Raw genomic sequence first — 481,635 nt, 5'->3', positions numbered from 1 at the left:
GAATAATCTGGTTCAGGTATATGATGACCCCATCACATGACCCCGTCACATGACCGGGGGCCACAGTGTCTGAACAGCCCAGGGCCCTGGCTACCCTTAATCCACCCCTGTATCTACAGCATTCTATAATGCTATAGATAAGCCCCCGATGTATCCTAAAAGATAAGAAAAAGAGGTTAGATTTTACTCACCCAGGGGCAGTCCCGGTCCGGTCCGATGAGTGCCACGGTCCGGTGCCTCCCATCGTCATCAGATGATGTCCTCTTGTGGTCTTCACGCTGCGGCTCCGGCGCAGACATACTGTCTGCCCTGTTGATGGCAGAGCAAAGTGCTACAGTGCGCAGGCGCCGGGCCTCTCTGACCTTTCCCAGCGCCTGCGCACTGCAGTACTTTGCTCTGCCCTTAACAGGACAGACAAAGTACGCCGGAGCCGCAGCGTGAAGACCAGAAGAGGAGGTCATCCTATGAAGATGGGAGGCCCCGGACCGGACCACGACTCCCACGGGATCGGACCGCCCGCCCGCCCAGGTGAGTATAATATATCATCTTATTCTTCTCTTTCAGGTGACATTGGGGGCTTATCTACAGCATTACAGAATGCTGTAGATAAGCCCCTGATGCCGGTGGGCTTGGCTCACCCTCGATTTTGGGGGTGACAGGTTCTCTTTAAGGGGAATGTGTTGCTATGCTTATTTTTCTATTAATTATGTAATCAATTACCGTATTTTTAATGCAAAATGAAATGTCCCGTTTTAAAATTTTATTTTTATTTTTTTCTGCAGCCACTGGGGGCTGCCATTTTTCTTTAGTGGTGTTAAAGTGTCTGTGCTTGACACCACAAATACCACAGCCCATGTACATAGCAGACAGTTGTCCTTGTCCAACCATATCTGCTACATTGTGGCTACTTCAGCTGTGAACTGAGCTGTTCATTTCACAGCTGTGGTGGGAGCCATGCGCTACTTTGTTAAAGACCACGGCTGTGCTGTGAGTTACAATTGCCCCCTGTCTCCGCTCACAGTGTACAGTAGGTCCAGGATGCGGCGAGTGATGGTCGGCAGCCTGATATTGTAACACTGTCACTGTATTACAGAGCTGTTCGTACTACTGGAAGACGTCACTGCTGCAGTCCTGTGAACGGTTATGAGGCGCACAGAGGAGACTTATTTCAGCAGTTAGAACAGCTTGGTAGCCTGGTATTAAGAGTACAATACCAGGATGCCGTCCTGTGTTCACCGCTGCTGTGAGCGCTGCAGTGTTCAGGGCACAGCAGTGTAATCCTCTCATTGCTGTGCTCTCAGCGCTGACTCAGCTTTGCTATGTCACTGTAAAGCCTCATTAAAGGGAACCTGTCACCCCCAAAATGGAAGGTGAGCTAAGCCCACCGGCATCAGGGGCTTATCTACAGCATTCTGTAATGTTGCAGATAAGCCCCCTATGTATCCTAAAAGATGAGAAAAAGAGGTTAGATTATACTCACCTGGGTGGGCGGTCCGGTCTGATGGTCGTCGCGGTCCGGGGCCTCCCATCTTCTTACGATGACGTCCTCTTCTTGTCTTTATCCTGCGACTCAGGCGCAGGCGTACAAGCAGATTTACATACACCACAGGAGAAATATAAACAGTATTGGATCAAAAGTGGGGAGTCAAGGGTATCAAAAGTACTGTTATTATGCATATGTAACACTGAATTGAATGATATGACAGATTCCCTTTAAATTATTTTTCACATTTATACCAACAAAAAAGGGTTGTTATTTATTTTAATTAAAACATTAATACTTTACATTTCTTCAATTGTTGAAAATAATTTTTTTTTATGATACAAGTGCATCGCACAAAATTAGAAAATCATCAAAAAGTTCATTTATTTCAGTTCTTCAATTCAAAATGTGAAACATATACAGTACAGACCAAAAGTTTGGACACACCTTCTCATTTAAAGATTTTCCTGTATTTTCATGACTATGAAAATTGTACATTCACACTGAAGGCATCAAAACTATGAATTAAAACATGTGGAATTGTATTCTTAACAAAAAAGTGTGAAACAACTGAAATTATGTCTTATATTCTAGGTTCTTCAAAGTAGCCACCTTTTGCTTTGATGACTACTTTGCACACTCTTCGCATTCTCTTGATGAGCTTCAAGAGGTAGTCACCGGGAATGGTCTTCCAACAATCTTGAAGGAGTTCCCAGAGATGCTTAGCACTTGTTGGCCCTTTTGCCTTCACTCTGCCGTCCAGCTCACCTCAAACCATCACACCTCCTCCTCCATGCTTCACGGTGGGAACCAGGCATGTAGAATCCATCCGTTCATCTTTTCTGCGTCACACAAAGACCTGGTGGTTGGAACCAAAGATCTCAAATTTGGACTCATCAGACCAAAGCACAGATTTCCACTGGTCTAATGTCCATTCCTTGTGTTCTTTAGCCCAAACAAGTCTCTTCTGCTTGTTGCCTGTCCTTAGCAGTGGTTTCCTAGCAGCTATTTTACCATGAAGGCCTGCTGCACAAAGTCTCCTCTTAACAGTTGTTATAGAGATGTTTTTGCTGCTAGAACTCTGTGTGGCATTGACCTGGTCTCTAATCTGAGCTGCTGTTAACCTGCGATTTCTGAGGCTGATTACTCGGATAAACTTATCCTCAGAAGCAGAGGTGACTCTTTATCTTCCTTTCCTGGGGCGGTCCTCATGGAACCAGCTTCTCTGTAGCGCTTGATGGTTTTTGCAACTGCACTTGGGGACACTTTCAAAGTTTTCCCAATTTTTCGGACTGACTGACCTTCATTTCTTAAAGTAAAGATGGCCACTCGTTTTACTTTACTTAGCTGCTTTTTTCTTGCCATAATACAAATTCTAACAGTCTATTCAGTAGGACTATCAGCTATGTATCCACCAGACTTCTGCACAACACAACTGATGGTCCCAACCCCATTTATAAGGCAAGAAATCCCAATTATTAAACCTGGCAGGGCACACCTGTGAAGTGAAAATCATTCCAGGTGACTACCTCTTGAAGCTCATCAACAGAATGCCAAGAGTGTGCAAAGCAGTCATCAAAGCAAAAGGTGGCTACTTTGAAGAACCTAGAATATAAGACATATTTTCAGTTGTTTCACACTTTTTTGTTAAGTATACAATTCCACATGTGTTAATTCATAGTTTTGATGCCTTCAGTGTGAATGTACAATTTTCATAGTCATGAAAATTACAGAAAAATCTTTAAATGAGAAGGTGTATCCAAACTTTTGGTCTGTACTGTATATTCTATAGAGTCATTACAAACAGAGTAATGCATTTCATGTGTTTATTTCTGTTAATGTTGATGATTATGACTTACAGTCAATGAAAACCCAAAAGTCATTATCTCAGTAAATTAGAATACTTTATAACATCAGCTTGGAAAATGATTTTCAAATTCGAAATGTTGGCCTACTGAGATGTATGTTCAGTAAATGCACTCAATACTTGGTCGAGTCACCTTTTGCGTTAATTACTGCATCAGTGCGGCGTGGCATGGAGGCAATCAGCCTGTGGTACTGCTGAGGTGTTCTGGAAGCCCAGGTTGCTGTGATAGCAGCCTTCAGCTCATCTGCATTGTTGGGTCTGGTGTCTCTTATCTTCCTATTGACAATACCCCATAGATTCTCTATGGGGTTAAGGTCAGACAAGTTGCTGGCTAAACAAGCACAGTGATACTTTTGTTTTCAAACCAAGAATTTGTACTTTTGGAGGTGTGGACATGTGACAATTCCTTCTGGAGAATGAAATTTTCTATCTCCAAAAATCTCGTCAGAAGAGTGAAGCATTAAGTGCTCTAAAATTTCCTTGTAGATGGCTGCGCTGACTTTAGTCTTGATAAAACACAGTGGACCTACACCAGAGGATGACATGGCTCCCAATACCATCATTGTGTATACTTCACACTATACTTTAGAAAGCAAGGTCCCAGAGTCTGTAGGAAGAATGGAGAGACAATTCAATCTGCTTGAGGTCTAGTGGGAAGTTACCACAATCAGTGGTGGTTTGGGGAGCCATGTCATCTGCTGGTGTAGGTCCACTGTGTTTTATCAAGACCAAAGTCAGCACAGCCGTCTACCAGGAAATTTTAGAGCACTTCATGCTTCCCTCTTCTGACAAGCTTTTTGGAGATGGAAATTTCATTCTCCAGCAGGACTTGGCACCTGTCCACACTGCCAAAAGTACCAATACCTGGTTTAAAAACAACAGTATCACTGTGCTTGATTGGTCAGCATACTCGTCTGATCTTAACCCCATAAAGAATCTATGGGGTATTGTCAAGAGGAAGATGAGACACCAGACCCAACACTGCAGAGGAGCTGAAGGCACTCAAAGCAACCTGGGCTTCCATAACACCTCAGCAGTGTCACAGGCTGATCGCCTCTATGCCACGCCACATTGATGCAGTAATTGATGCCAAAGGAGCCCCGACCAAGTATTGCGTGCATTTACTGAATGAATATTTTAGTAGGCTATCATTTCGGATTTTAAAATCATTTTTCAAGCAGGTGTTATAAAGTATTCTAATTTACTGAGATAATGATGCAATGACCAGGCCGAACGTTCCCTGCTATCCACCCCCACATGGTGTCCGCAGCTGAAGGAATTATGACACACACTGTTCTTGGGGATAACAGTTGCTTTTACTTCAGCAGGAACGGGAATTATAACTTGGAACAAATAAGGAACAGTCTCTCATAGGTAGTCCACGGCAATTACAGTTCACACTTAGATGTGATTGGGATCTGGAGCTTTAAGAGCACTCGACAGTGTCTTTTGGTAGTTTACAGAAGGAAGTAGACGCAGCAATTAGAGGTTACAGATCTGTACTCGGGGCTAACTCCACAGTGTGTCACGGCACGTGCACAAGTACTTATAGGTGAATGGAAAAACTGTGGTGAATCCTGTCAGAAATATTTTAGAATGATGTCTGTACAGGTTAGAGAGGGAACCCAGGCTCTTAGGCCTGCAGGAGATCTTGTAGCGAAAACAGCCTCCACGTGTGTTCTGCTCTCCCTGAAGATATCGCTCAGACTAAAGAACATTCTAAACTTGCCTGGAAAACAGCTCCTCCTATTGACCATGTGACTAGGATCTGGCCAATAAGACACCGAATACACACCTTAAATCCTTACAAACCAATAATTATGAGTCATAGAACACTTTCACCTTTAGATGGCGCCAGAACACAGCAAATGAGAAATGCATTGCATCTAAAATGGAGGTGACTAGAGATGGATAATTACAGCTCACAAATGCAGGGGATAATGTAGAGGCACAGTTAGAGAGTGAGCTGTAGTGTACAGAAGCTACTCACAATCTAGGATTACTGAAAGGGAAGGAGACACTCTGGACCGGGTCACTACAATGATGCTTGAGTTTTCATTGGCTGTAAGCCATAATCATCAACATTAACAGAAATAAACACTTGAAATAGATCACTCTGTTAGTAATAACTCTATATAATATATGAGTTTCACATATGAGTTTCACTTTTTGTATTGAAGGACCGAAATAAATTAACTTTTTGATGATATTCTAATTTTGTGAGATGCACCTGTACATTCCTAGGAGCTATCTTAGAGCCTGGCATTGGATAGATATTGTCATGGCTTAGTTTGGGGATTCCGATCTAGTGACTTGTTGCTTTGTGGTGTCTTGAGCTATTGCCCTTTTCCTTCCCTGTCCAAATGCTGATTGTTCCTATTGTCTTTATTCTTCTTTCTTGGTTTACTCCTTTCCAGTTTTTTTTGCATTTTCCTATTTTGGTTTGCCCTTTCACGTTCTGCGAGTGGCTTTTCCAACCATCTCTGAAGAAATTCCAACACTAACGAAGGAGGAATAACATTACTGAAAGATAGGAACCAGTAACAAAACTTTATGAATATATTTCAGATATAATAAATAGGAGAAGTTACTTTTTTCCTACTCAGTAGAAGACCCTTTGGAGACTAGAAATTTTCTCATGTTTCAAACCGTAAAATGAAGGCTGCAAACTTGAGGGTGGACTACTGGACCCCGCAATAAAAGCTCTTGAATTTTTTGCAAAACCCACAGGTCAAAGATACAGTGGGGCAAAAAAGTATTTAGTCAGTCAGCAATAGTGCAAGTTCCACCACTTAAAAAGATGAGAGGCGTCTGTAATTTACATCATAGGTAGACCTCAACTATGGGAGACAAACTGAGAAAAAAAAATCCAGAAAATCACATTGTCTGTTTTTTTAACATTTTATTTGCATAAAGTTATCCAATAGATGATCATCTCAGAAACAAAAAGGTCTATCTCTGGAAGACCACATAGGGACTGGGAGCAGATCTGTCTGAAAACATCCTGATTTAATACCCATTCCCCTTCATTGAGCTGGGAATGACTCAAAATCTGCTTTAATGTTCTCTGTCCCATTCAGGTGATGAACAGAAAATGGTAAAATATTAATTTATGTCAATTTCAGATTTTTTCCTGTCTCAAACAAAAGGGATCTTCAATTACATGGTTCCCCCTGTTTTGATACAGCAAAGATATATATCTTGGTACCGTGTTAGCCAGTAGATAGCAAAATATTTAGAATTGAGATTCCTCAGTGGTTGATACCTTTTAATGGCTAACTGAAAAGATGGTAACAAATTGCAAGCTTTCGAGACTACAGAGGTCTCTTCAGGCAAAGACTAAAAGAAATTCTGAAGAATCACATATTTATGCACAACATAGCACAGAAAAAAAAACATGGATAAGACAGGTGACATGAAGCTTAGATAAGGAATGTTTTATTGTCATCTGATTGGGGCCTGGTTCTGTTGTGATGAGCCCTCATAGTCTGAGGGGCAAGTTCCTTAGTTGATGTAAAAAGACATAAATCCATGCGACACATTCATTCCTGCATTAAGACTGTCAAAGGTAGTCATCAGTTTATATTCCCAGACTCTTCTGTCTCTCTAAGATTTGAAGCTACCTTTTAACACAAGTAATTTCATGTCCATAATGTTATGATTTGGGAGACAAAAGCATTAAGCTACTTACTGGTAGCGGCATTTCTCGGAGGCCCATGACAGCACGACGAGAGAGGGGATCCGCCCATTAGGAACAGGAAACCTACAGATACAAAAGGGCGGTACCTCTCCCTTGCCTCAGTTGTATTTCAGAGTCTTGAGAGGACTACCGCGGTTAGTGGCACAAAAAATATACACTATATACAGATTATATTCAAAATTTCAGTCATATACTTGGAACTGGGTATCATATGTGAGATATACATCTATAGGAAGTGCAACCCCCAGTGAATAGGGAGGGAACTAAGGGTGCTGTCATGGGCCTCCGAGAAATGCCGCTACCAGTAAGTAGCTTAATGCTTTACTCGGACTCCCATGAAAGCACGACGAAAGAATTACAGAGATGTAAGGTACCTTAGGGAGGGACTATGGCTTGTAGCACCCTTAACCCGAATATGAGATCAGAGGAAGCCCCCAAATCCAACCTATAGTGTTTAAAGAAGGTGGACGGTGATGACCATGTGGCCGCCTTACATATCTGGTCGATTGATACTCCAGATTTTTCCGCCCAGGATGTAGCCATGGCCCTGGTGGAATGCGCCCTCAGATTCTGCGGAGCCGGACCCCCACCTGCAGTATAAGCCAAAGAGATAGCCTCCCTAATCCATTTTGCTAGCGTGTATTTTGATACCCTGAGTCCCTTTCTAGGATTTTGGAAAGATAAAAATAATGCATCATCTTTCTTCCATGTGTCGGTAACAGAGATGTATTCTAGCAGGCATCTCCTAACGTCTAATGTATGGAGTAGTTCTTCCTTAGGGTTAGCAGGATTAGGGAGGAAGGATGGTAAAATTATCTCTTGTGACCTGTGAAACCGTGATGATACTTTTGGTAAATAGGCTGGGTCCGGTCTGAGGATTACTCTGTCTGGTAGAAACTCTGTATAAGGAGATACCCTGGAGAGAGCTTGTATGTCTCCTACTCTACGGGCAGATGTAATTGCTACCAGAAATGCTGTCTTAAGGGATAAGGCCTTAATTGAAGCTGATTGTAAAGGTTCAAACGGCTCTTTAGTCAATGCTGATAGGACTAAGTTGAGATCCCAAGGCATAGATCTATCTTTATGTATGGGTCTAGACCTACTAGATGCCTTAATGAACCTTGAGATCCAGTAATTATTGGCGATGTTACAGGAGAATAGAGCCCCTAGGGCCGAGACCTGTACCTTTAGAGTACTAGTAGATAGACCTAGCTCTAAGCCTTTTTGCAGGAATTCTAAAATTTGTTTTACGCGTATTCCTTCTTCTAAATTGAAATCAGAAGAGGCCAGAAACTTTCGCCAGGTCCTAGCGTAGATTGTTGTGGTTATTTGCTTCCTACTTTTCATAAGGGTTTCAATTAAACTCGGGGAAAACCCCTTGTTTTTCAGTAACGCCCTTTCAAAATCCATGCCGTTAAATGAAGGTTCTTTACTTGCGGATGACTGATCGGACCCTGGTAGAGCAAATCCGGAATCTCCGGAAGCACCCAGGGATCCTCCACTGACATGATCCTGAGCCAAGTGAACCAGGCCCTCCTGGGCCAGAATGGGGCAATCAATATAATTCTGGCTCGATCTTCTCTTATCTTCCTGACTACTAAGGGTAACAGGCCTAGTGGAGGAAATGCATACGCCAGCTGAAAATCCCAATTGATCAGAAGGGCGTCTACTGCCAGAGGATTCTCCCTGGGATTTAGGGAACAAAATTTTGTTGTCTTCCGGTTGTCCCTGGTAGCAAATAGATCTACTTCTGGATGTCCCCATCTTTGGACAATCTGATCGAACACGCAATTGTTTAGGGACCACTCCCCTTGCCTCAAGGTGTTGCGGCTTAGAAAGTCCGCTCTGACGTTTTCTTTTCCTCTTATGTGTAGAGCGGTTAGGGATAAGAAGTGATTTTCCGCTGTCTGGAACAGACGATCCGCCACTCTCATCAGTGACTCGGAATGAGTTCCACCCTGATGATTTATGTATGCGACCGCCACCTGGTTGTCCGATAGGATCTTGACATGATGACCCTGCAGATATATGAGGAATTTTTTCACTGAAAGCTCTACTGCCATTAACTCTTTCTGGTTGGAGGAGGCTGATGTTAGGGGAGGGGGCCATAGACCCTGAACCATCATGTCATCCATGTGTGCTCCCCAACCCGAAGGGCTAGCATCTGTTGTTACAACACGTGTTATCTGTGACACCCAGGGAACTCCCGCCGATAAGTTTTCACTGTCTAGCCACCACCTAAGAGATGTAAGCGCTTTTGGACCTAAGGTAATCTGACTCTGCAGGGACCCCTGTAAGATTCTGTCATTAACCAGCACCTCGGATTGTAACGGTCTGGTGTGGAATTGGGCCCAACGGACAGCGGGAATGCAAGAGGTTAGGGAACCCAATAGTGACATAGCCTGTCTAAGGGTCATGGATGGTTTGTCAATTGCTTTAGACACCTGATGCTGGATATGTAATGATTTGTCGGGTGGAAGACAACACTGTTGGGGTTCTGAGTTTAACAACAGTCCTAAGAATCTTTGTATTTTTTGAGGCTGTAAACGAGATTTCTCATAATTTATGATCCACCCCAGACGCTCCAGTCTGGATGTGGCTGTTTCTAGCTGGGACAGGCAATGGTCTGCTGAGCTCCCTACTATAAGAAAGTCATCCAAGTAGGGAATGATCAGGATGTCGGACTCTCGCAAGTGCGCCATGACCTCAGCCACTAGTTTTGTGAACACCCTAGGAGCCGCTGATAAGCCAAAGGGGAGAGCTCTGAACTGGAAATGGCGAATGCTACCCTCCATTGACACAGCTACTCTCAGGAACCTCTGGAAGTCTTCATGTATTGGGACATGATAGTATGCGTCTTTAAGATCTACAACTACCATGAAACAGTGGTTAAACAACATTTTTATTGCTGAATTAATTGTTTCCATTTTGAAGGATTCATTAACCAGGAACTCATTAAGACATTTTAGATTAATGATCGTTCTAAAAGATCCATCTGGCTTTTTGATCAGAAAAAGAGGAGAATAGAATCCCCTTCCTCTTTCTGATTCTGGGATTTCCACCAATACATTTTTAGCGCATAAGTTCATCACTTCTGCTTCTAGAGCTGCTTGCTCCAGGGGGGAGGAACGAAAAGGGGTTAATTTGAATTTATCTCGAGGCCAATGATTGAAGTCCAGCCTTAGACCTTTAGTAACAATACCTCTGACCCATCTACTGTTCGTAATGTCAAGCCACGCTGAGGAGAATGCTGACAGTCTACCCCCACAGGGATCGCTAGTCATTGGTCCGTTTTTTTCTGATCCTTTGAGGAACGGCGAAACATGTAGCCCGTACCTCTACCGCGTCTGTCTTCCCATCTGAAACTTTCTCTAGTGGGAGAGGACCCGCGTTTCTTCCCGCGTCCAAACCTTCTTCGATTGAAGGGTCGGCGGTAGGATGCCGAGTACAGGCTGGGAAACTTCTTTTTGTCATCGCCTGCCTTTTCTAGTAATTCATCCAGCGTTGGACCAAAGAGATATTGTCCCTCGCACGGAATGGCTCAGAGTTTAGTTCTGGACTGAATGTCACCCGACCAGCACTTTAACCATAGGGCTCTGCGAGCTGCTTTAGATAGTCCTGCCGATCTAGCTGCCATTCTGACAGAGTCCACAGATGCATCCGATAGGAACGCCGCAGCATTCTGAATTGTCGGTAGCGCTTTCAGAATAGAATCTCTGGATGCCCCGTCCTTCAGCTGAGACTCTAATTGATCTAGCCAGACCATTAATGACCTGGCCGTACATGTTGCCGCCACGGCTGGTCTGAGGGATCCTGCCGCCATCTCCCAGGTACCTTTTAGGAAGATATCCGCCTTCCTGTCTAGGGGATCTTTGAGGGACCCCATATCCTCAAAGGGTAATGAGGCTTTCTTTGACGCTATTGCTACTGCCGCGTCCAACTTAGGGGCTTTATCCCATGTATCCACCACCGGATCATCAAAGGGATACCTGCGTTTTAAAGCTGGCGGTAAGGCCCCCTTTTTTTCCGGTTTCTTCCATTCTCGGAGGATCAGTTCTTGGATCTTCTCATTTACCGGGAAAGATCTATGTTTTTTACGATCTAATCCACTAAACATTAACTCCTGTTTTGAGGGCTGTGATTTGGCTTCCTCTATACCCATCGTGCCTCTAACTGATTTGACCACCTTGTCAATCTTATCCAAGGGTAGACAAAATCGTCCAGACTCCTCATCTGATGAAGAGGAGAAAGGACTAGAGAGATAGGTACTTTCTTCTCTTTCGTCATCTGACGAATTAGAGTCCAGAGGCGTCCTATGCTTCGAGCCTTCCGCTTGGGATAGGGATCGTAATGACTCCCTTTCTTCAAGCCGGATCATTTCCTTTAAGTTTGCTGTGCTCACGGACTCTTCTGCTACCTAGGGGAGGACAATATAGGTGATAACCACTATCTGACCTAAAGTCACTTCCACCCAACCACTCCTGTAGACCTCACCGTCTGTTGTATACAGGGGGCACATAACTTTTTCAAACAAGAGTCAGGTAAGGGGACTCCACAGAGGGCACACTCCTTATGTTTTGATTTGTCCGAACTCTTCTTCCCCTGGAAAGATAAAGTATAAGGGGCCTGAGTCACAGAGTGAACTTTCACGTAGATCACTTACCCGTGCGCCAAAGTCAAGTACCGGAATCCGAGGGGGTTCTTTCCTAGTAGAAGCTCTGGATCCCTGCTCGGATGAGCTTTTTCGACTGGGCTGGTCGCCTCTATCCTTTTTGGGCTTCTAACGCACCTCGTCTGACAGCTGCTGCTGCTCACCACCACTCTCCATGATGAATTGCGATCAAAAAGCAAGGTTCTGACATTTTAACCTGCTTATATCCCCCTTGGATCCGGTCAGCAGATGGGCCAGCGCTATCCCTATTGGTTCTGGACACCGCAGGGAGGGCAGGCGGGCTGTCGGACGAACCGGCGTCCAGATGCGATGGGCGCCGCCATTTTGGACCGACCGCGCATGCGCAGACGTCCGGTGACCCGGAAGCGGCTACCAAACTCCGCCCCCCCACGTCACCGCACCCGGAAACGCTCCAGCACACGCTGAGAGCGGTGCAGGATGCCGGGGACAGATTGGCAGCGCTCCGGAGCTCACCCACACACCTGAGCCCGGCACCCGCAGCCACGCCGCACCACTGCACCACCAATGGGAATACTTACCTGCGCCGACGCTGATGGATGCAGGAAATCCTCCGGACTCCGCTCCCTGCTGCGAACGCCACCGACGTGCAATCCAGCAAGGACCACCGTGGCGTCTCCAGGGATCTCCGCACCGGCCGAGGTAGGAGACCCCCCGCGCTACCGTAATCGGCCGGCCGGCCTGGGCTTCTGTCTGTAGGCACCCGTCCCCTCAGGAACAGGAAACCAACTGAGGCAAGGGAGAGGTACCGCCCTTTTGTATCTGTAGGTTTCCTGTTCCTAATGGGCGGATCCCCTCTCTCGTCGTGCTGTCATGGGAGTCCGAGTAAAATGTATTGCCACAGGGAGATCCATTCTTTTTTCTCTTATTGTGTGGCGGTGAGAATTCATTCTTGTTCTAAGCTTTTGCCCTGTCTCCCCCACATACAGACCCCAGTTGGACATTTAGTACAAATAATTAAGTAAACCACATTAGAAGTGTCACAGCTGAAAGTACCTGGTATCTTGTAGTACTGATGGGAATTGGGGATCTTTATCTTGTCCATGGTCATTATAAATGGACAGGTTTTACCTTTTTTTTGATTGCAAGGAAAGGTACCTGCAGCTGTTGGAGAGGACAGGGAGCTCTTGACAATGATGCTTCTTAGATTTGGGGGCTGCCTAAAACACAGTAGTGTTTCAGTACAGGAGTAGTTGAGTGTCAAATTGATGGTAGGATGAAATCCTCGCCACCATGTATGTGGAATCTTTGTACTCCAATATCCCACACCAGGATGGATTAAATGCCTGCAAATTCTTCCTGGAAAACACAGGGACTGATGCAAATTCTGTGGCGAAACTTATAAAATTCATCCTCACCCACAATTACTTTGAATTTGACAAGAAAATCTATCTACAGGAGATTGGCACAGCAATGGGAAGTAACATGGCCCCACAGTATGCAAATCTTTTCATGGCCAAGCTTGAAAGCGACTTTTTGTCTTCATGCCCCATCAGGCCTCTGGCGTACTACCGCTACATTGATGACATTTTAATCATCTGGATGGAGTCTGAACCACAGCTAAAGATGTTCCATGAACAGTTTAATCAATTTCATCCTACCATCAACTTGACACTCAACTACTCCTGTACTGAAATTAACTTTTTGGACACCATCATTAAGCTGCAGATCAATAAAATAGAGACATCCCTGTATCAGAAGCCAATCGACTGTCCAACATACCTTATATGGGACAGTTTCCATCCAAAACACATAAAAAACTCCATTGTTTACAGCCAAGCCATCAGATACAATCGTATATATGTTCCAACCCAATGGATAGGGATGAACACCTTGGTCGCCTCAGAAAGACATTTTTGAATAAAAAACCAGATTACAAGAGCCACCAGAATATCAAGGAATCACCTGCTACATTACAAAGCTAAAGAAGAAAAGAACCGGGTACCTCTAGTAGTTACCCACAATCCAAATCTGCAGGTGCTAAGGGGAGCTGCACGGAAATTACAACCTTTACTACAAAAAGATGCCCGATTACAATCCATTTTTCCAGACCCCCCACTACTGTGTTTTAGGCAGCCCCCAAATCTAAGAAGCATCATTGTCTAGAGCTCCCTGTCTTCTCCAACAGCTGCAGGTACCTTTCCTTGCAATCAGAAAAAAGGTAAAACCTGTCCATTTATAATGACCATGGACAAGATAAAGATCTCCAATTCACATCAGGACTACAAGATACCAGGTACTTTCAGCTGTGACACTTCTAATGTGGTTTACTTAATTATTTGTACTAAATGTCCAACTGGGGGTCTGTATGTGGGGGACACAGGGCAAAAGCTAAGAACAAGAATGAATTCTCGCCACCACACAATAAGAGAAAAAAGAATGGATGTACCTGTGGCAATACATTTTTGCCTCCCAAATCATAACATTATGGACATGAAATTACTTGTGTTAAAAGATAGCTTCAAATCTCAGAGAGACAGAAGAGTCTGGGAATATAAACTGATGACGACCTTTGACAGTCTTAATGCAGGAATGAATGTGTCGCATGGATTTATGTCTTGTTACATCAACTAAGGAACTTGGCCCTCAGACTATGAGGGTTCATCACAACAGAAGCAGACCCCAATCAGATGACAATAAAACATTCCTTATCTAAGAACTGGTCCAACATTTATGGACATAACTGTTTATCACTCATGGTAATTCTGCTTCATGTCACCTGTCTTATCCATGGTTTTGTTTTTTTTTTCCTGTGCTATGTTGTGCATAAATATGTGATTCTTCAGAATTTCTTTTAGTCTTGCCTGATGAAGAGACCTGTGTAGTCTCGAAAGCTTGCAATTTGTTACCATCTTTTCAGTTAGCCATTAAAAGGTATCAACCACTGAGGACTCTCAATTCTAAATATGGTTCCCCCTTGTGATTTAAATAGGACATTGTTGTACTGTTGGACTGGCTTGTCCATGAGAAGTGACTCCGCGTCACATAACGGCTGACCTATACGTTTTACTTTTTCCGAAGTATGGAGCCTGTTCGCACAATCTGTGACTAGAAGGTGTATTTGACACTGATCATGAAGGATCTGGCTAAGGAATGCCAGAGTCTGGAATCATTGCAATATCTGCTGCAGGGTCAGATGATTAGTTTGATGAAGACTCCTGATAGCATTCCACTGCCGGCAGTGGCGTCAGTATCCTCTGACATTTTTTACTCAGCGTCCCCGGTCATCAGGATATGAGTTCCAGCGGGTGTGAATAATCATGTCTCTAGTGCAACGGTGTCCTCAGAACTGGGTATTTTCCTTGTCCCCACAAGCCCCTAAATGGTCATCTGTGGATGCCTTTTCAAACTCTTTAGGCCTGATCTATGACAAACCCCACAGGATCCAGGTTGCCGAGGCAAAGATCATGAAACTGGCACAGGGAGGCCACACTTCTGAGGACTACTACACTGAATTTTGCCAGTGGTCCACTGAAGTTCTGTGGAATGATGCAGCTCTCAGGTGCCAGTTCTACAAAGGTCTTTCCGAAACTCTAACGGATGCTCTGGTCCTTCATGACGCCCCTTGTTCTTAGTTAGAGGCCCAGGCCATATTAATGGACTGCAGAATCCAGGAGAGATGTTGTGAACAGCAGGCTGCCTTTTATTTTTCCCCGGAGCAAGTCCATTTACTGGAGGTAGAGCCATTGGAGGTTAGAGTTGTCAGTCTTTGTGTTGTGGAGAAAAACAGACAAGATCTTGGAATGTCTGTACTGTGGTTTTCTCTTGACATTTTCTCTAGAATTGCCAAACACATTCTCAGGCAAACAAACCAACGGAAGAACGTCTGAGTCTGGGTGACAGCCGAGGAGTGACCCAGACTCTCAGGTACCTTTTTCTTCCTCTGATAAAGTACTAATGAATACAGTATTATCCTTCAAGGACCAGGTGTCATCAGCATTGCCATTCATTGACTGCAGGTCTGCTGCTAACTTTATTGATTAGGGACAGGTAATAAAGTTAGGACTAAAGACAGTTAAGGCCCCATAACACTGGACGATATCGCTAGCGATCCGTGACGTTGCAGCGTCCTGGCTAGAGATATCGTCCAGTGTGACACGCAGCAGCGATCAGGCCCCTGCTGTGATATCGCTGGTCGGGGCAGAAAGGCCAGGACTTTATTTCGTCGCTGGCTCTCCTGCTGACAACGCTGAATCGGCGTGTGTGACGCCGATTCAGCGATGTCTTCACTGGTAACCAGGGTAAACATCGGGTTACTAAGCGCAGGGCCGCGCTTAGTAACCCGATGTTTACCCTGGTTACCATCGTTAAAGTAAAAAAAACAACCACTACATACTTACCTACCGCTGTCTGTCCCCGGCGCTGTGCTCTGCACTCCTCCTGTACTGGCTGTGAGCGTCGGTCAGCCGGAAAGCAGAGCGGTGACGTCACCGCTCTGCTTTCCGGCCGCTGTGCTCACAGCCAGTGCAGAGAAGCAGAGCGCCGGGGACAGACAGCCGAAGGTAAGTATGAAGCGTTTGGTTTTTTTACTTTTACGCTGGTAACCAGGGTAAACATCGGGTTACTAAGCGCGGCCCTGCGCTTAGTTACCCGATGTTTACCCTGGTTACCAGGGGACTTCAGGATCGTTGGTCGCTGGAGAGCTGTCTGTGTGACAGCTCTCCAGCGACCAAACAGCGACGCTGCAGCGATCCGGATCGTTGTCGGTATCGCTGCAGCGTCGCTAAGTGTGACGGTACCTTTAGTTTAGAAAGACCCATCTTCGCCATTGACAAGACACTGTTAGGCTGGAATCTGGTCAGGAGGGTAACGATGGATTTCACGCTCCAAGCGGCACCACTCTACTCTGAATCCATCTCATGTTTGGTTTTGGATAATTTACCTACTGGGTTGTTACTGGGGCTTCCATAGTTGCATGTTTGCAATCCTGTTATTAATTGGTGTCAGAAGGAAATTAAGTGGAGCCCCAATTGTCACTAGAAATGTCTAAAGTCTGTACATATATGTTCTGCTAGTTTGAAGGGTCTGCCAGGGAGCCTGAAGGTCTTTGGAGATGTGTTCTCATAAAAAGAGGCAAATACACTACCTCCCCTATTGTGTTTATGATTGTGTATTAATCTTGTCTCTAAAGACAAATTACGTAAAGCTCACCTTTACAATTTTTCTGGACCTGAACAGTACTCCTTGAAAGAATATGTTAATGGAAGTTTACGGGAGGGTCATATCTGTCCTTCCTCAATCCCTGTAGCTGCCAGATTTTCCTTTGTAAAAAATAAAGTGGATATCCCCATCCCTAACTTGATTTCCAAGAACTAAACAAAATCACTGTTAAAATCACTGTTATCCACTTCCACTCATCCCTGACCGATATAATCAGCTTCTGGGGGCTAAGTGGTTTTCTAAACTTGATCTTAGAGGGGCTTACAATTTGATATGCACCCAGAAGGTTGATGAATGAAAAACGGCGTTCTTAACATTTAAGGGTCCATTTGAAAATGTTGTCATGCCATTTGGGTTATCCAATGCACCTGCTGTTTTGTAAAATTTTATGAATGATATTTTCTCTGCATTGGGACATTTGTTGTGATTTACCTGGATGATATTCTAATTTTCTCGCGTGATTTGGACTCTCACCAGGAACATGTCCATGTGATATTACAAAGATTAAGGGGGAACTGTTTGCTTGCAAAATTAGAGAAATGTATTTTTTCTGTTTTGGAAATTTCGTTCTTAAGGTTTATCTTGTCATCAGAAGGGTTTAACCCCTTTCTGACCTCGGATGGGATAGTACGTCCGAGGTCAGAAGCCCCGCTTTGATGCGGGCTCCGGCGGTGAGCCCACACCAAAGCCGGGACATGTCAGCTGTTTTGAACAGCTGACATGTGCCCGTAATAGGCGCGAGCAGAATCGCGATCTGCCCGCGCCTATTAGCCAGTTAAATGCCGCTGTCAAACGCAGACAGCGGCATTTAACTACCGCATCAGGCCGGGCTTCTCCATTGTAACCATAGAGGTCCTTGATCGCCGGTAGCTGTGAGCGCCACCCTGTGGTCGGCGCTCACAGCACACCTGATTTTCTGCTACACAGCAGCGAACAGCAGATCGCTGCTATGTAGCAGAGGCGATTGTGCTGTGCCTGCTTCTAGCCTCCCATGGAGGCTATTGAAGCATGGCAAAAGTAAAAAAAAATGTGAAAAAAAAAAAAAAGTTTAAATCACCCCCCTTTCGCCCCAATCAAAATAAATCAATAAAAAAAATCAAATCTACACATATTTGGTATCGCTGCGCTCAGAATCGCCCGATCTATCAATTAAAAAAACGCATTAACCTGATCGCTAAACAGCATAGCGAGAAAAAAAATTGAAACGCCAGAATTACGTTTTTTTGGTTGCTGCGACATTGCATTAAAATGCAATAACGGGCGATCAAAAGAACGTATCTGCACCAAAATGCTATCATTAAAAACGTCATCTCGGCACACAAAAAATAAGCCTTCAACCGACCCCAGGTCATGAAAAATGGAGATGCTACGAGTATCGGAAAATGGCGCAATTTTTTTTTTTTTTTTAGCAAAGTTTGGAATTTTTTTTCACCACTTAGGTAAAAAATTACCTAGTCATGTTAGGTGTCTATGAACTCGTACTGACCTGGAGAATCATAATGTCAGGTCAGTTTTAGCATTTAGAGAACCTAGCAAAAAAGCCAAACAAAAAACAAGTGTGGGATTGCACTTTTTTTGCAATTTCACCGCACTTGGAATTTTTTTCCCATTTTCTAGTACATGACATGCTAAAACCAATGATGTCGTTCAAAAGTACAACTCGTCCCGCCAAAAATAAGCCCTCACATGGCCAAATTGACGGAAAAATAAAAAAGTTATGGCTCTGGGAAGGAGGGGAGTGAAAAACTAACACGGAAAAACGAAAAATCCCAAGGTCATGAAGGGGTTAATGTGGACCCTTGGAAGGTGCAGGCCATAATTGATTGGGTTTAACCTTGTGACCTTAAAGCTTTTCAATGTTTTATGGGATTCACCAGCTATAATAGGAAATTTATCAAAGGTTTTTCTTAGATTGCTAAATTTCTTATAGACCTCACACGTAAGAGGGCGAATCTTAGGCTGCCGTCATACTAGCAGTGTTTGGTCAGTATTTTACATCAGTATTTGGAAGCCAAAACCAGGAGTGGGTGATAAATCCAGAAGTGGTGCATATGTTTCTATTATACTTATCCTTCATTTGTTCCACTCCTGGTTTTGGCTTACAAATACTGTTGTAAAATACTGACCAAATACTGCTAGTGTGACGGCAGCCTTAAGGTTTGGTCGCTGGATGTTACAAAGGCCTTTAAAAAATTAATAGTATTTAATGGCTGCTCCTGTTCTAATCCAACCCAATCTTCAAGAGCCTTTCATTGTGGACATGGATGCTTCGGAGGACAGAGTAGGGGCCATTTTATCACAGGGGCCCAAGACTCACCTGCGTCCGTGTGCTTTTTTTCTAAAAAAAAAAATTCACGTCTGCGGAGAGAAATGATAATGTTGGGAATCATCAATTACTTGCTGTTAAATTGGCCTTTGAGGAATTAAGGCATTCTTTGAAGGGGCCGGTTCATCAAGTTACTGTGGTCACTGATCAGAAGAATTTAGCTTATATTTAATCAGCTAAACTATTAACCCCCAGCCAGGCCATATTGTCATTGTTTTTCTATATGTTTAATTTCTATATCACTTTCAGACCGGGTTCTAAGAATGTGAGGGCTGACACATTATCACACAGTCTCGATTCAGTTTCTCCTCTAGAAACTCCATCCTCCATTGTTCCTCATGATATTGTGGTTTCTATGTTACCTCAATGTTGGAAGCGGAGATCCGTAAAGTCGTTGACTCCTTCAGCTACTCCAGGATCCAATTATTTGAGCCTAAGATTGCGTCTGTTACAAGAGGATTCTGCCTCGAGTAGTCATCCTGGGGTTACTGCTATATAGAAAGCCATTGCTAGACTTTTTTGATGGCTGTCCATTCATAATGATATTAACCCCTTCATGACCCAGCCTATTTTGACCTTAAAGACCTTGCAGTTTTTTGCAATTCTGACCAGTGTCCCTTTATGAGGTAATAACTCAGGAATGCTTCAATGGATCCTAGCGGTTCTGATTGTTTTTTCGTGACATATTGGGCTTCATGTTAGTGGTAAATTTAGGTCAATAAATTCTGTGTTTATTTGTGATAAAAACGGAAATTTGGCGAAAATTTTGAAAATTTTGCAATTTTCACATTTTGAATTTTTATTCTGTTAAACCAGAGAGTTATGTGACACAAAATAGTTAATAAATAACATTTCCCACACGTCTACTTTACATCAGCACAATTTTGGAAACAAAATTTTTTTTTGCTAGGAAGTTATAAGGGTTAAAATTTGACCAGCGATTTCTCATTTTTACAACGAAATTTACAAAACCATTTTTTTTAGGGACCACCTCACATTTGAAGTCAGTTTGAGGGGTCTATATGGCTGAAAATACCCAAAAGTGACACCATTCTAAAAACTGCACCCCTCAAGGTGCACAAAACCACATTCAAGAAGTTTATTAACCCTTCAGGTACTTCACAGCAGCAGAAGCAACATGGAAGGAAAAAATGAACATTTAACTTTTTAGTCACAAAAATGATTTTTCAGCAACAATTTTTTTATTTTCCCAATGGTAAAAGGAGAAACTGAACAACGAAAGTTGTTGTCCAATTTGTCCTGAGTACGCTGATACCTCATATGTGGGGGTAAACCACTGTTTGGGCGCACGTCAGGGCTTGGAAGGGAAGGAGTGCCATTTGACTTTTTGAATGGAAAATTAGCTCCAATTGTTAGCGGACACCATGTCGCGTTTGGAGAGCCCCTGTGTGCCTATGCATTGGAGCTCCCCCACAAGTGACCCCATTTTGGAAACTAGACCCCCCAAGGAACTTATCTAGATGCATACTGAGCACTTTAAACCCCCATGTGCTTCACAGAAGTTTATAATGCAGAGCCATGAAAATAAAAAATAATTTTTCTTTTCTCAAAAATGATTTTTTAGCCTGGAATTTCCTATTTTGCCAATGGTAATAGGAGAAATTGGACCACAAATGTTATTGTCCAGTTTGTCCTGAGTACGCAGATACCCCATATGTGGGGGTAAACCACTGTTTGGGTGCACGGTAGGGCTCAGAAGGGAAGGCACACCATTTGGCTTTTTAAATGGAAAATTAGCTCCAATCATTAGCGTACACCATGTCGCGTTTGGAGAGCCCCTGTGTGCCTAAACATTGGAGATCCCCCACAAATGACCCCATTTTGGAAACTAGACCCCCAAAGGAACTAATCTAGATGTGTGGTGAGCACTTTGAACCCTCAAGTGCTTCACAGAAGTTTATAACGCAGAGCCATGAAAATAAAAAAAAAACATTTCTTTTCTCAAAAATGATTTTTTAGCCAGCAATTTTTTATTTTCCCAAGGGTAACAGGAGAAATTTGACCCCAAAAGTTGATGTCCAGTTTCTCCTGAGTAAGCTGATACCCCATGTATGGGGGTAAACCACTGTTTGGGCACACGTCGGGGCTCAGAAGGGAAGTAGTGACTTTTGAAATGCAGACTTTGATGGAATGGTCGGCGGGCGTCACGTTGCGTTTGCAGAGCCCCTGGTGTGCCTAAACAGTAGAAACACCCCACAAGTGACCCCATTTTAGAAACTAGACCCCCAAAGGAACTTATCTAGATATGTGGTGAGCACTTTCAACCCCCAAGTGCTTTACAGAAGTGTATAACGCAGAGCCGTGAAAATAATAAATACGTTTTCTTTCCTCAAAAATAATTTTTTAGCCCAGAATTTTTTATTTTCCCAAGGGTTACAGGAGAAATTGGACCCCAAAAGTTGTTGTCCAGTTTCTCCTGAGTACGCTGATACCCCATGTGTGGGGGTAAACCACTGTTTGGGCACACGTCGGGGCTCAGAAGGGAAGTAGTGACTTTTGAAATGCAGACTTTGATGGAATGGTTTGCGGACGTCACGTTGCGTTTGCAGAGCCCCTGGTGTGCCTAAACAGTAGAAACCCCCCACAAGTGACCCCATTTTGGAAACTAGACCCCCCCAAGGAACTTATCTCGATATGTGGTGAGCACTTTGAACCCCCAAGTGCTTCACAGACGTTTACAACGCAGAGCCGTGAAAATAAAAAATAATTTTTCTTTCCTCAAAAATGATGTTTTAGCAAGCAATTTTTTATTTTCTCCAGGGTAACAGGAGAAATTGGACCCCAGTAATTGTTGCGCAGTTTGTCCTGAGTACGCTGGTACCCCATATGTGGGGGTAAACCACTGTTTGGGCACACGTCGGGGCTCGGAAGTGAGGGAGCACCATTTGACTTTTTGAATACAAGATTGGCTGGAAACAATGGTGGCGCCATGTTGCGTTTGGAGACCCCCTGATGTGCCTAAACAGTGGAAACCCCTCAATTCTAACTCCAACACACCCCTAACCCTTATCCCAACTGTAGCCGTAACCCTAATCACAACCCTAACCCCAACACACCCCTAACCCTAACCACAACCCTAACCCCAACACACCCCTAACCACAACCCTAACCCCAACACACCCCTAACCCTATCCACAACCCTAATTCCAACCCTAACCCTAAGGCTATGTGCCCACGTTGCGGATTCGTGTGATTTTTCCGCACCATTTTTGAAAAATCCGCGGGTAAAAGGCACTGCGTTTTACCTGCGGATTTACCACGGATTGCCAGTGTTTTTTGTGCGGATTTCACCTGTGGATTCCTATTGAGGAACAGGTGTAAAACGCTGTGGAATCCGCACAAAGAATTGACATGCTGCGGAAAATACAACGCAGCGTTTCCGCGTGGTATTTTCCGCACCATGGGCACAGCGGATTTGGTTTTCCATATGTTTACATGGTACTGTAAACCTGATGGAACACTGCTGCGAATCCGCAGCCAAATCCGCACCGTGTGCATATAGCCTAATTCTAAAGGTATGTGCACACGCTGCGGAAAACGCTGCGGATCCGCAGCAGTTTCCCATGAGTTTACAGTTCAATGTAAACCTATGGGAAACAAAAATCGCTGTACACATGCTGCGGAAAAACTGCACGGAAACGCAGCGGTTTACATTCCGCAGCATGCCACTTCTTTCTGCGGATTCCGCAGCGGTTTTACAACTGCTCCAATAGAAAATCGCATTTGTAAAACCGCAGTGAAATGCACAGAAAAACCGCTGTAAATCCACAGCGGTTTAGCACTGCGGATTTATCAAATCCTCTGCGGAAAAATCCGCAGAGGACCAGAATACGTGTGCACATCCCGAACCCTACCCCTAACCCTAACCCTACCCCTAACCCTAGTTCTTACTCCAACCTTAGTGGAAAAAAAAAAAATTCTTTATTTTTTTTATTGTCCCTACCTATGGGGGTGACAAAGGGGGGGAAGGTCATTTACTATTTTTTTTTATTTTGATCACTGAGATAGGTTATATCTCAGTGATCAAAACTCACTTTGGAACGAATCTGCCGGCCGGCAGATTCGGCGGGCGCACTGCACATGCGCCCGCCATTTTGGAAGATGGCGGCGCCCAGGAAAGAAGACGGACGGACCCCGGGAGGCCAGGTAAGTATAAGGGGGGGGAGATCAGGGCACGGGGGGGGCGTCGGAGCACGGGGGGGGGGGGTGGATTGGAGCATGGGGGGGTGGATCGGAACACGGGGGTGTGGATTGGAGCACGGGGTGGGGGATCGCTGTGCGGGGGCGTGGATCGGAGCACAGGGGGATCGCTGTGCGGGGTGGGGGATCAGAGTGCAGGGGGGTTTGATTGGAGCACGGGGGTGTGATTGGAGCATGGGGGGAGCGGACAGCAGGACGGGGGAGCGGAGCACAGGACGGAGGGGAGCGGACCACAGATCGGGGGGCTGGGGGGGCGATCGGTGGGGTGGGGTGGGGGCACATAAGTGTTTCCAGCCATGGCCGATGATATTGCAGCATCGGCCATGGCTGGATTGTAATATTTCACCAGTTTTTTAGGTGAAATATTACAAATCGCTCTGATTGGCAGTTTCACTTTCAACAGCCAATCAGAGCGATCGTAGCCACGGGGTGGTGAAGCTTCACCCCCCCTGGGCTAAACTACCACTCCCCCTGTCCCTGCAGATCGGGTGAAATGGGAGTTAACCCTTTCACCCGATCTGCAGGGACGCGATCTTTCCATGACGCCACATAGGCGTCACAGGTCGGATTGGCACCGACTTTCATGACGCCTACGTGGCGTCATGGGTCGGGAAGGGGTTAATGATTTTTCATCCGCTTGTGAATTCTTTGCACTTGCTAAAGTTATAGCTGGCCAGCCATGGAAGTAGTTTTATTGCCAATTCCAGAAAGATCATTGACTCATCTGTCCATGGATTTCATCACTGATTTGCCTGTCTGGTGGGAAAACTACAATTTGGGTGGTAGTTGATCAATGCAGCAAAGAAGCTGATTTTGTTCCTTTGTTAGAATTACCAAATGCAGAAACACTTTCCAGGTTGTTTATTTCTCATGTTGTAAGGTCACATGGGGTCCCTTCTTAACATAGTAGTCTGATAGGGGAATGAAATTTGTCTCTAAATTTTGGAGAGCTTTTTGTGGTTTGAATTGTCATTTTTATCTGCTTATCACCCTAAAACCAACAGTCAGGCTGAGAGGACAAATCAATCTTTGGAACAAATTTTAGGGTATGTGCACACGTCATGATTTCTTGCAAAAATTTTCCTGACAAAAACCGGACATTTCTGCCAGAATTCCGCATGCGTTTTTCCCGCGATTTTGATGCGTTTTTGACGCGTTTTTGGTACGTTTTTTGGTGCGTTTTTTCCAAAATGCATAGAATTGCGGGAAAAACGCAGAAAATCCGCAAAAATAATGAACATGCTCAATTTTCAATCAACATGCGGAAAAAAACGCATCCATGTGCACAAAACATGCAGAATGCATTCTAAATGATAGAATGCATAATGTATGCGTTTTTAATAAGTTTTATAGCGTTTTAGCGTGAAAAAACGTGAAAAAAACACAAAAAAACCTGTATGTGTGCACATAGCCTTAAGGTGATTTTGCGACAGCTGAGTTTGTCTTTAACAATCGGGTAAATCAGTCTACTGCAACTCACCATTTTTCTGTAATTATGGTTTTCATCCCAATTTTAGTGAGTTTTCTATGATTATTTCTGAATGTTTTGAGGTGGAAGGCGCTGTACAGAGATTGGGGATGTCTGGAGGGAGGTTCAAAAGAATGTTGGGACCAGTCAAATTTGACAAAAATAGAAGGCTGATAGGAGACATTTGGTGGGTCCTGTTTATAAGTTTCGGGAAAGAGCTTGGCTGTCATATAGAAACATCAAACTACGGTATAATCGGCGAAATTGGGTCTGAAGTTCATCGGTCCCTATGAAATTCTGTAAGTGGTGTGAGGCAGTGACCGGTGTTATGTGCAAGAGTCGCTGTGTCCCCCAAGATGCGCACAGCAACATATTGAGGCCACAGGAGTGCATTACAGTCACAGGTATAGCAATGCAAAATAAAAGTAAGTGTTGGTCTTGGACAAGCTATTTGTTGAAGGCACATTTAGGAGGCCCTTGAGGAAGGTATTAGCCAAAACGCACGTCGGGGTGGATGGGAGCTGTGTGCGTGTGTGCTTTTGACATCCTGCCTATTGGTATGTGCAATTGTACTTGCATGTAAATATGACACCACAAATGTCCGTGCTGCTGGTCTATTATGACTGATTCTCTGTACTATTCCCCTATATTTACAATGTTGTTGGATAGCACTGATATTTGACAGAGGTATTGCCACATACACCTTCACCTGTTCCATTGTATGTGCTGAGTTTGGCGCAGCGGACTTCCCACTTGCTTTGTTTTATGCCTGTTAATATTAATAAAGTTTTTTGCAAGTTTGTATACTTGGACTGCTTCTTTTTGGGTAGTGCATTCTTAGTGAATATGCAGTTGGTCCGATATGGTCCTGTCCAGTCATGTGATTATTTTTGCTAATAAATTTACAAATAGGGATATGTTGGTACTATAGACTGGTTATGTATTCCATTGGTTATTTATGACTATTAAAAGAGACTATGTTTTGAACTTTACTGGATCACTGCCTGTCACACTGCACCAACCCCGCTGTACTACATTGGTCAATCAAGTGGTTTTTAGGTTGAAGCTTACTCCATCGGTCCACATCCCTAACATCAATACCGGTTGAATGAGTTTGTTCCCACCTCCTCCAATTACTGTTAGTGGCAGTTTAGAATATGAGGTGCAAAGCGTTGTGGACTCTCAGAGTCCAAAATTCCCTCCAGTACCTCATCCACTGGAAGGGACATGAACCAGAGGAGAGCTCCTGGGTCCCAGCTCGAGATGTGAAGGCCAAGTGGACAGTCAAGGCTTTCTATCTGAACCTTCCTGGGAAACCTGGGGGTCAGGTGGCCCTTATAGAAGAGGGGGTACTGTAATGATTCCACCCCTCAGTGCTGAGCTATCCGTGCAGTGATTTACAGCTCAGTTGTCTAGTCTGGTGTAAGGGCGGGCTGAGCTGTCTATGCAGTTATTGACAGCTCAGTTGTCCAGTCTGGTGCAGGGGTGTGCTGAACTGGCTGTATTTTGATTTACAGCTCGACCGTCCAGTCTGAGTCTGGGAGATGTTGAGCTTTCATCAGGTGCTTTGAATTTAAATAATTGCTCAGCTATTCAACTGAGCGGGTGGTCCCAGATAGTTCAAACTATGACAGAAAGCAAAGTGTGGTTGGTTTATTCTGTGCCTTGTATTTTGTTCATTGATCTATGGCTGCCTGATTTTGGACCTTGTTTTGACTATTAGTCTGGTTAACCCCTTTGCTTGGATATACTATCCTCCTGTTATTTTGGCTTTGGAGCGTTACTTGACTACGACTTTGTCCCTTCCCTCTGTTTATGACATGCCTTCCTAACTATTGACCTTGGACTCTTTGATTATCCCGACTCATAGCTTGTCCATGAAAAGTGACTCAGCATTTAGTCATGAGTCCATTAATCCCTTGGAAAAAATGACTGCCTAGATGAGTATCACCACTTTACTGGACTTGCATCCATGGGTACTGTTTATCGGATTTTTGACTCTCCATGTGTGTAGTATCTTATCTAAGAACTGGTCCAACATTTATGGACATAACTGTTTATCACTCATGGTAATTCTGCTTCATGTCACCTGTCTTATCCATGGTTTTGGTTTTTTTCCTGTGCTATGTTGTGCATAAATATGTGATTCTTCAGAATTTTTTTTAGTCTATGGCTGATGAAGAGGCCTGAGTAGTCTCGAAAGCTAGCAATTTGTTACCATCTTTTCAGTTAGCCATTAAAAGGTATCAACCACTGAGGACTCTCAATTCTAAGTATTTTTCGTAGGTAATCTTGCATTATTATTATTATTATTATTATTATTATTATTATTTATATAGCACCATTGATTCCATGGTGCTGTACATTACACAAGCCATTCTTTATTCTTCTTTGCAAAAGCTTTTCTAGGTCTATTCTGTAGAAACATATAGACAAAGCACAGAATTCAGCATATGTACAGTACAGACCAAAAGTTTGGACACACCTCATTTAAAGATTTTTCTGTATTTTCATGACTATGAAAATTGTACATTCACACTGAAGGCATCAAAACTATGAATTAACACATGTGGAATTATATACTTAACAAAAAAGTGTGAAACAACTGAAATTATGTCTTATATTCTAGGTTCTTCAAAGTAGCCACCTTTTGCTTTGATGACTGCTTTGCACAGTCTATTTTGATACAGGAAAGAAATATATCTTGGTACCGTGTTAGCCAGTGGATAGAAAAATATTTAGAATTGAGAGTCCTCAGTGGTTGATACCTTTTAATGGCTAACTGAAAAGATGGTAACAAATTGCAAGCTTTCGAGACTACACAGGTCTCTTCATCAGGCAAAGACTAAAACAAATTCTGAAGAATCACATATTTATGCACAACATAGTATAGGAAAAAAAAAAAAAGGGGGGAAAAGAAACCATGGATAAGCCAGGTGACATGAAGCAGAATTACCATGGGTGATAAACAGTTGCGTCCATAAATATTGGGCCAATTCTTAGATAAGGATTGTTTTATTGTCCTGTGAATAGGGTCTCTGTTGTAATGACCCTTCATGCCTTCACTCTGCCGTCCAGCTCACCTCAAACCATCACACCTCCTCCTCCATGCTTCACGGTGGGAACCAGGCATGTAGAATCCATCCGTTCATCTTTTCTGCGTCACACAAAGACCTGGTGGTTGAAACCAAAGATCTCAAATTTGGACTCATCAGACCAAAGCACAGATTTCCACTGGTCTAATGTCCATTCCTTGTGTTCTTTAGCCCAAACAAATCTGTTCTGCTTGTTGCCTGTCCTTAGCAGTGGTTTCCTAGCAGCTATTTTACCATGAAGGCCTGCTGCACAAAGTCTCCTCTTAACAGTTGTTGTAGAGATGTGTTTGCTGCTAGAACTCTGGCATTGACCTGGTCTCTAATCTGAGCTGCTGTTAACCTGTGATTTCTGAGGCTGGTGACTCAGATAAACTTATCCTCAGAAGCAGATGTGACTCTTTGTCTTCCTTTCCTGGGGCGGTCCTCATGTGAGCCAGTTTCTTAGTAGCGCTTGATGGTTTTTGCAACTGCACTTGGGGACACTTTCAAAGTTTTCACAATTTTTCGGACTGAATGACCTTCATTTCTTAAAGTAATGATGGCAACTCGTTTTTCTTTACTTAGCTGCTTTTTCCAGGACGTCCCTCCTGACAGCACCCTGGAGGACGTCCTTCTCCTCCTTGCTGGGACAGGAAACACACGAGAGTTCAAATATCTGGTACCTCCCACCAATCCTCAGTGTTTTTCCTGTCCCTGCATGGACCACATGTAGAGAAGCAGCGCATGCTTACCGAGCTCAGGGGGATCGGGCAGTCATCCAATCCTTCCCCTGTCAAGCGGCTCAGGGTCGAAACTCCCCAGGGGGGAGTCCCTCCACCCCAGAGGCCCAGAGTGGGATGATGCTCCAGGATTGAACCGCTCCTCCCGGTGGGGGGGCTCTCGGTTTGAGACGCAGCGACGATCCAGACAGGCCTCCATTCTGCAGAGCGTGCAGTCCTGGAGATGCTACAGCCAGCCGGCACTTCCGGGTCTAGGGAGCCACGTCACTTCCGGCTTCGCCAGAGCCGGCGAGACGTCACTTCCGGTGGCTTTCTATGAGCGGGAGAGGCAGACGCTCCCCTAAGGAGTACGTTGAACAGAGTGGTCGCTACTGCGTTAGCGTCCAGCACCTGCAGGGGGTGTATTGTTTGCTTCAGGACCGGCTATGGGAGACAGAAACGACGAGGAAGGGGTAAGTCTGCCCGGGGAAGTACATCCTTAAGGTACCGTCACATTAAGCGACGCTGCAGCGATATAGACAATGAGCCAATCGCTGCAGCGTCGCTGTTTAGGTCGCTAGGAGACGTCAAACACGGCAACAGCAGAACAATGCAGGAGCGATCCAGTGACGTACTTATCGTTCTCACTGGTTGTTAGCTCCATGAAAAAACATTGCAGGCATCGTTGCTTTTGCTGTCAAACATGACGAATCACGCCGACCTGACGACCAAATAAAGTTCCGGACTTCTAGCTACGACCAGCGATGTCACAGCGGTATCCTGATCGCTGTTGCGTGTCAAACACAACGAGATCGCTATCCAGGATGCTGCAACGTCACGGATCGCTGTCGTTCTCGTTCTAAAGTTGCTCAGTGTGAAGGTACCTTTACACTCAGAAAATACCTTGCACCTTCTAGCCTATTACTCCCTATCTTATGTCGTTTAGGATAAGGGAAACCCCGCTGCTCCACCAGCCATGGTTAAAAGATCTGGGAAGGTCACGGCGAAGAGCATCAGATGTCCTGAATGCCATACTAAGCTCCCAGACTCCCATGGCAAGACTCTCTGTGCATCCTGCACTTATAAGGTCATGAAAGATGAGCAGACATCCCTGCTTTCTGAGATGAGATCCCTAATAGGGGAAGAGGTGCAGGCTTCTATATCCAGCCTTTCACATTCTCGGCCTGCCAGTCCCATAGCTGGTCGCAAGCGTGCCAGGCGGGAGGAAGCCCATGGGGAGCCTGAGTATTCTTCTGATGAAGATTCCGAGCTCAGGGATTCGCTATCAGAAGAGGAAGGACAAATTCCTGTGGAGAACCAGGACCGAGCCAGGAAGTATCTCTTCCAGTCTGAAGAGACAGACGAACTTGTCCAGGCTGTTAGGAATGCGATGCAGATCGAAGATACTTCTAAACCACAGTCCAGACAGGACTTGATGTTCGGGGGGCTTGTGGCATGAAACCTGACTGTGTTTCCCATAAGTGATCATATCAAAGCTATGGTCCTAGAGGAATGGAAGGAGGCTGAGCGCAGATTGGTGCCATCTCGTGACTTTAAACTTCGCCTACCGTTTGACCCTGAGGAAGTCAAGTTATGGGAAGAGGTCCCTAAAATTGACGTTCTCGTTGCAAAAGTCACTAAAAAGACTGCTATACCCTTCGAAGACTCCTCTAGTCTACGTGACCCTATGGATAGGAAGGCCGACATCCTCCTTAAGAGGGCTTAGGAGGCTTCTGCAGCCCTGATTAGAACAAACATTGCAGCCACTTCGGTGGCCAGATCTATGTACTTATGGATGGGGCAGTTGGAAGAGCAATTATCCAATAAGACCCCTAGATCAGATATTCTGCATTCCCTTCCTATAATGAAGTCCGCAATGGCATTTTTATCAGATATGACTGCTGAATCAGTTAGATTTTCAGCCCGTAACAGTTCACTATCTAATGTGGCCAGGAGGGCGGTGTGGCTGAGGTCATGGTCAGGTGACAATGCCTCTAAATCCAAACTCTGTGCTATTCCGTTTTCGGGACAGAGGGTGTTTGGACCTGCTTTGGACTCTATCCGTGAGTCAGCTTGTGATAAAAAGAAGGGATTTCCTGAGGACAGGCCTAAACGTTCCCAGCCCTTTCGGAGAGGTTTCTTCTCCAGAAAGCAGTTCGATTCCAAGGGTCAGGGTCGGTCCAGCAGAGGATCCTACAGAGGCTCCCGTGGACAGAGTAACAGGAACAGAGGTTCTTTCTTTAGTCCATCCTATAAAAGTAAGTCACTATGACGCCACTTTCATCGGGGGAAGGCTTTGGAGGTTCGCAGGAAACTGGGCTCAGATTGCTCAGAGTCAGGGGGTTCTCAGTACTGTTTCCGAGGGATACAGCATAGAACTTTACGCTCCCCCCCAGAAAGGTACATTGCACCTACTATAGTCACAGCAGATTCGGCTATACTAAAAGATTTATAGGACATGCTCAGGACCGAGGTAATATAACCAGTCCCTCACTCAGAGATAGGAAAGGGTCACTATTCCTCCCTATTCACTATCGCACGGCCATCGGGCGACACTCACACAATAATAAATCTAAAGCCTTTGAATGCCTGGGTGAGATACAAAAGGTTCTGCATGGAATCTATCCATTCAGCAATTCAGCTCATAAATCAAGATGCGGTCATGTGTACTATCGACCTAAAGAGGGCCTACTACCAGGTCCCAGTACACCCCTTGTCTCAGAACCTGCTGAGGTTTGCAGTAGCTCTGCCAACCCGGACCTGCCACTATCAATTTCAAGGCCTCCCCTTCGGTCTGGCTTCTGCTCCTCGTATTTTTACAAAACTTGTATCAGAGATGGTGGCCTTCCTGAGAAAACAGGGCATCATAATAATTCCGTACCTGGACGACTTCCTTCTTGTGGCAGATTCCGTAAAGCTCCTGGAAGATCACAGAGATCGGACAATCGCAGTGATGGAACATCTCGGATGGGTACAAAACCGGCAGAAATCCGATCTTCTACCAGAACGGAGTAAAACCTTCCTGGGAGTGCATCTGGACTCCAGACGCAGAATATCCTTCTTACCGGATGTCAAGCGAGGGATCATTCAAACTCGAGTCAGGTATCTATTGGAACATCGAGTTACCATAAGGATGGCTATGAAAGTTCTCGGCCTAATGACAGCCTGCATACCATGTGTCAGGTGGGCGCAGTCACACTCAAGACACCTACAAAGGCAAATCCTGTCCGTTTGGGATCGCCGTCAGTCTTCCCTAGAGGCTCCATTGAGGCTGACAAGTCCAACGCGGAGAGCTCTCCTCTGGTGGACTCGAACAGAAAACCTAAAGGTAGGAGTTCTATGGACCACCTCCCCCTATGTAGTTATCACTACGGACGCCAGCGCATGGGGCTGGGGAGCTCATCTACAAGGCAGTATCTTGCAAGGCAAGTGGCCAGAAAGCATAAGAAACAGATCGTCCATCTTCAAAGAGCTCTACGCCGTATGGCAAGCATTGAGACACAATCGGCCCATGCTCTTAGATCGCCACGTAAGAATCTTCGCCGACAATGTAACGACAGTCTCATTCCTGAACCATCAGGGAGGACCAAGATATCAAACACTGCAGGACCTAGCAGAGATGATCTTCAGCTGGGCAGAGGATACTGTGCTATCTATAATGGCTATCCACCTAGAAGGATCTCAGAAGGTGATTGCAGATTACTTAAGCAGACGGGAACTGTGTCCAACAGAGTGGGAATTGAAGCAGAGCATCTTCCGGATATTATGGCACCGGTGGGGAACCCCCAACATCAACCTATTCGCAAGCAGTAGAAACTCGAAGACCTCAAGATTCTTCTCCCTGAACCCCTCGGATCTTCCAGAGGGGGTAGATGCTCTGAGCCAGAAATGGGATCAACCTCTCTCATATGCATTTCCACCTAATGGCATTAATTCAAGCTGTTCTTCGAAAGATCAAGGAGGATCAGGCAACGGTCATTCTAGTCGTCCCGTATTGGCCAAGAAGAAGCTGGTTTCCTGTTCTGGGGACTTTAGCAATCGACAGTCCAGTCGAATTGCCCATCAAGGGGAGAGTCATTCACCAAGGTCCAGTGTATCATCCAGACCCAAGCAGACTCCGTCTTTCAGCCTGGATCCTGAAAGGGACATCCTGAAGTCAAAAGGCTTGTCAGACCATGTCATATCTACTATCCAAGGTAGTAGAAAACCTGTTACTTCAGCCATTTACCAAAAGATTTGGAAACATTTTTGTCTAGAAGGTGGCAGGTCCGATGTTGTATCAGGCTCTCTGGACATCCCTGGTATCTTAGACTTTCTACAGAAAGGGTTTAACATGGGTCTTCGACCCAGCACATTAAAGGTCTAGGTGTCCGCACTAAGCTCATTCCTGGACTATCCTTTGGCATTTCACCCATGGATAATAAGGTTTATTCGGGCCACTCAGAGAATGCGTCCCATCATTAGACAGTTGTCCCCATCCTGGGACCTTAACTTAGTTCTTAGGGCCCTATGTAAGGGCGTTTACGCTCCGGGGGATGATAAGCCTATCTCTATTCGCACTCTTAGTGGCGATCACTACGGCCAAGAGGGTTGGAGAGATTCAGGCTCTATGTATCAGGGATCCTTATCTACAAATTAGGGAAGACAGCCTAATTCTGAAATTAGATCCAGCTTTTATCCCGAAGGTAGCCTCTATTAAAAATAGGAATCGGGAAATAATACTCCCTTCCTTTTGTAATAACCCTTCTAACGAGAAAGAAAGGGTCCTCCACTCTCTGGATGTTAGACAGGGGGTCTTGGACTATCTAAAAGCCACATATTCTTGGCGTACAGACCCAAACCTTTTTATTCTTTTTGGGGGAAAGAATAAGGCCTCTAAGGCCTCAATTGCACGTTGGATCACAGACGTGATCTCAGATGCTTATCAGTCAGAGGGTATCTCCCCTCCAGCAGGCTTAAAAGCCCATTCTACCCATGGGGTGTCTGCCTCCTGGGCGGAGCGTGCAGGAGCTTCCGTAGAACAAATCTGTAAGGCCGCAACATGGGCCAGGGCTGACACCTTCTGTAAACATTATAAGCTTGATGTTACGTCCGGTCAGCACACGGCTTTCGGGAGGAAGGTCCTCCAAGCGGTAGTCCCACCCTAAGGAGGTGCTTTGGTACTCTCCAGGGTGCTGTCAGGAGGGACATCCTGGAAAATAGGTATTAGTCCTACCGGTAATTATGTTTCCAGGAGTCCATACTGACAGCACCGGTAGTTCCCCCCCATGTGTGTCATAAACTCAGGTATATTCAGATTTGTGCCTATATACTATTTTGTAATGTGATTCGGACATTAAATGTATTTATTTGCATTATTCCATGAGTTGGTTCTTGCTACAACACTGAGGATTGGTGGGAGGTACCGGATATTTGAACTCTCATGTGTTTCCTGTCCCAGCAAGGAGGAGAAGGATGTCCTCCAGGGTTCTGTCAGTATGGACTCCTGGAAACATAATTACTGGTAGGACTAATACCTATTTTTCTTGCCATAATACAAATTCTAACAGTCTATTCAGTAGGACTATCAGCTGTGTATCCAACAGACTTCTGCACAACACAACTGATGGTCCCAACCCCATTTATAAGGCAAGAAATCCCACTTATTAACCCCTTCACCCCGAAGCCTGTTTTCAACTTCCTAACCAGGCCATTTTTTTCAATTCTGACCACTGTCATTTTATGAGGTCATAACTCTGAAACAGATCCTGGTCATTTTGAAGTTGATTTCTCGTGACATATTATACTTTATAATAGTGGTAAAATTTCTTTGATTTGATATGCATTTATTTGTGAAAAAAACAGAAATTTGGCGAAAATTTTGAACTTTGAATTCTTATGCCCTTAAATCAGAGATATATGTAACAAAAATTAGTTCATAAATAACATTTCCCACATGTGTACTAGACATCAGCACAATTTTGGAACCCAAATATTTTTTGGTCAGGAAGTTATAAGGGTTAAAATATGACCTGCGATTTTTCATTTTTCCAATAAAATTTAGGAAACCATTTTTTTAGGGACCACCTCACACTTGAAGTCACTTTGAGGGGTCTATATAACAGAAAATACGCAAAAGTGACACCATTCCAAAAACTGCACCCCTCAAGGTACTCAGAACCACATTTAAGAACTTTATTAACCCTTCGGGTGCTTCACAGCAGCTGAAGCAATGTGGCATATAGAAATGAACATTTAACTTTTTAGTCACAAAAATGATCATTCGGCATCAATTTGTTTATTTTCACAAGGGCAAAAGGAGAAAATGGTCCACTAACATTGTTGAGCAATTTCTCCTGATTACGCCGATACCCCATATGTGGGGGAAAACCACTGTTTGGGTGCACAGCAGGGCTCGGAAGGGAAGGAGCACCTATTGACTTTTTTAACGCAAAATTGTCTGGAATTTAGAGTGGACGCCATGTCGCGTTTGAAGAGACCCTGATGTGCCTAAACATTTGAAAACCCCCACAAGTGACCCCATTTTGGAAACTAGACCCTTTAACGAACTTATGTAGCTGTGTGGTGAGCACTTTGAACTCCCAGGTGCTTCACAGAAGTTTATAACGTAGAGCCATGTAAAAAAAAATCTAATTTTTTCCATAAAAATGATCTTTTAGCCCCATTTTTTTTATTTTCACAAAGGTAATGGGAAAAAATAAACCACTAATGTTGTTACACATTTCCTCCTGAATACGCCGATACCCCATATGTGGGGGAAAACCACTGTTTGTGCGCACGGCAGGGCTCAGAATGGAAGGAGTGACGTTTTGGATTGCAGACTTTGATGGAATGGTCTGCAGGTGTCATGTTGCGTTTGCAGAGCCCCTGATGTGCTTAAACAGTGGAAACCCCTCACAAGTGACCCCCATTTTGGAATCTACACCCCTGAATGAATTTATCTAGAAGCATAGTTTTATAGTATTGATTATAATACTTTTTGTTTTACTGGTGTATGAATTTATAATGTGGTGTTATATGTAAGATGTGCTGGGTACATCAGATTTATAAAAGTGTGTTGTCAACAGGGTATGAAACAAATGTTATTAATTTGTAGACGTGTGGTATGCTTTGAAGCAATCTTTAATGCAAAGGTCAGGTTTCTCAGGGCAGGTTTCACAATGGTAAACTGTGTCCTTTCGGATTCCCTCTCTTGGAACATACTCTGGACCGTTTTTGTGATCGTCCTGTCCTTGCTGTTTGGGGAACCTGTCCTGGGAAATGTTGACCTGGGACAATACGGGCACTATCAGATTCAGAAGTACTGGGGCCCTCACCTCCTCAAGTGCCAAACATTAGGGCCTTGATGACTTCCTCCTGAAACTGAAGGAAGGTATTGCCGTATTGCCTGCAGATCGGGACAGCACAAAAGCATTGTACAGTGCCATCTGTACAATGTGCACGGCCAATTTTTTGTACCATACTTTGGTTTTTCGCATGGCACTGTATGGTTGGAGGACCTCATCTGAAAGATCCACACCCCCCATGTGCCGATTGTAATCCAAGATACAATCTGGCTTTCGGACTTGTGCTGTGGTCCCACGAACAGTGATAAGGGTGCGGTTGTCACGGTGTATGATGGTCAGGATAACGACATCCCTTTTGTACTTGTGCTGTTCAGTTTATTCTGATAGACTTTCAGTCATACATGGACATTTATGTAATGCTAATATATCTAGTTCTATCATTTATTGTATTTGTTATACTTTGCTGCCATCTACTGGCCGTTGCTGTATTACACTGTAATATTTTGTTATGGTACTTTCCCACAATACCTTTCTGTCAAAGCTCCTCCTATCTTTTTCCTTCTCTTCCTGTTTTGTACTCCGTGTCATCTTGGAATACACATGTGCTGCAGAGCTGGAGAAGGATTCTCTTGTTACCTCTAACCTGGAGCTTCTATTATCTGTCTGGTGATTCTATTACAGCCCTAACCTACAGTCCTCACTCTCACCTCATCTCACCAAGGTACTGTAAATAAACCTATTGAATGTATCACAGCATCATCCTTCAAAATCACCACGCACAACTGATAAGGACTAGGAGTGCAGTTTAGCGAGTAACGCTACCCGCCATTGTTTATATAGCGATTTTTGATCACATCCCTCAGACACGTCTCATCCACGTATATCGGTGGCAGAATAATACTTATACTTGACAGCCAGCATGTTGTCGCTGCATTGGGCTCTGCTTTCCCCTTTTCTCAGCATTTCCCCAATTAGCGGCTTAGGGAGGCCTCGCTGATTTTTTCGCACGGTGCCACATGCAGCTGTACCTCTGGCAGAGAGGACCTTGAAGAGTGGGATGCTGGTGTAAAAGTTGTCAATGTAGAGGTGATAACCCTTATCCAGCAGTGGGTGCAGCAATTCCCACACAATTTTCCCACTCACCACCAGGATGGGGGGGGCATTCAGGGGGGTTAATTTGGGTGTCCTTCCCCTCGTAGACCGTAATTCTGTGGGTGTACCCTGAGGTACTCTTGCACAGTCTGTATAGCTTTATTCCATACCTGGACCTCTTACTGGGCAGGTATTGTCAGAATTTTAGCCTCTCTTTGAAATGAATGAGAGATACATCAATAGCGATGTCCCTCTGGGGTATGTACGCTTCAGCAAATTTTCTGCTGAAGTGTTCAACCATTGGCCGAATTTTATATAGATGATCAAAGTTATGATCGTCTCGGGGAGGACACTGCGCATTATCACTATAATGCAAAAATCTTTGGATCCCTTCAAATCGTGTCCTTTTCATGGCCATGCGGAATACCAGTGTACTGTAGAGAATATCCGTACTCCAGTACTGACGAATCTGTTTTTTTTTTTTATTATGCCCATATGTAGCACAATTCCCCAAAATGTCATCATGTCTGCTGCATTTACGGGGGTCCATCTGGCGTATGATGACGTGGGATTTTGGGTGAAATTTGCTTGGGCATACAGGTTCGTCTGGGCCACCATAAGATTTATTATTTCCTCACTGCAAAATAATTTGAAGAAGTCAATTTCAGTGAGGCCAGTGGTGTCAAACTGGATTCCTGAGCTGCTGCTGAAATCCGGAATGACGGGCTGAAAATTTTTGGGGGGTTCAATCCATACAGGATCGATTACTGCAGGAGTTGCCTGGGTCCTAGGGCGCCTTGTTGAGGTTCTTCCTCACCAGATGAGGAGGAGGAGTAGAGGATCTTCCTCACTGGCTGTATTCGTGTCGGATGCAAGGATGGCGTAAGCCTCCCTCTGGTGAATAGCGCCTTGTTGACAAATGGGACATTTTTATTTTTTTCCCCAAACTTAGAGGATGTGTGTTTAAGTGGTGCTTTTACACGTGTAATGTGTGGGGCTTATGTATAGGGTACTCTTTATTATAACAAAACAGAGAAAAAAGTAGAGAGGTAAAATGAAGAAGAAAAAATGTAAAGAGAAATCAGATTTAAAAAAAAAGTTTGGATAAAAAAAAAAGACGTTCACTACACTAATGCCCTCCCTATAAATTTATCCGACAAAAATTATTTTTTACAAAAGAAAAACGGACGTCACCAACAATGTGACGTCCACTCCCCTAATGCACTCGCTAAAAAGTTAATCGACGCAACTAATTTTTTTTTTTTAACAAAAGAGAAACGGACGTCACCAACAATGTGATGTACGCTCCCCTAATACACTTTTTATGCAAGTAAAAAAAGCTACCTATAAGACTACTCTGTACTTTTTTTTTCTAAAGCAAGATCGGTTGTCACTAACTCTGTGACGCCGGCTGTACTAACACGCTACCACTAACACTATGCTGTACTATTTTTTTTTTCTCTAAAAGATCGGTCGTCACTAACTATGTGATGCCGGCAACGCTACCTTGCTATGTCTAAAACTATGCTGTACTAACTACTATTATTTTTTTCTAAAAAAAAAACTTGGACGTAGCTTAGTCCGCTACACTAACTAGCTAAAAAAGAAAAATTCCCGTGGCACAGTCTCTGATCAGCAGCAATACTGATCAAAGCACTGCTGACCCAGAAAGAGCACGAATGCTCTGCGCGGGACGCTGCACACAGGAAAAAAAGCGCAAAAAAATCAATTGGAGGGAGGAGGGGGGGGGGGGGTACTGGAACAGGGAGGGGAGATGGGAAAGGGGATGTCAAACACTGACGCTAGCTACGGTACTTTGCTGAGCCTGAAACTACACTGTACTAACTACGATTTTTTATTTCTATAAAAAAAAAAAATCGGACTCAGACTGCGAAGTCCGTTACACTAGCTAAAAAAAGAAAAAGTCCTGTGGCGCAGTCTCTGATCAGCAGCGATACTGATCAAAGCGCTGCGGACTCAGGAAGAGTACGAATGCTCTGCGCGGGGCGCAGCGCATAGGAAAAAAAGTGCAAAAAAGTTCGCAAAAAATCAATTGGAGGGAGGAGAGGGAGGGGGATACTGGAACAGGGATGGGGGAGGTGCTGCTGCTGCTGCTGTGACCACAGGCCTCACCTCACACAGCGGGCAGATGGCAGCACAGAGCACAATCACAGAGCACGGAGCTGGAGCAGTAGACAGCACAGGAGGGCAGGAGATCGCCGGGTTGATCACACTGGCCACCAATGGATTCTCTATCTCAAGGTACACAGAGGGGCGTAGACCACCGCTCTGCACGCCAAATCTGAGGTAAAGATGGCGTCTAGGGCGGTGATCGCTTTTTTAAATTAACCCCTTTGGCGCCGATTGGCTAGAAGCTATTGTTCAGCCAATAGGGGTTAATCAGGTGAGGTGACGTGGCGATCACCCCACCTACTGTGACGGCTGTGATTGGTGCAACGTCACACAGCACCAATCACAGCCTGTCACATGGTTTTTTTTTTAACAACTTTATTGGCAGCTTTGCTGTGATTGGCTGGTGAGAGCTCACCAGCCAATCACGGCGAACGCCGATGCGGGGGGGCAGATCAGCCGCTCGTGGTGACATGCCTGGATGGCCTGCTGTTAGAAACAGCAGCCATCCTCACCCGGTCACAGCGCGGTGACCGGAAATAGCAGCGCCGTACTAGTACTGCGGTTTGCGGAAACGCAGTTACCGCAGCGCAGTACTAGTACGGCGCATGTCAGGAAGGGGTTAAACCTGACAGGGCACACCTGTGAAGTGAAAACCATTCCCGGTGACTACCTTTCGAGGCTCATCAAGAGAATGCCAAGAGTGTGCAAAGCAGTCATCAAAGCAAAAGGTAGCTACTTTGAAGAACCTAGAATATAAGACAGAATTTCAGTTGTTTCACACTTTTTTGTTAAGGATATAATTCCACATGTGTTAATTCATAGTTTTGATGCCTTTAGTGTGAATGTGCATTTTTCATAGTCATGAAAATACAGAAAAATCTTTAAATGAGAAGGTGTGTCCAAACTTTTGGTCTGTACTGTAAATCTGGGTGTCAACTCACCAGCAGTGAAAACTACCATGCTGGAAGCCAGGATAGTGTCATTGACAGGTCACCCCTGGATGTTGAAGGTAATTCCCTGCTGTAGTTGGTATAAAGAACTCAGTAGGTTCAAAACTGTGCAAGCTCTTCTGTTGAGTCAGCAATCTAGCGCTTAGGCTGGTTTCACATTTGTGGTTTTGTCCTCAGCGTTTCTGATGCATACGTCCACATGCGTCTTGATTTCCTATATTTAACATTGTAGACGCAGGTGCATACGTTTGCTTACGCATGCGTTTTTTTCGCGGTGTGCAGCGGGGCGCGGCTAACACACCATGCTGGAATTTTTGAGGCGGCAAATTTCCGTCAAATATGGGCAGGCATGCGCGTGCAGATGAGTGCGTTAAAAAACACATTACTGTCTATGGGAACGCATGGGAACGCATGGGTACGCATGCGTTCGATGCTCTTGCGTACTTTGGACTGTGCATGTCCAGGAACTGATTTAGACACGCCCATTGAGACACGCCCTTCTGGTAATATCAAACGCATGAGCATAAAAAGCGCAAACGCATCTAAAAAACGCATACAAACTCACACAAACGCTGTGTTTTGGTTTTTTTGCCATCATGCGTAAGCTGATGTGGATAAAAAACGCTGCGTTATCATGCGTTTTTGCATGCATTTGCGGTGGCGCATGATACGCTGCGCACATAGATGCAAATGTTAAACTAGCCTTACTGCCAGCATTCCAAATGGAAATTGGGTCAGTCAGTTGATCCAGCATCTAAATGGGCACACCACAAGAGCCTCACGCCATTTCCAATGTTGCATTTCTAATTTTGAAGTGGCTAAGGACAAAGCATGTAGGCATCCTCCAATAATACCATTCAACCTACTAGGAGATAAAGGAGATCCAGCGGAGGAGCGGAAGACAGTTCAACAAACCGCACATGCTGCGGAAAAAAACGTGCAGAAACGTAGTGTTGTTTATTCCGCAGCATGTCAATTCTTTGTGCGGATTCCCCAGCGGTTTACACATGCTCCTCAATAGGAATCCGCAGGTGTTAAACCGCAGGTGGAATCCGCACAAAAACCGTGGTAAATCCACGGTAATTCTGCAGTAAATCCGCAGTGCGGATTTCCTACGGATTTACGAAAATCAGTGCGGAAAAATCCGCACGACATTCCGCAATGTGTGCACATACCCTCAGGTCTCCTTTCAGGATCAGGAAACCAGAATAAGGTGTATTGAGAGATTCTGCCTTTATCTTCTGCTGGTTTCCAGTTTTTGGGGCGGGATCTTCTCTCTTTCTCTCTGCGGTAATATCAAGGTGGAGAAAAAAATGTATTACAATAATCACTACCTCAAGCAATGGCAAATAGCCAACTGAAAATGATTAAGTTGCATTGATTTACAAGTGCGTTCAAATTACATTTACCACAGAAAAAATGAGAAGCCGAGTGTTATTCTTTCCTGGTACTGTATAATTATACATTGAAGAGAAAAAAAAAAAGATTTTTACACACTACATAGTCATCAGCACTGAAGCTACCTTAAGACTTCTGCTTGGAAAACACAGCTACGTATAATTAACTCTCAAATAAATAATCCATTCAAAATTATTCTGGACAGTGGCGTTCTACCAATGGCAGTAGACCATGCAGCCGCTATGGGGCCCCGTAAGTCAGGGTCAGCGCCTAAACCCTCCCCCGCCTGGCATTGGACTTTCAACTGTATCAGCATCCTGGAAGCTGACGCTTCGTCCCCCAGAATTCTTCCTCTGCATGTGATGTCTCAGCACAGCGGGAACAATGACATCACTAAAACGCGCCTGCTAAACTGAGCAGTGCGGATAGGCAGAAGACTCGCTGAGACCGGAGCAGTGGGGACTGATGAGAGTTGAGTATTGTATTTATTTAATTTTTTAGTCAATGAGTACTTGTGGGGACCATTATAGTATATGCAAGGCAATGCGGGACCATTATATTATATGGAGAGCAATGTGGGGCCCATTGCATTACATGGAAGGCTATGTGGGGCCAATTGTATTATACAGAAGGCAATTTGGGGACCATTATATTATATGAAGGGCGATGGAGGGCCTATTATATAATATAGAGGAGTGCAATGTGGGGCTCATTACATTATATGGAAGGCTATGTGGGGCTCATTATATTAAATTGAAGGCTATGTGGGGCCCATTAAACTACACTGCTCAAAAAATAAAGGGAATACTAAAATACCACATCCTAGATATCACTGAATGAAATATTTCAGTTGAAAATCTTTATTCATTATATAGTGGAATGTGTTGAGAACAATAAAACATAAAAATGATCAATGTAAATCAAAATGAATATCCCATGGAGGTCTGGATTTGGAACGATACTCAAAATCAAAGTGGAAAGTCAAATTACAGGCTGATCCAACTTCAGTGGAAATGCCTCAAGACAAGGAAATGATGTTCAGTTGTGTGTGTGTTGCCTCCATGTGCCTGTATGATCTCCCTACAATGCCTGGGCATGCTCCTGATGAGGCGGTGGATCCCTGAGGAATCTACTCCCAGACCTGGACTAAAGCATCCGCCAACTCCTGGACAGTCTGTGGTGCAACGTGATGCTGGTGGTTGGTGCGAGACATGATGTCCCAGATGTGTTCAATCGGATTCAGGTCTGGGGAATGGGCGGGCCAGTCTACAGCTTCAATGCCTTCATCTTGCAGGAACTGCTGACACACTCCAGCCACATGAGGTCTGGCATTGTACTGTATTAGGAGAAACCCAGGGCCAACTGCACCAGCATATGGTCTCACAAGGGGTCTGAGGATCTCATCTAGGTACCTAATGGCAGTCAGGCTACCTCTGGCGAGCACATGGAGGGCTGTGCGGCCCTCAAAAGAAATGCCACCCCGCACCGTTACTGACCCACTGCCAAACCGGTCATGATGAAGAATGCTGCAGGCAGCAGGTCGCTCTCCACAGCGTTTCCAGACTCTGTCACATGTGCTCAGTGTGAACCTGCTTTCATCTGTGAAGAGCACAGGGTGCCAGTGGCAAATTTGCCAATCCTGGTGTTCTGTGGCAAATGCCAAGCGTCCTGCACGGTGTTGGGCTGTGAGCACAACCCCCATCTGTGGATGTCGGGCACTCAGACCATCGTCATGGAGTTGGTTTTTAACCATTTGTGCAGACACATGCACATTTGTGGCCTGCTGGAGATCATTTTGCAGGGCTCTGGCAGTGCTCCTCCTTGCACAAAGGCTGAGGTAGCAGTCCGGCTGCTGGGATGTTGCCCTCCTACGGCCCCCTCCATGTCTCCTGGTGTACTGGCCTGTCTCCTCGTAGCGTCTCTGGACACTATGCAGACAGACAAAGCAAACCTTGCCACAGATCGCATTGATGCGCCATCCTGGATGAGCCGCACTACCTGAGCCACTTGTGTGGGTTGTAGAGTCCGTCTCATGCTACCACGAGTGTGAAAGCACAACCAACATTCAAAAGTGACCAAAACATCAGCCAGAAAGCATTGGTACTGAGATGTGGTCTGTGGTATATTCTGTTTAAGTATTCCCTTTATTTTTTTGAGCAGTGTATAATGAAGACTATGTGAGGCCCATTATACTTATATATTATATTATACTATTTGAATGGCTATGTGGGAGGGGCATTATACTGTTTGGAGAGCTATGTGGGGGGAGGGGCGTTATAACGTTTAGAGGGCTATGTGGGGGGAATTATTCTGTTTGCAGGACAATGGTGGGGCTATGATACTGTGTAGATGCCTATGTGGGGGCCATTATACTGTTTGGAGTTCTATTATAGTGTTTGGAAGGCTATATGGCAGCCATTATATTGTTTGGAGGGCTATGTGAGAACCATTATACTTTTATGAAGGCTATGTGGGGCCATCATACTGTTTGCAGAGCTATGTGGGGATCATTATACTGTTTGCAGGACTAGTGTGGGCAATTATATAGTGTGGAGGATTGTTTGGGGTCCACCATACAGAGGGGGAATCATACTGTGTTGGGGTCACCAAGCTTTCCCGGGTGGGTACAGTAGTGTCATAACACTGTACATCTGAAAGGTGCTGTGTAGAAATACACTGTATGGGTAAATGCACTGTGGAAGCATTTTTTTGTATCATACTTTATGGGGGCAATGAAAGAGGAAAAATACTCTAACGGCTGCAAAGTTGTGAAATATGCTCTTCTGTGCCCCAGCAATTTTTTTTTTTTTCAGGGTGGGGGAGGAGCGATTGGGACTTCTGCTCTGGACCCCATGATTTCAATGTAGGCCCCTCATTCCGGATCTCTTAAGTTTCACTTCTTTAAAAACTTGCTATATTCATATGTAATCTGCTAAGTTACAGGAACTCTCCAGTGTTGTACTGTTGTCTGACATTGTCACCACATTTCTCTTCGCTACCCCACCCAATCCATGTGCAGGCTTCTGTCAAAACCATTCTTCCTGCAATAAGGTCCTCTAGATTAGAGGAACTGTCTTTCATTCAGGAGTCTAATAATACTTAAATAAAAGACTGCCTCAGTGCCCCACCACCACCTCATCCTACTGGATTTGGATGTGTAGCAATAGGACTCTGGACTCTCCATGGAACTCTGCTGGAAAAATTTGGTCTAACCACAAAACTTTGACAGCAACACTGTTAACAGTACTGGCATCCTCAGGATGCTGATGCTGTTAAAAGCTGTGGTTGATTGAGCAGCACAGAGCTACCAACTCCCTACTCTGCCACTTACTACAGCAGGACGCAGGCTGCTTGTGGACTGCTGGAGGCCAGCACCACAATGAGCCTGGCTTGACAAGTGTGAGCTAGGGATAGAAGAGGCTGCGGTGGAAGGAAAACCAGCATTTGGGAACAATCATAATGATGAATGGGAGATTGTGATGACCATCTTACTGTGTGGGGTTCTGTGGTGCACTCCACTTTGCAATGTGTTTATGGAACCATTACATTGTGAAAGTGGAGGAATGAGGGGGACATCATTCTGTGTGGGACATTTTGTGGAGTATCATACTTTATGGGGGCCATGCAAAGAGGGTCACAGTGGGTGAGAACACTAAGGGGCTACACTAGGGGCTAAATAATTAAGTGCTGAAAAACATCCCTCTTTGTGTCTTTAAAAGTTGAGAGGTATGTCATTCTGTGACTGCTTATTACGACCCGAAAAGTGGACCCTCTAGGTCACGGCTAGAGAGCCCCCAAAGGCGAGCGGACCAGATGGAGCCACCCCTTATACAGGGAGTGTTTGGGACAGGCCCAAGGAGGGTGAAGCCGCAACTGCCGGAGCCAAAGGGACGACTGAAGTAAGAATCAGAGATGGGTCAGAGGATAAGAGAGAAGTGGTGTCACTGAGGCAAACAGATCAGGACGGGCAGAGTCTGCAGAGAAAATGTACTGACCGGTATGAAGGAGACACACGATAAGTGGGGAACGGCAGGAACACAGGACTGGCAAGATGGCAGGAACACAGGACTGGCAAGGAAGGCGATAATGAGACAGAAACCAAGACAGAGTAAACGCTAGTGGAGCCAAGGAAACTAAAGGGATGTCGGCTAGTAGCTGACAAACACGATAGACGCAAAGGCGTCTAACCAGGACAAATGCAGGAGTGAAATACCCGATGGGCGCCGTCATATTGGGGGCGGAGCCAATGGGTCACGACCTCCCAGAAGCTGTTATGACCTGGTGGTTAGGAGCACCCGGCACGACCTGATAGTTAAACTCACACAGGACGAACTCTGGGAAGTGGGAGCTCTGCTGACCGCAAGCCCTAATCCTATCACACACACTAGAAATAGCCGTGGAGCGCTCCTGACATGACCTAGGCGCCTCGTCACAGCCTAAGAGCTACCTAGCCCTAGAGAAAGAAAATAAAGCCTACCTTGCCTCAGAGAAATTCCCCAAAGGAAAAGGCAGCCCCCCACATATATTGACTGTAAGTAAAGATGAAAGTCACAAACGCAGAAATGAAACAGGTTTCAGCAAAGGGAGGCCAGACTTACTAAATAGACAGAGGATAGGAAAGGTATCTTTGCGGTCAGCACAAAAACCTACAAAAGACCACGCAGAGTGTGCAAAACAGACCACCGCACCGCACCGCAGCTGGACAAGGAAACAATGAACAAATAATAACTATCAGGAACTTAGCTTCTGCAGGAGAAGACAGGTCACCAGACAGATCCAGGAGCGAACTGAACCAATGCAGAAACATTGACAGCTGGCATGGAGTAACGATCTGAGTGGAGTTAAATAGAGCAGCCAACCAAAGGACAAACCACTTCACCTGTGCAAGGAACCTCAGAAGCAGCAGCTCCACTCACAGCCACCAGAGGGAGCCCACAGACAGAACTCGCCGAAGTACCATTCACGACCACAGGAGGGAGCTCGACAACAGAATTCACAACAAGAAGCCCCAGTGGTAGGAGAAGCTCGTCTGCGCATGCGCGGACCGGCAAAGGGACGAGCACCCAGGAAAGCAGAGGCAGAGGAGCGAGGAGGAGCGTCGGGAGCGCGCCGGCCGGAAAGGTAAGTATAAGATGGCGTAACACTGCTCATACGTGATGTGATACATTTCCTATGGGGCCCAGTGATTTCTATGTAGACCACTGCTCCGGGGCATTATTACAATAAAGAGGCACTGAGGCGCATTATTATAAGGAGGTACACAGTTGGATTGTTATTATAGTGGAAGCATTATTATAAGAACGCACAGAGGAGTGCTTTTATTATAAGAAGGTACAGGGTCATTATTATTATAATGGGTTAAGGGGGATTATTATTATTAAAGGAAGCACAGGGGAACATTATTTCTGTAATGTGCGGTATAACTAAGAAGGCATTAGGGAGATTATTATTATAAGGCAGCACAAGGGATATTCTTTCTATAGGCTGCTGTATAAGTGTGAGGAAGCAGAGGGCGATTATCATTATGAGGAGCATCATATTTATAGGGGGCTGTGTAACTGTATGGAGGAACAGGGGAACATTATCACTATGAGGAAATATAAAAGGGAACATTATTACTGTGTAGGGGTGCAAAGGAGGCACTGTTATTGTGTGGACACAAAGGAAGGATATTATTACTATACAGGGCCCGTAAGGGGCATATTATAATCTAGAGCACAGGTTATAGTACTATATGGTTTGTGTAGAGGTGGGGGAATGGGAGTATGATACTGGAAAACCAAGAAGCCAAAGATATCTATGTCTTTGGCCTGTGGATGAAAGAAGAGATCATAGTGGTCAGCAAGCACAACACCGGTGAGACCATGTACAGTATACTCATACAGCTCAGGCAAACAATTAAGAGACCACTGCAGTTTTATAGGAATCAGCTTCTCTACATGTTTGACAGCGATTCCATTCCAGTGTCAGTTGAATTCCAACCAGAGTACACCTCATTCTATTTAATGTGCTTCTGATTATGTGATCACCTGAACCAAATCTTATTTAACGTAAGAAAGTATAAAAAACACTGCTGTGGTATTCACAGTCCTCTTGTACTTGTTTTTCCATCCAGCTCGTCCTATTGCTATTAATATCCCAAAAGTAGTAGGAATTAAAAAATAACTTTTAACCATGCCAAAGGAGTTGATAAGTCTTGAGTGAGGAAAAGAAGGACTCAATTCGGGCTTTACTAGCAGAGGGATACAGTAAGCATCATGTTGCCTCAGTCCATTACAACAAGGTCAAGCAGCAGACATTGGGGACAACAAAACTACAGACGGTCATCCCGTTCAGTGGAGTGTCGAAAACGACACTCCACTGACCGGGATGACCATCATCTTATTCGTATGTCACTCAGCAACAGCAGGATGACATCAAGTGACCTGCAAAAGGAATGGCAGCTGGGGTGAAGTGCAAGAACAGTTCATAACAGGCTCCTAGAGGCAGGGCTCAAGTCATGTAAAAGGTAGAAAAAAGCCTTTCATCAATGAGGAGCAAAGGAGAACCAGGCTGAAGTTTGCCAAAGACCATAAAGATTGGACCACAGAGGACTGGAGTAACATAATCGTCACTGATAAGTGTAATTTTCAGCTTTGCCCAACACCTGGTCATCTAATAGTTAGATGGAGACCTGGAGAGACATACAAGCCACAGTGTCTTGCACCCACTGTGAAATTTGGTGGAGGATCGATGATGATCTGGGGATGCTTCAGCAAGGCAGGAATTGGGCAGGTTAATCTTTGCGAAGGACATATGAATCAAGCAGCATACAAGGTTATCCTGGAAAAAACAGTTGATTCCTTCTTCTCAGGCAATGTTCCCCAACTCTGAGGACTGTTTTTTCCAGCAGGACAATGCACCATGCCACACAGCTAGGTCAATCAATGTGTGGATGAAGGACCACCACATCAAATCTCTGTCATGGCCAGCCCAATCTCCAGACCTGAACTAGTCACAAACCATCAAAGAAGAACTGCTTAAATTTTTGTACAAGGAGTGGCATAAGGTCACCCAACAGCAGTGTGAAAGACTGGTGGAAAGCATGCCAAGACGCATGAAAGCTGTGAATAAAAATCATAGTTATTCCACAATATATTGATTTCTGAACTCTTCCAGAGTTAAAACAATAGTATTGTTGTTTCTATAAATAAAAAGTGAAAGCGGCGCTGATGATACAGGGTATAGAAATACCTGCAGCGAATTGGACAATCACAAGATTGTAAAAAGTGCTAAATAAAATATGTAATAAAAAAATCCGTGCTGGTATACCCTATGTGAATATTTCAACTGAGTAGACAACTGAATCTACCAAAATTTGTCAGAAAAGAACATGCATGGTATTGTGACCAGCAAACCCTCAATATACAGTGGGGCAAAAAAGTATTTAGTCAGTCAGCAATAGTGCAAGTTCCACCACTTAAAAAGATGAGAGGCGTCTGTAATTTACATCATAGGTAGACCTCAACTATGGGAGACAAACTGAGAAAAAAAAATCCAGAAAATCACATTGTCTGTTTTTTTATCATTTTATTTGCATATTATGGTGGAAAATAAGTATTTGGTCAGAAACAAACAATCAAGATTTCTGGCTCTCACAGACCTGTAACTTCTTCTTTAAGAGTCTCCTCTTTCCTCCACTCATTACCTGTAGTAATGGCACCTGTTTAAACTTGTTATCAGTATAAAAAGACACCTGTGCACACCCTCAAACAGTCTGACTCCAAACTCCACTATGGTGAAGACCAAAGAGCTGTCAAAGGACACCAGAAACAAAATTGTAGCCCTGCACCAGGCTGGGAAGACTGAATCTGCAATAGCCAACCAGCTTGGAGTGAAGAAATCAACAGTGGGAGCAATAATTAGAAAATGGAAGACATACAAGACCACTGATAATTTCCCTCGATCTGGGGCTCCACGCAAAATCCCACCCCGTGGGGTAAGAATGATCACAAGAACAGTGAGCAAAAATCCCAGAACCACGTGGGGGGACCTAGTGAATGAACTGCAGAGAGCTGTGACCAATGTAACAAGGCCTACCATAAGTAACACACTACGCCACCATGGACTCAGATCCTGCAGTGCCAGACGTGTCCCACTGCTTAAGCCAGTACATGTCCGGGCCCGTCTGAAGTTTGCTAGAGAGCATTTGGATGATCCAGAGGAGTTTTGGGAGAATGTCCTATAGTCTGATGAAACCAAACTGGAACTGTTTGGTAGAAACACAACTTGTCGTGTTTGGAGGAAAAAGAATACTGAGTTGCATCCATCAAACACCATACCTACTGTAAAGCATGGTGGTGGAAACATCATGCTTTGGGGCTGTTTCTCTGCAAAGGGGCCAGGACGACTGATCCAGGTACATGAAAGAATGAATGGGGCCATGTATCGTGAGATTTTGAGTGCAAACCTCCTTCCATCAGAAAGGGCATTGAAGATGAAACGTGGCTGGGTCTTTCAACATGACAATGATCCAAAGCACACCTCCAGGGCAACGAAGGAGTGGCTTCGTAAAAAGCATTTCAAGGTACTGGAGTGGCCTAGCCAGTCTCCAGATCTCAACCCTATAGAAAACCTTTGGAGGGAGTTGAAAGTCCGTGTTGCCAAGCGAAAAGCCAAAAACATCACTGCTCTAGAGGAGATCTGCATGGAGGAATGGGCCAACATACCAACAACAGTGTGTGGCAACCTTGTGAAGACTTACAGAAAACGTTTGACCTCTGTCATTGCCAACAAAGGATATATTACAAAGTATTGAGATGAAATTTTGTTTCTGACCAAATACTTATTTTCCACCATAATATGCAAATAAAATGATAAAAAAACAGACAATGTGATTTTCTGGATTTTTTTTTCTCAGTTTGTCTCCCATAGTTGAGGTCTACCTATGATGTAAATTACAGATGCCTCTCATCTTTTTAAGTGGTGGAACTTGCACTATTGCTGACTGACTAAATACTTTTTTGCCCCACTGTATATAGGGTAAATGTAGCTACCTCCCACGATGCGTGTAAAATCAATCATTTTTGCTGCACATAGTCAGTTCATAGTCCATGCCTATATGGAAAGATAAATGCTACAGCCAAATACTGTAGACGCTACAGCCTCCTGCTGTGCCTGCGATATCAAAAGTCGCATAAAATCACTTCATAGTCAGTACCTTGAGAAGTAGGGATAAATCGTCTCTCGGTTTCCAGAGGTTCTCAGGAGCACTGGATAACACGAGCACAGTCTTCACAAAAAGTAGTACCGGAGGGCTGCCCTGGCCGGTGGCAGCTGCTCCGTGTATCAAACTCCAGCAGGGGGCGGAGATACACCATCTTAGTCCGGTGACGCAGCGGGGTGCGAACGGTGTGAGCGGCACGTCTAGGACCTACGTGACGTAGTGGATCAGGTTACCTCCCCACGTGACTATAGAATTCAGTACAGATCGCGGTAAGGACCAACAAAACCAACGCGTTTCGAAAACGACTGTTTTCTTCCTCAGGGCTGGTCCTTGCCCAGCTTAAGGGTCCTTTTAAACTCCAGCAGGAGTTTTGTTGTTTCTAAATGATTATGAACTTGATTTCATTGCATTATTTGAGGTCTGCAAGCACTGCATTTTTTTGTATTTTTGCCCATTTTATTTTCTGAAAATACAAAATTTAGTGCTGGGAAATTCGGAGACATGTTGTCAGTAGTTTATAAAATAAAAGAGCAATTTACATTTTACTCAAAAATATACCTCTAAAGAGAAAAATCAGACAAACTGAACATTTTGCAGTGGTCTCTTAATTTTTGCCAGAGCTGTATATGGTCTACAGACCACTGGTGGTAATATCTGTCCTAGTTCAGTGTTTTTGATTAATAATCATTATAGTGGTATTATCACTACTATATATGCTGGTAATATTTGGTCATGGTCTGCTGGTATATGTTTGTTATATTGCATTATTATTCTTGCGGTATTATTAAATCTTCCAGCAGTATTATTGGTAATAATGGTGATGTAGTAAATCTTTATTTCCTTCAGGCAGATTAATATTAGTAATAATGCCCTTTCTGGGAAATGGGGTAGACACAGCAAGGGCTGGCGTGCTTTCAAATGCCAGGGCTGAATTTCAGTCCCTGTCAGACCCTATGACCAGGTAAGGGATTTCAGAGTGTTCCCTGATATTTGGATCTTACTACCTTAGGTTCTGTATCCCTGTCCGAGACTGAATCTCCCACTGAAAAAGTCTGGTGTGGCTTTGGGCTGACACAACTGCTGGGATGCACGCGGTCAGGAAGCCTAAGAGACATCGTGCTTCTTAAAGATACAATTGGAAAGGCATTAACATTGAGACTCTACTCAGATTTTTACAACTTTTTCTTCTGGTAGGAAACAACACTGAAGTGTATACATATCCATATCCCCCCCCCCCCCCCCATCTTAACCTGAATAGGCTTTAGCTTTGAGTTCTACCTGGGATAGTGGTCAACAAAGAAAAGAAACAGTATCTGCTGTATTTTTCGCCAGAGAATCCCAGGATTTTAGGTCATCCTCCAGGAACAGGAAACCAGACTGAGGTGTCTGGGGAAGTTCCACCTTTATCGCCTCTTGGTTTCCTGAATTATTTTTCTTTGTCTCTGCGGTAATGTCAGGGTGGAGAGAAAAATATATTCTGGTAATCTACCTCAGGCAGTGAAAAGTAGCCAACAAAAAATGATTATGTTGCACTGATTTACAAGTACGTTCAAATTACATATAGGTCATATGTAACCAGTAGCGTAGTTACCGGGGGGACAACAATTGGTGTTGGTTGTGAGGTTATACAGAACTTATGAATATGAAGGACTACATGGCAGCAGATTTAATAATCCTCTAGTGGTAATGTCCTGCTGATAAAATAGTGATTGAAGCCCTATACATGGCGTCTGTGTACCTGACCCCTGGGGTCAGCAGCTGCAATATCAAGGACTGCCTAGGAGTGGTACCTGACGGCTACCTGAAGCTCAAGCCTGACTCCACCATAAGGCGCTCCAGTGAACACCAGGTAGCCGCTTAGCTACGCCCCTCCTAGGCAAGCCCGGTCCTGAGATACACTGGGACTATAAACCATGTGCACAACATTCTCTTGTTCATTCGCATTGCATTTTAATTATAAAAAAAAAACCTCAAAACTATTAAATGCAATTTTTTTTTATTTTTTAAGCATTCTTAGTTTGCAGGATTTTTACCCTGCACCTGTCTAAAACTTGTGCACAGTATTTTATATATTGAAAATATTCAAAAATGTTGGATTCATGTTTATCATTCAATATATTTTTTATTAAACAATTTGGATATTTTTTGTAACATCTGAAACATTGCATATCAAATTAAATAAACAAATACAGATTCAATCAAATCCCTTCCCCTTTTCAAATGCCATTTCAGACAGTAATATTATAACCCAACTGTGTCTATGTTATAGCATGTAACATGTTTGTAATTCGTAAAAGCGATGGGGGAGAGGTTAATATCATTAAGAAATACAATGCAGAAGACATAAAAGCAAAGCAGGAAGTAAGAGACATAAGTAAGAGAGAGAAAAGGAGAGGAGAGAAAGAAAGAAAGTGGATATCGGAGATCACATATCCCAACTATCCTATTTATTTAGGGATCTAAGAATTAACACCTTATGTCAACCATGTCTGATAATATTGTGATTCTTTAAATTGGATATATGGGTACCATATTGCAAACCACCTAGTACATGTCTTGTCATCAAATGCCCTAATCTCTTCTATGTGCTGCAGAATATTCATCGCCTACTCCCAATCTATTTTTTTTGGGCACAACCGTAGACCTTCAGAGTCTAGGTATAATTTGATGCATTGCTATTACAAAAAATGGTAACAGATCTTTCTTGATTTTCGAAATAGCGCATGGGAAAATGGACAACAATGCTATTTCTGGAGATGCTTCCACATGAGTTTTGGTAATATGATTGTATAGTTGGAATATTTCATTCCATAGGGATCTAACCCCCGACAGTCCCACCACACATGTAGCATTGATCCAATTGTGGTATTGCACCTCCAGCACATATCTGAAACCATCAGGTACATCTTATGTACTTTAACAGGTGTTCTATACTAACACATCAGAATTTTGTAGTTCAGCTCCTGGATCCTGCAAGAAACCGACATCCTATGTGTGAGAGCAAACGACTTAGACCACATCTCATCTGTAATTTCGTTATTTAACTCCTTTTGCCACTGGACCATACATTTGAGTGGCCCATCTCCCATCCCCTCCGACACTTTCAGACCATAGATCAGGGATACAGCGTGAGCCAGGCCCTGTGAGAGGAATAGATAAAGGAATTGTAGTACACATATTACACACATAGGTCACATACAAAAGTAAATACCAATAACTAATAATAACAGCAAAATGTGATGTGCTATGTGTGTATATAAGGACTAATTTCGCAGGGACAACTGTATAACAGGAATCCTACACAACCACAGAAAGAACACAGTCAATATGTCCCATAAAGTATAAAATATAAATCTTTATTGAATATCTATACATAGAAAACTAAACCGGAACAAATACATACAATACAGATGGGGCTAGTCAAAACCAACCAAATGTAGCACCACAATACACAGAAAAGGGCTACATGGTGCCCCCCATAGACAAAGACACACCCAGGGTATTACTAATAATCAAAAAGTTAAATAATACCGGATATAAACGGGAACATGGGCCAAGTGTGAATATCCTATAATGGACAATAATAGGGAACAACAATGGACAAATATAGAAATCAATTGCCAATGCAGATGGGCACAGACGCCCCATATATGGAAATAAATTGCTAGTGCAGATTGGCACAAACGCCCCATATGTCCACAGTTGTCCCCATACAAATATCCATCCACAAACAGGACATGGCCTCATGTACTCACAAAAATTACCTGGTAGTGTGACAGCAAGGGGGGAACCAGAGCCCACCCCGACGCGCGTTTCGGAGCGCTACAAGGGCTCCTTCCTCAGGGGATGTAGAGGGTAGATGTAGATAGCGGTTTTTATATAAAAACAAGGCGCCGGAAGCAGTTCCCCGCGCATGCGCACCCGCCGCGCACACCGCCAACCAAGGCGCCGCCGCCATCCGGAACCGGAAACACGCGGGCCCACGTGATCCGGCACCCCATGACCGCAGACGCCACGGAGGACAGCCGCACAGATGCGCACAAGCAGGAACAGCTCCCGGACGCCATTTTGCATAAGGGCACATAACAGGGAAAGGAACACATATGGAACAGTGCAGTAACAGAAGACAATTGCAAGACATATTTCGGCCACACTGAAAACATAGTTTCGGCACATAAGTAAGGCCAAAGAGTCCTGCAAGAATGATATGCGCAAAGCCTAAACTAAAAAACTGCACACCATGCAGAACGCCCGGCCGCAACACAAAAACAGATAACAAATAACATAGCCACAACAAAATATAAATGACAAAATATAAATACAGACAACAATAAACATACAAAAAACTCAAAAAATACAAACAAAATAATATATGTAAACATATAACGTAGAAATGTTCATATATAAAGATGGACTTGATAGTAGAAACAGAACTCGACCCAAACTATGGCACTGGACATAGTGTTCCGAATATCCCCAATTATCAAAGGTATGACAAGAAACAAGAACACCTACCTAAAACAAGAAAGCAAAAAGTTAAAACATATATAAAACTATAAAAACAAGGTGTATACAGTTGGCTGGCTTATATATATATATATATATACAGTGGGGCAAAAAAGTATTTAGTCAGTCAGCAATAGTGCAAGTTCCACCACTTAAAAAGATGAGAGGCGTCTGTAATTTACATCATAGGTAGACCTCAACTATGGGAGACAAACTGAGAAAACAAAATCCAGAAAATCACATTGTCTGTTTTTTTAACATTTTATTTGCATATTATGGTGGAAAATAAGTATTTGGTCAGAAACAAAATTTCATCTCAATACTTTGTAATATATCTTTGTTGGCAATGACAGAGGTCAAACGTTTTCTGTAAGTCTTCACAAGGTTGCCACACACTGTTGTTGGTATGTTGGCCCATTCCACCATGCAGATCTCCTCTAGAGCAGTGATGTTTTTGGCTTTTCGCTTGGCAACACGGACTTTCAACTCCCTCCAAAGGTTTTCTATAGGGTTGAGATCTGGAGACTGGCTAGGCCACTCCAGGACCTTGAAATGCTTCTTACGAACCCACTCCTTCGTTGCCCTGGCGGTGTGCTTTGGATCATTGTCATGTTGAAAGACCTAGCCACGTTTCATCTTCAATGCCCTTGCTGATGGAAGGAGGTTTGCACTCAAAATCTCACAATACATGGCCCCATTCATTCTTTCATGTACCCGGATCAGTCGTCCTGGCCCCTTTGCAGAGAAACAGCCCCAAAGCATGATGTTTCCACCACCATGCTTTACAGTAGGTATGGTGTTTGATGGATGCAACTCAGTATTCTTTTTCCTCCAAACACGACAAGTTGTGTTTCTACCAAACAGTTCCAGTTTGGTTTCATCAGACCATAGGACATTCTCCCAAAACTCCTCTGGATCATCCAAATGCTCTCTAGCAAACTTCAGACGGGCCCGGACATGTACTGGCTTAAGCAGTGGGACACGTCTGGCACTGCAGGATCTGAGTCCATGGTGGCGTAGTGTGTTACTTATGGTAGGCCTTGTTACATTGGTCCCAGCTCTCTGCAGTTCATTCACTAGGTCCCCCCGCGTGGTTCTGGGATTTTTGCTCACCGTTCTTGTGAACATTCTGACCCCACGGGGTGGGATTTTGCGTGGAGCCCCAGATCGAGGGAGATTATCAGTGGTCTTGTAGGTCTTCCATTTTCTAATTATTGCCCCCACTGTTGATTTCTTCACTCCAAGCTGGTTGGCTATTGCAGATTCAGTCTTCCCAGCCTGGTGCAGGGCTACAATTTTGTTTCTGGTGTCCTTTGACAGCTCTTTGGTATTCACCATAGTGGAGTTTGGAGTCAGACTGTTTGAGGGTGTGCACAGGTGTCTTTTTATACTGATAACAAGTTTAAACAGGTGCCATTACTACAGGTAATGAGTGGAGGAAAGAGGAGACTCTTAAAGAAGAAGTTACAGGTCTGTGAGAGCCAGAAATCTTGATTGTTTGTTTCTGACCAAATACTTATTTTCCACCATAATATGCAAATAAAATGTTAAAAAAACAGACAAAGTGATTTTCTGGATTTTTTTTTCTCAGTTTGTCTCCCATAGTTGAGGTCTACCTATGATGTAAATTACAGACGCCTCTCATCTTTTTAAGTGGTGGAACTTGCACTATTGCTGACTGACTAAATACTTTTTTGCCCCACTGTATATATAGAAAGTTGGAGGTATATCATTATAAAAAAGGAGCAAATGAGATATGCTCATTCAGTCCTTGTGGGTGAACAGTACCAAGTGTCCAGATCCACTTGGACTCAAGCTGCGCAAGACGCTTAGAGAGGTTCCCCCTCTTACATTAATTTGAAGTAGGTCAATGCCTCTAACCCTTAGGAGCCTTTCATTACAGTTATGGAAATCACGGAAATGTCGAGGAATGGTTTTGAGGGTGGATGCGTCCGCACAGGAGGCCGCCGCAACAATACCCAATACGTGCTCCCGGATACGGACCTTAAGCTGCCGTGTGGTTAGCCCTACATAGATCAAACCACACGGACAAGTAGCATAATAGATCACGTACCGGGAGACACATGTGATTCGTTGTTTGATGGAAAATTGTTTTGACCCATTAGAGTTGGAAAAAGAATCACATCTATCAACATTAGGGCATGCGACACACCTCCCGCACGGAGCACATCCACCCCCCAACCTCGCAGCATCCAAAAACGTTGGCACCGTCTGCCCAACATAGTGGCTCCTAGTTAGCCTATCCCTAAGATTCTTCGCTCGCCTGAACGTGATTGCAGGATTGTCCGGGAGGAATTTCGCTAGGATGGAGTCGGCCTTCAAAATAGGCCAAGCATTTTTAACTGCCATACGTAGTCTCTTATGTTGAAGGTTATATGTAGTAATAAGTCTAACCCCATTATCAATATTAGATTTCGTGGGGGCTCTACCGTATAGCAAATTATCACGATTTGCATATTTGGCACGATGGTATGCCTTCTTAATGCTTCGGCCACTATAACCTCTAGATAAAAACCGCTGTTTCAGCTCCTCCGCCCGAACCTCGAAGTCCAAATCACTTGAACAAATCCGGCGAAGGCGGAGGAATTGACCAATAGGTATTGCCTGGACCATATGGCGCGGATGGCAGGAGGAAGCATGAAGCAAGGTATTTGTAGCAGTACGCTTACGGTAGATATCCGTCTGGGTAAGACCAGATCCGTCCTTATAAATAGTCACATCGAGGAAATCAATTTTCTCGGCATCCCACACCGGGGTGAGACGAATATTAAGATCATTGCTGTTTAAAGAGGCTATAAATTGCGCAAGGTCGACGGCGGTGCCCTGCCAGACAAAGAAGATATCGTCGATATAGCGTGTCCATAAAAGGACACGGTCTATCGACCCCTGTTTGTCTGACAGGAAGAGATCCCTCTCCCACAGCCCCAGGAACAGGTTAGCATAGGCGGGCGCAAAGGCCGCACCCATTGCTGTGCCCTGGAGCTGTAGGTAGAAGGACCCCTTAAACACAAAAAAATTATTATGTGTGAGAGTGAACTCAAGAAGCTCCAGGATGAGGTCCCTCAAGGGCACGGCTAAAGTAGATGTATTCAGAAAAAAACGTACCGCACGTAGCCCATCACTATGACGAATATTAGTGTAGAGGGACTCAACATCAACTGAAGCAAAAAGAGTATCACCCTCCAAACACAAGCCGTCGACCTTGCGCAACAGATCCCCAACAACTATGGATCAAGTAATAAAGAAAATTCAAGATAATCAATTGTCTAAATACAACAGAGATTTAAAAGACTATCAGAACAAAAAAGTGTATCTGTGGAGGACTAAGAGTAATCTACATAGAATACCGTCAAATTTGTCCATTTCCTCTATGAGTAGTCAATCGGATGCGTCGGCCTCTTCAGCTACCTCTGGTGGGTTAAATGATACCCATAGACTCCGTAATCATGCATATCATCCGTACAAAAGGCGTCCCTGGGGTCAGGCTGGCGCGGATGGTAGGGATAATAAGGTAATTAATCTCAGTGCGCATGTATTATCTGAGGTGGATATTTCTGTCTTGGGTAGGGGTCTGTCCTTTTCCCCCACACCGGGGTTTGACACCTTTACTGCGGTGAAGGATTTGCACCTATTCGCGAGATCATTGCTGTTTAAACGCCACTTCTACAATGACGAGTTTCAACGTCTTTTTCCTACAGAAGAAGAGCAGGAGGCTGTAAGAATTCTGGAGGAGTTGGCACTTGAGCATGAGGACTCTGGAGGTAAGATTCCCCCATGTATTCGGCCACGCTCCACGAGATTCCCCCCGTTTTCGCTATGTCCCAGCATCGATTGGTTTGTACGGGTGGTGACTAATGAATTCCTAAAAATCCCCAGATTTGGGGGGGGAGGAGATAATCTAACTAAAGAAGAAAGGGTTAGACTTGCGTACCTTCAAGATCTCCCTGACGTGGTGCTGAAGCCGGCCGATAAGGGTGGCAATGTCGTTGTATGGCCTAAAGTGATGTATGAGAGGGAGGCGTTTCGCCAGCTTAATGACACTGTGTGTTATAAGAAATTGACATACAACCCTCTTGTTGCCTTTAGTGCCAAGCTGGAGTCTATTCTTACAAAAGCACTTGACAACGGCATTGTCACCAAAGATTTGGTTTCGGCACTCACTGTCAGGGAACCTACAGTCGCTACACTATATCTCCTCCCTAAAGTACATAAGGACATTAGGTCGCCGCCCGGCCGCCCAATCGTGTCTGGGAGGGGGAATTTCCTGGAGCAAGTCAATAAATGGATCGACTATCATCTTCAACCTCTTGTGCTGACCCTCCCCTCCTTTCTTAAAGATACTGGGGATCTGTTGCGCAAGGTCGACGGCTTGTGTTTGGAGGGTGATACTCTTTTTGCTTCAGTTGATGTTGAGTCCCTCTACACTAATATTCGTCATAGTGATGGGCTACGTGCGGTACGTTTTTTTCTGAATACATCTACTTTAGCCGTGCCCTTGAGGGACCTCATCCTGGAGCTTCTTGAGTTCACCCTCACACATAATAATTTTTTTGTGTTTAAGGGGTCCTTCTACCTACAGCTCCAGGGCACAGCAATGGGTGCGGCCTTTGCGCCCGCCTATGCTAACCTGTTCCTGGGGCTGTGGGAGAGGGATCTCTTCCTGTCAGACAAACAGGGGTCGATAGACCGTGTCCTTTTATGGACACGCTATATCGACGATATCTTCTTTGTCTGGCAGGGCACCGCCGTCGACCTTGCGCAATTTATAGCCTCTTTAAACAGCAATGATCTTAATATTCGTCTCACCCCGGTGTGGGATGCCGAGAAAATTGATTTCCTCGATGTGACTATTTATAAGGACGGATCTGGTCTTACCCAGACGGATATCTACCGTAAGCGTACTGCTACAAATACCTTGCTTCATGCTTCCTCCTGCCATCCGCGCCATATGGTCCAGGCAATACCTATTGGTCAATTCCTCCGCCTTCGCCGGATTTGTTCAAGTGATTTGGACTTCGAGGTTCGGGCGGAGGAGCTGAAACAGCGGTTTTTATCTAGAGGTTATAGTGGCCGAAGCATTAAGAAGGCATACCATCGTGCCAAATATGCAAATCGTGATAATTTGCTATACGGTAGAGCCCCCACGAAATCTAATATTGATAATGGGGTTAGACTTATTACTACATATAACCTTCAACATAAGAGACTACGTATGGCAGTTAAAAATGCTTGGCCTATTTTGAAGGCCGACTCCATCCTAGCGAAATTCCTCCCGGACAATCCTGCAATCACGTTCAGGCGAGCGAAGAATCTTAGGGATAGGCTAACTAGGAGCCACTATGTTGGGCAGACGGTGCCAACGTTTTTGGATGCTGCGAGGTTGGGGGGTGGATGTGCTCCGTGCGGGAGGTGTGTCGCATGCCCTAATGTTGATAGATGTGATTCTTTTTCCAACTCTAATGGGTCAAAACAATTTTCCATCAAACAACGAATCACATGTGTCTCCCGGTACGTGATCTATTATGCTACTTGTCCGTGTGGTTTGATCTATGTAGGGCTAACCACACGGCAGCTTAAGGTCCGTATCCGGGAGCACGTATTGGGTATTGTTGCGGCGGCCTCCTGTGCGGACGCATCCACCCTCAAAACCATTCCTCGACATTTCCGTGATTTCCATAACTGTAATGAAAGGCTCCTAAGGGTTAGAGGCATTGACCTACTTCAAATTAATGTAAGAGGGGGAAACCTCTCTAAGCGTCTTGCGCAGCTTGAGTCCAAGTGGATCTGGACACTTGGTACTGTTCACCCACAAGGACTGAATGAGCATATCTCATTTGCTCCTTTTTTATAATGATATACCTCCAACTTTCTATATATATATATATATATATATATATATATATATATAAGCCAGCCAACTGTATACACCTTGTTTTTATAGTTTTATATATGTTTTAACTTTTTGCTTTCTTGTTTTAGGTAGGTGTTCTTGTTTCTTGTCATACCTTTGATAATTGGGGATATTCGGAACACTATGTCCAGTGCCATAGTTTGGGTCGAGTTCTGTTTCTACTATCAAGTCCATCTTTATATATGAACATTTCTACGTTATATGTTTACATATATTATTTTGTTTGTATTTTTTGAGTTTTTTGTATGTTTATTGTTGTCTGTATTTATATTTTGTCATTTATATTTTGTTGTGGCTATGTTATTTGTTATCTGTTTTTGTGTTGCGGCCGGGCGTTCTGCATGGTGTGCAGTTTTTTAGTTTAGGCTTTGCGCATATCATTCTTGCAGGACTCTTTGGCCTTACTTATGTGCCGAAACTATGTTTTCAGTGTGGCCGAAATATGTCTTGCAATTGTCTTCTGTTACTGCACTGTTCCATATGTGTTCCTTTCCCTGTTATGTGCCCTTATGCAAAATGGCGTCCGGGAGCTGTTCCTGCTTGTGCGCATCTGTGCGGCTGTTCTCCGTGGCGTCTGCGGTCATGGGGTGCCGGATCACGTGGGCCCGCGTGTTTCCGGTTCCGGATGGCGGCGGCGCCTTGGTTGGCGGTGTGCGCGGCGGGTGCGCATGCGCGGGGAACTGCTTCCGGCGCCTTGTTTTTATATAAAAACCGCTATCTACATCTACCCTCTACACCCCCTGAGGAAGGAGCCCTTGTAGCGCTCCGAAACGCGCGTCGGGGTGGGCTCTGGTTCCCCCCTTGCTGTCACACTACCAGGTAATTTTTGTGAGTACATGAGGCCATGTCCTGTTTGTGGATGGATATTTGTATGGGGACAACTGTTGACATATGGGGCGTTTGTGCCAATCTGCACTAGCAATTTATTTCCATATATGGGGCGTCTGTGCCCATCTGCATTGGCAATTGATTTCTATATTTGTCCATTGTTGTTCCCTATTATTGTCCATTATAGGATATTCACACTTGGCCCATGTTCCCGTTTATATCCGGTATTATTTAACTTTTTGATTATTAGTAATACCCTGGGTGTGTCTTTGTCTATGGGGGGCACCATGTAGCCCTTTTCTGTGTATTGTGGTGCTACATTTGGTTGGTTTTGACTAGCCCCATCTGTATTGTATGTATTTGTTCCGGTTTAGTTTTTTATGTATAGATATTCAATAAAGATTTATATTTTATACTTTATGGGACATATTGACTGTGTTCTTTCTGTGGTTGTGTAGGATTCCTGTGAGAGGAAGCATAGGCGCTCAAAAGAAGTAGGCACATGAGGCGGCGTACATCCCGGGGCCAGGGACCTAATATAACTCTGAAGTTGAAAGTATTGTAGCCAAGATCCCAGAGCCTGCATCCTATCTCCCAAGATGTCCCCCATGGATCTAATACCCTTCTGGTCCATCACGTCTTTAATTCGTGGTATTTCTCTCTGAGTGCTGGGAGGTATAATAGAAGTTGATCCCTGTAGCATCATGGGGAGGTGAGGATTATCTACTAAAGGAGTCAGCGGTCCCGGTATTACTGCTAACGAGAGACGTTTTGCGTAACGTCTCCAAGCAAGTACTATAGTGTATAATGTAGGAGATATATCAAACTTCTTCAAATCAATATCGTATGGCAGCCAAAACACCCCCTGGTAAAGACTCGAGGATAATTCGTGTTCAATGTCCAACCACAGTTTGACTGTCCTATTATCAAAAAGATCTAATATGCAATTACCAATACTCATCGCATGGTATGCTTGTAGATCTGGAAGGCCCGTCCCCCCGTTGTCCGTGTGTCTGACCAGTTGGGCGTGACTTAGGCGAGATCCACCGTCATGCCAAACAAATTTCCTCATTATTTTGCGTAGGCTATCAAAGAAAGGTTTGTCTATATCCCATGGTATAGTCTGGAAGAAATATAATATTTTGGGCAAAATATCCATTTTTAGGGCATTGATCCTTCCAAACCACGAGAGTGGAAGACTCTGCCACGTTTCAATCTCCTTCTCCAAAGTTTGTTTAAGAGGAGGGAAATTGAGATTGAACATTTTCCAAGTGTCCGCAGGGATACTAATACCCAAATATTTAATATGGTGTTGAGTCCATCGGAATGGAAAGTCAGACTTAAGCTGATCTACTTCATATTCAGATAAAGTGATGTTGAGCAATTCTGATTTCTGTAGATTCACCTTAAAGTTGCTCAGTCTACTGAACTTGTCAAATTATATCAGTACAGATGGAAGACTAACTTTGGGAGAGGTAATATACATCAGGAGGTCGTCCGCGAATAAGGCCAACTTATGTTCTGTTTGACCCACTTGTATTCCCTTTATAGATGGATTCTGTCTAAGTGCATTTGCTAATGATTCCATTACTAAGATATATAGATCTGGAGATAACGGGTAGCCCTGTCTAGTCCCATTCCCTATGGGGAACGGGGTCGACAGGCACCCATTTATCCTTACTCTGGCTGAAGGCTCATAGTATAGGGCCATAATCCAATGTCTCATTCTTTGCTGTATACCAATTGCCTCTAATGCGGCCTCCATGAAACTCCAGCTCACCCTATCAAATGCTTTCTCGGCATCTACCGAGAGTAGGCATAACGGAATCTTCCTAATTCAGGACCTCGAGATCAGTGACATAGTTTTTATAGTGTTGTCCCTTGCTTCTCTGCCCGGTACAAACCCCACTTGTTCTCTATGAATTATGATTGGAATATGGGGGGTTAATCTTAAGGCTATCATCTTGGAATATAGCTTAATATCAACATTGATCAAATATATCGGCGCGAAACTAGAATATAGCGAGGGGTCTTTACCTTATTTATGTATCACTGTAATATATGACTGTGTGGCATGAAATGGGAAATGGCAGGTCTGAGATACTGTGTTGAAAGCTTTCAACATTAATGGGGAGCATAATTCCTGACATGTTCTATAGAACCTGGGTGTAAACCCATCAGGTCCCGGGCTTTTCCCTACTTTTAAGTTCTGAATAGCCTCTTTTATCTCCATTTCAGAGAAGTCCTGTTCTAATGAGGGAACCACCTCCTCCTGGAGAGCACTCGGAGAATAATCGTCTAAATACTCCACTATTTTCTGTTTTGTGTCTGAAGTAGGAATATTATCCTGCCGTGTTAAATTATATAAGCTAGCATAGTATGCTCTGAATTCTTCCAGAATTTCAGACGTAGAGTGAACTAAAGACCCAGATGAAGAATTTATATTGGGCAGCACGGTGGCGCAGTGGTTAGTACTGCAGCCTTGCAGCGCTGGAATCCTGGGTTCTAATCAGACATACTGATTGGGAATTTAGATTGTGAGCCCCATTGGGAACAGCGATGATAATGTGTGCAAAATGTAAAGTGCTGCGGAATATGTTAGCGCTATATAAAAATAAAGATTATTATTATATTGAGAATTGTCGTCTGAGCAAGTCTGGGATGGAGCAATCTTGCCAGTAAGCGTCCGCATTTGTCCCCAAATTCAAAATAATTTTTATGCATCTTGTCTCTCATACATAAAGTCTTTTGTTCTAAAATAGAAAGAGCTTGTTGTCGTAGAGATGAGATTTCTGCTTTAAGTATATCATTGGAGGCTGCCTTATTGGCCGCTTCTTTGGTACCCAGCAAGACGAGAGTATCCTTTAAGGTTTGGGCCCTTTCTTTCTTAAGACTAGAACCATGAGCTCTGGAAATTCCCCTCAATATGCATTTTAGGGCTTCCCATTTAATGGGTTCCAGTGTGGGGTCATTAGAATGGTCCACTGAAAAATTATTAACCGCCCTCTTAATTTCTGCCATACACGATTCATCCTTTAGAAGATTGTCATTCAGTCTCCATGTGTACCCCCACCCCCTCTCTCTTCATGTATCGCCAGCTTTCCATATACCGGGGCATGGTCTGACCATAGGATGGTATCTATAGAGCAGCCTGGGTTATTGTCTAGCAGAGCGTGTGAGATGAATATATGGTCTAACCTAGAATAGCTGTTATGTGCCAATGAATGGTAGCTATAGTCCCTGATCCCCGGATGGAGCACCCACCACATGTCCACCAGGCTAAGAGCCAGTAGGTCCTTTTTTAATTTACGCAGTGCCGGAAGGCAGACAGAGGACCTACCCGAAGACGAGTCCAATGAAGGGTCCAGAACGAGGTTGAAGTCTCCTCCCAAGATGATGTTAGAGCCGTCTGAAAATTCAGTCAGCAGTCGTAGGACCCCAAAACCAAAATTCACTTGACCCTGGTTCAGAAAATATATATTAGCAAACGTATATATAGAGTTTAAGAAATAGAGAGATCAGCCATAGTGGTAAAAAAATCATCACGAAATCCCACTTCAAAAAAGTGGATTCAAATGGCTTTTTAGATTTCAATAGTGCACATTACAAGAAGTGGAAGGTTAATATACCCCACAGCCAATTTTATCGCATCAGAAAGAATTGTACGAGAGAATCTGATTATGTAGCTCAGTCTAAAATTTTAAAAAGAAAATTTAAAGAAAAAAGATACCCGAAAAATTTGATAAATGGTGCATATAGGGACAACAAAATAAAAACACAGGAAGAATGTTTAAAAGGAAAAACCAGGAAGGGGGACACTTTGACTACTGGTAAGGAAAAAAGTGATGATCGCTGGAAATTGAATTTTGTGACAACATTCAATAGGGGCAATAAAATCATAAGAACTGTGCTTTCTAAATATTGGTACATCTTGAAGCGTGACCCTGTCTTGGGAAAACATCTCCCTGATAAACCAGGGATTACATATAGAAGGGGTAAAACTTTGAAAAATTTGGTGGCCCCCAGTAAATTAAAAAAACAGTTGGATTCAAAAAGAAAAAACATTTATAAAAATAAGGATCAAACTTTATGTGGAGTTCTTCAAGGCACCGAAGTTTTTAAATGTAACTCCAAAAAATGTTGCACCTGTGGGATCCTAGATCATGGGGCTAAAACTATTAAATGCAATAATACTGGTGATGTCTTTGAAATCTCACAAAGACTCACCTGTAGTAGTGATCATGTTGTATATGTCATCACATGCAGTTGTGGTTTGCAGTATGTGGGACGCACTGTACAGACACTGCGGTCCCGCATTAATGGCCACAGAAATAGAGCAAAAAATGGCTTTTTAAAACATAGTCTCTCAAGGCATCTACTACTTAAACATAATAAAATTTTTAACATAAAAGTAACTCCAGTGGAGCAGATACCCTCTGGAGTTGCAAACAGGAATGCTCTTTTAAACAGGAAAGAAACGTTTTGGATATATCGTTTGGGAACATTATTTCCAAATGGATTGAATGATATCATAGAGAGAGTTTAGAGAATTTTTTTTTTTTCTTGTGATTTTTTTTTTCTTCTTGTGTTTTTTTTTTTTTTTCTTCCCTTTGATATATTTTTTTATTTATTTTTCTCTCTTTCTTGCATCAATGTTAACCCCTTCCCGACCTTTGACGCCACGTAGGCGTCATGAAAGTCGGTGCCAATCCGACCCATGACGCCTATGCGGCGTCATGGAAAGATCGCGTCCCTGCAGACCGGGTGAAAGGGTTAACTCCCATTTCACCCGATCTGCAGGGACAGGGGGAGTGGTAGTTTAGCCCAGGGGGGGTGGCTTCACCCCCTCGTGGCTACGATCGCTCTGATTGGCTGTTGAAAGTGAAACTGCCAATCAGAGCGATTTGTAATATTTCACCCATTATAACGGGTGAAATATTACAATCCAGCCATGGCCGATGCTGCAATATCATCGGCCATGGCTGGAAATACTAGTGTGCCCCCACCCCACCCCTCCGATCGCCCCCCCACCCCCCCGATCTGGCCGGTACACTGCTCCGGCTCCCCTCCATCCAGTGCTCCGCTCCCCCCCGTGCTCGTGTCCGCTCCCCCCGTGCTCCAATCACCCCCCCGTGCTCCAATCACCCCCCCTGCACTCCGATCCACCCCCCCCGTGCTCCGTTCCACCCCCCCCGTGCTCCGTTCCAGCCCCCCCGTGCTCCGTTCCACGCCCCCCGCGCTCCGTTCCACCCCTCCCGCGCTCCGATTCCCCCCCCCGTGCTCCGATCCCCCCCCCCGTGGTCCCCCCCCACCCTATCATACTTACCGATCCAGCCGTGGTCCCGTCCGTCTTCTCCCGGGCGCCGCCATCTTCCAAAATGGCGGGCGCATGCGCAGTGCGCCCGCCGAATCTGCCGGCCGGCAGGTTCGTTCCAAAGTGCATTTTGATCACTGAGATATAATCTATCTCAGTGATCAAAATAAAAAAAATAATAAATGACCCCCCCCCCCCTTTGTCACCCCCATAGGTAGGGACAATAAAAAAATAAAGAAATTTTTTTTTTCCACTAATGTTAGAATAGGGTTAGGGTTAGGGGTAGGGTTAGGGGTAGGGTTAGGGGTAGGGTTAGGGGTAGGGCTAGGGTTAGGGTTAGGGGTAGGGTTAGGGGTAGGGTTAGGGTTAGGGCTAGGGTTAGGGGTAGGGTTAGGGGTAGGGTTAGGGTTAGGGGTAGGGTTAGGGGTAGGGTTAGGGTTAGGGGTAGGGTTTCGGTATGTGCACACGTATTCTGGTCCTCTGCGGATTTTTCCGCTGCGGATTTGATAAATCCGCAGTGCTAAACCGCTGCGGATTTATGGCGGATTTACCGCGTTTTTTTCTGCGCATTTCACTGCGGTTTTACAATTGCGATTTTCTATTGGAGCAGTTGTAAAACCGCTGCGGAATCCGCACAAAGAAGTGACATGCTGCGGAATGTAAACCGCTGCGTTTCCGTGCAGTTTTTCCGCAGCATGTGTACAGCGATTTTTGTTTCCCATAGGTTTACATTGAACTGTACACTCATGGGAAACTGCTGCGGATCCGCAGCGTTTTCCGCAGCGTGTGCACATACCTTTAGAATTAGGCTATGTGCACACGGTGCTGATTTGGCTGCGGATTCGCAGCAGTGTTCCATCAGGTTTACAGTACCATGTAAACATATGAAAAACCAAATCCGCTGTGCCCATGGTGCGGAAAATACCGCACGGGAACGCTGCGTTGTATTTTCCGCAGCATGTCAATTCTTTGTGCGGATTCCGCAGCGTTTTACACCTGTTCCTCAATAGGAATCCGCAGGTGAAATCCGCACAAAAAACACTGGAAATCCGCGGAAAATCCGCAGGTAAAACACAGTGCCTTTTACCCGCAGATTTTTCAAAAATGGTGCGGAAATATCTCACACGAATCCGCAACGTGGGCACATAGCCTTAGGGTTAGGGTTGGAATTAGGGTTGTGGTTAGGGTTAGGGGTGTGTTGGGGTTAGTGTTGTGGTTAGGGGTGTGTTGGGGTTAGGGTTGTGATTAGGATTATGGCTACAGTTGGGATTAGGGTTAGGGGTGTGTTGGGGTTAGTGTTGGAGTTAGAATTGAGGGGTTACCACTGTTTAGGCACATCAGGGGTCTCCAAACGCAACATGGCGCCACCATTGATTCCAGCCAATCTCGTATTCAAAAAGTCAAATGGTGCTCCCTCACTTCCGAGCCCTGACGTGTGCCCAAACAGTGGTTTACCCCCACATATGGGGTACCAGCATACTCAGGACAAACTGCGCAACAATTACTGGGGTCCAATTTCTCCTGTTACCCTTGTGAATCTAAAAAAATGCTTGCTAAAACATAATTTTTGAGGAAAGAAAAATGATTTTTTATTTTCACGGCTCTGCGTTGTAAACGTCTGTGAAGCACTTGGGGGTTCAAAGTGCTCACCACTATCTATATAAGTTCCTTGGGGGGTCTAGTTTCTAAAATGGGGTCACTTGTGGGGGGTTTCTACTGTTTAGGCACACCAGGGGCTCTGCAAACGCAACGTGACACCCGCAGACCATTCCATCAAAGTCTGCATTTCAAAAGTCACTACTTCCCTTCTGAGCCCCGACGTGTGCCCAAACAGTGGTTTACCCCCACATATGGGGTATCAGCGTACTCAGGAGAAACTGGACAACAACTTTTGGGGTCCAATTTCTCCTGTTACCCTTGGGAAAATAAAAAATTCTGGGCTAAATAATTATTTTTGAGGAAAGAAAACGTATTTATTATTTTCACGGCTCTGCATTATAAACTTCTATGAAGCACTTGGGGGTTCAAAGTGCTCACCACACATCTAGATAAGTTCCTTTCAGGGTCTAGTTTCCAAAATGGGGTCACTTGTGGGGGGTTTCTACTGTTTAGGCACATCAGGGGCTCTGCAAACGCAACGTGACGCCCGCAGAGCATTCCATCAAAGTCTGCATTTCAAAACGTCACTACTTCAATTCCAAGCCCCGGCATGTGCCCAAACAGTAGTTTACCCCCACATATGGGGTATCACCGTACTCAGGAGAAACTGGACAACAAATATTGGGGTCAAATTTCTCCTGTTACCCTTGGGAAAATTAAAAAATTCTGGGCTAAATAATTATTTTTGAGGAAAGAAAACGTATTTATTATTTTCACGGCTCTGCATTATAAACTTCTATGAAGCACTTGGGGGTTCAAAGTGCTCACCACACATCTAGATAAGTTCCTTTGGGGGTCTAGTTTCCAAAATGGGGTCACTTGTGGGGGGTTTCTACTGTTAAGCCACATCAGGGGCTCTGCAAACGCAACGTGACGCCCACAGAGCATTCCATCAAAGTCTGCATTTCAAAACGTCACTACTTCACTTCCGAGCCCCGGCATGTGCCCAAACAGTGATTTACCCCCACATATGGGGTATCAGCGTACTCAGGAGAAACTGGACAACAAATTTTGGGGTCAAATTTCCCCTGTTACCCTTGGGAAAATAAAAAATTGCAGGCTAAAAGATCATTTTTGAGAAAATAATTTTTTTTTTTATTTTCATGGCTCTGCGTTATAAACTTCTGTGAAGCACTTGGGGGTTCAAAGTCCTCACCACACATCTAGATTAGTTCCTTTGGGGGTCTAGTTTCTAAAATGGTGTCATTTCTGGGGGATCTCCAATGTTTAGGCACACAGGGGCTCTCCAAACGTGACATGGTGTCCGCTAATGATTGGAGCTAATTTTCCATTTAAAAAGCCAAATGGCGTGCCATCCCTTCCGAGCCCTGCCGTGCGCCCAAACAGTGGTTTACCCCCACATATGGGGTATCAGCGTACTCAGGACAAACTGGACAACAATATTTGGGGTCTAATTTCTCCTATTATCCTTGGCAAAATAGGAAATTCCAGGCTAAAAAATCATTTTTGAGGAAAGAAAAATTATTTTTTATTTTCATGGCTCTGCGTTATAAACTTCTGTGAAGCACCTGGGGGTTTAAAGTGCTCAATATGCATCTAGATAAGTTCCTTGGGGGGTCTAGTTTCCAAAATGGGGTCACTTGTGCGGGAGCTCCAATGTTTAGGCACACAGGGGCTCTCCAAACGCGACATGGTGTCCGCTAACAATTGGAGCTAATTTTCCATTCAAAAAGTCAAATGGCGCGCCTTCTCTTCCGAGCCCTGCCGAGTGCCCAAACAGTGGTTTACCCCCACATATGAGGTATCGGCGTACTCGGGAGAAATTGCCCAACAAATTTTATGATCCATTTTATCCTACTGCCCATGTGAAAATGAAAAAATTGAGGCGAAAAGAATTTTTTTGTGAAAAAAAATTACTTTTTCATTTTTACAGATCAATTTGTGAAGCACCTGAGGGTTTAAAGTGCTCACTAGGCATCTAAATTAGTTCCTTGGGGGGTCTAGTTTCCAAAATGGGGTCACTTGTGGGGGAGCGCCAATGTTTAGGCACACAGGAGCTAGCCAAACGCGACATGGTGTCCGCTAACGATGGAAATAATTTTTCATTCAAAAAGTCAAATGGCGCTCCTTCCCTTCCGAGCCTTACCATGTGCCCAAACAGTGGTTTACCTCCACATGTGAGGTATTGGTGTACTCAGGAGAAATTGCCCAACACATTTTAGGATCCATTTTATCCTGTTGCCCATGTGAAAATGAAAAAATTGAGGCTAAAAGAATTTTTTTGTGAAAAAAAAGTACTTTTTCATTTTTACGGATCAATTTGTGAAGCACCTGGGGGTTCAAAGTGCTCACTATGCATCTAGATAAGTTCCTTGGGGCGTCTAGTTTCCAAAATGGGGTCACTTGTGGGGGAGCTCCAATTTTTAGGCACACGGGGGCTCTCCAAACGTGACATGGTGTCCGCTAAAGAGTGGAGCCAATTTTTGATTCAAAAAGTCAAATGGCGCTCCTTCCCTTCCAAGCCCTGCCGTGCGCCAAAACAGTGGTTTACCCCCAGATATGAGGTATCAGCGTACTCAGGACAAATTGGACAACAACTTTCGTGGTTCAGTTTCTCCTTTTACCATTGGGAAAATAAAAAAATTGTTGCTAAAAGATAATTTTTGTGACTAAAAAGTTAAATGTTCATTTTTTCCTTCCATGTTGCTTCTGCTGCTGTGAAGCACCTGAAGGGTTAATAAACTTCTTGAATGTGGTTTTGAGTACCTTGAGGGGTGCAGTTTTTAGAATGGTGTCACTTTTGGGTATTTTCAGCCATATAGACCCCTCAAACTGACTTCAAATGTGAGGTGGTCCCTAAAAAAAATGGTTTTGTAAATTTCGTTGTAAAAATGACAAATCGCTGGTCGAATTTTAACCCTTATAACTTCCTAACAAAAAAAAATTTTGTTTCCAAAATTGTGCTGATGTAAAGTAAACATGTGGGAAATGTTATTTATTAACTATTTTGTGTCACATATCTCTCTGGTTTAACAGAATAAAAATTCAAAATGTGAAAATTGCGAAATTTTCAAAATTTTCGCCAAATTTCCGTGTTTATCACAAATAAATGCAGAATTTATTGACCTAAATTTACCACTAACATGAAGCCCAATATGTCACGAAAAAACAATCTCAGAACCGCTAGGATCCGTTGAAGCGTTCCTGAGTTATTACCTCATAAAGGGACACTGGTCAGAATTGCAAAAAACGGCAAGGTCTTTAAGGTCAAAATAGGCTGGGTCTTGAAGGGGTTAACAAGGCTGTATCAATCAGTGGGTGTTTTCCTGAACTTGGTCCACACCCCAAATCAAGTTTCTGAGACTGGGATAAAAGGTGTGATACTATATATAAGTGTAATTGAATTTTATACTAGTAGGATTTGTACTGTGTTTTTATGATACCTGAAGAAGGATATATACTGTATCCGAAACGCGTTGTATCTCTTCTATTTTAAGTTATGAAATAAAAAAATATGTGAAATATCATCTTTGAATGTGAGTCCTGGGAAGCGCTGCCATTCATGGGCTGGATGTGCTTTTCTTGAACTACTCATCCTGTGTGAGCCTTACTCTGGCTCTCTCACTTGGATCCACCCGAGGCAAGCTGCAAGCCCTGTATATTGAAAAGTATCTCAGAGGGAATTTGGAGGATACACGATCTAAAGCCATTTTAGTCTTTTATCAGGTGAGTGCATAAAATTGTGCACCCTTTAAAGACTATAATATTGTGTTTACGCACTTAGGGCGCCGCGATTTGTCTGTTCTTCTCTCCCAAACAGGGTTTTTTTGTATAGAGTTTAAGAAAGTAAGCTTAAGAAAGATGAATCTCCCCTCTAGGTCTATCCTTGTGTCAATTACCTTAGGTTGAAATGTCTTATGGAATACGACCGAAACCCCACAAACCTTACGAGAAGGGTGAGGACAGTGATACCAGACTGGATAGAATTTAGAGACACACTTAGGTACATTAGCGGCTAAGAAGTGGCTCTCCTGGAACATAACTACTTTTATTTGTTTCTTATGGAAGCGATATAGTACTTGTCTCCGTTTCTCCAGGTTTATTAAGACCCCTTGCATTATATGTGCAGAATGTTAACCCTGACATACACAGAGGTCGTCAGAAAGATTAGAGAAGATAAAAAAAGGTATAGAAAGGAAAAGCAGAAAGAAAATAAGGGGTTATCGTCAAAATAACAACCCCAGGAGGTTTCTAATGTAGACAATTGTCTAGAACAGCAATTATGCTGCAAACCGTAGGTGAGGTAACGAGGCTGCGCATAGTCAGAGGCGAGCCCCTCGCGTTCCAGCATATATACCGTATATATATATATACTAGATTGTGGCCCGATTCTAACGCATCGGGTATTCTAGAATATGCATGTCCCCGTAGTATATGGACAATGATGATTCCAGAATTCGCGGCAGACTGTGCCCGTCGCTGATTGGTCGAGGCAACCTTTATGACATCATCGTCGACATGGCAACCATTATGACATCTACGTCGATACTGTGCCCGTTGCTGAATCAGAAACGTGGGATTTCTACGTCCTTTATGACATCATCGTCACTGTGCCCGCCGCTGATTGGTCGAGGCCTGGCGGCCTCGACCAATCAGAGGCGTGGGATTTCTACGTCGATACTGTGCCCGTCGCTGATTGGTCGAGGCCTGGTGGCCTCGACCAATCAGACGCGGGATTTCCAGGACAGACAGACAAAGACAGACAGACAGGCGGAAAAACCCTTAGACAATTATATATATATATATATATATATGAGACCCTTCGGGTCATCTGCATAGAGAGAGACATATAATGACATATTTACCCAGTAGATGAGGAGAGAAGGAAGAAAAAAAAAGGGAAATATATACATTAAATCGGTTCCTTTCCAGAAACTTATGGTGAGTTATTCTATAATATTTCCCCATCTTACTGGTATATTAACGCTAGACGCAAGAAGAGATACTATTGGGAATATAAATCAAGTTGAGATAGAGCTAGAGCTAAATAGTGAAGACTATTTCCATCGTCTCAGATTTAACTGCACAGTGGAAGAACCGCTTCCAGGAAAGTAATTCTCCAAGCAGTATACAAGTGTCTTAAATGGACCAGAGTCGAAATCCCTTCAAGGAACAACCGGAGATCGATTACCTCCCATCTGCCTTGATCTTGGAGAGGCTAGTTGCCATTGTTCTCTGGGAGGCAAGGGTGTTGGGGACCTCGGCGCGGCCAGTGTGGGAGTTTCATCATGAGTATTTCAAATGTTCCAAGGAACTTTGGGAGGTCACCTATATGGCGAAAAATTGCTGTCTTTCCACCTTTTTTGGCAATCAATTGAAAGGGATATCCCCAGCGATATTGAATATCTCTCTCTTTGAGCGAGTTCAACAAAGGCTTCAAAGCCTGGCGAAGTTGTAGTGTTCTGCGAGCCAGATCAGGTAATACTATGATAGGATTGTATTTACACTGTGTTCCAAATTATTATGCAAATTGGATTTAAGTGTCATAAAGATTTAATTGTTTTGTTTTTCAAATAAACTTGTGGATGGTATTGTGTCTCAGGGCTCAATAGATAACTGAAATAAATCTTAAACACATGTGATAATTTGTTTTCCAGGTGATTCTAATTAAAAGGAACTACTTAAAAATGATGTTCCACATTATTAAGCAGGCCACAGGTTTCAAGCAATATGGGAAATAAAAAGGATCTCTCTGCTGCTGAAAAGCGTTAAATAGTGCAATGCCTTGGACAAGGTATGAAAACATTAGATATTTCCCGAAAACTTAAGTGATCATCATACTGTGAAGAGGTTTGAGACTGAAACAGAGCACAAACTGAGTTCATGCAGATAAAGGCATAATGAGGAAGGTTTCTGCCAGACAAATTCATTGGATTAAGAGAGCAGCTGCCAAAATACCATTACAAAGCAGCAAACAGTTATTTGAAGCTGCTGGTGCCTCTGGAGTCCCTCGAACCTCAAGGTGTAGGATCCTTCAAAGGCTTGCTGTGGTGCATAAACCTACTATTTGGCCACCCCTAAACAGTGTTCATGAGCAGAAACGGTTGCAGTGGGCCCAGACATACATGAAGACTAATATTCAAACAGTCTTGTTTACTGACGAGTGTCGAGTAGTGGATGGTTGGTGGATGGCCACCATGTCGCAACAAGGCTGCGACGTCAGCAAGGAGGTGGAGAAAATAGAATTATTCTTACCGTTAATTCGGTTTCTAGGAACCTTCCACGACGGCATATGGAGGTTGTCTCTTTGCCCTAATGGGGAACAGGAAACACAGAGAGGTTTAAAAGGACCTCCCACCTCCCACCTGCCAGTGACTTACAACTGAAACCATAGCACCGGTTTACCTTCTGAATCCCAGAACTAGTCCAGGAATATGTATCGGGTGGGAAATTAGTGCCGTCGTGGAAGGTTCCTAGAAACCGAATTAACGGTAAGAATAATTCTATTTTCTCTAGTCACCTTCCACGACGGCATATGGAGGAATACCAACTAATTTGGCACTAGGGAGGGACAACAGCCTGGAGAACTTTACGGGCGAAGACTAAGTCCTTATTGGACAATACATCTAATCTGTAATGTTTAGAGAAGGTATGAAGTGAAGACCACGTTGCTGCCCTGCAGATCTGCTCTGGGGATGCACCTGCTCTTTCTGCCCAGGAGACTGACGTAGATCTTGTTAAATGGGCCTTGATCCCTACTGGAGGTATTTTGTTTTGAGCAAGGTAGGCTTCCGTTATAGCCTTTTTGATCCATGTAGCAATGGTACTTTTAGCTATTTTTTTACCCTTATTTTGCCCAGAGAGATGGACAAAGAGGTTATGATTGATTCTGAAAGCACGGGTCTGATCTAAGTATTGCAGCAGAATACGTCGGACATCCAGAGTGTTAAATCTTCTTTCTTCCGAGTTTGCAGGATTATGGCAAAAGGTTGGTAGAACAATCTCTTGGGAACGATGAAAGTCAGAGACTACCTTCGGAAGTAAAGAAGGATCTAGACGAAGTACTATTGAGTCATCTCTCACTAGAAGATACGGCTCTCTTATAGATAAGGCTTGTAGTTCACCCACTCTTCTAGCCGAAGTTATGGCTACCAAAAACACAGTTTTATAGGCAAGATTTTGAAGAGAGCAGGAGGACAAAGGTTCAAAAGGCGGGCCTGTAAGACCTTGGAGCACCACATTAAGATCCCATGGGGGAACTATGATCTGTTTTCTAGGATTCATCCTAGTTGCTGATGTTAAGAACCTTTTGATCCAGCGATGACCTGCTAGATCTTGATCAAAAAAGGAACTAAGTGCCGAGACCTGGACCTTGAGAGTTCTGGGTCTAAGACCCATTTCTAAGCCTTTTTGTAAAAAATCTAAGATGTTAGGTATATTGGGCTTGAGAGGGTCTGGAAGGTTAGGCAAACAAAACGACGAAAACTTTTTCCAGATTTTGTTGTAGATGGCGTTGGTTACTGGCTTTCTCGATTTTTGGAGAGTAGCTATGACAGGGTCCGATAGTCCTTTTGCTTTCAAGACTTGGGCTTCAGTAACCATGCCGCTAAGTTCCATTTCTGAGGGTCTGCGTGGAGAATAGGACCCTGAGAGAGGAGATTGTTTCTTAGAGGTAGCATTACCGGTCCATCCACTTGTAGTTGGATGATCAAGTTGAACCAACTTCTTTTGGGCCAAAAAGGAGCTATCAGGATAGTCGGAGTCCCTTCTATTCGTATCTTCCTTAGAACCTTTGCAAGGATTGGGATTGGCGGAACGCATAGGCAAGCTGGAAGTGCCAATCTTGGACTAGGGCATCCACTCCTCTGGGATTGCCTCTTGGGTTCAAGGAAAAAAAGGTTTTGACTTTTGCGTTCTGGTGAGAGGCAAAGAGGTCGACCTCTGGAAGACCCCACTTTTTTACTAGCATGTTGAACATTTGAAGATCCAGGCTCCATTCGCCAGGATGAATGTCCTGGCGACTCAGGTAGTCTGCTTGAATATTTGCAGTCCCTTTTAGGTGAATTGCCGTCAGGGACAGTAAGTGTTTTTCGGCCCAATAAAAAATTCGAGCGGAGATCTTTTTCAAACTGAGGAATTTTGTACTGCCCTGGTGCTTGATATGAGCCACCGTGGTCATATTGTCTGAATAGATCTGGACATGTTGACCAGAAATCTGATGGCTTGCTGCTAGCAGGGCCTCTTCCACAGCTTTGAGCTCTCTGAAATTTGACGATTTCTCGCTGATTGACTGGTTCCAAAGACCTTGGTAAGGAACATGATTTATTATGGCTCCCCATCCCCTCCTGCTGGCATCTGTCTTGATCGTGGTTAGCGGAAGCTGAATCCAGCTCACACCCTTCAGGAGGTTTCTGGAATTCATCCACCATGTTAAGGATGCTTTCACTCGACCGGATGTGTGAATCCTTTTTGTTAGAGTGCCAGGTCGACCATCCCACCTGTCTAGAATGTGGGTTTGGAGAATTCTGGAGTGAGCTTGAGCCCAAGCTACCGATTGTATGCAGGCTGTCATGGAGCCTAAGAGAGACATTCCTTCTCGAAGAGTAGGCAATCTCGTCTCCTTGAATTTTCTGACTTTTGCTACTAATGGTAGCCTGTGATCGTCTGGGAGAAAGGACATGTCTTGCTGAGTCCAGAACCACACCCAAGAACTTTCTGGTTTTTGAGGGTTGAAGCTGAGACTTCTTCATGTTTGGAATCCAACCCAGAGACTTCAATATCTCCAAAGTGGTTGACACATGGGACATCAGGGTCATCTCGGTGGGGGCTATTATCAGGAGATCGTCCAGGTAGGGCACTATACAGACACCTTGGCTCCGGATAAATGACACTGCCTCTGCCATGATCTTGGAGAATACTCTTGGTGCTGAGGAAATGCCAAAGGGAAGGACTCCAAACTGATAGTGCTCCACTCGATGACTCCCCTGTATCGCAAACCTGAGGTATTTTCTGTGTCTCGGGTGGATAGGAATGTGAAAATATGCATCCTTTAGATCAATGGTTGCCATAAAGGAGTGATGACCTATCAGAGGAATTGCAGATCTTACAGACTCCATCTTGAACTTGCGATATTTCACATGTTGGTTTAGACCTTTTAGGTTTATAATAATTCCTACATCCCCTGAGGGTTTGGGTACTAAGAATAGCCGGGAATAATGTCCTTTTCCCTGTTCCAGATGTGGAACTGGGGAGATCACATTTGATTCCATAAGATCCCTGAGACCCAATGTCAACAAATTGTGATCTCTAGAGGTTGGAAGGGTAGTAACTTTTAAGGTACCTTCACACATAACGATATTGTTAACGATATCGTTGCTTTTTGTGACGTAGCAACGATATCGTTAATAAAATCGTTATGTGTGACAGCGACCAACGATCAGGGCCCTGCTGGGAGATCGTTGGTCGCTGAAGAAAGTCCAGAACTTTATTTCGTCGCTGGACTCCCTGGAGACATCGCTGGATCGGCGTGTGTGACACCGATCCAGCGATGTCTTCGCTGGTAACCAGGGTAAACATCGGGTAACTAAGCGCAGGGCCGCGCTTAGTAACCCGATGTTTACCCTGGTTACCATCGTTAAAGTAAAAAAAACAAACACTACATACTTACCTACCGCTGTCTGTCCTCCAGCGCTGTGCTCTGCACTCCTCCTGCACTGGCTGTGAGCGTCGGTCAGCCGGAAAGCAGAGCGGTGACGTCACCGCTCTGCTTTCCGGCCACTGTGCTCACACAGACAGTACAGGAGGAGTGCAGAGCACAGCGCTGGAGGACAGACAGCGTTAGGTAAGTATGTACTGTTTGTTTTTTTACTTTTAGGAAGGTAACCAGGGTAAACATCGGGTTACTAAGCGCGGCCCTGCGCTTAGTTACCCGATGTTTACCCTGGTTACCGGCATCGTTGGTCGCTGGAGAGCGGTCTGTGTGACAGCTCTCCAGCGACCAAACAGCGACGCTGCAGCGATCCGGATCGTTGTCGGTATCGCTGCAGCGTCGCTTAATGTGAAGGGGCCTTTAGACCCTGAGGGGGGGGGAAGAGATTAACTCGATCAATAGGCCCTCCTTGATGACATTGAGGACCCAGTGGGAACTGGTGATATTTTCCCACTGACCCACATATTTTGAGAGTCTCCCCCCTACCGGGTCGGAGTCATTGTTTGTCCTGTTGGGACTGTTGCTGCTGCTGCTGGGGGACAAAAATATTTTTCCCTCTACCTTTTGCGTAACTCCACCTGAGACTGTGGGGCACGAAAAAACCGTTTCCTCGGTTGTTTTTGCTCCGGGAGTGCCTTTTTCTTGTCAGTAGCCTTGTCAAGAATATCGTCTAATGCCGGACCGAAAACATAATCTCCCTTAAAGGGTATAGCACACAACTTGGCCTTTGAGGTGATATCACCGCTCCACATTTTAAGCCAGAGGGCTCTTCTAGCAGAGTTGGAGAGTACGAGAGATCTGGCGGCCACTCTAACGGATTCTAGAGAAGCGTCAGCCAGAAACCCAGAGGCTCTATGCAGGATGGGAAGTGAATCTAATAATTCACCTCTTGGGGTACCCTGAGATATATGAGACTCTAATTTCTCCAACCAGCAGAAGAGGGCCCGGGCAACACAAGTGGAAGCGACATTGGCCTTAAGGATAGACGTAGCAGTTTCCCAAGACTTTTTTAGGAGACTTTCAATCTTTCTGTCCATAGGATCCTTTAATTGTGAGGAATCCTCAAAAGGGAGTGCTGTTCTTTTGGCGACTCTAGCCACCTGCACATCAACCTTAGGAATGTCCAATTTGATTGTTTCACCCTCTAGAGGAAATCTATGCTTCATCTCTGAAGGGGTACTGAGGCGTTTCTCAGGCTGTTCCCATTCCTGATCAATCATACTAACAATGTTAGCGTGCACCGGGAACCCCACTCTCTTCTCCAATCTGAGCCCACCAAACATCTGATCCTGTACGGACTGCGGTTCATATTCCTCTTCTAGGCCCATAGTATTACGGACAGCAGAAACTAGATCCTCAATGTAATCTGAGGAAAAGAGGTATTTCCTGACCTCAGCTTTAGGTGATACAGGATCTTCTCAGCCCACAGATGAAGTATGGGAGAGGTCTGAATCAGAGTCCGATTCAACCACCTGAATTTTTCCCTTTTTAGCTGGGGAATGTGGTGGCGGAGGCGGAGGTGGAGGAGTAAAAGCTGCTAACGAAGATTGCACTTCCTGTTTTACTAAGGAGCGAATTTCATCCAGCAGAGATGGTTGCTCAGCTTTTACAATCCTGTCAGTACATGGCTGGCAGAGCTTTTTGTCCCAGTTAGGAGGGAATTTAGTAGAACAGACTGGGCACTTCTTTTTAATAGCGGCTTTAGGGGCAGACTTTTCTCCCTGAAATGGAAAGGGAGAGAGGAGTGAGGACACTAAACCCCCTACAGGTACTACCTCCCGGATCCTATCCCTGCAAAACACTCACTGTAGCAGGGGTGGCGCTGGGCTCCGCAGACGCAGGGCACAAGGAACCATCCATACTGGGGAAATAGCCTTACCTCAGTGGTGGTTCAGCAGGGTTTAAGAACGCTGTCCTGCACCTGCCTCCAGCAATCAAGAGTTCCCCCTCCCCCTCCAGGATCCATGTGAGGGGACGCCATTAGTCCGACACGCCGGCCGGCGATCCCGGAAGAACCGGCTTCCAGAGGAATGAAGGACCAGAAGTGACGCGCGAGACCGCCGACGTCACATCCGGAACGCCGAGCTGTCGATGGAGGGGGAGAACGCCGGGCAGCTCATGGAGGAGCCCGGTGAGGGATCCCAGGCCTGCTTTGCCCTCGTGGGGGCGCGGGAAGGCCGGGAGGGGGTCCCGAGGCACCTGCACAGCAGGACGACGGGAGCAGCAAAAGGAGAAGGCGGAACGCGACCACAGCTGCCCGGCTCTGACAGGCAAAGCCTGCATAAAGGTACCGCAGTCGCCGGCCACTACAGCACCTGGAGACCTCTCCCTGTCCCATGGGGAACAGGAAAGACACTGGCAGGTGGGAGGTCCTTTTAAACCTCTCTGTGTTTCCTGTTCCCCATTAGGGCAAAGAGACAACCTCCATATGCCGTCGTGGAAGGTGACTAGAGAAATCATGTTTTGGGCCGGACTCATGGGGAAACAGCTGGTGGGGCCCTTTAAGGCTCCTGAAGACGTGAAAATGACCTCTGTAAAGTAAATAGCGTTTCTGACTGACAACTTTCTTCCATAGTCTAAAAGCAGAAACGTGCCTTCAGGAGCAAAATAATCTTCATGCATGACAATGCACCATCTCATGCTGCAAATAATACCTCTGAGTCATTGGCTGCTATGGGCATAAAAGGAGATAAACTCATGGTGTGGCCACCCTCTTCCCCTGACCTCAACCCTATAGAAAACCTTTGGAGTATCATCCAGGACAAGATTGATGAGGGTGGGAGGCAGTTCACATCAAAACAGCAGTTCTGGGAAGCTATTCTGACTTCATGCAAAGACGTACAAGCAGAAACTCTCAAAAAACTCAAGAATGCAAGAATTGTGAAGGTGATATCAAAGAAGGGGTCCTATGTTAACATGTAACTTGGCCTGTTAGGATGTTTTGGAGTTAAATAGCTTTTTTGTTCAGTGAATTTGACCTCCTAATGCTGCAAATTCCACAAATGTGCATTTTCAGTTCTTTAAACCATATCAAATGTTTAGAAATTCTACTGTGCCTAATAATTTGGAACAGTGCATTTTGAGTTTTTATTCATTTTGGAGATTATACTGTTATCATTGGGAGGTTTCTTCAATAAAATTTGATGTATAATCTAACGGGTGATGACTTTTATTAGACTCACTGTCATTTGCACCGCCCATTTAGGAAAATCTGAGAAAAATGTCATTTGCATAATAATTTGGAACATGGTGTATATGAAATGGGACCTCTATCCCTAATTCCTCTAAGGATTGCTTCCTTTTCTTTATAGAAATGAATCCGGCATATAACAGCCCTGGGTCTGGTTAAATCAGTGGGTTTGGGTCCCAGAGCTCTATGTATGCGGTCAATTTCAATATTACCTTGTTTTGTATTTTGCAATATGTCACTGAAACATTTTTGGGCCCATTTTTCCAGTTGTGGAGGTTCCACTTCCTCACTAAGATCACGAATACGTAGATTATTACGCCTGTGTCTATTTTCAATATCATCTGAGTGAGGATGTCATTGATTTGGAAGGAGTGATCTTGTAGGACTTGTTGGTGACAACATAGCTGTTGGTAATGCGGTTCCTGTATACCTTCCATGTCCGCAATATGCTGTCCCACATGTTGTATTTCCCTTTTGAGAGTAAACATGTCCTCCTTATGAGAGGCTTCCAGTTTATGTAGTAAAGCATCCATCTCCTGCTTGGTTGGAATAGCTTTGATATGCACTTTCCAGTCCCATTCCTCGTCTGCCATCTGCCCCGAGGATGTGCTGCTGGGGGAGGATGATGGTGATAGGGAGTTCTCACCGTGTCTAGGCGGCTGAGCCCGATATGACACGTGGGGATTCTATTGGAGCGATGCTGCTCCCTCTTGTTCCCGCTCCCTTCCCCTGTCTGGTACCTGTCGGCATCTCGCAGCCTCGGGTCTCTGCCGCATTCTCCTGTTGTGCGTGAGGAATGCCAGCTGGCGCCATCTTGGAAAGCATGTCTCCGGTCTGCTGGAGCGCAGAATGTTCAAAAAAGCAGGTTATTTCACCTTTTCCTCTGTAGCTGATAAAAATCTCGTCTTACGTCTCATTCCAGGGGTTTTGTTACTATCGTATGCCTCTGTGTCGGGTTTATTGCTGGAATCACGCCGGAGCTCAGTCCCTCTGCTTTCTATCCGGCCATGAGCACGCCACGCCCCCATCCTGGATTCAGATTTCAACTAAAGCCTTTTTAAGCGCATATTCACAAGCACAACTGATGTTGCAGAAATGTGTGAATCTCCGTTTCCTTCATCTCAAAGGATCTGTAGGAGAAATCAGTACAAAATAGGGTCTTACCCGATAGACACAATGTGCTTTTGCTCAGATTAAACTAACCTGACTTATCTGTTAAGCATGGAATGTAAGAAATCATGTGACCATTAAAAGCAAAGAAAAGGAATTAGTGGATAGTTTCCGCGCTGCTGAAAGTATTGAGACATATATACTGATATAAGATGAAAAGGTGGTGGTTTATTCTACGCGTTTCGAAGTACAGAGTTACTTCTTCCTCAGGAATGACCACATGTACATTACAGGAATTACAGAGAGGTAAGGATTCAGGGCGAGACCACAGCCTGAAGCACTCTACTTCCAAAAGTGAGGTCGGAAGTAGAACCCATATCAAGTCTATAATGCTTATAGAAAGCGGAAGAAGACCATGTAGCTGCCTTACATATCTGCTCAAACAAGATATCCGACCTCCACCCAGGAGGCTGCCACGCCCAGTGTGGGGGAGCTCTCAGATCTTCTGGCACTACCCTACCAGTTGATGTAAAATCTAAGGAAATGGCCTCCCTGATTCACCTAGCTAATGTGCATTTTGAAGCTTTACAGTAAGTCCTTTCCTGGATCCCTAGGACACAAATAAGGAATCATTTTTCCAAGGATTAGTATCAGACAGGTACTCTAGTATAGAAACCTCCTAATGTCTAGCGTATGTAGCTTCTCTTTTTTCTGATTTTTTAAGCTTAGCTCAGTTCCCAGCCGGGATGAACTGCGATCAGATACCCACTAGCACGGTGAGGGCTCACGGTGCCAGCAGGAATCTCACAGAAGTCACCGCAGCTCAGCCCAGCTGGGAACAGAGCTCAGTGACTGGAGGTAACCTCTATGACGTCACCCCCGGTCACTGAAGCTCCGCCCGAAACAGCTCATTCACCAGTGGTTTTCAGCCGGGACTGTCGCATCTTAGCACCGTCCAGGTTGAAAACTGCATATCCCCCAGATATACAGTATTATGGCATGGGACAGAACGATGGACAGTTATGTGTTTATTGTTAGTTTTTTATTTTACTTTTATTACAGGAGATCGAGGGCTTCGCTTGGATTAGCCGTTGCAGTATGGTTTAAATAAGAATAATAAAAGGAGTCTCATTTTTTTCAGATGAAAGAATTTATTCTGGCTGTCTTTATTTAAGACTGCAACTATAGGATTAGTAATGGATATGTATCTTATAGACACTTCTCCATTACTAAGCCGTGGGCTTGATGTCACCGGTGACATCAACCCCACAACTAGTACCCCACTTACCACCGCTACAGGGCAAGTGGGAAGAGCCGGGCAAAAGGCCAGAATTTGCGCATCTAATAGATGTGCCTTTTCTGGGCAGCTGCGGACTGCTATTTTTAGGCTGGGGGGTCAATATCCATGGCCCCTTACGCCCAGCTGTGTTTTGTCTGACTGGCTAGCAAAAATAGGGGGAACCCACGCCATTTTTTAAAAAAATTATTGTATTTATTTACAGCGCAAAAGTGGCAGATGAATACTCCCATCTGCCGCTCCTGCTGTCACCATTATTAGCAGCAGCAGGGGTAGGCTGATGGAAGTAATAGTCCCATCAGCTGCTGCATGTTGTCTCTTTTATTACTTAAATGTAACTTATCATTGTCCTGTTCACGCCAATCGCCGGCAGAGCAGGGAAGAATGAGAGCCGTGCTCAGCACCCGGCACCGGGGACCAGCGCTACTGTAACGCTTCTTCCCCGGCGCCGATACGTGTCACATGGATGACATCCATGTGTGTTATGTGTATGCACGTGCACGGGACGTTTTATGGCTCGTGCAGTCATTAAAAAATGGCGGTCCATGGAAACACACTGACATGTGCACAGACCCATGCACTTGAATAGGCAAATAGTGCTCCGTTCCTCCTGAGTCTCTCCACATGGCTAAGTAGCACTGTACAGCCACATTTGGGGTATTGCCACGTTCAGTAGAAATTGTGGAACAAATTTTGTTGCCATTTTTACCCACTTCTTGTGTGAAAATGTAAAATCTTTGGATAAAACAAAATTTTGGTGGTAAAAATGTAGTTATTTTGTCCTCACTGCCCAATGGTATAAGATTGTGACACACCCGTGGTGTTAATATGATCACTGTACCCCTAGATGAATTCATTGAGGTGTAGTTCGTAAAATGGGGTCACTTATAGAGGGGTTCTGCTGTTTTGGCACCTCATGGGCTCTCCCAGTGGGTCATGGCACCTGCAAACCATAACAGTAAAATCTGGCACGCCTTCCCTTCTGAGCTCTGCCATGCGCTTAAACAGTGGTTTATCCCTACATATGGGGTATTAGCATACTCAGGACAAATTGCACAATAACTTTTGAGGTCTAATTTCTTGTTACCCTTGGGAAAATAAAAAATTGGGGGTGAAAAGATCATTTTTGTGAAAAATATGATTTTTTTATTTTTACGGCTCTGTTATAAACTTCTGTGAAGCACTTGGGGGTTTAAAGTGCTCACCACACATCTATAAGTTCCTTAGGGGTCTAGTTTACAAAATGGTGTCACTTGTTGAGGGTTCCACTATTTAGGCACATCAGGGGCTCTTCAAACACGACATGGCATCCGATCTTAATTTCAGCCAATTTTGCGTTGAAAAAGTAAAACGGCGCTCCTTCTCTTCTGAGCTCTGTAATGCGCCTAAACAGTGGTTTACCCCCACATATGGGGTATTGGCATACTTAGGACAAATTGCAAAACAACTTTTGGGATTCAATTTCTCCTGTTAGCCTTGGTAAAATAAAAAAAAAATTGGGTCTAAATTAAATTTTTTGTGAAAAAAGGCTAAATGTTCATTTTTTTAAACATTTAAAAAATGTAAGCAACTTGAGGGGTGCAGTTTTTAGAATGGTGTCACTTTGGGTATTTTCTATCATATAGACCCCTCAAAGTGACTTCAAATGTGAGGTGGTCCCTAAAAAAAATGGTGTTGTAAAATTGAGAAATCGTGGTTTAACTTTTAACCTTTAACTTCCTAAGGCTGGTTCACATTGCGTTTATCTTGTCCGTTAGACGGACTACGTTACACCGCGGCATAAACGCGGTGTAACGTAGTCCGTCAACACCGCCATTGAATTCAATGTCGGACGCATCGCTAGCGCACGCCCACAGTGGGCGTGCGCTAGCGATCTGCCGTCATTGAGTGACGGACCCCAAGACGTGGGCTGCAGCGTTTCCGGGTCAGTCACTGCTAGCGCAGATAGAGCTAGCAGATGCTCTATCTGCGCTAGCATGCTGCATGACTGGCACTTGCGTTTACATTGGCCCGTTACCGTATGTGTTGAACGGGCCACTGTAAATGCAATGTGAACCCAGCCTAACAAAAAAAATGTTGGTTCCAAAATTGTGCTGATGTAAAGTAGACATGTGGGAAATGTTACTTATTAAGTATTTTGTGTGACATATCTCTGTGATTTAAGGGCATGAAAATTGAATGTTGGAAAATTGCGAAATCTTCAAAATTTTCGCCAAATTTCAGTTTTTTTCACAAAATCACAAGTCATATCAAAGAAATTTGATAACATGAAGTATGATATGTCACAAGAAAACAATGTCAGAATCACCAGGATCCATTGAAGCATTCCAGAGTTATTACCTCATAAAACGGACAGTGGACAGAATTGTAAAAATTGGCTTGGTCATTAACATGCAAACCACCCTCGGGGGTAAAGGAAAGAATCTTTACTGGGGCTAACTCGATGTGCTCAAAAGGCGATTCTGTCATTGTTGTCAAAACTAGGTTTAAAGTCCCATGGCACTACCCTTCCTTTAAGGATGGGCTTGGATCTAGATGATGCTATGATCAACAAAGATACCCAATCATTCCCTGCCAGATCACAACTAATTAGGGCCCCCGAGAACTGATACCTGGACTTGAGGGTGCTAGTAGATACGTCTAGCTCAAGGCCCTTCTGCAGGAACTCCAGGTCAATTATTGATCCCGAGGTAGACAGTAACTTCCTCCATGTTCTTGCATATATTTTGGTTGTGGAAACTTTTCTACTTTGAAGTAGAGTGGCCTCCAGATTGGGAGAAAAAACTATTTCTATCAATAGCGACCTCTAAACTTCCACTCTGTCACATGGAGGTTGGATACTCATGGGTGGAAGACTAGTCCCTAAGAGAGGAGATCTGGAAGCTCTGGAAGTACCCACAGGTCAGTGATCAACATAGTCCTTAGCCATGAAAACCATGGCCATCTGGGCCAAAAAGGGGGCGCTTAAAATAACCCTTGCCTGGATAACCCCCACATATGTGCTATCTGGCCGAAGATGGCATGATTTAACAACCACTCTCCCTGCCTGAGCGGATTGCGCTTAAAATTGCGTTTTCTCTCCCTCTTATGTGAAGCACTGTTAAGTACAAGAAGAGTTTTTGCTAGACAGAATACACGATCCGTCACCTCCATTAATGGTCTGGATGGGGTCCCCCCTTAATGGTTGACGTAGGCCACTGTAACCTGATTGACAGAAAGGAGCTTGACATGATGACCCTGTAGGGGTCATAAGGAGCTTCCTTGTTGTTGACTCAACTGCCATTAACTCCTTTAGGATTGATGAACAACCTATCACCCCCCCATCCAAATCCTGTGGACTGCTACATCGCCAAGATGGAGTCCCCAACTCCTGGGGCTTGCGTCTGTGGTAACCACCCGAGATACGTTAATCACCCAGGGAACCCCCCCTGAACATATTAGTTAGATCCAGCCACCAAAGGGATTGCATTGCAGATAGAAGGAAAGCTATCTCTATTCCTAAGTAGCATCTAAGGGAAGTGTCGTTCGTTAAAACATACTGCAAGGCTATAGTATGGAATTGGGCTGCCGGAATTCAAGATGTCAGTGAACCTAGAAGGGACATAGCACTTGTAAGGGACATGGTTGGACACTTCAAGGCTCTTAACATTTGGCGTTGGATGCCCTCTATTTTAGTGTTCGGTAGGCAACACTCTTGCACCTCAGAATCCAGCAAAAGCTCCGGAAATTCCTGAAACCTTACTCGCTATAAACGTGACTTCCTAAGGTTTAATATCCACTCCAATTTCTCCAAAGTGGATATCACCCCTTCTACCTGTGTCGTACAATTTTGGGCCAAATTGCCTACTAGAAAATCCTACTAGAAAAGGGGGCAATTAAGACATTTTTTCCCAAAGATGGGCCATTACCTCCATGATCATCTTGGTAAAGACGCGTTGGGCAATAGCAAGGCCAAAAGGGAGGGCTCTAAATTAGAAGTGTCTAACTGTACCCCCAGGACTACAGCAACTCTGCAGAACTGCTGATCTACATATATAGGCACATGGTTGTAAGCATCCTTCAGATCTAATACCGTCATGAAGCAATTTTTAAAAGGTAATTTTATTGCTGATCTTATGGATGCCATCTTAAAAGGGTGTACCTTTAGTAACTTGTTCAGACCTTTTAGAATATGGTTCTAAAGGAACCATCTGGTTTCTTAATCAGAAAGAGAGAATAAAATCACCTGCCCATTTTTGATAAGGGAACCTCCACCAGGACTGCCTTCTGCAACAGTTCCAGGACCTCTGCTTCTAGGACCTGTTGTTCCATTGTGGAGGATCGAGAAGGAGTTACCATACAGCTGACCCATGGAATTGAATGGAACTCCATCCTTAGCCCAGATCTTATTAGATTATGAATCCAGTCACTTCTCTATATCTCTTTCCAGGCAGGGAAGAATGCTAAAAGCCTCCCCTCCACGTGGGCTGGAAAGTCATTAGGGTGTTTTTTTTGGGTCTGGGGAGGAAGTTCCAAACATGAAATTTCTACTTTTCCTCCTTGTTATCCCACTTGATCCGGTTTCTGGAGGGCTTCCTACGGACTAATCTTTTACCAAAGGAACGTCTGTAGGATGGGACCAACAGGCTAGGGAATCTCTTGTAAGCACCTGCCTTCTCTAGAAATTCATCCAAAGGCAGACTAAATAGGTATTCCTCTTCACACGGGACGGAGCACAGCTTTGATCTAGCCTGGATGTCCCCTGGCCAACACTTCAACCATAATGCCCTCTGAGGCATCTGACAAGAAAGATGTGGCTCCTTGCAGCAGAGGTAAAGTGGCTAGTATGGGGTCTCTAGAAGTCTTATCCTTTAGTTTAGATTCTAGCTGGTCCAGCCAAATCATTAAGGACCTGGCAGTACATGTAGGCACTACCGCTGGCCTTAGGAATTCTTCCGACATTTCCCAGGTGCCTTTAAGAAAGGTATCTGCCTTCTTGTCAAGTGGGTCTTTTAAACTTCCCATTTCCTCAAAGGGCAAAGAGGACCTCCTAGAAGCTTTAGATACTGCCGCATCTAGCTTTGGGCTTTATCCCAAGATGATGAGGAAGGTTCATGAAAGGGATATCTCCTTTTAAATTCTGGGGGAAAGGAGCTTCCTGTTTTTTCCCATCCTCTCAGTTAAGGGAAATTATCTGTGTCTCCTTTGGTCCCGTTCCCCAAACATGATGTCTTGAACCAACCTCTCCAGCATGGACTCCACTATCCCCATGGTATTCCTAACTGCTTTAGCAAGCTTGTCCACCTGGTCTATGGGGCAGAAGGAACGACTTGACCTGTCATCTGAAGAGGAAGCTGATGCTGAGGACACGGAGGAATCGCCATCTCTGTCAGCCACCATGCAAGACCAATTCAGGGGACCTAGCTCTTCCTCTTCTGTCCCCTATGGGTCTCTTCCCAGAAAAGAGACTCCTTAACCTCTGCTCTGATATCTCATATTAGTAGCAAAGCTACGGGTTTCCTTCGCTACAGTCTGACAGTCTCTTCAGGTAAGAGTCAGGCAATAGGGCCCTGCAAAGCGCACACTTCTTTCCCTGGCAGAAATTGGGGGAAAGGGGAAGACTACATCATCGAGTGAACTTTCACAAAGATCACTTAACAGTGTGGAGAAATGGTACCAGACTATGAGGGGTACACATCTCGGCCGAAAGACCATTTCGGGTGGCTGATGACTCCTCCATTCTACTGTAGGTAGCTCCTCTGCTTGGATCTTCCTGCAGAATCTCGTCTCTCACTGACACGGCGGCCTCCAGCACTACGGGGTCAGAGCCGGTTTACTTGCTGGTGGATCTTCCCACTGAGCAGCTGCTGCTCAGGTGACTCCATTTTCCTAGAGAGTATCATGGGTCAGGAAGCACAGAGCCATGTCCCGGCCACTTTAATATCAGGCCACGCCGCTGCTCCAGTACCCCTGGATTTCTGGGTCACGTTCATCTCACGTGGTTTGCCCCTCGGCGCTATTTGATGCTTGCTTCCGGAATCCGCTGGCTGTGTCTCCAGCATCTGTGTCATTGTAGCATGCCACCTCTGCTTCACCAGGGCATGCCCTTACCCACTGCGACCTCGGACATTTCATCTGTGAGGGCGCCCTGGGGACATTAGCAGGGGACGCACAAGTGAGACTAAAATACGCCAACAGAGCTACGAGCAATAAACACCCAGCATCTTCTTCTGCACCGGCAGACGACAGAGCTGGCTATCCTACCCGGATACCGCTCACCTGCATCCATACACACTATCGTGAGGTCCCCCTGGATCCACTGTGGCACTGCCAGGGAACCCCCACAGCATTCAAGGCAGGGAACCTCCACTGCCTGAACCGACGGGGCCTGGCTCCTTCCTCAAACGGTATGTCTGTAAAAGGTTCACCCATCATGCTGAGAAAGACTGAATTGTGGGAGAGGTGCCTCCCTTTTACCGCTGTAGGTTTCCTGAAGGGCAGATCCCCTCTCTCCCGTAGTGCTGTCATGAGTTATCGAATAAAAAAGAATTTTGCATTGATGTAACGCACTACTTATTGTTCCACCTGAAACAACACTGCAACCATTTTTTTTTTTTAAAGAAATACCTGACCACATCCCACCACAGCAAGCCCAGAAGATCTTTGCAGATCAAAAGATCAGTGAGGGGGTCAGTGCTGTTCTCAGTTGTGTTGCATTATGATCCTTCTCTTGACCATTTCATGCAATAGGTTATGGTCTAACTTTTTTTTTTTTTTTTTTAAACGGTAGCATTTGTAACTTGGCGAGAATGAGATTCTGAAAAAACAAGGATGACAACTAAGCAGAATGGTGGCTCAGTGGTTAAAAATGCAGCCTTTAAGTTCCGGGTTCAAAACCCACCAAACACAACATCTGCAAGGAGTTTATATGTTGGGGCAGCACGGTGGCGCAGTGGATAGCACAGCAGCCTTGCAGCGCTGGGGTCCTGGGTTCAAGCCCCACTAAGGACAACATCTGCAAAGAGTTTGTATGTTCTCTCCGTGTTTGCATGGGTTTCCTCCCACATTCCAAAGACATACCGATAGGGAATTTAGATTGTGAGCCCCAACGGGGCGCTAAAGCGCTGCGGAATATGTTAGCGCTATATAAAAAATAAAGATTATTATTATATGTTCTCCCTGTTTTGCATGGGTTTCTTACCACACTCCAAAGACATATTGAAAGGGATTGTGTGCCTCAATAGGGATAGTGCCGATAATGTCTGTAAAGTGCAATGGAATTAATGGTGCTATATAAGCAAGTAAAATAAAACCATGAATTCCCTAGATGATTAAAATACCTGACATTACATCAAGCATCTGCTGGGCCAAAAAACAAAATATTGCAGAACTATTCAAAGTTCATCTGTCAATTTGGCATACATGCCCAAAAGAGAATTAAAATTACAAGGGGTCAAATGTGATCGATCAAAGTTGAGTTGAGAAAGAAAACAAAAACATAATTAGATAAAGTAACAGATAAGAGCCTTTTATTGAGACAGAAATAAAATTAAAAGCTGTTGACTAGAGATTATATTCTTGAGGCAATAGTATAGATATTCCATTTCAAAGTATTGGTTTAAAAACAGCTTAGGCTTCAATCATGGCTTTTATTTGAGCACCGATTTTCTTCTGCAACCAAAAAAGCCCAAAGAACAAAACTGAAAAGACCCACTTGGATGATAGCAAATTGCTATTTTATCATAGCACTTTTCAAATCAGGAAACCAAATGTATGTTAAGAAGAGTATATAATGTATGTACCTTTGGCAAAGCTATAAATGATGTTGCTGCATAAACGTTTAAAAGTCCGATGTAAAGTGCACAGTGTACAGATGACATATCTTAAAGGGAATGTGTCATTAGAAAGTGATATATGGCTTAAATCAGGATTGTGCGTTAAATGTATATTTTCACAGATTAAAAAAAAAACATTTTTTTTTAAACTTCCACACTGGCCACTGGGGCTTTTTTCATTTCATCTTACTTACGTTCAGAAGATTAAAGAGGTGGTCTGAAACTAAAGTTTATTTTTATCCCAAATGTCTAATGTCATAATCTAATTTTTTTCTAATATACAGTATTTTATTTTAGGGTCTCTAATTTTCTTATACTGTTTTTTTATTTTTTTAATACTATTTCCAGTGTGATGACGCTTCAGTTGATAATCCTAGTGCATGCTGGGATACTGAAATGAGCCATCATCAGGGGGCAGCAATTGAGGCAGTGGCCCCCCTGAATAAAGGTGTCAACAGTGACATCCATGAGGCCATGTGTACACGTTCAGGTTTTTTCGCGCTAAAAACGCTATAAAAACTCATTAAAAATGCATACATTATGCATTCTATCATTTAGAATGCATTCTGCATGTTTTGTGCACATGGATGCGTTTTTTTCCACGAAAAAAAACGCATCGCAGTAAGAAAATGAGCATGTTCATTATTTTTGCGGATTTTCTGCGTTTTTCCCGCAATTCTATGCATTTGGGAAAAAACGCACCAAAAACGCGTCAAAATCGCGGTAAAAACGCATGTGGATTTCTGGCAGAAATGTCCGGTTTTTGTCAGGAAAATTTCTGCAAGAAATCCTGACGTGTGCACATACCCTAACAGGGGCTGGGCTAGATCCTGCCCTTCTGCGAATGTATCGCTTCTAATTTCAGATGACTGCTCAGTAGATTCTTGTCACTGTGCATTGTTTTTCTCAGTGTGCACAGTGACAATGCGCTCTCTTGCTGGCTCTGATGAGAAGAGACAAGGCCGCAAGAAAGCTCAGTCAGCACTCAGCTCGCATTGTAATGAAAGAACGAGCGAGCAAAGACGAGAGCCACCCCCGCTAGTAAACGCAGCCTCTGCCCTCTGAGGGAACAATATACTTTAATTAAAAAGTCCCTGTTAGAAAAAAAAAAAGATTAGATTACGATATTAGAAAAGAGATTTAGGATTAAAATAAATGTTAGTTTTGAACCACCCCTTTCACATGGAGCAATGGACAGGCTCTGATCCTATATTTTGTACTGAAGTATCTAATCAAGTTGTCAAAACGAAGCTATAACATCGCCTACTGTTATTTGTGGATCCTGTGTCATCAGCACTAAAGAGGTTTTAATTGTCGTCGTAATCCTGATTTAAAAAAACAAAAACAAAAAACAAACACAAAAACCTGATTTAAACAGTAGGTCATTTACTGATGACACTCCCTTTTAACAGATGATGTGCAATACATTTGCTTCAAACAGCCATTGCTGGGATAGCACGGAGTTTTTTTGCAGTATGCAATAAAGGCAGGGTTTGGGGCACCGTGTAAAATATTGTATTGTTAGCTATGGGACTATGCATTTCTATCTTTAAAGCTTGTTAATCTTCTGCATTAGTGTAGCTCGATGGTCTTCATTGCTCACATTCTCGGTAATGGACTTCAAGAAATGTCTTTCATTGGCCTGCCTGAGCAAGCGGTTTTTGGAAGTGTCGTTTGTTTTCAGGTTTTCGTACTGGGTGAGAATTTCTAGCGACAAGAAAAATAGAGGTTCACATGTATTTTCTGGCATCATTGCAATTATATGGAGGACATGACAGAATACCTGGCTGTAAATAAATAACACCTCCTGGACTTGGTTTGCTTCTTTCTGCATTTCGAGATTATTTTCTGCCAGCTGCTGTTTAACAGTATCCAGCATATCAGAGATGCACACACTATAGAGTCTCGCAAGGTGCTTTTGGCCATCAATTGTAAGCCAGTTAGAACAGCTTGAGCTACAAAGGAGCTGGAACCCTCTGAGTAATAGGACCGAGAACTGGAGATCATAGGCAAAAGGCCGGAGATTCAATAGAGGCATAAACTGTACATATTCCAGAGAATACGGGACATGGAGCAGTTGTCTATTCAAAAGACTCATCACAACCTGAGAAAGAAGCTTACACTCTGTTGAGCTGCACCATGGTAAGACTTGTACCATAGCTACTAAAAATCCTTTGCTAAAAAGATTAACCTCTTCTGGGTCTTCTGTGTTGACACACAGAACTGAAAGCATGAAGTCTTTCATTTCTCTGGAAATACAACAGCACTCCATCCAAGCTAATAGCCCAGTGCCAGGGCCATACTCTGGTAGATTAAGTGATGTCCACTCATTCTCAGACAGCTTGCAGACTTCAAACAAGGATGCAGGGGCTTCATTTTTAAAGTGCTCCCCAAATACAGGCTTTATCCTCAAGCGCACAACCCAATCTAAATGCTCCATTTTCCTGTGCAGCCAAAAGAGTGACTTGCCCCACGTTTCTATGCCATTTTCAGCTTCTGGCAAAGTCAAAGTACAGATCTGGGTAAGAATTTCAATGATTAGCTCCTTAGTTCCCAATGTAAGGCAGTATGGCTTATCTGATTGTTGCCAGCATCTACTGAAGCTATGGAGGATTTTACAAAGAGACATAATAAGAGGGAACGGTGAGCAGGAAAGAACCCAATGCTTACCAGACACATCCAGGGGGTTCTCAACATTTAGAGCTTTGTGGAGAATATGCAAGCACAGCTCCACATGAACACATTCATCAAGTATATACGGAAGAACAAATGTTCTCACTACCTCTGCTGGCTGTAGAAGTGAGACATTATCACCTGTAGTTTCAGAAGGATTCATCAGATAACCCAGCAAGTACAAAAACTGACGTTCTTCTTTATCAGCAGAGAGTTTGCCCCAACATGTCTCCATCAAGCAGTGAGATAATAAGGAGACTGATGGGCCTGCATTATTGGAAACTCTAAAGCTTAAAGCAGGAAGTAAGGTTAATATTTTTGCTAAAAACACATGAGCACCAAGATTGGAAACAGCAAAGTGGCAAGATTTGCTTATAACATACTCAGGATACAATAGCGCCAGTCTAGCCACTCTAGAAACTGTGCTACAGTCCGTTACATTTTGTGAGATTTGATTGAATGTCATGTTGAGCTCCTCTTGGAAATTACTGGTAAATGCAGACATGCATTGAGACAGACCTTTTTCACCCCATGTGTTCAGGACCCTCATCAGCACATCATCCATTTGAGCTAATGAAAGCTCACAAAACAGATCTAAAATTATAGCTGTAGCATTCCTAATTTCCACAATGTTTATATTGTTCTGCTCATAAGTGGCTTTAACGACAGTTTCCAATAACTTCAGAATGAGGTCTGGTTCCAGAAAACTTTCTCTATTTGTTTTAAGGCAATTTACCCACTCACTAGAGAAAGCCCAAGTAATTTCAGATGCAAACTCAGAACATATTTCCTTGTAACGGCACATTTTATAGTCTATTATGTTTTTAGCAACAGTAGCCATCATGTCCACATCATTCATCTTGCACATTGTTGGAATGTTAGTGGCTTTCTCCAGAAGGTTTGAAATGCAGCTTGACAGTTCTAAAGCGTTCCCTCTGTGCTCTTGAGGAAAAGTCTCACTAGACGCTAATGGGACCAAATTTTTATGTAGAGATGCAAGACTACCATTCATCCTAAAACATTCATAGGAAATCTTGTCGCCATTATTCATGTAATTGTGCAACTCTTCACCCCAATGAAGCAGGAGGTCTTTCAGAATTTGTAAGCCAATGTGTTGGGCAGCCCCAATTAATCTAAACCTGGAAGCAATGGTGCCACTCTGCACTATCCTCTCTGCTTCTCTAATCATTTCTTGGAGACTTTTTGGAGTACGATCATCCTTGACTTTTGTGTTATCAAAACAAAGGATGGCAACAAGCTTCTCCAGATATAGTCTTATTGGAAGATCATTGGACCCTTTTTCTAAAAATGCAGATGAGCACAACATATCAGCTAAATTTGCTATACTGTAGCACTTTAGTTTGCTGTTATCTATACTTTGCATGATTTTAGGAAGCCCCTCTAAAAACACAGATAGAATGTTGTCGGGTGGAGGTAGGCATTGCTCGGGATCAGACTTAAATCTCTTAGAGCTTTGGGAAACTTCATCATTGGTTTTAGTTAAGTATTGGCATGCAATAGCTGAAAAAGTTTTGACAATCTCATCCTTGCTGTTTTTATTATTTTTCATTATCTCCCACCACACATCAAGGAAAAAAGTTACATCTTCTATGGACGTTTCATCACAAACATGGTTTAACATCAATAATGCTTCTTCCATCCAAAAATTTGTTGGTAAAGCCAGGAGCAGTTCTGCAAAAACATCTGCTGCTTTTGTGGCTTTTAGTACTTCAAACAAAACAGTGTGATTCATTTTTGGGATCATGTTTTCCACAGGAAAGAAGACATCCTCTTTCCATCTCCTGTCAATATCAAAGTCTCCTTCCAAGGAATGTTGTGCTTGACATGAGAGCACTTTGGCCCAAAATATTGCAATGACCTTCTTTCTCCATTCATGACTTTGTGACCAGGTTCCTGAGCTGATTTCTTTTAAAGCATTTGTGATTGGCTTCTCTACATAAGGCCACTCAGCTTTTTTAATCTTCAGTAAGGTTTTCTCTAAGGTGAGTTTTTCGGCTAATAGCAGAGCTCCTTGAAGAACTACCGTTTGTTCACATATGTTCCATCTTCCTGCAGAAAAGAAAAACAAAACAATATGAAAATAGATTCAGTAAAAATATTTGCTCACTGATGAAGATGACACCCGACCCAAAAATCTATATACATAATTGTCTAAGGGGTACTTCCGTCTGTCTGTCTGTCCTTCTGTCATGGTTATTCGTTCGCTGATTGGTCTCGGCAGCTGCCTGTCATGGCTGCCGCGACCAATCAGCGACGGCCACAGTCCGATTAGTCCCTCCCCTGCACCGTAATCCCCACAACTCACACAGGGTTAATGGCAGCGGTAACAGCCCGCGGTGTAACGCACTCCGTTACCGCTGCTATTAACCCTGTGTGTCCCCAACTATTTACTATTGATGCTGCGTATGCAGCATCAATAGTAAAATAGGTAATGTTAATAATAATAAAAAAAAAACAAAAAACCTGCTATACTCACCCTCCGCCGCCTTTCTCGCTCCTCGCCACACTCCCGGGACCGCTCCATTGCAAGCGGCAGCTTCGGGTCCAGTCCCAGGGCTGGTGTGCGGCAAGGACCAGCCGTGACGTCACGGTCATGTGACCGCGACGTCATCACAGGTCCTGCTCACACCAGCCCTGGGACTGCAAGCTGCCGCTTGCAATGGAGCGATCCAGGGAGCGTGGCGAGGAGCGAGAATGGCAGCGGATAGTGAGTATGGCAGGACTTCCAACGGGCTATAGGGGATTATATGTTTTTTTGTTTTTTTTTAAGTCTCTTACTACGTGGCTCTGTGCTGGGCAATATACTATGTGGCTCTGCTATATACTATGTGGCTGGCCAATATACTACGTGACTGGGCAATATACTACGTGCCTCTGCTATATACTATGTGGCTGGGCAATATACTACGTGACTGGGCAATATACCGTACTACGTGACTGGGCAATATACCGTACTACGTGGGCTGTGCTATATACTATGTGGCTGGGCAATACGTGGCTGGGCAATATACTACGTGGACATGCATATTCTAGAATACCCGATGCGCTAGAATCGGGCCACCATCTAGTATTATACAAGAACCTATTTAACTGAAAGCTAAGGAGATCAAGTAACCACAAAAGCAATTAAAGCCTATGGGAAAATGACTCATTTCCTACCATTATTTTGAAGAGTTCACAAATTCTTAGTAATGCAGACATCTTGAAGAAATCAGGCGATTTTTAACCAGAGAGAGGAAAGAGCCATTTTAAAAAATAATTTTCAGAATTTACACCGCAACACATTGCGCGAACAGCCCTTGTTATAAAACTGATAATTTCCTTGAACGGCTCAGAGGCATTAAGCCGATAGTTTTATTAGGTTAAGGGACCGCTTACATAAGGGGGAACATGAACTTTTACCATGCCTGTTTATTCAGACACACCAAAGTAAAATGATGCACATTGAGAAATTTATATTAGTTTGCTCAGTACACAGGCTGCCAAAGTTCGGTAGTGTGAGTCCTTTTTACACAGTATGAAGTACCGCTGAAAATGAGGATTTTTTTTTTGGGGGGGGGGGCGCACAAAAAATACATTCACCAAATGAAACAGCGTTTTGCTCTTCATTGGGGGATCGGCAGCCTGTCAACACTGCAAGATAATTGTGAAATTAATGAACGTTCAAAATTATCTTGCAGTATAAATACATCTTAAATCTGGTCAGAGTAGTTAGATTCACTAACTGGCCTCTCATCTTTTGCAATTTGGTTTATACAGGTGAAAATTAGAATAAGCTTGAACTGTAAAATCGGATGCCCAAAACCCCAGCAATTTGAGGTAGAAATGCATACGGTTTTTAACATGAATGTTCCAAGTACTTAAAAGGGAACATGTCAGCATGTATTCACACAATTAAAGTCTTTATAAATCGTCAGATGAAGTCTTGCAAACCCCAGCTTTAAATGCACAAAGGGCAGGTCAGTACACTTGGAAGAGGCAGCAAAAGTGCCCTAGCACACCTTCAGCATGATTTGCATGTGGTTTCAAGCTTTAAAGCGAACCTGTCAGCAGCATTGTGCTGGGTAACCTACAGACAGTGTCAGGTCTGCGCCGTTATACTGATTAAAATGATATCTGGGTTGATGAAATCCGTCTTGTGGTTGTTTAGTCTTTATTTGTAGTTTTCAGTTAATGAGATTCTCGTGCTTCGGGGCGACTTGTGTGTGGGGGGGTCTTCATGTATTCCTCTGCTTACATATGTATCTGAATGGGCTTATAACAGGCCACTGATCCTTCTGTGACCCACCCCATAATTTACATAATGCATATCATATTGTAGGCTTAGAAAAAAAAAATTACATTCAGCAAAATGATGCCGATGCAGTCGCATGTATATTCACAGTGTTTTCGGTCATCTTCATCCCTGCCTCAACACCTTAGGTCCGCCAATAGCTCATTCATACTCCCATAGATACATTCCCATTGACAAACTGTTACAGGCATTTAGTAGTCAACTGTTGATTCCCAATTCCGTACCCCATTTCCCTACTCTTACTTCCCTACACAACCGCTAAGGCTACTTTCACACTAACGTCGTGTGACGGACGTCGCAATGCGTCGTTTTGGAGATAAAACGCATCCTGCAAAGTTGCTCGCAGGTTGTGTTTTTTCTCCATAGACTTGCATTAGCGACGCATGGCCACACGACGCATCCGTTGCATGACGGATGCGACGTGTTCTTGGCGGCCGCAACGCACAAAAAAAGTTAAATGTAATGTTTTTTGTGCGTCGGGTCCGCCATTTTCGACCGCGCATGTGCGGCAGAAACTCCGCCCTCTCCTCCCCAGAACTCACAATGGGCAGCGGATGCGTTGTAAAACTGCATCCGCTGCCCACGTTGTGCTACATTAACACACTGTCCGTCGGGCCGACGGTTTGCAACGGCCCATACCGACTGACTAGTGTGAAAGTAGCCTAAATTTAACATGCATTTTGACCTTTTTTTCGATGGTAACATTTTTATAGCTGGAACGCACATACTAATAATAATAATAATCTTTATTTCTATAGCGCCAACATATTCAGCAGCGCTTTACAGTTTAACAGCTTCAATCACAACAGTCATAAGTAACAATGTTAATACAATAATTAAAGCAACACAAGACGACCCTGCTCGTGAGAGCTTACAATCTACAATGAGGTGGGGAAATACAAAGCACAGGTGTGTATTTACAATGATGGTCCAGCCATCTTCAGGGAGTGGGGGATAGATGGGGATAGTGAATGGGCTACACAAACAAAATAACGGATTAGGGAACATGATAGGCCGCTCTGAACAAATGTGTTTTGAGGGAGCGCCTAAAACAATGCAAATTGTGGATGGTCCTAATTTCTTGGGGTAGAGCTTTCCAGAGGATTGGCGCAGCACGGGAGAAGTCTTGTAGTCGGGAGTGGCAGGTACGGATTAGTGCAGAGGTTAGTCGAAAGTCATTTGCACAACGAAGAGGTCAGTTAGGCAGATCGACAGAAAGGAGATGTAAGGGGGTGCCTCACTGTGAAGAACTTTGTGGGTGAGAACAAGTACTTTGAATTGTATCCTGTAATGAATGGGCAGCCAGTGTAATGACTGGCGAAGAGTGGACGCGTTTGAGTAACGATTAGCTAGACAGACGACCCTGGCTGCTGCATTAAGGATAGACTCAGAAACACATGGGCTACTTGGACATTGAACAAGTCTGCAGGAACCTGTTCACACACCACCAAGAAACTTGAAGACACAAAAGAGCAGTGAGGTCAAAAATACTCTTGTAAAAAAAAAAAAAAAAAAAAAAAAAAAAAATCACAGTAATAAGCAAGTGCTAGTCAAAAGATGGAAAAAAACAGGGTATTTAGTACATACTTTTTTTTGCAAAACAAATGTATACTAAGCTGCTCCACCAATCGTCAAGGTATACCCATATAGAGCAGTCCTAACTAATGTATATAATCCCTATCTGATGTATTTATTTGATGCAAATGACCCATAACAGGTGGACCCTGTTTTTTCCATCTTTTGACTAGCACTTGCTTATTACTGTGATTTTTTTTTTTTTTTTACAACAGAGTATTTTTGACCTCACCGTGATCTTTTGTGTCTTCAAGTTTCTTAGTGGTGTGTGAACAGGTTACTACAGACTTGTTCAATGTGCAAGTAGCCCATGTGTTTCTGGTTCTATAATTGTTCGCTTGTTTCTACAAGATTGGGGAGTCCACCACTCCTTATGGGTCATTTGCATCAAAGCTGTTCCATCCAGCATGTCCACATGGATATTCCCTCTACAGGTACTATACATATGATCAGGTTTTTAAATACATCAGATAGTGATTATATACATTAGTTAGGACTGCTCTATATGAGTATACCTTGACGATTGGTGGAGCAGCTTAGTATACATTTTTTTGCAAAACAACGTATCAACTAAATACCCTGTTTTTTTCCATCTTTTGACTAGCACTTGCTTTTTACTGTGATTTTTTTTACAACAGAGTATTTTTGACCTCACTGTGCTCTTTTGTGTCATTAAGGATAGACTGGAGAGGGGAAAGTCGAGAGGGGAAAGTCGAGAGGGGAAAGTCGAGAGGGGAAAGTCGAGAGGGGAAAGTCGAGAGGGGAAAGTCGAGAGGGGAAAGTCGAGAGGGGAAAGTCGAGAGGGGAAAGTCGAGAGGGGAAAGTCGAGAGGGGAAAGTCGAGAGGGGAAAGTCGAGAGGGGAAAGTCGAGAGGGGAAAGTCGAGAGGGGAAAGTCGAGAGGGGAAAGTCGAGAGGGGAAAGTCGAGAGGGGAAAGTCGAGAGGGGAAAGTCGAGAGGGGAAAGTCGAGAGGGGAAAGTCGAGAGGGGAAAGTCGAGAGGGGAAAGTCGAGAGGGGAAAGTCGAGAGGGGAAAGTCGAGAGGGGAAAGTCGAGAGGGGAAAGTCGAGAGGGGAAAGTCGAGAGGGGAAAGTCGAGAGGGGAAAGTCGAGAGGGGAAAGTCGAGAGGGGAAAGTCGAGAGGGGAAAGTCGAGAGGGGAAAGTCGAGAGGGGAAAGTCGAGAGGGGAAAGTCGAGAGGGGAAAGTCGAGAGGGGAAAGTCGAGAGGGGAAAGTCGAGAGGGGAAAGTCGAGAGGGGAAAGTCGAGAGGGGAAAGTCGAGAGGGGAAAGTCGAGAGGGGAAAGTCGAGAGGGGAAAGTCGAGAGGGGAAAGTCGAGAGGGGAAAGTCGAGAGGGGAAAGTCGAGAGGGGAAAGTCGAGAGGGGAAAGTCGAGAGGGGAAAGTCGAGAGGGGAAAGTCGAGAGGGGAAAGTCGAGAGGGGAAAGTCGAGAGGGGAAAGTCGAGAGGGGAAAGTCGAGAGGGGAAAGTCGAGAGGGGAAAGTCGAGAGGGGAAAGTCGAGAGGGGAAAGTCGAGAGGGGAAAGTCGAGAGGGGAAAGTCGAGAGGGGAAAGTCGAGAGGGGAAAGTCGAGAGGGGAAAGTCGAGAGGGGAAAGTCGAGAGGGGAAAGTCGAGAGGGGAAAGTCGAGAGGGGAAAGTCGAGAGGGGAAAGTCGAGAGGGGAAAGTCGAGAGGGGAAAGTCGAGAGGGGAAAGTCGAGAGGGGAAAGTCGAGAGGGGAAAGTCGAGAGGGGAAAGTCGAGAGGGGAAAGTCGAGAGGGGAAAGTCGAGAGGGGAAAGTCGAGAGGGGAAAGTCGAGAGGGGAAAGTCGAGAGGGGAAAGTCGAGAGGGGAAAGTCGAGAGGGGAAAGTCGAGAGGGGAAAGTCGAGAGGGGAAAGTCGAGAGGGGAAAGTCGAGAGGGGAAAGTCGAGAGGGGAAAGTCGAGAGGGGAAAGTCGAGAGGGGAAAGTCGAGAGGGGAAAGTCGAGAGGGGAAAGTCGAGAGGGGAAAGTCGAGAGGGGAAAGTCGAGAGGGGAAAGTCGAGAGGGGAAAGTCGAGAGGGGAAAGTCGAGAGGGGAAAGTCGAGAGGGGAAAGTCGAGAGGGGAAAGTCGAGAGGGGAAAGTCGAGAGGGGAAAGTCGAGAGGGGAAAGTCGAGAGGGGAAAGTCGAGAGGGGAAAGTCGAGAGGGGAAAGTCGAGAGGGGAAAGTCGAGAGGGGAAAGTCGAGAGGGGAAAGTCGAGAGGGGAAAGTCGAGAGGGGAAAGTCGAGAGGGGAAAGTCGAGAGGGGAAAGTCGAGAGGGGAAAGTCGAGAGGGGAAAGTCGAGAGGGGAAAGTCGAGAGGGGAAAGTCGAGAGGGGAAAGTCGAGAGGGGAAAGTCGAGAGGGGAAAGTCGAGAGGGGAAAGTCGAGAGGGGAAAGTCGAGAGGGGAAAGTCGAGAGGGGAAAGTCGAGAGGGGAAAGTCGAGAGGGGAAAGTCGAGAGGGGAAAGTCGAGAGGGGAAAGTCGAGAGGGGAAAGTCGAGAGGGGAAAGTCGAGAGGGGAAAGTCGAGAGGGGAAAGTCGAGAGGGGAAAGTCGAGAGGGGAAAGTCGAGAGGGGAAAGTCGAGAGGGGAAAGTCGAGAGGGGAAAGTCGAGAGGGGAAAGTCGAGAGGGGAAAGTCGAGAGGGGAAAGTCGAGAGGGGAAAGTCGAGAGGGGAAAGTCGAGAGGGGAAAGTCGAGAGGGGAAAGTCGAGAGGGGAAAGTCGAGAGGGGAAAGTCGAGAGGGGAAAGTCGAGAGGGGAAAGTCCAATTAATAGAGCACTGCAGTAGTCCAGGCGGGAGTGGATCAGGGCGACAGTGAGGGTTTTTGTTGTTTCTATAGTGAGAAAAGGGCGGATTCTAGAGATGTTCTTTAGGTGTAAGCGGCACAAGCGGGCACGAGATTGTATATGGGAGGTGATAGAGAGATCGGAGTCAAACATAACACACAGACAGCGCGCCTGCTGCCGGGGTGTTATTATGGTGCCACCCACGGAGAGGGAAACGTCAGGTTTAGGGAGCTTAGTAGATGGTGGGAGTAGAAGAAGTTCAGTTTTGGAGAGGTTGAGTTTCAGATAGAGAGCGGACATGATGTCAGAGACTGCGGACAGACAGTCAGTGGTGTTCTGTAGTACAGCAGGAGTAAGGCCAGGGAATGACGTGTATAGTTGTGTGTCGTCGGCATAAAGATGGTATTGAAAGCCAAATCTGCTGATGGTCTGTCCGATTGGGGCCGTGTAGAGGGAGAAGAGAAGGGGACCAAGGACTGAGCCCTGAAGTACCCCAACAGTGAGAGGAAGAGGAGATGAAGTGGAGCCAGAGAACAGAACACTGAAGGAGCGGTCAGAAAGATAGGAGGAGAACCAGGAGAGAGCAGTGTCCTTAATGACAAGTGACTGGAGCCTAGAGAGTAAGAGAGGGTGGTCAACAGTGTCGAAAGCTGCGGAAAGATAGAGGACAATAAGCAGAGCGTGGTCACCGTTACATTTTGCTGTCAGAAGGTCGTTGGTCACTTTGATGAGTGCAGTGTCGGTCGAGTGTAGGGTGTGGAATCCGGACTGTAAAGGGTCTAGGAGGGAGTGAATGGAGAGGTAACGGGAGTAGACTAGGCGCTCCAAGAGTTTAGAGATGAAGGGGAGATTGGAGACCGGTCTGTAGTTGTTTGTGCAGGATGGGTCGAGGGTGGATTTCTTTAGTAATGGAGTAATGATAGAGTGAAGGAGGACAGGAAAATGCCTGAGGAGAGTGAGAGATTAAAGATTGTAGTTAGGTGAGTAGTGACCACTGGAGAGAGAGACTGGAGAAGATGAGAAGGAATGGGGTCGCTAGAGCATGTAGTCGGACGAGAAGAGAGGAGCCTGGAGACGACTTCTTCTGTGATGGGATCAAATGTGGAGAGTGAGCCAGGGGAGATACAGGGAGGGATGGGAGTCACTGAACTTGGTGATTGGGAGCGGATTTCCTGACGGATATTGTCTATTTTCTCTATAAAGTGGGAGGCCAGGTCATCAGCACAAATGTCTGTGATAGGGGCTTGAGCTTTTGGCCTGAGGAAGGAGTGAAGGGTGTCAAAAAGTTTCTTGGGGTTGTTGGATAGTGAGGAGATCAGGGTGGTGAAGTAGGTCTGTTTGGCGATGTGAAGGGCAGATTTATAGGTTTTTAACATAAATTTGAAATGTATGAAGTCTTCTGGTGTGCGAGTTTTCCTCCATAAGCGTTCAGCACTCCTAGAGCATCGCTGGAGAAATCGGGTTTGTGATGTGAGCCAGGGATGTTTTACTCTGTGTTTGGAGGTTGAGGGTGAAGGGAGCTACTTGGTCTAGGGTGCTTCTAAGAGTGTCATTGTAGTGATGTACCGCCAGATCAGGACAGGAAAAAAAGGAGATTGGGGACAGTGAAGAGTGTAAGGAGTCTGAAAGTGTATGAGGGTTAATGGCTTGTAGATTTCTGACTGAATGGTAGGTAGGAGGGTGCTGGGGTGAGCAAGGATTTGTGAGCATGAAGGAGAGAATATTGTGGTCAGAGAGGGGAAGCAGTGAGTTATTTAGGTAGGGGATTGAACACAGCCAGACAAAGACCAGGTCAAGGGTGTTACCGTCCTTGTGTGTCTCAGAGTTTGAGAGCTGTGAGAGGCCGATGGAAGTGGTTAGTGATAGAAGATGGAATGCAGATGTAGAAGTGGGGCTGTTTATGGGGATTTTGAAGTCTCCCAGGATAAGGGTTGGGAGTTCTGAGGACATGAAGTGCGGCAGCCAGGCAGAGAAATGGTCCAGGAAGTGGGTGGGTGAGCCTGGGGGCCGGTATATGACTGCTACTCTGAGGGAGAGGGGACGGAAGAGCCTGATGGTGTGGACCTCAAAAGAAGGGAATGAGAGTGATGGAGTTGGTGGGATGACCTGGAAGGTGCATTGTGGGGAGAGGAGTATGCCGACTCCACCACGTCTGTTTGTGGGTCTCGGGGAATGGGAGAATGGTAGGCCACATTGGGAAATGGCAGCAGGGGAGACCGTGTCAGAATCCTGGATCCAGGTTTCAGTGAGGGCCAATAGATTTAGAGAGTGGTTCAGAAAGTAGTTGTGCAGGAAAGGAAGCTTGTTACATACAGACCGTGGATTCCAAAGGGCACAATTAAAAGAAGGAGATGAGGTAGTGCAAGTAATATTAATAAGGTTAGAATGGTTTTGATGTGAGGTAGGTTAGGGGCTGAGGTTGGTGGATGGTGGACCGGGGTTGGGGGAGATGGTCTCCTGAAATCAGTAGGAGTAGGAAGATAAAAAGCAAGCAGTTTTTGGAATTGTAAGAAGTTTTTTTGTGCAGTGTTTTTTGGCAAGATGGACTGAGGTTTTTAAGGAAGGTGAGAAGTGCATGGGTGCTGTACATGGGAGAGGGAAGTATAGAGGGGCTGACGTATACGAGTTGTGATGGAGGGGGGTTTGGTTGGTGAAAGTGGATTGCAAGGGAACATAGGAGGATTGGAATAAAGCACATGGATAGAAGGAAGAGCAGAGTGTGGGTTACCTGACTCCTGCCCTGACTAACTGCCATGGAACAATTGCTATAACTTGATGCTTTGCTAAATGCGTGTGACCCCACACATGCGTGCACCCCTAAGAATGAATCTAAATTTATAGGCCCCCATTGCAGGGAAAGGACAGCAGGATTATGGGAGCTGGTTAGTTATAAATTAGGGACAGCTGCTCAACACATCCTGGTGTGGATAGAAGATCAAAGATGCAGTCCTGATAACATCTCCATACTAACACCTCTTCTGTGATAAGTATCTACAGAGACCCCCCCCTGGAGCTACAACAGTGAGTACTGAAAACCATGTATCTGATGATGAATTCTAGCACAGCCGTTGGATGACATGAAATTACCATTCAGGGTGCTTGCTGACATACAGAAAATCATTGCAAAATACAGAGACATTCAGGATCCAGGGAGAGCTGGGGATATACTGTGTTACGTGGAACGCTCGGCCATGTTGTTGCGGTCCGCAACTTCTGGAACTATCAATGCCATTGGCCGTCACCATCTTAGAACCGCTCCCTTTTCCTTCTCAACTCCACACAATGACATGCCAGGGTAAGACTAGCGGTGGACACCGCGTCTAGAGGCACGTCTGCCCCATCAAGGGAATACACTATACAGTTTTAGGTTTAGATTTACCGTATATACTCGAGTATAAGCCGAGATTTTCAGCCCATTTTTGGGGGCTGAAAGTCCCCCTCTCGGCTTATACTCGAGTCATACCCGGGGGTCGGCAAGGGAGGGGGAGTGGGAGCTGTGTAATTATACTTACCTGCTCCCGGCGCGGTCCCTGCTTCTTCCAGCGCTGCATCTTCTTCCTGTATTGAGCGGTCACATGGCACCGCTCATATACAGTAATGAATATGCGGCTCCACCCCCCATAGAGGTGGAGCCGCATATTCATTACTGTATATGAGCGGTGACGCTGCCCGCTCAATACAGGAAGAAGATGCAGCGCCGGGGAAGAAGCAGTGACGCAGCGCCAGGACCAGGTACGTATATGGGGAGGGGGAGCGCTGCGCGATAGTCACCTGCTTCTCGGTCCGGGTGTCGCTCTGTCTTCAGCAGTGACGCTCAGGTGAGAGGGCGCGGTGACGTAGTCAGTGCGCGCCCTCTGCTGAGCATCAGTGCCGAAGACGGAGCCGCACGAGGAGCAGGTGACAGTGCCGGGGTCCTGAGCGAAGAGAGGGGAGTATGTGATTTTTTTTTTTTTTTTTTTTTATGGCAGCCACAGCATATGGGGCAAGTGACTGTGCAGAGCATCTTATGGGGCCATAACACTTGTGCAGCACTATATGGGGCAAGTAGCTGTGCAGAGCATCTTATGGGGCCATACTTGTGCAGCATTATATGGGGCAAGTAGCTGTGCAGAGCATCTTATGGGGCCATACTTGTGCAGCATTATATGGGGCAAGTAGCTGTGCAGAGCATCTTATGGGGCCATACTTGTGCAGCACTATAAGGGGCAAGTAGCTGTGCAGAGCATCTTATGGGGCCATACTTGTGCAGCACTATATGGGGCAAGTAGCTGTGCAGAGAATCTTATGGGGCCATACTTGTGCAGCACTATAAGGGGCAAGTGACTGTGCGAAGCATCTGTATGGGGCCATAATGCTTGTGCAGCACTATATGGGGCAAGTGGCTGTACGGAGCACTATAATGGGGCCATAACACTTGTGCAGCACTATATGGGGCAAGTAGCTGTGCGGAACATCTGTATGGGGCCATAACACTTGTGCAGCACTATATGGGGCAAGTGACTGTACGGAGCATCTTATGGGGCCATAACACTTGTGCAGCACTATATAAGGCAAATATCTCTATGAAGCATCTTATGAGGCCCTTATTACCCTTTATGCAGCATTATATGGGACATATTTTAATATGGAGCATCTAATGGGGCCCATCAAACTTTATGGGGCATTATATGGGGCTCCTGATTCAATATGGATATTCAAAAACACTTAACCTACTGATGTCTCAATTAATTTTACTTTTATTGGTATCTATTTTTACTTTTGAAATTTACCGGTAGCTGCTGCATTTTCCACCCTAGGCTTATACTCGAGTCGGCTTATACTCGAGTATATACGGTAATTGGTTTATATGATGGCACCAAGTTTAACCCTTCTTTCTAGTAGGAACTACTATTCCCTTAACATAAGTTACAGCTTATGTCTGCTGAGAAAAGAATTTCCCTAGTAAGTGCACACCCCATTTCTGGCATATACCACACAGTAACCATAAGTCCACCTCATACCATTATATTTCTTTCCATAGATGTAAAAACATACCAGACTACCTGTCAGAGTTAGATCTGCTTTCTGCATACTAAAAATAACACGGTAGGTCACACATCCTCTTTGGGTCTCTCTCACTCCCCACCGTCCTTCTATCCACCCGGCTCGATTTAGGGTTGTGTGGGATACCCGGTCATGTTCTGCCTTTAATAAATTTTCATGCATATGGCGCATACTCAGTAGCATCCATTGGAACGTGAAAGATGCTACTACACCGCCATTTTAATGATTTTTTTTTTAACCCCTACAATATTATATGCATAATACGATACATGCTACTGAACTGGCGCCATTTTACTGGATGTAAATTTTTTTTTCTAAGCCCACAATATTATATGCATTATGTGAAATAGAGGACAGGTCACTGAAGGATCAGTGACCTGTCATAAGCCATAAGGATGAATAAGCAGAGCGCCACAAAGACCCTCCACAAGTCTACGCCCTGTGGAACCATACCTCTAGATCCTTTGAAAAGCCGTCAATTCATCGGCCGTGTACTGTAAAGTCACTGCAGTAGCCGACAGGATAGAAGAGATGGATTACATACAGCAAATAGAATTAGCACAGTAATCGTGACGTCACTAGCGGTGACGTCACTGAGGCTGCGTTCTCAGCCGGGCTGAACTGAGAGGACCTCGGTGAGATCCCCGCTAGCACCATGAGAAAGTCTCACGGTGCAGAGGTGAGTACACCGCAGTGAAATTCTCCTGGTGAACTCGCCTCTGCACCGTGAGACTTTCTAACGGTGCTTGAGAGGATTTCCCAGAGGTCACCTCAGTTCAGCCTGGCAGAGAACACAGCCTCAGTGACGTCACCGCTAGTCACTGACACTGACCTTGCAGCAGCTCATTCATCAGTGGTTCTCAGCCTGGACGGTCGCATCTTGGCACCATCCAGGTTGAAAACTGATAATCCCTAGACATGGATTACAGCGTGGGACAGAACGACGGAGAGGTGAGGGATATTGTTCTTTTTTATTTTTGTTTTCTTATAGAAGATGAGGGCTTAAGTGGAATTAGGCATTAGGTGAGTATAACAGTGTTTGTTGTTTTTAAATAAAGTAAAACTGTGTTTTGTTTTATTTCGAATAAAAGAGTTTATTCTGGCTGTGTGTTTATTTACAATAAAACTATAGGATTAGTAATGGAGAGGTGTCTTACAGACGCCTCTCCATTACTAATCGGTGGGTTTGATGTCACCAGAGAATACAAAGGTGACATCAACCCCACAAATATGAACCCCACTTGCCACCGCTACAGGGCAAGTGGGAAAAGCCAGAATTGGCACACCTAATAGATGAGCATTTTCTGCGTGGCTGCAGGCTGCTATTTTTAGTCTGGGGGGGGCAATATCCATGACCCTTTACCAGCCTGAGAATACTAGCCCCCAGCTGTCTGTTTTTGCAAGGCAGGTTGTCAAAAATGGGGGTGACTGCACGCAGTTTTTTAAAAAAGCATGGGGACCCCTCTATTCTTGATAACCAGACTTGCTAATGCTGACAGCTGAGTTTTGCCTGGCTGGTTATCAAAAATACGGGGGAGCCCGCGCAGTTGAGAGCTCACAGTGGTTTTTTAACAGCGTGGGAACCACAGCTTTCTGACAGGTGGGATGTTTTCACCGCCGATTAGAAGCGGTGTTTGCCACGCCGTCATGCAAATAACAGCGGGTCAAACACTGTATTGTCAGGCCCCCCCATTCAAGTGAATGGGGTTGACGCCCGCTCTGCTGTATGACAGGCTGTATGGATGCATCATGCAACCTGCCATCTAGATGTAGCGGAGCTGACTGAGGTCACATCCTGCTGTCTTTGACTTTTCTGCAGCAAATACGCAGCAAAAAAAAGTCAAGCTGCGTATTCACAGCATTTTTTTTTTCACCATCCATTCAAGCCAATGGGTGAAAAACGCTGCAAACACTCTGAAAAAATGCTGAAAGTGACATGCTCTATGTAAAAAAAAAACGCTGCAGAGCACAAAATCCTAATGACAAAAAAGCCTAATGTGTGTGCATGAGATTTCTGAAATCTCATAGGCTTTGCTGGTACTGTAAAAACAGCTGAAAAACTTCAATATGTGAAAAGTGCTGGGAGGTTTCTACAAGTCTACAAAACAAACATGGTAAAGAGACTTTGTGGAAAGCCAGGCTAAAGCTTGTGTGCACATAAACCCCTTCACGCCCAAGGGTGGTTTGCACGTTAATGACCGGGCCAATTTTTACAATTCTGACCACTGTCCCTTTATGAGGTTATAACTCTGGAACGCTTCAACGGATCCCAGTGATTCTGACATTGTTTTCTCGTGACATATTGTACTTCATGATAGTGGTAAAATTTATTTGATATTACCTGCGTTTATTTGTGAAAAAAACGGAAATTTGGCAAAAATTTTGAAAATTTCGCAATTTTCCAACTTTGAATTTTTATGCAATTAAATCACAGAGATATGTCACACAAAATACTTAATAAGTAACATTTCCCACATGTCTACTTTACATCAGCACAATTTTGGAACCAAATTTTTTTTTTTTTAGCGAGTTATAAGGGTTAAAAGTTGACCAGCAATTTCTCATTTTTACAAGACTATTTTTTTTTTAGGGACCACATCTCATTTGAAGTCATTTTGAGGGGTCTATATGATAGAAAATACCCAAGTGTGACACCATTCTAAAAACTGCACCCCTCAAGGTGCTCATAACCACATTCAAGAAGTTTATTAACCCTTCTGGTGCTTCACAGGAATTTTTGGAATGTTTAAATAAAAATGAACATTTAACTTTTTTTCACAAAAAATTTACTTCAGCTCCAATTTGTTTTATTTTACCAAGGGTAACAGGAGAAAATAGACCCCAAACATTGTTGTACAATTTGTCCTGAGTACACCGATACCCCATATGTGGGGGTAAACCACTGTTTGGGCGCATGACAGAGCTCGGAAGCGAAGGAGCGCCATTTGACTTTTCAATGCAAAATTGAAGGAATTGAGATGGGACGCCATGTTGCGTTTGGAGAGCCACTGATGTGCCTAAACATTGAAACCCCCCACAAGTGACACCATTTTGGAAAGTAGACCCCCTAAGGAACTTATCTAGATTTGTGGTGAGCGCTTTGACCCACCAAGGGCTTCACAGAAGTTTATAATGCAGAGTCGTAAAAATAAAACAAAAATTTTTTTCCCACAAAATTTGTTTTTTTAGCCCCCAGTTTTGTATTTTCTCGAGGGTAACAGGAGAAATTGGACCCCAAAATTTGTTGTCCAATTTGTCCGGACTACGCTGATACCCCATAAGTGGGGGGGAACCACTGTTTGGGCGCATGGGAGGGCTCGGAAGGGAAGGAGCTCCATTTGGAATGCAGACTTAGATGGAATGGTCTGCAGGTGTCACATTGCGTTTGCAGAGCCCCTAATGTACCTAAACATTGAAACCCCCCACAAGTGACACCATTTTGGAAAGTAGACCCCCTAAGGAACTTATCTAGAGGTGTGGTGAGCACTTTGACCCACCAAGGGCTTCACAGAAGTTTATAATGCAGAACCGTAAAAATAAAAAAAAAAATATTTTTTCACAAAAATTCTTTTCGCCCCCAGTTTTTTATTTTTCCAAGGGTAAGAGAAGAAATTGGACCCCAAAAGTTGTTGTACAATTTGTCCTGAGTAGGCTGATACCCCATATGTGGAGGGGGGGGGGACCACCGTTTGGGCGCACGGGAGGGCTCGGAAGGGAAGGAGCGCCATTTGGAATGCAGACTTAGATGGAATGGTCTGCAGGCGTCACATTGCATTTGCAGAGCCCCTAATGTACCTAAACAGTAGAAACTCCCCACAAGTAACACCATTTTGGAAAGTAGACCCCCTAAGGAACTCATCTAGATGTGTTGTGAGAGCTTTGAACCCCCAAGTGTTTCACTACAGTTTATAACGCAATAACGCAGAGCCGTGCAAATAAAAAAAATATATATATTTTTTTTTCACAAAAATTATTTTTAGCCCCCAGTTTTGTATTTTTCCAAGGGTAACAGGAGAAATTGGACCCTAAAAATTGTTGTCCAATTTGTCCTGAGTACGCTGATACCCGATATGTGGGGAGAACCACCGTTTGAGCACATGGCAGAGCTCGGAAGGGAAGGAGCGTCATTTGGAATGCAGACTTAGATGGATTGGTCTGCAGGCGTCACATTGCGCTTGCAGAGCCCCTAATGTACCTAAACAGTAGAAACCCCCACAAGTGACCCCATATTGGAAAGTAGACCCCCCAAGGAACTCATCTAGATGTGTTGTGAGAACTTTGAACCCCTAAGTGTTTCACTACAGTTTTTTTTTTCCACAAAAATTATTTTTTAGCCCCCAGTTTTGTATTTTCCCAAGGGTAACAGGAGAAATTGGACCCCAAAAGTTGTTGTCCAATTTGTCCTGAGTACGTTGATACCCCATATGTTGGGGTAAACCCCTGTTTGGGCACACGGGAGAGCTTGGACGGGAAGGAGCACTGTTTTACTTTTTCAACGCAGAATTAGCTGGAATTGAGATCGGACGCCATGTCGCGTTTGGAGAGCCCCTGATGTGCCTAAACAGTGGAAACCCCCCAATTATAACTGAAACCCTAATCCAAACACACCCCTAACCCTAATCCCAACCGTAAATGTAATCCAAACCCTAACCCTAATTTTAGCCCCAACCCTAACTGTAGCCTTAAAGGGACACTGTCACCTGGATTTGGAGGGAACAATCTTCAGCCATGGAGGCGGGGTTTTTGATTCACCCTTTCCTTACCCGCTGGCTGCATGTTGGCTGCAATATTGGATTGAAGTTCATTCTCTGTCCTCCATAGTACACGCCTGCGCAAGGCAAGATTGCCTTGTGCAGGCGTGTACTACGGAGGACAGAGAATGAACTTCAATCCAATATTGCAGCCAGCATGCAGCCAGCGGGTAAGGAAAGGGTGAATCAAACACCCAAAAACCCCGCCTCCATGGCTGAAGATTGTTCCCTCCAAATTCAGGTGACAGTGTCCCTTTAACCCTAGCCCCAACCCTAACCCTAACGAAAAAATGGAAATACATACATTTTTAAACATTTTTTAATTTTTCCCTAATTAAGGGGGTGATGAAGGGGGGTTTGATTTACTTTTATAGCGAGTTTTTTAGCGGATTTTTATGATTGGCAGCCGTCACACACTGAAAGACTATTTATTGCAAAAATATTTTTTGCGTTACCACATTTTGAGACCTATAATTTTTCCATATTTTGGTCCACAGAGTCATGTGAGGTCTTGTTTTTTGCGGGACGAGTTGACGGTTTTATTGGTAACATTTTCGGGCACGTGACAATTTTTGATCGCTCTTTATTCCGATTTTTGTGAGGCAGAATTACCAAAAACCAGCTATTCATAAATTTATTTTGGGGGAGGCGTTTATACCGTTCCGCGTTTGGTAAAATTGATAAAGCAGTTTTATTTTTCAGGTCAGTACGATTACAGCGATACCGCATTTATATCATTTTTTTATGTTTTGGCGCTTTTATACGATAAAAACTATTTTATAGAAAAAATTATTATTTTTGCATCGCTTTATTCTGAGGACTATAACTTTTTTATTTTTTTGCTGATGATGCTGTATGGCGGCTCGTTTTTTGCGGGACAAGATGACGTTTTCAGCGGTACCATGGTTATTTTAATCCGTCTTTTTGATCGCGTGTTATTCCACTTTTTGTTTGGCGGTATGATAATAAAGCATTGTTTTTTGCCTCTTTTTTTTTTTTACCGCGTTCACTGAAGGGGTTAACTAGCGGGACAGTTTTACAGGTGGGGTCGTTACGGACGTGGCGATACTAAATGTGTACTTTTTTTTTTTTCAAATGTATTTATAGGAACATATCTTTTTTTTTTTTTTTTTGGGGGGGGGGGGGAATTTAAAATTTTTTTTTTTTACACTATAACATTGCCCCGGGCCATTTTGGATCCGGGGCCTGCAGCGAGGAAGGAGGTAAGAGACCCTCGGGAGGGTTCCGGGGGTCTCAGGGAAGCACGCAGGGAGTCCCCTCCCTGCGCAATGCTTCCCTGTATCGCCCCGCCGGCACACCGCGATCATGTTTGATCGCGGTGTGCCTGGGGTTAATGTGCCGGGAGCGGTCCGTGACCGTTCCTGGCACATTGTGCCGGATGTCAGCTGCGATAGTCAGCTGACACCCGGCCACGATCAGCCGCGCTCCCCCTGTGAGCGCGGCCGATCGCTATGATGTACTATCCCGTCGGTGGTCATACGGGCCCACCCCACCTCGACGGGATAGTACGTCATATGTCAGAAAGGGGTTAAATAGCACTGAGAATTGAATTTGGAGCAAGTAGAGTTAGTTTATATGCACACATGTATTCTGGCACGTCAGATTTCACCTATACTTACCAAATTCCATTTCATTACTCATGGTTTATAAATCCTTATAGCATAGCTCCAGCACAATCTAAAAACAAGGGAACAAAGCGTATAATATGGTAAGAAGATGATTAAAAGGAAAACTATTAATGTAATTATTCTTCATGCCCACACATTGGACTATACATACATAGATGTTGTATACGTACAGTGACTTGCAAAAGTATTCACCCCCTCTGGCTTTTTACCTATTTTGGTACATTACAACATGAGTTATTTGGTGGTGATGCATCATATTTAAACACATGTTTGTGAAGTGAGAAAAATTCAGGCATAAATTAAAGGGCCACTGTCACCCCCTCCAGCCGTTATAAACTAAAAGAGCCACCTTGTGCAGCAGTAATGCTGCAGTCTAACAAGGTGGCTCTTTTAGTTTTTGTTTGTTATTGCCACAATAAATGTACCGTATTTATAATTCTGCTGAAATATCTGTCTTTGTCCATGGAGGCGGGACTGAAGCCTCTTCTTAGAAGCGCCCAACTGCCGTCAGTCATCTGTTGGGTTGATTTTCGCCGCCCCTCAGCGCTGTTATTGTGTGAATTCCGGCGCCTGCGCTCTGCTCTTCTGCCTTGCGCAGGCGCATAGAGCATTATCCGTCCGAGCACTGATGCCGGGTTTCTTTCTGCGCCTGTGCGGGCAGTGCGGCCAGCCTGTTACTGAATCCCCGCCCCGTGTTATGCAGTATGCACAGTGCAGGGCTGGGATTCCTGGGCATGCGCACTGCGCTTGTCAGACGCTCCACAGGTCCCCCGCCTTCCAGCGTTGTTCTGTGCGGCTGTTCCAGACGCCGGCAAGGATACCTGTATATTCCGGCAACGCTGAAAGGCGGGGGACCTGGGGAGCGTCTGAGAAGCGCAGTGCGCATGCCCAGGAATCCCAGCCCCGCACTGTGCAAAATCTACACAAGAGATGCCTGACGGCAGTTGGGCGCTTCTAAGAGGAGGCTTCAGTCCCGCCTCCATGGACAAAGACAGGTATTTCAGCAGAATTATAAATACATTTATTGTGGGAATAACAGAAACAAAAACTAAAAGAGCCACCTTGTTAGACTGCAGCATTACTGCTGCACAAGGTGGCTCTTTTAGTTTATAACGGCTGGAGGGGGGTGACAGTGGCCCTTTAAGTTTATGGGATCAAATAACTAAAAATTGATATGTGCATATGTATTAACCCCTTTTGCTATGAAGCCCCAAAAAATTCTGGTGCAAGCAATTCCCTTCATAAGTCCCATGCTTCGTGAAAAGAAGTCCACCTGTGTGCAATCCAAGTGTCATATGATCTATCAGTATATACACACCTTTTCTGAAAGACCACAGAGGCTGCAACAGCATTACGCAAAAGCAGGGCCGGTTTCAGCACCTGGCGCACCCGGGCAAGTGCCGAAGCCCTGAGCAGGCAGGGGGCCCACTCGCCGTCGGGGACACTGGTGCGCTATAGTGCCAGCCCCCGCGAGTGGACCCCCCCGCCTGCTGCGGGCCTCGGCACTTGCGATGCTTATCTCTCCCAGTTCCAGCGCTGCAGCGTCTTCCATCCTCTGACTGTGACGTTCAGGCCAGAGGGCGCGATGACGTCACCAGTGCGCGCCCTCTGCCTGAGCAGTCACAGCACAGAGAGCAGGAAGACGTCAACGGTGAGGAGTCCAGAGCAGAGCAGCGTCAAGCAACGAGAGATGAGTATTTCATTTTTTTTTTTAAATATTTGGAGCAATATATGGGGACCATCAGAAGGGGCCCATATATGGAGCATTATATGGGGCTAATTCTATATGGAGTATGTTATGGGGCCAATAATATAGGGAGCATCTTATGAAGCCAATTCTATAGGGAGCATTATATGGGGCCAATTTAATATGGAGCCAATTTAATATGGAGCAGTATATGGGGCCAATAATATATGAAGCATCTTATGGGACTAATTATATATGGAGCATTTTATATGGCCAATTATATATGGAGCATTATATGAGGCCCATTATACATGGAGCATCTTATGGGGCCAATTATCTTAGGAGCATTATATGGGACCCATTCTGTAAGGAGTATTATATGGGGCCCATTCTGTATGGAGCATCATATGGGGCCCATTCTGTATGGAGCAATATATGGGACTCAGTATACTGTATGGAGCATTATATGAGGCCCATTATATATGGAGCAATAGATGGGGCCCAACATATACTGTATGGAGAATTATATGTGGCTCACTATACTGTATGGAGGATTATATGGGGTCAATTCCGTATGGAGCAATATATGCGGCTCATTCTGTAAGGTGTACTCTGTGGTGCCCATTATACTGTATGGAGCATTATATGAGGCTCATTCTGTATGGAACATAATATTGGGCTCATTATTCTGTTTGGAGCAATATATGGGGCTCATTATTCTGTATAGAGGACTATATGGTGCCAATTATACTGTATGGAGCACTATATGGGGCCATTATACTGTATGGGGCAATATATGGGGCTCATTATTCTGTATAGAGGACCATACTGTCCGGTTTCTGAGCTAATGTAGAATGCACAATAGATATCACTCATGTAATGTAAGAAGTAGGTGAAATCTTTGGCATTGTACTATACGTATATTTCTCTGCCGTATCCGTGCATTATGAATTGTGGTATGTGTTAAAGGGGCCCACCGGGACTCTTTCGCCGAGGGCCCATGAAAACCTGGAGCTGGCCCTGCGCAAAGGCACCACTAATATAAATAATACATCATTTTATTTCTATAGCGCCAAAATATTCCACAACACTTTACATTTTAGAGGGGGCCTAGGACTGATCCTTGAGGAACCATCAAAAGATACAGTGAAGGAGCGGTCAAAGAGGTAGGAGGTGAACCAGGAGAGAACAGTGTATTTGAGCCCTATAGAGCGGAGCATAATGAAGTGCTAGTGAGCCACAATGTTGAATACTGCAGAGAGATTTAGGAGAATCAGCATGAAGGAGTGACAGCTAGATTTACTGGTTAGTAAATCATTAGAGACTTTAGTGAGGGCAGTTTCCATAGAGTGTAAAGAGCGGAAACCGGATTGTAGAGGGTCAAGAAGAGAGTTAACTGAGAGATAGCGGATAAAACTAGCGTGGCCCACGTGTTCCAGGAGTTTAGAGAAGAAAGGAAGATTAGAGACAGGTCTGTAGTTAGCAGTGCAGTTCTGGTCAGGGGAAGGTTTTTTACTTTTATTTTTATGTAATGGATTTATGCTGGCATGTTTAAATGAGGAGGGAAGGGTACCGGAAGAAAGAGAGAGAGGTTAAATATTTTTGTTGTTTGTATTTGTTGTTGGAGAAGATGTGAGGGAATAGGGGGTAGTAGGGCGAGAAGATATAAGGAACATTTCCATCTTCATGCGAAGAAGAGTTAGTAAACTGAGAAAGGCAAAAAGAGGACATTAGAGATAAAAGGAACGAAAAAACACCATGAAGACCAAGGAGATCTGCAAACAAGACTGGGACAAAGTTGTTAAGAAGTACAAGTCAGGATCGAGATATATATATATATATCCCAATTTCTGATGATACACAAAGCACCATAAAGTCTATTATCATCAAATGGAAAGAACATGGTACCACAACAAACTTGCCAAAAGAGCAGCCATACAATAAGCATCCCATCATTTAGAATGAATTCCGCATGTTTTGTGCACATGATGCGCTTTTTTCGCGGGAAAAAAAACGCATCGCGGTAAAAAACGCAGCATGTTCATTAATTTTGCGTTTTATTTGCGCGGATTTCCCACTACAAAATGCATTGGGAAATGTCCGGAAAAAAACCGCATCAAAAACGCGGCAAAAACGCGTGCAGATATCTTGCAGAAAATTTCAGGTTTTTCTCAGGAATTTTCTGCGAGAAATCCTGAACGTGGGCACATAGCCTTAAAGTTGACCAGTGCTCTCTCATTTTTTTTTTTTTTTTTTTTTTAAAAGTAGTTTTGTTGGAAAAGGGACCACATCACATTTGAAGTGACTTTAAAGGGAACCTGTCACCCCGTTTTTTGAGATTGAGCTATAAATACTGTTAAATAGGGCCTGCACTGTGTGTTACTATAGTGTATGTAGTGTACCCTGATTCCCCATGTATGCTGAGAAATACATTACCAAAGTCGCCGTTTTCGCCTGTCAATCAGGCTGGTCTGGTCAGGTGGGCGTGTTCACAGCGCTCTTTTCTTCCCCAGCTTTCCGTTGGTGGCGTAGTGGTGTGCGCATGTCCAGAGTTCCGACTTCCCTGCGCCCACGTGAAGACACAGCGCGCGATCTGCGCTGTAATCCCTTGCATCGGTGGGGGCGGCCATCTTCCTGGGGCCGCGCGTGCGCAGATGGAGTGCTCTGCTGCACGGGGCTTCAGGAAAATGGCCGCGGGATGCCGCGCGTGCGCATTAGAGATCGCGGCGGCCATTTTCCCAAAGCCGAGTTTGCATCTCGGCTTTGGGAAAATGGCCGCCGCGATCTCTAATGCGCACGCGCGGCATCCCGCGGCCATTTTCCTGAAGCCCCGTGCAGCAGAGCACTCCATCTGCGCACGCGCGGCCCCAGGAAGATGGCCGCCCCCACCGATGCAAGGGATTACAGCGCAGATCGCGCGCTGTGTCTTCACGTGGGCGCAGGGAAGTCGGAACTCTGGACATGCGCACACCACTACGCCACCAACGGAAAGCTGGGGAAGAAAAGAGCGCTGTGAACACGCCCACCTGACCAGACCAGCCTGATTGACAGGCGAAAAAGGCGACTTTGGTAATGTATTTCTCAGCATACATGGGGAATCAGGGTACACTACATACACTATAGTAACGCACAGCGCAGGCCCTATTTAACAGTATTTATAGCTCAATCTCAAAAAACGGGGTGACAGGTTCCCTTTAAGGGGGCTATAAGACAGAAAATACCCAAAAGTCACACCATTATAAAAACTGCACCCCCTGGTGTTCAAAACCACATTCAAGAAGTTTATTACCCTTTAGGTGGGGAAAATCTACTGTTTGGGCGCACAGCAGTGCTTGGAAAGCAAGGAGCACAATTTGACTTTTTTAACGCAAAATTGACTGGAATCAAGAGCGGCTGCCATGTTGCGTTTAGAGAGCCCCCCATGTGCCTAAACAGTGGAACCCGCCACAAGTGACATCATTTTGGAAATCACACCCCTCAATAGTGAGCATACTGAACCCACAAGGACTACACAAAATTTGATAACATTAGGTTGTCATTAGTGATGAGCAAATATACTTGTTACTTGAGATTTATTGAGCACGCTCGGGTGTCCTCCGAGTATTTTTTAGTGCTCGGAGATTTAGTTTTTCTTGCCGCAGCTGAATGATTTACATCTGTTAGCCAGCATAAGTACATGTGGGGATTCCCTAGCAACCAGGCAACCCCCACATGTACTCAGCCTGGCTAATGGCTGTAAATCATTCAGCTGCGGCAAGAAAAACTAAGTCTCTGAGCACTAAAAAATACTCGGAGGACCCCCGAGCGTGCTCGAGAAATCTCGAGTAATGCGTATATTCGCTCATCACTTGCTGTCATATTGAATATGTCGCCATTTGTGTTGAGCACAAGTGCTCGCTACTCCAGATTGCATAGGGGGCTTGGGTATGCACCAAAAATCGCAGGTACTCGAGTGACATGCTCAAGTCCCTGCCCTGCATGTTTTGCGGCTGCTAAGACACCCAAAATAAACGTGAGAATCCGCAATACTCCATGCATATCAGAACACCCGTTGCAAACTCAAATAGCGAGCACTTGATCTCAACACTAGCCATCATATCGTCATCATTTTTCTTTATTTTCTTTTCACTTTTGAAGAAAAAACAAAAAAACTCAATTCTTACCCAACGCCAACCATAACCCCAACCCACGGAAAAAAAAATATTTTATAACTTTTATCTAATTAAGGGGGGAGACAAAGTGGTAGCCGAGACCCTGAGGGTATGTGCACACATCAGGATTTCTTGCAGAAATTTCCTGACAAAAAACGGACATTTCTGCCAAAAATCCGCATGCGTTTTTTATGCGTTTTTGCGTTGTTTTTTGTGGTTTTTCCCAATGCATTAAATAGCGTGAAAAACATGAAAAATCCGCAAAATTAATGAACATGCTACTTTTTTTTACCGTGATGCATCATGTGCACAAAAATTGCAGAATGCATTCTAAATGATAGGATGCACATGTCTGCGTTTTTATCGCGAAAAATCGTGAACGTGTGCACATACCCTGAAGATTTTCAGATGCTGGGGGACGATATATCCTTATTTCTCAGCGCCATTAAAATGTGGTGCTGAGGAAAAAGGCCCCTTAGCTGCCACTGTTAAAAGGCGTATCGGCGGTCGTTAAGGGGAAACATGTAAATGTTTTGTAGTGGACTAGTCAATGCCTAGACCTTAAACCAATTGTGAATCTGTGGTCAGATGTGAAGATTGCTGTTCACCAGAGGAAACTTCTAACTTGAAGGAGCTGGAGCAGTATTGCCTTGAGGAATGGGCAAAAATCCAAGTGGAAGATGTGGAAAACTATTAGAGACTTATAAAGAGACTTATGCAAAGTGACGTGCAGCTGTAATTGCCGCAAAAGGAGTCTCTACAAAGTACTGACTTTAGGGGGGGGAATAGTTATGCACTTGAGGTTTTCATTTATTTTGTCTATTTGTTCATTGCTGCAGAGTAAACAAAAACTAAATGTTCACAATTCTAGGCATGCTCTTTACATGACCTGATGCAAAATTCCAGGTTATGAAGTAGTAAATCACAAAAAAATGCTGTGTGTGAGCAACTGTACATAGATGAAAACATACCTAAATACAGATACATGTACACATAGACATGTAGCCATGCACACAGCTATATACATGCAGCCACACGTAGACATGTAGCCATACACACAGCTATATACATGCAGATACATGTACACATAGAAATGTAGCCATGCACACAGCTGTATACATGCAGACACATGTACACATAGAAATGTAGCCATGCACACAGCTGTATACATGCAGATACATGTACACAGACATGTAGCCATACACACAGCTGTATACATGCAGATACATGTACACAGACATGTAGCCATGCACACAGCTGTATACATGCAGATACATGTACACATAGAAATGTAGCCATGCACACAGCTGTATACATGCAGACACATGTACACATAGAAATGTAGCCATGCACACAGCTGTATACATGCAGACACATGTACACAGACATGTAGCCATACACACAGCTGTATACATGCAGACACATGTACACAGACATGTAGCCATACACACAGCTGTATACATGCAGACACATGTACACATAGAAATGTAGCCATGCACACAGCTGTATACATGCAGACACATGTACACATAGAAATGTAGCCATGCACACAACTATATACATGCAGATACATGTACACAGACATGTAGCCATGCACACAGCTGTATACATGTAGATACATGTACACAGACATGTAGCCATGCACACAGCTGTATACATGTAGATACATGTACACAGACATGTAGCCATGCACACAGCTGTATACATGCAGATACATGTACACAGACATGTAGCCATGCACACAGCTGTATACATGCAGATACATGTACACAGACATGTAGCCATGCACACAGCTGTATACATGCAGATACATGTACACAGACATGTAGCCATACACACAGCTGTATACATGCAGATACATGTACACAGACATGTAGCCATGCACACAGCTGTATACATGCAGATACATGTACACAGACATGTAGCCATGCACACAGCTGTATACATGCAGATACATGTACACAGACATGTAGCCATACACACAGCTGTATACATGCAGATACATGTACACAGACATGTAGCCATGCACACAGCTGTATACATGCAGATACATGTACACAGACATGTAGCCATGCACACAGCTATATACATGCAGATACATGTACACAGACATGTAGCCATGCACACAGCTGTATACATGCAGATACGTGTACACAGACATGTAGCCATACACACAGCTGTATACATGCAGATACGTGTACACAGACATGTAGCCATACACACAGCTATATACATGCAGATACATGTACACACAGACATGTAGCCATGCACACAGCTGTATACATGCAGATACATGTACACACAGACATGTAGCCATACACACAGCTGTATACATGCAGATACATGTACACACAGACATGTAGCCATACACACAGCTATATACATGCAGATACACGCAGCCATACACAGATACACGCATCCGCAGGACACGGGAGCGGCGCCATACCTGTCCTGTCAGAAACCGCACATGATCCCCAACAATGAGGGCAGCGTCTAGGATGGAGTTGCTCTTGAGAGGGGACAATGTCACCGGAAGAGGCGGGGCCTCCTTCTACATTCCGCAGACCGGACACCAGGAAGCTACAGTGTGCTCACTGGGTAACGTCTAGAATGGAGTTGGTTTTGAGAGAGTGATGTCACCGGAAGAGGCGGGGCCTCGATAGCAGGGACTGGAGAGTGGAGATAGAACCGCTGTGTGCAGCTGCTGGAGAGTAGAGGACTGAGGCTCTGCACAATGGCGTCCTATGCAGGCGGGAATGAGGACTCCGTGTAATTGGTCTGCGGATGTATTTTGGGGGCTAAGAAACATGGATGATGTTAGTATATGGGGGCTGCATGTTGGAGGGTTTCACGGAGAAGTGTGGAGAAGGGGGGAGTGATGAGACTCACATGGGGCTGCAAACAGAAGGGGTTAATGTCACTTGCATAGGGATGCATGCTGGGGGTCTGCACAAGAAAAGGGATATTACTTGCATAGCACTGCATTCTAGGGGATCTGCAGGGAGGGAACTGATGTCACTCATGGCGTGCTGTGGGAATGGTGGTGATGTTATTAACATGGGGTTGCATGCTTGGGATGGAACAGATGCATGACGGTGCTGCTGCGTGGAGCTGCATGCTGGGAAGGGGGATTCAGTCAGTCATGTGGGGCTGTATGCTGGGGGTCTGCGTGGTTAGTGGAGCTAATGTCAGTCATGTGGGGCTGTATGCTGGGGGTCTGCGTGGTTAGTGGAGCTAATGTCAGTCATGTGGGGCTGTATGCTGGGGGTCTGCGTGGTTAATGGAGCTAATATCAGTCATGTGGGGCTGTATGCTGGGGGTCTGCGTGGTTAATGGAGCTAATGTCAGTCATGTGGGGCTGTATGCTGGGGGTCTGCGTGGTTAATGGAGCTAATGTCAGTCATGTGGGGCTGTATGCTGGGGGGCTGCGTGGTTAATGGAGCTAATGTCAGTCATGTGGGGCTGTATGCTGGGGGTCTGCGTGGTTAATGGAGCTAATGTCAGTCATGTGGGGCTGTATGCTGGGGGTCTGCGTGGTTAATGGAACTAATGTCAGTCATGTGGGGCTGCATGCTGGGGGCTGCGTGGTTAATGGAGCTAATGTCAGTCATGTGGGGCTGTATGCTGGGGGTCTGCGTGGTTAATGGAACTAATGTCAGTCATGTGGGGCTGTATGCTGGGGGTCTGCGTGGTTAGTGGAGCTAATGTCAGTCATGTGGGGCTGTATGCAGGGGGTCTGCGTGGTTAATGGAACTAATGTCAGTCATGTGGGGCTGTATGCTGGGGGTCTGCGTGGTTAGTGGAGCTAATGTCAGTCATGTGGGGCTGTATGCTGGGGGTCTGCGTGGTTAATGGAACTAATGTCAGTCATGTGGGGCTGTATGCTGGGGGTCTGCGTGGTTAATGGAGCTAATGTCAGTCATGTGGGGCTGTATGCTGGGGGTCTGCGTGGTTAGTGGAGCTAATGTCAGTCATGTGGGGCTGTATGCTGGGGGGCTGCGTGGTTAATGGCACTAATGTCAGTCATGTGGGGCTGTATGCTGGGGGGCTGCGTGGTTAATGGAGCTAATGTCAGTCATGTGGGGCTGTATGCTGGGGGTCTGCGTGGTTAGTGGAGCTAATGTCAGTCATGTGGGGCTGTATGCTGGGGGTCTGCGTGGTTAGTGGAGCTAATGTCAGTCATGTGGGGCTGTATGCTGGGGGTCTGCGTGGTTAGTGGAGCTAATGTCAGTCATGTGGGGCTGTATGCTGGGGGGCTGCGTGGTTAATGGAGCTAATGTCAGTCATGTGGGGCTGTATGCTGGGGGTCTGCGTGGTTAATGGAGCTAATGTCAGTCATGTGGGGCTGTATGCTGGGGGTCTGCGTGGTTAGTGGAGCTAATGTCAGTCATGTGGGGCTGTATGCTGGGGGGCTGCGTGGTTAATGGAACTAATGTCAGTCATGTGGGGCTGTATGCTGGGGGTCTGCGTGGTTAATGGAGCTAATGTCAGTCATGCGGGGCTGCATGCTGGGGGTCTGCGTGGTTAATGGAGCTAATGTCAGTCATGTGGGGCTGTATGCTGGGGGTCTGCGTGGTTAATGGAACTAATGTCAGTCATGTGGGGCTGCGTGGTTAATGGAACTAATGTCAGTCATGTGGGGCTGTATGCAGGGGGGCTGCGTGGTTAATGGAACTAATGTCAGTCATGTGGGGCTGTATGCAGGGGGTCTGCGTGGTTAATGGAGCTAATGTCAGTCATGTGGGGCTGTATGCAGGGGGTCTGCGTGGTTAGTGGAGCTAATGTCAGTCATGTGGGGCTGTATGCAGGGGGTCTGCGTGGTTAATGGAGCTAATGTCAGTCATGTGGGGCTGTATGCAGGGGGTCTGCGTGGTTAGTGGAGCTAATGTCAGTCATGTGGGGCTGTATGCAGGGGGTCTGCGTGGTTAATGGAGCTAATGTCAGTCATGTGGGGCTGTATGCTGGGGGTCTGCGTGGTTAATGGAACTAATGTCAGTCATGTGGGGCTGTATGCTGGGGGTCTGCGTGGTTAGTGGAGCTAATGTCAGTCATGTGGGGCTGTATGCTGGGGGTCTGCGTGGTTAATGGAACTAATGTCAGTCATGTGGGGCTGTATGCTGGGGGTCTGCGTGGTTAATGGAGCTAATGTCAGTCATGTGGGGCTGTATGCTGGGGGTCTGCGTGGTTAGTGGAGCTAATGTCAGTCATGTGGGGCTGTATGCTGGGGGTCTGCGTGGTTAATGGAACTAATGTCAGTCATGTGGGGCTGCGTGGTTAATGGAACTAATGTCAGTCATGTGGGGCTGTATGCAGGGGGGCTGCGTGGTTAATGGAACTAATGTCAGTCATGTGGGGCTGTATGCAGGGGGTCTGCGTGGTTAATGGAGCTAATGTCAGTCATGTGGGGCTGTATGCAGGGGGTCTGCGTGGTTAGTGGAGCTAATGTCAGTCATGTGGGGCTGTATGCAGGGGGTCTGCGTGGTTAATGGAGCTAATGTCAGTCATGTGGGGCTGTATGCAGGGGGTCTGCGTGGTTAGTGGAGCTAATGTCAGTCATGTGGGGCTGTATGCAGGGGGTCTGCGTGGTTAATGGAGCTAATGTCAGTCATGTGGGGCTGTATGCAGGGGGTCTGCGTGGTTAATGGAGCTAATGTCAGTCATGTGGGGCTGTATGCAGGGGGTCTGCGTGGTTAGTGGAGCTAATGTCAGTCATGTGGGGCTGTATGCAGGGGGTCTGCGTGGTTAGTGGAGCTAATGTCAGTCATGTGGGGCTGTATGCAGGGGGTCTGCGTGGTTAATGGAACTAATGTCAGTCATGCGGGGCTGTATGCAGGGGGGCTGCGTGGTTAATGGAGCTAATGTCAGTCATGTGGGGCTGCATGCTGGGGGCTGCGTGGTTAATGGAGCTAATGTCAGTCATGCGGGGCTGTATGCAGGGGGGCTGCGTGGTTAATGGAGCTAATATCAGTCATGTGGGGCTGTATGCTGGGGGCTGCGTGGTTAATGGAGCTAATGTCAGTCATGTGGGGCTGGGGGTCTGCGTGGTTAATAGAGCTAATGTCAGTCATGTGGGGCTGTATGCTGGGGGGTCTGCGTGGTTAATGGAGCTAATGTCAGTCATGCGGGGCTGCATGCTGGGGGTCTGCGTGGCTAATGGAGCTAATATCAGTCATGTGGGGCTGTATGCTGGGGGTCTGCGTGGTTAATGGAACTAATGTCAGTCATGTGGGGCTGTATGCTGGGGGTCTGCGTGGTTAATGGAGCTAATGTCAGTCATGTGGGGCTGTATGCAGGGGGGCTGCGTGGTTAGTGGAGCTAATGTCAGTCATGCGGGGCTGCATTCTGGGGGGCAGTGTGGCTAAATGGAGCTAATGTCAGTCATGTGGGGCTGCATGCATGCTGGGGGGCAGTGTGGTTAATGGAGCTAATGTCAGTCATTGTGGGGCTTCATGCTCGGGTCTGCGTGGTTAATGGAGCTAATGTCAGTCATGTGGGGCTGTATGCAGGGGGTCTGCGTGGTTAATGGAGCTAATGTCAGTCATGTGGGGCTGTATGCAGGGGGGCTGCGTGGTTAGTGGAGCTAATGTCAGTCATGCGGGGCTGCATTCTGGGGGGCAGTGTGGCTAAATGGAGCTAATGTCAGTCATGTGGGGCTGCATGCATGCTGGGGGGCAGTGTGGTTAATGGAGCTAATGTCAGTCATGTGGGGGTGTGCGTGGTTAATAGAGCTAATGTCAGTCATTGTGGGGCTTCATGCTCGGGTCTGCGTGGTTAATGGAGCTAATGTCAGTCATGTGGGGCTGTATGCAGGGGGTCTGCGTGGTTAATGGAGCTAATGTCAGTCATGTGGGGCTGTATGCAGGGGGGCTGCGTGGTTAATGGAGCTAATGTCAGTCATGTGGGGCTGTATGCAGGGGGGCTGCGTGGTTAATGGAGCTAATGTCAGTCATGTGGGGCTGTATGCAGGGGGGCTGCGTGGTTAATGCAACTAATATCAGTCATGTGGGGCTGTTTGCTGGGGGCTTTTACTGCAGATTTACCGTGGTTTCTTTTGCGGTTTCCTCTGCGGGTTTTCACCTGCAGATTTCTATTGAAGCAGGAGCAAACCCGCAACGGAATCCGCAGAAAGAATTGACATGCTGCGGAAAATAAACCGCTGCGTTTCCGCGCGTTTTTTTTCCCGCAGCATGTGCACTGCGGATTTCATTTCCCATTGCTTTGCATGGTAATATAAATGCATGGGAAACTGCTGCGGATCTGCAGCTAAATCCGCAGCGTGTGCACATACCCTTACACTTCCCATGTTTTATTGCGGGCCGTAGCGCTGCAATTTTCAAGGTCTGCTGCAATATCGGACCACAAAAAACCTGCGGATCGCCATTTTTCAGGTTCCCAATACTATAGCAAAAGTATTGGGGAAAAAAAAAGGCGGTCCGCAAAAACAGAAGTCACGGCGCACCGCAAAAGCAACCTTCTGTCGTTTTAGCGGCCCCATTGATTTACAATGGGGGCTGTGTACGTAAGCCGTGAAAAATATCAAGCAAGCTCAATAATTTTTTACGGCCCTCACGGACGTAGGGCGCTCCTACGATTTTTGGCAGCCCGTTTTTGCGGTCCCATAGAAATCTATTGGGGCCGCAAAAACTGACCACAAAACCACGGTAAGTGTAAAAGCAGCCTTAGTGAGTGATGTTACTTGCGTGTGCCTGCATGTGGTGGGCTGTGCAGGGAAGGGCTTGATTTCTCACGCATGGGGCTGCATGTGGAATGGTTGGTCTGCACAGGTAAGGCCCCTTTCACACATCAGTTTTTTGCCGTCAGTCACAATCCGTTGGCTCGACAGATCTGTCGCAGTTTGTGTAAAACTGATGCGATGGAACCGGTGCCCATAGACTCTCATTCGAGCAAACAACGGACTCATCGCTGTCTGTTTTTTTTTTTTCGATGGACACAAACATTACTATGTCCGTTTGTCTCCGGCCGCCGGAGAATTTTTGACGGATCCAGCGAAAAACAGATGAAATGTGAGGCCATCCGTCGCTAATACAAGTCTGAGGAAATAAAAATTTGACGGATTGCGACTGATGGCTAAAAACTGATGCGTGAAAGGGGCCTAAGAGGGAGATGTCAGTCATGTGAGGCTGCATGTTGGTGGAGCTATGGGGGGGTGATGTCGTTTGCGCTTTTTGTTTTCATCGTTTCTTATCTCTAATGTGGCTTAGTCCTACATATTTGTAAAGTTTGTTGTTATAGACTTGTATGTATAAATTATATATATTTTTTTCTCCTTTTTGTTAGATTTATTTGTGTTTTAATAAAACTGTTTGAGAACGGAGTTGAATTTTCATTTCTATAGCTCGGGGTATGTTCACACATTGCAATTTGTTGGAGAAACTCTGCAGCAAAGTCCTCCCCAGTAGACCCGCACTAAATCATTGAGATCTCGCTGACATTTTCTTTCCTGTCCTTGGCAGCGGTTACTGTATTTTTAGGACTGAGGGACTTTTTTTTTTTTTTCTCTCCGGAAGAAGTGGGGTGAGGCTGTGGGCCCTAGGCTGGAAGTAGGTGTGTCTGCGATGAGGCAGGAGCGGAGTCCCTGCTCTTCACATTGATTTACCAACGGTGGGCTTCGGGAAAACGGCCACCGGAAGCAGTGCCTTGGTAGATTGGGATCTTGGCTCAGCTGAGATTCCAATCTGCCCATGTGCTGCCTTCGGCGACCATCTTCTTGAAGTCCCATCACTGGGAAATCAATGCGCTTTGCACTACCTCTCCACTGACACCCCTCCTACTATCCCAGGTCCCGCACCCTCACTTTGCTGGTACACCCCCTCCTCCCACCCAGGGAGGTGGTCTTACAGTTTAAAAATAAATTTCAATCACTTATGTAACCAATTTATTAGGTCCCAGCAGTGTTTCTCTGTGTATATCTGCCTTGTGTGGCCACCTCCCATTCGCTGTGGACCATACAGCTTGATCAGTTGTAGAGTCATAGAACACTTTCTCAGTCGCCCATGACAGCACTACCAGAGAGAGGGGATCTGCCCTTCAGGGACAGGAAACCTACAGGATAAAAGGGCGGTACCTCTCCCCTGCATCAGTTTGGTTTCCTGTCCCTGACGGGGAACCTTCTCGGACGGTACCTGTCATGAACGATCCACCTAGTGTCACAAGCGCGTGCAAACCCTACCATGACTCTAAGAAAGGCAATGATATTACTGGGATCCCTCTCTGCCTGTCTCCCAGCTGTTCAGTGGGCACAGCTCCACACAAGGACACTTCAGTGGGATATTTTAAGGAACCAAAAAATACTAGGAGGACGGTTAGAAAATCGAATGACTCTAAGTTTACCCACTATTCATTCCCTGGGCTGGTGGCTGAATCCCAACAACTTGTCAAAAGGGATTCCCTGGGTAATAGAGGCGTCTCAGATAGTTACCACAGATGCAAGTCCCACAGGGTGGGGGGCTCACCTAGACGACAGAGTCACTTAGGGGATATGGACAATTCAGGAGCTCAGATCTTCCTCAAATCAAAAAGAGTTGAGGGCCGTGAATCATGCACTACTGTACTTCCTAGACCAACTGCAAGGCCATCATGTCCGAGTATTCTCGGACAACAAAGTAGTAGTAGCTTACTTAAACCACCAGGGGGGAACCAGGTCTCAATCATTAATGGAAACTACCTCCGAAATTTTCAGCCTGGTACAAAACAACTTCCTGTCCCTATCAGCCCTACATATAAAGGGGGTGGAAAACCAAAAAGCGGACTTTCTGAGTCGTACCCAACTAAAGCAGGGGGAGTGGTCTCTAAATCAGGGCATATTCAACAAAATTACAGATCTATGGGGGATCCCTGTAATAGACCTTTGCCAATATGCACAACAAGAAAGTGGAAACTTTCTGTTCCCTAGATCCCAGGGGGAATCCTCAGGCCGTGGATGCATTCACAATACCCTGGACACAGACCCTAACATATGCATTTCCCCCTACTATTCTCATTCCAGCAGTTCTGAGAAAGATCAGGCAGGACAAATCCAGACTCATCTTGATAGCCCCCTTCTGGCCCAAGAGAGCCTGGTTTTCATGGCTGAGGATGTTATCAATCACCGATCCCTGGGTGCTTCCGGATCTCCTGTCTCAGGGACCGGTGTTCCACCCTCAATCAGAAAATCTCCAAGCCCTGTCTGTAAACCCTCCATTTACACAAATTCTGGATGATAAAGTTATATTAAAAACAGACCCTTCCTATCTACCGAAAGTTGCGTCAACATTCCATAGATCCCAAGAAATAATCCTTCCTTCTTTCTGTCAAAACCCTAAAAATAAGAAGGAAGAGAAATTCCATACACTAGACGTTAAAAGGTGCCTGGTCCAGTACATAAAAATCACCCAGCAGTATAGGAAGGAAGGGTCTCTTTTTATCTGCTTCCAGGGACCCAGGAAAGGACTCAAAGCTTCTAAGGGCACTATAGCTCGATGGGTCACAGATGCAATAGCTTTGGCGTACTCATCCTCCGGGAACGCCATTCCGCAAGGACTGAAGGCACATTCTACAAGGGCTATGACGACCTCCTGGGCCGAAAGGTCAGAGGTACCATTAGATCAGATCTGTAAGGCGGCCACCTGGTCATCACCTTCAACCTTCTTCAGACACTACCGCTTAGACCTAGCCTCTTCGTCTGACCTAACCTTTGGGAGAAGGGTTCTGCAGGCTGTGGTCCCTCCCTAAGCAATGATCTCTGTAATTCTCTCTGGTAGTGCTGTCATGGGCGACTGAGAAAAGTGTAGTTACCGATAACGGTGTTTCTCAGAGCCCATGACAGCACCTGCTTATTCCCCCCCCCCCCCCCATCACGTGTGCGGTGAGCACATTATTTGTGTGAAGTGGTTTTTACATATAGACACGGTGTTCACTGTTAAGCATTATGATTAAATTGCATATTTTTTGTGTTTTTGTGACTAACCTGGAGGACCTCCGATGCTCTGTAAACAAAACTGATGCAAGGGAGAGGTACCGCCCTTTTATCCTGTAGGTTTCCTGTCCCTGAAGGGCGGATCCCCTCTCTCTGGTAGTGCTGTCATGGGCTCTGAGAAACACCGTTATCGGTGAGTAACTACACTTTTTTTATGGATTTTTATCAAATGGCCATCAGTTGCTCAGGGTCTGACTGCTGGTGCCAGCATTGCTCCTTAGGACAGGCTTTGGCAGAGGTCATACTACCTATTTTATCCAGGCTGTAATTATCCCCATCTTAAGGCCATGTTCACACTATGCGTTTTTAACTGCAGAACCGCCGCGATTTTGCCGCTGCGGGTCTGCAGCTGTTTTCCATGCAGGGTACAGTACAATGTACCCTATGGAAAACAGGAACCGCTGTGCCCACATTGCGGAAATGCACTAAAAAAGCCGCGCTGAATAGCTGCGGTAAAAAAGAAGTGCCATGTCACTTCTTTTTGCGGAACTGCAGCGGTTCTGCACCCATTGACCTCCATTGTGAGGTCAAACCCACAGACGAAAAAAATATCTGCGGGTTTTCTGCGGTTTGTGGTGCAGAACCGCTGCAGCAGGAAGTGCGTGGGTGGAGTGTGGCTGCCCCCCATGCTCCGATGCCACGCCCGTGCTCCGACGCCCCCCCCACCCCCGTGCTCTCATCTCCCCCCCCCCCTTATACTTACCGGGCCTCCCGGTGTCCGTCCGGCCGTCTTCTCCCTGGGCACCGCCATCTTCCAAAATGGCGGGCGCATTCGCAGTGCGCCCACCGAATCTGCCGGCCGGCAGATTCGTTCCAGGCACATTTTGATCACTGTGATAACCTCACAGTGATCAAAATAAAAAAAAAGGTAAATGACCCCCCCTTATTACCCCCATAGGTAGTAACAATAATAAAATAAAGAATTTTTTTTTTTCCCCCACTACAGTTAGAACTAGGGTTAGGGGTAGGGTTAGGGTATTTTCAGCCATTTTAACCCTAAAAAAACTTCCTAGAAGACACACAGACTCTGCAGAGAAAACTGCATCAAAAAACGCACCTGCGTTTTCTGCCAAGAGCTGCGGTTTTTAGTGCAGAAAAAACAGCAGGGAAATCAGGAACGTGTGAACATGGCCTAAGATTTTGTTGTGTTTTTTTTTTTTTTAGCCAAAAGGCATAGTTTGCCGTAACTCAAATCTTTAGTACATAGTATACATTAGACATGGCAAAGTGCTGCACGCAGGCCACATCCAGCCTTCTAAGGATGCCGTCACACTAGCAGTATTTGGTCAGTATTTTACATCAGTATTTGTAAGCCAAAACCAGGAGAGGGTGATAAATGCAGAAGTGGTGCATATGTTTCTATCACCCACTCATGGTTTTGGCTTACAAATACTGATGTAAAATACTGACCAAATACTGCTAGTGTGACGGCAGCCTTACTGTTCCTGTCTGGCTCATGGTCTGTGGCAACCAAAGGGCTGAAAACAGTGGCCCATGAGCTGTACCATGTGGCTGCCCTCCTGCCATCCAAAGTTGCCAATCGGCCAGAAATTCCAGGACAGTATAAAAATGGCAATTTTTTGCCCAGTCTGCAAAAAAAAAAAAAAAATGTCCATGATATTTTTTTTTATTTATTAAGAAACTTCTGCAGGTAATTTTGACTGTTAAATTCTCATCATTTGATGGTGAATGCAGCACTTGTCTTCATATCAAAACTATCCATAGAAAAGAAAGCTGATTGTGGCATCATCATACCAACAGCAATGACCTGTTGAAGCGCAATGTAAGCGCAAAACGATCGTCCTCTGTATTTGCTCTGTCGTTCTATACGCCTGCTGTTGGTATTATGATGCCACAATAAAGGATTTGTTGCACGGGACGGTATGTGCCTATCCTCTTTTTCTATGGATATACAGATTCTTTTTCTTTGGAAGTGGCCCCCGTAATCCCTGGTGTGTGGGCAGCTTCATTAACCCGAGGTCATGCAGCTGTGCCTTTGTCCTGCTTTTGATCTCCCATTGTATGCGATATCAAAACTATGGACTGTAGATATGTACCACTATCATAATGATTTTTCAATGTGTCCATAACATTTTTTTGCCTGATTTTTTGATAAGCTGTCCAGAAAAAAAAAAAGTCAAGTTGGCAACCCTATTGACAACCCAATCGATGGTGGAGGAGGAAATCCTGCTGACGTGAATATATTGGTTCTCCTTGTAGTGTTGGTCTAGCAAGGTCAACAATCAGCACTCTTTTTCGCCAAGATGAATATAATGCAAGGGTCACAGGAAAGGCAGCAGCACAAGAAGTCGGCCATATGTTTCAAGCTCTCTACAGCCAAAACTTCCCTGTGTCCACCATGATGACGACTCTTCGTCTCGTCCTCCTCTCCTTCCTCATTCCCCTCAACCCATCTGGGCTGGGAAGTATCTCCCTGTCTTCCTCCATCTCCACTTGGTCCGCATGCAAAGCTTCTTGTTTAATTGTCACCAGTGACTGTTTAGGCACAGAAGTGAGCTGGGTAGGGACAGCTGAACGCTGTGCTTGGACAAGAATTTGGAAGTGCCTGATGATGGTGCCTCACAATGTGCAAGGACAGGTGCAGGGTGAGAGGCTATTTGCAAGCACCTAGCACAGAGGAAGAGGCAGTGGTGTCACTTGCTGGCACCAATTATGGACCTAGGCATTCAGCTCACCGAGTCGGGTGCCTTAGATGACGTGCTTGATGATGGTGGTGGTGGTTAGGCTCTTAGTGGTCAGTCCCCTGATATTGGCATGACACAGGTTGCAAACTACATTTTTTTTTTGTCTCAGAACGCTTTAAAAAAAAGTCCCAGACTGGGGAACACCTCTTTGAAAGAGAAATTCATGAGTGTCCCTGCTTTGCAGAAGTCTCCCGTCTTCTCCGTCTGGTCACCCCACTTACTTTTCCTGTCTGTTTTGATGCTGCCGATCCCTGCCCATAAGCGCTGCTGGCCTCGCTCTGCATGCCAGTTTCCCAGGTTAGGTCAGTGACTTTGTCATCTACCACCTCACCCTGGTCCTCCTGACATCGGCAACTGTGTCTCATCATCTATCTTGTTCTTGTGGCCACTCTAAGTTTTGTGCACCACTAAACAGCATGTTCTCCTGTCCCTCTTAGAACATTCAGAGTGACAGACCACAATCAAGAAATTATGTAAAGCGCTCCTCAGAGTTTCCTAGTGGGGGATCACTGGGACTTGACATGGTGGGAGAAAGGAATATCAGGGTGAATATTTAGTGACCCAGCCTCTTGGGTGGTGAGACTGGACCGTGTGGACTGCCGGGTGAAGCCACCAAGCATGCTGGAAGCATTTTCTGCTATCCAACCAATCACCTCTTCGCACTGGTGTGGCTTCAGAAGTTGTGTCCTGTGCCAACCTGCAAAGTGGGACAGGAAGCAATGTTGTGAATGAGCATGTTGCTTGTCCTCCAGCAACAGGCGCAGTCACAACTACCCCAAATCCTCGCCGTCTGCATGCACCCTGTCCTTTACCGAATATTATACACATTTTCTAATTGTCTCTGTAAACCATATTTCCTTGATTGATTGAAGTTAAGTTAAATAAATACAAAAAAAAAAAATTACCTCTAGCAGGTCAAGTGTTTATTAACCCCTTAATGACGGAGCCAAACTTTTGAAATCTGACCAGTGTCACTTTGTGGTATTAACTCTGGAACGCTTCAACAAATCCCATTGATTTTGATACTGTTTTTTAGTGACATTTTACTTTATGATAATGGTAAATTTAGGTTAATATGTTTTGTGTTTATTTATAAAAAAATATATCAGAAATTTGAGAAAAATGTAAAACAAAATTGCAATTTTCACACTTTGAATGATTATCCCTTTAATCCAGATGTAAGTCATACAACAGCAAAACATTAATAAATAACATTTTAGAAATGGTGCTGATGTAAAGCAGACATGTGGGAAATGTTATTTTATTAGCATTTTAGGAGTTTTAAAAATGTAGCAGTAGTTTTTAATTTTTTCAAGGAAATTTACTTTCCTAGGGATGTATCCATGTTTGAAGTGACTTTAGGGGTCTCATATATTAGGAAACCCCCAAACGTGATACCATTTTGAAAAAAGGACCCCCTGACATATTGAAAACTGCAGTCAGGTAGTTTATGAACCCTTCAGGTGCTTTACAGGAATTAATGCAAAGTGGCATGACAGAAATGAAAATATGTATTTTTACCACCTAAATGCCTCTAACTTCTGAACAGATTACTACAGCCGTCAGACTCTAAGGCCGCTATTTGGTCATGAATTGCCATTGCAAACATCAGGACCACACAATCATGATCTGAGGGTGCCAATTGGAATAAAGAGGAAGTAACCACACTCTGTTAACCATTTATAATTATGTAGTCACTATTTACAGCAGCATATAAGGGGTTAAACAGATATGGATGGTGCAAACACTGATCGTGGCTGATGCAGCAAGTTGTCAGCTATAGTAAACAGCTGACAGCTGCTGGATTGTCATCTGTATGGAGAGGCTATCTACTATATATCTATATAATTGTCTAAGGGTCACTTCCGTCTGTCTTTCTGTCACGGTTATTCATTCGCGGATTGGTCTCACCAGCTGCCTGTCATGGCTGCCACGACCAATCAGCGACGGGCACAGTCTGGAAGAAACTGGCCGCTCCTTACTCCCCGCAGTCAGTGCCTGTCGCCCACATAGTCCCCTCCGGTCACCGCTAACACAGGGTTAATGCCAGCGGTAATGGCCGTGGGTAACGCACTCAGTTACCGCCGCTATTTACCCTGTGTGTCCCCAACTTTTTACTATTGACGCTACCTATGCGGCATCAATAGTAAAAAATGTAATGTTAAAAATAATAATAATAATAATAAAAAAAATAGGGATTTTTGTGTACTCACCGTAAAATCCTTTTCTCCGAGCCATTCATTGGGGGACACAGACCGTGGGTGTATGCTGCTGCCAATAGGAGGCTGACACTAAGTGATACAAAAAAAGTTAGCTCCTCCCCTGCAGTATACACCCTCCTGCTGGCTCTCAGCTAACCAGTTCGGTGCAAAAGCAGTAGGAGATCAATAACAATGTATGAGCGTATAGCATGTCATATTCTAAAAAACAAGCATAAGCTAATAACAGGGTGGGAGCTGTGTCCCCCAATGAATGGCTCGGAGAAAAGGATTTTACGGTGAGTACACAAAAATCCCTATTTCTCCTTCGCCTCATTGGGGGACACAGACCGTGGGACGTCCCAAAGCAGTCCCTGGGTGGGGACAACAATAGATCAGGCCCTGCGTAACCTCTACTTACAAGTGCGCCACCGTGGCCTGCAGAGTCCGCCTGCCCAGACTCACATCTGTGGAAGTGTGGGAAGTATAGTGCTTCAAGAATGCATGCGGACTGGACGAATCCGCAAGCTTGCAGGCGTGCCTTGCTGACGCCTGGTGCCTAGAACCCTTGATAGGCTGACATCTAGCACGGAGGACTCCTGGATGGTGAAAAGAATTCACCATGTTATCATGGTCGATGAAACGGCTAAACCCTTCCTGAAAATGTCAGGAAGCCTTCCTCTATCGTCAGGAAGCCCAAATAAAACGTCCAACCTTCAGAAGGACGCCGTCCTCAAGACGTACCTACTCAGAGCACTCACTTCGTCCAGAATATGGGGGATCTTATTCCATTTTGTGGACTGGAGCCAAAAGAGATGAGGGAAGAACTATAACAGTGGTAATACAGTACCACCTTGGTAACAAGGTATGGAGATGGCCTGAGGACAACCTTGCCTCGAAGGTAATAAGGGAAAAAAAGTCTGAAAGAGCAGAGAAGCTAGCTCCGAAGACTCGTCAGAGTGAGAATATCGCAGAGGAGAACGGGACGACTTTCCCTGATAGTAAAGTCTGCCCGGATGAAAAAGGAGCCTACTGTAAGGCTCCTAGGAATAATAAGGTCCCAATGATCTAACGGTATGCGATAGGGAAGAACTACGTGTGAAAACTCCCTGTGAGAAAGTCCCTACTTGCAGTTGTACTGCGATAAGGCTAGAAGATACTAGCTCCGCAAACAAAAAACGGACGTGGTCAGTGTGGATCTCTGAGGATCACTGGGGCCCCTTTCTGCTTCCGAAAGGCTTTCGGAAGCAGTGGAAGGGGAGTTATGGAAACTGGTACCACGGCAGAACCAGAGCATGGAGAGCGATGGCTCTTGGATCTCGAGGCCGAACCACGAACTCGAGTACATTGGCCTTCAGTCTGGATGTCATCCCACCTACAACTGGAGAGCTCTAGTAAGGACAGATCTGATGGAAGACTTCGGGGAGAAGTTCCCACTGACTTGAGGCGGAACCCTGACGGCTGAATTTGTTTGCCGTTCAGAGTTCTACTTCTGGGATATATACTGCCAAGATCACCGAATAATAGACTTCGGCCCATCAGAGAAAGTGAGGTACCTCGGACATGGCGCCTGACCGTGGGTACCTGCTAGATGACTGACGTAAGGCACCGCCGTGGCATTATCCAATTGAATTCGGATAGGGTGACCCGCCAGAAGGCAGTGGACCTGCTGTAAGACTACCATTCGGATCTCCAGAACAATGATGGGGAGAAGACTGGCATTGGTAGTTACTAATAACCATTGAACCGGGAGAAAGGCCCTGGATGAAGAAGGAGCTCAGAGACTATTGTCTGAAAGTCTGTTTGACTTGCTGAAAACGAGCGGAGCGAAGGAAACCGCTTCCATTGTCGTCACCATTTTTCCTCAGAACTCTCTTAGCAAATCGAATGAAATGAGGGGGTGAGTAATCAAGTCCTCAGAACTCTCCTTGCGCGAGCTCCCTGTTGAAGGGCCATGACCTTGTCTCGAGGAAGAATTACCATCCTTCTAGAAGTGTGCAGGATCATTCTCAAAAAGGATATCTGCTGGGCTGGAAATGAGAACTTGTCTAAGAGTAGCTGCCAGCCCAGGAGAGAAGGTATTGCAAGAGATATAGACGACTCAGCGTAGTCCTGGAAGGGCGGCTAGACAGACCAAACAGGGCAGGACGAGCATGCCTCTAGAGTGCAAGAGAAACATGACATCCGCCATGACCCGAGCGAACACTCTGGGTGCGGAAGCAAGGCCGAAGGACAAGGTTGTGACTTGAAAATGCTGTTGACGAATGGAAAGGCGAAGGAATTTTTGCAGAGGGCAAGCAACCCGAATGTCGATGGATGCCGGAAACTGCATCTTTTTCTGTTGAAGTAATGGCTGAGCGGAGGAACTCCATCCAAAGAAGGAGGACCATGTCAAAGGTTGTTAGAAGTTTGAGGTCCAGGGTCGATCTTACTTTTCGTTCCCCTGTTTGGAACCAAGATCCCTTAGATCTAGACTGTGCTGGACAATCCTTATACAATCCTTTGTCAGACTCCCGCTCAAAGGATTTGATTGGCCAGTTGTTGCTGGTGTGAATCAAGGTAGTTAAGGTCTCCAGCCAGGAGACCATTGCTCTAGCAATCCATGCGGCCGCTAGGGAGGATAGAGCGCTGGACCCGAAGCCGCAAGACGGAATGAACCAGATTTGCTATCTGACAGTCCGTGGTATTTTTAATTGATGACCCATCAGGTAGGGATACTGGTAGGTATACCACAGGAGATTCTACCCGGTTAATCTGCCCCATGGCAGAATGTGCGGCTGCATCCAGCAGGTCATAGTCTCTTGCCATCTCCTCTTTTCACGGTGCAGAGATAAAAAATTAGGAACCCTCGATCCATCAACCTCTTAACAGGGAAGTGGAGAGGAATTGTCCGCCTTCTTGCATCCTCCACTAAATAGTGGTGATGCAGAGGGGGGAGCTCGTACGCCAAAAAGGGTGCCTCTATATGTCCACAGAGTTCAGGTCTCCAGGTGGACAGGACAGGTTGTCTGGCGTTAGGCCTGGATGCAGAAGAGGAAACATGGAGACGACACTCCGTGTGCTCGTCTGTTGATGGTGTGGGGAGATCGGTGCCCTTTAAAGGACCCGTCGCCCTTAAAAAACAGGCCAGGCATGGCATCCCACGTAGAGGCTTCTGTCCAGTGAATCGCTTATCCGAATTGAATGGCAAATGCTCTCGAGGGAGTTTAGTCTCTGAAGCTCTGGCAAGCTCAGGCAATATCCAATCCATATTCAGAGCCTTGTTGTCATCAAATCATTGGTGAAGGAGCAGGAAACGAAAAACTTCCATTTTCTAGATGCCTGTATGTTTCTAGACGCCTGCATCTTTCTAGAATACTTGCGGCCCCTGCTAGCCGACGGCTCCCATGTAGGATAGGGACCATGTATATTGGTCCTGCGAGCACTCCAAACACAGAGGGTACACAGAGGGATTCAATTTCTTGGTCAGAGAACCATGGATTGGTCAGTGAAGAAGTCCACTGAGGGGAACTAGAGGATAAAGCTGGGGTCGGCGGCGGAGGGCTCCTCGGATTGACCAAGCGCCTTTAAGACCAGGGAATACTGGTCATACGCCTTTAAGACCAGGGAATACTGGTCATGCGCCTTTAAGAACAGAGAATACTGGTCATGCGCCTTTAAGAACAGAGAATACTGGCCATGCGCCTTTTACTGGTCATGCACCTTTAAGAACAGAGAATACTGGTCATGCACCTTTAAGACCAGGGAATACTGGTCATGCACCTTTAAGACCAGGGAATACTGGTCGTGCGCCTTTAAGACCAGGGAATACTGGTCGTGCGCCTTTAAGACCAGAGAATACTGGTCGTGCACCTTTAAGACCAGGGAATACTGGTCGTGCGCCTTTAAGACCAGGGAATACTGGTCGTGCGCCTTTAAGACCAGGGAATACTGGTCGTGCGCCTTTAAGACCAGGGAATACTGGTCATGCACCTTTAAGACCAGGGAATACTGGTCATGCACCTTTAAGACCAGGAACTTCCTTACCCGGGTACTGATGTAGAGTCGATGTGCCCCTTTAATGCAAAAATACTGTCACCCCAGTGTGAGCTGGCCGGGTGGACCAAGATGGCCACCGTGAGCTGCAGAGTTGATAAAATCTCGCAGAGAGCGAGAAGTGCCAATTTGGGGGGCGGAGCCACAGACACGATGTTGAATAGGCCCAAGCCGGGGCCTAAATTTCTGTAGCCGGCGGACGTCACCAGTGGGTCGTTCCAGGCAAGACTTCCAGGATGCGGCCTACAAATCGGCCGAAGCCGGGGACTAAATTTTTGCAGCCATCCAGAGCGTTACCTCAGAGAGGTGGGCCACAGGGAAGTGGCTGAGGCTGCCTGTCAGCATGTGAATATCCCACTGAAGATGGATCCACTCACCATTGGTGCGCGTCCCGGCATGGAGCCGCCGCGGATGTGGGTTTCAGCGCTGTTCTGTGCAGCGTGGACGGTGGAGGGATAAGCCTCCATTCACCATCCGTTTGTTAGGGAGGTGGAGAGGAACCGTCCGCCTCCTTGTGCCATCCGCTTCACAGTGGTGGGACAGTGGGCGCTGCTCGGACGCCATAGAGAGGGGCCTCTGTACAGCCACGGAGTTCAGTCCGGGTGGACAGGGCCAGTTGTCCAGCATTAGGCCTGGCTCCAGGAGAGGAAACATGGAGGTGACACTCCAGGTGGTCGCCTGCTGCTGGTGTGGGGAGATCGGGACCATGAAAGGAACCGTCGCCCCTGAAGTGAGCTCAGGCATGGCTTCCCACGTCGCAGGAGAGGGTACGGGGAGGTATACTCGCCGTGCTCGCCTGTTGATGGTTCGGGGGAGATCGGAACCTTGAAAGGAACCGTCGTCCCCTTCACTCCGTTAATTAAAAAATAAAAATTTACAGAAAAGTAAACAATAAAATAAAAACGTTGGGGTCTGAACCAGACCCATGTGCCTCCTACGGACACTAAGCAAGAACTGGTTAGCTGAGAGCCAGCAGGGGGGTGTATACTGCAGGGGAGGAGATCACTTTTTTTGTATCACTTAGTGTCAGCCTCCTATTGGCAGCAGCATACACCCACGGTCTGTGTCCCCCAATGAGGCGAAGGAGAAAAGCATTAAGCTACTTACTGGTAGCGGCATTTTTCGGAGGCCCATGACAGCACACGAGAGAGGGGATCCGCCCTTAAGGAACAGGAAACCTACAGATACAAAAGGGCGGCACCTCTCCCCATGCATCAGTTGTATTTCAGAGCCTGAGAGGACTGCCGCGGTTAGTGGTACACAAATATACAATATATACATTATATACATTTGAAACAAAATAACCCATTATTGTAATAAGACACCATACGTGAGATTTACATATTACGCTATATACATATCAGGAAGTGCTACCCCCACGTGAATAGGGAGGGAACTAAGGGTGCTGTCATGGGCCTCCGAAAAATGCCGCTACCAGTAAGTAGCTTAATGCTTTATTCGGACTCCCATGACAGCACACGAGAGATTTACAGAGATGTAAGCTACCTTAGGGAGGGACTATAGATTGTAGCACCCTTAACCCAAAGGAAAGATCAGAGGAGGACCCCAAATCCAACCGATAGTGTTTAAAGAAAGTGGAAGGGGATGACCATGTGGCCGCCTTACATATCTGCTCCACTGACACTCCAGATCTTTCTGCCCAGGATGACGCCATGGCCCGGGTGGAATGTGCCTTTAGGTTCTGCGGAGCTGGCCCCCCACCTGCTGTATAAGCTAGAGAGATAGTTTCCCTAATCCATTTAGCCAGTAAATATTTCGATACTCTAAATCCTTTCTTTGGACCTTGGAAGGAAAGAAGCAGTGCCCCATCCTTCTTCCAATTATCAGTAGCTGAAATATACTGAAGAAGAGATCTCCTGACGTCTAACGTATGAAGCTCCTGCTCTTTAGGATTAGAGGGGTTAGGAATAAAGGATGGTAAAACTATCTCCTGTGATCTATGGAACCGTGTCGCCACCTTTGGCAGATATGCTGGGTCTGGTCTAAGGACTACTCTGTCTGACAAGATTTCAGTGTATGGAGGAGCTCTGGAAAGTGCCTGTATATCCCCTATCCTGCGAGCTGAGGTTATGGCGATCAGGAAGGCTGTCTTAAGTGTCAACATTTTGATCGAGGCCTCCTGCAGAGGTTCAAAGGGGGGTTTAGTTAGAGAGGACAGAACTAAATTTAAATCCCATGGAACTGTTCTGTCTTTATGCAGTGGTGTAGATCTACTAACTGCCTTCATAAACCTCGCTATCCAGTAGTTATTCGCTATATTACAGGAAAACAGGGCACCTAAAGCTGAGACCTGTACCCTAAGGGTACTAGGAGAGAGTTTCAACTCGAACCCCTTCTGTAGGAACTCTAGGATTTGTTGTACTGGCACCCCGTCTTGGATATTAAACTTTGAACAAGACAAGAACTTTCTCCAAGTCCTAGAGTAGATTTTCGTAGTTATTTGCTTTCTACTCTTTAGGAGCGTCTCCACCAAGTTTGGAGAGAAGCCTTTTCCCACTAATAGTGACCGTTCAAACACCATGCCGTCAAATGGAGCCCCGTCACTTGTGGATGGGAGATCGGTCCCTGCGAAAGCAAGTTCGGGATCTCTGGCAGTACCCAGGGGACCGCTACAGACATTGTCTTGAGCCAGGCAAACCAGGTTCTTCTGGGCCAAAAGGGGGCGATAAGGATGACTTTCGCTCGATCCTCCCTGATTTTCCTCACCACTAGAGGTATCAGGTTCAGTGGTGGGAAAGCATAGGCTAGTGGAAAATCCCATTTTATGAGAAACGCGTCTATCGCCAGGGGATTCTCCCTGGGATTTAGGGAGCAAAAAAGTTTTACTTTTCTGTTGTTTCTGGTGGCGAATAGATCCACCACTGGTTGACCCCATCTGCGGACGACAAGGTTGAAAATGTCCTCGTTGAGAGACCACTCTCCCTGTTTTAACACATTTCGGCTGAGGAAATCTGCTGCCACATTTTCTTTTCCTTTGATGTGAAGAGCTGTCAAAGATAGAAAATTGAGCTCTGCCACCTGGAACAACCGATCCGTGATCCGCATTAAAGTTTCGGAACGAGTTCCCCCTTGCCGGTTTATGTAAGCGACCGCCACTCTGTTGTCCGACAGAATTCTGACGTGCTGGCCCTGCAGATATACGAGGAATTTTTTAACAGCCAGTTCAACCGCCAACAACTCTCTTTGATTTGATGAAAATGTTGTGAAGGGTTCCCACTGTCCCTGGACCACCATGTCCCCCATATAGGCTCCCCACCCTGAAGAGCTGGCATCCGTGGTTATCACGTGGGTGACATCTATCATCCAGGGAACCCCTGCTGATAAATTTTGTTTATCTAGCCACCATCTAAGGGAATTCAATGTTATCGGCCTCAATGTCAATTTTCCATTCAATGCGCCTCCTAAGGCTCTGTCATGGAACAGGACTTCATTTTGTAGGGACCTGGTGTGGAACTGAGCCCACTTAACTGCTGGGATGCAAGATGTGAGTGACCCAAGTAGAGACATTGCTTGCCTAAGTGTCATGGAAGGTGTATTGATTGCTCTTAATACAAAACTCTGAATTTGGTCCATTTTCTCTATAGGGAGGAGACACTGCTGTGTCACTGAATTCAACATTAACCCCAGGAATTTTTGAACATTTAGGGGCTGTAATTTAGATTTTTCAAAGTTTATGATCCAACCCAACCGTTCTAGTTTGGTTTTAGCAATCTCCCATTGTGACAGACAATGATCTACCGAGTTACCTACAATGAGGAAATCGTCTAAGTAGGGGACTATAAGGATATTTGACTCTCTTAAATGCGCCATAACTTCCGCAATTATTTTAGTAAACACCCTAGGTGCCGAGGTGATCCCAAAGGGGAGCGCTCTGAATTGAAAATGTCGAATCCTACCCCCCATTAGTATCGCTACCCTCAGGTATCGTTGGAAATCAGCATGAATGGGTACATGATAGTAGGCATCTTTCAAATCCACTACTACCATGAAACAGTTGTTGAAAAGCATTTTTATTGCCGAATTGATGGACTCCATTTTGAAGGTATGTTTCACCAAAAACTTATTGAGACCCTTAAGATTTATAATGGTCCTGTAAGATTTATCAGGCTTCTGGATTAGGAACAGGGGAGAGTAAAACCCTTCCCCTGCCTGAGAATACGGCACTTCTACCAAAACATTTTTGGAACAAAGAGTCCTCACTTCCTCTTCTAGGGCGAATTGTTCAGTGGGAGATGAGCGCCAGGGTGTTAACCTAAATTTGTCCTGTGGAATATGAACAAATTCCAGCTTGAGACCATGGGAAACAGTGTCTTTTATCCAAACGCTGTTTGTGATTTTCGACCACTCTGCCGAGAAATGCAATAGTCTCCCTCCCACTGGAATTGCCAGTCATTGGTCTTGTTTTTTATTTTCCGTCTGGTTACGGCGAAACATGAGACCTGTACCTCGCTTTCGCCTATCCTCCCATCTGGGACGATCTCTCCCTGGTGAAAAAGCTCGCTTTCCTCCCCGGTTGAACCTTCTTTTGTTGAAGGGACGACGGTATGGATTGAACAGGTTGGGAAACTTTTTCTTATCATCTCCTGCTTTCTCCAGGAGTTCATCCAGGGTAGGCCCAAATAAATATTCGCCTTTACAAGGGATAGCGCAGAGCTTCGCTTTTGCCTGCATATCCCCCGGCCAGCATTTCAGCCATAGGGCTCTCCTTGCAGCATTAGAAAGTCCTGCTGCTCTAGCTGCCAACTTTACGGAGTCAATTGAGGCGTCTGATAAAAAAGCCGCCCCCTCCTGGATTACAGGTAATGCTGAGAGAATGGACTCTCTAGAGGCCCCTTGTTTTAATTGGGTCTCCAACTGGTCCAGCCAGACCATCATTGACCTTGCCGTGCAGGTTGAAGCTACCGCAGGTCTTAAGGAGCCAGCTGCCATCTCCCAGGTTCCCTTCAGGAAGGTATCCACTTTCCTATCCAGGGGGTCTTTAAGTGTTCCCATATCTTCAAATGGGAGAGAAGATCGTTTAGCTACCTTGGCAATTGCTGCATCCAGCTTGGGTGCTTTCTCCCAGTTACCTACTGCTGGGTCATCAAAAGGGTATCGGCGTTTTTGCGCAGGTGGTAAGGAGCCTTTTCTCTCAGGTTCCCTCCATTCCCTATTAATAAGATCTTGTATTTTCTCATTTAAAGGAAACACTCTGCGCTTCTTTTGCTCCAATCCACTGAACATCATTTGTTCTTTGGATAGTTGAGGCTTGGGTTCCGATATACCCATTGTGCCTCTGACCGCCTTTACCAATTTGTCTATCCTTTCTAGGGGTAGGCAAAACCGAGCAGCGTCTTCTTCCGAAGAGGAGGATGATGCTGCTGAATTGTCTGATTCTTCGGACTTGTCCTTTTCCACAGACGAATCAGATGCCCACTCAGTTCTCTGCCTAGAACCTCCTGACTGTGAAAGGTTTTTAAAGGACTCTTTAACCTCCATTCTAATCATCTCCTTGAGACTGGCCGTAATAGAGGAGGATTCTTCGGCTACCTACGGGGATAAGTAAGGTAGACTAGAGTGTAAAATCTACATGCTATACCCCCTCCCCTCCTTCCAGAACCTCACCGTCTGCTGGATACAGGGGTCACATAGTTTTTTAGGGTGTGAGTCAGGCAAGGGAACCCCGCAGATGGCACATTCCCTATGCTTCGCCTTACTGACGTTTTTCCTTCCCTGCATAAAACACATGAGGGGAGACTAGTCACTAAGTGAACTTTCTCGAAGATCACTTACCAGTGGCTGCTCACACCCAGAAATACCGAAGCACGAGGGGGATCCTTTTTGACTGACCCTCCAGACCCCTGTCTGGAGGAGCTTCTGCGGCCCGAACCATCGCTCCTTTTTTCATGTTCCTTCTCCTTGGGTTTCTGGGATGCTTGTTCCAGCAGCACAACCTGCTGATCCTGATCTGAATCCATTTTCAGTAAATTGGAGCCAGAACCCGGGAACATGCTGCTGGAGCCGCCTTATAAGGCCCCTCCTTCGGTCAGCGCACCTTGCCCAGCTTGCTTGTTTAATTTTCCCGCCCCCCCGCAGCTGTGGGGAATCAATCATCGCTCCGGAGGGATTGCGGCATGATCTCCGGTGGGCGCCGCCATCTTGGAGCCCCCGCGCATGCGCAGGAGCTCACCGATCCGGAAGACGTCGCTGGCTCCGCCCCCCGACGTCACCACAGCTTACAGCGCTTCCTGTCAGCGCTGCAGCTCTCGTGGAACGCCGAGGCCGGCCAGCTACGATCCGATCGGCGCCCCCCAGATGCCGCCGCGCTCCCCCCTGCTCCAGAGAGACCCACAGCCCACGGGAAGGGCGACTTACCAGACGCTGGCCCCGGAGACCGGACACCCCCTGGCGACCGCTCCTCGCTGCCTAGTCACCGCCGTGCCGCCCTGCCAGGGCCACCGTGACTACTTCAGGTACCCGCACCGGCCGAAGTGGGAGACCCTCTCGCCACCAGAATCGGTCCGGCCGGCCTGGACTCCTGTAGTATCTATAGGCATCCAGTCCCTTCAGGAACAGGAAACCAACTGATGCATGGGGAGAGGTGCCGCCCTTTTGTATCTGTAGGTTTCCTGTTCCTTAAGGGCGGATCCCCTCTCTCGTGTGCTGTCATGGGAGTCCGAATAAAACATGCTATACTCACCCTCCATAGTCGCTCGCGCCGGCCGCCATCTTCCGTTGCAGGTTCCGGTGGTATGGGAGAAGGACCTGCCATGACGTCATGGTCATGCTTCAATGCAAACAATAGGGCCTGAGTCTATTGCAGCTAATGTCCATGCAGATTTCATGAAACAAGTATGAGTGCAATAAGACCCTAGTGGAGAGTGTGAAAATTGCTATATTTTTAAGTGCGATTTAAATACAGATTGTGGTATGGGGAGGGGAACGACAAAATAGCAAAATAAACGAAATATATATTTAAACCCAAAACTCAACTTGTCATTTTCTGACGTGCATTCCCTTTAAAATGTAATAGCGTACAGCACATACAATGTGATTAAAAAAAAAAAAAAAAAAAAAAGATTTTAGCCAAACAAAATCCCTTTCTACAGTTTTATTAGTCAGCAGATTTTTTTCTCAGCATATTAAGCACAGGCAGGCAATTAAACATGAACACATCCTGGCTGATTATGCGGATGGCTTCTGTCTTTGGTGTTTTGCGAACCACTCGTCACTCTTGTCTGCGGACATTGCCTGTAAGGACAGAATTATATAGTGCCATTGGAAATAATGCACAAAAATGTTAAGAGCCTATTACAGTGATATATTTAGATTGTTAGGTGTCAGAATATATACTTGGGTCAATTTCCACTTTTTAGTCCAAGTGCAACATTCAGACAACATTCATAAGCACATGGAGCAATAACTGGTTGTCTTGAGACATGGGATACTGGATTACCGTCAACTTTATTTTAAAAACAAAAATAAATAAATAAATAATAATAAAAAAAAAAAATTCATTCCTTCTTTCCAGAGAACGCTGCTGGGAAGAAGGGATGAATGGGGCTTCAGCACCACACGCGAGGGGGGGGGGGGGGAGGGGGAGGGACAGCGCTTACAGTAGCGCTGTCTCCTGCACGGCACACGGACAACATCTGTGCGTGGTACGTGTTTTACACGGACCCGTTGACTTTAATGGGTTCGTGTGATCCGTGCGCTCCCACGAACACTGACATGTCTCCGTGTTTTGCAAACGGACACACGGTCCGTGAAAACACGCTGACATGTGCAGAGACACATTGATTTTAATGTGTCTACGTGAGTCAGTGTCTCCGGTACGTGAGGAAACTGTAACCTCACGTACCGGAGCCACTGACGTGTGAAACCGGCCTTAAAGGAAGTTTGTCACCCACAAAACTCAATTTAAACCAGTCAAATAGACAGAGGAGAGACGAAGGCCTCATAAAGATCAATCCTGTGATTTTGTTATCTCAGCCATGATTATCCAGAAAATGATCTTTAATGACTATGCAGATGTGGATGATGTTGCACGCATGTGCTGATTGACAGCTTGCCTAGTAAAAGTACTGGCTAAATGGAAAAGTCGACCATGCGCACACACTGTGAAGGTATATGCGCACAGAGTGCAGGAGTCGAGCAGGCACACTCATGTCACTCTCTCATGGCGGCTAGTTACACTGATCCACAAAGGTCTAGTGTGGGATGGCAGCAACAGAAGAGAGATGTGTGCATGACCGCTCTGCACCTGTCAGTCTGTGCGTGCATGGTCAATTTTACCAGTTCAGGGAGTGCTCACTCTGGGGAAGAAAGCGGTGTCTATCACAAAATGGGAAGGGGACGGAAAGTGCCCCGAGAGCTTGGCTATATCAGGGATGCACGGAGCACCCTCATTTTAATAATAATTTAAGATTTTTTTTTGATGATCAAAGCTGATCAGTTTTATACAGAGTTTTTTTTTCTCTTTGAGTTGGGTGGGGTGGGGGTAGATGAAGTCTACGGACCCCATACATCAAGACCTGCAGTGTTCTTGCCGGCCTTGATAAAAAGATGGGCTGAAGTCAGATGCTTTTAATAAAGAGGAGTGCACCACTTCACGAATCAGGAGTGCTGGATGAGTGGTGTACACCTCTGTGTGCGCCTCAACACAAATCTTACTCCAGTCCCTGGTGAACTAAAAGTTGTGGTGTGGCAAATGCCAGCGTTTGTCATCAATCTGAGGCTATGTGCACACGTTGCGGATTGGTGTGCGGATTTTTCCGCACTGTTTTTGCAAAGTCCACAGGTAAACTGCACTGTGGATTACCCGCGGATTTACCCCGGTTTTTATGCGGATTCCACCTGAGGTTTTACACCTGCGGATTCCTATTGAGGAGCAGGTGCAAACCGCTGCGGAAGCCGCACAAAGAATTGACATGCTGCAGAAAATACACTGCAGTGTTTCTGCTCGGTTTTTTTCCACAGCATGTGCACTGCGGATTTTATTTTACATACGTTTACATGGTACTGTACAACGCATGGAAAACAGCTGCGGATCCGCAGAGCCAAAACCGCTGCGGATCCGCAGCAAAATCCGCAACGTATGCATGAGATATGCACATAGCCTGAAGGAGTTATGTTTGCCATGCCACTGTCTCACCCCAGCTCTGCACTTGGTTGGAGCTGGGCGAAAATGGTGTGAGAATGCTAAAACTTGTATAATTTTAGTTACACCAAAATAATGCGACTTTTCAAAGCGTTTTACACCAGAATACTGGCATAAAACCATTGATGAATCGGGCCCCATGATCCGTAAACGTGCCAGTTATTCACATGCCAGTTGTATGTAGCGTTTTCATAAATGTACACTTACATTACTGATAGAGTGGCTGGGCAAAGGGATTCAGTATGTGTATCAAATATATGAGCAAGGTGAACTGAAATCATTTTCCCAATTGCAGGCGGAATTTGGTCTTGGGACTGCAGGGGAGTATCAGTATTTGCGGATGAGGCATGCCTTTGGAGCTCAGAGTAGGGATGGAGGTATTCGGATTCAAAGGTATATAGTACTGGAGTATGTGTGTAATGAAGGGACTACTGGGGGAGTCATATCCACTCTGTATAAAGATTTGTTGCATACTTTCCTATTGGGGTTTCCAATAATGACGAGAGCTAAATGGGAAAGGGATCTGGGTCCAATGGATAACGAGACCTGGGAGTCGGTGTTAGAATGGGTCCCAAGACTGTCGCTGAGTGAACCGTATAGACTGTCACAGCTTTATGTGATACACAGGGTTTATAAGTCACCGATGGTGCTATATAAGGCTGGTTTGCGTGATGATTCTGAATGCCCGAGGTGTAAATCTACGGATGCTGATATACTCCATATGATGTGGACGTGTCCGAGGTTGGCTGCCTTCTGGGTGGTAGTTTTGAGTCGTATGGAAGGTGCGTATGGATGTAAGGTGCCAAGGGATCCAGTTGTCTGTTTGTTGGGATGCGTGGATGAGATTGGAGTAGATAAACACCTAAAGATAGCTATTGCCAGATTGTTATACATGGCTAGGAAGGCAATAGCTCGAAACTGGATTAGGGAAGAGCCGCCGTCAAGAGGAGAGTTCCTCCAGTATGTGAAACAGGGCCTGACACTGGAAAAGGGGATTTATAAGAAGAGAGGGAAAATTGAAACGTTCAATAAATTATGGTCTTCATGGATTGCTTTGGGATAGTAATATAAAGTGTGGCTTATACGATCGGTTGAGGGATTGGATATTCTATTGTTTTAATGATGGAAGTAACTAGCAAGGTGAGCTGCTTTGTTGGGTGGGGGCGGGGGGAAAGTCTTAGTTACTCACCGGTTAACGGTGTTTTTCGGAGTCCATGACAGCACTACGGAGAGAGAGGGGATCCGCCCTTCAGGAACAGGAAACCTACAGATACATAAGGGCGGCACCTCTCCCCACGCATCAGTTGGTTTACAGAGCATAAGAGGACCACCAAGGTTAATAGCATACACAATAAACAATAATACAATATTAACTATTCACTACCCGTGAATTATATATAAATAAAGGAAGAGGTGTACACCCAGAACTTTAAGAAGACGGGAGGGTATGTACAGGTGCTGTCATGGACTCCGAAAAACACCGTTAACCGGTGAGTAACTAAGACTTTATTCGGTCGTCCATGACAGCACTACGGAGAGAATTACAGAGAGTAACTAACTAGGGAGGGACTACAGCTTGCAGCACCCTTACACCAAAAGAGAGGTCAGAGGAGGCACCCAGGTTCAATCTATAATGGTTATAGAAAGTGTTTGGAGAAGACCAAGTAGCAGCCTTACAAATCTGGTCGATCGACACCTCCAATCTTTCCGCCCACGAAGCCGCCATAGCTCTAGTGGAATGCGCTTTAAGACCTTCAGGCGCCGGCTTGCCCTTTGAGATATAAGCCAGCGAGATAGCCTCCCTGATCCATCTAGCTAGAGTAGACTTCGATGCTCTATGCCCTTTCCTACTACCCTGATAGGACACGAATAAGGCATTATCTAACTTCCAGGAATCAGTTACCGCTAGATACTGCAGGATACATCTTCTTACATCTAAGGTGTGTAACTTCCTCTCCTTATCGTTGGTAGGACTGGGGAGGAAAGATGGAAGGACTATTTCCTGTGTTCTGTGGAAACTGGACACTACCTTAGGGAGATATGCTGGATCAGGGGATAGTATCACTCTATCATCCCTAAGCTGCATGTAAGGGGGAACCCTGGATAATGCTTGGATGTCGCCTATCCTACGCGCCGATGTTATGGCCACCAGGAAGGCTACTTTAAGGGAAAGATTTTTAATAGAGGCTGAAGTAATTGGCTCAAATGGGGCCTCTGTCAAGGCTGAGAGGACTAGGTTCAGGTCCCAAGGCATGACTCTATCCTTCACAATTGGTCTAGACCGCTTTGTTGCCCTGATGAATCTGCTGACCCAGTGATTCTCAGCGATGTTGCAGCCAAAGAGGGCCCCCAAGGCTGATACCTGCACCTTAAGAGTATTTGGGGATAACCCCATATCCAACCCCCTTTGTAAGAATTCCAAGATCTGGACAATCGGTATTGACTGTCCAGCTGTTGCCCCCGAGTTCTGAAGAAACCTCTTCCAGATCCTGACAGATTTTTTGTGGTTATCATTTTCCTGCTTTTCAGCAGCGTGTTAATGAGGGCTGGCGAGAACCCCCTATCTTTTAGTAGCGCCCGCTCAAAATCCACGCCGTCAGATGAAGGCCAACCGCTCGAGGATGGTAGACTGGGCCCTGGGATAGGAGATCCGGAATGTCTGGCAAGACCCATGGATCGGATATCGACATAGCCCTCAGGCATGGAAACCACGTCCTTCTGGGCCAGAAGGGGGCAATTACTATCACTGTGGCCTTGTCCTTCCTGATTTTCCTCACCACCAGAGGAAGTAGAGACAGGGGAGGAAAGGCGTAGGCTAGCCTGAAGTTCCAGTCTATGAGGAGGGCGTCTACTGACAGGGGATTTTCTCTGGGGTTCAGAGAGCAGAACTGTGCAACTTTCCTGTTTCCTTTTGTGGCAAACAGGTCTACCTCTGGTTGTCCCCACCTTTCCACGATAAGGTCGAAGATGGTGCTGTTCAGGGACCACTCTCCCTGCCTTAATGTGTTGCGACTTAAGAAATCCGCTGTAGTGTTTTCTGCCCCTTTTATGTGTAGAGCCGTCAACGAGAGAAGATGTTGCTCTGCTAGATGAAACAGACGATCTGCTACACACATCAGGGATCTGGAACGAGTCCCGCCTTGGTGATTTATGTATGCCACGGTGACTCGATTGTCCGAGAATACCCGCACGTGGTGGCCCTGTAGACAGACAAGGAGTGTTTTAACCGCCTGCTCCACAGCCGTTAACTCCTTTAGATTGGAAAACATCTCCATCTGATCATGATCCCAAAGCCCCTGGACCAATGAATCCCCCATGTGAGCCCCCCACCCAGAAGGGCTAGCGTCCGAGGTGATAATACGAGTTATATTATACTCCCAGGGGACCCCTGTGGACAGGTTCTTTTGATCTAACCACCACTCGAGGGATACCACAGTGTCTTGGGATAGGGTCAGCAGACTGTCTAGACCTCCTCCCAACCTTTTTTGATGTAACAGTACCTCGCCCTGTAGTATCCTCGTATGATACTGAGCCCATCGGACCGCCGGAATACAGGACGAGAGAGAGCCTAACAGAGACATGGCTCTTCGTAGGGACATGGTGGGGTTTTTTGAGGCATTCAGCACCTGAAGGTACAGGCGATTAATTTTTTCTTGAGGCAAACGGCATTCCTGAACCTGGGAATCCAGGGTCAGGCCTAAAAATCGCTGCACCGTCATGGGCTGTAACCGTGATTTTTTAATGTTTAGCATCCACCCCAGACGCTCTAGAGCCGACATCACTTTATGTAACTGTTCTAGACAGTGATCCGCCGTTTTACCTACGATAAGGAGATCGTCCAGGTAGGGGATTATTAGAATGTTGGACTCATGAAGGTGTGCCATAACTTCCGCCATTACCTTGGTAAATACCCGAGGGGCGACTGAAATCCCAAAGGGAAGGGCCCTATACTGGAAGTGTCTTATTACCCCATCCAATCGTACCGCCACCCTCAGGTATCGTTGGTGACCTGCATAAATAGGGATATGGTAATAGGCGTCCTTCAAATCCAATACTACCATAAAGCAGTTTTTAAACAGCAACTTTATTGCGGTATTAATAGTTTCCATTTTAAATGGTTGAATGGTCAGAAAATTATTCAGCGCTCTAAGGTTGATAATTGTTCTGAAGGAGCCGTCTGGTTTACTTATTAGGAATAGAGGAGAGTAGAAACCACTACCCTGTTCTCCTTCCGGAACCTCGGATAAGACATTTTTATTGAGCAGATCGTGAACTTCCGCTTCCAGGGCCGCCTGTTCCGCTGGAGAGGATCTGAGAGGGGTGACTCTGAAGAAGTTCTGAGGGATAGAGGAGAATTCTAGCCGCAGACCCGTAGCTATCAACCCCAAAATCCAATCACTACTGGAGATCTTGGACCAGGCCAGGTAGAAGGCAGATAGTCTACCTCCCACCGGGGCGACTAGTCATTGGGGTGGTTTTTTGACTTCACGGGGTGGCTCCTGACGTCCTCCACCAAACATGAACCCAGTACCTCTCTTCTTTTTCTCGTCCCATCTGCTCTGATCTCTGGCCGGTCTCCTCCGAAAGAATCTTTTCCCTGCGAAGGGGCGCCGGTAAGAAGTAGTTGGAAGATTAGGAAACTTCTTCTTCTCATCTCCGGCTTTCTCTAGCAGCTCATCTAGGACTGGTCCAAACAGGTATTCCCCTTCACATGGGATGGAGCACAGACGAGATCTGGACTGAAGGTCACCCGGCCAACATTTTAGCCATAGGGCCCTGCGTGCTGCGTTCGATAGTCCTGCCGCTCTAGCCGCCATTCTTGCGGAATCCGCAGAAGCATCTGCGAGAAAGGCAGCAGCATTTTGGATTGTTGGCAGGAATTTCAACATGGAATCTCTGGAAACACCTTCTTCCAATTTAGACCCCAGCTGATCTAGCCAGACCATCATTGATCTGGCTGCGCATGTCGCAGCTACCGCCGGTCTCAACGCACCAGCCGACATTTCCCATGTCCCTTTAAGGAACGAGTCAGCCTTTTTATCTAGAGGATCCTTTAGGGAAGCCATGTCATCAAAGGGGATAGAAGATTTTTTGGATGCCTTAGACACCGCCGCGTCTAATTTTGGTGCCTTATCCCATGTGTTCACCATGGGGTCCTCAAAGGGGTATCTTCGTTTAAAGGCCGGTGGAAAAGAGCCTTTTTTCTCTGGCTTCTTCCATTCTTTTTTAATGAGGTTTTGGACCTTGTCATTGAGCGGAAAAGACCTACGTTTTTTAGGGTCTAGGCCGCCAAACATTAAGTCCTGGGCTGACAGTTCTGGTCTTTCATCCGCCACCCCCATAGTGGATCTAACTGATTTAATCAGTTTGTCCATTTGGTCCAATGGGAAACAGAACCGGTTAGACTCTTCTTCCGAAGAGGACGCTGAGGAGACAGAGGCGTCTGAATCATTCTCCCTACTTGGGCCAACAGATGAATCCGAATTTGAGGCGCTAGGCTCCCTTCTCCTTTTGGAAGGCTCCCCCCGGGATAGGGATTTCAGGGAATCCTTCACCTCCTTCCTGATAATCTCCCTAAGATTTGATGTGAAATCGGGAGACTCCTCCGCCACCTATGGGAGCGGAGAAAAAAGGCTATGTAATTTCCTCTGGTGCTACCGCTATATAGTATCCCATTTATCCATTTCCTACCGTCTGCCGCACACACGACTGACAAAGTCTCTTAGGGTAGGCGTCTGGCAAAGGGCAAGCGCACAGCGCGCACTCCTTGTTTTTTGATTTACCAGCGCTCTTTTTCCCCTACGGAAGTAAACATAGGAAAGACTGCATCAGGGTACATTCACGAAGATCTCTTACCCAGGCAGTAGCGGTAGGTACCGGATTACTGGGGGGGTCGGTCCAGATCCTTCTGTCTTGATCTGCGACTGGCCTGAGCACTGCGCCCGCGGGTCTTCTGCTGGGTATTTGCCTCCGAGGATCTGTCCCCTTGCTCCAGCAGGTCACCGGCAGCTTCTGGCACCTCCATAGCTGTAGATGCTATCAGCAGCTCTGCAGCAGTGTAATTGGCCATATATAGCCCTCCCCCATCCGGAACATGTGCAGGTGTGCATGGCCAGCCTAATCAATCCCCCCCCCTGCCCCGGTCCATGCTCGACCCTCCCCCGCCCCTGAACGCTCCCCCCCCGCCGCTCCCACCGCATGCAGGACAGCGGTATCCCCAGCGAAGCCGGCCGGCGTCTAACTTCCGGTCCTGGCTCCGCCCCCCCTCGCGTCACTTCCGGTAACGCCGGAGCGCTCAGGGAAGAGCCCGGAGGCCGGCGCCGCCGGATCTCCCAGCCACACGCCGCTACACCGCACATGGCCAGCACAGCGGCGATACCGGCCGAAGCCGGCGCCCGACCCCCGGACCCGCCCCCCCCAAAGGAGCGCAGAGGGGCACACCGGGAAGTCCGCGCCGCACGGATAGGAGCCAGAGGTAGGGAGGACCGGGGCACGGGAGAGCGAAAGGACCGGGAGGGTGGGGGAGATATACTCACCTTCGCCGGCCACAGAGACAGACCTCCTCCGGACGCTGCTCCCCACTGCACCGCTCACTGTCGTGGAGCCCTACCCGGGCCCACCGTGGCGCTTCCAGGGACCCGCACTGCCCGAGGTAGGAGACCCCCTCGCTACCTGGGTCGGACAGCCGGCCTGGGTGCTTGATAGGTGACTGAAGAAAAATCTGTAGGGAATCCTGTCCTCCAGGAACAGGAAACCAACTGATGCGTGGGGAGAGGTGCCGCCCTTATGTATCTGTAGGTTTCCTGTTCCTGAAGGGCGGATCCCCTCTCTCTCCGTAGTGCTGTCATGGACGACCGAATAAACTTTGTATTGAAAATGTGAATGTAACATGTTAATTGCCTTTTTATTCTTAATAAAAATCTATTTGAACAGAATGTACACTTACATCATTGAGAAGCTGATCAGCGTTTGGATCAATCTGAGACAGTTCTCGGAAGGCTTCATCCCCAACAAAGCAAATTTCATGACCATCCTAAAAGACAAAAAGCAATGAGCATATACATGGAGCTAATACCTGACCACTTACAGTATGGCAGAGAAAACACCTGAGCCAGGGGGTAAATTCAGCCTCGCCATCCTAGCTAGGTCTGTCATGGCTATTGATAAGAGATTGATGGACTAGAGAATCAATAGTAAAATACTACCGATCTTTGTCAGTTCATATAAAAGCACTGCAAGTAAAAGCCAGAGCTAGGTCAGATATATTGCAAAAGACAATTTGTAAGTTGACCTACAAGCAATGAGTTAATAGCGACCCATGTAAACGGAGCTGCCTATGTTATGAATCATTCTACAGTAATGAGCTATCAGTTTATGATGAAAGTGAGGACTACAATACTGCTGCCATACAGAGATGCAACCAATTTAGCAGAACCATTACCTGGAGCCTACAGTCCTAAAGCTCCTTTAGTTAATAGGTTTCTTGTCCAGCATCTGGCTAAAAATGTTAACTGGGTAATTAAAGAGGAAGAAATCATTGTGCCTTTCCTATAATCTGAGGCACTGACTCTTTCTAATCTAATAAAACCAATACTCCCTAAACCAGCAAAATGTAATAAACTTATTTAAAACGAGGGCAGCAGGCATGGAGCCAGACTGGGTAAGCTATCCTAGGAAGCCCTGCAATCTTTAGAATGCCACAATGTTATAGATGTTGAATGCTGCCAACAAGTCATGAAAAACATATGACGGCTATTATATTACACCGCGGTCAGGAGACAAGTGTAGTGCAGGAAAGGAATTTAAATAAATTTCCCAAAACCACAAAAAGCTCCTGTAAATCGCACTGCATTCTGTTTAGCAAATACACATAAGGAGGAGGTGATAAGTAATGGAGGGGAAATGCGTTTGTTTTGTGCTCGGTTTCCCTTATTGTAGGTCTTGTTTTATAAAACAAAGAAAAAATAATCTAAAAAGTAAAACAGCCAAAGCGTACATTGAAAAATAAACTTATGTGCATCGACAAGTGCTTCTCACTAAATTAGAATATCATCGAAAAGTTAATTTATTTCAGATCTTCAATACAAAAAGTGAATCTCATATTATATAGAGTCATTACAGAGTGTTTTATGTCAAGTGTTTATTTCTGTTAATGTTGATGATTATGGCCTACAGCTAATAAAAACCCCAAAGTCATTATCTTAGTAAATTAGAATACATTCTAACACCAGCTTGAAAAAATGATTGTAAAATCCGAAACGTTGGCCTACTGAAATGTATGTTCAGTAAATGCACTCAATACTTGGTCCGGGCTCCTTTTGCATCAATTACTGCATTAATGTGGCGTGGCATGGTGGCGATCAGCCTGTGGCACTGCTGAGATGTTATGGAAGCCCAGGTTGCTTTAACAACAGCCTTCAGCTCATCTACATTGTTGGGTCTGTTGTCTCATCTTCCTCTTGACAATACCCCATAGATTCTCTATGGGGTTAAGGTCAGGTGAGTTTGCTGGCCAATCAAGCACAGTGATACTGTTGTTTGTAAACCAGGTATTGGTACTTTTGGCAGCGTGGACAGGTGCCAAGTCCTGCTGGAGAATGAAATTTCCATCTCCAAAAAGCTTGTCGGCAGAAGGAAGCATGAAGTGCTCTAAAATTTCCTGGTAGACGGCTGCGCTGACTTGATAAAACACAGTGGCCCTACACCAGCAGATAACATGGCTCCCCAAACCATCACTGATTGTGGAGACTTCACACTAGACCTCAAGCAGCTTGGATTGTGTTCCTCTCCACTCTTCCTCCGGACTCTGGGACCTTGATTTCCAAATGAAATCCAAAATTTACTTTAATCTTAAAACAACACTCGGGATCACTGAGCAACAGTACAGTCTTTTTTCTCCTTGGCCCAGGTAAGATGCTTCTGGTGTTGCCTATTGGTCTGAAATCACAACGTTGGTGCAGCAGTATGGCTCCTCGCTGGGTAGCTCTCGCTCTTTTTGCCTACTGGGTGCATTAGGCTACAAGACAGAGCCCTATGCTATCCACCTCTCTGGGATTTTTTCTAGCTCCAGTCTGTTGTCTGATGTAGGACAATTTGTTAAAGGGACACTGTCACCTGAATTTGGAGGGAACAATCTTCAGCCATGGAGGCGGGGTTTTTGATTCACCCTTTCCTTACCCGCTGGCTGCATGCTGGCTGCAATATTGGATTGAAGTTCATTCTCTGTCCTCCGTATTACAAGCCTGCACAAGGCAATCTTGCCTTGCACAGGCGTGTACTATGGAGGACAGAGAATGAACTTTAATCTAATATTGCAGCCAGCATGCAGCCAGCGGGTAAGGAAAGGGTGAATCAAAAACCCCCAAACCCCGCCTCCATGGCTGAAGATTGTTCCCTCCAAATTCAGGTGACAGTGTCCCTTTAAGTATTTGCTAAATCCTGATCATGATTTGTCCAGGATTAGAAAAACTTGGCTTTTTTCCCCCTCAAAACAGTGCCTCCACCTGATCAGGTTGTGTGTGGTATTGCAGCTCGTCTCCACTTCAATAGAGCAATAACAAACAATCTAAGGATAGAATGTTTCTAGAAGAAAGCATCAATATTTTTGTACCCCTTAAGCCTCTTGCTTCCAGAGTCAGTTTTCGTTTCTAGAGTTTAGATTTTATTTTTTCTCGCTATGCAGTTACCGATAAATTAATCTTATTTTTAGATTTTGATGGATTTGACATCTCTGAATGTGGCAACACCAAATGTGTAATTGTTATCATTTTATTTTTAATGGGGCAATGTGTGATCAAATCAGACATCAAGTCCAGGAAAGATGCAGGCTCAGCGTGTGAGCCCGCATCAAAAGCAAGTACATGACTGATGGCGTAAATATAAGTAATCGGTCGTGAATGGGTTACTGTGTGTATTAAAATACTTACAGGTCGCCATCTGCTGCAGTTTTCCAAGGCTGCTCCAGTCCCGCTCTTGCATCATGTGACCACAGAGCTTTCTTATTGGCTGACAATGCAGACCATTAGTTCGTTTCTTATAGCAAGGGACTTGTACTGAGCAGGGCTGTGGAGACGGTAAGCCAAAAATCTGACTCCGACTCCTCAATTTCCATGACACCAACTCCACCTCCGACACCACAGCCCTGGTACTGAGTCTCAGACAAATTGAGAAAGTGACTTCTTGTCCACACAGAAACGATGTGAGAGACGTTTGATGACAAGAGCAGTCATGTGATGCAGGAGAGGACGGGAGCAGCGCTGGAAATGGCAGAAGGCAGCGATTGGCAAGTATTTTAATGCACACATTTCACACAATACGGATTGGTAACAAAGGTGGCAATAAAATAAAAAATCTGCATAAAACTATTCAGCTACCTAAAAAGGGTTAATCTGAGGCGCTCACAACATTCTGTACACAGGCAGATAGTCGTAGCCATAGGACACTAAGGTCAGGCTCAGACAAGTGTAAACAAAATCACTAAGATTGACAGGATTTTATTAGTTTTCCGAATTCTAAACAGTATACTGGAAAAAGATTTTATATTTGGGTTTCATTTTACATCATGAATTTTTCCAGGAGCTCCATCAACTCTTTAAAAGGGAACCTGTCACCTCCAAAATCGAAGGTGAGCTGCAGCCACCGGCATCAGGGGGCTTATCTTTATCTACAGCATTCTGTAATGCTGTAGTTAAGCCCCAGATGTATCCTGAAAGATGAGAAAAAGATTAGATTATACTCACCCAGGGGAGTTCCCGGTCCGGTCCGATGGACGTCGCGGTCCGGGGCCTCCCTACCATCTTCATAGGATGACGTCCTCTTCTTGTCTTCACGCTGTGGCTCCGGCGCAGGCGTACTTTGTCTGCCCTGTTGAGGGCAGAGCAAAGTACTGCAGTGCCCAGGCGCTGGGAAAGGTCAGAGAGGCCCGGCGCCTGCGCACTGCAGTACTTTGCTCTGCCCTCAACAGGGCAGACAAAGTACGCCTGCGCCGGAGCCACAGCGTGAAGACAAGAAGAGGACATCATCCTATGAAGATGGGAGGGAGGCCCCGGACCGCGACGCCCATCGGACCGGACCGGGACCGCCCCTGGGTGAGTATAATCTAACCTCTTTCTCATCTTTCAGGATACATCTGGGGCTTATCTACAGCATTACAAAATGCTGTAGATAAGCCCCTGATGCTGGTGGGCTTAGCTCACCTTCCATTTTGGGGGTGACAGGTTCCCTTTAATATCTACTGGTTACAATTACTCACCGGATCAGCCAAAATAACAACCTGAACTGTAGCCTTCCCTGGAGTATCCAAGCTTACAAGCGGAGTCAAGATCTTGTGATTCTCTCTTTTCATGGTTGCCTCAATAGTTGCAAGCTGTAAACAAAAAACCCCACAAAAAGTAAGCGATGAATTGTAAAATATCAGCAATTTTACAACCCGATAAGAGCTTTAATCTATAATTATGTTGCATTGCTCTTTGCTATGTAACAAAATGAAAACACATTTTGAAAGATTTTTTTTATTGCTACATATGATGGTGACCCTAAACACATAGATCTCTCATACTGAAGCTAAAATCTAAAGAAAATCAGACAGAATAAATAACCCCCTCCCTTCCCAAAACTGTTTATATAGTAATGTTGCTCTCTGAAAGATAAAGCTATCCAGACATTTACCGTACTCATCCAATCTGTTGCTTCCGAACTGAGAAATGGCTGTTTTAATTTATATTCAAATAAGACCCAAGTGCACTGATAGTGACAAAGCACTTCTCAAGTCATGGTCTCCCCGACTTCCCTGCTTGACTGACAACTCACTGGTTTGACTACACAGAGACTTGGGAAATACTTTGACACTCCCAGAGCACTTAAAGTGGTTGCCAGTCAAAACCGATAAGACTATAGTTACGGTGTGTGATTACAGACTTATGAATCCCCCCAGCGCTCGTACTGTGCGCTGCGGGTATTCAATGTTTTCAGACCCAGGACCGGAGGGTACATACGAGTTATACACTCAAGGCCAGTGGCTAAGGCCTTGCTCTCCATCCACAAATGTATGGAGTGACGCCAAACGCACTGACTGGGGGTATGTATATCTCATTCATACCCTGCGGTCTAGAGTCTGAAACCGACGAATACCCACAGCACACAGTAAGTACACCTTGAGAATCATAACTCTGCAGTCACACAGAGTTGTTTGGCCCGAGTACGCTGATACCCCACATGAGAGAAAACTACTGTTTGGGCACAAGTCGGGGCTCAGAAGGGAAGAAATGGCGTTTTGGAATGCAGACTTTGATGGAATGGTCTGCGGGCGTCACGTTGTGTTTGCAGAGCCCCTGATTTTTATTTTCCCAAGGGTATCAGGGGAAATTGGACCCCAAAAGTTGTTGTGCAATTTTTCCTGAGTATGTTGATACCCCATGTTGGGGTAAACCACTGTTTGGGTGCACGGCAGAGCTCGGAAGGGAAGGAGCGCCATTTTGGAATATAGACTTTGATGGAATGGTCTGCGGGTGTCACATTGCGTTTGCAGAGCCTCTGATGTACCTAAACAGTAGAAACCCCCCACAAGTGACCCCATATTGGAAACTAGACCCCCAAAGGAACTTATCTAGATGTGTTGTGAGAACTTTGCACCTCCAAGTGTTTCACTAAAGTTTATAACGCAGAGACGTAAAAATAAAAAATGTTTTTCTTCTCCACAAAAATTATTTTTTAGCCCCCAGTTTTGTATTTTCCCAAGGGTAACAGGAGAAATTGGACTCCAAAAGTTGTTTTCCAATTTGTCCTGAGTACGCTGATACCCCTCATATGGGAGAAAACTACTACATAGTAACATAGTTAGTAAGGCCGAAAAAAGATATTTGTCCATCCAGTTCAGCCTATATTCCATCATAATAAATCCCCAGATCTACGTCCTTCTACAGAACCTAATAATTGTATGATACAATATTGTTCTGCTCCAGGAAGACATCCAGGCCTCTCTTGAACCCCTCGACTGAGTTTGCCATCACCACCTCCTCAGGCAAGCAATTCCAGATTCTCACTGCCCTAACAGTAAAGAATCCTCTTCTATGTTGGTGGAAAAACCTTCTCTTCTCCAGACGCAAAGAATGCCCCCTTGTGCCCGTCACCTTCCTTGGTATAAACAGATCCTCAGCGAGATATTTGTATTGTCCCCTTATATACTTATACATGGTTATTAGATCGCCCCTCAGTCGTCTTTTTTCTAGACTAAATAATCCTAATTTCGCTAATCTATCTGGGTATTGTAGTTCTCCCATCCCCTTTATTAATTTTGTTGCCCTCCTTTGTACTCTCTCTAGTTCCATTATATCCTTCCTGAGCACCGGTGCCCAAAACTGGACACAGTACTCCATGTGCGGTCTAACTAGGGATTTGTACAGAGGCAGTATAATGCTCTCATCATGTGTATCCAGACCTCTTTTAATGCACCCCATGATCCTGTTTGCCTTGGCAGCTGCTGCCTGGCACTGGCTGCTCCAGGTAAGTTTATCATTAACTAGGATCCCCAAGTCCTTCTCCCTGTCAGATTTACCCAGTGGTTTCCCGTTCAGTGTGTAATGGTGATATTGATTCCCTCTTCCCATGTGTATAACCTTACATTTATCATTGTTAAACCTCATCTGCCACCTTTCAGCCCAAGTTTCCAACTTATCCAGATCCATCTGTAGCAGAATACTATCTTCTCTTGTATTAACTGCTTTACATAGTTTTGTATCATCTGCAAATATCGATATTTTACTGTGTAAACCTTCTACCAGATCATTAATGAATATGTTGAAGAGAACAGGTCCCAATACTGACCCCTGCGGTACCCCACTGGTCACAGCGACCCAGTTAGAGGCTATACCATTTATAACCACCCTCTGCTTTCTATCACTTAGCCAGTTACTAACCCATTTACACACATTTTCCCCCAGACCAAGCATTCTCATTTTGTGTACCAACCTCTTGTGCGGCACGGTATCAAACGCTTTGGAAAAATCGAGATATACCACGTCCAATGACTCACCGTGGTCCAGCCTATAGCTTACCTCTTCATAAAAACTGATTAGATTGGTTTGACAGGAGCGATTTCTCATAAACCCATGCTGATATGGAGTTAAACAGTTATTCTCATTGAGATAATCCAGAATAACATCCCTCAGAAACCCTTCAAATATTTTACCAACAATAGAGGTTAGACTTACTGGCCTATAATTTCCAGGTTCACTTTTAGAGCCCTTTTTGAATATTGGCACCACATTTGCTATGCGCCAGTCCTGCGGAACAGACCCTGTCGCTATAGAGTCACTAAAAATAAGAAATAATGGTTTATCTATTACATTACTTAGTTCTCTTAGTACTCGTGGGTGTATGCCATCCGGACCCGGAGATTTATCTATTTTAATCTTATTTAGCCGGTTTCGCACCTCTTCTTGGGTTAGATTGGTGACCCTTAATATAGGGTTTTCATTGTTTCTTGGGATTTCACCTAGCATTTCATTTTCCACCGTGAATACCGTGGAGAAGAAGGTGTTTAATATGTTAGCTTTTTCCTCGTCATCTACAACCATTCTTTCCTCACTATTTTTTAAGGGGCCTACATTTTCAGTTTTTATTCTTTTACTATTGATATAGTTGAAGAACAGTTTGGGATTAGTTTTACTCTCCTTAGCAATGTGCTTCTCTGTTTCCTTTTTGGCAGCTTTAATTAGTTTTTTAGATAAAGTATTTTTCTCCCTATAGTTTTTTAGAGCTTCAATGGTGCCATCCTGCTTTAGTAGTGCAAATGCTTTCTTTTTACTGTTAATTGCCTGTCTTACTTCTTTGTTTAGCCACATTGGGTTTTTCCTATTTCTAGTCCTTTTATTCCCACAAGGTATAAACCGCTTACACTGCCTATTTAGGATGTTCTTAAACATTTTCCATTTATTATCTGTATTCTTATTTCTGAGGATATTGTCCCAGTCTACCAGATTAAGGGCATCTCTAAGCTGGTCAAACTTTGCCTTCCTAAAGTTCAGTGTTTTTGTGACTCCCTGACAAGTCCCCTTAGTGAAAGACAGGTGAAACTGCACAATATTGTGGTCGCTATTTCCTAAATGCCCAACCACCTGCAGATTTGTTATTCTGTCAGGTCTATTAGATAGTATTAGGTCTAAAAGTGCTGCTCCTCTGGTTGGATTCTGCACCAATTGTGAAAGATAATTTTTCTTGGTTATTAGCAGAAACCTGTTGCCTTTATGGGTTTCACAGGTTTCTGTTTCCCAGTTAATATCCGGGTAGTTAAAGTCCCCCATAACCAGGACCTCATTATGGGTTGCAGCTTCATCTATCTGCTTTAGAAGTAGACTTTCCATGCTTTCTGTTATATTTGGGGGTTTGTAACAGACCCCAATGAGAATTTTGTTACCATTTTTCCCTCCATGAATTTCAACCCATATGGACTCGACATCCTCATTCCCTTCACTAATATCCTCCCTTAAAGTGGACTTTAGACAAGACTTTACATAGAGACAAACCCCTCCTCCTCTCCGATTTTTACGATCCTTTCTAAACAGACTGTAACCCTGTAAGTTAACTGCCCAGTCATAGCTTTCATCTAACCATGTCTCGGTTATTCCCACTATGTCAAAGTTACCTGTAGATATTTCTGCTTCTAGTTCTTCCATCTTGTTTGTCAGGCTTCTGGCGTTTGCGAGCATGCAGTTTAGAGGATTTTGTTTTGTTCCAATCTCCTCACTGTGGATTGTTTTAGAAATGTTCTTACCTCCTTTCTGAGTATGTTTTCCTGGGTCGTCTTTGTTCGAGTCTAATGTTTTTCTTCCCGTCCCCTCTTCTTCTAGTTTAACGCCCTCCTGATGAGTGTAGCGAGTCTTCTGGCGAATGTGTGTTTCCCAGGTTTGTTGAGGTGTAGTCCGTCTCTGGCGAGGAGTCCATCATACCAGTAATTCACACCGTGGTCCAGGAATCCAAATCCTTGTTGTCTGCACCATCGTCTTAGCCAGTTGTTTGCATCAAGGATCCTGTTCCATCTCCTGGTGCCATGCCCGTCTACTGGAAGGATAGAAGAAAAAACTACCTGTGCATCCAGTTCCTTTACTTTCTTCCCCAACTCTTCAAAGTCCTTGCAGATTGTCGGTAGGTCCTTCCTTGCCGTGTCATTGGTGCCAACATGTATCAGAAGAAATGGGTGGACGTCCTTGGAGCTGAAGAGCTTTGGTATCCTATCGGTCACATCCTTGATCATCGCACCTGGAAGGCAGCATACTTCTCTTGCAGTTATGTCCGGTCTGCAGATGGCTGCTTCTGTGCCTCTCAGTAGTGAGTCTCCCACCACCACCACTCTTCGTTGCTTCTTGGCTGTACTTTTTGCTGTCACTTGTTGCTGTGTGCCCTTTTCTTTTTTGCTTGCTGGTATTGCTTCATTCTTAGGTGTGCCATCTTCATCCTCTACAAAGATTTGATATCGGTTCTTCAGTTGTGTGGTTGGTGATTTCTCCATGGTCTTCTTGCTTCTTTTGGTCACATGCTTCCACTCATCTGCTTTTGGAGGTTCTCTGACACTTTTTTCACCTTCTGTGACCAGTAGAGATGCTTCTGTTCTGTCTAGAAAGTCTTCATTCTCTTTGATGAGTTTCAAAGTTGCTATTCTTTCTTCCAGACCCCGCACCTTTTCTTCTAAAAGGGCCACTAGTCTACACTTCTGACAGGTGAAATTGGATTCTTCTTCTGGTCGATCTGTGAACATGTAGCACATGCTGCAGCTCACCATGTAGGTTGTCACATCTGCCATGTTGCTCCTAGATCCTGCTGACTTGCTGTGTGTTTTCCTTCTTGTGTAATCTACTCAGCCAAGCTCTCTTGCAATAATGTCCTACAGGCAAAAATTACGGCGCGCGGTTTGGTGATGCTTTCGAAGCAGCTGGTCCCGGCTGTACCCAACGATCTTCTAGCTTAGGGAGACTTCGCTTCTCCCAGAAGGCACCTGGAATATGCAAATTAGCCTCCTGAAGCTTGAATCCCTGGTTTGGTGATGCTTTCGAAGCAGCTGGTCCCGGCTGTACCCAACGATCTTCTAGCTTAGGGAGACTTCGCTTCTCCCAGAAGGCACCTGGAATATGCAAATTAGCCTCCTGAAGCTTGAATCCCTGGTTTGGCAACACATCGGGGCTCAGAAGGGAAGAAATGCCGTTTTGGAATGCAGACTGATGGAATGGTCTACGGGCGTCACGTTGCATTTGCAGAGCCCCTGATGTGCCTAAACAGTAGAAACCCCCCTACAAATGACCCCAAATTGGAAACTAGACCCCCCAAGGAACTTATCTAGATGTGTTGTGAGAACTTTGGACCCCCCAAGTGTTTCACTAAAGTTTATTATAACGCAGAGCCGTGAAGATAAAAAATAATTTTTTTTTTTTTTCACACAAAAATGATTTCTTGGCCCCCCAATTTTTATTTTCCCAAGAGTAACAGGAGAAATTGGACCTCAAAAGTTGTTGTCCAATTTGTCCTGAGTACGTAGAATACCATATGTGGGGGTAAACCACTGTTTGGGCGCACATCGGGGCTCGGAAGGGAAGAAGTGGCGTTTTGGAATTCAGACTTTGATGGAATGGTCTGCGGGGATCACGTTCCGTTTGCAGAGCCCCTGATGTGCCTAAACAGTGGAAACCCACCAATTCTAACTCCAACCCTAACCCCAACACACCCCTAACCCAAATCCCAATAATCCCAACCCATAACCCTAACCACACCCCTAACCCTAGTCCCAACCCCAACACACCCCTAACCCTAATCACAACCCTAACGATAACCCTAACCGCACCCCTAACCCTGACAAACCCCTAACCCAACTGTAAACGTAATCCAAACCCTAACCCCAACTCTAGCTCTAACCCTAACTTTAGCCCCAACCGTGACTTTAGCCCCAACCCTAATGGGAAAATTGAAATAAATACATTTTATTTTATTATTTTTCCCCTAACTAAGGGGGTGATAAAGGGGGGGTTTGATTAACTATTTATAGCGGGTTTTATGTTTGGCAGCTGTCACATACGAAAAGACGTTTTTTATTGCAAAAATTAGTTTTTGCGTCACCACATTTTGTGAACTATAATTTTTCCATATTTTGGTCCACAGAGTCATGTGAGGTCTTGATTTTTTGTGGGACGTGTTGACGTTTTTATTGGTACCATTTTCAGGCACATCACATTTTTTGATCGCTTTTTATTCCGATTTTTGTTAGGCAGAATGAACAAAAACCAGCTATTCATGAATTTCTTTTTTTTTTTGGGGGGGGGGGAGGGGAGCGGGGGCGTTTATACCGTTCCGCGTTTGGTAAAATTGATAAAGCAGTTGTATTCTTCGGGTCAGTATGATTACAGCAATACCTTCATTTTTTTTATGTTTTGGCGCTTTTATGCAATAAAAACTATTTTATATAAAAAAATTATTATTTGTGTATCGATTTATTCTGAGGGCTATAACTTTTTTTTCCGCTGATGATGCTGTATGCTGGCTTGTTTTTTGTGGGATAACGTTTTCAGCGGTACCATGTTTATTTATATCTGTTTTTTTGATCGCGTGTTATTCCACTTTTTGTTCGGCAGTATGACGATAAAGCATTATTTTTTGCCTCTTTTTTATCTTTTTTACGGCGTTCACTGAAGGGGTTAACTAGAGGGACAGTGTTATAGGTCAGGTCGTTATGGACGCGGAGATACTAAATATGGGTACTTTTTTTTTATTTACATAAAGAAATATATCTATTGGAACAATATTTATTATTTTTTTTCCTTTATCTAGGATTTTTTTTAAAATATTTTTACACTGTTTTTTTTTTTTTACTTTGTCCCAGAGTGGGACATCACTATGCAGTGTCATATCACTGATTTGACACTTTCCAGAGCACTGTGTCAGATCAGCGAACCGATATGCAGTGCTGGAGGCTTGCCGACACCTGCTCTCAGAGCCACCTCCCTGAAAAACCCAGAAGGACCCCCGCGGCCATCTTGGATCCGGGCCTGCAGGGAGGAGAACGGAGGAGACGCACGGAACAACACATTGCATTGTTCTGAGGGTCACAGGGAAGCACGCAGGGAGCCCTCTCCCTGCGCGATGCTTCCCTATGCCATGTTTGATCGCAGTGTTCCGGGGGTTAATGTGCCGGGAGCGGTTCGTGACCGCTTTTAGCACAGTGCCGGATGTCAGCTGTGATAATCAGCTGACACCCGACCGCGCTCTCCCCATGAGCGCGGCTGATAGCCTATGACGTACTATCCCGTCCATGGGATTTAAGTCCCAGATCACATGGACAGGATAGTACGTCCAATGGCAAAAAGGGGGTTAAGCCTCATTTGCATGCAAATTAAAACATAGGTTTTATTTGATGGGGAGCAACAGAATGCATAAATGAAGGTGTGGATGACAGAATAAGATGACCATATAAATGATTTGTGGTGGACAGAATCATGCTGCCAGATTCCCTTTATAGAGAATCTGTCAGCAGGCTTTTGCTATTTAATTTGAGAGAAGCATAATATATGGCAAGAGAGACTGATTGCAGCGATGTGTCATTTACTAGGCTGTGTGTTGTAGTTTCAATACAATCAGTGTTTTATCAGCAGGATATCACCAGAGGACTAGGTCTCACATGCAAGCCAGTCCAGCTAATCTTTTTATCCCCACCCTTCAACACTGGTTGGCAGCTTCCTATGTACGCTGTACATTCTTAGAAAGCTAGCAATCTGTGTTGTGGGCAAGGTGACACACAGCTCAACATTCTGAATACTGATACACCTACAACACAGAAAATAGGGATTCTATCAAAACTGCACCAGACAGTCCAGTAAGTGATACATAGCTGAAATCAAGGTGTCTTCCCTATATCATGCTGCTCTCAGATTACATGGCATAAAAATGCTGCGCAGTTACAAATTTACGGTCCCTACTGACAGTACATGCTAATATGAAACTAAAGAAGTTGGAATTGAAAAATATACAATTAAATTATTAGAGATTTGTCTGATTAAAATAATGAAAAAGAAACAAAAAAACTATTCCAACCTCATCTTTTGGACAAGCAAATGCGATTCGTCCAAACGCTGCTGCGTGGTCCACCGATCCTCCGATGTCCTGTAGTTCCAGCTTGCACTGCAAAATGACAACGGAGTTACATTTTACACATTTTTGGAGGTTGATCTAGAAAATGTATGGTGTCCCAAAATCTGGAGATTTATCAAAACTAGTGCAAAGCTAAAGTGGAAGTGTAGCTCATAGCAACCAGATTGCTTTTATAGCCTTCATTTAAGGCCATGCACACACGTTCAGTATTTTTCGCTATAAAAACGCGAAAAAAAACGCTTACATATGCCTCCTATTATTTACAATGTATTCCACATTTCTAGTGCAAATGTTGCATTTTTTTCCACAAAAAAAAAAAAATTTGCATTGCGGAAAAAAAAGCAACATGTTCATTAAATTTGCGGAATTGCGGGGATTCCGCACACCTAGGAATGCATTGATCTGCTTACTTTCCGCATGGGGCTATGCACACCATGCGGGAAGTAAGCAGATTATGTGCGGTTGGTACCCAGGGTGGAGGAGAGGAGACTCTCCTCCACGGACTGGGCACCATATAATTGGTAAAAAAAAAAAAAATAATAAATAAAATAAAAAATAGTCATATACTCACCCTCTGATGGCCCCGGAGTCCTCCCGCCTCTCATCGGTGCACGCTGCCGCTTCCATTCCTATAGATGCTCTGTGTGAAGGACCTTCGATGACGTCGCCGTCTTGTGATTCGTCACGTGACGTCATCGAAGGTCCTGCACACACACACCATCTATAGGAACGGACGCCCCTGAGGAGATCGGCTGTTTGCAGGTGAGTATAACCATTTTTTTTTAAACATTCTATCTTTTACTATTGATGATGCATAGATAGGCAGCATCTATAGTAAAAAGTTGGTCACACTTGTCCAACACTATGTTTGACAAGTGTGACCAACCTGTCACAGTCAGTTTTCTAAGCGATGCTACAGATCGCTTGGAAAACTTTAGCATTCTGCAAGCTAATTTCTCTTACAAAATGCTAAAAAAAAAAAAAAAAGCCACAAAAAAAATGCGGATTTCTTGCAGAAAATTTCCAGTTTTCTTCAGGAAATTTCTGCAAGAAATCCTGACGTGTGCACATACCCTAGTCAAGTAAGAGCGTTGACCGTACTCCAACATGGTCGGTGTTTCTTCTCGGAAGCACAGTGTTGTCCTGATGAATGGCAGGCACCTAATGAGAAGTCTGATGTATTCTGTCATTAACTACACTTTATATATCCTTTGGTGTAATAGCTCAGTGGATCGGTTTTTATATAATACACTATTTTGTGGTGGCAGGTCCACTTTATACAGAAACAAATTTCAATCCTATATTAGCCAATGGCATGATCTGTGTTACTAAGAAGATGGTCCGACGTTTCCTAAGTATCTGAGTAAAGCAGCTTGCAAATAAAGAAAGTGCAGAGTTAGTCTCTACCTGGCTGTCTGAGTAGCCCAGCAGAACGCGCTTTTTGGCCTTATCCTCATGAAAGACTCTAAGGCCTAACAAGTCCGACCAGTATGTAGTAGACTTTTGGAGGCTGGACACAGCAACAGTCACTTTCTGCACTGGATCTGGGAAAAAATATCAATAAAATATTTTAGATGTTAACTTTACATAATATATAAACGTTGATTTGTTTTTGGTAGATTAAAGTTGAGCGTACAATCTGCTGGTTTCAGATGGCCACAACACAGGGGTCTTTATATGCCATATTAGAACCAACACCTGCAACCCAATGTTATCACTCTTCTATTAAAGTGCTTATATTTTCAGAGACGGTGAGTGCGATTTACTCTTCTTTTTTCTGACGTTACAATACATGGAAGTCCTGCAATTTAGTTTGATCACCATAGTGGCCGATGTTACTCTAACAGTTTTTGATGAAATACAGGTCTGGGTCACATGTGAATGGAGAAATGATACCTGTCTTAAGGAGTTTTCCCAATACTTTATTATTGACCTAACCCTAGAATAGGACATTGATATCAGATTATGCAGCACGGTGGTTAGCACTGGGGTCCTGAGCTCAAATCCCACCATTTACAATATTTGTAAGGCGTTTGTATGTTGTCCCCGTGTTTGCGTGGATTTCCTCCCATACTCACAGACATACCGATAGGGAATTTAGATTGTGAGCCCCATTGGGGACAGTGATGACGATATCTGTAAAGCGCTGCAGAATATGATGGCACTTTATAAGCATAATAAATAATAATTGGTATAAATCATATCATATCATCTACTGTTTGCAATGCCAGCACAGGCAGGATGTGAAGGAGACACCCATTGCTCTGTCACCCTGTTTAGTGGCCACTGTGAGTGAATAGGAGCTGATCTGCAGTAGACATCAGCCTCTGCGATTAATAATATCGCGATTAAAGTGATCGAAATCTGTTAAAGCACGCCTGAAATTGGTCTAATAAGCGTTTACCTGCGTTGGGTTGAGTTCTGTCTTCTAAAAAGAACTTATAGCCTCCAGGGGCTTCCGTCTGGAAGAGTCCAGGTGATACTTCGGATAGTGGCCAGTTCATCTGCTTTGCATTGAGTATAGCTTGACTGGACTGTAGTGTGAGCCCCTAATGAAACGAAGTAATGCTAAATTTACATGAGCGTAAAAAAAAAAAATGAATTTTCATCTTTATTATCATCCGATCGCCATCTGAATGCAGCCCTTATTGCATTTGCTTTTATACATCAGCAGTAAATAAAATGTACAAGACCAAAACAAGTTTACAACACTAATAATGGAAACGTATCCGTAAAAATTCGATGCTATACGGCTGATCCGTATGGAATACAATTATTTCTGCACACCCGTAGACTTGAATAGGCGAGTCACATCCGACATATGGTAGAAAAAAGTGCAAGATGCAGTTCGCTCTGTGTATAAAAGCAGTCATTTGCACAGTGATTAACATTGGATAAATGCTGTCAGGTTTTTTTCACGAACTGCACTTGGACCGAAAATACGGTCATGTTAACCGTCGCCATATAGAGGGCATCACATTTTCTGTTCCTTCAGGAAACTAAAGCTCACGTACAGGTAAAGAATGCTTATTAAACCACAGTGATTAGAAGACTGTTCATAGAAACATGTTGCCTACATGTAATTTATAGGCCAGGAAGCGTTAGACATACCAAGAAATCATTGCCGAGACGGTACTCCCCAACTCCATAGTTGTAGGTCAGCTCAACAACAAAGTGGCTGTCTTCAGACCCAAAGCCTATCATAGTTTTACTCCATTTCCCATCATAGGGGCTGTAATTATGTACAATAGATAGTTGTTGAACACGGAAATAAATATAGTGCAATAAAGCATTCCCCATATTAGGAAATCATTACTAAATAGCAGTTCTTAAATTGTCCTCTTAGCTTAGTCTTTCCTTCTATCCTTCACCATTACCGCCCCACATTATTAAAAAGTGGCATAATGCAATTTTACCAACTTGGAAGAAAAGTACAATAGGGGACAGAGGTCACTAGTAATAGCTCATCTTCCATACCCATTGCAGGTGGCCTTGCACCCTTCTTCAAATTCCTCATGACGTAATACCTGAAACAAACATAAGCATAGTAGGATTCAGTCACGGTCCTTAGACTAGGGTTAGACTCTAAGATCGTATTGTCTCGCCACGACATCGAAAGTAATGATAGAGAATCCAGTTACAATTATCTTGTATCAAAGGTATATGTGAGAAGATCACAAGGGTGAACATCATATGATTGATCAAGACACATTAGATGCAAATACCGGTGAAAATAATGGTGGAACAGGGAGCGTCAGCTCTCTCTTCCATCACTGAACCTGTGCATCTGAGCACAGCAGGCGCGATGATGTCACTACATCACTCCAGCCGAACCTCACCACACAGCACAGACCGGAGAAGCAGGGGAACAGGGTTAGACGAGCAGACATAAAACGATGCGAGGGGTCTGTATGGAAAGACATAATTCTGCAAGGGGGGCTGTGTGGGAATATACTAGTATGTAAGGGAGCTGTGTGGGGACATAGTACTGTATAAGGGGACTGTCTACATAATACTGTGCAAGGGGTCTGTGAGGGAAGACATTCTGCATGGGGGGGCTGTGTGGGACTATAATACTATGTAAGGGGGTGCATGGGGACATCATACTGTGTGAGGGGCTGTGTGGGGACTTCATACTATTGTCATACTGTATAAGGGAGCTGTATGAGCAGATCATATTGCTTGGGGCTCTATGGTGACTGTGTGAGGGGACATCATACTGTGTGTGGATTGTGGGGGTCATATTTTGTTGGGAGCTGTTGATAAAAGTACAAGGGCTGAATAACAGTAGCATTTACGTTTTTTTCTTAATAAAAAGCAGTAAATTAAATGATTTTGATTCACTGCTAAAGGTATGTATACAGTGCTGCTCACCATTATTGGCTCCCCCTTCCTTTTTTTCCATAGACAGTACAAAATCTTCAGAAATAAAATGAGAATGTTCCAAAGTTATATCCTGAGGAATTTTTAATTCGTGGTCCAAAGTAATACAACAATAAAACATTGTTTTTCAACTTACAGGTTGCAATTTCAAACAAGAAACAGAATAAACAGCATGTGCAGCAATAAAGGCACCTGTGCCTAGATGGTATAAGGTGCACTGATGACAACACAAATATCCTGGTTAGCACCTGCAATGCACAATGACTGTTGCATTTATGATTACATAGCAGAGTGCCTCCAAATGTTTCTTGTGGCCATCTATAAGCACTTCTCAGCTGGTATTCCCCCTGTCCCCCCCACATACTCTTCCTTTGCAGTTTGCTCAAGCTCTTAAATGCTTGCAGGGTTCTTTTTCCCAATGGCAGATTTCAGCTCACCCCAAAGATTTTCAATAGGATTGAGGTCAGCACTCATTGATGGCTATTTTAAAACAGTCTTTTTTTTTTTTCCTTTTTCAACCATTCCGGTGTACTTTTGGATGTGTGCTTTGGGTCATTGTCATGCTGGAGGACCCATGATCTTCAACTCAAACCAAGTTTTCTTATTCTAGGTAGGACATTTCGCCCTAAAATCTGCTAATTCTCCGATTTTATGATTCCTCTGATACGGTCAAGGCCTCCAGTAGCAGACACAGCAAAGCAACTCCACAGCATTATGGATCCTCCACCATGCTAAACTGTTGGTGGGGTGTTCTTTTCCTTATAAGCTGCGTTGCAGCATCTGTAAAAAAAAAAACATATTGCTTTGCATTGCCAAAAAGCTCTATTTTTGTTTTATCTGTCCACAGAACATTTTCCCAGAAGGATTGTGGTTTATCAAGGTACTCTTTATCAAAGATCAGTCGTTCCTTTTCATGTCTTTTCTTCAAAAATGGTTTCTTCCTTGGCCTTCGCCCATAAAGCTTTGCTTGGTTTTGTGAGCAACGTATGATACTTGTTGAAACCATGACCCCAGACTTTTGCAGGTCGGCCTTCAGGTTTTTGGATGTTTGATATGTTTTTTTTTTCCCACCATTTGCACCAACATTCAAAGACATCCCTTGGCAATTTTCCTCATCCAGGGAGGTTCTTGACTGTTCCATGCTTGGCAAGCTTCTTAATAACATTGAGCACTGTTAAAACTGGGACACCAAGGTCTTTGGAGATGGCCTTATACCATTTGGAAGTCTTGTGTTTGCTAATAATAGCAGTTCTGATGTCCTCAGACAGAGTCTTTGTCTTCACCATTGTGACTAAGGAACAGGGCCTACCATGTTGCTTTTTCAAACAGTGAAGGCATAATTCATTGGCTAATTCATGTCACATGGGCACCAACAATTAATCACAAGAGATTCTCACTTGTGATTTACCACAGGCGAGTCTAAATGCGTTTCTATACTAATTTAATGTAAGGGGTGCCAATACGAGTGTCACAGCAAGCTTTAGGGTTTTCTATTTTTCCCTCCCATTGTTTTTTGTTTTAAAGGTGTTGTTTATCATTTGCTCTTTTGTATTTAACATGTGTGCTCTATACAAAAAAAAAAAAAAAAAGTTCACTTGATTCATTTTTTGCTGGGGATATTCCACAATACGTACTTACACTTCATGGGTACCAATAACAATGAACAGGACTGTACATGTTACAATAAGCCCTATTGTAACATTTATTAACCCCTTAGCGACCGCCGATACGCCTTTTAACGGCGGCCGCTAAGGGTACTTAAACCACAGCGCCGTTAATTAACGGCGCTGTGGAAAAAGTGAATAGCGCCCCCCAGAGGCCGATTTTCTCCGGGGTCTCGGCTGCCGGGGGTAGCCGAGACCCCAGAGAACATGATTCGGGGGGTTTTTAACCCACCCCGCATTTGCGATCGCCGGTAATTAACCGTTTACCGGCGATCGCAAAAAAACAAAAAAAAAAACCACGATCTCTTCTTAATTTCTCTGTCCTCCGATGTGATCGCACATCGGAGGACAGAGAAAAGGGGTCCCAGGTGGCCCCCCAATACTCACCTATCTCCCCCGATGCTCCTCGTGTCTCCCGGTGGGCGCCGCCATCTTCAAAATGGCGGGCGCATGCGCAGTGCGCCCGCCGGCCCCGCGAGAATCTTTGGGGTCTCGGCTGCCGGGGGTAGCCGAGACCCCAAAGAGCATGATCGGGGTCAGTTTTACCGACCCCTGTAATTAACTGTTTACCGGCGACCGCAAAAAAAAAAAAAAAAAAGTAAAGTGTAATTCTCTGTCCTCTGATGTGATCGCACATCAGAGGACAGAGAAATAGGGGGATTCGGGGACCCTACAATACTCACCTGTGTCCCTGGATCCTCTTGCTGCTCCTCCTGGCCGCCGGCAGAAGAAAATGGCGGGCGCATGCGCAGTGCGCCCACCATCTGTCTCCATCTGCCGGCCGGCCGGCAGAACAGCAGTTGGGGCTAAAATTAGGGTTAGGGGTAGGGTTAGGGCTAAATTTAGGGTTAGGGCTAAACTTAGGGTTATGGTTGGGGCTAAATTTAGGGTTAGGCTTCTTTCACACTTACGTTGGTACGGGGCCGTCGCAATGCGTCGGCCCGACATACCGACGCACGTTGTGAAAATTGTGCACAACGTGGGCAGCAGCTGTAGTTTTTCAACGCATCCGCTGCCCAATCTATGTCCTGGGGAGGAGGGGGCGGAGTTACGGCCACGCATGCGCGGTCAGAAATGGCGGATGCGACGTACAAAAAAACGTTTCATTGAACGTTTTTTTTGTGCCGACGGTCCGCCAAAACACAACTGATCCAGTGCACGACGGACGCGACGTGTGGCCATCCGTCACGATCCGTCGGCAATACAAGTCTATGGGCAAAAAACGCATCCTGCGGGCACATTTGCAGGATCCGTTTCTTGTCCAAAACGATGGATTGCGACGGAATGCCAAACGACGCAAGTGTGAAAGTAGCCTTAGGGCTAGGGTTAGGGTTGGGGCTAAAGTTAGGGCTAGGGTTGGGGCTAAAGTTAGGGTTAGAGCTGGGATTAGGGTTAGGGTTTGGATTAGGGTTGGTATTAGGGTTAGGGTTGGCATTAGGGTTACGCTTGGGATTAGGGTTAGGTTTGGGATTAGGGTTAAGGTTAGGGTTGTGATTAGGGGTGTATTGGGATTAGGGTTAGGTTTGAGGTTAGGGTTGAGATTAGGATTAGGGGTGTGTTGGATTTAGGGTTTTGATTAGGGTTATGGTTAGGGTTGACATTAGGGTTGTTTTGGGGTAAGGGTTGTGATTATGGTTAGGGTTAGTGATTAGGATTATGGATCAGGTTGGGATTAGGGTTAGGGGTGTGTTGGGGTTAGGGTTGGAGCTAGAATTGGGGGGTTTCCACTGTTTAGGTACATCAGGGGGTCTCCAAACACGACAGCCAATTTTGCGCTCAAAAAGTCAAATGGTGCTCCCTCCCTTCTGAGCTCTGCCGTGCGCCCAAACAGTGGGTTACCCCCACATATGGGGCATCAGCGTACTCGGGATAAATTGGACAACAACTTATGGGGTCCAATTTCTCTTGTTACCCTTGTGAAAATAAAAACTTGGGGGCTAAAAAATCTTTTTTGTGGAAAAAATTTTTTTTTTTATTTTCACGGCTCTGCATTATAAACTTCTGTGAAGCACTTGGGCATTCAAGGTTCTCACCACACATCTAGATAAGTTCCATGGGGGGTCTAGTTTCCAAAATGGGGTCACTTGTGGGGGATTTCTACTGTTTAGGCACATCAGGGGCTCTCCAAACGCGACATGGCGTCCGATCTCAATTCCAGCCAATTCTACATTGAAAAAGTAAAACGGCACTCTTTCTCTTCCAAGCTCTGCGGTGCGCCCAAACAGTGGTTTACCCCCACATATTGGGTATCGACGTACTCAGGAGAAATTGCACAACAATGTTAGTGGTCTAATTTCTCCTGTTACCCTTGTGAAAATAAAAATTTGTGGGCAAAAAGATCATTTTTGTATAAACAAAAGCGATTTTTTATTTTCACGGCTCTACGTTATAAACTTCTGTGAAGCACTTGGGGGTTCAAAGTGCTCACCACACATCTAGATAAGTTCCTTAAGAGGTCTAGTTTCCAAAATGGTGTCACTTGTGGGGAGTTTCCACTGTTTAGGCACATCAGGGGCTCTCTAAACGTGACATGGCGTCCGATCTCAATTCCAGCCAATTCTGCATTGAAAAAGTCAAACGGCGCTCCTTCACTTCTAAGTTCTGCGGTGCGCCTAAAAAGTGGTTTACCCCCCACATATGGGGTATTGGCGTATTCAGGAGAAATTGCATAACAAAATTTATGGTTACATTTCTGTTTTTACACTTGTGAAAATAAAAAAAATGGTTCTGAATTAAGATGTTTGCAAAAAAAAGTTAAAAATGTTCAATTTTTCCTTCCACATTGTTTCAGTTCCTGTGAAGCACGTAAAGGGTTAATAAACTTCTTGAATGTGGTTTTGAGAACCTTGAGGGGTGTAGTTTTTAGAATGGTGTCACACTTCATTATTTTCTATCATATAGACCCCTCAAAATGACTTCAAATGTGATGCGGTCCCTAAAAAAAAAATGGTGTTGTAAAAATGAGAAATTGCTGGTCAACTTTTAACCCTTATAACTCCCCAACAAAAAAAATTTTGTTTCCAAAATTGTGCTGATGTAAAGTAGACATGTGGGAAATGTTATTTATTAACTATTTTTCGTGACATATCTCTCTGATTTAAGGGCATAAAAATACAAAGTTTGAAAATTGCAAAATTTTAAAAATTTTCGCCATATTTCCGTTTTTTTCATAAAAAAATCGCAAGTAATATCGAAGAAATGTTACCACTAACATGAAGTACAATATGTCACGAAAAAACAATCTCAGAATCAGCGGGATCCGTTGAAGCGTTCCAGAGTTATAACCTCATAAAGTGACAGTGGTCAGAATTGCAAAAATTGGCTCGGTCATTAAGTACCAAATTGGCTCTGTCACTAAGGGGTTAACAGTAGCAGCTTATCAACAGATTTAATTCATAAAGAGATACAAATTAACAGAATAATAATAAAGAGGAGAATTAAGTTCAGCTTGTTAGTTCAGCCCTCCATAACAGTCATAGTTTCTCATGTGGCCCCTTGGAAAATGAATTGCCCACCCTGGGAAAAAATTAGATTAGATTAATGGGGGTTGTTCGGTGATATCTTGTTTGTTGTTGGGAGTCCAACCGCTGAGGTTCTCACCGTTTAGCAAAACGGGGCACTTTTATCCCCGTTAGAATGGAGCAACAGTGCACATTCAATGCTTTATTCATTCCCTATAACAGTGATGGAGAACCTTTGAGACCGAACACCTAAAATTCAATCAGATGTATATATGCTCCCCTACGCCACCCATGTGTATATGCTCCCCTACGCCACCCATGTGTATATGCTCCCCTACGCCACCCATGTGTATATGCTCCCCTACGCCACCCATGTGTATATGCTCCCCTACGCCACCCATGTGTATATGCTCCCGTACGCCACCCATGTGTATATGCTCCCCTACGCCACCCATGTGTATATGCTCCCCTACGCCACCCATGTGTATATGCTCCCCTACGCCACCCATGTGTATATGCTCCCCTACGCCACCCATGTGTATATGCTCCCCTACGCCACCCATGTATATGCTCCCCATTCTGCCAATGCAGCTGTTATTCAATGCATAGAAACCCCCCACAAACACTCCTACTCACCTTCCTTGCTCTCCCCCGCTGCTTTCTGAACCCAGCAGCTGACTTCAGCGTCCAAGCGACGACAGATGCACATGACGTCACTGCCATGTGCCCAGTCACGTGTATGCCGACGTCCGCTGCTGGCCTCTGATTGGCCAGCAGCATGAATGCAGCGCATGAACCCTGCAAGTTTGCGCGCTGCAATACACTTCAGCTGGTTGGGCGTCCGAGAACACAGAGCAGGCTGACATAGGGGCTGGCGTCGTGTGCCCTCTCTGGCACGGGTGCCGTATGTTCACCACCACTTCCCTATAAGCTGCTGAGCGCTGCACTTGGCTTTTTGGCAGCCCCATAGAGAATGGAGCAGTGGTTAAGTGTGCAACCTGCCATGTAATGCGGATAAAAACTCCTTGATCTCCAGGTCGGTGCGATTCGAAATGGCGGGACACCCACTGATCAGCACGTTATCACCTATCCTGGGAATAAGTTCTAACTGGACATCCCCTTTAAGTTAAAGGGACGTAGTCACCAGGGCAGCCGGCTTGTTTTGGAGACATTCTGTGCAGTATGAACACTGCCTAATGTAAGTGTCCGATACTGGGGAGTGACTGTACAGTAGGACCAGGTCATGGGCAGATGTTGGGTGTGGTTGTTCTTTAGTGATTACTCAGACTGGCTGCTTTGTTTTCTTATCCCCTCTCCCTATCTGGCACGCTGGGACATGTGGTTCCCATGGAGCCCAGGCAGGTCCTGAACAGCCGCCATGTCCCCTGCCTGGTCACTGCTCACCTTCATGCCGAGCACATCCCTGAAGAATCGTGCAGTCTGAGGCCTGTCAGCCACTTTGAGGACATAGTGCAGCGCTCTCCTGCCGCCCATCCTGCCTCCACAGCTGAGGCCGAGCCTGCGCTACCTGATCACGTCACGCACTATCACCATGGAAACCATAATCTCGTTCCGCCCCATATTCTGTGCCTTGCTCAGTGATAGGTCAGCGCTTGGTTCCTGTCATCGCTGATGAAAGGAAGATAATGGGGAAAATAGTGGAAAACAAGCATTTTATGGCGACACACCCACAAATTGTATTCTGCCACTCCCAACATGGCGGCTAATCGGTATACACTGACGTCACTGGCTGCGACGGGGAAACATGGCGGCGCTCATGAGGAGCGTGCTTGGCTGCTCTAGGCTGACAATTGTAAGGCTCCCAATCAGTGTGCAGGTGAAGCGGGATGTACGAGCTCTGCGGAGGAAACCGGTGCGGATCTTTCCCCCGGAAAACCAGCGGAAGCTCGAGAAGCGGGCAAAGGACGTGAGGGAGCCGCCGGCAGCATCCGTACCGGAGAAGCAGCGACGTGACCCTGTCACTAAGGACGAGAGCCGTGAGGAGCAGCACACATACGAGCTGCGATATGACCGAGCAGCTGCTGGGGACAAGAGGCTCAGGTACTCCCAGCGAGCGTGCAACCAATCAGATTCCTGCTCTCATTATACTTATGCAGGTTGGGAAATGAGAGCTGCGACCTGATTGGGTGACATGAGTCACTCGCCTTTTTTTTGTAAATGTAACATTTCCTATTGGTTTATACATAACAGTAACAGAATGTAGATCCCCTGTCAGTATGTCTGTGGAGCACCCAGAGGAAACCCACCCAAACAACATGCAAAGTCCATGGTGGGATTTGTACCAAGGATCGCAGCACCGCAAAGCAACAGCACTAACCAGTCGCCAAGCCGCCGTGCTAACTAGCCGCTGCGCTAACCAGCCGTCGAGCCTCTCTAGAAATCCCACGCCCACTATACCTCCACCGACGTCTGCGGCTCACCCGTGGAGGCGGACTTGTGGCGCGTCTTTCCAGACCGCAGAATGTCAATTTGTCTTGGGGAGACGCTTTGGAGGCAGTGAACATGTGCTGGTTTCAAACTGCTGCTGGTTCCGGATCATGGGCCCCCGGTCTATGAGTTCTAGTGATGTGTGACTAAATATCGGACAGCAAGCTTAGAATTTCAATTGATGTGTGAAAATATTTATATCTACTATATAATTGTCTAAGGGTCACTTCCGTCTGTTTGTCCTTCTGTCACCGTTATTCATTCGCTGATTGGTCTCGGCAGCTGCCTGTCATGGCTGCCGCGACCAATCAGCGACAGGCACAGTCCAGAAGAAAATGGCCGCACATTACTCCCCGCAGTCAGTGCCCGGCGCCCGCATACTCCCCTACGGTCATGCTAACACAGGGTTAATACCGGCGGTAACGGACCACGTTATGCCGCATGTAACGCACTCCGTTACCGCTGCTATTAACCCTGTGTGTTCCCAACTTTTTACTATTGATGCTGCGTATGCGGCGTCAATAGTAAAATGATCTAATGTTAAAAATAATAATAAAAAAACCTTATTCTCACCGTCCGCCGTCGCGTCCTCTCCACGGCACTGCAAGCAGCAGGTTCCGCTTCCAAAGATGCTATGGGAGAAGGACCTTCCATGACGTCACGGTCATGTGACCGCGACGTCATGGAAGGTCATGCGCTCATACCAATCCTGGGACCGGACACCGCACACAAGCGCCGGAACTACAACGGGCTCTTCGGATGGTGAGTATGTTTCTTTTTTCTTTTTTAACATGTTACATATGTGACTGGGCAATATACTACCTGGCTGGGCAATATACTACGTGGCTCTGTGCTGTATATTACGTGGCTCTGTGCTGTATATTACGTGGCTCTGTGCTGTATATTACGTGACTAGGCAATATACTACGTGGCTGGGCAATTTACTACGAGGACATGCATATTCTAGAATACACGATGCGTTAGAATCGGGCCACCGTCTAGTGTGTGTGTGTGTGTGTGTATATATATGTGTATATATATGTGTGTATATATATATATATATATATATCTATATCTCTACAAACTAAAGACATAAGCTCCCACGTTATTTTTTTGTCTTATGATTTTGCGCTGGTTGATTTCACTCTAAATTCATTTTAATGGGCTCACAATGTTTGAATTGGATCAATTTCGAAGATTCTTATTTTTTTTGCCTCTTGTGCATATTAAGGTCATGGTAACACATTGTAATGCATATTTTTGCCAAGGTTCTTATAAAATTGTATAAAATCAGTGTTTAGGGCATGTTCACATGTTGCATTTTTGCTGTGCTGTTTTTTTTCTGCAATATAGCAGCGTTTTAGAGTACCAGCAAAGTGAATGAGATTTCTGAAATCTCATGCACATGTTGTCCATTTTTCCTAACCCAAACCATGGCTCTAATGCACAAAAAAAACCTGACAAAACCAAGTAAAAATAACTTAAAAAAAAAAAAAAAAGCTGCAAAAATAAGTCGCTATAAGGACCCATTCAGACATCCGTGCAAACCACTCTGAACACCGACTGGCCACGGCTCTCCCGAACCAAGCATGAAAGCCGCATGGAAATCAGACACGCTCCAGTCGGGAGACTTACGGCCAGTACGGACCGATGTACACGGATGTCTGAATGAGCCCTTCTCACCATAGTTATTCCAGAATTGATTAATCCCTAGGATTATGTCTGATACTCGTTTTGTCGTTATGCTTCTTTGTCCTCTTTCCTTTTTTTATATAATTGAAGTTGCTTATAATAATATATTTTTATCCCTCATATACAGCAAAGTAGTTACAATTGTGAAGTCCAGAAACTTCCGTGATCGCCATGGCCAGGTTTTGCTGGAAGGACAGAGGCTGCTGGTGGACGCTCTAGATGCTGGTGCGGTCCTGCAAACACTCTTCTTCAGTAGAGTAGACCAGCTGAAGACGCTGCCGCCTGAGAAACTAAAGAAGGCAAACCTAATTAAAGTAAAGTTTGAAGATATTAAGATATGGTCTGACCTTGTGAAGCCACAAGGGCTAATGGGTGAGTAAAGATGGAATGAAAGTCTGGTATCTGTGGTGCCTCGGAGGAGTGCTAGAGCAGTCTCTGTAGTCTTGCTATTACCATTCTATTAGTGTTATTTTAGTTGGGAGTTTGGTTTGGCAGAGAACAGGAACTTTCAAGTGGACTTTTATTGGACTACTAGATGTGGGAACATCCCTGGACAAGTACAGAAAAGAATGATGGCTTCCAGGATTGAATCTCCAAGGTAGGTACGCATGCGAAGAGGCTGAATGCCGCTGCTAGAAGCTCCTCCACTCCGACGCTGTCATCCTCCTACAAAACATATCCCCTGTACTGAAAGGTGTCCTGTTGCAGGAGACGGGGCATAAAGACAACCCTACAGAACCTTTCCTGAAGACTTATCCACCCCAAACAGCTGAGTGCAAAGGGAATAGAACTGCTCCTCGCTCCATCAACAGGACTTCCTCTCTCTCACGCTCCGGCCATATTGCCTACACCCGAACAAGCGTGGCAAGCAGCAGAGGATAAAGCCACAGCCTCACTGGAACATCACAGTAGAAGGGGGCATCCCCTAGCAAGGTCCGCAGGTCCTGATATCTATATTGCTTACTCAGGGGAAAGCATCGCACATCTCCTTATTATCAGAGAACGATGTGCATATTAATAAGCCGCATCGCGGCTACTTCCAACCCAGAACAAAGAACGGGGCATCAATAGATCGCCCTCATCATAGAATGGGCTGAAGGTGGGGTATATACCCACAGAAGGGGTAATTACTTGTAATGACATAGAGGGGAAAGATGTCACTCATAATGGATCCCCGTGTGAAAGTAACTCTGATGGAGAATTGGTAGATGGCGATCTGCCACTGGATAAGGTCACGATGAGTCCCATACAATTGAACACGGGGGTAGAGGATATTCCCTCTTCTCCACCTCTATCTCTGACAGCTGCGATCCCCTCATTGACCTCTCCAGCCGCTGTACCCGGCAACTCTGCTTCGGCTGATGACTGCAACGGGGGATACCAGGGAGACACAAAATACCTCAGAGCGGCAAACTAGGAACAACTGTCATTCGTCAAATGGCCTTTCTGCTCCTGTCAGTGTGCACCTGAGGAGGGGATGTATGATCAGGATACACGTGCAGAGGTCTCGGCAGCATTTCACATACGAAATTATGGAAACATCTATATCCGGATTCTAACCCAGTACAGTTTTCGCTACCCGCGTAGTCTTACACTAATGGGATCACAGCAGGGAATTTATTGGAGACCATTCCGGCATCACAAGAATGTATACGAGATCTCTGTGTTGCTTTTTTAAAATTTTTTGTTTTCCGATATTGCATTCTGATTCAGACAAGGAATCAGAGTCTGCAGATACAAAGGAAGAGTCCTCATTAAATACCGAGCAACTCGCAGGATGAGATGGATTACTAATCTTCCAAGTCCAATAATTATAATCCGGCATCTGAAATATTTATCCAGAGTACTTCTATACAAAATGAAAAAACCTCGATTCAACAACTCATCATGTCACAAATCATTGAGATTAAACCATCCATAACGGATATGAAGTCCAAGATAACGGATTTACAAAGCAAACAAAATGAATTAAAAAAAACAAAACTCTGTGGATCTCTTGTGTAAAATGAAATCTCATTACACAAAATGAGAATGCTTGGTCTGGGGGAAATTGTGTGTAAATCGGTTAGTAACTGGCTTAGTGATAGAAAGCAGAGGGTGGTTATAAATGGTATAGTCTCTAACTGGGTCGCTGTGACCAGTGGGGTACCGCAGGGGTCAGTATTGGGACCTGTTCTCTTCAACATATTCATTAATGATCTGGTAGAAGGTTTACACAGTAAAATATCGATATTTGCAGATGATACAAAACTATGTAAAGCAGTTAATACAAGAGAAGATAGTATTCTGCTACAGATGGATCTGGATAAGTTGGAAACTTGGGCTGAAAGGTGGCAGATGAGGTTTAACAATGATAAATGTAAGGTTATACACATGGGAAGGAATCAATGTCACCATTACACACTGAATGGGAAACCACTGGGTAAATCTGACAGGGAGAAGGACTTGGGGATCCTAGTTGATGATAAACTTACCTGGAGCAGCCAGTGCCAGGCAGCAGCTGCCAAGGCAAACAGGATCATGGGGTGCATTAAAAGAGGTCTGGATACACATGATGAGAGCATTATACTGCCTCTGTACAAATCCCTAGTTAGACCACACATGGAGTACTGTGTCCAGTTTTGGGCACCGGTGCTCAGGAAGGATATAATGGAACTAGAGAGAGTACAAAGGAGGGCAACAAAATTAATAAAGGGGATGGGAGAACTACAATATCCAGATAGATTAGCGAAATTAGGATTATTTAGTCTAGAAAAAAGACGACTGAGGGGCGATCTAATAACCATGTATAAGTATATAAGGGGACAATACAAATATCTCGCTGAGGATCTGTTTATACCAAGGAAGGTGACGGGCACAAGGGGGCATTCTTTGCGTCTGGAGGAGAGAAGGTTTTTCCACCAACATAGAAGAGGATTCTTTACTGTTAGGGCAGTGAGAATCTGGAATTGCTTGCCTGAGGAGGTGGTGATGGCGAACTCAGTCGAGGGGTTCAAGAGAGGCCTGGATGTCTTCCTGGAGCAGAACAATATTGTATCATACAATTAGGTTCTGTAGAAGGACGTAGATCTGGGGATTTATTATGATGGAATATAGGCTGAACTGGATGGACAAATGTCTTTTTTCGGCCTTACTAACTATGTTACTATGTTACTTAACCAGAAAAATGCTAACCTTGAGGACAATTTAAGCATGAACAACTTAAATATAAGAGGCAACTCTGAAAAAGTAGCACCATCCCAATTATGTGGGAGGATGTGCAACTGAACCCCGATTTTAAAGGGGTATTCCAATCTCTAAGATCCTATCCCAATATGTAGTAATAATATTAGCAAATGCCTCCAGTTAGAAATGTAGTATAGTATAGATACCGAAGATCCTGCACATGAGGAAAGTATAAAATTTCTAGTTGGAGGCATTTGCTCATATTATTCCACCTACTACATATTGGGATAGGGTCTTGGAAATGGGAATGCCCCTTTTAAACGGTGTGAAAAAAGTTATCAATGCATGCTGAATCCCTAAACCCCATTACAGTCAAGGGGAAATGCCAAGAAACAAGACACTAGCCTTGACACGGGACTCCAGATTACTTCCTGCCCCATATGAAGCGATCTATCTTTTCAAGGAATTCTAAAGCCACTTCGTGAGGAAAAGGTTCCACAATACCACCAAAGAATTACTAGATACAAAAATTGTGACTGAAAAAAAAAAAAACTATTCAGATCTTTAGGAAAAAGATGAACACTGACGAAAATAACACATGGGATTTTAACTCATAGTTTGTATATAGAATAAGTGTTTAGACAAAGATCCCTCTTGTTTAAGATTGGAAATACAAGAACAAGTCCCCGAATCTCATCCATGTTGTTTTAGGAGGTTGGTTAATAGAGAATCTTTTTGGATCTTCAAGCTAGGCACTTAGTTCCCTGAGGGGTTATGTGAAATGGCCACGAGAATGTGCCCATAATAGGACTTCTCTTACTATTGTAAAAGGGGAAAGGAGAAGAAAAAGAGTAACGTACATTTTTTAATTAAATTTTTTAAAACTAGAGATTGTATATACGGTAATCTTCTATTCTTTATTGTTAACTATTAACTATTCATATGTTGTTCTATTGTGTCCCGAGTTTTGATACTCACCAGTAGGCGAGACCTATAATTTGCTTGAATCTCATCTTCCTTTATAATTAGTTTTATATACTTCTTTGTATGATGGCTTGAGGATGAAATCGGATCAATTTTGCTGTTTTTTAATGAATGTTCGTTGTTTTTCCACACCTTGTCTTCATTGTGACGGCATACACAACATTTTTATTTTTTTTTGCCTTGCATTTCCTACACATGAAATGGAGCTGCATACTGTAGCTCAGCTCAATGCTAAGGGTATGTGCACACGTCAGGATTTCTTGCAGACATTTCCTGACAAAAAACAGACATTTCTGCCAGAAATCCGCATGGTTTTTTTTGCGTTTTTTTTTTTTTTTTCCCTGCATTTTTTCGCAATGCATTAAATAGCGGGAAAAACGCGAAAAAAAATGCAAAATTAATGAACATGCTGCTTTGTTTTACCGCGATGCGTATGATGCATGATGCATATGTATGCGTTTTTATAGCGTTTTTATCGCAGAAAAAGCTAAAAAAAAAACCTGAACGTGTGCACATACACTTAACATCTGGCTGATAACAGCTGATCAGTCTTGTAACTGACCATATAGTTTTGCCACTTGAATAATGGGATGATGTGACTGTAATCGGCATGTGACAGCAGCAATATCACTCTTTGAAATCCTTCATAGGAATTTTTGGGAAACCTGATCATGTAAAGATGAAGTTTCCTGACATCCAGCTCCATAACAGTTTACCGCTATCTCTTATCTGTGATAACATCCGTGATCCTGGGAACCTGGGCACCATTCTGAGATGTGCGGCTGGGGCTGGCTGCGATAAAGTCCTGCTCACAAAAGGTTAGTATCCTGCATAGCTCCTCTTACCACTGACTAGGGAGCCTCAGTGCTATGCTGGAGCTGGAAACCTCAATCATCTCTTCAACTTACAATGTTTGTTTTTTTTTCCGTTGTTAATTTAGATCCAAACTAAACATCACATTGGAGTTTTCTAATTCTTGCATGAATTTTATTAATGCTGTTTGCAGTCTAGAGTTTCATGCAAGACATCAAAAATTGGAGGCTAGGATGTCTCATGAAAGACTTTTATGGTATGTCCACAGGATAGGCCATAAATGTCTGACAGAGCCTGTTCAGTTTTCCTTCAGCTGTGAGTTTTTTATCTTTTTAATTGCAATGAGCCGAGTTTCTTTACTGATACAAATGTGGGACACGTATGACTGTTTATCACTTTTTGCTTTGAGTTCCTTGAACACAGTGAATGGTGAATTAAATTTATAGTTGGGGGTCATTACGGACGTGGTAATATCGAATAGCTCGTATGTGTATGTTTTTGGTAATTGAAGATATTTATCTTTTAGTTTTTTTATTTTTCATACCTTATGGGATGTGATGGGGAGATAGTTTGATTGCTCCTAAAATAACTCAGACATCCCATTAAGTCCTTTCTCTAAAAGGATTTCATAGATGGCACATTTGGGGGCCTTAATTTGGCTCCTTGTCGCCATAGAAAACAATTTGCACCCTTCAATCACAGAATGCCAATGGTTTGACAGAAAGCCCCCTCCCTCTAATTACATAATGCAGATGTTTCTACTGAACACGTCCACTGTGGGGATAAATGCTGGGATAGGTCATTTTAGCACCGTGCCAGCAATGTTAGATCTGACATTTACAGAGGACAACTCCGGCTGTAAATATATGGGACTTCTCCCCTAGGCTCTGCCACCAGCACTGTATGTATATAGTGTAGAGCAGAAAGTGACTAGGGACGGAGGCAAATTCTAAATACATATAGAATTAGGAATTCTATCCAGATCCTATAGTCCAGCATGTAAATGTTGGCTAATTTAATTTGTAACTCCTTATCTCAGCCGATAGTTCACCTTTTGTTAAGGCATCTGCATTATGGAAATCGTCAGGGTCCATTCCAAGGATGCCTGGAAAACAGCTGCTTTTGCTGGGGAATATTTTATGGGTGCCACTTGGATGACTAGCCATCTGTTTTGTGGCTCATAGAGGCTCTTCTTTCAGGGTCATAGAGGAGTTCTCCTGATCAGGACCTTCCTCTATCTAAGGCTACGTTCACACGTTCAGTATTTGGTCAGTATTTTACCTCAGTATTTGTAAGCTAAAACCAGGAGAAGAACAATCAGAGGAAAAGTATAATAGAACACGTCACCACTTCTGTATTTATCACCCTCTCCTGGTTTTGGCTTACAGATACTGATCAATTACTGAATGTGGCCTAAGACATATGCCCTACTAGGGTAAATGGACATGTCGTCTCTCCTCCATTAACTAAATATAATTTTTAATTTTTATTTTTTTTATTTCTAGGTTGTGTTGACGCCTGGGAACCTAAAGTAATCAGAGCCGGAATGGGAGCCCATTTTCGCTTGCCGATAATCAGCAGTTTAGATTGGAACACTGTCTCTAACTATCTCTCGGAAGACACAAAGGTGTTTCTTGCAGATAACTTCTGGCAGAAAATCCCCAATGAAACCACATGTCCTGATAAAGCTATTGATTATGGTGGTATGTCATCTGATTCTAGGAGGCAACATAAAATACATGACGATTACTCATCCAGTGACGAAGAAGATGGAGAGGATCACGAAAAGCAAGAAATTCCAAACATTCCTATACAGAGATATTCTGAACCATGGGCCAGAGGTTCTAGCGCACTTGTGATTGGGGGAGAGACACATGGACTGAGTTTAGAATCATTACTACTGGCTGAAAAATTAAATGGCAAGAGACTGTACATTCCTGTTGTGCCCGGCATTGACAGCTTAAATTCAGCTATGGCTGCGAGCATCCTCTTGTTTGAGGGAAGAAGACAGCTTAAAACCAGCACGTAATTTAGGAAAAACTTCAATTTATTTTAGTGGGAATGAAAAAGCTGTCACATAAAAGGTTTTATGGCAAAAGCACTAGATCGCATGTCCTGGCTGATGTACAATATCTGTGTTCGTAATATCAAGGTATTACTAGGGTCGGGCACAAATGTGAAACTTGTTGCTTCATAGGTAACTGCTGGGGGGCTCTCTACAGCTTCAACTCGTGTTACTTCTAGATTTTATATATCAATAATAGAAGATGGTTGAAAAACTTAAAACTCATCACAAAATGATAGGTTGTGTGAGTCTAGTGTTTCTGTTAGGCTACGTTCACACTAGCGTTGTGCGCCGCTGCGTCGGCGACGCGACGCACAACGCACCGAAAAAACGCGTGCAAACGCTGCGTTTTTCGACGCGTGCGTCGTTTTTTGACGAAAATCGGACGCAAGAAAAATGCAACTTGTTGCGTTTTCTTGGTCCGACGCTAGCGTCAAAAAAGACGCACGTGTCGGAAAACGCAACGAGCAAAAACGCATGCGTCCCCCATGTTAAACATAGGGGCGCATGACGCGTGCGTCGCCGCTGCGTTGCCCGACGCTAGCGCGACGCACACTAGCCGAACGTTAGTGTGAACGTAGCCTTAAAGCAGACTTGTCTCCGAATACATTGTCCTATTTAGAGGCACTTAGAGAATCAATAAAGTGAAGGTTTTGACACCCATAAGTATATAAAAGTGAGTTACCGTATATACTAGAGTATAAGCCAAGACCCCTAATTTTGCCACAAAACTGGGAAAACTTATTGACTCGAGTACAAGCCTACAGTGTGAAATGCAGCAGCTACTGGTAAATTATAAAAATAAAAAATAGATACCAATAAAAGTAAAATTAATAGAGACATCAGTAGGTTGTGTTTTTGAATATCCATATTGAATCAGGAGCCCCATATAATGCTCCATACAGTTCATGATGGGCCCCATAAGATGCTCCATATTAAAATACGCCGCATATAATGCTGCATAAAAGGTTAATGATGGCCCTATAAAATGCTCCACAGAATATTATGCCCCATATAATGCTGCACAAAGGTTGATGGCCCCATAAGATGCTCCATAGAATATTATGCCCCATGCGATTAAAAAAAGACATGCTCACCTCTCGTCGCTGGGGGTCTGGTGCAGGTGTCCTGAGCAGGCAGGGACACCGGCACGCTATGGGGGCCAGGTGCGGGAGTCATCAGTGGCTCAGGAGACCGACACTTGCGATATTCACCTGTCCCCGTTTCACTGCCGTGTGCCGCTGGGTCTTTCGGGTCTCTGCAGTGACTGTTCAGGTAGAGGGAGCGCACTAACCAAGTCATCGCGCCCTCTGACCTGAACGTCACAGTTAGAGGACACGGAAGACACAGCGCGGCGGTGAAACGGGGACAGGTGAATATCGCATGGCTCACCCTCCCTGTCATACTCTCCCCCTCGTGGTGCAGTCTCTGCTCGTCCTTGCTTCTCTGGTCTCTTTGGCGCCGGCAGTTTGTTCCTGTGTTCAGTGGTCACTGGTACCGCTCATTAAAGTAATGAAAATACGCTCCACGCTTATGAGAGTGGAGTCACGTCCATATTCCTTACTTTAATGAGGGGTACCACGTTGACCGGTGAACACAAGAGCTGTGGGCACCAGAAACCATCGGAGAAGCAGAGACCATGCCTGTAGCAGGTGAGTGTGATGTGACAGCCGCCTCTCCTGCTTCTCCCCTGCCGACCCCTGGGAATGACTCGAGTATAAGCCGAGAGGGGCACTTTTAGCCTAAAAAAATGGGCTGAAAATTTCAGCTTATACTGAGTATATATGGCATATAATATTTATCAGTAAATACAATACATTTCTGGCAAAATTTACCACTGAGTAGTATACATTTTGATGATTCATACAAGTGGACTTGGCTGCCCCATCCTACCCATTTTTAGCAAAGCTGGCCCAGGCCTTTGTGAAAAGGGCAAGTCACACATTTGTGCAACTTCTTGTTCGTTGCGCAAACATTTTGAAAACTCTTTAATCCTGCTGTTTTGTTCGCATTTACTTTACACTTGTAGTGTTCCGGGTCACTATGACCCGGCTTATTAAACCTTGATTTTAGACACTCTAACTCAATTTTTTTTATACTTTTTGCTTACTAGACTGTTTGTGAACATGTTTGGTAGTAAAAAAACAAGAAAAATGAACTAGAAATCTTTTTTTTTTTTGTTTTTATTCTGAAAAAACATATCAATGAGCAAAACGAAAATAGAAAACTACACATATTTTGTAATAAAAAAAAACCTTTGTAAGTAAACAATAATAATAAAGTCTGAGAAAAAAAACAGCTTCAAAAACAATAAGAGCTTCTATGCTACATCAAAGCATACCAGTGCTCAATATCCAGCAATCTATCATGCTAAGTGTAGAGCAGTGTATCACACAGTAATAACACTAATTACATGTAATAAAATAAAATAAAAGTATTCCTTTACAATATACAATCTATCAATAGAATTGATTAGTCAAAGCATAACTAGCAACATACCTGTAGAAAACAAAGGTACTGCCTGGAACAGAGATATCCTGGAACAGAGGTATGTACACAGCTGCTCTCCAAAGAAACTGAAAGGTAACATGTCTGGGCTAGCATATGTGTACTGTTAAGAGCAGAGAAGATAAGAACCCTTCTGAAAACAAGCAGATAAGCCAGGAAGACAGACTTACTTTACAAAAAAAACCTCTTAGACAGCGCGTTCTGAGCAGTCCTTTCTGCGCATAATATACACGTGTAGTGCACACTTAGTGATCTCTCCGGATGCACTCTACATTTTAGAATAGACTGCGCACCAAAAATAATCAATATAAAGCCATTTTTATGGTGCGCAGATCTCAATGCATACCCCCGGTAGAGCGCGTGTACGACCCCATTGAAATAATTTAGGAAATAAATCAATTGATATACAATAGTAGATGCAATAAATAGACCCAACTGAGGTTATAACTCCTTTATTTCACTGAAAATATGGCCTCACAGCTGTAAAAAACGATGTCGGGTCACTATGACCCGAACACAACAAGTGTAACTTTTTACGTGTAGCAAATACTCATAGGTAGGTCCCCCTAAATGAGAAAAAGTCAAGGAGTCTCAAGTTTGAGACTTATAGAAAAAAATCTACAGGGCCGCAAAAAGTCTGTTCGGGTCACTATGACCCGAACAGAACATCAGGGTTAAGGTTGAATTCTGTAGAAAACACCTTTTTTTTTTTTTTTTTTTTTTTAAATAGATTTTTATTGAAAGCGAATATGAACAATACAATTTATGCATTTTCCAGTATATTACAAAATTTTAACATTTTCTAAACCCCCAACAATCCCAACAAAACCCAAACCTCCCCCTCCCCTGACAGCTCATACCCAGTTATACTTTTGTTACCAGTATTGATGGCTCTTTGAGCCATTCGACTCACTTATGTCCGCTTGTTCCTTTAGCACTCTCTACCTTTCAGAGGCCCTCATCCTCCCATTTCCCATAACTACTCATCCCAACTCGAGCCACGGAGACCACATTTTGTCAAACGTTTCTATTTTCCCACGTCTTTTGTAGACCCCCTTTTCCAAATTGAGACCATGTTTAACATATTTCAGGAATTCACCCCTTGTAGGCGGCTCCTCCTTAATCCAGTTCCTTGCTATAATATAATAATAATAATCTTTATTTTTATATAGCGCTAACATATTCCGCAGCGCTTTACAGTTTTGCACTCATCACTGTCCCCATTGGGGCTCACAATCTAGAATCCCTATCAGTATGTCTTTGGAGTGTGGGAGGAAACCGGAGTACCCGGAGGAAACCCACGCAAACACGGAGAGAACATACAAACTCTTTGCAGATGTTGTCCTGGGTGGGATTAGAACCCAGGACTCCAGCGCTGCAAGGCTGCTGTGCTAAGCACTGCGCCACCGTGCTGCTATTGCCTTCCTTGCCATATATAATAGCCTAGCTATTGCTATCTTCCAGGTGTTATCCACTCTAATTTCCTCTACATGTCCCAGTAAACACACTATCGGATCTCTCGGCACTCTGCATTTATACGCCCCTTCCACACGGCTCATTACCACCAACCAGAAAGCAACCAGTCTTGGACATGTCCACATCATGTGGTATATTCCTGCATTCTCAGTCTTACATCTCGGGCATTCCGAGTCACCACGCAACCCCGCTCTGTACAACACTTCCGGTGATTTATAGACTCTGTGCAAGATGTACAGCTGCGATAGTCTATACGGCTCGCTCAGTGACACTCTTGGAACCCACTCCAACACCGACTCCCAGGTTTCATCCTCCATTGGGCCTAACTCTCTTTCCCATTTCGCTCTCGCTTTTAGAGGGAAGTCTAGCAAATATGCATGTAGAAGGTCCTTATAAAGGGTGGTAATGACTCCCCTTGTGGACCCTTCCCCACACACGTATTCCAGAACTATGTCCTCCTGGATCTCAATACCACCGCCCTTGTTTTGAGCTTTAAAGGCATGTTTCATCTGAGCATATTGATACTCCCCAGTCGGTCTCAATCCAAACTCCCCCTGCAACTGCGAAAAGGACTTTAATCCTCGTTGTTGAATTATCTGAGCCACCAAGTGAATTCCTTTGGCCTGCCACTCCGCCAACACTCCAAGAGCCGCAAACTCAACCAAATTATTATTAAGCCATATCGGTGTAAATTTAGTCAGCTCCGTAACCCCCCGAATCTGTCGCAGTCTGGTCCATAATTTATGTATCAAAAACATAGTTGGGTATAATTTCCCCAACACTCCCAAGGAGCCATCCTCCAGACACTGCACCACCGGTCGTCGGTTTGTCACCCTCTCCATCAAGTGTTGTACCGCACTGGTAGACGCCTCCCGCGCCCAGCCCTTCAAATGCTGGCTCTGGGCTGCAAGAAAATATAACTCGGGATTGGGTAAAGCCAATCCTCCATCTTCCTTGGGTCGCTGAAGCGTCTCCAGGCAAATACGTGGGTACCGCCTCCCCCATATCAGGCTTCTAAAAAGAGCATTAATCTGCCGGAACTTCCCACGTGGAATCCAAACTGGCGCGTTATGTAGGACGTAAAGTAATTTGGGCATCAGAACCATTTTAATGAGATTAACCCTACCCACCACCGATAGGTGCAATTTATTCCACGCATCCACTTTTGCTTTAAGGACGCCCATGAGAGGAGTCAAATTCCTATACAAAAACTCTGTAACTGGCATCGAGATCCATATTCCCAGGTATTTGAAAAGGGATGCCACCTTAAGCCGCCCCTCTCCCAATGGCTCACTTCTGCTCTCCTCCACCCCATCCACCTCAAAGAGGACCGATTTATCCTCAATCCCGACAAGGCTCCAAATTTCCCAATGATCTCGATAGCCCCATTCAAGGCTTTATCCGGGTCCGCCAGGAACAGTAAGATGTCATCTGCATATAACGCAATCTTCTCCTCAACACTCCCATATCTGAACCCAGGGACCTCATCCGATTGTCGGATCTTGGCGGCCAGTGGCTCCACAGCTAAGGCAAACAGAAGGGGCGACAGTGGGCAACCCTGCCTCGTACCTCTGGCCAATTTTATAGGCTGAGAAAGTTTCCCATTCACTCTAATTCTAGCTGTTGGTAGTGAATATAACAGTTGAGTCCACGCCACAAATTGCGGACCAATACCCATACATTTCAACACCCGCCAGAGATATCCCCACTCCACACTGTCAAACGCCTTATGGGCATCCAAGGATGCAATCACCCTTCGGCCACAGTTGTCAGACTTCAGCTGCAGGTTCATATGCAGCCTCGGCAGATTAACCGCTGTAGACCTGTCAGGCATAAAACCAGACTGATCCGAATGTACAAGGTTAGCAATGACGCTGGACAAACGGGTAGCCAACACCTTGGCCAAGAGTTTGACATCGATGGTTAACAGAGAGATTGGCCGATACGACTCAGGCTTCCCCAGATCCTTGTCCTCCTTCGGAATAACCACTATAATAGCCTCCCTCATAGATGCTGGGAGATACCCATGGCATCCAGCTTCCTCCAGTACTAACTTTAATCTGGGAATCAGCACTTCCTCCAAACTTTTATAGATTTCGGCTGGTAACCCATCAACCCCAGGTGCCTTCCCATTGGCCATAGACTTCAGCGCCCGACTCAGTTCCTCCTCGGTGATAGGGGCGTCGAGGCTCACCCTATCCTCCTCACTCAATTTCGGAAGACCCAGACTCTCAAGGAAAGTCTCTGTATCTCCGGCTGACTCATTGACCCTGGAGGAATATAAGTCCGCGTAAAAGTCCGCAAAGACCTTTATAATTTCAGGTGTTTCAGATACCCTGCTCCCCCCATCCGAAACCAACGAGTGTACATACGATGTACTACGCTGAGCCGCGGCTACCACCGATAGCATGTGTCCCACTGTTTCTCCCTCCTGAAAATAAGTCACCCTCTGAAACTCCCGCTTCCTCTCAGCTTTTCCCAGCAGAATCTTTTCCATACAATTTTGCGCTATTCTCAACCTCTTCTCTGCCTCGGAAGTCCCCATCACTACCATCTCATCCCTCTGCGGCTTTCAGCTCCTCCATCGCCACTCTCTCCGCCTCCCTTATCCTCCTCTTACACCTACTAATGTCTCTAAATAGTAACCCTCTCAGGTACGCTTTCATTGCATCCCAAACAGTTGGAGCATCTGTACTCCCATCATTTAAAGCAAAGAATTCCGTCACCTCCTTCCCTATACCGTCCAAGTCAATACTCTGTAACCAGTTAGGATGGATCTTCCATTCTCTCCCGCTTGCGGTCCGTGTCCCCAACAACCTAACCTCCACCTCAATTGGACTGTGATCCGAAAGGGCCCTCGGCAGATAACGCACCTCCCCCACCATTGTGTCTAACAGGCGGTTACCCAGCGCCATATCAATTCTGGATAGCGTAGCATGAGCCGGCGAGTAGCACGAGTACCCTCTCTCCCCAACATGTCTAACTCTCCATAGATCAATCATGCCTATTTCACGGACATAGGTACCAAATGTTGTAGTGTGCCCCTCCGACCTGTTCTGGGTGTTCTTATTTTTATCCCAAAAGTCATCACAGATATTATTCAAATCCCCAATAATTAAAAGTGGTAGTGGTTCCCATCGTTCCACCTTCTCCAACACCTCCCTGATCTTCTTGCTTGAATATGGAGGTGGAATATACATTGCCGCAACACACAATCTCACTCCATACAATATACATTGTATCGCCACATACTGACCCTCAGCATCCACGCATACTTTCGCCTCTTCATACTGCACTCCCACCGGCACCAACACTGACACACCTCTTGAGTACGTCGAAAAGGTAGAATGATACCCTTTCTGTATCCAACGTCTATTCAGTACGTCCACTTTCTCCTGTATCAAGTGCGTCTCTAGCAGGCATATCATAGAAGCCCGTTGATCCTTCGCATACTGCAAGCTCGCAGCTCTCCTAGACTTATCCGCCAGACCTCTCACATTCCAACTCAATATCTTAAAGCGGTCCCCTATTATGTGACTCATCATCTTTAGTTATGTCTTTACTCCCAGTTCTGAGCTGTCTAACTTCCCTCCCCACCCTTACCCCTCCTCCCCCTCCCCCACACCCCCCAATACTATACATTCTGCCTCTTATCAAGAGTGGGGCACCATCACCCATTGCGAACACTCTTGTTAACGTAACCTTCTCCTTCCGCCTCCCGCTACCGTTTATAACAGAATTCGGCGCAATTCTTAGAAGAACAATATAATTCAACCTGTATTACATTACAACTACAAGAAACGAAATAAACTTTTAGTACGCTGCACACCCTTCCTCCCTCGTACTTCTCCGCCGCATCAGCACTCCCAGTGCGTTCCCTGAGTAATACCCAGCTCCACCCTCCAACCTTCACATTTCAATTACCAATGTACTGTCAGTCCATCTCTTTTCCCCCTTTTTGGAATAATTAAAATACCTCCCGACTAACCCACCCCACATTTTCAATCTCCTTTCCCTTTAAGCTTTTTAGCGTTAAGATCTATCCACTGGGTAGCGTCCTCCGGCGTCTGGAAAAAATGAATCTTATCCAACGCTACCACTCTCAGTCGTGCCGGAAACATCATGGAGTATTGCACTCCCAGTTCTCTCAGCCGTCTCTTGATACCCGTGAACATCATCCGCTGTTTCTGTACCAGGGCGGAATAGTCAGGATAAATAGCAATTCTTTGACCTCCAATTGTCAGATCCGTCATGTCTCTGGCCTTCCTCAGGATAGTGTCTCTATCTCTGTAGTTTAGGATTTTGGCAAGCATGGTACGGGGACTTGCTCTAGGGACAGGTGGTTTTGGTGGGACCCTGTGGGCTCTTTCTACCGCAAATACTTTTGTCAGTGCTGCATCACCAAAAGTCTCAAGGAGCCAGCTTTCAATATACTCCGTGGGATTCCTCCCCTCAGTTTTTTCAGGGACACCCACTATACGAATGTTATTTCTTCTGGACCTATTCTCCAGATCCTCATTTTTTGCAGCCAGCTCCGATATTGCCTGAGTAAACTTCCTCTCCGCTTTCTGCAGCTGCACTATATGGTCTTCTGCAGTGCTCACTCTTTCCTCCACAGCCCCCACACGTTTGTCAATCTTCTGCAGGGCTGCATTTATCTGGGCTGTATCCCCCTTGACCTCCTGTATCTGCTGGGTCAGGGATTGTTTGCATGATGATACCAGTGCAAATACATCTCTAAGGGTGGGCTCTGCTCCTGACTCCTTATCTTCAGATCCCCCTACTACCACCGCCATGTCACCATCCCTGCTCCCCTGTTGTACCTCCTGCTCCTCTGCTGGGCTTTCCTCCTCTCCTTCTGTGTCTGTGTCTGCTCCGGCGTCCTCCTCTGCTTTTCCTGTGTTCCCTGCGGCCTCCACTCTAGCAAACTGCTGGAGCTTTGCCGCCGCCGCCGCCATTCTCTTCTGGCATGCAGCGTTGTCCTTCTCCGCCTTCTCCCTGGCGTCGGCGCCATCTTGGCTGGTCCCAGCCTCGCCGGCTCCTGCATCTATTTGCCTCCTCCTGGTCATATTTGTTGACCTCGGGGCCGCCTCTATTCACCGCCGCACTCCCGGGACTCTCCTGCAGCCGGTAAGCGCTTTGAATCGCCGCTCAGCCGCGGCTTATAAGGATAAATTTAGCGTTGGCAGCGGGAGCGCTCTGTCACACGTCCGCTCACATGGACGTTCAGGCCACGCCCCCCCTGTAGAAAACACCTTATTGAATCGGGCTGTATATATTTTTAAGTAGGTATTACAATGTATGATAAGACAACATTCACAGGTATTAAAAGGGCGGTACATGAGCAAACAGAATCAGTGAATACCTAGCATGCAGACAATAATGAAGTGCAAGGCAATAGGACACTGGACTATAACTGCACTATTTCACAAGGGCCCAGTGTGTTGACGTCAGCCACAAGACGCGTTTTGGTGCAGCCTTTATTGAAACATGCTTTGGTGCTGAAGCCATTATAAAAGAATGTAAGGTTAGGTGTTCCTGTCCTTGTTCTGTATGGCACATTATATTGTCTGCGTTATCATAGATCTGTCAGCAGAATTCACTACACAATCTAAATCTCTGTTTAAATCTGACATGGATGATATCTTTACTTTGAAAACCTTTAGGTTTAATCTCCTCCCATACACCTCCACAATGTCCATTCTGCTGTTGAGATCTTACACTGCTCTGTACAAGCTGCACTAGTCAGGCTGGATGCACTGAGATTGAATTCAATTGGACTAATGAGCTATTTAATTTTATTGCTGTATTCAAAATGTGCATCTTAAAATCTGGATTATAGTCATTTTAGGACGAATTTTCAAAGTAAACACACAAGTTTCAGATCGCTTTAAGAGCTCGCTCACATGACTGTGAGCTATCCTCACATGGCCGAGAGCTATCCAATGTTTTTTTGAATAGCACTTGGCCCAATGTTATACTATGGAGCAGTGCAGATCTGTGATTTATTTTTTTGCTCATGTCAATTCAGCACAAGAAACCAATTGTAGCATGCTGCGGATACATCTGATCGTGCTTGTAAAATATCGGATTGCGGCCAGATGTCATTCGAGTGCAGTCTAACATCTGTGGACACAGAGAATGGAGAAGATTAAAGAAATTAAGTTCTCTGCAACTGTGCTTCTCATGCTAGAGAATCGGATCACACTAATGTGACACTAGGATCAAACTTCCGTCTAATTTATATACTGTGTTGGGTTTATAAAAAAAAAAAATTACATTGAGCAATATGGCGCCTGCACAGTAGCGTGTGTATAATTATGCCTCTAATATTGCTGGGTTAAGATGTTTCGGCCTTGAGTGTCGTCTTCAATTTTCCTTTAGCTTCTCACCCCTGGGTTGCCAGATTCTTCAAAGACTGAGGCCCATGGTAAAAAGGTCAGTACCTCCATGGGACCTGAGCTTGATGCTAAATGCTCTATGCAGATCACCATACGAACCTAGAGGACATAAGCATTAACAGGCTTTCTTTTAAAACAGCATTTTTAGTGGCCATCGCCTCCACCAAAAGAATAGGCGAGATTCAGGCTCTATCAAGGATGCGTACCTTCAGATTTTGGAAGATTGAATAGTGCTTAGATTTGATCCTGCATTTGTTCCAAAGATGGTATCAACATCATTATCAACATCCAAGAAATCAGAAAGAACAACTGTTCGTTCACTCATTAGATGTTAGACAAGCAGTCCTGTTCTACCTAAAAACTACCCAGGGCTATAGTCAGGACTCCAACCTCTTCATCCAATTCAGAGGTAGAGACAAGAGAAATCATCAAAAGCAATCATAGCAAGATGGATCAGATCCACTATGTCTGGCTTGCCCTTCAGAAGTGAAATCTCCACCAGAAGTCATAAGTGAAGAGGTAGAAGGTTTGTGGATGAAATCCGCGCTGCCGATTGAAATGCAGGACCAAAGATATCCAAATGAAGGAAAGTGGCTTTTATTTCAACGCGTTTCGAAGTTCAAGTGACTTCTTCAGGAACACAACCACATGTATACAAGAACAGGTAGAAATGGCTATATAAATAAAAAAAATTCAAATCTGACACACAAAAAAAAAAATCACATGACAGATGGTGTCAGGCTTCATAGTATGTGAATATGTAAAATTTGGGGCTAAAACATTTTTTGTGGTAAAAATGTCAAAAAAATTTCTTGACTGGTATAAATTTCTGTGACAGTCGTGGTGTCAGTATGATCACTGCACCAGTAGAGGAATTGAGACTTAGTTTGTGAAATGGGGTCACTTATGGGCAGGTTCTGCTGTTGTGGCCCCTCAGAGGCTCTGCCAATGTGACATGGCACCTGCACATCAAAATCTGAACTCCAATATGGTGTTTCCTCCCTTCTGAGATTTGCACTATGCCTCAAAAGTAGTTTTTGACCACACAAGAGGTATTGACATACTCAGAAGAAATTGCGTAACAAATTGTACCTTTTATTTTCTCACATTATCCGCTTTGAAAATTAAAAACTTAGGGACAAAGCAACATTTGTGAAAAAATTTAATTTTCCATATACTCTGGCTAATATTATACAATTATGTGAATTGGCAGAAGATTAAAAATGATCACTAAACCCCAAATAAATTCCTTGTGGTGTAGATCCAAAAATGGGGTCACTTGTGTGAGGTTTCTGCTGTTTTGGCATGTTGGGGGCTCTTCAAATGTGACATTTCATCTGCAATCTCTTCCACCCAAAATTAAGCTCCAGAATTTAGTTGGCGCTCCTTCCCTTCCAAGCCCTGTAAACGCCGAACAGTAGTTTTCCACCACACATGACTATCTGTGTACGCAGGAAATATTACACAACAAATTGTATGGTTAATTTTTCCGGTTAGCCTTGTGAAAATGAAACATTTGGGGGAAAAATTTCTTTTTCATTTTCACGCTCAACTTTATAAATTTCAGTGAAGCAACTGTGGGTTCAAGGCGCTCACCACACCTCAAGACAAGGTCCTTGAGGGATGCAGTTTTCAAAATGGGGTTACTTGTAGGGGGTTTCCACTGTTTAGGCACATCAGGGGCTCTGCAAATCCGACATGATGTCTATCATCGATTCCAGACAATTTTTGCGTCCCAAAAGTCAAAATGGTGCTCTTTCTCTTCTGTGTCCTGCCATGTCCCCAAAAAGTAGCTTTCCACCACATTTGGAGTATCTACTTACTGGGGAGAAATTGCATAACAAATTAAACGGTGCATTTTCTACGGTTATCCTTGTGAAAATGCAAAATTTAGGGCTAAATCAACATTTTCGTGGGAAAAAGTAAAATTTTTATTTTTTCTTTCCACATTGCTTTAGTTCCTGTGAAGCACCTAAAGGGTTAATAAACGTCAATGTGTTTTTGAGCATTGTCAGGGTTGCAGTTTTTAAATTTTGTTGGAAAATTGAGAAATTGCTGTTCAGCTTTTAAACCTTAACTTCCTAACAAAAAAAAAATTCTGTTTAAAAACTGATGCAGATGTAAAGTAGACATGGTGAATATTATTTATGAACTTTTAACTGGTATAACTCTCTGGATTAAGGGCATAAAAATTAAAATTTTGAAAATTGTGAAATTTTTGCCAAAAATCCAATATTTTCACAAAATAAACGCAAAAAATATGGGCCTAAATTTACCACTAATGTGGAGTACAATGTGTCACCAGCGTTACTACCACATAAAGGGACAGTGGTCAGAATTGTAAAATTTTGTCCTGGTCAGGAAAGTGGATGGGTTAAAAGATCATATATGAAAAAAAACCTGCTAAGTTTAAGGAATTAAACATGTAATTAAATGAGTCTCTTAGGCTACTTTCACACTTGCGTTGGTACGGGCCCGTAGCGAAAGAAATGCACAACGGGGGCAGCGGATACAGTTTTTCAACGCATCCGCTGCCCCATTGTAATGTCCGGGGAGGAGGGGGTGGAGATTCGGCCGCACATGCACGGTCGAAAATGGCGGATGCGACACACAAAAAAGTTACTTGTAACTTTTTTTGTGCCGACTGCCAAAACACGACGCATCCATCGCACGATGGATGCGACGTGTGGCCATACGTCGCAATGCGTCACTAATACAAGTCTATGGAGAAAAAAACGCATCCTGCGGGCAACTTTGCAGGATGCGTTTTTTCCCCCAAAACGACGCATCGCGACGTACGTCACACAACGCAAGTGTGAAAGTAGCCTTATTGGCCTCGCAACCAATATACACTCCAAATTGGATTTAAGTGTCATAAAGATTTAATTGTTTTGTTTTTCAAATAAACTCGTGGATGGTATTGTGTCTCAGGGCTCAATGGATCACTTAAATCAATCTTAAAAATGGGATTAGTTTTCCAGGTGATTCTAATTAAAAGAAACTACTTAAAGGGACTCTGTCAGCTGAATTTGGAGGGAACAATTTTCAGCCATAGGGGCGGGGTTTTCAGGTGTTTGATTCACCCTTTCCTTACCCGCTGGCTGCATGCTGGCTGCAATATTGGATTGAAGTTAATTCTCTGTCCTCCGTAATACATGCCTGCACAAGGCAATCTTGCCTTGCGCAGGCGTGTACTATGGAGGACAGAGAATGAACTTCAATATTGCGACCAGCATGCAGCCAGCGGGTAAGGAAAGGGTGAATCAAACACCTGAAAACTCCGCCCATATGACCGAAAACCGATCCCGCCAAATTCAGGTGACAGGTTCCCTTTAAAAATGATGTTCCACATTATTAAGCAGGCCACAGGTTTCAAGCAATATGGGAAATGAAAAGGATCTCTCTGCTGCTGAAAAGCGTTAAAATGCCTTGGACAAGGTATGAAAACATTAGATATTTCCCGAAAACTTAAGAGTGATCATTATACTGTGAAAAGATTTGTGACTGAAACAGAGCAGACAAAGTTCATGTTAGATAAAGGCATAATGAGGAAGTTTTCTGGCAGACAAATTCATTGGATTAAGAGAGCAGATGCCAAAATACCTTTACAAAGCAGAAAACAGATATTTGAAGCTGCTGGTGCCTCTGGAGTCCCTTGAACCTCAAGGTGTAGGATCCTTCAAAGGCTTGCTGTGGTGCATAAACCTACTATTCGGCCACCCCTAAACAGTGTTCACAAGCAGAAACGGTTGCAGTGGGCCCAGACATGCATGTAGACTAATTTTCAAAGTCTTGTTTACTGATGAGTGTCGAGCAACCCTGGATGGTCCAGATGGATGGTTGGTGGATGGCCACCATGTCCCAACAAGGCTGCGACGTCAGCAAGTAGGTGGAGGAGTCACGTTTTGGGCCGGAATCATGGGGAACAGCTGGTAGGGCCCGTAAAGGTTCCTGAAGGTGTGAAAATGACCTCTGCAAAGTATATAGAATTTCTGACTGAACAACTTTCTTCCATGGTCTAAAAAGCAGAAACATGCCTTCAGGAGCAAAATCATCTTCATGTATGACAATGCACCATCTCATGCTGCAAAGAATACCTCTGAGTCAATGGCTGCTATGGGCATAAAAGGAGATAAACTCATGGTGTGGCCACCATCTTCCCCTGACCCCAACCATATAGGGAACCTTTGGAGTATCATTAAGCAAAAGATCTATGAGGGTGGGAGGCAGTTCACATCAAAACAGCAGCTCTGGGAGGCTATTCTGACTTCATGCAAAGAAATGCAAGCAGAAACTCTCCAAAAACTCACAAGTTTAATGGATGCAAGAATTGTGAAGGTCAGGGGTGTCAAACTGCATTCCTTGAGGGCTGCAAACAGGTCATGTTTTCAGGATTTCCTTGTACTGCACAGGTGATAATTTAATCACCTACACAAATAATGAGTTGGTGATTAAATTATCACCTGTGCAGTACAAGGAAATCCTGAAAACATGACCTGTTTGCAGCCCTCGAGGAATGCAGTTTGAAACCCCTGGTGAAGGTGATATCAAAGAAGGGGTCCTATGTTAACATGTAACTTGGCCTGTTAGGAGGTTTTGGCGTTAAATAGCTTTTTTGTTCAGTGAATAAGACCTCCTAATGCCACAAATGAGCATTTTCAGTTCTTTAAAACATATGAAATGTTTAGCAATTCTACTATGCCTAATAATTTGGAACAGTGCATTTTGAATTTTTCTTCATTTTGGAGATTACCGTATATAATCGAGTATAAACCGACCCCCCCTCCCTAATTTTGCCACAAAAAAACTTAATGACTCGAGTATAAGCCTAGGGTGGAAAATGCAGCAGCTACCGGTAAATTTCAAAAAAAAAAATAGATACCAATAAAAGTAAAATTAATTGAGACAGCAGTAGGTTAAGTGTTTTTGAATATCCATATTGAATCAGGAGCCCCATATAATGCTCCATACAGTTTATGATGGGCTCCATAAGATGTTTCATATTAAAATATGCCCCATATAATGCTGCACAAATGTTGATTATGACCCGATAAGATACTCCATAAAGACATTTGCCCCGTATAATGCTCCACAAATTGGATTATGGCCCCATAAGATGCTCCATACAGATAACTGCCCCATATAATGCTGCACATGGCCCCATAAGATGCCCCATACAGACATTTGCCCCCATATAATGCTGCACATGGCCGGATAAGATGCCCCATACAGACATTTGCCCCCATATAATGCTGCACATGGCCACATAACATGCTCCATACAGATATTTGCCCCCATATAATGCTGCACATGGCCGGATAAGATGCCCCATACAGACATTTGCCCCCATATAATGCTGCACATGGCCGGATAAGATGCCCCATACAGACACCTACCTCTATGGTAGGTGGAGCCACATATTCATTACTGTAATGAGCGGTACCATGTGACCGCTCAGTACAGGAAGAGACTGCAGCCGGGAGTAGGTAACGCGCCAGGAGTAGGTAAGTATAATTACACAGCCCCCGCCCCCCCTCCCCTGCCGACCCCTGGGTATGACTCAAGTATAAGCCGAGAGGTGGGACTTTCCCAAAAAAGTGGGCTGAAAATATTGGCTTATACTCGAGTATATACGGTATACTGTTATCATTGGGAGGTTTCTTCAATAAAATTCGATGTATACTCTAATGGGTGATGACTTTCATTAGACTGACTGTCATTTGCACCGCCCATTTAGGAACATCCGAGAAAAATATCATTTGCGTAATAATTTGGAACATGGTGTATGTTGTGAGTTCTGTTTTTGGGCTCCCTCTGGTGGTTACTGATGGTACTGGGTGATTTGTGTTCTGCTGTCTCTGGTGTCCACCTGTTCTATTAGGATTTGGGAGTTTCCTATTTAAGCGGGCTTTCTTGTCATTTCCCCGCCGGCTATCAAGGTTATCAGAGTGTTTTGTTACCTCAGCTTCTGGCTTCAGTAATCTTCAGGACAAGCTAAGTTTTGATTTTCTTGTTCCTCGTTTTGCTTTATTTTTGTCTTGTCCAGCTTGCATATAATTGTCTCTTTGCTGCTGGTTGCTTTAGTGGGCTGTAATTGCTCCTCATGTTCCATGAGTTGGAACATGAGTTCAAGTAATTACAGGATGGTTTTTTGAAGGGTTTTTTGCTGACCGCGCAGTTTACTTTTGTATCCTCTGCTATCTAGTTTTAGCGGGCCTCATTTTGCTGAATCTGTTTTCATACTGTGTATGTGCCTTCCTCTCATTTCACCGTCATTATATGTGGGGGGCTGCTATTTCTGTGGGGTATTTCTCTGGAGGCAAGAGAGGTCTGTGTTTCTTCTAATAGGGGAAGTTAGATCTTCGGCTGGTGCGAGACGTCTAGGATCAACGTAGGCACGTTCCCCGGCTATTGTTATTTGTGTGTTCAGGTTTAGGGTCGCGGTCAGCTCAGGTTCCATCACCCTAGAGCTCGTTGGTGCTTGTCCTTTTGTGATTCTCTGCCATTGGAATCATGACAGTATAGCCGGCCAAAATGTTTGGGCTGAAGTAGGAGGAAAAGTAGTCTGAGGAAGTTTTTTTTTTTTTTCTCTCCTCTGAGGTTGCTGCCTAGCCTTAATTGCAGCCAGGCTGATTTTTTTTTTTTTTTTTTCCTCCTCTTAATCCTTGAATGGCTCTGACCTTAGCTGTTTATCATGGACGTCCAGAGTTTAGCTTCCAGCTTGAATAATCTTGCTGCTAAGGTTCAAAATATACAAGATTTTGTTGTACATGCCCCTATGTCTGAACCTAGAATCCCTATTCCAGAGTTCTTTGCTGGAGATAGATCTAGTTTTCTTAATTTTAGGAACAATTGCAAGCTGTTCCTTTCTTTGAAATCTCGCTCTTCTGGAGACCCTGCTCAGCAGGTTAAGATTATTATATCTTTCCTGCGGGGTGACCCTCAAAATTGGGCATTTGCATTGGCACCAGGGGATCCTGCGTTGCTTAATGTGGATGCGTTTTTTCTGGCATTGGATTTGCTCTATGAGGAACCTAACCAGGAGATTCAGGCTGAAAAAGCTTTATTAGCTCTCTCTCAGGGGCAAGATGAAGCGGAAATATATTGTCAAAAATTTCGGAAATGGTCAGTGCTTACTCAGTGGAATGAGTGCGCCCTAGCTGCAAAGTTCAGAGATGGCCTTTCTGAGGCCATTAAAGATGTTATGGTGGGGTTCCCTGCGCCTACGGGTCTGAATGAGTCTATGACTATGGCTATTCAGATTGATCGGCGTTTACGGGAGCGCAAACCTGTGCACCATTTGGCGGTGTCTTCTGAACAGGCACTTGAGACAATGCAATGTGATAGAGTTCAGTCTAGAAGTGAACGGCAAAACTATAGGCGGAAAAATGGGTTGTGCTTTTATTGTGGTGATTCAGCTCATGTTATATCAGCATGCTCTAAACGCACAAAAAAGGTTGATAAGTCTGTTGCCATTAGTACGTTAAGTTCATTCTGTCTGTGACTCTGATTTGCTCATTATCATCCATTTCCGTCGATGCCTATGTAGATTCAGGCGCTGCCCTGAGTCTTATGGATTGGTCATTTGCCAAGCGATGTGGGTTTAGTCTTGAGCCTCTGGAAGTCCCTATTCCTTTGAAGGGAATTGACTCTACACCTTTAGCTATGAATAAACCTCAGTACTGGACACAAGTGACCATGCGTATGACTCCCGTTCATCAGGAGGTGATTCGCTTCCTGGTATTGTATAATTTACATGATGTTCTAGTACTTGGTCTGCCATGGTTACAAACTCATAATCCAGTCCTTGACTGGAAAACTATGTCTGTGTTAAGCTGGGGATGTCAGGGGTTCATGATGATGCACCTCCGATTTCTATCGCTTCATCTACTCCTTCTGAGGTTCCTGTATTTTTGTCTGATTATCGGGATGTTTTTGAGGAGCCTAAGCTCAGTTCGCTTCCTCCTCACAGGGATTGCGATTGTGCTATAGATTTAATTCCTGGTAGTAAATTTCCTAAAGGTCGTTTGTTCAATCTGTCAGTGCCAGAGCATACTGCTATGCGGGATTATGTTAAGGAGTCCTTGGAAAAGGGACATATCCATCCATCTTCGTCCCCTTTGGGAGCAGGTTTTTTTTTCGTGGCCAAAAAAGATGGGTCCTTGAGGCCTTGTATAGATTATCGTCTTTTGAATAAGATTACCGTAAAATATCAGTATCCTTTGCCTTTGTTGACTGATTTGTTTGCTCGCATTAAGGGGGCTAAATGGTTCACTAAGATTGATCTTCGGGGTGCGTATAATCTTATACGAATAAAGCAAGGTGATGAGTGGAAAACCGCATTTAATACGTCTGAGGGCCATTTTGAGTATTTGGTAATGCCTTTCGGACTTTCTAATGCTCCTTCAGTCTTCCAGTCCTTTATGCACGATATTTTCCGTGAATATCTGGATAAATTTATGATTGTGTATTTGGATGATATTTTGGTTTTTTCTGATGACTGGGAGTCTCATGTTCAGCAGGTCAGGAAGGTGTTTCAGGTCCTGCGGGCTAATTCCTTGTTTGTAAAGGGCTCAAAGTGTCTCTTTGGAGTCCAGATTTCTTTCTTGGGGTATATTTTTTCCCCTTCTACTATTGAGATGGATCCCGTCAAGGTTCGGGCTATTTGTGACTGGACGCAGCCTGCATCTCTTAAGAGTCTGCAGAAGTTCTTAGGCTTTGCTAATTTCTATCGTCGTTTTATAACTAATTTTTCTAGTGTTGTTAAGCCTTTGACGGATTTGACTAAGAAGGGTGCTGATGTTGCTGATTGGTCTCCTGCGGCTGTGGAGGCCTTTCGGGAACTTAAACGCCGGTTTTCTTCTGCTCCTGTGTTGCGTCAGCCTGATGTTTCGCTTCCTTTCCAGGTTGAGATTTATGCTTCCGAGATTGGAGCGGGGGCGGTTTTGTCACAGAGAAGCTCCGATTGCTCGGTGATGAAGCCATGTGCGTTCTTTTCTAGAAAATTTTCGCCCGCTGAGCGGAATTATGATGTGGGTAATCGGGAACTTTTGGCCATGAAGTGGGCATTTGAGGAGTGGCGTCATTGGCTGGAGGGTGCTAGACATCGTGTGGTGGTCTTGACTGATCACAAAAATCTGATTTACCTTGAGTCTGCCAGGCGTCTGAATCCTAGACAGGCTCGTTGGTCACTGTTTTTCTCTCGTTTCAATTTTGTGGTTTCGTACCTGTCAGGTTCAAAGAATGTGAAGGCGGATGCTCTTTCTAGGAGTTTTGTGCCTGACTCCCCTGGAAATTCTGAGCCCACTGGTATCCTTAGGGATGGGGTGATTTTGTCGGCCGTCTTCCCAGACTTGCGACGTGCTTTGCAGGAGTTTCAGGCGGGTAAACCTGATCGTTGTCCGCCTGAGAGACTGTTTGTTCCGGATAGTTGGACCAGTAGAGTCATCTCCGAGGTCCATTCTTCTGCGTTGGCAGGTCATCCTGGAATATTTGGTACTAGAGACTTGGTGGCCAGGTCTTTTTGGTGGCCTTCCTTGTCGAGGGATGTGCGTTCTTTTGTGCAGTCTTGTGAGGTTTGTGCTCGGGCTAAGCCTTGCTGTTCTCGAGCCAGTGGATTGTTGTCATTTTTGCCTATCCCGAAGAGGCCTTGGACGCACATTTCCATGGACTTTATTTCGGATTTCCCTGTCTCTCAGAAAATGTCTGTCATCTGGGTTGTGTGTGACCGCTTTTCTAAAATGGTTCATCTTGTACCCTTGCCTAAGTTGCCTTCCTCCTCTGAGTTGGTCCCTCTGTTTTTCCAGAACGTGGTTCGTTTGCATGGGATTCCGGAGAACATCGTTTCTGACAGGGGATCCCAGTTTGTGTCTAGATTTTGGCAGACGTTCTGTGCTAAGATGGGCATTGATTTGTCCTTTTCGTCTGCATTCCATCCTCAGACGAATGGCCAGACGGAGCGAACTAATCAGACCTTGGAAACTTATTTGAGGTGTTTTGTTTCTGCTGATCAGGATGACTGGGTTACCTTTTTGCCGCTGGCCGAGTTTGCCCTTAATAATCGGGCTAGTTCTGCTACCTTGGTTTCTCCTTTCTTTTGTAATTCGGGGTTTCATCCTCGTTTTTCCTCTGGTCAGGTGGAGCCTTCTGATTATCCTGGAGTGGACATGGTGGTGGATGGGTTGCATCGGATTTGGAGTCATGTGGTGGACAATTTGAAGTTGTCCCAGGAGAAGGCTCAGCAGTTTGCTAATCGCCGTCGCCGCGTGGGTCCTCGACTTCGTGTTGGGGACTTGGTGTGGTTGTCTTCTCGTTTTGTTCCTATGAAGGTCTCTTCTCCTAAGTTCAAGCCTCGGTTCATCGGTCCTTATAGGATCTTGGAAATTCTTAATCCTGTGTCGTTTCGTTTGGATCTCCCGGCATCGTTTGCTATTCATAATGTGTTCCATCGGTCGTTGTTGCGGAGGTATGAGGTACCTGTTGTTCCTTCGCTTGAGCCTCCTGCTCCGGTGCTGGTGGAGGGAGAATTGGAGTATGTTGTGGAGAAGATCTTGGATTCTCGTGTTTCCAGACGGAGACTCCAGTATTTGGTCAAGTGGAAGGGTTATGGTCAGGAGGATAATTCTTGGGTGGTTGCCTCTGATGTTCATGCTGATGATTTGGTCCGCGCTTTTCATAGGGCTTGTCCTGGTCGCCCTGGTGGTTCTCGTGAGGGTTCGGTGACCCCTCCTCAAGGGGGGGGTACTGTTGTGAGTTCTGTTTTTGGGCTCCCTCTGGTGGTTACTGATGGTACTGGGTGATTTGTGTTCTGCTGTCTCTGGTGTCCACCTGTTCTATTAGGATTTGGGAGTTTCCTATTTAACCGGGCTTTCTTGTCATTTCCCCGCCGGCTATCAAGGTTATCAGAGTGTTTTGTTACCTCAGCTTCTGGCTTCAGTAATCTTCAGGACAAGCTAAGTTTTGATTTTCTTGTTCCTCGTTTTGCTTTATTTTTGTCTTGTCCAGCTTGCATATAATTGTCTCTTTGCTGCTGGGTGCTTTAGTGGGCTGTAATTGCTCCTCATGTTCCATGAGTTGGAACATGAGTTCAAGTAATTACAGGATGGTTTTTTGAAGGGTTTTTTGCTGACCGCGCAGTTTACTTTTGTATCCTCTGCTATCTAGTTTTAGCGGGCCTCATTTTGCTGAATCTGTTTTCATACTGTGTATGTGCCTTCCTCTCATTTCACCGTCATTATATGTGGGGGGCTGCTATTTCTGTGGGGTATTTCTCTGGAGGCAAGAGAGGTCTGTGTTTCTTCTAATAGGGGAAGTTAGATCTTCGGCTGGTGCGAGACGTCTAGGATCAACGTAGGCACGTTCCCCGGCTATTGTTATTTGTGTGTTCAGGTTTAGGGTCGCGGTCAGCTCAGGTTCCATCACCCTAGAGCTCGTTGGTGCTTGTCCTTTTGTGATTCTCTGCCATTGGAATCATGACAGGTGTAGATTTCACAACAAATATGGTTGATTACTCCATATAGGTAGTAGTTGATATCAACTCAATATTTCATGGTTTCAAGCATTACTGTAGTGGGGTACTCATGGTTCATGATTTCATGGTTGGCAACAAGACCACGCAGCTTCATCTGTGGCAAGAGATAGAAGTGTACGTGAGCACGTGGGGCAGCAGAATATGTAATCAAGACGAAGGCTGGGGTCACGCTTGTGATTGAAGAAAAAAAAAAAAATCAGTCCCATTCTCATCTAGCAAACTTGGATGACTGTTTCTCACTTGTCATCCGTGTACAATCTGTTTTTCTCAGCTGTTAATCTTTTACAGGACCATTTACAGTTTCCAATATTATAGTCGTAGTATCTGTAAAAATCAGATGCTATACTGTATGGCATGTGATTAGTTTTCTCGCACCCATCGGATTACAGAGGTAAATAGCAGAATGAAATGTTTTTTTCTTTACGCCCAATACAGTTGAGAAAATCTGCACTGCTTCTTGAATAAAATTGACCGCATTTAGGGTCGGCTGTCAGTCACTGCTGGGAACACGGTTACTGGGCAGCGCTTCCATGACTGAAACCTGAAAGTTACTGGGAGGAATAAAGTTAATTTCTTGCCAGTAGAAGGAGACTAAATGTCAGAGCTGGGGAGGTTAAGAGCACTATTAACCTGCAGATTAACCCATAGATGCAGGTTAATAACCTGGTAGGCAATCCTTGCATGTGTTGCGGTTGTCGGACAGCCACGAGACATGCAGCCACAGGGACTCGAGCACGCCCAAAAGACCCCATTACCACACGAACATGCTCACTCTTCACCAAATGTAGTATGCAATATACGGTGCTTCTAATACATTGGTAGGATACTTTGCATATGTGTCTATGCCTGTGCGCGTTTTTTTTATGTACTATTTATATAGCAACATAATAAACTTATTTAACAAGAACTGAAAGCTGGCATTTATATATTTTCTATGTGATGTTTGCGGACCACAATTTTAAACGTTAACGCCTTTTAAGCTGAACCTGTCGCTAGATTCAGAATACATACATGAGGGCAATTGTGCAGCCGCACAGCCCCCAGCCATGGTGTATACAGAGGGAGATGTCTCAGATGTGTCCATCAACTGGAGAGGGGCTGGGAGAAGCTGCTCGGGGGACAACGGAATAGTCAGATCTTTCCCTATAGTTATGGCTAGGAGTTCAAGCAGCAGAAATCAGACAGTTTCCTTTAATAACAGAACTACAGCTAAAGAGGAGCGCAAAATATTTATTACCACACTGCATGTACCAGATATGTTTACTTACCTTATCTTTCATTTGCTACAATAAATTACAGATTACCGTTGTGACACCAGAAAATTACATTTTCCTCCTACATATGGCTTGCATTATTCTGGTATACAAAACACCAGCCAAATTCCTGTTTTGGGAAATGCATCAACAAACTGGCGGTTACAATGAAGCAAAAGTTCGAAATATTAAATTTAACACTGTAGTAACATTTTAGGCGTGTAGTAAGACTCACTGCAGTGTTATATTGTCTGTGGTAGCACTGTTGGTAACTTGAGCGTCTTCTCCTCTAGGCCCAGCCCGTATAATTGCAAGAACAACAGGCGACACTTGCTGTATGTTCCTTCGGAGATATTAAAGTGACATTTTGATGAAATTGAAAATTGCTTAATTTGCTCCTTCCTTTCATGTTACTGATCATGATTATGCTTTTTTTGCCTTAATCTAGTTTGTTCACCCACACTGTGGGTGCTCCATACTATCTACAGCCCGCCGAGCAGGCTCTTCTGTTCACTGGCTTCCGAATATTCATTGACCAATAAGGAGACTCACTTGGGGTAAGTAGCCTGTGTGTTGGGCTCTCCATGCATGTGTTGTGACTGTGACAGAGCGGCGACACATGCAGATGTGGAGCCGATCAGCTGATTGCCTGGCGCCACCCACGAAGCCAGGCTCCCTCTGCAGCTTAGCGCTTGCCAAATAAGAGGGAACCAGAGCAAATTCGCTCATCTCTACTGATCGCATGCTGTGCAGATTCAGAAGTCGGCAGTCACAAAGAGTAACTGCGGACTTTCATCTCAAACCTGGACCACACCTTGAAAAAAAGTTATTTCCTTTATTTCAAATTAAAGAAATAAGAATTGTTTCAAATTCACAAATTGTTTACAGTAGAAAAAAACCCCCCTTAAAAAGTTAGATACTTTATTAGATAACAATAATACGAGACAAAAAAGTAAAAACTTCAAAAAAACCCCTATCTAATCCGTCAGTCCTGAAAGGAAGAGGAATATAATCCCCTACAATAAACCCTGGTACAAACTAATGGAATGCCTTATATACCAAAGGATGCAAATATACACGTGATTTAAACTACCAAATAGCAACTATAAGGGTGTTATGATATAAGTGTGAATATCCCTCACAGCTACAAAAAATGAACCTAAAAACTGATACTACCTAGATGCGGAGGTTGGCACCCTAAAAGAAATAACGAGAATGGCGCCCCCGCTCGTACGACGACTATCCCTGGTCTCCTGCCTACTCCCTATAAGGGATAGGTAGAGAAACAGAAGGCCAGATGGCTGGGAATAACTTGAGAATATATGTGATACCAAGAATACAGCAACTCGGGCCCTCCCCTCAAATGTGATGTGAGACCAAAGGATAGAAATACAAACTATAGCATCACTATATATAATATCAGGTAGAAGCTATAAGACATACAAAAATAAACAAATCAGTACCATTGTTGGTTAATATAAGATACCAAACCAACACAACTAAGGACTAACTAATGATGAACAAAACATACACACCACAAAGATATATAACACAGCACAACCGCATGCATCTAGAAAAACAATAAATAAATACATTCAGCAGTGTGAACAATGCAATGAATATATTGTATGGTCAAAATGATAATGATATACTTATCAATTGCATTAAATCATCCACAGCTGATAATGAATCCAGATGCCGCAGCTTAAACCATGATGACCGGGCGATTAACACCTCCAGACAACCTCTCGACGCGTTTCCCCCACTAATCTGGGTTCATCAGGAGAGACAAGATGACGACATGGCAGGTTACAAAGATAGGGCTGCAGTAAATTACCCGTGGGTCCCGCTTATATACACACGCTTAGGCATGGTGACTTCCTGTTTAGCGATCCAATATGGTGCCCGCACGCTGATTAGACCTTAAGAATAAAAGCGCAATACTAAACAACATATACCTCCATGATAGAGAAGTCCATGGGAGCCCCCATATGCGCGTGAAGATAATACCATACTCTAGAGACTGACGGAAACGGAAAGACCGCCAGGTACGGCGCACGCGCAATGCGCTAGATAACAAATGATGCAGTGGACGAGAAGTACGCAGGCGCCCACCTAGAATACACATAAACCTATCACAGCACGGCACACCCATTAGAAGCCAGAGAAATAGTAGGTACACAATACGCAGGCGCAAAGATAGAAAGCGTAAGAGTGCCATAAATGCATCGCACCACTGAGGATAGCTGAAATCCCCCCAAGGGAGACAGATAGACAAATGCGCAAGCGCAAAATATAATGATACAATGCTTGCCGTAAATGCATCGCACCACTGAGGATAGCTGAAATCCCCCAAAGGAGACAGATGGACAAATGCGCAACCGCAAGATATAGTAATACAATGCGCCATATACAAATAATAAATAGTCACCTCCAGACAGATTATATATATATGTCTACACTAACAGCAGACATGCCACTAAAGTGTAGAAACCTAAGACAAAAAAAAAAAAAAATATATGTACAATAATAAGACTAATAACCCTACTAAGAATGGGTAAGATGAAATCCTATAATCCAAATAAAGGACCCCGTGCAAATACTACAAATAGAAATAAATATATACATGATAAAACAAAAATAATGATAACCAACGGGTAGATATACCCAATTAGAATGACTGGCTAGTGATAGTGGATCACTGCATCATAAAAAGCAGCAATAATTTTGCTGCTCATTCAGACCATCCGGTACAAGAGTGCGTAGCCTGAAAATCCATTGACACTCCTTTTGAAGGAGTAGTTTATCCAAATTACCCCCACGTGGGTTACGCCGCACAACTTCAAGAACACAGAACGAGATAGCCCTATTATCATTAGAATGAACTAGCCTGACATGTTTAGCTATCGGTGTATCCCGTTTGTGTTTGATGTCACCGAGGTGCTCACCAATGCGTCTCCGCAGCTCCCTCTTGGTTTTCCCAATATAATTAAGTGGACACAAGCAGGTGGCCATGTACACCACCCCCTCCGATTTACAGTTGGCGAAATCCCTCATACAGTAAATCCTCACTGATGTGGTACTTATAAAGGTTTTTTCCTTTCTAACCCATGGACAAAACTTGCAATCCCCACATTTAAAAGTGCCACAGGGCTTACGATCCAACCACGTGCCAGATCCTGACCTAGAGCGGATCCTGACCTGAAGGATTTTGTTCCACTTACCCCCAAAATCACGTATAAGAAGGGTAGGTCCATTAAGGACCGTTTGGTCCATAGTTTTTATGATCGACCTAAACCATCTGGCACGTGGTTGGATCGTAAGCCCTGTGGCACTTTTAAATGTGGGGATTGCAAATTTTGTCCATGGGTTAGAAAGGAAAAAACCTTTAAAAGTACCACATCAGTGAGGATTTACTGTATGAGGGATTTCGCCAACTGTAAATCGGAGGGGGTGGTGTACATGGCCACCTGCTTGTGTCCACTTAATTATATTGGGAAAACCAAGAGGGAGCTGCGGAGACGCATTGGTGAGCACCTCGGTGACATCAAACACAAACGGGATACACCGATAGCTAAACATGTCAGGCTAGTTCATTCTAATGATAATAGGGCTATCTCGTTCTGTGTTCTTGAAGTTATGCGGCGTAACCCACGTGGGGGTAATTTGGATAAACTACTCCTTCAAAAGGAGTGTCAATGGATTTTCAGGCTACGCACTCTTGTACCGGATGGTCTGAATGAGCAGCAAAATTATTGCTGCTTTTTATGATGCAGTGATCCACTATCACTAGCCAGTCATTCTAATTGGGTATATCTACCCGTTGGTTATCATTATTTTTGTTTTATCATGTATATATTTATTTCTATTTGTAGTATTTGCACGGGGTCCTTTATTTGGATTATAGGATTTCATCTTACCCATTCTTAGTAGGGTTATTAGTCTTATTATTGTACATATATATATTTTTTTTTTTTTTTTTTTTGTCTTAGGTTTCTACACTTTAGTGGCATGTCTGCTGTTAGTGTAGACATATATATATAATCTGTCTGGAGGTGACTATTTATTATTTGTATATGGCGCATTGTATTACTATATCTTGCGGTTGCGCATTTGTCCATCTGTCTCCTTTGGGGGATTTCAGCTATCCTCAGTGGTGCGATGCATTTACGGCAAGCATTGTATCATTATATTTTGCGCTTGCGCATTTGTCTATCTGTCTCCCTTGGGGGGATTTCAGCTATCCTCAGTGGTGCGATGCATTTATGGCACTCTTACGCTTTCTATCTTTGCGCCTGCGTATTGTGTACCTACCATTTCTCTGGCTTCTAATGGGTGTGCCGTGCTGTGATAGGTTTATGTGTATTCTAGGTGGGCGCCTGCGTACTTCTCGTCCACTGCTTCATTTGTTATCTAGCGCATTGCGCGTGCGCCGTACCTGGCGGTCTTTCCGTTTCCGTCAGTCTCTAGAGTATGGTATTATCTTCACGCGCATATGGGGGCTCCCATGGACTTCTCTATCATGGAGGTATATGTTGTTTAGTATTGCGCTTTTATTCTTAAGGTCTAATCAGCGTGCGGGCACCATATTGGATCGCTAAACAGGAAGTCACCATGCCTAAGCGTGTGTATATAAGCGGGACCCACGGGTAATTTACTGCAGCCCTATCTTTGTAACCTGCCATGTCGTCATCTTGTCTCTCCTGATGAACCCAGATTAGTGGGGGAAACGCGTCGAGAGGTTGTCTGGAGGTGTTAATCGCCCGGTCATCATGGTTTAAGCTGCGGCATCTGGATTCATTATCAGCTGTGGATGATTTAATGCAATTGATAAGTATATCATTATCATTTTGACCATACAATATATTCATTGCATTGTTCACACTGCTGAATGTATTTATTTATTGTTTTTCTAGATGCATGCGGTTGTGCTGTGTTATATATCTTTGTGGTGTGTATGTTTTGTTCATCATTAGTTAGTCCTTAGTTGTGTTGGTTTGGTATCTTATATTAACCAACAATGGTACTGATTTGTTTATTTTTGTATGTCTTATAGCTTCTACCTGATATTATATATAGTGATGCTATAGTTTGTATTTCTATCCTTTGGTCTCACATCACATTTGAGGGGAGGGCCCGAGTTGCTGTATTCTTGGTATCACATATATTCTCAAGTTATTCCCAGCCATCTGGCCTTCTGTTTCTCTACCTATCCCTTATAGGGAGTAGGCAGGAGACCAGGGATAGTCGTCGTACGAGCGGGGGCGCCATTCTCGTTATTTCTTTTAGGGTGCCAACCTCCGCATCTAGGTAGTATCAGTTTTTAGGTTCATTTTTTGTAGCTGTGAGGGATATTCACACTTATATCATAACACCCTTATAGTTGCTATTTGGTAGTTTAAATCACGTGTATATTTGCATCCTTTGGTATATAAGGCATTCCATTAGTTTGTACCAGGGTTTATTGTAGGGGATTATATTCCTCTTCCTTTCAGGACTGACGGATTAGATAGGGGTTTTTTTTGAAGTTTTTACTTTTTTGTATCGTATTATTGTTATCTAATAAAGTATCTAACTTTTTAAGGGGGGTTTTTTTCTACTGTAAACAATATTATTTTCCCTTAGTATATTTAGTAGTGTAGTAAGTCGTTAAATTCACAAATTGGAAATACTACAGTAATGGAATTGTGCCACAGTTTGAGTTTTTTTTTTTTATTGCAATCTTGTTCATTGGTACAAGCACCAACATGCTGCACTACCAATAATTTCTGATGGTCTTTGAAGTGGAGCATTATGATCACACATAACATTAGGAAAGCCTAAATGAACATGTTCGAAAACCATGAATACAATGCAATTATTTCTTTAGCTTCTCTTGCATCTTTTTGGGTGGAGTAATCTTGTAAACTTTAAACCATACAATTGCAGCTACTACCCACTAGGTGGCATGTGTGCATAATAACTCAAAATAGCCATCAAAGTTAATGGGTGTATTAATCCTACTAATTAGGTCCAAGTGTTCAAGGCAATCAGTCATCAGGTTTTTGCTACCCCATCTGAGAGCATCATGCTTCTACCGATACATTTCACCTACTGGGCTGCTTGCAGCAGTTTTTAGAAAATCAGTTTTATCTGCTGCAGATAGATGCTAGTGCCTAGGCGCGGCCGGCGCCATTTTGAGATTTTTTTTTTTTCAGAATAAATGTATATGACTAAATAAAACAATTTAATGCATATAATAGATGTGATCATGCTACAGTACAGGCGCCGCCGTCGTTGGTGCCTGCCTGCTGAATGTAATTTTTATTTTTTTCAAAAATATAATATTCAGGATTGTGCACAGTAACCTACAGACAGTGTCAGGTCGGCGCGTTATACTGATTAAAATGATACATTGGTTGATGAAATCCATTGTGTGGTTGTTGTTTAATCTTTATTTTCAGTTTTGAGGTAATGATGTGCTCGTGCCCGGGACGGCCTGAGGGGGGTCTTCACGTGGTGCTCTGATTAGGTATTCACCAGTATGGCTTCTGACAGGTCACTGACCCCTCACTCACCTGCCCCCTATTTCACATACTGAATATTATGTTTTAAAAAGAATAAAAATTACCTTCAGCAGGCAGGTGCCTGTGTTGTATGTAGCATGATCGCATCTATTATATTATTTATATAGCACCACTGATTCCATGGTGTTGTACATGAGAAGGGGTTACATACAAGTTATAGATATCACTTACAGTAAACAAACTAAAAATGGCAGACTGATACAGAGGGGCGAGGACCCTGCCCTTGCGGGCTTACATTCTACAGGATTATGGGGAAGGAGACAGTAGGTTGAGGGTTGCAGGAGCTGTTGGTGAGGCGGTAGCTTCGGTAGTGATGAGGCGGCAGCGGGGTCAGTGCAGGCTGTAGGCTTTCCTGAAGAGATGGGTTTTCAGGTTCCGTCTGAAGGATCCGAATGTGGTTGATAGTCGGATGTGTTGGGGCAAAGAATTCCAGAGGATGGTGGATATTCGGGAGAAGTCTTGGAGGCGGTTGGATGAGGAGCGAATAAGTGTGGAGGAGAGAAGGAGGTCTTGGGAGGACCGGAGGTCACGTGAGGGAAGATATCGGGAGATTAGTTCAGAGATATATGGAGGAGACAGGTTGTGGATGGCTTTGTAGGTCAGTATTAGTCATTTGAACTGGATACACTGAGGGAATGGGAGCAAGTGAAGAGATTTGCAGATGCATAAAAAATTGGTTTTGTTTAGTCTTATACCTTTATTCTTAAAAAAAAAAAGAATCTTCCTCAAAATGGCACAGGTCACGGTGATCCGATAGATGCTACTGCGCAGGCGCCATTTTGCTAGATTAGAGAAAAGAATGGTCTCCACCAAGATGGCACCTGCGCAGTAGCATCTATCGGCGATCCATAAATGCTACTGCGCAGGCACCATTTTGCCAGAGGGAGAAAAAAATGTCTCCACCAAGATAGTGGTGCCTGCGCAGTAGCATTTATCAGATCACCAATAGATGCTACTGCGCAGGCGGTGCCATTTTGATGATCATGCTACATCACAGGTGCCGCCATTGGCGCCTGCCTGCTGAATGTGATTTTTAATTTTTTTCAATACATATAATATTCAGTATTTAAACTAGGTGGCAGATAACTGAGAGATCAGTCACCTGTCAGAAGCCATACTGATGAATACCTAAGCAGAGCACCACATGTAGACCTCCTCCCCACAGGCCGCCCCAGAGCACAAGCATATCATTAACTCAAAACTGAAAATAAAGATTTAACAATCACAAGACATTTCAACAACCAAGGTATAATTTGAATCAGTATAACAGCGCCGACCTGACACTGTCTGTAGGTTACTGTGCACAATCCTGCTGACAGGTTCCCTTTAAATGTTGCTAACCTCTGAACAGATCACTATAGCTGGCAGAAGGCTGTTATTTCGTCATGAATTGTCATGGCAACCATCACAGCCACACGATTGATCAAGATCTCAGAATGCTCACAGGTTTAAAGAGGAAGCCCCCACACACTGTTAATCATCTAGATGCCGAAGTCATCATTGATGGCATCATATAAGGGATTAAACAACCAAGGTCGGCGCCTCAGTCGTGACTGATGGAGCAGGGTGTGTGTTATAGTTTATAGCGAATAGCTCCTGGATATTCTTCATTTTCTCTGCTGCAAATCTTGCAGAATAACCCCACCCACCACTGATTGGCAGCTTTCTGTGTATTCTTTACATTGGCAGAAAGCTGCCAATCAGTGGAAGGGGGGGGGGGGGGGGTTACCCAGAGCAGGAGGACTAAAAAGCAGGAGACAACTAGTTCTTAAGTGATAATCTCCTGCTGATAAAAACACAGATTTTATTAAAACTACAACAAGTAGCCCAATAAGTAACACATTAATGAAATCAGGGGCTCTGTGCCTACTTAGATTAAATAGCAAAAACCTATTGACAGATTTCTTTTTGATATGTGATGATTCTAATTTTAGATGCTATAGTCAGTAACGACTATGGCATATACAGTACAGACCAAAAGTTTGGACAGACCTCATTTAAAGATTTTTCTGTATTTTCATGACTATGAAAATTGTACATTCACACTGAAGGCATCAAAACTATGAATTAACACATGTGGAATTATATACTTAACAAAAAAGTGTGAAACAACTTAAATTATGTCTTATATTCTAGGTTCTTCAAAGTAGCCACCATTTGCTTTGATGACTGCTTTGCACACTCTTGTGTAGTGGATGCTTTCCTGAAACGGAAAGTACTTGCAAGCAGCATAATACAAAGAATAGCAGGTTTACCCAGAATCCTTTGCAGTAGGCGGAGCTATGCAAATCATCTCTTTCCACCCCTGTCTAATCCACAGCGCTTGGAACCGCCAAGCGTGCAATGCTGCGGATTAGTTTAGAAACTAATGTACATAGTCATGAAAATACAGAAAAATCTTTAAATGAGAAGGTGTGTCTAAACTTTTGATCTGTACTTTAAGAGCCACACATGCCCCTGCGAAGAAGAAAACGCGAGTTGGGATTGTTCTCCTTACACCTTCAGGTTGGATAAGTATGCTGATTATTTGTTTGTGCTTTCACTTTGATCGTACTACTGGGCACCTGGCCATATTAACGTTCATGTTAATACCTCAATAGTTTCCTGTTAATTAACAGCGAGGACTCTATTATTGATAAGTGTTGTGAACTCTTCAGGCTCCGTGGCGTGTGGTGCTTGGGTGAAATCACTGCCTCCTGACTTCATTATACTGGTACCCTCCTCCTATCAGCATCACACTGACCTGTTTGGCGCTGTAATTCTGTGCATGCGCTATGTACGCGAGCGGTTACACGAACCCTGTCCGCCCTCCTGCGGGCATTGTCTGCATTGATCTTCTGCGCAGGCGTGGTGAGTTACTGCACAGTAGCAGAGACTCACTGGCGCCTGCGTAGATGTTAAATGCAGATACTGCCCATAGGAGGGCGGACAGGGTTCGTGTAACCGCGTGCGTACATAGCGCGTGCACGGAATTACAGCGCCGAACAGGTCTGTGTGACGCTGATAGGAGAAGGGTACCAGTATAATGAACTCAGGAGGCAGTGATTTCTTTCAAGCACAGCACACCCCAAGGCCTGGAAGAAATCATTAACATATAACATTCTAAATACATTTCTTAAGATCTACAAGGCAGCTATGAGGCAGACAGGACTGGTTTAACCATACCATTACCTGTATGCCCACAGTAATAGATCAAAATCGTCCAAGGTGACATTCCCTTCAACACGGACTGTAAAATACAATTGTATTTATTATCCTCAATCTGCGCATGCGCCACCTCCGGCGGCCATTTTCCCGAAGTCCACCTCCGTGAAATAGAAGGGAAATACGGGGAATCACATTTTGTAAAGGCCCGGGTCCCGCCGCAACCTGGCATTGTCAAACACCCCCCACCTCTGAGTGCAGGTCCGCAGCATGTCCCTACTCCTGCCCTTGCCAGCTTCCTGCAGCAGCGACCCCGCCTCCTGGGACCCCACTCTACCTCAGCTGCCCTCTCCCAGTAAGCTACTGTAAAAGCGGACTATAAGACGCACTACCATTTTATTTAAAAAAATTAAATACATTGTATTTTCCTCCCCAAAATTTGGGGTGCGTCTTATAGTTTGCAAAATACAGTATATCACCTTTATTAGATTATTACCGTATATTTAAACTTTATCAATTGAAACTTTTTTTTAGAATTTTTTTTATTTTATGAATGTTGATTTTTCATTTTCAAATTCCATTTTGGCAAAATTAAGTTTTATCCTTTTTATGCTTTTGAAAACCATAGAAATAATGAAGTGATGAGCAATCCTTGTTAGCAGATTCCCATAAGACTAACTATTAAGTGTTTCAGGAAACCTTACATATTTTTTTCTGTGTCAAACTAATGTTTCTCCAAGTATATGCTTTGATGTTCGACTTTCCAATTATACTTCTGCAAACAGGAGAATTGTAGGTGTGCCTCCAACTTCAGATAACCATTTTCTAGAATTAAATATATGGGATTGTCAACAATATGAACAATGCATGAACTGCAAATTTGAGATGTAATAGAAAGAAGCATGAAAATAAATACACATAGGATCACTTTATTGGAACCATTTTATCTGTTTGTCTAGGAAACAATAACCAATATCTGTAATCATCAGTCAATATGGCATGTTTATCAGGGGACTGGTTGAGCAGTCGGACACATCACTTATAGCAGTGTCACATCACAACCTTGTGTATCCACAGCAGACTAGACTTATAAGAAACCATTCCATTCACCAGGTTACATTTACTTGCCTACTTTGCTCAGTGCAAGATATAAATAGTGCCAGTTTGTGGTAGAAGCGCATGAATGTATGAGATTGTATAGATCTCCAGTTCTGTTCAAACACAGAAGGTTTACCTGGAATTTACATAAAGAGGTTAACACTTGGTTCAAAGTGATATCACAAGTGAGGAATATGGCAAGCCAGTGATAAATTGGTTAGAGGGCTAAAAGCCAGGCAATGAGTCATGTGCACAGCTGTCAAGCAAAGGAAACTGTACTAAACTGCATGTGAACAACAAAAATTGGAGAATGCATAATAAAAGGTAATGTGAGTGTTATAGTATGAATAGGTAACAAATCCGATTCTAAAAAATACATTTACCACAAACCCAGTTACCATATCAAAACTAAATAAGGGGAAGTGTCAATGACAAAGGTTTAGAGCAGTGGCAGATACAAATCCAGGCTCACAATACAAAGTGATGATGTCGGTGTGGTGGAGATTTCAGAAGAGGCATTTGGCAACAAACAGTTCTGGTAGAGGATCAGTTTTTAAAACGAAGACACAAAAGGCACCTTGACAAGGCGGTCTCTGGAGAGATACTATGTTAAAATCCTTATGGCAAGAGTAAGCAGTTGTGTTCTTAAATAATAATTCTTTATGCAAGGCATGAATACTGATCTTGTTAAATTGGCTCTGGTTTTAGTTTTTCTGCTAGGAAGTCGTTGACGAAATTCTGAACAATATCTGGTGTTATCTCTTCCACATCCATGACATACTTTGCTCGGGCAGACATGTCCAGTATAGTCAGCAGAGGTGCAGCTTCTGGGAGGTTAGTGAAATCTCGAAGGGAATCTGTCATGTCATCCTGAAAATGTAAAGAGTAAAAACAAATTATTTTCATCCCTCAAGTTCAATATTTCAAACACGGCCTTGCTAATTATCACAAGAGCACTCTGGTGGTTGTTTCATGCTCAAAGGCTATGTGCACACGTTCAGGATTTCTTGCAGAAAATTCCTGAGAAAAAACGGATATTTTCTGCAAGAAATCCGCAAAAAAAAAACGCATGCGATTTTGCCGCTTTTTTCCGGACACTTCCCAATGCATTTTGTAGTGGGAAATCCGCAAAAAAAGCCTGCAAAATTAATGAACATGCTGCGGTTTTTACCGCGATGCGGATTTTTCGCGGAAAAAACAGCATCATGTGCACAAAGCATGCAGAATTCATTCTAAATGATGGGATACTTATTGTATGTGTGTTTTTTTTGCGGTTTTATAGCGTTTTTATCGGGAAAAGCCGTGAAAAAAACACGGAAAAAAAACGCAACGTATGCACACAGCCTAAAGGAGAAGCGCACCCATCCTCTCCCCTGCTTTCCTGGGAACAGGAGGTGTGCTACTGCTTGATTGCTTGTTTGGACAAGCATCATCATTATCATGCCATTGCCTTAAACTGTGTGCTCTCCGATACTACAAGCAGAAACAGCTTTGCCTCGGCAAAATTTGAGAAGAGCAGTTGCGCTACAATGATCCAGGCTAGCTTCATTGCTTACAAGCTCTTTCTACTAAAGCTTGTACACACTGCACATGTTCTGAAAAACCTAGGCAACAAGTTGAAACTAATAAATCAGAGCATTTTTAAAAACGATTACAAGGTTGCTTGATTTTTACAAGCCACTTTGTACTCTATCCATTTTAGATGATGGGACTAATCAAACTGTCCACCCCTGGGTACATAAATTCAACCTTTGCAGATACTGCTGGGTAACTGTAAACACCACTAAACCAACTGAAAAAAATAAAAACTTACAGATGTTCCATGCACTCCGCTTTGCTTCTGTAGCATTAATAATACAAACATACAATGATTCACACACTTTCTCATGGAATCCATGGGAAGTAAAAATTAGAGACAAACATGGTACCACTAAGATTATGTCATACAAAACTTGTGAATGGGGCCTAGCTGAAAAGGATTCTCTGAGATTTTAACAAAAAAATCTTAGACTAAATATTACAGTTCAAGCAACATGGATGAGATTTCGCTAAACCTCACGGCCACTGTGTTTTTTTGCTACCTATGCCATAATCACCTCTATACATATCATTTTCTAAAAGTAGACACCTGGCCCTTTTTGGAAATACCACCCAAAGCTTTATTACCCATCATAGCCTTCATGCAATTTTCACAAAAGAATAAGGTTTGTGGCTAAAAGTCTGACCTAAGCACAATCTGAGACACTCAACATAATAGTTCAAGATATATAAAAACTATATATGCCACTCATATGGGCATACACAGATCATCACAAATTAATGACAAAAGTTGACAAATGTCCAGATCAGGTTACCAAAGAGATTACGTGAGCAACTGATCATCCTGTCATCCCTAAAGTAGAAAGGGTCATTATCCGCTCTTCCTAGAAGATGCAGTTGGGGTGAGAACATGAAAAAAGGTTTTTGCATCACACTTCTAGGGTCACTGGGAGACAGTCCATAGGGATATAGAACTGTAAAGGACTATACTTTTTTTGTGCTTTCACTTGTGCACTTTCTGCCTCCCAACTCATTCGCCTATATAGATAACACAGAACCAGGAGATTTACCTTTTCATATTGTTGCCATGATCAAATATCTTTTACACTCCACAACACAAACTGCAACACCAGGAGAAAAGTTGTGTAATCATGGAAATCGGAGAGGTTAATCATATACAAATGATCAAAAAAATCAAAACACTTTCAAAACACCTTGAATATTTAATGGGGGTTTTCCGTGAACAAAATAAATGTAATCAATAGATCTTAGAATAAAAATAAGTTCCACAGTTGGACATGTTAAAAAATGTTCCTGTGCTCAGATAATCTTAAAAATGTGTCCCTGATAGGTACTGTGTAATGGCTGTGTCTGACCATACAACAGCTCCTGGGCAAGGGAGGACGCAGGAGAGGATACAGACATTACAGCAGGTGATCACAGCGGCTTCTGCGAGGTAAAACATTTACTATTTATTTGTAATCTTTTTTTTTTTAAATTTACCTCACAGAAATAATAATTTGTGATCCCATGCTATTCTGTCTGCATACCTCTGCTCAGGAGCTGTGGTATGTACTTTGTTCATGGTAAAACCATTTTAAGTATCAAGTATTTGCAACTGCAGACTAGTGATATTCCAGATGTGCTTGATGGGAGACAAGTTTAGAGATGCTGCAGGCCATGGCAGCACATTCAGGCCACGCAGGCTGCATACAGTAGCGCAAACAACCTGCGGCCTGGCATTTCGTGTTGAAAAATTGTTCCTGGGACAATTTAGAGAACATGGTTGTACCACTGATTACAGGACCAAATTAATGCTAAGACAAGCTGTTTAAAGTACCTGGAATAAAGAATAAAGGGGACTGGCTATTGTACCTTATGCCATCCAACACTATAACCCCAGACATAGGACCAGTTTAACGCTCCCTCTTGTAGGGGTCTCCAGACCAATCTTCGGCTGTAAGAGTGGAACTCATAGCTGAAGATGATAGACCTCCATTCTAGCCTCCATTGCAGTCTTGCTCTGCACCATGGTAGCCTTTGAGAATGAAGGCATGAGGTCAATGAAACACCAGTAGCTGGACGTCTCGCTCGTAGCCCAATGTCATGCAAATACCTTCTGATGGTTTGTATGCACTGTTTGACATCCAATTTCACATGCAGTTCAGAATGGATCAATCATGGAACCAGTGGTATGGCCATTTACCAAAGTGTCTCAAGAGCTGTTTTTTTTAGTATGACGCCACATTGCATGTTGCTTGTGCTACTATAAGCAGCCTGTGTAGCCTAAACATGCCGCCATGGCCAGCGGCATTTCTAGATTTGTATCCCATTAAGCAATTCTGGGACCTCATTGGTTGTCAACTGCAGCGGTAGCTGCGATCAGAGGATCTTGACGATTTATGTGCCCAATTGCATTCAGCGTGGTAAAACATTTCTCAACCATTCATAACCTCAATAGCAGCATGCGAAAGGCACATGGAGCTCATAATTGATACTAAATCAGATGTTTTGAAAGATGTTTCCATTTTTTTAATCATTTGCACATCATCATGTCTACCAATCCTGTGATTTCCATAAGTCCACAACTTTTCCTTCTTGGTACTGCAATTTCAATATGGATGAGTGTATGTATGAGCAGTGATTACTGGGAGATAAAGTAGTGCTAGAAAGATGACCGTGCCAGGCATATCATCCGTATTATTTCATGAATCACCCTCCCCATGATTTGTTGCTAAGAAACAGAAGATATAAAGTCATACTAATACAAAACAAGTAAATGCACATTTCTTCTTCCTTATGGTTTTTTATGCCTGAAGAAGTGGGATACACTTTAAAACGCGTAGAATAAAATAAACCGTTATTTTTATATTATCTCTGGCGTTTGACGTTTCTTTACCATATAGCAGTGCGGATATAGACCACAAACTCTCCTTGTTTGTCAAGTGTTTTTGGTAATATCACCCGTAGATCTACAGCAACCCTGGATCAGGTCTGCATATACTATGATTCCTGACATCTGTCAACCTGGTAAGACATTTTTTTTTTTCCCCTCGGCAGTTTTGAATATGTAGAAAGCACAATTTGGCAGATATGGCTATTTAGATTTAGTTTTAAAAAGTGCCCGATCTATTAGGCTACATGGCTACTGATGGATGTGGGTGTCAGTAAACATTAGCCTCTGGCAATGCTGTCTGGACCAGGATAATAACAATGCTGAAGTTGCAATCATGCTTCTTTTCACTAGAGGGTATCAGCAGACACTTTTCCCCGACTAGACAAGGGCAGTGCCAGGACAGTACTCTGAAAGCAGAGAACATGGCAAGAGAAAGAACAGGAAATTCCAGAATAAAGTACGTAGATATACAGACAACACCTCTATGGGGGATGTAATGGGATGTGTGCCAGTTTAAATGCCATATTTTAGTAAGGATTGTTTTGCACAAGCTATGCGTTTTATCCCGTCTGCCCTCCAAAACAAGATGGATGGTCAGCTTTCCGCCAAATTAGTTACAGGATTCATCACTTGAACAGAATAATAAACCTTGTGTAGCAATGTGTTTTTCCAGCAGCAAACTGTGAAAAGCATCAGATTTGTTTACTGCGTCTTCTAAACAATGGCCGCATACACAACCTAGTGCCATCTGCATTATCAGGGACATAGCAACAGGGCCAACAACGCTGCTATTCTAGAAAGCTCCGCCGCCCTTGTTAGGCTAGGTCAATGTCAGGGGATTATTAGATCTCGCCAGAGAATACACTGTTTATTCAGCAGGTTTTTACCATGGAGGGCACACACTGTTCTGCGTATATTGGCAAAAAGAAAAAAAAAGCATCAAGATTTGTTTTCTTTTGTAACATCTACAAGAGCATCTCCATGCCCCATCTCGTATATTGTGAATTAATAAAGTAAAAAATCCAGCTCACCTTTGCACAAATGCGATCTGGAGCAGGGACGGTGCGTTCCCCTGTACGCCACAGTCAGAGAAAAGGAAGGTAATCCAGCATCACAGAAAAGCATCCTTCATTTATTTAACCCCTTAATGACAACCAATACGTCTTTTAACTGACCTGACGTATAAGAGAATAGCCTCCCCATACAGGTGACAATCCAGCATCTGTCAGTTTTGCACTATAGCTGACAACTTTCTGCATCCGCCACGATCAGTGTTTGCACCGTCCAAATCTGGTTAACCCCTTAGATGCTGCTGTCAATAGTGACTACATCATTATAAATGGTTAACAGAGTGTGGGGGCTTCCTATTTATCCCAGTTGGTGCCCTGAGATGATGATTGTGTGGTCCTGATGTTTGCGATGGCAATTCATGACCAAATAGCGGCCTTAGAATCTGTCGGCTATAGTAATCTGTTCAGAAGTTAGAGGCATTTTGGTGGTAAAAATACACATTTTCATTTCTGTTATGCCACTTTGCATTAATTCCTGTAAAGCACCTGAAGGGTTAATAAACTACCTGACAGCAGTTTTCAATATGTCAGGGGGTGCTGTTTTTAAAATGGTATCACGTTTGGGGGTTTCCTAATATATGAGACCCCTAAAGTCACTTCAAACCTGGATAAGTCCACAAAAAAATAAATTTAGTAAATTTCCTTGAAAAAAATGAAAAATTACTGCTACATTTTTAAACCTCCTAAAATGCTAACAAAATAAAAGAACATTTTACAAATGGGGCTGATGTAAAGCCGACATGTGGGGAATGTTATTTATTAATCGATTGCTGTGGTATGATCATCTGGATTAAAGGGATAATCATTCAAATTTTGAAAATTGCTAATTTTTTAACATTTTTGATATTTTTTTTAAATAAACAAAACATATTGACCTAAATTTACCATTATCATAAAGTATAATGTGTCACGAAAAAACAGTCTCAAAATCACTGGGATTTGTTGAAGCGTTGCAGAATTATTACCACATAAAGTGACACTGGTCAGATTAAAAAAAAAAACAACTTTTCTGTTAAGGTGGACTTGCCTTCCTTTCCTCATATTGTGATTTATCCTCACTGTTGGTGTTTACAAAACTTTGTACTTGTCCCCTGGTCTACATACCCATTTATTTTAGCTAGAATGCAATAGCAAAATAAGAATCATTTGACATCACTAATCCTCTGTCTGGCACCCTTTGTCTATGCCCAGTGTTGGCACGTGAGACACCATTCAATAACCATACCGGCGTAAAAGAGTTTTGTGCAAGCTTTGTTAGCTGTTACAGGGGAGGACCAGCATCTGGAAATTCACCATGGTTGTGACATACCGTAAGTCATGCAGTTACATATACATTACTCAGGAACTCACAGACTTAAAAATAATAAATGAAATAAAACAAAATAGTAAACCGTGCCATATACCATGACATTTAAGGCATGGTTGACTGTTTTACCCCCCCCCCCCCCTTTAACTATGTTAAAAACTGCACTTTTAGCATACACTCGGCTTAGAGCCTCTAGACACATTCAAAACACATGTGGAACATAGCCTTAGCTACATGAAGCAAACCACCATAATATGGCACAGATTATACATATACTAGATGGTGGCCCGATTCTAACGCATCGGGTATTCTAGAATATCCATGACCACGTAGTATATTGCACAGCCCACGTAGTATATTGCCCAGTGACGTAGTATATTGCCCAGTTATGTAGTATATTGCCCAGCCACGTAGTATATTGCCCAGCCACGTAGTATATTGCCCAGTGACGTAGTATATTGCCTAGTGACATAGTATATTGCGGAGCCACGTAGTATATTGCCCAGCCGCATAGTATATTGCCCAGTTACGTAGTATATTGCCGAGCTACGTAGTATATTGCACAGCCCACGTAGTATATTGCCCAGTGACGTAATATATTGGCCAGCCACGTAGTATATTGCCTAGTGACGTAGTATATTGCCGAGCTACGTAGTATATTGCCGAGCTACGTAGTATATTGCACAGCCCACGTAGTATATTGCCCAGTGACGTAGTATATTGCCCAGCCACATAGTATATTCCCCAGTTACGTAGTATATTGCCCAGTTACGCAGTATATTGCGCAGCCACATAGTATATTGCCCAGTTACGTAGTACATTGCGCAGCCACGTAGTATATTGCCCAGCCACATAGTATATTGCCCAGTTACGTAGTATATTGCGCAGCCACGTAGTATATTGTCCAGTGACGTAGTATATTGCCCAGTGACGTAGTATACAGCACAAAGCCACGTAGTATATTGCCCAGCCACGTAGTATATTGCCCAGTGACGTAGTATACAGCACAAAGCCACGTAGTATATTGCCCAGCTAGGTTTGTCACAGGTAAAAAAAAATAAAAAATAAACATATACTCACCTTTCCTAGGACCCCTTGTAGTCCACGGCAGGTTCCGGTCCCAGGGTTGGTATTAGCGCAGGACCTGTGATGACGTCGCGGTCACATGACCATGACGTCATGGCAGGTCCTTGTCGCGCAGGGCCTGTGATGATGTCGCGGTCACATGACGATGACGTCATGGCAGGTCCTTCTGCCACCGGAACCTGCAACGGAAGATAGCGGCCGGCGCGAGCTGCAACGGAGGGCGAGTATAGCAGGTTTTTTTTTATTATTATTATTAACATTACATTTTTTACTATTGATGCCGCATAGGCAGCGTCAATAGTAAAAAGTTGGGGACACACAGGGTTAATAGCGGCGGTAACGGAGTGCGTTACCCGCGGCATAACGCGGTCCGTTACCGCCAGCATTAACCCTGTGTTAGCGGTGACCGGAGGGGAGTATGCGGGCGACAGGCACTGACTGCGGGGAGTAAGGAGCGGCCATTTTCTTCCGGACTGTGCCCGTCGCTGATTGGTCGCGGCAGCCATGACAGGCAGCTGGCGAGACCAATCAGCAAATGAATAACCGTGACAGAAGGACAGACAGACGGAAGTGACGCTTAGACAATTATATAGTAGATATTTAATAGCAATGTAACTGCCTTTTTAACTTTTCACATGCGTCAAACAGGTTATAAAAGAGAAATGGGAGAAGGCCTTACAGCATGACTCTCCTTGTGCCGAGATCTTCTGTGCCACATAAAAATGGATGTGCTGTCCACTGCACAGGCTGGAAGGGAAGGATACCTTCACATCTAGAAGCCATGTCATCCGTATTGCATAGGGTAGCTAGTTAATAATATGTAATCATGAACAACCCCTTTAAGCTTTCCTTTTCAGAAAACAACATGACTGGATAATAATGACAAATGCAGCACTTGAAGAGTTCACACGAACACTTGTACCATGTGTGAAACGCACTTAGCTGCTCTGGTTTGTCACTACCCTTATCCAATTGTCACCATCCACCTGCTGCATCTTGTCATTCAACATTCATAGTGCCAATAGGCCACCTTGCTAATATCTCATTCTTACTATGTGCCAATTATATTAGAATATTAACTAGGTAATAAAACTGAAAAGCCCTATCTTGTTACATTCATTCAGATCTATTCCCTCTGAATTTTCTACTGCAACAAGATGACATTGTTCTGTGAAGACAAAAATTGCTCTGTTCTAGCACAAGCACAGTAAAAATGACAATATAAAACAGTCTGTACTCTTAGCTCTGTACTGTGGCTATGACAAGGTGTCAGATGACTTATTAAAATGAAGAGAACTGGGAAACAAGTTGTAATTAAATATCTGTCTAATATTTCTACTTCGGGTAGACTTCCAGAATAATACATATATACAGTGGCATGTAAAAGTTTGGGCACCCCTGGTCAAAATTACTGTTATTGTGAATAGTTAAAGACGAACTGATCTCTAAAAAGGCCTAAAGTTAAAGATGACACATTTCCACTGTCCTTTAGGCAATTTTTTTTCTTTTACACTTTCAAAATAACAAAAAGGAAAATGGACTCATGTAAATGTGTGGGCACCCTACATGGTTAGTACCTTTAAAAGACACAGTAAGCACCTAATATACCCACAAATCTCGCCTAAATATGAATATAAATCGTAATGTGTCTCATGGGGTTAAGGTGCACTGTGAAAGCTTCAGTGGATAACCACTGAGAAAGGGAACCAAACCACCTGCCCACCACAGGATAAGAAATCACCAGAGGGTACCACAGCACTAATATCATTAATGTGCCTTTATTACATATACTTGGCAATTCATACATCAAATAATATATATATTTAAAAAAAATGAGTACATATATAAAAATAAAAACAAACCTCAGGAATAATATTTGTATGGGACCCAGAAGTCCCAAAAAAAGTTAAAAGCCCACCAGGGATAACAAAGCCAATTACTCGCCGTGCTACACAAGAGCGTATATATACAAATTGATAGTTCTGTAATAGATCCAAAAATTATATAAAATCGAATTGTTTATAGCCCATATAGAATCTGCTATATATAAAAAATAAACAGTGAAACCAAAAACCACTACAAAAATCTGTTGTTTAAAAATATAAAAAATAGTGCAAAACTCTAATAAAATTTATATATGAATGTTCGTAAACAACAATGGTGTTGAAAAAAATACAAATAAAAGATTCATAAAAAAAGTATAAGTGGGATTATAGCAGCGTACTTCCTATAAAGTGTGCAAGTGCATAAAGTGTTTCCTTCGTCCCTGAAAGACATCCGAAATGCGCGTCGGGCGCATGCAGGTCCTGGACCCAGTCTCACCCCACAGGTAGCTATGGAAAGCTTATGTGCGGCTATGGTTTGCTCGCCTAGTTATTAATTAGCTACCATACAGGGAGCCCACTTGCGGCTTTGTTTTGCCAGCTCAATCATTGATTTGTTTGCACGTGGGTATATATTTATAGTGAGTCAATAGATTGTATACTTATGAACCCACGGCTTACTCTGGCTATTTAGCACATATATATGCAGTGAGCTAATACAATCCCATCTACCTCGCTGTGCTATCACTGCCATCACTACTTTTTGCACTCTGACACTTTATATTCAATGAACTAATATACCATCTACCTCGCTGTGTCATTAACACTTTATGCACTTGCACACTTTATAGGAAGTATGCTGCTATAATCCCACTTATACTTTTTTTTATGAATCTTTTATTTGTATTTTTTTCAACACCATTGTTGTTTACGAACATTCATATATAAATTTTATTAGAGTTTTGCACTATTTTTTTATATTTTTAAACAACAGATTTTTGTAGTGGTTTTTGGTTTCACTGTTTATTTTTTATATATATAGCAGATTCTATATGGGCTATAAACAATTCGATTTTATATAATTTTTGGATCTATTACAGAACTATCAATTTGTATTTATACGCTCTTGTGTAGCACGGCGAGTAATTGGCTTTGTTATCCCTGGTGGGCTTTTAACTTTTTTTGGGACTTCTGGGTCCCATACAAATATTATTCCTGCGGTTTGTTTTTATTTTTATATATGTACTCATTTTTTTTAAATATATATATTATTTGATGTATGAATTGCCAAGTATATGTAATAAAGGCACATTAATGATATTAGTGCTGTGGTACCCTCTGGTGATTTCTTATCCTGTGGTGGGCAGGTGGTATGGTTAGTACCTTGTAGCACCCCCTTTTGAAAGAATCAGATATAGTAAACGATTTTTATAGCCAGACAAGAGTCTTTCAATTCTTGTGTGAGGGATTCTCATCCATTCTTCCATGGAAAATTCTTCCAGTTGTGTGAGATTCCTGGATCGTCTTGCATGCACTGCTACAGTTGTGTGAAAAAGTAATGTTAGAGAAATATAACACAGGTAACCACAAAATGCAGTTTTTAAATGAAGGTCTTTATTATTAAGGGAAAAAGAAATGAAAACTACAGGGCTCTGTGTGAAAAAGTGATTGCCCCCTAAAGTATAACGTAACTGTGGTTTATCAAATCTTTGGGAAGCAGAGTTCAAATTACCTAGCCACACCCAGGCCTGACTACTGCTACACCTTCCATAGGACCTGCCTGACAAAGAGAAGTAGAGGAAAAGAAAATCAAAACCTAGACACCATGCCACGATCCAAAGAAATTCTGGAACAGATGAGAAACCAAGTAATTTAGATCAGTCTGGAAAAAGTTGCAAAGTAATTTCTAAAGCTTTGGAACTTCAGTGAACCACAGTATTGACAAATGCCGAAAACATGGAACAGTGGTGATTCTTTCCAGGAGTGGCCGGCCAACCAAAATTACCTCCAAAATGCAGCTATGTCCCATCCAAGGGGTCACAGGGCCTTAGTTGCCTCAGTTAAGGTCAGTGTTGATGGCTCCACCATAAGAAAGAGACTTGGCAAAAATGGCAGAGCGCAAAACCGAAAACCACTGTTGAAGAATAAGACCATAAAGGCTCATCTCAGTTTTGCCAGAAAGCATCTTGATAATCTTAAAGACTTTTGGGAGAATACTCTGTGGACCGACGAGACAAAAGTTGAACTTTTTGGAAGGTATATGTCCCATTTCATCTGGTGTAGAACACACACAGCATTTCACAAAAGGAACATCATACCAATAGTAAAATATGGTGGTGGTAATGTGATGTTCTGGGGTTGTTTTTCTCCTTCAGGACCACTTAAGACATCCTGTGGTAAATGGATGCATGAATTCTGCTGTCTACCAAAAAATCCTGAAGGAGATTATCCGGCCATCTGTACGTGACCTTAAGCTGAAATTCATTTGGGTTATGCAGCATGGCAATGATGCAAAACACACCAGCAAATTCACCTCTGAATGGCTTAAGTAAAACAAAATTTAGACTTTGGAGTGGCCTAGTCAAAGTCCTGACCTTCATCCAATTGAGATGCTGTGGCATGACCATAAAAAAGGCAGTTCATGCTTGGAAACATTCCAATATGACTGAATTACAACAATTCTGCAAAGATGAGTGGGCCAAAATTCCTCCAGAGCTTTGTAAAAGACTCATTGTCAGTTATCGCAAACGCTGGATTGCAGCTGTTGTTGCTAAGAGTGGCCCAACCAGTTACTTTGTCACACCGGTAAAGGTTTCCGGTGCCACTGGCTGCAACTTAACCCCCAAAGTATGATTGATCCACCCAAATGCTTAATGTTTGGAGAGATGTTCTTCTAAAATTCTCTGTCCTTTTTTCTCCACACACCTGATTATTGTGGCCAAAGAGTTCTATTTTAACCTTTTCTGTCCACAGGACTTGTTTCAAAAATGCATCAGGCTTGTCTCCATGTTATTTTGCATAATTCCGACGCTGTATTTTATGGTGATGACGCAGGAGAGGTTTTCTTCTGATGACTTTTCCACGAAGGCCATATTTGCAAAGGTGTCTCTGAACAGTAAAACAATGTACCACAACTCCAAAGTCTGCAAAATCTTTCTGAAGGCGTTTTGCAGTCAAGCGGGGGTTCTGATTTGCTTCTCTAGCAATCATACAAGCAGATCTCACTGAAAATTTGCTTTGGAAGACCTTATCTTAATTTCCACTGTTCCTGTTAACTGCCATTTCTTAATTACATTTCGAACTTAGGAAAGGGCAACTTGAAAATGCTTTGCTATCTTCTTATAGCATTCTCCTGCTTTGTGGGCCTCCACTATTTTCATTTTCAGACTGCTAGGCAGCTGCTTAGAAGAACCCATAACTGCTGTTTTGGCACAGGATTTGAGGAGGATGGGTTTTATAAAGCTTTCCTAACAATGATGGTGAACAAGCCATAACCCTAACAGACTAATTAAGGTCTGAAAACTTGGTCAAAGCATAACAAATCTCCAAGGGTGCACCAACTTTTGCATTGGCCTGTTTTCCTTTTTGAAATCTTTAAAATATAAAAAATGACAATATATTACCGTATATACTCGAGTATAAGCCGACCCCCCTAATTTTGCCACAAAAAACTGGGAAACTTATTGACTCGAGTATAAGCCTAGGGTAGGAAATGCAGCAGCTACCGGTGAATTTCAAAAATAAAAATAGATGCTCTGTACCGTTCATTATTGCCCCATAGATGCTCCATATAAAGCTGTGCCCCACATATAATGCTCTGCACCGTTCATTATGGCCCCATAGATGCTCCATATAAAGCTGTGCCCCATATATAATGCTCTGCACCGTTCATTATGGCCCCATAGATGCTCCTTATAAAGCTGTGCCATATAGAATGCTCTGCACCGTTCATTGTGGCCCCATAGATGCTCCTTATAAAGCTGTGCCATATATGCTCTGCACCGTTCATTATGGCCCCATAGATGCTCCTTATAAAGCTGTGCCATATAGAATGCTCTGCACCGTTCATTGTGGCCCCATAGATGCTCCTTATAAAGCTGTGCCATATATGCTCTGCACCGTTCATTATGGCCCCATAGATGCTCCTTATAAAGCTGTGCCATATAGAATGCTCTGCACCGTTCATTGTGGCCCCATAGATGCTCCTTATAAAGCTGTGCCATATATGCTCTGCACCGTTCATTATGGCCCCATAGATGCTCCTTATAAAGCTGTGCCATTTATGCTCTGCACCGTTCATTGTGGCCCCATAGATGCTCCTTATAAAGCTGTGCCATATATGCTCTGCACCGTTCATTATGGCCCCATAGATGCTCCTTATAAAGCTGTGCCATATATAATGCTCTGCACCGTTCATTATTGCCCCATAGATGCTCCTTATAAAGCTGTGCCATATAGATTGATTATGGCCCCATAGATGCTCCTTATAAAGCTGTGCCATATAGAATGCTGCTGCTGCAATAAAAAATAAAAAAATAATCTACTCCCCTCTCTTCGCTCAGGACGCCAGCGCTTTCAATATTTACCTGCTCCTCGTGCGTCTCCGTCTCCAGCACTCAGCAGAGGGCGCGCACTGACTATGTCACCGCGCCCTCTGATCTGAGCATCACAGCCAGAGGATGCTGCAGACGGAGCCGCACCGGAGCGAGGAGCAGGTAAATATCCCGCAGCGCTACCCTCCCCGTATACTTACCTGCTCCCGGCGCGGTCCATGCAGTCTCTGCTTCTTCCAGCGCTGCATCTTCTTCTTGTATTGAGCGGTCACAGTTACCGATCATTACAGTCATGAATATGCGGCTCCACCTCAATAGGAGGTGGAGCCGCATATTCATGACTGTAATGAGCGGTACCATGTGACCGCTCAATACAGGAAGAAGATGCAGCGCTGAAAGAAGCAGGGACCGCGCCAGGAGTAGGTGAGAATAACTAGACAGCCCCCGCTCCCCCTCCCCTGCCGACCCCCTGGGTATGGCTCGAGTATAAGCCGAGAGGGGGACTTTCAATCCAAAAAAATGGGCTGAAAATCTCGGCTTATACTCGAGTGTATACGGTACTTTTTTTTGCCTACAACACAAAGGAAATGTGTCATCTATAACTTTAGGCCTTTAAGAGATCATTTCATCTTCAACTTGCTCAACTGTTCACAACAACAGTAATTTTAGCCAGGGGTGTCCAAACTTTTACATGCCCCTGTACTTTCCATGAAATATGTAATATAATGAGTTATTGATAGTATGTTGAGATCTCCAAAGCCCAGCAGCCCCGGCTTCACAGTTCTTATTCTAGCGTGAATTTTTCAGGTTCAGAAATAAACATGAGGAAAATGTATTGTGCTATATGTAGCAGAATTACTTTGTAAATGTGCTGTATCATCAACACAAATGTTCCCGCATCAATAAGGTGGCCTACACTGTCTACACTGATGCATCCCTAGGACAAGGTTAATGAAAACCCTCTATTGTGTAGGGGCATTATTTTATTTAACGTGCACGCTTAGGGATAGATTCGCAAGCAGTCGCATGAAGGTGCATGGCCAAGCAAGTTGGGCAATTTCATCATAATTCATGCTACAAATGTGGCACAAATTGCATAAGTGTTCTGCAGTACTGGTGTACATTTCTGCGGTGGCACAAGGCAGATGAAGTCTGTGCCAAATTCATTAAGAGGTGCGCGTCTTTAACGAATTTGGTTTATCTTACTCTAGCGCACTGTTCATCAAAGCTAGTCTAAAAAAACTCCAGTCTGCGTGAATATGGGCATACTCTGTACCAGTTAGCATGTGGACAGTAATGTGAACAGGAATTTGGATCCACTGGATTTCTAAAAACGTTTCGAAAAGAAAACGGGGATGTCTTCTAACCAAATAAAGGGAATTTGTCTCCGGGTCTTTGCGTCCCCATCCGAGAGCAGCATGCTGTAAAGGCAGAGACCCTGATTCCAGATATATATAATTTTCTTTTTTCGCTTGGTGTCATTTTGATAAAATCTGTTTTATCTGCGCAGATCCACCTGTTCTCTGAATGCAGAGCTCTGTATAATCCTCTCCACACCACTGATTGGCAACTTCCTACCTATACACAGTGTACACAAAAAGCTGCCAGTGGTGGAGGTGGGGTTATACAGAACTTATGAATATAGAGGACTATATGGCTGCAGGTTTACTAGTCCTCTGATAAAACAGATTTTATAAAAAACTATAGCCAGCGGCCCAGTGCATAACGTATAGCTGGAATTAGGATATCTGCTCCTATATTATGCTGCTCTCAGATTACACAGCAAAAACCTGCTGACAGGTTTCCTTTAACGCAGAAAATTGCTTCATATTTTTATAAAATTTTTATTTTCATTAGTTTTGCCAACATTGAATTGTAAAGCCATCAGAACAGGGAATGGGACTATAACGGTGCAGTAGCTCAGACCTGTAACAATCCTTTATCACTCCCTTTATTATTTCTAATATGTCTCCTGCATTTTGAATTTTCAGGATCAGTGATTTCATACCATAATGGAAGACGCAGCACAGAAGCACAGATAAGCAGTCGCTGATGACCAGTGAGAGCTCTAGCTTGGATGGAGATGATGTGAGGACACTAAAGAAGAGGCTTGCTCTGTTAGTCACAGTATTGTCTAGCAGCCTGACTGTGTAACCCTGAAATGACCCATCACGTGCGCCTCCTTTTATAAATGAGTTTCTCTAAAGTTGGAATATACAGCTGAAGAGAACCAGATGTGAAGTCCAATACAAAATCATTCCTATGCGGAATAATGTGATGGATCACAGACATGAAAATGGAAGAGACTTCTACTGAGCAGAACAGGTTTAGAAGCTCATCCACTTCTATGTACACCACTTCTTGTCTGCCAATTATTGTCATTTTATAAAGAAAATCAGCGGTTTTAGCCACATCTCATTAACAATATAATGTACACAAGCCAAACAATGCATTATAGTATTGCATATGGCACCATGACACTTTTAAGATATATGTATTGAAAGATGTCAGCCATCATAAAACTAGCCTATTTAGAGCCAACCATTTGGCGAACGGGCGTTTATAGGAATGCTCGTTCTTGACTATCAGCCCATTTAAACAGGCTGCCAATCACCTGACGAACCAGCAAAACACTCGCTGGTAGGGTGTGATGATTTTTAGACAAGCATAAAAATCATTCTCATTGGCAGCACCCTCATCCTGTGTACTTTGTGACCAATAATATGATATTCTATGTGCATACGTACGATAGTTTTGTGGGCGTTGAGTGTAAAAGACAGCCAATTGTCTTATATGGTTGAACTGCGGTTTTAACAGCCTGGATTGGCTTATCCAAAAGGGTCTTAATTATTAGTACTTATTTTATAATCCTACTATGAACTTCGATCGGATGAAGGCTGCAAATGACAAATGTATCTGTATACACAGGTTCTTCAGAATCATAGGTGGTCGAGCCAATCACATTGACATCCTGTTATATGAATACATTGGTCTGTACCTGTCTACAGACATAACAGCACTTAATAAACAAACAGCTTTCCAATACATTTCCTGCATGGCAAAATAATCCCCAACACCCAAAATCACTGACATTCTGTTTTAGATTCTCTTCCAAGTCCACGGCAATTCAGTAATGATCTAAAAGGGATACAGTTACCGTACTCAAGCCGATTATTTCGGAAAATAAAAAGGTTGACAATATTTAGAGAAAAGATCTATATTATGGAAAGCAGCAGAGGTGATCGAGTGCAAGGTGTGCCTGGGAAATTAAACATTTCTGGTGCCTTCCCTACCCTTGTGTTAGTGACAAGCAGAATGATTTTCTTAACGTTTATATGATTAGTCATGGTGCCTATAACTTGAAACGGTTGAATGGAAATCACAAATTTGTAGTAACAGGCTGTCAGACAAGAATTTAGCAGAATAAAATAAATAGAACAACACAGATAGAATAAGGATTTAACATCTAGAGAATTGTAAATGGCTCTTTCAGCTTCTGGCTCAGGAATCTTAATCTCTAGTATGGGCAGAACAGAGAGCTGTCAAGACAAGGCAAAGGCAGAATAGATAACTGACCAAAGAGTGTACATCTGGTTCAAGGAATGTAGAGATTTGTCTGTGCTTTGTAACTTAGAGAATCCTTTACTGCACAAAGACTTGCTCAAATATAATACCAGCAACGTTTTCAGTCACTTCTAGATAAAATAGATAATTTCTAAAATCAGTATTTATAGGCAATTACTGAACCTCTAACCTTTAGGTTAACATATCCACATATTGTGTACCTCACTAAAAAGTAGTTGGTACGAGTAGAAATAAGAGTATAAAATTTTACAAAAAGGAGAGCGATACGGTATATACACACTGAAGGCATCAAAACTATGAATTAACACATGTGGAATTATATACGGTACTTAAAAAAGTGTGAAACAACTGAAATTATGTCTTATATTCTAGGTTCTAGAAAGTAGCCACATTTTGCTTTGATGACTGCTTTGTACACTCTTGGCATTCTCTTGATGAGCTTCAAGAGGTAGTCACTGGGAATGGTTTTCACTTCACAGGTGTGCCCTGTCAGGTTTAATAAGTGGGATTTCTTGCCTTATGAATGGGGTTGGGACCATCAGTTGTGTTGAGCAGAAGTCTGGTGGATACACAGCTGATAGTCCTACTGAATAGACTGTTAGAATTTGTATTATAGCAAGAAAAAAGCAGCTAAGTAATGAAAAACGAGTGGCCATCATTACTTTAGGAAATGAAGGTCAGTCAGTCTGAAAAATTGGGAAAACTTTGAAAGTGTCCCCAAGTGCAGTGGCAAAAACCATCAAGCGCTACAAAGAAACTGGCTCACACGAGTTTTTCTTTACGAAGCCCTCCTCTTACTCTGCACTAATTACCTGTATTAATTGCACCTATTTGAACTCGTTACATCTGTCCTTGCATTCAAATCAATCACACTCCATCCTCTCCACCATGTCCAAGATCAAAGGGCTGTCTAAGGAAACCAGGGACAAAATTGTAGACCTGCACAAGGCTGGGATGTGCTACAGGCCAATAGTCAAGCAGCTTGGTGAGAAGGCAACAACTGTTGTTGCAATTATTAGAAAATTGACAAAACACAAGATGACTATTAATCTTCCTTGGTCTGCGGCTCCATGCAACATCTCGCCTCGTGGGGGAAGGATGATTCTGAGAAAGGTCCGTAATGAGTCCAGAACGGAAAGCCCTGGTCAATGATGTGAAGAGAGCTGGGACCACAGTCTCAAACATCACCGTTAGTAACACACTACGTCGTCATGGATTAAAATCCTGCAGGGCACACAAGGTTCCCCTGCTCATGCCAGATCATGTTCAGGTCCTTTGAAGTTCACAAATAACCATCTGGATGATCCAGAGGAGGCATGGGAGAAGGTCACGTGGTCAGATAAGACCAAAATAGAACTTTTTGGTATGAACTCCACTCGCCGCGTTTGGACGAAGAAGGAGGAGTAAAATCCTAAAAACACCATCCAAACCGTGAAGCATGGAGCAGGGAAACATCCTACTTTGAGGGTGCTTTTCTGCAAAGGGGACAGGATAACTGCACTGTTTTGAAGGGAGGTTGGATGGGATCATGTATCATAAGATTTTGTCAGACAACCTCCTCACCTCAGTAAGAGCATTGCAGATGGGTCGTGCATGGGTCTTCCAGCATGACAATGACCAAAACACACATCCAGGGCAACTAATGAATGGCTCCATAAGAAGCATTTCAAGGTCCTGGAGTGGTCTAGCCAGTCTCAAGACCTGAACCCATTAGAAAATCTTTGGAGGGAGCTGAAACTCAATGTTGCCCTGCAAAAGCCCTGAAACCTGAAGATTTGGAGAAGATCTGTATGGAGGAGCTGGCCAACATCCCTGCTGCAGTGTGTGCAAACTTGATCAAGAACTACAGGTAACGTCTGACCTCTGCAATTGTTTCTGTACCAAATATTAAGTTCTGTTTTTCTATTGTATCAAATACTTATTTTCATGCAATAAAATGCAAATTAATTATCATACATGATTTTCTGGATTTTTCTTTAGGATTCTGCTCTCACAGTTGAAGTGTACCTACCATAAAAATTACAGACCTCTCCATTCTTTGCAAGTGGGAAAACTTCCAAAATCGGTAGTGTATCAAATACTTATTTTCCCACTGCATACATGTTTGGTATCTGCGAACTCTTTATGACCTAGAGCAGTGTTCCCCAAGTCCGGTCCTCAAGAGCCACCAACAGGTCATGTTTTCAGGATTTCCTTAGTATTGCACAGGTGATGGAATTATTGCCTGTGCAGGTGATGCAATTATCACCTGTGCAATACTAAGGAAATACTGAAAACATGACCTGTTGGTGGCTCTTGAGGACCGGACTTGGGGAACACTGACCTAGAGAATCATAATGGCAGGTCAGTTTTAGTACTTAGTGAACATGGTAAAAATAAAAACAACCCAAAAAAAGAATTGTGGAATTGCTCTTTTTTTTGCAGTTTCACTGCACTTTTAATTTTTTCGTGTTTTACAGTTCACTATATGGTAAAATCAATGGTGTTGTTCAAAAATACACCTCATCCCGCAAAAACCAAGCCCTCACATGGCCATATTGATTGAAAATTAAAAAAAAGTTATGGCCCTTTGAAGAAGGGAAGCAAAAAACGAAAATGAAAAAAAAAAAAAAAAAAAAGAAAATTGCTGGGGGTAAAGGGGTTAAAAGGCAAGGGTAATTTTGTGTTCTCCAGGAAAGTTGACAGGCTTTCTGAACAAAACACAATGTTTGAAGTGAAAATGTAATTTCCTCGCCCCTGACCTTTACAGCTAATCCAATATTTATTTATAATTTATTCAAATGCTAATGGGCGGTACAATTAAAAAAAAATGTGTTATATAACCGTATGTCATAGAAATCTGGTGAAATCATTAAATATAGATTTAAAAAAAAAATGTAGTTATCTTTTGATCCACTAAAAAATATGAATACAAAAAAAAAAAGAAAAGGATAAATCATTTCGATACACATTTCCTTCTTTTTAGAAACACTACACTCAAAAAAGGCAATAAAAATGTCTTTGTGACGTCCAAAAGACACTGAATTACAAGACAGGACAAATCTATTTTAACGAAGGATTGATTAGATTGCATTGGATATTAATGTTGTGGCATACGTTAAACAAGTACAAACCGATATTAAAACAAGGATTGTGGTACGCTGACTTCATTAAAAGTAAAACTCGGGGCGTGGCCTAACTGCCGATGGAGTAGGTCGCACAGAGCGGGAGCTCCGCAGCCAGGAACCTTAAAGCGGCCCATATCTGCCTCCTCAGCGTCCTCATTCACCTTCGCGATATCGGTACCGGCTCCCGGTGCGGCGGTGAGTGTATGGGGAAATCTAAAGCGGGCGCCAGTGATCCCTCCAGGAGAATTCCTGATTTCTTTGCGGCCTCCCCGCAGCCACCGCCGAAATCCAAGATGGCGCTGACCTCCCCCAAGCCTTCCCGCTCTTCGCAACGCAACGCTCAAGCGTCGCAATCAAGTGGTGCTGCGTTGCATTGAGGCGGAGCAGCGTTGCATTCAGGCGGAGCAGCGTCCAATCCAGGCGCTGCGGCGTCGGATTCAGCTGACGGTCCGGTAACCGCTGCTCTCCTCAAGGGCCTACTTGGAGACCTCAGAACCTCCATACAAGAGGATATGCGCTCTATGCTGGCTGAACTGAGGGGGGAGGTTGTGGAGCTGGGTAACCGCACGGACCGCCTGGAACGCAAGATGGCGGAGCTGGTCTCTTCCCATAACGAACTCTGGGACGCTCATGAGACCCTGCAAGCCCTGGCCACTAAAACGTACTCTAAAGCCCTGGACCTGGAAGATAGGTCCAGGAGAAACAACGTTAAACTCAGGGGTATTGAGGAATCTGTCCTTTCAGGAGATCTGAAACTATTCTTGCAAGATTTTATAGCTGCAGCTATCCCTCGGTTTGCCCCAAAGGACATCATAATTGACCGGGTACACAGGATCCCTAAACCGTCTGGCCTGGGTCCCTCCGTCCCAAGAGACGTGCTGGCACGCATACACTTCTATGAAATGAAGGAAGATTTTCTCCAGGCTCTAAGGAAGAATCCAACTCTCCCGGAAAGATTTGCACACATCTCTGTTTTCCCAGATCTCTCTCCGGGTACTCTGGCCCTGCGGAGGGCCTTTGCCCCCTATACTACTATCCTCAGAGAGAAAGGCATCCAGTATCGTTGGGGGTTTCCTACCAAGCTTCTCATCCGCAAAGATGGATCGATCACCACCTGCCTGATGCCGTCTCACGCAGCTGCCGCGCTCTCCAAGTGGGGACTTTCATCTCCTGAATCTCCGTCTTCTGTGAACCTGTCCGGGCCTGGAGGTGGCGGAGGCTCCAGGGCCCGCATTATACCGGATTGGGAGGTGGCCTGAGCCCACTGCATCGATGGTTCCTGGCTACTTTCCCGCACGGATTTATTTTGTTTTCTTTTTTTCTCATTTTTATGCTGCGCGGGTCCCTCTTTTGAGTGTATCCGCAGCATTTGTTTGCCCCATAGGTGAACTGTTTTTTGATTCTCACCTTTTGGACTCAGGGTCTCCCTGAATGGACCTCGGTCCTCTGGTTTACTTGTTATTCGTTGTAGGTCTTGTATGTGTCCCCCCTCCTCTCTCCTCCCTCCCTCCAGTTTTACTACATGTATGCTCTAGATTATTGGCCAAGCGTCCTTTGCTCTCATGTACAGGTTATCGGTGTCCAGATGACTGCAAAACTGTTTATATGACATTATTATGAGTATCTCGTTGTATTCAATTAATGTTAATGGTCTCAACTCTCCGGGCAAGAGGTCTGTTGTGTGGCGTCAGTTGAGCAAATCCCGCCATGATATTTTGTGTCTTCAGGAAACACACTTGCTGGAATGTGATAATCCCAGAATGCATTCAGGTTTATATCCGCATCAATTTTTTGCTAATGGTCCGTCAAAAAAGGCGGGAGTAGCCATTTTTTTTAGCAGGGCCAACTCCTTCCAGCTGGTTCGCTCTATTGCGGATCCGCTGGGTAGGCTTATTGTGGTTCTCTGCCTTATCCACAACGCACCCTACACCATTGCCTCGATATATGCCCCTAATGTAGGGCAGCTCAAGATTCTGGAGGGGGTTTTCAAAATTTTACACGATATCCAACATGGGCATAGGCTGATTGCTGGGGATTTCAATGCTCCAATGTTTAGGGATATGGACTGCTCTGCCTCTTCCCTGTCAAGATGCGAAGCAGGTCCTCTGGCTAACTCTTTCAACCTACATGATATCTGGAGATATTTGCATTGCGGTGAGAGAGACTACACGTTCTTGTCTCCCAGGCACGGCTCCTACAGCAGGATTGATTTTGTGCTGGTGAACGACGTGGCTCTTCCTCATTGCATCTCAGCAGATATAGGCAGTATCACATGGTCGGATCATGCCCCGGTGTCCCTTACTCTAAAAGACCCCTTGGCCATCAGGCCTCCTGCACACTGGCGTCTCAACGCACATCTCCTTGCTGACCAATCTAACTCCCAGGGTATTGAGGTGGCTTTGCGGGAATTTTTCGCTTCCAATGATACTGACATTCGTGACGACACTCTTTGGTTTGCCCACAAGGCGGTAATCAGAGGTTGCCTCATCAAGATGGCGGCAACGGCCAAAAGAAAGTATAACGCGGCTCTCCAATCTGCCCTAGATGACTTAGCCCGCCTCGAGACAGCTCACAAAATATCCCCTACTCCAGCCCTTTCCGCTGATCTCTCTACAGCCCGCATGAATGTCCGCAATCTGCTCCTCCATAAAGCTGAGAAGTCTCTGAGGAAAACTAGAGCTAAATTTTATGCAATGGGGGACCGAGCGGGCGCTGTTCTGGCTAGACGTGTTAGGAAGAGAGAGGCTCAATCCAAGATCCCATTCTTGCTCAGGACTGATGGCTCCCGGGTGTGCAACCCTATTCATATTGCTGAGGAATTTGCATCTTATTATTCCTCTCTCTATGACCTTGGGGCTGACCCAGGGATTCCCCAGCCTTCGCGGGAGTCAATTTTGGAGAAGGCTAATCTCCCCTCGGTCACTTCAGAGCAGCTCTCCTTCCTAAACTCCCCTATTGTCGAGTCTGAACTCGCGCAGATTGTCAGAGAGGCCAATAAAGATTCCTCTCCTGGGCCAGATGGCTTTTCTTTTCTTTACTATGCCCAGTTCTTCTCTGTCCTCTCCCCTTATCTTTTGCGCCTCTTTAATAATTGGTTGTCGACAGGCAGTATTAGGGCTGAGGGGTTGGAGGCCTCCATAGCGACCCTCCCCAAACAAGGGAAGCCCCCAACATCCCCGGGGAACTTCCGCCCGATAGCACTCTTAAATTGCGGCGTGAAGATTTATGCAAAAATCTGGGCCAACAGATTATTCTCGGTCGTCCCTGGCCTCATTCACCCGGACCAGGTTGGGTTTGTTCCCGGAAGACAGACCAGGGATGGCACCAGGCGCCTGATAGATCTTTTGGATGTGGTGGAGAGGGGAAATCTCCCCAGCGTATTTCTGTCGCTAGATGCCGAAAAAGCGTTCGACAGGGTGCACTGGGGATATATTGAGCTCGTGATGGAGAGGTTTGGGCTTATTGGGCAAATTGGTAGAGCAGTTATGGCATTGTATTCCAACCCCTGTGCGTCGGTTCGATCGGCGGGCTTCGGGTCTCGAACATTTCCCATTCGGAATGGTACGCGTCAGGGCTGCCCCCTCTCCCCTATCATCTTTGCTCTGATCATGGAGCCCTTGGCTGCAATGGTCAGGCAAAGTGCGGACATAAAGGGAATTGTGGTGGGGGGAACTGAACATAAAATTGGTCTCTATGCCGATGATGTGGTTTTAACCTGCACCTCACCTTTAACTTCGTTGAGCGCAATTACTTCTATTTTAACGGAATTCTCGGCGGTCTCATACTATAAACTTAATTTGACCAAATCCACAATCTTTCCCCTTTTCCTCCCGGTTCCCCTCCAGATCCAAATTCAATCACAATACGCGTTTATTTGGGCTCCCCTGGGCTTCACGTACCTAGGTATTAAGATAACGAGATTAGACAATATAGTTCGCGCTAATTGTGAGGAAACCCTTGCGGAGGTCAGGAAGGGCATAGATCATTTATCCAATGCGTCGCTCTCATGGATGGCTCGTATACAATCTGCTAAAATGCTACTCCTACCTAAGATTATGTATCTCTTTCGTTGCCTCCCCCTTTCTATCCCCGCGAAGTTTATTTCAGCTTTTCAGGTGCTTATAGATCGGTTTATTTGGAACAAGAAGCCACACAGGATCAGGCGTCGGATTATGTCCCTACCGTACTCCATGGGTGGGCTGGGCGCTCCTGCGGTACAGTCTTACTATAGAGCGGCGATCCTTGAGCCCCTTAAAATATGGTGGGAAGGGAACTCATGCTTACCCTGGTTCATTATCGAGTTCCACTTTGCCCCCCAGAACTCGCTTAAACTACTCCTAGAACTTCAGCTGCTTCGGGTCCCTCTTGTGGGCCCGTGTCTCCGCTCTATCAAGAGTGCTGCTAAACTTTGGGCCCTGCTTAGCTCCTCACATTTAGGGTTCATGTATGATTATATCTCTTTGCGGGCTTTGGAGTATGCTATCGGGCATATCTCTCTTTCCTCCTGGGAGAGCCGTGGGGTGCTCCGGGTGGCGGACTTATTTGGCTCAGACGGTCTTCTGTCGTTTGAGGACCTCTCGGGAAGATTCTCCCTGGGCATCACTGATTTTTTCCAATATCTTCAGCTCCGTAGCTTTCTCAGATCACGTCGGTCATTCGGGGCGCCCCCGCCTTTGACAGAGGACCCGGTCCATAGGTTCTTCAGGCCAGCCACTATATTGCCCCATGGCATATCCATTATCTACAAAGCCCTCATATCCTATGGCTCCAATGACAAATTTCAATTTATGACTTCCTGGGAGTCCTCGCTGGGTTTTGAGGCCTCCCTGGAAGATTGGCAGATCGTAATGACACATCCTTCTAAATTCTCCTCATGTATTGGACACTTGGAGCAGGTGAAAAAGATACAACTACACTGGTACATTACCCCCGTCCGTTTGGCGAGGTTTTCCCCGTCCTCCTCCCCTCTCTGCTGGAAGGGGTGTGGCGCCTTGGGGTCCTCGTCCCATGTCTGGTGGTCATGTCCGCGGATTCAGGTTTTCTGGAACGAGGTGGAAACACTGATTGCCGACCTGACTCGTCTCCCCCTGGTGCTGAGTGGTCAACTTGCTGTCCTGGGCATCTCCCTCACCGATCTTCCCTCCCCTCTCCGGCCCATTGTCTCTAATGTCCTGGTCGCTGCTAGACAATGCATTGCGAAACATTGGAAGTCCTCGGATCTCCCCTCTAGAGCCGAGCTGATCGCCAAAATCGACTTACACTTTTGCTATGAGGTTATTATGGCTCAGGGTTTGTCAAGGAGAACTAGGGTCCTCTCATGGTGGGACCCCTGGGTGTCCTCCGTACACATCTCCCAGTCTGCTCTTGCCCTCATTTAAATTTAAATTTAGGTTTAAATTATATTTAAATTGTATATCTCATCAATCTCCTTATCCTTCTTTTTTTGGCTGTACTTGACACTGTATCTGTATATTCTGTACTGACTATGTTTTGGTCCTCATGCCTTTGTACTGGATTTGTCCCCCCTCCCCCCTCCCTCTCTGATTGCCCTCCCTCCCCCTCCTCTTCCTGAAGTTCACTGTTGTATGGTTAATATGCAATTTCTCATTAAAACTTATTGGTTAAAAAAAAAGTAAAACTCTACATTTATAATGCTGAATTTGGTGTGAAGAGGTAAAAATTAGCAGCCTTCGAATTATCTATGCATACTGCAACAATATCAAGTAGCAAAAGTGGCTAAAACCTTTGTAAGGTTAGGCAATGTAAGTCGCAGATTCCTTTATTAATTGGAGAAATGTTCAGCACATCGTTGTGTATTCCAGACCCCGTTATAGTCAGTGGAGTCTGTCAGGCACAGTTTGTCAATCATTCTCATTCTTCTGCTCCTATCACAGAACAGAAAGATGGAATGAGATGCAGATTGAAAATAGTTTTTGCTCACAGATGGCAATTGCATCCTGCAGTGTGCTCCGGGTTTCTTATTTTATACATGTTACATCTTTTATTGACTATATTCCATTTCTATATGAAGTAAAAGCTTATTATCGCTCTGGTCTTCCTTTACTCCCACAAGTTTAGATTTTCTGAAAGTTAAAGACAAAAATTATGAATTAAGTCAAAGAGCCTCAATATTCTCCTCTGCCTTCAGATTTGTATTCATTGTCTTTGTTCTTTAAAAATTGTGAAATAATGATTATGATTAACAACCAATTAGGAATGTACTTTTTAGGTGGCAGGTGATTTAGAAGAATACATTGTTCTTGATTGAAGATCCAATCACTTTTATTTATATCCACGTTCTGCAATTAGTGCTTCACAAGGTTTTAGGAGTCATACATTTTTGGATCGGCTGCAAACAAAAATCCTGCAAGTCCTTATTTGAAGCGTAGTAATGAATTACGGTACCAACCAGATGCTGCACTCATATACTGCTCAATCCACAGAAACATCACAAGGTAAGGGTAATCCGTATTGTGACTGCGTGCATGATTCACAGGGCTACCGATGAGTAGCAAGGATCTTCTATGCTTTACCAACTTGTAAAATGAGGTGTGATGACACAGCCAGGCCTAACTCCCCGCAGATGTGCCGTGTACTTTTACACAATTCACTTTCCACACCCGGAATCTGAAACCACTAAACCTCATTTGTCTTTTTCCCAAGCATAAATGATTGATGTTAGTTTGGACAAGACATCAGAGACGTGAATGCTCAGAAGGTTTTCTTCATCTTCTAAATATTTTTCTATTGCTTCACTATCTTGGCATTTGCAATTGTCCAGTTAAACTGTCAAAAATGGAGTTAACGATCATTTGGAGATTTCTCTTCCTAGAAATTGTACAGTATGAGAAAACTCTGCTCTACAGCATTCATCTTACTTCAGTGATGTCTGTCTATACACAGATATACCGTATGTGGTCACTCTAGCATATTGGCTTACACATTAAGAACAGAGGCCAATGCTTGTTTGGGTCTTTAAAAAAATAAAAACATATCTTTACTTAGTATAATGGTAAGAATAATCTTTCAAAATTTGCTATTCTAGGTGTCAAATATTCCAGAAAATGTGAATAGAGCATTAAAAACTAGCATAGGCATTCTAGATGGTAAAGTAAAGGTAATGCTTTCCCCTTGTACATGTAGACAAGATTTTCGTACACAAAATATTATATATTGATGGAATGTCACAAGTCACTTGTAGTTCCTCTTTAGTATAGGGAAGAATTAGAATGCACACCAGTAAGAGTGCTCAGTGGTATTCCTTGTAAGCCGAGTAATAAATGTTTCTATAATAATGTTCCCATAACCCATCACACAATATATGAAAGGACAGAGTCTATATTAGATTAACCTTCTAGGTATTTCTTTTCCGGATTAGTCAGCTAAGCAAAAATCATCACTTTCTTCATGTAAATGTTATTTTCCCATCAAGGAAAAGAAAGCAAACTACATAATATGTAACTAAACTTTGAGAGGGGGACCTAGCACTATGTTCGGCTTTCTTTTCCTACATAAAAGTGACGGCATACCAGATAGAAACGATATTGCGCAAAAAAGGCCACATATTGCAATTATTGGACAAGAAATGCCCAAGTATTGGCTTCATGAGCAAAGGATAAGAGAGAAAAGGATTTGGGATCTATTATCATTAGTAAGGAATATCAACACTTACCATGTGGGGAGCAGAGAAAGCTTTTAAGGTACAAAGAAATTGCTTACTTTGGTTCGTTTCCATTGCTTACATAAACAGCAATCTACTATATAATCTATAATATAACGCTGGGAGCGTCACTCTGTCCGAAGCCTTTATAGACTGCGCAGGCGCAAGCGCCGGCGCAGTCTGGCCCCCACAGAGTGACGCTCCCAGGAGATCGCGGTATGCGTAAGCACTGAACGCATACCGCGATCTCCACCGGAGAGTCAGGGACCGTGGACGCGCCAGGAGGGAGGGTAAGTATATTCACCTGTCCTCCGTTCCAGCGCTGCGTGCGGCTCCGTCTTCCGGCTCCTCTGCTGTGACAGAGTCCAGTCACAGGCAGAGGAGCCGGAGTGTGTGTTCAAGAAAATGGCGCCGGAAAGCGCGGACTGCGCAGGCGCCGATTCCTGCTGCCGGAATCGGCGCCTGCGCAGTCCGCGCTTTCCGGCGCCATTTTCTTGAAGACACACTCCGGCTCCACTGCAGGTGTGTCTTCAAGAAAATGGCGCCGGAGAGCGCGGACTGCGCAGGCGCCGATTCCTGCTGCCGGAATCGGCGCCTGCGCAGTCCGCGCTTTCCGGCGCCATTTTCTTGAAGACACACCTGCAGTGGAGCCGGACGATAGGTGAGTATGGTATTTTTTTTTTTTTATATGGCAGCAGCATACGGGGGCATATAATACAATAGTGGCGCAGGATGGGAGCAGCACATGACAGAACGGGCGCAGGATGGCAGCACCACATGACAGAACGGGCGCAGGATGGCAGCAGCGCATGACAGAACGGGCGCAGGATGGCAGCAGCACATGACAGAACGGGCGCAGGATGGCAGCAGCACATGACAGAACGGGCGCAGGATGGCAGCAGCGCATGACAGAACGGGCGCAGGATGGCAGCAGGATGGGAGCAGCACATGACAGAACGGGCGCAGGATGGCAGCAGCGCATGACAGAACGGGCGCAGGATGGCAGCAGCGCATGACAGAACGGGCGCAGGATGGCAGCAGCGCATGACAGAACGGGCGCAGGATGGCAGCAGCGCATGACAGAACGGGCGCAGGATGGCAGCAGCACATGACAGAACGGGCGCAGGATGGCAGCAGCGCATGACATAACGGGCGCAGGATGGGAGCAGCACATGACAGAATGGGCGCAGGATGGCAGCAGCACATGACAGAATGGGCGCAGGATGGCAGCAGCACATGACAGAACGGGCGCAGGATGGCAGCAGCGCATGACATAACGGGCGCAGGATGGCAGCAGGATGGGAGCAGCACATGACAGAACGGGCGCAGGATGGCAGCAGCGCATGACAGAACGGGCGCAGGATGGCAGCAGCGCATGACAGAACGGGGCCCAGGATGGCAGCAGCGCATGACAGAACGGGCGCAGGATGGCAGCAGCGCATGACAGAACGGGCGCAGGATGGCAGCAGCACATGACAGAACGGGCGCAGGATGGCAGCAGCACATGACAGAACGGGCGCAGGATGGCAGCAGCACATGATGGAGACCATATACCAATATAAATGCTCGCCACCCGGGCGTAGATCGGGTTCAATAGCTAGTTGTCTATAATTGTCTGAGGGTCACTTCCGTCTTTCTGTCTGTCACGGATATTCATTGGTCGCGGCCTCTGTCTGTCATGGAAATCCAAATCGCTGATTGGTCGCGGCAAAACAGCCACGACCAATCAGCGATGGGCACAGTCCAGAAGAAAATGGCCGCACCTTACTCCCCGCAGTCAATGCCCGGCGCCCTCATACTCCCCTGCGGTCACCGCTCACACAGGGTTAATACTGGTGGTAACAGACCGCGTTATGCTGCGGGAAACGTTACCGCTGCTATTAACCCCTTTCTGACATTAGACGTACTATCCCGTCGAGGTGGGGTGGGCCCCTATGACCACCGACGGGATAGTACGTCATATGCGATCGGCAGCGCTCACGGGGGGAGCGTCGCCGATCGCGGCCGAGTGTCAGCTGCCTATCGCAGCTGACATCCGGCACTATGTGCCAGGAGCGGTCACGGACTGCCCCCGGCACATTAACCCCCGGCACACCGCGATCAAAGATGATCGCGATGTGCCGGCGGTACAGGGAAGCATCGCGCAGGGAGGGGGCTCCCTGCGGGCTTCCCTGAGCCCCCCGCAGCAACGCGATGTGATCGCGTTGCTGCGAGGGTCTCTTACCTCCCTCCCTGCCTGCTCCAGCCCCGGATCCAAGATGGCCACGGTTCCGGGTCCTGCAGGGAGGGAGGTGGCTTCACAGAGCCTGCTCGGAGTGCTGTGCAAACTGTCAGATCATCGATCTGTGATGTCCCCCCCCCCCCCCCCCCCGGGACAAAATAAAAAAGTTAAAAAAAATTTTTTCCAAATGTGTAAAAAAAAAAAATTCCTAAATAATGAAAAAAAAAAAAATTCCCATAAATACATTTCTTCATCTAAATAAAAAAAAAAACCAATAAAAGTACACATATTTAGTATCGCCGCGTCCGTAAAGACCCGACCTATAAAACTAGCCCACTAGTTAACCCCTTCAGTAAACACCGTAAGAAAAAAAAAAAACGAGGCAAAAAACAACGCTTTATTATCATACCGCCGAACAAAAGGTGGAATAACACGCGATCAAAAAGACAGATATAAATAACCATAGAACCGCTGAAAGCGACATCTTGTCCCAGCATCATCAGCAAAAAAATAAAAAAGTTATAGTCCTGAGAATAAAACGATGCAAAAATAATTATTTTTTCTGTAAAATAGTTTTTATCGTATAAAAGCGCCAAAACATAAAAAAATTATATAAATGAGGTGTCGCTGTAATCGTACTTACCCGAAGAATAAAACTGCTTAATCAATTTTACCAAACGCGGAACGGTATAAACGCCTCCCCCAAAAGAAATTCATGAATAGCTGGTTTTTGGTCATTCTTCCTCACAAAAATCGGAATAAAAAGGGATAAAAAAATGTCACGTGCCCGAAAATGTTACCAATAAAAACGTCAACTCGTCCCGCAAAAAACAAGACCTCACATGACTCTGTGGACCAAAATATGGAAAAATTATAGCTCTAAAAATGTGGTAACGCAAAAAATATTCTTTGCAATAAAAAGCGTCTTTCAGTGTGTGACGGCTGCCAATCATAAAAATCCGCTAAAAAACTCGCTATAAAAAAGTAAATCAAACCCCCCTTCATCACCCCCTTAGTTAGGGAAAAATTAAAAAAATGTATTTATTTCCATTTTCCCATTAGGGCTAGGGTTAGGGCTAGGGTTAGGGTTAGGGCTAGGGTTAGGGCTAGGGTTAGGGTTGGGGCTAAAGTTAGGGTTAGGGTTTAGATTACATTTACAGTTGGGAATAGGGTTGGGATTAGGGTTAGGGGTGTGTCTGGGTTAGATGTGTGGTTAGGGTTACCGTTGGAATTAGGGTTAGGGGTGTGTTTGGATTAGGGTTTCAGTTATAATTGGGGGGTTTCCACTGTTTAGGCACATCAGGGGCTCTCCAAACACGACATGGCATCCGATCTCAATTCCAGCCAATTCTGCGTTGAAAAAGTAAAACAGTGCTCCTTCCCTTCCGAGCTCTCCCGTGTGACCAAACAGGGGTTTACCCCAACATATGGGGTATCAGCGTACTCAGGACAAATAGGACAACAACTTTTGGGGTCCAATTTCTCCTGTTACCCTTGGGAAAATACAAAACTAGTGGCTAAAAAATAATTTTTGTGGGAAAAAAAAAAAGATTTTTTATTTTCACGGCTCTGCGTTATAAACTGTAGTGAAACACTTGGGGGTTCAAAGTTCTCACAACACATCTAGATGAGTTCCCTGGGGGGGGTCTAGTTTCCAATATGGGGTCACTTGTGGGGGGTTTCTACTGTTTAGGTACATTAGGGGCTCTGCAAACACAATGTGACGCCTGCAGACTATTCCATCTAAGTCTGCATTCCAAATGACACTCCTTCCCTTCCGAGCCCTCCCATGCACCCAAACAGTGGTTCCCCCCACATATGGGGTATCAGCGTACTCAGGACAAATTGGACAACAACTTTTGGGGTCGAATTTCTCCTCTTTCCCTCGAGAAAATACAAAACTGGGGGCTAAAAAATAATTTTTTGGGGAAAGTTTTTTTTTTTTTTTTTCATGGCTCTGCGTTACAAACTGTACTGAAACACTTGGGGGTTCAAAGCTCTAACACCACAACTAGATGAGTTCCTTAGGGTGTCTAGTTTCCAAAATGGTGTCACTTGTGGGGGGTTTCTACTGTTTAGGTACATTAGGGGCTCTGCAAACGCAATGTGACACCTGCAGACCATTCCATCTAAGTCTGCATTCAAAAATGGCGCTCCTTCCCTTCCGAGCCCTCCCATGCGCCCAAACAGTGGTTCCCCCCACATATTGTGTATAATCGCACTCAGGACAAATTGGGCAACAAATTTTGGGGTCCAATTTCTCCTGTTACCCTTGGGAAAATACAAAACTGGGGGCTAAAAAAAAATAATTTTTGTGGGAAAAAATTTTTGTTTTATTTTTACGCCTCAGCATTATAAACTTCTGTGAAGCCCTTGGTGGGTCAAAGCGCTCAAAACACATCTAGATAAGTTCCTTAGGGGGTCTACTTTCCAAAATGGTGTCACTTGTGGGGGGTTTCAATGTTTAGGCACATCACGGGCTCTCCAAACGTAACATGGCGTCCCATCTCAATTCCTGTCAATTTTGCATTGAAAAGTCAAACGGCGCTCCTTCCCTTCCGAGCTCTCCCATGAGCCCAAACAGTGGTTTACCCCCACATATGGGGTATCAGCGTACTCAGGACAAACTGTACAACAACTTTTGGGGTCCATTTTCTCCTGTTACCCTTGGTAAAATAAAACAAATTGTAGCTGAAGTAAATTTTTTGTGAAAAAAAGTTAAATGTTCATTTTTATTTAAACATTCCAAAAATTCCTGTGAAGCACACCAGAAGGGTTAATAAACTTCTTGAATATGGTTTTGAGCACCATGAGGGGTGCAGTTTTTAGAATTGTGTCACACTTGGGTATTTTCTATCATATAGACCCCTCAAAATGACTTCAAATGAGATGTGGTCCCTAAAAAAAAATGGTGTTGTAAAAATGAGAAATTGCTGTTCAACTTTTAACCGTTATAACTCCCTAACAAAAAAAAATTTTGGTTCCAAAATTGTGCTGATGTAAAGTAGACATGTGAGAAATGTTACTTATTAAATATTTTGTGTGACATATCTCTGTGATTTAATTGCATAAAAATTCAAAGTTGGAAAATTGCAAAATTTTCAAAATTGCGAAATTTTCAAAATTTTCGCCAAATTTCCGTTTTTTTCACAAATAAACGCAGGTACTGTCAAATAATTTTTACCACAATCATGAAGTACAATATGTCACAAGAAAACAATCTGAATCACTGGGATCCGTTGAAGCGTTTCAGAGTTATAACCTCATAAAGGGACAGTGGTCAGAATTGTAAAAATTGGCCCAGTCATTAACGTGCAAACCACCCTTGGGGGTAAAGGGGTTAACCCTGTGTGTCCCCAACTTTTTACTATTGATGCTGCCTATGCGGCATCAATAGTAAAAAAATGTAATGTTAAAAATAATTAAAACACAAAAAACCTGCTATACTCACCCTCCATTGTCCGCCGAGCTGCTCGCGCCGGCCACCATCTTCCGTTCCCGGCGATGCATTGCGAAATTACCCAGAAGACTTAGCGGTCTCGCGAGACCGCTAAGTCATCTGTGTAATTTCGCAATGCATCCATGGCGGCAGCCGTGCGCGTATCGCCGGAGCTTCGCTGGATCCCAGGGGTGAGTATATAACTATTTTTTATTTTAATTATTTTTTTTAACAAGGATATGGTGCCCACACTGCTGTATACTACGTGGGCTGTTAGATACCACGTGGCTGCTATATACTACATAGGCAGTGTTATATACTATGTGGGATGTGTTCTATACTGCGTGGGCTGTGCTCTATACTGCGTGGCTGCTATATACTGCGTGGGCAGTGTTATATACTACGTGGCTGCTATATACTGCGTGGGCAGTGTTATATACTACGTGGCTGCTATATACTGCGTGGGCAGTGCTATATACTACGTGGCTGCTATATACTGAGTGGGCTGGGTTATATACTACGTGGCTGCTATATACTGAGTGGGCTGTTATATATTACGTGGCTGCTATATACTGCGTGGGCAGTGTTATATACCACGTGGCTGCTATATACTGTGTGGGCAGTGTTATATACTACGTGGCTGCTATATACTGAGTGGGCTGTGTTATATACTACGTGGCTGCTATATACTGAGTGGGCTGTGTTATATACTACGTGGCTGCTATATACTGAGTGGGCAGTGTTATATACTACGTGGCTGCTATATACTGCGTGGGCAGTGTTATATACCACGTGGCTGCTATATACTGCGTGGGCAGTGTTATATACTACGTGGCTGCTATATACTGCGTGGGCAGTGCTATATACTACGTGGCTGCTATATACTGAGTGGGCTGTGTTATATACTACGTGGCTGCTATATACTGAGTGGGCTGTGTTATATACTACGTGGCTGCTATATACTACATGGGCTGTGTTATATACTACGTGGCTGCTATATACTGCGTGGGCAGTGTTGTATACTACGTGGCTGCTATATACTGAGTGGGCTGTTATATACTACGTGGCTGCTATATACTGCGTGGGCAGTGTTATATACCACGTGGCTGCTATATATTGAGTGGGCTGTGTTATATACTACATGGCTGCTATATACTGCATGGGCTGTGTTATATACTACGTGGCTGCTATATACTGAGTGGGCTGTGTTATATACTACGTGGCTGCTATATACTGCGTGGGATGTGCTATATATTACGTGGCCAGTGTTATATACTCGGTGGCCTGTGTTATATACTACGTCGCCTGTGTTATATACTACGTCGCCTGTGTTATATACTGCGTGGATGCTATATACTGCGTGAGCTGTGTTATATAGTACGTGGCTGTGTTATATACTGCGTGGCCACTGTTATATATTGCGTGGCCTGTATTAACGCATCAGGTATTCTACAATATGTATATAGCAGCCACATAGTATATAGCACAGGCAACGTAGTATTAGTCTGCTATATACTACATGGCTCCTATCTACTACGTGGCCTGTGCTATATACTATGTGGCTGCTATATACATACATAAATATATATTCTAGAATACCCGATGCGTTAGAATCGGGCCACCATCTAGTCTACTATATAATTGTCTAAGGGTCACTTCCGTCTTTCTGTCTGTCTTTCTGTCACAGATTCATTGGTCACGGCCTCTGTCTGTCATGGAAATCCAAGTCGCTGATTGGTCGTGGCAAAACAGCCACGACCAATCAGCGACCGGCACAGTCCGGTGGAAAAATGGCCGCTCCTTCCTCCCCACAGTCAGTGCCCGCTCCATACTCCCCTCCAGTCTGCCCTCACACAGGGTTAATGCCAGCGTTACCAGAGCGCGGTGTAACGCATTCCGGTTACGCAGCTATTAACCCTGTGTGACCAACTTTTTACTGTTGATGATGCGTATGCATCATCAATAGTAAAAAGATCTCATGTTACAAATAATAATAATAATAAAAAAAAAAAGGTTATTCTCACCCTCCGCCGTCGCGTCCTCTCCTCGGCAGTGCAAGCGGCAGGTTCCGGTGGCAAGGATGCTATGCGAGAAGGACCTTCCATGATGTCACGGTCATGTGACCGCGACATCATCACAGGTCCTGAGCTCATCCAACCCTGGGACCGGAAGCTGCCGCCTGCACTGCACACAGGCGACAGGACTACAAGGGGCCTTCGGAAGGTGAGTATGTGTTTATTTTTTATTTTAAGTCTTTTTTAACCTGTTACATACGTGTCTGGGCAATATACTACGTGGCTGGGCAATATACTACGTGACTGGGCAGTATACTACGTGGCTGTGCAGTATACTACGTGACTGGGCAGTACACTACGTAGCTCTGCTGTATACTACGTGGCTCTGTGCTGTATACTACGGGGCTGGGCAATATACTACGGGGCTGGGCAATATACTACGGGGCTGGGCAATATACTACGGGACTGGGCAGTATACTACGTGACTGGGCAGTATACTACGTGACTGGGCAGTATACTACGTGACTGGGCAGTATACTACGTGGCTGTGCAGTATACTACGGGGCTGGGCAATACACTACGGGGCTGGGCAATACACTACGGGGCTGGGCAATACACTACGGGGCTGGTCAATACACTACGCGGCTGGGCAATACACTACGCGACTGGGCAATATACTACGCGACTGGGCAATATACTACGCGACTGGGCAATATACTACGTGACTGGGCAATATACTAACTACGTGACTGGGCAATATATTAACTACGTGACTGGGCAATATACTAATTACGTGGCTGGGCAATATACTACGTGGCTGGGCAATATACTACGTGGGCTCTGCAATATACTATGTGGGCTCTGCAATATACTACGTGGACAGGCATATTCTAGAATACCCGATACGTTAGAATCGGGCCACCATCTAGTGTATTCCATAACCTTGTACACAGATCTCCTTGACACAAGTCCTAGTCCCTAATTGGGATCACAATTTAATTTCTCAGACATGCACACACTAGGGCCATTTTCTTACCAAAAAAATAAAAGGCAGGGGAAACAGGTTTAAGACACCAACTCTGTATTGTGAGTTTGGTTTTGCAGAAGTGATTGAGTCTCGTCACATAGCATTTGCTCTATTCGGAGTCCTATCTTTTGCTCCCAAAAACTGTATTAGGAGAACCAGATTAAAGAGGAAGAAGGAACAAGGATTCTGCCATCTCATACAAGGCACAATGTCTAAAACAGGTATGCACAAAATAAACTACAGTCTCCTCAATTTATAATTCACTAGTCTGCAGTGTCATATATAAGGAAACATTTGCTGGAGTGTTGCTTTAAGTTTCTCAAAGTTATCACATCTCTAAAAAATAAAAACTTATTTTTCTTCTTTATCGATTTACATTTTACTAGATTATTGTGGAGAAATTCTCAACATACTTTTCCCCGTACTCACCTCACTAGCCACAAAGAACAGTAGTGGTGCTTCCTCATCTTTGGCTTTATATTGCGCTATAATTTTCTCTGCTATGGGCTGAACAAGCTGTTTTGCTGCTTCTGACTCGCCTTCATCCTCAGAGTCTAAAAAATATAATATATAAATAATAATTCTGACAAGTACATTAACCTGCAGACACACAAGTATTGGAATCGTTATTTTCTACTCATGGTAAGAATGTTTGATTGAGACTTTTATTAACTAGGAGATTACTTATAATATTCTGTCTTGTTCGAATATTATGTGTAATGATCACCACATACTTTAACAGTATGGTAACTAGAGTCCTGACTTAGCCATTCAGTATCTAGCACCTTCCATAGACATTACATTTATAGAGTTAATAGGATAAGTTAACTACACTAACATTTTAACGGTGTTGTCGAATTTAGAAAAATAAAAAGTTTTATATTGTTTTAGAAACCAATTACGGAATTTTGTCAGAGCCAGAGCGGTCACACAGCTGAGAAACTTACTGCCAGATTTTCTTTACACATAACAGCTGACCTCTGGGGTTGGGCAACAGGGGGACACATGGAGTTCAGTCAAATTGTCCAGACATCCTCCTTAAAAGTGCTTTTACACTACAGGATTATTATGAACCAGCACTCACATGCACGATAATTGTGCAGTCTAAACAGGCTACTTGCTAGTTTGTGCCCATCAAAGCTTTTATTTTAATATATTGCAGTCATCGTATTATATGGCACTGTGTATTTACAATTACTTATTTTGCCTTTCTACCCAGCTAATTCTTCTTTTTTCTCTGCTCTATGTAGAAAAATGAAGTCTCTCTTCCCTGCATGAGTCATCCCCCTCTTGAACTCCTAAAAGACTAGTAAAACTCCTGCCAGGCAGTCCTACATACCTACATATTCATGAGCGCTGTGTAACCATGCCCCCACACCGATTGGCAGCTTTCTGTCTATGCACAGTGTACACACAGAAAGCTGCCAATTAGTGGTGTTGGCGGGGTTAGGGTATGTGCACACGTCAGGATTTCTTGCAGAAATTTTCCTGACAAAAACCGGACATTTCTGCCAGAAATACGCATGCGTTGATTTTACCGCGTTTTTGACACATTTTTTTGTGCGTTTTTTCCCAAATGCATAGAATTGCGGGAAAAACGCAGAAAATCCGCAAAAATAACAAACATGCTCATTTTTTTTACCGCGATGCGTTTTTTTTTGCGGAAAAAAAACGCATCCATGTGCACAAAACATGCAGAATAGATTCTAAATGATAGAATGCATAATGTATGCGTTTTTAATGAGTTTTTATAGCGTTTTTAACGCGAAAAAACACGAAAAAACCTGAACGTGTGCACATGGCCTCATACACAGCTCAACATTCAGAGAGCCGATATATCTGCAGCAGATAAAACAGTGATTTTATCAAATCTGCAGCAAGCATAATGCTGCTTTCAGATGGGGTAGCGAAAACCTGCTGATTCCCTTTAACAATCTTATCTAGATTGTTCATTGTGCACATGAAGTGGGGTCAGATTGTGTAGACTAAGGGTACCGTCACACAGTGGCATTTTGATCGCTACGACGGCACGATTCGTGACGTTCCAGCGATATATCCGTGACGTTCCAGCGATCTCGCTGTGTCTGACACGCTCCTGCGATCAGGGACCCCGCTGAGAATCGTACGTCGTAGCAGATCGTTTGAAACTTTCTTTCGTCGTCTAGTGTCCCGCTGTGGCGGCATGATCGCATGGTGTAACAAAGGTGTGCACGATATTGTATACGATGTGCGCATAGTAACCAACGGCTTCTACATCGCACATACGTCATGAAATTATCGCTCTAGCGTCGTACATTGCAAAGTGTGACAGCAGTCTACGACGCTGGAGCGATATTGTTACGATGCTGGAGCGTCACGGATCGTGCCGTCGTAGCGATCAAAATGCCACTGTGTGACGGTACCCTATTAAACAACTGCTAATCAGCAAACAAGCACAAATAGAACAATCAAATGTCATGTGGCCACAAGGTTCTCGGTTGCTCAATAGGTTAAAGGGAACCTGTCATCCCCAAAATGGAAGTTGAGCTAAGCCCACCGCCATCAGGGGCTTATCTACAGCATTCTGTAATGCTGTAGAAAAGCCCCCAATGTAACCTGAAAGATGAGAAAAAGAGGTTAGATTACACTTACCTGGGCAGGCGGTCCGATCCGATGGGCGTCGCGGTTTGGGGCCTCCCTTCTTCTTACAATGACGTCCTCTTCTTGTCTTCATGCTGCGGCTCCGGCACAGGCGTACTTTGTCTGCCCTGTTGAGGGCAGAGCAAAGTACTGCAGTGCGCAGGTGCCGGGAAAGGTCAGAGAGGCCCGGCGCCTGCGCACTGCAGTACTTTGCTCTGCCCTCAACAGGGCAGACAAAGTACGCCTGCGCCGAAGCGTGAAGACAAGAAGAGGACGTCATCCTATGAAGATGGGAGGTCCCGCACCACGACGCCAATTGGACCGGACCGCAGCGGGACCGCCCCTGGGTGAGTATAATCTAACCTCTTTTTCTCATCTTTCAGGATACATCGGGGGCTTATCTACAGCATTACAGAATGATGTAGATAAGCCCCTGATGCCAGTGGGCTTAGCTCAACTTCCATTTTGGGGGTGACAGGTTCTCTTTAAAAGGAACCGGTCACCTGAAAAAACGCGATTAGCCTGCCTGGCGCCCACACTTAGAGCCCTGCACCGGGAGTAAATTAACTTTATTCCTACCGGTAGCGTTCGGGTGTCAGTCACGAGGGCAGCAAAGGCACAACTTCTATCACCGCTCTGTGTATAGAGAGCAGTGGCTGTAGCCGCGCACTGACCGACAGCTGGCTCAGCCCTTTAATGGACTCTAATAACATTTTCAAAGATCAAAATACAAATTTGATTACAAATAGTAAGTAATGTTAGCATGAACTACAGTTATATGAAAAAGTTTGGGCACCCCTATTAATCTTAAGCTTAATGTTTTATAAAAATTACTTTTTTTGCAACAGCTATTTCAGTTTCATATATCTAATAACTGTTGGACACAGTAATGTTTCTGCTTTGAAATGAGGTTTATTGTACTAACAGAAAATGTGCAATCTGCATTCAAACAAAATTTGACAGGTGCATAAGTATGGGCACCCCACCAGAAAAGTGACATTAATATTTATTAGATCCTCCTTTTGCAAAAATAACAGCCTCTAGTCGCTTCCTGTAGCTTTCAATGAGTTCCTGGATCCTGGATGAAGGTATTTTTGACCATTCCTCTTTACAAAACAATTCCAGTTCAGTTAAGTTTGATGGTCGCCGAGCATGGACAGCCCTCTTCAAATGATCCCACAGATGTTCAATGATATTCAGGTCTGGGGACTGGGATGGCCATTTCAGAACAGTGCAATTGTTTCTCTGCATGAATGCCTGAGTAGATTTGGAGCGGTGTTTTGGATCATTGTCTTGCTGAAAGATCCATCCCCTGCGTAACTTCAACTTTGTCACTGATTCATGAACATTATTGTCAAGAATCTGCTGATACTGAGAGGAATCCATGCGTCCCTCAACTTTAACAAGATTCCCGGTGGCATTGGCCACACAGCCCCAAAGCATGATGGAACCTCCACCAAATTTTACTGTGGGTAGCAAGTGTTTTTCTTGGAATGCTATGTTTTTTTGGCCGCCATGCATAACGCCTTTTTGTATGACCAAACAACTCAATCTTGGTTTCATCAGTCCACAGGACCTTCTTCCAAAAAGAAATTGGCTTCTCCAAATGTGCTTTTGCATACCTCAGCCGACTCTGTTTGTGGCGTGCTTGCAGAAATGGCTTCTTTCGCATCACTCTCCCATATAGCTTCTCCTTGTGCAAAGTGCGCTGTATAGTTAACTGATGCACAGTGACACCATCTGCAGCAAGTTGATGCTGCAGCTCTCTGGAGGTGGTCTGAGGATTGTCCTTGACTGATCTCACCATTCTTCTTCTCTGCCTTTCTGATGTTTTTCTTGGCCTGCCACTTCTGGCCTTAACAAGAACTGTACCTGTGTTCTTCCATTTCCTTACTATGTTCCTCACAGTGGAACTTGACAGGCTAAATCTCTGAGACAGCTTTTTGTATCCTTCCCCTGAACAACTATGTTGAATAATCTTTGTTTTCAGATCATTAGACAGTTGTTTTGAGGAGCCCATGATACCACTCTTCAGAGGAGAATCAAACAGGAGAACAACTTGCAAGTGGCCACTTTAAGTAGCATTTCTCATGATTGCATATACCTGGCTATGAAGTTCAAAGCTCAATGAGGTTAGAAAACCAAAAAAAAGTGCTTTAGTAAGTCAGTAAAAAGTAGGTAGTAGTATTGAAAACAAGAAAATGATAAGGGTGCCCATACTTATGCACCTGTCAAATTTTGTTTGAATGCAGATTGCACATTTTCTGTTAGTACAATAAACCTCATTTCAAGGCAGAAACATTACTGTGTCCAACAGTTATTAGATATATGAAACTGAAATAGCTGTTGCAAAAAAAAAAAAAAAATGTTTATAAAACATTAAGCTTAAGATTAATAGGGGTGCCCAAACTTTTTCATATAACTGTATAAGCAGATAAAATTTTATCTGTAGTCATTCATGCAGGATTAAAAAGCTACTTTATAGCTTTTATATTTTATAGCTCTCTCGCTCATGCTGTGAATCTACAAGATAATCTGCAATGTGAAAAGAAAAAAAAAAAGCATTCATTTTCTTACAGGAAAGTTTGTTCAATTTCAAGCTCATGTTTAGCAAAAAATAAAATAAAATGTCGATGAATGTATAATAAAGCTCAATTCTAAACATTTTCATGGAACAACAACCACACATGTCAGACAGAATTTATACATAAACAATACTTTATAGTGTTGGTCCTTGCACTCAGCAGGGAAACAGGAAACAAGGGAATCGTTTCCCTTCTCAGGCAAAACACCCATTGCCTTCCATGAATTAATAACTGACTGTACAAAGGAAAGAAAATGTGACTCCCTTTTGCCCTGTTTAGTGTGAAAAACACTTTGTAACGATGGAAACCAGCACCATTCCGATCGTGAAAAAGGAAACTGTCTGTACAAAGCACTTTGCCACGGTCTCTGCGGGAGCTTTGCAGGTCTAATTCTGTGTGACCATTTCCACAACCAGATCAGTGTCACACGGGATCCTGTCTGTGAGAAGCACTCAGGGAGATACAGGATGTTGTGGAACGTCAAAAGAACTTTCCCGATACAGTTGTCAACTAGTCCTTCTATCCCTTACATGTTAAGTCTTTGTGTTCAGGTTCACACATGTTCTTCTGTTCATCATGAGGGAACTTTTCCCATGTTTCCCATGTCTGCTGCATCAGAGTTCACAGAAGAAGTTCAAGCAGCTGAAAATCTCCATGTCAGCAATTTCTAGGACAGCACTACTTATTATTAAGCGCTGCTGCTATAGCATCTGTATATTTAGAACATTACCACATTCAGTAAAAGGGATTTTAACATTAAGGACGCGAGGACGCAAGTAAATTTATTGAAAGCAACACCCATACACATAGAAGAAGCGGTCTATCTGAGGCTGTGACCCAGCTGCTTCCTTAAAGGGAAGCCGTCACCAGGTTTTCCCCAAGATAAAGTACGACCACCAAATTTAAGGCCTCTTTTACAGCATTGAGTAGGCTGTATGTATGTCCTCCAATACCTTCTGCATAGAGACCTTTTATTATACCCACAGACTGAAGTTTCCATATGGTTCGTTGTACATAATCCATACTGCCCCCCAACCGCTCAACTGCACAGGCACATTTCTCTCTGCCCTGCCGGGGACAGAGCAAGTACCGTAATATGCATGTGCCGGCTTCACTCCTGGGTCATCGGCGACAGATGATAAATAGTGATGAGCGAGTATATTCAGTACTCGAGATTTCCAGAGCACGCTCGGGTATCCTCCGAGTATTTTTAAGTACTCGGAGATTTAGTTTTCTGCGCCGCAGCTGAATGATTTACATCTGTTAGCCAGGCTGAGTACATGTGGGGGTTGCCTGGTTGCTATGGAATCCCCACATATAATCAAGCTGGCTAACAGATGTAAATCATTCAGCTGCGGCACAGAAAACTAAATCTCCGAGTACTTAAAAATACTCGGAAGATACCAGAGCGTGCTCGGGAAATGTCGAGTACCGAGCATACTCGCTCATCACTAATGATAAATCATCAGAAAAATATTTTGTAGCCACTTAAAGGACACCATTATTAGTATAAGGATATATTTGCAGAATGTTTTTTGGCTAGAATATCTGCCTCTGAACCAGCTTTTCTTGCTTTTTTGTGCATGAGGACAATGTATTAAGAGCGTATACATGAAGCTGTTTTTTTCAAGCAGAAATGCCTCAAGAACTTGCATTTTTTTCATACTGAAAATTAAAAAATAAGTGTAGAAAATAGAACCATGTGCACGAACTACAAGAGTATGTGCACAAGATATCTTTTTCAGGCAGATTCTGCTCCGAAAACGGCCTCAGAAAGCACTGATTAAATGCTCAAATTTATGAACCTATGAATTTCTATATCAAATTGACTTGCTGTTCATACGCTTAGCTTTTTGAGCATCTTTTAACCACTTCCGGATCCAAAGACTCCAAGCGGTTCGAAGTGAGCTGACAATTTTTCAGTTTTTTTTCCGTTCTGAAGGTGCGCAATACTTTATAATAGAAGTTAATGGGAAGGCTCAAAATCCATCCGAAAGATGCAGTGCATCTTTTTGAGAGTTTGCAGCAGCATTTTTGCTTGAAATACCACTAGTGGATTATTCATTCTAAATGGAATTTAAAAAAAAAAAGGAAATTGTAAGTAAAAAAAACGACTCTCAAAAAAACACTGGAAAAATGCTTAAAAAAATAACCAAAAAGCACAAAAAATGACAATAAAGCACTCTAGAAACGACCAAAAAGAAACATTTCAACGCTGAAGTTTCCTGAAGAAAGAGCTTTCCTCTTGAAAATCTACCTGGGTTTGCTTACCTAAAGTAAGACTTTGGCCCAGATTCATCAAGAGTGGCGTTTTTATGCAGACTTGATGACGGGGAAGAATGGAGAGTGAAGCGCATAATTCATTAAGAGATGCCAACGCTTGTCGCCACCCTCCAGATAAAACAACTTTGTTGCAGCAGGGTGAAAACACGTAAAATGTTTGTACTACATCGCGTTGCGCAAAATGTAGCAACTTTTCCAAGCTTTTTACATCAGTTTCCTGTTTGATAAGTTGGTGTCTTTTTGGTCTCATACCCTCAGAGCATTTTTTCCACTTAAATCAATATGAAGCATGTTAAAAAAAATATATGAAGTTTTTTATTTTATTTGAATTTTGGAGTAGAATTTGAAAAGAAAGTGTCAACACATCTATTCATGGGTTATGCGCAGGATTGTAGATTATCACAAATCAACTGAATGGGGTAGAGCTGCAAAACCAGACACCGTCTATGGCAAATGTGCTATTCCTTGCCAAAAAAAAAAAACAAACTCAATGATATAATGGGCCCCTTCCTTGTAAGGGAATGATTCAGACTCTCGTACAATTGCAAGAGGGCAGTTGACAAATTGGTAATTATATGAAAAATATTTTCAAATGTTAAAATATTTCATACACTGTCATTACTATAATTATTGTTACTTTTGAGCTCTACATATGTCTGGGAAAGCACCTGGAGTATTCGTCAAAATGCCAAGAAAGATATCTTTTTTTTTCCCAACAAATCACATTTTAACCTCTTTTCCGTAACCTGAAACGTATTCATTGTCTTGCTCATCATCAATACTGTCGTTTATACAGCACGCTTTACATTGCAGTCACAGCTGCTGATCCTCATGCTTCCAGAGCTGCACTCTGCAGGGCTTCGTCATTGCTCTCACACAAATGAAATTCAGCTGCTTCCAAATCAGACATTTTTGGTGGAGTCAACAGATTCCTTCCTGTACTGGGTATCATGTATTGCAATCCAATCCTGTGATTAGCCCACAATTTGATTTCCATACCTACAAAAAGAACAAGGCAGGGACCCTCGTTCAGCTGAACAGCATTTAGTTCTGTCAGTTCCACGACAGGTTTTGGGTGCCATGGGAACTCTTTGCAGTCAATATCATGAAGAACTTCCACTCGCCCTTGTCGTGTGATGACCTCTCCCTTTGGATCCAATATGATAAGATTTGGAATGCCTGCAAAAATAATCACATTGTGTTTATTAAAATACCAACAAAAATGAGAATGGTGCCACAAATTATGCTCTATATATAGTTAGTGTAACATGTATAAGAACACTCCATATGTTTGGGGTGGCTCAGTGGTTAGGCCTCTTTCACACTTCAGTTGTTTGGCGTCAGTCTAAAACCGCCATTTTCATTTTTTTTTTGACGGATCCGCTACTTTCCCATAGACTTGCATTAGCGACGGATTGTGACGGATGGTCGTCCGTTCCATCCGCCATGCGACGGATCTGTCGAAATTTGGCGGACGTTGTCTGGACATAGACGGACATTGAAACGTTTTTTGTCAACGCCGAAATGGCGGATCGCGACGGATCCGTCGCGTCCGCCATTCCATAGAATGGCCGCCTATGGGCGACGGATCCGTCGCGACTGCCATGTCGGCGGATCCGTCGCCCCAATCCGCTTTTTCAATTGCGCCTGCTCCAAAAAGTAGATACTTTTCCCAGACAACCCCCAAGTAACGGATCCGTCAAAAAACCGGATCCGTTAGAACCATTTTCTCAACAATTGTGACGGATCCGTCGATCCGTCACTATGTCGGAAGTGACTGACGCCAAACAACTGAAGTGTGAAAGAAGCCTTAGCACTGCAGCCTTGCAGCGCTGGGATCCTGGGTTCAAACCCCACCAAGGACAACATCTGCAAAGAGTTTGTATGTTCTCCCCGTGTTTGCGTGTGTTTCCTTGGAGTACCCCAGCTTCTCCCACTCTCAAAAGACATACTGATAGGGAATGTATATTGTGAGCCCCAGTGGGGACAGCGATGATGGTGTCTGGTAAAGCGCTGTGGAATTAATGATGTTAAATAAGTGAGTAAAATAAACAGATTTGGAATGGACTGGTCAGAAAGCCACTATTAACTTTATTATTATTACTACGATAAAGTCAAGATCGCTGCTTCCACCCTCTCACAGGAACACATGGATTAGTTTACATACTAAATATGGCTCCTACAGAAAAAGTTGATAACTAAGGGTAAGTGCGTGGTAATAGCTGCCAAACTGCAGTGAATTCAGAAAGTATATAAACTACGTGTACAAATTGCTTGCTCTGGATTAACAATAAATGACTGTAGATATCATGCAGTGTTTAGTTACAACTCTGCAAAGATAAAGGTTTACATAGTGTGTTGGAATGCCACAAAAGCTAGGTCTGAATATAAACACTTGGGAAATCCACATATACAAATGAACATTTCTTAGCACAGCTTTGATTCAGAGCAGACGGGTCTGTGCTCAAGCATGTAGGGCACAGTGCTTACAGCAGATCTCCGAGACTTCTTTTATGCTGGTGTGTGATCTCATAGAAAGCTACAACCTCTAATCTGTGATTTTAGGAACAGGCTCTAATCCCCGTAAAATAAACCTTACAAACATAAAACATTGTACATGACCACATGGCAAACAAAAGCACATAGCCAGCACAGAACACTGAGTGAGCGTGTCTGCAAGATATGCTCTTCAAGAAGGAACACACTACAAAACTTCCCTCCAAGGAAAGGCATCATACTTTCATGGAAAAAAAAGCCACCTTCCAATGGATCTACATATATCGTGTACTTCATTCTGGGGATGTGTTTTTTTGACAATGTATTGAAATCAGACTATATACGGACTACATATATGGAAAAACTTTAATTTTACTCCAAATGCAGACATGTAGTGGACATCAAGGGGCAGGGAAAAATGTGACATTGATAGTAAACGTTTTGACCCTTCTTGGGTCTTGTTCACGTCATCGCTTGGCACAGAGTGGAGAAGAGGCACTCCCACGCCCAAGTCTGCTTTGTCGCATTTCTCACTACTGCGCATGTTGCATGGCCAAAGTCACCATATAGCCACAGGCTTATGTTAATGAAATCTGCTGCTCTGAAAGTCACTGCTGTTTTCAGACCAACCGATTTCATGAACTCCCCAGCTTGCCCTGGGAGGAAGGAAGGTTTATCTTACACCAAGTACAAAATTAAAGGGGTTGTCTATTCCTATTTCTTCGGGAGCAACACTTTCTGTGCCTCTCGGCTTGCTGCTTGACAATGCACTCTGGAAGATTTAACAGTTCAGACCAGCAAAATGGTACACAGATATCAAACATATATTTTGCTTTAAGTTACCGTATATACTCATGTATAAGCCAAGTTTTCCAGCACATCGTGCTGAAAACGCCTGCCCACACCCAATTGGCTTATACACAAGTCATTGTCCCAGAAGGCGGTGGAGAAGGGGAAGCGGCGGGTCACAGGAAGCAGGAGCAGGCAGCTGCGGCTAAAGCCTGTGCCCGATGCTAAAGAGAAATGAATATTCACTGTACTGGCAATGAATATTCATTTCTCTTATAGCGTGCACAGTTACAGCCGCTGGCTTCCAACAGCTGTTGGGCTATCATGGGTGCCCGCTCATTAAGGTAATGAATATTCACCTCTCTCCACTCCCATAAGCTTGGAGAAAGGTGAATATTCATTCCCTTAATGAGCGGGGCCACCTGATCGCTCAGCCGCAGAAGCTGCTAGCACAGGAACAAGATGCTGCGAGGGCGCACAGGGAAGGTAAGTAGGATGTTTTTTTAAGCTGTTCTCATGAGGGCCACACATGCAAGGATGAGGAACCATGCATACAAGGATAGGGATAAGGAGCCATGTAGACAAGTATGGGAATAAGGAGCCATGCAGACAAGGATGGGGATGAGGGGACAATGCATACCAGGCTTATACTCGAGTAAATAAATTTTCCCAGTTTTTATGGCAAAATTAGGTGCCTCAGCTTATACATGAGTATATACGGTAAGTGGTGAAAATAAAACCTGAAATTTGCATGAAAAAAAACAACAAACTTTGCTTTTGCGGCCGTTTCCCCAGCATTTTACTTTTCTTGGGATATGGGAGTGTGGGAGAGCTAACTGAGGTTTTTGCCATTACTATTTTCAGGTAGATACGATGTCTTGATGGCCTCTTGTAGCAATGTTTTTTGCAATGCAAAAACCCACCTTTCGATTTTTTTTCTCGTTATGCCGTTCACCGATCAGATTAATTTATTTTAGACTACGATAGATCAGATATTTCTATAGGCAACAATCCCAAATATGTGTTTTTTTAATTATTTTCAATAGGGCAAAAGAGGAGTGATTTGAACTTGTTCTTTTTTTATATATTTTTAAAAACTTTTTTAATTTTTTTTTTACTGTATTTAATAGTCCCCTTAGGAGACTAAGTTGCAATTGTCCGATTACCTGTGCTATACATAGCAGAGCAAAAAATCACAATCTCTACGAGCTAGCGTTCACAGGAAGATCGTAATGACAGGCATGACAACCCATTGGTATCTCATGATCACGACAGAGGCACTGATCGGCAAGATGAATGACGCGCTTCTGGCTGGTGAGTGTTAAATCTCGCTGATTGACAGCTTTTGAGTCCGCGTCAAAGTCAGGGACATATGACGTAAATATACATCATATTTTGTGAATGGGTTAATGGTCTAAACTATGGGCTCTAACAAGCTGCAAAACAGAGGCAGTCTGCTAATCCCTGTGCGCTTTCTTTGCCTAAGAGACTGGCCACCACTGATAGGCAAACAACAGTATACTATAAAATGAAAAATCCTTTCATTATTGAGAACAGAGAAAAAATTTTAATAAGAAGCAAATTGCAAAGCATTATTATTTCTTTTTTTTTTTTTTTTGCTGCTGTCAGGAAAACATGGTTACCACCAAAGGAAAGAAAATAGGGTGTGGTAAAAGAGGGACTAGAGAAGCCTCAGCAGAAAAGGACAGGCTTCTGCATTGTCAGCTCTGGGGAGAAGGAAAAAAAAAAGTAAGCTTTATGTATAACAACCCAGCCAAAAAATTACCAAACACATAAGTAATCTGAAATGGACAATTTCAGCTAATTATCACATTAAAATTATAGATAAACAAATCATATCATATGCAGCGGCATGCTTTACCAACAAGCTTACCTGGTGAAGAAGAAAAAAACATGTACTATATATGCATAATTCTCAGTTAGATTTTTTATTACTCATGTCACATAAATAATCAACAGATGTTTTGGCCACAAGTTGTTCTTTTTCACTTTTAGCTTGATAAGGGTATGTTCACACTTTCCTGATTTCCATCCTTTTTTTTCAGGACTGTTTTTTAAAAAACTGCAGCTCTTGGCAGAAAACGCAGGTCCTTTTTTTGGTCCTTTTTTGATGCGTTTTTTGATCCTTTTTTTTATGCAGTTTTCTATGCAGAGTCTGTGTGTTTTCTAGGAAGTTTTTTAGGGTTAAAATGGCTGAAAATACCCTAACCCTACCCCTACCCCTATTCTAACCTTAGTGGAAAAAAAAAAAATTCTTAATTTTTTTTTATTGTCCCTACCTATGGGGGTGACAAAGGGGGGGGGGGGGGGGGTGTCATTTACTATTTTTTTTTATTTTGATCACTGAGATAGATTATATCTCAGTGATCAAAATGCACTTATGAACGAATCTGCCGGCCGGCAGATTCGGCGGGCGCACTGCGCATGCGCCCGCCATTTTGCAAGATGGCGGCGCCCAGGGAGAAGACGGCCGGACGGACACCGGGACGCCGGGTAAGTATAAGGGGGGGAGATTAGGGCACGGGGGGGCATCGGAGCACTGGGGGGGGGCATCGGAGCACGGGGCGGTGGGATTGGAGCACGGGGGGGCGGGATCGGAGCACAGGGGGGCAGCCACACTCCGCCCACGCACTTCCGCCCGCTTCCCCGCACTTCCTGCTGCAGCGGTTCTGCACCACAAACCGCAGTAAAACCCGCATATATTTTTTTCATCTGCGGGTTTTACTGCGGGTTTGACCTCACAATGGAGGTCAATGGGTGCAGAACCGCTGCGGCTCCGAAAAAAGAAGTGACATGGTACTTCTTTTTTCCCGCAGCTATTCAGCGCGGCTTTTTTTTTTATTTTCCGCATTGTGGGCACAGCAGTTCCTGTTTTCCATAGGGTACAATGTAATGTACCCTGCATGGAAAACAGCTGCGGACCCGCAGCGGGAAAATCGCGGCAATTCCGCATGAAAAAAAGGATCGTGTGAACATGGCCTAAAGGTATTTTGTGCCTGAAACGTTGCTGTCCTTTTTTAAGTTACCGTATATACTCGAGTATAAGCCGACTCCCTAATTTTGGCACAAAAAACTGAGAAAACTTATTGACTCGAGTATAAGCCTAGGGTGGAAAATGCAGCAGCTACCGGTGAATTTCAAAAATAAAAATAGATGCTCCAAACCATTCATTATGGCCCCATAGCTGTGCCATATAGTGCTCTGCACCGTTCATTATTGCCCCATAGATCTACCATAGAAAGCTGTGCCATATAGTGCTCTGCACCGTTCATTATTGCCCCATAGCTGTGCCATATAGTGCTCTGCACCGTTCATTATTGCCCCATAGCTGTGCCATATAGTGCTCTGCACCGTTCATTATTGCCCCATAACTGTGCCATATAGTGCTCTGCACCGTTCATTCTTGCCCCATATCTGTGCCATATAGTGCTCTGCACCGTTCATTGTTGCCCCATAGCTGTGCCATATAGTGCTCTGCACGGTTCATTATTGCCCCATAGCTGTGCCATATAGTGCTCTGCACCGTTCATTATTGCCCCATAGCTGTGCCATATAGTGCTCTGCATCGTTCATTATTGCCCCATAGCTGTGCCATATAGTGCTCTGCACCATTCATTGTTGCCCCATAGCTGTGCCATATAGTGCTCTGCACCGTTCATTATTGCCCCATAGCTGTGCCATATAGTGCTCTGCACCGTTCATTATTGCCCCATAGCTGCTCCTTATAAAGCTGTGCCATTGCTCCTGCTGCAATAAAAAAAAAAAAAATGCCATACTCACCTCTCTTGCTTGCAGCACCTCAGCGTCATGTCTCGGCGTCTCTCTGCACTGATCAGGCAGAGGGCGCCGCGCACACTATACGCGTCATCGCGCCCTCTGACCTGCACAGTCAGTGCGCAGAGACACCGGGAAGATGGAGCGGCGCCCGGCGGGTGGAACGTGGACAGGTGAATATCTAATATTTACCTGCTCCCGGCGTCCCGCTCCTTCCCCCGGACAGCTGGTCTCCGAGTGCCGCAGCCTCTTCCTCTATCAGTGGTCACCGTTACCGCTCATTAGAGAAATGAATATGCGGCTCCACCCCTATGGGAGTGGAGTCCATATTCATTTCTCTAATGAGCGGTCCCACGTGACCGCTGAACAGGGGAAGAGCTGCGGCACCCAGAGACCGTGTGACAGGCAGGGGGAGCGTCAGGACCGCCGGGACTAGGTGAGTATGCCTCAGCGCCCTCTCCCCCTCACCCGCCGACCCTGCCGCCCACCGTAACTCGAGTATAAGCCGAGAGGGGCACTTTCAGCCCAAAAATTTGGGCTGAAAATCTCGGCTTATACTCGAGTATATACGGTAGGCTTTATATACAGTAGGCTTTATAAAGGCCATTATTGGCTGAATTATAGCTGTCCTTTTTCCCTGTTGCTGTGTTTGTGTACACTGTGACATCCCTTCAGATATATGTAGTCAGATATTAAGTCTCCTCTTAGCTTTCTTTTTTGCAAGCTTAACACTCCCAGATTCTTTAACCCCTTAAGCCTTCAAGGGTGGTTTGCACGTTAATGACCGGGCCAATTTTTACACTTTTGACCACTGTCCCTTTATGAGGTTATAACTCTGGAACGCTTCAACGGATCTTGGCGATTCTGACATTATTTTCTCGTGACATATTGCACTTCATGATAGTGGTAAAGTTTATTCGATATAACTTGCGTTTATTTGTGAAAAAAATGGAAATTTGGCAAAAATTTTGAAAATTTTGCATTTTCCAACTTTGAATTTTTATACCCTTAAATCACAGAGATGTGTCATGTAAAATAATTAATAAGTAACATTTCCCACATGTCTACTTTACATCAGCACAATTTTGGAACCAAAAATTTTTGGGGTTAGGGAGTTATAAGGGTTAAAAGTTGACCAGCAATTTCTCATTTTTACAACACCAATATTTTTTAGCGATCACATCACATTTGAAGTCATTTTGAGGGGTCTATATGATAGAAAATAACCAAGTGTGACACCATTGTAAAAACTACACCCCTCAAGGTGCTCAAAACCATATTCAAGAAGTTTATTAAACTTTCAGGTGTTTTACAGGAATTTTTGGAATGTTTTAAAAAAACAATTAACATTTAACTTTTTTTCACAAAAAAATTACTTCAGCTCCAATTTGTTTTATTTTCCCAAGGGTAAGAGAAGAAATTGTACCCCAAAAGTTGTTGTGCCATTTGTTCTGAGTATGCCGATACCCCACATGTGGGGGTAAACCACTGTTTGGGCGCACAGCAGAGCTCGGAAGGGAAGGAGCGGCGTTTGACTTTTCAATGCAAAATTGACTGGAATTGAGATGGGACACCATGTTGCGTTTGGAGAGCCCCTGATGTGCCTAAACATTGAAACGCCCCACAAGTGACACCATTTTGGAAAGTAGACCCCCTAAGGAACTTATCTAGCTGTGTTTTGACAGCTTTGAATCCCCAAATGTTTCACTACAGTTTATAATGCAGAGCCGTGAAAATAAAAAGTATTTTTTTTTCCACAAAAATGTTTTTTTAGCCCCCCAAATTTGTATTTTCCCAAGGGTAACAAGAGAAATTGGACCCCAAATGTTTTTGTCCTATTTGTCCTGAGTACGCTGATACCCCATATATGAGGGGGGAACAACGTTTGGGCGCATGGCAGAGCTCAGAAGGGAAGGAGCGCCATTTGGAATGCAGACTTAGATGGATTGGTCTGCAGGCGTCACGATGCATTTGCAGAGCCCCTGATGCACCTAAACAGTAGAAACCCCCCACAAGTGACACCATTTTGGAAACTAGACCCCCTAAGAAAATTATCTAGATGTGTTTTGACAGCTTTGAACCCCCAAGTGTTTCACTACAGTTTATAACGCAGAGTCGTGAAAATAAAAATTATTTTTTTCCCCACAAAAATGTTTCTTTAGCCCCCCTAATTTTTATTTTCCCAAGGGTAACAAGAGAAATTGGACCCCAATAGTTGTTGTCCAATTTGTCCTGAGTATGCTTATACCCCATATATTGGGGTAAACCCCTGTTTGGGTGCATGGGAGAGCTCGGAAGGGAAGGAGCACTGTTTTACTTTTTCAAAGCAGAATTGGCTGGAATTGAGATCGGGTGCAATGTCGCGTTTGGAGAGCCCTGATGTGCCTAAACAGTGGAAACCCCCAATTCTAACTGAAACCCTATACCAAACACACCCCTAACCCTAATCCCAACCATAACCCTAACCACACCCCTAACCCTGACTCACCCCCAACCCTAATCCCAACCGTAAATGTAATCCAAACCCTAACTTTAGCCCCAGCCATAACCCTAACTTTAGCCCCAGCCCTAACGTTAGCCCCAGCCCTAACGTTAGCCCCAGCCCTAACGTTAGCCCCAGCCCTAACGTTAGCCCCAGCCCTAACGTTAGCCCCAGCCCTAACGTTAGCCCCAGCCCTAACGTTAGCCCCAGCCCTAACGTTAGCCCCAGCCCTAACGTTAGCCCCAGCCCTAACGTTAGCCCCAGCCCTAACGTTAGCCCCAGCCCTAACGTTAGCCCCAGCCCTAACGTTAGCCCCAGCCCTAACGTTAGCCCCAGCCCTAACGTTAGCCCCAGCCCTAACGTTAGCCCCAGCCCTAACGTTAGCCCCAGCCCTAACGTTAGCCCCAGCCCTAACGTTAGCCCCAGCCCTAACGTTAGCCCCAGCCCTAACGTTAGCCCCAGCCCTAACCCTTACCCTAGCGCCAACCCTAGCCCCAAACCTAACCCTAGCCCCAACCCTAACCCTAGCCCTAACCCTAATGGGAAAATGGAAATATATATTTTTTTATTTTTTTATGTTTCCCTAACTAAGGGGGTGATGAAGGGGGGTTTGATTTACTTTTACAGCGGGTTTTCTAGCGGATTTTTATGACTGGCAGCCGTCACACACTAAAAGACGCTTTTTATTGCAAAAAAATATTTTTTGCGTTACCACATTTTGAGACCTATAACTTTTCCATATTTTGGTCCACAGAGTCATGTGAGGTCTTGTTTTTTGCGGAACGAGTTGACGTTTTTATTGGTAACATTTTCGGACACGTGACATTTTTTGATCGCTTTTTATTCTGATTTTTGTGAGGCAGAATGACCAAAAAACAGCTATTCATTAATTTCTTTTGAGGGGGGGAGGGGCGTTTACACCGTTCCGCGTTTGGTAAAATGGATAAAGCAGTTTTATTCTTCGGGTCAGTACGATTACAGCGATACCTCATTTACATTTTTTTATGTTTTGGCGCTTTTTATACGATAAAAACTATTTTATAGAAAAAATAATTATTTTTGCATCGCTTTATTCTGAGGACTGTAACTTTTTTATTTTTTCGCTGATGATGCTGTATCGTGGCTCGATTTTTGCAGGACAAGAGGACGTTTACAGCGGTTCCATGGTTATTTATTTCTGTCTTTTTGATCGCGTGTTATTCCACTTTTTGTTCGGCGGAATGATAATACAGCGTTGTTTTTTGCCTCTTTTTTTTTCCGGTGTTAACTGAAGGGGTTAACGAGTATGACAGTTTTATGGGTCGGGTCGTTACGGATGCGGCGATACTAAATATGTGTACTTTTTTTTTTTTTTTTTTTAGATAAGTGTATTTATGGGAACAATATATATGTTTTCTTCTTTATTTAGGAATTATTTTTTTTTACACATCTAAAAAAAATTTGTTTTAACTTTTTTACTGTGTCCCAGGGGGGGGCATCACTGTCTAGTGACAGATCGCTGATCTGACATTTTGCAGAGCACTGTGTCAGCTCAGCGATCTGGTGTGCCCTGCTCCTTGCTTACCAGTGCCTGCTCTGGACCCGGAAGTAATCCCTGCAGGACCCGGATGCAGCCCCACGGCCATTTTGGATCCGGGGCCTGCAGGGAGGAGATGCTTGGTACAAGGTGAGCACATCGCCTTGTACCGATCATCTCAGGGAAGCACGCAGGGAGCCCCCTCCCTGCGCGATGCTTCCCTATGCTCCCGTAACACTGCGATCATGTTTGATTGCAGTGTGCCGGGGGTTTATGTGTTGGGGGCAGTCCATGACCGCTCCTGGCACATAGTGCCGGATGTCAGCTGCGATAGTCAGCTGACACCCGGCCGCGCTCCCCCCGTGAGCGCGACCGATTGCATATGACGTACTATCCAATCACTGGGAATTAAGTCCCATATCACCTTGACGGGATAGTACGTCATATGGGATTAAGGGGTTAATTGTTCCTGGTAGGACATACTTTTCAGTCCGCTCCCTATCCTGGTAGCTCTTCCCTGAACTTGCTCCTGTTTTTCAATGTCTTTTTTAAAATGGGGTGTCCAGAAATGGACACCGTATTCCAGATGAAGTCTGATCAAGGAGGAGTAGAGGGGGATAATTACTTCACATGATCTAGACTCTATGCTTCTCTTAATACATCCTAAAATTGTATATGTCTTTTTTTCTGCTGCATCACTGTTGACTCATGTGCAATCTTTGATCTATTAGTATACCCAAGCCTTTTTCACACGTGCTGTTGCTTAGTTTTATTCCTCCCATTCTGAAGATGTAATTTTCAGTTTTCATGCCCAGATGTAGAATTTTGCATAGATCCTTCTGAATCCTTTCTCTGTCTTTTCTAGTTTTCGCTATCCCTACTAACTTTGCATCGTCTGCAAACTTGATTAGTTTACCTTCAGTTCCCTTAACTAGATCAATTATAAAAATATTAAACAGTGGGGCCATGACAAAGCCTTGTGTTACCCCACTTGAAACACACTTCCAATTGGATGTGCAACCATTTACGACTCTGAGTACTATCACTAAGCCAGTTATGAATCCACCTAACGGTAGCCTTGTCAATCCCATACTTGGTCATTTTTCAATAAAGATAGTATGAGATACTTATCAAATGCTATGCTGAAGTCGAGATATACTATATCTACTACATTTCGCTGATCCACCTAGTCAGTGATTCCATCATAGAAAAAAGTTAGATTAGTTTGGCATGACTTGTTTGCTACAAACCCATGCTGGCTCTGGTTAATTACTGTATTCTTATCCAAGTACTTACATACATGCTGTTTAATACTTTGTTCAAAGATCTTTCCGAGTATAGAAGTAAGGCTCACTGGCCTGTAATTTCCTCGCTCCATTTTTCCTTTTTTGAAGAAAGGGACATTTGCTCTTCTCCAATCTTCTGGGATTTTTTTTGTTCTTCAGGATTTTTCCAAGATTTTGGCTAGTGGTTCAGCAATTTCCTCTGCAAACTCTTTCAGTACCCTAGGATGCAATTCATCTGAACCAGGAGATTTAAATTCATTTACATTAGCTGAATGTTCCTTCACCATCTGTTTGTAGATAGTGTGGGTACGTTTATTCCTTTGTTAGCACCATGAAGATCAGTTGATGTTACAATTGCTTTCTTAGAGAACACAGATGCAAAACAGGAATTTAAAAGTTCATCTTTCTCTATATTATTTTTGACCACTTCAGCCTTTCATCCTGTAAAAAGTAAGTGTGGCATTAGGCACACTCACTGGAAAACACAGTACCAGCCTATGTTTCCATGTTGAAGCATATAGAGGTTCAGAAGAAGATTTTATGAATCTATACATCTGCCATATTAAGCATCCATAAAAAAAATAAAAACAGCCATAACATGGTCAAGTCCACAAGTTACTGTACAATAATGCATTCAATAAAGGAATACTTTCCAAAGGCAGACAATTTGTGAAGATCTGAGGTTGTGGATTGTAATAATCACCTAGGCAGGTTAACGATGCAACTATTTTTATACTTTACATCCATAGTCTTACAGCAATCCAGAGTAGATGGTCACAATGCAATGTCCCCAGTCCACAAGATTCCATGCTGGGGCCAATAGTTCACGGACTCATACCAGGCGATGTCTACTGTCTCCTAACTTTTGGTTGGTCCTCAGCTTTTGTATCTCTGGCCAGCATAGTCTGTACTCACAATTCACGCTCCGTATCATGACTGTAGCACATGTCTCCTGCTCCAGCTGGCAACAACAATCCTTAAGATAGTTCCTCAAAAACAGAGGATATGACAACCGTAGCATGTTTATCAAGCTTCAACCGGCAACAGATCTCCAATCTCCATAAACCATCCATACAGAGGCACCAGGATCTTACCAACAGATCCTTGCCCCTCGGTAGCACTGCAACAACTGCCTCACTAAACAAGTGGGTTATTGTTCTCCTAGGATCAGCACCCTGGATGGGCAGAAGTATTCACACCCTCCCCCTTCATCATTTGCTTTTAGCTCAAAGAAAGAAGAGTTTTACAGAAGACCAGTCTCCAGCCTGTCTGTAGGGTTGTGTATTAAGGAGGTCCCCTACAGAGAGGAACAAAAACACAGATGCCCACACCAGATGCAGGACAGAAATTCTAATGTAGGCCTCATGTATACATGAGATCCAGCCCACATGACGTCCTCTGCTTACTGTCACTGAATGGAAACATTGATTCGTGAGGCTCAACACTTTCCAGAAGAGATTTGTGCACCTTGAATGGACGAGAAAGCAAATCTCTAATAAACGCAATAAGATAGACGTACCAGTGCTCCATGCTGTATAAATTCTGTTGCCAGCTCCTCACACAATTCAAGAGGATGTTTGAGTTTATACAAATTAAGTATTCTTTTATGTCATAGCAGTTTTTGTCACTAAATTATATTATATTGTTTAAATACTTGTTTCAAAGATTTTGTTCCAGCAGGGATATTCCCTCGTGATAGGATATGCTTTATACTTGAAAAAGGTGGAAATTAATTAGCAATGCATGTGAAATTCCCAATACGGGTCGTGTTTGTAAACTCCCTTACGTAGAATATAACTAATGTGCTGACCTTGTATTCCATATAATCGGTTCAGTCGGGACCTTCTTGCCTCATCACTATATGGAACAGCCACCCAAGGCATTTCACTGAAATACTGTTTAAATGATTCTTCAGATCTGAGAAAGCAGAAAGGAACAGAGTTTTAATATATGAGTAGCAAAGAAATTCTAAAAAAAAAAAAAAATGCAGCAATAAAATCTGTGGCCAATGTTCTGTAACGTGCCGTGAGTGCTTATGACAGAAAATAAAGCTTAATATGCATATTATATAGTTGTCTGGGGAAAAAAAATCAATGGCATGGCACTTTAAGATGCTGATTTTGGATTGGAGAACAGAAATAAAAAAAACCCAAACAAACGAGAGATAAAAAAACATGCCATTCATTATTCACAACGTTTCTTGAGACTGCATATTTTCAGCCTGCCAGAAATGAATAATACTTGTTCACCCAGTGTCTATACTTATGTTTAGGGTCCACTGTTGGTTTAAAAGAAATACTATTTTATCCAATGTTTCCATTTTGGGCTGAGCTCCTGCTTCACATCAACAGAGCAGCTCTTCCTCCTCCGGGCTGCTCTGTCAACAGGGTGGTATAGCCAACATCATGCTGATTGACAGATGATTCCCTGCAGTTAGAGTGAAAAAGCAGCAGCTGCTCCGTTGACATGACGTCAATAAAAACAGCAGAATCGCAAGCAGGATCCAGAACAGAATGGCGTTGGGCATAACAGGCAGGAAGCTAGTCCCATAAAAGAAAAATAAAATAGTCCCAGATAACCCCTTTAAAACATTCAAGCAAAACCATTTACAACAAATTAATAGTATAGTGGATCATATATGACCTACCACATTACAATGGCAGAAAACGCTGGTTTAAGGTGTAATATTTGTGACAAATAGAAATATAACAGTAAGCCTGAATGTGCAGTCTTCTCTTGTCATCTCAATGTAGGACAGGATATAGCTTATATAGGGGCTAAGACACCAATTTCAGGGATGTATTGCTTATTAGGCTGTGTGCTGTAGTTTCAATACAATTGGTGTTTTATCAGCAGGTGGTTATCACTGCTCGAAACCTAGCCCAACTCCACCCCCAGCAGTGATTAGCAGCTTAATGTCTATATACAATGTACATAGAAAGCTGTGGTGTGGGTGGGGTTAGCTGATTGTGTCACAATTGCTGAACTCAGTAAACTGGCTTTATTTCATCTAGTGCAGGGATGTCAAATTCAAATACACAGATGGCCAAAATTAAAAGCATGGACAAAGTCGAGAGTCAACCTTGATATTTATAAAAAAAAAAAAAAAAAAAAAGTCTAATTGTGGCTGTCCCACGAACAAAACAGTACATTTTGATTACCGTATATACTCGAGTATAAGCCGACCCGAGTATAAGCCGAGACCCCTAATTTTGCTACAAAAAAAATGGGAAAGTTTTTGACTCAAGTATAAGCCTAGGGTGGTAAATGCAGCAGCTACTGGGAAATTTCAAAAATAAAAATAGATATCAATAAAAGTTAAATGCCCCATTTAATGCTGCACAAAGGTTGATGGCCCCATAAGATGCTCCATAGGTTATGCCCCATATAAAGCTGCACAAAAGTTGATGGCACCATAAGATGCTCCATAGATTATGCCCCAGACACTGCTGCACAAAAGGTTAATGATGGCCCCTTAAGATGCTCCATAGGATATGCTACATATGCTGCTGCTGCGGCACTTGCGATGTTCACCTGTCCCCGTTACACTGCTGCGAGCTGCTGTGGCTTCCGTCTCTCTGCACTGACTGATCAGGCAGCGGGCGCGCACTAACACGTCATCGTGCCTTCTGACCTAAACGTCACAGCCAGAGGAGGCGGAAGACTGAGCCCGGCGATGGAACGGGGACAGGTGAATATCGCAATGCTCACCCTCCCCCATTATACTCACCCCCTCCTGACGTGGTCCCTGCTTCTCCGTCGTCCCAGGCCGGCAGCTTGTTCTTGTGTTCAGTGGTCACTGGTACCGCTCCTTAAAGTAATGAATATGCACTCCACCCCTATGGGAGTGGAGTCGTGTCCATATACATTACTTTAATGAGCAGTGCCACATGACCGCTAAACACATGAAGAGCTGCCAGTGCCAGGAGACCATTGCATCGCATCGGAGAAGCAAGGACCGAATCGGGAGCAGGTGAGTATGATGTGACAGCTGCCGCCCCCTCTTCTGCCGACCCTCTGGGAATGACTCGCGTATAAGCCTAAAAAAATGGGCTGAAAATCTTGGTTTATACTCGAGTATATAGAATAAAATATTGGAATAATATATTATGCTATGTAAAAGCAGTAAAACAACCAATGGCTCAATTTAAATATGTCATTACAACGGATAAAATGCCTTGAATAATACAGATAATAAAGTATAATGCAAACATAAGTGCCCCCAAACACAGTATTATACCCCAACAGTGAATTCCTCCATAGTACCCTCCACATGGACGGTATGATGACCCTACTGAACCCCACCTCCCTCAATACCGCAAGACAAAGAATGGTGAACCCATCACGGTATGATTCTCCAACAGCCCTCTATACAGTATAATGGCCACAAAAAGTGCACCACACAGTATAATGGGCCCAACACAGTTCCGCATACAATATAAAGGGGCCACATATTGCCTTCCATACAGTATGATAGGCCCACATAGTGCTCCCTACAGTATTATGGCCACAAAAAGTGCTTGAACAGTATAATAGCCTCACATAGTGATCCATACAGTATAATGGCCTCACATAATGCTCCATACAGTATAATGGCCCCACACAGTGCTCCATACAGTATAATGGACTCAAATAGTGCTCTATATAGTATGCTGGCCTCAAATAGTGCTCCATACAGTTTAACGGCCCCATAGTGCTCCAAACAGCATAATGGGCTCAACAAAGTGCTCCATACAGTATAATAGCCTTGCATACTGCTTTATATACAGTACAATGGCTTCATAGTGCTCCATACAGTATAATGAGCCTGATATAGTGCTCCATAAAGTATAATAGCCTCAAATAGTGCTTTATACAGTACAATGGCCTCACGTAGTGCTCCATACAGTATAATGCGCCCACATCATACTCCATATAGTATAATAGGAGTACATAGTGCTCCATACAGTATAAAAGCCCCACATTAAAATAAATGAACACTCATCTCTGCCCGTTCCCCCGCTGCTCCATCTCTTCATGGTGTCTTCAGATCCTCTGCACATCTCGGTACAGCTGGTGCATTGTAATGACGTCATCGTGCCTGCTGCATCCTCTCCTCCATCATTGCTTTCAACTGTATGCGTATCTAGGATGCTTATATAGTTTAAAGTGCGACTCCTGGCCAGCAACCAAATATGCTCGGGGGACCCGCCCGGTCTCGTGGGTCAAATATACTCACCCTGTAGGCCAGATTTGGCGAGAGTTTGACATACAGTACAGACCAAAAGTTTGAACACACCTTCTCATTTAAAGATTTTTCTGTATTTTCAAGACTCTGAAAACTGTACATTCACACTGAAGGCATCAAAACTATGAATTAACACATGTGGAATTATATACTTAACAAAAAAGCGTGAAACAACTGAAAATATGTCTTATATTCTAGGTTCTTCAAAGTAGCCACCTTTTGCTTTGATGACTGCTTTGCACACTCTTGGCATTCTCTTGATGAGCTTCAAGAGGTAGTCACCGGGAATGGTCTTCCAACAATCTTGAAGAAGTTTCCAGAGATGCTTAGCACTTGTTGGCCCTTTTGCCTTCACTCTGCGGTCCAGCTCACCTCAAACATCTCGATTGGGTTCAGGTCTGATGACTGTGGAGTCCAGGTCATCTGACGTAGCACCCCATCACTCTCCTTCTTGGTCAAATAACCCTTACACAGCCTGCAGGTGTGTTTGGGGTCATTGTCCTGTTGAAAAATAAATCATGGTCCAACTAAACGCAAACCGGATGGAATAGCATGCCACTGCAAGATGCTGTGGTAGCCATGCTGGTTCAGTATGCCTCCAATTTTGAATAAATCCCCAACAGTATCACCAGCAAAGCACCCCCACACCATCACACCTCCTCCTCCATGCTTCACGGTGGGAACCAGGCATGTAGAGTCCATCTGTTCACCTTTTCTGCGTCGCACAAAGACACGGTGGTTGGAACCAAAGATCTCAAATTTGGACTCATCAGACAAAAGAACAGATTTCCACTGGTCTAATGTCCATTCCTTGTGTTCTTTAGCCCAAACAAGTCTCTTCTGCTTGTTGCTTGTCCTTAGCAGTGGTTTCCTAGCAACTATTTTACCACGAAGGCCTGCTGCACAAAGTCTCCTCATAACAGTTGTTGTAGAGATGGGTCTGCTGCTAGAACTCTGTTTGGCATTGACCTGGTCTCTAATCTGAGCTGCTGTTAACCTGCGATTTCTGAGGCTAGTGACTCGGATAAACTTATCCTCAGAAGCAGAGGTGACTCTTGGTCTTCCCTTCCTGAGGCGGTCCTCATGTGAGTCAGTTTCTTTGTAGCACTTGATGTTTTTGCCACTGCACTTGGGGACACTTTCAAAGTTTGCCCAATTTTTCGGACTGACTGACCTTCATTTCTTAAAGTAATGATGCCCACTTGTTTTTCTTTACTTGGCTGCTTTATTCTTGTCATAATACAAATTCTAACAGTCTATTCAGTAGGACTATCAGCTGAGTATCCACCAGACTTCTGCACAACACAACTGATGGTCCCAACCCCATTTATAAGGCAAGAAATCCCACTTATTAAACCTGACAGGGCACACCTGTGAAGTGAAAACCATTCCCGGTGACTTCCTCTTGAAGCTCATCAAGAGAATGCCAAGAGTGTGCAAAGCAGTAATCAAAGCAAAAGGTGGCTACTTTGAAGAACATAGAATATAAGACAATTTCAGTTGTTTCACACTTTTTTGTTAAGTATATAATTCCACATGTGTCAATTCATAGTTTTGATGCCTTCAGTGTGAATGTACAATTTTCAAAGTCATGAAAATACAGAAAAATCTTTAAATGAGAAGGTGTGTCCAAACTTTTGGTCTGTACTGTATATGATTTACTAAGTGTGGAGGCCTTTACTGATTCATGCAAACCTGTAACCTCTCCCAGAGATAACAAATATAAAGGGATCTGATACATGGAAGGTTGCACCCCTGGAGCATATCAACTGCTCCCATTCTAAATACCCGTATATACTCGAGTATAAGCCGACCCGAGTATAAGCCGACCCCCTAATTTTGCCACAAAAAACTGGAAAACTTAATGACTCGAGTATGAGCCTAGGGTAGGAAATGCAGCAGCTACCAGTAAATGTCAAAAGTAAAAATAGATACCAATAAAAGTAAAATTAATTGAGACATCAGTAGGTTAAGTGTTTTTGAATATCCATATTGAATTAGGAGCCCCATATAATGCTCCATAAAGTTTATGATGGGCCCCATAAGATGCTCCATATTAAAATATGCCCCAAATAATGCTGCATAAAAGGTTAATAATGGCCCCATAAGATGCTCCATAGACACATTTGCCCAATATAATGCTGCACAAATGTTGATTATGGCCCCATAAGATGCTCCATAAAGATATTTGCCCCATATAGCGCTGCACTAACGTTGATCATGGCCCCATACAGAATCTTGCCCCATATAGTGCGGCACAAATGTTGATCATGGCCCCGTACAGACACTGGCCCCATATAGTGCTGCACAAACATTATGGCCCCATAGAGACACTTGTCCCATATAATGCAGCATAAACGTTATGGCCCCATACAGACACTTGCCCCATATAGTGCTGCACAAACGTTATGGCCCCATACAGAGCTGCAGAAACGTTAGGGCCCCATACAGTGCTGCACAAACGTTATGGCCCCATATAGTGCTGCACAAACATTATGGCCCCATATAGTGCTGCACAAACGTTATGGCCCCATAGATGCTCCATACAGACACTTGCCCCATTTGCTGTTGCTGCGATAAAAAAATTAAAAAAAATCACATACTCACCTCTCTGTCGCTCAGGCCCCCGGCACTTTCAATATTCACCTGCTCCTCGTTCGGCGCCGCTCCATCCCCAGAGTCTCCCGCATTGCCACTGACGTTCAGGAAGAGGGCGCGCACTAACCACGTCACCGCGCCCTCTGACCTGATCATCACTGCTGAAGACGGAGCGGCGCCGGAACGAGGAGGTGAATATCGCGCAGCACAGCGCTCCCCATTATACTCACCTGCTCCTGGTGCGGTCCCTGCACGTCTGTTCCCTGGCGCCGGCAGCTTCTTCCTGTACTGAGCGGTCACCGTTACTGCTCATTACAGTAATGAATATGCGGCTCCACCTCTATGGGAGGTGGAGCCGCATATTCGTTACTGTAATGAGCAGTACCTGGTGATCGCTAAGTACAGGAAGAAGCTGTCAGCGCCGGGAAAAAGATGTGCAGGGACCGCACCAGGAGCAGGTGAGTATAATTAGACAGCCCCCGCTCCCCCTCCCCTGCCGACCCCTGGGTGTGACTCGAGTATAAGCCGAGAGGGGGACTTTCAGCCCAAAAAAATGGGCTGAAAATTTCGGCTTATACTCGAGTATATACGGTAGTTGCAAGGACTCAGATTCTCCCTAAGATATCTCAAAGGGTATACAAACCGCAAACCTTATAAATACACAACCATCTCTACCAAAGTCTACACCCCATAAAAGAGCTACAATCTTTGTATACTACCAGCACGACCAGTTACAGCAGCTTGTGTTGTACACTATTTTTAGGTTTTGCTCAATAAAACAAATTTCTTAGAAGAATAAAATATGTGAACTTGTACAGTTAGGTAATTTCCAGACAACAATCCAAATACTTGCACTGAATCTCATTTTGCTTAGAAGAATAACCTCAACGTTTACTCATTCCAACGCTATTTACGGTAGCTATTGCCAATAAATATCATCAACTGTTGTATCTACTGTCTCCTGATTTATGAAATAACTTGGCAAAGGTTTATTTCCTTGCTTCCCACTGGTTTTCTAGGTAATTAGCTGTCAGACGAGTTGATTTAAGTTGTTTATTTTATGTTGGAGTACAATTACTGAAAAAAGGGATCACATTTCTAAAGCAATCAACAAATTATTCCAAAGCGCTGAACAATTCTCCTACTTTTCACTTATGAGATCTACTGCTGTGGTGCAGATTTGCCAAGTTCTAGTAGCAGAAAAAACACTGAGCTATGTCCAGACAAATGTATTTTTGGTCAGTCTGCTGTCCATGTGCATGTACACGAGCAATTTTACACACGGTCGCAACATGCATTAGACCATTATAGGGATTAGAAAGTACTTGCTTATGTGGAAGGCAGCTCCTGTAACCACCCACTACGTGAACAAGTACACAGAGCTGAGGTTGTGAAATAAAACCGTTCATCTTAACATAGTCACTGTGCAATATAGAGTGTGGATCATGGAAGGAGACAGGTATCAATAGATAAACAACATTCATCTTTCTGCTACAGTTACTATCTGTTTTCTGGCAACTTTTTGACCAGGTATTCTTCTTACTTCTGTCGAAGTGTCATAAAGGTTTGATCCCAACAGATAAACCTCTACCTATTGGGCAAGGAGGGCAACTTGATTCCTATTCTCAGACGTAGGCTGACTTCACGTGTACAGTCACTGCCCCTCAGTGAATGAAAAACACAGAAGCTAAGAAGGATAGTAATTTTGATTCATGAACAGCCATTAAGAATCATAATATGTATGCCTAATACTGGGCAGACACAAATGTGCGCACACTCATACAGTACAGAGCAAAAGTTTGGACACACCTTCTCATTTAAAGATTTTTCTGTATTTTCATGACTATGAAAATTGTAAATTCACACTAAAGGCATCAAAACTATGAATTAACACATGTGGAATTATATACTTAACAAAAAAGTGTGAAAACTGAAATTATGTCTTATATTCTAGGTTCTTCAAAGTAGCCACCTTTTGCTTTGATGACAGTTTTGAACACTCTTCGCATTCTCTTGATGAGCTTCAAGAGGTTGTCACCGGAAATGGTTTTCACTTCACAGGTGTGCCCTGTCAGGTTTAATAATTGGGATTTCTTGCCTTATAAATGGGGTTGGGGCCATCAGTTGTGTTGTGCAGAAGTCTGGTGGATACACAGCTGATAGTCCTACTGAATAGACTGTTAGAATTTGTATTATGGCAAGAAAAAAGCAGCTAAGTAAAGGAAAAACGAGTGGCCATCATTACTTTAAGAAATGAAGGTCAGTCAGTCCGAAAAATTGGGAAACCTTTGGAAGTGTCCCCAAGTGCAGTGGCAAAAACCATCAAGCGCTAAAAAGAAACTGGCTCACATGAGGACCGCCCCAGGAAAGGAAGACCAAGAGTCACCTCTGCTTCTGAGGATAAGTTTATCCGAGTCACCAGCCTCAGAAATCGCAGGTTAACAGCAGCTCAGATTAGAGACCAGGTCAATGCCACACACAGTTCTAGAAGCAGACACATCTCTACAACAACTGTTAAGAGGAGACTTTGTGCAGCAGGCTTTCATGGTAAAATAGCTGCTAGGAAAAAACGGCTAAGAACAGGTAACAAACAGAAGAGACTTGTTTGGGCTAAAGAACACAAGGAAAGGACATTAGACCAGTGGAAATCTGTGCTTTGGTCTGATGAGTCCGAATTTGAGATCTTTGGTTCCAACCACTGTGTCTTTGTGCGACGCAGAAAAGGTGAACGCATGGACTCTACATGCCTGGTTCCCACCGTGAAGCATGGAGGAGGAGGTGGTGTGATGGTGCTTTGCTGGTGACACTGTTGGGGATTTATTCAAAATTGAAGGCATACTGAACCAGCATGGCTACCACAGTATCCTGCAGCGGCATGATATTCCATACTGTTTGCGTTTAGTTGGACCATCATTTATTTTTCAACAGGACAATGACCCCAAACACACCTCCAGGCTGTGTAAGGGCTATTTGACAAAGAAGGAGAGTGATGGGGTGCTACGCCAGATGACCTGGCCTCCACAGTCACCAGACCTGAACCCAATCGAGATGGTTTGGGGTGAGCTGGACCAGAGTGAAAGCAAAAAGGGCCAACAAGTGCTAAGCATCTCTGGGAACTCCTTCAAGATTGTTGGAAGACCATTCCCGGTGACTACCTCTTGAAGCTCATCAAGAGAATGCCAAGAGTGTGCAAAGTAGTCATCAAAGCAAAAGGTGGCTACTTTGAAGAACCTATAATAAAAGACATTTTCAGTTTCACACTTTTTTGTTAAGTATATAATTCCACATGTGTTAATTAATAGTTTTGATGCCTTCAGTGTGAATTTACAATTTTCATAGCCATGAAAATACAGAAAAATCTTTAAATGAGGTGTGTCCAAACTTTTGCTCTGTACTGTATATACTTCTATATAATTATGAGTGTGCACACAATTGTGTCTGCCCAGTATTGTCTGCTCATACTTATAGATGAAAAGTTTTGTGCATGAGTTGCAGGCTGCTACTACTCTGCGGCATATTGTGTATGTGTCTGATTTCCAAAATCGGTTAGCCATGAAACATAATTTGCAGGAAAAAAAATCAAACACAAAGACCAACTAGAGCGTCACAAGCAGTTTCCACAAACTACAAATGTCTGTTCATGATTGACCAGATAGTTGTATAACGACTCAATCGCTGTATTCTACCATGTAATAAATAATTAGCCGGCTTTAAGCAAACAGCTGAAAATGGAGCCAAAGCAAACCCAGTCCACATCACAATCTGCAGGGCCAAACTAGGAATCATGAGTTATTGTAAATACTCTCATGGGGCATCTGATAATGCACAAGAAAATGCAGCAAGAAAAACAGTAATATATGCCACTTCTTTCTGAAAATATACTCTTCAGCTACACATGCTCTCTAGATGGGAACTTGTGTTGCCTATATAATATTTAGGCAATATTTACAGAAGGTTATCAGTAACGTCTTCCTAGAATTCTTGATGGTTAATCCTCTGCACCATACACACATGATTCACTCTAAACACTTACCTGTCAGCACTAACTAGAACAATTTCAAACTTTTGCCCCAACTCCTTAATTTTCCGGTAAGATTCCACCAACACTCTGGTTAGGCTTCGACATGGTGGACACTGAAAATGAAACATAAATGTCCATATTTTTCAGTTGAAGAGTGATGTCAGCAAAACTAAATGTTGCCCTAAGAGATGAGGAGGGACTGTCACCAGGTCCTAAATGTCTAGGTTGGCATTTTATTCCTGATGCTCCCAAATATTCATTTTTTTATTTTTATTTTTTATTTGTCATGCGGATCCAGAGTTAGGAGCCTTTTTGTTTTTTGTTTATTTTTTGGCCATGCCCCCTTAGTAAAAACCATAAAATTAGCACAAAAGAAAATGACCATATCTTTACAGCTACATGTAGGATTTGGAACAAAACAAAAAACTAAGACAGAATACTCAGAGAATCAGCAAGAGTAAAACAAGCAAAAACTGGCCACGTGCAACTTAATGGACAGGTCTTCTTTAAGAGCGTATTTACATGTATCACATTTCTGTTATATCAATATTAACCCTTTGAGCCCCCAAGCCTGTCTTCATGGCCAGGCTAAATTTTACAATTTTGAACAGTGTCACTTTATGTAGCAATAACTCTGGAATGTTTCAACAGATCCCACTGATTCTAAGATTGTTTTTCGCGTGACACATTGTACTTTAGAATCGTGGTAACATTTCTTCAATATGTGGAAACAAAAAGGAAAATTGGTGAAAATTTAGCAATTTTTAAACTTTTAATTTTTATGCCCTTAAATCAGAGAGTTATGTTGCATAATAGTTAATAAACAACATTTACCACATGTTTAGATCAGCACAATTTTTGACATAATCTTTTTTTTGCTAGGAAGTTAAAAGGTTTAAGAGATTTTGAGTGACTTCTCATTTTTTCAACAAAATTTCCTTAAACTTTTTTTAAGGGACGATCACAATTACGTTTGAAGTGACTTTTGGGTATTTTCTGTCATACAGATTTCTCAAAGTGACACCATTCTAAAGTTGCCTTCACACAGAGCAACTTTCAAACGATCACGACCAGCGATACGACCTGGCCGTGATCGTTGGTAAGTCGTTGTGTGGTCGCTGGAGAGCTGTCACACAGACAGCTCTCCAGCGACGCCGAGGTCCCCGGGTAACCAGGGTAAACATCGGGTTACTAAGCGCAAGGCCACGCTTAGTAACCCGATGTTTACCCTGGTTACCATTGTAAATGTAAAAAAAAAAAAAAAACACTGCATACTCACATTCCGGTGTCTGTCACGTCCCCGCCGTCAGCTTCCCTGCACTGACCAGCGGTGACGTCACCGCTGTGCTTTACGGCCGGCGCACACAGTCAGTGCGGGAAGCTGACGGCGGGGGACGTGACAGACACCTGAATGTGAGTATGTACTGTTTGTTTTTTTTACTTCTACAATGGTAACCAGGGTAAACCACTGTTTAGGTGCATGGCAGGACTCGGCAAAGAAGGAGTGCAATTTGACTTTAATTATTCCAGCAAATTTTGCAACCATAGTGGATGGAGAGTCCCTGATGTGCCTAAAAAGTGGAAACCCCAAAAAGTGACACCATTTTGGAAAGTAGACCCATTAGGAAACCTATCTAGATGTGTGCTGAGCACCTTGAATCCATAGATGCTTCACAGAAGTTTATAATGTAGAGCTATGAAAATAAAAAACACACATTTCACACAAAAAAGCTCTTTTAGTCCCTTTTTTTATTTTCATAAGGTAACAGAAGAAATAGGACTTTAACATTTGTTGTACAATTTCTCCTGAGTATGAAGATACCCCATATGTGGTGAAAAACTACTGTTTGGGAGCACGGCAGGGCTCAGAAAGGAAGGTGTGACGTTTTGGAAGGCAGATTTTAATGGAATGGACTGCAAGTGTCAAGTTGCGTTTGGAGAGTACATGATGTACCTAAACAGCGGAAGCCCCCCACAAGTGACCTCGTTTTGGAAACTAGACTCCTCAAGGAATATATCTAGATGTATGGTGAGCACCTTGAACTCCCAAAGTGCATCATAGAAGTTTACAATGTTTTCCCACAATAATTTTATTTTAGCCCCAATTTTTATTTTCACAAGTGTAACAGGAGAAAATGGAACTCAAAATTTGTTGTGCAATTTCTCCTGAGTAAGCCACCATATGTGGTCGAAAACTATTTTGAGGAACAGTGCGAAGCTCAGAAGGGAGGAAACACCATATTGGAGTTCACATTTTGCTGGACAGATTTGAAGGTGTCATGTAACATTGGCAGAGCCCCTGAGATGCCATAAGAGCAGACCCCCCTATAAGGAGACACCATTTTACAAACTACACCTCTCAAATCATCCAGGGTGCAGTGATCATTTTGACACCACAGGTGGATCACAGAATTTTATACCATTGGACAGTGAAGAAAAAAGTAATTACATTTTTACCACCAAAATTTAGTTTTAGACCCAAATTTTACATTTTCACATTGGGAAATGGTTAAAAATGGCACCAAAATTTCTGCTGACTGTACAGTAATGCTTAGCCACATGGCAAGACTCATGAGGGACAGGGTGCCATTTGCCTTTTGAAGCAGAGATTTTCCTAGAATAGTTTGTGGATTCCATATAAAGAGCTCCTAAGTGCTAGAAGAGCAGAATCCCCCTCAAGTGACCCCATTATGGAAATTATACCCCTCTTGGAGTTGATCTAGTAACTATTTGGACTCCATGGAGGTTTTCCAGAAACAAGCAGCAGTGGATGTTGCGGAGTGAAAACTGCAAAATGCCGTTGTAGTGCCCAGTACATGGTAGTCAACAGCTCATGCTTCTGGAGACACGCACCCGTAAATTAGGCGGGATCTCATCGCTACAGAAATGCCAAACATTTAGATGCCAAATGTGGTTTAAGTACACTGTGAGGCTCAGAAGGCAGAGGGTATTTGGGAGCGCAGAATTTGCTGAATTTCTTTTGGGGGGGCGGTAAGCCATTTAGCTTTTTCCAGAGCCTTTGTGCTACCGGTAACGTTGAAGCCCCCTATATTTCCACTGACAGTTGCCGGACTTCAGAGGGGACCTTTTTTGTGGATTGAATTGAAGCTTGTATTGGACATATTTTGCATAACGTTAGAGAGTGCAGGATAAATGTGGTCTCAGAGTGACAGGATTCAGATGAAACCCTCAAAGGATCCATTCACTATAATGAGGCAGCAGAATCACTCTGGAGACCCAGAAGTGCACAAAACTGTGGCAGACCACATTTTTATGGATGCCTAAAAATGACACAGCTGGATCTTTGGCCAGACAGCGTCCACAGTGTCTCCATCTGCCTCGATAAGGGGAATCTTTCATCAGAACCATGTATTTCAGACATCTACACAGAAACCCCGGTGGAAGCGCTCAGCGAAGCATAAATGTGCGCTGAGCCTTACTGCGATCTTTGGGAGGCAGAATGAACAAATCAATAGTAAGTCAAGAATTGGTTTTATTCCTTTTTTACACCGTTACTCGTGTGGTATAAGTGATTTACAGCAATACCATGTTCATATAATTTTTTTTATGTTTGGCTGCTGTCACACACTAAAAGACTTTTTTGAGAAAAAAAAAAAAAAAAAAGCCGACACCCCGCAGCAACACCCACCAATGGTGCTAGCACCGATCGTGGGCATTTAACCCCTCTGATGCTGCTGTCAGTAGTGACAGTGGCATACAGAAGCATCGCGCAGGGAGGGGGCTCCCTGCGCACTTCCATCAGGACAATGCGATGCAGTTTCCATGGAGACCCCTGGCACCAAGATGGCCACGGGGTCCTTCTGGGTCCTGCAAGGTGGTGGCTAGTGAGAACCTACTGAGAGCAGGCGTGGACATGCCTCCTTACCTGCCTGTCAGATCGCTTGATCGGATGCTCTGCAGTGCAGAGTGTCAGATCAGCGTTCTGATGTAAAATAGTAATGTCCCATAGTGGGACAATGTAAAAAAGTAAGAAAAAAAATAATAATTACAAAATGTAAAAAAAAAAAAAAAAGTAAAAAAATCCCCAAAGAAATAATTTGTAAAAAAGTTTTTTATGTAAATAAAAAAACAAAAAGTACACATATTTGGAACTACTGTGTCCATAATGACCCGCTCCATAACTGTCCCACTAGTTAACCCCTTCAGTGAACGCTTTATCATATCGCCGAACAAAAAGTGCAATAAAATGAATGCGATCAAAAAGGATTAAAATAAAAACAGTACCGCTGAAAACGTCATCCTGTTCTGCAAAAATCAAGCCACCATACAGCTCCATGAGCAGAAATATAAAAAAGTTATAGCTCTCAGAATAAAGCGATGCAAAAATTATTATTATTTTTTCTATAAAATAGCTTTCATTGTGTAAAAGCACCAAAACATAAAAAAAAGATATAAATGAGGTATCGCTGTAATCATACAGACCCGAAGAATAAAGCTGCCTTACCAATTTTACCACACGCGGAATAGTATTAAAAAAAAAAAGCCCTCACATGACTGTCAGCCGCATTAAGGAAAAATTACAGTTCTCAAAATATGGTCACGCAAAAACCAGTTTTCGTAATAAAAAGCATCTTTAGTGTGTGACAGCAGCCAAACATAAAAACCCAATATAAATCTGGTATCGCTGTAATCACACTGACCCGAAGAATAAAGTCGCCTAATTACTTATACCGAACGAGGAACAGCATGAAAAAAAAAATAAAACCAATTCTTCACATGTAAGGCTCGGGGCACATTTATCCTGCGCTCTGTGCTGAGTTTCCGTGTTAATCTCTGAAATACGTGATTCAGACAGAACCCCTAGTGGAAGATTCCCTATGAGGCTGATGGAGGCACTGTGGACACCGTCTGACCTGTGATCTGGCCGATATCCATTTTTTTTTTAGGATTGCATATAAGTGCTGTCGGCCACAGTTTTGTGCACTTCTGAAAAGAAGGACACAGCGGAACAGAGGCCAGATGGAGTCCACAGCATCTCTGCTGCTTTACTATAGTGAATGGATCCATCGATGGTTTCATCTGAATCACGTAACTCAGATTTAGATGGAAACCCCTAAGTAAGTGCTCAGCGTAGAGCACCGGATAACTGTGATCCCAAACGTTATGTAAAATGTTCCCAATAAAAGCTTCCACTCAATCCACACAAAAAAAAGCAAGTCCCTACTCAGATCTGTCATCTGTTGACGGAAATATTGGAGGCTTCCACGTTACTGGTAGTACAAAGGATCTGGAAAAGCAAAATGGCTCCTCACCCACCAAAAGAAATTCAGCAAATTCTCCACTCCCAAATCGAAATGCCCCCACTCCCTTTTTAGGTTGCGTAGCCATCTGAAACGCATCGATTTGCTAGTTAACTAATAACCAGCAAAGGCTATGCAGACAGCTGCGGGCTGATATTAATAGCCTAGGAAGAAGCCATGGTACTGCCCCCTCCCCCCCCCCCCCTTCCCAGACTAAGGCCGGCCTCACACTCAGCGTATAAAAATACGGTCCGTAACTTACAGCCGTAATACGCAGAAAAGTCCCCAAAATAGTGGTCCATATCTCCTCCGTAGGCAGGGTGTGTCAGCGTATTTTGCGCATGGCATCCTCCGCATGTAATCCGTATGGCATCCGTACTGCGAGATTTTCTCGCAGGCTTGCAAAACCGACATACGGACACACAATGGATCCATGTTCTAAAAAAATCATAAAAACATATATACTGTCTAATTGAGACACATATATATACGTATATTTACTTCAGCGCGATATAGCAGAAAGCCGGTAATTCAATTGCCCACTTTTGCTATCTCCTTCCTAAACCCGACATGATATGAGACATGGTTTACATACAGTAAACCATCTCATATCACCATTTTTTTTGCATATTCCACACTACTAATGTTAGTAGTGTGTATGTGCAAATTTTGGGCACTCTAGCTATTAAATTTAAGGGTTAAATGGCGGAAAAAATTGGCGTGGGCTCCCGCGCAATTTTCTCGGCCAGAGTAGTAAAGCCAGTGACTGAGGGCAGATATTAATAGCCTGGAGAGGGTCCACGGTTATTGGCCCCCCCTGGCTAAAAACATCTGCTTCCAGCCACCCCAGAAAAGGCACATCTGTAAGATGCGCCTATTCTGGCACTTGGCCACTCTCTTCCCATTCCCGTGTAGCGGTGGGATATGGGGTAATGAAGGGTTAATGTCACCTTGCTATTGTAAGGTGACATTAAGCCAGATTAATAATGGAGAGGCGTCAATTATGGCACCTATCCATTATTAATCCAATAGCATGAAATGGTTAAAAAAAACACATTATTAAAAATTATTTTAATGAAATAAACACACAGGTTGTTTTAATATTTTATTGCTCTCTCAATCCACCTGAAGACCCTCGCTCTGTAACAAAGGAAAAATAATAAACCAACAATATACATACCTTCCGATGATCTGTAACATCCCACGATGTAAATCCATCTGAAGGGGTTAAAATATTTTACAGGCAGGAGCTCTGCTATAATGCAGCTGTGCCCATATGTGGGTAGGACCACTGTTTGGGCACACATCAGGGCTCGGAAGGGAAGTAGTGACATTTTAAAATGCAGACTTTGATGGAATGGTCTGCGGGTGTCACGTTGCATTTTCAGAGCCCCTGATGTACCTAAACAGTAGAAACCCAACAAGTGACCATATTTTGGAAACTAGACCCCCCCCAAGGAACTTATCTAGATATGTGGTGAGCATTTTGAACGCCCAAGTGCTTCACTGAAGTTTGACGCAGGGCCATGAAAATAAAAAAATCATTTTTTCCCCACAAAAATGATTTTTTAGCCCCCGACGGTAAACTGTTATTTACCGGCGATTGCAACCCGGGGGTCGGTAAAAACCGACAGAATCATGCTGTCTGGAGTCTCTTCTGCCCCTGGCAACCAAGACCCTAGAGAAATTCCGACTCTGGGGGGTGCTATACACTTTTTCCACAGCGCCGTTAATTAAGGTTTAAGTATCCTTAACTCCCGGCGTTAAAAGGCGTATCGACGGTCGTTAAGGGGTTAAGCTGCATGGCGGCTTGTTATTTGTGAGACAAGATGACGTTTTCAGCGGTTCCATTTCTATTTATATTCATCATTTTAATATTGCTTGAGTCCACTTTATAATGATTAAGCACTGTTTTTTGCCTCTTATTTTTGGCGGCGCCAGGGCTGTTGAGTCAGAGCCCATTTTGGTGGAGTCGGAATCTGTAAAAAATGGACCAACTCCGACTCCTAAAATATATAATAAATTGGGTACAGCTCAATGCAGTTTGTGGGGAATATTTTTTTCATAAGAATTTGGAAAAGTTATGAAATGTCCTATAAATGTTTGTCCTATACCTGATCTAAGGTCTAGACTTTTAGCCAAGATGAATCTGTGCTGCAGTTTATGTTCATGATAAGTAGTGAAGCTCCTCCTTTACAGATAAGGGAAAAAAATTAACAGACAGGGAAGGAATGCCTGCATTCATCTCAGAACTTCAGTAGTGAACAGGAAAGCAGGATTAAGGTAAGTACTTCTTAAATTAGATCTAAACTTTCAATAAACTGTGCATAAATCAATAATCCAGTATATGTTATCTCTATATGCTTGATGCTTTAGTTTGTTTTTCCTCTTAGCTCATGTTTTGAGAAATTAGCTGCTCTGATGACTTATATACACTATACATAGAATATAAGGGGAAAAACTGTTTTCTAACATCTCAAATTCGGAAATACAGTAAAAGGATTGATGAGGACATATAAACTGTATATACTACTGTATAAGCCGAGATTTTCAGCAATTTTTTGGTGCTGAAAACGCCCCTCTTGGCTTATACACGAGTCATTGCCGGCAAAGGAGGGGGGTAGGGGAGCAGAAGATATCATACTCACCCCCTCCTGGTGTCATCACTGCATATCTTCCTTTCTTCCTTCCTGTGCTGAGCGGTCACCTGGTACCACTCATTAAAGTAATGAATATGCACGCGTCTCCACTCCCACAGACATGGAGTGCATATTCGCTTACTTTAATGAGCAGTATTAGTGACAGCTCAGCACAGGAAGGAAGACAGGAAGAGAGATGCCTGAGATGCAGGGACTGATATTCAGCGCCAGGAGGGTGAGTAGGACTGGGGGAGGGTGAGCCATACTATATTCACCTGTCCCTGTTCCATCGCCGAGCTGTGTCTTCCGGATCCTCTGGCTGTGACGTTCAGGTCAGAGGGCGCGATGATGTGGTTAGTGTGTGCCCTCTGCCTGAACAGTCACTGCAGAGAGCTGGCGACGCTGAGGAGCAACGGGCAGAGATGAGAGTTGAGTATGTCATTTTTTTTTTTGTCATTTTTTTTATCGCAGCAGAAGCATTATATGGAGCATCTTATGGGGCCATCAATAACCTTTATTCAGCATTATATGGGGCATATTTTTGTATGGAACATCTTATGGGGCCATCTTTAACCTTTGTGCGGCATTATATGGGCATATTTTAATATGGAGCATCTTATGGGCATCATTAACCTTTATGCAGCATTATATGAGGCATATTTTAATATGGAGCATCTTATGGGGCCATCATTAACCTTTGAGCAGCATTACATGGGGCATATTTTTGTACGGAGCATTTTATGGGGCATCATTAACCTTTATGCAGCATTATATGGGGCATATTTTTGTATGGAGCATCATTATCCTTTGTGCAGCATGATATGTGGCATATTTTTAATATGGAGCATCTTATGGGGCCATCATTAACCTTTATGGTGCATTATATGGGGTATATTTTAATAGGGAGCATCTTATGGGTCCATCATTAACCTCCTCCACTGTTCATAGACTGAAGAAATATGATGTGATGCATTTAGCGAGCTGTAGCCCGAGACAAGCCTGACCTTAAAAGTTCAGATTAAAGCTATCTAACAACATATTTTACAAACTTTACACTTATCTGTACTATTGATTTATGCAGATTGTTTTATTTCTATCCTAAATTATACAGTGCATGATTCCCTATTCTTGCAAGAGTTACAATATACCTTATTTTTTTTACAGGACAAAATTTTGAGAGCGAATTTACATAATTACAAAATGTCTAAGAAGCATCTTATGTAGTCAGCTGTATTTGAGCATTTCACAGTGACTCAAAATACAAAACATTTTATGTGTCAGTGAATAAGTGATCAAGATGAAAACAAATGCTGTGATGCCAAAATCAGTGCATACTCAGGCAGTGATAAAAAATGCTCCTTCAAGAGCTTCCAATCTAAAAAAAAAAAAAAAGACATTTACAACGCTGCCACCCAGAAGTTTACAAAGCTTTGATTGAAAAAGATCACAGCAGCACCAAGAAACCAGAGACCAGCACTTCCCGCCAGGCAAAGGAGGAGGAAAGAGCATCTCAAACATCAGTTACAAGATATTTTGTAAGTGACAAAGTTACTGTAACAATGACATCAGATGTGTTTTAAAGACAGCTCATTGAGTCTGTTGTGAAGGATAGTGTACCATTATCATTATTTGCACAACCAGCTTTTACAGCTCTTAATGGAGAAATGGCCCGCAAACTTGGTGTTTCTCTGGAAAGAGAAAGTATTAGAAAATTAGTGATTGAAGAAGCCCTTAACCAAAAGACTCTTAAGATATGCTTTGTGTTTCTTAAAATGGATGCCTGCACAAGTCACAGAGTGAAGTATTCCTATCAACGATCGTTAGGTTTGTGACAACAAAAAAATTGTTACAAAGACGCTGGCAGTAAAAGATACTAAAGCTCATCACAGCAACCAGTTTCTCCAGACCTTAGTGAAAAAAGTTCTGCAAGATAATGAACTAAAAAAACAACAGGTTCTTCCTATTGTAACTGATAATGCTTCAAACATGATAAGTACAATGAAACTGATGAATAAGAATATTGAAGGTGAACAGCAGCTAGAAGTATATTTGCAGTGCCCCAGAGTCCTGGTCGTTGCAGTAATGTCGCTCTGCCGCTAAGGGGAGTGATGTTATGTCTGATTGCACTAAAGGAGTTCACCTGACCAGGTATCACAAGCACACATTACACTTCACACTCCAGCCACCAGGGGGAGCAAAAGGCACTATGTATTAGGCCACTCCTCACACTGGTAAAACTGGGGGTCGGATAGGAAGTTAGAACAGAACGCAGCCTGGGAGAGCTCCAGGGAGGACCCGTCAGGGGTGGGTTCCTGACAGGGGCCTAGCAGAACAAATTGAAAGCAACGGAACCGCGCCTGCACTACCTTGCGGCGGTATCCTAAGAAAGGACACGAAGAGAAGGATATTGTGAGAAACGAGATCAAAGCACACAGGAGAGCCAGTAGGAGTCATGCCCCGAGAACGGCAACTTCCTACTGAGGCGCGTAGCCGGTGACCGGAACACCGAGGAAGTAACTGACTCTATGCTTACTTCAAATACCGCAGGACAGTTAATTATAGGTTGGCTGTCTACCATACATCACCTAAGCAGACATAGGGGGCAAGCGTGGAGAAGGGCGTCTCTAGGGTCCCAGAATAGCTCCGAGCCTTCCCGTCAAACGGGTGCGTCCTATCCAGATGAACTTGGGGGACAGAGAGAGAGAAAGAGAAAGAACGAGAACAGAAGTTGTGAGGACTATCCCGAATGCTCAGCAGGGAAGAACTACAACACACAGGCGCTAGTGGTAGGCACTGATTTCCACCGGCAAAGGGAACTCTGGATGTGCCTTCGGACCAGCCGGTCTCAGACAGCCCTGTTATCAGTGCTCTGGGTTGCGGATCCCGAAGTCTTCAGTAAAAGGTAAAGAGACTGCAACCCTGTGTCCTCGTTATTGACTGCACCTCACACCATCGCCACCTACACTACTGGGAAGCACTGGGGATATACGTCAGCCGACTTTCATCACATCTTTTATTGGACGCCCCTTAGCAGGGTCACGGACCAGGTCCAGCCACCGTGACAACCTTAGAACTGAGACAGAGAGGACCGGTACCGAGTAACCCGCGGCCCTGCGTCTGGGGGCGCTCCAATTTCATATTGAGTATGTTGGAGGTGGAAGGCCACAGTCTTATTCCTATAAGGGAGGAACAAACAGATATTACTACAGAAGAACAGCAAAATTATTCTTTACAATTAGATTATCTTGTTGAAGCTGCTTCACACCTCTTTCCTATTCATCACATGCACTGTGTTGTGGACATACTGCAGCTGTCAAAAAGAGATAGTCTGCAAGAGGGACATTCTGGAATTCTGATGAGCAAAGTGAGGAAATTGGCTAATGCTGCCAGAACCCCTACAATTGATTCCATCTTGAAGAGACGTGCTGGAAAAGGGGTAATTTTGGATCAAGCCACTCGGTGGGGAAGCACTTATTTAATGATTGAGCGATTGCTTGAGCTGAATCCTTACCTTGTAGATATGGCCAACCCTCAGGTAACACTACATGAAGGTCAACAGACACAGGTGGTTGAACTGAAGGAATTGCTTCATCACGCATTTACAGTGACTAAAAAGTTACAAGCTGAGGATTTAACTCCTGGCATTTTTATAAAGGAGTGCAAGAACCTGTTGTTTTGCCTGTCCCAAAGAGGAGGTTTAATAGCAGATGGCATTGCTGCTTCAATGAAACGGAGAGAGACACTGTTATTAGAAAATAAAATTCTTCTGGCAGCTGTGTATGTGGACCCGAGTCATCGTATATTGCTGGATGATCAACAGCTTACTAAAGGAAAAGAAGCTCTGATTGATGTAGCAGTTAGGATGAGTGGGCTATAAGACAGCACAGAGCAAGAGGACTCGGGTCTTGCCAGTGCTGCTGCTGCCGTTTCTTCAGCCTCATCAGATGAGTTTGATTTTGAAAAGTATTTGGACGACATGGAGCAGGCAAAGCGTTGCCGCAGGAAAAAAAAAAAAAAAAAAGATTCCACTCCCGTAGAAAACAGATTGACCATATTTCAGCAAAATTTTTCACTTGCTCTCAAAGAAGTAGAAGAGTGTTAATCAAAACTGACTGTGCACGAGGTAATTACTTTTTACCCTGAAATTATTGAGATGTTGCCCATGTGGTTAATGCTCTGCCACCAATCAAAGTTAAGTGTAGAGAGGTTGTTCTCTAGCCTTAAAATAATTAGATCAGATTTTAGGTAATCTATGAAGGAGGATCTGATGGAGGCGATACTATTTTAAATTCATAGACTGCACAAATGTTATTCAGTATGTTTTTGTTAAAAACTGTTTTTTTCCCCACTTACTGCATAGTGTATAATAAATTTAAAATATGCAAAAGTTTATTCGTTCTAAGGGTATGTTCACACGTTCAGGATTTCCATCCTTTTTTTTTCCTGACTGTTTTTTAAAAAACTGCAGCTCTTGGCAGAAAACGCAGGTCCTTTTTATAGTCCTTTTTTGGTCCGTTTTTGATGCGTTTTTTGATGCGTTTTTTGATGCGTTTTTTTGATGCAGTTTTCTAGCCAGAGTCTGTGTGTTTTCTAGGAATTTTTTTAGGGTTAAAATGGCTGAAAATACCCTAACCCTACCCCTACCCCTACCCCTACCCCTAACCCTAACCCTACCCCTAACCCTACCCCTAACCCTAACCCTACCCCTAACCCTACCCCTAACCCTAACCCTACCCCTATTCTAACCTTAGTGAAAAAAAAAAAAAAAAATTCTTTATTTTTTTTATTGTCCCTACCTATGGGGGTGACAAAGGGGGGGGGGGGTGTCATTTACTATTTTTTTATTTTGATCACTGAGATAGGTTATATCTCAGTGATCAAAATGCACTTTGGAACGAATCTGCCGTCCGGCAGATTCGGCGGGCGCACTGCGCATGCGCCCGCCATTTTGCAAGATGGCGGCGCCCAGGGAGAAGACGGCCGGACGGACACCGGGACGCCGGGTGAGTATAAGGGGGGGAGATTAGGGCACGGGGGGGGCATCAGAGCACTGGGGGGGGGCATCGGAGCACTGGGGGGGGGCATCGGAGCACGGGGGGGCGGGATCGGAACACGGGGGGGGCAGCCACACTCCGCCCACGCACTTCCGCCCGCTCCCCGCACTTCCTGCTGCAGCGGTTCTGCACATCAAACCGCAGTAAAACCCGCAGATATATTTTTGATCTGCGGGTTTTACTGCGGTTTGGACCTCACAATGGAGGTCTATGGGTGCAGAACCGCTGCGGCTCCGGAAAAAGAATTGACATGCTCCTTCTTTTTTCCGGGAGCTATTCAGCGCGTCTTTTTTTTTACAATTTCCGGACCATGTGCACAGTGTGTCCTGTTTTCCATAGGGTACAGTGTACTGTACCCTGCATGGAAAACAGCTACGGAACCGCAGCGGCAAAACCGCCGCGGTTCCGCGGTAAAAAACGCACTGTGTGAACATGGCCTAAAGTTGTATTTCAATAAATATATTTTATGTTCTAGCTAAATGGCTTGATTATTGTATAATAATAATGATTAAAAGCCTGATGTTACCATTTTACTACAGTAAATTTATCACAAACTTAAACATGAGCCATGTACGAGGGAATCGGAGTGTCATGGAAATTGAGGAGTTGGAGTTTTGGCTTACCGACTCCACAGCCCTGGGTAGCGTTTACTAAAGGAATTAACTAGTAGGACAGTTTTATAGGTCAATTCGTTCCTGACGCGGTGATACCAAATGTGGGTATTTTTTTTATTTATAATTTGTTTTTCATAACAATTTAAATTTACGGGTACAATATATATATATATATATATATATATATATATATATATATATATATATATATATATATATATTCACTTATTTCAGTCTGATTGCATATAAAGTATTGCAAAGCAGGAGCTTTGCTATGCATCCAACACGGTCAACACTGCACTGAGACAAACTTGCTACAGCATGCTCTGAGCATGATCTGTCAAGTCTGCTAGCTCTGGTGACCCGGATGTCACCAGGGGCAACAATCAGCCCCTTGCGATGACATCGAGGGGGTGCCGATCGGAGAGCAGAGGAGGCTCCCTCACTCATCTTGCCTGCTAAATACTGCAATCGTTGTCTACTGCAGAATTTAGGGGGGTCAAAATGCTGGGAATCGGCTGACACCCGATGGCGATCACCAGCACACAGCCCTTGTGTGACGGAGATCGACATGACATATCCATACGTCAAAAGTATGGATACGTCCAATGTCGGGGAGAGGTTAAGCAAAAGGCAACGGCTGAGATGGTTGGGACCATGGTTACACAATAACAGCTATCATACTAATAATAGTACAGTAGGAGTGTGCACTTACCCAATGTGCAGAAAAGTATACACCGACATAGGAGCCTTCCACGGTACTACTATCCTGAGACTGGCCATTGTTCCTGAGCAAAGGACCTGCAATTACTTCACTAAAGGGCTTTGGGCCCCATGGGAACTCTATACCTGTATAAAATAATAAAGTCCTATGTTATAATCATTCTTCTATAAAGTACAGTTTAAATGTAAATGGTTCTCTTGAACTTTTTTTTTTAAGAGCTGCATCCCTAATATGGTCAAATATGCATTCAAAATAGGTTCTAGACAACCTTTATGGTGCTTATTTGCCCTCATATAGGGGGAAACGTACTGCAAGACCCCTAGCCCATCTATGTGCAAGAAAGGACAAATAATTTGCAAAAGCTGCACCTGCTCTGGTGAACATGGCTCATTCATGTATTACACCTTCAATAAATAGGAGCCAAGTAATGCTACATTTCCACTGATGTGGCTACGACTGGATAAATGACCACACAGATTCAACTTTCCCCACACCACATTTATTTTATAACAGGATTGCTCTTCATGAAACAATCTTTACAGTTTACCTTTACAAAGGGGAAACCAGTTAACAACATTCAAGTAGCCAGAGCCACATAAAATATACCTCTTCTAAGTATAAATTATGCAAAAAGTTCCTTTATTTCAGCAGATATTAACCACCCATGTAATGGACAAGCTAAAAGATCCTGCTACATTGCTAAAAAATCCTAAATTATACTGCCAAATGTTTTTTATTACTGTATAGCATATGTAAAAAAAAACATTTATCTTGCCGGATTCAAATTTGTAGATACCCAACCATCATGCCATGCATCAATATTGCCACAGGGTTATGCCAAGACACAGCAGTTGTCTGCCTTGAGATGGATAATTAAAGTGCTGTCCAATTAAACAAACTTCAATACTAAAAGCACACAAAAAGACGTAATACTCACCTTACCAACCCTCTACTATTCCCTTTCCCAAAGTTTTCCTGTTCCCCCACCTATGTCTGTGCTTCCAATCCAAGTGGTGATTCGGCACAAAAATGTGACTGCTGCATACAATCACTGTCTACAGTGGTCACTACTACAACCAGTCATGATGTCATCTCTAAAGTCTTGTAAACCGAGATCACGGAGCATCAGGGAAGCATAGACATGGGTGCAGCAGGAAATTAATAGGGAGAAGGAAATAAAGTAAAAGAAAGGAAAATGAAACGGGAAGAAAGTAAAAGAAACAAAACAGAAAGAAGGAAAAACAAAGGGAAAAAGAAAGAAAGAGTGTGAAAGAAAAAGCATATGTATGATGTTAGAAAACACCTTTAGGCTGTGTGCACATGTTCCGGATTTTTCACGTTTTTTCGCAACAAAAAAACCGCTCACCATTAAGCATCCTATTAATAGAATGCAATACGCATTTTGTATGCATATGCTGCGTTTTTTTCAGGAGCGGAAACACATTCCGGAAAAAAACGCAGCATGTTCATTAATTTGCGGAATCGCGGGGATTCCGCACACATAGGAATGCTGTGCCCACCATGCGGGAAGTAAGCGGATCATGTGCGGATGGTACCCAGGGTGGAGGAGAGGAGACTTGCTTAAAAAAAGAATTAAAATTAAAAATAGTGATATACTCACCTTCTGATGGCCCCCGGAGTCCTCCCGCCTCTCAGCGGAGCACGCGGCGGCTTCCGATCCCAGGGATGCTTTGTGCGAAGGACCTAGGATGACGTCGCGGTCACGGGGACATCAGAAGGTGTCAATCAGTTATCCAATGATGCTACAGATCGCTTGGAAAACGCTAGCATTCTGCAAGCTTATTACGCTTGCAAAACGCTAGTGTTAAGCAGGAAAACGCATGCCAAATCTGCATGCGATATACCTGCGGTAGGAGTTGCATAATTGCCGCGGAAATTTCCGTGGCAATTCTGCAACATGTGCACTTAGCCTTAAGCTGGTTATTATTATTATTTATTATTATAGTGCCATTTATTCCATGGCGCTTTACTTGTGAGGAGGGGTATACATAATAAAAACAAGTACAATAATCTTGAATAATACAAATCACAACTGGTACAGGAGGAGAAAGGACCCTGCCCGCGAGGGCTCACAATCTATAAGGGATGGGTGAGGATACAATAGGTGAGGATAGAGCTGGTCGTGCAGTGGTTTGGTAGATCGGTGGTTACTGCAGGTTGTAGGCTTGTCGGAAGAGGTGGGTCTTCAGGTTCTTTTTGAAGGTTTCGATGGTAGGTGAGAGTCTGATATGATGTGGTAGAGTTCCAGAGCAGGGGTGATGCGCGAGAAAAATCTTGTATGCGATTGTGCAAAGAGGAGATAAGAGGGGAGTAGAGAAGGAGATCTTGTGAGAATCGGAGGTTGAGTGCAGGAAAGTACCGGGAGACGAGGTCACAGATGTATAAAGGAGACAGGTTGTAGATGGCTTTGTATGTCATGGATAGGTTTTTGTACTGGAGTCTCTGGGCAATGGGGAGCCAGTGAAGGGATTGACAGAGGGCAGAGGCCGAGGAATAGCAGGGGGACAGGTGGAATAGTCGGGTGTACGAGAGTGTTCGAGCGGAGGCCACAGAGCAGGAGGTTACAGTAGTCGAGGCGGGAGATGATGAGGGCATGGACTAGGGTTTTTGCAGATTATTGATTTAGGAATGTACGGGTCCGTGAAATATTTTTAAGTTGAAGGCGGCAGGAAGACAAAAGGGCTTGGATATGTGGTTTAAAGGAGAGATCAGTGTCAAGGATTACCCCGAGACAGCGAGCTTGTGGGACTGGGGAGAGTGGGCAGCCGTTTACTGTAATGGATAGGTTCGATGGGGAGGGGGGGGGGGGATTCGCGTGAGATGGGGGAAAGACGAGGAATTCTGTTTTGTCCATGTTAAGTTTTAGAAATCTAGTGGAGAAGACTGATGAATATACTCCATGATATCCTCACATTTATCCTCCTCTATCCTTCCCAGCTCTTCCTCCCATTTCTCTTTTGCTTTAATAGGGAATCTATTAAGAAAGGTATATAACAAGTCCCTATAAATATCCGAGACTACCCCTTTCGTTCCTCCCGTTGCACAGACATAGTCTACCAGAATGTCTCTATAAATTCCCATATCCATCGTTTTAGTCTGCGCAAGATAGGCATGTCTCAACTGTCCATATTGAAACCTACAGGTCTCCTGCAACCCATAACTCTCCTGCAGTGCCTCGAAGAATAACAGTCCTTGTGCGTCCTGAAACTGAGCCATATATTGAACACCCAATGCTTTCCAATTTTTAAATTGCCCCATTTTAATACATTCAGGTAATGCTTCATTATGCCATATTGGGGAGAGATTTGTTAAAAGTCCCACTCCCCTTCTCTTTTTAATTGTCTCCCATACCTTTTGAATTAATGTCAAGGTAGGATAACCAGTTCCAAACTTCCTGAATCCCCCCCCCTCCAATCCCTGAACCAATGGGTCCCTTCCCACTAACCAGACCAAAATCCGTTGAACCGAGCCCAGTCCATTCACCTCTCTCCAACTTCTCATCTGCTGACCCTGCGCTGCCAAAAAATAGATCCAGGGATTCAGAAGGGCCAGCCCCCCCCATCTTTAGGCCTCTGAAGCAATTCCAGACTAATTCTTGGCTATTTCTTCCCCCAAACAAGGTCTCGAAATATAGTTAATGGTGTGAAACCACTTTCGGGGCAACCAAACGGGGGAATTATGCAATACATACAATAATTGGGGCATAAGAATCATCTTAATAAAGTTTATCCATACCACCACTGAAAGGTATAGTTTGCACCACGCCCCTATTTTCTTCCTAAACCTGTCCAGCAATGGGGATAGATTCAGATTGACGTAGCTCAAAAGAGGAATAGACACTTGAACACCCACATATTTGAACTGTGAGACCACTGTCAGCTTACTACCTTCCCCTGATATTGGGATGTCATTGCCCCCTTTATCCACTATCAAGATATTTGACTTATCCCAATTGATTTCAAGACTCGATATATATCCAAATGTCCTGAGAATATTCATCGCACCCTCCAAGGCCTTTCCAGACAGAAACATTGTTTACAGTGACTGGCCAGTTACCTTCAGTTCCCTTCTGGTTTAATTCTAGTTTTAATTCTACATTAATCTTCACACTTATAGGAAACACACTGCAGACTAAAGTCTTTGCAGACTTCTGCTATGCAATATATGTACTACTGAGTGCATTCAGGTGTGAAGCAGAGAGCAGTGGTCTCAAGCAGAGAGCAGTGGTCTCAAGCAGAGAGCAGTGGTCTCAAGCAGAGAGCAGTGGTCTCAAGCAGAGAGCAGTGGTCTCAAGCAGAGAGCAGTGGTCTCAAGCAGAGAGCAGTGGTCTCAAGCAGAGAGCAGTGGTCTCAAGCAGAGAGCAGTGGTCTCAAGCAGAGAGCAGTGGTCTCAAGCAGAGAGCAGTGGTCTCTGTTCCTCTTGGTCAGAGAATCAAGAGTGGACCAGATACCGTACATATAATCAAGGAAGAGTAAACAAGGTCATAAATAACAAGGGTGGAGGTGGAGGAGGAGGAGGAGGAGGGGAAGGATGGGGAGAAGGAGGAGGGGGGGGGGGGTTGAAAGACATACCAAGTGGAAGCTAGGAGCAGAGGTAAGTCTGTGTGGAAAGTTGGATGAGATACTATATGCACTTCATAGACAGACAAGGCAGGAGAGCAGGCTGGAGAGGTTATAGTTTTCATAAACTGATAGTATCAGAAGTTATCTCTAACAGGAACAATATTGGGCATGCTGACGTCAAGCATGCTCTGTCCCCTTTTACCCCACCTAGAAGCTCAAGGGTTCATACATAATCCATAGAAGTTTGATTATACGTTAAAAACGCATGTACCATAAGACAAAGCACTATAAATTTAAAAAAAAAAAAAATATATATATATATATATATATATATATATATATATATATGTAAATATATGTGTGTGTGTGTATATATATATATATATATATATATATATATATATATATATATATATATTATATTAAAAAAAAATTTTTTTATTTAAAATGGGACTGAACCTTGCCCTGCATGTTGGCTTTACAGAAGGGCTGACTATTCCCCTTTTCTCCATTCCACAGACGTACATACATGAAACTTCCTAGGTTTATCTGTATTAGGAGTCGCTTTGTACAATGAAATGTACTGCGGTAATATACTGTATTAGCTTATTTTAGGCCAAGTGATCACACATATACGTTTTGTTTTTCAAAGGGGTCTCAACTTGGTGTGCAATCATATAGATTAGTAGAAATAAAAGTTATACCAACCTTCTGGATCATCTCTTATTAATAAGAGGCCATTTCTACACACAATCTTCCCTGTAGATGCTTCGATAAAGATAAGTGAGGGAATGTTGGAAATTCTGTACTTGTTCCAGAGTTTTAACTGTTAAAAAAAGAAAAAAACAATTTCAATTACATGTACTAGGAGAAATAAAAAGAAACTTGTCATCTACAAATGTGCCTGGAAATGATGGTAATCTGTAGGTAAATGGTATTTCTGGAGGTGACAGGTTCCCTTTAAGTACACAATTTTATGTCTGAAAAGCAAGGATATGCTTAAGCAATACTAACTAAAGCAAGTTATTCCAGGAGGATTTGCCCACCCAACAAGCATTTCTTTAGATCTACTTATACTTTCCATACTTTGCTGGTGGCTGTTAAACTAATTTTTTCTCTACAAAGCTTCTATTAAAGCAAAAAAAACAAAAACAAAAAAAAAACACCAGGCCAACTCAAGATGATATCCAGATCAATAGACCTCACTACAGATCAAATGTAATAAGAAAGTGCCCACAGCAAGAAAAGCAAAATAAAACCAAAGGATTAAAGAGGCCATAGGATATGAACAGAACCTAAGTGAGACAGATATATTACATATGCAGTTAATTTTTATTTTTACAACAGCTATATCTACCGTATATACTCGAGTAAAAGCCAAGATTTTCAGCCCATTTTTTTGGGCTCAAAGTCCCCCTCTTGGCTTATACTCGAGTCATACCCAGGGGTCGGCAGGGGAGGGGGAGCGGGGGCTGTCTAATTATACTCACCTGGTCCCGGCGCGGTCCCTGCAGGTCCCCGACTCCCCAGCTTCTTCCTGTACTGAGCGGTCACATGGTACCGCTCATTACAGTAATGAATATGCGGCTCCACCTCCCATAGAGGTGGAGCCGAATATTCATTACTGTAATGAGCGGTAACGGTGACCGCTCAGTACAGGATGAAGCTGCGGCGTCGGGGAAGCAGGGACTGAACAGCGCCAGGAGCAGGTGAGTATAACGGGGATGGGAGCACTGCGCGATATTCACCTGCCCCCCGTTCCGGCGCCGCTCCTTCTTCAGCGTCTTCTGCAGTGACGCTCAGGTCAGAGGGCGCGGTGACGTGGTTAGTGTGCGCCCTCTACCTGAACGTCAGTGCAGAAAACGCTGAAGATGGAGCGTCGCCGGAACGAGAAGCAGGTGAATATTGAAAGTGCCGGGGGTCTGAGCGACAGAGGTGAGTACGTGATTTTTTTTTTTTTTTATCACAGCAAATGTTTGTATGGAGCATCTACGGAGCCATAACATTTGTGCAGCACTATATGGGGCAAGTGTCTCTATGGGGCCATAACATTTGTGCAGCACTATATGGGGCAAGTGTCTTTATGGGGCCATAATTAACGTTTGTGGAGCATTATGGTATATAGGGCAAGTGTCTGTATGGAGCATCTTATGGGGCCATAATCAAGGTTTGTGCAGCACTATATGGGGCAAATATCTTTATGGAGCATCTTATGGGGCCATAATCAGCATTTCTGCAGCATTATATTAGGCAAATGTGTCTATGGAGCATCTTATGGGGCCATTATTAACCTTTATGCAGGATTATATGGGGCATATTTAAATATGGAGCATCTTATGGGGCCATCATTAACTTTATGGCGCATTATATGGGGCTCTTGATTCAATATGGATATTCAAAAACACAACCTACTGATGTCTCAATTAATTTTACTTTTATTGGTATCTATTTTTACTTTTGACATTTACCAGTAGCTGCTGCATTTCCCACCCTAGGCTTATACTCGAGTCATTAAGTTTTCCCAGTTTTTTGTGGCAAAATTAGGGGGGTCGGCTTATACTCGAATATATACGGTATTTTGTTTTCCAGTTTACATAGCAGTAAGAGGGATTGATTTTTTTGAGAGACTAGTTGCAGTTTTGAAGGATACCATCTATTTTACCATACATTGGGCTGAAATGTGGCAAAAAATTCTAAGTGGAATGAAACTGGAAGAAAAAAAATTCAATTCCACCATCATATTTTTGAGTGTTTTGTTTTTACATTATTCATTGTATGGTAAAAAATAGCCTGATAACTTGATTCTTCAGGTCAGTCAATTATGGCAATACCACACTTATAATAAATAAAAAAAATATTGGGGTATTTGGTTTTGTGTCACCATTTTCCGAGAACTGTAACATTATTATTTTTACATCAATAGAGCCATGTTAAAACTTGGGGGGTTTTTTTTAGTGGCGAGCTGACTTTTATTGACACCAATTTGGAGTACATAAAAGGTTTTGTTGTTTTTTTATTGCATTTTTAAGGGAGATATATATATATAAACATTTCTGGCAGTTGATTTTTTTTCGTCTTTCTGGCATTTACAGTATGTTAATTTTATATTTTGATAGACTGGAATTTTTCAGATGTGGAGATGCCAAAAATCATGTATATTTTTTTAAAATATATATTTATTTTTAATGGGGGGGGGGGTGGAATATCGGGTTGATAAACATTTTTATATTTAACAAATTTTTATTTTATACAATTTTTTTTTTTTTTACCCTTATGTTATATTTTCCTTAGGGGACATGACTATACTCATTACTAGGGTTTACCTGAGCATACTCGGGTGGTCTCCGAGTATTTTGGCATGCTCGGAAATTTAGTTTTCGTCGCCATAGCCGCATGATTTGCGGCTGCTAGACAGGCTTTGTACATGTGGGAATTTCCTAACAAACAGGCATTCCTCGCATGTATTCAGGTTGTCTGGCAGTCGCAAATCATGCAGCTGCTGCGACGAAAACTAAATCTCCAAGAATGCCGAAATACTCGGAGACCACCCGAGAATGCTCAGGGAAACCCGAGTAACGAGTATACTCGCTCATCACTAAAATTGACCTGAGATTTTCTGATCGCTTATATACTGCAATATCAAAGTATTGCAGCACATCGTAAGAATGGAGGTCTCCTACGAAGCTCACTCAGTGGGCTTTCAGCAGAACTCTTGACTGTCATGGTAGCCATTTGTGTTTTGTGATAACTTTGTGTAAGGGCGATGAGAGCACACGCATGCAACCACTCAATTTGTTTATATTATGTACAGTACAGACCAAAAGTTTGGACACACCTTCTCATTCAAAGATTTTTCTGTATTTTCATGACTATGAAAATTGGACATTCACACTGAAGGAATAAAAACTATGAATTAACACATGTGGAATTATATACTTAACAAAAAAGCGTGAAACAACTGAAATTATGTCTTATATTCTAGGTTCTTCAAAGTAGCCACCTTTTGCTTTGATGACTGCTTTGCACACTCTTGGCATTCTCTTGATGAGCTTAAAGAGGTAGTCACCGGGAACGGTCTTCCAACAATCTTGAAAGAGTTCCCAGAGATGCTTAGCACTTGTTGGCCCTTTTGCTTTCACTTTGCAGTCCAGCTCACCCCAAACCATTGATTGGGTCCAGGTCTGGTGACTGTGGAGGCCAGGTCATCTGGCGTAGCACCCCATCACTCTCCTTCTTGGTCAAATAGCTCTTACACAGCCTGGAGGTGTGTTTGGGGTCATTGTCCGGATGAAAAATAAATGATGGTCCAACTAAACGCAAACCAGATGGAATAGCATACCGCTGCAAGATGCTGTGGTAGCCATGCTGGTTCAGTATGCTTTCAATTTTGAATAAATCCCCAACAGTGTCACCAACAAAGCACCCCCACACCTCCTCCGCCATGCTTCACGCTGCGAACCAGGCATGTAGAGTCCATCTGTTCACCTTTTCTGCGTCGCACAAAGACACGGTGGTTGGAACCAAAGATCTCAAATTTGGACTCATTAGACCAAAGCACATATTTCCACTGGTCTAATGTCCATTCCTTGTGTTCTTTAGCCCAAACAAGTCTCTTCTGCTTGTTGCCTGTCCTTAGCAGTGGTTTCCTAGCAGCTATTTTACCATGAAGGCCTGCTGCACAAAGTCTCCTCTTAAGAGTTGTTGTAGAGATGTGTCTGCTGCTAGAACTCTGTGTGGCATTGACCTGGTTTCTAATCTGAGCTGCTGTTAACCTGCGATTTCTGAGGCTGGTGACTCGGATAAACTTATCCTCAGAAGCAGAGGTGACTCTTGGTCTTCCTTTCCTGGGGCGGTCCTCATGTGAGCCAGTTTCTTTGTAACGCTTGATGGTTTTTGCCAAGTTATCGGACCGACTGACCTTCATTTCTTAAAGTAGTGATGGTCACTCAATTTTCTTTACTTAGCTGCTTTTTTCTTGCCATAATACAAATTCTAACAGTCTGTTCAGTAGGACTATCAGCTGCGTATCCACGAGACTTCTGCACAACACAACTGATGGTCCCAACCCCATTTATAAGGCAAGGAAAGAAATCCCACTTATTAAACCTGACAGGGCACACCTGTGAAATGAAAACCATTCCCGGTGACTACCTCTTGAAGCTCATCAAGAGAATGCCAAGAGTGTGCAAAGCAGTAATCAAAGCAAAAGGTGGCTTCTTTGAAGAACCTAGAATATAAGACATATTTTCAGTTGTTTCACACTTTTTTGTTAAGTATATAATTCCACATGGGTTAATTCATGGTTTTGACACCTTCAATGTGAATGTACAATTTTCATAGTCATGAAAATACAGAAAAATCTTTGAATGAGAATGTGTCCAAACTTTTGGTCTGTACTGCATATTATATCTGTACAGGACAGGAGGAGTGGTACTGTGCAGTGTATATATACAGGGCAGGTGATGTGGTACTGTGCAGTATACAGTACAGAGCAAAAGTTTGGACACCTCAAATATTTTTCTGCATTTTCATGACTATGAAAATTGTACATTCACACTGAAGGCATCAAAACTATGAATTAACACATGTGGAATTATATACATAACAAAAAAGTGTGAAACAACTGAAAATACAGTAGGTCTTATATTCTAGGTTTTTTAAAGTAGCCACCTTTTGCTTTGATGACTGCTTTGCACACTCTTGGTATTCTCTTGATGAGCTTCAAGAGGTAGTCACCGGAAATGGTTTTCACTTCACAGGTGTGCCCTGTCAGGTTTAATAAGTGGAATTTCTTGCCTTATAAATGAGGTTGGGACCATCAGTTGTGTTGTGCAGAAGTCTGGTGGATACACAGGTGATAGTCCTACTGAACAGACTGTTAGAATTTGCATTATGGCAAGAAAAAAGCAGCTAAGTAAAGAAAAACAAGTGGCCATCATTTCTTAAGAAATGAAGGTCAGTCAGTCCGAAAAATTAGGAAAACTTTGAAAGTGTCCCCAAGTGCAGTTACAAAAACCATCAAGTGCTACAAAGAAACTGGCTCACATGAGGACCGCCCCAGGAAAGGAACACGAAAAGTCACCTCTGCTTCTGAGGATAAGTTTATCCGAGTCACCATCCTCAGAATCGCAGGTTAACAGCAGCTCAGATTAGAGACCAGGTCAATGCCACACAGAGTTCTAGCAGCAGACCCATCACTACAACAACTGTTTAGAGGAGACTTTGTGCAGTAGGCCTTCGTGGTAAAATAGCTGCTAGGAAACCACAGGACAGGCAACAAGCAGAAGAGACTTGTTTGGGCTAAAGAACACAAGGAATGGACACTCGTCCAGTGGAAATCTGTACTTTGGTCTGATGAGTCCAAATTTGAGATCTTTGGTTCCAACCACCGTGTCTTTGTGCCACACAGAAAAGGTGAACGGATGGACTCCACATGCCTGGTTCCCGCTGTGAAGCATGGAGGAGGAGGTGTGATTGTGTGGGGGGCTTTGCTGGTGACACTGTTGGGGATTTATTCAAAATTGAAGGCATACTGAACCAGAATGGCTATTCCATCTGGTTTGCGTTTAGTTGGACCATCATTTATTTTTAAACAGGACAATGACCCCAAACACACCTCCAGGCTGTGTAAGGGCTATGTGACCAAGAAGGAGAGTGATGGGGTGCTACGCCAGATGACCTGGCCTCCACAGTCACCAGACCTGAACCCAATCGAGATGGTTTGGGGTGAGCTGGACCGCAGAGTGAAGGCATAAGGGCCAACAAGTGCTAAGCATCTCTGGGAATTCCTTCAAGATTGTTGGAAGACCATTTCCGGTGACTACCTCTTAAAGCTCATCAAGAGAATGCAAAGAGTGTGCAAAGCAGTCATCAAAGCAAAAGGTGGCTACTTTGAAGAACCTAGAATATAAGACATAACAAAAAAGTGTGAAACAACTGAAATTATGTATATAATTCCACATGTGTTAATTCATAGTTTATATGCCTTCAGTGTGAATGTCCAATTTTCATAGTCATGAAAATACAGAAAAATCTTTGAAAGAGAAGGTGTGTCCAAACTTTTGGTCTGTACTGTATATACAGGACAGGTGAAGTGGTACTTTGCAGTGTATATATACAGGACAGGAGGAGTGGTACTGTGCAGTGTATATATACAGAATAAGGCCACACTGACATACCGTACTTAGTATATGGTTAGTATTTCACATCAGTCTTTATAAGCCGAAACCAGGAGTGTGTGATAATACAGAATTGGTGACGTGTTTCTATTATACTTTTCCTCTGATTGTTCCACTCCTGGTTTAGGCTTACAAATACTGACCGTGTTAACGTGGGCTGAACTCGGGTGGAATCACACTAGCATATGGCATCAGATGTGATGGGCCAATGACCCTCGGCTCTTGCACTGCTGCGAGCAAGATCCGAGTGTTAGTTTTCCGATGCTCTCACAAGAATTGGAACACAGGTGTGGAGGAGACTGAGAAATTAATTTCTCCATCTCCTCAATGGTCTGACTCGATGTGTATCTGACTGCAACAACTGTTGAAAAAAAAAAAACTGCACACGGATAGCAAGTGAGAATATCGTACCACTTTTCAGGATGAAAATGGAACCGAGTTTTTCATACTCTATTAGTCCATGTAGCAACATTTCACTTCCATATCAGAGAAATGTTCTGTTGTAGATCCGAAACGTTGCCACATGGGCCAATACAGAGTCCAACGCTTTTTTCACAATTAATCAGGGTAAATATATATATATATATATATATATATATATATATATATATATATATATATATATATATATATATATATATATATATATATATATATATATATATATAATTGTAGAGAAGTTTACATAGTATGGCGCTGTGTATAGTGTGGAGTTCATACTATATATACACTGCCACGTCTCTGATCTATTTATTATATTATAGAAGAGGAGGGCACCATCAAATATATTAGTTTTAAATATTAAAGGGATCCACCTGCAGTATGTCTAAACATAGACAAATAGCAACCAGAGACAAGGAGAAGTACAAAAAAGCAGGGATCACCATAAAAAATGTATCAAATTTTATTAGTAGGCACAAACCCACAAGAAATATAAAAACATTTAAAATACAAGAAAGGGGTTACACAATGTGTAACTAGGACATACAGGAGCAACGGTTAGCCTAACGACACTAATAGGTCATACATGAAATGTTCAATTCAGTAAATGGTGAAGAATAGATATCCGTGTCTTAATATAAGTACACCAAGATGAATAATTTTGGGAAAGTTTTTCCAAAGAATTAATTGAAGATTCAAAATTATAAAGATTGGCACCAAATACAAGGTAGAAAAACTATACCCATATGAAGCAGTTGGAAATGTATATGAAAATATTCAGACCTATATGTATCAACATGGACACCTAATACAATAATTCAGAAACCCAACATAGTACACCATATGGAATATGAATTATATTCTCAGGAGTACATTACCAACCAAATACCATCGACAAATTAGACCTGCTCATAGAACCCCATGCATTGTCTACAATCAAAGGTGCAGGACAAAAAACAGCTCCTGTAATCCTGACACGTATCGTCCCTGCTGTGACTTCATCAGGAGAAAGAGAAAGTGCTCTTGCCCCTGATGAAGTCACAGCAGTGACGATACGGACCTGACACCCATAATGTGGTGGTGCACCATCTTGGGTATCAGGTCCGAGCATTCCTACATGAACAGTTTCCTGGAAAGTGGATTGTCGTCGTGGGCCAGTGGAATGGCCACCAAGGTCCACCGATCTGGTCTCCTTAGACTTTTACCTTTGGGGTCATCTGGAGGCAATTATCTATGCTGTGAAGATACGAGATGTGCAGCATCTGAAACAACGGATACTGGAAGCCTGTGTTAGCATTTCTTCTGCGTGTTGCTATCAGTGTGTCAAGAGTGGGAGAAGAGGGTTGCATTGACAATTCAACACAATGGGCAGCACTTTGAACACATTTTGTAAGTGGTCATAAACTTGTAAATAACTCATGAAAGAATAAAGTTACGTTAAAACCAAGCACACCGTTTTTCTTGTGAAATTCTCAATAAGTTTGATGTGTCACTTGACAATCTTCCTATTGAAAAAAATAAAGTTGGATCCAAAATGGCTGACTTCAAAATGGCCACCATGGTCACCACCCATCTTGAAAAGTTTTCCCCCTCCCACATACTAATGTGCCACAAACAGGAAGTTGATATCACCAACCATTCCCATTTAATTTAGGTGTATCCATATAAATGGCCCATTCTGTATACGGTATACATAAGTGACATCTTCTGTGTGAAGACCCTGTATGCGTGCGCTGTCTAGTTGTACGCACTGACAAAGGCTGCGTGCAACTAGACAGCGCGTGCACATAGGTCTTTCACACAGAAGATTTAAAGGGCCGGTGGCCCACTTTGTGGTGAGGACCTGCCGGCCCATGCGGCATCTGCCAGGCTCAGAAGATGCTCAATCCGGGCCTGACATCAATATTGTCGATCACACTCATTGAACGGTCTGAACTCAGTGCATGTAAATGCAACCACAATGTTTAAGCGTGATGGTGCAGTATGTGAACATTTAGGGCCTCATTTTAAACTTTTGCCTAGGGCCTTACTTTGTCTAAAACCAGCCCTGATTATAGTAATTCCATTTGTCCACAGGACTAAAATTATTTCTTCCAATCTAGGCACTTACAAAAAGAAATCACCGCATGGGTATGAACCCCCATTGTGGTCTTCCAGTCAATTTTGTGGTCTAACTCCTTTTTTGGCATTGAAAGGACTGTCAGAAAATTCCTCAGATTTCTCCCCCTATGGAAAGTAATCTGCGGACATCCGCCAACAATCCCCTTCAAATCTGGGTCCGCTAAAACAATGGGCTTGTATCACTACATGATCTTGTAAACTGCATTTTCCTTGTTACTACAAGTACCAATACATGTGATTATCCTTTTCTGTGGTGTAATCATATTTGAAATAATAAGTGAATCCCTGTTTGTGATCTTAGCCCTGTTAAAGGCTTTATGTAGGGTTCTTTCAACAAAACCTCTTGCCGAGAAGCGCATAAATAGGTTTATACTTTCTCTAAAACGATGTGTAATCAGAGCAATTATGTTTAGCACGGAGGCATTGGCTAGTGATTAGCAAGCAGGAAAATGCTCAGGTCTCGAATCAAGCACGTTGGACTGTTCGGGTGCTTGACTCAAGTACCGAGCATAATGTACCGTATTTTTCAAACTATAAGACGCACTGGACCATAAGACGCACTCCAAATTTTCCGAAGGAAAATGGGGAAAAAAATGAATGCATCAAATGGGGGTCTGTCTTACAGTCCTGAATTCAGCTTACCCGGGGTGGGGGGATAGGCAGCGCTGGTGGAGAGTCACAGGGGGTGTTCGGTGGTCCGGCAATATGACCCAGACTGGTGTGCAGGTTCGGCGGTGCGAGGGGGCTAGGGCGACATTTTGTGAAAGCCTGGGCCTCCATACATCCATTGTTGTGATGCGGTGGTCTCCGAGAAATCTCATCCCAGTGCTGCAGGTTCGGTGATGCTCGGTGGTGTGTGGGCTACAGCAACATTTTGTGAAAGCCCAAAGCCCCCGCACTTCTATTGCCTCGATGCTGTAGCATTCAGTAAAATGGCCGCCAGAGGCAACGCATGCGTAGATTGAGATCTCATCCCGAGATCTCGGGAGCCAAGATCTTGAAGCAGAGATCTCAGTCTGCGCATATGCCGCCTCTGGTGGCCATTTTCCCAGAGGCCAGATTGATTCCCCAGTCACAGATTGAGATCTCGGGAGCCTCCGGTGGCCATTTTCCCGGAGGCCACAGCATCAACGCAAGTGTGGAGCCTCCGGGCTTTCACAAAATGTCACCAGAGCTCCCCGCACCGCCGAACCTGCTGCTCCAGGCTGGGATGGGAGCGAGATCATCGCCCTGCAGCATCGGACCACTGGAAGAATTGCCCGACTGAGGACTGGTTTTTCCAGCAGGACAATGCGCCATGCCACACAGCTCAGTCAATCAAGGTGTGGATGAACGACCACCGCATCAAATCCCTGTCATGGCCAGCCCAATCTTCAGACCTGAACCCCATTGAAAACCTCTGGAATGTAAATCAAGAGGATGATGGTCAGTCTCAAGCCATCAAACAAAGAAGAACTGCTTAAATTTTTGTACCAGGAGTGGCATAACGTCACCCAAAAGCAGTGTAGAAGACTGGTGGAAAGCATGCCAAGACGCATGAAAGCTGTGAATAAAAATCATGGTTACTCCACAAAATATTTATTTCTGAACTCTTCCCGAGTTAAAACATTAGTATTGTTGTTTCTAAATGATGATCTTTTTTTTTTTTGCATTATTTGAGGGTGGCAAACAATGCATTTTTTGTTATTTTGACCATTTACCATTTTCAGAAAATATATACAAAATTTATTGCTTGGAATTTAGGAGACATGTTGTCAGTAGTCTATACAATAAAAGAACAATTTACATTTTACTCAAAAATATACCTATAAAGAGAAAAATCAGACACACTGAAAATGTTGCAGTGGTCCCTTAATTTTAAACACACACACACGTATATACATATACACACACATATATCCCATCTGCTCTTTAAGAAAGCAAATGTAACAACAGCTAAACTTCAGTGTGCTATCGGAGGAATAAAATAATCCACACTATCTGTAAACAGAGATGGTGAGGGAACACTCAGCTAATTTAAACGAGTTTTAATCTTGTGGTCCAGATGAATTACATCCTAGGGTATTGATAGAGTTAGCAGAGGAAACTGCAGAACCACTAGGCAGAATCTTTCAAAATTCATAGAAACAGGAGAAGTCCCAGAAGATTGGAAAAGGGCAAATGTTGTCACAATCTTCAAAATAGGAACTGAAGGTAAACTGAAGGTAAACTACTCAAAATTTGCAGACAATGCAAAGCTAGGAGAGATAGCTAAAGGTATCGTCACATTTAGCGACGCTGCAGCAATCTAGACAACGATGCCGATCGCTGCAGCGTCGCTGTGTGGTCGCTGGAGAGCGGTCACACAGACAGCTCTCCAGCGACCAACAATGTCGAGGTCCCCGGGTAAACATCGGGTTACTAAGCGCAGGGCCGCACATAGTAACCCAATGTTTACTCTGGTTACCAGTGTAAATGAAAAAAAAACCACTACATACTTACATTCCAGTGTCTGTCCCCCGGCGCTGTGCTTCTCTGCACTGTGTAAGCGCTGTGCTTTACGGCCGCCGGCGCTCCGTCAGTGCAGAGAAGCACAGCGCCGGGGGACAGACACCAGAATGTAACCAGGGTAAATATCGGGTTACTAAGCGCGGCCCTGCGCTTAGTAACCCGATGTTTACTATGGTTACCAGTGAAGACATCGCTGAATCGGCGTCACACACGCCGATTCAGCGATGTCTGCGGGAGTCCAGCGACGAAATAAAGTTCTGGACTTTCTGCGCCGACCAACGATGTCACAGCAGGATCCTGATCGCTGCTGCGTGTCAAACTCAACGATATCACTAGCCAGGACGCTGTAACGTCACGGATCGCTAGCGATATCGTTCAGTGTGAAGGTACCTTAACACGAGAGAAGGCAGGAAGGACTCTGAAGGATCTACCGTAGGTAGATAAGCTTGAGCAATGGTCAGCATCTAACAATGGTATTTAACAAGGAGAAATGCAAGATTCTACATCTGGGCAAGAAAAACGAAAATGACATCTACAGAGTGGGAGCCATAGAACAACATGTGGGAAAAAGACTTGGGTATACTTATCGATCATAGACTGCACATGAATCAACAGTGTGATGCAGCAGCAAAAAAGGCAAACACAGCTCTAGGATGTATTAAGAGAAGAATAGAGTCTAGATCATGTGATGTAATTATTAGTGATGAGTGAGTGTACTCGTTGCTCGGGTTTTCCCGAGCACGCTCGGGTGACCTCCGACTATTTATGACTGCTCGGAGATTTAGTTTTCATCCCGGCAGCTGAATGATTTACAGCTACTAGCCAGGCTGAGTACATGTGGGGGTTGCCTGGTTGCTAGGGAATCCCCATATGTAATCAAGCTGTCTAGTTGCTGTAAATCATTCAGCTGCTGTGATGAAAACTAAATCTCCGATCAGTCAAATACTCAGAGGTCACCCGAGCAACGAGTACACAAACTCATCACTAATAATTATCCCTCTATTCTCTTCCTTGGTCAGACCTCATCTGCAATACTGTGCCTAGTTCTAGGCACCACATTTAAAAAAAGAAAAGACATCGAAAAACTGTAGCAAGTTCAGAGAAGAACTACAAGGATAGTGAGTGGACAGCAAACTATATCCTACGAGGAACGTTTAAAGCATCTGGGAATGTTTAGATTTAAAAAAAGAAGGCTAAGAGGAGACTTAATAGCTGTCTACAAATAACTGAAGGTTGTCACAATATAGAGGGGAACCATCCTTATTCTCATTTGCATATGGAAAAACAATAAGCAATGGAATGAAATTGAAAGGGAGAACATACATGTTAGATATTAGAAATTTATTAATTTATTTTTAACAGTGAGGGTGATCAATGAGTGGAGCAGGCTACCACGAGAGGTGGGGAGTTCTCCTTCCATGGAGGTCTTCAAACAGAGGCCGGACAGACATCTGTCTTAAATGGTTTCGTCAGTGAATCCTGCATTGAGTAGGGGTTTGGACATGATGATACTGGAAGTCCCTTCCAACTGTAACATTCTAGGATTCTAAGAAATAGACAATTACAGCTGGAAAAGATTATAAAGATCATTAGAGTGAATGGTTCCTATTAAGCATTTCTCAAATGATTTTGCAAATTTAAATTAAAATGATCAGCGCAGAGGCTAGGGTAACAGTCAGTGAACCTAGGTAGAACTGACAAAGACAGCAGGCAAGGATTTTTATTTATGTTTGTATGCCTTTTACAATATCGTATAAATGAGGAGACAATTTTATTCTTTGGTTCAGTATGATTACAAAGATACCAGATTTTTTTTTTTTTATGTTTTACAACTTTTTCACACTAGGAGCACCTTTGAAATAAATAAGTGCTTCTACATCACTATGTTTTGAGAGCTGAACTTACTTTATTTATTTTTTTACTGCCGACAGAGCTGTGTGAGCACTTGTTCTACTCCAATCTTTCAGGGGTACAATAAACAAAAAAAACAACCAGCAATTAAGAAATTGTTTTTCTTTTTTATATCGCTCATCGTTCAGTTAAAGTGATAAAGACAACATTATTCTTTAGGTCTGATAGAATATAGTGATACCAGTTTTATTATTCTTCTGTTACTTTTGCACACTTTTTTTTAATACAAAATAAACTCTATTTACATCACTATATAATGAGTGCGATTATTTTTGACAAAGCTATCAACGCTTGTTTTTCGTGGTGTGTGTGACCATTTCATTTATTCCACAAATTAAATTTTTTATAACTTTCCACATTGATTTATTCCTCCCGGTCTGTGAGGTCTTTACTTTACATTACAACATAGCACTGACACGTTCTCTTTAAGGGCTTAAATTAATAGGTGGACTGTATCATTAAAAAGATTATCAAACTTACAGCTATTTAGAGTGTAAAAAATTGACCCAACCCTTTGTACAATGTTATAAATGGACGGTACAGGCATCAGTCTACTGTAAGAACCGCTAGGCAATAAAACTGCCAGAGAAAGCGATCATAATTCATTTGTTGAAAGATTTTACACAAGGCCTGGATGCTTGTCCTGAAAAATATAATATTTCAAGTTATGGATTATGTGTAAATTGCTGAAGATGGGACCTTGATCCAGAGATTTATTATGACTGCAAAGTTTTAGTCAAGAATATGAACACAAAAAAAAAAAACAACATTTTTAACCAGAAGATCTCATCACCCCCTTCTCAACATAATGACATAATATTACCCACAAATGGATGTAATAATAGTATATGACAGTCACGGAACAGGCAATAGACTAATACAGTCATCACTCCTCTCTAGTGACTGGGATAGAACGCTTGTATCCTGGCAACTTTGTTGTTTTTTTTTAATTCACCCTTTTGAAACACTTAGTAAATTAACCCCTTCATGACACCAGCTTTTTTTGGTTCTACGTTTTCGTTTTTTCACTCCCCTTCTTCCCAGAGCCATAACTTTTTTATTTTCCCGTCAATATGGCCATGCGAGGGCTTATTTTTTGTGGACAGAGTTGCCAGTTATTGCATTTTAATGAAATGTTGCGGCGACCAAAAAAACGTAATTCTGGTGTTTTGAATTTTTTTCTCTCGCTACACCGTTTAGCAATCAGGTTAATCCTTTTTTTATTGATAGACTGGGCAATTCTGAACGCGGCGATACCAAATATGTGTAGGTTTGATTTTCTTATTGTTTTATTTTGAATGGGGCAAAAGGGGGTGATTTAAACTTTTATATTTTTTTTATTTTTTTCATACTTTAAAACTTTTTTTTTTTTTTTTTTTTTTACTTTTGCCATGCTTCAATAGCCTCCATGGGAGGCTAGAAGCTGGCACAATTCGATCGGCTCTGCTACATAGGAGCGAAGATCAGATCGCTCCTATGTAGCAGAATTACGGCATTGCTATGAGCGCCGACAACAGAGTGGAGCTCACAGCAATCCGGCATCAACAACCATAGAGGTCTTCAATAGACCTCTGGTTGTCATGCTGACGCATCGCTGACCCCTGATCACGTGATGGAGGTCAGCGATGCGCTCATTTCTGGCCTGATAATAATAATAATAATTTTATTTATAGCGCCAACATATTCCGCAGCGCTTTACAAATTATAGAGGGGACTTGTACAGACAATAGACATTGCCCGATGGCCGGAAGCGCTAGTTAAATGCCGCTGTCAGCGGCATGTAACTAGTTAATAGCGGCGGGTGGATCGCGATTCCACCCGCCGCTATTGCAAGCACGTCAGCTGTTCAAAACAGCTGACATGCCCCAGCTTTGACGAGGGTTCACTGCCGGAGCCCACATCAAAGCGGGGGTTCTGACCTTGGACGTACTATCCCGTCCGAGGTCAGAAAGGGGTTAAAGTGCATGAAAGCATAAAAAATTACAGCTCTTCCCACTGAAAACAAGCCCTCGCATGGCTAAAGTGATCTGAAAAAGGCTGAGCCAATTTATTCATAAACTGCGCCAAATGGAAATATTGAATAAAATCATAAACCTAACAACACTATAGTGCAACAAATAGGTCAAGGTCTCCAAACGTGACTGCTTCAGGCAATCATTCGACAACAGTACATGGCTGAGGCCAGTGATGGTCTCCAGCGGCCACATAGGTAATAGTGGACATCATTGCTGCGGCAGAGCAGAGGAAGGTAAGCAAGAGAGTGGAGAAAAAAAAATAGAGTATGAAAAATATATGAAACAGAATGGAGAGTGTGCAATAAACAGTTGACTAACAAAAGTGGTAGCGGGTGCACCACTATACTAATATTAAGAATATATTATAAGGCAGGGTGCTACACTAAGCATGGAAAAAGCAAATGAGACCAAGAAAAAGAAAGCCGATGCATATAAATGTGCACACCTGCTACATAATACCCAGAAAATAGTATAAATTTTTATTACAATAGCAAAGACAGTTACAGAATATAAAATCAATTAAAAACATGTAACAAAGCACCAACACCCCTACCAAACAGCCTGTATAAAGCAATATATACCGTAATATAATATGGTGCACACACTGCTAATGCTATGACCAACACACAAGGCACTGTAGAAATATCACGTATAGTACAATAATCACGTGTGAAACCAACATATACCAACCAAATGACGTTAAATCATGGCCTGAGAATGACAAGAAATGGGCGTCCCCAATTATGTCAAAGAAATGCCCGTGAGCATAAAGTGTGCTGATGTATAAAATGGAGCAATAACCCTATCAAAATCAGAATAGGACTGCAAAAAGGATAAACCCAGCCGCATGCAAAATTGCAAATGTGAACTGAGAAATCTTCCAGATGAAGAAACAAGGTCTGGTGTGGCAAATAATGATGATGATAATGCATAAGAACCAGCCTAAAGCATGGTGTAACTGATCAGACCTTGGGGAAAGCAGGATTTGTTCAGTGCATGAAGATAATTACCACTGGAGTGCAAGTCCAAGAAGTGGTAGGGCAAAGCATGGCTGAAGGCAGGGTGTGGGAAGAACCCACGCGTATCGCTGCCAGCAAGCAGCTTCGTCAGGGAGAGACACACTCTGAACAAATCCTGCTTTCCCCAAGGTCTGATCAGTTACACCATGCTTTAGGCTGGCTCTTATGCATTATCATCATCATTATTTGCCATTATTTTCAGCTTCGCTGATTGGTCATGGCCGGCTGGGCACGACCAATCAGCGACAGGCACTGTCTGGCCGTGAATTGGCCCACCCTACTCCCCTCCAGTCAGTGCCCCTTTCATACTCCCCTCCAAATGGACTGCGTCACACCGCAGCATAATGCGGTGTAATGCAGTCCGTTAACGCTGCTATTAACCCTGTAAGTGTGACCAACTTTTTACTATTGATGCTGCCTTTGCAGCATCAATAGTAAACATATATAATGTTAAAAATAATAATTAAAAAAAAAAAATCCTCGTGACGCTCCGATCCCAAGAATGCATTGCGGCAATGACCCCAGGTGACATAGTGCTCTCGCGAGACCGCTACATCATCACGGGTTATTGCCGCAAGGCATTACTGGGACCGGAGCGTCGCGAGGAGCATTGCTAAAGGCCTGCTCTGGATCCAGGGGCCGCCAGAAGGTGAGTATATAACTATTTTTTATTTTAATTCTTTTTTTTTTTTTAACAGGGATATGGTGCCCACATTGCTATATACTACGTGGGCTGCGTTCTATACTACGTCGCTGTGCTAAATAATACATGGGCTGTGCCATATACTACGTGGGCAGTGCCATATACTACGTGGGCAGTGCCATATACTACGTGGGCAGTGCCATATACTACGTGGGCAGTGCCATATACTACGTGGGCAGTGCCATATACTACGTGGGCAGTGCCATATATTACGTGGGCTGTGCTATATACTACGTGGCTGTGCTATATACTACGTGGGCTGTGCAATATACTACGTGGGCTGTGCCATATACTACGTGGGCTGTGCCATATATTACGTGGGCTGTGCCATATATTACGTGGGCTGTGTTATATATTACGTGGGCTGTGTTATATACTATGTGGGCTGTGAGACTCTTTCGCCCGGGGCCCTCAAAAACCTGGAGCTCACCCTGGCTTCACTGATTAGTCGCGGCCGGCCGCGAACAATCAGCGACAGTTGCAGTCTGGCCGCAAATTGGTGTGGGATTTGAACCACACTTTGCAAATTGGTCGCGCCCGGCCGGCCGAATCCTGCGTATTCATTGCATTATTCTGAAAGCTTCATAAATAAACTACATACATATTCTAGAATACCCGATGCGTTAGAATCGGGCCACCATCTAGTATATTTATAGCTATATGAGACTTTCTGGCCTCCTAATGAAAACTGTCCATATCCATAACTATAGATACAAATGGTATGCTTTCTGATTAGGAATATGATTCCGGCAATCTATATACTATGAACTATTGACTCCAGACTTCTTTACCTGAGTACTTTGACTAATCTTGTTCTTTATGTCATTATGGTTTTTTTTTGTAACTAAATATTGTTACTGATACTACAATAAAAAGATTTTTTTTGTATAGTACTTAGTTTCTTGCCTCCATTTTTTCAGTATTCAACTCTTGGAGTTGTTCTGTTATCTATGACTTTTTCTAATGTGGCTATTAGGCCCCTATTCACACTTAGTGTGATGTGTTTCGTTCGGATTTATCTGCCTCCACAGAAATTTATAACGTAGACCTGTGAAAATTAGAAATCTCATTTTACCCACAAAAATTTACTTTTAGCCCCAATTTTTTTTAAATTTTCACAAGGGTAACAGGAGAAAATGGACCCCAAAATTTGTTGTGAAAATTCTCCCGAGTATGCCGATCGATACTCCATATGTGAAGGAAAACTACTGTTCGGGCGCACAGCAGGGCTCGGAAAGGAAGGAATGACGTTTTGGACTGCAGACTGATGGAATTGTCTGCGGGTGTCAGGGTGCATTTGGAGAGCGCATGATGTGCCTAAACAGTGAAAAACACCCACGAGATAGGTAAATTTTGAAACTACATCAGTCAAGGATTTTATCCAGAGGTATAGTGAGCATTTTGAACTCACAAGTACTACGAAGAATTTTATAACATTAAGTCGTCATATTGAAAATGTCCTTTTTTTTTTCACAAAAATGTTGTTCTAGCTCCAAATTTGTAATTTTCACAATGGATATGTGAAAAGAGACCCCATAATTTGTTGTTCAATTTGCCCCGCACATGACGATATCCCATATATGCGGTCAAAAACTTCCACTTGGGCACATGGAAGGGCTATGAAAAGAGAGAGTGCCATTTGCCTGGGATAGATTGCTAATGCCATGTTGCATTTGAAAAGCCCCCCCTCTCTCCCCCCCCCCCCCCCCAACATTTAAAAACAGCAGAAACCCCCCACAAGTGTTCTTATATTGGAAACTAGACCCCTCCAGGAATTCATGTAGTGATTATTTTAAACCCATAGGCGCCTCACAGAATTGTATACCATTGATATGTGGAAATATGAGATTTTAGTGGTAAAATAAGTGCACAATTTCTCCAGAATACGGTGATGGCTCATATGTTGTCAATAATTACTGTAAGGCTGAAATCACACCAGCGTATGGCATTCAATGCACGAGCCCGAATCGGCATGAGAAAATACTCACAGATCTGAGCTGCTCCATAGAATAACACTGGGCAGAATGTTATGCTATGTTTTATCGAATAGCACTCTGCCTTGTTGTACGGTAGTGTGACTCCGGCCTTAGGCCACACGTCAGAGCTGAGAAGGAAGAAGCGCCATTTGACTTCTGAAGAATAGATTTTGCTAGAATAGTTTGCATGCGACATTTGTGGAGCCCCGAAGGTGCCATAGCATTAGAAAGAAAACTAAAGTTACCCTACTGTAGAAACTGCACCTCTCAATGAATTCATCTGTGGTTGCAGTGACTATTTTGTAACATCCACACCAGGCTTTTTTCTGAAGAACTGCATATCTGCCAGTCTAGTATACATGCATTGCGGCCCCATACAGTGTATAGCCCCTCCCCTTCCGATTTGTGGGAGGTAGAATGAACAAATAAGCAGCAGTACAAGAATAGTTCTTAGTTTTGCGTGGTTTACCATGCGGTATAAATGATAAGGCGGTTATATATTTTTCAGATTGGTGCAATTTCAGCGATACCAGATTTATATTGGATTTTTTTGTAGGTTTTGCTGCTATCACACAGTAAAAATGCTTTTCTCATAAAAAGTAGTTTTTTCATTGCCATTCTGAGAGCAGTAACTTATTTTTTGGCGACTACAGCTGTATAAGGGGATGTTTTTTGCAGATTTATTTGGTATCATTTTGGAGTTCATAATATGTTTCGATCTTGTTTTATTCAGATTTTTCGAAACACAGAATGAGCAAAAAACCAGCAAATCAGTTACTGTTTTTATTTTTTGCGCCATTCACCGTGCAGTAAAAGGTGATAAGACCGATTTGTTTAGTCGGGTCAGTACGATTACAGAGATACCAGATTACTATTGGGTTTTTTATGCTTTGCCATTTTTACAGACTTAAAATAATATTTTAAAAACCAGCATTTTTTGAGTGTTTTTTTTTTTTATTTGCTTTATGGCGTTCACCATACGGAATAAATAACGTGCTATATTTATAGAGCAGGATGTTCCGGATTCGGCGATACCTATTATGTGTACTTTCTTTTTTGTCTATTTTTGTTTTATCACAATTGCTGCGTTTTGAGTGACATAACGAATTTTTGTGATTTGTGTGTAATTTGTGGGGTTTTTTTACCATTTCACATTATTTAACTTTTTTTTTCACATTTTCCCTGTGGGACAAGTATAATTTTTATTTTGGTCTGGTCTCATACACTGCAGTACTCGTGTACTGCAGTGGATGAAACTGTCAGTGAGTCACTGGATCTCACAGGCCACCATACCCTGGAGTTATCACATGACCTCAGGGTACCATGGTAACCATCAGGACCAGCGATTCTAATCGCGGGGTCCGATTGTTACTAAGGGGGTCCTATGACTCCCTTGTAACAAGTTAAATGCTGCAGTTGCGATTGACAGTGGTATTTAAGGGGTTAATCAGCCCCAATCAGTCGCACAACCGGCTGGGGCAGATAAGCTGCCGGGCGGCGGTGTACTCTTATTCCTCAGCGCCGTTAAAAGGCATATCGGTGATCATTAAGAGGTTAATGCTTAAAACTATTGTTTTCAGCATACTGTTCTTTTTGACATCACAATATTACTTCTCTGTGTGATAAAGATGTATTAGGCTGTGTGCACATGAAAAGTGTTTGGCGAGTTTTTGACATTGTGTGTGTTCGCTACTTTAAAAATACAGCGTCTTACAGTTCCAGCAAAGTGGACAAGATTTATGGAAATCTCGCACCCACTGTGCTTTATTTTGTAATCCAGAATAAATGGACCTGCAGTGTGTATTTCACATCCATAACTTTTATTTATTTATTATGTTTTACTTATATAGCGCCATCAGATTCCACAGCGATTCACAGACATCATCATCATTGTCCCAACGGGGCTCACAATTTAGATTGCCTATCAGTATGTCTTTGGAGTACCTAGAGGAAAAGCATGCAAATACAGGAAGAACATACAAACTCCTTGCAGATGTTGTTCTTGGTGGGAACATTTCAATTTCTCTTGCGGGTATGATGAGTTTTCTGCTCGGAAATTCCCCACAGACTTGCATTAGATGCAGGTAAAAAAAACATATGCAATTTAGTGAGTTTCTGCAGCAGAAACACATAAAAAAAAAAAAAAACACTCACATGTAATCCGTACGTGACTAGATCAATAAAGTTTTGTCAAAAGCAAATACCAGGTAATATCAAAAACAAAGCAGCTTTACTTAAAACATGACATACCAAGAAGACACACAAAAAAAAGTCCAAACCGCAATAAAAACAAATGTAAAAACAACAATGAAAAACAAAAACGCAAATAACCTAATTTACTTAAAGGGAACCTGTCACCCCGTTTTTTGAGATTGAGATATAAATACTGTTAAATAGGGCCTACGCTGTGTGTTACTATAGTGTATGTAGTGTACCCCGATTCCCCACCTATGCTGAGAAATACATTACCAAAGTCGCCGTTTTCGCCTGTCAATCAGGCTGGTCTGGTCAGATGGGCGTGGTGACATCGCTCTTTTCTTCCCCAGCTTTCCGTTGGTGGCGTAGTGGTGTGCGCATGTCCAGAGTTCCGAATCCCCTGCGCACACGTGAAGCAAAAGCGCGCGTTCTGCGCTACTACCCCTTGTCATCGGTGGGGGCGGCCATCTTCCTGGGGCCGCGCGTGCGCAGATCGAGTGCTCTGCTGCACGGGGCTTCAGGAAAATGGCCGCGGGATGCCGCGCGTGCGCATTAGAGATTGCGGCGGCCATTTTCCCAAAGCCGAGATGCAAACTCGGCTTTGGGAAAATGGCCGCCGCGATCTCTAATGCGCACGCGCGGCATCCCGCGGCCATTTTCCTGAAGCCCCGTGCAGCAGAGCACTCGATCTGCGCACGCGCGGCCCCAGGAAGATGGCCACCCCCACCGATGACAGGGGCAATAGCGCAGAACGCGCGCTTTTGCTTCTCGTGCACGCAGGGGATTCGGATCTCTGGACATGCGAACACCACTACGCCACCAACGGAAAGCTGGGGAAGAAAAGAGCGATGTCACCACGCCCATCTGACCAGACCAGCCTGATTGACAGGCGAAAACGGCGACTTTGGTAATGTATTTCTCAGCATAGGTGGGGAATCGGGGTACACTACATACACTATAGTAACACACAGCGTAGGCCCTATTTAACAGTATTTATATGCAGAAAATCTACAACATCAAAAACACTAAGGCTCTGTTAACACGTTGCGTTTTTTTCGCAGTTTTTCCCGATAAAAACGCTATAAAAACGCTATAAAACCGCAAAAAAAACGCATACAATAAGCATCCCATCATTTAGAATGAATTTTGCATGTTTTGTGCACATGATGCGTTTTTTTCCACACAAAAAAACGCATCGCGGTAAAAACCGCAGCATGTTCATTAATTTTCCAGTTTTCTTTTTGCGGATTTCCCACTCCAAAATGCATTGGGAAGTGTCCGGAAAAAAACGCGTCAAAAACGCGTCAAAACCGCGGCAAAAATGCATGTGGTTTTCTTGCGGAAAATGTCCGGAATTAACAGGAATTTTCTGCAAGAAATCCTGAACGTGTGCACATTGCCTAATTGTGGAAATGTAGCCTTAGGGCTCATTTCAAATTGCGAGACATACGTCCGAGTCTCGGAGGTGAAAACCCTCCTCTGGCGCCGGCAATTGGGAGCGGAGCGTGCGGCTCCATGTATTGCTGTGTGGCTGCACGCTCCGCTCTGGAGTGCCGGCGCCAGAAGAGGATTTTAACCTGCGAGACTCGGCCGTTATGTCTCGCAAGTGGAAATGAGCCCTTAGTGTCAGAAGAGGACTACACATATAGGGTGCACTATGTACTATGGTATGTGCGCCATACAATTAAAAAGATCTACGATATATTAAAGGGAACCTGTCACCCCCAAAATCGAAGGTGAGCTAAGCCCACCAGCATTAGGGGCTTATCTACTGCATTCTGGAATGCTGTAGATAAGCCCCCGATGTAACCTGAAAGATGAGAAAAGGTTATATTATACTCACCCAGGGGCGGTCCCGCTGCAGTCCGGTCCAATAGGCGTTGCGGTCCTGTCCGGGGCCTCCCATCTTCTTACGATGACGTCCTCTCCTTATCTTCACGCTGCTGCTCCGGTGCAGGCGTACTTTGTCTGCCCTGATGAGGGCAGAGCAAAGTACTGCAGTGCGCAGGCGCTGGGTCTCTCTGACCTGATGCTGGTGGGCTTAGCTCACCTTCGATTTTGGGGGTGACAGGTTCCCTTTAATGTACCATATATGTGATTTGCTTACTAAAACATCAAAAACTCACCAAAAAGCTTATTGTGGAAATGTAGTCTAGGCTATATGCACACGTTGCAGATTTGACTGTGGAATTTTCTGTGCAGATTCTGCATTTCTTTGCAGAAAACGCAGGTCAGAATCTGCGCTTTTTTTTATATGTGCACACGTAGATTTTTGTGCGGATTTCTTCCTTTTTATACCTCTGCGGATTTCTATTATGGAATGGGTGCAGAAACGCAGCAGATGTGCAAATAGAATTGACATGGTCCTTTTTTGAATCAGCTGCATTTTCCGTGTGGATTTTTCCGCACCATTAGCAAATTTTCTTTTTTTTTGCCACTGATTTATATTGTACTGTAAATCACTTGCGGATCTGCAGCGTTTTTTTTTTCCGTGCAGAAAGATCCGCAGGAAATGTGTGCAAATACCCTAAGGCTATGTGAACACATTGCAGATTTCTCTGCAGCATTTTTTTCTGCGCGGAGTTGCACCAAATCCGCAAAGGATTTCTCAAGCAAGGTTAATCAGTGGGAAACCAGAATTGGTGTGCACATGCTGTGGAAAATTCAGTCCTGATTTGCAGTTTTTTATTTTCCTCAGCATGTAAATTCTTTTTGCGGATCTGCAGCGTTTCTGCACCACGTGACTTTAGATTGTCAGTCAAATCCACAGCCAAACCACAGGTGTTAAAATATTTGCGGATTTGCGTGCCAAAAATGCTGCAGAAAGGAAATGTCTACACACGAGATCGTCGTGGCACACGCGTTACTAAATGGACTACAGCGGATAGAGAATATTATATGTTGGTTCACTATTTTTATTTTTGTTGCAGGATACGAGGGCGTCAGGGATTAGGCGTTCAGTTTGTATGATAAATTAAGATTCAATACAACAAGGATTCGGATTCCTGGACCACGGTGTGAATTACTTGTACGATGGACTCCTCGCCAGAGACGGACTACACCTCAACAAACCTGGGAAACACACATTCGCCAGAAGACTCGCTACACATCAGGAGGGCGTTAAACTAGAAGAAGAGGGGACGGGAAGAAAAACATTAGACTTGAACAAAGAAGATCCAGGAAAACATACTCAGAAGGGAGGTAAGAACATTTCTAAAACAATCCACAGTGAGGAGATTGGAAAACAAAATCCTCTAAACTGCATGCTCGCAAACGCCAGAAGCCTGACAAACAAGATGGAAGAACTAGAAGCAGAAATATCTACAGGTAACTTTGACATAGTGGGAATAACCGAGACATGGTTAGATGAAAGCTATGACTGGGCAGTTAACTTACAGGGTTACAGTCTGTTTAGAAAGGATCGTAAAAATCGGAGAGGAGGAGGGGTTTGTCTCTATGTAAAGTCTTGTCTAAAGTCCACTTTAAGGGAGGATATTAGCGAAGGAAATGAGGATGTCGAGTCCATATGGGTCGAAATTCATGGAGGGAAAAATGGTAACAAAATTCTCATTGGGGTCTGTTACAAACCCCCAAATATAACAGAAACCATGGAAAGTCTACTTCTAAAGCAGATAGATGAAGCTGCAACCCATAATGAGGTCCTGGTTATGGGGGACTTTAACTACCCGGATATTAACTGGGAAACAGAAACCTGTGAAACCCATAAAGTCAACAGGTTTCTGCTAATAACCAAGAAAAATTATCTTTCACAATTGGTGCAGAATCCAACCAGAGGAGCAGCACTTTTAGACCTAATACTATCTAATAGACCTGACAGAATAACAAATCTGCAGGTGGTCGGGCATCTAGGAAATAGCGACCACAATATTGTGCAGTTTCACCTGTCTTTCACTAGGGGGACTTGTCAGGGAGTCACAAAAACACTGAACTTTAGGAAGGCAAAGTTTGACCAGCTTAGAGATGCCCTTAATCTGGTAGACTGGGACAATATCCTCAGAAATAAGAATACAGATAATAAATGGGAAATGTTTAAGAACATCCTAAATAGGCACTGTAAGCGGTTTATACCTTGTGGGAATAAAAGGACTAGAAATAGGAAAAACCCAATGTGGCTAAACAAAGAAGTAAGACAGGCAATTAACAGTAAAAAGAAAGCATTTGCACTACTAAAGCAGGATGGCACCATTGAAGCTCTAAAAAACTATAGGGAGAAAAATACTTTATCTAAAAAACTAATTAAAGCTGCCAAAAAGGCAACAGAGAAGCACATTGCTAAGGAGAGTAAAACTAATCCCAAACTGTTCTTCAACTATATCAATAGTAAAAGAATAAAAACTGAAAATGTAGGCCCCTTAAAAAATAGTGAGGAAAGAATGGTTGTAGATGACGAGGAAAAAGCTAACATATTAAACACCTTCTTCTCCACGGTATTCACGGTGGAAAATGAAATGCTAGGTGAAATCCCAAGAAACAATGAAAACCCTATATTAACCCCTTTACCCCCAAGGGTGGTTTGCACGTTAATGACCGGGCCAATTTTTACAATTCTGACCACTGTCCCTTTATGAGGTTATAACTCTGGAACGCTTCAATGGATCCTGGTGATTCTGACGTTGTTTTCTCGTGACATATTGTACTTCATGACAATGGTAAAAATTATTTGATAGTACCTACGTTTATTTGTGAAAAAAATGGAAATTTGGCGAAAATTATGAAAATTTCGCAATTTTCCAACTTTGAATTTTTATGCAATTAAATCACAGAGATATGTCACACAAAATACTTAATAAGTAACATTTCCCACATGTCTACTTTACATCAGCACAATTTTGGAACCAAAATTTTTTTTTGTTAGGGAGTTATAAGGGTTAAAAGTTGACCAGCAATTTCTCATTTCTACAACACCATTTTATTTTAGGGACCACATCTCATTTGAAGTCATTTTGAGGGGTCTATATGATAGAAAATACCCAAGTGTGACACCATTCTAAAAACTACACCCCTCAAGGTGCTCAAAACCATATTCAAGAAGTTTATTAACCCTTCTGGTGCTTCACAGGAATTTTTTGAATGTTTAAATAAAAATGAACATTTAACTTTTTTTCACAAAAAATTTAATTCAGCTCCAATTTGTTTTATTTTACCAAGGGTAACAGGAGAAAATGGACCCCAAACATTGTTGTACAATTTGTCCCGAGTATGCCAATACCCCACATGTGGGGGTAAACCACTGTTTGGGCGCATGGCAGAGCTCGGAAGCGAAGGAGTGCCATTTGACTTTTCAATGCAAAATTGACTGGAATTGAGATGGGACGTCATGTTGCGTTTGAAGAGCCACTGATGTGCCTAAACATTGAAACCCCCCACAAGTGACACCATTTTGGAAAGTAGACCCCCTAAGGAACTTATCTAGAGGTGTGGTGAGCACTTTGACCCACCAAGTGCTTCACAGAAGTTTATAATGTAGAACCGTAAAAATAAAAAATCATATTTTTTCACAAAAATTATCTTTTCGCCCCCAATTTTTTATTTTCCCAAGGGTAAGAGAAGAAATTGGACCCCAAAATTTGTTGTACAATTTGTCCTGAGTACGCTGATACCCCATATGTGGGGGTAAACCACTGTTTGGGTGGATGGGAGAGCTCGGAAGGGAAGGAGCGCCGTTTGACTTTTCAAAGCAAAATTGACAGGAATTGAGATGGGACGCCATGTTGCGTTTGAAGAGCCACTGATGTGCCTAAACATTGAAACCCCCCACAAATGACACCATTTTAGAAAGTAGACCCCCTAAGGAACTTATCTAGAGGTGTGGTGAGCACTTTGACCCACCAAGTGCTTCACAGAAGTTTATAATGCAGAGCCGTAAAAATAAAACAAAATTTTTTTCCCACAAAAATTATTTTTTTAGCCCCCAGTTTTGTATTTTCCTGAGGGTAACAGGAGAAATTGGACCCCAAAATTTGTTGCCCAATTTGTCCTGAGTGTGATGATACACCATATGTGGGGGGAACCACTGTTTGGGCACATGGGAGGGCTCAGAAGGGAAGGAGTGCCATTTGAATGCAGACTTAGATGGAACGGTCTGCAGGTGTCACATTGCGTTTGCAGAGCCCCTAATGTACCTAAACAGTAGAAACCCCCCACAAGTGACACCATTTTGGAAAGTAGACCCCCTTAGGAACTTATCTAGATGTGTGCTGAGCGCTTTGACCCACCAAGGGCTTCACAGAAGTTTATAATGGAGAGCCGTAAAAATAAAACAAAAATTTTTTCCCACAAAAATTATTTTTTAGCCCACAGTTTTGTATTTTCCCGAGGGTAACAGGAGAAATTCGACCCCACAATTTGTTGTCCAATTTGTCCTGAGTGCGCTGATACCCCATATGTGGGGGGCAACCACTGTTTGGGCGCATGGGAGGGCTCGGAAGGGAAGGAGCTCCATTTGGAATGAGGACTTAGATGGAATGGTCTGCAGGTGTCACATTGCATTTGCAGAGCCCCTAATGTACCTAAACAGTAGAAACCTCCCACAAGTGACACCATTTTGGAAACTAGACCCCCTAAGGAACTCATCTAGATGTGTTGTGATAGCTTTGAACCCCCAAGTGTTTCACTACAGTTTGTAACGCAGAGCCGTGAAAATTAAAAAAAAAAATCTTTCCCCCCAAAATTATTTTTTAGCCCCCAGTTTTGTATTTTCCCGAGGGTAAGAGGAGAAATTCGACCCCAAAAGTTGTTGTCCAATTTGTCCTGAGTATGCTGATACCCCGTATGTTGGGGGAAACCACCGTTTGAGCGCATGGCAGAGCTCGGAAGGGAAGGAGCGCCATTTGGAATGCAGACTTAGATGGAATGGCCTGCAGACGTCACATTGCGTTTGCAGAACCCCTAATGTACCTAAACAGTAGAAACCCCCCACAAGTGACCCCATATTGGAAACTAGACCCCCCAGGGAACTAATCTAGATGTGTTGTGAGAACTTTGAACCCCCAAGTGTTTCACTACAGTTTATAACGCAGAGCCGTGAAAATAAAAAATCTTTTTTTTTCCCACAAAAAATATGTTTTAGCCCCGAGTTTTGTATTTTCCCAAGGGTAGCAGGAGAAATTGGACCCCAAAAGTTGTTGTCCTATTTGTCCTGAGTACGCTGATACCCCATATGTTGGGGTAAACCCCTGTTTGGGCACACGGGAGAGCTCGGAAGGGAAGAAGCACTGTTTTACTTTTTCAACGCAGAATTGGCTGGAATTGAGATCGGACGCCATGTCGCGTTTGGAGAGCCCCTGATGTGCCTAAACAGTGGAAACCCCCCAATTATAACTGAAACCCTAATCCAAACACATCCCTAACCCTAATCCCAACAGTAACCCTAACCACACCTCCAACCCTGACACACCCCTAACCCTAATCCCAACCCTATTCCCAACCGTAAATGTAATCTAAACCCTAACTGTAACTTTAGCCCCAACACAAACTGTAGCCCTAGCCCTAATCCTAACCCTAGCCCTAACCCTAGCCCTAACCCTAGCCCTAACCCTAGCCCTAACCCTAGCCCTAACCCTAGCCCTAACCCTAGCCCTAACCCTAACCCTAGCCCTAGCCCTGGCTCTAGCCCTAGCCCTAACCCTAGCCCTAACTCTAACCCTAGCCCTAATGGGAAAATGGAAATAAATACATTTTTTTAATTTTTCCCTAACTAAGGGGGTGATGAAGGGGGGTTTGATTTACTTTTATAGCGGGTTTTTTAGCGGATTTTTATGATTGGCAGCCGTCACACACTGAAAGACGCTTTTTATTGCAAAAAATATTTTTTGCGTTACCACATTTTGAGAGCTATAATTTTTCTATATTTTGGTCCACAGAGTCATGTGAGGTCTTGTTTTTTGCGGGACGAGTTGATGTTTTTATTGGTAACATTTTCGGGCACGTGACATTTTTTGATCGCTTTTTATTCCGATTTTTGTGAGGCAGAATGACCAAAAACCAGCTATTCATGAATTTCTTTTGGGGGAGGCGTTTATACCGTTCCGCGTTTGGTAAAATTGATGAAGTAGTTTTATTCTTCGGGTCAGTACAATTACAGCGACACCTCATTTATATCATTTTTTTATGTTTTGGCGCTTTTATACGATAAAAACTATTTTATAGAAAAAATAATTATTTTTGCATCGCTTTATTCTCAGGACTATAACTTTTTTATTTTTTAAATGATGGTGCTGTATGGCGGCTCGTTTTTTGCGGGACAAGATGACGTTTTCAGCGGTACCATGGTTAGTTATATCTGTCTTTTTGATCGCGTGTTATTCCACTTTTTGTTCGGCGGTATGATAATAAAGCGTTGTTTTTTGCCTCGTTTTTTTTTTTTTTTTTTTCTTACGGTGTTTACTGAAGGGGTTAACTAGTGGGCCAGTTTTATAGGTCGGGCCGTTACGGACGCGGCGATACTAAATATGTGTACTTTTATTGTTTGTTTTTTTTATTTAGATAAAGAAATGTATTTATGGGAATAATATTTTTTTTTTTTCCATTATTTTGGAATATTTTTTTTTATTTTTTTTTTACACATTTGAAATTTTTTTTTTTTACTTTTTTACTTTGTCCCAGGGGGGACATCACAGATCAGTGATCTGACAGTTTGCACAGCACTCTGTCAGATCACTGGTCTGACTTGCAGCGCTGCAGGCTTCACAGTGCCTGCTCTGAGCAGGCTCTGTGAAGCCACCTCCCTCCCTGCAGGACCCGGATCCGCGGCCATCTTGGATCCGGGCCTGGAGGGAGCAGGGAGGGAGGTGAGACCCTCGCAGCAACGCGATCACATCGCGTTGCTGCGGGGGGCTCAGGGAAGCCCGCAGGGAGCCCCCTCCCTGCGCGGTGCTTCCCTGTACCGCCGGCACATCGCGATCATCTTTGATCGCGGTGTGCCGGGGGTTAATGTGCCGGGGGCGGTCCGTGACCGCTCCTGGCACATAGTGCCGGATGTCAGCTGCTATAAACAGCTGACACCCGGCCGCGATCGGCGGCGCTCCCCCCGTGAGCGCTGCCGATCGCATATGACGTACTATTGCGTCCTTGGGAAGTAAAGCCCACCCCACATGGACGCAATAGTACGTCTAATGGCAGAAAGGGGTTAAAGGTCACCAATCTAACCCAAGAAGAGGTGCGAAACCGGCTAAATAAGATTAAAATAGATAAATCTCCGGGTCCGGATGGCATACACCCACGAGTACTAAGAGAACTAAGTAATGTAATAGATAAACCATTATTTCTTATTTTTAGGGACTCTATAGCGACAGGGTCTGTTCCGCAGGATTGGCGCATAGCAAATGTGGTGCCAATATTCAAAAAGGGCTCTAAAAGTGAACCTGGAAATTATAGGCCAGTAAGTCTAACCTCTATTGTTGGTAAAATATTTGAAGGGTTTCTGAGGGATGTTATTCTGGATTATCTCAATGAGAATAACTGTTTAACTCCATATCAGCATGGGTTTATGAGAAATCGCTCCTGTCAAACCAATCTAATCAGTTTTTATGAAGAGGTAAGCTATAGGCTGGACCACGGTGAGTCATTGGACGTGGTATATCTCGATTTTTCCAAAGCGTTTGATACCGTGCCGCACAAGAGGTTGGTACACAAAATGAGAATGCTTGGTCTGGGGGAAAATGTGTGTAAATGGGTTAGTAACTGGCTTAGTGATAGAAAGCAGAGGGTGGTTATAAATGGTATAGTCTCTAACTGGGTCGCTGTGACCAGTGGGGTACCGCAGGGGTCAGTATTGGGACCTGTTCTCTTCAACATATTCATTAATGATCTGGTAGAAGGTTTACACAGTAAAATATCGATATTTGCAGATGATACAAAACTATGTAAAGCAGTTAATACAAGAGAAGATAGTATTCTGCTACAGATGGATCTGGATAAGTTGGAAACTTGGGCTGAAAGGTGGCAGATGAGGTTTAACAATGATAAATGTAAGGTTATACACATGGGAAGGAATCAATGTCACCATTACACACTGAATGGGAAACCACTGGGTAAATCTGACAGGGAGAAGGACTTGGGGATCCTAGTTAATGATAAACTTACCTGGAGCAGCCAGTGCCAGGCAGCAGCTGCCAAGGCAAACAGGATCATGGGGTGCATTAAAAGAGGTCTGGATACACATGATGAGAGCATTATACTGCCTCTGTACAAATCCCTAGTTAGACCGCACATGGAGTACTGTGTCCAGTTTTGGTCACCGGTGCTCAGGAAGGATATAATGGAACTAGAGAGAGTACAAAGGAGGGCAACAAAATTAATAAAGGGGATGGGAGAACTACAATACCCAGATAGATTAGCGAAATTAGGATTATTTAGTCTAGAAAAAAGACGACTGAGGGGCGATCTAATAACCATGTATAAGTATATAAGGGGACAATACAAATATCTCGCTGAGGATCTGTTTATACCAAGGAAGGTGACGGGCACAAGGGGGCATTCTTTGCGTCTGGAGGAGAGAAGGTTTTTCCACCAACATAGAAGAGGATTCTTTACGGTTAGGGCAGTGAGAATCTGGAATTGCTTGCCTGAGGAGGTGGTGATGGCGAACTCAGTCGAGGGGTTCAAGAGAGGCCTGGATGTCTTCCTGGAGCAGAACAATATTGTATCATACAATTAGGTTCTGTAGAAGGACGTAGATCTGGGGATTTATTATGATGGAATATAGGCTGAACTGGATGGACAAATGTCTTTTTTCGGCCTTACTATGTTACTATGTTACTAATACAGGAGTCTGTGTGATTATTTCAAATAAAGGACTTTATTCTGGCCATGTCTTTATTTACCATGTAACTATAGGATTAGTAATTATTAAGCCATTACTAACCTGTTGGCTTGATGTCACCTGACAATACAAAGGTGACATCAATCCCACAAATATGCCACCGCTACAGGGCAAAGGTAAGTGCCAGAATTGACACATCTACAGTATAAGGTGTGCCATTTCCAGGATGGCAGAGCTCAAGTTTCTAGCCTGGGGGAAGGGGGGAGGGGTGGTGCCTAGCAGGGGGACCCCATGTCCATTTTTATCTTGGATTCCCCTGTAAACTAGCCAGTAAAGGCTGAGCAAATAGCTGTGAGCAGCTGATATTAATAGCCTGGAAACCTTTATGGCTATTGCCTCATTTCCAGAATATTAACATCAGTCCTCAGCCGTTGTCTTTCCCTCTGCTGGTTATTAAAATTATGCGGGAGCCCACACAATTTTTGTTTTTTAAATTAATCAGATATTGCATTTCACACAGATTTCTGACAGTTGCTTTTTTGCTACAGCATATGTAGGTTAATTACGGTATGTTAATGCTCCTACATAGGCTGGTGAGTGTGTGTGTGTGTCTTTAATATTAATGAGGGTATCTGGCTGAAGAGGTTGAACAAGGAAATTAGATCACAATCTTTATTTAGCTCTATGGATTTACAAAAACGCATGAAAATCTGCATGAAAATCCACATTAATTCGAGAGGCAGAAACCGTGCAGAATTTTACACAGGCAAATCAACAATGTACGCACATAGCCTAAAAGAGTTACAATTTCATTGCCAGCCCATCATAGAGCGCCGACTCGTACATCTGACTAAAGGCCATAGGTATTAACCCCTTCCCAGGCTACAAATATCAGCCCCCGGCCATCAGCTTTCCCCCTCTGGCGCAGAAAATTGCGCAGGAGCCCACACCATTTTTTTTTCTTTCTTTTATTAAACATGTTCATTAATCAACATCGACCTTGCTATTATACTATATATCTATGGATATAACTATATATCGATACATGGATATATCTATAGATATATCTAAAGAGATAACTATGGCTATATCTATCTATAGATATATTTATAGATAGATATATCTTCCATATATAACTATCTGGCTACTTTCACACATCAGGTTTTTGCCAACAGGCACAAACTGACGAGTTTTGAAAAAAAAAACTGATCCGTTTTTTTTTTCCACCGGATCAGTTTTTTTTTCTCATAGTTGTATTAGCGCTGGATTGTGCCTGATGGCCACACGTTTCATCCGTTTTTGGCCGGATCCGTCAACAAAGCTGTTTCTGGCGGACGGAGAAAACGTACAGAGGAAAGTTTTTTTTCTGTCAGGCGAAAAAATGCCCAGTGACTGATCCGGCGAAAAACGTATGAAACGGAGATGTGAAATGAAGAATCCAGCCTCCGAATCTGTTTTTTCATGCATTTTTCCATTCAAATCCAGCACATTTTCCATTCTCTCGCTCTCAAAAAAACAGATCAGTTGCATCAGTTTTTCACCATTTGCATCGGATCTGTTTTTTTCAAAAATTCACCCGATCCTGCCCAACAGAAGAAACCTGATGTGTGAAAGTAGCCTAGCTATCCATATATCCATCTAAATATATATCCATAGATATATCTATAGATAGATATATAGATCTATCTATTCATACATCTATAGATCTATCTATTATCTATCTATCTGTGTAATGGAGTGTGGGTTGGACAAATGTAAAAGAGGAGGTTGGACAAGAAATTACAAGACAATTTTTTTTTTTTTGCACAATAATACATCTTTATTTAGCTTTGAAAAACGCACCAAAAACATGCAAAAAAAAAAAAGCTTCAAAAATGCATCAAATCCGCACCTGCGTTTTCTGCCAAGAGATGCAGAATCCGCACAAAAAATTCCAGAGGCAAATCCGCAATGTGTGCACATAGCCTTAATTTACTGGCAAAATAGAAAAAAAAAATCACTGAAGTAGATCTAAGCAGGTGGCTGAAAGGCCTGTTAAGTAAAGCATTGAGGTGCGGAGTGTGAGCACAGCTGGGAATTTTATACAAACATGAGTAGGATATTAGAGCAAACTGAAGTGGAAAATCTAGCAGACACGACCTCTATGGCCGCAAGCACATCATCTAAGCTAAGTGTCTGCTTGTGCCTCCATAACAGATTGTTGGGAACGCGCCGCCTCAAAGACGTGCAAATCCAAACTTCTTTCTAAACAGACAAAATAAATGTATATTAAAATCCATGGGCAGCAATATCTGAAAACACAATCACTTTCTCTAACAATCACACTGTACCTAGATAAACAGGAAAAGTGCTTAGAACCGATTTATTCTCTACTAAAACCAGATAGGTATTCATACCATCTGAATAAAGCCAGAATCATTTAAAATGGGGTTTGCAGAATAATATTTTTTTTTTTCTTATTTTGGTATAAAGAACAATTCTGCAGTTTTTAGGCCATAAATGGAACTTATCCTCCAAACCACATGCTGCCTGGTGGAAGAAGGGGGGGGGAGGGTGTCGTCATTTGGAGTTTATGCCATATATGTCAGAGATGTAAGTAAAACCTCTAAACTCTTAGCGCGACATCTGTACAGATGATGATTGAAATAGAAATTATTCAACAACAGTTCCGTCTGTTGGATCTATTTTTGTTCAGTTTTTACAATCCGTATGTTATGCAGATTTCTCATATGAAAAAAAAAATCAAAGCGTCTCCTATCAAACACTTAGTGAAAAATGACAGCACTACGATGACATACAGATGGCATCCGAGTGCTCTATATGTTACAGCAGAAGTTTTGGCAATTTTAATTTGCAAATCGGATCCAAAAAGGACGTGATTAAATCGACTGCAATTAATATTTCCATGTTCTGCTTATACAAATAAGTCAGAACAGTTACTACAAAAATTGATGTGGCCAGGGATCCTTAGGCTAGATAGGCCCTCAGCTGTCCATGGTTAGCGGTTTACGAGCCGCAATGCACGGACCAACCACTGATCTTCCAAGATAACCCTTAACCCTCATAGGCATAAATGAGGTCAGGCCACAGACGTGGCTGGTTACTTATCTGGTGTAACAAAATCAGAGCATGTTGTAGGATTTTGATGCAGACTGAGGTCAAATTTTACTCTTCCATTATCCAAGAAGTATCGTTTCTCCTTGCATAGATTGACATGCCAAGATATGGAGATTAAAGCTGCAATGCTCCTCTGGGAAATATGCTAATTATGCCAATTGTCTCTTCAGAGAGGAAGAGGACTACAACTCTATAGTGCCACCTAATGGAAGGTAGCAATCCTGCAAGTCAATGTCGACCCTTTAACGAGTGTTTTCACATGACTTAGGATAATAGCCAAACCAGAATCTCAATTTGCAGACACTGTTTCGGGGTACTGCCCCTCGTCAGTGCAAAGTGGAGATGCTAATTGAGATTCTGGTTTGGCTATTATCCTAAGTCATGTGACAAGGCTAATTAAAAGGTCGACATTGACTTGTAGGATTGCTACCTTCCAATAGGTGGCACTAGAGTTCTAGTTCTCCTCCTCTCTGAAGAGACAATTTGCATAATTGGGATATTTCCCAGAGGAGCATTGCGGCTTTTAGTCTCCCCATCTTGGCATGCTTAGCATGTCAATCTCCGCAAAGGGAAATGATACTTCTTGGATATCGGTCAGACGCCTCTCACACAGCCAAACCAGATCTCCACTTTGCACTGAAGAGGGGCAGTTCCCCGAAACACGTCTGCAAATTGAGATTCTGGTTATGGCTATTATCCTAAGTCATGTGACAAGGCTCGTTAAAGGGTCGACATTGACTTGTAGGATTGCTACCTTCCAACAGGTGGCACTAGAGTTCTAGTCCTCTTCCTCTCTGAAGAGACAATTTGCATATTTCAAATAGATACAGAAAGGACAGGCTAACGGAGCGCCAGGCTGGCGGTCAGGGGAGATGTTGATTGAGAAAGGTCCGATGCAGCTCCTGCCGGGTGCCTCACGAGAGGAATAAACAGTGAGTTGCAAAATACTCCGGTCGGTGCTCCTTTATATACTCACTCTGGCCCATTCTCTGTATACTGCTACCTGATGAAGACAGAGCTGTTCCATCGAAACGGTTGTGGATTTCAATAAACAAAGAAACTTTTAATCCTTTCATCTGTGTCCTGTGCGCTTCCATGTGACCGGAGTATTTTGCAACTCAATTTGCACATTTAGCACTCTTTCAATTACAAAAGGTGAAATCTGCTGAATTCTGTCCAAACAACTGACATACTGGAAATCCCTTAGAGACCTAGGCAAATTTTTGAAATCTGACCAGTGTCACTATGTGGTAACAACTCTGGAAAGCTTCAACATATCCCCTTGGTTTGGAGATTGCTTTTTCGTGACACATTGTACTTTACAATAATGGTAGATTTAAGTCGATGTATGTTCTTTGTTTATTTACAAAACAATATCAGAAATTTGAAAATTGCAATATTTTTACATTTTTGTCAAACTCTGAATGATTATCCCTTTAATCCAGTCATACCATTCAAAGACAATAATAAAAAAAAACATTTCAATCATGTCTGCTTTAAATCAGCAACATTTGGTAAAATGTTATTATATTTTATTGGCATGTTTAAAAATGAAGCAGTAATTTTTCCTTTTTTTTCCAAGGAAATGTACAAAATTTGTTTTTTTAGGGACCTATCCAGGTTTGAAGTGACTTTTGGGGTCCATGAGCAGACATACCGCCTGTTCAACCTGTGCAACCGCACAGGGGCCCAGAGTGGGAGGGGGGCCCCCGACGGACATACAAAGCAATGAATGTGAATGACAGCCAGCGGCAGTATTACTGCTAACAGGAGAAGCAGGGGGGCCCGCTCTGCTGCACGCACGTGATATGACAGTTAAACAGGCCCCCACCTCCCCGCATATATTATGCTGATGTCCTGCCGGCTGTCACTGCTGCGGTCAGGTGACCGGTAGCAGACGTTGGACCAGGAAGAGAGGAGGGAGGGGGAGGGCCTCTCAGTCACAGTGAGTCACTGAAGCTTGCTCTGCTTGTGACTCACTGTTGCTGTGCATGTGCAGTAGTTCGTGCACTCTTCCCAGAGCCTCAGTGATCCGCGGGACTGGGTCTTTACATTACACATGAAAATAGGGGGGTGAGGGGAGGAATGAAAAAAAAAACAGCCCTGTTGAGGGCAGAGCAAAGGAGGGCAGAGCAAAGTACGGCAGTGCGCAGGTGCTGGGCCTCTCTAACCTTTCCCGGCGCCTGCGCACTGCAGTACTTTGCTCTGCCCTGAACAGGGCAGACAAAGTACGCCTGCGCCGGAGCCGCAGCGTGAAGACCCGAAGAGGACGTCATCCTATCAAGATGGGAGGCCCCGGACCGCGACGCCCAAAGGATCCGACCACCCGCCCAGGTGAGAATAATCTAACCTCTTTTTCTCATCTTTCATGTTAGATCGGGAGCTTATCTACAGCATTACAGAATGCTGTAGATAAGCCCGTGATGCCGATGGGCTTAGCTTACCCTCGATTTTGGGGGTGACAGGTTCCCTTTAACGTTCACATTATTTAGCTCAAAGTGGGTTGCCTACAGGGGATACACTGAAGCAAACTCTCAGACATACACCTTATAAAAGTCTGGATCTTATGAATTGCAAGACAATAAAAAGTGATTAAGATGTCTAATTTTCATGTACCCGGTCTGTTTCATTTTTCACAGCTAGAATTCAGATTCACACTGCACGCACCCATTACAGTATATGAATATGTTCACGTGGTCGTTTTGCTTTTGCAAAAATGGTCATTTGGCAAGGAACTCATTTAGACATCAGTGATTATGCTCCTGATCAAAAATTATTCCATGTTTCATCGTTTCATTTTATCACAGTTTATACAGAGTTTAATCAGTGTCAAAGTTTGATGGTAAAAACTCTGAAATGTCTCCAATCAATAGGAACCAAATGCAGACTTTCTTTTTTTTTCAGACTCAGACTTGCATTGGCAAGTTTGATCCAAAACTCTTGTGAAAATTGCACATCTCTGTGCTTTTGCTAAGTTTGCAAAAAAACACAAACATGTGAACAACCCCATAGACTAAGAAAAACATGGCTATAACTCATAAAACTGACATCTGAATGAGCCCTTAGGCCTAAAGCTATTGAAGTCGGTGCTCAACTGATTGCCTATGGTCCAGCTCTACCAACTCCCAGATGTTGCCTCTGGAGGTAGCTCTGAGAGCTCTGAATAAACAATAAAAAGTATATAACATGACTTAGTGAGTCAAGGAGCAAATAAAAAAAAAAGGGTACAACAAAAAAAGGCTACAGACTATCAATACATCTCAATACTGTACACTTTTTATACATGCATTCATACAATATGACAGACATGAAAATCGTATCCTTTCTACATGTAGAGACTTCCTTCATGATGTTTATGGTAACCAATGTTTAGACTTGTTACCACACTGGTAATATAAAATAAGAAAAGCATTTATTACCACCACCACCTGAAAGACTACCTATAAAATCTAAGCTAAAATCATATATACGAACCACACCCCAAATCATCTGTACAGGTGAAAACATGAATCTCTGTAATATCTTATTAGATGTAAGTGGCACTCCTCTCACCTTGCGCAGGCTGCCTGCAAATCTTTACTCATCTCCTCAGACTACAGAAAATTCTCTGTAGGACAGTAAAGATAGGAAAGGTGTATGCAGCCGCACTCTCACTTTCTGTGCAACTGCACAGTATAAGTAGGGAGGAAAGGTGGGAGAGTCAACGTCACTGGTATCACACCAGAAAAGCGTGCCCACTGAGCAGGCATCTAAAAAAACAAAGCGCCTGAAAAATAACCCAAAATTCATTTAGGGTCGGATTTTGTTGCTATGGCTCAGATACCTAGTTTCTGACTGCACTACATTTAACCATTAAGCAACAACAGACTGCCTCCCCGTGGACTGATTATATATTTATCTACTATATAATTGTCTAAGGCCACTTCCATCTGTCTGTCTTTCTGTCACGGTTATTCATTCGCTGATTGGTCTCGCCAGCTGCCTGTCATGGCTGCCGCGGCCAATCAGCGACAGGCACAGTCCAGAAGAAAATGGCCGCTCCTTACTCCCCTGCAGTCAGTGCCTGTCGCCCGCATACTCCCCTCCGGTCACCGCTAACACAGGGTTAATGCCGGCGGTAATGGACCGCGTTATGCCGCGGGTAACGCACTCCATTACCGCCGCTATTAACCCTGTGTGTCCCCAACGTTTTACTATTGACGCTGCCTATGCGGCATCAATAGTAAAAAATGTAATGTTAAAAATAATAATAAAAAAAAAACCTGCTATACTCACCCTCCGTCGTCGCTCGTGCCGGCCGCCATCTTCCGTTGCAGGTTCCGGTGGCAAAGATGGTATGGGAGAAGGACCTGCCATGACGTCACGGCCATGTGACCGCGACGTCATCACAGGTCCTGCGCTGATACCAACCCTGGGACCGGAAGCTGCCGTGGACTGCAACGGGCACTCGGAAAGGTGAGAATATGTTTTTTTTTGTTTTTTTTTTAACCTGTGACAAACGTGGCTGGGCAATATGCTACGCGACTGGGCAATATACTACGTGGCTCTGTGCTGTATACTACGTGGCTCTGTGCTGTATACTACTTCGCTGTGCAATATATTACGTGGCTCTGTGCTGTATACTACGTCTCTGTGCAATATACTACGTGGCTCTGTGCTGTATACTACTTCGCTGTGCAATATATTACGTGGCTCTGTGCTGTATACTACGTCTCTGTGCTGTACACTGTCACTGTGCAATATACTACGTGGCTCTGTGCTGTATACTACGTCACTGGGCAATATACTACGTAACTGTGCTGTATACTACGTCACTGGGAAATATACTACGAGGCTGCGCAATATACTACGTCACTGGGCAATATACTACATCACTGGGAAATATACTACATCACTGGGCAATATACTACGAGGCTGGGCAATATACTACGTCGCTGGGCAATATACTACGTGGCTGGGCAATATACTACGTGGCTGGGCAATATACTACGTGGACATGCATATTCTAGAATACCCGATGCGTTAGAATCGGGCCACCATCTAATATATATATATATATATATATATATATATATATATATATATATATATATATATATATATATATATATATATATATATATATATATATATATATATATATACATATATACACATATACACATATACATATACACACACACAGATGTACAATGGTGTTCAAAACTCCTGCATAGGCATAAAGAAAACGATATGTTTCATACCTCTGCATCTCTACAGTGAAACTGGTGGAACATATATGTTTTTGTAATCCCTCATTGTATGCCATACTCATTTTTAAATGTCCCAAGTGTATAAATTGTTATGGTATGCGCATTTTTGATAATTTTTTTACAGCATAACCATACCTACACCAGTACAGTGTGTAGAATGATGAACAGGTTTCTAAGTTTATTAACTTCCAATGCAAGTTCACACAGACTTCATTTTTACTTTTTAACCCCTTCATGACCAAACCTATTTTGACCTCAATGACCTGGCCGTTTTTTGCAATTCTGACCAGTGTCCCGTTATGAGGTAACAACTCAGGAACGCTTCAATGAATCCTAGCGATTCTGAGATTGTTTTTTCGTGACATATCGGGCTCCATGATAGTGGTAAAATTAGGTCGATAATTTTGCGTTTATTTGTGAAAAAATGGAAATTTGGCTAAAATTTTGAAAATTTAGCAATTTTCAAATTTTGAATTTTTATTCTGTTAAGCATGAGAGTTATGTGACACAAAATAGTTAATAAATAACATTACCCACATATCTACTTTACGTCAGCACAATTTTGGAAACAAAATTTTTTTTTACTAGGAAGTTATAAGGGTTAAAATTTTGGCCATTTCTCATTTTTACAACATAGTAGCATAGTAACATAGTTAGTAAGGCCGAAAAAAGACATTTGTCCATCCAGTTCAGCCTATATTCCATCATAATAAATCCCCAGATCTACGAAACAACGAAATTTACAAAACCATTTTTTTTTAAGGACCACCTCACATTTGAAGTCAGTTTGAGGGGTCTGTATGGCTGAAAATACCCAAAAGTGACACCATTCTAAAAACTGCACCTCTCAAGGTGCTCAAAACCACATTCAAAAAGTTTATTAACCCTTCAGGTGCTTCAGAGCAGCAGAAGCAACATGGAAGGAAAAAATGAACATTTAACTTTTTAGTCACAAAAATGATCTTTTAGCAACTATTTTTTTATTTTCCCAAGGGTAAAAACAGAAAATGGACCCCAAAATTTATTGTACAATTTGTCCTGAGTACGCCGATACCCCATTTGTGGGGGGAACTACTGTTTGGGCGCAGAGCAGGACTTTTGAATGAAAAATTTGCTCCAATCGTTAGCGGACACCATGTCGCATTTGGAGAGCCTGTGAACCTAAACATTGGAGATCCCTCACATGTGACCGCATTTTGGAAACTAGACCCCCCAAGGAACTTATCTAGATGCATAGTGAGCACTTTGAACCCCCAGGTGCTTCACAAATTGATCCGTAAAAATGAAGATACTTTTTTTTTTTTTTTCACAAAAAAATTCTTTTAGCCTCAATTTGTTCATTTCCACATGGGCAACATGATAAAATTGATCCTAAAATTTATTGGGCAATTTCTCTTGAGTACACCGATACCTCACATGTGGGGGTAAACCACTGTTTAGGCACACGGCAGGGCTTGGAAGGGAAGGAGCGCCATTTGACTTTTTGAATAAAAAATTAGCTCCAATCGTTAGCGGACACCATGTCGCGTTTGGAGAGCCCCTGTATGCCTAAACATTTGAGCTCCCCCACATGTGACCCCATTTTGGAAACTAGACCTCCCATGAAACTAATCTAGATCTGCGGTGACCACTTTAAACCCCCAAGTGCTTCACAGACGTTTATAACGCAGAGCCGTGAAAATAAAAAATCATTTTTCTTTCCTCAAAAATTATTTTTTAGCCCGCAATTTTTTATTTTCACAATAGTAACAGGTATAATTGGACCCCAAAACTTGTTGTCCAGTTTGTCCTGAGTATGCTGGTACCCCATATGTGGGGGTAAACCACTGTTTGGGCACACGTCGGGGCTTGGAAGGGAGGGAGCACCATTTGACTTTTTGAACGCAAGATTGGCTGGAATCAATGGTGGCACCATGTTGCGTTTGGAGACCCCTGATGTGCCTAAACAGTGGAAACCCCTCAATTCTAACTTCAACACTAACCCCAACACACCCCTAACCTTAATCCCAACTCTAGCCATAACCCTAATCACGACCCTAACCCCAACACACCCCTAACCACAGCCCTAACCCCAACACACCCCTAACCCTAATCCCAACCCTAACCACAACAAACCCCTAACCCTAACCATAAGCCTAACCACAAGCCTAATCTTAACCCTATTTCCAACCCTGGCCCTAATTCCAACCCTAACCCTAAGGCTATGTGCCCACGTTGCGGATTCGTGTGAGATTTTTCCGCACCATTTTTGAAAACGGATTTACAGTGTTTTTTGTGCGGATTTCACCTGCGGATTCCTATTGAGGAACAGGTGTAAAATGCTGCGGAATCCGCACAAAGAATTGACATGCTGCGGAAAATACAACGCAGCGTTTCAGCATGGTATTTTCCGCATTATGGTTTTCCATAGGTTTACATGGAACTGTAAACCTGATGGAAAACTGCTACGAATCCGCAGCAGCCAATCCGCTGCGGATCCGCAGCCAAATCCGCACCGTGTGCACATCGCCTAATTCTCAGGGTATGTGCACACGCTGCGGAAAACGCTGCGGATCCACAGCGTTTCCGCAGCAGTTTCCGATGAGTTTACAGTTCAATGTAAACCTATGGGAAACAAAAAACGCTGCGCACATGCTGCGGAAAAAAACTGCGGAAATGCAGCGGTTTACATTCCGCAGCATGTCACTTCTCTCTGCGGAAATGCAGCGGTTTACATTCCGCAGCATGTCACTTCTCTCTGTGGATTCCGCAGCGGTTTTACAACTGCTCCATAGAAAACCGCCGTTGTAAAACCGCAGTGAAATCCGCAGAAAACCGCGGTAAATCCGCAGCGGTTTTGCACTGCAGATTTATCAAATCCGCTGCGGAAAAATCAGCAGAGTACCAGAATACGTGTGCACATAGCATTACCCTAACCCTAGTTCTAACCCTAATTCTAACCCTAACGGAAAAAAATATATATATTTTCTTTATTTTATTATTGTCCCTACCTATGGGGGTGATAAAGGGGGGGTTCATTTACTATTTTTTTTTTATTTTGATCACTGATAGATTTTATCACAGTGATCAAAATGTACCTGGAACAAATCTGCCGGCTGGCAGATTCGGCGGGCGCACTGCGCATGCGCCCGCCATTTTGGAAGATGGCAGCGCCCATGGATAAGACGGACGGACACCGGGAGGCTTGGTAAATATTAGGGGGTGGGGGGGAGCACTGAGGGGAGGTGGATCGGAGCACGGGGAGGTGGATCGGAGCACGGGAGGGTGGATCGAAGCACGGGGGGGTGGATCTGAGCACGGGGGGAGGTGGATCTGAGCACGGGGGGAGGTGGATCGGAGCACGGAGGGAGGTGGATCCGAGCACGGAGGGAGGTGGATCAGAGCACGGAGGGAGGTGGATCAGAGCACGGAGGGTGGATCAGAGCACAGGGGGGTGGATCGGATCACGGGGGTGGATCGGAGAACGGGGGTGGGACCGGAGCACGGGGGTGGGACCGGAGCACGGGGGTGGATCGGAGCACAGGGGGGTTGGATCGGAGCACGGGGATGGGATCGGAGCACGGGGATGGGATCGGAGCACGGGGGATGGGATCGGAGCACGGGGGATGGGATCGGAGCACGGGGGATGGGATCGGAGCACGGGGGATGGGATCGGAGCACGGGGGATGGGATCGGAGCACGGGGGATGGGATCGGAGCACGGGGGGAGCGTACAGGAGGACGGGGGGAGCGTACAGGAGGACGGAGGGGAGCGGACCACAGAATGGAAGACTGGGGAGATCGGTGGCGGTGGGGGAGGGCAGATCAGGGATTCCAGCCATGGCCGATGATATTGCAGCATCGGCCATGGCTGGATTGTAATATATCACCACTTTTCATAGGTGAAATATTACAAATTGCTCTGATTGGCTGTTGCACTTTCAACAGCCAATCAGAGCGATCGTAGCCACGTGGGGGCAAAGCCACCCTCCCTGGGCTAAAGTACCACTCCCCCTGTCCCTGCTGATCGGGTGAAATTGGAGTTAACCCTTTCACCCGATCTGCAGGGACGCGATCATTCGGTGACACAGAATATGCATCACAGGTCGGATTGGCACCGACTTTCATGACGCATACGCTGTGTCACAGGTCGGGAAGGGGTTAAGATTTATTAGTTTTTTTATTTAATTCAGAGTGTTGAGCAGAAGGCAGCATTTTCTTAGGCTGGGTTCACACTGCGTTGTGTGAACCCGTTTAACGGACTACGTTACACCGCGGCATAACGCGGTGTAACGTAGTCCGTTAACGCCGCCATTACTTGCAATTGCGAACGCATCGCTAGCGCACGCCCACAATGGGCGTGCGCTAGTGATGTGCCGTCATTTGAGTGACGGACCCGAGACGCGGGCTGCAGCGTTTCCGGGTCCGTCACTGCTAGCGCAGATGGAGCTAGCAGAAGCTCCATCTGCGCTAGCGCTGTGCAAGCGCCGGCACTTGCGTTAGTGCAGTCCGTTTAACGGATATGTTGAACGGACTGCACCAACGCAGTGTGAACGTAGCCTAATTAATGATGTCTATGTATTTTTTTGCATTAACCATACCCTCCACAATATGAAGACTTCCAACACCATTGGCTGCCATACAGCCTCAGACCATTACTTTCATCGGATGTTTCACAGAGAAGCTCAAACACTCTGGCTTGTACTCTTCATGTGGGAACCTTCTAACATAACACTTGCCATCATTTCCTAAAATGCAAAAAGTGCTTTCATCACTAAATGGCACTTTTTCCCACTCCTCCTTCCTCCATTTTAAATATTTCAATGCCCACAGTTTTCGCCTTTGTCTTTGTATGGCTGTCATCAATGGCTTCTTTCGGGCCTTGACCCTCTCAATCCTGCTTCCAAACATCTCTTCCTAACAGTTGATGTTGCTACCTCAATATTGCACTTTTCTTGCCATTCTCACAGAAGCTGAGGAGAGGTGAGCTTTCGATTGGCAAGGGATATTCTTATCAGTACTCTATCCTCCCTTTTAGGCTACTTTCACACTAGCGTTTTTTTTAATCCGTCACAATGCGTCGTTTTGCAGAAAAAACACATCCTGCAAAAGTGCTTGCAGGATGCGTTTTTTTCCCCATAGACTTGCGTTGACGACGCATTTGCGACGGATTGCCACACGTCACATCCGTCGAGCGACGGATGCATCGTGCTTTTGCGAACCGTCGGGAGAAAAACGCTACATGTAACGTTTTTTCTCCTGACGGACTGCTTTTTCCGACCGCGCATGCGCAGCCGGAACTCCGCCCCCAACTCCCCGCACCTTACAATGGGGCAGCGGATGCGCCGGAAAAATGCATCCGCTGCACCCATTGTGCAATGCAACAAACGCTAGTGTCGGAATCTCTCCCCGACGCATTGCGACGGGGAGATTCCGACGCTAGTGTGAAAGGAGCCTAAGTTGACTTTCTGGGCCGACCAGATCTGGGCCTGTCCTGGGTAATTCCAAGCTGCTTATGTTTCTGCAAAATTCTTACGACTGTACTGATTACAGCCGACCTTCCTTGCGATCTGGGGCCCAGTATAACCCTCTTCATGTAGCACCACAACTCGCACACGATCCTCCGCTGACAAAAATCTGAAGGCTCCCATTCTAAAACTCTACAGTATGAGTCACTAGATAGACCAACAGATAAAACAAACAAACAAAGCAGCAGATGTGATGCAATGTAATGCAATGTGATTGGCTGCCATATCCAGGTTATGATTGGTCACAAGAACCTCATCTGTGCTTGGCTAATTTTGGATCTGAAGCTGTACAATATTTAGTTCTGCTTTCAATTTCCCATATTGTTGCAATAATTTCAGGCAAAACTGCTTCAAAAGCTAAAATATTACAGGGAGAGAATGCAAAATTGTATTCTGAACAAAACCATATATAATATGTCATATTAGCATCGAAGATATTTGACAGAAAACGTTTAAAACTTGAAAAATCAATCAATTTATCCTATGCAGGACTTAAAGGGCCACTGTCACCCCCTCCAGCCGTTATAAACTAAAAGAGCCACCTTGTGCAGCAGTAAGCGTGTAGCAGTGTAGTGTTTCCAGCAGGGGGGTTAAGACCTGCCTCCCTGGCTAAAGAAAGGTATTTTGTCAAGATTATAAAACGCTTTATTTTGGCAATAACTGCACCAAAAACAAAAAGAGCCACCTTGTTAGGGTATGTTCACACGTTCCTGATTTCCATCCTTTTTTTTTCAGGACTGTTTTTTAAAAAACTGCAGCTCTTGGCAGAAAACGCAGGTCCTTTTTTTGGTCCTTTTTTTGTCCTTTTTTGATGCGTTTTTTGATCCTTTTTTTTATGCAGTTTTCTATGCAGTTAAAATGGCTGAAAATACCCTAACCCTACCCCTAACCCTACCCCTACCCCTATTCTAACCTTAGTGGAAAAAAAAAAAAATTCTTAATTTTTTTTTATGGGGGTGACAAAGGGGGGGGGGGGGTGTCATTTACTATTTTTTTTTATTTTGATCACTGAGATATAACCTCTCTCAGTGATCAAAATGCACTTTGGAACGAATCTGCCGGCCGGCAGATTCGGCGGGCGCACTGCGCATGCGCCCGCCATTTTGCAAGATGGCGGCGCCCAGGGAGAAGACGGCCGGACGGACACCGGGACGCCGGGTAAGTATAAGGGGGGGAGATTAGGGCACGGGGGGGCATCGGAGCACTGGGGGGGGCATCGGAGCACGGGGCGGTGGGATTGGAGCACGGGGGGCAGCCACACTCCGCCCACGCACTTCCGCCCGCTTCCCCGCACTTCGGCACCACAAACCGCAGTAAAACCCGCAGATATTTTTTTCATCTGCGGGTTTTACTGCGGGTTTGACCTCACAATGGAGGTCAATGGGTGCAGAACCGCTGCGGCTCCGAAAAAAAGAAGTGACATGGTACTTCTTTTTTTCCCGCAGCTATTCAGCGCGGTTTTTTTTTTTTATTTTCCGCATTGTGGGCACAGCAGTTCCTGTTTTCCATAGGGTACAATGTAATGTACCCTGCATGGAAAACAGCTGCGGACCCGCAGCGGGAAAATCGCGGCAATTCCGCATGAAAAAAAAGGATCGTGTGAACATGGCCTTAGAATGCAGCATTACTGCTGCACAAGGTGGCTCTTTTAGTTTATAACGGCTGGAGGGGGTGACAGAGACCCTTTAAAATTCATTTAGGGTCGGATTTTGTTGCTATGGCTTCTGATGTATGAATCCAGGCTCAGATACCTAGTTTCTGACCGCACTGCATTTAACCCTTTAGCAACAACAGACTGCCTCCCCGTGGACTGATGTGTATATACATATATACACACTCGAGTATAAGCCGACCCGAGTATAAGCCGACCCCCCTAATTTTGCCACAAAAAACTGGGACAACTTAATGACTCGAGTATAAGCCTAGGGTGGAAAATGCAGCAGCTACTGGTAAATTTCAAAAATAAAAATAGATACCAATAAAAGTAAAATTAATTGAGACATCAGTAGGTTAAGTGTTTTTGAATATCCATATTGAATCAGGAGCCCCATATAATGCTCCATACAGTTTATGATGGGCTCCATAAGATGCTACATATTAAAATATGCCCCATACAATGCTGCACAAATGTTGATTATGACCCCATAAGATGCTCCATACAGACATTTGCCCCGTATAATGCTCCACAAATGTGGATTATGGCCCCATAAGATGCTCCATACAGATAACTGCCCCATATAATGCTGCACATGGCCCCATAAGATGCTCCATACAGATAATTGCCCCATATAATGCTGCACATGGCCACATAAGATGCCCCATACAGATATTTGCCCCCATATCATGCTGAACATGGCCCCATACAGATGCCCCATACAGATATTTGCCCCCATATCATGCTGCACATGGCCCCATACAGATGCCCCATACAGATATTTGCCCCCATATCATGCTGCACATGGCCCCATACAGATGCCCCTTACAGATAGTTGCCCCCATATCATGCTGCACATGGCCACATAAGATGCCCCATACAGATATTTGCCCCTGTATCACACTGCACATGGCCACATAAGGCTGGTTTCATATTTGCTTTTTTTGGCGCTGCGTTTTAGCGCAAAAAAAAGCATGCTTTTTTCCCCTATATTTAACATTAAAAACGCATGCGTTTTTTTGTATGCATTTTGCCGCGTTTGACGACGCATGTGTCGTTTCTCTGCTTGCATTTTGTTGCAGAAATGCAACATGTAGTAATTTCTAGAGGCATTTTTTTGCCACAAAAAAACATGCTTTTTTTGCGGCAAAAAAACGTATTGCTGTCTATGTAAACGCATGCGTTTTTAGCACATGCGTTTGGCTGCGTTTTTGAACGCATGCGTTTCCATAGAAAAAAACAAGTCTACACACTGATAAGCCACCCCCCACCATCAAGTTGATAAAGGGATCCAAAACCTAACTCTAACCCTAACCCCCTATCAGGGTGATAAAGGGATCCTAACCATAATCTTAACCCTAACCCCCCACCATCAAGGTGATAAAGGGATCCTAACCCTAACCCTAGGGATCCAAACCCTAACCCTAGGGATCCAAACCCTAACCCTAACCCTAGCTATTTCTATTTACAGTGGGTTTTCTAGTTGATTTTGATGATTGGCAGCTGTCACATACTTCTCATCATGTGTTTCAAAAACGCAAACGCAGGAAAAAACGCATGTAAACGCGTCAAAACGCCGCTTTTTTTACCGCATACAAAAACGCAGCGTTTGCACGCGTTTACATGCGTTTTTTCACCACCTGCGTTTGCGTTTTTAACGCTGCGTTTTTAAACGCAAATGTGAACCTAGCCTAAGATACCCCATACAGATATTTGCCCCCATATAAAGCTGCACATGGCCACATAAGATGCCCCATACAGATATTTGCCCCATATGCTGCTGCTGCAATTAAAAAAAAAAAAAAAAATCACATACTCACCTCTCAGGCCCCTGGCACTTGCTATACTCACCTTTCCCGTTCCACCGCTGACCGCCGCTGTGTCTTCCCATCCTCTGCACCGACGTTCAGGAAGAGGGCGGCGTGCACTAATCGCGTCACCGCGCCCTCTGACCTGAGCGTCACTGCAGAGGACGCGGAAGACACAACGGCGCCGCCGATGGCACGAGGAGCAGGTGAGTATTATCGCACACTGCCCCCCATCATACTTACCTGCTCCAGCGGCGCATTTTCTTCCTGTAGTGAGTGGTCACCGTTACCGCTCATCACAGTAATGAATATGCGGCTCCACCTCTATGTGAGGTGGAGCCACATATTCATTACTGTAATGAGCGGTACCATGTGACCGCTCACTACAGGAATAAGCTGCAGCGCTGGAAGAAGCAGGGACGAGCAGGGACCGCACCAGGAGTAGGTAAGTATAATTAGACAGCCCCCAATTAGACAGCTGCCGACTCCTGGGTATGACTCAATTATAAGCTGAGAGGGGGACTTTAAGCCCAAAAAAGTGGGCAGAAAATCTCGGCTTATACGGTATGTGTATATATATATATATATATATATATATATATATATATATATATATATATATATATATATATATATATATATATATATATATATACACACACATATACATACACACACACACACTAATTCTAAACAGCAAGAGCATTAGGACTCGTAAGCGTGGGGTCCCTTGACGCGGGTTACGAGCTTGCGTATTTTGGCCAAAGTATAAACTAATACCTCACAAAAAAAATTTTATATTTTTTTTGTGTTTTTTGCACTTTTTTTTCGGGGTGCAGTTGGGCCCATTTTTGTCTTGTAAACTGTGGTGTCTGTTCACATGGGGTGCATTTGGATAGCGCTGGGCAGGCCCGCCTGATCTAATAGAAGGGTGTCACTACTAGGCTTGCCTGGATGCTGTGCATCTCCATTGTGTGAACAGCGCCACATACAAGTCTTTTATGTGCAGCATTGTGCCAAGCAGCCACCCCCTCCATTAGTTTGGTAGGTTGAGAGTGGCTGCCTCATCGGTTATGCTGCACCTGTGTAGTCTCCATCTTAACCACATGGGTCCACTGCATCCTGATTGTGCATTTGTTTAGAGGCCTAGGCAGGTAAGAAGCTCTGCCTCGTTTTGCTGTTTTTTCTATTTTTTGGAGGATCTTTGAATCCTCTTCTTGTGCTCTTTAGGATATTCATTACTGTAATAAGCGGTACCATGTGACCGCTCAGTACAGGAAGAAGCTGCAGCGCTGGAAGAAGCATGGACGTGTAGGGACCGCGCCAGGAGTAGGTGAATATAATTTGACAGCCCCGCTCCCCCGCCGACCCCTGGGTGTGACTCGAGCATAAGCCGAGAGGGGGACTTCCAGTCCAAAAAAATGGGCTGAAAATCTCGGCTTATACGGTGAGTTCCAGTCCAAAAAAATGGGCTGAAAATCTCGGCTTATACGGTGAGTATATACGGTGTGTATATATATATATATATATATATATATATATATATATATATATATATATATATATATATATATATATATATATATATATATATATATATATATATATATATATATATAACATAACATAGTAACATAACATAGTTAGTAAGGCTGAAAAAAGACATTTGTCCATCCAGTTCAGCCTATATTCCATCATAATAAATACCCAGATCTACGTCCTTCTACAGAACCTAATAATTGTATGATACAATATTGTTCTGCTCCAGGAAGACATCCAGGCCTCTCTTGAACCCCTCGACTGAGTTCGCCATCACCACCTCCTCAGGCAAGCAATTCCAGATTCTCACTGCCCTAACAGTAAAGAATCCTCTTCTATGTTGGTGGAAAAACCTTCTCTCCTCCAGACGCAAAGAATGCCCCCTTGTGCCCGTCACCTTCCTTGGTATAAACAGATCCTCAGCGAGATATTTGTATTGTCCCCTTATATACTTATACATGGTTATTAGATCGCCCCTCAGTCGTCTTTTTTCTAGACTAAATAATCCTAATTTCGCTAATCTATCTGGGTATTGTAGTTCTCCCATCCCCTTTATTAATTTTGTTGCCCTCCTTTGTACTCTCTCTAGTTCCATTATATCCTTCCTGAGCACCGGTGCCCAAAACTGGACACAGTACTCCATGTGCGGTCTAACTAGGGATTTGTACAGAGGCAGTATAATGCTCTCATCATGTGTATCCAGACCTCTTTTAATGCACCCCATGATCCTGTTTGCCTTGGCAGCTGCTGCCTGGCACTGGCTGCTCCAGGTAAGTTTATCATTAACTAGGATCCCCAAGTCCTTCTCCCTGTCAGATTTACCCAGTGGTTTCCCGTTCAGTGTGTAATGGTGATATTGATTCCCTCTTCCCATGTGTATAACCTTACATTTATCATTGTTAAACCTCATCTGCCACCTTTCAGCCCAAGTTTCCAACTTATCCAGATCCATCTGTAGCAGAATACTATCTTCTCTTGTATTAACTGCTTTACATAGTTTTGTATCATCTGCAAATATCGATATTTTACTGTGTAAACCTTCTACCAGATCATTAATGAATATGTTGAAGAGAACAGGTCCCAATACTGACCCCTGCGGTACCCCACTGGTCACAGCGACCCAGTTAGAGACTATACCATTTATAACCACCCTCTGCTTTCTATCACTAAGCCAGTTACTAACCCATTTACACACATTTTCCCCCAGACCAAGCATTCTCATTTTGTGTACCAACCTCTTGTGCGGCACGGTATCAAACGCTTTGGAAAAATCGAGATATACCACGTCCAATGACTCACCGTGGTCCAGTCTATAGCTTACCTCTTCATAAAAACTGATTAGATTGGTTTGACAGGAGCGATTTCTCATAAACCCATGCTGATATGGAGTTAAACAGTTATTCTCATTGAGATAATCCAGAATAACATCCCTCAGAAACCCTTCAAATATTTTACCAACAATAGAGGTTAGACTTACTGGCCTATAATTTCCAGGTTCACTTTTAGAGCCCTTTTTGAATATTGGCACCACATTTGCTATGCGCCAGTCCTGCGGAACAGACCCTGTCGCTATAGAGTCACTAAAAATAAGAAATAATGGTTTATCTATTACATTACTTAGTTCTCTTAGTACTCGTGGGTGTATGCCATCCGGACCCGGAGATTTATCTATTTTAATCTTATTTAGCCGGTTTCGCACCTCTTCTTGGGTTAGATTGGTGACCCTTAATATAGGGTTTTCATTGTTTCTTGGGATTTCACCTAGCATTTCATTTTCCACCGTGAATACCGTGGAGAAGAAGGTGTTTAATATGTTAGCTTTTTCCTCGTCATCTACAACCATTCTTTCCTCACTATATATATATATATACACACACACACACACACACACACACATACATACACCATATATACTCGAATAAAAGCCAAGATTTTCAGCCAAAATTTTTGGGCTGAAAGTGCCCCTCTCGGCTTATACTTGAGTCATGGTCGGCGGAAGGGTCGGCGGGTGAGGGGGAGAGAGGACTGTCGCATACTCAACTGCTCCTGGCGCTGTCCCATGGTCTTCGGGTGCCGCAGCTCTTCCTCCGTTCAGCGGTCACGTGGTACCACTCATTAAAGTAATGAATATGGACTCCACTCCCATAGGGGTGGAGCCGCATATTCATTCCTGTAATGAGCGGTACCAGTGACCGCTGACAGAGGAAGAAGCTGCAGTGCCCAGAGACCATCTGTCCGGGAGAAGGAGCCAGGGACCGCACTGGGAGCAGATGAATATTTCATATTTACCTGTCCGCGTTGCACCCGCCGGGCACCGCTCCGCCTTCCCGTCCTCTTGCTGTGACTGTTCAGGTCAGAGGGCGCGATGACGTATTAGTGTGCGCGCCCTCTGCCTCAACAGTCAGTGCGGAGAGACGGGACGCTGAGGAGCAGCGACGAGAGGGGAGTATGTCATTTTATTTTTATTGCAACAGCAGCATTATATGTGGCACAGCTTTATATGGAGCATCTATGGGGCAATAATGAACGGTATGGAGCATTATATGTGGCACAGCTTTATATGGAGCATCTATGGAGCAATAATGAACGATATGGAGCATTATATGTGACACAGCTTTATATGGAGCATCTATAGGGCAATAATGAACGGTATGGAGCATTATATGTGGCACAGTTTTATATGGAGCATCTATGGGGCAATAATGAACGGTATGGAGCATTATATGTGGCACAGCTTTATATGAAGCACCTATGGGGCAATAATGAACTGTCTGGATCAGGGGTGTCAAACTGCATTCCTCGAGGGCCGCAAACCATGCGTGTTTTCAAGATTTCCTTAGCTTTGCACAAGGTGCTGTAATCATTATGTGTGTAGGGTGATTAAATTATCACCTGTGCAGTACAAGGAAATCCTGAAAACATGACCTGTTTGCAGCCCTTGAGGATTGCAGTTTGACACCCCTGGTCTGGAGCATTATATGGGGCATCTATGGGGCCATAAAGAACTGCATGGAGCATTATATGGGCATCTATGGGGCCATAATGAACTGCATGGAGCATTATATGGGGCATCTATGGGGCCATAATGAACTGCATGGAGCATTATATGGGGCCATAAGGAACTGCATAGAGCATTATATGGGGCACCTATGGGGCCATAATGAACTGCATGGAGCATTATATGGGGCATCTATGGGGCCATGAAGAACTGCATGGAGCATTTTATGGGGCCGTAAAGAACTGCATGGAGCATTATATGGGGCCATAATGAACTGCATGGAGCATTATATGGGGCATCTATGGGGCCATAAAGAACTGCATGGAGCATTATATGGGGCATATTTGTATATGGAGCATCTTATGGGGCCATAATGAACTGTATGGAGCATTATATGGGGCTCCTGATTCAATATGGATATTCAAAAACACTTATCCTACTGATGTCGCTCTTCTCTGCACCCGCTCCAGTTCAGCTATGTCTTTCTTATACACCGGAGACCAGAACTATACACAGTATTCTAAGTGTGGTCGAACTAGTGACTTGTATAGAGGTAAAATTATGTTCTCCTCATAAGCATCTATGCCTCTTTTAATGCATCCCATTATTTTATTTGCCTTTGTAGCAGCTGCCTGACACTGGCCACTAAATGTGAGTTTGTCATCCACCCATACTCCCAAGTCTTCTTCATTGACGGTTTTGCCCAGAGTTTTAGAATTAAGCACATAGTTATACATCTTATTACTTCTACCCAAGTGCATGACCTTACATTTATCCCCATTAAAGCTCATTTGCCATTTATAGTAGATCAAAAGATCCCGTAAAGCTAGACATCATGCTGCAATCCAATGAACTTCTGGAACAAATGAGAAACCGTAATGGAGATCTATCAGTCTGGGAAAGGTTACAAAGCCATTTTTCAAGCTTCGAGACTCCAGCGAACCACAGTGAGATCCATTATACACAAATGGCAAAAAGAAGTAAAAGTGGTGACCCTTTCCAATATTGGCCAGCCGACCAAAATTACCCTAAGAGCACAGCGACGACTCATCCAAAAGGTCACAAAACTCCACACAATAACATCCAAAGAACTGCAGGCCTCACTTGCCTCAGTTAAGGTCACTGTTCATGACTTCACCATAAGAAAGACTGAGCAAAAAATGGCCTGCATGGCAGAGCTCCAAGATGAAAACCACTGTTGGACAATAAGAACATAAAGCCTTGTCTCAAGACTTGTGGAAGAATTCTCTTTGGACTGACTAGACAAAAGATTAACTTTTTGAAAGGTGTATATCCCATTACATCTGGCGTAGAACACAGCATTTAAAGAAGAAAAAAAAAGAGCATCATACCAACAGTAAAATATGGTGGTGGTGTTTTGCTGCTTCAGGACCTGGAAGACTTGCTGTAGTAAATGGAACCATGAATTCTGCGCTCTTCCAAATAATCCTGAAAGAGAATGTCTGGCCATCTGTTTCTGACTTCAAACAAGCACATTTGGGTTATGCAGCAGGGCAATGAACGAAAACACACTAGCAAATCCACCTCTGAATGGTTTAAGAAAAACAAAATTAAGACTTTGGAGTAGCCTAGTCAAAGTACTGACCTTTATTCAATTGAGCTGCTGTGGTATGACACTAATAAAGCGGTTCATGCTCAGAACCTCTCCAATGTGGCTGAATTTCAACAATTCTGCAAGGATGAGTGGGTCAAAATTCCTCTAGAGCATTGTAAAAGACATTGCCAGTTATCGCAAACACTTGTAGTGGTTGCTGCTAAGGGTGGCCCAACCAGTTATTAGGTTTAGGGGGCAATCACTTTTTCACACAGGTCCCTGTATTTGGATTTTTTTCCCTTAATAATAAAGAGCTTCATTTAAAAACTGCATTTTGTGCTTACTTCTGTTGTCTTTAAATATTTTTAAATATTATACAAATTTGTTTGTTGATCTGAAACATTTAAGTGTGACAAACATGCAAAAGAATAGGAAATCAGGAAGGGGCAAGCACTATCATAACACCACACTATGTCTAAAGCTAATGTAGAACTCAGCTGGTTTGTGATTAAAAAGTAGTGCATTAAAGGGAACCTGTCACCCCGTTTTTTGAGATTGAGCTATAAATACTGTTAAATAGGGCCTGCGCTGTGTGTTCCTATAGTGTATGTAGTGTACCCCGATTCCCTATGTATGCTGAGAAATAACTTACCAAAGTCGCCGTTTTCGCCTGTCAATCAGGCTGGTCAGGTCGGGAGGGCGTGGTGACATCGGTGGTTCTTCCTCAGCTTTACGTTGGTGGCGTAGTGGTGTAGTGGTGAAGACACAGCGCGCGATCTGCGCTGTAATCCCTTGCATCGGTGGGGGCGGCCATCTTCCTGGGGCCGCGCGTGCGCAGATCGAGTGCTCTGCTGCACGGGGCTTCAGGAAAATGGCCGCGGGATGCCGCGCGTGCGCATTAGAGATCGCGGCGGCCATTTTCCCAAAGCCGAGATGCAAACTCGGCTTTGGGAAAATGGCCGCCGCGATCTCTAATGCGCACGCGCGGCATCCCGCGGCCATTTTCCTGAAGCCCCGTGCAGCAGAGCACTCGATCTGCGCACGCGCGGCCCCAGGAAGATGGCCGCCCCCACCGATGCAAGGGATTACAGCGCAGATCGCGCGCTGTGTCTTCACCACTACACCACTACGCCACCAACGTAAAGCTGAGGAAGAACCACCGATGTGACCACGCCCTCCCGACCTGACCAGCCTGATTGACAGGCGAAAACGGCGACTTTGGTAAGTTATTTCTCAGCATACATAGGGAATCGGGGTACACTACATACACTATAGGAACACACAGCGCAGGCCCTATTTAACAGTATTTATAGCTCAATCTCAAAAAACGGGGTGACAGGTTCCCTTTAAGGGATCTCATGTGTCAGTTACAAAGTAAAATAAAATTTTAGGTCACATGCTAGGCCACCTCCATTCCATTCAAGACTGAACTCTGCAGGGAAAGGATCCGGGGGATTCAGAGCGCTATGCCTGGGATTTCTGGGCTACAACTATGGTGGATCAAATTTCCTGCTGTTAGCCCAAATTTCAAACAACCGTTTAAGGGAGCTTATAGTCTACAGTGTATATATAAACTCAAGGTGGAACTGGCAAGTATGGCACATACATTACATGCAAATACAGTAATCGATAAGCACGTAGCAGCATAAAAGGCCGAGAGCATGTTCAATACCTAAGGCTCTCCCAAATATAGAAAAAGGTATATATATCTTAGGTGTATCACTCCTAATTTAGAACACAGTATACTAGCGAAAAAGGGAGCATAGACACCACAGCGTATAAAAACTGTATGGATATTTTATTTAATTCCCAATATCAAAAATAACATACAAACAAATAAATACATGACAGAATACATAAAAAATTTCAACACGTGGAGAGGAGGAAAAGCTAACCAGTACACTAATGATAGGGCACACATCCACAGTACGACCTGGGTAAGTATCAAAGGTCCCTGAATTACCAATGATTCAATTTGTATTGAATCTTATATTTTTGTGCATCAATATATGGGTGAGATGACTTACAAGTCATTTATACAAACTCCGACATAGTTGGCTTTGTAGATATTTTACTTTTTATTTTCTATTTTATAATATGGTCACTAATAATATATTGATGCACAATGGTGGATTGTACACAGCGCATGGCACCTTCCCTGATGTTTTTGGGTTGTGCATCATATGCATATGTGTGAGTAATATATGTAATGCTATCGCCTACTAACCTATGCTTTTTGTTCGGCGGTACTGTGGCTGACTGCGATCGAGATTACCATGGCGATGGAGTCACAGTGTGGCTCTAAGGATGTGATATTCTGGCCATGCGCAATGTGATTACGATCATGGCCGAACTAGTTCCGGTTACATTGTTGTGTAGTTCCGGGAACATCAATGCGAGTGGCTTAATTCTTATTGCGTTTGAAACATATGCGGCGCGGATGGATATTCGGTACCACAGGCGATATTTCGCCCACATACGCCGCATAATGACGCTTATGAAATGTGCACTTTTTTATGTGCAGGGTTCAGGTGCGCATGCGCCATACACACTGGTGTGCTGGTTTCCTATAAATAGTGCAGCAGAGGCGAGACACTTATCACTCCCCCTTTGAGAAAGCGATCACGCGAAACGTGCGTCAAGGGCTGTACGAAGGCCACAAAGGAGTCCAGACTTATCATGGGTGAGTTCACTTTGCCTCATTGATATGTATGAATATGGGATATATATCGGCTTACATGACAATATGGGACTATGGTCTCTGGAAAATAACTCCTCATTGTAGGATCATTGGTAATTCAGGGACCTTTGATACTTACCCAAGTCGTACTGTGGATGTGTGCCCTATCATTAGTGTACTGGTTAGCTTTTCCTCCTCTCCACATGTTGGAATTTTTTATGTATTCTGTCATGTATTTATTTGTTTGTATGTTATTTTTGATATTGGGAATTAAATAAAATATCCATACAGTTTTTATCCCCTTCAAGACCCAGCCTATTTTGACCTTAAAGACCTTGCCGTTTTTTGCAATTCTGACCAGTGTCCCTTTATGAGGTAATAACTCAGGAACGCTTCAACGGATCCTAGCGGTTCTGAGATTGTTTTTTCGTGACATATTGGGCTTCATGTTAGTGGTAAATTTAGGTCAATAAATTCTGCATTTATTTGTGATAAACACGGAAATTTGGCGAAAATTTTGAAAATTTCGCAATTTTCACATTTTGAATTTTTATTCTGTTAAACCAGAGAGATATGTGACACAAAATAGTTAATAAATAACATTTCCCACATGTTTACTTTACATCAGCACAATTTTGGAAACACATTTTTTTTTGTTAGGAAGTTATAAGGGTTAAAATTTGACCAGCGATTTGTCATTTTTACAACGAAATTTACAAAACCATTTTTTTTAGGGACCACCTCACATTTGAAGTCAGTTTGAGGGGTCTATATGGCTGAAAATACCCAAAAGTGACACCATTCTAAAAACTGCACCCCTCAAGGTACTCAAAACCACATTCAAGAAGTTTATTAACCCTTCAGGTGCTTCACAGCAGCAGAAGCAACATGGAAGGAAAAAATGAACATTTAACTTTTTAGTCACAAAAATTATCTTTTAGCAACAATTTTTTTATTTTCCCAATGGTAAAAGGAGAAACTGAACCACGAAAGTTGTTGTCCAATTTGTCCTGAGTACGCTGATACCTCATATGTGGGGGTAAACCACTGTTTGGGCGCACGGCAGGGCTTGGAAGGGAAGGAGCGCCATTTGACTTTTTGAATCAAAAATTGGCTCCACTCTTTAGCGGACACCATGTCACGTTTGGAGAGCCCCCGTGTGCCTAAAAATTGGAGCTCCCCCACAAGTGACCCCATTTTGGAAACTAGACGCCCCAAGGAACTTATCTAGATGCATAGTGAGCACTTTGAACCCCCAGGTGCTTCACAAATTGATCCGTAAAAATGAAAAAGTACTTTTTTTTCACAAAAAAATTCTTTTAGCCTCAATTTTTTCATTTTCACATGGGCAACAGGATAAAATGGATCCTAAAATGTGTTGGGCAATTTCTCCTGAGTACGCTGATACCTCATATGTGGGGGTAAACCACTGTTTGGGCGCACGGCAGGGCTTGGAAGGGAAGGCGCGCCATTTGACTTTTTGAATGGAAAATTAGCTCCAATTGTTAGCGGACACCATGTCGCGTTTGGAGAGCCCCCTGTGTGCCTAAACATTGGAGCTCCCCCACAAGTGACCCCATTTTGGAAACTAGACCCCCCAAGGAACTTATCTAGATGCATATTGAGCACTTTAAACCCCCAGGTGCTTCACAGAAGTTTATAACGCAGAGCCATGAAAATAAAAAATAATTTTTCTTTCCTCAAAAATGATTTTTTAGCCTGGAATTTCCTATTTTGCCAAGGATAATGGGAGAAATTGGACCCCAAATATTGTTGTCCAGTTTGTCCTGAGTACGCTGATACCCCATATGTGGGGGTAAACCAGTGTTTGGGCGCACGGCAGGGCTCGGAAGGGATGGCACGCCATTTGGCTTTTTAAATGGAAAATTAGCTCCAATCATTAGCGGACACCATGTCACGTTTGGAGAGCCCCTGTGTGCTTAAACATTGGAGATCCCCCAGAAATGACACCATTTTGGAAACTAGACCCCCAAAGGAACTAATCTAGATGTGTGGTGAGGTCATTGAACCCCCAAGTGCTTCACAGAAGTTTATAACGCAGAGCCATGAAAATAAAAAAAAAAATTATTTTCTCAAAAATGATCTTTTAGCCTGCAATTTTTTATTTTCCCAAGGGTAACAGGAGAAATTTGACCCCAAAAGTTGTTGTCCAGTTTCTCCTGAGTACGCTGATACCCCATATGTGGGGGTAAATCACTGTTTGGGCACATGCCGGGGCTCGGAAGTGAAGTAGTGACGTTTTGAAATGCAGACTTTGATGGAATGCTCTGTGGGCGTCACGTTGCGTTTGCAGAGCCCCTGATGTGGCTTAACAGTAGAAACCCCCCACAAGTGACCCCATTTTGGAAACTAGACCCCCAAAGGAACTTATCTAGATGTGTGGTGAGCACTTTGAACCCCCAAGTGCTTCATAGAAGTTTATAATGCAGAGCCGTGAAAATAATAAATACGTTTTCTTTCCTCAAAAATAATTATTTAGCCCAGAATTTTTTAATTTTCCCAAGGGTAACAGGAGAAATTGGACCCCAAAAGTTGTTGTCCAGTTTCTCCTGAGTACGGTGATACCCCATATGTGGGGGTAAACTACTGTTTGGGCACATGCCGGGGCTTGGAATTGAAGTAGTGACGTTTTGAAATGCAGACTTTGATGGAATGCTCTGCGGGCGTCACGTTGCGTTTGCAGAGCCCCTGATGTGCCTAAACAGTAGAAACCCCCCACAAGTGACCCCATTTTGGAAACTAGACCCTGAAAGGAACTTATCTAGATGTGTGGTGAGCACTTTGAACCCCCAAGTGCTTCATAGAAGTTTATAATGCAGAGCCGTGAAAATAATAAATACGTTTTCTTTCCTCAAAAATAATTATTTAGCCCAGAATTTTTTATTTTCCCAAGGGTTACAGGAGAAATTGGACCCCAAAAGTTGTTGTCCAGTTTCTCCTGAGTACGCTGATACCCCATATGTGGGGGTAAACCACTGTTTGGGCACACGTCGGGGCTCAGAAGGGAAGTAGTGACTTTTGAAATGCAGACTTTGATGGAATGGTCTGCGGGTGTCACGTTGCGTTTGCAGAGCCCCTGGTGTGCCTAAACAGTAGAGACCCCCCACAACTGACCCCATTTTAGAAACTAGACCCCCCAAGGAACTTATCTAGATATGTGGTGAGCACTTTGAACCCAGAAGTGCTTCACAGACGTTTACAACGCAGAGCCGTGAAAATAAAAAATCATTTTTCTTTCCTCAAAAATTATGTTTTAGCAAGCATTTTTTTAGATTCACAAGGGTAACAGGAGAAATTGGACCCCAGTAATTGTTGCGCAGTTTGTCCTGAGTATGCTGGTACCCCATATGTGGGGGTAAACCACTGTTTGGGCACACGTCAGGGCTCGGAAGTGAGGGAGCACCATTTGACTTTTTGAATACGAGATTGGCTGGAATCAATGGTGGCGCCATGTTGCGTTTGGAGACCCCTGATGTGCCTAAACAGTGGTAACCCCTCAATTCTAACTCCAACACTAACCCCAACACACCCCTAACCCTAATCCCAACTGTAGCCATAATCCTAATCACAACCCTAACCCCAACACACCCCTAACCACAACACTAACCCCAACACACCCCTAACCCTAACCACAACCCTAATTCCAACCCTAACCCTAAGGCTATGTGCCCACGTTGCGGATTCGTGTGAGATATTTCCGCACCATTTTTGAAAAATCTGCGGGTAAAAGGCACTGTGTTTTACCTGCGGATTTTCCGCGGATTTCCAGTGTTTTTTGTGCGGATTTCACCTGCGGATTCCTATTGAGGAACAGGTGTAAAACGCTGCGGAATCCGCACAAAGAATTGACATGCTGCGGAAAATACAACGCAGCGTTCCCGCGCAGTATTTTCCGCACCATGGGCACAGCGGATTTGGTTTTTCATATGTTTACATGGTACTGTAAACCTGATGGAACACTGCTGCGAATCCGCAGCGGCCAATCCGCTGCGGATCCGCAGCCAAATCCGCACCGTGTGCACATAGCCTAATTCTAAGTATGTGCACACGCTGCGGAAAACGCTGCGGATCCGCAGCAGTTTCCCATGAGTGTACAGTTCAATGTAAACCTATGGGAAACAAAAATCGCTGTACACATGCTGCGGAAAAACTGCACGGAAACGCAGCGGTTTACATTCCGCAGCATGTCACTTCTTTCTGCGGATTCCGCAGCGGTTTTACAACTGCTCCAATAGAAAATCGCAATTGTAAAACCGCAGTGAAATGCGCAGAAAAAAACGCGGTAAATCCGCCATAAATCCGCAGCGGTTTAGCACTGCGGATTTATCAAATCCGCAGCGGAAAAATCCGCAGAGGACCAGAATACGTGTGCACATTCCTAACCCTAACCCTAGCCCTAACCCTAACCCTAGCCCTACCCCTAACCCTACCCCTAACCCTACCCCTAGCCCTAACCTTAACCCTAACCCTACCCCTAACCCTAACCCTATTCTAACATTAGTAGAAAAAAAAAAATTTCTTTATTTTTTTATTGTCCCTACCTATGGGGGTGACAAAGGGGGGGGGGGGGTCATTTATTATTATTTTTTATTTTGATCACTGAGATAGATTATATCTCAGTGATCAAAATGCACTTTGGAACGAATCTGCCGGCCGGCAGATTCGGCGGGCGCACTGCGCATGCGCCCGCCATTTTGGAAGATGGCGGCGCCCGGGAGAAGACGGACGGGACGACGGCTGGATCGGTAAGTATGATAGGGTGGGGGGGGACCACGGGGGGGGGGGGATCGGAGCACGGGGGGGGGAATCGGAGCGCGGGAGGGGTGGAACGGAGCGCGGGGGGCGTGGAACGGAGCACGGGGGGGCTGGAATGGAGCACGGGGGGGTGGAACGGAGCTCGGGGGGGTGGATCGGAGTGCAGGGGGGGTGATTGGAGCACGGGGGGGTGATTGGAGCACGGGGGGAGCGGACACGAGCACGGGGGGGAGCGGAGCACTGGACGGAGGGGAGCCGGAGCAGTGTACCGGCCAGATCGGGGGGGTGGGGGGGCGATCGGAGGGGTGGGGTGGGGGCACACTAGTATTTCCAGCCATGGCCGATGATATTTCAGCATCGGCCATGGCTGGATTGTAATATTTCACCCGTTATAATAGGTGAAATATTACAAATCGCTCTGATTGGCAGTTTCACTTTCAACAGCCAATCAGAGCGATCGTAGCCACGAGGGGGTGAAGCCACCCCCCCTGGGCTAAACTACCACTCCCCCTGTCCCTGCAGATCGGGTGAAATGGGAGTTAACCCTTTCACCCGATCTGCAGGGACGCTATCTTTCCTTGACGCCGCATAGGCGTCATGGGTCGGAATGCCACCGACTTTCATGACGCCTACGTGGCGTCAAAGGTCGGGAAGGGGTTATACACTGTGGTGTCTATGCTTCCTTTTTTGCTAGTATACCACATACATTACAAGTACAGCCATGGCCAAAAGTTGAGAGTAGAACAAATTTAGGTTTTTACAAAGTTTGCTGCTTCAGTGTTATTCGATCTTTTCATCAGATGGTTCTCGGATTAATTAAGTACAATAGTCAGGAGTTGGCCCAGAAGCTGATATCCAGCATGCCAGGGTGAGTTGCAGACGTCTTGTTCAAATACGGATCAATACTGTAAATATTGAGTCTTTGCATACACTCATGTATTTATCAATTTATGAAATCCTTATAATGGCAACCCATTTTTGTCTAATCACTGCTTGGAGATAACCAAAATTTCTCATGAATGATCTTAAGATACTTAAACTACCGGCATGACACAGGAATCATGGTAGTGCTCGCCTTTTCTTTTCTGAACAATCATTGTTCCCTATGTCATAGACAGAGTCTGCACTGACTTCATAGAAAATAACCTTACCCCAGTACTCTGCAGTCCAATCTCTGTACTTCCTAAAATTACTGTATTTACTCTAAGCAAGCCACTTCAGACTGTTTGGGACATCTGTAAGAATGAGCGCGATCATAAGTCCTGTGCCATGCCAACAGTTAAGCATTCAGAAATTGTTTTAAAGTAAAAACTAAATGGTTAATTCCCCTTTTGTATGTAGTGCGGGGTCAAGAACATTTGGATCATCACAAGATCATAGGGAAAACAATATTTAGAAGATGCGCTATTATTTTCCAACATTGTATGTATATAATGCTCTGCTTTCTGCCTCTTGTGTCAATGACTGAAGCCCTCTCCTTCTAAGCAGCTGTTTCAAATCTTCTTCATCAGCCAAAGCTAACACAGATGTAGAAGCCATTAGACTATCCTCAAGCTAGGGTCTACGCTGCCCTTAGAGACATGAAGCTACAATCTGCCTGGCAGACTAGCCTTGAAAGTGCTTGACATGTCCAAAAAACCTTTACTTTAACAATTGCATGGTATAAAATGATATGGATTACATAAAATAACATTTTTCACATCTTCCTACACTTTGGAACTTATTTTATACATTACAGTTTTTATGTAAATCTCAACACAAATTAATCCTGCTGATTTCAAAATATACTAGAAGGCTACTTTTCTAGTATGCACAGGATACTAAACACTTCTTTAAAAAGTATAAATCTGAATAGGGTTGACTGGGTAATGGAAACTTTGTTTAGGTTTTCCTACATAGTAAACTGGACAGACCGGTTTATAACCTCTAGATTTATTTTTTCAAGGACAAACTGGTAGGTTTTCTGTAAATCAATATGGTTGCATCTAAATCCAACTGTGTGACAATGCAATGGATGCAGACCATGTTAGGCTGCTTTCACACATCAGGTTTTTTGTCGCATGCCAGTTCCGTTGTCGCGCCATAGCGCCAGATCCGTCTTATTTTGTAAAAACTGGATGGGACGGATCAGTTTTTCAGCCGGATCAGGTGTCCAGATCCGGCGAGAAACCGGATCTGTCCCATCCGGTTGCCATCCGTTTCGTCCGGTTTTCAATCCGGTTTTTGACAAATCCGGTTTGTAAAAACACCCCCTGAAAGGCAAAAAAGGTGATTGGACCGCTGAAAACTATATATACAGTGTTCCTACAGCCCGTCTGTGACAGGTTGGAGAGGAGCAAGATACAGCGCAAGATGGACGGCATTATTACGAAGATTCTGCAGAACAACGTGGATTTCATCGTGGAGGCGAATCGATTGAAAGCAATTGTTATTGAGAAGGAGCGAGAGAGACAGCGCGTCATGCGTCTGCGCCGTTTGTGGATCCACCCCATCACGGCACAGAGAATGACGCGGGGAGTCTTTTCCACTTTGTACATGGAGCTACAAGGAGACCCAGAGAAGTTTCACAGCTATGTGCGGATGAAAGCGGAGAACTTTGATGTATTGGTGGAGCAGATTGAACATCTCATCCGAAGGAGTGATACCTATTGCAGATTCTCCATTACACCGGCTGAGAGTCTGATGGTCACTCTTCGGTAAGCATTCTTTTTGTATCTACTGTTGTAGCGCATTTTCATCCATTTATATTTTGAATTTGCAGTAATTTCTGCCTTGCTTTTGTTCACAGATTCCAAGCAACTGGAGAATCCCTGTCTTCTCTACATTTTCAGTTCAGACTGGGAATTTCGACCATATCTGGAATAGTGAGGCACACTTGCCGTGCTGTGTGGGACTCTCTGCATGAAGAATACATTCCACGTCCCACAATGCAGACATGGTTGGAAGTAGCTGACAGATTCCAGAAAGTGTGTCAGTTTCCCAATTACTTGGGTGCGGTGGACGGGAAACACATCCGTATCGTGAAACCGTCTGGTTCTGGATCTCTGTTTTTCAACTATAAGAAGTACTTTTCCATCGTGCTGATGGCCATCGCCGACGCGGATTACAAATTTGTTGCGGTGGATATTGGGGCGTATGGCCGCTCTAATGATTCTCAAGTTTTCAAACGGTCTTCTATGGGACGGCATTTGTATGGACAAACCTTTCAATTCCCCGCCCTCCCCCCCCCCCTTCAAGACCACTGCCTCAAACCTCTGAGCCACCAATGCCATTTGTTTGTGTTGGGGATGAAGCTTTTCAGCTTCCCGAACATCTTTTGAGACCCTACTCCAGCCGTGGTTTAACCCAAACGAAAAGAATTTTCAACTACCGACTCACACGTGCACGGAGAATGGTGGAGTGTGCGTTTGGGATCCTAACCGCCAAATGGAGAGTTCTCCTTACATCCATTAACTTGAAGACACTGTGGATGAGGTAGTGAAAGCATGTGTTGTCCTACACAATTATGTTATATCCAAGGAACAGCTTTCCATTGAGGACCACTCTGCAGAAACCACCTTGCCGGATTATAGCAACCATAAGTATAGAAGTTCTGCCACTGTTTCCAGAATACGGGATCACTTTGCAGAATATTTTATTTCACCCGAAGGAAGAATATACTGGCAGGATGAGAGAGTTTAAACAATTTGTCTTGAACCTAGTAATAACTTTTTCACCTTTTACCCATGTCGTGTACCTGTTTGGTTTTACCTTTTACCCAAGATATGTACCTGTTTGGGTTGTCCCCAAAGTATTTTACCTCTTACCAATAAACCTTGTTTAACCAAATTGTGTTTCTATACCTTATAAAGAATAAATACAAAATAGTTGTAAACAAAACAGTTTTATTATCATTTTTTTTTTTTTTAATTTCAAAACCAAACTTTTATTTAGAGACACAAAAAATAAATTTTGCAGCATACACAACACTACAGATTTTCGTAAGTCGGGGTGGAGATACTGTTGGAGGGGCTGTCGGATAGGGACACTTCGACAGTGGGAGTGTGGAGAGAGGAATGTGTTGGTAGGGAAGGATCAATAGGTAGTGGTGAAGGAGTGGAGAAAGCAATTGAGCGGGTGGACAAGAAAGTGGGATTGGGGTTAGGAATTTGGTAGGATGGAGGGGTGTAGGTTATGTTTTGGGAGGATTGGGAGGCAGAAGGAGTGATGGGTGAAGAGGGTGATAGAGGCTGTTGGAAGTGGGCAGGGAGAGGAGGCGAGGATGAAGTAGATGGGATCATCATACAGTTAGGGCCAGAAATATTTGGACAGTGACACAATTTTCGCGAGTTGGGCTCTGCATGCCACCACATTGGATTTGAAATGAAACCTCTACAACAGAATTCAAGTGCAGATTGTAACGTTTAATTTGAAGGGTTGAACAAAAATATCTGATAGAAAATGTAGGAATTGTACACATTTCTTTACAAACACTCCACATTTTAGGAGGTCAAAAGTAATTGGACAAATAAACATAACCCAAACAAAATATTTTTATTTTCAATATTTTGTTGCAAATCCTTTGGAGGCAATCACTGCCTTAAGTCTGGAACCCATGGACATCACCAAACGCTGGGTTTCCTCCTTCTTAATGCTTTGCCAGGCCTTTACAGCCGCAGCCTTCAGGTCTTGCTTGTTTGTGGGTCTTTCCGTCTTAAGTCTGGATTTGAGCAAGTGAAATGCATGCTCAATTGGGTTTAGATCTGGAGATTGACTTGGCCATTGCAGAATGTTCCACTTTTTGGCACTCATGAACTCCTGGGTAGCTTTGGCTGTATGCTTGGGGTCATTGTCCATCTGTACTATGAAGCGCCGTCCAATCAACTTTGCAGCATTTGGCTGAATCTGGGCTGAAAGTATATCCCGGTACACTTCAGAATTCATCCGGCTACTCTTGTCTGCTCTTATGTCATCAATAAACACAAGTGACCCAGTGCCATTGAAAGCCATGCATGCCCATGCCATCACGTTGCCTCCACCATGTTTTACAGAGGATGGGGTGTGCCTTGGATCATGTGCCGTTCCCTTTCTTCTCCAAACTTTTTTCTTCCCATCATTCTGGTACAGGTTGATCTTTGTCTCATCTGTCCATAGAATACTTTTCCAGAACTGAGCTGGCTTCTTGAGGTGTTTTTCTGCAAATTTAACTCTGGCCTGTCTATTTTTGGTATTGATGAATGGTTTGCATCTAGATGTGAACCCTTTGTATTTACTGTCATGGAGTCTTCTCTTTACTGTTGACTTAGAGACAGATACACCTACTTCACTGAGAGTGTTCTGGACTTCAGTTGATGTTGTGAACGGGTTCTTCTTCACCAAATTAAGTATGAGGCGATCATCCACCACTGTTGTCATCCGTGGACGCCCAGGCCTTTTTGAGTTCCCAAGCTCACCAGTCAATTCCTTTTTTCTCAGAATGTACCCAACTGTTGATTTTGCTACTCCAAGCATGTCTGCTATCTCTCTGATGGATTTTTTCTTTTTTTTCAGCCTCAGGATGTTCTGCCTCACCTCAATTGAGAGTTCCTTTGACCGCATGTTGTCTGCTCACAGCAACAGCTTCCAAATGCAAAACCACACACCTGGAATCCACCCCTGACCTTTTAACTACTTCATTGCTTACAGGTTAACGAGGGAGACGCCTTCAGAGTTAATTGCAGCCCTTAGAGTCCATTGTCCAATTACTTTTGGTCCCTTGAAAAAGAGGACGCTATGCATTACAGAGCTATGATTCCTAAACCCTTTCTCAGATTTGGATGTGGAAACTATCATATTGCAGCTGGGAGTGTGCACTTTCAGCCCATATTATATATATAATTGTATTTCTGAACATGTTTTTGTAAACAGCTAAAATAACAAAACTTGTGTCACTGTCCAAATATTTCTGGCCCTAACTGTATTGGTGGGAAGGGGCACGGCTGGGAGGCTGGTAGTGTGGCTGGTGGGAAGGGGCACAGGGCTGGTAGTGTGGCTGGTGGGAAGGGGCATGGGAACGCTGGAAGTGTTGTGGCTGTTGGGACGCGGCACGGGCACGATGTGGGTGATGGTGAGGTTGGTGGGATGGGGCACGGTCAGTTTGGAGGTACGGGTCAGGAGGATGGTATTGGCTGTAGTGATGGACAGTAGAGGAAGGGGGGCAGTTGCAGCATGGGTGGCAAGAGTATCTGCTCTTGAGGCAATGAGCGCTAGAGTAGACTGGCAGGATTCCATTACTTGCATCTGCTGAGAAGTAGATAGCGTTTCCATTTGCTCAAGTACAGACTGGAAAAAAGTGCTGTTCGGTGACTGTCTTCCCTCTGAACGCATCGTTACCAGAAGTGTATGTATCTCGAGCATACTTTTATTTATGAAATTAAAACCTGCAGCCATTTGCTCGGACAAAACTTTCAGACAGTTCTGGAATGATGCGTTCAGGTGTAAGAACTCGGGCGCATAACTCTGTACCTGACCCCTCTGCCGAAGGCGCCCCGATGCTACAGGTGTACTAGAGGTGGCTGCAGCAGAGGGGTGGGGTACAGGAAACGCTATATCCTCACCAGCAGATACATGCAATGGAACCGGCCAGGATGCCCCAGCACTCGAGGATGGGACAGAGGGATCAGCAGAGTGGGAAGGCGCAGAGTGGGAGTGGGAAGGCGCAGAGTGAGAGTGGGAAGGCGCAGAGTGAGAGTGGGAAGGCGCAGAGTGAGAGTGGGAAGGCGCAGAGTGAGAGTGGGAAGGCGCAGAGTGAGAGTGGGAAGGCGCAGAGTGAGAGTGGGAAGGCGCAGAGTGAGAGTGGGAAGGCGCAGAGTGAGAGTGGGAAGGCGCAGAGTGAGAGTGGGAAGGCGCAGAGTGGGAAGGCGCAGAGTGAGAGTGGGAAGGCGCAGAGTGGGAAGGCGCAGAGTGGGAAGGCGCAGAGTGGGAAGGCGCAGAGTGGGAAGGCGCAGAGTGGGAAGGCGCAGAGTGGGAAGGCGCAGAGTGGGACAGTGGAGGAAGGGGGGCAGTTGCAGCATGGGTGGCAAGAGTATTTGCTCTTGAGGCAATGAGCGCTAGAGTAGACTGGCAGGATTCCATTACTTGCATCTGCTGAGAAGTAGATAGCGTTTCCATTTGCTCAAGTACAGACTGGAAAAAAGTGCTGTTCGGTGACTGTCTTCCCTCTGAACGCATCGTTACCAGAAGTGTATGTATCTCGAGCATACTTTTATTTATGAAATTAAAACCTGCAGCCATTTGCTCGGACAAAACTTTCAGACAGTTCTGGAATGATGCGTTCAGGTGTAAGAACTCGGGCGCATAACTCTGTACCTGACCCCTCTGCCGAAGGCGCCCCGATGCTACAGGTGTACTAGAGGTGGCTGCAGCAGAGGGGTGGGGTACAGGAAACGCTATATCCTCACCAGCAGATACATGCAATGGAACTGGCCAGGATGCCCCAGCGCTCGTGGATGGGACAGAGGGATCAGCAGAGTGGGAAGGCGCAGAGTGGGAAGGCGCAGAGTGAGAGTGGGAAGGCGCAGAGTGAGGGTGGGAAGGCGCAGAGTGAGGGTGGGAAGGCGCAGAGTGAGGGTGGGAAGGCGCAGAGTGAGGGTGGGAAGGCGCAGAGTGAGGGTGGGAAGGCGCAGAGTGAGGGTGGGAAGGCGCAGAGTGAGGGTGGGAAGGCGCAGAGTGAGAGTGGGAAGGCGCAGAGTGAGAGTGGGAAGGCGCAGAGTTTTTTCGCCGGAGACAAAAAAACTTTACAGTAGATGTTTTTTTCAGACGCCGGAATCGATTGCACGCCGGATCCGGCATCAAACCGGAAGGAACGCTGGGCCATCCGGCGCAAATACAATTCAATGGGGGAAAAGCCGGACCCGGTTTCTCTATTTTCCGATTCCGGTTTCAAAAAACCTGATGTGTGAAAGCAGCCTAACATAGCATGCTTGCTGACTGCCATCAAATTTCCATACGACTTTCAATATAACTTGCCTCATACTGGACAAACAAAATTTATAAAGCGGATCTCAAGAACCAAATCAGAACAGCATATGACCCAACAGTTCCAATCTTTCTCAACCTGCACATCTTTAAGATCTCACAAGCCACGTTTCGCAGCTTAGTGTTGGAAAACCTTGAATTTTGTAGGTACATTTATTTGTAAAGTTGTTGACCAAGGATTATCTTTTATTGTTTATTTGCTTCCTATATGCAAAATAAAGCAATTTTCTAAATGTCGCATAGAAAAAGCATAATATTTTACTGCCATAGTCTGTGTAATTATTTCACAGTTTGCTGTCCTGCTGCTCCAGACTTAGATTTGACAGCACTCTGTTTCTAAATACTGTCTTCAGAAATAGGAGCTTGTACATGGCTAATCTAAACATGGAGAATGAGGAAAACACCCAAGCAATCAGGGTGAGGATACAACACAGGTGTAGGAGATAGGGAGGAAAGGACACACTAGCACTTTACAGTGGATGGAGGGAACACGCACAGGCTGTGAGGAAATTGCAAAAATGCAGAGCACCCATGACAATCTCTGCAGGGAAAGAAAGGGGATGTAAAATCACAAACTTATCAATGTCTGTCAGCCCAAGAAGGGAGAGTTCTGTGGAAGAAGGCAGCACATGGGTTGGGTTGGGTTCACATTGCGTTAATTGCAGTCCATTCAGCGCATACGCTAACGGACTGCGTTAACGCAAGTGCCGAAAAAGATCGCGTTTATGCGATCGCGCTAGCGCAGATGCTCTATCTTTGATAGCGGTGACGGACCCAAAAACGCTGCAGACTGCGTCCGAGGGTAGTCATGGCAGGTCCTTCTCCCATACCATCCTTGGCACCGGAACCTGCTGCTTGCATGGAGCGGTCACCAGAGCGTCGTGAAAGGTGAGCATATAATGATTTTTTATTTTTTTTTATTATTATTTTTAACATTAGATGTTTTTACTATTGACGCTGCATAGGCAGCATCAATAGTAAAAACTTGGTCACACAGGGTTAATAGCGGCGGTAACGGAGTGAGTTATCCGCGGCATAACGCGGTCCGTTACCGCTGGCATTAACCCTGTGTGAGCGGTGACTGCGGGGAGTATGGAGCGGGCGCCGACTGCAAGGGAGGGACTAATCGGACTGTGGCCGTCACGGATTGCTTGCGGCAGCCATGACATGCAGCTGGCGAGACCAATCAGCGACTTGGATTCCATGACAGATAGAGCCCGCGACCAATGAATATCTGTGACAGACAGATATTGGATACTATTCTATAGACTAGCATACTCTAACCATACTTTTTTTTCTGGGTTTTGGACAAAGCTTCCTATTGTAAGCAAAAACTGGCATGGGGCTATGTTCACAGTTCACACACTGTTTTTGTTGTGTTTTTTTAGTGCAAATTTTAAGCTGTATTTTACAGTACCAGTAATATCTATGAGACTCATGCACATACACTTTCTTCTTTCCCGACTGATTTGGAAAACCACTGCGTTATTAAAAACTGCAGCACATCACTTCCTTCAGGGTATGTTTCCACATGGCATATTTGCTGCGGATTGGATGCTGCGTACAAAAGGGGCCTTTGAAAATATGGCTGTGATTGACAGCTGACACCAGGTACCCACACTTTGCAGTCAATAGCGAATTGTTGTATTGGGTAACTACATTGAGGGGAGGTGAAATAGTGGAGCAGCTGTTGGTTCCAGGGCCATACCGGCGTAGGGTTGTAGACATGGCCCATTCGCATGTTTTAGGGGGACATATGGGTTGGAGAAAATGCAGGAGATAATATTGCAGAGGTTCTATTGGCTGAGATGTTACCGGGAGATAATGAATTATTGTAGGTCCTGCCCCACGCTCCCACTTCCGAAGTCCTCTAGTCCCGTTACTGGTAATACAGACCCCGCTTAAGCGAATTGTCATGGACCTAGCAGGTCCTTTAGTTAAATCTGCACGATGGCACAAATATATTCTAGTGGTAATGGACTACGAGATCCAGTACCCTGAAGCAGTACCCCTAAGGAACTCTTCGGCTAACAGTATTGCCCGGGAACTTGGCCATATTTTTGCTAGGACAGGCCTGCCAAAGGAGATTTTGACAGATCAGGGAACCCCCTTCATGAGCACGGTAATGAAAGAAGTGGGTAGGAAGTGTGTAGGATCCTCCAGATTGCCCTGCTGCGAACCTTAGTGTACCATCCACAGACCGACGGCATAGTAGAACGCTTTAATAAAAAACCTTGAAAGCCATGCTCAAAAGAGTCATTGAGAAGGACGGTCGAGACTGGGACTAGCTGCTTCCGTATTTGCTCTTCTCCATCAGGGAAGTACCTCAGGTCTCCATTCGAGCTTATGATCGACATCCGCGAGAGCTCCTGGACATTGCCAAGGAAGCGTGGGAAGCGGAGGTCATGCCACATCAGAGCAACATAGAGCATGTTGCCCAGCTGCAGGAGAATGGCGAAAGTGATGCCTATCGTGAAGGAGCATCTTCTCCATGCAAAGGAGGCACAGGCAAGTATGTATAACCGATCAGCGAGGTTGAGGTAGTTGCATCCCAGGGACCGTGTGCTAATGCTTTTCCCCAGGTTGGAAAGCAAGTTCATAGTCTAGTGGCAAGGCCTATATGAGGTGGTGGAAAAACTGGGCAAAGTTAATTACAAGGTACACCAGCCGGGGCGAAGGAAGCCGCACCAGGTCTATCATGTGAATTTGCTCAAATTCTGGCCAGACCGAGAATCTCAAAAAACCCTTTGCCTGAGAGCCAGTCCCAAAGTCACAGTGGACGATGTCTTTATTGCAGAGACTCTGATGCTAGCCTAGAGACAATAGTGTAAAGAGCTGTGGCAGCAGAACCGTGACCTATTCTCAGAATTGCCAGGGCATACGCAGGTGGTGGAGCATGACGTGTTGACAGAACCACATGTAAGGCTGAACCTCAAGCACGAAGAGAGGTGTTATCAAATAGGTTGAAGAGTTTGCTAGACCCCGGGGATGACAGAAGAGTCGAAAAGTGGATGGTCCGAGTCCCATCATCCTCGTGTCAAAGCCCGACAGGGAGTGGTGGTTTTCTATCGACAACCACAGGCTGAATGAAGTCTCAAGTTTTGATTCTTACCCGATGACTCGTGTGGACGAACTCATTGAGACTGGGACCCGCGAGGTACATTACAACCCTGGACCCAACGAAGGGCTATTGGCAGATACCCATGTCCCAGAGAGGACAGCCTTCTCGTCGCCTGATGGGTGTTTTCAATACACCAGGATGCCTTTCGGTCTGCAGGGAGCCCCGACCACCTTCCAGAGGGGGATGGAACGGATCCTGGCTCCGCCTAAGTAGTATGCCGCAATGTACCTCGATGACATTGTGGTCTTTAGCCCTGACTGGGCTAGTCATCTGCCAAAGGTACAGTTGGTTCTCAATGATTTAAGAAGTGCGGGGTTCACCATAAATCTGAATGCTATAGGGAAAGAAGAGGCCAAGTACTAGGCTATGTCGTCGGAAGGTGCAAAATTAAACCGCAGATAAATAAGATTGAGGCGATGCAGAAGTGGCCGCCAACGCTTTCCACGAAGCAAGTGAGGCCATTTCTTGGAATTGTGGGCTATTACCGGCAGTTCATCAGTTTTCCTATAATCGCTGCACCATTGACAGATCTTCTTAAAGGTACCAAGTCGACCATAGTTGAATGGACTGCTGACTCAAAGATGGCATTCTATGAGCTGAAGGAGGCTCTGTATAAACATCCGGTTCTGGTCCCATCAGACTTCAGCAGGGAGTTTGTGGTCCAGACGGATGTCTCAGAAGTCGGGTTGGGAGCCGTGCTGTCTCAGCAGATGAATGGGGAAGAGCATCCCATCTTCTATCTGAGCCAGAAGCTCTCGGCTTGAGAGAAAAATTACGACATTGAGAAATAATATCTAGCCATAAATTTGGCAGTAGATACATTGCGGTATTATCTACTAGGCAGAAGGTTCAAATTAGTGTCTGATCATGCCCCTCTGAGATGGTTAAGGGAGAAACAGGGTATGAATGGGTGACTTGGTGGTTCTTAGGCCTCCAGGATTTGAGGTTCCACTTAGAACATAGGCCCGGGAAGCTACACGGGAATGCAGATTGCCTCTCCCGAATTCCCAGTTTGGTGTCCGAAGGTGCCAAAGCCCCCGAATTTTGGCAGAGGGGGGATATGTGACAGGGTCACTAGTGCAGTACATAAGGGGAGATATGGGTCTCAAAGTTGCTTTCCTGCGAGATGTGAAAGCCATAAGTGTTTTCTCCAGCATGATATTTGCTGAGAGCAATACAGTTGCTATATTGGCCTGGCATTCATGGTGGGTAGGTCAGAGATGGTCGGGGCGCCTACCCACCTTATCTCCATCTCCAAGGTGTGGCTGGAGGAAGTTAAATATCCAGCCAGTTTTATTTTAGAGTTTAAATAATGTATTTATAATGCTCAACAAACTGCACATTTGATGCAAAAATACAGTGAAAATGCTTAGGGTAAATGTACACTTTGCAGATTTTTTTTTAAGGGCTCATTCAAATTGACGTGCTACAGATTTACATTCCAAAGCAACCAGTCAATTTCCGTAATGACGTAAACAATTCTCCCAAAATAATCATTTTGAATCAATTTACCATTTATACATAATTGGGAGATTGATATATATAATAGGATCCTAAACCACAAAGTTCTGTATTAAAGGGAACCTGTCACCCCCAAAATCGATGGTGAGGTAAGCTCACTGTCATCAGGGGCTTACCTACAGCATTCTGTAATGCTGTAGATAAGCCCCCGATGTAACCTGAAAGAGGAAACCTGTCCGGCGCCTGTGCACTGCAGTACTTTCCTCTGCCCTCAACAGGGCAGACAAAGTACGCCTGCGCCAGAGCCGCGGCGTGAAGACCAGAAGAGGACGTCATGAAATGAAGATGGGAGGCGCCGGAGCGGACCTGAAACACCCATTTGACCAGACCACAGCGGGACCTCCCCTGGGTGAGTATAATCTAACGTCTTTTTCTACTCTTTCAGGTAACATCGGCGGCTTATCTACAGCATTACAGAATTTTGGGGGTGACAGGTTCCCTTTAATATGTTAGCCAGCTATAAAAATAGACTGATTCACCATTTTTAGCAAAGTCAGGTCCAAAAGAAAAAAAAAAAAAAAAAAAAAATCAATCACATAACTAAAATAGCTCATAAAAAGCACAATGTAAAAACTTCAGTCCAAAAATGGCCTGAACTGCATTATTCAACAAAAGATTAGTTTCTGGCATGACTAGGTCAAATAAGTATTTAAAATAACTTTCTAAGCTCCAGTTAAAATACAGCCAAGCCAGAACACGTGTTCAACAAATTCATTAGGGTCCAACGTTAAATGAGAGTATTCTATTTTACTTACTTTGGAACCAAATTATAGAACTATCTGGCAAATTACCCTACATATAAAGTGTTAGAAAGTAGGGGGTTTTTTTCACTGGTTCAATTAAAGACAATCCAAAAATATTTAATAGATGAAACAAATCCGCAGATATTTGACAAGTCAGAGGTACACAAGCTATTCCAAGACACACACTGAGCTCACTCAGACATCCGATTTTTTTTGTGCATTGCTTACTGTATACTTTTGAATGGCCCCATAGACTATTACAGGTACAAGTGCCATCTGAGAAAAACACGGATAGCATTCGTACGCAAAAAATTAGACTTCTGAATGAGCCTTTACTGTAAGCTCACATTAGATATAGCTGTCGACTGACAGACATCTCTCCCAACTTCCCTATACACTTTAAGGCCTCTTTCACACTTCCGTCAGAACGGGGGCGACACTAAGCATTGGCACGACGTACCGACGGACGTTGTGAAAATTCTGTGCAACGTGGGCAGCGGACGCAGTGTTTGAACGAGCCCGCTGCCCACTGTATAGTCCCTGGGAGGAGGGGGCAGAGTTCCAGCCGCGCATGCGCAGTAGGAATTGCAGGGCCCGACGTACGAAAAAACGTTCCCTTGAACGTTTTTTCGCTAGGACGGTCTGCCAAATACCAAAGCATCCAGTGCATGACGTATGGAATGTGTGTCCATACGTCGCGATGCGTCGGTAATACAAGTCTACGTGCAAAAAACGCATCCTGCGGGCAACTTTGCAGGATACGTTTTTTGCACAGAACGACGCATTGCGATGGCCCCTAAATGACGGAAGTGTGAAAGAGGCCTAAGCTGCTTAACTTTTTTTTTTTTTTTTTAAAGAAATTCAATATCCCAAGATCAAAGCAAATTGAGTCCTTACCTAAAGGGCATTTGTTACCAGATATCTTTGACCCACTGTAAGGCATTCTAAGATTCCCAATCAAATATAACCATATACACACGTGGTCAAAACTGTTGGTACCCCTCGTTTAATGACCGAAAAACCCACAATGGTAACTTGAATCTGACAAAAGTAATAATAAATAAAAGATCTATGAAAATGAACAAATGAAAGTCAGACATTGCTTTTCAACCATGAAAAAAATAAAACTCATGAAATAGGTCTGGACAGAAATGATGGCACCCTTAACTTAATATTTGATGCACAACCTTTTGAGGCAATCACTGCAATCAAACGATTCCTTTAACTGTCAATGAGACTTCTAGACAGGTATTTTGGTCCACTTCTCAATAGCAAACTGCTCTAGTTGTCTCCTGTTTGAAGGTCGACTTTTGCAGACAGCATGTTTCAGCTCTTTCCAAAGATGCTCAATAGGATTTAGGTCAGGGCTCATAGAAGGCCACTTCAGAATAGTCCAAGGTTTTCCTCTTAGCCATTCTTCGGTGTTTTTACCTGTGTGTTTTGGGTCACTATCCTGTTGAGACCCCTGACCTTCGACTGAGACCAAGCTTTCTGACACTGGGCAGCAGAATTCTCTCTAGAATCCATTGATACTCTTGAAATTTCATTGTACCCTGCACAGATGCTAGACACCCTGTGCCAGCTGCAGAAAAGCAGCCCCAGAAAATATAAGAACCTCCTCCATGTTTCACAGTAGGGACAGTGTTCTTTTCTTGATATGCTTCATTTTTCAGTCTGTGAACATATTGCTGATGTGCCTTGCCAAAAAGTTTCACATTTGTCTCATCTGTCCATATGACATTCTCCCAGAAGCTTTGTGGCTTGTCAACATGTAGGTTTGCAAATTCCAGTCTGGCTTTTTTATGGGTTTTTTCAACAATGGATTCCTCCTTTGTCGTCTCCCATGACGTCCACTTTGGCTCATACAACGACGGATGGTACGATCTGACACGGATATTCCTTGAGCTTGAAGTTCATCTTTAATCTGTTTAGAAGTCTTACTGGGCTCTTTTGTTACCATTCGTATTATCCATCTCTGATTTGTCATCAATTTTCCTCCTGCGGCCACGTCTAGGGAGGTTGGCTACAGTCCCAAGGAACTTAAATTTCTGATTAATATGTGCAACTGTAGTCACAGGAACATCAAGCTGCTTGGAGATGGTCTTATAACTTTTACCTTTAACATGTTTGTCTATAATATTCTTTCTAATCTCCCGAGACTCTTTCCTTGGCTTCCTCTGGTCCATGTTGAGTGTGATACACACCATGTCACCAAACAGCACAGTGAGTATCTGTAGCCCTATATACAGGCCCACTCACTGATTCCAAGATTGTAGACACCTGTGATGCTAGCTAGTGAACACACCTTGATTACCATGTCCCTTTTGTCACATTTTTGGGGTTTACCAGCATTACTGTCCAGGCCTATTTCATGAGTTGTATTTTATTTATTTTTTTATTCTGTGGAAGCATGGTTGAAAAGCAATGTGACTTTCTTTTGTTCATTTTCATAATTTTTTTTTATTTATTATTACTTTTGTCAGATTCAAGATATTTCTGTGACCATTGTAGGTTTTTCTGTCATTAAACGACGGGTACCAACAATTTTGACCATGTAAGTAGGTGTTACTGCACCCAACAAATGTCCCCCTGATGCTTTCATACAAATATCGCCACACGTGGAGACTTTTTCTGATGTGTGTAGCAGCATCTACAGTATTGCACTAGTTACAGCAACTCAAATGTAAGGGTATGTTCCCATGGTCATTAAACGCAGCGGGTTGGACGCTGCATACATCCACAGCGGCCAGATGTTACAGCATAGTGGATGGGATTTGAAGAAATCCCATGCCCACTATGCTCGCTGAGAGACCTCCGGCTCACCTGCGGAGGAGGACATGCATCATGACTTTCCAGACCACAGCATGTCAATTTATGTAGCGGAGACGCTCAGTCTTACCCATAGACTTTCATTAGATGCGGTAAAACCGCATTATCTTCCTAGTCATATGCGAATTAAGTGCAGGAACGCAGCTAACAACACATGTGTACTAATTTAAATAATGGTGTACAGATAATGGTGGCGAGAACTGCAGTGCACGTGACTGCATAATACCACCGTTCAGCCAAAGGCATCCAGATGTAGCAAAGCTGGACTCATCGTGGGATTCTATGTGTATCTTCTCGGTGGACAGGTAAGAATATTGTTGCTTTTTTATTTTAATTCTCTTCCATGAGACAAGGGCATCGGTGGAATAGGTGATGCATTAAGTATGGTTTAATCAAGATCTATTAAAAGAGTCTGTCATTATTTCAATTAAAATACTGTATTCTGGGTGCCTGCATGTTATTTTACCATATAACTATAGGATTAGTATTGGATAAATGTCTTATAGTCGCCTCTCCATTACTAAGCCGTGGGCTTGATGTCGCCTGATAATACAAAGGTCACATCAACCCCACAAAAATGAACCCTACTTGCCACCGCTACAGGGCAAGTGGGATGAGCCGGGTAAAGTGCCATAATTGGCGCATCTTTGGATGTGCCAATTGTGGGGTGGCTGCCGGCTGCTATTTTTAGGCTGGTGAGTGCCAAAGTCCGTCGACCTCACCAACCTGAGAATACCAGGCCGCAGCTGTCTGCTTTTTCCTTGACTGGTTAACAAAAATGGGGGATTCATGCTATTTTTTTTGGAGGGGATCCAACTAATTTTAGTAACCATCCAAGGTAAGCAGACTGCTGCGGCCTGGTATTATAAGGCTGGTAAGGTTCATGGATAATGGATCCTTTCCAGCTTGAAATACCAGTCTCAGTAGTCTGCTTTACTCTGGCAGGTTAACAAATACAGGGGGACGCCATGCTATTTTTTTTTAATTATTATTTATTTATTTAAAAAAAGGAGGGGACCTCTCTTTGTGCTTTCCTCCACTTCCTGTTTCATGTACTTCTAGCTGTGTCACAAGATTCACCATTAGTAAAATTAGGACACATGCGTAGTAAGCTGCGTTCCCGCACTTAATACGCATGTGATTAGTAAGATAATACGGTTTTACCGAATCTAATGAAAGTCTATAAGTAATTTACGCAGCAGAGACTGAGCGTCTCCGCTACATAAATTGACATGTTGCGATCTGGAAAGACGCTTCTCATGTCCGTCTCTGTGGGTGAGTTGCGAGCATCAGTGCACATGGACCGCCCCCACGTAAGGGCAATGGGGTACTCGGTACCGGGTCCTTCAGTTCCCTCAGCTGGGATGTCACGGTGGCCCGACCCGGACCGTGGCCTTATGAGGGGTGCCCAATAAAAGAGAGTTCGTAGATAACGGTAGTGTTCATGACGCCACCTGTGGTATTCGGTCAGGGTGACCGATGCTGCTTAGGGGTCCGCTGGGGTGATGGAATGGCAGCTAGATGGTATACCTTCCCACAGGTGAAGTGTATCCCCAGGGCTTCCCAGAAATGTAGATGTTGATGGTGGATGGTGTAAGGTGCGGTAAATAACGAGGACACAATGGGTGCAGTCTCTTTACCTTTACTGAAGGCTTCAGCATCCACAGTCCAGGGTGCCGGATGACAGGGTAGGCAGAGTCCGGCCGGTCTGATGGCAATTCCAGAGTCCCCTTATCCAGGTGGAAATCAGTAGCCTTCCCCTTGCGCACAGTAACGTAGTAGGTCCTTACTTGCATTAGCTACCATAAGGTCCTCACTCTTGTTACTCATCTCTGTGTCCCCCAGATGGATAGGACAAACCCGTATAACGGTGGTGGCCTGAGGCTATTTAATAGGGACCCTAGCGTCGCCCCTCCTCCGCGTTGCCACCTTGTCTGCTTAGGTTCTTAGGACGGACAGCCAACTTGGAATCAACTGCCCTGCCGGTCTCTGAAGTAAAGCGTAGAGTCTATTACTCCCTCGGTGTTCCGGCCACCGGATCTGCGCTCAGTGGGAGGCAGCTTGCTTATAGCTGGTTTCCCACTGGTGTTTCACTCCTGTTGCTACGACTTCTGTGCTCACTCACTACGGCACACTTCCTTTCTTATCCTTTCTTAGGAGGCTGCCGCATGGGTTGCAGGCGCAGCTCCGTGTCCTTCTTTCCTGGGCGAGCCCAGTCTGCTCCTCTCCTCCTCCTGGCTCCAACTCCGACTTCTAACTAACTGACTTCCTAACCAACCCCCAGTTTTACCCAAGTGTGAGGAGTGGCCTAATAGATAGAACCTTTCTCTCCCCCTGGTGGCCGGCGTGTGAAGTGTGTGTGTGGCTGTGATACCTGGCAGGGTGAACTCCTTTGGTGCCATCAGACATAACATCGCTCCCCCTGGTGGAAGAACGACATTACTGCAACGACCAGGACTCTGGGGCGCTGCACACACATAGTGGGCACGGGATTTTGTGAAATCCCATCCACTATGCTGTAACAGCTGAACCCTGCAGGTTGGACGCTGTGGATGTACGCAGCGTTCAACACGCAGAGTTTACTGACCATGGGAACATACCCCAATATATCTGCAATCACTTTTTTTTTTCCTTCCCAGAAGCCAACTTTGAATTAGCTTTATTTCAACTGACAAAAAAATGCATGCAATGAAAAAATGCATCAAAAACGCATGCGGAAAAACGCATCGTGTCCCTCCCTTTGAGCACTAAGCCCACATCTTTCCCAGCACATGTTAACTGTTCTGAATAGGCAACATGTGCCCTTAACAGCCGTGGGTGGAATCATGATCCATCTGCGGCTGTTAACATAATCTTTTTATTTATATAGCACCAACAAATTCTGCAGCGCTTTACAGTTCTGCACACATTATCATAGTTGTCCCCGATGGGGCTCACAATCTAAATTCCCTATCAGTATGTCTTTGGCATGTGGGAGGAAACCGGAGTGCGCGGAGGAAACCCACGCAAACACGGGGAGAACATATAAACTCCTTGCAGATGTTGTCCTTGGTGGGATTTGAACCCAGGACTCCAGAGCTGCAAGGCTGCAGTGCTAACCACTAAGTCACCGTGCTGCCCATAACCCGTTGAATGTCGCTGTCAATCTCTGACAGCGGTATTTAATGTGATTGCGCGTCACTAATCCCGTTCATTGCACCTGTGCCACATGGCCGTGGGTCGCCAATGGTTTGGCATGACAACCCGGGGTCAGCAGGAGACCCCTGTCGTTGTCATTGCCGGATTGCTATGAGCACCGACCAGCAGTCGGCACTCATAGCAAGTGAGCATTTCTGCTACACACAGGCGATCTGATTAAACAACTGCAGCTTCTAGTCTCCCATGGAGACCATTGAGGCATGCAAAACGTAAAAAACATAAGATAAAAAAAAAAAGTAAATGAAAGTTCAAATAACCCCCAATTCAAAAGAAAAAAAAAACATATTTGGTATTGCCGTGTTCAGAATCGCCCGATCTATCAAGCTATAATTATAATGAATCTGATCAGTAAACGGCACGGCGAAAAAAGTCAAAACCCTAGAATTACGGTTTTTGGCCGCCGTAACATTGCATTAAAATGCAATAACGGCCGAACAAAAGATTGTATCCACACCAATATGGTATCATTAAAATTGTCAGCTCGGCAAGGACAAAAAAAAAAGCCCTCAAGCAGTCCCAGATCACGAAAAATGGAGACGCTACGGGTCTCGGAAAATGACGCAATTTCTTTTTTAACAAACTTTGGATTTTTTTTTCACCATTTAAATAAAAAACAGCTTGCACATGTTTGACATCTACGAACTTGTGATAATGACCTTGAGAATCATAATGGCAGGTAAGTTTTAGCACTTGGTGAATATGGTAAAAAAAAAACACATTTCAAAAAACAGTTGTGGAATTACACTTATTTTGCAATTTCACTGCACTTGGAATTTTTTTCCCGTTATCCAGTACACGATATGGTAAAACCAATGGTGTTGATCAAAAGTACAACTCGTCCTGCAAAAAAACAAGCCTTCACACGGCCATATTGATGGAAAAATATAAAAAGTTATGGCTCTAGGAAGAAGGGGAGGGTAAAACAAATGCAAAAACGAAAAAGGGCTGCAGCATGAAGAGGTTAAAAAATCATTTTTCTCATTTACAAATAGAACAGGCATGTTCATTTTGCCTCAATAACAGTAGGAATGGAATGCACAAAAGTAATACCAGCAGGGAAGAATGCAGCTCTTCTAGGTGCAAATTGCAAGTCATTAAATCCAGTTATTTATTAGTGTCCAGAGGCAAAGCAAGTACTGCTGCGTCAGGAAGCAAATGCCAACCTATATTATGGACAGTAAAATTAATCTCCAGGGAAAATGGAGAAGACTTCTCATATAATGTTACCATGCTAGATTGTATACCACCAGGCTCTCCACAATGACCCCACAGAAGCCATGTGCTTCTAATTGCTGACTTTTACAGCTAGTAGCTTTTGTGACTTCAAGACACTCAAAGTAAGGACTGCAGTGATTAACCATCTACAGCTATGGGTCCAGAAATATTTGAACAGTAACATAAGTTTTGGCATTTTAGCTGTGTACCAAAACATTCAAGACACAGTAATATAATCAACTAGATGGTGGCCCGATTCTAACGCATCGGGTATTCTAGAATATGCATGTCCACACAGTATATTGCCCAGCCACGTACTATATTGCCCAGCCACGTACTACATTGCACAGCCCGCGTAGTATATTGCACAGCCCGCGTAGTATATTGCACAGCCCGCGTAGTATATTGCACAGCCCGCGTAGTATATTGCACAGCCCGCGTAGTATATTGCACAGCCCGCGTAGTATATTGCACAGCCCGCGTAGTATATTGCACAGCCCGCGTAGTATATTGCACAGCCCGCGTAGTATATTGCACAGCCCGCGTAGTATATTGCACAGCCCGCGTAGTATATTGCACAGCCCGCGTAGTATATTGCACAGCCCGCGTAGTATATTGCACAGCCCGCGTAGTATATTGCACAGCCCGCGTAGTATATTGCACAGCCCGCTTAGTATATTGCACAGCCCGCATAGTATATTGCACAGCCGCATAGTATATTGCAAAGCCCGCGTAGTATATTGCCCAGTCACGTACTCTATTGCTTAGTCACATACTATATTGCACAGCCCATGTAGTATATAGCAATGTGGGCATCATATCCCTGTTAAAAAACAAATAAATAAAAAATAGTTATATACACTCACCTTCTGTTGGCCCCTGGATCCAGGAAGCGTTTACCGAAGCTCCTCGCGCGCTCCGGTCACAAGAGAGCATTGCGGTCTCGCGAGATGACGACGTAGCGGTCTCGCGAGACCGCTATGTCATCATCTTGCGAGATCGCAATGGGCCGGTTACCGGAGCGTCGCGAGGAGCAGGACAGGCGCCGGAAGGTGAGTATATGATGTTTTTTTTTATTATTATTTTTAACATTAGATCTTTTTACTATTGAGGCTGCATAGGCAGCCTCAATAGTAAAAAATTTGGTCACACGGGGTTAATAGCAGCGTTAATGGAGTGCGTTACACCGCGGTCCATTAGCGCTGCCATTAACCCTGTGTGAGCGCTGACTGGAGGGGAGTATGGAGCGGGCACTGACTGCGGGGAGGAAGGAGTGGCCATGTTGCCCCCGGACTGCGCCCGTCGCTGATTGGCCGTGGCAATGGTCGTGGGCGTTTTGCCACGACCAATCAGTGACCTGGATTCCATGACAGACAGAGTCCGCGACCAATGAATATCCGTGACAGAAAGACAGAAGGACAGACAGAAAGATGGAAGTGACCCTTAGACGATCATATAGTAGATGTGGGCTTAAAATGCAGACTCAGTTTTAATTTGAGGGTATTTACATAAGGATTTAGTTGAAGAAAGTGAGATTGATTTTCATGATGAGTTGGAAGTATGTGAAATTGATTCTGAAACAGAGCAAGATGGTGAGAGTGATGAGGATGAAGAAGATATAGAAACACTAGAAATACGCCCGATGCTATCGCATCGGGAGTGCGGTGAAATGAACATGTGTGTATCCTTAGTGGTGCTAACGAGCAGTGGACATGTGTCACACCATTTGCGCTTTCCAACATACCTGTTCAATGTCATCCTTCCGCATTTGTGTATTGTATTTATGGCATCATTTAACTTCTTTCACACCTGTGCACTGTCTCTTCCTTGTTGAGCCAATGAGCGGTGCCGCGCGGCTTTGGCAGGGGATTTGAACCCTGCGTCACTCACTGCCTCAGCCGGAGGCAGCTCAGCCAATGAGCGGTGCCGCGAGGCTTTGAGCGGCACGGGACTAAGGCTAAGTGCACACGTTTCCGATTTGTCTGCGGATTGTTCGGCACGGAATCCGCATCTCTTGGCAGAAAAGGGGGGAAGCCGACGGCCTTATATTTGTAGCCTGGGAAGGGGGTAATACCCATGGCCCTTTCCGAGGCTATGAATATCAGCCCACAGCTGTTTGCGTAGCCTTTATTGGCTATTAAAATAGGGGGACCCCCCAAAAAAATTGACTTGGAGTCCCCCCTAGAATTTCACCATACTTATAAAACGCCTAATTCCTGCGACGCCCTCGATCGCCTGCAAAAAATAAAAAATAATAAACCAACCATATACTTCCTTTCCGCCGTCGTCCAATTAATAACGAATGTCCCACGACGATCTCCCTTATAGAACAGTGACATCGGGTGATGTCACTGCTCTAAAGGGCCACCAGTGACACTGACAGGAGACAATGGCTGATGCAGTGCATCACTGAAGAGGTAACCGAAGTTCAGGCTCTCACTTTATGGGAATGCGTGGGAATTTTCCCACCCAGCAGTGCCGCAAGTGAGAGTATGAACTATATTCACAGCGGCGGAGGGATACAGTTCGGAAGGATACCTTCTGTCATTGTATCGCCGCAGCCCCTGGAGAGCGGTCGCATCAGCTGATGTGGCAGCTCTCCACGGGAGATCGTTGTGGGACACTCGCATTAATTGGATTTCTGCGGATGAGGGAGTATATTGTTGGTTTATTATTTTAATATTTTTTACAGGTGATCGATGGCTTCGGGATCAAGGTGATTGGTGAGTATGTACTCTTGTATGTACTGTATGTGTGTATGTACTGTGTTGTATGTACTGTATGTTGTATTTGTTTTATTGTTTACATTCAATACATTAGCCGGATAATGGGACTACTACTGTCCCATCATTGGCTAATGTGTCAACACAAGCACGCACACACACAGCCCCGACACACGCCCTGGGAGACCCCTGGCAGGCGGCCGACATCCCCGGCAGACGCCCCGGCAGACCCAGCAGCCAATGAGTGGCTTTGACGGGGGATTCAAATCCCGTGCGGCATAGCTCATTGGCTCAGCCAGCGGAGGATTTCAATCCCACGCCGTTCATTGGCTGAACCGCCCCTGGCCGCGCGGCGTTGGCGGGGGGATTCAAATCCCACTCGGCACCGCTCAATGGCTCAGCCGGCGTGGTGGGGGATTTGAATTGCACCCCGCTCAATGGTGCCGCGCGGCTTTGGCGGGAGATTTGACTAGCGCCGCTGATCTCCCTACGGAGTAGCTGTGCAATTTTTGTCACAGCTTCCGGCCACAGTGGATTGTGAGATAGCGACACAAATCCAAAATTTGTCACAAAAAAAAATGCCATGTTCCATGACCCGTAGCATTTTCATTTTTTGTGATCTGGGGCTGGGTGATGGCTTCTTTTTGCACACTGAGCTGACGTTTTTATTTATACCATATTGCTGTACATACAATATTTTGATCGCCTGTTCTTGCATTTTAATGCAATGTTGCGGAGACCAAAAAAACCTAATTCTGGCGGTCTAATTTCTTTCTCGTTACGTCGTTTACTGATCAGATTAATTACTTTTTTATATTGATAGATCGGGCAATTCTGAACTTGGTGAAACCAAATATGTGTATTTTTTTGTTTGTTTGTTTGTTTTATTTTGAATGGGGCGAACGTGGGGAGGGCGATTTAAACTTTTGTATTTTTTTAAAACCTTTTTTTTTATTTTTAACTAGCTTTAATGGTCACAATGGACTAGAAGCTGCGATCATCCAAATTGCCTGTGCTATACTGGGCGGCGCTCATAGCTATCTGGCAATGACAACCACAGATGTCTCCTGCAGACCAAGGCCGGCAGGGCTCTGAGCAGGTAGGAGGGCCAACTCACAGTCGGTGAGAGGCGAGTATCTGTTTCTTTTTTGTTTTGTTTTTTTAATGTTTGGATCATCTTATGGGGCCAATTACACATGGAGCATCTTATGGGGCAAATTACATATGGAGCATCATATGGGGCCCATTATATACTGGAGCATCATATGGGGCCCATTATATACTGGAGCATTATATGGTGCCCACCATATACTGTATGAAGCATTATATAGAAAACATTCTTTATGGAGAATTATATGGGGCCCATTCTCTATGGAGCAATATATGGGGCCCATCATACATTGTATGGAGCATTATATGGTTCTCATTATACTGTATAGAACATTATATGGGGCTCATTATACTCTATGGATAAATATATGGGGCCCATTCTGTATGGAGCATTATATGGGGTCTATAATTCTGTATAGTGCACTATGTGGTGCCCATAATACTGTATGGAGGACTATACTGTCCAGTTTCTGAGCTATTGATATCACTCATGTATTGTAAGAAGTAGGAGAAATCTTTGGCATTGCACTATCAATATTTTTCTCTGCTGTATCTGTGCATCATGAATTGTGGTATGTGTTAAAGGGGCCCATTGAGACTCTTTTGCCCAGGTCCCACAAAAACCTGGAGCTAGCCTTGTTGCAGACCCTGGGTTGTCATGCCAACCCATCAGCGACCCACGGTCATCCAACACACGCGCTGATGGCCTAGGTTTGTGACATACTTACGGGGTGCGATCATGTTCAAGTGAACCTGTCAGCAGGATTGTGCACAGTAACCTACACACACTAAGGTCAGTGCTGTTGTACTGATTAAAATGATACCTTGGTTGATTAAATCCGTCTTGTAGTTTTTTAATCTTTATTTGTAGTTTTCAGTTAGGCTACGTTCACATTAGCGTTGCGTCGGGCACAGCCGCGGCGACGCATGCGTCATACGCCCCTATATTTAACATGGGGGCGCATGGACATGCGTTGTCTTGCGTTTTGTGACGCATGCTGCATTTTTGGCGCAAGCGTCAGGGCGCAGAGGACGCAGCAAGTTACATTTTTTTTTTTTTGCATCAAAAATCAAGCCAAAAATGGACGCATGCGTCACAAAACAATGCGTTTTTGCATGCGTTGTGCGTTGCATCGCCGACGCAACACACAACAACGCAAATGTGAACGTAGCCTTAATGAGATTCTCGTGCTTCAGGGATGCCGGGCTTTATGTGGTGCTCTGCTTACATATTCATCCGTATGAGCTTATGATCGGGTCACTACTCCTTTAGCGACTTGCCCCCTATTTTACACACTGCATAGAATATTTTGGCTTGTGGACTCATCGCCGGAGCCCGCAGCAAACAGAGAGACGACTTTGGACATACCTATACGTCCAAAGAAGTGAAGGGGTTAAACCTGGAAGTCTGCACTTCAATTGCATCTCAGTTGTTTCATTTTAAATCCAAGAAAACACCATGCAGAGCTTAAACCATGAAGATTCAGTCACTGTCCAAATATTTCTGGACCTAACTGTATACATCAATCAAGTAATTTCTATATCATTCCCTCCTGTATTAGGCAAAGAGCTGGAGAATATTAACGTCCTCGTTCCCATGAATTGTAAGAAGGACATTCCAAGAAAACATGGCCCACATCTGTAACTCCTTACATATGATGTATGATAATTACCTTATCAAACATAATGACTACTTTTGAGTCCCTGTTGTAACTGTAACAAATTAGCGAATAAGTGGCAAAAAACAAAACTACCCACTAAACGAGAACAAATTTCTCAGAGTGGCATAAAATGTGTTTTATGATGAAAATATAGTATACTGGAGGCAAAATGAACTGAATGGTAAAAATTCCCACAACCCCCCCTCTTCCTCTCTATGGGTATTATAGTCCGTGAACATCCCCTTTAAATGTTTTCGAATGCAGAGAACTGACCAGGGCTGTCCAGAATCAGAGAACAAAGGAATGCCTAAAGGGGGTATAAACACATTTTTGTGGGATGAATAAGTAATGTGGGACCTTGCTTTGTACAATGAACTAAGGCATAAACATAATCAGTTTATTTGTAAGGGCTGTTGAGAAAGGGAATCTTTTGGTGTCAATGTGCAATCCTTCAGCATGATGGATTCATAAATACCTTCACATACAATACTTCCGAATTCCCAGAAAGTCTTGACAGTATATGGTAAACCACACTAAACTCCACCAGCAGTAATGCTCGGATTTGCCCCCAAATCCTCATACCTGTAAGAAGACTCACCATTTCTGACTTTGTGCATCTGCGACATAATTCTCCAATGCTAGCTCTGCTGCACTTGTGCCATTCATTCCTCTGTATCCCGTCCATTACTTTTGGCTTCTGTTTTGTATATATTGTGTGTCATATACAGTTCTTAAAGGCAGACATTTTGTCATTCATTGGTCTGATCTTAGAGACTGAGCTACAGAGAATGCAGAAAGGACAGTCCCTGCAGCGTGGCAGTAATTATTATTATTATTATTATTTATTGTTATAGCGCCATTTATTCCATGGCGATTTACATGTGAGGAGGGGTATACATAATAAAAACAGGTACAGTAATCTTAAACAATACAAGTCATAACTGGTACAGGAGGAATGAGGACCCTGCCCGCGAAGGCTCACAATCTACAAGGGATGACCTAAACCCTAACTTGCATGCACTCAGATCAACAGCAGGTGGAAGGTAACTGCTCATAGGAACACTAAGATGGAAATTATTTTGATCCTCTTAAAGGGAACCAGTCACCAATAAAAATGCAGCCCAATCTGAAGGCACCGTGTTATAGGGCTGGGTAGACTGAAATTTTGTTTTGTGAGAAAAGATTCAATACCTGTGTTTCAGTCATTTACACCTCTGTGCTTTGTGGGATTTTTCAATCCGCAGTCCTAACATTGCCTTACTGCGGTCTTTGTATTAGTGTGAACACAGACAGATGTCAGTCACTGATAGGACCAAAAATCCTAGAAAGGGCAGAGAATTAAATCACTAAAAGCCAGGTTATACTGAATCTTTTCTCACAAAACTATTTATCAATCTGCTCAGCTCCCCCTGCTCTATGACAAGATGCCTGCAGATTGGACTGCTTTTTCATGGTGACAGGTTCCCTTTAAATTCCTTCAGTGCATACTTGATGCACATTTTCTGCAAGGATAATTCACAGACAAATACAGTACATTGGTATGTTGCAGATATGTTCAATGGGTAAATTGGGATGAGGCGTGGATTTTTACATCTGTAGCATAACAATTCTTTATGCAAATTTTCATAGCTATTCACCCTTTGCAAAGCATAATGTGAATTCACTACAAAAGCCACATGTAACACAAGTGGAAATGATGTTTAGGTTTAGCGTGCACTTCAGGAAAAGCTCCAGCTTCTCTAGGGGGGATATGGTACATCAAATGAACATAAATGTGGCGTGATCAAGGCTAATTTTCTGTGACTGGCCACAATACTATAATATATACACATACACATTTTTATTAGAGATGAGTGAATTTGATCGGGTCAGGGCTTACTCGGCAAGTTATAGCGCTTACAGAAGAAGCTGCAGAAGGAACCCGAACAGCTGATCAGCCAGAGAGATCCAGGAAGCTGCGTTTCCTCGGTAAACGCTATAGCAACCCGATCAAATTTGCTCGTCTCTAGTTTTTATCATGGGTCTTTGGGTTTTCTTCTAAACTCCCTTCATTACCATGCAGCTATATACAGCAGAATCTACCGCTCTCCCTTCTTCACTGTTAAATGCCGCACAGCTGCAGCCGCCTAATTAAAACCATCAATGTTGCTTTTTTTACATGTCAGAACAAGATATTTTTATTTAAGAAAATAAAATATGGAAGAGGAAAGATTTCCTGGGGCTTAACTCTTTTGCTGCCAAAGTTAGACCCGAGATCTCACGCTGAGCCTCTGGAAAACCAGAGCTTAACAAGAGGCATTTTCTATGACGTGATTGTGGCTTAGTTTCCTCCAAAAAGCAGTTTTATTCTGAAAATTATTTTCACAGTGGAAAGTAAAAGGTTGGCGATGCATTCTTCAGTGTGTTCCACAACCATCCGTTTGCTTGACAACAAACCACAAGAGCCGTGTCGTTCGCTCTCCGGGTAGTGTTGTCAGGCAGTACCACTGTGAGCACAGTCTATATTGGATGCATACTGCAAATGCTGTGTGAATAAACCTTGACCTCCACAGAGAGGTCAGTGAGCAAAACAAAATGGCATTCTTTGGAAGCGCAATATACCTCAGAAAGTGGACGGAAATGCTGCATTTACAAGCACAAGAGTTACATTGGAGAAAAAGTAAATCGGTGATGATCACTTGCTCCCCATTTAGATCATTTTTTACAAATGTTTTATTCCTGTAAGATATTACACTGTATTCAGAGAACATTAGTCATTAAAAAAGATTACACCGAATATCTTACATTTTAGGGTGATGTACCTCAATTTAGATTTTGTTTTTACTAAACTAACAAATGTCCTACTTTACCTCTACTACCTCTGGTCCCCAGCTACAGTTTATTTTAGGGGGGGGAAAAAAAAACCTTCACTCATTCTCCCCAGGTCCAGCGTAGAAGTGGCTGTGAGCAGCTTGTGCTGTCAACTTGGGCAAAAGTCGCTGAGCTCAGTTATTGGCTGCAGTGCTGCAAACACCAAAAGACATCGGGAACCACGCTAGAGACTAGCGCGGGGCCTGAGGCTACGTACCCACGATCAGGAAAGATCAGCTTTGGTATTTTCGCTGAGTATAAAGTGCAGAGATCTATCACGCAGGTAAATCCGCATATGTGTTCACTGAACAATGTGGATTTACAGCATCCAATACATTCCTAATGTGGACATTTCTGCTGCGGTGAGTTTACGCAGCATCAAATAGAAGCACAGTGGACATGGGATTTTGGTAAGTCCCATCCACTAAACCTCTAATGTAGAATGTGTTTTGAATGCAGCGCAACTGTGCTGCGTCCCAACAGCTGTTATTCCTGATCGTGGGCACGTACCCTGAGGAGTGTGAGTAAGAATAAAACCCTAGCTTTTTTTCTTCCTTTATACTGCGGCTGGGGGACGGGTTTTTGAGCCCAAACAACCCCTATAATGTAAAGTCTTCCAGGTCATTTTAATTTCTGCTATTACTAATATTTAACGAGGACCCGTCACTTGATTGAAAAAAATTGTAGGCATGTACCTTGCATAAATCCATGAATTCCCCTGATTCTAACACTACTTTACGTTTTACTCCATTGCAAAGTTACTCATATTTGTTGCTTTCGGATTGCAATATGTGAAACCTCTGCTTGTTGTGCAACTTGTCATTTCTTCAGTTTTCTCTGGGGTGTATGCTTCTTTCACCCTTTCCTCCAACACAACGCCAATCAGCATCTTTAAGGGAGAGATGAAGGAGATGAAGAAAACTCTAGGGTGCTTTCACATTGTGTTCGGTGTCCCCATTGGGGCTTACGTAAGAAATCTGCAGCAAAATGGGGTCTAGACGCATGCGCTGCCAGGGAAATAGACTGGAATGGCGATGGCACAGCGAACGTGAACTGTGACTTGCACAATTTTCTGAAGTGGAGGTGGCCACTAAGATGTAGTAGACTGAGTGTTCGCCTCCTGTAGGCGAACACTCCCAAAAACGATGCACGTCAGAGAACACGTTCGCAGTGTATGGCCCCGTATACGCATACGTCCAGACCCCCTTTGTGGGGGATTTTCAATGTATGGGGACACAGAACGCAATGTGAAAGCATATTAATACTGTGTGGCAACGATAAGGTTTATCATTATGCGTATAGTCACAGACTCAGAAAGACAGCGTCTAGCAGCTCCAACACAGTGGATGGGAGGTTTAGAAGTCTCTTGGACATTGGTATTTTTTTTTACTCTGAGTAAACTGACCTTTGGTGCGTGTTTCAATCCCGCAGCATGTCAATTTCATGTGCGTAGATGTAAGTCTCCGCAAGAGAAATTACATTGGTTTTGCCTGGACAATCACTTTAAGCCTCATTTGCATATAAATTAAAAAATTCAGAGCGCAACAATCATATAATCCGCTTCGGGGATGAGGGGTAGATCTTGCAAAAAAAATCCCATTAGGCTATGTGCACACATTGCGGTTTTTACCGCGGATCCGCAGCGTTTCTGACGCTGTGGATCCGCAGCAGTTTTTCATGCGGTGTACAGTACGATGTTAACCTATGGAAAACCAAAACCGCTGTGCACATGCTGCGGAAAAAAACGTGCGGAAACGCTGCGGTTTATTTTCCGCAGCAGGTCAATTCTTTGTGCGGAATCCACAGCGGTTTAGCACCTGCTCCATATTAAAAAACCGGAGGTGTAAAACCGCAGTAGAATCCGCACAAAAACCGCGGAAAATCCGCAGAAAATCCGCGATAAATCCGCAGGAAAAAACGCAGTGATTTTGCCCTGCGAATTTATCAAAATCAGTGCAGAAAAATCCGCACACCAGGACGCAGCGTGGGCACATACCCTTAAAATAGTTACACATTTTTACATCTACAGTGTTTTTGTATACAACCAAACTGTACACAGAAGGGTGTGCACACACTTAGGATTTGCAGATTTTTCTGCTGCAAATAAACAGTGTTGGCAGGAAAATGTATCAGAAAATTTACTTGCATGTTTGCCCTATTCAATTGAATGGGTGAAAAATGCTGCAAAAACGCTGAAAGAATTGACAAACTGCAGATCTGAAAAAACATGTTGAAGCTTCAAATCTGCAAGGAAAAGATAAAGCAGCATATGCCACACAAAAGGTTGATACATAAAATGAGAATAATGGGGATAGGGGAAAATATGTGTAAGTGGGTTGAGAGCTTGCTCAGGGATAGGAAACAAAGGGTGGTTATTAATGGAACACACTCGGACTGGGTCGCGGTTAGCAGTGGGGTACCACAGGGGTCAGTATTGGGCCCTCTTCTTTTTAACATACCGTATATACTCGAGTATAAGCCGACCCGAGTATAAGCCGACCCCCCTAATTTTGCCACAAAAAACTGGGAAAACTTATTGACTGGAGTATAAGCCTAGGGTGGAAATGCAGCATTTACCGGTGAATTTCAAAAATAAAAATAGATCATTATTTCCCCATAGCTGTGCCATATAGTGCTCTGCACCGTTCATATTTCCCCATAGGTGTGAACCATATAGTGCTCTGCACCGTTCATTGTGCCCCCTAGCTGTGCCATATACGGTGCTCTGCACCGTTCATTGTGCCCCATAGATGTGCCATATACGGTGCTCTGCACCGTTCACTGTGCCCCATAGCTGTGCCATATACGGTGCTCTGCACCGTTCACTGTGCCCCATAGCTGTGCTGTGCCATATACGGTGCTCTGCACCGTTCACTGTGCCCCATAGCTGTGCCATATACGGTGCTCTGCACCGTTCACTGTGCCCCATAGCTGTGCTGTGCCATATACGGTGCTCTGCACCGTTCACTGTGCCCCATACATAGCTGTGCTGTGCCATATACGGTGCTCTGCACCGTTCACTGTGCCCCATAGCTGTGCTGTGCCATATACGGTGCTCTGCACCGTTCACTGTGCCCCATACATAGCTGTGCTGTGCCATATACGGTGCTCTGCACCGTTCACTGTGCCCCATAGCTGTGCTGTGCCATATACGGTGCTCTGCACCGTTCACTGTGCCCCATACATAGCTGTGCTGTGCCATATACGGTGCTCTGCACCGTTCACTGTGCCCCATAGCTGTGCTGTGCCATATACGGTGCTCTGCACCGTTCACTGTGCCCCATAGCTGTGCTGTGCCATATACGGTGCTCTGCACCGTTCACTGTGCCCCATAGATGTTCCACATAAATTTGTGCCGCCGCTGCCGCAATAAAGAAAAAAAAACACATACTCACCTCCCTTGATTGCAGCTCCCGGCGTCTCGTTCCGGCGCCTCCATCTTCCCGGCGTCTCTGCTCTGACTGATCAGGCAGAGGGCGCCGCGCACACTATATGCGTCATCGCGCCCTCTGACCTGAACAGTCAGAGAGCAGAGACGCCGGGAAGATGGAGGCGCCGGCCGGGAAGATGGATCGGCGCCCGGCGGCTGGAACGAGGACAGGTGAATATGCTATACTCACCTAGTCCTGGCGATCCTCGCGCTGTCCCCTCCTGTCTTCGGTGCCGCAGCTTCTTCCTCTATCAGCGGTCACCGGCACCGCTGATTAGAGAAATGAATAAGCGGCTCCGCCCCTATGGGAGGTGGAGCCGCTTATTCATTTCTGTAATGAGCGGTCCCACGTGACCGCTGAAGAGAGGAAGAAACTGCAGCGCCGAAGCCCGTGGGACGGCAGGGACAGCGCGAGGATCGCTGGGACTAGGTAAGTATACCTCAGCGCCCTCTCCCCCTCACCCGCCGACCCCACCGCTACCGTGACTCGAGTATAAGCCGAGGGGGGCACTTTCAGCCCAAAAATTTGGGCTGAAAATCTCGGCTTATACTCGAGTATATACGGTAATTATTAATGACCTTGTAGGGGGCATTCAGAGCAGAATTTCAATATTTGCAGACGACACTAAACTCTGCAGGGTAATCAATATAGAGGAGGACAATTTTATATTACAGGATGATTTATGTAAACTAGAAGCTTGGGCTGATAAATGGCAAATGAGCTTTAATGGGGATAAATGTAAGGTCATGCACTTGGGTAGAAGTAATAAGATGAATAACTATGCGCTTAATTCTAAAACTCTGGGCAACACCGTCAATGAAAAAGACCTGGGTGTATGGGTGGATGACAAACTCATGTTCAGTGGCCAGTGTAAGGCAGCTGCTACAAAGGCAAATAAAATAATGGGATGCATTAAAAGAGGCATAGATGCTCATGAGGAGAACATAATTTTACCTCTATACAAGTCACTAGTTCGACCACACTTAGAATACTGTGTATAGTTCTGGTCTCCGGTGTATAAGAAAGACATAGCTGAACTAGAGCGGGTGCAGAGAAGAGTGACCAAGGTTATTAGAGGACTGGGGGGTCTGCAATACCAAGATAGGTTATTACACTTGGGGCTATTTAGTTTGGAAAAACGAAGACTAAGGGGTGATCTTATTTTAATGTATAAATATATGAGGGGACAGTACAAAGACCCTTCTGATGATCTTTTTAATCATAGACCTGAAACAGGGACAAGGGGGCATCCTCTACGTCTGGAGGAAAGAAGGTTTAAGCATAATAACAGACGCAGATTCTTTACTGTAAGAGAAGTGAGACTATGGAACTCTCTGCCGTATGATGTTGTAATGAGTGATTCATTACTAAAATTTAAGAGGGGACTGGATGCCTTTCTGGAAAAGTATAATGTTACAGGGTATATATACTAGACTCCTTGATAGGGCGTTGATCCAGGGAACTAGTCTGATTGCCGTATGTGGAGTCAGGAAGGAATTTTTTTCCACAATGTGGAGCTTACACTTTGCCACATGGGTTTTTTTTGCCTTCCTCTGGATCAACATGTTAGGGCATGTTAGGTTAGGCTATGGGTTGAACTAGATGGACTTAAAGGGAAGGTGCCACCAGTTTTTGTAATTTGTTTTTTTGTGAAATTAAGCTTAAAATAGCAAATAAAATGTATTAACCCCTTCATGACCCAGCCTATTTTGACCTTAAAGACCTTGCCGTTTTTTGCAATTCTGACCAGTGTCCCTTTATGAGGTAATAACTCAGGAACGCTTCAATGGATCCTAGCGGTTCTGAGATTGTTTTTTCGTGACATATTGGGCTTCATGTTAGTGGTAAATTTAGGTCAATAAATTCTGTGTTTATTTGTGATAAAAACGGAAATTTGGCGAAAATTTTGAAAATTTCGCAATTTTCACATTTTGAATTTTTATTCTGTTAAACCAGAGAGGTATGTGACACAACATAGTTAATAAATAACATTTCCCACACGTCTACTTTACATCAGCACAATTTTGGAAACAAAATTTTTTTTTTGCTAGGAAGTTATAAGGGTTAAAATTTGACCAGCGATTTCTCATTTTTACAACGAAATTTACAAAACCATTTTTTTAGGGACCACCTCACATTTGAAGTCAGTTTGAGGGGTCTATATGGCTGAAAATACCCAAAAGTGACACCATTCTAAAAACTGCACTCCTCAAGGTGCACAAAACCACATTCCAGAAGTTTATTAACCCTTCAGGTGCTTCACAGCAGCAGAAGCAACATGGAAGGAAAAAATGAACATTTAACTTTTTAGTCACAAAAATGATTTTTCAGCAACAATTTTTGTATTTTCCCAATGGTAAAAGGAGAAACTGAACCATGAAAGTTGTTGTCCAATTTGTCCTGAGTACGCTGATACCTCATATGTGGGGGTAAACCACTGTTTGGGCGCACGGCAGGGCTTGGAAGGGAAGGAGCGCCATTTGACTTTTTGAATGAAAAATTGGCTGCACTCTTTAGCGGACACCATGTCAAGTTTGGAGAGCCCCCGTGTGCCTAAAAATTGGAGCTCCCCCACAAGTGACCCCATTTTGGAAACTAGACGCCCCAAGGAACTTATCTAGATGCATAGTGAGCCCTTTAAACCCCCAGCTGCTTCACAAATTGATCCGTAAAAATGAAAAAGTACTATTTTTTCACAAAAAAAATTCTTTTAGCCTCAATTTTTTCATTTTCACATGGACAACAGGATAAAATGGATCCTAAAATTTATTTGGCAATTTCTCCTGAGCACACCGATACCTCACATGTGGGGGTAAACCACTGTTTGGGCACATGGTAAGGCTTGGAAGGGAAGGAGCGCCATTTGACTATTTGAATGAAAAATTATCTCCATCGTTAGCGGACACCATGTCGCGTTTGGAGAGACCCTGTGTGCTTAAACATTGGAGCTCCCCCACAAGTGACCCCATTTTGGAAACTGGACCCCCCAAGGAACTTATCTAGATGCCTAGTGAGCACTTTAAACCCTCAGGTGCTTCACAAATTGATCCGTAAAAATGAAAAAGTACTTTTTTTTCACAAAAAATTTCTTTTCGCCTCAATTTTTTCATTTTCACATGGGCAATAGGATAAAATGGATCCTAAAATTTTTTGAGCAATTTCTCCCGAGTACGCCGATACCTCATATGTGGGGGTAAACCACTGTTTGGGCACACGGCAGGGCTCAGAAGGGAAGGCGCGCCTTTTGACTTTCTGAATGGAAAATTAGCTCCATTTGTTAGCGGACACCATGTCGCATTTGGAGAGCCCCTGTGTGCCTATGCAATGGAGCTCCCCACAAGTGACCCCATTTTGGAAACTAGACCCCCCAAGGAACTTATCTAGATGCATACTGAGCACTTTAAACCCCCAGGTGCTTCACAGAAGTTTAGAATGCAGGGCCATGAAAATAAAAAATAATTTTTCTTTTCTCAAAAATGATTTTTTAGCCTGGAATTTCCTATTTTGCCAATGGTAATAGGAGAAATTGGACCACAAATGTTGTTGTCCAGCTTGTCCTGAGTACGCAGATACCCCATATGTGGGGGTAAACCACTGTTTGGGCGCACGGCAGGGCTCAGAAGGGAAGGCACGCCATTTGGCTTTTTAAATGGAAAATTAGCTCCAATCATTAGCGGACACCATGTCGCGTTTGGAGAGCCCCTGTGTGCCTAAACATTAGAGATCCCCCACAAATGACCCCATTTTGGAAACTAGACCCCCAAAGGAACTAATCTAGATGTGTGGTGAGCACTTTGAACCCTCAAGTGCTTCACAGAAGTTTATAACGCAGAGCCATGAAACAAAAATAAAAAAATTCTTCTCTCAAAAATGATTTTTTAGCCCGCAATTTTTTATTTTCCCAAGGGTAACAGGAGAAATTTGACCCCAAAAGTTGTTGTCCTGTTTCTCCTGAGTACGCTGATACCCAATATGTGGGGGTAAACCACTGTTTAGGCACATGCTGGGGCTCGGAAGTGAAGTAGTGACGTTTTGAAATGCAGACTTTGATGGAATGTTCTGCGGGCGTCACGTTGCGTTTGCAGAGCCCCTGATGTGGCTAAACAGTAGAAACCCCCCAAAAGTGACCCCATTTTGGAAACTAGACCCCGAAAGGAACTTATCTAGATGCGCGGTGAGCACTTTGAACCCCCAAGTGCTTAACAGAAGTTCATAACACAGAGCCGTGAAAATAATAAATACGTTTTCTTTCCTCAAAAATAATTTTTTAGCCCAGAATTTTTTATTTTCCCAAGGGTTACAGGAGAAATTGGACCACAAATGTTGTTGTCCAGTTTCTCCTGAGTACGCTGATACCCCATGTGTGGGGGTAAACCACTGTTTGGGCACACGTCGGGGCTCAGAAGGGAAGTAGTGACTTTTGAAATGCAGACTTTGATGGAATGGTCTGCGGGCGTCACATTGCGTTTGCAGAGCCCCTGGTGTGCCTAAACAGTAGAAACCCCACACAAGTGACCCCATTTTGGAAACTAGACCCCCAAAGGAGCTTATCTAGATGTGTGGTGAGCACTTTCAACCCCCAAGTGCTTTACAGAAGTTTATAACACAGAGCCGTGAAAATAATAAATCATTTTTCTTTCCTCAAAAATGATGTTTTAGCAAGCAATTTTTTATTTTCTCAAGGGTAACAGGAGAAATTGGACCCCAGTAATTGTTGCGCAGTTTGTCCTGAGTATGCTGGTACCCCATATGTGGGGGTAAACCACTGTTTGGGCACACGTCGGGGCTCGGAAGTGAGGGAGCACCATTTGACTTTTTGAATACAAGATTGGCTGGAATCAATGGTGGCGCCATGTTGCATTTGGAGACCCCCTGATGTGCCTAAACAGTGGAAACCCCTCAATTCTAACTCCAACACTAACCCCAACACACCCCTAACTCTAATCCCAACTGTAGCCATAACCCTAATCACAACCCTAACCCCAACACACCCCTAACCCTAACCACAACCCTAATTCCAACCCAACCCTAGCCCTAAGGCTATGTGCCCACGTTGCGGATTCGTGTGAGATTTTTCCGCACCATTTTTGAAAAATCCACGGGTAAAAGGCACTGCGTTTTACCTGCGGATTTACCGCGGATTTCCAGTGTTTTTTGTCCGGATTTCACCTGCGGATTCCTATTGAGGAACAGGTGTAAAACGCTGCGGAATCCGCACAAAGAATTGACATGCTGCGGAAAATACAACGCAGCGTTCCCGCGCGGTATTTTCTGCACCATGGGCACAGCGGATTTGGCTTTCCATATGTTTACATGGTACTGTAAACCTGATGGAACTCTGCTGCGGATCCGCAGTGGCCAATCCGCACCGTGTGTACAAAGCCTAATTCTAAAGGTTTGTGCACTTGCTGCGGAAAACGCTGCGGATCCGCAGCAGTTTCCCATGAGTTTACAGTTCAATGCAAACCTATGGGAAACAAAAATCGCTGTACACATGCTGCAGAAAAACTGCACGGAAACACAGCGGTTTACATTCCGCAGCATGTCACTTCTTTCTGCGGATTCCGCAGCGGTTTTACAACTGCTCAAATAGAAAATCGCTGTTGTAAAACCGCATTGAAATGCGCAGAAAAAACGCGGTAAATCCGCCATAAATCCGCAGCGGTTTAGCACTGCGGATTTATCAAATCCGCAGCGGAAAAATCCGCAGAGGACCAGAATACGTGTGCACATACCGAAACCCTAACCCTACCCCTAACCCTACCCCTAGTTCTTACCCCAACCTTAGTGGAAAAAAAAAAATTATTTTTTTTATTGTCCCTACCTATGGGGGTGACAAATGGGGGGGGGGGGGTCATTTACTTTTTTTTTTATTTTGATCACTGAGATATAACCTATCTCAGTGATCAAAATTCACTCTGGAACGAATCTGCCGGCCGGCAGATTCGGCGGGCGCACTGCACATGCGCCCGCCATTTTGGAAGATGGCGGCGCCCAGGAAAGAAGACGGACGGTCCCCGGGAAGCCAGGTAAGTATAAGGGGGGGGGGAATCAGGGCACGGGGGGGGGAGGGGGCGTCGGAACACGGGGGGGTGGATTGGAGCATGGAGTGGGGGATCGCTGTGCGGGCGGGTGGATCGGAGCACGGGGTGGGGGATCGCTGTGCGGGGGGGGATCGCTGTGCGGGGGGGTGATCGCTGTGCGGGGGTGGGATCGCTGTGCGGGGGGGTGATCGCTGTGCGGGGGGGATCGGAGTGCGGGCGGGTTTGATTGGAGCACGGGGGAGCGGGCAGGAGGACGGGGGAGCGGAGCACAGGACCGAGGGGAGCGGACCACAGATCGGGGGGCTGGGGGGGCGATCGGAGGGGTGGGGTGGGTGCACATTAGTGTTTCCAGCCATGGCCGATGATATTGCAGCATCGGCCATGGCTGGATTGTAATATTTCACCATTTTTTTTAGGTGAAATATTACAAATCGCTCTGATTGGCTGTTGAAAGTGAAACTGCCAATCAGAGCGATCGTAGCCACGAGGGGGTGAAGCCACCCCCCCTGGGCTAAACTACCACTCCCCCTGTCCCTGCAGATCGGGTGAAATGGGAGTTAACCTTTTCACCCGATCTGCAGGGACGCGATCTTTCCATGATGCATATGCTGCGTCATGGGTCGGAATGGCACCGACTTTCATGACGCAGCGTATGCGTCAAAGGTCGGGAAGGGGTTAAAAGATAGTAGGAAATCCAGGCCCAACCCTGATATTTGTTATAAAAAGGTCTACAATTGAGGAAGTTTTTACTGCTCATCAAATATAACAATCAACTTTTTCATATGGAAACAAAGTACATTGTAATTAAAGGATAGTAGTATAAAATATTGGAATAATATAGTGTTATGTAAGAGCACTAAAGAGCATATGGCCCAATGGCCGAATTTAGTAGTTTAAAAAAAAAAAAAAAAAAAAAAGAGTAAAACAAACCTTGAATAATACAGATATTAAAGTATGATGCAAACAAAAGTGCCCTTAACACCTTAGTGACAGAGACAATTTTTACAATTCTGACCACTGTCACTTTATGAAATTATAGCTCTAGAACGCTACAACCTATCCCACTGACTGACTTATCTCATGACATGTTGTACTTCACGTTAGTGGTAAAATTTCTTCACAATATAAGTTGCATTTATTTATGAGAAAAACGGAAATTTGGCAAAAAGTTTGAAAATTTGGAAATTTTCAAACTTTTAAATTTTGTACCCTTAAAGAGTGGTATCACACAAAATAGTTAATAAATAACATTTACCACATGTCTACTTTACATCAGCACAATTTTGGAAACAATTTTTCTTAGGATGTTATAAGGGTTAAAAGTTGATCAGCGATTTCTAATTTTTCCAACAAAAATTTAAAGAACAATTTTTTTTAGGGACCACCTCACATTTGAAGTGAGTTTGGGGGGTCAATATGACAGAAAATATCCAAAAGTGACACCATTTTAAAATCTGCACTCCTCAACATGCACAAAACCACACTCGAGTAGTTTATTAACCCTTCAGGTGCTTCACAAGAACTTTTTATTCACAAAAATGTTTACTTTGGAACCAAATTTTTTTTATTTTCACAAGGTATTAGGAGAAAATGGACCACAAATGTGTTGTGCAATTTCTCCTGAGTACGCCGATACTCCATATGTGGGGGAAAGCCACTGTTTGGGCGCATGGCAGGGCTCAAAAGGGAGTGAGCAACGTTTGATTTTCTGAATGCAAAATTGGCTGAAATCAATGGTGGCGCCATGTCGTGAGACCCCCTGATCTACCTAAACAGTGGAACCACCCCAATTCTAACTCCAACCCTAACCACAAACCTAACCCTAATCGTACACCTAACTTTGGCCCAACCCTAACGGAAAAATGTAAAGAAATACATTTTAATATTTTTATCTAACTAAGGGGGTGATAAAGGGGGGTTTGATTTCCTTTTTTTTTATTTTGATCACTGTGATAGGGTCTATCATAATGAACCAATAGGAAAAATTCCCTATTGTTACCGGGTGCCGGCAGGCAGATCTCGATGGGCGTACTGAGCATACGCCAGCCATTTTCTTCCTGGAAGACGCCTGCAGCATGGGGACTTCACGGGAGGGATGCAGGGACACCGGAGGTACTGAGGGGGGGGGGGGGGGAGGATCGGGGGACCACATTTCTCTCTCATCTGATGTGCGATCACATCAAAGGAGAAAAAATAAATGGTAATTCAAACTTTTTTTTTGCAGTCGCTGTTATTTGGTTAATAAGGGCGATTGCAACACTGGGGTCGCTAAAACCCGAATCATGTTCTCTGGGGTCTCAGCTGCCCCCGGTAGCTGAGACCCTGGAAAAATTCCGACTCTGGAGGGTGCTATACGCTTATTTCTCAGCGCCGTTAAAAAGCAACACTGAGGCATAAATACCCTTAATTCATGCCGTTAAAAGACCTATTGGCAGTCGTTAATGGGTTAAAGGAAACCTGTCATTAGGTTTGGCCGATACATGCCATCACCTTTCAGGTAGATAAGCGCCCGATCTGACCTGAAAGAGAAGAAAAATAACTTATTATACTCACCTGGGGGCGGGTACGGTCTGAGTGGTATCGCAGATCCTGGTCCAGCGCCTCCCATCTTCTTGCGATGCCGCCCTCCTGCTTGCTTCACAGGCTCCCCCGGCATCACGCTCTGACCTGTTGAGGGCAGAGAAAAGTACTGCAGTGCGCAGGCACTGGGCCTCTGACCTTTCCCGGCACCTGCGCACTGCAGTACTTTGATCTGCCCTCAACAGGTCAGAGAAGTATGTCAGCGCATGGATGCGTCATCCACATGAAGTAAGAAGGAAGGTGGCATCGCAAGAAGATGGGAGGCGCTGGACCAGGACCTAGGACACCCATTAGACCGGACCGCCCACCAGGTGAGTATAATAACAGTAATTTTTCTTCTCTTGCAGGTGGGATCGGTGGCTTATATACAGCATTATAGAATGTTGCATATAAGCCCTAAAAGGCGGTGGCCATAACTTGTATCGGCCAAACCTGGTGACAGGTTCGCTTTAAAGGGCCTCTGTCACCCCCTCCAGCCGTTATAAACTAAAAGAGCCACTTTGTGCAGCAGTAATGCTGCATTCTAACAAGGTGGCTCTTTTAGTTTTTGGTGCAGTTATTGCCAAAATAAAGAGTTTTATAATTTTGCCAAAATACCTTTCTTTAGCCAGGGAGGCAGGTCTTAACCCCCCTGCTGGAAACACCACACTGCCGTCACTCAAATCTTCAGGGGCGCCGCCCCCTCCGCGCTGTTTTCCCATGAAATCCGGCGCCTGCGCTGTTTAGTACTGGCTGGTGAAGGCCAGTACTAAACAGTGCAGGCACCGGATTTCATGGGAAAACAGCGCGGAGGGGGCGGCGCCCCTGAAGATTTGAGTGACGGCAGTGTGGCGTTTCCAGCAGGGGGGTTAAGACCTGCCTCCCTGGCTAAAGAAAGGTATTTTGGCAAAATTATAAAACGGTGGCTCTTTTAGTTTATAACGGCTGGAGGGGGTTACAGAGGCCCTTTAAAAACAATATGATACCCACACAGTGAATTCCCACACACACATACACAGTATGATGATCCTACTGCATTAGGGTGGTCCTTAACGCAAGCAAATAATTATATTTTCAATTTTTGATACGGCAAGCTTTGGAACTCCAAGCCACTAACTTATCAATGCCAGTTCCTGAAACCAGAATGGGAAGACTGTCTACAGCTTTCCTGCCGATGATGTCTTCTAAGACCTTTCCATTCTGGTGAATTGTTAAAAGGTACCGTTGGCTGAAACTCCTGTTTCAGGTTTAGAGCAAATGTTTAATGGCATTTTATTCTATATCTACAAACGATTTACTCGTACATAGAAATCTGCAGGATCATGGCCAAGGTGCTGAAGGGTTTGTGCGAGAATTATTGCTGCATTTTTGTCACTAACTGGCCACGTCAAGGATTGCTGACAGATTTTCATTTTGCTTGTTTTGCTGATGACAATAAAAAGGAAGTCAAACAAAAAACCTCACAAAAATAAGCTAGAGAACATAGTAATTGCATAAATTTGGGAACGAGACAAAACATCAAGATTTTCATCTTTATTCTGCTTATCTTTGAGCCACAAAACACATAGTTTGAGACTTATTTTCCTGGCCACCATTATCCTCCATATGGGATCCATTTGTGCCTCTATCTGAAGTCCACTATCAGTCTGCGGAGCTCTTTTCAGAAAATCTCATTTATATTTCTTCCTTAACGAAGCATGGCTACTGGAGATACACGGACCTGGACAACAGCTGCATTTGTTCCACCTAATGCTCCAATAACTACTGTTTCTCTTTTTTGTGACACATACCATAAATGCCTTTTTTGTTTGGTTTTCTACTATATCTCCTCTAGTAATCTGACCTATAACTTATTTTGCAAGTTTAGGAAAATTAAAAAAAATTTAAAAAAAAAAAAAAAAAAAAAAAAAAAAAAAATCACAAAAATAAGTTAGTTCACATGTCATTGTAAGCATTTAGGAGCAAGCCAAGATAGAAGGATACAAATTTGAGTTCTGAACTGAGGAGGATATCCTGAAACAATGTTCCAATGTAGTAGAACATCTGTCTTCGTTTGAGCCCAGAGTTACACTGAACAGTTTTCAATGTAATGAGCTTCTCTCCTATGACTGCAACGTAAAGCCCGGAATTAAAATGTAAGTGTTCCAGCAGGTAAGGCTTCTTTCACACTAGCGTCGGGCCCGGCCCGTCGCAGTGCGTCGGGCCGAGGTTACCGACGCTAGCGTTGCCTCCGCCGCACAACGGGTGCAGCGGATGCTGCTTTTCAGCGCATCCGCTGCCCCATTGTGAGGTGCGGGGAGGTGGGGGAGGAGTTCCGGCCGCGCATGCGCGGTCGGAAAAGACGGTCCGTCGGCTGCAAAAAATGTTACATGGAACGTTTTTTGCGGCCGACGGTCGGCCGAAAAACGGCGCAACCGTCGCGCGACGGTTGCGACGTGTGGCAATCCGTCGCAATGCGTCGCGTAATGTTAGTCAATGGAGAAAAAACGCATCCTGCAAACACTTTTGCAGGATGCGTTTTTTCTGCAAAACGACGCATTGTGACGGATTGCAGTTAACGCTAGTGTGAAAGTAGCCTAAGGTGGAACCATCTAAAATGTCACACACACATTTTGCACGCACAACTGAGTTGTCCACATGTTTAGAGAATCACATTGATTTATACACAAAGAATGCACTCAATTATTTCACATTAACTATAAGGGTACGTTCCCATGGTCAGTAAATGCTGCGGGCCAGATGTTACAGCATAGTGGCTGGGATTTCAAGAAATCCCATGTCCACTATGCGTGCACCGGCGCCCGCGGCTTACCTGCGGAGACGAACATGCGGTGCGTCTTTCCAGACTGCAGCATGTCTATTTATCTTGCACGCCTCAAAAATTAACAAGTTGCTTTTTTCATGCTAAATAAAAATGAAACTTCCCCCCCCCCCCCCACCACCACCACATGTGCACTTCAAGTGTTTTCTCATTGATCTAAAAAGCTTATTTTAGTAGTAAAAGCTTGTTTGGATTTTGGACCAAAATCAAGTCCAAGATCATTGGGTAATTTTTACACTTTGTGAAACTACCCTAATGGAATAATCACATACTAGTTTGGTTGCAGACAGGTCTCTTTGATTGTGGACTACAGAAATCTATGTGCAACCTCATTCAGCTAAAAAATAAAATCCAATTTTTAGTAGCTGAAATACCTGGAACTTTTTCATGCGTGGACTGGATACACCTTACACCATGGTAAATAGGACATGTGACTTTATTTAGAACAGAAATATGTGACTGGATTACCATAATTTACATTATTTAAACATATTGAATTATAAACCCAAAAAATATTTCCAGCCCAAAAAAACTTTGGAAACAAAAGCAGTTTCTTCATACTAGCCTGAAAATACAACATAAAATAATACTACATTATGCGCAATACCTACATCTATAATCTACAAACATCTCAAAAGCCTTGTAAATATATTGCAATACTTCTCTTTTACTGACGTCAGAATTTGGGGTCATTTGCAAGTTCACACTATGAAATGTTAAGCAGCTTAACTAATGACAAGAGGTCAAGTGTCTTTTACAGCTATGCTCACTATCTATTTAGCACAGTAGCCCTACAAAGCAAATAACTTAGTCCCTTGTTCACATCATGGTTTACGATGTCAGAATAACCTTTATGCAGGAACAACAGCATACAAGGCAAGAGTATCAACAGGGCTCCACTAGGCCCTATTCACACATCTGATTTTTATACACATGTTCTGTCCAAGCATTCATTAAAAAAAATACAGATGGTTGAAGACAGCCTCAAAGGGGTTATCCAGGCTAAGGGCTCAAGTCTGCAGTCACTCTATGTGATACCAGAGTATGCAGACAGGTGTGCACACTGTGAGGATTTACAACACAAGTCTGCAGTCACTATGCGATACCGGATATCCAGACAGGTGTGCACACTGTGAGGATTCTAAACACAAGTCTGCAGTCACTATGTGATACCGGAGTATCCAGACAGGTGTGCACACTGAGGATTCACAACACAAGTGTGAAGTCACTATGTGATACCGGAGTATCCTGACAGGCGTGCACACTGTGGATTCACAACACAAGTCTGCAGTCACTATGCAATACCGGATATCCAGACAGGCATGCACACTGTGAGGATTCTCAAAGCAAGTCTGCAGTCACTATGTGATACCGAATTTCCAGACAGGCGTGCACACTGAGGATTCACAACACAAGTCTGCAGTCACTATGCAATACCGGATATCCAGACAGGCGTGCACACTGTGAGGATTCTCAACACAAGTCTGCAGTCACTATGTAATACCGAATTTCCAGACAGGTCTCACAGAGACCACAAAGGACAAAAAGAAAGTGACTGCAGACTGGAGCCCCATGCCTGGACAACTGCTTTAATCTGACAGAGGCAAAACTTTTGTCTTTCTTGTCTCCAGCCAGTATCCTATGGGATAGCATACAATGATATCCAGTAAAGAAAAAAAATGTATACAGATCAGCACTTTTTATTTTAAATATTGGAGTTATGGGTGATGGATGACAGCATAGGATAAATCTGAGATCTCCATTCAATATATACGTCAGAAGATTTTTCCCATATATGCGCCAAATAGAGCCATGTAATCTAATGTGAATCACAACCTTACTGCCTCACAAATTCAGTTTCTTATTCACACTAATGGCTGAAGCACTTCGCAGTGTACTGTTTCAAGAAGACTTTTCCATCTTTAAACACAAACACTGTAGCATAGCAAATAATGAACATAAAAACACTCAAAAAGTGGATTCAAAGATGGCAGTACAAATCGTAATCCAGAACTCTAAACCACAAATACATACTTTCAGTAAGACTAGGACTGCATGATGAAATGACGCATTGTGACTTCACATCTAATGATCCCCATGGCGACATATCGTCACTTTCGACATAGGATCGCAAATGTTTATACCTTTGATTGTCTGCCGCAATTGACTCACTTGCCAAGGAAGTAAAATGCAGCAAGTCACATAAAATAGGCACCCGATAGTAGATTGCAGACAAACAGATGTTTTTATAAAGTGATTATTCAAAAGAATTGCATTCAAGCCGTAGGCCAACACGAAACATAGGTAAAAATCACTGCTAACCAAACCCCGATATGATGAGCAAGTGTTCCATCTGTAAGCCCAGTTCACAACCTTCACTGTGGTCCCAAATTCCTGACCATCGCCATAAGCCTGTAAAGAGGATTTTCACAGCAAGATCTGGTCTCAAGACAACTATAGAATCATATAAAGAATAGGGCATGACAAAGAGGTTTGTTTTATTTATTTTTTTAATGTCCATGCTTAATAGGTTTTTTTGTTAGACGTTTTACTATAACTTAAGTACGAGTGTTAAGTTTGTTTTGTTTTGTTTTTAGTACTAAACCTAAGGGTACCGTCACACAGTGGCACTTTTGTCGCTACGACGGTACGATTCGTGACGTTCCAGCGATATCCATACGATATCGCTTTGTCTGACACGCAGCAGCGATCAGGGACCCCGCTGAGAATCGTACGTCGTAGCAGATCGTTTGGAACATTCTTTCGTCGCTGGATCTCCCGCTGTCATCGCTAGATCGGTGTGTGTGACACCGATCTAGCGATGCGTTCGCTTGTAACCAGGGTAAACATCGGGTTACTAAGTGCAGGGCCGCGCTTAGTAACCCGATGTTTACCCTGGTTACCAGCGTAAATGTAAAAAAAACAAAAAAACAGTACATACTTACATTCCGGTGTCCGTCAGGTCACTGACTGCCGGCCGTAAAGTGAAAGCAGAGCACAGCGGTGACGTCACCGCTGTGCTGTGCTTTCACTTTACGGCCGGCAGTCAGTGAGTGCGGGAAGCAGACGGCAAGGGACAGACACCGGAATGTAAGTATGTACTGTTTTTTTTTTTACGCTGGTAACCAGGGTAAACATCGGGTTACTAAGCGCGGCCCTGCGCTTAGTAACCCGATGTTTACCCTGGTTACCCGGGGACCTCGGCATCGTTGGTTGCTGGAGAGAGCTGTCTGTGTGACAGCTCTCCAGCGACCACACTACGACTTACCAACGATCACGGCCAGGTCGTATCGCTGGTCGTGATCGTTGGTAAATCGTATAGTGTGACGGTACCCTAACAAAAAAAAAGGAATACTGATTTGTTAATCTATGTAAATTAGTTTTACTCTTCAGGAAGCTAAGCACAGTTTCATGGCAGAGGTGGAAGCACATTGGTATCTCTCTAGTGGTACACGTTATTAGAAATAGAAGACAATAATTAACAGAGAGACCACACTCAGATTATTCCATCTGACAATATAAAAACACAAAAGAAACAGGTCTTGCATTCCATAAAAAAATTTTTAAAGAGCTCCTAGAAGAAAAAAATATAGACTAGAGTTTACAAGGAAATTGTTTTAATAGCTACGGTAACTTACTATTTCTGAGTTTTCAATGTCTGGTCCAGCACGTATAAAGTGTATAGCAGGAGCCTTCCTATAACACTAAGGCTATGTGCACACGTTCAGGATTTCTAGCAGAAAATTCCTGAGAAAAACTGGACATTTTCTGCAAGAAATCCGCAAGAAAAACACATGCGTTTTTGCCGCGTTTTTTACGCGTTTTTTTCCGGACACTTCCCAATGCATTCTGTAGTGGGAAATCCGCAAAAAAAAACACAAAATTAATGAACATGCTGCGGTTTTTACCGCGATGCGTTTTTTCGTTGGAAAAAACCGCATCATGTGCACAAAACACGCGGAATTCATTCTAAATGATGGGATGCTTATTGTATGCGGTGTGCACACAGCCTTACTTGACATATGAAATTTATCTTTTAGGTGATTTAAAAATCACCCGTCACATCAGTCCCTACATACTATCCAACATGTAACAGATGCATAGATTTACATTATCTGTGCTCACAGATAGGATGGTAATTTGGATAGACAAAACACCTCTATGAAGAGACTAGTGACAGAGCCAAATTTTTGAAGTCTGACTAGTGTCACTTTATGTGGTACCGTATATACTCGAGTATAAGCCGAGATTTTCAGCCCAAATTTTTGGGCTGAAAGTGCCCCTCTCGGCTTATACTAGAGTCACGGTCGGAGGTGGGGTCGGCGGGTGAGGGGGAGAGAGGTCTGAGGCATACTCACCTGCTTCCGGGGCTCCTGGCGCTGTCCCTGCAGTCCCACGGTCTCTGGGTGCCCGAGCTCTTCCCCTGTTCAGCGGTCACGTGGGACCGCTCATTAAAGTTATGAATATTGACTCCACTCCCATAGGGGTGGAGCCGCATATTCATTTCTCTAATGAGCGGTGCCAGTGACCGCTGACAGAGGAAGAGGCTGCGGCACCCGAAGACCAGCTGTCCGGGAGAAGGAGCCAGGGACGCCGGGAGCAGGTAAGTATGTCATATTCACCTGTCCGAGTTCCACCCGCCGGGCGCCGCTCCGTCTTCCGCGTCCTCTTGCAGTGACTGTGCAGGTCAGAGGGCGCGATGACGTACTAGTGTGCGCCGCCCTCTGCCTGAACAGTCAGTGCGGAGAGACGGGACGCTGAGGAGCTACAAGCAAGAAAGGGGAGTATGTCATTTTTATTTCTTTTATTGCAGCAGCAGCATTATATATGGCACAGTTTTATATGGCACATCTATGGGGCAATAATCAACGGTGCAGAGCATTCTATATGGCAGAGCACTATATGGCACAGCTTTCTATGGCACATCTATGGGGCAATAATGAACGGTGCAGAGCATTATATGGCACAGCTTTATATGGCACATCTATGGGGCAATAATGAACGGTGCAGAGCATTCTATATGGCACAGCTTTATATGGCACATCTATGGGGCAATAATGAACGGTGCAGAGCATTATATGTGGCACAGTTTTATATGGAGCATCTATGGGGCCATAATGAATGGTATGGAGCATCTGTTTTTATTTCTGAAATTCACCGGTAGCTGCTGCATTTTCCACCCTAGGCTTATACTCGGGTCCATAAGTTTTCCCAGTTTTTTGTGGCAAAATTAGGGGGAAGTCGGCTTATACTCGGGTCAGCTTATACTCGAGTATATACGGTAATAACTCTGCAATGCTTGAACAAATCCCAGTACTTTTGAGATTGTTTTTTCGTGACACATTATACTTTATGATAATGGTAAGTTTAGGTCAATATGTTTTGTGTTTATTTATAAAAAATATCAAAAATTTGAGAAAAATGTTAAAATATTAGCAATTTTCAAAATTTGAATGATTATCCCTTTAATCCAGATGATCATACCACAGCAAACCATTAATAAATAACATTCCCCACATGTCGGCTTTACATCAGCACCATTTGTAAAATGTTATTTTATTTTGTTAGCATTTTAGGAGGTTTAAAAATGTAGCAGTAATTTTTCATTTTTTCAAGGAAATTTACTTAATTTATTTTCTTGTGGACTTATCCAGGTTTGAAGTGACTTTAGGGGTCTCATATAATGGGAAACCTCCCCAAACGTGATACCATTTTAAAGACAGCACCCCCTGACATATCGAAAACTGCTGTCAGGTAGTTTATTAACCCTTCAGTTGCTTTACAGGAATTAATGCAAAGTGGTATGACAGAAGTGAAAATGTGTATTTTTACCACCTAAATGCCTCCAACTTCTGAACAGATTACTACAGCCGTCAGACTCCAAGGCCGCTATTTGGTCATGAATTGCCATGGCAAACATCAGGCCCACACAATCATGATCTGAGGGTGCCAATTGGGATAAAGAGGAAGCCCCCACACTCGGTTAACCATCTAAGGGGTTAAACAGATTTGGATGGTGCAAACACTGATTGTGGCTGATGCAGAAAGTTGTCAGCTATAGTGCACAACCGACAGATGCTGTATTGTCACCTGTATGGGGAGGCTATTCTCTTATATGTGAGGTCAGTTAAAAGACGTATTGGCTGTCATTAAGGGGTTAAGCAAAGGTAGATCTGCAGATGAACAGGTCTGAGGGCAGGTGCAGACGATCATGTATTCTCTCATCCGACCAAGAGATTTGGGCCAATTGTGAAAATCACACTATAGCAGAGTGTGAGAAGATTGTGATCCGATTCTCTCGGAAGATAAGTATATGGAGTATAAATGAATCCATGTTCTCTATTGTGTTAGGCTACGTTCACATTTGCGTTCTGCCGGGCTGCGTCGGGCGCAGACGTGGCGACGCTTGCGCCATGCGCCCCTATATTTAACATGGGGGCGCATGGAGATGCGTTTGCATGCGTTTTGCGATGCATGCGTCTTTTTTGCCGCAAGCGTTAGGGCGCAGAGGACGCAGCAAGATGCATTTTTTTTGCGTCCAAAATCCGGCAAAAAAAGGACGCATGCGTCGCAAAACTATGCGTTTTAGCGTGCGTTCTTGTTTGCGTTGTGCATTGCGTCGCCGACGCAACAGCGCACAACGCAAATGTGAACGTAGCCTTAGTCCATGAAAAGCTGACTCCACTCTGATGTCATTCAAGTGCAGTCTCATGTTTTCCACAGACTCATTGACTTACATGGCCTAATGCAATCCAAATGCTGAATGAAACGTGGCCATGCTGCAATTTTTTCCCTGAACCAGCTCTGTCCAAGAAAAAACATCAGACATGTGCATAGCCCCATAGCATAACATTGATCAGAGTGCGATCCGATGTTTTGTTGGATCTCACTTACACCAAAGATACCCCTGGTCTGCATCTGCCCTAAAAAGAGTTATATCCAAAAATGACAATTATCACCTAGTAACAGGATTGCTGTGGGCACCACCACAACTAGAACGGATGTCCCCAGCCCCTTATTCCTCCATACCGCATGACCATTCTATTTTTTAAAGGGACTAATAGGTGAGAGTAAAATGCTCAGCGGCCTCAAGGAATCCCAATGGACACTGGGTGAAACAACACACATGCTCATCCACTGCACCAAACACCTGCTCACTGGTTCCACAAACCCAGTTAACACCAAATGAAGCAGCAGCGCACATACTCGACCTCTCTTTATGAAATCGCCTTGTTATTGGGGTCATACAGTGATGCACCTGCCTGCAGAAGGGGTTTACTTATTTATTTTTTTTTAAATATAAAAATATTGTGAAAGAAACACCTGCAGGCAGGCACAGCATGATCCCATCCAGAGAACATAGAACATTCATTATGTAAACTAGGGGGCAGGTCAGTGAGGGATCAGTGACCTGTCAGAAGCCATGCAGATGAATACCTAATCAGAGCACGAGCATATCATTAAAGGGAAGGTACGGCGTTTGTAGATCATTAATAAATCACTGTAATGTAGCATAACATGCTGCTATAACCAAGTTTTAAATGCATGTGAAACAGATTACGTGTGTAATATGAGTTTAAAGAATGCACTGGGGGCTGACATCTTGGTTTCACAGCAGTTCACGACACTATCAGTGTCATTTTACGGCACCCCATGGACATAGGAGATAATAGACCGGCGCTGACCCCATTTCTAACATTGTAGCTGCTTTAGCAGTGAGCTGGGCACGCCTCTGTGGGCTGCACAACTCACTGCTGTAAGTGTGACTGGCCGCCATTTTATAATAGCCCAGTGCTATCTGCCGAGCTCCACTTACTTTCTATCGCAGGAGAGAAGCACTCACTGGAACCGGAGGATGGGGAGTGCGGGTGATTTAGCTCCATTTATCTCCATCACTTTTCCTCCAGTCCACCATGCTGCTGAGCCCACTGTGTTCTGCTTTTTTGTAAACTCTGTAGCGGTGTTTCTGATGCAGTAACTGCTGGTGATAGCAGGTCACAGGGCAATCACACACAAAATGGCTCTGCCCTGTGATGCTGCTCTTCATTCTGCCCCAGGGATATTAGACCACCCAAAAGGGGAGGGAAATGGTGATGTCAGCAGTTACTGCCCCAATTTTCCAGCAAAGAGTAAAGATGGTAAGTCTTACTATAGCTGCTTGAGGTCTAAAACGGAAAATGCTCCCCCTAGTGGTCAATATATATATTTGTAAGAAAATATATAATATTTTTCATATAGAAATGTTTGCAAACAGTGCAAACATTGCATTAATACATTTTATTTACTATTTTAAGCTTAATCTCACAAAAAAAAAAACTACAAAAAAAACTGGTGGCACCTTCCCTTTAACTCAAAACTGAAAATAAAGATCAAACAAACAACCACAAGACAGATTTCATCAACCAAGGTATCATTGTAATCAGTATAACAGCGCCGACCTGACAAGGTCGTTGGTTATTGAGCACAATCCTGCAGACAGGTTCCCTTTAATACACCAACACTTGTTCAGTAAAAGTTAATTCTATACCATGTTTTTTCAGGGCAAAATAAAATGTTGAAAAAAAAATTAAAAGACGGTTGAGATTTGGCATTTGATACCAGCATTTTAGATTATTGTTTTAGGTTAAAGCTGTTTTTTCTCTTATTGATTCTTTATGTCTGTAATATATGGCTTTTGCTACCTTAGACATTATTGTAATAGACTTCTCTATATTTTTAGTCTGTTATCTTCCTTCTCCTTTTTCCACTATGTTACCCTTTTCTCTATTCCGTCTTGTTTCAATGTCTAAAAATTATAATAAAGACTATTTGGAAAAGAAAAAAAAATTAAAATAGTTGTAACACAAAATGGACTTAGTAATAGCGATGTGCAGGCAGTAAAGCAAGAGTGTCTGTCCCATGAGGCACAAAGACGATGTCATATTATACCATTTCACCATAGTTATTTTCCACACATAAAAAAAGTGCTGGATACAGGGAAGCACTGAGACACATACAACAAACTAAAAGACAGATGAACGTGCAAACAAATCACACAGCTAGCAACAGTAGAATCATCATCTCTACGAGCACATCTTGGGTACAGCAAGAAGGACCAATACACTTCAAGCTATTTGCAGGAGTAAAAGCAGGGTATGCTAATGATAGCATCTGCTTCTTTCCTCTCTGAAGAAAAAAAAAAAAAACGACTAAAGACGCCCAGAACTTATTCGTATAAAATTAATGGGACAAAATCCACAAGTGAGCCACTAACCACGTTTACCGGGCTGTGCTTTATTAGTATATGTATGATTAAAAAGTTCTCTGCTTCATGTTTTAAAGCAATGAAAACTGTCTATTTTGGTGACAGCACGCACAAAAACGAACTACTGTAAAACATATGGCCTGTTTCAGATGGGCACCAGATCTTTATAAGGTAGCCATCTGTTGTTCTCCGAGCTGAGAAGAAAATGAAGTCAACTGCCTGGCCAAAAGTTCCAGATTGGACAGCTGTCCCCAAGTCAGAGTGATGGGATAGGTCATCTTACAGTCAACAGCATTAACTCCTGTCACGGCTAGTCAATGGGAAAGAAGAATGCATGGCGCTCTTTGTGCTCAACACACTGTGATAAATACATTCCTGCTCATTAAACAGAAATGTGCTCTTATAATAAGGCAATACGGAGGCACATAAACCAGTTACAAAGATGATTAATAGCACATCGGAAGCAATAAAGCAACAAGTCTGGATGGATGGATGGATGATGTCCACTTTCAGGTCTGCAAAATGTACACTTGACCTCTCTGCAGCCACAAGACCATTGTGGCAACGTTAGTGTGCCCGCATGAAGAGTAATAATCAAACCGGTCGCCTTTTTATGTATCAAGCCTCTTGCTGTACTGACCTTGTATTTAGTAAAAAAGCTTTTTTTTTATATATACCCAATTCATTTAGTCATATTTAGTCATAAACATGGCTTATTCTCATAGAACAAAGCTCAGTATAAGTGTAGGTTCACAGGACTGTATAAAAATCATTCAGAGTTTCATCCAGAAAAGTGGGACGATTTGTTTCCCACTTGTCATCTGTATGCAGTCCATATACAGTTGTTTTTTTTTTTTTTGGTTTTTGTTTTTGTTTTGTTTTTTAACACCAGCCGCTATTAATCATTTGCAAGACCATTTACAGTTTCCTATGCTATAGAATTGCAATGTGTCTGTAAAAATGGAATACTATGGAAAAAAACTTGTGCATGCTGCAATTTGTTTCACATGCAGTTTCGGTCAGTGAAAAAATAATCCAAAGAAAAAATGCTGAACAAGTCATGATGAGTTCTTCAGCCATTACAAATGGGTTGTGACTGCTCTTCTTAGTTTCCTAGCACTAGTAATGCTTTTACCATGCTTCTCAGTCATTTGTCTCAGAAATCAAGGGGTTAGCTGGATTGAAACGAAACAAGACATGAGCTCCTTTTAGATTACCAGGAATCTGAAATAAAATATATTTAAGTGCAATTTTCAACCACAAGTACAAATTGCACCCATTTACTCTTCATTTTACATCAGAAAGAACATACAACCACTTGTGGTGTAGTGTAACATGCTATTATTTCAAGTAGTAATATTTATCTTCAAAAAAGGAATCAAATAAAATAATTTATTTTGAGATGCTGCAGTGGGAGAAAAGATTTCCTTTCCCTTTTCAAAAACGTTGAGTTGTATTATTCAGATATGCTGCTGCTTGAAGTCTATTCAGCCTTTGACCACCATACGTCATGATGTTAAATACATAACATATGATATATTACACACATACTGTTCTGGAGAAATTTTGGGCAACTCTTTAAAATGTTTCTTAAATGTTTATTCCCCCAACCCAAAAAGAAAAAAAATATTCACCATTGATGGGGATATCTTGCTAATTGGGGTCTAACCGCTGGGACCCCCAGCAAGACCGAGACTTCAGAACCATTCAGGAAAGGACTACAGAGCCCTGTTCTCGGGATGCCGCAGGTCAGACACCCACCTATCAGCAAGTTATCCCCTATCATTTCAATGTACCACCACTTCTTTTTTTCCGCGCAGAAACGCTGCAGATCTGCAAGTGATTCACAGTACAATGTAAATTAATGGCAAAAAAATTCTGTGCTAATGGTGCGGAAAATTCTGCACAGAAAACGCAGCAGATTCAAAAAATGACCATGTCAATTCTTTGTGCAGATCTGCAGCGTTTCTGCACCCATTCTATAATAGAAATCTGCAGGGGTAAGGCTATGTGCACATGTTGCGGATTAGGCTTCGGAATTTTTGGTGCGGATTCTGCATTAGGATATGTGCACACGTTGCAGATTTGACTGTGGAATTTTCTGTGCAGATTTTGCATTTCTTGGCAGAAAACGCAGGTCAGAATCTGCGCCTTTTTTTGGTATGTGCACAATGAAAAAAAAATGCTGTGCTGATGGTGTGGAAAAATCTGCACGGAAAACGCAGCAGATTCAAAAAAGGACCATGTCAATTCTTTGTGCAGATCTGCTGCGTTTCTGCACCCACTCCATAACAGAAATCTGCAGAGGTATAAAATAAAAAGGAAGAAATACGCACAAAAATCTGCAACGTGTGCACAGACCAAAATGAGGTGCAGATTCTGACCTGCGTTTTCGGCCAAGAAATGCGGAATCTGCACAGAAAATGCCACAGTCAAATCTGCAACGTGTGCATATACCCTTAGGCTATGTGCACACGTTGCAGATTAGGCTTAGGAATTTCTGGTGCGGATTCTGCCTCTCCTGGCAGAAAACGCACCTGCGGATTTGTCCCGTTTTTTGTGCGTTTTTCTTGCGTTTTTTACCCCTGCGGTTTTCTGTAATGGAATGGGTACAAAAACGCTGCAGATTCACATAAAAGAAGTCTCCAGACCTCTCTTCCGAAAAAAAACTTCCTGCTCTCCCCATATGGTCACCTAACATTCTTCAGAAACTTGTCTAAAGACACTTTGAAAAAGCAACGAGATTTTTCATCAGTTACACGGGAGCTCCGAAGGTCCCACTTTGCTCTTTCATGGTCTCCTTCCTCTACTCTTTTGGTAAAACTCCTGTCTGGAATTGTACATATTGCAACCCCCATAGAGGGTTTATCCTTCCTGCAGCAGCATGGTCTGAAACCTTCTAGAACCAACAATGGTCCTACTTGACTTGTAGTTCTGTTCTGCACATATTGAATTAGCTTTGATAATGAGCCAGATATCTTCACTGCCCACATAGTCGCAGGGTCACCCAAGGGTGTCCCCGGACACGACAAGCTACTATATATCATTCATTAAGCTTAAAGTACATGACAGGCCTTCGTATTCTATTACCTACTGGTTATTTAATATAGTTTTAGAGGTTACTCAGCGAATCTGCACATAGCATTACCTATGTCATTTTTATAACCTACTGCGTTAATACATTTTAAGCCATTATGTTTATACTAAACTACTATATGATCGCCTGTCTCCCCTATTGCTATATGGGTCTACTTTCCCTACCTTCATATCCCTCCCTTTCCCCTCCATCCCTTCCTAACTTTACCTTCCCAGTTAAAAGTTAAAACCCCAATAAAAACATTTGAAAAGAAAAAGGCTCCATAGACTATGTCAGATCGCTGTGCTACGTCAGATTAGGTGGACGACGGTATATTAGGTGGACGACGTACAAATACGGATGTAAAATACTGGCCAAATACTGCTAGTGTGACGGCAGCCTATGACTGTAGTTTTTTTTTATCACTGTCTGTCAGGTATGCATTATCCTACACACTTCTGTTCCATACCTCCCTGGGTTGGGAGAGGAAGCAGATCAGTGTGCATATAGGAGAATAGCAAAGTAGGAGACCCCAGCTTCTCCACCTTCAGGGGTAATCTGGGATAAAGTGATAGCCTAGTGTCCTCCTAGCATGAGGGACAGGGAAGGAGCCAATTGCCCCAGAAACTCAGCTACAGTATTGTGACAGTTAGGGAGTGCTTATTTCAATAAAGTATTGTTGTATGTGTGTTTTTCCTTTTTATTACTAGGCTAGTGATGGGGGTGTCTGATATATGGCTCTCCATTACTAATCCAGGTGTTGATGTCAGCTGACATCAACCCCAAAAACTATTACCCCCAAAGCACCAGGCAATCGAGAAGAGCGGAGCAAAGTGTCAGAATTGGAGCGTCTCATGTGATGCTCCCTCTTCTAGGGTGGCTGAGGGCTCGTATTTTTAGGCTGGGACGCGCTCAATAACAAGGGACCTTCCCAGCCTGATAATATCAGCTCTCAGCTGTCTGCTTTACCTTTGCTAACTACCAAGGATGGAGGGGACCCCACATTGTTTTTTCTATTTATTTAGTTGCTGAATTAAAAGCTGGACAATAAGCTCCACATGCCAGGAATTAAAGGGTGCAATTTTATTATGTCTTGTGTGGTTGTGAAGTTATAGATCTTCCGGAGATCTTATCGATCTTTATATGTCGCTATGTATTATTTTTGCACTTCTTTAACACATAAAAATCAGTAATTTCTTGAATGCATTTTATTCTGGTAAGTGTCACACAAACGGCATACACAGATGGTAAAATGGACCATGCCACACTTTCACACGTACATGTATTGTGAGATTCTGTAGCAGCAGGGGTGTCTATAATAAAGTTCTGGAGCAGCTAGGGAATGAAATATGACGTTCTGCAGTAGCTGCAACGTGAATTATGAGATTCTGCAGCAGTTGAGGCATGAATTATGAGGTTCGGCAGCAGTTGAGACGTGAATTATGAGGTTCTGCAACAGCTTAGGTGTGTATTACGTGGTTATGCAGAAGCTGAAATGATTTTCTTTTCACCACTTAAGACATCAAACATGTCTAGGTTTTTTTTAATCTATGAACTTGTAATGACCTGTAAAATCATAAAGGTAGGTCAGTTTTAGCATTTAGAGAACCTAGTAAAAAAAAAAAGCCAAAGTGGGATTGCACTTTTATTGCAATTTCAACGCACTTGGAATTTTTTTCCCATTTTCCAGTACACGATATGGTAAAACCAATGGTGTCATTCAAAAGTACAACTCATCTTGCAAAAAAAACCAAGCCCTCACATGGCCATTTTGACAAAAAGAAAATAAAAAAAGTTAAGGCTCCGGGAAGAAGGGGAGCAAAAAATGCAAAACCAAAAGTACCCATGGTCGTTAAGGGGTTAAGTGAAATTCAGGATAAATGAAAGGTACAGTAGATACAAAATTCATAGGGGTAATATATATTACAATACTGCACAGATTAGCTTAAAAAAAATTGGATTCCGTGCTTGGCCAACGTCTTTAAGTGAAATGATCTTTTGAATTGCCTAAGGATCACCATTGTAGCCAGCACATTGACTAAGAACCTGGACCTACATTGCAGAGAACAGCAGAAACACACAACATATGCACACTTAAAGGGAATTGGTCACCACGTTTTTGCCGCTTAATCTGTGACCAGCATAATGTAGATACAAAGACCCCAATTCCAATGATATATTACTTAATACTTGCTGTCAATTTGATAAAAATCAGTGTTTCATCTGCTGCAGATCTAGCAGTTCTTTAACGATGAGCTCTGTAAAACCACGACCCCAAAATCTCAATTGTCAGCTTTCTGCCTATGTACAGTATACACAGAAAGCTGTCAATCATGGGAAGGCGGTAGGGCTATACAAAGTTCATGAATATGCTTGACAATCAAGCTGATAAAGTGATTTTATCAAGACTATACTAAAGGTACCTTCACACTCAGCGACGCTGCAGTGATATAGACAACGAGCCAATCGCTGGAGCGTCGCTGTTTAGGTCGCTGTAGAGATGTCCAGAACGATGCAGGAGCGATCCAGTGACGTACTTATCGTTCTCGCTGGTTGTTAGCTCCATGTAAAACATTGCAGGTATCGTTGCTTTTGATGTCAAACATGATGATACACGCCGACCTGACGACGAAATAAAGTTCTGGACTTCTAGATCCGACCAGCGATGTCACAGCGGGATCCAGATCGCTGCTGCGTGTCAAACACAACGAGATCACTATCCAGGACGCTGCAACGTCACGGATCGTTGTCGTTCTCATTGCAAGAGTGTGACGGTACCTTAAGGCTACTTTCACACATCCGTCTTTCGCCGTCAGGCTCAATAAGGCAAATTTTGAAAAAACTGGATCCGGTGAAAGATGCCGCCGGATCCGTTTTTTTTCCCATAGACTTGTATTCATGCCGGATGACCTTAAGTTTCATCCGGTTTTCGCCGGATCTGGCAAACATGTTGTTTCCGGCGTCTGGTAAAAACGTACACAGTAACGTTTTTTTGTCTCCGGCGAAAAAGCCGGAAGTGCCGGATCCGACGCTTCCGGCTTTTTGCTAGAATGGAAGCCTATGGGAGCTGGAAGGTGCTGCATCCGGAAAATGAAGGATTCCGGCACCGGATTCCATAATTTTTTTTTTAAATGAGCATGCTCCAATTTTTTTTAATCCAATTATCTGGATATGCTAGTTTTTTGTTTTTTTTTCAACATTTGACGGATTGTGCCTGACAGCAAAAGCCTGATGTGTGAATGTAGCCTTAGCAACCAGTAAAAGACACGTCTCTGAAATTGGAGACTATCTCTACATTAGGCTGCTTTCAGACTAAGTAGCAAAAACCTGGTGACAGATTCCCTTTCAGTTGTCTACCCCTGAAAGTCACTCAGAAGAGGACAAGAGCGGAGCTGGATACCAGAGAAGACAGCGGTAGTTGAATATATTAACTAGAGTTGAGCGAATTTTTCAAAATTCGGTTCCGATTATGATCGGTGGCGAATATTGTATTTTCAATACTCGCTGAACATCTTTGAGTCAATGGGAGTAGAAATTAAAGAATATGTTCAGATCCGATCATCTATATATATAATTGTCTAAGGGTCACTTCCGTCTGTCCTTCTTTCTTTCTGTCACGGATATTCATTCGCTGATTGGTCTCGGCAGCTGCATGTCATGGCGACGGGCACAGTCCAGAAGAAAATGGCCGCTCCTTACTCCCCTTAGTCAGTGCCTGTCGAGCGCATACTCCCCTCTGGTCACCGCTAACACAGGGTTAATGCCGGAGGTAATGAACCGCGTTATGCCGCAGGTAACGCACTCCGTTACCGCCGCTATTAACCCTGTGTGTCCTCAACTTTTTACTATTGACGCTGCCTATGCGGCATCAATAGTAAAAAATGTAATGTTAAAAATAATTTTTTTAAAAACCTGCTATACTCACCCTCCGTAGTCGCTCGCGCCGGCCGCCATCTTCCGTTGCAGGTTCCGGTGGCAAAGATGGTATGGGAGAAGGACCTGCCATGACTTCACGGTCATGTGACCGCGACGTCATCACAGGTCCTGCGCTCATACCAACCCTGGGACCGGAAGCTGCCGTGGACTACAAGGGGCCCTCGGAAAGGTGAGTATGTTTATTTTTTATTTTTTAACCTGTGACAAACCTTGCTGGGCAATATACTATGTGACTGGCCAATATACTACGTGACTCTGTGCTGTATACTACGTCACTGGGCAATATACTACGTGGCTGGGCAATATACTACATCACTGGGCAATATACTACGTTGGCTGTGCAATATACTACGTTGGCTGTGCAATATACTACGTGGCTGGGCAATATACTACGTGGCTGGGCAATATACTACGTGGGCTGTGCAATATACTACGTGGGCTGTGCAATATACTACGTGGGCTGTGCAATATACTACGTGGGCTGTGCAATATACTACGTGGGCTGTGCAATATACTACGTGGGCTGTGCAATATACTACGTGGGCTGTGCAATATACTACGTGGGCTGTGCAATATACTACGTGGGCTGTGCAATATACTATGTTAACATGCATATTCTAGAATACCCGATGCATTAGAATCGGGCCACCATCTAGTCAAACAAACTCGGCACGAATAAAGTTCTAATATGGCACGAATATGGCAAATTCAGATTCGGCGACAGATTCCGAACATATTCGCTGAACTCGAACATACAGTACATATACATAAATTTGGTGAATCAAAAAGTTTGTTAATCAAGGTCCTTTGATTAGCAGCACTATGGATTGTGGCTGAGTTTTTGTTAAATAATTTAACTGTGTAAACTGTCGCTTTATTGGGAATGGGAAGAGAGTGGCCAAGTGCCAGAATAGGCGCATCTTCCAGATGTGCCTTTTCTGGGGTGGCTGGGGGCAGATGTTTTTAGCCAGGGGGGGGGGGGGGGACAATAACCATGGACCCTCTCCAGGCTATTAATATCTGCCCTCAGTCATTGGCTTTACTACTCTGGCGGAGAAAATTGCGCGGGAGCCCACGCCAATTTTTTCCGCCATTTAACCCTTTAATTTAATAGCTAGAATGGCCAAATTTTGCATATACACACTACTAACATTAGTAGTGTGGAGTATGCAAAAAAAAGGTGATATGAGATGGTTTACTGTATGTAAACCAGGTCTCATATCATGTCGGGTTTAGGAAGGAGATAGCAAAAGCCGGCAATTGAATTACCGGCTATAAAGCTATCTAGCACTGTATGAAATAATATATATACATATATGTGTCTCACTGACTATATATATATACATATATCTATTCTATGTGTACACATTTATTCTACCTATTCTAATGTAAGCTGTCAGTGTGATTTTACTGTACACCGCACTGAATTGCCGGCTTTTCCCTCTAACACCGCTGCGTATTTCTCGCAAGTCACACTGCTGGTCCGTGTGTAATCCGTATTTTTGGGGCTTCCATAGACTTTCATTGGCGTTTTTTTTGCACAATACGGTGACAAACGCAGCATGCTGCGATTTTCTACGGCCGTAGAAAGCCGTATAATACAGATCAGTAAAATACGGCAGATAGGAGCAGTGGAATAGAGAATAATTGTGTCGTTTGTTTTGCGAGTTTTACGGACGTATTTTCTGCGCTCTTACGTCCGTAAAACTCGCAAGTGTGACGGCGGCCTAACTTTAGAGACCTGGGCGTCTACCCTGGGGACCTCCCAAATAGAATTGTCACCTTCTAGGGGAAAACGGTTCTTAAAATCTGAAGCCCTTCTCTGGGGAAGCCCACTCTGGAAAAATAAGGTTCTGAACATTTTCATGAATAGGAAACCCTTTTTTGCTTTTGGGTTTCAGACCCCCAAACATTTCATCATGAACGGAATGTTTTTCCTCCACTTTCTCAACCCCCATGGTGCTTCTTACTATAGAAACAAGCTCATCCATATCCTCAGAAGAAAAATAATATTTTTTCCGTCAGGGGTGGATGTAGAACCCTCATTTTCCCAATTATTGTCTGGCTCTGAGGTATGAACCTCACCAGAGTCAGAATCAGATTCAACCGGTGCCATTTTCCTCTTTTTAGGGGGGGGGGGGGGGGGGGGAAGCGACACCTGGGGCTGGGAAAAGGCTTCCATGGAGGTTTGTACCTCCTGTTTAATCAGAGTTTTAATGCTGTCCAGGAGGGATGGCTGTTCAGCACGTAATATGTCATCCGTACAGTGTTGACACAGGGTCTTCTTGTATGCGGAAGGTAACCGGGAGCCACAAACACCACACTTGGGTTTGTTCTTTGGGGCAGAGACCTTTTCTCCCTAAATGAGAGAGGTTTACTAAATGACCCATACTAACACGTCTGAACAGTGAAGGGACCAGCCCAGCTACTCACGGTAGGAGTAGATGTAGCAGATGTAGCAGAGGGTTTGTCGCCGTCCATGGTCAAACTGTCACAGTCACACAGAGACAGAGACACAGCGTCTTACCTGGAGGCTCCTGACCAGGATATGAAGGTATCGAGGTACAGCGTCAATCGTGTGCTCCTCCTCCACTTGGTCTGTAGGGAAGCCCATGACGACCCTATAATGCAGGCGATTTAGCCCCACATGGAACGCAGGAGATGGTGAGCGTTCAAGCGTGGAGCCCCAGGCCGCGAATCGGAAGTGAGCCGCTGATGTCACATCCGGCGCGCGTGAACCCAGAACTCTACTACATGCCGCTGGGAGGATTCTGGGGAGCTCAGAGGACCCCAGCAGCACATCACCGCCCCGCTTTACCTCCGTGGAGGCGCGAGAGAAAGGGGGTCCCGAGTCCATAGCAGATGGAGACAGGAGCAGCCCCATGGAGGAGGAGAGGTAGCACCGCCCAACCTCGGCTGCCCAGCTGGTAAGAACTTTTCCAGGTGCTCCGTTCACCGGCCACAGCAGCACCTGGAGGAACCTCTTCATGCCCCACTGTGGGACAGGAAAAACACTGGAGATAACAGGAAGGGGAGGGTTATTTAACCTCTGTGTTTCCTGTCACCCACTAGGGCGGTGAGACATCCTCCAAGGTGACTGTCGCGGAAGATGACTAGAGAAACTATGGCCAGCCACCATAGTGTTATCAAAAAGTCAAGCGGAAAATTCCACCACCATGAAGAAGGGGCATAATCTATGAAAAGTACACACTTTTGAATTCTAGTAGCATAACTTATTTCTTTAAGATGCCTTCCATTTTTTTAAATCAAAATAGGCTAAGAAACAAAAAAGGTTAATCTCCGTCCACAAACTGAGTATTTCCTACCAAAGCTACCATTATCAAACATCATACAATTGTGAAGTATAATGAATATATTGACAGTGTTGCAACATATCTTTAGATCATATAAGTGTTTGGCTACTCAGACTTTAAATTAATCTTTATCTTTGTTCTGCAGAATTAAAACGTTTTCTTAAGTTTGCCAGTCTAGCTGTCAGTTTGTCAAGACTTTGGAAGCTATTACCAGACTAACTGACATGTAGAGCATTTTCCTGACCTTGTATTAAGGGAGAACGCATATGCTACAGATTTTGTTGCAGACACTTCTGCAACTGTCCCAAACATAGGAAATAACCCAAATCAAATGAATGGGAAATATTTTAATTCATTAAATTTCTCAATCAAAATCAATTATGGTTTTGGGAGCCACGTCATCCGCTGGTGTAGGTCCACTGTGTTTTATCAAAACCAAAGTCAGCGCAGCCGTCTACCAGGAAATTTTAGAGCACTTCATGCTTCCCTCTGCCGACAGGCTTTTTGGAGATGGAAAATTCATTCTCCAGAAGTAAATTGGCACCTGTCCACATTGCCAAAAGTACCAACACCTGGTTTAAAACAACAGTATCACTGTGCTTTATTGGCCAGCAAACTCGCCTGACCTTAACCCCATAGAGAATCTATGGGGCAATGTCAAGAGGAAGATGAGAGACACCAGACCCAACAATGCAGATGAGCTGAAGGCTGCTATCAAAGCAACCTGGGCTTCCATAACACCTCAGCAGTGCCACAGGCTGATCGCCACCATGCCACGATGCAGTAGTTGATGCAAAAGGAGCTCCGACCAAGTATTGAGTGCATTTACTGAACATACATTTCAGTAGACCAACATTTTGGATGTTAAAATCATTTTTTCAAGCTGGTGTTATAAAGTATTCTAATTTACTGAGGTAATCACTTTTGGGTTTTCATTGGCTGTAAGCCGTAATCATCAACATTAACAGAAATAAACACTTACTCAACCAATGACCACACTGGCGCTGCACTGCTATGAATCCAAGAGGAGAGAGGGAAAGAACAAATAAATAAAAATTACAGGAAAGCAGCTGGTACTTAGGCAGGGGTTGTGCCGACCTCTGTCAATAAACTAAATAGCAATGAACAAACACAAAAAAATACCGCGCTATAACCGCCCCTCTAAGGAGGCTACTAGTGCATGAATACCCTATTGGTATATGTAAGACCAACTGGCTGCGGGCCCAAAGTGAAAGTACAAATAAAGTGCAAGCTTATATTATGCCCCTAATTGGCACCTGGTTCCACAGCACAATCTAGCTCCAACAGTATTAATATTTACTCACATCTACCTGCTTAAGGGTAGAGAATTACCTACTTCAACCGCCGGGTTGATGAGGCTGGCGTGCAGGGGTCCCGTGGCGTTCCTATACAGCGGGTGGGGCGGAAGAAATGCTTTGGCCGCAGGGTGGATGTGACCGGCGTGCAGGGTTGCTGCGCCGCTCCGGATCAGCGGGTAGGACGGAGGAGGTGTGGGCAGTGCAGAGCCAGCGGCGCCCCGGCCGGTAGCGATACTGGATGCACGCAAGAAACAGGACGGTGGCCGATACCAGTCGGCCACTCGACCTGGCAGTGACGTCACTAGCTATGGAAGCAGCGAAGGGTCAGTTTCAACCAACGCGTTTCGAGGTGGGACGCACCTCTTCGTCAGGGTTACGGACCCTTCCCTGTGAAGCCACATATATTGATGTAAACTAATTACCTCCGCCCCCTCACCTTAACCCTTTGCAAGCCTGATTAACCTATCGGTATATTGTGAGCTGTCCTTCATAGATACTCTTTCCTATTAATGAGGTCAATCGGTCCTTTTTATTAATCTAATAATATATATAAAAAAGAGAGCTAAATTTTATTACCATACCAAAAATAAAACCACATTCACTCAATCACAAATTAATCGGGATTTTTTCCAGGCCAAATTTCCAAAACAAAGGCAAAAAGAGGGAAAAGAGGGGGCAAACTCTCCAAAAAGAAATCAGATAAAGTAATTAATAATCCCCAGCATGTGTATAATCTCAGCTCACACCAACTATCTGGGAATGAGATTTCACTGCTGCAGAAGGGGCTAAAATTTGCCCCAACCAAACAGGCCAAACCCTTTGAGCTATATATTAGCATGAAAAAATACCTCCGCAATCTGGCCCTCAAAAAGTACTTCTTGAAAAAGGAGCATATATCTACGGATGTTAGACTGTGTAATACTACTGAATATGTACATACGTCTCTGGCCAATGCATCTACCTTTCACCCAATACAGGAGTATTCCAAAGCTTTTCATTCCTTTGACATGTTGGTCTCAAGAGATATAAGGAAATATAACACTAAAAACATGCAATATCTACCGAATAATTTGAATTCACAGGAAAGAAAAGCAATAAAAGATCTACAAACGAATAATAACATTGTTGTCAGACCAGCTGACAAGGGTGGGGGCATTGTAATTTTGGATCACTCCATGTACCATCAGGAGTCGTTACGACTCCTAAGTGATCCCATTACATATAAGAAATTAAGATATGACCCAACTACCCAGTATATTATTAAACTAAGTGCATTGGCGTATAAAGGTAAATCAAGAGGCATCCTGAACACAAAGGAGTATCATTACATTTTAAACAAGAATCCCAGTAAGGCGGTGTTCTACCATATTCCAAAGATACATAAGGATCAAACACATCCACCTGGCAGGCCGATTATATCCGGAATTAACAACTTGACCGCCAACTTATCACGATATGTGGATGTACATTTACAAAAATGTATGCAACTTATTCCAGCATACCTAAAAGACACAGGACATACTTTGGAAATTTTGAAGGAAATTAAATGGAATAAGAGGTACATACTGGGAACCCTGGACATCAAATCTCTGTACACAGTTATCAATCAGGAGAAAGGTTGCGAGGCAGCGGAATATTTTCTTGGCTCCTTAGGCACTTACACCCAAACCCAAATTCAATACATCTTGGATTGCATTAAATTTATACTGCAACACAATTTCTTTGTGTATGAGGACCAACACTATTTACAAACATGGGGGACCGCCATGGGGACGCGCTTCGCACCAAGTTATGCAAATATATACGTTGCCAAATGGGAGGAGTCACATATTATGTCAGAAGGCCTATTACATCCAGGCCTAGTTATATGGCGCCGCTTTATAGATGACATCCTTTTTATCTGGGATGGCCTGCAATCTGATCTGGACAAATTCATTGCAGGCCTCAACAGCAACCAGTATGGCCTGGAATTTACCCCAAACATTAGTACAACTAACATAAATTTCTTGGATTTAAATATCTATGTGGACAATAACCAATTGCACACTAAATGTCACCGCAAAGAGGTAGACTCTAATAGCTTTATTCACATTACTAGTTGTCATCTACCAGTGTGGCTAGCTAACGTACCTAAGAGCCAATATACTAGAATTAGACGGAATTGCTCTAATATGGTAGACTACAATCAAGAAGCCAATCATTTAACTCAGCAATTTATGGATAAGGGTTACACAAAATCCTTGCTGGAAAAAGCACAATACGACGTGGCTATCCTACCAAGGGAATCTCTGTTGAAAAAGGCAAATAATAAGAACGTAAATAATATTAAGGAGGTAGACCTGAAGGACCAGATTTCTAATTTACCCTTCATCACACGATACCATGCTAATCATAAAAAATTTGTGGGAATTATACGGAAACACTGGTCAATTTTGAGGCAAGATAAGGTAATAGGAGATTTTCTACCTACTATTCCCAAATTTATATATAGAAAATCTCAATCATTAGGTCAGCTTATAGCCCCTACAACCAAAATGATAGGTTCAAATGGACGAGGTAACCATTCTAGTGCAGCAACAACTAAAACAGGCTTTTTTCCCTGTGGAACGTGCTTCGCCTGCACGCATACCACTTTCAAAAAAGATAAGCAGTCTGCCTTCTCCAATGCTTATGGAACAAGAGTGTTCACTATTAGAGATGATATATCATGCAATTCAAAGGGGGTAATTTACATCATACAATGTGCATGCAATAAATTGTATGTGGGCCGCACTAAACGGCATCTTAGTATCCGTTTAAAGGAGCATTGTAAGAACATCTTAAAAGGTTTTATGGGGCATCCACTCTCGCGCCACTTTAAAGAAAAGCATAAACAATCTCTTAAAAGTATGAGTTTTTGTGGCATCCAGATAGTCCATCCTAATTGGAGAGGGGGTGATTTTATCAAGCAGATGTCCAGGAAGGAATCCGAATGGATTTTTATGTTGGATAGTTTGGCCCCTAATGGCCTCAATCATGAGCTAGAGCTATATGCCTTTTAACCACATTCAAGTATGTAGATCTGGTATTCCTGGGATGCATATCCGATAGAAAATGTGTGTATATATATATATTTACAGATGTGCGCACACTAAGTTACAGTAATTTTTGCACCCCAGTTCTCCTACTTCTATACATGTTTATTTTTATTTGTATCTTTATTTTTATCTTTATTCATATATATATATATTTTTTTCTAGTGTTTATATCAATATCATAGCAGTTTGTTGTCTTTTTAATGAATTACTGTTCACTCAACCAATTGCACGTATGTGCATTTTTATAGTATTTTTAGTATTTATAGTATTTATAGCTATTATTATTTATTGTTGTCTATTTGTAGTCTTAAATGTATGGTAATAAAATTTAGCTCTCTTTTTTATATATATTATTAGATTAATAAAAAGGACCGATTGACCTCATTAATAGGAAAGAGTATCTATGAAGGACAGCTCACAATATACCGATAGGTTAATCAGGCTTGCAAAGGGTTAAGGTGAGGGGGCGGAGGTAATTAGTTTACATCAATATATGTGGCTTCACAGGGAAGGGTCCGTAACCCTGACGAAGAGGTGCGTCCCACCTCGAAACGCGTTGGTTGAAACTGACCCTTCGCTGCTTCCATAGCTAGTGACGTCACTGCCAGGTCGAGTGGCCGACTGGTATCGGCCACCGTCCTGTTTCTTGCGTGCATCCAGTATCGCTACCGGCCGGGGCGCCGCTGGCTCTGCACTGCCCACACCTCCTCCGTCCTACCCGCTGATCCGGAGCGGCGCAGCAACCCTGCACGCCGGTCACATCCACCCTGCGGCCAAAGCATTTCTTCCGCCCCACCCGCTGTATAGGAACGCCACGGGACCCCTGCACGCCAGCCTCATCAACCCGGCGGTTGAAGTAGGTAATTCTCTACCCTTAAGCAGGTAGATGTGAGTAAATATTAATACTGTTGGAGCTAGATTGTGCTGTGGAACCAGGTGCCAATTAGGGGCATAATATAAGCTTGCACTTTATTTGTACTTTCACTTTCACTTTGGGCCCGCAGCCAGTTGGTCTTACATATACCAATAGGGTATTCATGCACTAGTAGCCTCCTTAGAGGGGCGGTTATAGCGCGGTATTTTTTTGTGTTTGTTCAGAAATAAACACTTGAAATAGATTACTGTTTGTAATGACTAATATATGAGTTTCACTTTTTATATTGAGGAACTGAAATAAACTGAAATTAACTTTTTTGATGATATTCAAATTTTCTGAGATGCAACTGTATATAGCAGATATGAGCAAATTGTATGGTCAGGATGGAGACAAGCTAGAGCATAGCCTCCTTTACTTCAGCAAGTTCGCATAAAATTTGGCATTACGTTAAGCACTGCCTGCAAAGTATGTATACATTCACGTTACTGCTTTGGAAACCTTAGAAAAGAAAGAATTTAAAAAAAAAAAATGGATGGCGATTCAAGTCATTGGCAGACAAATGACTGTGTAAGCATGAATTGGCATGGGAGTTGCGCATGTGCTATAAGGCTATGTTCACATGTGTTTTTTTGCAGATTTTCAGCTGCTTTTCATAGTACTAGCAAAGTCTACAATATTTCAAAAATTTCATGCACACACCTTGTTTTTTTTTTTTTTAACTGTTTAGTCAAAAAGCTGCATTTTTGCAAAATGCAATATGTCACATTTTTCAGCGCTTTTCAACCATTGAAAACGCAGGTATCACGTTTTGGGTGCCAAAAAAATGATGAAGTTGAATCATATTTTTTTATGCACAAGAGACAAATGTACCCTGACAAAAACGCAGCAATTAAAACACAGCAAAAACTAAGCAAAACCTGCCTTTTGTAAGCAGCTTAAACTTTGCATTGAAAAAAAAAAAAAAAAAAGCGCAAAGTGTGAACATAGCCTAAAGGTTTAGAAGCCTGCAGTTACTGTCACTACAAGACTGGACATCTCCTTTAAATAAAGTGTTCAAAAGTGATATGCCGTAAATATCTGATGAATGTCAGTCCTTCCTCTTGAACCTGCCCTTGCCCTGTCTCCAATACGCCAGTGACTACTGTCCTGCCTAGTGCCATAGCCACCACATCAAGGAGAGATACTAACTCGCCATTCAGGTCTCCATTACCCTTATGAGAATCACAAAAAAAAAAAAAATTATAATTATATATATATATATATATATATATATATATATATATATATATATATATATATATATATATATATATATATATATATTACACACACACACAGTACAGACCAAAAGTTTGGACACACCTTTTCATTTAAAATTTTTCTGTATTTTCATGACTATGAAAATTGTACATTCACACTGAAGGCATCAAAACTATGAATTAACACATGTGGAATTATATACTTGACAAAAAAGTGTGAAACAACTGAAAATATGTCTTATATTCTAGGTTCTTCAAAATAGCCACCTTTTGCTTTGATGACTGCTTTGCACACTCTTGGCATTCTCTTGATGAGCTTCAAGAGGTAGTTACATTTTTTATTAAGAGTATTTGTGATGCTGCTTATTATTTTATGTGTCTGTAGTAATGTGGATGACAATAGATTTCAGTTCAGCAATCACATAGGGAGACTTGCTTCACCATGGCTACTGTACACTGCCTCTGTTTATATTGGAGAGGCCTACTAGACATGAAAGAAATTCCAAATATGTGACAGAGTATGTGAACACAGAATTTCAGTGCAGAAAAGTTAATACAGGAGTTAATCCTGAGGCATGCTTTATTTTTCTTCACAAAAAGGTATGGCAAATTGAGAGGAAAATAACTGCACCATGCTCTCTGGTTAAATAAAATATTGTTCTTACTGATTGCAATTTTTCGTCAGACAGTCTTTGATTTAGATAGACAAGCCAGACTAATTTATCATAACAGGTTGGTGCCAAGTAGATCTAATGCAGCACTGGCTGAATTGTATATCACTACAGAATCATTTCTATTCTACTGTATGATCTGTCAAAGCTTACACTGTGACCCTGCCTTAGGGCTCACTCATTTAGTTATAATTGTGTAAAATTTAGAGATGTCATGAAGTACTCAAAATCTATTACAAAGCAAGACCTGCTATGATAAATGTAGCCCATTTTATAATTGCCAGGTGATAGTTTATGCTGACTAGAGGATTTTTTGGTAAACTGGACACAATTTCCATATCTCAATTCTTTTGAGCTTTCCCTTAACTATTTGTCCACAGATGCCTGGCAGCTCACCCGCAGAGACTGACATGAGGCGGCGTCTTTCCAGAGGCTAGTCTCCACAACAGAACTGACTCTAACTGGGTCGCTGTGACCAGTGGGGTACCGCAGGGGTCAGTATTGGGACCTGTTCTCTTCAACATATTCATTAATGATCTGGTAGAAGGTTTACACAGTAAAATATCGATATTTGCAGATGATACAAAACTATGTAAAGCAGTTAATACAAGAGAAGATAGTATTCTGCTACAGATGGATCTGGATAAGTTGGAAACTTGGGCTGAAAGGTGGCAGATGAGGTTTAACAATGATAAATGTAAGGTTATACACATGGGAAGAGGGAATCAATATCACCATTACACACTGAACGGGAAACCACTGGGTAAATCTGACAGGGAGAAGGACTTGGGGATCCTAGTTAATGATAAACTTACCTGGAGCAGCCAGTGCCAGGCAGCAGCTGCCAAGGCAAACAGGATCATGGGGTGCATTAAAAGAGGTCTGGATACACATGATGAGAGCATTATACTGCCTCTGTACAAATCCCTAGTTAGACCGCACATGGAGTACTGTGTCCAGTTTTGGGCACCGGTGCTCAGGAAGGATATAATGGAACTAGAGAGAGTACAAAGGAGGGCAACAAAATTAATAAAGGGGATGGGAGAACTACAATACCCAGATAGATTAGCGAAATTAGGATTATTTAGTCTAGAAAAAAGACGATTGAGGGGCGATCTAATAACCATGTATAAGTATATAAGGGGACAATACAAATATCTCGCTGAGGATCTGTTTATACCAAGGAAGGTGACGGGCACAAGGGGGCATTCTTTGCGTCTGGAGGAGAGAAGGTTTTTCCACCAACATAGAAGAGGATTCTTTACTGTTAGGGCAGTGAGAATCTGGAATTGCTTGCCTGAGGAGGTGGTGATGGCGAACTCAGTCGAGGGGTTCAAGAGAGGCCTGGATGTCTTCCTGGAGCAGAACAATATTGTATCATACAATTATTAGGTTCTGTAGAAGGACGTAGATCTGGGTATTTATTATGATGGAATATAGGCTGAACTGGATGGACAAATGTCTTTTTTCGGCCTTACTAACTATGTTACTATGTTACTATGTTACTATGTTACTATGACATCAATAGAATGTACTGGATGCGGTATATCCGCATGGTTTAGTGAGCACACGCAAATTTACCTGCGTTCAATAGAAGGCAGCGCTTTGGACGCAGCGAAGATACACTGCATCCAAAGTGCTGCTAGTTCCGGATCGTGGGCACATAGCCTTAGGCCATGTGAACACGTTAGGTATTTGGGGAGTTTTTTACCTCAGTATTTAAAAGTCAAAACCGGGAGTGGAACAATCAGAGGAAAAGTATAATAGAAACATATGCACCGCTTCTGTATTTATCACCCACTCCTGGTTTTGGCTTACAGATACTGAGGTAAACAACTTGCCAAATATTCAATGTGTGAAAGTGGCTTAAGGGTACATGCACAAGTTAAGTATTTGGTGCAGAAATTCTTGCATTTCATGGCAGGAAAAAAACAGCGTTTTTTTGTTTGTTTTTTTACTTGCATGTTTGATGCAGATTTTCCCCACTCATTAGTATGGGCGAAATCTGCAGCAAAAACGCCAAAAGAATTCACATGCTACAGTATAAATTGATACACATTTCTTCCAAAACGTTCAAATTAATTAGAAAACAAAGTGATGCATCCTATTGGTTTTCTTAATTTGTATGCCTTGAATTCTTATCTTTAAAACGAGCGCCTGTGACAATAACTTGCCAGTGTCAATGATGTATTGCTTTAGGGTACCGTCACACTATACGATTTACCAACGATCACGACCAGCGATACGACCTGGCCGTGATCGTTGGTAAGTCGTGGTAAGTCGTAGTGTGGTCGCTGGAGAGCTGTCACACAGACAGCTCTCCAGCGACCAACGATGCCGAGGTCCCCGGGTAACCAGGGTAAACATAGGGTTACTAAGCGCAGGACCGCGCTTAGTAACCCGACGTTTACCCTGGTTACCAGCGTAATAAAAAACAAACAGTACATACTTATATTCCGGTGTCTGTCCCTTGCCGTCTGCTTCCCGCACTCACTGACTGCCGGCCGTAAAGTGAAAGCAGAGCACAGCTGTGACGTCACCGCTGTGCTCTGCTTTCACTTTACGGCCGGCAGTCAGTGAGTGCGGGAAGCAGACGGCAAGGGACCTGACGGACACCGGAATGTAAGTATGTACTGTTTGGTTTTTTTTACATTTACGCTGGTAACCAGGGTAAACATCGGGTTACTAAGCGCGGTCTTGCGCTTAGTAACCCGATGTTTACCCTGGTTACAAGCGAACGCATCGCTAGATCGGTGTCACACACACCGATCTAGCGATGACAGCGGGAGATCCAGCGACGAAAGAATGTTCCAAACGATCTGCTACGACGTACGATTCTCAGCAGGATCCCTGATCGCTGCTGCGTGTCACACACAGCGATATCGTAACGATATCGCTGGAACGTCACGAATCGTACCGTCGTAGCGATCAAAATGGCACTGTGTGATGGTACCCTTAGACCGGCCTATATTTACTGACCACACATTCCAAAGAATACCAGCTGAGGTCAAGCTTGGGGATTTTACAGAATAAAGACAGATTCACACAAACTTTTTTCTTTCTAATGTGAAAAACGTTCAAGATAAAGAAAGATTTTGATTATTTTTTTTTTTATTATTCCTAAACCCATAAAATGTATGTACAATCTGTGCATGTGTTCATATGTCTACAGATTGCCATCTCCCATTCCTGCGCTGTTGCCAGGATGATCGGAATGTCACCGAGAATGGAAGAAAGCAGAAATTGATAAGTATTTGAACACTTGCACACTGCAAACAGATTAAGGAACAAATATGTTTCTGGGAGTTGTTCTGTAAGCGTTTTAACCTCTTAATGACTGCCAATATGTATTAAAACAACAGTCGCTACAGACCTTATTCCTCACTGTCGTTTTAAAATGGGGAGAGAAACAAGTGTACAGCCCCCCAGATTTGAAAAATTTCCTTGGTGTCAGCTACCGAGGAAAGCTAAGACCCTGGAAGTCTTTACAGTCCCGGATCATGTGATCGCCATTATTCAATGAATAATAGCAGTCATGTAAAAAAAAAAGTAAGATTTGCAGTAAAAAATATTTTTTCTCTTTTCTGACCTGTTCTCAGAAGAGAGAAATGGCATCCCCATGCCCCCCACGGTACATCGGTACCAGGGACGCCATCCCCCGGCAGCCCTCCTCTTCTTCCATATGGGCTATCCTGTCAGTAATTTTTTTTTTTTTTTTTTTTTAAATAAATTTCAATAAATCCTTCCCCGATTTCCAAATCAACCACCTGATCATCCACCTTAGAGTTCAGTAATAAAAAAACAGGTTAGATTAGGTTTAGGTTCTTATAGATAGGCAGGCATAAAATAAAATAATGGTCCGCAGAACGTTTACAGTGGAGCAAGCGTACACCCTGCTTGCCTCTGCAGTTCTGGGACAGGGTCTGTCTTTGAAGCAGAACTGTTTTCAGTCATCACCTGAAATGTCAGAGGCAGGGCCAAGTTCCGCAGTACCCCATCCATTGTGGTATCCCAACCAAGCACAGCCGTGTGTCCAGTACTCACATTGGTGCCATAGTGGATGTATTTTAGAACGCCGAAAAACCAGTGCAATAACATTTGAGGCGTGTTTCTCAAAAAGTACAAAAAAGATTCATAAAAGTGACAGTAAAAAAAAAATTGTTGCATCAACTACCAAAAAAATGGTGGTATCAAACTACTCACTACCTCCCTAGATAAAAATATTTAAGGGTATAACCTACCAAAAAGACATTTATGGAGGTTATCTGTTATTCTTGTACCACCCGAGATCTGCAAACGTGACAATTACAAATAGAGCCAAATTTGAGTCCCGAAATTCAAATAGTGCCCTTCCACGCCCTGCTGTTTGTCTAAACAGAACTTTTTTTTACTAAATGTGGGTATCACCGCGCTCATAAGTGGGTCACAAACTGTAGGGTCTACTTTCTGGCGTTACTTCTTGCAAAAGAGATAGATTTGGGGCTAATTTTTTGTAAACAAGATGAAAATTTACAATATGACGACCTAATGTTATCAAATTCTGTATAGTACCTATGGGTTCAAAATGATCACTATAACTCTAGATAAGATCCTTGAGGGGTGAAATTTCCAAAATGGGGTCACTTGTGGTTTTTTTTGGCTGCTTAGGTACCTTATCAGGTGCCCTGCAGATGCAACACGGCGCCCGCAATCTATTTCAGACAAATTTCCAAAATTTAAATAGTGCTCCTTCTCTTCCGAGTCCTGCTGTTTGTCCAAGGAAAGGATTCTATCCAAATGTCAGGTATCTGCAACCTCAGAAGAAACTGGGTACGAAATTTTGATGTTCATTTTGTTGTGCTATGCCTTGTTAAGGTGAAAAAAAAATGGAGTTAAAGCAACATTTTAGAGGTCAAATGTTATTTTTTTTTCATCCCACTAATTTGTGTAGCATCTGAAGGGTTAACATTTCCTGACAGCAGTTTTGAAGTATTTGAGGGGTGTGGTTTTTAAAAGGTTATCAATTTTGGGGAGTTTCCAATATATAGGCCCCTCAAAGTCCATTAAGAACCAGAATTTGTAAATTTCATGTAAAAAAAAAAAATTGCTGCTAAACTTTTAACCCTTCTAACATCCTAACAAAATAAAATTACAGTTGAAAAATGATGCAGATAAAAAGTACTGTACATATATGGGAAATGATATTTATTATTTTGCACCACATGAATAAACAGGTTTGAAGATATAAAAATGTAAAGTTTGAAAATCTACCACTAAGGCTATGTGCACACGTTGCAGATTATTTGCTGTTTTTTAGCATTTTTGCGCTATAAAAACGCTATAAAACCGCAAATAATCTGCATACATTAAGCATCCCATCATTTATAATGGAATCCGCAATTTCTGTGCACATGATGTACGTTTTTCCGCATGAAAAACGCATTGCGGAAAAATAATGAACCTGTTCATTAATTTTGCGTTTTTTTTTACGGATTTCCCACTGTCTAATGCATTGGGAAAGGTCTGGGAAAAACCGTTCAAAAACGAGTCAAAAACGCATGCGGATTTCATGCGGAAATCTGGCAGAAATGTCCGGATTTCCACAGGAATTTTCTGCATGAATTCCTGAACGTGTGCACATAGCCTAACAAAGTACAATGTGTTACTAAAAAAAAAAATCTCAAAATAAATGGTTATGTTGAAGTGTTCCAGAGTTATTACCACATAAAGGGACACTGGTCAGACTTAAAAAAAAATTGGATTGGTCATTAAGGTCAAAATTAGCTGGTGCCATGCCTATGAATGGAGGCAGAATGCTACCGGGGGAATAAAGTTAAAGGGAACCTGTCACCCCCAAAATCGCGGGTGAAGTAAGCCCAACGGCATCGGGGGCTTATCTACAGCATTCTGTAATGCTGTAGATAAGCCCCCGATGCATCCTAAAAGATGAGAAAAAGACGTTAGATTATACTCACCCAGGGGCGTTGCCGCTGTTGGTCCGGCGCCTCCCATCTTCATCAGATGACGTCCTCTTCTGGTCTTCACGCTGCAGCTCCAGCGCAGGCATACTTTGTCTGCCCTGTTGAGGGCAGAGCAAAGTACTGCAGTGCGCAGGCGCCGGAAAGGTCAGAGAGGCCCTGCGCACTGCAGTACTTTGCTCTGCCCTCAACAGGGCAGACAAAGTACACCTGCGCTGGAGCAGCAGCGTGAAGACCAGAAGTGGACGTCATCTGATGAAGACAGCGCGACCGCCCCTGGGTGAGTATAATCTAACATCTTTTTCTCATCTTTTAGGGTACCGTCACACTATACGATTTACCAACGATCACGACCAGCGATACGACCTGGCCATGATCGTTGGTAAGTCGTGGTAAGTCGTAGTGTGGTCGCTGGAGAGCTGTCACACAGACAGCTCTCCAGCGACCAACGATGCCGAAGTCCCCGGGTAACCAGGGTAGACATCGGGTTACTAAGCGCAGGACCGCGCTTAGTAACCCGATGTTTACCCTGGTTACCAGCGTAAAAAAAAAAAAAAAAAAACAACACTACATACTTACATTCCGGTGTCTGTCCCTTGCCGTCTGCTTCCCGCACTCACTGACTGCCTTTACGGCCAGCAGTCAGTGAGTGCGGGAAGCAGACGGCAAAGGACCTGACGGACACCGGAATGTAAGTATGTACTGTTTGTTTTTTTTTACATTTACGCTGGTAACCAGGGTAAACATCGGGTTACTAAGCGCGGTCTTGCGCTTAGTAACCCGATGTTTATCCTGGTTACAAGCGAACGCATCGCTAGATCGGTGTCACACACACCGATCTAGAGATGACAGCAGGAGATCCAGCGACGAAAGAATGTTCCAAACGATCTGTTACGACGTACGATTCTCAGCAGGATCCCTGATCGCTGCTGCGTGTCAGACACAGCGATATCGTATGGATATTGCTGGAACATCACGAATCGTACCGTCGTAGCGATCAAAATGGCACTGTGTGACGGTACCCTTAGGATACATCGGGGGCTTATCTACAGGATTCCAGAATGCTGTAGATAAGCCCCCGATGCCGATGGGCTTACCTCATCCACGATTTTGGGGGTGACAGGTTCCCTTTAATTTGCTCTGTGTCGTGCACATGAATTCATAATGCTATTATTGACCTGCACATTAACGCCATATCAGCAGGTCAATATTTTACACGACAGGTTGCCTTTAAGTTGTCCAAGCTCAATGTCAGAATGAGCAAAAAAATGGTTTTAGACTGAAACTTACTCCCAGTACTAAAAATCAAACTTAATATTTCTAAACCAAATTAAAGTCAGCCACCCAAGGTCCTCACTTATCCTAGGGGCATGAAGTATGTTTTAAGTTCTAGATGACATAGAGAGACTAAAAAAAAAAAAATCTGATGTGTAAACAGGCCGTGCAATATTCTGTGTATGGCAACTGTCAGTTGTGTCGGTGCCGAGATGTAAATGCTTCTTGTTCCAAGCACTGACAGCATAAATATCAAGGGCAAACATTAAATTCTAATATCCAGTAACAGAACCACAATTTACACCGCCCTGCTAATGGCATTTTCTATTCCTACAATCTGGAACCCTACATGTATTTTTGTACTTCCAATGATCATTATTCTAAACCATATTGCCATTTGATGTAAATACATTACCAATCCCTCTTATGTCAGAGGTAAAAATTGTATAGCCACAGTATAGGAGGAGAAAATCCCTTACTCCTTGTGAAGTAGTGAAGACTCAAGTGATGATTTGCTAAATGCACAGAAGGAACAGTACGGTAACTTTCTTTTAGCCAAAGTGGAAAACCTCCGCAAGCAAAATTACACCCCTCGCAGTGTGCCAAGCTAATAAACATTAGAAAGCTGCAGACACCAAGTATAATTAGACCTCCCCTATTAAAGCTGCAAAATTCAAGTATAATCAGAACTTCTGTATAATAAAGGGCTTTTACACTTAATTTTTTTAGTCTTGTCCATTGTTAAATTAAAACAATCAGCCTTACCACATGCTGGCTGTATCAGAGCTTCCATTCCGTTACTGCCCCCAGTCCTGCTGACATGGCTGCAATGGTGACATCACAACTACAACAAACACTTCAGCAAATAACTAAGCACTAGTGAAGAGCGAATGTGCTCATAAGTAGAGTTGAGCGACCTTGACCTTTTTAGAGTCGAGCCGGGTTTTGCGAAACCCGACTATGTCCAAAGTCGGGTCGAGTGAAATCGGCCGATTATGACGTAAAGTCGGGATCGACCGAAACACGAAACCCAATGCAAGTCAATGGGGCAGCATAGTCGGCAGTGAGTGGGGGCCAGGAAAACACCTAGAGTGCCCATTTTAATGTCAAAACCATCCATTCTTCTTAATGAAGCTTGTCAAGCGTAATTTACCTTAAAATAATTGGAAGGCATTTGAAATTGGGGGTCATTTGGCTAAAGTTGTGGGGGGTAGGGCTGGTTCAAGTAATTAGTGGGCCCAGTAAATCTGGACCACGTCACGGCAGTGGAGCAGGGAGAGGTAAGTATTTCAACTTTGCAAGTGCTGTGATCCTGAGCAAGCAGGGGGGGGCCCACTCGTTGGCATTGGCACTGGCACAGGGCCCCTCAAAGTACAGCGGTGTGTTTGCACGGCGGGGGCGCCTCCCACCGGCAGCAACACTTTTGCGTACTATGAGAGGCCCTGTGCCAGTGACGTCGCCAACTAGTATTCCTCCCCCCACCTGATGAAGGAACCTGCACTTTCATCTGCACCTTCCTCTTTGTCCCCGTGTAAGGTGGTATGGTATGCGGGAAGAGCAACCTGACTTTCAGCAGGGTCACAATGTTGTTGTGTAGCGTGCACGGGGAATGTTGCGTTATGGGTCAATGTACCAGCAGACTCATCTATCACTGGCTGGGCAATGGGCACGATGAAGTGGAAACACAGATATAGGCCCAAAGAAGAAAGTGGGCTAAATGCAGTTCAAAATTGGTAACACAGGAATAACCAGGGGGCATTGCAGTGGAGGACAACTGGAATGAGAGGCTGACACAGAGAGTAGGGCCAAATCAGTAAGTAGTCGAAATGCAGTTCAAAATTGGCAACCGTAGTAAACAGGCGGCACAGCTTTGTTCAGTGGAGGAGAACAGCAAGGAGTGGCAGACACCGATAGTAGGCCCCAACCCAACTAGTAGGCCAAATGCAGTCTAACATTAACAACTACTTAACGAGAGGCTGAAAATGGAATTTCAGGACAGGAAACCAGGAGAACAGCAAGGAGTGGCAGACACCGATAGTAGGCCCCAAACCAACTAGTACGCCAAATGCAGTTGTTCCATTTAACCACAATTTAATGAGAGCCTGAAGATAGAAGCTCAGGAAAGGCAACCTGGGGAACACCTTGGAGTGTAACACACCATCTCTCTCCACCCCATACCCATTTTGTAGGCCTAATGCTGTGTACTTTTCTACAACTACTAAACGAGAGTCGGAAGACCGAAGCAATGGCAAGGAAACCTGGGGAACACCTTGGAGTGTAACACACCATCTCTCTCCACCCCATACCCAATTTGTAGGCCTAATGCAGCCTACTTTCCGACACCTACTAAACGAGAGCATGAAGATCGAAGCTCAGGAAAGGCAACCTGGGGAACACCTTGGAGTGTAACACACCATCTCTCTCCACCCCATACCCATTTTTTAGGCCTAATGCAGTGTACTTTTCTACAACTACTAAACGAGAGTCGGAAGACCGAAGCAATGGCAAGGAAACCTGGGGAACACCTTGGAGTGTAACACACCATCTCTCTCCACCCCATTCCCCATTTTTTAGGCCTAATGCAGCCTACTTTCCGACACCTACTAAACGAGAGCATGAAGATCGAAGCTCAGGAAAGGCAACCTGGGGAACACCTTGGAGTGTAACACACCATCTCTCTCCACCCCATACCCATTTTGTAGGCCTAATGCTGTGTACTTTTCTACAACTACTAAACGAGAGTTGGAAGACCGAAGCAATGGCAAGGAAACCTGGGGAACACCTTGGAGTGTAACACACCATCTCTCTCCACCCCATACCCAATTTGTAGGCCTAATGCAGCCTACTTTCCGACACCTACTAAACGAGAGCATGAAGATCGAAGCTCAGGAAAGGCAACCTGGTGAAAACCTTGGAGTGTAACACAACCTGTCTCTACACCCCATACACAATTAGTAGGCCTAATGCAGCGTAGTTTCCAACAGCTACTAAACGAGAGCCGGAAGATCGAAGCTCAGGAAAGGCAACCTGGGGAACACCTTGGAGTGTAACACAACCTCTCTCTACACCACGGAAGGGCTGATTCTTAGGAAGGAAGGCTGTTGTAAATAAGCATTGCGCGTCCGAGGGTGATTATATTCTTATTCGGTATCTACTCACCCTCGGACGCGCCATGCTTCTTGATTTGTAATTAATGTTTATTTGCAATGTGCTTTTGACTTACTCAATTATTTTTTTAATTATTGATTTTATTAAATTAATAGTTTAACATCTTATTGGAAATAATTTAAAGGAGACGCGACAGGACAACACTCGGTGGATGCCATATCTGTGTTAACAACTCCAAAAAACTTTCAGTTAACTTCTTGCAGGAGAAAGAAATTGTAGCTGTTGGACCTTTGTAGTACAGTTCCAGATATTTGTTGTGTGTTTGTTTTGATTGTTAAAATGTCTGCATTGGAGATCTCAACACGATCTTATTTTTTATAATCAAATTAATTTTTTAAATATTTTATTAGGTTGGTTCAAGGGGTACACGGGCCGCAGTAGACAGGTCAGTGGAGGCCTAGTGGAAGGAGGGACCACAGACAGGCATCGAAGGCCTAAAATAATAACACATGGCTGTAGGCAATTTTAAATTGGTTCCAGGGGTACACGGGCAGCAGTGCCCTGGTCAGTGTAGTAGTAGTTGAAAGAATGGACCGCAGACAGGCATCGAAGGCCTAAAATAAAAAAATTGGGCTGGCTGTAGGCAATTTTAAATTGGTTCCAGGGGTACACGGGCAGCAGTGGTGTGGTCAGTGGAGGCCTAGTGGAAGGAGTGACCACAGACAGGCATCGAAGGCCTAAAATATTAACACATGGCTGTAGTCAATTTTAAATTGGTTCCAGGGGTACTTGGGCAGCAGTGCCCTGGTCAGTGTAGTAGTAGTTGAAAGAATGGACCGCAGACAGGCATCGAAGGCCTAAAATAAAAAAATTGGGCTGGCTGTAGGCAATTTTAAATTGGTTCCAGGGGTACACGGGCAGCAGTGGTGTGGTCAGTGGAGGCCTAGTGGAAGGAGTGACCGCAGACAGGCATCGAAGGCCTAAAATAATAAAACATGGCTGTAGGCAATTTTAAATTGGTTCCAGGGGTACACGGGCAGCAGTGGTCTGGTCAGTGGAAGTCTAGTGGAAGGAGTGACCGCAGACAGGCTTCGAAGGCCTAACATAACAAACTTGGGCTGGCTGTAGGCACTTTTAAATTGGTTCCAGGGGTACATGGGCAGCAGTGTATGGTCAGTGGAAGTCTAGTGGAAGGAGTGACCGCAGACAGGCTTCCAAGGCCTAACATAACAAACTTGGGCTGGCTGTAGGCACTTTTAAATTGGTTCCAGGGGTACACGGGCAGCAGTGGTCTGGTCAGTGGAAGTCTAGTGGAAGGAGTGACCGCAGACAGGCTTCCAAGGCCTAACATAACAAACTTGGGCTGGCTGTAGGCACTTTTAAATTGGTTCCAGGGGTACACGGGCAGCAGTGGTCTGGTCAGTGGAAGTCTAGTGGAAGGAGTGACCGCAGACAGGCTTCCAAGGCCTAACATAACAAACTTGGGCTGGCTGTAGGCACTTTTAAATTGGTTCCAGGGGTACATGGGCAGCAGTGTATGGTCAGTGGAAGTCTAGTGGAAGGAGTGACCGCAGACAGGCTTCCAAGGCCTAACATAACAAACTTGGGCTGGCTGTAGGCACTTTTAAATTGGTTCCAGGGGTACACGGGCAGCAGTGGTCTGGTCAGTGGAAGTCTAGTGGAAGGAGTGACCGCAGACAGGCTTCGAAGGCCTAACATAACAAACTTGGGCTGGCTGTAGGCACTTTTAAATTGGTTCCAGGGGTACATGGGCAGCAGTGGTCTGGTCAGTGGAAGTCTAGTGGAAGGAGTGACCGCAGACAGGCTTCCAAGGCCTAACATAACAAACTTGGGCTGGCTGTAGGCACTTTTAAATTGGTTCCAGGGGTACACGGGCAGCAGTGGTCTGGTCAGTGGAAGTCTAGTGGAAGGAGTGACCGCAGACAGGCTTCGAAGGCCTAACATAACAAACTTGGGCTGGCTGTAGGCACTTTTAAATTGGTTCCAGGGGTACATGGGCAGCAGTGTATGGTCAGTGGAAGTCTAGTGGAAGGAGTGACCGCAGACAGGCTTCCAAGGCCTAACATAACAAACTTGGGCTGGCTGTAGGCACTTTTAAATTGGTTCCAGGGGTACACGGGCAGCAGTGGTCTGGTCAGTGGAAGTCTAGTGGAAGGAGTGACCGCAGACAGGCTTCCAAGGCCTAACATAACAAACTTGGGCTGGCTGTAGGCACTTTTAAATTGGTTCCAGGGGTACACGGGCAGCAGTGGTCTGGTCAGTGGAAGTCTAGTGGAAGGAGTGACCGCAGACAGGCTTCGAAGGCCTAACATAACAAACTTGGGCTGGCTGTAGGCACTTTTAAATTGGTTCCAGGGGTACATGGGCAGCAGTGGTCTGGTCAGTGGAAGTCTAGTGGAAGGAGTGACCGCAGACAGGCTTCCAAGGCCTAACATAACAAAATTGGGCTGGCTGTAGGCACTTTAAATTGGTTCCAGGGGTACATGGGCAGCAGTGTATGGTCAGTGGAAGTCTAGTGGAAGGAGTGACGGCAGACAGTCTTCGAAGGCCTAACATAACAAAATTGGGCTGACTATAGGCACTTTTAAATTGGTTCCAGGGTAACACGGCCAGCAGTGGCCTGGTCAGTGTAGTAGTTGTAGAAAGAAGGGACCGCAGACAGGCTTCGAAGGCCTAACATAACAAAAATGTCAAAACAATGGTATTGTCAGTGCCAGGCATTGAAGGATGTCAGCGCCTAGACTACACATTGGTGAAGCTGTGAGAGATAATTTTGCTAGTGGTAGAGCACTGTTTGAGCTGGGGGGGGAACTGGCTTGTGGCCGGCGGTACAGGCACAGGGCCCTTCATATTACAACGGTGTGTCTGACGTTGGGTGCGCACCACCACCGCCAGAGACACTTTATTGTACTATGAGGGACCCAGTGGCAGTGCCGTCGACCAAAAGCGGCCACACCCACCTCTTCAGACAAACAGCACTCTCAAGGGTCCAAGCGCAAAGTGGCGATAGCACGGCCCCGTGTGGGGAGTTTGGCCATTTCGTGAGGTGGAAACATGTCGTATGCTGGACAATCAGGTGAAGAAAATTACGAGATTGGAAAAGTCATTCAGAATAGTCCACAGGCAAGACCTTTTCATAGGAAAGCTAGGTGTCAGCCGGGCAGGGTGGGGCAAAAGATTTTGAAATCCAGTTGTGGTTCATTTTAATGAAGGTTAGATCATCTACATTTTGGGTAGCCAGACGAGTCCTTTTTTCTGTTAGTATTGAACCTGCAGCACTGAATACACTTTCTGATAGGACACTAGCTGCCGGGCAAGCAAGCTCCTGCAATGCATATTCTGCCAATTCTGGCCAGGTGTCTAATTTGGATGCCCAGTAATCAAATGGGAATGACGGTTGAGGGAGAACGTCGATAAGGGATGAAAAATAGTTTGTAACCATACTGGACAAATGTTGTCTCCTGTCACTTTGAATTGATGCTGCAGTACCTGTCCTGTCTGCGGTCATAGAAAAATCACTCCACAACCTGGTCAGAAAACCCCTCTGGCCAACGCCACTTCTGATTTCTGCCCCTCTAACACCTCTGGTCTGCTGGCCCCTGGAGCTCGTGTGAGAACGATCACGGGCGCTGTGTGCAGGGAATGCCAGAAGCAAACGGTCAACAAGAGTTGATTGTTTTGTTGCTAATATTAGTTCCAAGTTCTCATGTGGCATAATATTTTGCAATTTGCCTTTATAGCGAGGATCAAGGAGGCAGGCCAACCAGTAATCGTCATCGTTCATCATTTTTGTAATGCGTGTGTCCCTTTTGAGGATACGCAAGGCATAATCCGCCATGTGGGCCAAAGTTCCCGTTGTCAAATCTGCGGTTGTGCTTGGTTGAGGGGCAGTTGCAGGCAAATCTACGTCACTTGTGTCCCTCAAAAAACCAGAACCCGGCCTTGCCACGCCACCAATTTCCCGTGCCCCCGGGAAAGCTTCCTCATTAAAAATATACTCATCCCCATCATCCTCCTCATCCTCCACCTCCTCTTCGCCCGGTACCTCGTCATGTACACTGCCCTGACCAGACAATCGCTGACTGTCATCAAGGCTTTCCTCTTCCTCTGGTGCAGACGCCTGATCCTTTATGTGCGTCAAACTTTGCATCAGCAGACGCATTAGGGGGATGCTCATGCTTATTATGGCGTTGTCTGCACTAACCAGCCGTGTGCATTCCTCAAAACACTGAAGGACTTGACACATGTCTTGAATCTTCGACCACTGCACACCTGACAACTCCATGTCTGCCATCCTACTGCCTGCCCGTGTATGTGTATCCTCCCACAAAAACATAACAGCCCGCCTCTGTTCGCACAGTCTCTGAAGCATGTGCAGTGTTGAGTTCCACCTTGTTGCAACGTCTATGATTAGGCGATGCTGGGGAAGGTTCAAAGAACGCTGATAGGTCTGCATACGGCTGGAGTGTACAGGCGAACGGCGGATATGTGCGCAAAGTCCACGCACTTTGAGGAGCAGGTCGGATAACCCCGGATAACTTTTCAGGAAGCACTGCACCACCAGGTTTAAGGTGTGAGCCAGGCAAGGAATGTGTTTCAGTTGGGAAAGGGAGATGGCAGCCATGAAATTCCTTCCGTTATCACTCACTACCTTGCCTGCCTCAAGATCTACAGTGCCCAGCCACGACTGCGTTTCTTGCTGCAAGAACTCGGACAGAACTTCCGCGGTGTGTCTATTGTCGCCCAAACACTTCATAGCCAATACAGCCTGCTGACGTATGCCAGTAGCTGCCCCATAATGGGAGACCTGGTGTGCAACAGTGGCAGGTGCGGATGGAGTGTTTGTGCGACTGCGGTCTGTGGACGAGCTCTTGCTTCTGCAGGAGGACGAGGAGGAGGAGGAGGAGGAGGGGGTGCGAACGGCTACAGACAACTGTTTACTAGACCGTGGGCTAGGCAGAACTGTCCCAAACTTGCTGTCCCCTGTGGACCCTGAATCCACCACATTTACCCAGTGTGCCGTGATGGACACGTAACGTCCCTGGCCATGCCTACTGGTCCATGCATCTGTTGTCAGGTGCACCTTTGTGCTCACAGATTGCCTGAGTGCATGGACGATGCGCTCTTTAACATGCTGGTGGAGGGCTGGGATGGCTTTTCTGGAAAAAAAGTGTCGACTGGGTAGCTCGTAGCGTGGTACAGCGTAGTCCATCAGGTCTTTGAAAGCTTCGCTTTCAACTAACCGGTAGGGCATCATCTCTAACGAGATTAGTCTAGCTATGTGGGCGTTCAAACCCTGTGTACGCGGATGCGAGGCTAAGTATTTCCTTTTTCTAACCATAGTCTCATGTAGGGTGAGCTGGACTGGAGAGATGGAGATCGTGGAACTAGCGGGGGTGCCGGTGGACATGGCAGACTGAGAGACGGTGGGAGATGGTATTGTTGCCGCCGGTGCCCTAGATGCAGTGTTTCCTACTACGAAACTGGTGATTCCCTGACCCTGACTGCTTTGGCCTGGCAAAGATACCTGCACAGATACAGCAGGTGGTGCGCTAAATGGTGGTCCTACACTGCCGGAAGGGATGTTGCGTTGATGACTAGCTTCATTGGCCGAGGGTGCAACAACCTTAAGGGACGTTTGGTAGTTAGTCCAAGCTTTCAAATGCATGGTGGTTAAATGTCTATGCATGCAACTAGTATTGAGACTTTTCAGATTCTGACCTCTGCTTAAGGAAGTAGAACATTTTTGACAGATGACTTTGCGCTGATCAATTGGATGTTGTTTAAAAAAATGCCAGACTGCACTCTTTCTAGCATCGGATACCTTTTCAGGCATTGCAGACTGAGCTTTAACCGGATGGCCACGCTGTCCTCCACCAGGTTTTGGCTTTGCCACGCGTTTTGGGCAAGATACGGGCCCGGCAGATGGAACCTGTGGCGATGTTGATGCCTGCTGCGGCCCCTCCTCCTCCTCTGCTTCAGAACTGCTGCCGCCTGCACCCTGTTCCCCCAATGGCTGCCAATCGGGGTCAAGAACTGGGTCATCTAATAACTCTTCTTGTACCTCCTGCGCAACTTCGTCTGTGTCACCGTGTCGTTCGGTGGTATAGCGTTCGTGATGGGGCAACATAGTCTCATCAGGGTCTGATTCTTGATCAGCACCCTGCGAGGGCAATGTTGTGGTCTGAGTCAAAGGACCAGCATAGTAGTCTGGCTGTGGCTGTGCGTCAGTGCACTCCATGTCAGATTCAATTTGTAATGGGCATGGACTGTTAACTGCTTCACTTTCTAAGCCAGGGACGGTATGTGTAAAGAGCTCCATGGAGTAACCCGTTGTGTCGCCTGCTGCATTCTTCTCTGTTGTTGTTTTTGCTGAAGAGGACAAGGAAGTGACTTGTCCCTGACCGTGAACATCCACTAACGACGCGCTGCTTTTACTTTTACCAGTTTCACGAGAGGAGGCAAAAGAGCTAGAGGCTGAGTCAGCAAGATAAGCCAAAACTTGCTCTTGCTGCTCCGGCTTTAAAAGCGGTTTTCCTAATCCCAGAAAAGGGAGCGTTCGAGGCCTTGTGTAGCCGGACGACGAACCTGGCTCCACAGCTCCAGACTTAGGTGCAATATTTTTTTCCCCGCGACCACCTGATGCTCCACCACTACCACTACCCTCATTACCAGCTGACAATGAACGCCCCCGGCCACGACCTCTTCCACTAGACTTCCTCATTGTTTTAAAAACGTAACCAAACTAACGTTATTTGTTGCAGTCACACAACTTACACGGTGAGCTATAACTTCAGTATGATTTAGCTACCCCTTTACAGGTTGGTGAGACCACAGCGAAAATCAGGCCCAATGTTACACACTCTTTTTTTGGTGGCTGCAAATTAGAGAGATGCCCCACACGCAGGACTGTCACTGAAGCACAAATGTTAATATTAATGTCACACTATTATTTTTTTTTTATTTTTATTTTTTTCAGGAACACTTTAGAAACCCCCCCAAAAAAAAAACATTGATTTTTGCAGGGAGAATTTAGAAAACAAATGTAACAAACTATATGCTTTCTATGGGCCACTGAGTGAGAGATGACGCACACAGGAATCAGGAGTGGCACACAAGCCCAGAGGCCAATATTTTTCTACCAATGATTGATGGAGTTATTTTCTCTGGTAGATTTTGGAACCCAAATCAAGGAAAAAAAATATAGGCTTTCTATGGACCACAATTGGAGAGAGAGAGAGAGAGAGAGAGAGATGGCACACCCAGGAGTCAAGACTGGCACACAAGCAGAAAGGCCAATATTAATCTCCCACTGTTTTTTTTTTTTTTTTTTTTTTTTTTTCAGGGAGACTTTAGAAAAAAAAATAATAAAAAAAATATGATTTTATCAGGAAGAATTTAGAAACCAAATAAAATAAAATGATTTTTTCAGGGAGAATTTATAAAACAAATAAAACCAAAAATAGGCGTTCTATGGCCCACTGACTGAGAGATGACGCACCCAGGAGTCAAGACTGGCACACAAGCAGAAAGGCCAATATTAATCTCCCACTGTTTTGTTTTTTTTTTTTTTTTTTTTTCAGGGAGACTTTAGAAAAAAAAATAATAAAAAAAATATGATTTTATCAGGAAGAATTTAGAAACCAAATAAAATAAAATGATTTTTTCAGGGAGAATTTATAAAACAAATAAAACCAAAAATAGGCGTTCTATGGCCCACTGACTGAGAGATGACGCACACAGGAATCAGGAGTGGCACACAAGCCCAGAGGCCAATATTTTTCTACCAATGATTGATGGAGTTATTTTCTCTGGTAGATTTTGGAACCCAAATCAAGGAAAAAAAATATAGGCTTTCTATGGACCACAATTGGAGAGAGAGAGAGAGAGAGAGATGGCACACCCAGGAGTCAAGACTGGCACACAAGCAGAAAGGCCAATATTAATCTCCCACTGTTTTTTTTTTTTTTTTCAGGGAGACTTTAGAAAAAAAAATAATAAAAAAAATATGATTTTATCAGGAAGAATTTAGAAACCAAATAAAATAAAATGATTTTTTCAGGGAGAATTTATAAAACAAATAAAACCAAAAATAGGCGTTCTATGGCCCACTGACTGAGAGATGACGCACACAGGAATCAGGAGTGGCACACAAGCCCAGAGGCCAATATTTTTCTACCAATGATTGATGGAGTTATTTTCTCTGGTAGATTTTGGAACCCAAATCAAGGAAAAAAAATATAGGCTTTCTATGGACCACAATTGGAGAGAGAGAGAGAGAGAGAGAGAGAGAGAGAGAGATGGCACACCCAGGAGTCAAGACTGGCACACAAGCAGAAAGGCCAATATTAATCTCCCACTGTTTTTTTTGGTTGTTTTTTTTTTTTTTTTTTCAGGGAGACTTTAGAAAAAAAAATAATAAAAAAAATATGATTTTATCAGGAAGAATTTAGAAACCAAATAAAATAAAATGATTTTTTCAGGGAGAATTTATAAAACAAATAAAACCAAAAATAGGCGTTCTATGGCCCACTGACTGAGAGATGACGCACCCAGGAGTCAAGACTGGCACACAAGCAGAAAGGCCAATATTAATCTCCCACTGTTTTTTTTTTTTTTTTCAGGGAGACTTTAGAAAAAAAAATAATAAAAAAAATATGATTTTGTCAGGAAGAATTTAGAAACCAAATAAAATAAAATGATTTTTTCAGGGAGAATTTAGAAAACAAATAAAACCAAAAATAGGCGTTCTATAGCCCACTGACTAAGAGAGAGAGAGAGAGATGGAACGCTTAGTACTGGCACACAAGCCCAAAGGGCAATATTAATCTCCCTTTTTTTTCCAGGGAGAATTTCTAAAACCCCCAAAAAAAAAAAAATAGGCTTTCTATGGCCCACTATTTGTGAGAGAGATGGGACGCTCAGGACTGGCACAGATGGCACGCTCAGGACTGGCACAGAAGCCCAGAGGCCAATATTAATCTCCCTTTTTTTCTGGGAGAATTTATAAAACCAAAAAAATATTTAAATAGGCTTTCTATGGCCCACTATTTGTGAGAGAGATGGCACGCTCAGGACTGGCACAGATGGCACGCTCACAACTGGCACACAAGCCCAGAGGCCAATATTAATCTCCCTTTTTTCAGGGAAAATTTATAAAACAAAAAAAAAAAATTAAATAGGCTTTCTATGGCCCACTATTTGTGAGAGAGATGGCACGCTCAGGACTGGCACAGATGGCACGCTCACAACTGGCACACAAGCCCAGAGGCCAATATTAATCTCCCTTTTTTTCAGGGAGAATTTATAAAACCAAAAAAAAAATTAAATAGGCTTTCTATGGCCCACTATTTGTGAGAGAGATGGCACGCTCAGGGCTGGCACAGATGGCACGCTCAGGACTGGCACACAAGCCCAGAGGCCAATATTAATCTCCCTTTTTTTCAGGGAGAATTTATAAAACCCCAAAAAAAATAAAATAGGCTTTCTATGGCCCACTATTTGTGAGAGAGATGGCACGCTCAGGACTGGCACAGATGGCACGCTCACAACTGGCACACAAGCCCAAAGGCCAATATTAATCTCCCACTGTATTTTTATCAGGGAGAATTTATACACCCCACAAAAAAAAATACAGAAAAATGAAAAGGCTTTCTATGGCCCACTATGTGAGAGAGATGGCACACACAGGGATGGCACTCTAGCAGAAATGCCAAATTGCCAATCTTAATCTCCCACCAAAAAAAAAAAAACACAGGGAATGTCCTACAATTACTATCTCCCTGCCTGCAGTAATCTCAGCCAGGTATGGCAGGCAGCTACTATCTCCCTGCCTGCAGTAATCTCAGCCAGGTATGGCAGGCAGCAATAAGGAGTGGACTGATGCACAAATGAAATAAAAAGTGTGGACAAACAAAAAAGATAGCTGTGCAGAAAGGAAGGAACAAGAGGATTTGTGCTTTGAAAAAAGCAGTTGGTTTGCACAGCGGCGTACACACAGCAATGCAGCTATCAGGGAGCCTTCTAGGGCAGCCCAATGAGCTACAGCGCTGAGGGGAAAAAAAAAAAAAAAAAACTTCCACTGTCCCTGCACACCGAGGGTGGTGTTGGACAGTGCAAATCGCTGCAGCACAAGCGGTTTTGTGGTTAATGGACCCTGCCTAACGCTATCCCTGCTTCTGACAAAGCGGCAGCAACCTCTCCCTAAGCTCAGATCAGCAGCAGTAAGATGGCGGTCGGCGGGAACGCCTCTTTATAGCCCCTGTGACGTCGCAGACAGCAAGCCAATCACTGCAATGCCCTTCTCTAAGATGGTGGGGACCAGGACCTATGTCATCACGCTGCCCACACTCTGCGTTTACCTTCATTGGCTGAGAAATGGCGCTTTTCGCGTCATTGAAACGCGACTTTGGCGCGAAAGTCGCGTACCGCATGGCCGACCCCGCACAGGGGTCGGATCGGGTTTCATGAAACCCCGACTTAGCCAAAAGTCGGCGACTTTTGAAAATGTTCGACCCGTTTCGCTCAACCCTACTCATAAGGTGTTGTCCGAGCATGCTAGTGTGCTAACTGAATGTCTTCGGTGCTCTCAAAAAATATGTTTGAGTCTTCACGGCTGCATGTCTTGCGGATCTTCAACAGCCGCAACAACACGCAATCCCAGCTTGTGTTACGGCTGTCAAACAGCCACGAAACATGCAGCGGCGGGGAGTCGAACATATTTTTCGAGCACGCTGAAGACACACTAGTTAGCACACTAACGGTTAGCACACTAGTATGCTCAGACAGCACCTTACCCTAGCACGTTCGCTCACCACTACTAAGCACTAGGTTTAGGGTAAGTTAACACAGGGCGTTTTTGCGGCTTTTTTTCTGCAGCAAAACCTGATTTTCTTGGTACGAAAGAAGCTGCATCAAAAACGCAGGTTTTGGTGCGTTTTTTTCTTTGTCCATGCTAATGTGCTTGAATTTTCAACAGCAAAACCTCAGCAAATAATTATACCTACGTTTTTGCTGCGTTTGTTTTCAACACCCATTCGAGTCAATGGGTGAAAAACGCTGAAAAAAATGCAGCAAAAACGCTGAAAGAAGTGACATGCTCTATGTCCAAAAAAACACAGAAAAGCACAAAATACTGACACAAAAAAAACCAAATGTGTGTGCACGAGATTTCTGAAATCTCATAGTCTTTGCTGGTACTGTAAAAAGCAGCTGAAAATTAGCATAAAAAAGCAGCAAAAATGCCCTGTGTTAGGCTGCCGTCACACTAGCAGTATCTGGTCAGTATTTTACATCAGTATTTGTAGCCAAAACCAGGAGTGGAACAATTAGAGGAAAAGTATAATAGAAACATATGCACCACTTCTGCATTTATCACCCACTCCTGGTTTTGGCTACAAATACTGATGTAAAATACTGACCAAATACTGCTAGTGTGACGGCAGCCTTAACTTAAGGTACCGTCACACTCAGCAACTTTTGAACGATAGCGATCCGTGACGTTGCAGCGTCCTGGATAGCGATATCGTTGTGTTTGACACGCAGCAGCGATCAGGATCCTGCTGTGACATCGCTGGTCGGAGCTGAAATTCCAGAACTTTATTTCGTCGCTGGATCACCCGCTGACATCGCCGATCCAGCGATGTGTTCACTGGTAACCAGGGTAAATATCGGGTTACTAAACGAAGGGCCGCGTTTAGTAACCCGATGTTTACCCTGGTTACCATTGTAAATGTAAAAAAAAAAAAAAAACACTACATACTTACATTCCGGTGTCTGTCGCGTCCCTCGCCTTCAGCTTCCCGCACTGACTTTGAGCGCCGGCCGTAAAGCAGAGCACAGCGATGACGTCACCGCTCTGCTTTACGGCCAGCACTCACAGTCAGTGCGGGAAGCTGAAGGCGAGGGACGTGACATACACCGGAATTTAAGTATGTAGTGTTTTTTTTTTTTTTACATTTACAATGGTAACCAGGGTAAACATCGGGTTACTAAGCACGGCCCTGTGCTTAGTAACCCGATGTTTACCCTGGTTACCCGGGGACCTCGGCATCGTTGGTCGCTGGAGAGCTGTCTGTGTGACAGCTTTCCAGCGACCAAACAGCGACGCTGCAGCGATCGGCATCGTTGTCTATATCGCTGCAGCGTCGCTAAATGTGACGGTACCTTTACCCTTAGAGAGGACAACCGAAGCAGAGGGCATGCACTCATGAGTATACTGGAATTATAACTATAGGTATAAATTAATTAGTTAGTCTGTATTCTATTACGCTTCCTTTTAGCAAATCGTACAATGGGTTGGGTAAACATGGAGCAGATCGCCCCCCAATACTATACTGTCTTTACCTAGAGCAGCATATTTGGATGATAGATCAGTCTATTTCAGATAGAAGCCACTAAACTCAGCCACGTGTCTGGTTCCTGGCACCACAATCCAACAGATGATTTTGTCAGGGAGAACGGTCTGTAGGAACCTTCCTGATGAGAGAAGCGGCCCCTCGACTGCCTTTCCCTACACAGTAGTACCCTGGCCACCAGCTGTGCAGAGAAACTGCAGCCGAATTGGATCGCCAGCAGTTTCACTGCAAAGTGGGTTGCTGGGAAGAGCACTTTACAAAGTCACTCTTTATTCTCAGGATCTGTTGGACATCTTATCATATCCCTCGCTTGGCCCCCATAAAATAAAAAGGCTTATACTTATCTCCTGCACTGGCACTGCTCCCGTGATGTCAGCACTCCATCTCCCGGGGTTCCCGCGCTGTTGTTGTCACTGTCCCCCACCTCCTGTCGAATTGAGCAGGAAGAGGAAGTCCGAGATTAGCTGCAGCCTGGACTTCCTCTTCATGTTTGATTTGTCCGAAGGCGGGACAGTGATGCCAGCAGCACTGAAACCTCGAGACCGCGGTAACGACGCCGACATGGGAGGCAAGTATAAGCTATATTATTTTATGGGGGACAAACATTTGGATCAAGGAGGGGTTGCCCTAGTAGTGGGCAACCCCTTTAACACTCATAGATACTAAAACTATTGGAACATCTGATTGATATGTCATAAATTTAAGAGATGCAAAAACCCCTTGAATAATTCACTCACTCTGATTTAAAGGGAATCTGTCATCTAATTTTGGCCATATAAGCTGCGGCCACCGCCATCAGGGGCTTATCTATAGCATTCTGAAAGGCTATGTGCACATGTGCAGGCTTTTTCTCGTTTTTTTTTTCGCGGTAAAAACGCTATAAAAACTCATTAAAAACGCATATATTATGCATCCTATCATTTAGAATGCATTCTGCATGTTTTGTGCACATGATGCGTTTTTTTCCGCGAAAAAACGCATTGCGGTAAAAAAAGCAGCATGTTCATTACTTTTGCGGATTTTCTGCGTTTTTCCCGCTATTCTATGCATTTGGGAAAAAACACACCAAAAACGTGTCAAAAATGCATGAAAAAACGCGAAAAAAACGCATGCGGATTTCTGGCAGAAATGTCCGGTTTTTGTCAGGAAAATTTCTGCAAGAAATCCTGACGTGTGCACATACCCTAATGCTGTAGATAAGCCCCAATGTAACCTGAAAGATAAGAAAAACAAGTTAGATTATGCTCACCCAGGGGCGGTCCGATGAGCGTCGCAGGTCCGGCGCCTCCTATCTTCATACGATGTCGTCATCCTCCTTGCTTCTGTTGCAACTCCGGCGCAGGCGTACTGATTTGCCTTGTTGAGGGCAACATAAAGTACTGCTTCCAGTCTCCTGCCCACTGTAGTACTTTGCCCCAGAATTACGCCTCCGCAGGAGCCGCAACTGAAGCAAGGAAGAGGACATCATCGCATGAAGATGGGAGGCGCTGGACCCCGACCTGCGACACCCATTGGACCCGAGCTGAACCGGGACCGCCCATGGGTGAGTTCTCTTGAACGTTTTTTCGTGCAGACGGTCCGCCAAAACAAGACAGATCCAGTGCATGACGGACGCGACGTATGGTCATATGTCGCGATCAGTCGGCAATAAAAGTCTATGGGCAAAAAACGCATCATGTGGCCACATTTGCAGGATCCGTTTTTGCCAAAAACGACGGATTGCAAAAAAACACTAGTGTGAAAGTAGCCTTAGACTACAAGTTTGCATTCACTTTGTTTGACTGCAGACTTGTAAATCCTCACATAACGCGCACATTGCAGAGAGGATTCTTCAATGCAGGGAGCAGCAGGTGAGTGACCTCAAGTATGCACTTTGCATACATGCTGTCAAGTGCCGAAAAGATGGGTGCGGCCTCGCTCACTGTAAGTGTACTGAGAGAGGCCGTTCCCAGTCCAGTTGGAGTGTGGCCGTAAGCATGCAAATCACAAATTTGCAGTCACATCACTACCAGCTGCTGGCACTGGAGAATCCTCATAGTGTGCGATGTGAAGATTCACAAGTCTGCAGTCACACAAAGTGACTGCAGACTTGTAGCCTACGGCTGGACAATCTTGGTCTTTATAGTTAGAGTAGGCAGACCGTGGATTGCACTGCAGCAGATAGTACACAATCATTTAAAACGGGGGTGGGGAATCTTTTTTCTGCCAAGGGCTATTTGGATATTTATGCCATAATTCGGGGGCCGTACAAACTCCACCCACAAAGTACATCCTGACTCTGCCACTGGTGTCAGGATGTAATCTTTCATTGCATGCCCTTCAATGTTCAGCAGTGAACACTGCATATGTGTGTGTGATAACAGAGCAAGAAGAAATTAATGAGGTTGGGAAATCAGAAGACACCTCCCTGCCCAAGAATGCTGTCCCTGAGAATCTGCTCGAGGGCCTCGTAAAAGGTCATCGAGGGCCGTAAATGGGCCTGAGGTTCCCCACCCCGATTTAAACTAAGGGCTGGCTTCATTTCTAATAACCAATGGCATTGTAGGTTATAAATATACTAGATTGTGGCCTGTTTCTAACGCATCGGGTATTCTAGAATATGCATGTCCCCGTAGCATATGGACAATGATGATTCCAGAATTCGCGGCAGACTGTGCTCGTCGCTGATTGGTCGAGGCAACCTTTATGACATCATCGTCGCCATGGCAACCATTATGACATCTACATCGATGCTGTGCCCGTCGCTGAATCAGAAACGTGGGATTTCTACGTCCTTTATGACATCATCGTCGCTGTGCCCGTTGCTGATTGGTCGAAGCCTGGCGGCCTCGACCAATCAGAGACGCGGGATTTCCAAGACAGACAGACAGACGGAAAAACCCTTAGACAATTATATATATATATATAGATTACAGAAAGATAACTGCCCAGAAAATTTTAATGTGATGGATCAAATGTCTTCTTTCAAGCTATGTAGCCTAGAAGTGTGGCTGCAAACCAGTGTACTCATTGACATTCGGAGCTCGGCTGCCAACCCAATTTATCAAGCAAATGCAAAAAAAAAAAAAAAAATATGACTGACCCAATAATAGGTGAATTACAAACTCCAATATATTGGAGTGTAGCTTGTAGGTCCTGGGCCTCAGTGCAAAAGCATAGTGGTCCATTTACATTATCTGATCGGTAGTTATTGAGTGCCGCCTGGAGGTTTGCGTAAAGCAACCTTCACACGGGGCCACCAACTCCTGAAGCGTTGCTCCATGTCACTGGCACGTGGAGATATCCCGGCATATGCCATCACATCACACCGGCTCTATATGCCACTGGCCAAAAGAATATTTGTGATGGCATCTTAAGCTATGTTCACAAGTTGCGTTTTTTTTCTGCAGGCAAAACCTGCTCTTGGTAGTAAAGAAATGGCTTACAAAAAAAAGGCAGATTTTGCTGTGTTTTTCATGCTGATACAGTTTAGTGTGTTATTCCCGAGTTTTCTGCACCATAAGGATATGTGCACGCGTTGCAGATTTCCTGTGCAGCGGGTTTTTTTCCACGCAAAAACGTTGCAGATCCGCAAGTGATTTACAGTACAATGTAAATCAATGACAAAAAAAAATGCCGATTAAAAGAAGGAGCATGTCATTTATTTGTGCGGATCTGCAGCGTTTCTGCACCCATTCCATAATAGAAATCCGCGGGGGTAAAAACGCACAAAATCCGCATAAAAACGTGCAGATTTTCAACTGTGTTTTCTGTCAAAGAGATGCAGAATCCGCACAGAAAATTCCGCCGGCAACGTGCGCACATAGCCTAATGCAGCAAAACCTGACACCTGCATTTTGCTGCTTTTTGCGCCGACTCATTCATTGCTTTCCATGGGTGAAGAAATGCTGCAAAAACGCTGAAAGCGACATGCCCCAGTTTTTAAAACACAGCAGTTTTCCAATTCAGTCAGGGAAAAAAAAAATAATAGGTGCATGAGATTTCGGAAATCATAGCCTTTGGCGCTGCTGTAAAACTAGGCTTTTAATTTGCATTTAAAAAAATGCAGCAAAAACGCAACGTGTGCACATAGACTGAAGCGTACGGGCTAGGGACAGATACTGGTGGTGTGAGCAGGAATTGGCAAGTTTCTCGGTACCCAATGCCCTGGCACGGTGGCCACCCTCCCCTCACCTTCTTGTGCTTCTCCTGGTACGGCAGTGCCAGCCAGGGCATGTCCTTGAGGAAGAGCTGCCATTTCTTCTGCTCGGGGTCCGAAGAGATGAATACAATCTCCAGGCGGTCCCGGGTCTTGCAGTAGAAGTCGCTGAGGCTGGGCAGCAGCTGCAGGCAGGGAGCGCTCACCCCGCAGCCGAAGAGCAGCCCGACCAGAGCCACCCTGGAGCCCAGAGCCTGGACGTCCACCTCCTCCCGCTCCGCCGTCACCAGCTTCTCTCCCAGCAGCTCCCGCAGCAGCCCCGAATCCTCCCCGTGCAGCCCGGGGCCCGACATGCTGCTGCTCGGCCTGGGGCCCCGTGTCTCGCGCGGTGCTAGTGCGGGCGTCAGAGACGGGCTCCCCGGCGGCCAGGAGGGGACGAGCCGTGTGCGCCACACGAGCCGCGCCGGAGTCCTGGCTGCACTGAGGCGATTGGCTGCAGCACACGGAGCCGGCTGCACAGGGCAGAGCGAGGGAGGGGGAGGAGAGCGGCCCTGTGTGGCGAGAGTGCCACCTGGGTGCCATGTATGGACATTCACTATTCCGCGCACAATTCCCTAGATTATTGTCTTTACTAATGTGTCCTCAGCCAGGACTGCCTCCCTCCCGCCTTAAGTCCAGCTGCTGACAGGACTCTTCTTTTTAAGGGAAAAGGGAGGTTTTGCAGTTTTTTCTTGCTAAATACTCCATATTTTTTTTTTCTACAAGTTTCTTTAGTGCATTTTAACTAATGAAGTACTGTATGAGGGTAGGTGCACACTTTCAGGAATTGGCAATGTTTTGGACACAGCCCATGTTCGCCCTCTCCAAAGCGCTGCCGGCAATTGAACGCAGGTGATGTGGCACGTGTTCACAGAACCGTGCGGATTCACTGCATCCAATACATTATATGGATGACATTAATCCCGTCTCCGCAAGCTAAATAGACATGCTGCGGTCAGGAAAGGCGCGCCGCATTTCCATCTCTGCGGGTGAGCCGTGGGTGTCTGTGGACGTATAGTGGGCATAGGATTTCTTGATATCCCATGCACTATGCTGTAACATCTGGATCCTGCTCAAGTATGAAGCGTTTACTTATCATCTGCACATACCTTAAGGGAATCGGTCACCCCCAAAATCGAAGGTGAGCTAAGCCCACCGGCATCAGGGGCTTATCTACAGCATTCTGGAATGCTGTAGATAAGCCCCCCAATATATCCTAAAAGATAAGAAAAAGAGGGTAGATTATACTCACCCAGGGGCGGTCCCAGTATGATGGGCGTCACGGTCCGGTCTGGGGCCTTCCATCTTCTTAGGATGACGTCCTCTTCTTGTCTTCACGCTGCGGCTCCAGCGCAGGCGTACTTTGCCCTGTTGAGGGCAGAGGAAAGTACTGCAGTGCGCAGGCGTTGGGCCTCTCTGACCTTTCCCTGCGCACTGCAGTACTTTGCTCTGCCCTCAACAGGGCAAAGTACACCTGCGCCGGAGCCGCAGCGTGAATACAAGAAGAGGACGTCATCCTAAGAAGATGGAAGGCCCCAGACCGGACCGTGACGCCCATCGTACTGGGACCGCCCCTGGGTGAGTATAATCTAACCTCTTTTTCTCATCTTTTAGGATACATCGGGGGCTTATCTACAGAATTTCAGAATGCTGTAAATAAGCCCCTGATGCTGGTGGGCTTAGCTCACCTTCGATTTTGGGGGCGGACAGGTTCCCTTTAAGGGTATGTGCGCAAGTTGAGTATTTGCTTGCCGACATTTCTGCAAGGTATCTGCATCCTTTGGCAGCAAAAATGCTGCAGCAAAGCAACGCGTTTTGACACTTTCTTTGGTTTTGTATGCGTTTTTGTACAGCAATTAAGGCTTTTTTACCTAAATATTTTCTCTAGTCACCTTCCACGACAGCATAGGAGGTTGTCTCCACGCATTAATAGGGGACAGGAAGCACAAGAGGTTAAAAGACCCGCCCACCTCCTATTCCCCAGTGTCTTTCCTGTCCCCCATGGGGCATGGAGAGGTTAACAGGTATGCTGTGTGGCCGGTGACTACGTTATTACCTTCTCAGTATCGGCCAGGCAGCGGCGGTCGGGTCTTCTCCGTAGTGAAGCTGCTCCTGTCTCCCCAGTGTCAGTGGATTCAGGGACCTGTCTTGGCCCTCCCGATCCTCTTCTGGGGTAAAGTGGGCCAGTGACCCCCGGCCGGAGGCCTCCAGCAGCCCTCCGGCTTCTCCTTCTCTCGCGCGCGCTGTTCGGCTAAGCCGGATGTGAGGTCAGAACACTTCCGGTTCTCGCGTTCCACTCTGGAGCACACTCACTTCCGGTTTGCGGCTGTCATGGCATCTGGAGGACCGAGCAGCATGCGGAGCACGGGAATGGGGGGTGTTATGACCTGGTGGTCAGGACAATAATGGACCTGGTGGTTAAGAGCACACGGAATGACCTGATAGTTACTGATAATAAGGACGAGCTCTGGGACGTGGGAACTCTGCTGACCGCAATCCCTAAACCTATCAAACACACTAGAAATAGCCGTGGATTGCGCCTAACGCTCCCTATGCAACTCGGCACAGCCTAAGAAACTAGCTAGCACCGAAGATAGAAAAACAAAGCCTACCTTGCCTCAGAGAAATTCCCCAAAGGAAAAGGCAGCCCCCCACATATAATGACTGTGAGTAAAGATGAAAATACAAACACAGAGATGAAATAGATTTAGCAAAGTGAGGCCCGACTTACTGAACAGACCGAGGATAGGAAAGGTTACTTTGCGGTCAGCACAAAAACCTACAAAAAGACCACGCAGAGGGCGCAAAAAGACCCTCCGCACCGACTCACGGTGCGGAGGCGCTCCCTCTGCGTCCCAGAGCTTCCAGCAAGCAAGACAACAAATTAAATAGCAAGCTGGACAGAAAAATAGCAAACCAAAGAAATACAAGCTGGAACTTAGCTTCTGATGGGAAGACAGGTCACAAGAACGATCCAGGAGTGAACAGACCAATACTGGAACATTGACAGGTGGCATGGAGCAAAGATCTAAGTGGAGTTAAATAGAGCAGCACCTAACGAATTAACCTCGTCACCTGTGAAACTCAGAAACAACCACCAGAGGAAGTCCATGGACAGAACCAGCCGAAGTACCATTCATGACCACAGGAGGGAGCCCGACAACAGAATTCACAACAGTACCCCCCTGTTATGAAAGGTAATTCAGTACCACAATGGACATAGAGGTCAGCGCACATACAGTGACCTGGCAATAACCCAAAAAACAAGAACAAGCTCTGAGACGTGGGAACTCTGTTGACCGCAATCCCTAATCCTCTCCAACCACACTAAAGGCAGCCGTGGATTGCGCCTAACGCTCCCTATGCAACTCGGCACGGCCTGAGAAACTAGCTAGCCTGAAGATAGAAAATAAGCCTACCTTGCCTCAGAGAAATACCCCAAAGGAAAAGGCAGCCCCCACATATAATGACTGTGAGTTAAGATGAAAAGACAAACGTAGAGATGAAATAGATTTAGCAAAGTGAGGCCCAACTTTCTGAACAGAGCGAGGATAGGAAAGGTAACTTTGCAGTCAACACAAAACCCTACAAAAACCACGCAAAGGGGGCAAAAAATACCCTCCGTACCGAACTAACGGCACGGAGGTACACCCTCTGCGTCCCAGAGCTTCCAGCAAGCAGTAAAAAACAAATTGACAAGCTGGACAGAAAAAAACAGCAAACAAATAGCAAAGAGGAACTTAGCTATGCAGAGCAGCAGGCCACAGGAACGATCCAGGAGGAAACAGGTCCAATACTAGAACATTGACTGGAGGCCAGGATCAAAGCACTAGGTGGAGTTAAATAGAGCAGCACCTAACGACTTCACCACATCACCTGAGGAAGGAAACTCAGAAGCCGCAGTACCACTTTCCTCCACCAACGGAAGCTCACAGAGAGAACCAGCCGAAGTACCACTTGTGACCACAGGAGGGAGCTCTGCCACAGAATTCACAACAGTACCCCCCCCTTGAGGAGGGGTCACCGAACCCTCACCAGAGCTCCCAGGACGACCAGGATGAGCCATATGAAAGGCACGAACAAGATCGGGAGCATGGACATCAGAGGCAAAGACCCAGGAATTATCTTCCTGAGCATAACCCTTCCACTTAACCAGATACTGGAGTTTCCGCCTTGAAACACGAGAATCCAAAATCTTCTCCACAATATACTCCAACTCCCCCTCCACCAAAACCGGAGCAGGAGGATCAACAGATGGAACCATAGGTGCCACGTATCTCCGCAACAATGACCTATGGAATACGTTATGTATGGAAAAAGAATCTGGAAGGGTCAGACGAAAAGACACAGGATTAAGAACCTCAGAAATCCTATACGGACCAATAAAACGAGGTTTAAACTTAGGAGAGGAAACCTTCATAGGAATATGACGAGAAGATAACCAAACCAAGTCCCCAACCCGAAGTCGGGGACCCACACAGCGTCTGCGATTAGCGAAACGTTGAGCCTTCTCCTGGGACGAAGTCAAATTGTCCACTACATGAGTCCAAATCTGCTGCAACCTGTCCACCACAGTATCCACACCAGGACAGTCCGAAGACTCAACCTGCCCTGAAGAGAAACGAGGATGGAACCCAGAGTTGCAGAAAAACGGTGAAACCAAGGTAGCCGAGCTGGCCCGATTATTAAGGGCGAACTCAGCCAAAGGCAAAAAGGACACCCAGTCATCCTGATCAGCAGAAACAAAGCATCTCAGATATGTTTCCAAGGTCTGATTGGTTCGTTCGGTCTGGCCATTAGTCTGAGGATGGAAAGCCGAGGAAAAAGACAAGTCAATGCCCATCCTACCACAAAAGGCTCGCCAAAACCTCGAAACAAACTGGGAACCTCTGTCAGAAACGATATTCTCTGGAATGCCATGTAAACGAACCACATGCTGGAAAAACAATGGCACCAAATCAGAGGAAGAAGGCAATTTAGACAAGGGTACCAAATGGACCATCTTAGAGAAGCGATCACAGACCACCCAAATGACTGACATCTTTTGAGAGATGGCAAGATCTGAAATAAAATCCATAGAGATATGCGTCCAAGGCCTCTTCGGGACCGGCAAGGGCAAAAGCAACCCACTGGCACGAGAACAGCAGGGCTTAGCCCGAGCACAAATCCCACAGGACTGCACAAAAGTACGCACATCCCGCAACAGAGATGGCCACCAGAAGGATCTAGCCACCAAATCTCTGGTACCAAAGATTCCAGGATGCCCAGCCAACACTGAACAATGAATCTCAGAGATAACTCTACTAGTCCATCTATCAGGGACAAACAGTTTCTCCGCTGGGCAACGGTCAGGTCTATCAGCCTGAAATTTTTGCAGCACCCGCCGCAAATCAGGGGAGATGGCAGACAAAATTACCCCTCTTTGAGAATACCCGCCGGCTCAGGAACACCCGGAGAGTCAGGCACAAAACTCCTTGACAGGGCATCAGCCTTCACATTCTTAGAGCCGGAAGGTACGAAACCACAAAATCAAAACGGGAGAAAAATAATGACCATCGAGCCTGTCTCGGATTCAACCGTTTGGCAGACTCAAGATAAGTCAAATTCTTGTGATCTGTCAAGACCACCACGCGATGCTTGGCTCCTTCCAGCCAATGACACCACTCCTCGATTGCCCACTTCATGGCCAACAATTCACGATTACCAACATCATAGTTACGCTCAGCAGGCGAAAACTTTCTAGAAAAGAAAGCACATGGCTTCATCACCGAGCCCTCAGAACTTCTTTGCGACAAAACAGCCCCTGCTCCAATCTCAGAAGCATCAACCTCAACCTGAAACGGAAGCGAAACATCTGGCTGGCACAACACAGGGGCAGAAGAAAAACGACGCTTCAACTCCTGAAAAGCCTCTACAGCCGCAAAAGACCAATTGACCACATCAGCACCCTTCTTGGTCAAATCAGTCAACGGTTTAGCAACAGTAGAAAAATTAGCGATGAAGCGCCGATAAAAATTAGCAAAGCCCAGGAACTTTTGCAGGCTCTTCACAGATGTCGGCTGAGTCCAATCGTAAATGGCCTGGACTTTAACAGGGTCCATCTCGATAGTAGAAGGGGAAAAAATGAACCCCAAAAATGAAACCTTCTGAACTCCAAAGAGACACTTTGACCCCTTCACAAACAAGGAATTCGCACGAAGGACCTGGAATGCCATTCTGACCTGCTTCACATGAGACTCCCAATCATCCGAAAAGACCAAAATATCATCCAAATACACAATCAGGAATTTATCCAGGTACTCTCGGAAGATGTCATGCATAAAGGACTGAAATACTGATGGAGCATTGGAAAGCCCGAATGGCATAACCAGGTACTCAAAATGGCCCTCGGGCTTATTAAATGCTGTTTTCCATTCATCGCCTTGTTTAATACGCACAAGATTATACGCCCCTCGAAGATCTATCTCGGTGAACCAACTAGCCCCTTTAATATGAGCAAACAAATCAGACAGCAACGGCAAAGGATACTGAAATTTGACTGTAATTTTATTAAGAAGGCGGTAATCAATACAAGGTCTCAAAGAACCATCCTTCTTGGCCACAAAAAAGAACCCTGCTCCTAACGGTGATGACGACGGGCGAATATGGCCTTTCTCCAAGGATTCCTTTATATAACTCCGCATAGCGGCGTGTTCTGGCACAGATAAATTGAACAATCGGCCCTTAGGAAACTTACTACCAGGAATCAAATTAATTGCACAATCGCAATCCCTATGAGGAGGTAGGGCACTGGCTTTGGGCTCATCAAATACATCCCGATAATCCGACAAAAACTCTGGAACTTCAGAAGGAGTGGAAGACTAAATAGACAAAAATGGAACATCACCATGTACCCCCTGGCAACCCCAGCTGGACACAGACATAGATTTCCAGTCCAATACTGGATTATGAACCTGTAGCCATGGCAACCCCAAAACGACCACATCATGCAGATTATGCAACACCAGAAAGCGGATATCCTCCTGATGTGCAGGAGCCATGCACATGGTCAATTGGGTCCAATACTGAGGCTTATTCTTGGCCAAAGGCGTAGCATCAATTCCTCTCAATGGAATAGGATACTGCAAGGGCTCCAAGAAAAAACCACAGCGCCTAGCATACTCCAAGTCCATCAAATTCAGGGCAGCGCCTGAATCCACAAATGCCATTACAGAATAGGATGACAAAGAGCAAATCAGAGTAACAGACAATAGAAATGTAGACTGTACCGTACCAATGGTGGCAGACCTAGCGAACCGCTTAGTGCGCTTAGGACAATCGGAGATAGCATGAGTGGAATCACCACAGTAAAAACATAGCCCATTCCAACGTTTGTGTTCTTGCCGTTCAGCTCTGGTCAAAGTCCTATCACATTGCATAGGCTCAGGCCCATGCTCAGATAGTACCGCCAAATGGTACACAGCTTTACGCTCACGCAAGCGTCGATCGATCTGAATGGCCAAGGACATAGACTCATTCAGACCAGCAGGCATGGGAAACCCCACCATGACATCCTTAAGGGCTTCAGAGAGACCCTTTCTGAAGATTGCTGCCAGGGCACATTCATTCAACTGAGTGAGCACAGACCACTTTCTAAACTTCTGACAATATATCTCCGCTTCATCCTGACACAGAGCCAGCAAGATTTTCTCTGCCTGATCCACTGAATTAGGTTCGTCATAAAGCAATCCAAGCGCCAGGAAAAACGCATCAACATCACGCAATGCCGGATCTCCTGGCGCAAGGGAAAATGCCCAGTCTTGAGGGTCACCACGTAACAAAGAAATAATGATCTTTACTTGTTGAACAGGGTCACCTGAGGAGCGAGGTTTCAAGGCAAGAAACAATTTACAATTATTTTTGAAATTCAAGAACTTAGATCTATCACCAAAAAACAAATCAGGAATTGGAAT

The 481,635-nt window shown here is 44.1% G+C and overlaps 4 protein-coding genes across 6 annotated transcripts; 1 reads left to right on the top strand and 3 right to left on the bottom strand.

Annotated features, from left to right (window-relative positions):
* Positions 1 to 36,647: 36,647 nt before the first annotated feature.
* Positions 36,648 to 191,442, top strand: MRM3 (mitochondrial rRNA methyltransferase 3). 2 transcript variants are annotated; one of them, XM_069757367.1, is made up of 4 exons: positions 181,152 to 181,496; positions 183,703 to 183,947; positions 188,375 to 188,542; positions 190,043 to 191,442. In XM_069757367.1, exons 1-4 carry the CDS (start codon positions 181,201 to 181,203, stop codon positions 190,564 to 190,566), a joined length of 1,233 nt encoding a protein of 410 aa, XP_069613468.1. In that variant the 5' UTR covers positions 181,152 to 181,200; the 3' UTR covers positions 190,567 to 191,442. The 2 variants fall into 2 exon arrangements, with proteins under 2 accessions (XP_069613469.1, XP_069613468.1); XM_069757368.1 differs by lacking the exons at positions 181,152 to 181,496; positions 183,703 to 183,947 and adding an exon at positions 36,648 to 36,715.
* GEMIN4 (gem nuclear organelle associated protein 4) lies at positions 91,765 to 123,291 on the bottom strand. Its single transcript, XM_069757365.1, has 3 exons — positions 123,177 to 123,291; positions 114,884 to 114,941; positions 91,765 to 96,835 (listed from the first exon to the last, which is right to left on the bottom strand). The coding sequence occupies exons 2-3, from the start codon at positions 114,903 to 114,905 to the stop codon at positions 93,642 to 93,644; spliced, it is 3,216 nt and encodes a 1,071-aa protein (XP_069613466.1). The 5' UTR covers positions 114,906 to 114,941; positions 123,177 to 123,291; the 3' UTR covers positions 91,765 to 93,641.
* GLOD4 (glyoxalase domain containing 4) lies at positions 147,740 to 180,992 on the bottom strand. 2 transcript variants are annotated; one of them, XR_011319314.1, is made up of 10 exons: positions 180,840 to 180,992; positions 173,405 to 173,454; positions 173,039 to 173,159; positions 172,332 to 172,476; positions 171,335 to 171,471; positions 169,871 to 169,957; positions 161,055 to 161,168; positions 156,750 to 156,836; positions 150,993 to 151,067; positions 147,740 to 147,894 (listed from the first exon to the last, which is right to left on the bottom strand). XR_011319314.1 is itself a non-coding variant. In XM_069757369.1 (9 exons), the coding sequence occupies exons 1-9, from the start codon at positions 180,927 to 180,929 to the stop codon at positions 147,829 to 147,831; spliced, it is 897 nt and encodes a 298-aa protein (XP_069613470.1). In that variant the 5' UTR covers positions 180,930 to 180,992; the 3' UTR covers positions 147,740 to 147,828. The 2 variants fall into 2 exon arrangements, 1 of the variants encoding a protein (XP_069613470.1); XM_069757369.1 differs by lacking the exon at positions 150,993 to 151,067.
* A 32,947-nt stretch (positions 191,443 to 224,389) lies between the features above and the next one.
* NXN (nucleoredoxin) lies at positions 224,390 to 474,268 on the bottom strand. The gene is made up of 8 exons (XM_069757364.1): positions 473,680 to 474,268; positions 313,186 to 313,303; positions 307,886 to 308,019; positions 293,615 to 293,715; positions 283,567 to 283,673; positions 270,392 to 270,571; positions 262,335 to 262,459; positions 224,390 to 225,448 (listed from the first exon to the last, which is right to left on the bottom strand). Exons 1-8 carry the CDS (start codon positions 473,995 to 473,997, stop codon positions 225,266 to 225,268), a joined length of 1,266 nt encoding a protein of 421 aa, XP_069613465.1. The 5' UTR covers positions 473,998 to 474,268; the 3' UTR covers positions 224,390 to 225,265.
* Positions 474,269 to 481,635: the final 7,367 nt, after the last annotated feature.

This window comes from Ranitomeya imitator, chromosome 3 (genome assembly GCF_032444005.1).
Source record: "Ranitomeya imitator isolate aRanImi1 chromosome 3, aRanImi1.pri, whole genome shotgun sequence".
NCBI lineage: Eukaryota > Metazoa > Chordata > Amphibia > Anura > Dendrobatidae > Ranitomeya > Ranitomeya imitator.
This window is presented reverse-complemented; position numbering and strand designations above follow the sequence as displayed.

What these genes read in the sequence shown, in the direction of transcription:
- NXN (XM_069757364.1), bottom strand. Translation starts at nt 473,997, where the DNA reads ATGTCGGGCCCCGGGCTGCACGGGGAGGATTCGGGGCTGCTGCGGGAG. An exon ending in GTTCTAGTTAGTGCTGACAG is followed by an intron (nt 283,674 to 293,614) that starts GTAAGTGTTTAG and finishes CTGCTTTCTCAG; the next exon opens with ATCTGAAGAATCATTTAAAC. An exon ending in TGTTCTTTGTGGCTAGTGAG is followed by an intron (nt 225,449 to 262,334) that starts GTGAGTACGGGG and finishes TTACATTTTCAG; the next exon opens with GATGACATGACAGATTCCCT.
- GEMIN4 (XM_069757365.1), bottom strand. Translation starts at nt 114,905, where the DNA reads ATGAGTAATGAAATGGAATTTG. An exon ending in GAGTAATGAAATGGAATTTG is followed by an intron (nt 96,836 to 114,883) that starts GTAAGTATAGGT and finishes TCTTTTCTGCAG; the next exon opens with GAAGATGGAACATATGTGAA.
- MRM3 (XM_069757367.1), top strand. Translation starts at nt 181,201, where the DNA reads ATGGCGGCGCTCATGAGGAGCGTGCTTGGCTGCTCTAGGCTGACAATT. An exon ending in GCTGGGGACAAGAGGCTCAG is followed by an intron (nt 181,497 to 183,702) that starts GTACTCCCAGCG and finishes CCTCATATACAG; the next exon opens with CAAAGTAGTTACAATTGTGA. An exon ending in GAAGCCACAAGGGCTAATGG is followed by an intron (nt 183,948 to 188,374) that starts GTGAGTAAAGAT and finishes AATCCTTCATAG; the next exon opens with GAATTTTTGGGAAACCTGAT.
- GLOD4 (XM_069757369.1), bottom strand. Translation starts at nt 180,929, where the DNA reads ATGGGCGGCAGGAGAGCGCTGCACTATGTCCTCAAAGTGGCTGACAGG. An exon ending in TGCAAGGCCACCTGCAATGG is followed by an intron (nt 173,160 to 173,404) that starts GTATGGAAGATG and finishes ACATAATTACAG; the next exon opens with CCCCTATGATGGGAAATGGA. An exon ending in CTGATCAGCTTCTCAATGAT is followed by an intron (nt 147,895 to 156,749) that starts GTAAGTGTACAT and finishes CTGTCCTTACAG; the next exon opens with GCAATGTCCGCAGACAAGAG.